The 560373-nt window shown below is 39.8% G+C and overlaps 8 protein-coding genes and 1 long non-coding RNA gene across 28 annotated transcripts; 7 read left to right on the forward strand and 2 right to left on the reverse strand.

The window, feature by feature from the left end:
* The first annotated feature begins 14320 nt into the window (after positions 1-14320).
* PCSK5 (proprotein convertase subtilisin/kexin type 5) lies at positions 14321-267667 on the forward strand. 2 transcript variants are annotated; one of them, XM_030469899.1, is made up of 37 exons: positions 14321-15050; positions 42939-43043; positions 65507-65620; positions 92081-92224; positions 94520-94596; positions 114617-114705; positions 120082-120254; positions 135867-136079; positions 145972-146072; positions 159856-159959; positions 174866-174983; positions 176032-176220; positions 185675-185811; positions 192318-192461; positions 194021-194123; positions 194695-194888; positions 196313-196397; positions 199079-199176; positions 199771-199900; positions 200916-201031; positions 215859-215961; positions 220426-220562; positions 222505-222702; positions 223045-223113; positions 236713-236755; positions 238472-238614; positions 239810-240010; positions 252471-252554; positions 253073-253268; positions 255423-255640; positions 256313-256549; positions 257625-257855; positions 259739-259916; positions 261113-261330; positions 263336-263451; positions 265045-265231; positions 265818-267667. In XM_030469899.1, the coding sequence occupies exons 1-37, from the start codon at positions 14853-14855 to the stop codon at positions 266213-266215; spliced, it is 5589 nt and encodes a 1862-aa protein (XP_030325759.1). In that variant the 5' UTR covers positions 14321-14852; the 3' UTR covers positions 266216-267667. The 2 variants fall into 2 exon arrangements, with proteins under 2 accessions (XP_030325759.1, XP_030325758.1); XM_030469898.1 differs by lacking the exons at positions 215859-215961; positions 220426-220562; positions 222505-222702; ... (12 more) ...; positions 265045-265231; positions 265818-267667 and adding an exon at positions 202905-203877.
* A 4768-nt stretch (positions 267668-272435) lies between these two features.
* LOC115600670 (riboflavin kinase-like) lies at positions 272436-279373 on the reverse strand. 2 transcript variants are annotated; one of them, XM_030469901.1, is made up of 4 exons: positions 279132-279373; positions 277413-277564; positions 276307-276346; positions 272436-274763 (listed from the first exon to the last, which is right to left on the reverse strand). In XM_030469901.1, exons 1-4 carry the CDS (start codon positions 279211-279213, stop codon positions 274636-274638), a joined length of 402 nt encoding a protein of 133 aa, XP_030325761.1. In that variant the 5' UTR covers positions 279214-279373; the 3' UTR covers positions 272436-274635. The 2 variants fall into 2 exon arrangements, with proteins under 2 accessions (XP_030325761.1, XP_030325760.1); XM_030469900.1 differs by having other exon boundaries at positions 276244-276346; positions 279132-279370.
* A 38618-nt stretch (positions 279374-317991) lies between these two features.
* On the forward strand, positions 317992-420850 carry PIP5K1B (phosphatidylinositol-4-phosphate 5-kinase type 1 beta). Of its 2 annotated transcripts, none has more exons than XM_030512242.1 (15): positions 317992-318081; positions 354447-354527; positions 355149-355217; positions 370208-370338; positions 380155-380272; positions 383696-383848; positions 385754-386053; positions 395417-395628; positions 397950-398033; positions 398135-398183; positions 398751-398835; positions 403346-403501; positions 404261-404405; positions 414086-414206; positions 420115-420850. In XM_030512242.1, the coding sequence occupies exons 3-15, from the start codon at positions 355149-355151 to the stop codon at positions 420115-420117; spliced, it is 1626 nt and encodes a 541-aa protein (XP_030368102.1). In that variant the 5' UTR covers positions 317992-318081; positions 354447-354527; the 3' UTR covers positions 420118-420850. The 2 variants fall into 2 exon arrangements, with proteins under 2 accessions (XP_030368102.1, XP_030368103.1); XM_030512243.1 differs by lacking the exon at positions 317992-318081 and adding an exon at positions 350805-353420.
* Positions 420851-423137: 2287 nt separating this feature from the next.
* Positions 423138-426674, reverse strand: LOC115619635. Its single transcript, XR_003995075.1, has 2 exons — positions 426208-426674; positions 423138-423767 (listed from the first exon to the last, which is right to left on the reverse strand). It is a non-coding gene; the product is annotated as an uncharacterized LOC115619635 (long non-coding RNA).
* Positions 426607-444378, forward strand: FXN (frataxin). 6 transcript variants are annotated; one of them, XR_003995074.1, is made up of 6 exons: positions 426963-427117; positions 429930-430012; positions 430767-430848; positions 431386-431506; positions 436246-436343; positions 439705-444378. XR_003995074.1 is itself a non-coding variant. In XM_030512245.1 (5 exons), the coding sequence occupies exons 1-5, from the start codon at positions 426983-426985 to the stop codon at positions 439856-439858; spliced, it is 591 nt and encodes a 196-aa protein (XP_030368105.1). In that variant the 5' UTR covers positions 426607-426982; the 3' UTR covers positions 439859-444378. The 6 variants fall into 6 exon arrangements, 5 of the variants coding, with proteins under 5 accessions (XP_030368105.1, XP_030368106.1, XP_030368104.1 ...); XM_030512245.1 differs by lacking the exon at positions 430767-430848 and having other exon boundaries at positions 426607-427117; XM_030512246.1 differs by lacking the exon at positions 430767-430848 and having other exon boundaries at positions 426767-427144; positions 439529-441379.
* A 1457-nt stretch (positions 444379-445835) lies between these two features.
* Positions 445836-509142, forward strand: TJP2 (tight junction protein 2). 8 transcript variants are annotated; one of them, XM_030512256.1, is made up of 24 exons: positions 445836-445914; positions 458933-459053; positions 485481-485534; positions 487518-487642; positions 489863-489965; positions 490675-491254; positions 492919-493022; positions 493177-493330; positions 494312-494420; positions 494536-494675; positions 495181-495244; positions 497254-497404; positions 498197-498305; positions 498951-499161; positions 500470-500657; positions 501631-501726; positions 501834-501913; positions 502967-503177; positions 503593-503693; positions 504063-504275; positions 504626-504736; positions 505830-506162; positions 506591-506676; positions 508228-509142. In XM_030512256.1, the coding sequence occupies exons 3-24, from the start codon at positions 485490-485492 to the stop codon at positions 508397-508399; spliced, it is 3486 nt and encodes a 1161-aa protein (XP_030368116.1). In that variant the 5' UTR covers positions 445836-445914; positions 458933-459053; positions 485481-485489; the 3' UTR covers positions 508400-509142. The 8 variants fall into 8 exon arrangements, with proteins under 8 accessions (XP_030368116.1, XP_030368112.1, XP_030368114.1 ...); XM_030512252.1 differs by lacking the exon at positions 445836-445914 and adding an exon at positions 445921-446298; XM_030512254.1 differs by lacking the exons at positions 445836-445914; positions 458933-459053 and adding an exon at positions 446280-446298.
* A 4397-nt stretch (positions 509143-513539) lies between these two features.
* LOC115619637 (sperm-associated antigen 4 protein-like) lies at positions 513540-522739 on the forward strand. Of its 3 annotated transcripts, XR_003995076.1 has the most exons (13): positions 513540-513609; positions 515967-516046; positions 516793-516874; positions 517226-517293; positions 518040-518101; positions 518297-518337; positions 518604-518700; positions 519266-519350; positions 519734-519834; positions 520957-521124; positions 521214-521338; positions 521433-521522; positions 522355-522739. XR_003995076.1 is itself a non-coding variant. In XM_030512259.1 (12 exons), exons 2-12 carry the CDS (start codon positions 515995-515997, stop codon positions 522511-522513), a joined length of 1005 nt encoding a protein of 334 aa, XP_030368119.1. In that variant the 5' UTR covers positions 513540-513609; positions 515967-515994; the 3' UTR covers positions 522514-522739. The 3 variants fall into 3 exon arrangements, 2 of the variants coding, with proteins under 2 accessions (XP_030368119.1, XP_030368118.1); XM_030512259.1 differs by lacking the exon at positions 521214-521338; XM_030512258.1 differs by lacking the exon at positions 519734-519834.
* Positions 522740-531539: 8800 nt separating this feature from the next.
* Positions 531540-532592, forward strand: LOC115619639 (interferon alpha-2-like). Its single transcript, XM_030512260.1, has 2 exons — positions 531540-532095; positions 532513-532592. Exon 1 carries the CDS (start codon positions 531540-531542, stop codon positions 532092-532094), a length of 555 nt encoding a protein of 184 aa, XP_030368120.1. The 3' UTR covers position 532095; positions 532513-532592.
* Positions 532593-541457: 8865 nt separating this feature from the next.
* HACD4 (3-hydroxyacyl-CoA dehydratase 4) lies at positions 541458-559230 on the forward strand. 3 transcript variants are annotated; one of them, XM_030511419.1, is made up of 7 exons: positions 541458-541490; positions 545310-545413; positions 546294-546421; positions 552261-552373; positions 554941-555047; positions 555753-555884; positions 556557-559230. In XM_030511419.1, exons 2-7 carry the CDS (start codon positions 545317-545319, stop codon positions 556637-556639), a joined length of 660 nt encoding a protein of 219 aa, XP_030367279.1. In that variant the 5' UTR covers positions 541458-541490; positions 545310-545316; the 3' UTR covers positions 556640-559230. The 3 variants fall into 3 exon arrangements, with proteins under 3 accessions (XP_030367279.1, XP_030367280.1, XP_030367278.1); XM_030511420.1 differs by having other exon boundaries at positions 556439-556587; XM_030511418.1 differs by lacking the exon at positions 556557-559230 and having other exon boundaries at positions 555753-556315.
* Positions 559231-560373: the final 1143 nt, after the last annotated feature.

The following is a 560373-nucleotide window of genomic DNA, read 5'->3' on the forward strand; positions in this document are numbered from 1 at the left end:
AAGGGCACAGCTGGGCAGCTGACCCCAACTGACCAAAGGGATGTCCCATGCCATATAACAGCATGCTCAGCAGTAAAGTCTTGGGGGTAGTTTTTCCAGAGCAGTCATTGCTCAGATGCTGGCTGGGCATCAGTCAGCAGTCTGCTTGTGGGAGGTGGTGTGTGATTGCCTTTGCATCACTTGCTCTTTTTTTTTTTTTTTCCTTCTTTTTATCCTCTTCACTTCTTAAGTGGTCTTTGTCTTGGCACATGAGGTCCTTCACGCATTTTCTCTTCCAATCTTCTCCCCCATCCCAATGAGGTGGGGAGTGAATGAGCAGCTGGTGGGTGCTTAATTACTGGACAGGGTCAACCCACCACAAAGGAGAAAGCATATAATTTTTCAAAGAAAAGAAAAATATTTCTGTGCTAATTCTATTGAAGTGGAAATTAAACAGGAAACACACTGTTCCTTTTTCAAGCTAGAGTATATTCATACTCCATGGCCACACTTCAGCAGGTAACAAATGTTTGTTTCAGGAGCTACTTCTTTATTACTAGCCTCTAAATTTGGATAGCCTGATTAGGTTTCCACTCTGTAAAACTGGGCTTCCTAAATATGAACAGAAGTTTTATCACTGCTTATATCTCAAGAAAAAAATTTAAGAGAGGCCTATAAATCTTTTGCTTCTCTATTGCAAATGCACCATCCAGACACAAAGTTTCACAACACAAGAATGAGACAGCTAAGTATGTTTTATTATCCCATTTTAAACATAAGGAAATCAAGAAAGAGACATGGAGCAATCTGTGCAAGGCCACGGAGAGTTAGTGTTGGAGTCAGGGCAGGCTGGCTTTCCTTTCTCTAAACCCTACCTTCAGGTCTGTGGATGACATTCTGCTTCTGCTAATAGTCTGTGTGGTTTTACTTCCTTGGTTTTTTGGGAATCCTGAGACAGCAGAACATTTGGAGTAGTCCATGTTTGATAGAATACTTGCTACACTTATCTTAAAAATCCCAACGGATGATGAACAACTACTTTCGTCATGCATGACTGATATACAAATTCGTGCAACTCAAAAAGGCCAGAGAAGTGCATACTTTAATTTTGTTTATTTATGCTTGCCAATTTAATCCTTTCTTCACTAATTTAACAATGGCACTGTTTCCCCTCCCCCTTAATTAGTCATTGGCTCTTTAAAGTCAATGGCAATGATCATAAGAGTTTCTTTATGTCTTTCATGTTATAGTAAAGGACTTGGAGATATTTTTTCCCCCTATGTCGCTGTTGAATTTGACAGCAGGACTACTCATTGCAGAACTAGCTGCAATTAGAGCAATTATGCAGATCACGCCTTTCCAGTTTAATAGCTGTTTTCTGTTTTGTTTTCCTCCTTTCTTTTTTTTTCCCCTCTTACTGCAGCTTCTCTAAGCCTAACAAGAGGATAAGGAAAGATAGACACACAAGTGGACCACCTACCGACTAGGTCCCACCATGGAATTGGCAAATTTGTTAAATACCTTTGTGCTGGAGGAAATTCCTGTGGGGTGCGCTTTGCATCTCAGCTTGCCAAAGGTCATCATCACAACAGCACCCGATGCTCTGTTCCTGCTTCGCAGGCAAGAAGGGGATGGCACACACTGCAAACACTGATATACCTCTGTTCCCTGCAAAGTGGTTTAGAGTGGATAACTGGACTGAACTATGACTCAGAGGGGAACCAAATCAAGGAATGGCAAATACAGAGTAGTCTGCATTGTAGAAGTTGCAGAAGGAGAAATATCTTAGTCTCAGGCACTGTTTATCCAGTCCCAGCCTCACGAATACAGAAACAGCTCACTAATCAAGATATACAGCACAGTATGACCTGTTTTCCTTACTGAAAGAGCATATTGACTTCAGTAAGAGCTGTGGGCATATAGAACGTCTTTCAAAAATCTATCCTCAGTCACACTAGATACCTCTATGCATCTGAGATCCTGATGTTCAAAGAACAGTGTGAACTAAGTGAGAAACTGCTGTCCCACAAGGCATAGTTATGAGCACAATTCTAGCCCTCCAGATCCAGAAACATTTAAAAGCCTAAAAATCTGAGTATTGCCCTTAGATACTTAACTGAAAGGAAAATTAAAGAGACTGACAGTCATCTGTAAGGTGATTTATTGCCCTGCCAACAATGCCTTCTAGTCCTCCTTTTTCAAACTTGCTATCAAGAAAACATCTTAAATTGCCTGTGAAGCAAACAGAACTATCATGTTCAGGCTTTAAAATTACACAGATAATTTTACAAACAAATAAGTTCTCTGTGACATCTCCTAAATACACAAACCAAATGGGGTCAGACAATTGACCACCCCTGAAAAAGACCACATAGCTGCATGACAAAGAACTGTTGGCATACCAGTTGCATTTTTTAATTCCAGCCAAAATTTCAAAACAAACCAAGCATATCCTCAAAGTAAACACAATGGCACAGATATTTTATCTTCCATGTGGAACACTCAGCTTCATGTGAGAGCTCAATTAGCAGCAAACATTACACATAAGTTTGCAAAACATTTCAGGTAAAAATTCAATATAAGAAGAGCAAAACTTTGAAAAAAAATGTCTTTCAATTATGTGGACCTTCGCCTGTAGACATACGGAGAAGATAATTATAAGGTTAAAACAGCACTGGGTTTATTATTTTTAGTTGTAGGAGTGCAAAAATATATTTCTTACATGTGTGTGCATGTTATGCAGACTCAGCTCCCCTCTTCGCATAGCTCATAGACAGGGTATAAGTCCACATCCAAATCTGAAAAGAATATTTTAATTATGAAGATCTGACAATAAGCTGCTGCACTTACACTGTCAAAACCTCCAGCACAGTACAGCCCTTTTGTGTTGTCTTGCTGGAAGAAACAGATCCAAGAAGCTTCAAATTTCACTGCTCATTCTCGTTGTGAGACTGTAATAAGAAATGTGTAATATAGGTAATATCTTAATACCTTGGGGACCTGCATCTGTCTTTTGAAAGAATTTGCAACTAGTATGAGATAAAGCAGGGAAAAAAACCACCAGAGGTTTCCAGTAAAATCAACAAAGTTTAAAGATGAGCAGTAAGCCATATTTTTTCTGTCTCCCTACCTTCCAACTCTGTGAGCTATGCAGACAAACTGCATGAATAGGCCCAGATCCCTGGACAAATACATTACACACACTTAGACAGACTTCCTTAACTTGGCCTGCATCTATATATGGGATTGATTTTAAAAGCTTTTAATAAAATTACTCTCATTAATGTCAAATGGCTTTTAATCAGGTTCCTAAACAAGCAGTTTGACACTAATGAGATTCATTTTATTAAGGACTTCCTAAAAGTTTGAGTTCAAATCTTGATTTTACTTGATCTATAGCAAAAGCCCATGTGAAATGCATAAAACAATGATTTCACCTTTAATTAGGCTTTATTAAGGGGTTCAAATGATTTAAACATTTATGCTACTTTGACAGCCAATTAAGGACATCGGTTTACTGTAAAAGTTTGGAAAGGTAGTGTAAGTTTTTAACTTGTCACATCTAAAGCACAAGAAGCTCTTTATCTATTTGTAGCTTCTACCTATGCAGACAAACAAAATGAATAATGTTATCTGGAGCTTCCAACATGTTATAACAACTAGAGAGTCTGCAAAAGCAGGAAAATCTTAGTTATGTTTGCAATATATAGTTTCACACACTGTATGGAAGGAAAGGCTGCTCCTCTAATACACAGTTATGAGATGACCCCAGCTTGCCCTTGCCATTTCCATGGTCTCCTCCTCATGCACACAGAAGGAAAGGGGCAAGGAACAATGTGATAGCACATACCAACTATGTCTTGCATTTAGATGCACTGTTGCACTGAAGTACTACTATATGCTGCACCTAGTGTAAACCCAGTATATTAACTTCTTTCTGTAAGTCACCATTTCCTCAAAGTAGTTTCCCTGGCTGCTCCAGGGGCAGCATAGCAGCCTGGTTTTCCTAACAATGAGTTTACGGTAAAGCCAGAATTCTGCTCAGATAATTTCAGCAGTTTTCCACAGAATGTCCAGCTGTATTTCTGAATGTAGCTGGTTTTCTGATTTTGTCTTAGTTTGTTTTATGTACACTTACAGGTGGCTTTCCAATATATTGTGCAACATGCTATCTTTAAAAAATCTTGAACATCTGGAGATAAACTTTTGAATTAACAGTCACATTTTCATCATTTTAAGAGTCTGTCAGGCTTTGAGCTTCACTTTCTTGCCTTTCCAAGAATAAATCTGGTAATCTCTTCTGCGTTTTATCAGGTCACTCCAACTTTCTGTGACACTTCTTGTGAATGGATTTCATTATCTAAGAAGAAGTTTCGATGAGACATTTAGTTGCTACAGCTGGCTTCCATGTGTTAACTTCTTATTCTCACAGCATCTCCCTGTGACACTAGAGATTAAAAGCTTGCCAGTTGTATTATATTGTTTTGTCTGTTTATGTTGAAAGGTTTTCCGTTTGATCCTCACCTGTGGTATTACTGGTGCTAAACAAAGCGTGCTCTGTTGGAGGAAGAATTCTTGTTCTGATGCATGCAGCAGTGCTCAAGCATCATTTCCTGTAGCTGAAGCAACAGTAACAATATTATTTCAGAAATGGCCGCATCATCTTTGTCATCTTGAGACCATCTCACAGCCAAGTTAACAAAATTTATTTGTGCATCTAGAGAACCCAAATCAGGATTAAATTCACATTTGGACCCACTCCAGAGTCAGCTGGCATTGTACAGTTACTGAAATCAGCATTCTCCCTCAAATATGCTGGAAACACATCACCTTGACTCAGTAAGCCAGATCCTGTTCACTGTTTCACTAATGTAAAGCTGGAGTATTTCTTCTGATGATAACATAGTGAAACACATCTGTGGAGCTGACCAGAAAACTGGCCAGAACTAGAGCTGACCAAGCAACTCAGAACACGATTGACTAAGAGAGGACAGTCCACTGCCCATGGGAGTCTACGGAAATGTTGCTGAATTCCTCTGCCACATTGGAAGTAAGAAGACCAAGGAATTAGTTCCTCTTACTTTTTATGGAATTTCTACCAGAAATTGTCATTTCTTATTCATTACTGTAGTACTGGGAGTGATTATATTTTCCCTGGTTTTGTTTACTTCATGAATGGATAGATGAAGTAAAAAGTAAACTAAGTGACACAGGACACACTGAAATCCACCTGTGTTGGCAAGTTCTTACTGATGATATAAATCGGAGGGCATTGCTTCTCTCTCTGATGGTATAAGTGTGACTCTTCTGGTCAGAAGGAGGTCTTCAGAAAGCCCAGTCTTTTTTATCTCTCAGGGAGAACTAGCATGGATTGAACATTTCAGACTGCTGACTCTCAAGGCCATACAGGCTTTGCCCACGGGGGGTGGGGGGTGGGGGGGTGGGGGGGGTGGAGAAAAAGAAAAGGGAAAAAAAGGATTATTATAAGATTTATTTGTTGATTAGAGCTTCGTAAGTTTTAAATGTCACATTGACATTGTGTGTCTACCTGTGAGCATAATTTTGCTGCATTCATGAGACTCATGAAAGATTCAGGGAATTTAATCATCTGGTATATCAGTGGTGGTGATAATGTTTATACTAGAGATATACTTCTTTAACTGTGAGTATTCAAATTTAGAGCTATGACCCACAGAACTGACAAAACCAAATCTTTTCTTGCATTTCAGCAAATAGTTACATGATAAAGTACCTACCTCTCATTGAGGAGATAATTCAGAATACAAGAAGAAAGCTTTCCAACATGCAAACAATATCACTTTCAGAGTTCTCTGTATAGATGTCCTTTTCTTTTTAGTGATCATTTTGGCAGTGGCTTTTTTTTTTTTTTTTTTTGGGAACTGCTAAATACCACAAATATGCATTTTGTATGTTAAACAGCATCATATTTATTTCCTGAAATTATCTGCATTTTACAGCATAAAGAAAATTGGTGTAAATGCAAAGGGCCACAGAGAAGTGTCGGATTTCTAACAGGTATCTCAGCAAATGTTCTTACTTGGTTTGTTTGTTCTCTAATTGCTCAGTTGCTAAATCAAAATTAAAAAATACAAATATTTGGGTCTGAATTATCCAACTGAGGAATCAACACAGAAGAGACAAAGATGAAGTAAGGCTGACACAGACAGGAAGAAAGAGTGGAGTGCTTATGGGTGCAGAAGAATTTGACATGATTTAGAACCAGTGTTTTATATTTCTTCCAAAACAAGTGAAACTTTCCTGAGAGCAATCTAATTTCCTCATGGACTGTGGGAGTTTAATTTCCTAACAGCAGAGAAAGGTGGCAAAACCTGTCTTTTGCATCACTCACAATATAAATCCAAACCAAAATCACTTTCATTTTAAAAAACAGTTAAGGTTCCTAGAAAATGTACTTTATTGTCAGTATCACATCATTTACAAAGCTGCAGCATTTAACAGCAAGGAAATTAATATTTAAAGAGATTGTAGATCATATATTACCCACATAGTAAAGTGACAAAATGTAATTGATAATGCTTATCAATTATAAAAAAAAAAAAAGTCAATTTAAGCCTTAACCCTGACTAGGAGCTTAACTTTTCTAGCCACATTTTTGTAATTAATTATTTTACTTCATTTTACTTTATTTTACTTTTTTTTTATTTTTTTATTTTTTTTAATTCCTTCTTTCATTCATTCCTTCCCTACCTTTTCTCTCTCCTGTGCCCTTCTCTCTTACTATAGTTATATAGCACAACATAAGAGAATCAAAAGTCCATCTAAAAATGATCTGTAGATAACAAAAAGAACTCAACTCAGATGATAAACTTAAGACTCAGATGATGCTCTGTGGCTATAGATGCATTAAATTCACTTGTTCGTTATCATCATTCTCCAGACAATACATTTAAAATATAGCATTCCCAGAACTTTCTGGGAGAAATGAGTTGTCTGAATTAGTGAGCAGCTAAACACACCCTGATGCCTCTACTTCCCTCATCGGTTACTTCCTCCAGTCCTGGATAACATATCACTGAAGGCTCACCAATGCTGTAACTTCTGATTCAGAATTACCATTAATTACCACTGTAGGACTCTGCACTTTGAACATGGACTACCAGTTAAGGAACAGTAGGCTGTTATCTACCATGAAGATATGATACCTTAGCAAGAATCTCTCAGCCACCTGTACTAGACACACATCATCATGGTTATTATCGTTCATGAAAACTTTCAGCTATGATATCCCTTGCTTTTCATGATTAACAGAGGTGAGCACAAAGAATAACATTCCATGATTAGGACATATAGAATATATTTCTCAGTGAGAATGAAGGGGAGAAATGATGAGATGGACAAAGAGGGAAGAGAAAAATCTTCCCAGCAGCGGAAAGATGAGCAGACAAGGAAAGGCAGATAGACTGCAGAGATGGGAAAAAACAAAAATAAACAAAAAAAAAAAAAGGAAAAAAGTATTTTTTCATTTTAAAAAAAAGATAGGAAGAGAATCTGGGAAATGAAAGAGCTCTCATGAATGGATTACTTTGTCCTTTGTGTCAAATCAAAGAACACCAAAGAGGCTGGGACAGAAACTGTCAGTGCACCTCTGCTCTTCAGCAGGCAGAGCACAGAGGCATCTGCAAGGATGTCCGTTTTCTCTATCCATTGCAACAAAAACACCAGAATTGTCTCCTCAATGAATTGACACTGCAAAATGAATTTCTGAGGTAAGAGATCAGTGTCATGCCCTTGTTAAAAAAAACCACTTTGCACTCACAGTATCTTTCTTTGTAAGTGGGACATTCTTACCAGGTGTCTGTTTCTTCCCTCCATCTCCCTCCTTTCAGACTTAAAATCTGTCAGACATAGCTGAACCTTTTTCCATTTTTGTTTAACACTAATAAGCAATGAATGGGAACTTCCATTTTTGCACTCTTGGCATTGGTTTAACTGCAACAGAGAAGAGCATATGCAGTTCCACCAATGGTCACTCTATCCTTCTGTCTGGTAAACCCTTTGACTTCTTCACTTTCAGAAGCCAGAAAGTTTGTGAATGGTATCTTAGGAGAAAAGGACCTTCCACAGCTGTGACCTTGAACTCCCTGAAGAGAATTATTTTTTATTCAATCACAAACAAATAGAGGTTGCATGTTCTAAAATACCCCTTCCCAACTTCTTCCTTGGAACAAAGAGTGTTCAAAAACTTGCTATCCTTCCTAAATGATAGGTGGTTGTTCTTTCAGCCTCCTTCCCCATTAATAAACTCACCATTTCAAGGTCATATAATCTGTTAAACAAAGGCTGTAGTAAAGCAGCTCCTTTTCATTCCAAGGCCCAACAAATTGTGCTAAACAAGTTCCATGCAAAAAATGGCAGGCGTAATTCACAGGAGTTGTACTGGGAGCAAGGGAGAGCCCCAATTAAATGGATGCTCTAAAAATACTATTTCTACACATTATTCAGTGGAAAAGGCGCGCAAGTTCTCTTACAGTTTGAAGACATGACTTCCACTTTGTCACACAACAAGAAGAGGGCAAAGAAGATTAAGCATAATCAACCTACCCTCATGAAATTAGTTTCTTAGGCATGTGCATGAGCATCATGACAAGGTAAGTCTCATGGAAGCACATGAACAAAGATAAGGGAACAAGAACTGAGAAGACAATCCCACACCTAAAGAAGGTATGGCACATGGCTGTGAAGCAGCTGAATACCAGCTCTCTTAGTGAAGAGTCTGCAGTAGTCCCTGAGAGGATTTTGAGCACAAACAGAGCTAGCCCAACTAGAGCTCATCAAGTGAGGGTGGGCCATGACGGAAGATGCGGAATTACTTTTTTTCTCCAGATAAAGACATTTAGCTACTATTTTTTGATTATATTTATAGTTTGCAAATCAGGTTGGATTCTCACTTGCCACTGCACCACTCATTTTAGCAAGAATATCTCAGCCATTTCTTAACAACAATATATTGCCTAAGAAAAGAACAATGAAATTAACATTGCATTTTGCATTTGGTTTCTATGATGCTGTACTAGGAAGGGAAAATCCTATAGCTACTTCAGTATAGCTGAATCAGTTTTACAGAAAAGGGTAGCTATAATAATTCTGACTCAGGAGATGATCAAGAAACAAGTTAACTCGAATGAACTTGGATGAAAAAACCCAACTTCTTCCACGTGGATGAATTCACTTAGATGAGTCATATCAGACAAAAGATTTTCCCACCATCATACTAAAGGAGTCCAAGATAATTTCCATTGCTAAAATTCATCGCCAAACACTAGAAATCTTTCGATGCCCACTTTCTGTGTGTATTGGAGAATCTATAATTGAAACTTTACAATGAGAAGTTGGAGAGGGAAAATGTCCAGTAGTTCTTCTGTAAAGAACTCGAGATTTAGCGTCACAGGATACTGGGTCAGGTGCTGAAGTCAGCTAAGAAAGATTCCTGCTTCTACCACCCTTCTTTTCTCTCCATGCCTTAGCAATTCATCCTAGCTATGCTCTATGGGTTGCCAGTAAAGTTAGTACAGCTATTTGTACTGTCAACTATATTTCTGAAATAAAAACCAAACAAACAGGGAGAAAAGGAAAAATGAAAGATGTAAGTTACCATTACTTTAATGACACAGTTTACATTTCAGCCCAATCAGAGATGCACAAATGGAAAGATGACAAACAAGCATGCTGGCACAGGTGTCAACACGAGTCTCTTCAGATAGTTTCGCAGTTAACACTAGCATCTTCTCAAATTATGCCTGCCAGTATGGCCAGAACTGTAATGAGATGGGAATCATTCCTTCAAAAAACAATAAACACAATCAAAGAAGGAAAGGTAAGAGAAAGCAGAGGGTGAACAGAATGGAAAAATATGCAGTGCAGCCTTAACTATAAAAACAAATTAAATCCATATGGTAACAGAATGAGGCAGTATCAGTCCAAATATCCGTGATCAGGGAAAGCCCAGACTCATGCTTATTCCAAGGTCCAGACTCAAATTCTATTTCTTTGCTAGCAACAGACAGGAAATAAAGTACCCTGTCCTTTATTTCCTTACGTGAATCACCGAACTTCTGCCATTAAGACTGCTCAGGGAAAATCCAAGGCTTGGACTAGAGCACACCCTGGGCAGAGGACTGCTCTGCCAAATTCCTGTCCCACTTTCTTTCTGTTCCTTTCTCCTGCCCCAGACTCTTTATCCCAGTTGAGTACTTCTACCCATCCTGTTTCTTGTCTTCTCTTACATTCAGGGCAGAAGGCTTTCTTCCTCTGCATTGCCAGAAGGCTCACGAAGACTGCTGTCAATTATTGTGCTCAGTCCCACAGTGACCAACCAGAAGTGGAAACAGCAATTGCTGCAGAAAAGCCATGCTTTGCTGTGGACTGCACACAGTGTCAAGAGGTAGAGACCCTCTGGTCTACATACTAGGAACAGCGAGAGGCATGCCCAGTGAGGGTGAGCAATCACGAGGTATTGGCTGCTGAATGCAAAGTGTGTAATATACAGGTGAAGTCTCTTACTCAGAATTTGACTTTCTGTGAGAGCAGCAATGTACTCAAAACAGCGATCACATCCTGTTTCAAAGTACAAGGAGGCAGGTATCTGGTAAGGAAAAAAGTGCTAACATGCGTAAAACCATGTTTTATTAAAAAGAAAAAACAAATAAACAAACAAAAAACCCCAAACAAAACAAAAAACAGAAAAAACCAACAAAACAAATCCAAAACCCAAACAAAAAAAAACCAACCACCAAACCAAAAACCAAACCAGAAAACAAACACCCAAACGCAACTTTATTCTTTTTAGAACCAGTTGAAGTGAAAAGTAAATAAAATCTTAGGTAAGCCCAAGGCATGGAAAAGTGCAGAAGAAAGAACTGTGTACCAGCAAGTTGGATTGTATGGTGGCTGGTGTCACGTGACCTAGCTGCACTGTTATGGTTGACACTAAGGAAAACTGAATACTCCTTTAGATTCCAAAACTAACCATCTTTCTAAGGCAACCTCTAAATGTCTCTCTGACACAACCTCCACTCTTTGAAGATTCCTCTTCCCTGAAAAGTATTCTTCCATCTACTATGGCCCAGACTTTCCCATTCCAAAAGCTGATGAACATGTATACCTAGTTCCTTCTGAAAACTTTCTCTGTGCTAGAAGGTCTTTAGAGGCCAACATGTCTGCCAGCAGGACTTTTTCCTGGAGGACTTTGAATATATGTGCCCTCTGTGGTTTCCTTCTTAATTATGAGCTTGGGGTGCTTAACACATCTCTGGAGCACTGATCTGTGAAACTCACATAGAGAAGTGATGGAAAGCTGAAATGAAGCACAGCAGAGTAGAGAGAGACTGCCAAAGCTAGTGAGCCAGAGGTATTTTCAGGCTGGGAAAAGACTAGAAAGGAAAGAATAACTTCAGGACTAGGTAGGCAAAATAGTGAGAAGAGAGGTAATTAGATCAAATAGGAGGAGAGTGAGCACAGAGACTGAGGTCAGATCCTGGATCACAGTCATTTGGAAATAACAACAGAAAAGGGATTCAGGGATTAGCCATCAGTACATAAATGACAAGACAGAAACACATGGAAACTTGCATTCCGAGCAGCCATCCAGATACTTTTTTTCCTTCCATAGCAGAGGAAATAGATAAAAGGTACAGGGTTATAACAGCAGTGATGAAACGGACCAATTTAGTGCCCTTGCTCAGGAGAGAAAAAACTTACCACCCAGTGTGGTCTGTATAGACAAGCTATCTGGCTACCAACAGAGTACAGAAGAAAACTCAACTACCAGCTACATGCAGTCCACATACAGCCAGTACGCTGAATAAAACTATACCACTGCTGACACTCTCCTCAGTGGTCACCTGGTGCCCAGCATACTTCCTAGCCGACTCAGAAAGAAACAGTTTAAATTAGAATGTGGCATGGGTTAGGAATTCAGGAGTTCTTGACTTACTTTGTTTGGGTTTTGTTTCTTTTGGTTAGTTTATTCTTTTGTCAGGTTTTTTGTTTTTTTTCTTTTCCAGGGGAAGGGGTGGGAGTGCATCCTCCCCTAAGGATGTGGCTGTGATGAAGCACTCAGCAAAACTTTGTAGTTTGGGGTCCACACTGAAACAGGTTCAAACACTCTACATTACTACCCGTGTGCTCCTACACCAGCTATGACTGCCATCTGCTCCAGTGGCCTCAGCAAAGGGGACTCTACAATCACAGGAAAGATGCCTGTGGGTACTACATCCCTCGTTTTTCAGAGGCTGTTTATAGGTGTAGCATAACTTTCACAACATTTTTGTTAGGCTACGTGATTCAATGTAGCATTAGGAACAGATATGTGGGGACAATGATGTATTTATAAAGTCTACTGGCTTTGGTGCCAGAGTATAAAACACTCCGTCACATAAGCTAAGTTGGAAGTAGGTACATGACAGTATGGCTTTATTTTTTGCTTGTAGTTTGTGCCTTTTTTGCCAGGAAAAAACCCCCCAGCATCTATAGCAGGAAATAAAGCAGTCAAAGCAACAATAAAATTAACTGAAAAAAGCTCAGAAAGTAGATTTTTAATTTATCGTCTTCAGAAAAAAATCCAACAAACCTGAAACTGCTCAAGGTTCAGATACAGGAAAAGAGCTGACCTGTGTAATTATCATTGAACCAATCAATAAGAAGGGCTAATTACTAGATGAGACTTAATGTCATATTCAATGAATGCGTATTTATGAATATTAGCTGCCACACATAACCGTCTGGGCCTAACAATGCTCCTGCTGAATCCCATGAGTGTTGATTGCAGTTTCAGGAGAAGATTGATCTGCTAAGCAGTAAGCTATCATCTGTGAAATCCCGGGAAAGGTGAGCACCACTGAGGTCTTGAATCTACAAACAGGAGTAAACAGCAGGTAGTAATACACTGAGCAAGTGACCATGCAAACTACAGGAAAATAAAACAAAAAACAAAAACCAACACTATCAGGGAAAAGCTAATAATTGGCAATGAAATTTTTGGAGACATAAACAGGGAGGTAGAAAATGGATTTCTCCCTTTTCTCCCCTTTAGAAACAATCAGACGACGTGGGAAGATGTTAGTCTTTAATATAATACTGATGTTTAAGGGGGAAATTAACGAACTTAAGGCAGAAAACAGTTTAAAGTGGAACATGTGGTTTTGGCTGTCTGCATTTTACTACTACTTTATTAGGAAAACAGCGGTTTTAAAGGTAGGAGCACAGGTCTTGAGGGAGGCAAAAAGGAACTCCATGTTACTGTATGACACAGTAAAGAAAGCATTTAACTTCTCATACTTCACATCCCCATGAAAAAGAGAATTATAGCTGCCTGGCTTTGTAGGACACCTTAGGTTCCTCAGAGCAAATAAACCACAGTATTTACATTAGTACATTACAACAGTGCTTCTTGTGTTCAAATTTCCTCACAACCTGTAATGGATCCTCACAGTAGGTATGTTGGACTGAATTTTACAGACGCTTACTCTAACTTTCAAATAAAAGGGAGTCGATCTATAGGTTGTCCAAAGCCATTGTAGGGGCTCCAAGGTTTAGTCTGGTAAGCAACAGCTTGGGCTTCAGTGGAGATGAGTTTTCTCTCAGGCAGGCACATCTGTTTCAGCTGCATGTTTTTAGCACTGTAAGTGCTCTGCTGCTGGAAGCGCTTCCCTGCAAGGTGGCAGGGCGCATGGCCACGTTGCACAGGGACAGTGATGCTGCACCACTGAGGAGGCCGTGCTCCTCGTCTGGACCACCACTCCTCTGTTGAAGCGGCTGTCGCCTGCTTCTCATGATGAACGGCGTCTGAACGTCATTCTGGCGACCACGGATTTCGGAGGCCAGTTCAACGTTAAGTGAAGCCGAGCAACGTCTGTAATGTAATGGCCATCTGACCTCCTGGGGTCACCATGTCAGCCTGTGACCACTGGTGATGCAGCTTTGCGGCTGCTCTCGTCCCGCCGGACACCCGGCCCGCTTCCCCGGGCAGCTGGCGCCCTGCCAAGACCCCTCCTCGGCCCCAGCACCCCGCGGGAGCAAGGCCGGGGGCCGCAGCCGGTACCGGGCACGAGGCCTTGCCGCAGGCCTCGCACCTGGACGCGGCCTGCGCGGCCCCGGCGGCAGGCTCCCAGCGTGGCAGGGCGAGGGGCGGCTCTCGGGGCGACGGCGCCCGGGGCTGGCGGTAGCCGGAGGCCCGGGAGCGCGGGGGGCGGCAAAGCCCGGAGCCAGCACGGCTGCCATTTCTCCTGGCCCTCGGCGCTGCCGGGCGGGAGCGAGGGCGGGCGGAGGAGGCGGAGAAGGAGGAGGGGAAGGGAGGGGAGAGGGAGGTGGCCGAGCCGGAGTGAACTGAGGCGCTCAGCTGCCAACACTCACACATCTCCTGCTGCCGCAGCCGCGGTGTTCGCGGACCCTGGGCGAGAGGGAAGGCGAGGGAAAGCCAGGCGCGGGAGAGGAGACAGAAGATCGCTAGCAAGAAAAGGAAGTCAGAGAGGAGGGAAGCGCAGAGAGAGGGAAAAGGAGCCCTCCTCCCCGCGGAGAGACGACTTCCCATGTAGCTGGGGACAGACGGAGAAGCTGGCGCTCAGAAACTGTGAGAGAAGCTTTCCAAGCAAGTTACTTAATCCCCGAAGAGCGGCGGGAGGAGGGGACAGCAGCAATAACCGGTTATAACCATTATTCCCAACCCCTCATCATTTAACCCCCGAGCGGTTCAATGCACTACTCCAAGCTCTTCCTAGTTTCCTCCTCGGGGTAACTTCGGAGGACGCGCCGCCGGTGCCGCCCGGAGGTGAGGAGAAGAGCCTCGGAAGAAGGAAGGAGAAGTTTTGTGGGGGTTGTGTGCAGAGGAGGAGAAGATGGGCTGGAAGCGCCGCTGCTGCTGGGGAGGCGGAGGCGGCGGGGACCTTCTCTGCCGGCTCACCCTGGTGCTGGGGTTCCTGCTGCCTGCCTGCAGGACGCGCCTGTACACCAACCACTGGGCTGTGCGGATTGCTGGGGGGCTCCCGGAGGCCAACAGGATAGCTAGCAAATACGGATACGTCAATATAGGACAGGTAACCCTCCTTAGAACTACTTCCGAGCGGGCGCCAGCGGCGCCGCCGAAGGGCGGGCGGGCAGTGTCCGCTGCCGCTGGGGCTGGGGGCAAGGGACGAGCAGCTCCGCGGCCGCCGTACGACGCGCTCCCCGCCGCTGCCCCAGCCTCCCGCGGCGGAGGTGATGCGCGGGGGCAGGTACACCGGGGGCGCGCCGGGGGGGTCGGGGCCGCGGCGTCCCCAGCGCGGCCAGGTGCGGAGCGGGGCGCGCGCCGCGGGGTGGGGGCGCGGGGGGCCCCGCCGGGGCTCTGCCCGCCATGGTGCTGCCTCTGCGGCGGCTGAACTTTGCGCTCCGCGCCGGGCACTGTCCTGCCGCCCTTGCAAAGAAAAGAACGCCGGTACAAGAGGAACTCGCCCTGCAGCGAGCGCCCGTCTCCCCGGCGGCCAGGACGTGGCAGCTGCGGCCGCCGGCCCGCCGCGGGGGGCGGCCCGACCCCCCTTCCGGCGGGGCGTGCGGCGGGAAGAGGTGACAAGGGCGGCCCCGCTGCCTCGGGGTGGCCCCGGCGCCTCTGTGCGGCGGCCGGGGGCGCGGAGCTGCCCCGGGGTGGGAGCTGGACCGCCCGCCGCCGCGGCCGGCGCAGCCGTCCCGCAGCCCACTCGCTTTCCGCCGGGTGTGCTGGATTTGGGAGGAGAGAAGTCGGCTTCGGGATACCAGCGCTCCAGGCTGATCTTCCCGGCCCCGCGCCCGGACGGTTGGGCAGCACCTGGGCTCTGCGGAGCCCGCAGATGTTTCGCTTGAAAACACCTGGACTGGCTAGATCCAGAAATTACCCCGTGAGAAAATTCTTGGATCCAGCCAGGTCCGAGAACTGCGAGTGAGGAAACACCTGGTTTTTCCTAGATCCCATCAATCTGAAAAATCCCTTCCCCACTACGGCTATGCACAGTTGCTGCTTAAAATGTCCTAAGATCACTTTTTCTGACAGAGTTTGTGCCAAGTGTCCTAGGATTTCCTGACAGTTATGCTCAAAATATGACTTGCATATGTAGGATCTAACAAGGTGAATGCCTAAAAAATAAACAATTCCTTTGCATGCTTAGCTGTGAACATCCAAGCACAGCCTTTCTAGACAGTAGTTTATACTACATGAATTGAAGGTTTAGAAGTGAGCATTTACAGGTACAGCAGGCTTCATCATATATGAGATTCACAAAAACGCAGCTGCATTTACACAACAGGCCTTTTACATCAACCGCATCAAAGTGAGACCCGATTATTATTTGTGTTGTAAAATGAGTTCCCCATGTACTGCATCATTGACTTAAAAGTTTAAAGTATGCGTCTCTACTGTTCCCAATCATTGCAAGCCTGAATAAGGCAGCTGTGCAGTTTATTAAGATAAATAATTTGCATAAGAAAAGCTGAAAAATTACACTGAAGTAGCACAAAACATGGTATGTAAAGATGCGGTTACTTAGAATAACTGAGTACCAACTTCCCTCTTGGAGCACGTGGGCAGGTAGGCAATGTTATTCCCAGTTGGAGGCACAAAAATTCAGGAGGAAGCTTTCATGTCAAAATTGAGTCCCCACCTTGAACCTACCATTTAAGAATCCAAATACAAAGTCTTTCTTTTTTGTTTTAGACATGCCTTTTGCCCAAGGTGTTTCTCTGTATTGCTATCCGGGCCTTTATAGTGCCGAAATAAACAACAGTTAGTCAGTTGGAGGATGTGCTTCATCCCTTTTGGTCAGATCAGCTGGGTGAGTCTGTTTTTTTATACCTTGCACATCCAGACTTCATGTTGAATTACAGAAAGAATGGAGCAAGGCACTGTTGCTTCTTCCATGTCAGTGGAAGTGCCATGTACACACCTATAAGATATTAATAATAGATACATTGCTGATCAGGTATACAGATGGGAATGAGACAAAATAGAGACTATAAATAATGAAAAACTGGAAAATACATTACTGAGTATACAGATAAAAAGAGAGCATATGTGAAGGGAGCCAGTACTGTTGCTTAGTTATGCAGATATGGAGGGTTCGAGTAGAATACGAATATAAGAATGTTAAATGGTGTGTGTATGAGAAAGAAAACTTCAGTAGTGATATAAACTAGACTGGTGGGCGATTCCTTGTCTTCTGGCTGTAACCAGCCTTTAAGAACAAGAAGCAGGCAATGGGTATATGTGAAGAAATTCCTCAGAGCTTCCTGTATGTGTTTTGGATTGGACTGAGTGCTAGATATCATTGTACTGTGCCAACATAGAGCTCAGCACTCTACTGTTACAGTTACATGCCCTAAGACCTTGTGCAAATGCACAACACTTCTTATGCAGAGTTTCCTTTCATGGATATCTTTTTACAATGGCCAGTGTTAAGTTTCTGATCATTTCTTGCAAAATCATTTCCAACTAGTATTTGTGTGATGGCATGTTTGCTAGTATGTTGGTGGTCCAGTGTCTGTCCTTTTATTCCCAACTAGTGCTTATTCATCTTTTATCAGACTGACATGGTTGCTAGATAGAATTCAGTGTTCATAAAATAATCCATATGGTTGTGGTGTGACCATACTTAGTTTAACATGTAAATATGTATTTCAAAGCCTGTTTTAAATAACTCTGTAACTGTATTTCTTGAAAATACGAAAAAATGTGCATTGTTTTCTGTAAAGCTTACTGATCATTCTTCATAGACTGTATCAGTTGATGAAGATGGATAAAGGGAGTAAGGCATTAACTTTTAGAGAACAGAAGTCAGAACGGTCTGGACTGATGAGTAGATTTGCCTGTAATGGGCTTTTTTGCATAGATTTGGAAAAGCAGGAAGATATTTGACACAGAACAAGAAATGCAAAAGAATAAGAAAATGGGCCAAGAATCTACTGTTTATTACTGAGAGACAATCACAAGCAATTAAAAAAATCTCTATTTGGTATGAGATGTTGAAAGACATCCTTTTAGTTGAATATACTATGAAAGCGCTGAAAGAGATAACCAGTAAGCAGTATGTTCTGTTAGAGGCAAGACTTCACATGCTTAATGTCTATATTTTGTAGCAGCTATGGCCAGGCAATTAAACTTTGGTTTTACAGATAGTATGTCTTCTAGGTAAGTTGAAATATTATAATTAAAGCTGAAAGTGTCAGTAAGAGCTAAGATTACAAATCTCATAAAAATACACATCCCCAAATCACCTGAAGTAGATTAAAAAAACCCCCTAGTGTAATGCATTAAGCATTTTTTTTTTTTTTTTTTAAATTAAATTTGCAAGCTCACCTTTAAAGGAGAAAGTGCAAAAAGCTAAATACAAGTCCCACTACAGCTGGCCCAAAGAATCAACTCAGTTCCTATGACCAAGAAAAATAATGAAATTAAAATATTCAAGATAAGAGCTAGTAAAACTATGTGTAAAACTGAAACTCGGGTAGGTGGAGTTGCAAAGTTGCAAACCAGGGGTATTCTGACAACAGTTACTTGTATGATTGGAGCTGAAGGGAATAATGGAAAACAGGGTTTCTGAAGATCTTACCAGCTACCCTGTTAATTTTTCATGAGTGGAGATGCAAGGTGCCATGGAAGAGAGAGTTTAGGGTAGGTTAGGAGTAAAATAACTAGGAGTAGGCAATATTCGGATTGTGTTTGTGGAAAAATGTCTTTGAAAGGAACATTAATGATCAGTGGCGACACAACTGTAGACCCAGAAAGGCAGTGAATTATAAACACTGGACAACATCCTTTTTCCCTGTTTTTGTTATTTGGTGCATTCCTGGTAACAGGTGAAATTTAGTTTTCCTTCTGTTTGGTGCTTGTGAGATTTGAAGAATATACAGCTGAGTCTTGAAATTCCTTTTAAGTCCATTTTCATTGCCGTGGTGCTGTCAGGAAAGCTACAAAGCCTGTCTGAATGACGGGACGAGTCAATCAGAAACAGATGGCAGAACAAGATCTTCTTAAAGGAGACCTTGAGAACACCTGCTGGTGAGCAATTGAGAACTGCAACTCACAGCTTCTGGTAAACTGTTGCTCTCAAGCTTCTGTGGTCTCCATCTCTTATTACAGAAATCTGAAGCTTCAGCTTCTCTGCTTATTGAAAAGAGGAGTTTTCCATTAATTTTTAGGGGACACGGCACAACAGAGAAAGAGTCCTCTTTTACCCTGTGTTTTTCCAGAGTAAAAGGCTACATGTTCTGGTTCTTGTTTCCTGCAAATTGCTCCAATGTACTGCTCATTATCCTGTATTTCCTTACCATTACCAATGTGAAGTTGACAGTAGACATAGAAGCTTGTTCTTCAAAGATACTTGAGTTCTTGCAGTGATGAATCTGTCAGTAATTTTCTTCATCTATGGTTTGGAAGAGCATGGAACAACAGTTTAGACTTATGATTGTATCAACTGTTACTTACTTTCTGTTGGAAAACTTTTTTTCCCCACAGGATTGAATGAAGGTTATATATCACAAAAACAGAGGCAGTAGATAAAAAACCCAGAGGAAGTAGATCCCCTTGTTGACTGACACAAGTGGGCATCATACCAATTGGAAAGTCAGTGATTTTGCTTGCTGTAGTTAGTGCCATCAGTTCAGAGCTTATGATTTGAGCTGACGCTCAAATTAACAGGCCTTCGTTTAAGGCGTATTAAAGGCCTGTCCCATAACTTTAGGCTTGAGTACTTGGTTACTGATCATGTCATTTCTATGGCATAACCACATCTTTATTAAACACAATGGAGCAAACACAGTGAAACATAGTATAAGCTACAAAACAATTGGCCCAAGGTCTCCTGTTTTTGTTGGGCTTTAGAATGCACAAATGTGTAATAGCAGGTCTTCAATGCATAGAATTGACTTTTTTCTTTCCTCCCACCCTCCCATATATTGCAGCCATTTCTGGCCTACCCTTAAAGTGCAATTAGTAGTTTCTGTAGCAAGCAAATCCTTGTCCATAAAAAACCCCACCCCTATTCCTTTTGCATGGGTCTTTTAAGAAAGTGGTCTGGACTAGCAAGCCGTCTGGGCCTATGGTAAGGTAGTGTAATGCAGAACAGCCAAGGAGTTGTTCTAAGTTACATGCTGCATGGAGCAATTTGGAGTATAACACATCCCCCAGCAGCTCCTGACTGACACATTTTGCCCTTCTATCTTGTAGTGCACTATGCAGACCTTTCTCTTGGAGATAAAATATCTGTCACTGATGTTGGGTAATTTTCTTTCACTGTTGGCAGCTACTGAAGGCTAATTGTGAAGCATTTTGTACAGTTGGCACGAATATTACAACTGTGTTGATAGTGTGGAGATTCCCTACTATACAGTGAAAGAAGGAAGCTCTCTTTTGATATAGCCATGAAGATTAAGGCGTACCGATACCTCATCTTGATTCCCATGAATTTCCTCAGTTCTTGTAAACGCAGCTTCTCACTGGATATGGTGGTTTGGTGCTAAAATATTCTCAGAGAACTAGAGAAAGGAGGACCAGCTTATAGAGGGATGACTTGTGAAGCTTCTGAGAAGCTGGAATCCTACTTGGGGCTCCAATGCTAAAGGCTTTTGTCCTCTTTGAGTTATCAGCTTATGCTTTTTCCCTGCATTTCTTCATTTATATAGGTAAAAGAGGAGGAGCTCCAGTAACTGACTCTGGGCATATGAGTTCATTTTAATTTGAAATGTGTGGCTTCAAAATGAGGAGGGTTTTTTAGGTTTGTGCTCTTCCAGAAAGTGGTGCCTCATCAGTTTCAGGTTGCTGTTATCAGAAGCCAGGAGTTTCTTATTCAGGCAAGGGACTTCCCTTGAAGGTGCAAGAGAGCAGGAGGAGCAAATAGCTGATACCCCAAAGGTGATGGAAGAGATAAAGATATCTTATTTGTGGCTTCAACAGTTGAGAGAAGTGCAGCATGAGTTAGTATAGGAATAAGCTTTAGATCTTTCTATTCTGTTTTCTTTCTTAATACTAGGCAGAGGCTGAGGATCATGGAATCATAGAATAGTTTGGTTTGGAAGGGACCTTCAGAGGTCATCTAGTCTGACCCCCCTGCAATGAGCAGAGATATCTTCAACTAGATCAGGTTGCCCAGAACCACATCCGGCCTGGCCTTGAATATCTTCAGGGGTGGCGCATCAATGCTTTTCTAGCTCACAGCCTTCGTCTCCTGATTGTATTCTTCCAGTAATTTTTCAGATCTCCAGGTTAGTGGCCTACTCCCCACCCTTGGCAAGTGACAGGCTACTCTGTCTGTGCAATTTTCTTCCTGCAAGGAATACACACTGTTTGCCAAAAGACACCTAAATGTGCTAAGCTTGAGGTGTGGCCCAGGAGTTACTGTTAGATATACAGATGTGTTTTTTTAGATAATGTACATGTTGATGTGATTTGACAAAACGTGTTTTGGTTTGGTTTGGTTTTTTTTGTTTTTTTTTTTTTACCTTGTTCTTTTGGGGTTTTTTGTTTATTTGTTTTCAATTGTAGGTTTATAGGTTTAAAGCCAGCAATCACACAAAGAGGTAATAAATACTGCTTCATTTCAAACTTGAGGTCCTAGAGATGGCATGGAGAAGATGTTATGTAACAAGATCAATGGATCAGAAAGAATGGGAAGAATGCCTGTTTTCCGTTTTCCAGATCTATTCTTGATGGGAGGCAAAAGAAAATTTTGCAAACTAAGTTGCTGAAATTGGAAGACTAGAAAAAAGTTTAGTTAAGAGAAAAGGGAGCTTATTTCGAGATAAAGAGCCTAATTTAAGGTTGTTGTCTTTGTCAAAGGAAGAAGTTTGCTACTATGACCTTCACCACCTTACATGGATGCCTCAGAAAAGCTGGGTGGTAGGTCTCTTGTCTGTGAAGTTCAGCTACCCCAGAATAAGAATATAGGTAGCTCATAGATGAGGCATGCCCTTTAAGAGCCTGTGTGGTCACAGAATTGAAACAGAATATGGTTTTAGTAAAATTTAATATCTGGGATAAACTTAATGAAGCCCTGAGGATTAAACATGCAAGTACCAGGACTATGGCATTAAAAGAATCAATGCTAGGGGTAGTCAAAGCAGCATGCACATGCAGACGTAGTGTGGTTACACATAGACCAAGGAAAATTGAATTTTCTCTCGTTCATGGCAGAAAAAAGTACATTTAGGGACTGGTAGAGAATAACCACCAGGTAGATAGATCTTTGGAAAATGTAAGTACCGAAACAACATTCTTGCAAATGGTTACATGCCACAAAAACCAGAAAACCATAGTGTATTAAGGGTATTCCATGACTAATTATTTCATCCTTAGCAGTAGTTCTCTTGTCTGTGTGGTTAAAAAGGAGAGGGAGGAGAGATAGAAAGCAGAGTTTACTACTACTAAATGTGAGCTTTCACTGGGAGTTGGATGGAGAAATGGATGTGCCAAATGGGTTCTGGTCATAGAGGCAATCTAATGGTCTTCGTGTGTTGTTACAAAATGAGAGAAGATGAGAATCTTATTTAACAGCATAGTAGTTAAGCTACAAATTATGTGATGATATTTTATTTAAAGCCATTAGACAAGCATACACTAAATTATGCTTCGAAGAATAACAATTAGTTGCAAGCCCAACTTAAAAATGGCAATGTTTGTGAGAACTGCTCCTCTCAAACAAAATGCATAAAGAAGTTGACAGACCAGGTTAAAATGGAAGAACCAGAAGAAGTCTGAAAACACATTGAGGTAAATCAGTAGTACATGATACCTCTGGTATGACCTGACCTCTGGCTGACAGTGGCTGACCGTTGTAGGAATGAAGGGCAGGGGGGTACGTCTCTACAGATCAATTTGTTCATCGCAGTGCCCGTGAGGAGAATCAGCTATGCCCACATCTTTCCTGGCAGATATTTAACCAGTTTTCAAAAAGCTTCAGTAAGGAAGCTCCATGGTGCCATGGTTGATCCTAGTGGCTCATCATCCTCTTTGCCCTTGTGAAGGCTAAGCTGTATCTGTCTTCCTTCAGTTCAACGCTTGTGTTTCTTGTTTCTCTATGAACATGAAGAGTAGAGGCATCAGAAAGGGTGTCTTCCTGCCACCCCCTTCTAGCTTTTTTTTCATCCAAGCCCAGTCCTTTCCCTTGTTTCACACAGGTCAGGCTTTCACTCATTGGTCTTGCTGTTTTAGTCTGGTTGTTCTGAGTGATCCACATCTTCTTGAGCAAGGCACTGCTGCAGTGTTACAGCTGAGTACAGCATAAGGGTTCCTTCCATTGTCTTCAGGACAGAACTCCTATTTATGTAGCCTGTTACGGTGTTTTGTCTATCCTGTAGCTGTGTGACATTGTTAACTTAGTTCAGCTTGTGATCTGCTGTGGTTCACAGATTGATTCTGCCAAATTCCTAGCCAAATTCTACAGCCTGAATTTGTCCAGTAGATTATTATGATTACTTTGCACATGCTTTTGCTGAATCTTGCCTGTTTTTCCAGACCTTGTTTTACAGTTTCAGTTTTTTCTGAATTCTTTTCCTGCCTCCCAACATGCTTGGAGATCCCCTCTTCTTCTTCATGTGCCTTATGTTTAATAGGTATCTTTCCTATGCCAATATTCAAGTCATTAGTTGAAGTATTGACCGAAAGAGTTTATAGAGGAACTTTGGCAGGTAGTCGTTTGCTGCGCTGCCACGATAAATACATATGTCAATGTTACATAGTTTTGACCTACTGTTCCGTAGTTTAATTTTGTGCCTTACTTCAGGAATTTGAGGAAGACTGTTAATCAAGTAGTGCTTGAATATAGACATAGTTTTCAATTTGCAAAGTATCAGCTCAAAATGAATGCAAAAATTGCAAGGATATTAGGTTGGTCTGGATCATCAGTGATTGCTATTATATACCTGAAGTTGTTCATAAGTGGGTTTTTTTACCCCAGTTTTAAACAAGTCTAAAAATAACCAGGTTTAAAGGTGGTTTTGTTACTTGTTCTCAGTCTGGTAAGGTTGGGGTTTTTTTTTTCACTGACTTCCAATTTACAGATTTATTTTAGTCATGGCCAGTATATATCTGTTCTTGTGCTTAAGTGGCTTGTCTGTTTGTCCAGCGTGTTTGCAGGGGGAGCCTGCCTTCACTTTTGCTTCTGTATCTTCTGGTCTCCTATTAGAAGATAAGCTTACCATTCCTGCGGTCATCTCAGTTGCTATGTTTTGATTGACGTCTGTTTGCCTTGCTTATATACAACCTCTCAGCAGCTTTGTACAATGTAAAAAATAATTCTCTAGGCTCGTCAGGCAGGATATTTCCAATATTGTATTTGCATATTTTGCAGCTGTGTTCTTTAGTTCTGTGATTGACCAGTATATCTTTCTCTTCCTCTGCAATGATGAATTGTAAAATCACGAAGTGGGGAGATATGTATGTCAGCCATGGATGTGAATAAATCATATGGTCCCTAGTGAAGAACTGTGGTGCTCTTTGTCACCCGCCAGACAAAGGGGTAAATACGATCAAACAAAATCCTGCTTGCCAGAGATACATAGCTTAAGACAGTAAGTGATTATGGCAACATGCTGGACCCAATTTGATTGATCTTTGCAGAATGAAAAACTCTTTGGAATGGAACATTGGCAAGTCCAGGAGAGTATTGGAGCTACACCATGAAATCCTGCCAGAATAGCTTATTGTGGAAATTCTTGTGGATGACATGATGGTGTATGATGGAGATGAGATTGTAAAAGGCAGATTAGCCAGGCATGATCATGGATTATATAGTTTTAAACAAATCAGGGAAGAAAAAGATTTTCAGCACGGACTTCTCCGTATAGAAGGAATCTGCTCCCAGGGAAGCAACACGCTTCTAAATGTGGGATAGACATCACAATCACAGAGGGCCACGGTTTTTATCTCTTTTGAGATGTTTCTGTGCCATCAGGGAATAGGCCTCATTTATGTTTGTTTTCTAGGGCCAAACTGGAGTTATAGAGATGCTACAAATCACAAATAAAACCTTTGCTGCATTCTCTTATTAATTCATGTTCAAACTGGAACAAAACCATTGCGTTTTGCGAAGAGTGCTTAGTGGGCAGTGGAGGTGTTACTGAATAGTGCTGTGTGGCTGAAATTCAAGCCTAGAATTGAAGAATGTTCTCCTTTTTTTATGTATTTAGCTTAAATCAGTGGCAGCATATCACCTCCCCTCTGCATAAATCTAGAGAACATTTTTTTCTTTTATTGAGCTTTTCTTTGCAGAGCATATTAACACAGTACCCTTATGTCTTGAAAATTAACACAAAATGCACTCTGTGTCACACTTCTAAAGCCAGTAGTATGACATTTAGGGCATAGAGAATTAGTTTCTGTAACATTTTTGTTCACGTGAATAGCCTTTGTTCAAATCCACCCATAAGGATGCAAAGGCCATTCTGGTTCAGTTAGAAGATGTGTCTAGCCTGCCTGCCTGCCTGTATGGCAGTGGTGTGAAGTTACTGTCTGTGTGAGAGAATGAACAAAACAAGTATCTGATGCTTCTCCCTAGCACTCCCTTCAGCTGTTTTCAGCTCAGGAGACTGCCTGAACTAGATATGGCTTCTGCATACTTAGAAATTCTTGATTGTTTTTTTTGTCCAGACACTTGTCCAGCCTTTTAAGTAAAAGTAAACTTTCAGCATCCAAATATTCTTTGCCAAGGATTTTAAAAGCTTGCCACTTAACTGCATGAAGAACCACCTCTCTTCTGCTTCTTACTTACTAGTTTCTTTTGATGGCTACTGGTTTCTTTCACCATCAAAAAGATAGTGAAGGTTGATTCCTGCTCACTCTTACGCCATACATGATTTTTTAGATTTCTAGTATTTCCCCTAAATTGTACCATATCTAGACTGAAGAGTCTTAAATTAGCTATTCCACATACAGAAGGCGTACTTTATATTTGTCCATTCTTCTTCTCAATTTGGAAACTTTTCCAGCTCTGTTACGTCTTCTTTGAATAGAGGGGGCTCAAACTGCACACAGCACTTAAATTGTGGCAAAACTTTGGATTATTCTTAAAGTGCCGTGTTCTCTGCTTTATTATCAATACTTCTATTGATTATGTCTACCATGTCATTTGCTGCTGGGACTTCTACTGAACTGACTTTCCATGGATTAGTCTGCCATAGCCCCGAGATCATCACTCCTCAGTGGTACTGGGCAGCTCAAAACAGTTCATTTTAGTGTGAGGTTATGTTTGCATGTCAGTTCATCCACGTTTGTCTACATGTGATTTCATTTGACATTTTGTTGTCATCACTGAATTCTGCAGCTTCCTTCTGCAGCTCATGCAGTCAGCAGCAGTCTTTACACCTGTGATTGATAACAATAGCTGACATATCCACTTCATTGCTCACTTCCTTTTCCATGTAAATTTTTTTTATGAAATAATGTAGGTCCCAGAAGAGGTGCTACCATGGACCCCAGCAAAAATCCATGGATGGCAGGGACCTCTGCCCATTGTGAGAAGCTAGTTGCTTTTTAATAAACAAATAACTAATTGATCCTAATCTTTGTTTTCAGTCTTTTAATTGATTACTTGCTTCTGCAGAGACCTTATAGGATCATGGAATCAGCTAGGTTGGAAGGACCTTTAAGATCATCAAGTCCAACCATTATCCCATCACTGCCAAGACCACCACTAAACCATGTCACTGAGGGCCTCATCTACACGGTTTTTGAACACTTCCAGGGACGGTGATTCCACCACTTCCCCAGGCAGCCTGTTCCAATGCTTGATCACCCTCCCTGTGAAGAAAGTTTTCCTAATTTCCAATCTAAACCTCCCCTGGTGCAGTTTGAGTCCGTATCCTCTTGTTCTATCACTTGTTACTTGGGAGAAGAGACCAACCCCCACCTCACTGCAACCTCCTTTCAGGCAGTTGTAGAGAGTGGTAAGGTGCCCCCTGAGCCTGAGCTTCTCCAGACTAAACCACCCCAGTTCCCTCAGCCATTCCTCATAGGACTTATTCTCCAAACCCTTCACCAGCTTTGTTGCCCTTCTCTGGACCCGCTCCGGCACCTCAATGTCTCTCTTGTAGTGAGGGGCCCAGAACTGAACACAGGATTCAAGGTGCAGCCTCACCAGTGCCCAGTACAGGGGGATGATCACTGCCCTGGCCCTGCTGGCCACACTACTTCTGGTACATGACAGGATGCTGTTGGCCTTCTTGGCTGCCTGGGCACAAGCTAGCTCATGTTCAGCTGTCAGTCAGCACCTCCAGGTCCTTTTCCTTCAAGCAGCTTTCCAGCCACTCTTCCCCAGGCTTGTAGCGTTGCATGGGGTTGTTGTGGCCCAAGTACAGGACCTGTCACTTTGCCTCCTTGAACCTCATACCATTGGCCACAGCCCATCGACCCAGCCTGTTCAGATCCCTCTGCAGAGCCTTCCTACCCTCCAGCAGATCAACACTCCCAGACAACTTGGCGCCTTTCGTAGAAGGAGATCAGTTTGGTCAAGCAAGACCTGCTCTTTATGACCCCAGGCTGACTGGGCCTGATCCCTCTGTTGTCCTGCACGTGCTTTATGATGTCAGTAAGGATCATCTGCTCCATGACCTTCCCTGGCACTGAGGTCAGGCTGACAGGCCTGTAGTTCCCAGGATCTTCCTTCCTGCCCTTTTTGTAGAGAGGTGTCACATTGGCCGACCTCCAATCATCTGGGACCTGCCCACTAGACCAGAACTGCTGGTAGATAATGGAGAGTGGCTTAGCAAGCTCCTTTGTCAGCTCCTTCAGTGCTCCTGAGTGGAATCCATGCGGCCCCATAGACTTGTGTACATCTAAGTGGAGCAGGAGGTCACTAACCATTTCTTCCTACGCTGAGAATGACTGGTGTGACTATTAAAGACAGAGGCAAAGGTGGCATTAAGTACCTCAGCCTTTTCTTCCTCCTCAGCCATTAGGTTTCCCTCAGTATCCAGTAAAGGACAGAGGTTCTTCTTCCCCCTCCTTTTATTGCTAATATATTTGTAAAAGTACTTTTTATTTATGGCAGTGGCTAGATTTAGTTCTGTCTGTGCCTTCCCCTTTCTAACTTTCTCGCTTCAGAGAAATTCAGTCATTTCGTGATTTCTTTGCCCATGATGGCCTCCAACCATCACATCACCCACCAGTCCTTCTCTGTTTGCAAACAGCAAATCTAGCCAGGCATCTCCCGTGGTTGGCTCACTAACCAGCTGGCTTAAGAAGTTATTTTCCACATCCTCCAAGAACCTTCTGGATTGTTTCTTCTCTGCTGTGTTGTGCTTCCAGCAGATATCTGGTAGGTTGAAGTACCCCATGAGAACAAGGGCTAGTGATCGTGAAACTTCTCCTGGTTGTTCGAAGAACACTTACTTCATCTCTTACTTCATTCTGGCTCTGTGGTCTATGACAGACTCTTGCTTGGTTGGCTTTCCCCCTGATCTTCACCTACAGACGTTCAGCCTTCTCATTCACAACATTGAGTTCAAGGCAGTCGATGCATTCCTTGACAGACAATGCAATGCCACCACCTCTTTTTCACTGTCTATGCCTTCTGAGGAGCTTGTAGCATCCATTGTAGCACTCCAGTGATGTGAATCATTCCACCATCTTTCTCTGATGGCGATTATGTCATGATTTCCCTGCTGCACAATAGCTTCCATCTCCTCCTGTTTGTTGCCCCTGCTGCGGGCATTGGCATAAATGCATTTAAGTTGCCCTGTGGATCTGGACTCCAACAGCAGCATGCTACCCCATGGCTCATTTCTCGCGAGCCCGGTGTTATCCCCTTCCCCCTTCAAACCTAGTTTAAAGCCCTCTCTGTAAGCCCTGCTAGCTCCTGGGCTAGAATCCTTTTCCCCCTCTATGCCATGTCTTCTTAAATTCTTCAAAGCTTTTGGTGAAGGATATTGTCAAAAGCCTTTTGGAAGTCCAACCAAAGTATATCTATCTATGTGAATTTATATGCTTGACCTTTTCACAGAACGCTAATAAATTTGTAAGGTGGATTTTTCCTTGTTTAACTGTTTCTAAAGAAGTAATATTTTTTACTCAAGTGTACATTAATTATCTTAATTCCTAGTTCCTACTTATTTGCCTAGTAGTGACTTGCAAGTTCACAGTGCTTCAGATCTCTATTTAGAAATTGACTTCACATTTGTCACCCAGCTGTCCTGAAATGTGAAAACTGTTTTTTAAGTGAGAGATTTTATGCCACTGTTCCTATTGCTTTCAATTACTGTAATTTCCTGAGTGCTTTTATTTAACTATTTCATCCATATTCCTTCCACACTCTGCACTTCCACACTTCACATATCCTGTCTCTGGTAGCCCATCTGAGCTGAACTGAAGCAAACAAATCAATCACATGCTAAACTTTGAAAAACGTTTGATGCTTCATGAGTATCCTAGGGTCCAGTGAGTCAAACATGAATGAACAGCAGTGGCAAGGCTTTAAGCTAAGAAGTTCCCCTACCCATCTTGGAAATGAATAGCACTGCTTCCCTGCAGGAATGGACTGCAGAATAAGATCTGTTTTCTCTTGAGTAACCAAGCTCTGTCCTGCACAAGGAGCAGTAGTTTTACCGGTTGGGAGTGGGTACCCCAATTGAATCAAAAAGTCTGATAGACCAGATGTGTCACATCACTACGACAGAACAAGAGCTCCAGCGCTAACTAGCATGATAGTATTAACTGTAATACCGTTTTCAGTTTTCTTCTTGAAATATTCCCTTTTGCTCCATTGTAAGCCAAATTATTCTCTTCCTTGGATCGAAAGCACATTAGTAATATTTTATTTACGCCTGTTTGAGGTATAGTGTCATTTCCAGGGAGGACGTGTATGACCGTATTTGGGATTTCCTTGACAATCTTGACACATGCCCATCTCTGCATTACTGTAATTGTTCCTTTCTGCCTGTTTGATCAAGTGGTACATTTGCTTCAGCTCAGAGAAGTTTAAATATCCATTGTCAGTGAACAGACTCCTCCTGATAATTCTTAGGCTACTGCATGATGATCATGGCCAACTGACATATCACAAAGCTGTTGCCTGGAAAAACTGATGACTGGAATTAAACAGGGTTGCTGAGCCTTGCTTTCTAAAAGAGTTATCCATCCTGTGACCTAAAGGGGCTCTGGGTTGTGTTGGCATCACAGGTCTTATCAATAAATGGTTCTACCATTGCAACAGAAAGCTTTTTTGGAAGCTTTCTTGTAGATAAATACCATTCCCATTGTGTGAAATTTGAATAATTTCCATTTCTTTCCTGGCAACTACAGATATTAATCTGACACACTTAACTGCACAGTGAGAAATTCTAGTGGTGGCTGGAATCTGTGTGGATTTCCTGATGTTTCTGATCTCATAGGACTCATTTGACATGATAACAGATGTTTCAAAATGGAAATCCAAATCCATTTATAAAGAAGAATATGTGGGTTTATCCAATTCACTGCTACCATTTTAACTGACTGGCTTTTCCCTGTTTCAGTATTTTGGTATTATATATATACTACTGATGTATTAAGCAAATATTCAGTAGAAACATTTCTCCTTGCTTAAGAAAAATCTACTTTCAGATGCACAGCTGAGCGTTTGCTCAGCCTGCAGGTTGTAAGATTCTGCTCTCCAAACAAGAAGGCTACCAAGGAATATTCTTTAGAAGTGTGAAATGGACAGTGAAAGCTGTGACCTGTCTTTCATTAGTTTTAGTAAATTTAGATACTTCATCATGAATTGGATATCATTTCTCCTCGACTTTTCTCTGTAGTCTGAAGTAATTTCGAAGCTGATATATGAGCTTAGACATTAGGATGCTAACTTAATGTAGACCTCACTGAGGTCTGGATTAAAAAAGAGATATTTTTTCTTCATTACATGCTTATTGGAGCTCCCATTATATACAGCAGAAGATCCCACTGATGCCAGTGAAAGCTGAATTGAAACTTAATCGCTCTTATGGCACTATGGAATTTGGTACAGCAGGAGAGATATGCATATTACTTACTTTGTATGTCACTTTTTTTTGTTGTTGTGATTGCAAATAGCTGCTTTAAGTGGAATATTATATGATTATGCTAGAATTAACTATCCTTTGGTGTGCTGTAATATATTTTTTTTTTATCCTCACTAAACATTACTTACATTAGTTAAGATAATGTTTTCTTTCTTACTAGGTTTGAATGCTACATAATGCAATCATTTTGGGGATTTTTTTTGGTCATGTCGCTTATTTACTTGCTTTTTCTTTACAGTATCTTTAGATCCTGTCAAAGAGACATTTTTTTTGTATTCATACTGTTAAACTTAGGAAACTGTAAGTTCCTCCTCAGAAACTGTTACTCATACAAATAGCTGTTGCTCAAGTTGTTGTATCAAATCAGTGAGATTACATGTGAGTGGGGAGACTGCTTATATAAATAACGGATACTGGCAAACCTTATTTTTACACAAAAAAAGTACAAACTTTTGTACAGCTCTAGGCATTCATCAAATAAGATAGATGAATGGATCAGCATCATGCCTGGTTCTGGACAAGTTGCATGCTTCGCTTAAGCATATTGTACAGAGTGGAAGATCATTGGACTTTAATACAGTACAAAGTTGAGGACATACGATCTAGGTCCACTGTAAAGAGTGTTGGATTTAGTGCCTGCACACACCACATAGATGAACTTACTGAGTCCGAGATATTCCCATAAGTCACTTCTTTATTACTCTTCAGTAAATTATATTAGTGATAGAGGAGGAAATGGCTTAAATCAAGTCTTAGGAGAAAGTCAGTTAAATGAAAACATTGTATTTACTATGACCAATAAGAGCTGAATTCAGATCTGTAAGACAAAGTGCAGTGTGAAAAGGTTTATTGATGGCAATAAATGTTCACTGGAAACAGTATGACTACTGTAGGTCACTGCATTAGTCATTTTGAATGTTATAAACTTTCTTGCTATTAATGTGCTTAAGAGTTTTATATTGATGTTTAAATAACTGGATAGAGATATAGCAGTATATCTAACTTGGTGCCCAGTTCTTAAATCTGTTACTCATACTCGTAACCCCATTAGATTTGATTGCTCTTGATTTATGTCTTTTAAATTCCATTAGCTTCAGTGGAGTTATTTCTGATTTATGGTTTTGTAAATGAGAAGGGACTTGAACCCTGCTGGGACTGGGTAGATGTTTACTGGTTTCAGGACAGGGACGATGGTTATTAAATATTTCATGATCAAGATTTAAAAGGAAATGGATATGAACATTCTTTTGCTGTGAAACTTCTCTTGCAGTAGTTTATTAAAAAATAAAACCTATTTTTTACCCTTTATAGTGTTTGCATGATTGAAATAGCAGCGTCAGAACTTTGTCAAGCCTCATTCTTTTGCTGTATTATAATTACATAACAGAGAGTACAGATTGTAAAGAAACAGCAATCCTTAGAGTCTGTAGTAGCTAAAAATACATGCAATGTGGCAGTTCTGTTTGTAACTTAAATAAGCATTCAGGATACTGCATGAGTATGTATCCATCCACATTCCCTTATTTTACATTTTTTCAGTGATACAACATGAAATAGGATTGGAACTCAGTAAAATAGTGACAAAACTCATTTCAGGCGATGCAGTGTATCATTTAGGTATTTTAAATTACAGAGTAGTGAGTTAGGAAAGGGGAGGAAAAAGAATATAGAAGGCAGTGGCAATTTAGTTGACCCCTCCAAATGTATTGTTTCCTATTCGATGGCTTTGTTATGGGGGCTGTTTACTGAAACAAACATTATCATATTGCCTAACAGCTTCTTTGCAGATACAAACAACATTTGTTATGGCTTGAACTTGCAATGTGTGGTGACTGTGTTGAAGCCACTTGAAATACTGCAGAGGTTACGGTTGCTCATACAGCTGAAAATAAATACACTTTGTTGCACTCTTTTACTTGCAGAAATAAGGTGGTGACTCATTAGGCTTCACAAAAAGGGGCATGAACTACCAGTTTACATTGCACTGCTTTCTGTATTAAAAAGAAACAATAGAAAAGATTAATGGGAATGAAGGCAGTCATTGATTTCCTTTTGAGAATCTTCATGCAATGTGTAATGTTGCCTTGGAATTGCAAACCCATGGTCACAGTTTGCTGAGCAACCTTGTGTTGCTTAATTTTATAGGGACATGAACTCGCCAATTGCTGCGATGCCCCTTGGACAGTGCTGACAGTGGCACTGGGGTTGCAATTATTAATGCCCATCATTCTATCTGAATTGTAACATTTCACATGACAAATGTGGAAATGGCTTCCCTCACAATTTCCCACCAACTCTTCTAGGCTAATATTTCTGTTGGAAGCCCAAACTTGCATTTCATACAAAAACCTGATGCATGTTCTTGTTCTCAGAGCTGCAACAGAGAAAGGTAGGGACCAGGCTCAGGTTCCACTTCTGTCATAATTCTTGAAAGGAATATGTATTTATGTTGGTCTCATGTGACTTGTGTATAAAGCACAATTCTTTCCACTGCTTGTCCATGTAAGACTTGAACATCTTTTTCACCTTTATTCAGTCAGCTTTTTGTTGGCTTTATTTACCTGATGGGTGTGTTTGGGATTTCTCTTTTTATGATTTGGTTTGAGTGTTCTTGTTTTCCTGAAATTTTAGAAGTAGTGTTGTTTGTAATTAAGTATGATCAAGGTATTTTTAATTTAAAGAAAATCAGCTAACCTCTCCTATCTTTCAGAACTCAGTAAGGCAGAAAGATCTTCATTCCACGGGATTTATATGAACATATAATCCAAAAAAGACGTCACGAGCCTCTTTGGAAGGATTGTTCATCCTGTGTAGTAGGGTAGATTAAATTAATAAATCTTACTGTGGTTTAGCATGTAGGAGAATAAAGCTATGATACAGTTTTGATTTATCGCTAATATCTAAATTCATATTACCTCCTGAGACCTGTTACCTCTTTTATGACTTAATGATTTCCCATTCTTGCAAAGATAGCTGTACTAAAACTTAGTAGTGTTACATGAGAAAGCATTTATTTTTTTAATGAAGCAAAACATCTTATGCTGCAATTTGGTTATGTCTCTCCTCTCCTCTCCTCACTTAGAATAAAACATTCCTCTGTTTAGAGAAGTAGAATTTTGGAATTCTAAAAGTATTTTAGAATAAATCTGACCTATGAATTTAGAATTCTACATTAAAATTTAGATTTTAATTTGAATTAAATTCTAATTATAGTTTAGTATTGAGACCTAAGTATGTTTAGATTATATTCTGGAATGCAGTAGGAAGCTTTGAAAAGAAAACCTATTATAAAAAGAATTTATAAAGATCATCCAAAATTAAATATACCAACTTGTGAAGAATTTCCACTGCAAATTGAAATGTTCTTTTTAATCTGCATTTTTACTTACCTTAGCTACAGTAGTATTTTCTGAGAATTTTAAAGCTGCCTAACAGATACATAAAAGTTCAAGTTCACACTAAAATTTACGAAGTGACTTTGAAAAAGTCTCAGCCTTGATACCAGATTAGAATGAGGTCAAAAATTATAAATGACCTCAGGATATTGTTACTTTTTTATTCTACTAACAAAAGCACATGAAAAGTTAAAAGACTAGAGAGCTTATGTTTATTTTTCCAATGAAAAAGTTAGTGGCTACTTATTTTTAAAGCAAAATACCACAGAATGTAAGCAATAGCAGTGACATTATCTGAAAGAACATAATGCAGAGCTACTTTATTTTGATGGCTCCTTTATTCATTTTTGACATTAACTGTTTGAAAAGCCAAACTGTACTTCCTAGCTTGAGGTAAGTGCCCAGCAAAATTTGTCCATTCAAATAGCTGAAACACAAAGAAAAAAATACAAAAGAAGTCTAGAATGGCATAGGTTGATCCACTAACGTGATTTCTCTCCATTATTAATTCAGTAAGTTCTTTCTTCCCATTTAAACAGAAGGAGAGTGAATGACAAAGGCAAAGTGGTAAAGTGTTAGCATGTTCCTACCATGCAAAGAGATACAAGCTGATTTATTTCTATGGAAATCGTGATGTTTTTGCTGTAATAGCCATGTGGTTTAATTTATCTGCCTATTTTGGGGGTTTGTTTATTTTTCATACGGAGGTGGTTCAGAAGGGAATCCCCTTTTTTCTCTCTGAACTGTCCCCTCCTCCAGACCAAAGATTTAACAAACTGAACAAGAATTCTTGATTACAGCGTAGGGTTTTTTCCACCTTGGAAACTCAAAAGTATTTCAAGAAGGAGGAGTGCATTTAAGACAAAGCCCAACTTGTTCAGAGTGCCACTATTCAGGAATGGCAACACTCTACAAACATATTAGTTCCCTTTAAAACAAACCTGAAGAGAAAGGAGCGTGAGAGAAGCAAAGATACGAACTGGCAAGTTAGTATTCCTACCTTGAACACACATAGAGATGCTTTTACAGCTTGGGCTGTCGAATTTCTGTTAGCTCACTTGGCTTAAAATAGATCTGAGAACTGGGTTAGTTGGGCATTTGAGCATAGCTGGAATTCAGGCTTTCAGAGTAGCTTGGGTTGTGACTGAGGTGATAGTCTCTGTTCATACCCACATCACCTTTTCTGCTGTTGCTTCAAATTATTTTGGCTAGTGAAGTTTGGGCACACTAAAAGTGCACTTTTTTCCCCCCACCCGGTAGATATTCCTGGAATGTACAGATTCAGAGCCTCTGTAAAACAGACACTAAACATCTTTATTTCTATCCTTTAGAATAGTCATAAAATCAGTATTATCTTGCTATTGCAGCTCAAGAAAAGACTATAGTGTTCAGTGGTGCCAGTGGTTTTGTCTTTTTTTTTTTTTTTGTTATCTGCCTGTAGTAACCCAAGAAGCTATTTTAACTCATGCAGGGTAGTGTAGGATATCAGCCCAACAGGGGACTAGCAGACAGTTTAAATACTTGCATAAAGGCCTCTTAAGAGTTGGAATTTTAGGTTTTAGGTATTCTAGGTTGGAATTTTAGGAGTAAGGTTCAGAGGTCTTGTGCTTCTCTCTCTCCTAAATATTTCATAAAGTGATCTTTGTGAGAGCTTCAAAACTTTGTGCAAAACTGAAAGTGATCCAATCTTTCACTTCACTGCAGTGTGCCGTATGTGGGTAAAACCTTGCTCTTATTTCTTGTGAGCGACACATAGTAGGTGAAATTCCACTTTCTGATGACAAAAAAACCCAAAAACCAAACCAAGGCAAAACAAATAATATCACCCCCCCCCAAAAAAAAAAAAAAAAGACAACCACAAAACAATTAAAAAAAGCTTTTGTTTAGAGGGTATATTTGGCAGAGAAAGAGCCCCCATCTTAGTCTGCAGGACAGATGTGAGAGCAGATCTGCAACTGTCCTCATGGTGATTGCTCCTCCAGCCTCAGTGTGATAGAGATCTGTCAGTGCTGACCAAATAGTGAAATTTTGGGCAAGAGAGATGGAGGATTAGAAGATGTGCTCACTATTGCAGTATCTTATGGAGAAACAAAATAAACCACCCCACCCCTCAAAAAACTCTAGTACACAGTTTTGCTGCTTGGAATACAAGTTCAGGTTTCAGGTCTTGGATGGACATACCCTTTCCAGATATGGGTGCTTTAGTTTGAGTAGATCAGTTTACAACCAATAGCCTCTGCAAGGCTTTCTTGCCCCTAAATGCTGAGATCAGAAATCTGTTTTTAAGATGCTTAATACTTCGTAAATCTGGAGGAACACAAGAAGGAAAAGGAGCAGCAGTTTTCTGTAGTAGTATCAATGAACTACTAGTAGTAGTATCGATGAACCTGTCTTCACCTGTGGATAACGAGGGGCCAACAGGGATCAGAATTAAAGACTCTGATCTCACCTCCTTCATGTTCGGTACAGAGCAGTACATAAACATACGCAGTGTTCTAGTCTGTGTCAGCATTTCATTCTGTCAGAATGTTTTGGGGTACTAGGTTGGCTGCACTGACATTTAACGCAGGGAAGAAAGCTCTGATAATACCAATATATTCTGTTTCAAGCTTTTCAGACCAAAACATTTTCATTTTTGCTCTGAAACATCACCTCCAGTGTACTGTGTATAATGTAATGATATTTTTAACATTTTAAAGTTTGAAATACAGTTGAAGTGATTTTGTTACAATGGGATGATGATGATAGTAAACCTGATGAGTTTTCTTCATTTCTCTGTTCTTGGTATTTCCTTCTGTCAAGGACTTCAGCACTTCGGAAATTTGTTGCAATTCTGAAAGTGAAGGATCAGACTTCAGCTACATGTGGAATACTTTGCCGTACCTGTTTATAATGGTTTGTGTTCCAGGTCTGCACAGGGATAGCAGAACTCTGCTTCTTTGGCTCTTTTAGTGCTTTATATACAGTCCAGAACCAGATTTGAACCTGATCTGCCTTCCTTTCACAATCCATTTAGGATCTAAGTCATTAAGGACTGGAGAATCAAGGGACCCTTACAATATATCCACCAATTCATCGACACAACAGTATTTTGTTTTCCATTCTGCCCACTGGGAGAAGTGTACTTTGCAGCCAGATGTCTAGATGACTCTTTACGAGATGAGAAACTGTTAGGAAGGCTTCTCTTGGGGTCCTTCCCTGCTCATATTCAGCCACATTTAAGTTTCAGTTGTAGTTTCAGAGCTTAGTTGGATATGTCAGTTTGATGATCACATATATATATTTTTAATGTATTTTTTAACAGGCAACCTAAGCATTTGTATTTTCTTACAGAGTTTACGAGGAGACAGTGCAGATGTAGATGAATTCATTCAGTAATTATGTCCTAAATTAACTTGATATTGCCTTGGACTATAAAGCTACATGTGGAAGAAATGTTTTCCAAGGACAAGCTTAGAAAGTTTGGCTCTTTTTTCATATTATCTCTGAAATCCACACATTTTGTCAACTTTAAACAGAAACTAAGACTTAATAAATATAAAATTAATGTAAATATGCAGATGCTTTGGTTTTCTGGGGTTCTGCTGTGATATTGTGGGATTGTTACTTCCAGGAGTTATTTCATCCTGGAATAAACATGATACGGTACTATTAAAATGTTTTAATATAGCCATTGAATGTTATCAGTGATGAGGATTACTTCTGAAGAGAGTAAGTCTCCTCTGCCCACACCAGCTATTCTCAACACTTTCGGCTAGGCAGTTCCTCAGGAATGTTTCTCTATTTCTTTTTAAAGAAATCAGGTCCTCCGGGTCAAAAAGGAGATTACAAAGATTTCCCAAGAATAAAACAGTTAAATTGCCATCAGTCTGTAAGGTAGTTAGCTCTGCACTCTGGTGTTTCTGTGTTTGCATTGCTTTTCCTCTGAGAATGCCTCTAAGACTTGGTAGTTATAAGTATAAAAAACAATTTAACAAGAACATCCATAATGATAAGTTTTGTTGTGCTGTATTTCCATGGTTTAACCCTTCTTCAAGTGGTCCAAGGATTTGGAAGGTCCAAGTAAATTCCCATTAAGGGAAAAGAGGGCAATAAAATTTTTAATAATGCTGGTGTTACCTTACTGTGAGGGGCACTGGCAGTTAGTGAATATGAATTAAATTCCATTTAAAAGATTTGGGCTCCTTTTATTTCATTGACAGTTACAAACTAAAGCTGTAGATTTCACCATTTTAATTAATTATTATTATTAATAATAATTATTATCTGAAAACTGATGGTGCCTGACAGACATGGCGTTCAAATTACCACGCTTAATTCTAAGGGCTTAATTCTCTCTCCTCAGCCCAAGATCTCAGAAGGAGTACAGCTGTCAAGCATTACGAAGCCTCAGGCTGTTCCCCCTTTGCCTGGGAGGTGGAGCATGCATATCCCTCCAGTCTATTCTGTGGGTGGCTAATGCTGCTAAACTATAGGACCTCCAGGACTGCAATTATGTCATCTCCTAAATTTGTTGTTTCCGATGCCCTCAGAGGAGTCAGGTGGAGTTTATCTTCAGTAAATAAATAAATAAATAAATAAAAAAAATCCTCAAACTAGTACAAGTCGCTGAGAAATGGGTGATACTGAGATCTGTGTAGCGCAAACCTGGATGTTTATTTTCCCTAAAATATGACCTTTCTATTTATGCAGTTCTGTGTGGTGGTAAAATACAGTTACCTGCTTGAGCTGTGTCTTTTCAGTAGTGTGTGCTTGTGTACACACACACACAGAGCAGTAGGTTTCTAATTCACTCTGAAGACAGCAAGGTCTGTAACCTTTGTAGAATACTCTGGTATAGTGAATATACACTTAACTGGTCTCTCAGGATTTAAGGAGCAAGAGTAGCATGACTTCACATAGTTAGCACATCAACCCTGTTTGAGGCTACTGATAAGTCTGGGAAATGTCCAAGAAGTGACTTATTAAGCCCCTTTGTCTCAAGGAAGCATGCCATCACTTGCACTGGTGCTAACCCTGACACTAGATTTCAGTGTCTTATATAAATAATAATAATTCAAAAAGGCTACAACAGTAGTCTGATGCTAAGGGACATTCAATGTGCTACAGGCTGTTAAACTGAGAATAAACTCTAGTTAATGTAGACAAAAATTATGCAATAGAATAGAATGGGCTATTTCAGTTGGAAGGGACCTGCGACAGTCATCTAGTCCAACTGCCTGACCATACCAGGGCCCACCAAAAGGTAAAGCCTATTACTGAGGGCATTGTCCAAATGCCTCTTAGAAACTGACAGGCTTGAGGCATCAGCCACCTCTGTAGGAAGCCTGTTCCAGTGTTTACCTCCCTCTTAGTAAGGAAAGGTTTCCCAGTGTCCAGTCTAAATCTCCCGAGGTGCAGCACATCCTGTTGCTGTATCACAGTGAGAAGACATGAGCACCCCCCTCTCCACTTCCCCTCCTCAGGAAGCTGTAGGGAGCAATGAGCTCACCCCTCAGCCTCTTTTCCTCCAAACCAGACAAGCGCGGAGCCCTCGGCCGCTCCTCACAGAACATGCCCTCCAGCCCTTCCACCAGCTTTGTTGCCTTCCTCTCGGTGCATTCAGGGACCTTCACATCCTTCTTAAGCTGTAGGCCCAGAGCTGCACACAGGGCTCAAGGTGAGGCTGTACAACGCTGAATACAGCAGGATAATCACCTCCTTTGACCAGCTGGTTCTGCTGTGTTTGATGCACCCCAGGGTGCAGTTTGCTCTCTTGGCTGCCAGGGCACAACACTGACTCACACTGAGCTCAGTGTTAACCAGCACCTCCAAAGCCCTTTCTGCAGGGCTGCCCTCCAGCCCCTCCTCTCCCAGTTTGTACTTTTCTCTGGTGTTACTTTGTCCTGTGTGCAAAATACAGCATTTTGATTTGTTAAATTTCATCCCATTAATCACTGTCCAATGCTCTAGTCTATTCAGATCCCTCTGCAAAGCCTATTGTCCCTCAAGAGGGTCAACAGTACCTCCCAGTTTAGTATCACCAGCAAACCTGCTAATGGTGCATCAAACTCAAGCCTCCAGATCACTGACAAATATATCGAACAGAACTGGGCTTAGAATTGAGCACTGAGGAACACTGCTGGTGACCAGTTGCCAGTCAGATGTAGCCCCATTCACTACAAACTTTTGAGACCTGTCCTTCATCCAGTTCTTCAGCCAGTACACTGTGAACCTGCTCATCCCACAGCTGGGCAATTTGTCCAGGAGGATTCTGTGAGGGACAGCATCAAAGCCTTGCTAAAATCCAAAAAACTACATCCATTGCCTGCCCTTCATCGATTTGGCAAGTGACCTTATCATAGAAGAGTATCAAATTAGTTAAACAGGAGTTTTCCTTTGTGAACCCCTATTGTCTTTGCCTGATGATGGTATTATTCTTTAAATTACTTTCAATAGGACCCATTATGATCTTCATAATTTTTCCAGGAACTGAGGTTAGACCAACGGTCTGTTGTTTGCTGGATCTTCCCTCATGCACTTTTGGTAGGGTGGAATAACACTGGTTAGCTTCCAGTCAGTAGGGACTCCCCAGAAGGCTCAGGGTCCTGCAGCTCTTTGAGGTGTCCGGAGATTTCCCCAAATGCGTTCATGCGTTCATGCGTTCATGCGTTCATAGGCATGCATGTGGAGATGTGAGAACAGGCTCATCCATAGTACAGAGTTGCACCACTTCAGCTGGAGTTGTCTTTCAATGAGAAGGCAGCATGAAAATTATTACAGTAGTACTAATATACTTTAATTAATCTTAGTCAAATCAAACCCTATTTAATTTATAATAAACCAACTCGTTTAACTGAATGTTTTGGTATTTCACTTAAAATAAAGATAAGTAATTCTTCCCGAAATGAAGATATTGATGGATCAATGGGATGCATAGACTGGGATTAATATTTTAGAATACTGTGGGGTTTTAAAAGATTAGAGTTTTTGAGTGTTGCTCTATCCTTTCTGGTGATGTCATTGAGATTATTTGCAAAACCAGGCCTGTTTTCTGAGGTCACTTTGAGTTTCAACTTGAAATAGCAGTAAGCTGAATTATTCCGTTTTTGCTCATCATTAAGGAACTTTTAACTAAATTACTATGTATCTTGAAAGATTTGCAGTTGTCATGGTTTAACCCCAGTTAGCAACTAAACCCCATACAGCCACTTGGTCACTCGCCTTGCAATAGGATGGGGGAGAGAATCAGAAGGGTAAAAATGAGGAAACTCATGAGTTGAGATAAAGACAGTTTAATAGGGAAAGCAAAACTGTGCATGCAAACAAAGCAAACCAAGGAGTTCATTCACCACTTCCCATGGTCAGGCAGGTGTTCAGCTGTCTCCAGGAAAGCAGGGCTGCATCAAGTGTAACAGTTACTTGGGAAGACAAACACCATCACTCCAAATGTCCTCCCCTTTCTCCTTCTCCCAGCTTTATACGCTGAGCATGATGCCATGTGGTGTGGGATATCCCTCTGGTCAGCTGGGGTCAGCTGTCTTGGCTGTGTCTCCTCCCAGCTCCTTCTGCACCCCCAGCATCCTCACTGGTGGGGTGGCGTGAGGAGCAGAAAAGGCCTGTGTAAGCACTGCTCAGCAATAACTAAAACATCCCTGTGTTATCAACACTGTTTGCAGCACAAATGCAAAACATAGTCCACACCAGCTGCTTTGAAGAACGTTAACTCTTATCCCAGCCAAAACTAGCACAGCAGTGCAACATAAAGTCAAATTCAAAATGAGGTGGAGAGAAATTCTCCCTAAAGATAAGGAGGCTGAGTGTTTGTTTAGAGGTATGTGAAACTGAAGTTTCAGATTATGAACATTTAGGTACTAATGACTCAGGAAATGAAAATTTCTTCGTCAAATTGTGAAGGCTGTCTAATTTGAATATTTACATTTCTACTGTTTACTGATGGGATGAACAAGAAGTATTTTTATTGTACTGTTGTGAATTTTGCAATTTTGCATGAACTGATTTTGTACTTTGACCTAGACATTGTCCTATGACGTTACTGTTTCCATTTTTCTTTCTTCTACTTCTTTCTTGCCCACATTTGGCAGAAAGAGAAGTCTGTTCCTGTTGTATAGTCTGATGCTGTGAAAATCCTTTTTATAATTTAATTATATAAATAACCGAATCTAGTGCATTTTACAGTACATTTCCTTAAGCAAACTAGGTGGAATGCTTTTTAATAACCGTATAGCCATTTGATGATTTTTATACTTGCCATTTGAAGACAGTTTGGATGTAGATTGATATAGAATTACTTAAAGTACTGCATATAAATTAAACATTAAAAAGGTAGATACAGCCAGACTAAGCAGCTCAATTATAATCTTTGGTTATGCAGTTACTGCCTCAAGGACACTCCATCCATTTCATATCATATGTCCTTCTTTTGCAAGGTGATCAGTGGGTTCAAGTAACATTTCAGCACACAGGAAATTGCATAATTTATAGACTTTGAGAAATGAAAAACAGAAAACTGGTTTTCGTAAATTAAATCTCCCTCTCTTTTTTTCTTTTCTCCCCTTACAGATTGGAACACTGAAAGATTACTACCACTTCTACCATAGTAAAACAATTAAAAGGTCAGTTCTCTCAAGTAGAGGTACCCACAGCTTCATTTCAATGGAACCAAAGGTAAGAAAATCCACATGTGTTGGAGGCAAAAGCCTTTGCATTTTTTATATGAAATATCATACCAGAGGACATTCACCTGAATGGCATATAGCATTACAAGAACTGACACACTATCTGTTCGCTAGGGTTCTGCTTCTCATTAAAACAAAGCAAAGACAATACCATGCTGTTCAGTTTGTACTATTCTTGGAACATAAGGTCCAGCATTATTCATGGAGGAGTACAAGAATTTTGTTAATGCAGTAATCACTGTGCTGTGCTTCTCTGCAAAACCACGTGTAACACTCATGTCTGCAGATCTCCTTCTGTAAATCAACCAACTTTCAGAATGAAGATGAGCTATGTGGCATGGTACAATGTTCAGAGGAAAGTTTCTCTTGCCTTTTTCTGGTCTTCCTCTGGAATTGATATAAGAGAGATTACAATTAGAATGCTTTTTTCTGTGGTCTTTTTGATACTTCCTACTGATCATCATTTTAAGAACTGTTTGAAAAATGCTGTCATATCTTTGGAGTATATACTATAATAGGTAATGTCAACATAATTGTCGTGGTTTGAGCCCAGCCGGTAACTCAGAACCACACAGCCGCTCGCTCACTTCCCCCCCCGCCTTCTTCCTCCCCCCGCTCCCAGAGGGATGGGGAGGAGAATGGGAAGAATGTAACTCCCACGGGTTGAGATAAGAGCAGTCCCGCAACTAAGGTATAACACAGAACCACTACTGCTACCACCAATGATAATAACGATTAGTGAAATAACAAGGGGAGAGGATACAATTGCTCACCACCCGCCGACCGATACCCAGCCCGACCCGAGCAGTGATCTGGGCCTTCCGGGTAACTCCCCCCGGTTTATATACTGGGCATGACGTGCTGTGGTATGGAATACCCCTTTGGCTAGTTTGGGTCAGGTGTCCTGTCTCTGCTTCCTCCCGGCTTCCCCTCCTCCCTGGCAAAGCATGAGACTGAGAAAGTCCTTGGTTGGAATAAACATTACTTAGCAACAACTAAAAACATCGGTGTTATCAGCGTTGTTCCCAGGCTGAAAGTTAAAAAACACAGCACTGCACCAGCTACTAAGCAGGAGAAAAATGACTGCTATAGCTGAACCCAGGACAATAATTTAATTACTGATTTATAGTTAAGTATAGTATTGTCTTGTATCTGTACCCAAGACACACTTTTGTTTAATTACAGTGGTTAGAAGCTTTATCACTGACTGTAGAATTGGATTGCCTCTAGTTTTCTTTTAGAAAGGATGTTTGGAGAAGATCCCATTAGCTTTTTCATGCTGTTTATGCAACCCAGTTTTGCCAACAAGCCCCCAAGTCCCTGGTGTTTTTCAGTGGTGATAACTGAGTCAAGCTTTTTTTAAGTCCTTGGATGATGGTCGCTCTCTGTGAAGGATTTGACAGGTTTTACTTGAAAAATATTTTATGAGAAGTAAAAGTTATCAGTAAAAGACAGTTCGAATACTGTAGATGCATGGTCTACAAGTTGGGCATCACGTAGGAATACTTTTGCAGTCTGGAAAGCTGTATTTAGGGCTGAAGTTCCTCTTGAGGATAGGACAAGACTAGGGAAGTGCCCACAAAGCATGTTCGCCCCTGTGTTGATAGGGCTGAACTGCTTAACCTTTTAAGAGCACCAGCAGCTCTGCTGAGCAGTATATTTTGGAGATTAGTATGAAAGTGATCAGGGCCCAAATCTCTGTTCCCATGAGTGCGAAGACCCTCCATTCTAACCACAAGCACTGCACTTAGAATAGCTGATACTGCAAAAGGAAGGGGAAGTGTTCAGTCCACATCAGTCTGCATGTTTTTTGGAATGCACAGAGGTAGAGTGATTTACACACAAATATGCCAGTTCACATGCATGTACTTTGGTGTTACACCCAGCTTCCAGACACCCCTTCTGCACCTCTGGCAGCCAGCCCAGACTACTTTGGCCAGAATTGTGAGAGACTCTAGGGCAGAGCACAGCAGAAAATCAGAGCTGTCATTTATTTTCCAGCGCTTCCCATGTTACGCCATTTAGGTCTTGTCCCCAGTCTGTGCTGCTGGTGGTACAGAATTTCTGAATCATTGTTAAATATCATCTAAATATTGAGAAGCTCTGGTGAGGATTGTGCAGTGTACTCAATCCTGTTAATGATTCTATACCCAAAGAGAAACTGACAGTCTCTAGATCTGGCAAAAGTGATTGACTTTGTGGCTACTCTGCTGAACTTGAGCTTGGGATTTCTTGTGTGGCTGCAGACATGTCAATATATGGACAAGTATTTGTAGAATACAGGCCAGTTTGTCCTCAGTGTGCATAACATTTAATGATTATTAAAGCAGACAGGAAATTTAATTATATTATATAAGCTGGACCTTTTTTTTTTAAAAAAAAGGTTTCATTTAAATAAGGCACATTGCATGGCTTTGAGAATTTTAAAGGTCCAGTACTATATCTATTACATTTATGAGTGTGACTGTATCTAATGCCAGTATTTGCAGCAGATTAGACGTGCATTTGTGAACAGAGGAACACTAAGATTTGTTTACTTTCCAAATCGTTTAATGGTAGTTTACTTAACGCTTAAAATCCTCTCTGTGTAACATGCACACACAATTAACTTGCTCTGGGCTTGCTTCAGATGTGCATCACTAATTTGCCTCTTTATGAAATTTTAAATCATGGAATTTTTACTGGGTGGTAATTCATTATGTAAATAATCTGCATATAATGGAAGAATCATTATGAAATCTGGTATTTCTAAACTACTTGTGTGGATAGTGTTTGATTTCACTGTGTGAGTGCACAGGGAAAGCTATATAGGTAATATAAAATCTTGCTGTTGTGGATTTCAGTTAATGAATTGCTTTGAAGATCTTTGATTTTTTTCTTCTGGAAGAGCCTCTTGTCATTGTTATAAACAATATGAATAGATCAAACAGGGAATATAAACTGAAGACATATGGATTACACATTTTGACAATTTTCTCAGTATTAACCAAACATTACTCTGTATTTAGATGAAAAGATAAAGGATATACAGTGTAACACAATTTTGTCCATTATCATCCACATCCTTGCCTACCAGTGCTACATGTTATTCTTTTAGAGAGGAAATGTATTACATAGTTAGAGGAAGATAAGCCAAATGGCATTAATGTCCCTAACATAGATTTTCTTGTAGAAAATTCAAAACATAGCTTTATCCACGACTTCTTTTCTAGGCCTGTACATGCTGTTTCGTTTGTATTGATAGAAAAACAAAGAAGTAAGAGAAGTTTGTGGATTCTAAGCAGAGATTAGTACTGTGCATCAAAGCTAAGAGTTGAATGAAATCTGTTACAGGGGTTTCTGGTCTCTTCAGCTGATGTCCTGCTTGTGGTTGGCCTTTGGCAGGGGTTGATGAAAGCACTGAATCATGAATTGAGAGCCTTTTTTAGATCCATAGAGTTTCCTCAACAAAGTAATTTTAGTGACACTGCAATGCATAAAACAATGGGAGCAGGAGCCAAGAGGGAGAAGATGGACAGAATCAGTCCATAGGTGGAAAATATCATGAAGCTCTAATTCAACTATTAAGTAGGTGCTCTGTTGAAATTAGACTATTACAGTATTTCCAGGGGTGGGAATAAAGAGCTATGGTGCACTTCCGAGTTTGCTGCAGTGTGAAATGAAAGGTTACGAAGTAGAAGAATCTGTGAAAAGTGATTGCAACCTCAGTCTGTAAGTCAGACTTTACATCAGTACAAAGCATAAGGAAAATCGGGTGGAGCTTTTCTAGCACTGAAGAGATTGCAGTTCCAATGAAATATCAGTGTTGAAGCGCCTACACGTGACAATAATACATAGACATTAAATGGACAGTATAAATGAGAAAGCTGTCATTTTATACTGAACTGTTACATGACATGAGGAGTTTGTAGTGAAGGGCTGTGATAATGAAATTTGTGACTCATGGTGAAAAATATCCCACAGAATCAAGTAGCATAAATGGCAAAGCAATAATCCTAGAAGAACAAAGTTCTTAAGGTAATAAAATGGATCTTTAATGTTGATGATATATATTCAAATTGATGTACATACAAACTACAGGTTGTTCCATTTTGTTTATGACGTCCCCAGTGCTTTGCATCACAGTGGAAATCTGAAAAAGACACGTGGCCCACAGCAGTGCTCAAAAATGTAAAATTAATAATTCATGTTCCTCTAAAGTGTCACATTTACTCATAGGGAAAACATTTGCAGCATTAGTGTTTGTTTATCAATTTCAGCTAAGATGACATCTCATCTTTTTAAAATTTTAATTATTTTCAGGTAGGTTTATTTGAGGTTTGAACTCCTGATTCACTTACTTTTAAGAAATTGAGAGATTTCCAGTCTCCCTTCCACTGAAATAAGAAGTAAAGCTACCAGATTTTAGCAAGATACCCTGCTTGGGCAGGAGTTTGCTCAAGTCTTTGTCACATCTGCTCCAGAATCAGAATACCTAAGGAAACATTACTCCAGACATTTATATCTTCCCCGGTCTGACCTAACCACACACGGGGTAGATCTGTATGACCTGGTGTTAAAAAAATGATAGTACCATGGTAGGAGGAGGAAGGGGGTGAATTCTTATCTTTTCTATAACAAGGTGAATGGAACTGGTGGTACCAGCATGTCAAATGCTGTAAGCATATCTTTGATGAGACACCACCAGATGATCTGGGCTTTCTTCTAGGGAAAGTAATGCCAGGATTCTGTCCTTACTAGTACAACGTTTTGGATGTTCATGAGAGGGCAGAGGGGAGCAGAATTGTAGCATCATAAGTACAATTTCATCATGTTGCTATGTAGTAACACCAATTCATATTGCCAAATAATATCATGGGTTGATATGGGAGATAGTTGTCAAAGAAGTAGGGGAAAAGATGCATTTCACCACAAGGTGATGGTCTTGCTTTGGCAAAGAGTATGCCACAACTTTTGGAACGTGCCTTTGGCAAACAATACATTCTATCGCTCTGGATCCAACTGTTCATTGCAAATAGAGACGAGGGTTAAAGTTTTCAGTGCTAAAAATATAATCATCAAGTTCTGTTTTCCAATTATTATGAATTTAAATGTTCCACAATTGCAGTATGAGGTTGAGTAAGGAGAGAATGAAAGTTTGAACAATTTGGATTTAATGTAGGGGGCACAAAATTCAGCAGGAATAAAGAATGTTATTACAATACTAAACCCCTGGGCTTCCAGAGGGCAGCATCATGGACTTTGAACTGAGAGAAATTCAAATGAGAGTGTTTTTTTGGATAAGGTTGTGTTTCATTATGGCAATAGTAATTGTTAAGTTGTTAAACCTCATTAGTGAACAAAATGATTTTGTTAGCCAAATAGAATAACAGAACAGTTAAACACTGGGAGCAGGTGAGTTGCTGATGTCTGCCTGGGTAGCCGTAATCTGTACAAGCACTCAGAGGACAAAGAATCAATACTGCTCTACTTGGTTGCAAAATAATAGGAACTGTCATGCTGTTTTCCATGTTCAGAGTTTGACTGGAGGTTTAAGTTAGTTATTAAATAGTACAGTATTTACCACTGTGGATTATTTCTTTAATTGCCTCAAAAAGCTTTTACATTAGCAATCCTTCCATCTTTACCTTAGTCAACAACAAGAAACAGACTTGCTATTTCCAAGGAGCCTGCTGCTGGGTGAGGTAGAACATGAACTGAATTACAATGTGTGAGAGGGTATAACAATGCCTCCTGTTAGCACCTGCCTCAAGAGTATTAAAAAGTTTCATGTAAACATGAGGAAATAGTCCTGCAGTTTGGATCTGTTTTCAGGGCTTTCTGAGGTATGAAGCTGCTGTTCACTGACAAAGAACTGCATTAGATTCTGCTGTAGTTAGTGGCGTTACAACCGCTTGTCATGTTGTAAAGTTTGCACAAGTTGGTTGGTTGGTTTTGTTTGCTTAATGGTGATTGAAATCTCTACTTACAGGGGTGCCCGATACATTAGTTTTAACTTAAAATACATTCTCCATCAGCAAAAGTCCCTGGAAATTTTGTGTTGCTTCAGCAGGAATGAAGAATAATTTTACCATGCTGAGACTGCATCAGACTTACTTTCATTTGTGACCCAATATGGACTAGACTGCAGTTTGCAGTATACCTAGGCCTAGATGAAAACCACCATGAGAAATCCAGGTGAGCAGAACAATAATGGAGTGGAATTGGGATCATGTTTTGTAGCAGGTTTCTCCCTTGTCTGCACCAACACAATACCTGAGACGCTTGAGAAGCCCAATAGCTCTGAGGAATAGCAACCTAAAATCTGTTCCTTTTTCAGCATATGAAATAGTATGTGATTTGTGGATGATATAAAACCAGCTCAAAGCTGAACCTTGGGTGACTGTAACCTAAAAATGAAAGCTTAATCCACAGCATGTTTAGACAGTATCACATGAATATATATGACCTTCCCCTTGCACTGTACTGGCCAAACCCAGTGCTGCTGTAACAGGAGGTAACAGTTTGTCAGTCGGCAAATTTTGTCATATAATGGTAATTTATCTTCATTTATCTATGATAGGTAGAAGTATTTAATGAAGTTAATTGTAACTCTAATGGAACTGAGGTTTATTTGTGAAGAGTAAAAGCTTTGTAAATGTCTAATTCTATTAGTATATTAATGACATAGCTGACTTTTCTATTAGTACTTAAAGAAACCCTCAAAAAATAAATCACTAAAGCTTCCTACTAGAAGGAATTTACTTTTGATGTTTTCTACTAAAAGCAGAAAAATGGCCAGTAAGAGTTCAGTGTAATATAATTTTAGAGAAGAAAAATGTCCACAGTTGGGGAATAAGGAAAAGTTTCTTGAAATAAATTACTGTGTTTGATTACCTACACTTACATTTCCCTTTCATCATGATTATCCCAGTTGTTAGCACCTGCCTCAAAGGGTTTTTGCCCCCTCAATATCACTAATTGCATGTGCATTACAAAGAAATACTAGATTTCAGAACATTCCAATTTTCTGGTTGCCAAGTCATTTTACAGAACTCCTTGGCAATGCCAATCTCTCTGTTAACTTTTGGGCAAGAATCGGAAATTAGTTGAGAGGTTTTAACTGGCTCACTTCCTAATTAGTATAGCAAATTTTGAGGAATGAAAAAACATTATTCAGCAGGATTGCATTCTCTTGCTATTTTCATATCATTATTTTCTTAAGCTGGTAATGAGGTGGGCAGGGAAGTTGAAAGACCATAGGATGGCAAGGAATTGGGTCAAGATTTTTTCCAGTAGTAAGCTGTGAAAAACTTCATTACCTCACCATTTTTGTCGAGTTATCGCAAGTCACAGAAGCCCAGTGTCAGACTGGCTGTCAAAATTTCTGTTCCAGCACTCAACAGTTTATAGGGATTGTGGTAGAGCTGCTTGTATAGTCTCTCTCATTTATGGTCAATGAGAAGGGTGTTGGCTGACTCTAAAGAAGCAGGCAAGGACTCAGCCAGCTCTCAGAGAAGTAGCTAAAATCTTCTGAGACAAGAATATTCAAAATGAGGCAGATTTCATCGGTCTCTTGATTTTGATGTATTTGGAGAGGGTTTTGTTTTTTGGAGAGGCAAAAGCAAAAGACTATATATATGCAACAGCCTGGGTCTTTGCAATGTTTCTGGATATCCTAATTCCAAAGTTGACTGCACATTAATGAAATAACAAAAGCAAGGAGGAAAAATCCTCTGTCCATCTGTTGCTTCATGAGAGGGCACTTCCGCATCACAACCATGGAGGTAAATGTTGGAGAAATTATTTGGGCAGCGTGCACTCCAGCATGCTATGGGAGTCTTCAGCTGGAAATTGATTTGAGCAAGGACTAGTAGAGGTTGCAGCCAATTTTGCTGGAAGCGTAAAAGGTATATGCAGGATGCTGTGTAGCTAACTTAATTAGGCCTCATTGGGTTCTTCTTGTGTACCTTGAGTTAGATAAATGCTTTCTAAAATATCTCTATTCTGAGATAAGATTTTCTCAGCGTCTCTCTGTCAGAATTTCTAAACACATGGCTGTTGCTTTCTTGGTTAACGGCACATCTGCCTGGTTGGCTCTCCCTATGCAAGCTGGGAGTGCTCATCCTCATTCAAAGTGAGACCATTAATGAGGGACATACAATCTATGTTCAGCCAGATCACATAGGCTTGTGCAGCTTTATTTCGTAAATGCAACTGCTATGCTAAAAAAAAAAAAAAAAGGAAAATCCATTTGCAGCCTAAAAAGGAAAAGGGTGTTACATTCCCCTCACAATTCAGGAACTACTAAAGGACTTTGCTCAGCGTTAATGATGACAAAAGCTCTTTAGGTAAATCTGTGTGTGGGAAATTTAAACCTGTAAGATGGCTATGTCATCATAGCAGTTATAAACATATAAAAGCAGAGGAAACTGCTTGGCAGTCCTTAGTCCATAGATGCTAGTAGGTGTTAATAATATTTGAGCTTCTTTACACTTCCAGTAAAGCAATCCATGCTCCTGTGTATTTTAAAGGCAAAGTGGGTTTATAGGTGAAAAATGGTGGGGTGACTAAATGTTTAAAAAAGGTTAAGGAGAATTAGTCCTTTTATTTCTAATCTGTGTTTTAAGAGCTTGCCAGGGAGGACAGCAGCTCTGATGGCTGCAGTGGTCACAGAGAAGTGTGCTTTTGCTGTCATTAGAGTCACTTTGCATTGCTAGTGGCAGAGTGATAGCTAGTGGGTAGTAAAATTGCTGGATATCAGAATGAGTCAAAAGAGGAGGAACTATAGAGGTCCTAGTTTTGAACCAGGGAAGGATGCACCATTCTGGAAGAAGCTGATCCTGCAGGGCCAAATGCCAGAATATCAGCAAAGAGAGAGAGGAAGATTGAAAGAAAACACGTTTTGGAAAGGAGCATCTCAGAGCAGACAGTCTAGGAATGTGACAGAGCAGCTTCTACACACCATTTCCTGAGGAGATCCAGCTTTATCTGATACTGATCATACTGGGTTTAGTGCAGGATATTAATAGAAAATGGATTAAAGGTCTTTCCACCCCCCTTTGCATTTGAAAAACTTTCTGGCAGCGATGTATGTTCCTGATGTAATGTATCAACTTTTTAATGCGTCTGTCTGACTGCTTCTGACAGGCAAGACAATCATGCTTAATGCTAGCAGTTGTTATCTCACCCAGCTATTCTAAATGGTGAACAGCAAGAAATCATGATACACATAGATAATTTGTCATATCTAGCATTATTAATGTAATCACTAATTAAAGGCAGGGTCAGGAAGGTAAGAAATACATCCCTCCCCAAAACAAAGGGAAAGAATCTCCCCCTGACCAACATTTTGTGAGTAACAAACTCTTTTCTTTTAGAATCATTTGAAAAAGTCAATGTCACTGGAAAACCACTTGTTTTCCTTGGCTGATCTGTTTGCACTCTAGCGGATCCTCACCATCCTGTGGGCTGCAAGTTTTAATTGCTCAGAGAGGTGCCAAGCAGCTATGTCCTGTCCACAGCTGTGCTGCTCAAATGTGTGTGGTCTTTATCATATTTCACTCCTTCATGCTTCTGACACCCTACCTGTGAAACAGGAACAATGACAACAGTTGAATAAAAACTGCAAATGGCAAATGCACAGCAAGTACTATGTATTTTATGTTGAAATGTATTTCTCTTCATGTCACACAGAGCATTGTATGAATACAAGCAACATTTTAGTGAAATAAAATACTCATTCTAAATCCTTTCTGTATAATCCACTTAAAGCAGTCGTATCCATTAGTGTGTTGACTGTTGCTTACATAAGCTGTCTTTAACCTAGATTATTGTTTGACATTGTTTTTTCCCTTTTTTTGAGGGGGAGTAAACTCTGCCACTTTCAGTGATGCTGAAGTTCTAAATAAATACAAAGGACAGAATATCAGTTTATCTTTGCTTTTGTAAAGGACCCAAATAAAAAATTTCTTTTTTAAGTAAGTTTATCAAAATGAGACTCAATCCATGCTTTCATTCATAGCTGTTATAACAAATTTTTGTGATTGTATAATAAGCCCAGAATTTCTGAATTCTAAACAGTTTTTTTTTTTCCAGGGTGTTTCTGAGAAAGTTTCTCCAAAATACAGTTGCCAATAGACACATAGTCTGTCAGACCAAAAGGAAACATTGTGGTCATCCAGTCAAACCATCTTTGACCAGATATCATATGGCTCACCAGAGTTAATTTCTATTTGAAGCAGAGTGTATCTTTTAGAAATCTTCCAATTTTAATTAAAACACTGCCAGCAATGGAGAGTTTCCAGAAAGTTTTAGGATGTTCTATTTTTGCTTTATCTGAGGTTATCTAGCTTCAACCTCTAGCCATTTCACATTGCAAACTCACATTCATTCACACTGTGAGGTTGAGGTTTGATGACCAGCATATGCGTTTGGACACAACTGTGACCTAAACACCCATAAACTTCCCTTTCCTTAGCTAGGAACATCTAGAACTACTTCCTTGTGGGTCTGTTTTTCTCTTCTTTTCATCATTTTTCGGTCTTTGCTGTGTCAACATGCTTCCCTTGCCTTGGAGGCAGGAAGCCAGCAGTGTTATTTGCAGCCCTGCTCAGTGCAGATGTATGTTAAACTTGTCATTCGATGAGCCACATACACTTCGATGAGTCTGAAGAAAGCATTTAGGCAATTTAGTACTGTTACCTTTGTGAGAGTCTGAGATTTCTTACCATCTCTTTTGACTTTCACACTGTCCTGGCAAATAGCGGGAATGCAGTCAGGTGGGTTTTAAGCTATTGTCTCATGATAATATGTGTGTGATTCATCCATTGGAGTCCAGTTTTGCCTTTCAGTCCTTCCTATAAGCAGGTAAAGGAACTGGAAAGATGATTAGAACTATAGTAATAGTACTAACCAGAAGGTTTATGAAAGCTGTTACAGCTTTTTGAAGCTCCTGAAATATCTGCCCTGTCAAAAGCAGGCAACTTCTGTAGCACATCCCAGATTATATCAAACAAAGCTTATGTTTTTATACTTCAGAAGATGATACATGTTTGCACGTTTGAAGATTGTCTTGGTAAGAAGAAAAAAGGTTTTATTAGTATAGAGAGTATTCATAGCCAGTATTCGTATAAAGAATTACATTTATATTGGGTCATTTTAAAGTCCTTTTATCCCTACAGAAGATAACATAAAAATAGCTCATAAAGATTGCTATCAAATGACATAAACATAGATAACAGAAATTTTGGCAAGACTGTAGAGACCACATTGCAACCTCATATAAGTGGTCTGATTGGAGACCAAAAAGCTTTAGTATATGCAACAGAAAAGTCTATCCCATAAATGATAGCCATGGAAATAATGCTTTTTATTTTCTTTTTCTCAATTTATAATATGATGAGTGTTGTGAATCATGAGCTCAGAGAAATGAATCCATAACTAAATGTCTGTTCTTTGCACATTTCTAATGTCAGAACATGTACAGGGACCAATTGGGAGTTGCAAAACTGAGATGTTGCCCTTGTTTCAGCCAGGGCTTTAAAATAAATAAAAGCAGTAACCAGCAGGTTCATTAATCAAGCATCACTCCAGCTTTTATGTAGTCTGACTTGCAGAAATTGGGAGATGCGGCCCCACTTGAAGCACTGTCAGCGATTCGTGAGGTGTGGGAATAGTACTTCAGTTGAAAAAACATTTGCTTTTCTTCAGCCCACTGAATGTAGGAGAAGAAGCTTCAGTCTTTTTTCATTTGCCTTGGGGTTGGATTGCAGTGTTTTCTCAGGCTAGCTCTATGTGTCTCTCACAGGTATCTCTTTGCAGATTATTTTAGATGGTGATGATGATGATGTTTAAAAGCTGCAACAATCAGTATTTTAATAGCAGCAAACTTCACTGACGGCTTGATTTGGTAGTTAGGATGTGCTTTGTGACTGAATTTTTCCATGGCAGATTTATGTAAAAAATTTCTTTGTTGGCAAAGCATCATTAAGCAAAAGTGCAGGAAATACACAAGTAAGGTGGTAATAGGTGGTAGTTTCTTCATTTGTGGAAAGCAACAGTATTATACGATGACAATTTCAAGGGGGTTTTGGTCAGTGAAGACACTACTCAGGAAAAGCATTTGCTTTGGCAAGACTAGTATACCACTATTGGATATTATCCAATCACTTAATTATTGAATACTTTTACTGTCCAATTCCCAGTGGACTGCTGAACTGCTCTGGATATCTGTGGCAATAGAAACTATGGCAAACCCTTAACTGAATCCACATCTTTGGAATTACAGTGTTTTTTTGACGTTTGAATTTGACCCCATGGGAGAGATCTGTCTTCCAAAGAAATCATTTAGTAAATGATTGAAGGCCATCTTAAATTAGCATGTGTAGATGTCTGAAGGACTTAAATGATTTTTGACGAGAGTTGTAGGAGTATCCTAAGGAAAGAATAAGAATCCACCAGAAATTTCTACCATTTTAGTTTGGGTTTTTTTGTTGAGGGTTTGGGTTTTTTTTCTTTCTTTTTAATATCTATCATCATTGCTACAGTAACACAAACATAAACCCCAAGATATTTCAACTGCCAGATGTTAGACTCCAAAGCTAATTAAATGTAGAAAGCTTAAAGATTTATACCGTAGTGGATGCTGGATTTAGCATCAGCCTTTCAGTTTATTAAGATACAGTTTTAGGCCTAAGTTAGATAGAGTTATGGCATATCAGTTTGCATTAGGTGTGATATTAATACTAATCTTCATGGTATTGAAATTCTGGATGTTTATACTGTCTCAAGACTAGATAAACTAACGTTGTTTGTAATAGCGTAAGCAGAGCTTTAGGTGCTGTAGCAAGCATATCAATTAGATCTTTTTTTTAAATTGTTTTGCCTTGTAGCTCTTGAGTTGTTACGAGGTGAGTTGAATGACCTGCGGCTATAAATGATAAAGTGCAGTGTGTAAACTGTAAGAGTTGGTTTTAAGCTGGAGCAGTAAAGATTTTTCCTCACGTTTCCAAGGCTGAGCTATTTCAGAAGCTGAACTAAAGCATCTGAGCTGGTTAGGGTACTTCAGATCTCAGAAACGGAAAAAACCCCAACTGCTTGAGACATGCTTTGCTACGACAGCTCGGGCTGGTGCTGCTGGAAGCCACCAGGCAGGAGCCCAGGCTCCCTGGAACTTGTTCTCAACTCTGCCACAAAGCTGCTGTGTGATGTTCATGCTGTAATTTTGAACTGCTCTGTGGTCTGCTATGGTACAGCACACAAGAGGGGAGGTTGAGCAAAGGCCGTGGCCACGTTCACTCAGCAATTGCTACAGTTGTAGCTATGAATAGAAAATGTGCCGAGACTTCCCGAAGGAAAGAAAATGTGGGTCTTTCTGTCTTTAATTGTTCCCTGGTTTTCCAGTGGAACAAGAGGCATGGCCAGCAGCAAACATGCTGAGCTTCTCCAGAATTTCAGGGTGATGCTTGTCCTTCCCAGCAGTTGCCCTACGACAGTGACCGTGCTTCGCCACTTCCTCAACAGTCTTGCTCCTGAAACAGGAAGAAGACTTTGGTGCCACGCACAGTTTTAGGCTAATACGTGTTGACACTTAGACATCTACAAGTCTATGGGGCCGGATAGGTCCAACCCAGGAGCGCTGAAGAAGCTGTCAGAGGAGCTTGCTAAGCCACTCTCCATTATCTACCAGCAGTCCTGGTCTAGTGGGCAGGTCCCAGACGATTGGAGGTTGGCCAGTGTGACACCTCTCTACAAAAAGGGCAGAAAGGAAGACCCTGGGAACTACAGGCCTGTCAGCCTGAGCTCAGTGCCAGAGAAGGTCATGGAGCAGATGATCCTCACTGACATCATAAAGCACGTGCAGGACAACAGAGGGATCAGGCCCAGTCAGCCTGGGGTCATGAAGAGCAGGTCTTGCTTGACCAAACTGATCTCCTTCTACGAAAGGTGACCCACTCAGTTGATGAGGGAAAGGCTGTGGACATTGTCTATTTGGACTTTAGTAAAGCCTTTGACACTGTCTCCCACAGCATTCTCCTGGAGAAACTGGCTGCTCATGGTTTGGATAGGTGTGTTCTTCGCTGGGTTGGAAACTGGCTGTGTGGCCGAGCCCAAAGAGCAGTCGTAAATGGGTCACATCTAGTTGGTGACTGGTCACTAGTAGTGTCCCTCAGGGCTTGGTGTTAGGACCGGTGTTGTTTCATATCTTCACTGATGATCTGGATGAGGAGATTGAGTGCATCCTCAGTAAATTTGCTGACGGCGCCAAGTTGTCTGGGAGTGTTGATCTGCTGGAGGGTAGGAAGGCTCTGCAGAGGGATCTGAACAGGCTGGGTCGATGGGCTGTGGCCAATGGTATGAGGTTCAAGGAGGCAAAGTGACAGGTCCTGTACTTGGGCCACAACAACCCCATACAACGCTACAGGCCTGGGGAAGAGTGGCTGGAAAGCTGCTTGAAGGAAAAGGACCTGGAGGTGCTGACTGACAGCTGAACATGAGCTAGCTTGTGCCCAGGCAGCCAAGAAGGCCAACAGCATCCTGTCATGTACCAGAAGTAGTGTGGCCAGCAGGGCCAGGGCAGTGATCATCCCCCTGTACTGGGCACTGGTGAGGCTGCACCTTGAATCCTGTGTTCAGTTCTGGGCCCCTCACTACAAGAGAGACATTGAGGTGCTGGAGCGGGTCCAGAGAAGGGCAACAAAGCTGGTGAAGGGTTTGGAGAATAAGTCCTATGAGGAATGGCTGAGGGAACTGGGGTGGTTTAGTCTGGAGAAGCTCAGGCTCAGGGGGCACCTTACCACTCTCTACAACTGCCTGAAAGGAGGTTGCAGTGAGGTGGGGGTTGGTCTCTTCTCCCAAGTAACAAGTGATAGAACAAGAGGATACGGACTCAAGCTGCACCAGGGGAGGTTTAGATTGGAAATTAGGAAAACTTTCTTCACAGGGAGGGTGATCAAGCATTGGAACAGGCTGCCTGGGGAAGTGGTGGAATCACCGTCCCTGGAAGTGTTCAAAAACCGTGTAGATGAGGCCCTCAGTGACATGGTTTAGTGGTGGTCTTGGCAGTGATGGGATAATGGTTGGACTTGATGATCTTAAAGGTCTTTTCCAACCTAGTTGATTCCATGATTCGATGATATTTGTGAAGAGCTCTGAGCTCCAGGGGTGTGAAGGTGCAGCGGAAAGGCAAAGGGTGTTTTCAGATATGTTAAACACCCATGAGATATCTTACTTTCATTAAGATATTAAACAGATACGTTTCAGGATCATTGTACCTCATGGATTTGGAACTTTGGCTATAGCGCTACAATGGATTATTTGGGTATGGTAAAGTAGGTAGAAAACACTTAATTTGTATCAGGACTGAATGGCTTTTCTGTGACTATGAGGTGGAAAAGTGTACTTTGAATTTCAGCTTTGTTCCATGGGTGAGACTGTGGTAGCTTGCCCTGCTGTTGTGCAAGATGTGTTTCTTTGGGCCTAAGCAGTAATTTCAAGCATTCTCTGCTGCCTTCTTACCTCCTCCGCTTTTCTGTCCCCAGCCTTTCCTAATATCTGCTTCTTTTTTTATCTTGCTTTTTTCAGAACATGTGGCAAAATTATGACAACTGCTTTGATTGTGGATTGTCTTTGACCCTTGCTGAAGAAGCACTTTGTCAGTTAGCAAGAATGCATCACTTAGCACTGCTGGATTCATTGGCTTTTTATCCAGCTTTAGACCCTTACAGTTTGTGAAATATCTGCAATAATTTTCCATGCTCTTGACCTATGTCAACAGCTAGTCTACTCGACTGTCTTCATCTATTTTTATGTGCAAACTGGCTGCTGCTAGTCAAAGAATACTAATAGAGTAGGAAAACACCCTGGTTTAATTATAATTTAAAAATCCCACAAAAGTCTTCTTAAGCTGAATAGTCCAACTTTTCGTCATCTCACTTTTGTGTCTCTGCACATGGACAGGAGGAGGTGTGCCAATTGTCTTGAGCCCCCTTCCTGAATTCCTGAGTCTTGTGTCTCAGTTGTTCAGTAACCAGGACATGGCCCTTGGATATTGGTATCCTATGCACTTTAAACCTAAATTTATTGACTTTTTTTTTTTCCCCTCATTACAATGTGAAATGTAGAAAAAGAGTGTTGTCAAAAGATATAGAATAATAGAATCAAAGAATGGTTTGGGTTGGAAGAAACCTTAAAGATCATCTAGTTCCAAACCCGCTGCCAGGGGCAGGGGCACGTTCCTCTGGACAAGGTTGCTAAAAGCTGGTCTGGCTTTGAACACTTCCAGGGATGGAGCATCCACAAGTTCTCTGGGCAACCTGTGCCAGTGCCTCACCACCCTTAAAACCATTACCCCTCATCTTAGCACTACACTCCCGGATAAAGATTCTGTCCTGGTTTCATCTGGGATAGAGTTAATTTTCTTCCGAGTAGTTGGTACAGTGCTGTGTTTTGTATGAGAATAATGTTGATAACACACTGATGTTTTAGTTGTTGCTAGGTAGGTAGTGCTTACTCTAAGTAAAGGACTTTTCAGTCTCTCATGCTCTGCCAATGAGGAGGTGCACAGCAGGCCAGGAGGGAACACAGCCAGGACAACTGACCCAAACTAGCCAAAGGGATATTCCGTACCATAGAACGTCATGCTTAATATATAAACTGGGGAGAGTTGGCTACGAGGGGCCAATCACTGCTCAGGGACAGGCTAGGCATCAGTCAGCGGGTGGTGAGCAGTTGTATTGTGCATCAGTTGTCTGTCTTGGTTTTTATTTCTTTCTCTGCTTTTGTTATTTCCCTTTTCATGACAATTATTGCTATATTCTATATTATTGTTTTTGTTGTTATTATCAATAATAACAATATTTTTAGTTTGAGTATTAAACTGTTCTTATCTCAACCCACCCATTTTGCCTTTTTTCTCATTCATCTCATCATGCCCCTGGGTAGAGCAGAAAGGAGTGAGCAAGAGGGAGCATGGTACTTAGTTGCCAGCTGAGGTTAAACCGTGACAGAATTCCTCCTCATCTCTCCTGTAGGCCCTCTTTAAGTACTGGAAGGCTGCTATGTGGACTCCCTAGAGCCTTTTCTTCCCTAGGCTAAACAACCCTGACTCTCTCAGCCTGTCCCTGTAGGAGAGTTGCTCCAGCCCTCTGATCATCTTCATGGCCCTCTTCTAGACTCGAGCAGCTCCATGTCCCTCTTGTGTTGGGGGTCCCAGAGCTGGATGCAGTACTGCAGGTGGGGTCTCATGAGAGCAGAATAGAGGGGGAGAATCTACCTCCCTCGACCTGCTGGTCACGCTTCCTTTGATGCAACCCAGGATATGGTTGGCTTTCTGGGCTGCAAGTGTACACCGCCGGATCATACTCATTTTTGCATCCACCAGCATCCCGAAGTCCTTCTCTGCCAGGCTGCTCTCAATCCACTCATCTCCCAGCCTGCATCCATGTTTGGGATTGCCCTGACCCGTGTGCAGGACCTTGTACTTGGCCTTGTTGATTTTCATAAGGTTTGCACAGGCCCACCTCTCAAACCTGTCCAGGTCCGTGTGATGGCATCCCTTCCCTCTAGAGTAGGAACTGTAAGAACAGAGTTTTCTCCTATGGCCTGTTCTGGGCCAGGCAGAGTCTCATGTTCTGTCTTTGAGAGTGACAGCCTCACTCCTGTCCTTTTCCAGCCAGGTCTATTCATGTGTGTGTGTGTTGAGAGTCTTTAGCAAGTGAAGAATGAAGTGTACCAGATGCAGTGTGGACCCTTCACACATGGAGGGAGGATGCTCAACCAGAGCAATTTCTCTGTAGACAAACTCCAGGTACGAGTGCTGCAGTGCTGTTTAGTGCCAGCTTTCCACGAGATGAGCATTGCCCTTTTTGCTGATCCATCCTGGCTCCATACAGATTCACTGCATGGCAGTACTTTCCACATTCCCTGAGTTTTTGCTCTCTCTTTCTCTTTAATCTACAGTGTTCCTGTGGCACCTGCTTTCTTGTTATCTGAGCAGGAATTTCTAATTTCCTCTTACAGGCGTAGGACAGATTGAGGTGAACGATGGCAGTACAAGGGATAAAAGCTATGATTATATTTGGGAGTGGCAACTTCAGCAACTCTTCTTCACAGACTGAAGACCCACACCTTCATGTTTAATTCTGCAGCATAAAAATCCTAGATTCTGGTATGAAATGTCTAACCTATTTCAGAGTTAGGGTGGGTTTTTTCCCCATGCTTGGTTTCCTCAAAATGGAGAGGATTATACCTTCAGCTTGTCTGTAATTTCTGCTTTATAGTAATGGCATTTTCATGTGCTGGACTTGACATATTTTTAATCAATTTGAAAATATTTATTCAAGCAGATTCTCTCATGGTATATATTAAGAAGTACTCTTCCACAAGGGTTTCTAGTGTTTGTATGTTAAAAATCACACTGCTTTGATGAATTGGTGGATTATTTTCTTCAGAATGTTATTTTTTTTTTCATTTTTCAAACTCTTTCTTTTTTTGCCCCCCCCCCCCCCCCCCCCCAGTTTATTATACTGGAAGAGGTCTTACTGCAGCATACTGACATGGGGCTCCTTTCCTGAGAATTCTGTTGAATCAATGAGAGTGAAAATGGTAGAAAGTGGTTTTGCTCCACACAGAGATAACATTTCATTATAATTTTTTAGCACTTAAACAGAATAAAAGAGTGGTAGGCTTGAATTAGCTCAGAGCAGCTTTTATGCCATAGCACTGTTCCATGCTGGTCTGTGAAGAAGAGCTGCATCATGCACAGAACAACCCTGTGAGTGCTGAAGTGAGGAGACTGGAAATGGTGATTTTTAAAAAATATTTTGGTCTCCCATCTGGCTTGGCTTTGATTTCTAGACATTCAGGAAATGGAACTTTTGAAGCTGAAGTCAATGGGAAAATGTTCACTGTTCTCCCTCAGTAAGTGTGACTTTATGGAAATGTTAAAATGCACCTCATTGTTTGCATAGAGTCTCTTTTTGGCAAGAAATGGGAATCTGTATAATCAATTACTCCAGAGATTTTCCTTAGAAAGGAAAAGCTTTAGAAAGTGTGGACACTTTTAAAAAGAAAATATTTTTATACAAATGAGCTCTTAAGATACAGAATCAAACAAATCCAAGATACACGAGGCATTTGACAGTGATGTGTGGATGAGTACCCATAAAGTATTCAAAGGAAATATATGACAGAATACTAAAATAACTGCTGAGTCTTGACCTTGTGTTCATTAATATAACTCAGTCATTGTACAATTTAACTTAAACTGGCAAGTTTTTCTGTTCACTTACTAGAGAAAAACTCCAAACCTTATAGTTCAGTGGAATAAGTTGTTCTTTTTATAAAGCAATGGTATTTTCTGTAAATCAGATTTTATGCACTGACTTCTCAGATGACAAAATTGTCTTCGTATGATGTTTTTGATTATATTCTAGATGGCTGTATCAGTACATCTTCAAAATAAAAACATTTAGTAAGCAGATCTTAACATAAGGTGTTTGATAAAAATCTTCCAGACAAGGCTATAATCAGGATGGTGATTACGCATGTTGTGATGATTTAGGTTACTCTGTCGAGCATTCTGCACTGTCTCCCTCTTCCCAATGCACAGTCACTGGTGGCAAATGGTCATTTTGACTTCCTCCTTTCACTCATGTGGATATCTGTAGTGCTCAAAGTGAGTCCTAGTATTTTACACCAGCTTTGTCTGTTTTGGAGAAAAGGAGGCAGAGGGGCGAGCTCATTGCTCTCTGCAGCTTCCTGAGGAGGGGAAGCGGAGAGGAGGGTGCCCATCTCTTCAGCAACAGGATGTGTGGGAATGGCTCAAACCACCATGGAAAGTTCAGACTGGACATTGGGAAACATTTCTTTACTGAGAGGGAGGTCAAACACTGGAACAGGCTTCCTACAGAGGTGGTTGATGCCCCAAGCCTGTCAGTGTTTTAAGAGGTATTTGGACAGTGCCCTCAATAATAGGCTTTAACTTTTTGTGAGCCCTAGTGTGGTCAGGCAGTTGGACTAGGTGATTGTTGTAGGTCCCTTCCAACTGAAATTATTCTGTTCTGTTCTGTTCTGTTCCATCATTAGAGATGGAACATCATTAGAGAGCTATCTGCATTAGAAAGCTATATGCATACTCAGGCAGACATGCTGTTTATCCTCCTCTGTATTTGTATAAAATCAAATGGCTACCTTAATTATAGTAATTTTATGCATACATAAAATTGTCATTGGGTCTTATGGGAAGACAAGAAGTTATGTTTCTTTTTCTGGCTTTGGGTCTGATCATGCAAGCTGTACAGCTCTTCTGCAAAATTACTGTTTCATAAGTTTTCCCTAACTTTGCTAGAAGCTGAAGAAATAGGAATTATGGAGAACATCCAGCATGTAAGAGGGGCAGGCCTTGCAACATGTACATAATCTAAAGTACAGTCACAAATGCATTAGATAAGATAAAAAAAATATAAAAAATTATCCATACCTGACTTAAATCTAACCACCTACTGTACTACAGGCTTATAGATTAACTCAGCTGGGACAAGCTTTTGTACAAATATATGCATGAACATAAATACCCACATATATACAAAATCCTTCTGTGTCAAATTATTGTTCAAATAAACTGTTATTGTGCAGTGACACAGTGTTTACGATTGCTTGGACTAAACTGTCTGATAAGTAGTATTGATACAGTTGTCTGGAATAAAGGAAACAGAGAAAAAGAATTAATTGGATGTTTTTTAAGGCATCAATGTATACATGTATCAGTCTCCACAAGTACTGTGCTGCCTTTATGTTTCAATCTTTTTAGTGGTCAGCAGATATTTGCAGCTGAATAGGCACTAAATAGGTGGAGACAACATGTTTTCACAGTGATTAGTAAACAGTTTTGCAATTTGTCCTGTGAAGAAAATCTCTTTCATTTATCCATATAGATATGGTATTAGGTTGTTCTGCTTAAACTTGTGTTTTGCACAGGCTCCTTGAATATTTTACACTCCTCTGGCTCCCATTTACAAAAGAATGGCGTTTTTCAAAAACTTCTCACAATTATTCTATTATTGGTAGTTCTTATAGGAGCCTTGAGGCACAACAGTCCCTAATGCCAAATTAGATGCCCTGGGTCTCTGATCTTGACCCTGAAGTTAATTCTTGGGAAGGGGAAAAATTCATTTCTTCTTTATAAATAGAACTATGAAGCCTTGCCAACCTCTATAAGGAATGTCGTAAGAATCCTCTCATGCTGCGTTCAGCATGTCTTCCTGTATTTTTATCTTTACCAAGAAGTAGAGGCCAGAGTGGTATGGTAGAGGTAGGCATGGTATAGATCTCAAGCAAAATTTCTGTACGTGAGTTGAAAGTAAACTTCTTTTATGTATTTGTATGTTTGTGTGCATACATAGATATTCATAAACAGCACAAATAAAAGGTGTAGAGTTGGCTGCTAGTAGGAAGTGGCTGTCTTGCTTGGAGAGAGGTGAATTGAATTTTTATAGTTATATCCCATGAAACAATTCAGGAGAAATATGAGCTGTCAGGAAGCTAGATGTGTGTAAATATAACTTGGGTTTCTCTGTGGATAGTTTGTATTATTTACATTTATGGAAACTAGCTCCCATTTAGAATAGCTAATGCAGGAGTAACTGCAATGTCCTGTCTGCTTTAAGGTTGATGTCACTTTTGGTGTCATCCTTTCTGGGTGTGTCATGAATCTTTGAAGAAGTGTCAGACAGACGAGAATATAACTTTCAGAATTATATTTTTTACACTTATATGTCTTTTTCCATTTCAAGCTCTCTTTTTGTTGTTGTTGTTGTTTAAATTTGACCTGTTTGTTGCTCAGTACCCAGCTATTTCTTCCAGGGAAGTACTTGGTATAAAATAAAGTTCCAGGTGTTCCTGGATGAGAGAATCTTGACAGAGTCACTTTGCTAAAAATACATTTTAATTTTGGGTTTTTTTACTCCAGGTGGTGAAGGTGGTTTAGATATTGGTTAAGAAAAATGTTTGAATATTCTTCTGAATGTTTTTGTTTTCAGGAGCAGATGTTAAAAAAAAAAAAAGAAACTGAAACAAAAAAACCACCACTGTGTCAGAAATTTAATTAATTTCTTATAGTAATATACTGTCATATTTTGTAAAAGCAACTGGTTTTACAAATTCAAAAGAAGCACTAGTCTAATAATGAAAAATAATAACATAATTGCTTTCAAAAGATGACGGGGAATGAAGTGCTTCTAAGCAGGGGATTTAAGTAGTTGTTCAGGGATATTTGTAACATTTAAGTAAATTGGATGTATTCCTTAGTGAACAGTATGCCAAGGTGAGCTGTGCATTCCCACTGCCAAAGTGAACTCTTTAACATGAAAGATGCCTTGGACTCTGGTAATGGGAAACTTCCCAAGATTTCACACATTTCATGATAATCTCCGTGGAACCCTAACACTTTCCATATGTTTTCATGGTTGGCAGGTGGAGTGGATACAACAGCAGGTGGTTAAAAGAAGGATAAAGAGGGATTATAAACCTGGTGGTACCCAATCCACTTATTTCAATGATCCCAAGTGGCCAAGCATGTGGTACATGGTAAGTACATACAGCAGGGTCATTGGCTCTGTTTCATGCTAGTGTTTAGTTGTCTGCTGTGTTATTTTGAAAAGGGGCAGAAAAAAGCAAATCTGGGGTTTTTTTTGTGTAACTGAGACTGTTTGTAAACTCTTAACAAGTACTATAAAGCATTTCTTTGAGGAAACAATTATTGATGCATTCATTCATGAATGCTTCCTATTGCAAGATGTCTTGGGAATTAGTTATTAGGGGGGGAGTTGGAACTAGATGACCTTAAGGTCCTTTCCAGCCCTAACTATGATTCTATGATAAACTTTCAGCATTGAGAATGGAAGGAACTTAGGTACAGTCTGTGAGAGCAGTGAAATCACTTGTTTTCAACATATGAAATGTGAATATGTTTTCAATATGTTTTCAAATTCACTATCTCCAACATCAGAAACGAACTGTTCAGTGTTATAATTACATTCTTTTTAGTAATGAACAGTTGCATTGTTGAAGTGTGTTGTTTGTGCTGTTCCCTGTCTGAGTTGCATGTTTTCTGAGCAAAATTTTTTTTTTTTTGATAGTCACAGTTAAAGCCTGGTGTGAAACTTTTGTATTCACAGTGTTTTTAAAAATATCCTTATTTTGCCTAGATGCAAATCATAGAATCATAAAATTGTTTGGATTAGAAGGGACCTTAAAAGGTCATATAGTCCAAACCCCTGCAACAAGCACGGACATCTTCAGCTAGGTCATGTTGCTCAGAGACCTGTCCGACCCCACCTTGAACGTTTCCAGGGATGGGGCATCTAGCACCTCTCAGGGCAACCTTTTCCAGTGTTTCATCACCCTCATGATAAAAAAATTCTTCCTTACATCTAGTCTGAATCTACCCTCTGTTAGTTAAATACCCCTTGTCCTATTGCAGTAGGCCCTGCTAAAAATGTCTGTCCCCACCTTTCTTATAAGCTCCCTTCAAGTACTGGAAAGGCACAGTAGGATCTTCTCAGAGCCCTTTCTTCTCCAGACTGAACAACACCAACTCTCTCAGCCTTTCCTCACAGGAGAGTGTTCCATCCCTCTGGTCATTTCTGTGGTGCTCCTCTGGACCATCTCCAACAGGTCCATGTCTTCCCTCTATTGAGTCTTACCAGAACAGAACGTCTTCCCTTGACCTGCTTGTCACACTCCTTTTCATGCAGCCCAGCATATGGCTGGCTTTCCGGGCTGTGAGCGCACACTGCCGAGTCATGTCCAGTTTTTCATTCACCAGTTAGAAGTTGTATTTAGTTGGAAGTTAACTCTAGCTGACATGTCTCCATTTTGGCTGATAAAAGAGTTGCTCTATTTTGCAACCCTCCTGTTGATGTAGTTCTAAATCCCTACATGTTTTCTCAATACATGTTGCTGCCAGTAAGACATTCAGAAGGTTTTATGACTTCATAGATATTGAATTGCTTCAGATAGGGAGGAGAATATGCCTTTCTGACAACAATATGTAAGATAATTTTCCTATAAGTAGACACTGTCTTTTCAGGTATTTCGTTATTTTCAGAGCATTAGTTTAGTATTTCAAATAAGTGAACAACATTGCCCTACCACAGCTTTAAAAATATTTTTCAAGTTTTTATTACTTTAATTCTGGCTTGTAATTCATTGTTGCATACATTGAAAAACAAAAAATATTGTAGGTAATTTGTAATGGTAAACAGTTGCTGTTAGTAAACTCAGTCAGAAGTCCTTCTTGGATATATCAAATGAACATGTCAGAGAGTCTAATAGCTTTGCTATTCAGTTTTCTGAATTCTTGTATTTTAGTGAGATGCTAATTAATAACTTCCAAATTCCTCTTATTTTTATGAAAGAACTGTAGCACAGACTTCTGATGCAAAAATTGTTCCACGTTACTCTTTCTGAGCTATTGAAGATCTATGCCTCTCAGGCAATAACTCGCCTCACACAGTAGAAGTCTATTTCATTTCTGTTTAATCACAGTATCGGGTTGATGTAGCTAAAGGGTTTTTTTAGCAGTTCACTGTCCATTTTGAAAACAGTTTTTATAAAAAATGTCATTCTTTTCAGTTGTTTCCGAAAGCTGTATTATTTTGGGTCATGGGATCGTGGCAGGTCCATTTCCCAGTTGATTGAAATGTGTGTACTTGACTGTCTCCTCTGATACATATGTTTATTCAGTCTTCCTAGCCTATAAATATGCGTAAGGTGGCAGACAGATTCCAATAAATGGCAGTAGATTGTGATATTGTGTCCTGTCAGTTATCATTTTTTTAAATTTTATCTCATCATTTTCTAATTAAAACTAGAGAATAACTGATTTATCTTTAGATAATCTGCAGTTATCGCAACAGCCTTTCAGCTCTGTGTTAGGCTGAAAAGAGGGAGGCCAAATTTCAAGAGAATAATAGTAGTCAAGAAAAACCCCACTATTTATCATGTAAGGTAGCTTATGTAATTTTTCCTTTGTGCTCCTAGATTTGTATAAAGGTTTTTAGTGCCACCATAGCTTTTTGGGGGAACTAGATTAGTGGGGTGTGATAGGTGTTTATAGCAGTTGCCTCTTAATTTTGTTCAGGAAGGTAGCAGTCTCCTATTTATAAATCAGTTGTGTTGCCTAGCCACACACTGCTTCACAGCTGCCCCACAATTGCCAATCTAATACAGAAAGCACTTTAGGGCACTTCACTGTTTGTGTTGTACAACTTTCAGAATATTGTCATTGATATACCTGTGGAAGCAACTCCTCACTTGCAAACTGTCTGGGAAGAGGCTGTTCGCGACTAATTGCATTTACCTCTGCTGAAGAACTCTGTGTATGAGCAATATCTTCAGTGGTAGTGATTTGGTGACATTTTGTTGAGAGAGAGTAGTAATGTATTAGCAAGTACACTATTTCAGCAGAGGGAATAGCTAAAAATACATGAATGAGTTGACTTCAGGACTGACTTGGATCATAACCAGATATCCTCATATGACTGTATTTGTGGTTGTAACCATAGCTGCTTTTATTAATGTTACTTACCTTTGTAAGGTGAAGGGAATAAAAGGAGTTCGAGGTTAGTTAATGAATCATAGAATCATAGAACAGTTAGGGTTGGAAAGGACCTTAAAATCATGTAGTTCTAACCCTCCTGCCATGGGCAGGGATGCCTCACATTAGATCATGTCATCCGAGACTCTATCCAATCTGGCCTTGAACACTGCCAGGGATTGAGCATTTACCTCTTCTTTGGGCAACCTGTTCCAGTGCCTCACCACCCTCACAGTAGAGAACTTCTTCTTTATATCTAACCTGAACTTCCCCTGTTTAAGTTTAAATTCATTACCTCTTACCCTACTGCTACAGTCCCTGATGAAGAGTCCCTCCCCAGCATCTTTATAGGCCCCCTTCAGATACTGGAAGGCTGCTATGAGGTCTCCACACAGACTTCTCTTCTCCAGGCTGAACAGTCCCGACTTTCTCAGCCTGTCTTCATATGGGAGGTGCTCAAGCCCCTTTATCATCCTCATGGCCCTCCTCTGGACGTGCTACAGCAGCTCCATGTCCTTTTTATGTTGACACCAGAACTGTACACAGTACTCCAACTGGGGTCTCATGAGAGCAGAGTAGAGAGGCAGGATCACCTCCTTCAACCTGCTGGTCACACTCCTTTTGATGCAGCCCAGGATATGGTTGGCTTTCTGGGCTGTGAGTGCACACTGAAGCCGGGTCATGTTCAGTTTCTCATCAACCAACACCCCCAGTCCTTCTCCTTCTCTGAATCTCTTCTCCACCCAACCTGTAGCTGTGCCTGGGGTTGCCCTGACCCAGATGTAGGACCTTACACTTGGCTTCGTTAAACTTCATAAGGTTGGCATTTGCCCACCTCACAAGCATGTCAAGGTCCCTCTGCATGGCATCCCTTCCCTCCAGTGTATTAACCTAACCACACAGCTTGGTGTCATCAGCAAACTTGCACTCAATCCCACTGTCCATGTTGCTGACAAAGGTGTTGAACAGGGTTGGTCCCAACACTGACCCCTGAGGGACACCACTCATTACTGGTCTCCAGCTGGACATTGAGCAGTTGACCACAACTCTCTGTGTGCAGCCAGCCAGCCAATTGTTTATCCACTTGGTGTCTGTCCATCCATCAAATTGATGTCTCTCCAGTTTAGAGACAAGATGTTGTGCAGGACAGTGTCAGATGCTTTGCACAAGTCCAGGTAGATGACGTCAGCTGCTCTGTTGACTGTCCATCAGTTCCGTAGCCCCATCACAGAAGGCCACCAAGTTGGTCTGGCAGGATTTGCCCTTAGTGAAGCCATGTTGGCTGTCACCAACCACCTCATTGTTTTTCATGTGCCTTAGCATGGTTTCCGGGTGAATCTGCTTCATGATCCTGCCAGGTACAGAGGTGAGATTGACTCATCTGTAGGTTCCCGGGTCTTCCATTTTCCCCTTCTAGAAAATGGGGGTTATATTTCCCTTTTTTCAGGTGTCAGGAACTTTACCTGACTGCCATGATTTTTCAAATATGGTGGACAGTGGCTTAGCAACTTCATTCGCCAGCTCCTTCAGGACCCGCAGATGGTTTTCTATAGTTTCCATGTACTTGTGCACATAATTGTTTCAGTCACTGCTACATCAGAAAGAGATTTGTAGGTTGCTGGCTGCAGACGTGTTATCAAGAAAGTAATAAAATATTATAATGTACAGGTTTGCATTTGGATTAATAAGTAACTTTGTTGTGGGTTAAGATTGATACCTTTGGCCGTTGAACTGGCAAAATCTCTAACAGGGCCATAAACATAGTTCAGATTTGTTGACACGAGTCCTTTCATTCAAAGACTTTGTCAAGCAATATCTGATTGATGCTCTTTCTCACCCAGCTTTTTCTTCACAAGTACTATCCCTTGTGATTTTAATTGTCTGGGCTAGAAACAATACATTTTTGCTGATGTGATATCCGTGGCAAGAAATTACACGGGGGACTCAGGCTCTCTTCCTCTTTTGGGCCATAACAAAGTTTGAAAGTATCTCTCAAAAGCTATTCTGTGAAGAAATTAAAAGGACTTTTTTGGATCACTCTAGTTTGTTTTTTTTTTTCCCCATTTACTCTAAACACATTCCTAGAAAGAGCAGAGAGATTAGGAATATAATTATTTATCACCTTATGGTTCTGTGGAAGCTGAAGCAGACAATGTTTCCAGAGCCACTCATCACCTGAACAAGCATACTTGGACTTTTCATTAGCAGGGGATTATCTGTGGAGAAATTACAGCTTCTCATGCTTTCTAATAACAAGGAAAAGGCAATTTCCTTCTCACTTTCCTCCCTCAAAGAAAGGAAAGCTGGAAGAAAACCAACTGCTTTAGCATGACCTCAGAATCCTGAGGCATCTGTGCTTCAGAGTTAAATAGAATATTTTTGTAGATTAAGTGACAACACGAAACTTCACCCATTCTACTTCTATTTGAAACTGACCTGCAGAATTGGGTCCAAATTGCTCAGAATGACCTGATGTCAAAGAAGTAACATCAATGGGAAAGAAGGTCCCTAGTTAACATCTCTTTACAAGTTTTGCGTCAGGGGAGAGCGACGTCCTGTATGCCATCCCCAGAACTCAGCTGCCTTTGTAACATCATGTAATATCTAATAAATTCCTTCTTCTTCATTGATGTTGACAAAATAATCTGTTTGTTAATAACTGGATTAACTATATACAATCAGTTTGCATAACTGGAAGAGGTCAAAGTCAACCCTGAAGCCCTACTGCTATCTGAAAATGTTTTACGTGTAAAAACAACAAACTGTATCTTCGGAATGACTAAGGGGACTTTGTGCCTAACCAGTTTCACTGTACCAGCCATTAGTTTAATGAGTTTCCTCAACTTGCCTGGATGCCATGGAAGAATGTTCATAAAAGCTAGTGGAGGTAAGTACTAAAAAAAAAGGGTGGGGGGGAGAGGGGCAAAGATTTGGTAACTAACTAATAGACTTCAGTCACAGAACTCTCCTTGCTGACCATTTCTTTTTGCTCCCTGCTAGCAAGAGCTTCATAGTGGTCAGCTGAAACTGGAGTCACAAGGGCACACAAGCACAGCTTTCTGCAGCTGTAATCCAGTTCTGTGATGCTGGGCTCCACTGCATATTTTTTAATAATTGCAAGAAATTAATTTAGCCATTGTTTATTTTTTAACTGCTGTTAGAGTACAAAGATGCTGGCTCTGCTTGGAGTCAGTTCAAACAAGCACAAGTCTTTTTCAATAGGATCAAGGATAATCCTCTGCAGTACTGTTATCATTCCTTCTATTGTTAATAATAATTACTAGTGCTGACATGTTTCTGTAATTTGGAGAAGATTCCACTTTCTACCAGGTTCTTCCCACTCTTCATGGCCTGGTTACTGCTGCAGGAATTGAACATGTAACAGGATTTTTGTGTGGGACTGAGAATTTACTGGAGGAGGAGTATGTTTTGAGATGTGAGGCTGGAGGGAGAGGCACTGTTCTTTTACAGCACCTAAGAATAAATGTGATGGTTAAAGTGTATAAGCCAAGTGTTTTCTTATCACTGGATGCCACTTCATCAGAGAAAGAGGAAATGTGTAACTAGAGGTTACTCCCTATAGTGGGAGAAGGTATGGCACTGTCAGTGAGAAACTGGGGAAAGCTGGAACTTCCATTGCAATAACTGTGGTGAGATGGTGTTCATCTGAGAAACTACAGCATAAAATAACTGAGCTACCCACAAAAATAAATAATGTTACTTTTAAAATGGTGGTGTACTCAGACAAGAATCTAGCCAGGGATTCTAAACTGCGTACATGGGGGTCATCCTGAAAATTTTTATAGCATGGAATCTTACCTGAGAGCATACGGAAGTAGCTGACAATATCACAAAAGCTGTAAACCACAGCAAGAAGTGGAAGATGGGAATTTGCCTGTCAGCTTTTCAGACAGAAAATAGGCAAGATAATCATACTTGTAAACTGCTTGGAATGGAGGAAGAAGAAAACCACCTATTACATATGTAAACCAAAGAAAATGCTGTCTTTTAATTGTCACTGCTAAACACATCCCGCACCAACATAAAATATAATTCAAAGCCTCGCTGAAGTAAAACTTTAACTTTTTTTTACACATATCTGAAGTCCACACTGATGTAAGCTCACCTTCTGTCTTATGTAATTTGAAGATCTGTTTTTACTATTGATCTCTACAAATGAAGTACTTCCTCTTTTTAAAATTACTTTCCTTTTTCAAACTCTCTTTCATTTGCTCAACCTTTGTTAACTTCTCTTCACATTTATTCCTCGTTATTCCTCTTTCTAGACATAAACGAGGTGGAAGGCAAAATGCATTTGGAGGAGTGCTAAAAGCAGATTACTTAGTCTTCTGTTTGGAACCCAAAAGAAGGGGTTTTGCAAAGCTGCGTTTTACCATAGTAGATTTCTCTGAGAGGTAACAATATAATGGAAAAGAATTATAAGACACTGTAATTAACATAGTCTTCTTAAAAATCAAAAAAACATATTAGGTAAATATAATGCACTTCAGTTGCTGAAAAAGTAAAATTTTCTTACAAAATTTTTGAAAAGATGCTCTAACAGAAATCTGTAAAGCAAAGAAAAGATTCAATGCCTATCTGTGCTCTTTCTCCAGCTATCATATTATTGACTTAAGTTCCTGATTTCCAAAACTGGACTGCAAGGACAAGCAGATGCACAAATGCAAAGTGTTTTAGGGGATTCAAGGTGGAAGAGGATTATAGCAGTGCCAGCAGGGCACAATAAAACTAGGTGACTAAGCCACAATGAAAGCTAAGGTTTACAAGTTACTTTGTGGGTAAGACTTGATGAACTGCTTGGATGAGAGCCATATAATATTGTTGCACAGTTATAGTGTGATGTTACTGAAGTTTTTAGAAAGCTGTTGAAGATAAGAGACTTGCTGAGAAGCTTAACTCATCAGCCAATATTTATCAGTCACCCTTTTATATTTCAGCATAAGATTTCTGGTATAGATAGATGAAATATAATTTATACTGCAGTTGAGAGCAGTCCATGCAGACTGATGAGATTTTAATTAGTTGTGTTTAGGCTGGCTGCCTCGAGCTCTGAAGCTGAAACCAAAACTCAGGAAAAATCACTTACTTTTCACTTTCAGTAAAGACTGTGAAGTCAGCATTGCTTTCAGCTTCAGCAGAACTTGTTCTGTTTCTTCAGAAAACTCTTCCCGTATGCTACATAGTGCTATGTACATACAGTTATATTTGTGAGCTTCCAGGTGAGCTATACTAGCGTTCACATGGAGGGAAAGATACCCCTGCTCTGACATGGTACAGTTGACTCTGGACAATAGCCAGAATGGGTCTAATAAGCCTTTATCAGCCACGAGTAATTTGAGTCTCCTAAAGTCCTGTAACCATGAAATAAGGTGGAGGTGAAGACTTAAGGAGGCCACCTGCTTACTCTATGCCACAGATGAGATCTGTGGGGAGTTGGCTTAACTTATGCCTCTCCTCCAACTCCAAGTGTGAGTGGAAGAGCAGAGAGAAGGAGTTTACGTCCCTGGCCTGGCCCTTAGTGAGGTCAGCTAAGGTGAGTGGGGCTGTGGAAGGGAACAGCAGGGACAAAGGAAGGAGTGACAGGCGCCTGATGGAGCGGGCTGGAGAGAGGTGGAGGAAGGAAGAGAGTTCACACTGGATCTGAGCGCAAGCCTGAATACAAGGGAGAGAGAAATCTGGACAGAATTTCACCTGCCACATGCTAACACCACAGCAAATGAATGTGTCACCCTTCTTTATGACCTCCTAAAAATTTATTTGCAATCCACTCATGCCAGGCATTGGCAGCTAAGGAAAAAGCTCACTCTCTTTTTGTTGCCCTCACAAGAATTGTCCTCTCTCTTTCCGTCTGTGCAATAGAAGCCAAATCATTGTTCTTTCTGAGGTGACATGCCAAGCTTATAAGTGTTTTGCATATATTGTAACTTGGTTTGTTGTTTCATACACTTTTATATTTGTGGTTTTTATTGCATAAGAAGATTGAGCTTTTGGTGTTTTAGAAAGTTAAGACGATCTGTCACTTTAGTGCAAGTGCTGCTAGAAAGAATCAAACCAGTCGTCAAGACATTACCTTGGTAATGTGTATTGAGGAAACACCTCTTGTTTTCTGTGGACAAGGTAGAGCTAGTAACATAAGGTTAGGTAATACACAATTTGACCTAAATTCATTTCCTGTGGAAAGACAACATACTTTAAGTAATGAAAAACCTGTAGAAGTAGAATTACCCTTATCTACTGAAAAGAGATTACTGGTGCAACTAGTTTAGCAAGATTAGCAAATAGTTTAAAGGCAGAATGACCAGATGGGCTACTTGATCTATTCCTCTGGGACATTCTGTTCTGACTTCCAGATAAGCAGCCCTGGAAGTGCCCAGAAAACACAAAATGGAAGCCAGCACTGTTCAGGGGTTGCGCCAGCATTTTCACTGAAACGAGAAGCAGCAATACTGAAATCATTTCCATACTTGTTTGGGGAGATATTTTCCTGAGTGTCAAACATTTGGTGATAAATCATACAGCAATAGCACACATTCCTCTGCATATTTACTGCAGTGATTTTATCTTCAGAGGGAGAGTGCCTTTCATTTTATCTTTCAAGAATTTGTTTAAGATGGATATTTTTTTTTCTAGGCAACAACTGAGTCACATAAACTGCAGGTACTTTTCTTTATAACGTTGTTTGTGAAATATCTTTTGTGTTTAATATTATGTTTTCTGAACCGCTTTTTTTCTGACTAGTTTCTGCAATTAGTAAGGAAATGGTAGTGCTACAAAATCTTTGCTGAGGGATCAATAAATCATATGGAATATAAATGGATATAAAATTTCTGACAATAACAACTGTAAAGTGTGCCATACTGGGGCATCATTTGGTGTCTTTTGGTTTTTATCTCTCACAGCACTTCAGCACAAAAAACATTAATCTGGTAGTACACTTTTTCTCTTTTCAAAGGAGAAGGAATTTGCCCATCATAACTTTCTAAAAGCAGTTTTTCAAGAGCAACTGCTTAGTTAGCTACCCACTTTTCATATTTTCTTAAATCAAAATAATATCAAATATCAAAACAATTTCTTTTGTTGGGCAATACTGCGTACTCTATTAATGTTACTGGAAACAGGAAGAGGTAATTTAATTGTAAAAAATGCTTTGCTTCAAACACTCATTTTATGTATTTTCTTGCTATTGTTTGCATAATAAAAGTGCACATAGATACTTTAGGAAAAGGATTGCTAAATATTCTATTTATTTAACTAGTATGTTAAAGGTTGGGGTTTGTTTGTTTTTTTTTTTTTCCACGTAAAGAACACTGTACAAACAGCAAGAACCCCAAAATGACCAGAAGTGCATAGCCACAGTACAGAAGAATCAATTCTGAAGCTTGCCTGTCTTGTGGTCTGATGACTGAAGAATGAACTGGTGTGACATGTTCAGTTTGCCCTATTAGAAGCAGACTCATAACCTATGAGACATATAAACTTATGACACAAACTGTACCTGCATGACTGCCCAGTCAGAGAGCAAAAATGGCCTGCTTCCGTAAGGCAATTTCCTATCCATTCTGTACAGAGGAGGGCTGGACCTGTGTAGTGCCCTTTGCTAAGGGGAAATTGGAGAACCAGTGTTTAGCTCTAGGATGTTAGGTCTCGTACCAGTCTTTAAATATCTGCCCCTCTTTACTGAAGACAGATGCCATATGACATAGGATACCATTAGAATGAGGACATCAAAACTCCAGCTTTCCGTATTCATTCATCTGTGCTTTAACATGACTTCCTGTATATCACATGAGCAAATATTGTGACTAAAATTGCAAGCATGCAGAGGATCTTAGTTCTTGCTGACCCTGTTTTGGCCTTAATTCATGCTCCTTTTTCAACCATGTTTAAACAAAAAACCCATCCAAAAATAACAAACAAACAAAACAAAAGACTTCAATAACACACGTTCTGCGCCACTTCATTAGGTGCAAGTCATCCTTGGCATTGCTTGTAGCTACTCCTAATGGCATGAAATCTCAGCTGTGAGTTACATTTGCTGCTAAAGCCCTGTGAAGAGGATTTTCTTCTAGCCAAATAAACAGCAGAGACTAAGAGCACCTCAAAATCTATCAGCGCCATTTTGGAGAGAAATCCAGCAAGTATTTGCACATCTGCATGACTTTTAAATACTGTTTTGGTGAAAATTAACCTTATTTAGGTAATCATATTTAACTTAGTCATTGAATACAGGAGAGCCTGTCAGCGTGAGACCCCAAGTCTCCACAAAGAGAGATAGTAGGGCTTTCGGAAGATACGCCAATTGTAAGGTGTGGAGCAATACAGGCAACATCTGTGCTTGCTCTTTTGCTGTGGAGGTGCAAAAACTTAAACACTGCCTGTTTCAAAAGAAACTAATTTCCAGCAAACATCAGAAATGCATGGTGATCAGAGGTAGGAAGTGTGTGGGAGGGAAGAGCCCTCAGACAGCTGCAGGAGGTGCAACTGTGAATCTTTTGTCTTACCCCTTCTATTGCATTAGAATCCACTAATCCATGAGTAGCATGCCATTTAAGCATATCATTTCCCTGGCTTTATCTATTTTTATATGAATTCCTAACAGCACAAAGCAAGTTATTTTCAGTTTTGAAAACAATTCAAAACTGTATTAAGCACAAGTAGTATAAGCACAGAAGCCTAAGGCAGATATAAATATATGTCAGAGACTAAACATGAAGTGTTTAGTAGGGTTTTCCTCTTCTGTGTCTTTCAGATAAGACAGTTTATTAGTAAACAGTAAACTACTGCCTGAGAGATAGTATTTTTATGAATATCAACTCCTGGTTACAAGATTACATTTGGGAGCCAGAAATCCTGTTTAGAAAAAAAAAAGGACAAGTTAAGCAAAGAAAAAATGTTTCTGAAGTTTCAAAGAGGTTAAATAACTTCTCCTTTGTTCCACTTCCATGCACTCTTCCCCAGCCAGGTTTAATGTTGAATCAGGAGGATACTTTTCTTCCTTTTAAGTCTCCTGGTCTGGCTTCAAGTAGGCTGCAGTGCAAGTTTTCAGATGCCATGTTTGAATGGGCTTTATATGATCCCAGCTGCAGCAACTCTGAAATCCATAAATCCTTGATTAACTAATTCCCCAGCTATGTGAATTGAAATGTGGATAGAGGAATTAATACACCCTGCTTAGGAAGTGTTACAACCCTTACATCTTGGTTACATTACAGAAAACATGATTCTGGAAAAAAAATGCCTTAATTCTTCTAGCCCACTGAATTCATGTCTCAAGACTTCCTCAGAGCCTTCATCTAGTGATGAAGTTTCTCAAGACACCAAACACAATCTGGAAGCTCTGTGTATAGTATCTTTGCCCCTAGCTTCTCAGTCCTGTCGCCATCCCTTTCATCATCTCTTATGACTACCTGAACAGCAGAGACAGAAATAAAAAAAGGGAGACGAAGCAGGATTAAATTTTCTGACAACACTGGGAAGTTAGATTGGTTCAGCTTTCTTGAGGATCTTGACACTCAATTTATATTGTCTACTTTCTTAGTTTTGATTTCATTATTACCTGTATTTACTACTCTCACATGGTTTTCTTTTTTAAAAGAGCTTCCTGCAGTTTTCATTTCATCCCACTTCAGAACTACTGGAGAAGAACTACTACCTAAAAGAATAAAAGTATTGTAAAAGTGAAAGCAATCTCCTATTTTACGTCCATCCTTTGAAAAAGCCCATACATGCCATAACATCAACACATTTTTTGCTTAATGGAGAAGTTGCATGATACTGACCAGTGAGAAAGAACAAAAATCCGAAGGGTTCCTGTCTTCAAGCACATTCACATTGGGCATGCAGTTTGCTTTCACTATGTCTGACTGCTGCTCCTTCTCCAGTACTCAAAAGTTCCAAATATTGACCACACTGTGTGAAGCAGCTTTGATCTTGTTTGGGACTTCGAACATGCTGATAGCCTGACACCATGTTATACATTCTATAAACTATTACCACTAAAACATTATTGAGGGCTAATTCAGTAGATACTCTCAATGAATGAATCTACAAGGGTGGCCAAAACCACTTTGTAAGCTTGGTTTGTTACTTTGCCAAGCCCTAGAAAAGGTCTTACATTGTCTCAACATTTGAAAGACTCACATACAAGATTTATCCCACAATCTAATAGGAAAAGTAAAAACCTAAGGCTGAGCCATGGATCTCTTTTTGCCGCTTAACAGGTAGAAGTTGTATGCATGAGTGTGACTGTGAATGAAACAGAAGTTATGACCCATGTTGCCTCCAGGCAGGCACTGAGAAGCAGAGATCTCCTGATGCAGCTATATTGAATGGGCAAGGACAGGAACAATTTACATGTCTGTATATATGTATAGATATAGATTTTAACTCATCACCATTTTTCTTCTAGGCAGTTGGGAAGAGAGGTGCTACTAGGAATTTGATTCAAATAGGAAAGTTCAAATTAAAAGTAAACCATGAAATGACGGCATGACCAGGTTTTCCCCGATTTCTTGTCTATGTAGCAATCCTGTGATTATAGTCATGCTTCATCAAGTTGTTAATGTGATTTGTATGTTGCTTTTGGGAAGAGGCAAGGAGAAAAATACAGAGCAATGAAATAAAGTATTTATTGTGAATTTAAAAGTTCTAACCTAGATTCTTGTTTCACACATTTGTATTCATGTTAAATCCTGGCAGCCATAAGTCACAGGATAAGAGAAGGTGGCTGAATAGGGGAGGAAAAAAGCTGGTTTGGAGGTTCAGAAGAAAAAAAGATAAATCTTCGTCATTAAAGTGGCTACTTGCAATGGTACTGTTAATGAGATACTGTGCAATGAGGTACACAGTCACATGATCAGGTCTTACACGCCTCCCTGAAATTAGGTATCCACCTGAACGTTTTGCAGATCAAGGACAGATTTGAGCGTATTCTTAAACTTCAGTGTGTACTTAAAAGTTTTGTTGATTTTTTCAGTGTCCTCAAACCAACAATAATTGGCTGCTAACTGACCCAAACTTTTTTTTTAAATAAGCCTGTTATTACAGTGTGATTACTTCTTAGTTGGTTTTGTGGGTTTTTTTATGTCAAGATAAATCAATACAGGAATTGATTAGGGTGTCTGTAATAAGACTCTGAAATGGATCTTCAGTTTAATCAATACAAAAGCCTTATTTATTTTATGCAACACCAAGGTTATAAAAACAAACCCAACTTTCTTCTTGCTTTTCTTAGAAACCTTTTTTCCTTGAAAGATCTTTATCTTTCATTCAAATAGCAGAGCAACCACATAAACTCGTATTATTCTGTTTTAAAACAATCCATACCTATGCACAGAGATGCTTATCAACTAAAATTTCTAGATTTTGTTCCCAAAGAAATAAAAATTTCTTTTTTCAAGAATTTTTGTCACCTACCGTTAAATGTAATGGTCAAAGGGAAATAAAACTCAAGACATCACTACATTTGAATGTTCCATGTCAACTCCCTTTTGACATTATTGCTTTGCCTATTTAATTGAGTTTTATTCATAGTAATCAATGTTTCTGTGCCTATTTAGAGTGGAGTTATTTGGGATATGCTTATATTTGAGGCAGCGCCTAACTGCAGACACCAAAACTCCCTCTCAAAGTATTTGAAAGCAGTTAAATGGCAGAGGAAAGTTTTGTTTTCCCAGATTGTACTTTTTACAGAGACTTCTGTGGAGCTCTTGACACAGAGCTGCTTTAGTTTTATGGAAGCCAGCCTCAGGATCTGAACTCCTTTGGTTGATTTCTTTCACAGATAACAGCAGAGGATTCTATGATCATTTCATCTGACCAACAATCAGTACAATCTGCAATCGCAAGCCCAGAATTTGTAATTAAACTGCAGTAGGTGTTCAGTAAGACATTAGATAAAAGATGGTATTTGTAAAAGAGTCACATCTATAAGAGCATTGTCTTAATGATTAACTATTAAAAATCTTACATCTTGTAATTGCATGTTTATCTTGCTCTATACTTACCTTGTTAGGCCATTCTCTACTAGATTAAGAAATGTCCCCCTTTCAAAAGTATCATGTCTATTGAGTTACTTGCATGCTGCAATCAAGTTATGTCTTCACCCTCTTTTATAGAAAATAAATTCTTTGAGCTTGTTAAGAATCACTGTAAACTGGGTTTCCAGCACTCGGTTCAGAAAACAAGCAGCAGGTTGTTACTGCTCGTTTTTCAAAAGCATCATTTTTGAAACATTAGTACTAGGCACATGCACATATCATTCCAGGAACAGTATCATTACTGTCATTAAAAAATGTGTGTTAACCTACTTTCCTTGCTATCCCTGTGCTTAACTGTCACAGAATAATACCTGCTTCATAGAGCATCTTCTTGAAATTATAGGTGACTGTCTACCTTACTTAAATCCTTTTCACCATTACTGTGTTTCTGGCCACTTTCTCTCATTTTATGCCTTGTACTCTCAGTCCTACATGCATAATGTTATGTATAGTTTTATGTAAAATTATACTACAAACACACCTCTTAAATGGGTTCACCTTCATAAGTAATCCGGATCACTCTGGCTCTATTGGCATCACTACTTCCCACTCCACTAATTTCTGGAACTACAGGGAGGCTTTGTAGGCTCTTAGGATTGGAGACTTAATAATTGCACGTGCTTAGTAATGTTTCCTTAAACAAAATGAGTATAACTGTATCTGTTCAGCCATCATAATGGCTCCAGAGTACAAATCGACATGTCAAATCCTCTGTTAGCTTCCTCATGAATGGCTATGTTATTAAGTGCTTACAGATTCATACTATGTCTCTAATGGATCCAAAGATCTCATTACAGTTTTTAAGCAAATAATCTCACTTTGTAACTGCCTCATGCATGTCCATGGTAGAACATAGCACTCGGGAAAAGGTTTACTGGAGGTACGGTATATTTCCCAGAGAATTCCCCCTTTTTTGCTTGGAAGACCCTTTTCAGCTTTGCATTTTTGCATGCCTTCATGTTATAGTAGTATTTTCAGCTAAACAACAGAGCCAGTAGGAGAAACACAACAAACTGGGAAAGGATCCATTTACAGCTGAGATTTGAAAATTGAGAAAGCTAAGAGTCAGAAGGCCAAGTGACAGGAACGATGGAAGAAATGGATAGAGGTGGTAGGAATGATAAGGAAGAATGCAGACTGCAGAGAAGACAAACAATAGGGAGTATTTTGTAGCTCTAGAACCAGGAAAAGCAGAGGAATTGTTAACAATCACAAAACTAAGAACTCTTACATTTAGTTTATTTCTGATTGTGTATAGGTTTCCCTTTTGAGAATACTCTGATCATGGCTTTCTTTAGTACTTTCTCTTGATGTGTCATCTGCTGATTTCCTGGTTCTTTTTAAAGATACCTGCAAATGCTGAGGCAGTTGACATTAATGAGTTATCATTTCAAAGTTGAGACTGCCTTATGTGCAGACTACATAAGCCTGACAGTCGTGAATGTGATCTTCCTAGTCCCAGTTAGACAAATTACATTTTTGAGTCTTCAATGTGCATAAAAGGTGCTTATACTGAGTTTGTATATTCTGTCTACAGGAATACATTGCTCTAGATTCAGTTCAAAATTATGTTCTCAGATCAGTTCCGCATATTCAGTCATTTTATTTGCAACTGGGGGAAGTTCCTGCATATTACTGCTGAAGTCAACACAATCTAGTTGTCATTAATGATAAATTTGGGGTTTAGTTTAGCAGCAGCTCGCCAAGTCCCTTAAAGTCTTGTTACTAGAAAGCTCCATAGACATTGCTCTCTATAAAGTTCTCCATATAAAACAGTGTTTGCAAATATATTGGACTTCTCCAGAACCTTTCTGCAGTATCTGTATTTTCTGGGATATCTTGAATCCTGACCCTCTGCTGAAATTTTCTATAAGACCATTTGCAGTTTTTACATTTGTTGCCTATTTTGCATAGTCTTCCATGCATAGCTGTGACAGAGGTCTCTGGACTAACCTTCTTCAGCATTGCAGAAGGACTTTAACAGCTGAGAACAACTTTAATCTGCTGAGTCAAATTTCCTGAGGTGGTAACAAGAGTAACTGTGATACTTTGCCTTATGCAAAACTTCTGGTTTTTAATTGAATAACCTTTCCTTTTCCTCCTAGTCTTCCCTAGATTTCTTTGGGCTAGTTCTCTCATTTCTGCCAGATGATCTCATCTGCAAAATATAACTAGCCATTCTGTCTAGTGGTTTGGCTTTATCTTCCCAGGTTTCTCTTATAATACACAGTGGGCCTTGCATTCATCAACCGTAGCACGTTCAAATGGTGAAAAGCCTATTGGTGCCTAGGGCACTTACTTCCCTATAGACAAACTAAAATAGAAGCCATTCATCTTAGTCTGATCCTGTACTGTTAATGAATTTTCACAGCATGCATTTCAGTGTTAGATTAAACATTTCTGTAAGGCTGTCTAGGGAGGGTATGGAGTGATTTTTATACTTCTGTCTCAAAAGAATAGTTTCATGAGCTTAAAGTTTGTCCTCTGGCAAGTTATAATCTCCTCTGACATACCAACCAAGCAAATAATGGGACCAAGGGTACAATAACCTGGAGGCTTTTTATGGTTCTTAGGGAAAAAGCTTCTAGGTATCAAGTAGCATAGATGTTTACTGCTGAAGTAAAGGCACTATGAAACAGTTTCAGCCTCAGGAACTAAACATGCCTACAAGAAAACAGGGAGAAACTCCTTCTCCAATACTAATAATGGAACGTAAGGCTGTAATCATATTCTGACCTACATGTGCCCTGTTTTCCCACCTGCTTTTGTTCCTTGAGGAAAAGTAGGCACGTGTATCTTTCCTTCAACCTCCTGTATAAGTCTTTTGTCTCACATCCCTCCCTTTCATTGTCCCTCTCTCCTTCCTTTTCCCCCCAGGACATCCCACCATTAACACCAGATGTCACCAGGCTGTTGCCTCATGGATCAGAGGGACCAGACCACAACATAAAATAGGGGAAAAAAGGACTGCAGCAGTGCAACAGTCCTTAAAATTTGGGCACAAGCACTCAAAGCAAACAGATCTTCATCTGTTTCCTCATAAGTCATCTCATTCCTACAAGTTCATAACATTCTTGGAAAAAAGAAGTTTCATGGTCCATCCAGAATCAAGTCCCCATGCGCGCCCAGCATTCCTGTAACAGTATATCCTTCTTAAACTTCTCTTTTCTCTTTAAAATGAAAAGAGATGGGAAGGGGAAGGAAGTCAGTTTGTGTAAGCCCGAGGCTCCTCCCACTCTCATCAGTCTCTGTGAGGGTTAATGATTAATTGAAGCCATCTGCTCAGGGCTTTTCTCCTTGTAGTTAGTTTGATACTGTCACATATGTTCACACAAACTCTAAATAAAACCACCTTCCTTTCCCATGCTCCTTAATGACTTGAGATAGAAGTAATGGTGTTTGACTTGAGAACAGCTTAAAATGTAACAGTCTGTCTGTAGTAGTGTAGAAAGAATCCTTAGAAACTTACAAACACTATTTTAAAGCAAGACTTACCATCTCTCTGTTTAATTGTTATCTTAGAAATAATGAAAACATCAAGTCTTAGCTTGAGAGAGAGAGAGGGAGAAACTTGGGTCTTACTGGATAACTGCAGCTCCAGGAACGATGCTTAAAAAAAGGCAACTTGCGACTTTCTGTAAAACTGCCCTAGTTTTCTTTCTTTTTTGGGACTTAGAGGAGGTCAAATAAAAATATGTAGCAAAGGCCACAAGAAATGGTAGAATGGAAAGAATTGTCTCTCTGAGGAATTATTCATCCTTTGTGAACACTGGATCCCCAGGGTTGATGGTGTACAGCTGAGGCCAGGGAGCAGCTGTTCTTTTCACGTATTCTCTCTAATTAATAAAAGAATTGCCATACTTCCCCCCACCCCCCACCCCAAACAGGACTTCAAACAGGTAAAAATGCATTAACTTTTGATCTACTTGCTGGCCTTTTCTTGCTAAGTAGGCTATTTATATAGTAGTGGTAGTATCAGTAGTAAATCATGATACAGTCATTTTGAGAGAATACTGCCACATGTAGAGATATATTTCCATGCATGCTTTTTTTCTTCCCGCATTTCTTAGCAGTAGCCACAGACTGTGGAAATTATTTCTTTTCTCCCGTTTCTGTCCTTTATTGACTCTCCAAGATGTTCTGCATCAGGTTCTTAGATTTCTCGCAAGACTTCCCAGGGAGAAATCTGTCCATACATTGACACATACCTCTCAACATGTGAGCACTGATTCAAGGATATACAAGATGCACCAGGTCTGTAATATGCCATTTGTATGGATGATTTTTGCATTCAGGGTAAAATGCACACATTCTAGATGCCTTTATTCACAATTTCTTTATCTTCTCCTTCTTCTCCCTCTTTTTATAAGTAAGCATCATTGTCGTCTTCTTCATTCTGTATGTGTATGTATTTTTGCTTTTTGGAATGATGTGGTGAACCTTTGTAATTTTTGCGAATGCAGCTTTTCATATTTGTGTCTTAGTGAAGGTGTCAGAACATGCACAATTGACCATAAGGCATTTTTAGCTACATTTCTCTCGTTGCCTTGAAAGAGTCTCTCATGTTGCTGCCACATGGCAAGGAAACAGGACTGGAGGCAGACATCCTAATGGAGCCACAGGTCACGTCCCATGTAGAAAGAAGAGATGATAGTAGGAACAGATTATTTCTGTGCCTCTGCAGGCGCCAGAACTTGCAGCCGGGAGAGAAACTTTGCTGTCTGCAGACCTAGAAGGGGGGAAGTTTGCCACTCCTAAAAAGGCTGCACTGTGGTCAGCTTATGGAACATACATATACAGGGCTTCTCTGAATTAACTCATGTTTAAGCCAGCACACAGGTTACAGAAAAACAACCAGTGTAGGTTTAAAAAAGTGCCAGTGATGGAGAAGCGATGGAATTGTCCTGAATACAAATTTAACGTATTATGAATTATTCTATTTTTGGAAAGAAAAGCAATGTTATCATAGCCAAAGAATAAGATTTATGAGCTTCTTATTTTTCACTGAAAACCTCCATATATGTAGTCTTGTAAATTATTCTTGTCTCACTATAGTCATCAGATACTCTTATGAATACAAGAAACTCTTTTATATTGATTTCCTGTTCTCCTTCGTTGCTTAAACAGACATAAAATAAAGTATTTCTGTGATTGTTCTTACTGGCCTTTAAATGTATTTTTGCTTGTTAACTTAAAAGAATCAGTAAAGCTTAAGAACCAAATTCATCTCTGAAGTAAATAGCAAGTTTTACAAGCAATAAATTGGTATTAAATATTTAATATGGTACACTCTTGAAATATTTCTCTTGATACAGACACAGATAAAAAAGCAGCAATTCAGTAAAACATGACTCCAGAAGTTGGATAGAATTTAATGCAAAAAAAATCTTGTATTTGAGATGAATCAGACTTTAGAGTACCTGCCTGCTCCTGCTAGAGCTTAAAAATATTGTGTGCAGCAATAATCAGAAATTATTTAAAGATGAAACTCGGAAGAAAATAATTTCCTATGCAGTTAACAATTGCTGTACAGTAAATATCGGGTTATGTCTGATGCAAGTACACCTTCTTCTACATATTCTTCTAAAAATCTTTCTTTCACTTTTATTGTGATGAAAGAATAAGAAATGTGACAAATACTTTTAAAAAGAAACATCATTTTAATAGTCTTCTTAGGAAATGTAATTTTCAAAGCATGTTGTCATGATTTCTATTACATTACACGAGCCATCTTAATAAGGACTCTCCCTTGCCAACTTTCCTGATTACCTCCCTGCTTACTTCTTTCATTCTGCTTTAAAATTGGATCACATCAAGAGCATAAAGAAAAGAGATTATTTCTCTTTTTTGCAGGAAAAGAGAGAACAATTGACAAGTTTTAACTTAGAACACTGCGCAAAACTGTACTTCAGAAAGCTGAATGTAGCATCAGGATGTCTTCTTTACTGAAGTTAAAAGCTGATAAACTTTATTACCTGTGCAGTTGCCTGGACCAGCTAAGAGTGCCAAATAGCCCACATTACATTCCTGTCACAGAGCAAGTAGATGGTCTCTTTTTTTCTGATAGCACCACAAAATGCCAGGATCCATTCTTTTAGCCCTGTGTGTCCCCTTCTTCCTGCTTGTGTTGATCAAGGTCAATGCATAAGCCCTTGACTCTCCTTCCTCTACATGTGATGTTACGAAACTTCTGTCCGCTCCATGCTCGCAGATTAGTAGCTGACAAAACCTCTGATCGGAGGAGTGTGACTGCAGCCTGCTTGTTTCTGTTTGTGCCAAAGACTGTATCCTTACTACTATAATAACACCAGGAGGACTTTCGTCTTGTTGTTGTTATTGTTGTTCAACTGCTGCTGCTGCTGTTTCTTCTTCTTCTCCTCCATACAAAGAGTGTATCATCTTTTCTAATCTCTGCCTGGGAACTAGTGTTTCAGAGCTTTCCTGGGATCGAAAGCATATGCACTGTTCTACTAAATGAGATCCAAGGCCTGCCAGCTCACAATTGGTCTTCAAAATTGTGTCATTCTGATTATTATGTTGTGTTTCTCTATATCCCCTTAGATACTGACAAGATCTTGTCAAAGAACTTTTTGTAACTAAAAAACTACAGGAAACCAATGCAAGGTACCTCATGAAGACTTACAGGGGGCACAGTATTCTGTTTCTGAGAGACTGCATGTCACGGGGTTAGAAACTTCTGTTTCTACTCTGGTTTTATAGACTTAACAGGCATTGCAAAAGACAGAACAGAATTTTGTAGTCATTGTTCTTTTGATTTGATTTCAATCTCTGGAATTCCAAAAGATTTTGACCATTGATTTGATTCTTGATTTCTCAGTTTAACTGTTCAATTTTATTACTGATCCCTAACTGGATACACCAAGCCTCCAACCACAAAAATCAGTGCAGCAGACAAGAAACATTAAGATAATGATAATGGTCATAAGTTAGTTTTTAGAGACAATTTCACAAAGTAGCTAAGAGAATCTAGATCCATGTCTAACACTGAAAGCATCATGCAAGCATCAAAACAGAAGACCTTTCTAATGCTATGTCTGCTTGTTAGTTGCAGAAAGGCAGGCTTCCAAATTTTCTGTCCATAGATGTCTAAGTGATTCTTTTGTGTTCTTATGCTCAGAAGTGTTAAGTATGAGAAAAGTTCAATATCTGAAATGTTTCTTACTATAGCCCTCTTGCTTCCTGCGTGTACCTCAAGAGTCTCTCAACCTTGCGGATGGTTTCTATTAAATAGTAATGGTGGTATCATTAACATTTTCCCATTAAACAGTCCAAAGAAAAGCATCATCTTTTGAATGCCTTTTAAAAATCTCAGTAAAATTACTCTATGTAACTGGGCGAGAGGTTGTTTATTCCTTTTGATGGTATCCTCCAGGCAATAGATGAAAACAATGTATTTTGAAATAGTGCTGGCTTACTGCAGTTATCTATTCATGATATCAATAAACGAAATATCTGAATTACTTCATCTGCTTAGAGAGGGGGGAAATTCAGAAGACTAACCCATTTTATACTATTCCCTCTAAAATTCAAAAAACAACAGTCCAAAGATTGACAAATCTAGGAAAAACTTGCAAGCACACAGTTTTAGTATGTTATCATGACAGAGTTTGTTTTTATTCAAAAAATAGAGAATGGGAAACATAGATGGAAAATGAGGTATAAAAATCGGTACTTACCCATTGATATAAAATTCAATCACTAAGGATTACATAATTGTTATTATCATGATAGGTGTTCTACTGCTTTTTATTTGGGTGACACTGTAAATTGAAACAGTGTTTCCAAATTAATTAGGAAGACAGCCCTCTGCTAAGAATCTTACAATGTAATTTGGATAGGTGGTAAAAAAGCAGCATGTGGTTAAAGAAGATTTATAGAATGGAACGCAGCAGTGGCAAATTCCTTACAAGAAATGTTTCTGAAGGAAAGAGGAATTTAAAGGGTGTCCACACAGCCGCTTGGTCACTCTTTCCCTGTGGGGATGGGGGAGAGAATCAGAAGGGTAAAAGTGAGGAAACTCAGGAGTTGACATAAAGACAGTTTAATAGGGAAAGCAAAACTGTGCACGCAAACAAAACAAACCATGCAGTTCATTCACCACTTCCCATGGTCAGGCAGGTGTTCAGCCATCTCCAGGAAAGCAGGGCTGCATCAAGTATAACAGTTACTTGGGAAGACAAACACCATCACTCCAAATGTCCTCCCCTTTCTCCTTCTCCCAGCTTTATACGCTGAGCATGATGCGATATGGTGTGGGATATCCCTCTGGTCAGTTGAGGTCAGCTGTCCTGGCTGTGTCCCCTCCCAACTCCTCCTGTACCCCCAGCATCCTCACTGGAAGTGGCATGAGGAGCAGAAAAGGCCTGTGTAAGCACTGCTCAGCAATAACTAAAACATCCCTGTCTTACCAACACTGCAGCACAAATGCAAAACATAGTCCACAGCAGCTACTTTGAAGAAAGTTAACTCTTATCCCAGCTGAACTCTTATTTCAGCACAGGGAGACAGGAAAGAGTGCAAGTGAATCAAAGTAATAGATGGCACCTTAGATGCTGTTCAGTGTGGAACAGCATATTTGCACCGTGTTATATAGTATTTAAAGAGTTCTGAGATTTGAAGTGTTCCTGACAAAAAACAATTTAGACTGCTTTGATACTGATAAATCTGGAGAAAATCAGACAATAATCTGGAGGAAGGTATAGTTTGTGGTTCAAGTATGGGAATCTGAGATAAGGTGTTGAACCAAAGAAAATTGGAATGTAAGTGATAAAAGACAGTACTGGAAAAGAAGAACAAGGCTAGGAGCAGGGAGAGAAGAGTGTAGATAAAGAATTGTGGGGGGTAAGAAGAGTAAGAAGGAGAGGTGAAAAGAAATAAAGATGCTATTTTTAATAGGACTTGAGAGTATGTTCTATATTGTAACCATAAAAACCAAACCCTTCAACTGCTGTTGAACTACTCCCAGTTGGATGCTTCTTTGCTGCCTTTGCATTTTGTATCCATATGTTATGTATCTGTGTTCCAAAGTTATAAGTAGGCATGGAGTTATGCCTGCTTTACTCCTGGAATTTCTTTTATGCAGAAAGATTTTGTTTAGACTAGCTTTCTGCTCAGTCTTGGAACAGAGCAAGATAATTTGAGTATCAATTTAACGTGGCACGTCTCGTGAAAGAATCATCAGAATGTAAGCGCTAAAGCAAGGAATATCTCTTGTGTTTGTCTACATGCATGTAGCAAAGCAGCTGATGAATTAGCCCCCTTCAGCCACCACCACAAAAGCAGAAGTTCAGGTAAGGTGAGAATGACTGACTGTGCCAAGATCATTAAAGGAAAAAGCAGTGGTCTTCTGGTGGAGGGCCAAAGAGCTTGCAGGGGAATGGGATTAAAAACCCATATGCTTGCTCAGCCTGAGTGGTTTGACTAGCATGGCAGCAGAAAAATGAGCTCATCCCCTAGGAAGACAGGCAGCAAAGCAGCCATAGGGTCATTTGGCATTTCAGAGAAGGGGATAAAAGGGCAGTATAACGGACAAGTAAATGTGACTGGAAGTTAGAGCAAGGAGTCCTGATTGCCCATTGCAGCTTTCCAGGCTGGGAGGCTGATACTTTCACCTTTTTGCCTCCTTGTCTTCACATCAGCAAAATGTGAATGATATTAATAGCTTTTGCAGGTAGCTTCTGATGCTTAATTCAGTAACACTTCTGAAAAGTGCAAAGTCACCTGGAAACATTACACACTTTTTAACTCCCTTGTTTGTACATTAGAAAGCCTCATGCGTACAACCATTACATTCAGCATCCAGATGGCAATTTTAGACTGTAATTAATTTTATAAAGCCGGCAGTGTGAGCATTTCCATCAATAAACAGAACAAAAGCATTAAGCCTGCCCTATACGTACCTTGGAACTGGTCCCTGAAGTCCTTCAAACTCCTTTGTGTGCAGATGGATAGACAAGAGAGAGACAGACAGATATTTGCAGCCAGAAGGGAAAGACCATGAAAGAGACTTTGTATTATGTACATATACGTATAGTGCCTAATAATAAAATCTTGCTTTAGTAATAGCAAATGACCACTCTTAAAGCCTCTGGTTTGTGTTTGACAGTGTAGGGCTGTAAACTGGAGAAAAAGGAGGAAAAATATGATTTAATAGTAATCTGATGTCAGTTTGCACCCAGTATGCCTGACAGTTCTTCAGTGTGCTCACATTCAGGAGGAGAGGGATGGACTAAGTGAAGTCAGTACGTTCCCATGAGTTTCTTCATACTCCTTACAAATTGTGGAGTGCCAAAACATGAGGCTGAAGTGGGGACATGAGACAGTGGGACAAGGAGTGAGGTGGAGCATGCTTGTGTGGCCAGTGTTGCTATGATACAAGTTTCTTCTTTAATTTATTTTTCTCCCTCCCGCCCTTTGCTGTTCCCCTTCCCTGCACACCCTACTTTTTATGTTTTTGCCTGTTGCTCTATCTGACCCTAGAGGAGCTGGAAGAAAGCAGTGCCAATGAGGGGCTCGTTGAACTCACTTCGCAGGGGAGGGCTCTGTGTGTGGGTTAGAGAGTCACTAATGGGGCATACAAATACCCGAGGGTCATGTCTCATTGCAATGGCAAGCCAAATTTCTTCACGTGAGCTGAGTGCATTCATGTCAAGGAAGAGGCTTTCAGTTTTAATACGCCCTAAACTTTCTTTCTCCACCACACTGGACTTGGTTGCTCTGAAACTGTACCCCAAGCTGCTCTCAGTCTAGCTATTAAAATTCATCAGACATCCTAAGCTGCAAGTTTTCAAGGGTGTTGTTTTGGTTACAGGTTCATCTCCTGCTGATACTGCACAAAACCTGCCAAAAGCCTTCTTTTGTAGATAGAAATGAATCTGGATTAGTTTCCAGACATTCTGTCAAGAAGTTCTACAGCACATAAGCTCCAAAAAGCAAGGGGTTTTTTTTATGACCATTTCTGTACAGACAGTTGTCTACTTTTGTCCACATATGGTTTGTTTTTCTGAAAAATTTCAAATAATTCAAAGGTACATTTCAAATGAGGATGCTTAGCAGCCAGAAACAGTTACTTCATTTTACACATGGCTTCTAGTGGTTCAGTATGGCTGGATGCTTCACTTTTTGATTGTTTAGCATGAAGAGTAATCAGAATGAAAAATAAGCAGAACTAGCAATTTTTGTTCAATTTGGCATTTAAATTACTTTCTGTCTAAATAAAGGTGTTGATCTTATATAGTTGCTGTTCAAATCAATATGCTCATGTGCTGATTTAAATAGTAATGTTAATAAAAGTAGGATAGTATCTCAACCCCACAGTGTTCACTAATCTGCAACATCCAACATCTTTATCTCCTCTTCTCTCCCCAGCACTGCAGCGATAACACCCACCATTGCCAATCAGATATGAATATAGTAGGTGCTTGGAAGCGAGGTTACACTGGAAAGAACGTTGTGGTCACCATCCTGGATGACGGCATCGAAAGAAACCACCCAGACTTGATGCAGAATTACGTGAGTGTCCACGGGAGTTCAGATTTTCTGCTTTATTATTACCTCAAATAAATTTATTGCTCCTGGAAAGATGGAAGGAGGGAATGAGGGAGGGAGTAATTGAGGGAGGAAAAATGGAGGGGAAAAAGGGAGAAGGGAAGGAGGAAGAATCTTGTGGGGGTTTCCACAAATGTTAACACCAATGGGAGGAAGGACGAAAACTTTTGGTAACCTGTATTGTTTTGGCTAAGACTGTGTTCCATCTGAACATACTTAATACCTGAATGCCTCTTGTAGCTGAATTTCTGAAGGACAGGAACCAATCATCAGATGCTTTTTCGCTTTTCTGTAATTATTTTACTTAATATCCTTGCACTCTAGGAACTTAGAAATGGAATACACTGCATTTCAATTAATGCATGCAGCTGAAGTCCATTTTTGGCCAGCAAAGCTAGTAAAACAGTAACGTTTCTCAAAGGCTGTAATTTTAGGCATATCCTTCCATGTATTTATTTTTAAAGCTATTTATCATACTGCTAGAAATCGTATTAAAGGAAAAGAACATTACTTGCTATGATTCACTCAGTTAAAAACAAGTGTAGAATATTTTGGGATCTTCCTAGTAAATATCTTTCTTAACTCCAGTGAGTCCCCTCACAATTTGTAATAAAGCGGTCCTTTGTTTTCTGTGTCCTATGTCTCACGTCGCTCAGGAGATTTCTGTTTGCTTGTGGTTCATCACATTTAAATGATTGGTTTAATATACCTTGGAGGGTTATATAACTTGAGGAGAAGCTCCTTCTCTAGTGGGTGACTTCTTGTGTTAGTGTCAGAGTTTGAAGCTGTTTGGAGCATCAGGGATGCACTTTTCTGGAGTGATTAGTCCTGTGCTTTTGGGAGTAAGGCATTACCTGAAAGAACGTGACCTTGAGTACCTTCTAATTTCTCTGGAATAAAGTGTGCAAGGTGAACATTCACTTGAGGTAAGAAAATAAACAAATATGTATGGATTGAGCCAGGCTGTAGAAGATGACCAATTCAAGGCAAGGATTACCTTCACTCCCATTACACAGATCTTATAAAAGAGCCCTGAACACAGTGAGCATATCACCTTGATAGAGCATTGCAGAATGAAGGTGACAAAAATATCTTTAACAACCCATCAAAAGCTACAATAGTGTCCACAGTTTAAAGCCACTTATTCTAAATTAGCCGTACTTACATCCGTATCCTTCCCCATGCTGCATGTGGAACTCAGCTTTGAAATACATGAAGACTGCACAAACACAAGTGACAGGCAATTGCCCTATTTGTCTATGTAAGCTTGATCCTAATGCATGCCACATCTTTCATTTCAATCTCTTAAGTAATTTAAACAAACCAAATATAATTTTACCTTCTCAGTGAATGAGCCAGATTGTATCATATATCACCTCATCCTAGTACTGTCCTTCCACTGAATTTAAAGCAGCTATTTATTCCCTTACCACCTCCTCTCTCCTTTTCCTCACGCCAACAAGGAATTCCCCCAAAGCAATGCACATTAGTTGTTTGATGACAAATGCCTTCTATATGTCAGATTATTGCTGGTGTGGCTGCAAACGGGAATATTTGAGGTGGATGTGGTAACTGGTTTTGAACAAAGAAGAGATTAAAAAGATCTGCTTGCCGTGTCAACACACCACATGCTACCGCATCGATTAATGGGAGCCATGCAAACCAGCAGCTATTTACTCTGTGAACTATTTTCAGCTGTAAGAATTCTGGTAAATGTAAAATATGGAACAAAAATAAGGAGATAACTTGCAAATATTTGAAACAGTTGCACTCCCAGGGAAATGGGATTGCAGTTTATATTGCATGTCAAGTTGTATTTTTACAATAATATTCTTAAGAAAAATATATTATTCCTTGAAAGTATTAGATATTTCAGTCATCATTGTGTAGATAATTTCTTGAATCTTGAAACATTTAGCAAAATCCCAATTTTGAGAATGAACTCTCTTAACTTCCAGAAGTTTCTTAGAAGAATTATAATCTTCTAGTTAAATGAAACACCACTTGTTATCTCCTTTCTGACACTGGAACTATGCTTTTTCAGAACATTTGTTATCCTTCTCTCTTTTCCAAAAATAAAACATGTAAATCCCATAATTATTAAATATATAATCCTTTCCTAAAACATACAATCATTATGAAACCATAGGAATGTTAGTTAACCTAATTACCCTCTTGTAGGAACCTGCTGAAGAATGTATAGGCCATATGAGTCAATGACTAATAAGAAACTGGTTTTCTTTCTCCTGTTGGCTATAGGATTCTCAGGCCAGTTTTGATGTCAATGGAAATGATTTTGACCCTATGCCTCGATATGATGCCAGCAACGAGAACAAGTAAGGCACTGTGACATTCATGACATTTTCAGTATCTACTTCATCAGGTAGAAAGCACCAGTTCTTCTATGAAAGTGTAGGAAACTTGATTCCTTACCAAAACACTGTGATTTGCGTTTAACCTTTGTGAAATATTTATGCCTCTTCCATGCACACTGCATGACACTTACTCATTGAAAGCATTTGGAGCCATCTGAAAACACCTAAAAATCAATTGGAGAGTTCTTGTGAAATGAATTGATTTTTAATCCAATTGGGATGCAGAATATAAGGGGTAACTCTTAGTTTTCTCAGATATCATATCACTGAGGGATTGGGAGGCGGTTATGTGTGACAACTGTCTTAGCTTCTGACCCTCTTGAACTTTATAGACTTAGTGTGTCAAAAAAATATACAAGTTAATGAAGATCTGTTTTCTTTAATAATGTATTTTAAAGTGATGGATTTTATATGTGGAGGTTTAATAGAAAATTTATAAACCCAGAAGTGGCAGTTCTGCTAGGTTGTAATATCTGTCACATGACTAGTTGGATATATCTCCATGAATGCCATATTTCTCCTTCAGAGCTCTGCTTCCTGGTATTTAGCATTCCAGCTTTGTTCTTTGGATGTGCTGTTGTGAGAGCTGGGGAAGACATCAGGAGGGCAATCTCACCTCAGGAAGCATGCCACTTTTCTGCCCCCATGGATATTTGAGGGCATTTTTTTGGTGGTAACATTTTGTTAACTAGAACGGAAAGAAATACCTTTCTGTGGAACTGCATGAGTTAGAGGAAGGAGAATCCTACTAGTTGTCAACATATTGTCTGTGTATTTTGTTTTCTTGTGGTTGATTTTGTTGTTTTGGTTTTTTTTTAATTGTGGAAAGCATTTAGTATTTTTTGCCTGGAGAAGAGAGACTACAAGAGGTGAAACTCCAACCTTTATGCAACTGAAATGCTTTTGGGTTTGTGTTGTTTCTTCCATACAACCCCACAAACTTTTTCCAGAATAATGCAGCAGGAGCTGGGAATCAGCAGCAAAACTTAACATTGGTTTGACTGGAGAATCTGTTCGGTACAACCTTGGATCAGACTGTGATGGAACAATCCTCTCCTGATCAACACCTTTTTCATAATAGCAGAACAGGGCCTCACTACACATAGCTGCTTGTTACATATAGATACACTCATCTTACAGCAGTAAGCTAGTAAAAATAGCTGTAACTATTCTTACAATATAATAACTGTGAAATAACTGTGAAATAACTGTGAAAACTGAGGTGAATTCTGCCAAGTACTTGTTTGGTCAGTCAGCTTGATCCTGCCTGGTAGGCTGACATGAGAAACATGTAAGGATATAGCACTTAGAAGCTGTGTAAATAAATGCACATATATAAGGCATACATTTTAGTTGTGATAACTAAGAAATGCCCATTAACATAGAATCATATTATGTTAGTATTAATTTCAAGAATAATACTAGTTTATTTATTTGTGATTGCAATCTTGGCATATGTTCTCATTAGTTTTTCTTATTTGACACTTTACATGCTGCGAAATAGTTTTGTCTAGAAACAAGTGCATGCAGGAGCTTGTTCTTTCTTTGTTTCTTTCCCTTTTGCCTATTAGGCATATTTTTTTCATTCTGTTTTCATACAGAAGCTCAGTTTGCTGAATCTTATCTGCCTTTTCTTCACCAGAAATCTCCTAAAGCGAGTATACCATGAGAAAATAAAAAGAGAAATTCAGTAAAGTCTTCTGTTTTGAAATACGTAAACATTCTGCACTTGTGGGCTAGTTTAAGTTTAAGCAAAAAGAAAACACTGATGTGGAAGAAATGGTGGATAGAACCAGTTGCTGCATTGCCTCAATTTAGTTAGTTACAAGCTGAAGATTTCAGAGCTAGATGGTCATATGGAAAATGCTAACTACACTGAAGTTGTTAGAAGGTATGCTCAAAAAACATGTTCATTGAAACAGAAGAATGAATAAAAGTCTATTAAGCAAATAACACACCTATCCAAACCATGAGCAGCCAATTTCTCCAGGAGAATGCTGTGGGAGACAGTGTCAAATGCTTTACTGAAGTCCAAATAGACAATGTCCACAGCCTTTCCCTCATCAACCGAGTTGGTCACCTTTCGTAGAAGGAGATCAGTTTGGTCAAGCAGGACCTGCCCTTTATGACCCCAGGCTGACTGGGCCTGATCCCTCTGTTGTCCTGCACATGCTTTATGATCTCACTCAGTATGACCCAGTCTGTGACCTTCCCTGGCACCAAGGTCAGGCTGACCCGCCTGTAGTTCCCAGGGTCTTCCTTCCTGCCCTTTTTGTAGAGAGGTGTCACACTGGCCAACCTCCAATCGTCTGGGACCTGCCCACTAGACCAGGACTGCTGGTAGGTGATGGAGAGTGGCTTAGCAAGCTCTTCTGCTAGCTCCTTCAGTGCTCCTGTGTTGAACCCATCCGGCCCCATAGACTTGTGTACGTCTAAGTGGAGCAGAAGGTCACTAACCATTTCCTCTTGGATTATGGGGACTTCAGTCAGCCCTCCATCTCTGCCATCCAGCTCAGGGGGCTGAGTACCTTAAGGATGGCTGGTCTATTTAAGACTGAGGCAAAGGCGGCATTAAGTATCTCAGCCTTTTACTCATCCTCGGTCAGTAGGTTTCTCCCAGTGTGCAGTCAAGGATGGAGGTTCTCCTTGGCCCTCCTTTTATTGCTAATATATTTGTAAAATATGTTTTATTATCTTTTATGGATTAAGTTCTATCCATGCCTTTGCCTTTCTAACTTTCTCTCTACATAACCTAACAACATCCTTGTACTTTGCATGGGCTGACTGTCCGTTCTTCCACAGGTGATAAATTACCTTTTTCTCCCTGAGTTCAAGCAATATCTCCCTGTTCAGCCAGGCTGCTCTTCCCCACCAGTTTGATTTTCGGTGCATAGGGACTCCCTGCTCCTGCGCCTGGAGGATTTCATTCTCAGAGAGTGTCCAGCCTTCCTGGATCTCTTTGTCCTTCAGTAATGTTCGCCAAGGGACTCTCTCAACCAGCGTCCTAAACAGGCCACATTCAGCCCTCCAAAAGGAAGCCTTCTGGAAGTTTCATGTTTGCTCTTTCCTCCTTTCTCCGGCTTTTGTGCAGCTCTCCCGAGTGAATCACGTGAAAACAGCACTGCCAAAAGCAGAAACAACAGATTTGCAGCCACGTCAGGCAGGTACCTCATTCAGCAGAGCCTAAAGTCAGAGGGGAGCGAGACAGGCACAAGTGGGGAAAACAAAGCATGGCCTGAACCTTTCTGAACTGGCCTTGCCAGTTTCAGTGAACTGAGGTGACTGTATGACAATGCCCCAAGTGCCTACGACTGTTGTCCACAAAACTGAATGTGATGGACAGGCAGTTATCAGCAGTGGCCTCCGAGGAGTTTTGAGAAAAGATGTGACAGTCAGCCTGGCCCTCTGAGAATAGTCCTCAGCTGAGCTGCCAGTTTGCATCACAGCACATCCCTTTCTGCTGTCCACCACCCCCACCACTTCAGGGACACATCCAGGGACACATCCACATTTATCTGGGTGAAGATGCTCTTTTCTTGGAACTGGGGCATGGCAAGGGTACACTTGGAGGTTCCCCAGTTTAGGTGCAATTTCAGGGATTCTTCCTCTTTGGTGCTGCAAGGAGTCACATACCTCCGGCTGTGAATCACGAAATCTTTTTCTTTGGCTGGGTACTTATAAAGTGTGTCTGGAGAAGGGAGGCTGCTTTCTGTTTTGTTGCTAGTTAGAGTTTTATATGGGATATAAAACTGGACTGATTACCTTCTTTCCTAGGGCTGGGGGACTTGAGTTTTCATACGGATGAAAACTCAAATCCCTGATGAATACTCTTGCTGCCCAGCCTTAAGGTTCTGGTGAGATGCGGTGGTGGGGGGGCAGATACTGTGATGTACTGAGCTTTGTCAATGTTATCAGGAAGTATAGGCTTAGTGTAGTCAGCTTTTGGACGCAGAGGATACGTGAAGCATGCTTTCAGCAGAAGATTACTTGGCAGTCTCTCCTCTGCTTAGAGGCTCAGTACTTCCAATTAGCAAGTACACTGAGCCTGGTAAGCAGCACCTAAGCACCTTCAATTTTGGGGGCCGTCACTCTTCCTTCTCTAGTTCCCACTAGACTCAACATGAGTCAAATAGGTACTGAAAAGCACTACTAGTAGCCTATGTATGTTTCTATGTCTCTAAAATATCTTTAGAAATTGGGGTGGGAACTCTGATTATCCAGCATATGTGGTAATTTGGCACTAGATACTCAAGTTGTTCTTGAAAGTTGAGGTAATCACAACCAGGAAACATTCCGAAAGCCATGCTTTGCAAAGACTTTGTAATGTGGAAGATCAGTTTGGTTGATTCCTGATTCCTGCTATAGCAACTGAACATCATTGCATAATAGTGATTTGTGTCTTCCAATAAAGGTGGGATTTACAAACGTGCCATTGTTCCATGAAATGAGCTAGTTTATTCTAACTCATTTTGTAACCCAACCTTAAGGGATGGAATGATAAAGAGTAAAAAGAATTGCTGTAAAAATAAGCAGGTGTCTCTGGGCAGCTATGCAATCAGCTGTGAAACGTCAGAGTACTGGGCCTGTTTGCTAGCTTTTCACTTTTAATTAGTAGTGAAGGCTTTCTGCTGCCGAGGCTTATTGGTGAGGAAAAAAGAATGAGAAAAAATTAACTGGTGGCTTGTGAAGAGACTGTAGGTAACCAGAGTGGCACTTTACACAATTATATTTTTGAAATTTTACATTAAATCTTCTATTAGGTAGGGAGAATAGGAGGGTAGAAAAAAACATTAGACTAATCTTTCAAGGCTTGTAGTCAAAATCAGGGTGGGACGTTAGTTACTTTAACTACTATGGTATGTACAAGTCCTGCCAGAAGTTTACTTTGGTTTCTACAAATTGGCAACAAATCATGAAGCTTGTAAATGGTACAGGCCTATACTAGAGCTTCCTTTTGCTCAGAGGCTAAAGACAGCAGTCAGCTGTGGATGAAGTCATTCCTGCTATGCAAAGCATCTTGTTTTCGTTTACTGCTGTCTGCTGATACTTTATTCTTTTTCTGTTCTTCTGTTAAACTTTTCTGTTTACCATTACCTGTAACTATCTATGTTGAAAAACTAGCATTAGTCACAGGTTCTTAAACAGAATGCAGATGGGATCACTGAAGTAATAGTCTACCCATTGTATAGCCTCATAAATAAAACAGAAGTGTTCATAGCATTAAAACATTTTGGTATTTTGACCAAACGAAAATGAGTTTTTCTGTTTCATGAAAATTTCTCAGGGATGGTATTTCAGAGCTTAGGTCTTACTCTGCAGACAGGCACTTTTATAAAACAGAGGACCTTTTAAAACCCTCCTTTAAATAATTCTAGCTAAGTTAAATGCAGTTCTTACTAAACTTATGTAAGAAAAAGCAAAAGTAAACTGTTGTTTCTGTTTTGGAGATACTGAGTCACTCTTTGGATGCCTTTTCAACATTTTTCAGTGATGCATCCCACTACATAAATAACTCACTTTAATAATCTTCTAAATTATTTTTTAATGAGTCTAACATTTTTGGGAGACAACAATTTTGCTGTTCAAAAATCATAAGAAACACAACTACTTATGTCTAAACTTTGCAATATCTGGACAGCATTGCATCTTTTCTGACAACAGCAAAAAGAGTTATGCAGTTAAAGAGTTTCAGGGCAGCTTGATCCAACATTTTGACATTGTTTTCTGTGACATCCATTCTGATTCATTCTTCCTTTCGTCAGTCATATTAATGTAGATGTAAAATGCAAAAGGCTTAATTTTCTTCCAAGAGTGAAAAGCTGCTAGTTTATACTGTCTGCTTATATTGAAGACCTGTAGTATGTCCTGAATCATTTAATCAGGATAGATACTGGATATTTGACAGGAAGATCAGCTTCTGTTGGCTCATGGATGGTCAATAAAGCAAAATTAAAAAATTTCATTGACTCCTATGACACTATTCAGAGCAGATACCTGAAGAACTGAGCACAGTCAAACACAGGAAACCTGAAGTCTCTCATTGCCAGCATCTCAAAAAGATTCCTACTGCAGCTGTGTGGTAGAAAGAAGTGCTGACAATTAGGGTTATCTGTCTATGTAGTTTATGGGCTTTGATTGCTGGTATGCACCTGTTGCTATTGCTTTGAAATTGGCTGTATTGCGTGTGGCAGACAAAACTGAAGGGAAGATAAGCCATAGTGAAAAGCACTGCTGCACCATCTTGTGCTTTATCTTTTGTGTAAAAAACAATTCTGCTGTCAAATGGCTAGTCACAACAACAAAAAAAGATCTTAGCAATTTTTTAGACTAGTCACTACTTTTTTTGCTTGTGCTTGCTAAAGGCTTTCAAACTGGATTGAACTGCAGATCCCAAGGCTCACACGTGCAGGGAGGACATGAGAAAGCTAATGATTAAGCTGTGGATGGAGGCTATTAAGTTGCAGTAAGGAATCAGCAGACCTGGAAAAGGTCTTTTTCAGAGGGAATCTCCATTGTGTCTGCTCTTCTTCTGTATTCCTACTTTACATCTTGACTTCCTCCAGCCTCTGGAGGCTTAAAACCCAAAGGATTCAGTGATGGTGTCACGTTGCAGAGTGTGGTCTGTCTGATGCCTTTCTTAAGGGGAATGTAAGTTAGAGAATTACCTTAGTATATATTTCAGATCAATAGATCAGATGTTTACACTGAGTGTGATATTGTTAATTCCAGGTATCAGTGACTGAATGTCAGGTGTCTACTTTGTCTCAGTGTCACTGCAAATTTAATGGACTTTGTTTAGGATCATTAGGAAACTGCAGATTATGGATTGTTTTCTATGAACTAGTCTTCACCAGTTCGTTTATGAAGAGTAGGGTCTGAACCAAACTGTCAGAAGTCATTGGTATAGAAAGAGCAATCAAAGATTACAATCCTGATTTACCATGGTTTGGTTCTATTCTGATTTTAAATTCATTGCTTTTATGGCCATATCTTGTACTGCAATTTTTGCAGATGTTAATAATGAAGTAGAGTTCAGTCTGTGTCAACTTACAGTGAGATTGCCACATTTTAGAAGGAGCAGCGTTAGTGATTCATCAGCTAGCTTCTAAGTTAATTACGATCTAGTGACCCAAGCAAGTGCCTAGGGGCGTGAGGCAGCATGGAGGTAATGAGATGTTAGATCTGTGTTGCTTACATTAGCTAAAGGTTCCAGTGTAAAATTGTAAAAATAAGGGAAATAAACATTGCAGCTTGCAGAACTGTACCATGCTGAAGTGGGATAATTTTACAGATACATTTAGAGCATTTCTTATTTCACTTTTTGTTTTGTTTGCCAGGACACTACCATAGTACATTTGATAATGTTTTTCTTTTAGTCTCAAGTAGGTTCTTAACCTATGGGAAGAGATAAGGTCTGCATTAAAACAGAACAGAAAACAAGCAAAGTGTTGATGTTTTTAAATTCTCATGTTTTCCTGCTTCAGAACAAAATATGTGTTCATTTGAAGCTCTCTGAGAGTGGGATCCCAGAATTGCTGGTAGCTAAGGACAATTAGAAATCCTAGAGGATAAAGAATCTTTGTTAAGCTGATTTCACACACGTGCAACAAGCACCCTCATCATTAGTCTCTCTACGGTCGGTCCCTTGTGAGAGCATTTCATATTGACAAAACAATGAAAAATCCGTGGGACTACGCAATCAGTAGCCAGCTTCAATAGTGGAAATACCTCTTCTAATCCGCTCATTATATTACCGCACTGCATTGCATAATCCCCTCTGAAGTCCACGTGATATGACTTACAACTTTTTGAGAGCCAAAGGAAAGACGTTCCTTTGAGTAGTCATTGAAAGTGAGAGAAATAGAGGAATAAACAAAAACAAAGCTCAACCAGAATTCCAATTCCTCAAAGATGAACAAAGATAGTACTTTTTCACTACCTTGGTATTGGTCACTGAGCAGTATTTCCTACCACCTAACTGGTGTTACAGGAGCAGTGCTCTTCCTTTTTAGGATGTCTAAAACTCTCATGGTCTCAAAACATCTAATAACAACACTACAGGAAAGCCTTTTTCCTCTTTCTGGTTATTGAAATAACAGACAATGAGCTCTCAAATAAAATGAAACAACTGCTTTTAGTTCTTTCATGTAAATGATAAAAATGAGTCAGATCTTTCATTCCAATTCAAAATAATCAATAGGAAGGTTACAAGCTTAGATAGTTATGGTATATGTGGAATTCACTGCAAAGAATTCTTTTCTATGAAATCTTTTTTTATGGAGAGTTAGAAATTAAAGGGGTTTTTTTGGATGGTCTTTTGATATTTCTGCTAGCTATGCATCTGTATTTTGAGGTTTTGAACTTAGGAGGAGAGAGTCTACAACTACAGTAGGCTAGTTTTGATTGGTAAAGTGGTAGGCCAGTTTCAAGTTGCATGTAGAGGCAGTTGCATGAGGTAGAAACTATGGCCTATTTACTTGTTCAACATGTAGGATGGTGAGGCTGCTGGGAAGAGGTGTCAGTGGGTGCCAAAGTTGGTGTAATGAGAAGGTATGTGTTACATCTTTCAGCAGAATTTACGTTCCTGCACTACTTCTCTTAATACTTCCTAAACATAAGATGAACAGTTACTATTGTTTTGCTGTGTAATGAGTGTTTTAGAATTAGGCTATCTATGCTGTTTCCAACTAGGAGCAAACCTTGTTCCTGCTGAATCGAAGATATAAGTTTCATTAAAAAACAATTATCAACAAAGATAAGAGTAGGACTTGAACTTGTTTTGACAATTTGCTCATTCATCTTTGAAATGCAGCTTTAAAGAGAAATGAGATGTCCATTTAATGCAGAACAGCATCTAATGAAATTTAAAATTAAGTGCAGTATGTATCTTGCACAGTACAATTGAAATTGCACTCTGAATTCAAAATAGGTAGGAAGTTACGTCTCTGAGCTGGAATATGGTGGGGACCCAGAGTTATAAAATACTAATTTTTTAGAAATATTATCACAGCAGTCATCCACTATGAGAAATGGAGTGTGCAGAATGACTAAAGACCCATGCATGACCTGCTTGCACATCACTGTATTGCTCCTCTTTCTTGTCTTATGACCTAAGGATCCTTGTATCTGTCAGTGTCTTTCTTGCATGAAAGCGTTAATATGTTTTTTCCCTTAAAGGATTCCCCCAGACTGTTTTTGGGAAGTCCAGTGGGCTGCTTTTCCCATCAAGGAGGTCCAGACTTGAAATTCCAGATCTGCATTCTTGTATGCGTAGGATATTTTTCATTTCTGCTTAGATGGGATTTCAGTAGAACTGATGCAAAATATTTTTGAGGGTTTTTTTTTTTTCTGTTTCATTTCTGTTCTCAGTGCACAGAAATTATGAGGTTCTATGTGGGGATTTTTAAGTATAAGGAGATTGCTCAAGCACTTGAGAACTCTTGAGCTGATATATATTGGTGTCAGTCTAGATGAAAAACATGAGTTGGGATAAATAGTGGCTGATAATACACTGTCATACAAAAGCTTGTGAAACAGAAGATGTGGAATGGAAGATGAAATACTGAAGTACAGAATGTATCTGTAACAAAGCAGGCTCATGGCCATGAATTTAAGGCGATAAAGAACACAGGTGTTAGTCACGGTGGTCTAGGAATATGGGCAGGCCCACATGGTGCTATGGTTTAGATTTATGACCAAACCAGTGTTGATAACCCATGTTTTAGCTACTGCTGAACTGTGCTTGCACAGTATCAAGGCCTTCTCTGTTTCACACCCTGCCCCCTCAAGCAAGGAGGCTCATGGTGGACAAGAGGCTGAAAGGGGACACAGCTGGGAGTCTTCAAAAACTTATGACCTAAGCAGGTGAAAGTCCTCCAAAAATTTTAGAATGTAAAGTCTTTTAATTCATAGGGCATACCTCTATTGTGAGCCACCCTAATGTGGAACGAAACATTCCTGCCTCTTACTGGCTTAAACTCAATTTGCTATTTTATGCAGTTGGAGGTTTTAATCCTGGCTTTGTTTACAGGTGTGATATGATGATTTGCTTACAGAGCAAAGCAAAAGGTGTAGAATTTGTACATTTATACTGAAAGTTATCATTATTAAGCTGTGGCTATTCTAGTAAAGATGTTCATTGTTTAACCTCTTGGTATTTCTTCAGTAGGATGAAAATAGTAGTATTTTCTTACATCCAAGGGTGTGACTTTTTAAGACTGCAAACTTTATAGTAAAAAGTGGTAAAATGCAAGTAGGTGGAAAAGCAAATTTGCAGGCTTTAGTTAATGACTTTTTTCCTTTGCTCAAAAATCAGATGAGAGACTGCTTCACCTATATACATCTCGTCCAGAGCTCTTCTTTATGCTTACTGTGTAGGTAAAATGGTGTAGCAATATATAGTGAGCTTTCTCAAGTACAAGCATGTTCATTGCAGATGGTACATTTGGAATTTTCAGCATTAAATTTCGAGCAAGCTTTGCTCATTATATCCAAGCCTGTGTTTTCTAAGGCTAATATCTTAGACAAATATGGGCAGATTTTCCTAGGAATAGCAAATGTGTGGCCTAGCCAAAAATACTGTATTCCAGTTCTTACTCTAAAGCTTTTAAAAAACTGTTCAAAATTTTAATACATCATCAAGTTATATATTCAGAAACACTGATAATGGTTCATTAGTAAAACTTGATAAATAAACCTGCAGCTTAAGTTAAATTAATAGGAAGCATTCATAAAGCGTACCAGGAGTTTCTGATTTGTAGGAAGTAATATTGGGAGTGACACTAACTTCCTCTGCAATCTGAGGCCTTGTTCCCAATTTAGAATTAATTTTAGACTCCAAAACCATTAACAAAACCTTAAACTATGCTCATTATCCATATAGTTGCATGGAAGAATTAGTGTAAGGACTTACTTTCCAAGTCTCATCTTATATATACTTTTGTCAGGTGGAAATATTTTATGTTCATAATTAACAAGGGTAAATTAGGGTATAAAACATTGTTAAAATGGAATAAGAAGCTGGCTGCAAAGATTTTTCTTGTTTCTTTAGATACATGTACATCTTTCCAGTTAAGTCAGTGCCATTTATGAGTAAAATAGTTGTTGAGGAAGCAACACATCTCATGACATCATCTGGAAACATATCTAATGATTTTGTGAGGTTTCCTGTTATCTTAATGTATCTAGTTGAAGATGCCCCTGCTCATTGCATTGGGGTTGGAGTAAGTGACCTTTGAAGGTCCCTTCCAACCCAAACTATTCTATTCTATTTCTTTCCAGTCTCCTTTTATGAATGCTATCAGGTTTGGATTTTTGTTTGATTGCTTTGGGGTGGTTGTATTTTCAATTAGAAATCTGTGTAATGCATTAGTGCATTGACTATGAAAATGACAAGGTGATTTGTGTCACAACTGATTATTTTTTTTTTTTTTCTTTTTGGTGAGTATCTAAGTTTCTTGCATGTGGATGAAAAGAGATGGAAAGGGAAAGAGAAAGAGAAGGTGCCTGTGAGGCAGCTGCTGAGGTTATTTTCTAGTCTTCTGGGATCAGTATGTATCCAGACAGCATTCCTTTGGCATGGGACAGCACCATTTTGCAGGCTTAAACATGAATATAAAGACCTTAGAGGACAGTGCATTGGCTGCAGCATGGGAATGTGAACTGTCAGGGACATTATCTCCGCTGCAGCTTCCAGGTTCAGGATTTGTCAGGTTGGTATAGACAAAGGAATAGTGAAGGCTGTATGTACAATGTTTTGCTGTGTCCAGCATCTGATTGATTGCTCTGTCCTAAGGATTACAGTCACATTGAAATGAAAGCATAACATGCCCAATGTTTAGTGCTTCAAACATGTTTCATTAGTTCCCATATGATATAACTGATATGACCATAGCATTAACAGGCAAGGGAGAAACAGTCCATAGTTGTGGACTATACCGTGTCTATTAAGTGCTTGTGTTCACATACAGGAAGTTCAAAAAAATGCATTTGCTCAGCAGAAAAGTGATTTTAAAGCAAGTAATTTGGTGGTAAACAATGAGCAGAGAAACAGGGGCTGGATATCAGCACTTTTGCCAGAAAGATTCTTTTTCCACGATCTTCCACAATATCCACTATTTTCCACAATATGTATGTTGGATATATTGTGTGCTGATATTAAATTGAACAATGAGACATATCTGCAGGAACTGCGGAGGAGAACAGCTGTTTCTCAACGGATGACCTACGGCACATGCCAGCCATGTCCAGCCTCACGCAGAAAACCACAGAGGGGCAGCCGCACATCCACATCTATTCTTCCCAAAGATACAAGGTGTTTCTGCTTTGTGGAGACAAAGTGAATTTCAGCCAGAGATACCTGAAACACTGAATGACCTGAAACACTGAATGATGTACATTATTTTAGTGCTGTCATCTGCTGGCAATTTTAGCATGTAAGAGAGAAATTGTTTCCCAATCAAGAAAGAGGTGGTAGTGGGAATGTGGTTTATTCTGTTTGGTATTTTTAGTGGTTGCCTTGGTAAGTTCCAAGGATTCCTTTTTTTTGTGCAAGAGTACAGTGTTACTTTACTGTTATTAGAAGTTAAATAAGTAAGGTTTTGGGATGCTGCGGAATCTAAATTCTAGGTCTGTGTTCTTTTCACCGAGACTGTTGCAGACTGGGGAGAGACAGTTTAATTATTGCATTGAACCAGTAATTCCAAGTTTAAAAAATTAGCTAAATTAACAGTTTTTACAAGGTGATGATTTTTCTTGTATAGAAATACATGCCTGATTTTGTCCATCTCCTTGAGTTGTATAATGCAGTAGTTGTTAGCCATGTTTCAAAAAGATTTGTAATTGGGCTTTCATTTGTCCTTTTTTCTGTGTGTCACAAGTGAACTGATAAAACTGTCTAGTCTCACAGATTAAGAAGAGAAAACTATAGGCAGATGTTCAGTTCTTCCCAAGTGTTTATGCTACTCTGTTCTTTGGGCTGCACACAAAAAAGGATCAACCACCCTCATATATGTAAAAATGATTGCTGGAATTGCTTGGAGCACATCCTCCCTGTTCTATGACTTTCCATCCCTTCTACAGCGTCTCAACCAGTTTGAATTAGGTTAAAAAAAAATCTTTTTGCTTATGTAGTGTAGAAGCCTTGAAGTCTAAGCAGCCTCATATTCTTCAGTTTCAAAAGTGAACAAAATAGTCCTTTTGATTAGGTATACCTAGATAGCAGTATACTGTTCTAAGGTAATAATGGCCTTGATGTTGCTGCTCAACAGGTTTAATTCCAGTGCACAGAAACTAAACTGTAGTGTTTTTACTAGTGATTTCCTTTAATGAATGAGAAAAAGAATTGGATTAACTGCCTTAAAGAGGTTTCTGTACAATTAATGTGAAAGGCTGTGTGAAAAGAAAGAGCTCAGCTGAAAAATTTTGCTTTTTGCTGGGTTTTGAACTATTTTATATCTTCCTAGCAATGCCTTTTTCCCTCTAGAAGAAGCTAAATTAAAATTTTACCTTGGGTTAAAACATATCAAGACATTAGTTAATAATTATTTCTATTTTTAATACGTAAATCTATATATTTGGCTAAATATATTATTTGCTCATTTTGTTTGCTGTTTCCTATTCTATGTCATATTTCATAGGCTCCATCAGACCTTCTATTCATTGTTTGTTTTGCCTTTGGTAGAAAATACAGAAAAAAGGCATATTTGTTTTATACATTCAGAATGATTTTCCCACTTACAAAAACAAAACTGTAAAATGGTAATTAGTATTGTAGAAGCACAGTCCTTTGCTGGGCTCATATCAGAACTTCACACTTGTGACAAATTAGCTGCTTACTGCTAACAGCTAACAAATGTAGAGAAAGTGGCAAGGCAGCATCACTGTTATCCCCGCTCTTAAGTTTAAGATGTGCGTGTCTGAGCTGTGAAGTGTTCCATGTGTTTGTTTTAATGCTGTCATCTTTTATTTTATTTGTGAGAAATAGATGAGATATTTTGAAGTTATTCTTTCAGTAACTTGCCATAATCATGCAAAAAGTCATTAGCCGTGGGGACCTTGACTCAAAACAGGTTCCAGTCCTGTGCTGTAACCACATTACAACACTGTGATACTCAGAAACAGGATACTGTCGGTGATGTAACACCCAAGTCTTTGGCATTTTTCCTGATATCTCACATTTCAGGTTTGTGTAACTTGTTTTTCACATTTACTTTGTCATCTCTTTCTCCACTGCTAATATCCAAATATCGCTCCTTTGTGAAATAATGGCTTTATTCTTACTATTTTTTCAGCTGTAGCAGATTAAAGTCTAAAGCTTGAGCTTTTCCTTGCCCATGCTTTTAACTTCTGACAGTTTCTTTATATCTCCTTTTTCAGACGTTCCTAGAACAACATCCCAACCTAGTGCCACTTCGGAAAATATTTCTCATCCTTAAGATTATTAGAGCTATTTGTGTATGAACGAGTCTAACCCATAATTTCTTATGCACTACATAAAACATTGCTCAATAAAATGCATTTCTGATAAAACGCTTCTCTGATGATTGCTATTAAAATACATGTTTTCTCCAGCAGTGGTGTCTCATAGTCACATTTACCTATTTGTGAATATATTCCAGTGTAAGAGAGATTTTTGAAAATATTTGAAAATTTAACCGAAGAGTTTTGCAAAAAATAAATGGCAACTCAAGTATTTCCCTACAGATAACAATGGTTACTTAAATTTCCATTCTTCCTCTCCTCACACAGGTTTGAAAATTATTTTAACCTTTAAAGTTCCTTTAGTCCAATAATTTTCAATATCCACCAACTGAATAGTTTAGTTCATGTTACAGGTTCCATCCCTAGGATTCTACTGTTATTTGTAATAAAGATGAAAGGTTTTTTTTTTTCTTAATATTAATGCATTGTCTTTATGCATAAAGAATGCATAAAGAATATATCTATTATGTAATTAGGCTGAGAAAGAAAGTTGATGGCTATCAAAAGTAGGCTATTCAAGCAGAACATATTAAAATGTATATCATATGTAAACTTTCAGACTCGTTATTCTAACCTTTTTACAATTAGTTAATATCCACTCTTATACTATGTGCAGCATAGAATTTGCAAGGATGTGAAGTTTTCTCCTTTTCTGTAGACACTTCCCTGCATTAAAAAAAAAAAAAGGGAAAAAGAAAAAGACAACAACCCCAAACAAAAAAGCACACTCCCCAAACCCCCACTGTTTTCTTCATTTGTTTACAAACTAATTCCTCTGCTGAGTAGCTCTCAGTAAATTACTGGTATGCCCAGAGATATTTGTGATGGGCTGGCATTGAAATACTCTGAAAGTCTTTTCTCCTTAAGTTGCCATCCTGAAAAGACTTATTGGTGACAGGTTGAAGTGGGCTGGACTGTAGTGTTTGTGTCATGAAAAGCTGGAGGGCTTTAAATCCTCTGGTCCCCCAACCTTTTTGTGTTCTGAAATACTTGATGAACTCCAGAAGAGTAAAACGCAGCAAAGAAATGCACGGTCAGAGTGTTTGTGGAATTCAAAGAATAACTGTTAGAAAGGGAGGCTCTGAAATGCAGAGGCACTTTACATGGCAGGGGCTTTTCAAATTACCAGCAGCTGTCTTCTCTAAGTCTGAATATTTCCTTACCCTAAGTGTTCAGAGGCAAGCTTAATTAACTTTTGTCTTAAATATGTTTCTGGTGCCTTATACCTTTTTCCTCTTCTGAAAGGCAAATTAAGAGTAATTATTGAAAGATACGTCTTGCATTTCAATTATGCCGATGGGATGGGGAGTGATAGTTAATTATATGCACCTTTTTTCTTGCCATCATTGCCTGAAATACTGAGCCATTTCTGTCTCAGAAAAAAGTGTTATTGAAAAAAGTTACTGTGTGCAACAGATGAGTGTGCAGCTCTTGTATTTCTCTTTTACTTAGAGAGCCATCAAAATACTCTACCTTTAGCATCCAGGTGCTCAAGCACTGTTCATGCATGCCACAGAAAAAAGTGTCATACATCTTTTCATAGAAGAGTATTTCTTCAATAATTTGTTTCAAGTTCTCCATATAATAGCAAGGGCATCATAAGGCAAAAATATTATCTTTACTAAGGTTTTCCTGAGTAAGTCTTTGACACCTTGCTGTCATAATGACAGACTGCAAATTTCCTTTTTATAAAAAGAGAATAAAATCGATCTTAATTGCCTACATATTTTCCTTGTTCTTTGTTGTTCTGTCCCTCTCATATACAAAAGCTAAAATAAATACATTTCTGAGAAAGTTGTACTTACTTGAATGGCAAAATAGCTAAAGCAGTTAAAACTAGGCCGATAATGCCTGTGACATCTTATTTCTTTTACCTGATGGCCTCTGGAGCCTGAACGTGTCTCTGAATAGCAATTTTTCTTGTCACTTCTTATGAGACAAACAACAACAAAAAAGCTTTTTTTCTTTCCATTCCTTTTCTTTCTATTAGACTGCAGATAGGAAACCCATGTGTAGATGGGCAGAATGTCTCAGAACCAAGCTTTTTTTCATGTTTCTATTCTGTGATACTTCATCACCCCAACATTAACACAAAGGAGAAGTGCAAAACCTTTTAGCTAAGTGTTCCTTCAAGGTGCCATTTAATAGCCTGCAAACTTACTTCCTGTCAACATGAGCTGGCAAAGGCTATAGTGAAATGAAGCATCGACCCTTAAAGTTCATCAAGATAGGCCTTTGTAGAGTGGCAGTCATGCTGTGTTCTAGGACTGCATCAACTTTTTAAACAAGTTCTATGGGATGCAGGCATCCCACAAAGACAGGTGATAGTTATGTTTTGATATATATATACATTCACAAAAAATGCTACCTTGAAAGCATCTCTTGTTTCACCTCTTGTTGCTGCTTATGCTGCCCTCGTAAACTGTTTGAAGTTTTCAGGATTTCATGCTGAGTAAAAGTTTTCATAGATTTCAAGCTCACTTGGTCAATTTCCAGCATCAGTTTCATCATATTTGTTCATCAAGTTAGTTAACAAATTAAAGTAATGATTAATCTGAAGCTTTTTCTAATTTTAACAGCAGAATTCGAGTCTGTTCCAAACTACAGACCTCAAGCAAAAATCTAGACTAGGGAAAATTAAAAGCAATGTGGAAATAACATGATTTTTATATGCAGACTTCTAGAGATCTTCCTTTTCACAGTGTAGTTGAAATATTACTTAGAGGACCTATAACAGATAACTGATTAAAACAAATTCAGTTGCATATATGATTAATTCACACAGTGGGAAACTGATTGTCAGTGGAATTTTATACGTATGACCTTGAATAAAACAACTTTTATATTTGTCACTTCCATTATAAATGTAGAATGCAGTTAACAATAATCTTGGCAGAGGAGCAAGATCCTAACATAAAAATCTCCTTACAAAATAGAATTATACCATTACTGGACTTTCAATATGATAAAAAGGATTTTCTAGTATGTGAGTACTACTGAAATATTCAGCAAAGTTGATTGAACTTGTGTGCTGTAAACTGTCTGAAGATCTAATTCTCTCTGGAATATGCTTTTTTCTGTGAGAAATTTACATGAAATTTCTTACTGCACTTTAATTCAAAAAATATGTGTCATGCTACTTCCTATACTTCCCTGCTACTATACCAGTCCTTTAAAGGCTTCGCTACTTCTTACTGAAGCTACATCTACCACTGCAGTTACTTTACTTCAGATGGAATTTAATTTCATGTTGCTAGTAATCCCGTGTTAACTGTGGATTGCTGCTGGGAGGTGCAGTCACCTCCAAAGCCTGCCACACATTCCCTCTGTTTCCCCTCTACAAACATTACATGACGCTGGGGGGACCAGGGTGGGTTTGGTGATCTGGTGGAAATACAACCCTTTTGATGGTGCAGTGTGGATGTAGGTAACAAAATAGCAGCTGTCCGTATACTCCTGGGAACCATAGAGAAACTTGAGCTGTTTCTTCCATTCATCTTCATGCAGCCTCCTGACAAAATCATAATGAGAAGAGGGGAAGTTTGTGAATCATATGTCTTGTAAATATTTCTTGAGACAGGCATTTTCCTATAAATATTAATACATTTTTTAAAGACACTACTTCAAATAAACACAGAGCTATCACACTATTTGAAAATCCTTGAAAATTAAGAAGTATATTTTTAAAACTTTTTTGCACCTCTAATTCCTGGATTATCTATTTCAGGCTTTTCAAAGTAATTCTGTAATAGGATAAAATACTGTTTTATCAATTAGAGTTAAATAGGCTTTCTTCAAATGAAGAAACGGCTTAAAAATGAGGCTTCATATGAAAAATAAACTGCAAATTCAGTCTTGAAAAATTCTCTGATCAAGTTTGGCAACCAAATGAGATATACATATAGTTGTGAAACCTTGATCCAGCTTTAAGATTTATCAGTATCCAACTTGTCACTTTGATTTTCTGCATAAATATTACACTTTTCGCACAGATTATATATATCTTATTTATCTGATAAACTGAATGATCTCCTTTGAAATTCTAACAGCTTAGCATTGCTAATTATATTGGTTATTTTTTTGTTTCCTCTCTTTTTTTCCTAGTCCTATGTGTTCTTGTTTTACGTTAATCCATTCAAAACAAGTTATCTTAGTGTTTCTTATCTAAGTGTCTCAAAAGATTAAGGGAAAAAAGTTACACTAATAATAAGGAAATAAGAAGTGACTCTACCCAAAACAAGCTGTACCAAGAGAAAGCAACTGTGATTCTTGTCTGTAATATGGGCGTCAACTTTAATTCAAAAACACGTGTGTTTTCCAGATGTCTATGTAAGCAGTCTGTTAACCACCACCAGCAGAAGAGTGGCTGTGTACACAGCTGACCTCACTTAGCCCCCTGTGAAGTGCTTGCCATGTTGTTATCTATTTTTTGCCTTGACTTTTTAAACTTCTTTCTTTGTGGCTACCCAAGCCTTACATTATCTTTCTATCTCCATCTCATCAACTCCCCATCTCTTTTCCTGTCTCATCTGAAACTTCGTATCTCTTCTTCACAGCACTCACTAGGTCTGCTCCTTCTTGCTTGTGTCACATTTCTGCAACGGAGCTGCTTAACAGCACAAGGATGAGGGCAAAACTTATTGGTAGAAAACACCCTGTGAAACCTGTATTGCAGGCAAAAATCACAACAGCTTTCCTGCTGTAGCCATGGTAGCTATATGGGTGGTTGCTGTCACCCTTGTAGAGAACATGGTTCAGGGCTAGGCAAGGCATCCCACTGTGGCTTTGCACAGTGGGGAAGGGGGTGAACAAACACTGGAGATTTTGTGTTTCCCTTCAGCAGCTTCAGTTTATACCCTTGCGGCCCAACTCTGCTTCCAGTCGCAGGGTGTACCTCTGATGTGGAAGGAGCTTCTTGTTTTTTCTGTCTCTGGAAAGGCAGCAGGCTTTCATGGTTGGCCCAAGGCGTGACCAGAATGTGCCTGTACAGAAGCTTTGAGCATACCTGGCATATAGCCAGTTTTAAGGCTTGCCTCTGAACAGCAGTCATCTTCCCGATGGAAAAGTGTGGTACAGGCTGTGCCTTTTAGAGGTTGTATGGAGATCTACATACTAGCAACATGAGCAGTTGTGAGACAATGCAGGACAAAAATTCTGTCTGGAAGACAGAAAATTCTTCTAATGGAAGATTTGGTTCAAAATCAGAAACCTGGTATCCACGAGTTCTTTGTGTTGCTGTGGATTATGTATCATCATATGTCTTTATTGCAAACCACACATTTCCAGTAGCTAAAAAGCCTACAATGAAGAATTTAATGATTGTGGCAACGTTAAAATGTGTTCACAGGAGTATTGGAGCATGGGTGCAAATTACTGTAAGGAATTAAGTATTGCAAGACACTGTGGGTAGCTGTGCTTTTGCACCTAAGGATGAGCAAAGTCAAAAACCTTTAACCTCAACGGTCTGTGCTTACTTGGAAAAATGTTTGTTTGACTGCAGGCATGGAACCCGTTGTGCTGGAGAAGTGGCAGCCACAGCAAACAACTCACACTGCACAGTAGGAATCGCCTTTAATGCCAAAATTGGAGGTATGTGAGACAATATCCCACCAGAAATAAAAAGTAAGCAGTGAGCCATTTGTGCTAAATGGTACATTCAGACCTTTCTAACAAGAGAAGGAGATATGTATTAGTAACAAACCTAGCTGCGTTAGCAAGTAAATCTCAGTTGCAGAGTGGTCATTAAATATCAGTACTGAAGGAGTTTGTCTGCAGTGACACTTCTCCAATGCTCCCTGGAACACTGCCTTTCAGTACACACAGAAAAATAGAAGGTGAGACCTTTGATGAAAACACAAACCCCAGAATAAGGACATTTGGGTTTTCTCACAAATTCAGAGCTATACATGGTGAACTTTGGCAAACCAGAAGTGTATACATCAGGAATATTGCCTTCCATATTGATCCCAAAACAATGCTGTCGAAACATAACACATTCTTGTGTTTAGCTGTGATTGGAGAGAATCTTCTATTGATCCCTCTGTGTGATAGGATTATTGCCTGAAATACAAGTTTCAATTGCACTTTTTTGTCACTCAAGCCAAGAGGTTCCAAGTGGTTTCTGTGAATTCTTAGTCAATGGCTACTCAATTAAGATCTTTGGGTTAATTTGTGGAGATGACTATCTAGATGTCATCTATGTATCTCCTAGGCTGTAGCCTGCCTGTGCCAGATTTTAAATGCTTCAAGTGAAGTTTTACCCTGAACTTTTGATGAAATCGTGGGATTAGTATATTGGCTTTCAGTAGAAAGACCTATAGCTTAAGCTCATTAATTGTTGATTTTCTGTCCCAAAATAGAGCCCATCTGTGAAAATAGAGACATGTTTACCTATATATACAGCAGATGACAGTTCAGAAATAGGAGCAGGCAGAGTTGAGGCCATGTTTCCACAGTTAATAGTACTGTATCTGTTCTTTACTGGATCAGTAAAAGTTTGGCCCAAATCAAATGTGAGCACAGCTGCATTTCAAAGTAGCCAAAGCACACAACATCATCCTAATGTCAGCTTTGTTTTCCTGCTGGCTTCAAGAGGATAGACAATACCTGATCCAATGTAAGGTTAGAGTGATGCAGAAAAACAATTTCCCTTCAGGTGGAGAGCCTGCCTGCACAAAGTTGCCCTGTCAGAGTGATTTAGAAAATAAGAACTGACCAAGTGAGTTGAGTTTGTGGCAGATAAACAGACTGTCTCATGTGAACATGGCATTTGGTCATGTACCAACAGCTATGAAATCAGATCTAATGTGTTGTCAAATGAGAGTCAGAGGAGTGTTAGTGCAGTAACAGAGATAAAAGATAGCTTCTGGTGAAATTTCATTTATGAGTTAGTCGCACAACCTGTAACAGCTTGGGCTTGTCCTTGAAAAGTTCTTCATTAGTAACAGTGGCTTCTTAAAAGGTTCTTATTTATTAAGCATTAGGAATGTGCAATAATAATGTTTTAGAAACCTTACAGGCATATGAGCTGAATCACAGCCTTTTCTAAATATAGTGTAAAAACTGATTCCGACGGACATAATATGAATGTAGTTAATGTGAACAAAAAAGACTGGATATGTGTGCCTTTATTTATTATTTATTTATTTTGTATGGAGAATATAACAGCCTTCAAGAAATTTCAATGGTCTCAGTGAAATAAAAATTTTATGCACTCCATTTGTCACCATGATTGTGCAGAGCCATCACTAACACTGTTCTTAAAAGAAAAATGAAAAATAGTAACTGTGTAAACCTCACTTAAGGTAATATGCCACCGTTTAAAAGCATCAGCACTTGAAAATAAGACTTCAGGAGGCTCAGCAGGTAATCTGAAGGAAGTCAGAGGCAAGAGAGAATTCCAGAGTATTGGGAAGGGAGGTTAAACTTTCTTTTCCACTAGGTATATACCTTTGAGAATTTTGTTGCTGCTGACCTCTGTTTGGCATGCCTCCCTCAGAAAAGCCATAAGCTACACATGTGAATATGCAGTGGTTGTGTTCCTTCTCCACAGGCCAGATAGAGTATAAAAATGTTGAGTCATATTATGCTGATCTAGTGTTCAGCTTGCTTGTTTCCCAGGGATTTAAAGACCCTCCTGGGGCGTTTTTGGAGGAGAAACTGGAGTAGAGGTAAAAGCAATTACATTGTCCTTACGTAGAGGAGCACCTGCCGAGAGTGATGTTGAATTTGCTCTGCCACAGTAAGAATACGCAATAAGTATTTTTTCTTCAAACTAAAAAGCATCTCTAGACATGTAAGGGGTAGTAAGGAGATAAAGCAAAGCAGAAAATAAATAATTTCCATTGATATTTTGTCAAATACTGACAGCTGAACAAATCCAATTTATAATCTTTGTGATAGGAAGTTGTTAACAAGATAGCCACCAGTAATGCTCACTTTTTTCGAAATGTGTTTGCACTTGTCTCATTTCCACACATTTAAGAACCTCTGACCACAAATAAGTCAGAAATAATATCCTTGGAAAGTCTGAGCCTTCCCTTACAACGATGTAAATGGAGATGTAATCTGCAGATAAGGGAATTTGAGTAAAATTACAATCTAGACCTTCAGTTCTTTTACAGGTTGTGACATGTTTCTTATAAAAAATTATGCACTGTATCTGCAGTTTGTGCTTAGCTGAGCTACTGGAAGCCCTTAGCTGAGCCCTTTCACTGGAAGACAAACTAGTGCACCAAAGGGGTAGCTCTTTTTCTTAACGTGACTCTCTGCAGTAATCACACATAGCAAATTACCACCTTAGAGAGGTTGTGAGACCTTTTATAGGACAGGATTATTAGTGTGGTGTTATTGTTGCAAACTGATTGTGGAAGTTGCAAAGCATCTGCAGGGATTTGGGAGCTTAGTTGCTTGGCTGGCCTCAAGTCCTGACGGGAAAACAGTTACACTGAATTATGGCACAACAGATGTAGATTGTCTTCAGCTGACAAGGAATTAGTTCAGCTGTTTCTTCAAGTCAGATGCTGATTAAAAAAAAAACATTTTAAAAGAAAACTTGCTTTCAGCTCAGTTTTGCATGTTTCCTGTGATTCATTGAAAGTTTGTTCTGACCAAAATGCCACTTATGTTTTGGCAATTACTGCAAATACTGGAAAAAGTTTACAGGGCTTTAAAGTCTTAGGTGGAACAGTCTGCAAATGCAGTCTGTTAATTGCATTCTGGACAGCTTTTTTCACACTACCACCACATGCCTAATGCAGTTTGGAGGTTTTGTGATCAGCAGAATTAACTACTCCAGGCATCTGGGAAACAAATGAAAAGGCAGGCAGGCAAAGGCGGGCAGGCAGGCAGGCGGGCAAGGAAGACAAGAAGGAAGGAAGGAAGGCAAGGCAGGCAAGGCAAGGAAGGCAGGAAAGAGGGAAGGGAAGGAAAGGGAAGGGAATGGAAGAGAGGCAAGGCAAGGAAGGCAGGAAAGAGGGAAGGGAAGGGAAGGGAAGGGAAAGGAAGGGAAGGGAAGGGAAGGGAAGGGAAGGGAAGGGAAAGGAAGGGAAGGGAAGGGAAGGGAAGGGAAGGGAAGGGAAGGGAAGGGAAGGGAAGGGAAGGGAAGGGAAGGGAAGGGAAGGGAAGGGAAGGGAAGGGAAGGGAAGGGAAGGGAAGGGAAGGGAAGGGAAGGGAAGGGAGGCAAGGAAGGCAGGAAAGAGGGAAGGGAAGGGAAGAGGGAAGTAAAGGGAGGGAAGGAATTCTTTTTGTTTTGAATAGCCAGTGAGATGTCTGTTGTTCAAAGTCACCCTGGAAGCATGTCTGTCAGTTGTTGGCCAGAGAGAGCAACACCTGAGTCACAGCCTTTTCCATGTTGCTTTAGATTTGACCACTTCACCATTGGCAAAAAAAACTTGGTGTGAATTACTTCAGGTGCCAATGGCAGAATTTGGAGTTACTGTTCGCCAGGTGCATGTACTATTATTTAGGCTTGCTACACAGCAACAGAGACATATAGGAAAGCTTTATTTTCCTTCTTTCAAAAGCAGTGTACCTTTTATTGTCTTTATTCAGAACTAGATATATTTTAGTGTGCTTGAAAGAAATTGAGAACACAACTTCCACCCATCATTAACTTTCTGAGATTATGCTGAGGAAGAAAAATAAAACTTGAGAATCCCAGAGTTGGTTTAATAACTTTTTTACAAAGTAAAGTTCATAGTGAGATCACTGTTTGTAAAAGTTTATTATCTCACAAAACATGGGCAGCTTTTGTGTGAGTATAGAAATACAATCACTTTTCATTTTTGAGTCAATTAGAGTTAAGAAAAAAGAAGACCCTCTGTCCACAAAGCTCCCCCTCTGCCTTTTGTTAATTGGAAGTTAAGGCCTTGGTAAACATTCAAGTTACTTCAGTCTGAGCTCATGAGCAACATAAAATGTGTCTGTAATTAAAAATATGTAAATTTGGCTTATAAATAGCAGTGGCCTTTAAAATTGAAAAAGCATCAAACTTGTTATTTGTGGAAGTAATCATTCTCTGTACTATCATACAGTTACATGCTAATTATCATTTAATATTTAACACCTCTTTGATAAGATTTTATGTTAGGTATATGTAGTTCCTTTTTCTTGTTTAGGTTAAAACTGGCATTGGTGGTTTTCTCAGTCAGAATTAACTTCAGTCAAAATCTTACAGTTAGTCAAAAGAACAACTTCAAGATTTAATTTGTTTCCAGATTTAAGCCTACCTTACTCAATCTAGTGATCTTAAAACATCATGAGGCCACTCACTTTAGAAGGGCTGGCACACTGACTTGTCCAAACCCACATGAATGGATTCTTTTAACACAAGAATTTCAAGTTATACCTTACAAAAACTTCTGCACGAAGAGGATGTTCAGAATATAGTTTCAGATTGAATAGTGTTACATATAGGGTATACGTTAGTAACTTCGTCTAATTGTCTTGCTACTGTATATGGTAATCAGTCAGTACACAGGAGCTTTTTCCCCAGTTTCTTCTTTGGTATAGAGTAATCCTTTTATTACATCTGTCAACAGACTTAGGGCTATGAATGACTCAAAGTAGGTGCTGCAGTTTCACTGCTGTATAAAAGGAAAAAGAAAATCATATATTATTGAGACACAAGCATTTCAAGGTTCAAGTACTTTTTAAAGTTTTCTTTAGCATGAATCTTTATTGCTGGAGTTCAAAGGCTGTATAGTGGATAAATGACTCGTAGATAATTTTTAAAACTCGAAGAGACACCAAAATATTACTTCCTTTCTGTATTTTTTCATCTAGAGACTTTTTTTATTGGAAAAGCTCATATCCAAAGAGGTTTTGGGTTTTTTTAAAATAGCAGTTTAAATTCCTATGATCATTCAGTTCAACATCCTACCAATTCTCCCTACGGGAATAAAAACAAACCAAAGAAGTATTTTGAGTTGGTTGGTCCTGTTCATTGTATCTTTCATTCCGAAGGTGTACGGATGCTGGATGGAGATGTGACAGACATGGTAGAAGCAAAGTCTCTAAGTCTTAATCCTCAGCACATCCACATCTACAGTGCCAGCTGGGGGCCCGATGACGACGGTAAGACTGTGGACGGACCTGCTTCTCTAGCACGTCAGGCCTTTGAGAACGGCATCAGAATGGTAGGTTGACATCAAAGCATATCTCCTGAATCTGCTTTTGTGTGCAAGTGTAAGGGTACACGTACCTGGTATGTGCAAGTACACAGCAAGGGGAAGAGGAGAGGATTCTGAAGGAAAGAAAAGCTTTCTTGGTATAAAACTAAAAATGCATTTTCCTTTTGTAGTGACCTGGCGGTCAGTCCTTCCTGAAGTATCAGCTCTGTTCATTTTCAACTGAAATACATCATCCTCAGTGTCCTTTAAAACTGCTCTGAGGTAATGATGTAATTCTGCAAGAAGAAATAAGACTGAAAAATGCTACTTTGCACAGCAGTGCCAAGTCATGAAATCTGAATTGCAGTGAAATTTAAAAGCAAAAACCTTGACTGTTTTCCTCTCTTTCTTCCGTTCTATCATTGCTTTGTTTTGCTTGATTTCTTAATGGAAGTTTGATAATTTTAATAGGGAGTTGGGGGCTAAATAGTGTACACCCATGTTTCTTTTAGCATTTATGTCTGGTCTCAGAACTTACAACCTATTTATAACTTACATATACATTTCTCTACAAGTTTGGGCTATCACATTTTCTCTGTGGCATAGCCCAGAGATCTTTATTAATACAACACACAAAACCCCAAATGCCCCTATATGACAAAATCTAAGACCTTTTTAATTTTCTTTAATAAGTTACTGTCAAACAAAAATGACCATGGAAGGAAATGAGTAGTTAGAGGAACTTCTGATGTCAGAGGCTAGTTTTTAGTTCTTCTTTTTACCCTCCTGCCTGTTAAATAGATCAGGGAATTCCTCATCTTCCAGTGATCACACCTTTTTCCACTGTATAGGACTGGCGGAAAGGATTTTAAAGCTTTGCATTTGCAGGTCTGAACATTATTTTGAATGTAGCAAAAGACTTGCTGGTTCAGTGGTGGGTGGCTCTTGGGTCAGAAAAGATGACATTAATTAAAAAAAAAGTGTTTAAAGAGACTGAAACTGTTGGACCAAAGTGGAACTGGAGCGTAGTTCCTGGAACATGGCAGCATTGTTCAGCAAGGGAAAATGCAGGTATTATTGAAGTCAATAGGTGTTTTAACCAGGCATGCCAAGACTGATTTTGGCAACATTCAGCCTGGAAGATCTGTGCTGTGTGTAAAAGACAGTGTCTGACACTGAGAGACTATATTAATGTAAGGTGTATCATAAAAAGCAAAGAGGGACAATGGGTGCAGAGTGGTAATAGGCAGAATTACAAGACCACCTGGTCAGGCTGACAGTCTGTTTGCGCAGTGTAGCCTTTCACATGATTACGGTATCCTTGACTGTAAGTTGTAAATAAATACATCATAAAATTGATACCCAGGCACCATAAACGTTGCCTAGCAGCACAAGCCTAGAAGGTGGGAGTTCACATCTATTCACATCTGTATCACTGGCTTATTTTGGTTCCCTTGATAAAGTCACATGAATTTCTTACTCTCGCCCTGTCCTTCCATCCTGAAAAGTGAATAATAATACATGCTCAAGTACCTAGCAGGTAAGTTATGAAGAGCAATTACTGAACCACTAGACTAACAACAGGGACTGTGTGCTTTCAATGCAACATAATGTTAAAGACATGTCTCTCAAACTCAGTTCTGTGAATGCTTTACTAACCACGCAGTCATGGACCACTGCCTTCCTTCTACTTGGTCATATGATGACCAGTTGGCGTGGAGCTGCAGGTTTATGCTTTTGCTTCTTGTACATTATGTAATATGTGAAACCTTCCATAACAAAATACTCAAGCATGTACTGAACTTTACTGTGTTAGAAATTCCAGGGTCTTAGCAGTTAAACACATTTACAAGGGCACTGATAGATTCTGCCCCAGAGAACTCTGCTGTATTTAGTAATCATTATTATAATGGTTATTGAAGTGCTCTTAGAACAATATAACAAGTGTGTAAAAGGCCAAATGCATCTCCTTTACTGCTTGCCATACATCATCACTCCTCCTTTCAGATGGAATATGAGCACTTTCTATCACCCAGCTAGAGTTGACTACTGTTTGACAGTGACCACAGAGAAGAAAAATAATAAAGTGATGAAGGGGACCCTAACGTAACTGCAGAATGCAGAGGAACTTCAACAAAAGAAGTTTTATATTTAAACTTCTATATGTGTTAGTTTAAATGTAATATTTCATGTAGGTAAGACAATCTTGGAAAGTTCAGCCCAAATTTCTGTACCAGAAGAACTCAGCCATTTCCTCATTGAAATCTCAAACTGGGAATAAATCCAGAATAAACCAAGAATGTGGAATAATTTGCCAAGAGCATAGATCTTGCCTAAAGCATTATTGTTCCCTTGTTATTATTATAGTTGTAATATGAGAGGATACCCTACAGAACCCAGATAAATTTCATTTTACCAGCACATTGTTCTATGGCTTTAGTAAGTACCAGTGTATAGAGGAAGCATAGTATTTAATTTTAAAATTCTGAGGTAGTCTTTTTTCTGATAACAATGCAGAAAAAGTTTGGTTTGGTTTTTTTTGAGAAATAGTAGAAGTCATCTTTGATGCAAGTTGAATTATTATTTTTACAGTTAACTTCTATTTTATCAGCTTTTTGTTCTGCCAGAGTTGCACATGCAGAGTTGAGTAGATCTAGATATTTCCATATATTTGGAAATTTTGTCTGGCTCCGACTAACAAAGCTTTTTCACTTGCACTAAGGAAATAAAAGTTTTCTTTAAAACCTACATAAAATCATATTGATAGGAAATACAAAATGTTGAAGTTTAATCTCTAATTTTTATTCTTCAAAATGTAATATGGACTGAAGGATTGTAGATGCATGTCTCAATTATCACCTTCCTTAATAGACTTAGTTTCCAGACCAAAAATTACTTTAAGATGAACCTGTTCTTGTTCTTTTTAATAAACCATGCCTTTCTGTGTTCAGATAAAGGTACTTTTACTATATTTTCTTGCACTTGCATCATAAGATGTGTCATTTTAAAAGATGAGGCAATTGGGAGAAGAAAAGATGAATTATATCTGTGCCAAAATATACCTAAAATCAGATCATTCTTCAAGGTAACGACTAACTACTCAGCCAAACATAGATTTCCCCAAGCAGTCACCGTAGTTGTGCAAATAATAATAGGCAGACAAAAATGCGTATTACATTGTGTACAGATCTTGACCTTCCTTTTATAGAAATATCTAACTGAACAACAACACTATTACATCTACTATAACATCTGTGATGTAAACTAAAGTAACAATGGTACAGGAAAATTTGGCACCTTGTTGAGATCTACACAAAGGTTCAAGATTTATGTTCTTCGGGTTTTGTGCATATGGATGTTATTTTTTAAAAACAGGACAGCAAAGGAAAAGGTAAAGATTTTTAAAAAGCATCTGAAAAAGAAATTATGCTCAGCTTATTTAATTAGGAGAATCAAAGGTGGTACTTTGATTAGAGTATAATTAAACTGAATTATTACCTTTTTTGTTATATTTATGAAGTAAAAATGAAATGGATGCAAGAGCCACAGTATCTTGTTCAGTTTGCTGAGAGACTGGAATCCATGACAATGGTGCCTGGTTTATCTTTAGCACCTTATCTTTAGTATTATTCCAATTAACAGCTCTTGCAGAGTGTTTTAGAACTATTATTATTTTTAAATCTGCTGAGCTAATATGATTACTCATTCCAAATCGTGCAGAAAATAACAAAGATAAACGACTGTACAGTTTTTCCGTAGAGTCCCACAGAGATAGCACATGCCATGAATTGAAATAGACAAATCTATTTAAAGAAAGGATACTGAGTAATAACTGAGTTTATGAAAAGACAACCTAGCCCACAAGTTAAATATGTTTTAAAAATTCTGACCAGGATCAAGGTAAAGATGAGGAAACTTATTTTTAAACCTGTCTCAAGTACCATGATTTTCTGTCATCTTTAGGGTATTTTGTTTAATTCTATTAAATTTGCATACTTGAATTCAAAGAGAAACCTTGGAGACTTTGCTATCAAATGATTTCTATGCAAAGATAAAAGCTCCCTTTATATCGTGCGTCCATTTCCAAGAAGTATTTCTTGGAAATAATGTAGTCATAAGGGTGGAAAATTCAAGAGGTTTGTATTTTAAATACCAATGTATTAGAAGTTGTAGACCTAATAATCTCAAAAACAATTCCCTTATAATCACACAGAACTTGCCTGAAAAAAGTCAGATGAAGGGCAGTATATCCAAAAGTAACATATTCAAGAGTAGATTAGGTATGCAATGTCACATTTCACCCTTTGTTCAAGAGCAAACAGACTTAGCATTGCAAAACATGGTTGCGGCCAGATCATGTAATAAGACTGTATTGAGTCTGGGACAAAAGGGAGAACACAAAAGCCTTTCCTTGATTCAGAAAGATAAAACCAAAATACCAATAGATTTTAAGATGAATGTCTGTATCTCACAGTTTATAAGCACAATGCTATAAGCACTTGTGCTTGTAAACTTAGGCTCCCTGATTCATGGCTCCATGATACAGCATTCAGTCTAGTTCATTTCTCTTCATACAAATAAGCCTGTTATTCTGGGATCACTCTCAACATCATTTGGAGAGTAATGCATTTCTGACTTGTTCTTTCACTGCTGTTTGTCAAAGACCTAATAGTCAAGTTTCTGGATATATGACCCCTGTTGATATTTTACATTGCAGGTTTTCAAAGAGCTGGTTATCTCACCTCTCCAAACATCTCGCCAACTGCATGTTTTATGTTGTTTGTTTTGCAGTACCCATAAGGTAGTCCTAATCAGTGGCAGGGCAGGTCATCCTCAGTATAGCCTAAGAGGCTGGAGAGGCGGTGAACCTTTTGGCACAGGGGCCTTCATCTTATTGCCATGACACCATTCTGCTTAGCAAGCTGGACGCAAGCCAACATGTTTGATGGACATTAATGATCAGATGCTATGTGGCTGAACCTCTTCCGAGAACTCAGCTTGGTGCCTTCCCTCCCATCATCACTACCCCTTCTCATCTCCCTCGCTTCACCAGCTGCAGGTTGCGTGTTCAAAGTGTTTGGTGGGAGCAGAAGGCACTTTACAGTCACTAAACAAGCCTCCTACCCACATACAAGAGAGAGAAAGGCGAGGGAAGAAAAGGGAAGAGAAGAAAAAGGAAGGGAAGAAATAGGAAGAAAAGAAAAGGGAAAGGAGAAAAGAAAGAAAAATATTTCACATCATCATCATCATCATTATTATCATTATTATTATTGCTACTATATGCTTCTGCTTCAAAAGTGGAAGAGATTGTTCATAATTTGCAAGTGTCCAGGCAAAGGTTTGCTGTCTGTGGTGTACCAGAGATGTTTCTATTAAATTTACTTGTCCTGTCATCGCTTCTCTGCCTTATTCTGTGTAGGATGTGTTGCCTGCACAAAGAGGAGTTAGTCTGTTCTGTTTTGCCAGAGAATTGTACTGCACCACAAAAATCAAAGGCAGAAGTTTCCACAAGAAGACTTGCAGTCACATGTCAAAATAACTTCTAATATGGCTGTCATTTATACAGATCATATGTAGATACTTTTGGCATGCAGAAGACCTCCTGCACATTTATAATTAGTTGGCCAAAAACTATTTGTTGAAGATCAATCAGAAGAAGTAGTGCTGTGCTTGGGGAAGGTCTCAGAAGATGTGACTTCCAGTATGCTGATGTAACCTAATGTTAGGTCCTGAAATTTATCATCTGTTACATGATTTGCATATCTACTGTGTATCCCTATTACATCTATGATGTAATATCTGAACATGTGATTTTATAGTAACTTCAGCATACTGAGTTAAACTGTGGTGGCTCTGTACTAGAGGTGGGTGCTAACTATGTGCCAGAACTGGAAAAGATATATGGCATTTTAACATTGTAATTCTACTTCTGACCTCATGAGACATAGCACCATTGGCTTTAAATAGTATTCGTAGTTTTAACGCCAGAAAAGGCAATTATCATCGAGTCATGGCCTTCATCATAAGCCAGATCAGCAAAATTTCATCCAGTTATCATGACATCAATATCCCTGTTTTCTTGATCCATCTATTATTTTCTGATTTCTGTACATCTTTTGGGAAGAGCCAGTCTTGACTGAAACCTGTTATGTCAATGTCTGTGCAGGTCACTAACTTTCACTATTAAAAACACACAGCTTGTTACTCAACTAAATTTCCAAGTTTCCTTTTCATTGTAAAATGCCTGTTCTGCTATACTTATGGTGCATCTTACAGTGTTAGAAATCTCCACGTGTAAGTAATTACAGATTCTGGCCAAGTGATCTCTGGGATAAGTTAAATTGGAACATAGGGACATAAGACAGGAAATGACCATGTAGGTCATCCAGTACAGTTCTCTACTATCACAGGCGTCAGGTCCTATAAACACATTCAGTGATTTCTATTCTAGAATGAATTAGAAATTTTTTCCCCTCTATTTCTGTTGGGGGGCTGTTTCACAGCCATCACTAATCTCTTGGTTAGAAACTTTTTTATAAGTTACAGCCAAGTTTACTCGTGCACTTTTTCTGACCATTTGCTCCTGGGTCAAAATTGTGCTTCAGCTTAAATACCTTTTCTCCATTCATTTTTGTTTCTGACATATTTACAGAACACAGTCCCTTCTCAGACTTCATTTTGATAAGATAAACAAGCCACACTCATTAGTGGCTCAAAAACTAGGCTGTCGATCTCCTTGCTCATCAGTGGTGCTTCTTCACGTCCTCCAGCCTGAATTCTGTTCTTGAATGCAGGTGATCATAATTACTAGATTCACTAACAAGTTTTTTCTTTTTGTGTCAAAATCTCCTAATAACTTTGTTTCCCTGGCTCATCCTTAAAACACTCATAACTTCCTTAACGCGCCATGTTTCTTCATCACAGTCCACATCATCTCTGGTGCAGCCATTTCCACAGGCAAATTACTGTTACATTAACCTTTGGGGTTTTTTTCTTTCATTACTGATTTCTTGGAGGGTTCAGCATGTGTTTTGCAGGAACCAGACAGATGGTTTCTAGTACATTTCTGTGTATAAAATAAGTTATCAGAGAAAAACTTACCAGATTTACCTAGAATTCTAAAGTGTATGTTGCATTTTACCCTGTTTCCATTAATGCTGGTGCCTCTTACTCTGTCCTTCAAAATCTGTTCTACAGACTTAACACTAATGTTTTATATATTCAGTTTCCTTCTGTTAGTCAGAATTTCCAAACCACAGTTCATTCCTGTAGTTCTTTCTGAAACACTTTGTGTTTCCTGGCATCATTTTTTCAAGTCTTGATACCAGAATCGGGCATGGAAGTTATAGCCTTCTCTGTGCATGCATAGTACTGTTTCCATATTCCCTGCACATGTAAATATTCATCCTGCTTAGTAATCCAAGGAGCTGCATTTCTAGGTCTTATTACCTTGCATTTGGCTGATATTCATATCTCAGGATGCCTTAATGGCTTTGCAGGTGTGGTTTATACTTGATATGATTTAGTTTTCTCCAGACTGAGATTGCCCAGTAAAAATCAGGTTAGGTGACAACCTTGGCACATCATTAAGCTAATAATAATTCTTTGCTCTACTATTTGCACATAGTTAGCAGCTTGCAGTATTCAAAGTAGAATTAGGGATATTGCCTTCCAGTAAATGAAACAGAGTTTAGGCTCGGTGATACCTGGGTGAACTGTAATACTATGCCCTTAATTTTCTTTCAGAAATATAAATACAAAGCTAATGTTAAAATTTCTCTTCTCTGCTTTCTGTGAAAACTGAGCTTTTTCACAGACAGTCAATGTGTAGTACAAAAAAAAAAAAAAAAGAAAAAAAAAGGGCAGAAAAAGAAATAATATACCCGAAATGTTCTTACATTACATGCAATGGAATATACAAATCCTAAAAGGCAGGAAAGCTTGGAATGAGAGTTACAGGAAAATATACCTCAAAATGTCCAGTTTCCTTACAATGTCACAAAGTGTACTGGAAACCAAAACTGTTTAGTTACCTCATCCCATCTCACACATACATGGAAACTGTTGTAACAAGCCAGAACAGCATTACTGCTGTTGGACTTGTCAAAAGTGGCCTCTGGTTTTGGGTGCCCAGCCTGAAACAGGTGATATATTTGAAGATAAAAAAACATATCATTCTTGTTGTGGGGCGAATCTTAATTTGGAAGGCCAATACTGAAAAGCAGCTTTGGCACATGGGCCTCTTTCCATACACTTAAATATATACTTTTCGGAGAGTGCATTTTTGAGAGATGAAGCTAGTTACTTTGAGCAATCACGTATCCATTTTACTCATATACTTGAACAACGGCAGAATCTGTGTATTTCTGTATGTCACATGGGAAAAAATAGATTTCTGAAAAGCAAATTTCTGGAAGTTTGATGACAAGAGTTTTTTGTGCATAGAATTTAACATACATTTAAGGCACAAAACTATGAGGGCAGTGATTTTACACACACTTAATGCGTTGTTTCAGTTTCACCTATCATTAACTAAAGGCTCTTTGTGCAATGGGAATTTTGAAAAACCCTGCGCTTTTTTTGTCACAGGTGTTTATAATATACAGCTTGGTTTATCCCAGTTACAATATCATAAACAGCAACAATAGTAATGATAAAATGAGATAGCCTGAACCAGAACTGCAATTCATACAGCCTTGTAGCTGGCTCTATTTTGTTTAGGAAAAATGAGAAATTAATTCCAGTATTCTACAAGTTCAGATTTCAGGTTTCAGCTAACACTTCTTTTGGTTGCACTTTAAGCAGTAATTATAGCTCTGCGGGGAATATCTTGGAGTTGTTTAAGCTGTTATTCTAGTGAAGAGTAAAATAAAAAATACACCACATGCAAGGATGCATGTTGAATTGTTCCACTGATATATCCCGATAATTATTGTGTTAATGCATGGGTGCTTGCGGTTATTCAGAAAGTTTTTTTTTTATGCACACATTAAAATGTTTTCATGCTTTGATAAAGGTATCGTATCCTCTGAGCTAGTAGAATACATTTTCCTTCTTTTTGTCATGGTTAATTAGTTTGTCTTTCTTTTTCTTATTAAGAAGCTGGTTCAGAAGTAGCTAAAGAATGTAACTTTATTAGTAACAACTTGCCTTTTCAACAATAAAATTGTTGCTTTTGTAAGTAGTGACAGATTTCTGTGTTGAATATGTACTGTGTGTATGCCTGTTCCAGCACTAGGAAGTAATTTCTTCACTTTGTAGTTTTCCTGCGAGTAAAAACATAACTATTAATGTAAACACACAGGATGCAATTTTTAGACTTTCCCTCAAACACGCATCTTCATTTATGTACACCTGTTAGCTTTATTACTAATTTCTTCATACATATCATTGGTGCACATTTTTAATGAATTGATGCATGAATGTGATTTTTTCTAGGAGTATGGATACCTCAATAGAATTAATGGCCTCAGAAATTTCTCCGTTTGTTCAGGAATTTTTGCTTTTAATACCCAAGGAGGCTGTTTTAGTAATAAATAATCTGTTTGGCTGTCTTCTGATAGCACTTCAGAATTGCTGGGTTGGACTCTTAAATTTAATGGTATATGTTCTGGAGGTGCCTACTTTCAAGTGAGAGCGTTGTGCAGTCTGCAGAAGAGTCTTCTAAGGGTTGTGTGCCTGACTATTTTACATTCCCAAATTAGAGGTAAAGCGGACTGGTGAAACTCAGCAGGAGCTGGGAGATGCTGCTTCTCAAAAGCAGAATGCTGCCAGTCAGCAGATTGGCAGCACTGCACCTCGATGCAGGGCAGTGGCATCCACCTCCCAGGAAGCACAGAGATCAGCGAAGCTGGAAGCAAGAGGATGCTGCCTCTCACATGTGCATCTCTTAGCGTGCAGTGGTCCTTGATGCCTGGCCCTGCAGTGGTTGTGCAGTGCTGCACACTCAAAATCATGCCTGCATGGTAGGGTTTTTTTAGGTCTCCAGAGTACTGATCTCTGTTCCACACATTCCGTTATTTCCTCTTTAGAAATTAGCTTTTAAGGTCTTTCTTCAGCTTCCACACCAGGATCAGTTTCCCTTCCTGACAGTACTTTTTGTTCTTGGAAGCATGAAGTAATTTTAGAACGGTATAGGGGAGGAAATTAAATGTTTAGGTTCTAGGTGTGGATAGAGTGTCTCTCCTTCTCTCCCCATTTTATATTTATTTGTTTTCTGCTCATGGGTGTGTGATTTCCAGTATATTGGTGGCAAATTACCTCTCCCTGACTGCAACCCCTGTAACTCTAATTACTCCAGGTCAGTGGTTCTGCCTTTCCTGCTCCTTTACATTTTTTTCTCGCTGCCTTCGTAAATTTGGTCACTTCTATAGAGACAATGGCTTGCCCCATAGGCAAGGAGGGTTAGTGGGGCACTAGATTCCTGGGCATGAAATCATCAGGATTCACAGGTTGAATTAAGGCAGCTTGACTTGTAAACAGTGAATGAATGTCCAGTCTAGACTTCATAAAATAGTGTAAATAAGTCTCGCTCCACTGGCTCAAACTACAACTCATAGATGGAAACTGTTTTTATTAGATGGAAGTGTGCTGGAAGCAACTTGAAAGTATGTGGAGCTGCTGGTTGTCCTTAGATGAATGCGTGAAGACCTCCATCTTATAATGGTTCCTGCATGTACTGCTGAAGCATTCACTCATAAAGATGTGGTTTATATGTATACATACACATATACACAAGTGCACGCACTTGGAGCGGGGGATGTTCTTTTAATAGTGTTAGGAAATTCTGCAGATGTCATTACGAACATGTTCATACTGGCTCTGGTTCTTGGCAGACTAACCCTTCCGTGCTGTTGAACTGGAAAAAAAAAAAGGAGCTTTCATATCACTTAGCCTACTTGCGACTTGCTGACCAAGGAAAAGGAGACAGTGGCAAAAAATAAGTGGGAATGCCCCCGCATTCTTGTGCTGTGCTATTACAGGTGCAATTTCTGCCTTGGGCCTTTTTGTCAACGACCCGAGACCGTTTCATTCAAGGTCAGCTGTCTGTTGAGCACACTGGGTTTACTGAGAAAATGTGCTAGGAAATTGGACTGTGACTAGCTCAATAGCAAGTCTTAGCCATTAGTGAAAGCCTTTCTCTTTTCCATAACGGAACACTTGATTATTTTTGCAATTGATTTATGCAATTTAAGAAAGTAGACAAAACAAAAGGAGAACATTTCATAATGGTCTGAAATGTGCACTGACAAGCACAAGTGCCGTTACAGACACCTTGCAGAGTTTGTAGGAGGGAATCCGTAGCTATCATTGCAAATGGAAGATCAGAAACAGCACTGTACCTAGAGGGAGAGGTAATGCATTTTCAACATCACGGGACAAGCACTGGACATACTTTGTGGCACACCATTCCACCCTGGTCTATGCCTCTGCTATAGTTCACTAACTCTTTTAAATTTTTCTCAAGTTGTACCCATATGTTTTGTAAATACACCTTTGCTTCTGATTAATAAATGACACATGGCTGCTTTGACAGCTCAAGGATTGGCTTTTCATCTTGACACCCTTGGGCATCTGGCAGATGACAGATGATAGATTTAGACAAACAGTAAAAGCTACAGAGTGGCTTGCATGTGTGTTTATCTTAACTTTGTAACACAGTCCAAATGTTATTTAACCGTACGTATTTAAAGGAAACCAATTGGGAATGGCATTCACATACAGTAGGACAGCTGATGCTATTGCTCTAGTTACTTGTTTGGTATAGTTACTTGCAAGTTTATAATTTCCTGAGCATGGCTGGGTCTATCAAATTAAAGCAGGGTGTTTGGAAACGGGGAGAAGGTGGAAACCAAATGGTAGTTTAACAATAGGCAGTAAATGTAAACCAGAACTTACTTACTTGACACATTATTTTAGTCAGGTTGAAATTAGTTTGGAGGTTTGCTTATTCTGTTTATTTTTTTTTTAAGACTGCCATTTGCTTTGCCAAAAAGCTTCTAGGAACAAGATCTTTAGCATGTTTTCTAGACTGAAGGTAATGCAGTTGTTTTCTGTGAAATACTGAGTTGTTAAATGTGCAGCGTTGCAGTGTGTTAAAGGAATGGGAATTCTTTCTTCGTATATTAGAAAATACTCTTTTCCATTAGTACACCTTTCCATCAGTACGCCTGGTACTTATATTTTTATTGCAATAACAGAGATGTTGATACTTCACATATTTTCAAGAGAAATTAGTTTTGAAGAAATATTTGTTATTGTTTACAAAAAACAGCATGGAAGGGTATAGCTGGGTGCAAACGGCTGTTATTTTTAAAGCCCTGTCATTATTATTAAAATCTAAATCGGTGTTTATTATTTTTAAATACTGCATTGCAGATTTTGTAACATCCATGGGCATGTTTTCATCAGGACTACATTTTGTGCCCAAAAATGGATTCACATACCTGTTTCTGCAGCTCATTTTTCATTATTAGTACAGCAGCATAAGTATGCATCTAAAGAAATATAGACACAGTCTATGTGTGGAGAAGCTAATAATTCAAGGGTTACGCCTGCAAAATTTACACAAACTACAGTCCTACTCTGCTGTGAAAAGGTTTTCATTGCATGAGTGGGATAAACAATCTTATACTGCTGTGTGCAGATAAACCCAGCTGATGATGACAGCAGAAAAACGACAGATGGACTGTTATTGATGGGATATTTTCCTGTATGCATATGGTTTTGAGAATTTTTTTTTTTTTTTTTTTTTTACAAAACTGTTTTTTAAAAAGTGAAAATGCACTTTTAGATAAAATATTGATAGATTCCATTTTCCTTCTCTTTGGATCTGTGGTTTGATTATTCTGAATTCTCATTTCTTCTCTCACGGTTTTATTGGTAAGTTACTCCAAATTTCCCATGGGGTATCGACTTGGACAAATGCAGTTATATAATGTGCTTTCGAGAAATGCATGTGAAGAAGAAAAATGTAAAATTCTCCATATAGCAGATACTTGTGAAAATTCATCAAAAAGAGGTTTCAATGGAATATTTTGACATGTTCTGGAGGTTGAAGTGTGTCTGTATGATACGCTTTCTTCTCTGTATTCTGCTTGCCTAAGTACATATTAACATTGTTGGGATTATCTGTGTATGTGTAGGAGAGAGAAGCTGTTTTTTAAAGACAATGTAGGACAGACAGAAATCTGTACATGACTCTGAAACAGATGTCAGAATTGACAGACAAGCCAAAAATGACCATTGAGGAGAAAGACACTGAAAGCAAATAATAGAATACTGCTGGGAAACATGATCAAACTGCAAGAGATAATAGGATGAAGCCAAACCAAAACCAGTAAAAGTAAACAGGAGCACATCAGAAAGTAGTGAATCAGCATATCTTTAGCATGATCCTCCATCCTATTCCCCACAACATACAGAGGGCTCTAATTTCTGTCTCCCTTACCTGCTGGGATAATAAATCAGTGAATATGCACGAAATAATCTTTCCACTTACCCTTCCTTTAATCTGTCTCATCGAATGTTTTCAGAATGGTGGGTAAGAAGTGAAGTTATGCAAATGGGCATGTCTGGATCATAGAACGAAAGAAAATTGGTTCATAGGCCAGCTCCATGAAACTGCAAAACATATCCCACTGGCTTTGGGAAGCTCTGAATCAGACCCTGCTGGCTGAGAAAAGCAGGCAGAACAAGAACCTCGAACAGAAAAGGGGGTTTGATTTGGTGAGAGTTCATAAAGTGGGGAAGGAGACTTGTAACACTTCATAAAGGTGGTCTTTAAAACAACAAGAAATGTTACTATTTTGCATCTTTTTGTTAGTGTAGTAGCTAAGATCAACTAAAGGAAGTAAAAGAAGTTGAAATATTTATACCTGCTGGCTGGTCAGACTGATTTTCTCTGGAGAATGTGGATATCATAATACATTTAACTTGGCACCCTGGGATTTTTTTTTTTTCTCTGCTTGAAATGTTTCTTTAATGAAAAGTTGTATTTTGGAGACGTAACTTTATATAAACACTAGCCAAGAGAATTTGATATTTAACTTATTATGCTGAAGAGAAAATTCTCTCCAGGTAGTATACTTTTATTAAGCTCACAAAATGAAATTCATCAAAGTTTGAAAACTAAAGCCTGGATGGTGAACTGTGGGGGTTTTTTTGTCTTATGTTGATGTATGTTCACTTATGCTCAGCACAAAAAGCCTTAGTGAAACCCCTCTAAGCATGCGGATTAAATGTATCTTTGAATTGCTAATTGTTTAAGTTGACCTGGTAGATGTCCAGCAGCTGTCTTTATGGTTTTTTGTGGTACACAGTTGCAGTCTGTTTAGAAAAAAAAATAACAAACGCACAAACTCCCCCAATGGCCAGGCAATTAATTCATGCACAGAAAGTGGTGTATTATGTGTTATAATGTTAATTTATCATACATATATGATGAGTTGCAAGCAAATGAGGTATAAATAAGACTGTTAGCATAATTATGACTGAGGAGGGTGTCCCATGCTTTGAGAGAATGTCATGTCAGTGACACAATTTAATGTAATTTAAGGAAAGTTTAGTCCTTTGGTGAACCTTTCTATCTGAACAGCGCTTCCTGTAATGTACTTCTACTTCCAGGTAGAGAGTGCTGCTAATTAATGCAGATCATACAGTTGCATGAATCTGAATTTCATTCACTGGCATGACATATGTAAATATAAATAAGGAAAAGTCCAATACCCATATATCAGTAAGTCTTAATTCAGTATATCAGTAATACAGGTAACTGATCATCTTCAGTTTTCATATCAATGCCTATTTCAGAGTACTAGAACCACCAAAAAAGTTTTGATTTGTTTGGACACTGTATAACTTTGGCGCATTAAGAAAAAGTCAAGGTGAGGTTACCTATTTTAAGCCCTCATTTGAAATTACGAATATGCTGAAGTAACTTTCCGAGCTAGTCATATGTTTAAAATATCATGTTGAACTAATGCTTTAGTGCTTCGTTAGACTAGATTTATAAGAATCTATTATTTTTGTCCATTTTTGTTTACATATTGTGTTGTGCATATAGCATTCATAATGGACTAGATGGGTTGGACTAGATGATCTGGGTCCCTTTCCACCTCACATAGTCTCTGATTCTGTGATTACAGTGTCTGTGAAACAATGATGTTCTGGTTCACAGTGTATAATGTTCCCCGAACCATACCTAGTGCCATCAGGCAACCCAAGCAGAAACAGCTGAGAGCACCTTAATAAATGAAAGGTATAATGCATTACAAAGGGATTTAGTTTCAAGTATGATATTTCTTTTCCTTTTCCAAACCAGTATGATATTTTAATGCTTCTGAGTCTTCAACATCTCTTTCTTGGTATGGCTGGATAGCGGAGATGCAGAACAACAAACAGACACTGTTTTAAGGCTGTTTCTAAAGCTGTGTTCATACCACTCATTTTCTGAATTTTTCTGATGTCTGAGTCTGAACTCTTCTAAATCCTGTTTTCATTTCAGATTCTTCATAGTGAGCTAGTTTCTTTTATTGTCTTTCTTTCATCAGATGTCTTTTTTTGAGAAAAGGCCTGTTTGTTAAGCAGATGAAGGGGAATAGAAGAATTTCTCAAATCTTTTGTGCTGTTTCCACACAGGGACGAAGAGGCTTAGGTTCAGTCTTTGTTTGGGCATCTGGAAATGGTGGAAGAAGTCGAGACCACTGCTCCTGTGATGGCTACACCAACAGCATCTATACTATCTCCATAAGCAGCACAGCTGAAAGTGGGAAAAAGCCATGGTATCTGGAAGAATGTGCGTCCACACTAGCTACAACATACAGCAGTGGAGAATCCTACGACAGGAAAATAGTATGGTTTTAATTTTATTTTTTTTTTATTTATATGGATTTGTGTTGGCACAGTGACTTCGGGGGAAGGGAGAGAAAGAGAACTCATTTATACTAATTAATGAACTGCTTTAGGAAAAGATCGTATGTGGGCAAGTTCATTAAGCCCCAGTGTGTTACTCGGTTGGGGTTACCACATTGCTCATTGAAATCAGCATGGGTACCTCTGCATGTTGCAGCCTAATGCAGTGCAGGTACACCAAATTCATAGCAGGTTTTTCCACTCACCTCATTGCTGCCAGTTCTAAGTGAAGCTTTCAAAGATCCTATTGCCACTGCCATCGAAACAGATTTCTTTCATTACAGATATCTTGTAGCCCATCAGTAGGCCTGAGAACATAGCCTCCTCGTGTTTTTAATCCATTTATCAATAGTTTTAATATTTTACACACATGATATTATCAGGTTTCTTATGTACCTCTATATTTTTTCAGATTTATTTTGATCCAGCATCATTTCTTTCTTACACTCAGTGATGGTCCATTATTATTCAGATTGCTGCCTATTCTGGCTAGCTGATATATTGTAACCAAGATTGAGCTCAGAACTTACCTTTCCTGTATTATTCCTCACCTCATTCCAAAACAGCCAGCATCCATCTTCTCACCTTCACTGGAAGCCAACAAATTGTTACAATTCTGTTTGATAATCTATTGGTACCATTAGTATTTGTTAGCTGTATCTGCTTTTTCAAAATAAGTGAATTCAGTATACTTTCGAATATTCAGTATTACTGCTTTTAACCTTTTGAACCCTTTTACTAGCATTAATTGGGTTTGCTAATATTGTCCTCTTCCCTTGCTTATTTATTCTAGTGTATAACTTACAGATCTTATGCTCTTCCTGATCAGAAAATTTAGGGTTTGTTTTTTTTTTCTCCCAGATGTTTCTGTAAGCACACATCTAACATCACTTTCTTTCTGGTCCTTAGCAGATACCTCTTTTGGCATCGGTGAGGAGTTAAAAATTCTTGCAGCTATGTTTTTTTAATACTGTCTGCCTTGTTTTCAGGATTCTGGGATGCTGGCCATCCTTTCTTGGGTTCTTCCCTATTTTCACATGAACTAATTTTTGTTTTAAACTTGTTCTGAGGTACTTCTTCATTGCAGTAATTTTTCTGTTCTTAACTTGCTTCTCTCCACTGAAACCTTATCTCCCTGGCATGTTTGTTGTTCTTCCTGATAAATAATAATAAAGAAAATAAATTACTCTGTCTCCTAGCAGTCCTCACTTCTGTGATTAAATCCCCACTACTGTCCTTTAAAAGACTTTTGCTAGCTTCATGTTTAAGTGAGGCTAATACATTATAAGGTGAGCAGATGTGATTGTGGTTCCCCAGCCTGACCTCTTGCTTAGCCAAGTCTGTGGGCCTCCCTGAGTCCTTCAAATCCAGCAGTTGCTGTCAACTCGACAATAATTTTCATAAATACAATCAACCTTGCTTAGAAAGTTTCCATTGACAGAAAATCCACTTAAATTTAGGGCAAGTGATTTTCATTACCCATTGCCATTAAAAAACTTCCAGTTTGCTATCTGAGCTCCTCTAGCTTCTATTTCTAGGCATTTGGTTGTGTCACAGATTTTATTGCTAGTATGAAAAGCACTCTAGTTGTCTAATGTCTTTCACTCTAGCCATGTAGCCTGAACAGTTAATCCCTTTTGATAAACGAAGGCAAGCTTTTCTATCATCTGTGAAAGGCATGTTTTCTTCCATTTTATGAGCTTGGAGTATGCAAACTGCACACACCGTGTAGTAGCAGTGTCAGTGCCAAATGCACAAGAAAATGTGTATCCTTCAGTGCCAGCTCAGTTACCCCTTTTTTATACATTAAGCCTGACTGAAACTTGTTAGCTTCACGGCCATGTAATGTGTTCATCATTGTGTGATGCCCAACCCACTTTCAGAGCTGCTGCTTCTCTATTTCAGAATTAGTGGCCAAGGGCAGATAGGAATATAGTTATGGTCTCTTTATTGAATCATTTACCACTGGCTCTACTGGTTTAGTACTCAATCCAGACCAGCCCTCATCATCACTTCCTCTCTCTCCAAAGTTTCTCTAAGTACAACATTCAAGGTTCCGGTGTTTTCTCCCAGGTCTTTGATAAAAGCTTTAAGTCATCCTAAGGCCGAGAACCAAATTGTATAAGGCCCGATTAGAGGCTCATTTTTCATATGTGCTATAAGCATATATATATAATTTCTCTGCTTCTAAGTATGTGTCTGATTTCTTATATATGCTTAGCTTTTGAGACCTCGTAATTACCCTATTTTAAATCTATGTATTATGTGTTGTGTAAATTTTTAATCTTTTAAATAATTTTAATTTTTTTAATGTTCAGTATCACATTATATGTCTTGTAGAATCCTGTTTATACTAGTTTCAATCAAAGTGGTGGCCAGAAAAAAAATTTTTCAGCACTTTGGCAAGCTCTCATTTCCAGCAGCTTATGTTATCCACCATTAAATAAAATAGTAGTTAATGAATATATTCATAATTAGTTTAAATCCTGTATCAGTTCCTTTACACTAGATAAAACCTTGGCAAATAGATGAAATTATTAGGACAATGCTGCTTACCGTTTCAAAATATTGACACTGTGTGGGTTTTCTTTCTGTCTTGTGGAACTTCTCCAATGTTCAAAGACTGGCTAAAATCAACAGTACAGTCTAAAATGTTCCCTTTCCAGCTGTTGTAAAAGTCTTTGGTGCTTCCAAACTTTCTGATTTAAACTTGCTATTTAAAATGGCTATAAATAGGAAGATGATTTATCATCTTTCTGTGCTCTGATTTTTTTTTCCAAAAAGGAAGACTGAGTGAAATAACCATTTACTGTGCACTACTATTAACTATTCTATTATTTCTGGACAATTAAAACAATATTGCTTTGGGATTCTTTTGCTTCTAATATACTTCAAAATAAAACATCCTTATACTTTATTCTGTTCTTGTAGGCTTCACTATTTCATCTTTTTCCTTCCTTACCACCTCTGTGCACCTTCTATCTTCTAGTTTTTATTCCTTGCTATCCACTTTGCCTTTTCTTCACATTTATTTATTTATTTATTTATTTATTGCTTCTCACACCTGTGAATACTTTTTTTGTTGACCAGCATATCCTTGCTCATTTTTAAAAAAATCTATTAAAATATCTGTCTGTTTCTCAGTCTTTACTTGTAGTTTTCTACTTAGCTGATTTAGCCTTTGTGGATCCCTCTGTTTTTTTAATAGCTGTAGTTTACTTAATGATTGTCTTCCATTCTTTTCAATTAACATGGACATTCTGCTTTTACAGAGTACAGAGTTACTATTTCAATATATATAGGTATTGGTGTAGGTATTCCTATACTACAGCATTGCAGATTCTCATATGCTACTGGCGTTTGTTCTGAGTTACATGACAAAAACTAAGAATGAGTTAACTTGATTTTGATTGCTTATTTCTTACATGTCACTCCTTTATGACTTACACTAGCATCAAAAACACGTGGAGGTGATCTCACCTTTATTGTTAAAGACTTTCTTATGAAGCATTTTCTTGGTTTACTGGAGTATAGTACCTATCACTTCCAGAACTTATGCACTGTGCTAATACTTAGAGTTTTTTACTTTATTGTAAGATTTTTGAAAGGTATACTTTACAAAGGAGAGATTAATTATTATATATAGAATAAACATATATTATCCCATAATTAGGGAAGTAATAAAGAGATCTTATATAAACATTATTGAAAAAAATTAAAAATATGCCTCTTTAAAAACATCCTTAATGTGGACTTTCCATTGGAGATCTCACACGGGCTACCAGATATAAGTAAAAATAAATTTTAATTGAAATCCATCAATTCTGTAAGCACCGGTTGCTTTTACTAATCAGATCCTACATTCTTTTGGGAGCAATCCAGTAGCATATGCCAATTTTAGATTATTCCTACACAGTGCATCATTTTGCACAGCGAATGGTAAAAACATAAGTGTACTGAGGAGCCATAAGAAGTAACCCAAGTCTGTTGATCCTTTGTTTACCAGAATTTAATTTATCCTTAACTACTTTCGTGCACAAGAACTTTGATGTTGTCTGTGCAATAATATGCACTGATCTCAAATGCTTGAATATCAGACCATAAATATTCCCTCCAAGACTATTTTTCCTGCACTTCGTTATCAGTTGACTTCTGAAACACACACCCTACCTGAGGGTGTTTTACTGCTTGGCCTTTAAAGCGAGGCAAGCATGTTCCCCCTCCAGACACCTTCAGTGACAAAGCAGAACACTGTGCAGTAGATGCCGTCAATAGCTTTCTGTTTGTGTTGTGTTTAAACCAGCTACTCCCATAATGGATAACAGCTACATGCTTCTGTTATGCTGTAGCCCAGTGGGAGATTGTATGAAATTGTGAGGCCAGTTCAAACTGAGTATTAAGCTGTCCTTTCAGTATGCACACATATGGAAGCAGGGACATTGCTGTCACCTTTGTGACTGTCTTGCTTATAGCCTGATTTTGAAAGCAATAATGGTAGTATCGCTATTCTCTTGTCCAACTTGTCTACTAAAATCCAGTCCTCCTGAAGACCAATCAAACCTCATTTAGCCTGGAAAGAAGTCTTGTTTGAACCAAGAACTGAACTAAAGACAACTGAAAATTTGGAGGACAAAGTTTTTCAACTGCTATAAAATGCTACAAGAGCCTAGAATAAAGATATGTATTTATTTTCATTATTGTACCACACATTTTCACTGCATCATATCTCACATTTTTGTTTAGCCTGCTGCTTCTTTTGAGTCAGATTTTCTTCATATCTTTTCACAAAAAGCTTAGAGCTTGCAATAAGTTTAAAGGGAAAAATAATAATAGATGAAAAATAGAAAGATTATTATTAAATTTAAATTCTCCAAATTCTATTATGCATATATATATATGCAATATACAAATTAGCTATGAAGAGCTCAACTTTATTCTGTAACATGAGAAGAATAACAACGTTTGATCAAGGCATATGGTGATTTGGTTTGTTGGAGTGAGACTCCTATATTCAGACTAGGAAGCAAAAATACTACTGCAATAAATCAGGAAGATGTGATCTGACATGAGATTTACAATCAAAATCAAATGAACTCATTCTTACTTTTTGTCATGTACTTTTAAAAGGTTTTCTAGTCTGGAGGTTTTTTTCAGTCTTGTACAATGATAGCATAAGAACATAATTTTCATCTACACAACTCTGTTTTCTATTGAGCTTTTTTATTTACTGACTTTGAACTAAAGTAAATGGAAGCAAATTATGGCCTGAAATAAGTTGAGCTAACAGTTACAGTTAAACACACAATGAGCATCTTGCATGTGTTCCTTCTTGCTCAGGGAAGGTACTTCAAGTGTGCTTGACTTCATGCTTTACCAAATCTTATTGTAGTAGCGTTAGCACATGACTGGAAAGAGAGTTTCCAGCCTTTTGGATGTATTGACATGCCCAAAGTGTACAGACTGCATTTCACAGATGCAGCTAGGTGTATGCCTTTTACATAGACTTTTGGAGAAAAGAGCTAGGTTTACTTTTAGGTGCTTCCAAGAGCAGCTGTGAAGTGCCAGCATAGGTGTAGGTGCAGAAACTCACATTCTGGGAAAAAGGCAAATAATAGGTAAAGACCATAAAAATACACTTTATAGAGGTTATCGCTCAGAACACAGTGAGTGCAGAAGTACTGGCTAATAATACACAGTTGTCAAGGTATTTTTTCCTATTATTCTGTTCTCTGCTATTTTGAATACTATAGGACAATGCTGGAAGATAGCTTCCCCAAATGCAGACCATGCAGCTAGGATGGGTGAAGCACAACCTAATACAGTTATCTATATGGATCTTTCATCTATCAAACATGTTGCACAAATGCATCACATTTCCTTTTAATTCCTTTTTCAAATTATTTCTTAAAGCACTAAGGAATCTACATATGAAAGTCCTTCACAGATATAATTTATGAACCTATTACATGACTTACCTTCTGAAAATAACCTCTCTACTTAATGTTCCACTTATTTCTTTGTTTTCTAAAAAATGCAAATTTATCTGCTGAGTTCCTTCTCTTCTGAGATACATTTCTGCCTTGCCAACTAGTTCTGCTCTAAGCAGAACCTAAAACAAAACTAAAAGAAACCCAGCATCTCCTGCCAGTTCTTAAAACATAAACAAAAAACCTGCTTTGTTCAGAAACTTTCAGGGCATCAAGATACACACAACCTGGCATCTTCAATTTTGAGTAGATACAGATACACAAAGGATATGAGAAGGAACAGTAGATTTTTATTAAACCCATGTCACTTTCAGGGACACAGTTTCATAGAAATCAACATATCTTGAAGAACTGTAGCAGAAGGTAAATAATGGTTCAGTAAGTTCAGAGAGCTCATGTCACAGAATGTGAAATAGCAAGAAATGCAGAGGCTTGGGAAGGAACAGTGAGTGCTAAGGGAAATCCCTTTTTTACCTTAGCCATTAACCTCCCAATCAGTGAAACTATGGAAAGATTGGTTATGCAAGCTTAATAATGACTGTACAGAAATGACACCTCCTTAATTCTTCAGAGCAAGTTACTTCTATAAAACTATCACAATGTATATAGAGTTTTTTCTTTGATAAATGTGTGAATTTTCTGAAGGCTGTTGGACTTCTGCATATGGCAGGTATTACAGTGCATTGCGGTGCTTCATTTCATTTTCCTTCGCCTTTCATCAGGATGTCTGTCCTAGGTTGCTAATTTCATGTTGGTTAAACTAGGCCAGTACCAGAAACATTGTCATTGTCTTCAGTCAAATCTAGTTGATTCAAAAGATTTAGAAGTGGATATAATTCATCTCCCTAGAAATATTGCATGGACTTCTCTTGGGCAGTCTGATTAGCATTTTCGTAGCTCAGCAGTTGTCACAAAGGTATTTGAAGCATACAAATGCATTGTACTCAATAAAAGATGCAAAAATTTCTGCTTCTCCCCACTTTATTAATCAGAATGACAGCTAATATACTCTAATGAGAGCTTCATGGTGCTGTCAAATACCACATCCTTTTATTGTAGTTAATGATGTTGCCCTCATGTGGTGCAGGAGTTTGGGGCACCATTTTCTTCTTTAAGCTTGCTCGCCTGGTGGTGGTCCTGTGCCCTTTTTTTCCTTAGAGTGGACACAACTCTTCTCTGACAGTGAATCCATAGGGCTGAAAAAATGCCTCAGATCTTGGTGGTAACTTACACCTAAACATCTCAGCCTCTGTCAGTAACTTGGCTTTGAAATAGCTCAAATGGGATTTCCACTTAGGAAGCTTTCCCTACACATTTTCTGCAGAAATATTTGCTGAGTGAAGGAGAGAGATAAGGGTCTGTAGTTCAAACTGCTGCCACAACATCTGCTTTGAATGTGAGAGACAATCTTGCAAAATAAAGAGGTGTTATGGTTTGTTGTGCTTAATATCTGTAGCTAAAGGACAATAAAAACACTCTGGAAGCATGTTATTCCAGAGGATGAGAGATACAGATAGCACAATGCAGTGTGCTTTTCACTGTATTGAGAGAGGCTGTCTCTTAAGAAAAAGCTGCTATTGAGGGCACTTCTCCCTGCCTGAGTTCCCCTAGGCTTTGCTAACCTTTGGTCCTCTGAGGAAAGCGCCTGCTGCACCACTTTTTTGCAAGGGACAAGGTACCAGGCTACAAAAGAGACAAGCATGTGTTAGTCCCTTTTCCTGCCCTCTCTTTTTCCTGCCCTCCCTTCTACTTCTTGCCACAGCACTGACCAGTGTTTTTACAAATGGGATACCTGGATCTTCTATCTATTTGGGTGCATGTCATCCTGTAGTCATCGGACAGGTTAATCCCGCCTGCAAAATCACTACTTGCATTTACAATATAGGCAATGTCATGTTAGGACAGTTCCTGCTGCAGTTTTACTGCTTAATATTGTAAGGACATTTATGGGATTTGTGTGCGTAAAGGTTTTTCCAACACTTACTTTTCATTGTTTAAATTAATATAGTCATTAGGAGAGAAGAAATTACATGAACATTTCATTTATGGTGTTCAACTTTCAGCTGATGACAGATAAAAGAAATTATTTAACAAAGTGTGCATTTATGAAGGATGTTAAATAATACGGGGAAAAAAGGTTCTTTCTGGTCTTTGTTATTCAAAAATCTGACTTTTGATAAGTTCACTAATGTAAGGTTATGACATTATAAATGCTTTAATCCCTCTTTCAGTTTCTTAAAACTTCCACTTTGTGTCACTTGCTCACTACTTGCTTTCAATAATAATTTCCTGGTGCTGTTAGCTCCTTCACTATTAGAAGTCTTTTGTGCTAGCTTGTGTATGCTTATATGTCATGAGAACTTTAGGCAGCCTTATACAAATTATGTAATACATATACTACTGAATATGGCAAATGCAAATCTATGAAGCATAACCCTTCTGCATGCAATTGCTTGCATTCTGCCCAGAGAGGATGTGGCTGTTTCTTCAGATCATATTTTGCATATCTTCCAGTTTCAAATCTGGACAGACATTTTTACATGCCAGGTGCTTTTTTGTGATTTTTTGATCCTCTGATGTCTCCGTTGCCCATCTTTCTGCATATCTGTATTGCAAATGAGTGTGATACTACTGAATTAGAGGAAATGGAAACACAATAATTCTGGATGCTGAGGTAGGAAGCTGTGTAAGCAGCTTCCTTGTCCCCCAGGCAGATGTCTTGTAGTGACTGAATCTCAGGGATCAGCTGAAATGCTGAGAATAAGGTTTGGTGTCACATGTCATTCACTCTGCTGCTTTCATGGAGTTTTCCATGCTGTGGACTGCTGTCTGCTAGTAACTTTTCTCAAGTCTGCATGGGTTTTGCTTGAGCTTCTGTTAGGTAGTAGTGACTTCCTGTCTCTACTGCGTTGCTCTTGCTAGCAACTACTTCTTTTAGCAACTACTGGAAGAAGATCATAGATTATAATCTCTTTAGATTGCCCAAAAGAAGCAGAATTTAGAATAAATGCATTTTTTGTGTGTGATATACTGTCTTACAGAAAGAATCTGCCTAAAATTCATTATGATATCCTAACACAAAGTAGAAGACTGTGTCTCTAGTTGGTTCTGCATGTTACAGTTTATACATTCACTTTAGATTACATATAAAAATATACGGCAGCATATATTTCAGCAATATGTAACAATTTAAAGCTGCAAATAACTAATTAGCTGGTGATGTCTAGGTCAAATTTGTGATTACATCAGGACTTTCCAATGAATTGTTGCTTAATTTCATGAGAATTATTGCATAAGGCATGAAGGAAGGATTAAACAAGGTACTTAGCATGAGCCTAACGGTATTCTGCTCTGTCACATAGTTCCAGTGTGACTTCAGGCAACCTAATTAACCTCTCCATACCTCTCCTATAGTCTCTGGGCGTAACCAGTCTGTACATAGGGAGTGTTGTAAGATGGAGTTCATTCTTGTTTGTGAAGCGCTTTGAGATTCTTAGGTGGAAAGTGCTCTATAAATGCAATAGAAGGGCAGAGTTCTTACTGTGCTGTTTTAAAACCCTCTGCATGTTTTTCTAATTTACAAGTCTTTTTGTTTATCATGCCATGAAAAGAATGGAGACTAACTTATGTTTTCCGTGCAAAAAGGGAACTTGTGAACTTCTCCAAGTTCACAACTGACTTCAGGCTCAGAGTGTAATGTCATGTATTCAGACACCTTTTTTTTTCCTTTCCTTGCAATGAAAGAAGGAAATACTCTCCACGTACATGCAGCTCATTCGAGAAAATGAAACCTGTTCTGATTTCTAAAGCTGTGTTCTAAATTTCACACATTCAATCTCTTCCAGATCACCACAGACCTGAGGCAGCGTTGCACAGACAGCCATACTGGAACCTCAGCCTCTGCACCGATGGCTGCAGGCATCATTGCACTGGCACTGGAAGCAAAGTAAGATCCGAGTTATACTCTGGGGGAAAAAAAAGAAAAGCATACAGAAAGAACTTTCACACTCATCCAGCGCCCTTATCCAGGGATCTCAAAGTGCTTTGGAAACTTTGTTGTAGTAATTCACAATACCCTTCCAAGGGCGGGAAAGATCTGTGTGCTTATTTCACATGCAGGAAAGCTGACACCATGGAAATGACAACAGAGTATGCAGTTGTCATTGATTTGAAATGTTGAAATGACTTGAAACCATGTTGAACACAGGTAGTTTCCGCTGAATGATGTACAGCATCCTCACAATGTCTTACAGTACCCTCACAGTGCTGCCCAGATCCGCTATACTCTGCAGGCTACTGCAGGTCGCCTCTTGCATTCATCAGGGTCCTCTTAATGGTGTCCATTCTTCAATGTTGAAGAAAGTTTTGGGGTGGTGTTAGGCTATCATGAACAAAAATGAACATATGATGAAATACAGAAATTCTCAACTTCTGAATGCTGACACAAGTCTGGTTTTTTAGATGGTTAAATTCCTCAGCTGTAAAAACTGGATAGTGTAGCTCCATGGTCACTTTACCTCAGAAAAGTTTCAGTCTTACAAGTGTTCTCTCAACTGCAGGATTTTGTTCTTTGTGCCTAGTATGTATCTTTAATGTGCTTCATGGAGCAGCAGAAATACTGGCAATTTATTGGGTAAATCTGGGTTTCAAAACCTTTTGCATTACTTTGTGCTGTATTAGATAATATTTGCAGGTCTGAGGTGGAATGTTCCAGCACAAATCCTGCTTGAAATCAAATGTTTCTGTGTGGTAGGATACTGATTCTGTTAAACCCTGAAGAAAACCAGTTTCCTCTGGGGGCAGCCAGTTCCTTTGAAGGAAGTAAAAAATTTTCACACAACAGTAATTTCAAATTGTATATCATTTATAACAGCAGAATTATTTTTGCACTCATTCATGTGCCTTTTTTTATTCATGTGCAAGAAACCATAGGCCAGTTTTCAACACATAGTATTTTTTTGCTGTTGAGTTATAGTCATAAGAATAAGAGTTAGTAATTGAAGAGCTGACATAATCTCAAATAGTGCAGTACTTGTATCATTATAATTAGTTTTCTTAATGCAATCACTAGAAACAAAGGTATTTTTAAAAGTTAATATAATGCTATTGTTTTAAATATATCTTTTTTAATTTCAGTTTTAAAATCCTTAAATCATTCTAAACAGCCTACACATGCAGATAAAATTGTGTGCGCATAAATTTAATTCTGCTTAAAGTTTTTCTAGTTATTTCTTAATGAATGGAGGTTGCTTTGTAATTTATTGTTCGTATTTTATATGATATTTTGCATGCATTTTCTAACAGATTATTATTGTAATTGAAAGTTTCGAAGAATAACAGCACAAAATACCTAGAACCAAGCTATTGCTGACTGTGACAACTTAAAACATACAGAAGCTTACACTTTACACAAGCCTTTTTCTCTGTGAACTTTGATGACTATACCAATAAGAAATCCTTGTTAGTGCTATGGACTAGTTTGGGGTTGTTTTTTTTTTTCAAACCAATAGTTGCTATGATAGGACCAAAGACAAGACTGCATTAATGTTTCACATGTGGTGATAGAGACAAAATGTGCCAGAGACTGAAGACCCTAGTCACTTCTTTGTGTTTGTAGTACTTTGTTGCATGGTGCTAATGAGATTTAGGGTGAAAAAATATTGATTTTTATCTCCTTTCAGATTCAGTTCAATTTCAGTATATGGGGGGATCTTTCTTGTTACCAAATGTTGGCTTGTGTTTGAATAGATCCAAATGACTTATATTAATAATATCATAGATCTGGTTTTATTAATTTGTGTACATTCTTTAACTTTTCTATCCTAAGAGTACTTACAACCAACCTTCTGAGCACAGCTGTGAAAGAAAAACGAAAAGAAAAAAAAAGAGGAAATTAGGGAAATAAATATTTCCAGCTTTCCCATGATGTTTTCCCATTAATTAATCCAGTCCTAGGGTTGGAGAAACTGTTGGTCTTGTGAACTTCCAGATTATGAAGTAAGGCCTTAGCATTACAAGGCAATCATGTCATAATATATTATTAATAGAATCATAGACTGGTTTGGGTTGGAAGGGACCTTAGAGATCATCTACTTCCTGCCATGGGCTGGGACACCTTCCACTAGAGCAGATTGCTCAAAGCCCCTTGAGCAATATCAGGGATGGGGCAGCCACAAGTCTCTGGGCAACCTGTGCCAGTGCCTCACCACCCTCATAGTAAAGCATTTTCTCCTAATGTCTAATCTAAATCTACCCTCCTTCGGTGTAAAACCATTCCCCCTTGTGCTGTCACTACATGCCCTTGTAAAAAGTCCCTCTCCAGATTTCTTGTAGGCCCCATTTAATACTTGAAGGCTGCTCTAAGGTCTCCCTGGAGCATTCTCCAGGCTGAACAAGCCCAACTTTCTCCACCTGGTTTCATAGGAGAAGGGCTCCAGCCCTTTGATATATTTGTGGCCTCCTCTGGACTTGCTCAAGCAGGTCCACATCCTTCTTATTTTGTTGCCCTCAGAGCTAGATGCAGTACTGCAGGTGGAGTCTCATGAGAGCAGAGTAGAGGGGCAGGATCACCTCCTTCGACCTTCTGGTCACGCTCCTTTCGATGCAGCCCAGCATACGGTTGATTTCTGGGCTGCGAGCGCAGACTGCCAGCTCATGTTGAGCTTCTCATCAGTCAAAACCCCAAGTCCTTCTCTTCAGGGCTGCTTTTCATCATTCCCTGTCCAGCCTGTATCTGTGCTTGGGATATTCAATTTTAGTGTCTTGGATTTGTTCATATGAAATCTATTCAGATTATTTTAAGCAGTTTCTAAACGGTTTTCCTCATTTATTTATCTGGTTTGAAAATTCAGGTTTTATTTTCACCTGTGATACCTGCCAATTTATATGATCCTAAATAATGGTAGGAATTTATACAAAAAAAAGTTTTGAAGCTATGTTAAGTATTTTCTTCAATACTTCTAAAATATATGGCATGAACAGGGGACATAATAGTGTGGCGTAGCATTAGGGCTTACTAGAACTCGTTTACATTCAGTTTGTCTTTACGCAGGTACTTCCCTAGATTCCATATTAGTGCCTGTGCTAATAGCGCTAGTGTTTATATGAATTTTTTAAAAAAGACTAGTTGGAAAGGGGTTTTGCAAAACTAGTTATGATTTTTGTACAGCAGGCTGCTTAAAAATTGGAGCACTTAGTCCTGAACACTTCTTGAATATGTCTGTAATAATGTATAGCTTTATTCCACTTTGTGCTGGAAAACGCAACAAATTATACTGTGGGAGAGTTCTGAGTTTATAAGGTCTGTTTTCCCCAGTAGCCAAGTTCTGTTCCTGGGAAACATCAGGAGGTGAACAGAGCGCTAGTCTGGCCGAGATATGAGTTAGAACAGCCAAGAAGTTGCTTCAACTCATATACAAAGGTACATTAAACCAATGGAAAATGAGCAAGGTGGATTTCCACTCTGACCTGCCACTTTCTTTCTTTGATAAACCCCATATGGTGGGATTGGCAAGTAGCTGATGGAAGACCTCTTACCTCCACTTAGTGAACCCTCCACTTAGTTGGTTTTCAACTGGGATCTGCTCCTGAAATCCTGGTTTGGGATTGTGGTCTGCTTACTGCCCCAATTTGAAACAATGTGAACACATCCTTTTTTAGTTTCTATCCAGTGTTTGAGTATCAAGTGGCATGTTTTCCTTCAGGAATCAGAGAAGTATAACTGATTTTGAGACTGCTTGTTTGGAATCCCTGAGGACAAAATGCAGAAATGTAGATATGCAACAACTATCACACAAAGGATGTCTCTTAATCTTCATATTCTATAGTTTTCTTATGGTATTCAGGTAGTTACTTGATTTATCTGATGGTTCCCAGTGTATTTAGGATCCTGTTCAGGCTCTGTGAATAAATGCTTGCTTATGTATTGCACTTCTTAGTCATTATGTAATGTTGAATTCTGGTAATTGTAAACCAGCAATTATGTATATAAAGCATAATCCATTTAGTCAGCAGGGGCAGCAGTGTGCTTACTAAAAGTAAACAATTTGCATTGCATAGTACCATCTACTGTTGATATCAGAAATACTCTTTCTCATTGATGAAAGGTCTGAATTTGGAAACTGGATGAATCAGAGACAGAAGAGACAGCATGCCCACATTTGTTCCAGTAGGCATTGTGCTATGTTCCTTTGGAGAAGCCAAATTAAAAAAAAAAAAAGACAAAAAAACCCAACCTTATATTGCTGATGGAAGAATACATTGTACATCCTCAAATGAACTGCCTGCTCCACTGTCTGTAAGCCAGTGCATGTTTTCCAACCCGTGATAACTGCATTTACATGAATAAGAAGTACCACCCGAAATAGAAATATTAATCTGCTATAGTTCTGCTGTGTGGTATACTCAGTGGTACAGCTCTGGAGAGTATGTTTTCTTCTGTGATTCCCTTTACGTGAGCTGTATACTTCATTTGTCTTTGGTAACAAGGTAGTGCTGGGAAGAGATAAAGAAATTCAGTTAATTCTGATACCAGCGATCCATTCAGAAAAGTGAAAATGCACCACATTCTTCTAAAAGGCAGTACAACCAAGAACAATCACTGAGATGCATGGAAAATTGAGTTCACATTGCAAGGGGTCAAGAGTGTCAGAGGAAGATACTTTGGATTTCTGAAAACTGATCAGATACTTGGAATATTTCCCATAGTGATTGGTTGTCTTACAGAAAAAAGTAATGTACTGTCTGGCAAGGGGCAGTTTTGGATACTGAGAACATACTTCTGTGTCGTCAAAGTTATAAGGCGTTTACTGGTTTATAAGTATAGTCAGGGGCTAAAGGTGATGAGACAGTTGAGGCGAACTGTGGAAATGCTGCCAAGTGACCTCTATATGCAGGCTTCCAGTGTAAGAGAAGGAGACGTTGTCATTTAAGTCAATCAGCTTTAGTTAGTTAGGTCTTTGCTTCATTAACTGGCTGCCTGTTATAAAAGGGAATGCTAGAGCATGTGAGTTGGAAATCTTTTTATGAATCTTTGCATTTTTACAGGAGTTTTAAAGTAATGCTCTTAATTATGAAGTATTTGAAAAACTTAAACATAAATAAATGCTTAAGTTAGAACCTGTGTTTCTCTTGAGTTTTAACCACCTGTGCCACTTATGCAATTTCAGTTATTATATTGACATTGACTTAGAAGTATTTTTCTGAGTTCAGGTTGTCCAGTATTTCCCATTTTAAGGTCCTGTTTTCAGTTCCATGTAAATTTGCCAAAGAAAAATTGTTGTCTGAAATTTACCATGTAACTGGCTTTAAAAATGTTTTAAGAAAATTCTGTCCAGACAGTTCTTAAACTGAGTCTGGGTTTAAAAAATACAAAACAAAACAAACATGTTTAATTATGATAATTTTTAACTTTTTCATTGAGTTCTACTGTGTCTGCGCTTTGGAGCAACAGCTAGAACTAGAACAAGTGGATAGCTGTTGTTTCGGTGCCAGGGCAATGCCTTTTACTTTTACAAGCCTTTCAAAAATCTCAGTTGGCATGTGCTCAGTTGAGAGTTAAGAGTTTGGCAGCTCTATCCCCTGTAGTTTTTTGGTTCTCCAAATGTTCCCCAGCCTCAGGTTTTAGAGGCTGCTTAGGGTTGTCTCTGAAGTTGCTCTTAAGGGTGCTGCTGGCTTTTCACTTTGAGAGCAGGGAGCCCATCTGCTTTTCCCAGTCTGTGTTTTTGCAGCAAAAGGAAAATGAGGGAGGTGGAAAAGGAGCAAGTTTACTGGATTGCAGTCTTCCTGCAGTCCTTCTTTTAAGAGTCATTGCACCACAGTGTCATAGCTCAACTATATTAAAAGTGATCAGTATCATCAGACTTGGCAGCTAGGTCAAATCAATAGCCTAGATACCATGATAATCAAAACAGCCTGCACTAACTAACCTAAGATAATATAATGATTCCCCACATGCACAGTTGTAGTTGGTTCTAAAACTGAGAACTGACCTAAGGTTTTTGCTGCTGTTATTTCCATGCTGTTGTCCCTCAGCTGACTCTGCACACTGTCTTTTGGGTGGTCCCATTTCGTTCTTCCTCTGGAGAAGGCATAATAAGGGATGTGATTCAGGTACCTCTCAAGATATTTCTCCTTAGAAAGTCATCATTATCAACATTCATTTGGGCCATTGGTTGTTTTCTTTTTGGCATTTAGGATTTTCTGTCTCTGGGAAAAGCACGCTAGTTTGTAGGGTCTGGAATCTACCACCATTATGTGCACTGTGGATTTGACACAGGCACACCAGAACACCATTGCTGGTGGATCTATGGCTGCATATCCTGAAGTTCTTCTAAAGGAAGGTATCTATCTGCCATGTCACATCACAACTTACCTGTATTCTGTCCTAAAAAACAATATGCAGATAATGCAAAAGATGGTTGTATCAGTTCAAAAGCCTTCAAACTGACTCATGTACAGACTAGGATGCATTGCAGAAACTGTGGAGATGCTGCACAAATATAAACTGAATGACATAAACTAGAGCCAGACATAAACCGGTAGAGATGATGTTGTACAGAAAAATGCTATTTCCTTGAAAAGATGTTCAAAAAGCTATAGCTTTGAATGCAAAATTCACATATTGTAGAATTTGTGAGCTTGAGATATTTCAGATTAATATTTCCCTCAGCAAGTTTGCCGACAACACCAAGCTGTGTGATTTGGTTGATATGCTGGAGGGAAGGGATGCCATCCAGAGGAACCTTGACACGCTTGTGAGGTGGGCCAATGCCAACGTTATGAAGTTTAACCAAGCCACGTGCAAGGTCCTACACCTGGGTCAGGGCAGTTCCAGGCAGAGCTACAGGTTGGGCGGAGAAGAGATTTAGAGCAGCCCTGCGGAGAAGGACTTGGGGGTGTTGGTTGATGAGAAGCTTAACATGAGCCAGCAGCGTACGCTTGCAGCCCAGAAAGCCAACCGTATCCTGGGCTGCATCAAAAGAAGCGTGACCAGCAGGTCAAAGGTGATCCTGCCCCTCTACTCTGCTCTCGTGAGACCTCACTTGGAGTATTGTGTACAGTTCTGGTGTCCTCAACATAAAAAGGACATGGAGCTGTTGGAGAGGAGGGCCACGAGAATGATAAGATGGCTAGAGCACCTCCCGTATGAAGACAGGCTGAGAGAGTTGGGGCTCTTCAGCCCGGAGAAGAGAAGGCTGTGTTGAGACCTCAGAGCAGCCTTCCAGTATCTGAAGGAGGCCTATAAGGATGCTGGGGAGGGATTCTTCCTTAGGGACTGTAGTGGTAGGACAAGGGGTAATGTCTTCAAACTTTAACAGGGGAAGTTTAGATTAGATATAAGGAAGAAGTTCTTTACAGTGAGGGTGGTGAGGCACTGGAACGGGTTGCCCAAGGAAGTTGTGAATGCTCCATCTCTGGCGGTGTTCAAGGCCAGGTTCGACAGAGCCTTGGGCGACATGGTTTAGTGTGAGATGTCCCTGCCTATGGCAGGGGGGTTGGAACTAGATGATCTTAAGGTCCTTTCCAACCCTTACTATTCTATGATTCTATGATAATATGCTTAAAACATGAGTAGTGTGCTGAAGTTACTTAGTGTTTGTTGAAATGAACAGATAAAGCATGCCTTTCCACAGTGAAATTTGGCAAATATCAGGACACTCAGAATGTAATTGGTTTAAATTATGTGTTCTTAATGAGTGTTAGTCAGCAGTTTGTTTTTAAATGTGTATCACTGCTCTTCTTTGTCCAGTACCTAGAGTAAGCTATTAATGGAAAAAGAGGAGGAATATGACAATTAGTGTAAAAGGCTTTTGACAGCAATTTTGATTCTAGAAAGATATTTTCCCAAAATTTCATGAATCGCACATCTCTTTAGACAAAGGGCTATTGTATATGCCATTAACAGTACTAATAACTGACGTTTGACTACAGTATTTTCCGTTGCCATTAATTTTTTTTTTAAGGGATTGTCATCTTTAGCCAGGCTTGGGTTTCTTTCAAAGTGATCTGATTGGGTAAAATTGAATGCAAATCAGAAATTAGCAGGAGAAATGGCAAATTTCTGACAAGCAGTCTGGAACCCAGAAAAGAGGTGTGAGCAAAGAAGGAACTGAGAGTTAATTCGGAAGTAATAAAATGGTTTGTTTGATATACTGGTTGAATGAACGGTGGTTTACCAGATCAGAAAATGAAAAGACTACTAGAGTAGAAACTTAGGTTACATTTACAGGGAAAGAGCTACATGCTAATCAGCAGGCATATAATATTCTTTACTTTTCAAGCAGGAAGTTAACAGGATTATTTACAGAGTATATGACAATTAGAATTTATAAGGGTGTCAGACACGTCAAAAACTTTTTGTATGTCTGTGTGTATGCACGACTGAATTACTAAACACTGGAGTCCATGTTTGTATCTTATTTTTGGGAATGAAATGGTTATGGTGTAGACCATTTAGACACTTAAGCACAGCGTAAGCACAACAATTAGAGGCTGTCTTAATGTCTCATCCTTCTTAAAATTCTGTGCTGCAACAGGCATCTTCACACTGACTCTTCATCTGACCTGGGAAAGAATGTCTCCCATTAACATAGCTAGTAGTGGTTTGTTTATAAATTTATCATAAAGCCCTTAAGGGTGGTGTGAAATTAGTGATTCAAATGATCTGCTGCGCTACAAGATGTCTAGGGCACAGAGGCTCCTTTTTATAGTAACAATTATCTATGTCTGTTTTCTCATAGCAAAGATTTCCAAAGAAGGTTATTTGATACTTCCAAATTGAGTGATGATCTTCCTCTTAGTCCACCATGTAATATTGTGTTTTCCCTTGATTCTTTGGTGAAAAGTTTATTGTATTCTTCCAGCAATCCTCATCTGCTATTTTAGTGAGAAATATTTTTTTCAGATAGGCCACCTTTGTCACATTCAAATTGCTGGTTATGAAGGTACTGTAGCAGTCATTATTCATGTTGCTAACCATATCATCTTACTAAAAAAAAAAACAAACGACCAAATCAAAGTTTCACCCTATTTGTTTATTGCATTGAGTGGTATTTTTGCTGATTTTCAATCTTGCACTGATTAGTTATTCTGAACAGTCATTTTTGGCATGGTATCTTTATGCAAAAGGATAGAGCCTAAATTCTTTACTATTTCCAGGATTAGCCCAGTTGTCACTAGGGAAACTACTTGCGGAATGAAGAAATCATATTTGGCCAAAAATGATGACCTACTATTTCTAAGCAGCCTTCTTAAAGATACAGTTTAATCTCAAATGTATATTGCTGTAATATAATTTATTTATCCTATTTCATTTTTTCACATTTACCTTGTTTCATAAACATTTTGAGAAGCCTGAAGGAAGAGGGCTGTACCTTAGAGTATAACCATTGGTTAAGGACACAACAGTCATTAATTTTTGGCTTCAGTACAAGTACTTTCATATGTAATTGTTCTCACTTCTGCTTATTCTGGTTTGATTTTGAGTGTTGTCTGGTATGTGTAATCCCAAGGCAGCTTCAGATGAGACATTGAAAAAAAATTTTCTGGAAAAAAATTGCCCATTTCTTGAAATCAGTCCGTTATCAAACAGGGTTAGTACTGTTCTTGTTAATGCATTTGTTCATTTCAAGATGCTTAGCCATTAATTCTTTTGAGATTAATCAAGTGGTAAATCAATTAACATCAGTGACATCTTGTCTGGATCTGGGGCCCACATGGCTAGCAAACAACTGTTTACTCACTTAGGATCCAATTTTGACATGTTTTACAAATATTTGACCAATTCTGTGATTTTTCCAGATGCTTTAAAATTGGCTGCTAGACTGTCTTGTTAAAAAAAAAAAAAGAAAATCCCTCTTCTTTGTCCAAATGAACTGCTGTTGACATCATTCCAGTTTCCTTTTTTTGTTGTTTTCTGTTTGGTTTGTTTTGGGGTTTGGTTTTGTTCGCCTTTTTTTTTTTTTTTTTTTTGGGTGGTGGGTTTGAGGTTTTTTCTTTGGTTTTTTTTTGTTAAAGTTTCTGAAAAAATTGTGTAGGCAAACAATTAAGCAATTGTAGATCTATTTTGTTTCAAATGAGGTCTGCTGTAGAGAGATAACTTCAGTGCAGCAATAGCTCAATTTTTACTATAGTGAAGGTCCTACAAAATCAGTTTGAATTTTGTTCTTATGCTGTTAAATCTCTTAGGTATAAATATGCCCAAACTGCCATTTCTTGGGAAGAAAACATAAAAATCTTATGACTTACACAGTAAGGAAGCAGACTGGAAGGCTGCATGAGAGACAGACTGATTTAACCATATAGTCTGTCATGTCCTGGAAATCAGACCTCTAATCAAGTTTTTCTGCCCAGAAATTCTCACATTATTTTCTATTATTAGGTAAGGATGGTAGATACAACAGTGAATGGCTCAGATTTCAAGATCTGCCATGATTTTTGCTTTTAGAAGTAAACCATGATTCTGAGACATAATCTCATTTGCTGACTGAGCAACTAATGTCAATTTATGAGAGATTAGTATTATCAAGTGAAGACTACTATATCTTTATGTCCTTTATCTAGGCATAGTTAGATCCACCACTAAATCTATCATTCCTCTTTAAATAATCAGTTGAACATGGCCTGTCTTGAATCTCTCCTTTAGAAGTTGAAGTAGTATTTTAGTGCCTTATTTTTATCAATAGCATGGACAGCTTGCTTTATAGAATAACAGATTGTTTAGATTCCAGATTATAAAGAATGCAGCTCTCAGGATTCCTGGAGGTCTTCCTGAAGGCTTGAAACATGTTTTTCTAAGACTTTACACAGCTTCCCAGTGAAATTCCTGAGTTGGTATAAAATCATACTGATTTTTTTTTCCTGAAGCATGTTACATGACTGTCCAAGCATATGCTATCTTAAAAACCCTTAATGCTCTTACATTCCATGACTCTATTTTCTTTTCTTCTTTTTGTTCAGTCATTTTTACCAGCTCAGCTGGATAAACAGTTGTTGTCATTCTAGTCCAACTGTCTAGTGTGACAAATTCCACTTTAAGAAACACTTCAAAAAAAAAAATGTATCTATGCTTATATTAATAAATGCTCAGGGATAGAAGGCATCAGCTTTCCCTGAAAATAACAGTGTAATTTAAACACGGGAATACCCTTATATCTGGTAGCAAAAAACACTGAGAAATTGAATGGCCATGAATTGATAGAGCTTGGAAGATATTACAAAAAAATCTGTCTACAATTAAGAAGAGATTCACTTAAAAGTCATCTTCCTTCTTCAGAATTTTCCATCTCCTCCCTGTTCCAACAAGAAGCATAGACAGGACTTTCTGTGTTGACTCTAGAAGAATACATGTCGCTTCCTGTAGTGTCCCAGCTGTAGGTAGAAAGGTGCTAGTTTATATCAGTATACCCATGGTCCATGCACACCCACTGGGAAATGTTCTGCAATGGAAAAGATACACTCACAACTAAAATTGTATTACTGCAAAGGAAATGAGAAAAATATGTCTAGTTCAATGATTTGGCCACTGTCTTTGCTCTGTTCCTTACAATCTTGTTACATAAAAGAAGTCTGACATTTTTAGGCAACTCTACTTCTTTTCAAGCATATGAATGATGAAGCTATTGGAAAGTAGAATGTGTAAAAATCAGTTATGTGTGAGTGAATATCCTATATGTCCCAAGTTTTTCTCTCCTGTATGGAATTGCAGACCATGTTCTGAAATTTGTTTTCATTATCAGTAATTGCCTCAACAAAGGTGGACTTCCACTGGCTCATATCCATGAATATATGTTTACATGCACACAGAGGATAGGCTAGGAGTAAGTTTTTTCTGTAAACAAGTTGACTGCTATAACTTCTGCATCTCTACTGCCTTTTCTTAAGGATGCAGCTTGTAGAAGCTGAAATTTGTCAACTGAAAACCTAAATTGATGAATCCTGAATGAAAAGGAAAATGCTCATTTTTCAATAGATTATCACATGTATTCACTGATTGCTTCCTAATCGCTTGATTTCAGCTCACAGGATAAGCAAGATTCTGATTCTGTATTCAAGTGCCATAAAGCAGTGATTACTCAAGTATTTCCAAAATATATTCTTTTGACAAAACCAAGTTCTGTAAGATGTGAAACAATGTGTGTGGGATGCCAATCCACACAACATTCATTTGCGTACATCAGAGTTGAATGAGATTTTTCTATCTTCCACTGACAGGGCAACTTAGAGAAGAACAAGGTATTTCTGCATGTTTGTTTTACCCTGTGTCTGCTTCCCAAGGAAATTTCTCATTGAAATTTCTAACAACTCGACTACATGTTGTTTTAAGAGTGTAGAGCCACTCCATGTGATGGCAATGTCCCACTCACCCCAGAAAGCGGCCCACTCAAAATCAGCCATGGTTGACATTCCCCACACTCTTCTGTTTCCTTGGTGTAGTTTCTACCTGCAAGTGGAAACAGAGCCCTACTATTATGCCTTAATTGCTGAGAATAAGTCACTTGTCTGCTGGCCCAAGTGATTTTTTTGGTCTAAGAGACACAAGAGCATGTGTTGAGGAACTGAACCAAGGTTTCCCAGGTTTTCAATGACTGTCTAGTCCTGGAGAGTGTAGACAGCCTGTGCTGGGACTGATAAAGTTCATTCTAGTCTATCTTCATAATTACAAGTGAGCGGAGTTGTGCCAGTATGTGTAACAGGGGTAGCTAGTGATACTGAGGAACTCATGCGCTGCAATACTTTTTTCATCTTCCTTATTTAGTGGCTCATTTCCCTTTACTAATCTGCATTTTTAAATGATATATTCTATGTCTTCTTACAGATGATAGAAAAACTGAGAAAATGGAAGGAGAAATTAAAAACAAATTAAAAACACCCCAATGACAGCCATGCACCTTTAGATCATCTTCTAAGAAAAGAAATTCTTCTTGGGGTGGACCTAAGTGAAACAACAAAACTATAATCCCTAAAGATTTGCTCTGGTCCTACAAGATAAATGGGTGTTAGTGTCATAGCGAGGATACAAATTGTATTTTCTTTCACCTTCCAAGTGGCTACATTGTTAGGAAGCCCTTAAAGGAATACACATTTTTACAAGGAAGCACTTCCTCTGTAACTATTCAGATGCAGTGCTGGCTGCTTGGTCTTCTTGAAAAATACCCATAGACCCCCAGTGAATTCCAAGACAAGGGGTAGTAGACAAATGAATAACAATAGAAGCACCTGAAATAGCTTCAATATGAGCTGAAAGTCTGAAGAAATTGCCAGCTGAAAGCCTGAAGGAATTGCCAGCTTGAGCACGCAGTTAGTGAGATTTAGTAGAGCTTTTCAGGAAGCCAACATTTTAATTTTTTTTTTCCTTTGCACTGGTCAAGGTAGATAAAATACAGTCAAAGTAGATAACGTACAGTAGTTGATGGTCATACAGACTGTCTCTGTGTGAAACATAGTCTTTCATCTTCCCTTAAGTTTTATATAATAGAATATTACTATATATCATTATAGTCTGTAGTCTGTAGTTTTTAGTTTAATGCAAACCCCCCAGCTGTATAAATAATTTCATGTAATAATTCTGTAAAATTAGGACACGTTCATTTGAATGGAGCAAAGGAAAGCTGAGAATTGAAATGAGGGTTGTTTTGGTTTGGATACGTTTTAGCTCACATGACCTTGTATCCCCTACATTCTGGTAAAATATGTCTGATCTGTGAATTTGTCTTTCCCCTTTTTCATAGTCCATTTCTGACCTGGAGAGACATACAGCATATTATTGTCAGAACTTCACGTGCGGGACATCTGAATGCTAACGACTGGAAAACGAATGCAGCCGGTTATAAGGGTGAGAGCTTCCTTTCTTCTTTGCCATCAGAAGTGGCATATTTTTTGGTGTTTTGAAGAAGAAATAATCTCAATTAGTGTATTTGTCCCTATGTCGTGCATAGTTTTGAGACCTTACAGGCTCAAATTGAAAGGGCCTATCTTCTCTTTTATAACGAAAAACCTCTTAGAATAACTAAACACAAAAATGGCAGCTACATTGACCAGATCTTCTTAGTCCCTTTCAGTCCTATTTCATACACTGCTGGCAGAAAGCTAAGTAAATTGGTTTTAATTTTTTCTTGTATAGCTAGTATTCTGATAAAATAGAGTTGAAGATACAGCAATTTATGGATTCAGACCATGCTCTTATTCATAATTGTTGACAATTTTGATGAAAAATCACAAAACAGTATTTTCAAATTTCTGGTTTATATGATTTGCCCTACAGTATTTATATTTAAGATTTCTGTCAAATTCAGGATAAAATCAAATCTTGAGCTATCAAGACTTTTAATGGGACAGAAATCATACTATTCAATCAGCTGTCATGTAGGCTTCTAAAATTTTGTACAGTCTTGTAATTTTGTATTAAAGCTACATATTTAAAACTTTTTCTGTTTTGTAATGCAAGCAGAGGTAAACATTTATGCCATTAAATAAGATATATAAGAGATATATTTTCAGGATGGGTTAAAGCTGGACCTTGAATTCATACAATGTGTGCTCAACACAGATTGGCTTCTCATTTCCATTCACTAAATTCTTACTGCTTTCAGTTTGGATTGCATCTAAAAAAAACCGCAAAAACCAGAACGGCTCATTTCTAGTTCTCTGTTCACAAGAATTTCACTCAAGACTGCAATACCTCTTTTAAGAGGAGATTTAAAGTGTTTTGTGCTAGGACCTTCTGAGAGAAGAATGTAATGTACAAGAACCATCTAATTTTTAACCTGGTTTCACTTTAAAACTGAAGCCTAGTTTTAATCTATTTCAGATCAAGGTGCTGCTACCATAGAGCGTCTTTGATATATCATTCTGACCTATGACATTTCTGCTGCAATGGAATAGAAACCAAACCAGAAAAACTCATTTTTGGATCCAAACGAGGCTCTAACTACAAAGGGTAGATTTAGAAATTGGGTATTTGACTCAAACCACCTCATCATGTGAAGGTTCTGACATTCAAGAGCCTGGTTTTGTCCCATTTACCAGTGCATGCCCACACACAGAACACATACATAGTGAGAAATAGATGATACTTCCTTAATTACAATAATATTATAGTATTTGTTATTGTCAAATATTTCCCACAATTTAAAAAGTTTTAGTGGGAGATTGTAACTGTATTATCATTTTGTTGGAGCTATCAGAAGATCAAACAATGCTTTTCAAGTGGCATAAAGTAGAGCTTTTTTTTTTTCCAGAACTTACTTCCAAATTTCTATATTTCTGTGTTTTTCCACTTGTTGCCCAAGAGAGGCAAACAAATGCTCTTTGACATATTTCAAAGCAGCTGTCACTCATTATCAAAGAGAGGTCACACTAACACACCAGCAGTAGCAGCATTGCCAGCAGGACTTGCAGTTTTGCACTGCTGGAGCCTGCTTATTCTGAATCCTTGAAGCTTCATATTTATCTATGTATTGTAGCAGATAAACAGTGAGGAAAAGGTCTGAGAAAAGGTTTCTCCTCCACTTGTGCGAACTCATGAACACAGATAAGCTTAACTGGGGGACTGGGATTCAGGAAATACAACTTGAGCTGGCAGAGCACTGCTGTAGGGTCCATGGTGGAATTGAAAAAGAGGACGACGAACTAAGTGTCTCGACCTCTATGGAGCTCAGGAATCAACCTTAACCCAAATAAAAGCACTAGTTTTAACTAAATAATTTTGGCAACTTAGGCTGAGCAAATGGTTCCAATAAAAATGCAGCTCTCTTTAAACCTCTGTTGGTTTTGGAAGGAGGAGAAGCAAAAGATTTGGATTAAATGACAACATCCAAATCTGAATTCAAAAGGGGGCTTGCACACCGCTTCTGGCAAGACTAAACCAGGTTTTTTTTCTTTACTATTGCACGTGGCAATATTTAGTGTAATATTGCACTATTACCCTTCACTGTTGCCAAGAGTAACAATTAAAGTATGGTTTTTCATACATGAATTTACTCTAATCAGACTGAGTTCCTTAAGGAATTGTATCATAATTTTGTTGGTGGCAAGATCCAGATTTCTTCCACAGCATGTTCTTAACTAGGGAAAGGGTGGAAGATTTTTTTTTAATTACATAAAGCAAAGACAGTCACAAGAAACAATCTGGCTTTCTTTCATGCATACTGGGAAAGAAAGAAAATGAAGAGACAGAGACAGGCTTGCTACTTTAGAAATGAGAACTTGACAGGGTGAAAACAGCAAAAACTTGGAAGAACCTCTCACTCAACAAAGGGTCAGCAAGAGCTGGTAGTTGAAAGTGGGTCACCATGCCTTTTCAGAGGGCTATTTTACTGGGCTACATGGCAACCCTATTCCTCACTGTAGTCCCTGGCAGCATTCTGCCACTGCAGAACACACAGAAGGAGCTCACAAATGTCATTACTGCTTGCAAGATCTCCCTTTTTTTCTGTCTTACATTCATAAAAAGAAAGATTAATTCATGAAAAACCCTTGAGCCAGCTAGTGATTTGCTAAAGCAGTGCCTATTATTTGTTTAATTTTCTGGCAAGTAAACAGCATTCGTTAAATACATGTCAATAGAATTAACTCAGGAATGGGCAAGAGTTTTTTCCTGGTAATTTTTTAATTATTGTTTTGTTGTCACCCAGCATCTATCTTTCCTCAGGAGCTTATTGCCTGGTCATCTCAAAAAGAAAGACTTGAATACTCATTTTGGGATATTCTTTGGTTAGTCAGTTGTACGTATAATTTGTCAGTAGATAAAGAGAGATGCTCAATTTCACCTCAAAATCAGAGGGGCTTTTATAATTAAAGCAGTTAATCAACTGATTATATGGAAAAATACTAGAGAACACCTGCTTTTGTGAAGATATCACAAACTCTGCTGATCTGTTTTTGCGATGGCAGGTTGGTATGCAAAGCTCTTGGTTCTGTCAGTTGTTTGGTCAACAACAGAGCATTCAACTGCATTCATAAAAAGGGAGTGCTGCATAAATGCTGACTTGTCTTTAAGTTGAAAGATACAGAATGAAACACTGCAGTTTTAAGAACAATGATATGAATGATACGAAGAATTCTTTTTCTGTAAGTTTCAAATACTATCAAATACTGTCTCTGGGGAAACAGACCATTCACAGGAAAGGAGTACTCTTAATTTGCAGGATGATTTTTTGAGAACATCTTTCACTCTTCCTGGCTCTAAAGTGTACACAATATGTCAGTACAGTGAAATAAAATGCTACTCAAAGATAAAAGGAAATAAAAATTCTAGCCACTTTTTTCATTTTCAGACCTTTCTAGGCCTAGTGAAAGTATTATTTCTACAGAAACCGAGAGTTGTCTCATTTGCCAAGGAGTAAAACTACCAGATTTATGCCACATTCCTTTAGGTTAGCCAAAGTATCTGCTGCTTGCACTGGAGAGTGAATACTGGGTCGCTTTATGTGACTACCTTTCAATATCGTTGCTTAATTACAGTATTTAATAAAACTGCTGATAATTCTTGTTGTGAGAAGAGCATTACGAGTCTAGCAGTAAAAGAGATGAGCCTGTCTATGCTTCTAGATAGGAGACCTAGATTGACCAGATTTAAATTGCTGTAGGGTGACCAGTAACCACACACAAATTTAGAAACCAGCAAGAAAGTCTTCACAACGTTTACATTTCAGAGAAGACAAATAAACTATTCATGAGCACCCTGCTGCATATTTTCAATAACTTTAAAATTCAAATTAATATAAAATTATATTTTTAAACCACTGTTAGAAGCTTGCGTAAGACTTCTGAAAAATAGCAAGCACTTGTGAATGGTTATGTTAACCCATCAATCAAAGCTGTTAATCTACAAAAAGACCAGTCTTACAGATGCTAGCTGGTATTTTCACACACTGTTGGCAGATAATATCAACTCCTGCCCATCCCTAATGCCCATTCACATGGTGCATGGACCAGATGAAACACAAGCTTTGAATTTGGCTGTTGTAATATCCCAGGTTTCGGTAGCTGGCAATCTGACACCAAACACACACATGAATTTGCATTGTTTTTTGTAGGAATGGGGAAGACCATATCCTATGTAAGCTAGACTAATTATTTTTTTTACTTGAAAGATTAAGCTGGTATTTTTAGGTAAACATTTTAGAATGCTTGTTTCCTTTTCAACTTATTGACAAACATGGGCAAATGCAAGCTCTCTCACATGTGACTTGTTTCTCTTGCTCTCCCAGGGCTCTGTTGGCTCAAGGCAGTGTTTCCTCACCAGGAAAACCCCCAGCCCCGTGTCCTTTGGCCATCTGCTCTTCTCAGCAGGCCCATGGCTTCATTGCCAAGCCATGACACAGAGCTATTTCTGCAGCTCTACACCACCCAGGGAATCCTTTTAAGTCAGATTTTGTGTCCAAATGCATTAGTCCTTGAGAAGGGCTCCAGCTCAGCAGCATCAGTCTCTAAACCACTGGTATAATGACTATATCATCAGAAGAATCTGACATCTGGAGTCCTATTTACCAGATATTAAGCTACACAATTTTAATGTTCGGGAATTATATTTATCAAGAAACAAGCATATTACATACCATTTCCAAATGTGAGCCACATGAACCAGAACCTTACTGAGTAAGGTTTTTCATGTAGGCAGCAATGAATTTGCGATAAGAAGCCCAAGGGCAATTGAAAGAAACATCAGGGCTTTGGGACAATAAGGGGTCAGGAGCACAAGTAGCCTCTATCCTTCTGATTACAGGGATTGATCAGGGAAGAAACACGAAGACCCAGCAGATGGGTAACTGGTTCCAAGAGTAGTATCACCAGCAGAATTTGGGGTTTTTTGATAATGGGTTGGCCTACATGACTCCAGGCCTGCTGCAACAGACAGGGTATATCTGTCTCAAAAGGGGAAAAGGATCTTTGCGCAGGAGTTAGAAGGGCTCATCAGAAGAGCTTTACACAAGATTTGGAGAGGACAAGGGATAAAACTAGGCTCACTGGATATAAGCCTGGGGGAAGGATGCCAGTGCTTTGAGGGATGGTGTGCTAACAAGGTCCTTAGTTCTGCTCCATGATGTGCTGAGTACACTGGAGCACATTTGAAATGTGCCTGTATTAATGTGCACAGCACCCTCGCCACCTCAGTAGAGGTAGGGATGGAGATCCACATGGCAGCAAAGACACAAGGGTTGTTGATGTGTTAGAAACCACGGAAGCACCTGAGAGCAGTCACACAGAAATTAGGGCTTCTTCCCCCTAAAAGGTGGCAGAATCAGTAGCCCAACTGAAGTACATCTACACCGATACACACAGCATGGGCAGCAGACAGGAGGAGTTGGGAGCCATTGTGCAACTGGAATACTATGATGTAGTTGCAATCATGGAAACATGGTGGGATGACTCACACAACTGGAGTGCTGCAATGGATGGCTATAAATGATTCTGTGATTCTAAGTAGGCAGCTGACAGCAAGAGTTCAGAAAAACAAATGTATTTTTGGAAAAGACAATCTGTCCATACATAAATGACCAAGACTTCAACAGACTGGTGGAGGTAAAGTCTGAGAGAGATGCTTGCAGTCACTCACACAGATAGGCACTAGTTTTATATTAGCTGAACTGTTTAGATTAATCTGAACACCTTTCGCTGTGTAGCCCCTGCTTGGAAGTTGTTTGAAGTCAGAGCAGCATTTAGTTTAGCACCAGGAAAGGAGAGAAGCAAACCAGCTACAATTAATAGCTCCTCTAACAGTGAGTGGAAGTGTTTCCCCCAGCACTGACAGAGCATGTATGATTGGAAAAAGTCTGTATCCTCAGGAATCTCAACCACACTTAAATATCATAGGAATCACAGGGTCAATACCATAACCTTTATCATTGCTTTGTGCAGAAAACACTGCTGTAGTTAGAGAAAGTATTGGAGAAATTATTGGAGAAAGTATTGGAGGTGAGATTTGGAAATTAAAATAGTTAACAAAAAGTGAAGTAAAAACATGCATTTCTTTTAGCAGCAAATTAAAAGTGGTTGTTTTTTTATTGTATGGTCACTGCGACCTTTCTAGATGGCTCTTGCTTCCTTGCTCACAGCTATAAATAAAGTTTTCTTAAAATGTAATACTAAAATTACATTAGGGATTTTTCAGTGTTTCACTTGTTAAACCTGAACAAATTGCCAGGTATCTGAACGCTGCTAGCCTTGAGTGAGACCTAAAAGAATCTCTTTGGGATTTGGGGAAGGTAGTTGGAAAATATATTGAATTCTGCAGCCTAGATCATGGTTATTGGATTTTTTTTCCCCCTACACAAATTGAGATCCGCACAATGTTGCTTCCAGTTGTAAGACATGTAAGATCAGAAATATATCTATATAGTTCCAGAGATGGAGATGTACAAAGGAGAAGAGGGAATCTCTCATAGAAGCCAGGGAGGTGTCATTATTTCTCCCAACCTCAAACTCTTTATTATCAAAGCTTCTCATTACTCGTCAGCTCTGCAGCACTCTGTTCTCTGCTGGCTCTGAAAAGCAAGGAATGAAGCTGTGAATGGGGAGTCTAAAACGGAGTCTGAGCAGAAACTTCAGGCCCGTGCTGGGATACATAAAGGAAAGTAGATTGACACACTGTGTTACAGTTGGTTGCTTTCCCGGGGTCATATATTGTGAGTTGAACTTACACGTGTTTTAAACTGTAAATTAAATGGCTCTAAAGCAGGAGTAACAGGAGGCAAAAGGCAAAATGAGCATTTAAATTTCTATTATAATAGCACTCAGAAATGTCACCGAACCATGATCAGCATAGCAGATGAAGAATTTTAAGAGTGTCTCTGCTCAACAACTGACAGACTTGCTGTCCATCTGTCCTAGACATAAAGCTATGCACAATTACTATGCTCTGCAGCTTCTAGTATTCCAAACATTGCCAAGGGGACTGACAGCGCTAACAGGATGTACACCATGGGAGTGATAACCTCTGACATTATATTCTTTTAACAAGCCCAACTCAGACCTTTAGCAAAACTCTGCAAAGGATTGGGGGCAGAGGGGGAAGGGAAGAGATAGAAGTCTTCCACTATGGACTCATAACCTGAGTCTGTCACTTGATTTCAAACGTAGGTTTCCATTTTGCAGTATTAAGAAAGAAGAACCAAGATCTCGACAAATTTTAAACGTGAATGATAAACTGCTACAAATGTCCAAAGCAGAATGCTTTAATTGTAGACAATGAAGACTGCATTTTAAAACTCCTTAGGTGATATGCATTTGCATGACCTCTTACATATTAATTATTGAAGCAGCACACTTTTAAGAATGTTCTGTGCAAATACTTTCCCATAGTCATATGCATCCATGGCAGTGGTGAATATCTTGTGCACAGTGTAATTCTGTCTTTTTGAAAAACAAGCACCTGCCTTTGGGAACACCAAAGCTCTTCATTGCTGTTGCAATGCTATAGTGCATTTCAGTAATTGCAAAAATGACAGTTGTTATCACTTTAACTTTTTAAGAGTTTTTTCACTTTAGTGGAACTAGGATCCAGTTAGGAAGCAGATCACACCATACACTATACAGTATTTTAAGAATTTAGAGCATCCTATCAGGATGTAGAACATCTACGGAAAGATAAGGGCCTACATAGAATAACTCAGATCAGTTAGATGCCTGAAGTTGTTTAAAACTTTTGTATCACTTTTCTTCCTCCAGAAAAATCAGCTACTGGGGGGTCACTTTTAATTCAGGGGATGTGGAAATTCATCCACAAGGTCTATTACCAGCATTTCTAGTCCAGCTGTCTGTGTAGACTTGTCTGTCTTTTAACTTCCTTTTGCTTCAGGTTAGTGATAAGAATCTACTACGTAGCTCTACAAGGATAGTATGAATTCCACTTAGTTAATTAATAATTTCTCTACTTTGGGGAGAAATTGGTATAGTTTTAGTTCTAAAAATCACCATCATCATTATCAATGAATTTTCAAAACACTTTGTTACGACTTACTGCATATTTGTGTATTATTGTTCCTCTGCCGAAATCTGCTGCAGCCTTATGCTCATTCATGAATTAGTTTTAGTGCTCACTCTGGAGCACTGACACTTCTGAACAGACACAGTCACTGTGCAAGACAGAACAACAAGGATGTTCTGCACCATGTGTGATACACCTGACAGCACAGAAATGCTATCTTTGTGTCTCCTGCTAACGATCTGTCAGCATCTCCACTTACAGTGAGGAGGGAAAAAAAGAAAAAATCTAATATGAAAAGACTATCACTAGTTAAAAAAGTACAACTTCTATTACTGTAGATGCTCCTTAGCCAACTTTATTTCGGCAAACTTTTTTCTCCCTTCTAAAAGCACATAATCCTCAGATTTATTCCATTCACGTAAGCTGGCTCATTTCAAGCTGTATAAATGAATGTCTTCAATAAAGGCTTTATGATTTATAGCCAAATGCTACTACAGAGAAGCAGCAGCTTGTCTGTCTTAGCAATCACCAGCCAGCAGTAGTCAGGTTTTCTGTTTCTATCACAACTCTGCTTCAGAGGCAGAAAAGTAAACTAGTCTTCCTGGTCACTCTGCTGAGGTTTTCAGCAAGGCTTATTGGTATTTTCTCTGACTCTGGGGAAAATCACTCATATGCAGGCCACACTAGATACCATGTGCTCAAACGGCTGGTTTACTCATACCTAAACAAGCTCTGAGAATTAAACTTTTAACTGATCCAGGTCTTGCTGTGGGCAGGGGAGAACTTGGCATGGCTGTGCTGGGTACAAATTGGGTCACTGCTGATGGTGGACCATGGAGTGGCTGAATCCCAAGACTAATGACCTCTGCCTCAAGGCTGCTAACACTTGTGAGAGGGGGAAAGTATTTGGGTGATACTTACTGTGACTGCTAGTAGAGTGTGGCTCTGATGCCCCAAAAGCATATTTCGCTCTTAGTCTTTTTGTCAACCAGTGTCTATGCTTAATAATCATATGTGTTTTAAATTCCTGAAGTAGATAAATACTGCCAGAAGTGAATGCAAATCTGATCTTGGATTTAATTCCTTAATGTTTTAAGATGGTTTAGGGCTATTTTTAAAGTGGCTGCAAAATCTCACAGCCGGTGATGCAGTATCAGTTATATACAGAAACTATTCACAAAGGTACATTGGCTACTGGAGGTTTAGCTTCTACTAATGTTCCTGGGTAATCTGTGTTTCATTTAGTAATAAAATACAATTAATAAATTTTATATATTAATAAATATAGAAAATATATAAATAATTGATTAGGATATAAAATATTGTGTGTTTATTAATAAAAATATATTAATAATTAAAACATAGATTGCCCAGGTTGACAGAAAAAAATGTGAAATCTAGAGATCTGATCTTTTTTGTTAAATCTACTATCAGGTAAACCCATGGTTAGTATATTATTGAAGAAATTATTTCCAGTAATACAAAAACCAGCGCTTGACATAAACACAACTGGAAGCTCAATAAAAGCAATTTTTTAAGTGTTCTCTTAGCACCTTTCTGACCACAAAAACGGTCAAAGGCTGGAACATCTCCCCTGTGAAGACAGGCTGAGAGAGCTGGGGTTGTTCAGCCTGGAGAACAGAAGGCTCCAGAGAGACTTTATAGCAGCCTTTTCAGTACTTAAACGGTGCTTATTAGAAAGATGGGACTGAGATTGCTGTTTGCTTTGTCTTTAAGTAGAAAAATTGAGGGATTGGTTCTGTGTAAAATATAAAAAATACAAATAATGTGCTTAATCTAAAAAGCATGAGGGAGTTGGTTTTACAAGCAAGAATGAAGAAGAATTCTTGCACAATTGTGTTATTGGCTTTTATGTGTTTCAGAAATCACATCCAGTTATTACAGATTACTGGTTATAGGTTGACACGAAAGACAAATATGGCTGAAACAAGATGAATTCTTATTCAAGATGGATGCTGTCTTAGTTAGGGCATGACAAAACAGAATTTTAATAGTTTAAGCTGTGTGTCATCATAACATTTCTACTTTTTTTGTCCCTTAATTTTCTTCAGGCAATTGTCTTTCCGGGTTGAAGCATTTTGATATGCTAAGCAAACAACAGAAACTTAAATTAGTACAGAAGTATATTAATAATACATTAATTAATAATTAATATATATTAATATAAATTAGTATAGAGCTTTATATTTGCAAATAAAATGTCAAATGTAAAAGGAATATTGATGTAGGTCAGTTTGAAGTATTTACAGGATGGGAGTAACTCAAGAGTCTCACATCTTCTGGTCTTGCTAAGCACAATTTAAGAAAACCACAGTATAAGGAGCATTTTAAACTCCTGTTTTGTTGGTCTTTGTTCGGATGAGGCTGGATCAAGATCCTAAAGTAGCGTAAATGAACAAGTCGTAATAATTTACATATCGAACAGCTGAATCTAGTTTAGGAAGGCTGCGTATTCCTCATTTGACAAACTGAAGTTACTACCATTTCTGTCCTTCTGATTTAGTATTTGATATTTGTATGCAAAGTATTTATATTTCCAGTGCTGCTTTCACAGTGTAGAAAATTAAAGGCCAAAGATACAGCAGGGAAAAAATACTCCTCAATGTTTTTTGTCAGATGAGTAAAATAGCAAGGGAGGCTTAGCATCTAAGCTACTGATGAGACATCTTGATGACAGGCAATGAAACTAACAGCCTAACAAGTCAAACTGAGGCACTGGAAATGATTGTTTTCAGTGTCTGCGCCCAGTTTTCCTGCATTTTACAGGTTTCTGTGTTACAATTTACGAACACTAGCCGTTCATATTTCTCTTAGTCAAGTGCTGCCCTGATATATGCTGCCTTTAGATTTGGGAGGAGCTTTACATAGTCTTCGTATATAAATGAGAATTTTCAATAGTAGTTTCAGAAAAAACAAAGGGATTATGAAAAAGGTGGGGAAGCCTATGCAGCAGCTGAGCAGGCCTTGACTTCATGGTGCGCTAGTAGAGGAATTGCTCCAGGGATAAATAAATGGACTTTAGCCCTGAGAAATGTTATTTTCTTTCATGATAAGCAGAGTAAAGAGATCAGCTAAAACTCAATATTTACTTTGTGTTGCAGGAGGCAAGTTTTTCTCTGAAACTTCTTCTGTGTCTGCAAAGTTGTGTATGCCTGTGATTGATTTTGCGGAAATAAGAAGGGATTGGTTTGCATTGCTGCATGTGTAGAGAGAGGATTCAAGGGCAGTTCTTCCCGTGGACACCTTGATCACCAGGGGATCACAGTTTTCAACCCTTCCACTCAAGAGCAGCAGTCTGCTCCTTAGTCACCAGCTTACATTGCACCAACCTCACATTCATATTCTGTCTCTGAAAGGCAAATATCGTCTTACAAAACAGCCCTGTATCCCCTCTGACATGCTCAGTGATTCCTTACAACAGCCAAGCCCCGTAGCAATTCACAGCAAAAACAATGTAGAGCAAGTGGGTATGTGCAAGATCCTGGGGCATTTTGCGCTCGCAGTTAGTTTATCTCACTCTGCCATCTTTCAAATACTGCTTTTCTGTCTGGATTAGAAGTGAGCTCAGTACCATTCACATACAAATCACTGGCAGTTCCAGATGTTTCCCAGAAGACATTTATGGCCCCATGTGGGCCATTGAGGTAATTTTTAACCTCTGGGAGAGGCACGCTGGCAGGGAGTTCACAGCAGTACTAGCATATACTCAGATGAAGGGGCGCAATTTGAAGGCAGTAGGAAACAAAATCTGCTTTCTTCTCTAAGACACATGGGATCAACTACTTTTGTTAACTCTGTGATTCTTTCCTAAATTGCTGTTATTTAGTCTTTGAAAATTATGGGCCTCTGCTGGTACCTGCAGCTGCTAACCAACACACTGGATCAAGGGCTTTGAAGTGCAAATGTTGCAGACAGCCAAATGTCAGCTGCCTGGAAGCTTCCCATGTGGAAGGATTTAGGAGCACCCCTGACTGTCAGGAAGTTTTTATTTCAAGATAAAAATGTACTTCTGTTTCAGCTGTGGAAAAAAAAGCCAGCAGGTGCAGAACTTCTCACTCCCAACTCCCACCTTTGCTGTCATGCAAGAGAGTTTAGTCATTGAATCATGGGCAGTTAACACAACCACATAACCTTGGGTGATATTTTTTTCTCCTGGATGAAGAATTAACACAATTCTATCTTCCAAGTAATTCTTATGATAGGAAGATAGAAAGTTCACTCTTTGTATTTTATTTGTATTTTTAATGTGCATGTTGGGACAAAAAAATTCTAGGATGAGCTGGCTCAACAGCCACTTAGTTTCCATCAGAAGGTCGCTGCCTGGTAGAGGCAATATTAGGCGCCCTTCTGCCCTTATTTCTGGATGAGAAAGGGTGAGTTGGGGAGAACTTTGGCTCTTTGAGCTCAGTAGTTGTGTTGAACACACAGCATTTTACAACTGGACATCTGAGCAGTATCCCAGTGAAAGTTGCTACCTTTGAATTAAAAATGCATTTTCCGTGGGTTAGTTCAAAAGATTTTTCCATTCACTAAAATTTAATCCCTCGCTGTTTAAATGTAGTACTATACAGAGTAACTGTGTGCAGTTGCAGGTCATATGAGTTAACACTCGTTCCTCCCACTGTTCTTCAGAGCAGACAAAATAATTATGAATTAAAATTTTAAATATCAAAGCAATACATGCAGTGTAAGAGCAGAAGGATTACTTTCACAGATAAATATGCTCTCATAAGCGGATGCAGTTTTTGCAAGATGACATCTATGACCAAGGAGATTTCCATCACAGGAACCATCTTCACAGTACAAATATTTTCTCCATCTAAGTTGTCCTTGCCTTTTTCTGGCTGCCTCCACCCATGTGTAAAAATAGGACATCTTTTTCCCTGTCAATTTGTTTGTGGAATACGTTAAAGAGAATTCAGAAGGCTGAAGGAGGGCTGAATTTAATTATTTTCATATATTTCAGTTGTGTTTCATTTTTGAAAATGGTACCTGCCTCGTTTGGCAGAAGAGCTGTGTTTAGTTCTCTCCACATGAGCATTTCCATGCTATGTGCACTTCAGTTTGGGGCTGAAGGGGAAGGAGATGGCAAGAAAACCAGTTCATTACACAGTCTTTATGCCTTGCAGTATTTTCCATTGAGGAACCCTCTTCAGTTGGCAGTTTAAGAGAGTATTAGATACTGCCGTATTTGGAAGATGGGATCCTTAAGCACTGATTATATTTATGCTTTGAACTGTTATTTGTTTTACATGGTTGGGGTTTTGGATGTAGTCCTTTGAATTCTGGTTTGGCAATGAAAAGAGGCTGCTTTCACAAAGCCTCTGCAAAGTGCACTTGGAAAGACTTACACTATGCCTTGTCGCATTACTGATTAAAATAGCACTTACATTTTTCTGAGGGTTTTCTGGTAACAAGGCAAACTGATTTATTAATATTTATGACCTAAACTTCTCTCTCTGGAAGCTTTTTTCTTTCGCCTTCTACTGTCAGAACTTTACCAAGAGCACTGACTTGTCACAATAAAACAACACGGCTAGCAGCTCTTCTAATTCATCAAAATCCATTTGTGAGCTTATGTGTTGATTGGAACAGCAATCAAAAAAAACCCGCAGCTCATTCAGTAAGTGAAACTTTTAGCCTTTTTGAACTGCTGGAGCTCTTGTAATAATTACATCAAGTTAAGTACTCTTAAAATTACAAAAAAAGTGAAACAATTGGCACAAGTCTGTTGGAAATACTTCACCTTGTCTAGGTGTTGGGCATTTGAAAGTTCAATTTTTTTGTACTCTAAGAAAGATGATTCCTTAAAGCCTTTTGCTCCTTTGAATTGATGGCATTCGGGTGTTAAATTTGTAGGCATTGAGTTTCTTACAAGGGGACAGTTGGTGGCTCTCCATAGCATGAAAGACAGATAAAAGTGAGGATGAAACATACTGTAATGAGTACTAACAGAGTGCTAACCTCCAGGCATGGATGCTTAGTATCACTGTGTGTGCAATGCACGCAGTAGGTTTTATCAGAGGTTGACAGCAGCGTTAACAGCTCTCTCCAGCACTAACTTCATCTGCAGATCTGTCCTTCATCTACAGATCTACAAAGGAGGTGGAGGAAGGAGCCTTTCTGACATAGCCTCTGCATGAGAATCAGGTTATCTTTAGGGCCCTGATCTTCAAATACCATTGCTTTTCACCCGCCATCATGCAGATAGTTTTAGGGAGATATTGGATATAGCTGGTTGACTGGCCATTGGCAACCATACTGCATACAGGAATAGGAAAGCATACACATGCTGCTTACAGTCAGGAAAGTTAAGAGCATACAGCAGTTACAAAAGTCAGTCTGTTCCTTCTTTAATTATTGTCTTAGGTACCTTCAATATTTACGTACATACATGTGTTAGGTATTTGAGTAACAGAAATAATCCTCCTCAGTTCTTCAGGGCTTTTAATATTTTGTCATATAAGAGGACTGAGCTGAATTAAAGCACACAAGCAAAGGGCAATCAGAGGCAACTGGACTCCCTGGCATTCTGCAGTTCTGGTCCACACTTCTCACGATAAGGCAGTATTACTCATGATGGTCATTTGCCACTTCTGCAGTGTGAATCAGTGAACAGATTCAGTGAACAAATCAGATATAGTCTTTATGGCAAAGAGACTTCTGAACCTTGTGTAAAAGCAAGGAAGAAGTAGAAAAAAAGCAGCTCCTATATGACACTCTGGAATTAGTCTGTGATATAAAACAAGGTTTTATGCTATAATTGCAACCATTTTGCTTGTACCTTGCAGTGAGCCACCTCTATGGATTTGGACTGATGGATGCTGAAGCAATGGTGATAGAAGCAGAAAAGTGGACAACGGTCCCTCCACAGCATGTGTGTGTGGAGAACACAGATCGGCAAATCAAGTAATACGCGCTGCCAAAACTCTTGCTGGCATAAAGTTATGGAAAGAAATTGGGTATAATTTACCCCTCCCTTGCATTGTGTATAATGTGTCATTTGAAAGCTATACTGGGGAGCTCTGTCACCTTCACAGATGTCAGTTCATTTGCCTGTAAACACTGTTCCCTGTGGTGCTTGGAAAAAAGCCCTAATTTCAAGAACGCCCCAGAAGCTGAAGGTATAAAACAAGCCAGGCTGAATAATGATTGATTCTGGTGTAGATGGTGCACCAAAGAATGTTTGGTTGAGTCCACTGCAGACACTTTTGTAAGATGAGTACAGATTTACCAGTACAGGATCTAACAAGCAAATATTCTTTTCATTAAAATATGCATGTTCTTATCTCACTCAAACAGTCTCAGGGGAATCTCTAGCTCAGACACTAAGTCTAAACTTCTTTCTGATGGCTAAAATAGGGTTTCTGTAGAACAAGGCTTAAAAGCAAAATTTTGCATGTGCACTCTGTGAATAAAGAGACAGTATCAGTCGCAAAGCACACTTCCAAACCGTTAAGATTATTGTTTGATAAAGTTTGATCCGTAACTGGTATAGTCTGCAAGGATGTTGCGCCAATTTAAACCAGTTGAGTCAGATGCCGTTTGGTGCAGTTAACATGTAATACTTGCTATTACGTAAGCAAGGACTATGGCTATGCCAGGCATTTCCTGGGGCTTAGCAACCAGCTGTGATCCCATGACAATCTCAATAATTCTCAGCTGGCCACTAATCCACAAATATGTTCTGTCCCAAAGGCCTGTTCCTATTACAGGTTTTTCACTGTACTCTTTCTGCATGTGTACATACTTAACAGAAACCCAGGTAGTTGTGATTAGCTGCAGTATAATAATTATCCTGTAGTGATAGTTTCAGCTAGAATGTAACAGTTATAGGCTACTAGCTTGCCAGAAACAATTATCCAGCACTGGCATTCACTACTAAGCAAAAAAGATGTGGCTGCCTTTACAGAACAAGCAAGAAATGCTGATGTTGTTTTACATGCTTGCATTACAGAACAATACGACCTGACAGCATTGTCCGTTCAATTTACAAAGCCACTGGCTGTTCAGATAATCCTAACCACCATGTGATCTACTTAGAGCATGTCGTTGTACGCATCACTATTACTCACCCTCGACGTGGAGACTTGGCAATTTACCTAACCTCTCCTTCAGGAACTAGGTCACAGCTCTTGGCCAACAGGTATAGTATGACAACACAACTTCACAGTCCAGTCAGTGTGCAAAGCCTGCACCAAGATTGCAGCGTCAGCAAGAACAGTCAAGTTGTTACAGTAGGTTTGCTGGGAGACACAGGCTAATTATTCTTTTTCTGAGAGAAATGGGGAAAGTAAAGTGCAAATGAACTCAAAGATGCACTGAGAAGTTGCACTAGTACTTTGAAATTAATTTGTAAACAGCCTATTACAATTTTTTAAAGTCAGCCGTTTACTTCATCCCACGGATCTGTGATGGATACTTGCTTTTGAATGTCCAGCTACTCTAACAATAACCGCTAAGAAAGACCAGTCCTTTTTCTCATCCTGTCACCTCTGTATTATGTTCTTGAAGTAGTGGTAACACTGCATCAGATTGTCTCTTTTTATCCAGACTGGACTTAAACAAGTATCTCTTTATCCAGCACAGCATTTCCAACATCCTTCCCAGATAAATCTTGCTAAATCAGTGATCAAGAGCACTGCCTCCTACCACAGATGGTTAAAGCACTAAGAAACCCCAGAAACCTTCTCTAACTCCACCCCATTTTCAAATGTGCAAATAAGTTACAATAAGAAATGCTTCTATAATTCTCTAACTGGCTAGAAATCATCTTCCTGATGGGGCCATAGTATGATAGAGAAAATTTCTTTTCTTGGTGACTAGTAGCTTTAGATGACTACCATTCTGATAGATACAGAGCATGGCTCACACACAAAAATCAATGTTAGCTGATAATATATATGTCAGAAACAACAAAAGTTGCCATGTGTCCAACCTATATAGTAAGAACTCTGCTGCCATCATGCTCAAGTCTTCACAAACATTTATATTCTCAGTCCTACTCTTCAGGGCTTTTGGTGAATTGGGAGTGGCTTGGTTTCCAGACTGCCTTGTCATTGACATTCCTCTAGCCAAATTTGCTGATACAGTGACTATCTAGTCCTGGAGACTTGCATGTCTTCCTGTCCTTCAGTGGTAGAAAGACTTATCTTTCCTCTTGAAAGGAAGGACCTGTTCTGGAGCTCAGATGGACTTGATTCTGTTTGAAGTGTGAACCCATATTTTTGTGAGAGATCAGGTTAATTTAAAAGAAAATGTATACTGAAAATACCCTTTAAGCTGTAGACATTAATTTGTCAAATGGAGAGAAAGTTGTTCTGGAATTTTGGGGTCTTCTAGAATATCTCATGTGTTTCATTATGGGTTTTGTCAGAGCCTTGCTAATAGAGCACATGGGCACACACATCTATGTATGACCTTGTTGCACTGAACAAAGAATTTGTCATATGCTAAACAGTGCAGAGGCAGACTTCTACCCTCTAAAGAGTTATGAAACAGCCTTTTGTTTTTCTGTTTGGAGAAATCCTTTTTTAGTTTTCTATTCCATTTTTATGGAGCAGTTCTTCCATGCTTCAAAATGAAAAAAAAAAAAAAAAAGTTAAAAGTCCTCCAACTAGATATCCAAACAAAACAATCTCGTGTAAACCCAGTGGTCTTAACACAGCTAACTTTTGGCTCTAGGCTTTCATGTCTTGCAGCTGACTCACAGCAAGTGGGAGATAAAGACATTCCAGTATTCACAGTTCACCTCTGGTGATGACTGGTATGTGGAATAGGTACAAAGTTTAATTCATTCAGTCTCTTTGTAACCCCTGCACCTTAGAAAGAAATTATTTTCTGTACCTCTGGTAGAAAGAGAGAACACAAATATATGTATTAAAATAAGGTGATGTTAAGCTGTATCTTATCCTAAACTACCAGAAGCTAACCAGAAAAAAAAAAACCCACCACCTTGAAAGGCCTTTTAATGTTTGTTACTTTCCAAAACACAAATTATTAATGACAGAGCGAATACTTATACAGTTGCACCAGAAATTCCCTTCCCATGCAAGCTTCAGAGATATACTGACTTGTCAGTCACATTTGGCTGAAACAAACAACTCTGGGCTACTAACATTAAGAAATAAATGTATTTTGCAAACTCTAGGTCTGAAATACCTATAGTCTTCACAAGACTTTGTTTGGGTAAAGTGATGGTTATGGCACAGTACTTTAAAAAATAGTATTTCAAGGCTGGGTTTATTTGGTCTTGCTAGAAGAAGTCTTGCATGGTCTTGCAATTAGTAGTATACTAAGTGTTGTTGACTGTGTATGTTTTAGCATCATGTTAGAAAATAAAACTCAGAGTAGGAGTGTTGTTATTCACTAGTATGAGAATGCAGTCATGAGGCATTTGAATTTTAAATTATTATTGATGAAGGCATAAGAATAAATGCATTCAAGCACAAGTAGCATGCAGGGATGCATTGGTAGCAAGTATTCTGGGTTTTTTTCTTATAGGCAAAGGTCCCAGAGGCTGTTGTACATCGCTGCTACCTGACTGAGATGCTTTTCTCAGACATACAAGACTTTAATGCACACGTACATGATTAATAGCAGCATTACCAGCTGTATTTACTGAACCCAGGGAAAACCTCATTGCTTTACCACTATTCATCTGGGTTTAATTTGAAACAGTTTGCTGGTAAAATGTCTTAAAGTGCAAAAGGTATATTTTACACATGTGCACTTCTTGACCAATTCTGGAAGAAGAGTCATTGTGTAGTTTCTGGTGCATTGACGAGTAGGTCCCTCAAGGCATTATCTGGCCTTTTTTCTGCATATTTTATCCTTAGTGTTGGCATCCCCTAAAATTACTTCAGTAAGAAAACTTGTTAGTCAGAGGCAATGTGGATTCCTTTGCAGGCATTTGGTGGATTACACTGTCACTGGCTTGAGCCTGATGCGCATTCTTCAAAAACTGCATTACAGGGAACATCTGCTTTGTTGTTTGGAAAGAACTAAACATGATTACATTGGATGTGCTGCAGCAGAGGAAAATACAGGCTTGGAAAGTGCTGTCTGGTGTGAGGATGAGGCTACAGTTAAGTCCAAAGGGGAACAGTATCCCCTTTTTAAAAACAATTGGCCATTGGATTTGGCAGCATGGGTTTCTGAGTGTTTTTGAGACATACCAAAGTCAGTTCTAACAAACAGTCAGTACAGGGCAGGCTATGGAGGAGAAGCTAAATACAAAGAGGATAGAAGAAGCAAACTTAGGGCTCGTTTGTCTCCCACTGAAGTCTTGGCTTCTTTAATTCTTGCCCTTTAAATTTAAAGCAGCTGCTGCCATTCGAACTGCGTAACTGAAATTTTTTAGCCACGTGGTGGCAAGTTTCCAGGCCACTAGCTTCCTATGCTTATATGGCACAGACATTAATAATACCTCTTTTCAGTAACAAAAGGAAGTATTTTCATGACCATCTTTTTCCTATCATGAAACCTTAGATAATCAGTAAATTTTAATAGTACCTTCCTATGCAGAAAACAGAGCAAAACCAGGGTATATTCTCATCTAATCTCACTTGCTAGTTTGCTTCATAAAAAGCTTTGCTGATCTGAAGAGGAAACCTTCTCTTTATAGGAGCACATTTTGATTTCTAGACCAGTCTGTCTTGTGTCTTGATTGCAGTTTACACATTATACTTTACGAAAAATCCCAACATTTTATGTATCCGACTATGATGAAAAGAATAGGGCCAAACTTTACACTGAGTCTCACTGTTATGGTAACAGAAAACGACTCTGGTGCTATTAAGTCCAGGACGAGCAAACAATAATCCTCTGCTTGTACTATGTCTACAGGATGAAGCAATTCTCAGAAAACTATTTCTCCTCATTCTTACTTGCTATGTTTTATTTCATTCCAGTTATCTATTTATTTTTTTGCAGAGGAGGTGTAGGAGAGGGAGAGAGTGAATAGACATCCCACTACCCTTCTACCAACCAGTCCTTGAACTGCAATTGCAACATCAATACCTCTAAAGATCTTGCATATTAGCAGTAGATAGGGCAGGGAGCTCTGGAGATACTACAGACACATTAATTATAAAAAAATAGTAAACGCTTTTTTTTAATCTAAGCATGAAAAAACAATGTTGATTTGCTCAGCTCTGCAGAAAAGACGGGGGTGTTTTTGCACATGCAAAGAAGTAAATGAATGCATGTAAGTGGCACTGTCCTCCCTGTTAGTAAAACTGATCTTGGAATTTGCTCTGACTAAGTGCAGGAAGAATGGAGTACAATATATCTGAGATTTAGAGTAACACATGACTTTGATGACTGAGACTGATAAAGAATTAATCAGGGATTTACAGAGTAGGCATGTATTGGCTTTTAGAATTCAATAAGTCCAATTCAGTTTTAATGGAAAATTAGAACCCATCATTAAAAGTTTGATTTAATTTTCCATAGTTAAAGCAGTATTGAGGACAAGTGGCTAAGGACATATTTAGGACCCAGCTAAATGTCTCAGCTTCTGAGGTTTGTATGGAACCAAATAGAAAAGAGGGGAACTGTTTCAGCCAGGTTGTGGAAGAATGGCTGGGGTTTCTACTTTCTGCAGATAGGTTTGTCCCAGCTACTACAGTGAGAATTAAATATTCTTTTTCCAGCCTTACGAAAACTTTGCCCTCATCAATCTTACTGTAACACTTACTACATTGAGTTTCACTTGGAATAAACTGGATTATGTGATGGACAGACAGTGTCCCCTACTGCCCTAACCCTAATCAGATGTCTCTTTTCAAACCTAGGATAGCATAGGAAAAATCTGTATATACCACACCAGGTTCATTCCTGCTCTTACACAAGGATTTCTGCCTGTTTAGAGTGAGGTTTCTGAAGGTTTACTGCAAATTCAATAGGAAAGCACAATAAGTATCAGCTATACAGCTGGCTGACCAGTGTGGTGTGTGGAACTCAGCAGCCTGACATGTCTATAGGTCATGATGGAGCATTTCATGTGGATATATGTAGTCCCTGGAGTCAAGCTCTCCATATTTAAAGATTGCGGTTGCTGTAATATCCACTAGTTCAGGCTGGCAGGCACTGTACGCTACTGTTCATGCTAGTCTCCAAAAAACTTTGTCATGACAGCTCAGAGATCTCCATTGCTTCACGAAATTAACTGTGATAACCAGATGTAATATGGAAATTAAAAAAAAAAAAAAGTAAAATATGCGTATGCATAGATTTTAAATACATCTTTAGATCCATATCCAGAAGTTTTAAGTGATCTTCCTTGACACATGCAGGTGAGAAAGTTTTTGAAGTGCCTGTGTGCTCTCTGACCACTTTTTTTTCCCCTGAATTCTTCAGTGCAGGTGAGCAGTAGAGTCTGGTTGAAGCTTTGGTTAAGTCAGTTTGACCTGTCTGCAGTTCCTCAGCGGCTATTTCTCACAGGGAGCTGGTGGTTGAACCCTGTGGAGAAGAGCTGCTCTAAGAATAATTGATCTAAGCATTTCACATGTGCAGCTCGGTGAGGCACACTGTACTCTTTTCAAACTGTAAAGCTCACCTGAAATCATGTGGCCAATTAGACTAGTGAGCAAGTTCCGCTTGCCTGCCAGTTTAGTAAGCTGGAGCACATCATAAACAAAGACTGCTACTACAGAGGAGAAAATAGCCTTTTCTTGCCAGCTACTCCACTGCAGCCCCATCTGTCAGCTAGTGCGGGGCTTCCTGGTTCTTGGTGTGGTCAGTTCAATATACAAGCAAAGTTGCCAGACAGGTGCAGCTGCACCTTCGGAGTTAAAAAAAAAAAAAAGAAGTTCTTGATAATAAAAAAGCTCTTTTTATGCATGCACCTTTTATTTTTTGTGATGGGCAATGGTGGTGTTGCCTAATGGATCCCCTACCCCGTGGCCTTTTCACACATGAATTTAAAAATTAAATCAAATTCTGAGCATTTAGGAACTTACTGATTCTTTGCTAAAAAGCTGGCACACTTGTTTGGTTGGGTTTTTAATGCTAGTAGATTTAACTGTGGGAGACTAGCTTTATGTTCCTACTTGTCACATTCCAAGCAAGTGGCTAACTGTCTTCCTCTGGGTCTAAAATTTGATTACAGACTAACATTTCTACTTGAGGTTATATTTTTAAATAGAAACGTGGTGCAATTTCTAGGCTGAAGTAGGGGCAGTGGAAGAGGCTTTTGAATTTATTTTAAGAAAATAATTATTTTACTCTACACTCTGTGATACGTATATTCTTATACAGACCTATATATGGCACATGAGGAGTATGTCATAAAATTTCTCACAGAGGAGAGTCATTATTTTTAAGTGTAATACTATTCATTGTGAGCAGCAGCCCATGATTGGTTTCTCTGGATATAGTGAGGCATGTAGTCACACCCACCGTAACTTGAATGTTAATAAGAGAGATTACCTGAGTAATTGAATAACAGATTTGGCCTTTTACAGTTATGTTAACGAATAAGTTGTAAAGATTCAAATGCTCTGGCTCACTTTGGTCTTTCATGTTACGTGCATGAGTACAGATGCTGCAGATTTATATGATCATGGTCATAAGAATTATCAGATCATTCTAATAATTGTATTTAACTATTTTAATCTATAGTAACCTGTAATACTCAAATAACAATTCATAAGACAATATTCTAATAATTTACTAGTCCACTATAAGCTCTGTGTGTATCCTTGATATGAATTTTGATTCAGTATCAGTCTGAAAATAACAAAATCAATTAACTATATGGACTGGCTCCATGGTCCTTAAAATACCCTATTCCATTTGTATTTCTTTCTGAATAAGGAAGAGTATACCTGAACATTTGATCACTCGATTAATTCATTTTATACCACTGGAAGGGAAATCCATGTACTACCTCACAGATTCTTTGATTCGAGAGTTTAGTGCATAAGCAGAGCAACACAAAAATACTTGGACCATTATGTATACACAAAAACACACACAGGCAGCCTCAGAGCCAATATCTTTTTTTTTTTTTAACTGTTCTTCTGATCTGTGAATAGCTTTTTGACTTCTTTGTATAATCTTGTAGAAACACAGTTCACACATTAAAAGATTCCAGTTTAAACCTTACTTCATAAAATTCAAATCTTTCCCAAATAATACTTTCAAAAAACTAGTCAATTTTCTATGAAAGAATATTACCATATTTTCCCCATTTCAATTGGAGATATGAAAGCTTACAGTTACAGCCATAATGTATTTTTAGGTAAAGGGGAGAGGGGAGGTTAACCTGTGATAAAGGCATACGGGATTTTTTTCTCTTCCTCCCAAATTACTTAAAATAATGATGCAATACTAAAATGGAAATCTGACAGCAATTTAAAATTCAGAAACATGACAAATAAACACCCTTAAACAAAAAATTCTGTGGGAAACATTTGGCTAATTACAGTAAAAATAAACAGCAACTTGTCTTTCTATGTATGTAAATGGAAGCCCAGTGAATACAGAATTTACAATATAATTGCGCAGTACTTACATAATACTATGTAATTTAGTTGCCACAATGGCAAAAAGAGGAGTATTACTGCCTTGACAGATTGACAGGGTGTTTAGAACGTAGTGCATTAGTTATCAGCAAAACACAGTATGACAATTTGACGAACTGTTGGAAATAACCTACATAATGACTTAGACTGAACATACCCACATGCAAACACTGAGTAATAACTGCATAATAGTTTCTACCCTTTCAGTAAATGATGTGTGCCATGTGTTTGTGAGATTTGCTGCATTCACCCGATGATTTAACAGTGAAATGAAACAGGCCAATTCTGCTGGCAGAATAAATATATATACACACACATACAGACTCACACATACAAGGGCACAGAACTGCATCAGAAGAAAATAGCGCACAATTATCAGTGAAAATGAAGCCTAATTCTAAATATATATGTTTTAATTTAATGTTGTCAATACTAATAAAAAAGAGTATTCTTATACATTCATTAAAAATGGGAAAACGTTGCACAAGTGAGTGTGAAAATCAGCTTTGGGCTGAGTCGTATAAAGTGCACCAGGCATGTAGCATGCAGGTCTATACAGGTCCTGTTGCAGTAAGTGTGAATACAGAGTACCTGACCCCATGCCTCTGACTGCCCAAAGTTTTCACAAGAAATATAGCATTTTATTCACATCCTGTGTGGTGATTCTTACCAGAAATTGACATATACATTGCTATAAAGGTATCCTGCTTTCCCAGAGTTTGCTGAACTTTACAATCTTTTGAGAATTAAGCTTGAAATTAGCTTAGAAAATAACAGTTAGGAATCATGTGAGTGCAAAATATCCTAATATTTTTGTAGTCTAATGCCAAGCTTTTCTCTTTTTTATGGAAAAGGGTTTCAAATCTATTGGATTTTCTTCTGTAAAGATCTTGGTTTATGAAAAGTGTTTAAGCATAGCCATTACCAGTGGAATTTTCACACAAAGAGCAAATTAAAATAGTGATAAATATATATACATACTTATATATATGCACCTATAGATAAAAATATATGTAGTGGATATCTATGTATATATATCTATATAGAATTATATAGATATAAATATATATGGGTGTATATATATGTGTGTGTATTTTTTGAAGCTGAGCTGTGTCGTTTTATTGGACGCAAGAGTCTTGATTAGAGTACACCTCCCATCAATAGTTTTGGGGTACCAGGCAACATCCTGTTGCTTCAGTGCTTGTTGTTGTTTCAGTGCTCGTGTGAGCATTGAAAAAAAAGCACGAATTCTCTTTTGTCTTTCTAAAATCTCATTAATAAATTCCAGTTTTAGATAACAAAATCTCTGGCCAGTCCTCCTTCCTCTTCCCGTATGGGATCAGCATTTCATTTCAACCTCAGAACTGGGCCCCTATACTAGAAATTATCGTGATCCAGACCTAAACTCAAACCTCTTCACCCATGATCTAGGTAATTAAATTATGTTAATGTTGATTATTAATGTTGCCATTAATCTTTCGGTTTTACCCAACCTCAATTCTGTCAAGTGTTTGAAGAGAGTTATACCCTGATCATTTGAGGATTGAGACCAATGCCTCAGTTACCTTTTATTTCCTTACAAGAAGTCACATATATTGAATTGGTAATATTATCTCAGTCACTTAATACTTTTTACTGGTTTTAAACTGCTTTTAAGTATTCCAATCCAAAGCCAAAAATAAATGTTACAGCAATTTTCCTACTTACGAGTTGTTTGTATTTGTGTCATGCTGTTCAAGCAAAATATATGCTGTATTGTGTGCACTTTTCCCAAAACACATGAATCCTATTAAGCAGTATTGGCTTTTTTTTTTTTTTTTTGCAATAAATTATTTTTCCATTCTCTTTCACATTAGACAAATGATGACATGTAAAGAATCTTTTCCATCAAAACATGAAACTGTTGAACGTACTTGAAATAAGTGTGGGAAATCCATTATGAGCAACATTGTGTAAAGACACAGTTGAATGAACTGGCTAATTAGTTTATCATTCAAGATATTTCAGACCTGGAGGCTTAGCTCCCCAAATAAAATGGTTCACTCAAAATAATGTCATGATTTATTTTAGGCTATTTGATCATTCCATGGAAGGATTCAAAAACTGGGAGTTTATGACTACTCACTGCTGGAGTGAAAAAGCAGCAGGTGACTGGATTTTGGAAATCTGTGACACTCCATCTCAGTTGAGAAATTTCAAGACTCCAGGTATGGCTCTAACTCTTATTTGGACTTGGTGAGTTCAGAAGAATGCTTGCAGTTTCTTATACTGCCTTGACTGTTTTCCCCCCTTTACTTACAGCTGGAACATCTCACTGGTTTTAGTGTGAAGGCAGAGCTGTGAAGAGCATTATTCTTAATTTAAGTTATCAATGCACTCTTCATTTTTACGTTGCTGTTATTTGCTATTTAAGACGTGGTTCCCTTCTATTCGGAACTTACCTGTGGTTTTCACAGGGAATTTTACCTTGTCGGGGTAAACTGCCCTCTTTCTTGCAGTCACATGTGTTGCCTCGAAGTATAAAAGGAGACTGTGGCCATTTAGAGCTACGTCATACCAGAAATTATTTCTTCATGCAGAGACAGACCCCTGGACCATCTGAAAGTTTATCAAGAGTCAGTGCTTTAAACAAAGCTAGATATTTGCTAGGCATAGTTTTCGTGGAAACAGATACAAAACTGTATGAAACTGCATGTGCCACATTTGAAAGAGCTTATAGTCTCTTTATAGAGGCATCTGTTTTCTTGGATGCTGAATATAGATTTATCAGACAGGTCTTCAACGTAAGTTAGAGCAGCCCAGAGTTACTCTGCTGTATTCATACTGCCTGTGACTTTCATGGCTGATATAGGGCCCATATTTACTTGGCCTATATATCAGCTATAAATCCCTAGCCTATAAATCAGCCCAGGGATTTATTTTCATGTTGGTTTTGTTTCCTTTGTATTTTTTATCCTACCCATAGGAAAAGGGGGCATTTATTGGTATTTACACAATCAGAAAATTCCACTATACGAAAGAAATTCATAGCTTGCTACCACTGGTAGGTTGCAATGTGCTTCTGTGTGTATGGGTAGAGTGCTTGGAACTGGCATTCATCCACTCACAAACTGTGCTCCTAGTAAGAATTTTTGAGGCTACAGGCATTCTTCTGCTTTTAATTCCCACTGCACAGTTCAGTTTCATTCACATATTTCAGTATGGGCACTGAGTTTGAGGGAAGGGCTTTCAAAGAACTCATGGGAGTACATGCTTACTTCTGTTTGCTTGTTATGAAGTATGAGTATATACTTGCTTATGGACTTAATGAAAATTTAAATGTTAAAAACCATTTTGAAATAGATACATTATACACAGACAAAAACACCACTGTTTATGCATGAATACTGAATATCCTCCTTTAAAGGTTTCTTCAGAGCCTCACACCAAAATAGGTGGAAACCCTTCAATCAAAATAATCAAAGGTGAAATATCACTTAAACAAATAATCTAGATTAAACATGGTAGAGAGACCAATACTGTGGGTGTACAGGAAATCATTTATCACTAAATCTAAATTAACAATTATTCTGATTGGACAGTGTATCAGAATGCAATAATATTACATTGGATAGTTGATCACTGCTTTCTGATAGATAAAAAAATGTAAGAATTCCACTATGAAATATATGTAGGATTACAATGATATTAGCAATAGAATTAGATTATAATTCAGTGAAATAAAAGATCCATTTAATTTCAAGCAGCTAAGTAAATTCAGAAAGCAGTGACAGTTTTCTAATTGATTTGCTAAAAGACAATTCTGAATTTTAAGACATAGATGTTAACTTAAAGTACTTGAAGCTAAAGAAATATATCTTTGTGAACTTTGCAATAGAGGATTTTTAAATTTGTTCCTGAATTAGTAGTTAATGGAAGTCATAAAAATGATTCAGCCTCACAAAGTGCTTTTATTGTTTCTACTACATGAAGAAGTACACATAAATATTGACTAAAATGTAAACTTCAGTGCTTTGAGCTTAAGATAAGAAAGGCTAATGTGACAGGGCATATGCACGTAGTTGGCTATTCTAAAAGAATGTTAATTGGTTCAATTCTACTCTGTCCAAGAAAGGCCCATTAATGTTTCTGCCACCAGATATTGAGATGGAGTACTTTATCTTCCTCTTGATTGAAATTTGGTTTGTTAAATTATTTAGATTGGAATAAAGGCTATGTGCAGTTCACCTGTTCAAGGTAACTCTGCCTTTCTGGGAGGCCCGCTGGTTCAGTCACACCTGCAGCTTACAAACTCAGTAGGACTATTTCCATCATGACTTACAGCAAGCCAGGGCACAGGAGGAATTCTAATGTATGAACACAGAGTTGTCCGTACTTAGTATTTCAAGTGGTACACAGACCCAACTCAACTGGGTTTATACATTTTACTTTGAACAAAACTTAAGCCTCTCATTTCAAAATTATGACAAAATAGAACTGCTGATTTTATGCTGCTTAGATAAATTTTTGTCTAAAAAAAATCTAACACACAGGTAAGTTTCACTCAACTGCTGTTGAAGTTGACAGAATTGAATGAGTTTTACTTCTTTATTTCTGCTCTTCATTACCTGAATTATGTTGGGTTTAATGCAGCAGACAGCCAGATAGCCAGTCTCTTCGCCTGTCTCGTATTCTCTTATTGCCTGTCTCAGTTGTCTGCATAACTTGAATTTTTTAGGATGCTAAACCAGCTGTCATAAGCCAAAATTTTTAAAACCTGTCATGTAATATGAGGCCAATAAGTCCCCATTGACGACTGAGATAATCAATGTGATTTTCAAAATTGCTGAGCAGTGAACAACTCTTTATTAAAGTCTGTGGTAACTCTGGGGTGGCCAGTGCCATTTAAAAGTAAACTGTATACTCAAGTGTTTAAGAACAGCATTTTGAAAATCTTGAATATCATCTTCTAGACTCTGGAAGAAAAAAACATCATTGCTGACGCTTCAATTTTCACTTAATTTTATCTGCAGTGATCACTTCTCACCATGGTTTTGCAGTGGTGAAAGGTTCTTAGCTAAGTGATGTTAATTGCACCAGTAAATGCAGAGCAAAGTTCCCAGTACACTAAAAAGCAGTATTCATTAAAAGTATTTGGAAAAGCAGCCATAGACTACGAGCAGAACTGTTCAGGGATTCAGGGACATTTGGTGTTTGTGGTTTTTTTTTAATTTGATAGAAGCAAGGCATTAAACTAGTAATTTAATTTTAATCAGATTACTGAAAAGATAAAAATCAATTATTTTCAATCCCATCTTGCACTTGTTATTCCTGATACAGCCAGGAATGTCTCTGGACATTCTCAAGTACAATTTAGGGTAGCTTTTCGCCTTTGTGTGTACTGGAACCCAGTGGTTCATCCAACAGGAATGAAGGAGAGCCACAGCGCAAAATATTTCAGCGATTACCCTCCCCTATTCCCTAGCTATTACCCTGTTCCCTAGCACACTCCCTGTATTAAAGCCTAAAAGTGAGGTAGCATGGAGCCATTTTGCAAACTTCATCTGGGCTGTTCTCCAGACAACTTTTACAGTCCTTTTATGTCACCAGGACAATGTAAAAGTGGCCAACTACATTTTCAGTTTTACACTTTAAAGCCTGTTCCTGCACACTCCTGTTTTACATATATGGTTGTAAAGGTCTTGCTGACTTATTTATTTTAATACATTATATATACTCTTCTCAGTGCCACAGTGGCTAATCTCAAGGAACAGATTTCTTTTGCTCTGTGAGGAATAAATCCTAAAGACCTAGCTCTAGAAGAAAGGGGGCAAGAAGAGGATGTGGAGAAGGTGGACTCTCCAGCCAAGGGTTGTGGAGGAAGCTGGCATACTAACAGAATTGTGCTGGAGGGTTTACTCTTTGCTTTCTTTTAACTGCAATGAAACAGTGCTTGAGACTTGTTAGGTTTTTGCATGCATTTGGATTTCACAAGATGCATTGTGGTTGTGGTTGTATTTGGATGTGGTGTGGTTGTATTTGGATCCTGGGTGACTGTATACTGTCTAGTAATATATGCCCCAAATTTCTAGAGCCCTGTGATGGAAACTGTCCAGTAACACTTCTGTTCAGAAAGATTTGAAAGTGCCCACCATTTATTAGTGGTGGATAAACTCTGCTGTTTGGGCATGTTGGGGTTAGTCACCGCGCTGAACAGAATGAGGAGTTAACAAAAGGTGCTTAAACACAATTTATGGTGCCTGTCTGGTTTATCACCATAGCCTGCAGTTTATCACAGTGATATCACCATCATGCCTGTTTCTTGTTTCTGTTGAGTGCATGCGTTTGTTTAGCTATTGAAAAGTCTTATAATTAGGGGCTGCAGTTCTCCTGTAATCAAATTGAGAACAAAGAGCCAACATGTCATCGTATCCCTGCACTGGCGAGGTAATGCCACATCTGTTACCTGTAAAGAAATTCAGGGTCCAGTTCATAAAAGCAGTGCATGTGATTTCTGCACTTAATTCTGTAGAGTTTATGGAGGTGGACATGTGCTTGCTGTGAAACACTGATACACTCTTTCTTCTATACATAAAATATCGGACCTCTGTTACATACTAAATATAAGCAGACTAAGGAATTATACTAGCCAAAAAAAATGGTGGAATCAGCCAGAAATGAGGAAAAAAAGATTTTGGTTCAAATGTGCACACTTTGTTTATTCATTATAAAAGTGTGTGTGTATGTATATATACTTACCTATTGAAATATTTTAATTGTGCAAATTAAACCTGCCTTGAGGCAGACTTCATTTATTTGCTGGCAAGTTACATGAATTTTTCTCCTTTATTTGTTGAACCATTCTTAAAAGGCAGCTAATCTTCTGAAAGACCCTGCAATATTCCCCTATTTCGCTGCCTTTTGCACCAATTCTTCCTGCAGTAATGTTTGTACAAGCCCTTCCAGGTATATGAAACCCAGACACAATACACCGTGCCTGAGGAGCATCTTTATCTGTGGTTATTTTCAGTGGGCCCTTGCAAATACTTTTTTTTTCCTAGTATTCAGTATTTTTACCAATGTTCTGGAAAAAGTATAAAATCAAGCCTCAGTTCAGTGATCTTTGGAGCATAATAGTGACAAGGATGAAAAGATCTGAATGACTTAGCAAAACACTTTTTTTTTTGATTGCATACAATATATCATAGTCTGTATGCTGTAGAAGTGGGTTAAAACACAAAAAGGGTAGAGAAGCTGTACTTTGAAAAGGCTGTAGAGATGACTGCATATCTGGTTAAAAACGAGCTCCCTGTGTGACTTATTTCCTAAAGAGAAAAGTGCCCTTAAGGACCCAGCTGAATCACTCTAAAGAACATTGAGAGGCAGCTTGATCCCCACATATCTACACAGGAAGAAAATATGTGATTTGGGTAATTTTAACCTAGTGGTAACTAAAGAGGCTGTGCACTAGAGGTAGGAAAAGACAAATTGAAAATACGGTGCATGCAGGTTTACAGCCAAGGTAATTAGCCACTAGTTTGGCAGTAGATATGGTAGACTCTTTATCAGTTAATTTTTTAAATCAAGATTGAATGTCTTTTTAAAAGCACTAATGCTTTGATGTAGCTGTGAAAAGTTGAAAGCTGCTGTGTGAAACAACTGTCTTGTGTCATAGCCTCTTTCCTATAGTTTTTCTCAACAAGTGAGTGTAGAGCAGAGAAGGTTTGAAGTGAAATGTAGAAATTTCTATCCCAGAAAGATTAAATTGGTTTGGCATGAGACAAAGACATAACAGAGGTTTGCATCTTTAAGCCCTGTATAAACCTCTTAAAAGAGTTGGGCTATTATCTATCAGGTAGTAGTTTTGCTTATTGTTGCTTACTGCTTGAAGGATAAATGTAAAAGCAGAGATAATGTATTGCCTTGGTCATGTCAATGGATGATACCAAATGACATTGGGAAAAATACAAGAAATCACTTGTAAAGGTCAAAGTAATTTGCTTGCACAGGTTGAAAAAATCAAAGCAAACGGTATGAAAGCTCAAATTATTGAGTATCATTAAAAGGAAAAAAAGAGGAAGATTCACCTTCACCAGGTAGTATAGACAGAAAGGTAGGGACAGGAAATTCACACTTTGTAGCGTGACAGCATGAACTGGTGACTTGATACATATTTAACTTTTCATTCTTCCACAAAAAACTTGCCAAAAAGTCAGATAATGCTTCATGTAGGCAAACATTTTTTTATTTCTTCACTCAAGTGCTGTGAGGATAAAATATTAGTGATGAACACAGAAAATGCAGTTATATATCTGCCAAAATAAATAAGGAATTATGCTGGTTTGGGAGGGAACACTCATGTACTTTCACAGAGATTTTAAAAGAAGCTGTTTCCTGTTCATTGGTTGAAAAGCATATACATTTTCCAAATGACTGTATGGTCAAAGAGTTTGTTGTTTATTGTTTGTAATGAGTTCAACCCATGGTGCAAGCTTTTACTAGACCTACAAGAGGCTGGAGCACTATGAAGACACCATGTAAAAATCTGATTGAAGAAAGTGTGCTTTCTCAGTTTATACTGAAGTAGAGATTACACTGAATGTATTAAACTGAAGACACTTACTTGAAAAGTGTTTTCCATACATGCTCACAAAGTCATGTTAACAAGTGATATGGTTTTATAACACACAGAAAATAGAAATGGTTTCTAAAACTAGATTTTAAATACTTCTAGGCAAATTGAAAGAGTGGTCCTTGGTACTGTATGGAACATCAATCCAGCCTTACTCACCAAGAAACGATTTTCCAAAAGTGGAAAGAGTGCGCTCTAGTCCAGTTGAAGACCCTACAGAAGATTATGGAACAGATGACTATTCAGGTGTGTACATTCTGTTACTTTGCTTGTGCCTTTACAGAATGTGTGGTGGGTTGAAGGAGTGTCCTGAGACTCTGCATACATAAAATATTAGCAAAGGATTCTTAATTTAAGGTCAGAACTATTTGTTTCATAATTTAAAGTTAGATATTGTCATTTTATCCTTATGACTTTGTAAGCATAGAGTTACATATTTTTTAAGCTACGTTTAATATGCTATGAAGAATGCACTGCTTTTCATATAAGTATATAAAAATATACATTCAAATACATATATACAATATATTCATATATACAATATATGAATATATTGTATATATGTACAAATACATACATATATACAAATGTATGTATGAAGAACATTATCTTCTACATCTGTATTGTTTCTTACTCATCCCTATAGAAGTTTTTCAACCTTATCATTAGTCTTCAATAGAACTAGATTTTTGGCACTGCAAAGTAAGTCAAGTTGGGAGTTTCCTATATGTAATACAGCATGAGAAGCATCATGTAGATGATTAGGGCTGATGAATCTGAAGTATCGCTCTGGCAAGCAAACAGGACAAAGTTCAATTTAGAAGTTTCTGTTATTACAGTCTCCGGCACAGCATGTCAGACCCACCATTCCTATTTAAATTAAGAACTGCTAAACTCTTTGTTTTGGTAGGTGATGAAACACTACTTTCTCTGCTGCAAAGGTCACTAACTTCTTAAGTTTTTGTATGAAGCAAACTCACTTTCCTTCAAGTTTACCTGATGTTAGGTTAAATTTCAAGGTGGCTGTCAAACTCAAGACATTTCATTCATGAGAGAATAGTGATCCTAAAAGTTACAACTTCACCCATGGGTTTTGTTCATCTACATAAAGGCAGGAGTTGATGGTTTTCCCCTCACATAGCAGAAGGGACCTATTTGAAAACTGTAGACATAGAATCATAGAATATCTTGAGTTGAAAGGGATATGTGGATTGTCAAGTCCTACCTGAGATGGAAGACTCGCTAATCAACAAGTATTAACTTAGGCTTTTGCAGCATGTAGCAGCTCAGAGGAAATCACATCTAGGCCCTGGTGTCTGTTTCAGTTGGGATGTGGGAGCGACTTGGACCAGTTGTTACCCAGCTGGTAACCAGAGTGGTAGCCACTGATCATGTTGTTCATCATTTATGTTGACCTGCTTGTTATAAGCGATTTTGCTAGTAATTCCTCATTATGAATTACAGAAGCCCTTGCACATTTCTGAATAAAATTCAGAATGATTTGTTACTTATTAGGAAACCATCTGTTTGGATCCAGAAATCGTTTCTCTTTGATAGATTCTATGGAGGATGCCACACTGGCTAGAAATTATAAATCCCTGTTAGTAAGTACTCAGACCAGGATTTGCAAGGTCCTTGGGTACTAAAAATCTCTTTTTGGTGCAGCCAGATTTCTGTTTGAAATTCACGTCAAAAAGGGAAACAAAGTGATTGCATTATACATTAAAATAATATGTTTTAAGGGGTGCTAAGTAGTAAATGAGAAGTTTTAGTCCCTTCTCCCCTTGTATCTGGTTTTATTACAGGTCCCTGCAATGCAGAATGCAGTAAAGTAGGGTGTGATGGGCCAGGACCAGATCATTGTACTGACTGTCTGCACTACTACTACAAATCTAAGAACAACACACGGTAAGACCAGGAGAAAAAAATCTTTACTTCATAGATTTCTAAGTGTATAGCTTACATTCCTTTCCTCTTCTATTTGCTGCAGTCACAGATAATTCACTACTTGCCACTGAATTTGACAAATTTTCTTAAGAGTTGAAAAAAAAAGGACAAACCCAGTTAATCAGAAATTAAAGTACAGCTTTCAAACACCCTTCTCTGATTATTTCCCCATGTCTTGATTATTTTTTCATAAGAGTGTGTGTGTATATATATATATATGAAACTGTGATAACAACTACAGCTTCTGTGATTGAGTTTAAACAAAATAGGAAGAAATGTAGATGGTCAAAAATGGTATTGTATGACTGTCTGACAAGGCATTTGCCAGTGAGATAGCATATGCTGTAGGGAAATAAATGGAAGAGAAGAGGCAGCTTGGTGCAATATTTTGGAGGGTTGCATCTTACTAAACATGTGATCATTAGAAAAACAGTAATGCTGAGAAATAATTCTGCTTTGCAGTCATGGTCCAGGAATGTGGTGGCAGGTTATTTCATTAACGACTCTGCCTTCTCTTCCCTGCTGTCTGCAGGATCTGTGTTTCGACCTGCCCACCTGGTCACTACAATGCAGACAAGAAACGCTGTAAAAAATGCTCACCCAATTGTGAAACCTGTGTTGGAGGCCATAGTGACCAGTGCATGACCTGTAAATCTGGCTACTACCTGAATGAAGTAACCAATAGCTGTATTACCAACTGCCCTGATGGGTTTTACCTGGATAAGAGTTAGTATTTCTTGTTTCTTTATTGTGGGCTACAGAATTTGATCTGGGGAGGTTGCTGGAATACTTACGAGCAGGAAAAGTGTATGGCGATGCATCTATCTCTTATTCTATTTCTCATTAAATTGCTGCCACATGTGATCAAGAATCTCCTCAGAAATCTTCCATTATTTTAAAAACCATGCTTAGTGACAGGAGTAACAGTAGCAGAAGGAGGGCAATTCAAGAGCAAGTCAGCTGCAGGACAGAGCAGGTTGTCACTACTCCAGAAAGGAACAGGCAGCACCCACATTCTGAACATGAGGCATTCCCTATTTCTCCAAATTCAAATTACATGGTGTCAGAAGAGAGAGCCGCAGAATCAACCATGGGCAGTGATCTGGAATTCTAATTAAAATAGGCTCCTTAATGTTAAATGTTGTTGCAGTTAATGTTTCTGACAGATCTTCGTACCTGCAGTGATGTGATGACTCAAGAGCGGTAATCCTCTGCCATGTGAGACACCTGCCTTCAGTTTCCTCCTATGATTGTGGACTGCCCATGTATAATTTCCAGCTTTGGCTAGCAAAGATACTTAGACCTATATTCAAACACGTGCTTAGAACTGCAGTGGCTTTAGATACATTGGTAGAACATAAATATGTGCTCAGGAGCTTTGTTCACCTAGGTACCTAACCTTTTGCTTTCTGTATTATGAAGCTATGTGTTCATTTTTGAGAATTAGTAAAAACAGGTACTACTTTAATTCTTCCATTTTTCACTGCATGAAAACTACAGTTAAGGGAATTCTTTACACCCAATTAAGAAGGACAGATGAAAATTTAGGATTAAATGGGAACATCAGATTTTTTTTCTTAGAAAGGTACATGGCACTGCATCTCAAAAGACAGCAGGTCTCAAGAGAGAGAGACATCTTTTAAAACAGGGAGCTCTTGAGATGAAAAGGCAGGTGTTAAGTAATTTATGTGTTGTCTGTGTTAAGATCGGACCTGTTCATGTAGGTGTGTCTTTAAGCTCCAAGTCAGGAAGACAGGACAGATTGCTTGCATGGGAAGTGTAAGAGGTAAATTGCAGGACAGTCTTTGGAACACATGGCAATCATTTCTGCATATCACTGCTATATAAAAAGATGATTTAAGTCCATATTATAAATAGTTAATGTAAATTTTAAATGTTTATGAAGATTTTTAATGACCTCAAAACATCTTTTTGAGGGTACAACTATAACTTCAAATGCTTAGAAATAGATTAAACCATTTGATGTTTGATGGGAAAAGCTAATGATAGGCAGAATTTAGGTATTCTAGTCTAGCTGTTTCCCTTCCTGATGTCAAGCTAGAAAGCAGTAAGTTATGTAATAATATATCCATATAGTTTTATTAAACTGACCAAGGTCTTCTGGGCTGTTGTATTTTTTTCCTTTGTAGATAAGATTGTTTGCCGAAAATGTAGTGAAAACTGTAAGACCTGTGTTGAATACCAAATCTGCACAGAATGCAAACATGGCCTAAGGTAAGGAAATGATGGATGTCGCTAAACACAATACCTGAAGAGGTCTACAAGGTTGTGAATACACAATGAAGAACATCAGACAATTTAACCTTGAAAGGCCCTCATTTCACATGTTTCGTCACCGTTTAGTTTGTAATATAGTATTTTCTTGTACTACTGTGTTCCAGCTTGGCTAACAACAGGTTTTTAGAAGGCCTTTCATTTTAGGTAAAATAAAAACCACACTCATGTGGCAAGCTGGCTTCTTCACTTTTTTGACCTACAGTCAAGCATTATTTTAGCAGTAAAGCTGATAAATCATATTGATCTTTCTGATTCATTCCTCTGATAGTTAGTATTTTCTTATCTGTATTGTATTTCTTCAGACATCCAGTCATTCACTTATCTCAAGTACCTAAAGGCTGAATTCTATTACAGTATAGTGTGCACGTTTTGAACAGCAGTGGATATTTTTTCTTCATAGGAGGACTTAAGCATTCTTGAAACTGATAGGTAAAACCTACAAAGCAGCAGTACACATTTCAACCTCTTTTATGAATGAAGGACCTTTTGATCCAAGCAGCAAAGGTCAAAAATCTTATCAAATTCATGATGGAATGTATGCTGGCTTTATGCCACAAAAAATATGAAGTCAGTATTCAGTATCTGTAGGGGGTTCTTCTTGTAGAATACGAGCGTTCTGCAAATGTTTTAACGTGGGGCTTTTACCTTCCATCAAAGTGGATTTTCATCTCTTAGTAAAAGCTGAATGTTGTTTGCCTCTAGGACATCAATAGCTGAATTCCTTTACATTTTGTATGCATTTATGTTGCGTCTAGATTTTCCAAGTGCCTGCACGAGTTTTGTTATGAATATCTTTTTTTTAAAAAGTGACCTGTTGAAAAGGAAATGTGATCTGATCAGAAAGAAAGCATGGGATCAGATCAGAACATTGGTCTATTCACACTGTCTGTGAAATGCGAGTATCTGCTTCCCTTTTAAAATGTTGATTAATTTGCAGTTCATGCTTAGATTTTGGAGAATTTTAATACAATCAGCATGACCTTCTGTGTATCTGCAAAATCAAATTAGTAAATTAGCAGTCTAGAAGTTCGTACAATGAGCAAATATGTTAGGAGACCAAAGATGACATAGTTTGGGACTTTATAGGACACAGTTGCTATAGAAAAGTTATGCCCACATTTTCTTCATTTCCCAGAAACTGTCTTTCCCTATCCATTAACACAAACAGCAGCTTGTAGCAGCAGTGAAGAAAGTAGACAAGTCTATTCAGTGTGAGAAAAGAAGAAATCAAAATATAAAAAAAAATCAAATGAACCCAAACTTAATGTTTTCTTGGCCGATATTAGCAAACTGAGATTGATTTTTGGTAATGTTTTGAAAAAACACCATCTGTGTGGATGTGCCAGATAAGTGCAGCCTTGCAGTACATGCATTTCATGCTCCCCAGTTGTTTGAAATTTGCTGCATTTTCTTGACAGAATTATCAGTGGTCAGGGCCCTGGGCAGGTCTTGAGAGACCTGGATTCCAGTTCTGGTTCTGCTACTGGCCCACTAAATAAACATGGGCAAATTATTAGTTCTTCCATCTCTAAAAACATGATATTGCTACCTGCCTTGTAAAGCACTTTGAGATGTGTGACTGGGGAAAAATAATAAGAAAGCAGGGGTGGTTAGTTTTGTCAAATTGCTGATTTATTTTTTTTTTTCCCCCTAAATTGGGACCATATACATTTTTGAAAATTTCCAGTGGTGCTGAGCACACATTTGCTGGATCCGATCTGTAAAACGGGGTTTTCATTCACTCAAGGTGGCAATCTCCAGAGCTGAAGAGCATATTTAGAGAAAGAGTTAAACTGGATAAACGCTCAAGTTCCACAGAAGATGGCAAACATGGCAGAAAAGTCCTAGCTTAAGGGGGAAAAAAAAACCAACACAACAAAACAGCCACAAACCCGAACAGCAGAGTGCTGTAGGTACCTTATAGTATGAAAAGCATAAACAGCTACTTAGACAGAAGCATGGAAATGTGGCTCTTTATGCTATTTCTTTTTTCCTGTTACTCACTCTTTTGTGCTCTCTTAAAAGTGCCCGCAGGGAGAACGCCTCCAGCTGTAATCTTGACAAGTCTCCCCAGCCAGGCTGAACTGGCATTCAGTTAGGAGGTTTCAAAGGAAACTGCTATTGCAGAAAGAGGTGGTGATTTCCTTCACTGTGAATCTATTCTTAACCTGTGCTGTAGCATAGTGTCAGGAAATGCTGCAGGTCTTTTCAAGAGAAGCATGAGAACTTGTAAACAAGTCCCTTAGCATTTTTTTTTAATACAGTGGTGCTGACCCGGTGACAAATTCCTTGCAGATAATTGCATTTTACTTGCCTGAATTTTTAGTACTCTTTGGTATTGTTCCTTTCTTTTTTTCCTGTCCCCTACTACTTGGTAGTATTTACAAAAAGTTTGTAAACAGATTCTGCATTTCACCACAGGCAAAACTGCATTTTATTCCCACTTGAAGTGATTGTTGTCTCTAAATTTATAAAATATCACCAATGAAGGAATCTGGTGAATTGTAAGGTATTGGTTATTCTTTTATTAAAAGACAACTACTGGTTTGTGCATGACCTTGTTGTCCTCTGTTGCTGTTATCTGCCCAAACACTGTCCTTTTTTCCTTTTTACACTAGTTTGCATGGCACTAAATGTGCTGTCCGCTGTGAAGAAGGAAAATACCATAATGGTAAAGAATGTGAACCATGTCACCGTTCCTGTGCGACATGTGCAGGTACCCCACTGACATTTATCTGCATCATTTCCTTTCCTCTCTGTTTTTAGCTCTGATTGTATTCTACTGTCTCACAGTTACAGTATAACAGGATTGTTTACATGTATAAACTTAATTCTCTTGATAGTTCTTGAATATATTTTAAATACAGCAGACTCCTTGGGCTAATGTGAAAATCTTAAGTTTTCTAATTGAAAATGTGTATACAAGCTTTTCTTTTTTTCTTATTTTTTAACTTTCCCCTCCCTCCCCTGCCATTAGCAGAGCTTATTCTGATTTCCAGTAATGACCTCCATTTTCTTTCTGGGTTGTGATAATGACTGATATATTTTGTGTGACCTACAACAACAGCCATTGTGTGACCTACAACAACAGAACTACCAACAGCCATTTCTTTCGGAAAAGGATGTACTGAAATTATGTAGTTGTTTATTCAAGCCATATACCTTTATTGCTTGATGCTACTATTTGAAAGAAAGGCATGTAAAAATACAGTCTGTAAAGTTATAAGGTTTTGCCATCGTTAGAGGTGGTGTCTGTTAGGCAATAAGAGGAACTAGCCAGTAATACAGTATATTTTCTCTCTGATTTAAGGTGCTGGAGTAGATGCCTGTATAAACTGCACACAAAGTTATTTTATGGAAGATGGAAGATGTGTGCAGTCCTGTAGTAGTGGTTATTACCTTGATCACTCTACTGAAAGTGGTTACAAAAGCTGCAGGAGGTATGATCGGTGGCTAATATATGTGTCCAATGTTTGGCAGTATATTATCTATTCTTGTGTTGAAGAAGATAATGCTTATGAGAACATAACACCACTACTGACTTAAAAAAATAAAAAATAATTTATTGCATGCTATGCAAATGAAGGAAAAGTGTTTGGTTTGGTTTAGGGTTTGGTCTTTTAGAGTTATATTCATATAGGTCTTCTAAAAGTGTTTTTTGTATACATATATGTGTGCCCTTCACTTTAAAAGAGCCTATAGTGAGAATATACGTAGATATGCATAGACATGTTTTATATTTACAAATCTGGGAGAGGATCTGCATTTCTCAATAATAAACAAAAATAGTCAAAATAGTGGGGTTTTATTACAAGTTAATTATTATTCATAAGGACCATTCCACAAACATAGCACAAGCGTATCACCAGACTACTGTCCAGAACAGTTCAACTGACTCTGTGTACAAATGTGTGGATAAGTCTTGGACAAGGCTGTGCTGTGCAAGGAAGGGATATTTTTTCTATTCCATTCTTTGTTAAACAAATACCATTTGTTGCCCTTTGGAATCACTTATTATTGACACACATTGAGCTCACGGCAGGAAGGGAATCACCATGTGTTACAGTTTTACACACACACACACAAAAATTTATTTGCAATGAAAATGTGATGGAAGCAGAGTGCTGATGAAAGGACTGGGCAGCAGGTCAGTTGTTTCCATCCTGTGGCTTTAGCTCATGTCTTGCTGGCGTTTGTATGCACGATCAGCTTAATGCTTTTGTTGATTACTTTTGTATAGTTCCAAAATACTAGAATAATACAACTATTTAGTGAAAAGCATGAATAGGAAGTGGTTGGAGGAAAGAAGCAGGACTGGGTTGCAGGGGTAGTTAATTATTTTTAATTATTATTAGAGCCATTGATACCTTTAGTAACTGTGAACAAGCCCTTTGCAATACAGAAGAGGGCTCCTACGATGAGGCCACAAGACCAACTCCTGTCACTGTCTTTCAGATGTGATGCCAGCTGTTTGGATTGCAGTGGTCAAGGAGACAGAAACTGTACAAGCTGTCCAAGCGGCTATAACCTAGACACTGGTGTCTGTGTGGTGGGAACAGTCTGCAAGGATGGTGAGTGAAATTATCTGAAAAGATTCATTTTACCACTACCAGCTTCCTCTTTTACATGTATGGGTTGGTTTGGTCTATTTCTTTTATTTTGTTACAGTCTTGATTTGAGGCCTACGTAAGTTCTGAATTTTTTCAGTCTTATGAAAAGGAGAAAGCTACATTTGCATGTATTAACAAGATTAGTCACATCCACTTTACCTGAATCATCCTAAAATAGTTTCCCCCCTGCCAACACCCTACTTTTCCTTCCTTACCTGTTTTTCAAAAGCCATTGCTTTCAAAAGGTTTTTATCTAAAGACCCTGGTGTAATATCAATAGAATCACTATTATCTATTTTGCCACTTTAAACTGTGGAAATGCTGGTAAGTAAAAAGGATTTTAAGTACCTGTAGTGTTGCTTGAATTATGTGAAAGGGTAATGAGAACAAAAGAATTCTGAAATAGGGAGCACTCAATTTGTGGTGGAGATTTGAACTTCAGAGAAAGTTCAAATCTCCACGTTTTGTCTGAAAAGTTCTCTGTGGCAACCAAGACAGCATTCTTATTGCATATGATTGGCATAATTTTTCACTAATATTCATTCCTTTCAAACATCACAATTACGGAGATACTTAGATAACATCTTGCTTCCCTAAAAATGTTACTATGTGAATTGCTTCTAGACACAGCCCAACAAGTACAGTCCAACAGGAAAATCATACCAAAACAAAGTCCAGTGTTAAGCCATATGGAAGATACCTGACATCAGATGTACAAAAAGCTGACAATGACTCTTGGCTCCAGCTCATTTCTGCTGGCTTTAGTAAGAGTTTTACCAAAGACATAAAAAAAGAAAAAAAAGAAAGGCTGCAGGTCTGAGTTTTGTTTCTGTGGACCTTTACAGATCCTGTTGGAATTCAGGCCTTCAAACTTTGAGAAGTATCCTGTCTTTAATAAAGTTATATTACAGGTACTGGTCACGAGGCCTTTTCACATCAGGACACTAGAAGTGTCATTGTAATCTAGAGCAAGTCCAGAGAAGGTGAGATACAGATGGACAAATGAAGACGAAGTGTAATGCTAGGAGTTTTGACCATCTCAATATGTTGTTGCAATTGAATTCTGCAGTGCAAATATTTGATGTACCAGTTTAGTCTTTTAATATGGCTGGATAAATCTGTCCTCATTTGTACACTTCCAGCTTCAGTCAGATACACATGTAGTTGCCCATGACTGGGGACACTGCATCTCACCATGGTCTCCCCCATTCTTCAAGTGCAGCTGCCATGAAAGGGATAGACCAGCGTGTGGGCCTTCAGGCAATTACAATGCGCTGTACTGGATCCCACCATACAGCACATGTTCTCAACAGACTAGGATAGCCGAGGAAAGTTTGGAAGATAGATTGTTTGTTTGTTTTCTGTTAATTTACAAAGCGTAGAGGGCCTCAATTAATTGCCTGACAATTGAGCAAGGGTTACTAGTCTCACTCACACTATAGGAATTGCATTTCTGTTGAGAATGTTTTATTCCTTTTCCTTGGTTTGACTGGTGTATTCTTTTGATTCATAACAATTGAGAACAAATTCCTTTGCTGTAAATACCACTGTTTTCTAATTATTCTCTTTCTAATCTTTTTTTCCTTTTCACAAATGGATACCAATCATTCCCTGTCGGACCACACAATATCTCTTCCTGAAAAAAAATAAAATAAAAAAATACTGTTGACTGAAATTCCTTTTGATGGACCACATTTCCTACTTGCTGCCTGCTCCTGAATGGTCTCTTCAACCAAATCTGCCTGTCTGACCAATTAAACCTTCCTCCATTGTACACGCCATGCTCTCCAAACCTTCAACCTCCCCTTCTTCTCTTGCTGCTGCACTCTGGAAGCCACGGAAGAGTCCTGGGCCGAGGGAGGATTCTGTATGCTGGTGAAAAAGAACAATCTCTGCCAGCGGAAAGTGCTTCAGCAGTTGTGTTGCAGAACATGTACGCACAAGGGGTGAACTGACACCTCCCAGCGTCCTCCTGCTCCTGTAGACTTATAGATTAATCTGTATTATTGAAAAAGGAAAAAAGGAAAAAAAAAAGAAAAAAAAAAGAAAAAGAAAAAAAAAGCCACCTCTCTCTCTCCCCCCCCTCTTTGTCTGGGGAGATGGTGAACTGTTTGTTGGAACTTAAATGGAAAAACTACAACACACCTACCTTTCATAACTGGGTGTCTAGAGCTGAGCATCCAGAATCACAGAGTCAGTATTGTGTGACCAAAGCATTTGATGCCAAAATTAACATTTAACTCATGATTTGATTTCCTGTCAACTTTAGGATTATTCCTGTTTTTTGAAGGTCCTTTTTCTTCCCTTTTTTTCCTGCTTCTTTCCCCTTAAGATGTTTAAAGAGTGTTTTAAGAATACAACACAAGTTTACATGGATTAAAACTAAACTATAGAAAAATGTATGCATTAGTCTTTTTTGTGCTGTGTGTATTGACAGGGGGAACTTGAGTTCCTGAGGGGATCAAAAACATCATTAGCTGCAGGACTAAGTTCTGCCCCTTTTGTAACAGTATTTAAAAAAATGAAAGTGAACATTTCTGCACACGTCTTTCTTACTTCCTCTGCTGTGTGCTGGTTTTTGTATCACATGCAGTATGTATATATGTTTGCCCAAAATGTGGTTTGGTCATATAGATTTCATTTTTAGACAGCTAGCTTATTAACAGATATGCTAGGATTTTTATTTTATTTTTTTAAATTGTCAAAGCTATTTCAAATAAACTTAAAAAAAAAAAAAAAAAAAAAAAAAGTTGTTCCTGTAGTGGACAAATTCGAAAGATACTGCTTTTGGTTTGCATAAGCGAGAGTAACATAAGCTCAGAAGTCAGAAAACATTGCTAACATATAAGTATTCATAAATTATTGTTGTCTTGTAACTTTCACAAAAAAGGGGATATTATCATACAGATATGTGGAGCTATTTCATAGTGCCCATATGTATATGCCAGTGTGACTATATGTGACAGGATGTGTTTACAGGACTGGATTTATAATTGTGCCAAATACATCTCCAGGAATAATTACATATAGGGCAATAAATCAGTGATTCTCTTGGTGTAACAATTGTGTCATGATAAGCCTGAATCTGCTTTTAACTGCTCACAGTAGAAATTTTAGCAAGAATAGCCTTGCTGAGGCCAATGGAGTTACCTCACTGTAAAACCATCCTGGGTGGTGAGAGAATTTGCTCCTGCCTTTCTCTCTTTACCCAGGCACATGGCTGACAGTACAAATTTCTGTTAAATATATCTTCAGCTGAACTTAGCATACTGTTCAAAAGACAGTAATTTAGGAGAAAACAGAAAATTTAATTGCAAAGATACTGTTTTCAGGGGATAATACTTAAAATGTACAAAGTGTCTTTCTCAGATATCTTTCCAGGACACATAAATAGAAAATGGATTGCAGGTCTTTAAGCATGTAAATGTTAGAAAATAAAGGGGATCAAAACTGACTGTGGAAGTTTTACAAACAAATTAATACAGACCTACAGAGGTAATGTGCCACCTTTAGCAGAGAGCAGATTAACTATTACAACTTGGTTTGGTATGACAGGAGGCCAGCCAGCCTCCTTTGGTGCCCGTTACAAAATTCCTGATAAACATTCAAATCTGAACGAATTCAACTTGTGCTAGTTTACCTACTAGTCTGGTACTGCCTCATTTCTCAGTATAACATGTTTAACTAGAACATAATGCTTTCAAAGTTTAAGTTAATATTATATATATTATATATAAATATATATTCATAATTGAGATTTAATTATGTAATGGATTGTAAAGAATTTGTTTGGATACTTACAAATGTCTCTAACACTACTATAGAGAAGAAATTAAAAACTTTGTTTTCTTTAAAAAAACTGACACATTGTTATATCCAAATTCATTTTTACTGAAAAATACTGTACATGTGTAAAATGTTCAGTTGTTATTTGTAAAATAGGGTAGTTCTGTTGTAATTGATATTGGCCAAAATCAATGTTATTCCATATTTTATTTTTTCTATTAAATTAACCTAAATTCCTGTTCTTTTGGTCTGGAAAAACATGTTGATAATCTATATGTAAAATACCTTTGTTGAAGGGCACAGGTAGCTTTATGGCATACATCACTACATGCAAGTCATTGAAACAAATTGGGAGGGTAAGGGTGTTTAATTTTATTGTGGATTTTTTTTTTTTTTAAGTGATGGATTTATGATTGCAGAAATGTCTGGGTTTTGTGGAGGACATCTCTAGTGTAGTAGCAATACAGCTATGTCTGAACTCAAGTGGGTAACAACGTCGGCTTCCTTTGACCTGTAAGAGTTTGTGATGAGTCTAATCTCTTGTATGCTTAGTATTAAAAAGTGAAATGCATAACTACCTATTGGCTCAGGCAGTTTAGGAGGAAGGTTTCATCTTTGCAGTCATATGTGGTTGTTTGCACAATGAGATATTGATGACTGTTCACATGCCAGTACTCACATCCAGTATACCTCAGACCACAACCCCAGGCTGCCACTTGAGAACAGCAGGATATCTGTCCTTGCCAGTAGATCAGAAGGGGTCCATATAGACTCACCTGTGACCCCAGAGTGAGATCCTCCATCAGCATTAGCTGATGCTCTCATTGATTTCCCACTTAGTCCCATGACCTGAGTGGAGACAAAGTGGCAACTTACCCAAGAAGTCATATATTCAGATGACATTTTGAGTAGGTTCTCTGAGACCATATAAAAAATTTTCTGTGGAAAAAGAAAAAAACCAACAAACAAACCACTTTTCATCTTTAAACATCTCATTGTCCCCATTGGTTTCAAAACAAGCAGTTAGGTCATCATTCTCACTTTCCCTGTCAATCCTGGGAGTAAGTGTATGTGGGATGGCATATTCTTACCAGTTGTTTGGTGAGACCACACCTGCAAAAAAGGTTGGCCTAACCCTTACACCAATACTATAGAAAGGCTTCTTTCAATTCCCATCCCACCTTTATCTTCCAAGTATCATAAGAAATTCAATGAATCATGGTGTCTTTTATTGTCAAGATTTCTTCTTCTTTGAATAGGAAACATACAAAGAGTGATAATAAGCTTGTTATAGCTTGTTATAGCTCTGGCCAAAGAATTGTGCTCTAGAGGCTGTATCCATAAATGAGCTGTGAAGTCTCATAGACAAGCACAGAACTGAGTTTTAAACTGATAAACAGCACTTCCTGGTGTCAGCTCAGACTCTTTGATCATTTTTATTTATGACGCCTTAATAGCAGTGGCCAGACGCAAACAGATCTCGTAAGGAGCGCTATAGTTAGTCCTTGTGCAAGAGGATCGCTGCAGCAACAGCACTGCAATTGAAGGAAGCTAGTTTGTTTCCAGCTGCAGAGTTTTCTTACGTGATCGATCATCCCTCTCATTCAATGGTGAGTAGTTCAGTAGTTGACACTGTGTTGTTGGCATGTAAAAGAGCTATCTTTTTAGGAAGATTAGAAGCTGCTAAGTATAAACAAAAGTACTTTTCTCCATCTCTGAAAGGATTGTGGATGGCATCAGTCCAAATCTGTTAACTGATTTCTGCCTTAGTTATATCACAAATCAAACAGCAATGACAAATTGAAGATAATCTTCCAGTAAAGATATGTCACTTCCATGGTAAAGTATTTTCCAGTTCATGTCTGTTTAGGAGAATCCTTACGGAATTCTAGCTTTAAATGAAAACTAGGCACCCAACTAGACCTCTTCTTTCATAAAGGTCTCAAAGATAATGACAGGTTTGATAAAAAATAAAGAATAAAGAAAAAAGAAATCTCATCCATGTGCTAATACTATTTTTAACCAGAAAAATCAATCAATCAATCAGTCAATAAACAAATACATAAATAGCCATGCCCCAGACTTTCAGAACATCCTGCAGAAGCCTGGTGTGTGAGGGCATCATTTTATAATAAAAGTGTTTCCTTTTCTGTGATAGGATTAGAGCTTTACTCGCTTTCTAGATGCAGCTCTCCACCTCAGCCACACACCAGTGTTGTGGGACCAGCAAATCAGATACTGCCAGGATATGTTGGTGGAAACCTTATGCTTCTGACCAGTAGCTTCTGTAGCTCTTGGCTTAGACCCTGCCTGTCCGCACACCAATCTACACTGGCACATGCTGCCTCTTTCTGGGGAGGCTTTGCAAGCTCCCCCTCTGTGAAGAACAGTGTTTTCTAATCAAGATTTCCCTGTGAGACCTTACAGACTACCCCAATCTCTGTTGGGATCGCAGCTTTCCAATGTCCTGTGAAATTCTGAGCAACCCCTGCTACTGAATATATTGTGTAATAGCAGGGCTGCTGCTTGTTCTGCATTGTCAGATAATGACTGTATGAACCTTGAAGATGAGTAAACCTATAGCCAGAGATACTAGAGCTAAGTACAGCAATTTCACCCATCACTAAATACACCTTGTAACTGGTGATGAGCAAGTTAATCCTCTTAATACTCATATCACAACCAGAGAGAGCATTATCTGTATGAGTGGCCACTTTAGGTAACTATCTGCTGCTTTTTAATGAAATTACTTAATGAACTGAATGACTGTAAGAAGGCCTGTTATAAACTCAAGTTTCCTGTAGCGATATTAAAGTGACTGCTTGTATGAGTCAAAGCTTTCAATTTGGAGTGCAACTCACAGAACAATAACTCATCTGTGATCCATTACCATGCCTTACATTTATATTTGATATGCAATTGTCATGTCATTGGTACAGAATGAAACAAGAAAAGTTCTGCCATTAGATGTTTGTGCATAATATTTTAAACAAACATTAAAAAAGTTTTACAGCATACAAAGAAAAATCCTAGTCAAGTTTTCATCAAAAAGAAACTTACACCAGAAACTTGCATGAGCTTGTTCAGAATGTGCAGTTTCAATATATGAAGGAAAAAAGGTTGAAAATATATTTTTGATGAAGATTTTGTTCAGGGGAAAAACTGATTTCTGTTTAGCTTACTTAAACTATCTTGGGAGATTTCAATTTTTTATGAAATTGGTTATCTGATTATTTACTACCACCTGTCATGAGAGTGTATTGGGGCTTAAATCCTCCTCATTAGCAAGGACTAAAGAACTGTGGGTAGCAACACAGTATCCTTGAGAACAAACTGAGGCTCTGAACCTTAGGATTGCAACCAACCAGTTCTAAGTGCAACCAACATCTGCGTTTCCACCACTGGTTCCACACCGAGGAGCAAACAGGATTCAAATCTGTTTAAGTCCTGGGACATTCCTGTGAGGTCTCAGAGCACAGTAACATTGGGTCTCACTAGGGAAACTATTCTGAAATCCTCAGGATAAAGCCAGAGAGATTGCAGTAACATTCACCTGCTATGCAAGGGTTGCAGACACCACCACAGAATTGTATTTTAATAGCCACACTCACTATGAAATGATCCTGGAGGGGCTTGCTTTCTGGATTACAAACCAATGTTTATTGCATAAAAATGGAGCCAGTTCTCACTTCTAGCATGAGAAATGACCACAATTGAGAAATGTGGTCAAGGGAGAGCATATTATGGTGAGAAGGCTGTGAGCATTTAAAAAAAAAGTAATTCCAGTAAGCAACAATGCAGCCCCTCAGTGCCACACCAAAGGCTGGGATTTGTTACATCTCTTTTTTTATGAGCAGCTCGTGAGTTTGCTGCCAAAGATGGACAAGGCACAGCTTAGAAGAATGCCCCTTGTATAATCATTTATTTATCAGTGTTCCTCAGTGTTTGGAGGTTGGACTTGTTGAAAGGCCTTCTGGGAAAACAACATCACTTCTCAAAGCAAAAAAGTCCTGTCCCATCATAAACTCAGTAGACATCTTTGCTTTATGGTATGCAATGAGCTGATTAAGTACCCATTTTTCCCATCAGCCTGGGGGCGGAGAAGCTAGAACATTGACAGGCAGTGAATATTTACTTACCCAAGGAGAATTAATGGTTCCATCATGCAAACTCAGGAATACCAATGAATGTTTACTGGAGCATGACTAATGTGATTTAGTTACAATTCGGATAGTACTGCATATCTTTTCTCTTTTCAATTATCCTTGGCCTGCCCACTGCCCTCCTACTGATGCCTGCAGATGTTTTTTGAGATGTGTGTTGGAAGGAAAGTCTAGCACCTGGTTGCCAGTCCCCATGGATCACAATTGCTCCCAGCCATGGTGCTTGTGACCATGCTAACGTGCAATGCCACTGGATCAAAATTTAATAACTCAAATATTCATCCCAAAATAAAGTAGCCCCTTTTCTAGGGCATACTGAACCGAAGCTGTGTAAATGGTGCTCTTACAGGGTCTCCCTTTAGCAAAGCCTCCCTGCATGCTGAAAGGAGGGTTCAAAGAGCCCACACAGCCAAACAGTGTCACAAAGCCTCTCTCTAGCCATATGTGAATTTATGTATCATTTACCCATTTCTGCACCCTCAGTGTGGAACACATGATCGTTAAAGGGAACATCCCAGACTGTGCTTTACAGGGTAATCGTGGCAAGAGGTTACCTTGACTATTCCTGAAATGCTTATAGTGAAGATGAGCCAGGGGAGATTTTAAGCAAGGAAAAATCACCAATGTAAGTGTATCGAGTTAGCTGAAGAGTTACAGATAGGAAAAAAATTTAATTCACTTTACCTCTCATTTAAAGACTTAATTTTTAATGCTTCTCACTTCCAAGTAGATAAGCTTGTATCTTTTTGGTAGATTTCTTTCAGGCTTTAATATGGATTCATCTCCGCAAATTAAACAGAAATTGCATTTATTAGCAATATGAATCTATGTTGTTATATCTTGCTGGGGCTATAGTTTGCCTGCTGAAATCTTCCTAGTTATCGGCGGATCAGCAGATATGTTTTCACATCCTGATTAAGTTGGGATCTCCAGCACAAACAATCTGTGCAGGGGTCTCCCTGTTTAAGACAGATAACACCACTAAAACACTGCCCTGAGACATCCAGCTCTTCCCATTTCAAGTTTAGGTCTACCCAAATCAAACTACAGACATCCCACGGACAGGGAGACGCTCTGTGTATACAAATTACATGCTCCTAGCTGTAAAGCATAGGAGACACTGTGCTACCTTGGTTACCTCTGGAGTATAACATGTCTTCCTCTAGCATTAAAAGATCCTATCTTTAATGTACTCCAGGTGCAAATAACACCAGCTTTACTCAATGCATACAGTCAGCTTCCACCTTTCTTTTGCATATTTTTCACAGGAAACTACCTGGTACCAAAGCACTACCATCAGCACAACGAGATATTTTCAATGAGATTCAGGTGTCTCCATTCCACCACCCTTTAGGAAATTCCCAGCTACTGAGCTTCACAAGAAATTTGAAGCTTTACAAGATCAGACAAGGAGAATTCTAGTTGGAAAGCTCCAGAAATGGAGAGGCTAAGTAGATTTTTTCCATTGTCAGTCTAAAATTTTGAGTCTGCCATGGTATTTCCTCCTCCTTCAAGAAGTGAGACGGTAAAGAACAAAGTGTTAGCAATACAGATCAGGACTGCTCCATTCCCTTTCCCACTTTCTCATGGAAATGCTGTCAAATTTCAGGCTCCACATGAGCAGTAGAAAACCTTGCCAGGCTCCGACCTTTGTGCTCACACAGGCAAGGAAAAAATCCTGACCCCAGCTGGCTTTTACTTCCAGGCATCCGCATCATTAGTACATACAGAGGTTTAGAGATTATTTTTAAAATGCTAAAAAAAATCGTAATAGTACAAATGGAGGTTTAAAGCTGATTTTTTAAAAGCTAAAAAAAAGTCTTTCTGGCGTCTATTTATGCCCACTCAGTACCCTGGAGACTCTGACTCTTGAATGAGTTTCTAAAACAACCATTGTATAAATACTACGTAGATACAAAGGCAGAAATACACAGAATAAAGAAGGGGAGAAAATCCTTTTTTGTCAGCAAAAAAGCCAGCTTTGGCTAATGTAAATATTTTTCTTCTGCAAGGGAAAGAATAGAGGGCTGTGTAAGATAGTGTAGTTGATAAAGGCAATTGCCTCTCCCCTGCCTGTCACGATCAAAGCTAACCTGAGGCTCTGTATGATCTCAGCTAATCCTGCAACAAAAGGGCCTTTCATCCTAAAATCATTATACCACACTCAAGTCTACACACTACTGTTCAGGGAAGAGATGTTCAGCCCTTTTCAAGGTTCTGCATTGTCTCTTGGCACAGGGGGGAGATTCAGCGACTTGGGAGCCAGCATCCTAATTTCAGCCTTCTGGTTTGTCACTGCCCAAAGCACTTTTGAAAAGAAGACTTCCAAACCTGAATCCCTCTCACCACCTCAAATCTTACACCCCAAAGTTTTGCCCATGAAGGGTATATTCTTTATCCCTTCTGCACATCCAAATGGGAAGGCAGAAATTCGGTCATTGTGTAAAATGATTGAGTGGAGAAGAGTAATTAGCAGGAGACTGAAAGCTGAAGCTAGACAAATAATTGGAAACCAGGCTCAAATTTTGTATTGCTGCCCAAAATTTTGGGAGAAAGAAAATGCTGTAATCTCCATGTGCTAACACTTTCAAAATGAAGACAACATTATTCCAGGGAGCTGTAATCTATCAAACATTAAGGCTTTGGGCTAAACAAAGGAGTAACTTCAAGAGGAATCCTCAGGGTGAATTTTAATGGCTTGTTATATGCAGGTTAGTCTGTATGGACTTAAGCTTTATGGATAAATATTTCTTCAGCAAAACTCAAGGGACTGATCCCACAAGCCAGCCAAAACAAGATGTATCAAGGCCAAACATGGAAAAAGCAGAGAGCTCCCTAAGACTAAATCCTTTTAGTCCTCACTGCTGACTGATGAAAAACAATTCTGATCAATGTTTCTTTATCTGCTCTCTAAAACTTTTGTAACCCACGGATTATACATACAAAAGCCCAAGCACAAAATCCATATCCAGGTTCCCATGAACGTAAATGAGCAAAAGGGAAGAAATAAGGTCATTTTTTCATCAACTATAAAGAACAGCCACTGGGTCAGTGCTATAGAAGATAACCTATGAACATTTTTAAATTTGATAATCTGATTTTTTGATTGAGAAAAATGGGGAAGTAACACATGACTTGCAGTGACTAAGTCTCATGGGAGGGCTGCAAGAGAAATATTCATTTATGACTGCCAGCACACAAAACTGTGTATCTCCAGGCATAACTTAGAAGGATATTCACACCCTCATCTAACTGGTGTCCTGAAATACCATATGCTGTCAATGAATGGCACAGCTTTTGGAAAGCAGGAGAGAAATAGTTAACTAGAAATAGTTAAGCTATACACTTAAGACTGCTTATGCAAAGGCATAGCCTGGCAACTATGACAGTGCTCTAGTCTGGGACTCAGACTAGAGTTCTAGTTTGATATTACACCCTAACTTGTCAATCCTTCTGCAATTCAATTTTTCTTCCTCCTTAATAGGAGATAATAGCCCTTACCTCATTTTAAAATGCATCATATGAACTGATAGGAACTCAGCCCAAGTGTACAGTTCTTGTATACAGCTAAAGACATTTCCGACCAGGGACATTAAAAATTATGCATTAAAATCTTTCCATTATGAAGTATTATGTCTGTTAACACAGCCATATTTCTATAATACCTTCAGTTCCTGTTTGGGTTTGGTTTTTTTTTAAACAAGGTAGCAAGGTAACAAAAATGAGAAATAAATGAAGGTTAAATATTGGAGGATCATGACGACAGCATGTCTGATTGAAGGCATAGCTGAGACACATTGCTGACAGTCTTCCCCCATTACATATGTTGGACAGATAACAAATCTTAATACAGAAGAAAAAAAAAAAAGAAAGTAAGTAAGTTGAGGCTTTGGTAACTAGTATTTTTCTGGCAAGATTTGTAAAGATATATATTGCCCACAACGAATTATGGCAAACAGTTAAACTACCATGTGAAATACTTCAAAAGTCTTCTTTAAAGTTGCATTTCAGTGTGAACTCCATGAATATCCACTAAAAACTATTTTGTTAACATTTAGTGGCAGAGCTACAGTTTTAGATGTGACTTGCAATTCAGATGGTCTGATATGTAAGTATTTTCTGGTGCACGTTCTCATAATAGTATGTTTTAAAGCTTCAGCTTGAAGGATAAAGCAAGCAGAGAACTGGTCTTCCTGGCACTACTTCAGCCCAGCTGAAATGAATTACAGCACTTCCAATGAAAGGCATAACAAAGAAACAAAAAAACCCTTTTAAAACTGAGCACTTCTACCATGCGGGAAGGATTTGATTTGGCATAGCTGAGGTGTATGAATTAGTAGCTCAGGTCTGATGGAGAAGCATAGAGGCAGTGAGGGCGAATAAAGGGAAGGACTGGAGAAACAAAAGGCTTTTCTAACATGTATCACAAAACAACATCAGAGAAGCCATTATTTAATAACGTTGCCCTGACAGATTCCCCAGTGATGTAAAACCAGTAGAATAAAGCACAAAGCCACCAGACCTGTAATAGGAAGACACTCCAGATACTGCATTTTTTCATGGCTGTGTATTGTCCAAATACATGTGTGTATATACATACGTATTAAATTATATTTTAAAATCTCATGGCATTCCATGTTATATCCTTTGAATACATATTGTAAAGGCTCAAGAGGCCTATATTAAGCAAATCTGTAAATGGCCTGATGATCTACCAGACAGCAGGCCACATTCCTTTTTTTTTTTTGGAAAGTGAGAATTATAAATACTCTGTATTGTGATAGTTATTCATCAATACAACATTTTATCTCAGTAATATCTGGATAAATTCAGAATCCTGCTGAGATCTATGTCAAACAGCTACACAATTCATGATGTTTTTATCATCGGTCATTTATAAAGTAATCTATCATACAAGATACAGTGTTGCAGTGCAGAAAAGCTACACCACTTCCATGGAATTACGTCAATTTGCGTAAGTCAATATGCATACGTCAAATTGTGTATGTCAACATGCAATTCAAGGTTTTGCCTATATGGGCATGTGTGGGGTTACATAAATGCATGTAAATACATACATATACTGAATGCTTTTTGAATAATGAGAACAATAAAAATATGTGAGTGTGCATGCTTACACAGATTTGTTTCCCCAATCTCATCAAGAGACTTCATTTGCTCCCAGTTCTGAGCTTCTTCCCAGTTAGCACTGATCCCAGAGCAGCCTCTGAGGAGCACCGTCTTCGTGTTTTATGTGGCTCTGTCACTGGCTTTTGTCTTGCCTTTTACCTTTTCCCTTCCTTTAGGAGACACACAAGCCTTTACAAAATGAAAATTGTATCTTTACCTACATTTTGTGTACCTCAGCTTTCTCCCACTGTTGGCTGGACATTCCAGTTGGCATGCCTTTATTATTATACTGTTCCCATTCCCTTAAGCATGATAAGTACTATCCTAGCTTACATCTCATACCAGAGATTTCAACTATTGTAAAATTTGTTAATACAGATTGATAAGGAGTAGAAAACTCAAGGGACAGAGAATGTAAATTGCAGTGTTTTAGAAAATGTTTCTTTCCTACATCATTTTACACTTACAGCAATAGTTGTTCATACAGTGCCTTTGCTCTTCAATGTGACGAACTCATTGTAACTGAAAGCCAAACACAAGTCATTCCACATTTGTATTTTGACTCTTAAAGTTCACTGCATTTGCCAAATCTATTTTTCCCAGCAGCAATGAAAGTGGAAAGAGTTTTTCCATATTGAAATATCTGTAGAAACTTCAGGGTTTATGTATATTTATTTATATTTATTATATAGGAATATCTGCCCAACCTCATCCATTACTTACGAATGAAGGAACAGACAATTCTCTCAAATACATAGACTCAGTTAGAATAAACTTTCCCTTAACAAATTGACATAAAAAACCCAATCTTGAGCTTTATAAAACTGCATGATAAACCGATTTACTGTCTTCACACAATGCTGCAGATATATTATTCACGCTACTTACCTAATTAATATCTCTGCTCTGAGAGTTACGAAGCATACAGCTTACCTGTTTGTACTAATAATTTAATTAATATTTAGTAAATAATGAAGCAGACTTTGCGTTCCAGTGCCATAGTAGTTAGTACTAGCGCAGTCACAATCTGGAAGTATTTATACCTTTATCTCAGTTTTAAGGTAACAATTCATGCTTTTTTCAAGTCCAAACAGGTACTTGGGCACCAATGAGAGCCTAAGTTTTTTAGGTGGAGTCTCCCAGCAGCAACCTGGGAGGAGGATAAGAGATGCTATAGCTAGAGGTTTAGGAAACACCAACATGCCTCTGACTAATGAAAGCTGTCCTCCTCCTCACATAACATACCCCACACCCATGAAAGCTCACTCTTTATGCTGCAGTTTGCAATCAGCAGCATGTTGCAGCTCCATCAAAGGACATCAGGTAATGAATAGTCCTAGGTAGCACTGGTTTTGATATAGCTCTCCATGGTGAATCTTACAGTCTTCCATTACTTCAACTAATGAAAAAGAAATAGCATAAACCTGAACAACAAGAATGACTCTGTCAGATTCACATGGAAAATAGAAATAAGTAAATAAATAAGGAAGGAAATAAGGACTAGAAACTACTAATTCTGAGTATGCTGATTCCCCAAAAGACCCATTACTTGTTTTCATGATACTACAGGTAACTGTGCTCATTTCAGTAATTCAAACAGATCTAATTCCTTTTACTCATTATATTTTCCAATCTGGATTTTTCCTTTTTTTTTTTTTTTTTTTTACTGTGAGATGTTGATCTGAAATACACGATTTTTTTTCTGCCAGGGGAATATCTTGATGATTCCCAAAAATGTCAGTTATGTGAAGCATCCTGTCAGAAATGCATTGGACCTAAGCCAGACAACTGCATCAGCTGCCCACTCACAAGGTAATTGTCTTCTAGTACAGTGCAAGACAAAGACCTGGCATCATCATCTGGAGAAATGGTGTATGGTCTTTAGCACCAGATTGTAGAGTCAGCTCAAGAAGCAAGCATTGATTAGGGCAAACAAAACCAGAGCAAGTGAGAAAACAAGTGTTATGTGAACAAGACTACATATGCAGCTGACATTTAGCCAGATGATTCCCACACATACAGAAAGATTTCTTTTAATACATGAAATAGTCTTTCTTTCATTGCCATCCTCTCAAAATCGTGATTGCTAGAATCACAACAGTGACATATTTAACAGCTAAAGTCTAGGTCGTCTGTAGTTGTACACAGCTATGGAGTTTGGCACAAGGCATGAATATGGACACTTAGGCTTAGCTCTCTAAGAAAGGTGGTTTAAGTTAGGCTGATTTTTCTAACCTGCCATAAGTGAACAGAAATAGAACTAAGGTTTTCTGCAGGACTCTGCAGAGCAGAGGCATATGTTTAGGTCATCTCACACCTAATCCAGGAATCTGCTGGTTTTAAACTCATGTCCTACCAATCATCTTTATTCTCACACTGACAGCCCTGGTTCTCTTGCACTGGACTGCATTATAGCCAGCTGATATTTACACTGGTATGAAATCAGAATCAGACCCTGTAAGGCATAGAAAAAAAAATCCCCACTCAATCTTGCAATTTACCCTGCAGATATCTATGGTTTGGCTATGTCAATGAAAGACACACCAGGACCAATGGAGTCCAAAACTATTAATCACTAAGGAAACATTATTAAATAAAGGTGTGTTGTGTCAAAAGTGGCATTAGCACAGGAACTCTGGGCAGAATTTTGCAGACTGGATTTATCTGATTCAAGATTGCATTTAAATCAGATTGTTTCTATTTCCTTGCAACCTATTTCGTGAGCTTTACACGGAGATATATGCAAAACAAAGAAGGCAGAGAACACCACCATTAGGCAAAACCACCTAGGTGTTTGCAGCAATGAGGTCTCTACCATTTGGAAGGGTGCTGCTGTCTCTCCCATAACAAATCCTCTAACAGTTTTCAATTTTGGTATCTAAGGTTTCTAAAAGCTTTCTGTGCTCCTTTGCACATTATGAAAGCTATTAGAAAAAGTCATATTAGCATGGCCAGTAGTAAAAGAAATAATAATAAAGAAAAATCTCATCCAGAAGCTAAAGAATAAATCCTTCCAATGGACATGATTCATTATGTACTTGAAATAGACCTATTTAGTTGAAACAGAATCCTAAATCCTGTCGCTCTTGAGAGCTTCAGGTGGTGTCTGTTTTAGGCAGAGTGTCCATTAGATAATACAGACTAAAAATCAGCAGTGCTGCTTTCCTACAGGTGAGCACTTTTCCTCTTTGAAAAGGATGAGAAGACATGCGGGGAGGAATTACTGAAAATAAAGTGAAAATTAAAACACTGAACAATCCCTGTTCTTTGTGAAAATTCAGCAGTAGATGTCACCTTATTTCATTTCAAAATCACTCTCACACCATCTTCTTTGGCAAAATGCAGTTACCTGTTTTTTAAAAAGTACGGAATTGTAGTATTTTGCTAAGGCACATGAAAAATAATGAGGTGGTTGGTGACAGCCAACATGGTTTTACTAAGGGGAAATCCTGCCTGTCCAATTTGGTGGCCTTCTATGATGGGGCTACGGAACTGATGGACAGCGGCAGAGCAGTTCACGTCATCTACCTGGACTTGTGCAAAGCATTTGACACTGTCCACACGACATCCTTGTCTCTAAATTGGAGAGACATCAATTTGATAGATGGACCACTCGGTGGATAAAGAACTGGCTCGATGGCCGCATGCAAACAGCTGTGGTAAACGGCTCAATGTCCAGTTGGAAAACAGTAATGAGTGGTGTCCCTCAGAGATCGGTGTTGGTACCTGTCTTGTTCAACTTCTTTGTCGGCGACATGGACAGTGGGATTGAGTGCGCTCTAAGCAAGTTCGCTGATGACACCAAGCTGTGTGGCTCAGTTGATACGCTGGAGGGAAGGGATGCCATCCAGAGGGACCTTGACACGCTTGTGAGGTGGGCCAATGCCAACCTTATGAAGTTTAACCAAGCCAAGTACAAGGTCCTACACCTGGGTCGGGGCAATCCCAGGTACAGCTACAGGTTGGGCAGACAAGAGAGTCAGAGCAGCCCTGCGGAGAAGGACTTGAGGGTATCGGTTGGTGAGAAGCTTAACATGAGCTGGCAGTGTGTGCTTGCAGCCCAAAAAGCCAACTGTATCCTGGGCTGCATCAAAAGAAGCGTGACAAGCAGGTCAAAGGAGATGATCCCACCCCTCTACTCTGCTCTCGTGAGACCTCACTTGGAGTATTGTGTACAGTTCTGGTGTCCTCAACATAAGAAGGACATGGAGCTGTTGGAGTGAGTCCAGAGGAGGGCCACGAGGATGATAAGAGGGCTGGAGCACCTCCCGTATGAAGACAGGCAGAGAAAGTTGGGGCTGTTCAGCCCGGAGAAGAGACGGCTGTGTGAAGACCTCAGAGCAGCCTTCCAGTATCTGAAGGGGGCCTATAAGGATGCTGGGGAAGGATTCTTCCTTAGGGACTGTAGTGGTAGGACAAGGGGTAATGGCTTCAAACTTAAACAGGGGAAGTTTAGATTAGATATAAGGAAGAAGTTCTTTACAGTGAGGGTGGTGAGGCACTGGAATGGGTTGCCCAAGGAAGTTGTGAATGCTCCATCTCTGGCGGTGTTCAAGGCCAGGTGGACAGAGCCTTGAGCCACATGGTTTAGTGCGAGGTGTCCCTGCCCATGGCAGGGGGGTTGGAACTATACGATTGTAAGGTCCTTTCCAACCCTAACTATTCTATGATTCTATGATTTTGTACAGCCAAACTGATTTTCACAGAATTCCTCATCCATATGTTTACTGTATGTTTATGCTACAAACGTTAGTGACAAGATCTGACCTCCTGGTGTCTTCCATTAGGGGCTATATAACAAAAAACAAGAAAAAATGTTCTTTACACCTGTGTGAGCAGTTTGCAAGGATGGCTACCATTGCAGCCAGGACAGGTAGTAGAACACAATAATACCTGCATGTCATAGAAGTATAGCCTTGCTGCATTCAGTACTTTTGTCACATTGTCCTGTTTCACAGAAACCAACCTGCATAGGACTATCTTACTGTCAGACCCCAGAGCAGAGATCCATCTTTGCTGAGTACTTTGTACACACCTAAAAGCTTCTCCCTGACACCCTCCAGCACCCTGCCTAGAGCCTCACAATTATTTTTAATCAATTCCTAAGTTTTCTTTGTTACGTATACTTCAGGAAGGCTGCTTACATGGTACCGTATTCTTTCATCTTCACACTTCATATAAGGCTAGACTTTTCCAATCATGGTAAATTTTAAATAGTTTCAAAGACTATTTGACAAAATTTATTTTAAACTTTGCAGATATTTTTGTCCTCTTCTTTCAGAATAAATCTGATGATGACCATAGTAATTCAAATTTATGAAGGCACATTGTAGGTATTTTCTAATGCCATTGTCTATCATCTCCAAGGAAGCATACACTATCTTAATCTTATAGAAAGCCTACTGTTCCCTCAGTGTACAGACAAGCTGATAGTCTCAGAATCTGTACTAAGATCGTGAACGGTGCTCAGCTTCTCCAAAAATTGAATCCCAAGCCCTCAGACACCAAACTGGCCAAAATAGTTCAACCTGGAAGATTACAGTCCCTCCTCTCTTATTTTCTTAATATTGAAAACATTGTCAAATTGTCAAGACAACTTGTTTTACATTCTTTTAATAGTCATATCTGTAGTGATGCTTTTCTAATTTTCTCCCAAACAGATTAAAACCCACAGACATTAAGTAGCAGTGAAAAATGGACCAGAAATTTTCATCAGATAAAAGGATTCTGTAGCAAATATTTCATTACCTAATAAAATGAGAACATTTAGCAGCAAAACTCCTAAGTGTTCGCAGATATGCAAGTCTAAAAATACAGATCCTAAAGGCCAAGATTCAGATAGATGTTTGACTTTCTGTACAAAGTCATTTTACTGAAGCCATAGCACCATTCACAGGAAACCTTTAAAGTAAAACTAATAGAAAACTCCAACAGACAGATCATTCCTTCACAAAGAAAGACTAAGTCTCCTTTTCCTTCTAACAGACATAAGTGACGACTGCAGGGATTGTGGTAGAAGGACATCTAGGTACACTATCAAAACGTGATTTTTTCTCAGAAGAATCTAATCTCTGAAGTCTAAGATCCAGGTTCAAAAGATGGTTGACTTTCTACTTAATAAATACTATAAATAAGATCAGGAAAATGAAAGAGTAAAGCTCAAAGACTCTTGTGAACAAAGTGAAGGGAAAATACCTTGAGTTTCTTGTTAGTTTCCATTAAACTTACAGAACAACTAGTTGCTAAATTTTTAATTATGCCTCTCTGCCTCGAAAGAGTCTTTGATGATGGTCGCTGTATTATGCAATGCCCCAGAGGAAAGTTTGAATTCAAAGGACAATGTCATTTGTGCCATCATACCTGCTTGGACTGCAGTGGAAGTGAACCTAACAAATGCACCACTTGCGGAACAGGTAAGAAAGATTTCCTCATGCAGCTTTTTTCCCTTCCTTGGCCTCCAAGTTCCCTTTTCCCTCTTCTCTCACAGTTGTTAGAGCCAATAAAATAAGTAGTGCCTTTGCTACTGATCTCCATCATAATCTTGTTTTAACCCTGGAGGGATTTGGAACTCCATTCATCTTTTTAAAAGTACAAGAAAACACAACTCTGTGTTGTCCTTGCATCTTCATGCATTTGCCTTGGTGTATTTTGAATAGGAGCTGTGTTAACAGAAACAGAAAGAGTAGCACAGATAAAAAAAGGACAGAAAACCTACATAGCCTGCCTCTGGAAAAGAAAGCTCCATACATGCCTCCCTCAGCCTCCACATAGTATGTGCTGTGCTGAAACGCACAAGAAAGCAGGGTGCTTTCCAAAATGTCTGGGGAAGGCTAGGAAACAAGCCGCCACAGACTGCTGTGTCCTTTCAGCTGGAAAAATGGGGCATGCAAAGAGAAGCTTACCACCGACACACATAGTAACTCATACTTTTTGACACATTTTTATAGAGCCTAGGTTGAAAGAGGGGGTAATACAGCTAAATTTCTGGTTGCTAAAAAAAATAACTCTTCTCCTCTTGAACCTCCCTTTTAAAAATTATTTCCTCTTGCCTCTGTAACTTCTGATGGATGAAGAACTTGAAGATATTACATACAAGTACGTGTAGCTAGACTGAACTGCCGTTGGAAATGAGTAGTTAAGATTTAACTTTCAATTCACTTAATAAAGAGGAATTTTTGGTGAGCTTTTTCTGAGAAATCACAATGGATCCACAGCCTTTTTCCTTTCAGCTGCTACTTCCATTTCAGTCCTGGTCATTAATGGCCCAGGCTTTATTTAGTAATAAGAGTCTAGATTACAAGAAAACACTAGTATATGTGGCATTAATTTGATGATGAGATTGACTTTCTCACTTTGGGAAACATGACTCTGTAGATGAAAGTTTCAGATGGTTCTTCAAGTCCAGTGTGAGGGCGAAGTTGGTGTAATTGTTCCCCAGATCTCTCCATATACTGGACAGCAATATAAATTTCTGTATTTCTGTATATCAAGAAATGAAGACACTGATGAGAGTCACACCCTGAGGAAGCTGGAAAAGATCATTGTAAGGATTTGTACATGAAAATTAAAACAAAGTCTAACTACTTCTGCTATGATGCAGCAATTATTCCCTATTATTGCTGCTTCTCTATTATATTATAGCTGTTTCAAAAATAAATTATCGTAAACAAATTCTTGCTCTTCAGGTAAAGCATTCAAACACACTTATCACAATAATGTATGTCATTTATACTATAGGGTAACCCGTTAGAAAACTTCCCATGTTGCAGCACATGGCATGTGGAGTCATAGGTGTTTTCACAGATTTCATTCATTCAGGATTTGAAGTAGAGAACTCTCAATTCTCCATGCACTAGGGAATGCTAATTCTCTGATAGCAAATAGATGCACATTTGCTATTCATATTCAAATCTAAATGATTCCAGAGTCTAGCTGTGACTAGGATGAGCATTACAGATTAATCTTCTATGAAAACAGACTGATCCTTTCCAAAGGTGAAGTGGACAGCTTTGCTTTCTTAATGGCAATTCTACATGGGCATGTGCAATAAAGTATGTCTGCTGCAAGGGAACTCAGTAACGGACAACTCTTAATCCTTACTTTTTTAGATCGATGGACATAAAAAGTAATTATACACTAGCATGACATCTTTATAAGTCATATATCTCCAGGAATGAGGAAGGTTTGAAGTCCTGAATCTTTTATACATTTTAGCTCATCTGGTGTAAATCTGTACAAATCTAGAGTGAACAATGTGAATTCTCACAGCTGCATTATTGGTGCTTCATAAAGCTGATTCTTATGCCCAAATTTCCTCTGTTGCTGACATAATTTTCCTATTTGTTTGCCACATAGATAGAAGAGGGATTGAACGTTTCCTGTATCATGGGGAGTGCAGAGAGAGCTGTCCTCCAGGACACTACCATTCAGAGCATATCTGCATGGCTTGCTTTAGCCACTGCGAGGTATGCCTGAACTCCAGTCACTGCAGAAGATGTTTCGGAGGCTACTACCTTACTCAAAATGTATGTCAGAAGCATAGCTGTAAAGAAGGTAAGCATCCTTCAGTAAGAGTTAACAAATATTCTATTTAATTTGTTTCAGAAATCTGGTTAAGCAGCTTGGTTCCTGTTTTGTAATATACAATCACACCTGATCCTGAGATCCTTAAATTCCAGCTCCAATTATCTTCTAATACCATGTTAATGTAAAATAGGAGTATTTTCTGCAAATTCAGTGGGGTTACACAAGAACAAATGAGAAAAGAAATTGCTGCGAATCTTTCTCCTTTTGGATTTGGATAAAGCTTATTTTCAGGAACTTTGCTAAGTGCTTCCAAGTATTTGGCTTCCATTACCTAGAATTAACTCCAAATTGTTGATTTGTAAAACACAGGTGAGGTGGAAGATCCTAACTCTGAAGATTGCATACCTTGTTCAGATGGATGCCAGAAATGCAAATTGGGTAAATATTCCCTTTATGAGCCTTTATTCTTATACCCAAGGTAGAGGAAAATTATTCCTCCGCCCTCTGTGGTCACGAACCTATGTGTATGCTGCCGAGCCGTTAGTCACTGCTGCATTCTCTCACTAAGTAAACTGTATTTTTTCACAGCATATTCATTTTTTAATACCATTTCTAAATTCTATCAATCTCCAGCATAAATACAATTTTTTTATTATTATCTATTAATCTTTGCTGCACTTTTTTTCCTGCTTGAATGTCACCGTCAGGCAGAGAGAGATTTACTGACTTTCTGAAGCTATTATCAGATGCAGAACTTTATCATAGATATTCATTTTTTTCAGGCCTGGTAATGGATAAGTAGCCCATGCTTTTTCTTTAAGGAAATAGACATACGGACAGATCTTAAATTTCATTCAAGAGCAAGTCATCACAACAGCAATGCTACCCGCCCTATAAGACACACTAAAACATTGATTCATTTTTTCATGTGGAATTAAAAAAAAAGTTCCTTCTCAACATAATATGATGTTGGCAGAAAGTTTGTTGTCTTCAAACAAACTTCATTTAACTTACAGAACTTGATTGAATCTGTATCACAACAGCTCACCTCAACAGAGGATTAAAACTATTCAGAAGACATCACAATTCATCATTTGCACTGTGTTTACATAAAGAAAATCTTATTTCTTGTGGCTATATGGACAGAAGTACAAGTACTTCAAGACTGAGAGGCAACAGGGTAGCCCATCAGAAAGGCAGTCTTCCCTTATGACCTCTTAGACAAATTTCATCTGAAGAAAGCACAGAGTAGCTAATAAACCTAAGCTTTACATTTTTTGCTGCAAATCTAAGAGCAAGTCACTGATCTACAAATAGTTATGTGGAAGTACTACTTGTTAAAAGAAAAGAACAAATTTGGCTTGCAATATTTCCAAAACAATTTTTTAAAGTGCTAAACTTAGAGTCTACCAGGACTATCCACCTCCTCCCTGAATTCAGGCAGAATTTCCAAAGACAGAGGAGCTCATACTGAGCCCCCTCATTTCTCCTACTTGCTCCACTTGGGGAATAGTGTAACAGGCACTAACACCAGTACCCAGAGACTGAATGTTGCAATACAGAGGGGAGTGAATAGCAGGAACTCAAGTCAAAGAAAACTATGAAAGTACCCCATGAGAAAAAATCACTAAAAAATCAAAAAATTTATTCCCACTGGACACAACCATTTTGATATTCTTGCTGCTTTTGTGTCAACAATATTTTTCCCTGGAAAAACAGACATACATGCTCATGCATACCAAACTTCTGAAAGGATTTTCATCCTATACTACTTTCTTCTTTTGACCACTCATCCAATCTAATGTCATTATCATAAAACACCCTATGACTCTCGTGACTAGTCATTCTACATGAATGCAGTCAAGCCTAATGCTTTTCTTTATGACTACACCTGTAGCTTTCAATACGGCTGAATGAAGAGCTGGAGGAATCAATCTTTAACATGACTGCAACTATAGTGTGGTCTTTTTTTGTATGGCATGGTATCTAGAGTCATGCCAACTGTCTGCTTGGTTGTAGAGATTAAAAAGAAGAAAAGCAAAGGGAGAGAATCTATTTCAGTACCAATTTTTATTGCTGCTACTGGATATTACTTTCCTATGGTAATATTTTTGGTGCTTTACACACTTGTGAAAAATTTTGTATCTCTTCTGCAACTGTAAAGTGCCAATCATCACTTTTGAATTAGGGTGAAATGCACTACAAATAGCAACTTCTTTTAAAAACAGTCATTGCAAGCAACTCAAATGCTCATTTTCTGTGTACATGAGCTTAGTAAGGAGCTCCTGCATAGGGAGACTGCAAGACTGTTCATCGGCTGCTGGCATACAGAAAAAGGGGCTGTACTAATTTAACTTTGCCCCCAGAAGATGACTCATCTCCTAAATATTAATCATCCATAATATTCACTGCATATTTACCCTCAGGTTCTTTCAATCAAAGTTCTGATTTAAAATAGGCTTTTCAAAAGCTTCAAAGATCAACAGAATGGATGCAGGTAAAACAAAGACTGAATTAACTTTCACTGCTGGCTAAAGTCAGAAGCATTAAGATGCCAGAGCTTGGTAAGGGGCATAATATAAAGGAAACTCTTTGGTGGTTACTATGGATATATTATTAAGAGTCAAAGAGATTAGTTTAATGCTAGCTCTATTTGGAACAGAAGCACAGCAGTGGGCGAAAAGGAAGATCCCAAGCAGCTTTTGCAAATTACCATGTGTTCTTCAAGTAAAGCATGAGCTATAAACTTCAAACTTAGAATGAATCAGGTAGAGATGTTGTTTGCTTGTATTTATACTCTTAATATTCTATGAGTTTTCAGGCCTATCAATAACTTAATTCATAGATAAGATGAGCAGAGTAATAGGTTTCTCATGTCTTATCAGAAAATTGATATATTTAAGGACTTCTGTAAAAAAAACAGCTGAACTGCCTGTCTCTTAGAAGAAATGGATTGTTTTGAAAGCTGTAAGGAAATTGCACTGCCATAAAAGTAACTTCAAATAGTAAAATTTCAAGGTGGTAAAATACAGAATGTGATACATTTAGTTTCACATCTTTATGGTCTTTCTACAGACTCTTTTTAAAATTAAGCAAATGATTTTGCAGTCTCTCTTTGTCTTATCTTCCTTCCAACATCACTGAGGATGTGGTCATCACTTAATCTGAATAAGAACTGTAGAGCAGGAGGAGGAAAAGCATTTCAAAACTATGAACATTTCTTCTAGAAGTGCAGCAGAAAGCTTTGAGGAATGCTCTATTAGAAAAATGGGGTGGGGTGAGTAAAATGTCATAAGCACAGCATTTGGAATCAAAATTATATAGTTTACATACTGAAAAGTAGATCTGCATACACAAATGTAAATATATTTTGTGCATACTTATGGATCTGCAAAAGACTTCAGACAAAAAATTGCCCGGCATCTGCTCTTTCTGAAGTGCTTAGAGATCATTTGATATAAACTGTAAGAGGCAAAAATAATTAACTCCTTCAGTTTATACTGAATGCAGGGTCACTTACAGAAGCTGTATGAATTTAGAAAGGAATATTACACCACAGTGCCATTACATTGTAAAGTGGGAGCAGCAAAATGCAAGTGATTCTCTTGCTACCTACAAATTACAGAAGTTAATTGATATTTTTTTCTTTTTTGTAGGCAGACGTCTAATTTTAAGGACAGATATGTATGCTAATTAAGATAACTGAACTGCATGTTTTCCCACTAGCCTGAAGGACAAGTAGTTCTTGGCCAAAAACGTTTTTCGCAGGGCAGCAAAGAATAGATTAAACCACCACCTGCAGCCTTGGGCAATGCCGTCCTGCTTTTTGCAGGCAAGAAAATGAGTAAGATTTACTCTCTTTTGGTATGATGCCAGATGCCAGCAGGATAGAGCAAGTACTGGAGGCAGACTGTGTAGGAAATATCTCTTCTTGATGAGTAGTGACCCTGCAGAAAGTTTAAGACATGGGTATCATACTTCTATATTGGTTTGATATTTTACATCCCATGTCAGACATTTTAGACAAAAAAGGAAAACCCAACCAGTAAGTAACACTGCATATTATTGTTCACCAGGCATGAGGATACTGAAGTGGGAGATTGACAGGAAGATTGTTTCTAATATTTTCTGGGATCCTCAGGGAAGGAAGCAAAATCTGTCTTTTTTCCTCCCAGTTTGGACCCAGTTTTGTTTTAGGGTTTCAGTGTGGCAACATGTCTTTACTGTATCTACACTGAATGTCTAAAGGCAAAGATGGGAACTGTCAGAGAAACTTGATCAAGCATAGATAAGTCTTTGTAGTTTAAATACAGATGATGCTTTCTTTTAAATTCGGGTGATACTTATCTTTCTGATTCACTTCATTAATTCGGAGGCTCCTCATATTTTAAGGAAATAAAGAATCTTCAGTGCTCACAGATACCATTCTGCATGCAGACATTGTCACATCCTGGGATATGTAATAGAAAAATGGCCTTAAACAGCATTAATCCCTAAAAGATCTATGGCTTTGTGTACACAGTGTCAAAACAATGGCTATGCACAGCAGCGTTCATATCCCTACCTTCTTTTGCCCACATGCTCTTGAATTTATCTGACTCTATCCGCTGCCATACAAGCCCAAATGGCATGCTCAAGCTCACGGCATCCCATGAGGTCCGAAAGGCAGACTCTCGCCCTGGCATTGAAATCTGAAGTGAGAGCCAAGGCAAGCCAAGACTTAAGGGTGTCTTTAATATGCATGTTTAATCCTTAATTCTCATAAGCTTCAAATATATTCCTACTACTATGCAAGCAAACACAAACACAAAATTGTACAGACAAAGTCTCTAAGAAAGTGTGCTGAATAAATTTCAAGTCCATACTTCCAAGATTATCTTTACAACTTTGGTACCTCAGGTCTGATAATCCAATTTTGGACACTCTGAGACTACTTTCTAGAACAGCCATGAGCTATTGCTCCCTTTGATGCAAATAGGTCCATGGAACTGCAGGTCTTCATCACTCTGACTACCAGGCCATGATTAAATTTTATTGACTTGCCTTCTGGTGGACACTAGAAAACACCATGAAGTCTATAAAATTAAATCCAGTTGCCCCAAAAAAGACAACTTTTGAAAGAGTAAGTTCTGCTGAAGCGACATCATTAGGAGAAGGATTTTCTTCATGCCATTGTAGCTTTTACCTTCCACCTCTCAATGTAAGTTCACTTACTCACAGACTTAAATCACTTCAAAATAACACCATATTTTCTCCAGATTCTTAAAACTGTAATGAGTTTCAGAGTTGAACTTACCTTTTTAGAAAGCCATTGACTATAAGCCAACACTCAGGATGAAAAAAAAACCACCAACCAAAAAAACCAAGAAAACCCCAACCAAAACCTGCAGAATTTGAGTCACTTAAAGTAATTATTCTAAGAGAATTTCAGAGTCAATACAATGCAAGAACATAACAATCCTGACTGTTATTTGATATGTCTAAAATACAACACAGGGACCAATGTGTTTTCTCAGACACTGTCAAATCTCTATCTCTTTCTAATAATACAATTTGCATTACACCTGTGTAGTGAACACACACGGAATATGAGTATTTATGAGGGTGATAAGTGACAAACAGAAGTATATGCAATCTCTACTGACTTGCATGTGTACACTTCTCCAGCAGAAACTGCCACACCATTAACCAACAATGCTAAATATGTCCACCTGGTTCACTGGGGACATCATTGAGGATCATTGGTAAATCCACAGGAATCAACAGGATAAATATTCCTCTCTGAAGGAATTGTGAAAGCCAGGTATTCACCCAACTTGTTTGTCTTCTTACCAGTGTCCTCCCATGAAGCCACATATTCCCGATCCAGTTCTTACTCACCTACTTGCTGATTCACTTCCACTCACCTCACCCAACTTGCGAAAGTGTGACATGTTATGATATGAGTACTTTTCAGGGTTTCCCAGCGATTACTTCATCTCCATGTAGCACAATACCATGTATATCACATTTTGACCCATCCAGGTTTCTGCACAGAGTAGCACATGGCATTTTCAACATTTGCACCAAGACTATTTTCAGAGGTTAACAGAGGTTAACAGTGAGAATAAAGTGCTCCTCGGTGACGGTGCAAAGTGAAGAATGTTCAGAATAGCCATCACACTTTACTCTTGCAAATATACCTTACAAAAAAGACAAACACTGAGAAACCCCAAAAAGCTGTGTCCCTGCCTACAAAATAGGTATTTAGGACCAAGTGTGGCTTTTTGTTTTAGCAAGTCAAAGCCTGAGCAACTCTCAAAAGTTATCCAGAACCTAACTATTTAGTTTGGTCTGGGTTACAAGGTCTATGCACGAACATACAGCTATAAAGGCAGAAAGTGAGACTAAAATAATATGCAAATGCTCCACGAGATCCACTACACAGAGTAAGATGGGGAAATACCACCTATAAAGCAGTGGGAGTGAGAGAAAAGTTATTTGGAGAAGATTTAAGGAATCTATGAGATAGCTAAAAGGGCAGCACTGTGAACAGGCTCAAGCTCACAGGTACAGACTGTGATTCTGGCAGTTGTACTCATGATTAATGAGTGAAAAGTGATCTGGTTCCCATAGCAACCTAAGAAACACAAAGAAAAACTTCATTCCTTCAAACCTGATGAATAGACCTTTGCTTTCAAAATACCAGAGAAAATTATGATAAGCATCCTTTTTTATCTCAGAGTAAATCTTCCTTGAGAGGTTAATTTTGCAGAATGGGGTTTAGATTTGCAGATAACAGGACTCCTTTTCACAGGCTTCTGGAGTAAGAATATGCAATCTGTGCAAAAAGAATGCCCAGCAAGATTTGGAACTTTTTGTCTCTGATTTTCAGTACTCATATTTCAGTATAGGTAGAACATTAGAGAATGTTGTCTTTCTTGGAGTACAGGTAAAACAAAATTTCCTTGCACGCTGAAGACACAAAATGTATCTATTAAATAAAACATTCTGGTTTTGATATTTTTCTTTCTCTGAGAAAGAAAATTACACCCTGTGTAAAATCCAGGCTTTGGGCAAGTCACTGGAAAAGCCTAAGATATGAGATCGAACCATGAGTTCTGCAAACACAGAATACTCCAGATTTTAGTTTAGAGTTCTCTGTAGAAATAAGAGCACAAAATAAAAATACTGGATCAGACCAAAGGCTGGTCTAGCTCAGTAGCCACTGACCAAACAATGAATGTACTCCTAAAATTACAAAGACAAACAAAGCATGGATTGCTACTCCAACAATTTGCAGTTCAGGAGCTTCATGAATCAAAACAGTAAAGAAATGCTAGCTGCTGAATCATTCTACAGGAATTACTGAAGAACAAATATATTAAAACAAATATAATCTAAACCATCTGCAGCCCAGACCCTCTTTTCAGGGAATTTAGCTGCCTGCCTGGGGCCCAGATCAGGGTTGTCACCAGAAAACTGATGAAGTTTGTACAGCCTTCGAATTACTACCTACTCCTGCTCTTTCATATGGGTAGCAGTGATGTTTCAAAAAGACCAAGGTCAATCAAAAGATATTGCAGGACCCTGGGAAAAATGCTAGATGATTCAGGAGCACGGGTAGTGTTTTCCTCAATCCTCCCAGTAATGGAGAAAAGCAGTGTAAGAAACAGGTGAGCCCAGGACATCAAAAACTGGGTCCAAGACTTGTGCCTCCGCCAAAACTTTGTTTTTTTATAATCACCAGCAAATGCTGTATTTTGCACCTAGGACAAAGTAACACCAGAGACAAGTATAAACTGGGAGAGGAGCAGCTGGAGGGCAGCCCTGCAGAAAGGGCTCTGGGGGTGCTGGTTAACACTGAGCTCAGTGTGAGCCAGTGTTGTGCCCTGGCAGCCAAGAGAGCAAACTGCACCCTGAGGTGCATCAAACACAGCAAAACCAGCCAGTCAAAGGAGGTGATTATCCTGCTGTATTCAGCATTGTACAGCCTCACCTTGAGCCCTGTGTGCAGCTCTGGGCCTACAGTTTAAGAAGGATGTGAAGGTCCCTGAATGCACTGAGAGGAAGGTAACAAAGCTGGTGGAAGGGCTGGAGGGCATGTTCTGTGAGGGGCGGCCGAGGGCTCTGGGCTTGTCTGGTTTGAAGGAAAGGAGGCTGAGGGGTGAGCTCATTGCTCCCTACAGCTTCCTGAGGAGAAGTGGAGAGGGGGGTGCTCATCTTTTGTCCCTGTAATCCAGTGATAGGACAGATGGGAATGGTTCAAAGCTGCACAAGGGGAGGGTTAGGCTGGACATTAGGAAGCATTCTGCTCTGCTCTGCTCTGCTCTGCTCTGCTCTGCTCTACTTTGCTCTACTTTGCTCTCTGCTCTGCTCTATTCTGTTCTGTTCTGTTCCACTCTGTTCCGTTCTGTTCTGTTCCGTTCCATTCCATTCTGATCAAGCAATTCTACCTCAATATGTACTTGTTTAAATTCTTTGGGCTTATACCAGCCTAAAGCTCAGAGTCTTGATCTTTCAAATAACGAATTGTATTACAGAACCACTTATTGACTGTGGCAGTTCAAATCTTGGATTCTCCCCATCTTAAAGAATATGTTTCCCATGTGAGTCCTGCCTGCATAAATATGTTTTGTTAATGGAGGACCAATGAAATCCAGCTGTTCAAATTGGTGGTAAAACCTGCATTGATGTCTGTTGTGTAAACTTAGGACCTCCAGCCCACAGTCTGCGTTTTTGCTAGCAGGAGAGCACTCTTTGGGTGATGCTATCTCACTCAGAAGAACTACCTGTGCAGTAAGAAACTATTCAAACGTAAGGGTCCATTTCATCATAATGTGTGTTTAGAAAATGTTCCTCAATACACAGAAAGTTCATGTTTAGTAATATGCAGTTTCATGCTTCTTGAAATCATCACATTGAGAGTTTGGTAGGTGGAAACAATGGCCAGTATAGTAAGAAAAGATTATGTAACATCCAAATGATAGAATAAAATCTAAGACAAATAAACTGAGTGCCATTTCTTAATCTTGCTGCTATTGTCCTGACTTAATTTCTGTTGAAGTACTCTTACCTTTTATTTTACTAGGAGTAAGAGTGAACCACTACTTCTTCTCTGTAGCCCTGTAAGCAATACATTCTCTGGCTGATACCACCTTTTGGAGCTTCATGTGCAGTGTAAAACTCACTACAGCACTGGTCAACTATGTCTAGTGAGAGACGAGAGCTTTCTGACCCACTATTTTTAAGTCAATATTTAAAATTTTCTATTCCTTAAAGTTTCCTGATTTCCTCATTTTCCCTCAGTGAAATCTCCCAAATTTGATGCATTTACCAACATATATACAAGTATTTATGTATTCATCAACATTTCACCTCAGTTGTACAAACCATAGAACTATTTCAGATAATGCATATTATAATGCTAATTTTTGGTTTCATTTAATCTTACCTGCCTTTCATTTCAACTTCTAAACTCAACATGTTAAAATCCTTATTTGAACAGGAAAATATGCCTCATTCCCTTTATTTTGTCAATGAAATTCAATAGCAGCAAGTGAAATTATGCCTCTTTTAGACTAAGGTAATTGAGATTAGAGCTGTGTGACTTTTTTCAGTTAACCAGCTTTACAGCAGGAATAGCACTCAGAATATTTTTTGGCTTTATTAGTCTCATTTTCATCCTAATTAAAGGTAGTTTTAATTTAAAATAAAAGAATACAAAAAATAAATAGAGGTGTTTTTTTCTTTTTTTTTTAAGAGATTAAGTCTATTCGAAGTATTTTTGAGGTTTTATGCCTTAAAATGCATATATTTTTAATTCATTAAATATCTTGGCTGAACCAAAGTTATGGGTTTTGTCCAAAGGAAATACTGATGCTGGTTTTTTCCCTGTATAAATCTTACTGACAAAAGAATCCAGCTTTTTCCTTGGTTAAACTCACAATCTCTTCTTTCTCCCACTTCCTGGTAATATGACTAGTCAAAATAAATTATTAAGTCAGAAATAAGAAGAATGAAGACAAAGCTGATCTACTGGCAAACACACACACACACACACAGGGTGGGGGGCGTGGTGGGGGGACGGACAGACAGACACAAAAACAGACTGAAAAACAACCAAAACAAAAACACAGACAAACAAAAATCTTCTCACACAAACTGGAAGATCCAAAACAGAGTCCTTGGTTCCGCAACAGAAATCTTCATTTTTAAGTCTTACTGAAAGCTGAGGTTTCAGTTGGGCCCATGTCTAGTAAAAAATCTTATTACGTTTGGATTGTACATTTCAGTTATTTTTAGTTGAGATGCCATAAAAACTAAAGAAAAAATGGTCTACAGTAGTTAAAACCTATACTTACTCTAGGTGGTGATATATTACAATTTATAGTACTTTTTTTTAGATTATTATAAATTATTGTTTAGCGGAACGTAAAAGGCAAATAAAATCTAGCTGTAACTATTGAAATTAAACAATTACTGCAGGCTGGCCCTTAAAGAAAAACTGGAATGTAATATAAAATCATTTTCAGTCATTACATTTAATTAAGTTGGAAAAGAAAGGTAAACCATGCAGTGAATATCTTGAACTTCTGAGTGCAAAAAACAGTTGAGTATATACAGCACATTTTAGGCTCACAGCTGAGCCAATAAATAGTTCAAGAAATTTAATTTAAAAAAAAAGTCATGAGCAAAACAGGAAGCTAAAATAAAAGTTACAGTCTAAATACAGATCCTGCAAAATGTACCCTTGCACTTAACTTCAACTCCCAGCTTTACTGTATACAGTAGATGAAGTTAGGCATGCACATGAGCCATTGCAATATCTGGGTCTAATTAGAAGTAATACTTTGAGTAAGTGCTACTCAAAAGTACAGTGGGCTAGCCATGTAAAGTTTCCAGAATTAGGATCTGTCTAAATACCACGAACACTCAAACATAATGAAACAGTGACAAGCATTTCCAAAACGCTCTGGAGCTCATTTTTGGTATGGATGAACTTATGTACTAAATATTTCAATAAGCCTCTAGAGTAAAAAAAAAAAAAAAAAAGAAAAATCATAACACTTACAGTGTTCCTTTACATATTTGAACAAAAATACCCTTCCAGCACAACAATGCTATGCTTGTAACACTAATGCCCATACTTCCCTCCCAGAGTAGGAAAAAACACTAATTCATTTCAAATCAGAGAGTTCCAACAGAATGCATGAATGTTTGGCGTTTGACCAATATTTAACCTTTGCACGTACCTTTTCTGTATTATAACATAGCTGCACTCCAAATGTATTGTACTTGAGAAGGTGGAGGGAAGGCATGGGGGAGGGAACAGGAGTATCAGTTTATTACAGACAAGGAAAGAAACCAAATTACTTTTTCTATGAACTCTAAATGATCTTTACTTATCTAAGAAAAACTGCAATAAACCCAGAAATTCAAAGAGGATTTTTTTGTGTTTGAGGTCTTACGTATTAAAACTGGTTGAATCCTTTTCCCAGTGCTATCAAGTTCATTTTTGTTTCTGTCTTCTAAAGAGTGGCATAAGCTCAACATAGTGGAAATCAATGCAAATGGAAACTCTAAATTATAGATAAAATATTGGCAGTTCTCATGACAAGAAGTCTTTTGGAGCACGACATATCAACGAACCCACCTTGCACCACACTTTGCGTTATTTTATGGGCAAGTGAAGGTCTCAGTGAATATAGCATGTTTGTTGCTGCTAGTCCAAGAATTTATTGTGGCAGATTGAAAGGACCCATTGTAGAAGAACTGCACATATATATACATAAAATTCCCTAGACTTAATTCCTTGCCAAATATCAAACTTACTATTGTAGGAATAGTTCCATATTCAGTTTTCTCTTCTCCTGCTATTAGATGATTGTCCTCTTTGCATTCTTTTCTAAACTATGTTCATTATTCTTTAACAGTTTAAATTCAGAAGCTAAATATAAAAAGTGGTAGATCAACTATTTAGTCAGTATGTCTTTAAGAGAAGGAACAATGGTCTGGTAAGGGCTGATAAATAACATAATATAGTACACGAATTGGCAAATTAGGTCACACTAGCCCAATAGCTGCATATTTTCATTTCAAAAAATTGTCAAGAATTCTCCTGCTGCCTCCAAAATCTTAGGTTCGAAGAAAGACTCAGCACATTCCCAAGTGAAACACAGCAAACCAGCTATTCCTATGAATTTTGTGGCCTTGTAATAAGGTATTTACTATTACCACTTCTGCCTAAAATTTGTGTAAGAGCAGAATGTAAGTGCCATTTGTGATACATTTTTTCCCTTGCCACAATATGTGTTCCTACCCACACTCTAAACAAACTATTTTTACCATTTTTTCCCTAAATACCTTCTCTTAGATCCTAAACCAATTCAAAATGCATGTTCTTTACTTAATGGTCACTTACTTAATTTTCCAAACTCTTTCCACAGGACAACCAGACATTGCAACTTTGTTTGCAATTACTGCTGAGATCTGTCTCAAACTGAGCTATATAGATATTCATCCATACAGGCAAAACTGAGAGGGCAGTTAGGAAAGAAAAATGTCATCTGAACCTCCCAAGGGCAAGAGGGGAAAGAATCCTTTTTTCATAAAAGCCAGAAAGTACATGGAGAGTTAGTTACTAAACCAGCAAGCAACCCCAGAAATTTTAACAATGTCTCTTTGATGCATTCCCTATTCTTTCCAACAACAAAATATAAGGACTGTGTGTGCCAATTTTCAAAAGGTATAAATACACTTATTTATCATCATACCAACCTGACTCCAACAATATTCTATAAATGCTGTAAGGGAAAAAATCCACACAAATTAATTGGGGGAAAAAATATCTCAGGAAATGTCCTTATTCAGAAACAATAATAATAGTGTTCAAAAAATAATTCAAAAAGAAGCCATGGACAAACTAAATGTCTTTCAGCTAGAAGTAAAAGAAGACTTTGTAGAAAATATTTTCATATTTTAAGAGTATTTCCCATCTTAACATAAAATCTAATGCAAGGAACATTAGATAAGGTGATTGCTTTTCTGTTTGTGCTCTAAACAGTAAAGAGAATACTTGCACAGATCTGCAGCATTTCTGGGTAAAACTTTACACCTCATAAATAAATTGCTAGAATTACTTGCAAAACCAAGCGCATGTTGCCTAATAAGTTTGCATGTGTAAAGTGTGATTTATTGTAGACGCAGTTCAAACAGACTCAGTAAAAATTTTGCCTTATGAGTACTATTAATATCAAAAATAATTTATAGCCATTTCGTAGTAGAGCAGTTTATAAATACGTTCACCCAGGTTATTCTGTTTCCTTCCATTCTTCTCCCTTTGGGATATTTGAGTAAAGGAAATGGAAATGGAAAGCTAAAAGAAGATAATGGAAGGTTATAGAAAATATTCTTCGCTTTGTGTGAGCATAAAGCCATATCCATCACTGTAACACTTTTAAGAATTTGTATAACACTTTTTCTGTTCATTTAATAGAATTTTTGAATGCAAAAATTAGTTTTTTGACAAGGAAGTTTACCCAAATGCCTTCTCCCCCAGCCTCCCCCTGCCCATAATATAGAAAGGTGTTTGTGTAGCTGGGAATTTTTAAAGTGATTACTTATATGTTTTTCAAAAGTTTGCTTTCAGAGACGCCATATGCTTTTAACTTACCTCTGCAACAAATAAAGAAATAGGATGAAACTACAGCTAAGGATAACATAGAGTGTCCTTTTAAGACATTGTGCCTAACCTGAGCTTCTGGGAAGGTTTTGCTTATAAGAACAGCACTTCTTAAGCACTCAGCAACTTCTAGGTACCTTATGCTGAGGATTCAAAAGTCACAGGTCACTGTGAAAATACAGGCCAAGACCTGATTGTGGAAGAGTTTATCTGCAAAAAAGTGTAAACAGAGATTCAGAGATAATAATATTCTAGTTATGGCTGTAGTGATTTTAATGTAAGAAATACATAAAAATTGTGTAGCAACAATTCTTTTTAGCATTCTGGTTTTAACTCTGAATATTATTTACATAATTTCACATTTTTAATTTCAGATGACCCAAGAATCTGTATAACATGCATTCAGAACTATTATATGTAAGTATGGCTGTATAGCTCTTCATGCTCATACATTTTTCTAAAGCAAAAATGTGTGCTTCACTACATAGATCTGCTCTGCACGTATTACCCCACTCCTTATAAGTATTGCCTACCTGAGAATAGTAATTTTGGAAAAAGGTTTGTAAAGTGCTGAAAAACTAGCCAATCTCTCACTACCAAGGCTTTTTAAAATGCATGGACTGATGTGAACTTTGCATCTATAAAGAGAGTAATATGGATAAGGAAAGGTCTAAAACAATGCCTCTGGATTTGGAATTCGTATGCTCTTAATATATTGTGTCCAGTTCTGGTATTAGCAGCTCAGTGGGCACACTTAAAAATGTTAAGCAAAGGAAAAATATTAATTGAAAGATTAACTTAAACAGAGGGAAATGAAGAACTTTACTGCTTTTCAAAGGGACATCTAGAAATTTCTGTAAAATTATCATGACAAAAGAAAACATTCATAAAAAGGCTATTCAATCTAGCTGTAAACAATGGCATTGGATTATATATTTTTACATGCAATCATATATATAGTAATTTCTAATTCATCATGTATTCATTTTTGTGCCTACATTTAAAAAAGAAAATCAAAAGAGTTACACTGAAGAACTCTGAGATTAGAAAACATCTTTGCTGGTGACATGGACAGTGGATTTGAGTGAGCTCTCAGCACATTTGTCAATGACACCAAGCTGTGTAGTTCAGTTGGTACACTGCAGGAAAGAGATGCCATCCAGAGGGACCCTGACACACTCGAGGGGTGGGCCAGTGTTCAAGAAGACCAAGTGCAAGGTCCCACACCTGGGTCGGGGCAATCCGAGGCGCAACTACAGATTGGCAGAGAATGGATTGAGAGCAGCCCTGAGAAGAAGGACTTGGGGTTATTGGTTGACAAGCTCAACATGACCCAGCAGCATGCGCTCACAGCCCAGAAACCAACCATATCCTGGGCTGCATCAAAAGAAGTGTGACCAGAAGGTCAAAGGAGGTGATTGTCTCCTTCTAGTCTGCTCTCATGAGACCTCACCTGCAGTACTGCATCCAGCTCTGGGAGCAACAACACAAGAGGGCTGTGGACCTCTTGGAGTGAGACCAGAGGAGGGCCACAAAGATGCTCTGAGCGCTGGAGCACCTCTCTTATGAAGACAGGGTGAGAGAGCTGGGCTTTTTCAGCCTGCAGAAGAGAAGACTCAAAGGAGACCTTAGAGCAGCCTTCCAGTATCTAAACAGGGCCTACAAGAAATCTGGAGAGGGACTTTTACAAAAGCAAGTAGTGCTAAAACAGGGGGGAATGGCTTTAAACTGAAAGGGGGGAGGTTTAGATTAGACGTTAGGAAGAAATTCTTTGCTGTGAGGGTGATGAGGCACTGGCACAGGTTGCCCAGAGAAGCTGTGGCTGCCCCATCCCTGGCAGTGTCCAGCGCCAGGCTGGAAGGGACTTTGAGCAAACTGGTCTAAGGGAAGGTGTCCCTGCCATGGGTTGGAACTAGATTATCTTTATTGTATCAACCATTCTATGATTGTATTTGCCAGTTGAAGAAGTAACATAAGTGCAAATACACTTTGATTGAACCCTTCGTTAGAGGAATAATTTCCCTTCATTAGGATGAGAACAGAGCTTTACCATTACCATACCTAGAAATATATGAAAAGAGGCTTAGTGACCTCAAAGGAAACTTACTAATGATGTTCTACTTTATCTTACAGGTATAAGCAGCATTGCTACAAATACTGCCCAGAAAATACCTACAGAGATGAAAGTTCTCTGCAGTGTAGAGAATGTCCTAGCAAATGTGATAGCTGTGACAAGGACACATGTGATTCGTGTAAGGAAGGCTTTTACCTCTTAGGTAAGCAAAATACCAATTAGAATTTTTCTTTAGAGAAAAAGTCTGGACCCAAATTCTTAAATTCATAAACCTCTTCTGTGACAGACAGTGGAGGCTGAGGGGAGTTAGCCCTTTGCAGAATCAGATCCTTTGCATTAATAGGGTGGTTATGTTAGCCAATGGTGCTGTTTGGTTCGATATATTAGACCATATCTTCCTACCTTTTTTTTTTTCAATTTTGTTTTTAATGCATTTCCACTCTTTTGGTGAAATAGAAAAACTATTGTGTTTGATTCAGACTTTGTGAAAAGAAGGGGTTTTAAGTCACTGAAAGATATGGAAACTTTTCTTTACTATTTGCAAGTTGAGTTTTACTTTGACTTTCAGGTCCACATAAAGTAAGAAGCCTTAAACCCTTAAACTAAAACAAGCTCAGTTAAAACCACTAAATTCCACATCAGATTCACACAAGACTAGGAATATCTTAGCTTTATTACAAAGCCATAAATCTGGAAGGTCTGATTCAGACATAGTGCCAAAAATGCATCACAGGAAATCCTGAGGTTATGGTATTCTTGTGCTTTGCCTGATGAATATGCCCTGTAGCTGAGTACAAGAGCATCACATTCATGGAACACTCTGTGGTCACATCCTGAGGTGATCTGATGGTGTGGGGGGTTTTTTAATCGAAATTGGAGGAAGCTCAAAAAATTATCAGTGTAACAACTTCTAGGGGCTTTGCTGCAGCGTGCCAACTCTTAAATCAATTTACCTGATTTTAGCTTTATATTAGCCAGAAACTAGAGATCTGTTCAATTCCTCAAAGTTTGCATATATCTAACAATCTTAGGGACCTCTGGACAGTGTAATAGTTGGGATGGAACCATAAAATTTTTATCCAGATTTGGACTTTTGGAAGATTTGTATATTCCAGATTTTAAGATGTGGATGAAAAACCATCTAGATACAAATTTAAGTGCAGCTTTGTTTGAAGTTTATGAAGCTTGCATAAGGAACTGAGCTGAATTTAGGTTTCATGCTAAAAGACCTAGAGGTTACATAGCTACAAAAAGTTTCATGATTTCTTACATACTGTTTTTTTCTTACACCATTTCTTGCTGGAGACAGAGAGATGCTGTAGGAGAAATAATACCTCCTTTTCAGGATTGACACGGGGCACTAGAAGCCGTGATGCCAGGCTCTGTTTTTGTTGCAGGTGGCACATGTGTGAGTGAGTGTGGGGATGGCTTCTTTACTGATGACATCTCCAGAGAATGCGAACCTTGCCACAGGAGCTGTGCAATGTGTGTTGGATACAGCTATGAGAACTGTACTGGGTGCAGAAACAGTTTCCAGCTATCTCACGGGCAGTGTCTGAGTCCAAGAAATTCTCCACCCAGTGGGAAGTTCTGGAGTGGTAAGTTGCAACAGATCCCTTAATCTTTTCTATTTTCCTGGAGACTACTAAACTAAAAGTTTCAGAAAGAGGATATCAAGATCTTGCCCCTTGAGTGAAACTGTAGTGTTGTCCAGCTCATTATCGTTTTAAAAATAGACCGACTAAAAACATTGGTTTCACAGAATGAAATTCATTTTCCTGCAAATAGCATATTTTAATACAACTTGGGTGTTCCATATCTAGGAGTTGTCTTATCTAGATGGATAGAAGTTAAAAAAAAATGAAAAAGATAAAAGATAGATAATAGATTAAAGTACTGGGAGTTCCTTATCTAAAGCACTGGAAGCCTTACAAGCTATGTTTTAGACAAGTTTTGGAGCTACTGATTCCCTGCATAGAAATATGTAGAGTTGGAGGAAATGGAAAGTAGTCAAGTATGTGTCTATCTGTGTATGTGGTATGTGTTTAAAAGCAAGCTCTTTTCTCTTCTCTCCCTAATTTAGGCATGCACCACTGTCTAAAGGAACCAAACAGAGGACACAGAACTACATTCTGAAGTTCTTGTCCTACTTTGGCCATTTACACAACCTTCACAAAATATTCAGTTCTTTCTTGGTGCCCTCACCTATAGCACAGGAAAAACAGTTCTCTTAAAAAAAAAAAAAAAAAAAAGGAAAATTTGGAAGGAATACGTTTTTAAAAATTAAAGCTGTTGAAGGGAATTATTTGAAAATAATTTTTTAAATTATTTTCAAATGCATCCCAGTTCTGTCACAAATTTCTTGATAAGAAAGTGTTAAATGAAAAGTGAATAGGAGAAAATTTGTCGTTCCCACTATGTCAGTTACATAAAGTACAACTGAATAGGTTATGTTACCCAATGAGCAGTACTGAATTTACCACCCAGCACACAAATTAAAACTCATTTGCCATGAATGTCCATTCTTTTAAAGTCAAACATGTGCAGCACGAGGAATTTCAATAGTTAGGATTGCAAGTGGCACTTTTTAATTATGTGTATATCATACTCTCCAACAAAGGGTAAAATTTCCCCTAGAGTTTCAATAGCTGTTTTGCTGATCACTGCAAACAAAGAGAAAAGTCAATGTCATATAATCCTTTCACTCTCTTTATAATTGTAAAGCATCAGCTGGAATAACACCTTCGGTTTTGGGCACACTGTTGAAAGAAAGAAGTGGGCTGATTAGTGAGGAAACAGCGAGGATTACCAGAAATCTACAGAGAAAATTATTTACAATAAAAAGTTGTGATAAATGAGGGGTTTAGAACTAAATGAGAAAGCTGAGAAAAACACAATCGCAAAGAAGGGAATAGATTGGGTATCTGTAAGTGCAGTAAGTAGGACTTAAAATGCAGAAAAGGAGGTTTAGATTTGGCATTGGAAAAAAGGGGACTTTCAAATGGAATAATGGAGTAATAGAACCTTTGAGGAGGTTTGGGGATTTCCATCACTAGGGGTCTTTAAGAACACATGAAAAGCATCTGACAAGGATGTTTACTGAATAGAGCAAGAGACTAGATTACTTAAGGTGCCTTCCAGCTTTATTTTTCTACCAAATACAAATTTTCCTCTGATTCCTGAGTCTTTATTTGACTCAAACACATCAAAGAATGACTATCCTTAGATCTATATAACCTGGCATTAAAAATTAAAATAAACTAACAAATATTTTCAGAATAATATTGACCATTTCTATTCATTGCCTACCTATGACAAAATGTTGTATCAAAAGGAGTGACATTTCTTCACTTCGGAAAAAGATCAGAGATCTAAAAAGGAGAAATATTAACAGAAAGTTAGTCTCCTCCATGCATTTCCTTGTGTTTCATCCATATGAGTTAGTATGTCTTCAATTTGAGACTATCTACATCAGTGCCATGGAAGAGCACATCTGTAATTTGGTTGATCTATTGGTTATCTATTTCTCACACTGTCAAATGAGGTGACTTCTTATCTGTTTTTTTCTTTTGAGCAGGCAGCTGTTGCAGTTCTGTGTATAGCATTGCTGAAAACCTTTCACTTCATCTTGCCTACTGTTTCGCTTTTCTTCCAGTAGTTAAAATACATCTTATTTATGGGTATTTCAAACTGTAAGGCACATCTCTCTCAGAGCTGTACTGGCTTGAACATTAATGGCTGCTCCAAAGTTACAGGATTTCTGCTACAGCTAGCGATAGGAGCCCAGGGAACCTGGCTCATGGCTCTTCACCTTTTCTTGGATACGCTTGCTGGAATTCCTGCAGTGTGGCTGCAGATGTGCTATGTAACTGCTGAGAAAGTGATGTTGAACTGTGCAATGGTTTCAGCCTTTTCCCACTAGGGTAGGCTTCCAAATAGTACTAACCTTTAAGTCAAAACGTTAATGAAGTTGTCATTGTCTTTACTGACAGTGAGTAAGTTTATCAACAGATGGTGAGGTTTCTTGCTCAGATACTGTTGGATTATCTGGTTCTCATAACAGTCATTTTCATTTGCTAATTAACAAATCTAAATGGCTGATTTTTTTTGCTAGAGTATCACTCTTTCACTCATTTCTTTTGATGATGCATTAAAGAGGTAGTTATCAGCTAAGTCCAGATTTACAACTGATTTTTTTCTTTTAATTCTCATTCTCTCATAATGAAAAATAAAGGATTCAGGCAGGATCAAATGACATTTAACTCTAGTATTACATCACAGACATAGGCCAGTTCCTAGTTAGAGACTGCAGTACATTTCACACCCTGATACTGTTTGAAATACATGGGTAATTTTAAAAACAAAAAGAAAAAAAGGAAAAAAAAAAAAGAAAGAAAAGGAAAAGAAAGAGTTTTGCTATCTGTTATAATTATTTTCTTCATTGTCAAAAGTTTTCTGAAAACCAATAAAATTTAGGAGAGGCAGCCATTGTATTTTACCGCTTTTTTCAATAATGCAGTACAAGAATAGACAAAATGAAAACCTATCTGTGCTCCTCGAAACTTACTGTCACTGACAATGCTGGCTGGCATACCTGTTCAGAAAACTCTGTGGGCCTCAAAAAATGATCCCTTTCCAGATTTTCTTAAGAGTTTCCATAGGGCCTCCTCTTTCCTATTATTTATTTTAAAGAAGATTATGGGGACAAAGAAAATACTTTTTTTTTCATACATGGGCGCACAGACATGGCCTCTTCCCAAGTTTTTCACTGCTTCCTCTGGACAGATCTCCAAATATTTTATCTCAGTTTACCTATTTTGTTCTTCAGTTTGTTTACAGCTACTTTGATTTTCTCCAGGGTTGTTTCTTCTTACAAAATATAAGGATTTTCCATCTCATCTGTTGTCAAACTTAGTTTTAAGGGTGGCCTATCATGCAGCATGGCCACGGTCCAAGAAGCTTGTCCATTCTGTAGGGGATATTAGAATATTTTCACTTGTTCACTAGCCCAATGTGGGCAAGACTGTGACTGAGATTTGTCTTTTGGCTCTCATCTTCTCTGCCTGCTTAGCAGTATACATTCAACACATTTACATTGGTGCATCTCACGGCAAAGCTGCCTCTGAGCTTCAGTGGCCTGAAGTAAAGAATCTAGTTAAAGAATACAGGTCAGACAATTATTAATCTTCTCACTTTGGGGGATTAAGCTGGGTTTGGGGGCCAATTATGAAATGAACATCACCGCTGTCATGGGAATGAAGGTGATCCCAAGCACAACTACAGGCTGAGTGGAAAGTGAATTCAGAGCAACTCTGAGAAGAAGGTCTGCGGGGTGTTGATTGGCGAGAAGCTCAACATGAGCCGGCAGTGTGTGCTTGCAGCCCAGAAACCAACCATATCCTGGGCTGCATCAAAAGAAGTGTGACCAGAAGGTCAAAGGAGGTGATTGTCTCCTTCTAGTCTGCTCTCATGAGACCTCACCTGCAGTACTGCATCCAGCTCTGGGAGCAACAACACAAGAGGGCTGTGGACCTCTTGGAGTGAGACCAGAGGAGGGCCACAAAGATGCTCTGAGCGCTGGAGCACCTCTCTTATGAAGACAGGGTGAGAGAGCTGGGCTTTTTCAGCCTGCAGAAGAGAAGACTCAAAGGAGACCTTAGAGCAGCCTTCCAGTATCTAAACAGGGCCTACAAGAAATCTGGAGAGGGACTTTTACAAGAGTAAGTAGTGCTAAAACAGGGGGGAATGGCTTTAAACTGAAAGGGGGGAGATTTAGATTAGACATTAGGAAGAAATTCTTTGCTGTGAGGGTGATGAGGCACTGGCACAGGTTGCCCAGAGAAGCTGTGGCTGCCCCATCCCTGGCAGTGTCCAGCACCGGGCTGGAAGGGACTTTGAGCAAGCTGGTCTAGGGGAAGGTGTTCCTGCCCATGGCAGGGTGGGTTGGAACTAGATCATCTTTAAGGTCCCTTCTAACCCAAATCATTCTATGATTCTATGAGATAGCACTAAGCTCATCCTCAGCACATGCCTTGCTCCAGAGAATGCAAGAATACGATGCAATAGGAAGATAACCAAAATTTCCAAGTCCAGTCGTTTATGTCAGCTTTTACCACGTTAGTCTTCTATTTACTCTTTTTCTTTAGAAATGTTACTAACAGAGAGTTGACATATTAGACCTTCGACTATATTTACAAATAATGAAGCCATTTCTTTTCCAGCCACATGGATTCAGTGGGTTCCATTGTGGTTTTAATGACTATGTTGACGTACCATATGGGACAAAATGAGTTTTGGGAAACAAAGAAAGACTGTTGTTTTGTTTGGTTCTGAGGCTTACATAAGTTAAAGGGCAGTACATCAGAGCCTGCCATAGAGAAACCAACATAGAATCTGGCTTTCTTTGCAGTTTGAGAGTACAGTCCATCTAGGTGAAGATTAAAATCTCTGTGAATGCAGAATACACTTCTTTCCATATTTAAGCTTTCAATTCTGTTTGTTATGCAAGGATAAATGACAGAACAGTCTTTTGAATTTTTAGGAGCACACACTCCAACATTGCATACACACTCTAAAACATTCTATAAAAAACAACTTTCAAAAATTATATTTACTTTGGTATACTTTGCTGGGCAAACAGTTTAACTTCTATCAGGAATCATTAATAAGTCATATTCAGGTCTGCAATAATGCAACAGACTCTGTCTGTTACCCATGCTTTTAAAAAGACAAGGCAATCTGAGAAAGGAGAAAAAAAAATAAAATTAAAAAAAAAAAAGCAAGAGGTTGAGCTCTGTGTTTCTAGCATGAAACATCTGTATTTTATCTCATGTACCAGATGATGAAATTACTTTGGAAGCCAGGAGACACACTAGTGTAAGCTTGATTTACCAAGTGAATACACACACCCTTTCAAACGGATTAGACGTTTTGCAAGTTATGGTCAGGTCTTCATTTTGCATGTTCACTGTAAATCCTACACTCTAAAAACTTGTTCATTCCTCAGTTACACAGTTTAGCCTACTATATTCTTCTGAAAAGTACAAAAGGAAAAAAATGGGTATGGAATGAGGTCTGTTTCTGATGCAAACTCAAGATGGAATATGTGCTTCTTCACATGCAGATAATATATGCTGTACTAAATTTTGCAGCTACATAGCAGCCAGTGCTGTTTACTATTACATCCACCCCAATAATAAGAGTAATCTCCCACAAGCAGCCATTGACCAACTGCATCCATCTTGTGTATTTTCCTTTTCCTAAATATAGAGTAAAATAAAACCAGTAAAAATGTACTGAATGAGAGGGGGGGGGAAAAATATCAGGTTTCAAAAGGATTATTTGAAAGAACCTTAATGCAGCTATGCAGGTATATCTATAAAGGTCTCAGAATATGGAAAGGAAAAAAAGAAAGGAGTGGGGTGGGCAGAAGACAGTAGACAAAGCAGCAGCAGGAGAGAACAGGTCAGCAGGAGAGAACAGGTCATAATCTTCCAACTGTGAAAATGTTACGGCATTTAGAGTGCAGAATTAGAGCATCATGGAAAGACTTAGGGAACCTTTATAAGTATCATCCATATGTGAAATTTCAGGTGGCTAGTGGCAAGCAAAAATGATTCATTATCCCATACGTTTTTAAGCATGCCAACTTCAAATTCTCACTGTTTGTTTGTAAAGTAATACTATGGTTGTTACAAGATAACTAGATTGGGAATTAATGGTTATTGGGGATTGTGATTTACTTCTCAGCATTCCTATAGTTTCCTTAAATTTACAGTTCACATAAGTCTTCAAAATGGCATAAGTCTAGTATTTTATTACTTATGTATATTGTTTTTATTATGTTTTACTGCGTCTATGTAATTGTAATTACCTCATGGAGATACGTAACCTGGTTTTGTGGGTTTTATCACGACTATCAGTTTTGCAAGGCCACTGCCACACACAGAATAAAATCTAACAAGCTAAGTAGCATCTCAAGTGGATCACATTCAACTCACATCTCATTACACAGAGTAAAAGCTAGACAGGTCACCTTCTGAAAGGAATGCTTTTGTAATTACAAACAGCCGTGGCACTTCATTTCCTTCTGCATTTCTCACTGCAGCAATTCTGCCATGGTCCTACAATAATATATACTGTAAAAATACTCTCCTTGTAGAAGTCAATGTCTAGAAGCTAAGGGTATTACAAACATACATAGGGAGCTACCTTGATAGCAGCTTAAAAATACATCTTTTTAAGTCCTCCTTTTATTCACAGAAGAACATGAATAAGTAAGATTTAAAATAAAGAAAACAAACCATCTTTTAAGTGTCTGAACACTTACTGCTTGCACTACCTAGCATAACAATCCATTGTTCAGGGAGCGGGTATAGAGAACAAGATGGGCAGCACAAAGAAGATGAGTATATACTAGTAACGATTCTTAGTTGTGGGTTTAAATGAAATTAAGGAAGGATCATAAGGTACTCCAAATGCTATCATATTTAAAGGCATGTTTCTTTAGTTATGGTTATATCTCTTTAGTTATGGTTATATATATATTATAAATATATAATATATATATTATATATAAAACATATATATTTCTATATATGGTTACATATAACCATATATATATGGTTATATATATTTCTTTAGTTATGGTTATATCTGCTTATATGTCCTCAGGTTTTGTAGGGGGTTTCATGTTTGGTTTTTTAAATACATTTCACATTTTCCAGAACAAGTTGTGAGCATGTAAAGAGGTCCACAGTTCTTTCAACATGGACCCATGTTTTTCACCCTGAATATTTTTGAGGACTTACTAAATCTTTCTCTAAAATTAGATTGACAAAATCTGGGACTTCAAAGTAAGATCACTTAAGCAAAAAGAAAGGAAATATGGGGACATTTTGTTAAATGGAATTAAATTTTACTCTTCTTTTCCGTAATTCATTTTGGGATTTACAGTTAAAGTCTTACAGTTCTAGGTTTCAAGAAACTCTCCCATTGTCCTATTCAAGTTGCATAAGCCCAAATGAGAAAAGAAAATAGAAAAAAAAATATATTTTTCAGTCTTCCCTCACCCTTCCAGTTTGATAATCCCTGAATAAATTGAATAGGCAAGAGCCCTACAGTAGCTTCAGAGCTACAGCAAAACTTAGATCAAGAAACAGCACAGTGTGATCCAGTTTCTCAGTTTCTAGACAGGAATAAGAGAGATTTAATTGGGCATATAAGAAAGTTGTTACTCATTCTGACAATTATGCAAGAATCATTGTGACACTGAGTCGTATTCTGGCCTGAAGAGAGTTTAAATAGAAGGCATTTTTATTTAAAAAAAAAAAAAAAAAAAGGAAAAAGCTAAAAAGAAAGACTATAATCATAAGGATGAAAGTAGCTCAATAGGTCTGAGAAGGTCATATACTTTGGCCTTTAAAAAAAGAAAAGCAGAACAGTATAATAATAGAATACAGTGGTTTTTTTGGAGTCAATGTCCCACTTTTCAAATATGAGTGGCTTACAATTCCACATCATAAACTTATGACTTCTACATTTAGAAGTTGCAGTTGCAACCATAAATATTACAGACTGAAATTTTAAAGGAAAGCTTGTTGGATCCTCAAGTACAGATTGGCATCCTTTAGGTAAAAGCAAAATACAACCCAACAGCTTAAACCAGTCAGTTCCAAGCTTTCCATTTATCATTAGTTCAAAGACAAAGGTAATACTTTTTGCATGACCATTTCTCAGCTTTGTAAGGCTATCTTTTGAAAGCTCTGGTTACATTATTGTAAGTAGTGTACACTGGTTTCTGTAAAAAAATCTCTTGCATCACATTTGCCCATTTGGGAACTTTCTGCTATGCAAAAAAATTACATTTTGAAACTTCACATTATTCCAAATGTGTTGGGGTGGGGTTTTTTAGTAAACTAAAGCCTATTTCCAGTCAGTAACAGCTTTATCACAGAAAAAAAGCTTGGTTTAAATGTCCAGAATTTATTTAAATTAAAAAAAAAATCATACTAAGATTTCTTCTGTCAGTATTAAAGTTTGGGCACGTAAGCACTTGCATTTGACTGGAAAGCTAAAACTTGTCTCTCGCGCCAACTACCAGAAGCCCAATCGCTTGTGTACATTCCCCTCTGGTGGTGACTAGCAAATATTACAGAAAATAACAAATGCCAAAGAGGCAAGGATTAAATGGAAATAAAAAGTGCATCGCCAAAAAAAAAGGATCTTTATTTTTAATTATAAGGCTTGAAATGTTTTTGAAACCATGATCTCGTTTAATCATTATTCAGCAGTAGTTAACAACAACTCTGCTTAACCTTAACTTCCTGCTATCAAGGATCAAGGTCCTTTTCCCCTGGCAAGACACATTTCAGTAATATTTCTGGGTTGTTTCTTCACACACATAACTGGTATTAAATTACAGCACTTAAAACTACCCAGTAGGGATTTTTAAAAAAACAAATCATAAGCCAGGTTAAGGTAGCTGGATGCAAAGCTGCTGAAAAGGGAAACGAAAATTTGTATTATTTACTGCATATTTAGAAAAAAGCCAGTGATATTTTCAGTGGGAAAATCAGAACTCTGCCTTCACAAACCGTGAAGAAAGCACCTGATGGAGTAACAGAGGATGCACAACTGCAGGCAGACACCAGGAACAGATGGTATTTCTTTCAGCCAAGGCGCTACAAGCAAAGTGAAAAACCCCAACAACCAAAAACTACATGGCTGTGCAACATATCATTTATTCAAGTGATGTTCTTTTTCACAGACTGCCAAATGACTAGTATCTAAAAGAGAAACGTCTCCACTGCAGGCCAGAGCGGATATTCTCTCAAGAGCAGAAAAAGAGAAAGGATCTGCCTATTTAAGGATAGGAGAATAGAAAATGAATTAATGCCAAACATCCAGCTTTTCCAGAGTATTCCTTATATTCTTACAGATGACACCAAGAAGGACACTCTTTTAAGGATTTGTTCAATAGAGAAGTGTCAGGAAAAAACTTGAAGCTAAGGATTAGTCTCTCAAAAAAAAAAATCTTGGGACCAGTGCTTTCTCTAGTGACTCTTACAAGAGTGAGCAATGGCCACCAGCAAGTTACTTTGAGGATTATCTGGATAAGCAAACTGAAAACGTTTGTGTGATATTTGGTAAGGTACGTACAGAGGCTTGAAAGAATCTCAAACTGCCCTCTACACTTAAGGGCACTTTATCGGACTAGAATCCTCTTGGAACAGCATGTTGTAACCTGACATAAAGAAAATAGGTCTTCTGCAGGGAGAAAAAAGAGATAGATCCTTTCTGTCGGCGAGGGACAGAAAGGATCTAAACTCACAGGACCTGCTACTGCAGAAAGCCTTACAAGATATCCACATCCACACACTTAGAATAGCTAAGAAAAGCAGAACTAAATGCTCATTCTCCTAAAGAAGGGTGAAACTTCCACAAATAAAAAGTGTCCTAAAATTACTTTGTAACTCTAGCTTTTCATTCCCTAAACTACCCAACTGTTTATCTCCATGTATATATATATATATAACTTACACATATATAGTGCAAAGTACAGAGTCTAATCAGGATTTTTCAAAAAATCTCTTTTCACCCTAAGCATTCAGTGCATCTAACCACTGACTCCCCAGGAGCAGGAGCCTTATTGAAAAGAGCCCCAGCACTGAGGCCCCAGTTATACTGATGATACTAGAAGATAGGGCATTTCATTGCTGCTTTAGGTAGCGCTGAATTCACTTCACGCACTGAGGTCTCCTTGTGTCTCTCCAGTCCTTCATAAGTAGCTACCCATGTGCTATCCTCCCACCCCTGCAACTTCAGAAATTACTTATTAGTAAATACCACCCCCTCCGCGTCTGCAGCTCCTGATGCTTATACATCATTTCCACCTTTTCTCCCTCCCACAAGCCAGGGATTCTGTACCTTCCTCACTTGTTTTTGTCTTTCCAAAGAGCCTTTCCAGAAGTTTTCGTTTTTGCAAGATACCTTATTGTATACTTGAACCTTAGGTTCAAGTATGTTCGAACTGTGAAGTCACAAAGGTGACACAGCCTTCCTGTGTGCTCAAACCCAGGGTTTTTATGTCAGCTGTTTCGCAGAGCTTGAGGCTGCACATCTCATAATTCAGTTTCAGGCATTTTCTACCTCCAGAAGGCCTCTTTACCTTTGGAATTGAAAATTGTCTTCAGGTAGTACTTACTGAAATACCATCCTAGTCACACCTGTCTTGGTCCTTGCCTCACCAACACTTCTGGCTACTAAAGCCAAGGCTAAAGCTATTTGCTGTCTCGCAGATCTAATACTTCATCCATTGGCCTCTGACTAGGCAGATCACATTCACATTCAGTGTGCAGCTTTCCTTCGTGAGGTACCTTAGCACGTGCATACTATTGCCTGTGCCCAGACCCTGCAAACAGTCTTGGGCCCCTGTTCAGGGAGGACAGAGGTGCTGTAGCCAGAACGGTGGTGACAATGAAAACTCTCTTACTCTGCTACTATATCTGCTTTATATTGTGCCAGTTACCAACAAGAGTTGCAATACTACAGGCTTCCACTACCCTGTGCAAGCAGCATTCACAAATAGTCCTGGCAAAGAATGACTAATTACATCTTTGCTGAGTGCCCTACTATTAAACATCCAAATTTTGGTCTGTGTTGAACTCTCCTGAATTGTTCTTGTTCTGGCCAGGGACAGCATACTGAAAGACTTTTTACCACACAAAGTTTTTAAGATGTTCTCAGCTACTGGTAGAACCAGACGCGGATGTGACATATTGTTATGAACCATCTCCTAGCCACATTCTTTCACTGAGATAGCTATGGCTCAACTCATTTAACAGTACAGTTATAAATAATATTTATTATTATTCCTCCTTCTTCTGCCCCTGTGCCATGTTATACACATACCCACTTTTCTATTGAGTGCTTCTCTGCTTAATAAAATACCCATCATTTCCCCTTGTGGGAAAGGGCTCTATGTAAGTCTCCTGTTCTTCTGCCTCCTCTTTTTACCCAAACCATTTGATTTCATGACTTTCATTCACAATGTCAACATTTTAAAGTACCTTGCCATAACAGGTAGAACTAAAAAGTGTAGTGATATGCTTATGCATGTGGCTAATGTATACTGTTAGCCAGTCCATCGACTTACAGAAATCCTACATATTTAATTGGCAGGAGGAGCTGGATATGTTAACAGAGGTGAAAAACTCAATCTGCAAACAACTTCTGATTTATTTTTTATTTTCAGCACAATCAAAAGGCTACTGTCTTCTATCCACTGGCCTACAATTACATTTTCATCAGACATGCACCTACCTGTTGTTGAATGGATCAAAATATTAGAGCTGTATTCTGGGACCTATCATATTGCACAAGAGACTTCCTCAATATTACATACAATCCTTGCATCTTCTTGTTATTTTAGAGCTGAGTAACACATTGAATGAAGTCTGTGCAAAGCATAACCAAAGTCTTAGTTTTCCACAGGTATAAAAGCTCCATTTGACACACATCAGACTCTTCCTTTTGGAGGGAAATGGCAGGCAATAGCTTTGGGGAGAACTACTTTATAGATCTTCTTTCCAAACACTCCTTTCTCTCTTTCCTACTCAGAGTTTTCTCCCTTAGTTACAGGATAATGGTGCTTTGCAACCAGCTAATAGAAACTGCCCATGAAAATACCTCAGTACACCAAGTCGTCCAAATTTACATACTTTCTAGTTTGTAATCTATTAGGATTACAGATCTGGATTTGGCTTGGGAGCCCTACATTGAAACTAACACTCTTAAGATGTATTATTGTTCTCATTTGCGATGAACAATCCAGAAGAGTGCCTTAGTGGATCTCAGGATAACGTTTATGTTTTCCTTCATTACAACTCTTGAATACAAACTTCTTCAACTTAGTGAATTCAAAAAATTCACTGAGGTACGTTTTCAAAACAGCTTAGAAATAGCTATAGGAAATGGCCTTCCAAAAGGGAAGGGAAACGAACAAAACCATCCTATAAGACAGTAAAAAAAATTGAATGTCTTTCCTTTTCATCCCAGATGCAAAAAAAATATTGCAGTCCTGTGACCCTTCATGCAGGACCTGTGAGAAATCTGCTGACATATGTACTTCATGTCCAGAAGGTAAGAGACTTCAACTTCTTTGGGTAAGTTTTGCAAAAGGCTAAAATATTCCGTATCCTACACACTTCCAAGGAATATTTTCATCAATGATCACTAGAAAGTTCTTTGACAACTTGAAGCATAGACAGGTAATCAGACAATTACCAGCTGAAGTCAGGCATCAGCTAGGAAATAATTACATGCCCTTAGCAATATAGGCAAAAAAAATAGGTGGATGCTGCTACTTTTCCTTATTTTCAATCAAAAGTTGTAGACACCATGCAGAAATTACTGAACAGTGATTTTTTCAGGAAGATGTACTAGATAATCCTGACTATTCCTTCTAACCTTAAATTTCAGTGACGATTGAGCAAACTACTTTGGGAAATGGCTTAAAGAATGTTTTAGTCATGTTTTTAAGCATCAAAAAGTTACATTTCAAGGAAGTTGAAAGCTTTCTTTATAGCTATCCAAGCCAGGAATCTTTTAAACGTATTTCTAATTGGTGCCTTTTCCCACGTGGATTGCTCTTTTACCAGGAAAATTTCTTACCCATTATACCTGTGTTTCTCTGTGCCCTCAAAAAACTTTTGGCAATGTTGCAAGCGGCAAGTGCGAAATGTGCATGGATGGCTGCGAGGTGTGCTCCGACTACTGGCACTGTCAGAAGTGTCAGGCTGAAGAGGACCAGCCACTCTTCCTCCACAAAGGCAGATGTTTACAAGAGTGCCCTGAGTAAGTAACTCCCCTTTGATGACTGCTCCTTATTTTCTCACTGTGCTCCTTCTTTTTAAAGTTCAGATCCATTATAATCCTTTCAAGGGAGACCTTACTATAACCTCAGCTACCAGAAACTACCTCAAAGTCAAAGTCATTTTCATCTGGCCTGAATAAACAGTATTTTCTCTTGCTTAGAGAAAAAATGAAAAAACAAAAGCAAAAGTAGACAAGAAATTCTATGCCTTCCCATTGACTTCAAAAGGACCATGGTACTTAAGGGTGATTCCTTATGGTGACTGAAAAAAGCCTCTAGTCATTCTGCTAACTTGTCGCTTCTTCAAAGTAGTACAGAGCAAGGGAGTGGAACCAGAAAGAGGATGTATCAGACTCCTGATATGGAAATATGGTGTTTAGTAATGTGTTTCTCTCTTTGTTTATATTCTTTACTTTTTCCTATAATAAATGTAATTCAAAAAGAAAGATTCCCATTTGACTGTGGTGGATATTAGATCAGGTTCTCCTGTTTCTGTGGGTTCTTTTCATCAGCATTTGTCATACCTATATATACATATAAAATTCGTACTGTGCAGCATTAATATCTTGCTTGGTTAACCTTTTTCTGTAAAGAAATGTGCATCTCCTGCTTTTCTTACTATCAGTACAAATTCTCTGGCAGTACTTTCCTGCTAACTTTGTCAAATAAGTCAACAAGGGCCAGTGGAACAGATTTTGATCATTGAATGTCAGAGTAAATGCAGAGTAGTTGCACTAAACCTTAGTCAAGTGTAGAAACAACTTTTAATATCAGAATTTGTGGCATACAAGCAAAGACAATGTTTTGACATTAATGCATTTGTTCTCAATACTCATTCCCCAGTTATCCCACACAAGGTCAGTATTACAAAATTAAACCTCTTCATATATCACTATTCTTTTCAGTTTTCATTATCCCCCTTTTTACAAATTCCAGACTATAAATAATGGCTTCCCAGACATCATTCAGCAAAGCCCACCAGAGTTTAACTTTGGTTTCAGCCTCTGAGGCAAAGATTGTGAGGCATAACTACTCTCCACTGGAGCATAGTATTTTATGAGATTATTTATTTTAGGTTGTTTTTTAGGTTGGGACATGCTGTATGGGATAGAAAGGGTTGACTTGCTGCACTGGTAATTTCTGACAGAGGGTTTTGAAAGACTGATCTAGCCAAGTACTCAAGACTGGAACAAGAGAAGAAGATAGGACTGTGAGAAATAGATGCAGGATCATGACAAAGGTTAAGAGGAAGAAAAAAAGATTATAATAGGTGGCAGGCACAGTTCTTCCTATCTTTTCTCTAACATTGATCTTAATGCACCTCCTCAGCCTTTCTTTAGAAAGATCTTATCTAAGAAGGAAAGGAGAAGCACCCCTTTACAGGGAAGAATGAACTTGTTCCCAGAACATGTGAAGTACATGTTCTGGGACTACTTTCTATGTCAACTTCTTCCTTAGTTTCCACCAATGGCTGTATACATACGGCTAAGTAATCATTTCAAGATGCATATTTGCTTGTCTTTTAGCCTTCTCAAATTTGGTTTTGAGAATGTAGGCAGATTGGATTGCAACCAGCCTCTCCTTTATCCCTCTCCTCCTGAAATATAGGCACAATTTTTTGGTATATTTTCTTTACGACTAATAGTTCCAATTGTGACTGTCTATGGTTGCTTTCAAACCACAGATACCATAGCACAGTAAAATGTGCTTTCTCTTCACAGTCTCTAGCTTGCTGTCATTAAACACAGGTACCCCTTACGCAACCTGGTTTGTTGGGTGGGTTTTTTTAATCTCAGACCTCCTTATTCATCCCAGCCTTCACACTTTACAGGATTTTCTCCTGCTGCCCTCTAAGGCCACTGAGGTTATGCTTCTCTCTCTTTCCCTGATACCACTTTCTAGGGTCAGCTGCGCAAGATTAGAGATTTCATCTTTCTTTTCCCAAACATTATAGATATTTCTATCTTATGTAAAGGGGGAATCAAGAAATGAGCAAGAAAGTTCAACTAGAGAGCGGGTACAAGGACAAAGGAAGGCCAGTCTCCCTTCATAGTACTAACCGTCCACATTTTCTGCACTGGACTGTTTGATAACTAGAGATTGACCAGCACTTTGTCTTTGTTTTCATTCAATAGGGGATATTTTAATGATTCTGACACTTGCAAGGAATGCAGTGGATCCTGTAAGACATGCATGGGAACTGCAACCAAATGCCTGTCCTGTAAAAGTCCCTTGCTTCTGGAGCAGTGGAAATGTAAACCTACCTGTTCAGAGAAGCATTTTGCCTCTGAAGGAATCTGCAAACACTGCCCTGAAATGTGCCTGGAGTGCATTCACAATGAAATATGCAAAGGTATTATAAAGAACTGTTCTCATTTTGGCTAAAATCCATCTGGATCTGTCTAGAGGCAGACTGACAAGCACAGATCTCATGAGCAAAAATAAAAAAGAGCCCTGAATATCCTGGTGAGCCTGAATGCTCCCACCAAAATTTCTATGATAGTCAATATTGAGCAAGCCATTCTGGAAACATAAACATGGATGAAACAAGAGGGAAAAAAAAACATAAGACAAGCTATTAAACCAAGCACTCATATAAAATTAGCAGCTGAATCCGAGCTCTATGCAAAGACAAACATTCAGGTCCATATATGCTAGCCAGATATATATTTTAATAATAAATCAAACAGAACTTCAGTCGTAGACATCCCTGATTTTGCAGGAATACCATAGTATCTCAGTACCTATATTCAGTGGCAGCACAGATTGGTTAATACCAGCAAAGCTGAACTGGTGTATTCCCTTTTTAGTCTCTTGATGTAACACAGAAGATTCTTTGTGACAGTTGGGCCATTATGGGCAGTTTGGAGGGGGAAGAGTCAAAAAAAGAAAGCACTGTCCTCTTACCTCCTATTATGACAGGCACTGCAGGATTTATGGTTTTCTAGGATTTCTTCACTCCCTCACTTACAGAGGTCAGAATTTGCTGCCCATTTGCTTACCTGTTGTTTGCTGTCCCCTGCAGAGTGCATGGATGAGTTCTTCTTGCATGAGGGGAAGTGCGTGCAGGACTGCCCTTCTCACTTCTATGGTGAAGACAAGCACTGCTTTCCCTGCCATGCAGACTGCAAGGACTGTGATGGGCCGGACTCGGATGACTGCACTGAGTGTGCCATCAGCTACTTTGTCCTCTACAGCGGCATGTGTTTTGAAGAGTGCCCTGAAGGGACTTACTACGAAGAAGCCACTGAAGACTGTCAAGGTTGGCAGCTGTTGTTTTCCCCAGAACAGTACTGAGATACAAATGGGTGTGGTTAAAGGCTACCCCAAAAGGGCCTGCACGTGCCGCCTAATGTCGCTATCAGTGTCCTGGAAGCAGAAGAGATGGCTAACGCAGAAAAATAACAAGGCATAACTTTGATCAGCAAAAAATGGAGAAAGCTGAGGAGGAGGCAGCAAAGCTAATTGTTTTTAATATTATGGGTGTCATGGTTTAAGCCCAGCCGGTAACTCAGAACCACGCAGCCGCTTGCTCACTCCCCTCCCTTCTTTCTCTCCCCGCTCCCAGAGGGATGGGGAGGAGAATCGAAAGAATGTAACTCTCATGGGTTGAGATAAGAACAGCCCAGTAAATAAGGTACCGTACAAAACCACTACTGCTACCACCAATAATAATAATGATAAGCGAAATAACAAGGGGAGAGGATACAATTGCTCACCACCCGCCGACTGATAATCAGCCGGACCCGAGCAGCAACCTGGGCCTCCTGGGTGACTCCCCGCAGTTTATATACTGGGCATGACGTGCTGTGGTATGCAATACCCCTTTGGCTAGTTTGGGTCAGGTGTCCTGTCTCTGCTTCCTCCCAGCTTCCCCTCCTCCCTGGCAGAGCATGAGACTGAGAAAGTCCTTGGTCGGAGTAAACATTATTTAACAACAACTAAAAACATCAGTGTTATCAGCGTTGTTCCCATGCTTAAAGTCAAAAATACAGCACTGCACCAGCTACTACGAAGGAGAAAAATGACTGCAACAGCTGAACAGAGGACAAAGGGTAACCACTTTGGTGAAGTGCTGCATATTGCTGGAGACTATGTTGAAAACCACTGTTCAGCAAAAGCAGTGCCAGTGCAAAAGAAAACCTAAGGAACTGCTTGCATAAGATTGAAAACAGTAAAATAGGCTCTTTTTCTAGACTATGCAGAAGCAGAACTATCACTCTGTTTCCCTCAAGCCTCTCATCCTGAGATGATGGCTGCTCCTTGCAGCATTAAGCTGAAATAGTAATCTGAAATGCAACAAGAAATGGTGACATTCCTACCATTTGTCATTTCAGCATGCAACAGGACATGCCAGACTTGTTCTTCTTCCACTGCTTGCCTTACCTGCAGAAATGGCCTGATGCTGAGCCATGATGGGCACTGTGTGTCATCTGGATACTGCTCTCACACTGAGTACTACGTTGAGAAAACTCAGACCTGCAAGCCCTGTCATAAGAAATGCTTCCACTGCTCTGGACCCACTGAACACCAGTGTCTTAGCTGTGCCAATAACCGCTATCTTCTCAGTAAGTGTCTTGTTTCTGCCTCTAGATTTTATTCTGCACTGAATGCATGAGCTAGGCAAGCTTCTGTCACATTTATGAAACATGTAGGGCTGCTTCAGCTGACCTGAATTAGATGATTACTTGTGCAGGGCTGTAGAGATGATTACTTGTGCAGGGCTACCTGGAAATTCTTTGTGAGACTAGGCCTTCCACTCACTGCGGCCCAAGTAACACTTGTAAGTAGCAACAAATTCAAGGCTGAAGAAAACTTGTAAGTTTCATGTACTACTGTTCCTATTGTTTCCTACAATAAAAGATGAGGGGCATATCCTTAGGTTTTTGTCTGGTTTTGGTTTGTTTGTTTGGGTTTTTTTAAAGTACACACAAAGAGCTCATATGTTCATGTTGGCTTGTTTAATCCCTGCAGAAATATAATAAGCAAAGCAATACTTAAGCAGAGCTGTTAAAAAATTGTTCATGAATCACTAGGTCAGTATCTAGTGGATGACTGTGGTGCAAAACTACTTTTCTGACTTTGGAGCAAAAGACTGTATTGTCTCAGAAGCAAATTAGTAAAAAGTAAAAAATCTCAGAATTTAAGCTTTATTTCTTTACATACACTTTATAGAAAATCCTTGGGAGAAAAAAAAAAAAATGCTATTTCCTGCGGGGGGGGGGAGGGAACCAAACAAAAAAACCTTTGAAGAGTTTGAATTAAAACTGAACCTAAGATTTTGAGTCTGATTCTGGTGAAGATTTTACCTACTTATATTTCTAAGGTCTTGCATCAGACCTGTCTTTCTTATTAACACACTAAGCTTCTTTGCACCATTACAATTGGTAAAATTGATGGAAGTATATAAATAAACATCCTGGATGGGAGAAAGAATTGCAAAAAAACAGAAATAAAGGTAAGTGTCCTCCTTTGCCCAGTTGCAACCCAAGAAGCAAAACTATAAAGACAAGCTAGATAATGAGTACAAGCTATTAATGGATAATCATTGCTTTCTTAACTTGATGCACTTGCAGTTAGTTGTATCAGTCCTACCTTCTCATTCAAGATTCGTAGAATCATGGCATCACAGAATAGTTTGGGTTGGAAATGACCTTAAAGATCACCTACTTCCACCCACCCTGCCATGGGCAGGGACACCTTCCACTCGACCAGGTTGCTCAAAGGCCTATCCAACCTGGCCTTGAATAATTCCAGGGATGGGTCCGCCACAGCTTCTCTAGGCAACCTGTTCCAGTGTCCCACCACCTTCACAGGGAAGAATTTTTTCCTAATACCTAATCTAAATCTACCCTCTCCCAGTTTAAAGGCATTACCCCTTCCCCTATGCCTACATGCCCTTCCTCTTCTAATGACCCTCTGAAATCTCAATGAAAACATGGGATGTACTTGGTACATTTGGCAGTATTACAGGCACTTATTACAATCTGCTTTAGCAGCAGCCAAAGATAGGGGTAAAGACAAACAAAGAAATGTCATTAAATCTCAAATTTACCATCATATTTGTGATATGCACAGAATACAATGAGGTTGATGCTTAGAGTGAAACCTAAGGAAAATAGCAATGCAGGTAGAAAATTTCTTAATTACTATTTCTTCTTTCATATATTCTGAAAGAAATCACAGCTGCCATTCATTATTATGTATTATGCATTTATATTTCCCAAAGATAAAAAATTACCTGAAGAGCCTGCTAATGTACATAAAATGCAGAAATGAGGACTAATGAACTGGTAAGACTTAGAAGAAACAAAAAATAATTACTATATGCCAGCATTCTCTTGTTCTGGTACACATTCTAGCAGCATCTCCTGTCAGAAAAATTGTTTGAGATGTGTTATAGCAGCAAGTACTGAATATGATGTGTTATTCTGCATTGTTGTCTGTGCAGATACAACCTGTGTTGAAACATGCCCAGATGGGTATTATGTTGACAGTGATGAGGGACAGTGTTCCCCATGCCACAGCGCCTGCGTCACTTGCACTGGAAAACACAGCTCACAGTGCCTTTCCTGCAAACCGGGCTGGTACAGACAAGGAAAAGGATGTGTAAACCAGTGTCCAGCAGGGTAAGGTCCAAGATCTTTACCTAAGAGATACATCACAGAAAGAGCTTGGAGAAATTAGATCACTCTGCCCTATTTTATTTGAGAGTGAAATAGAACTGAATTCTATTTTCAGGTGAAAAATTCTTATGTTGTCCCAGTACAGAGGTGGTGGAAAACCTTCCCTCACTATAGGACACTGTAAAGTTGATACCCAAACTGGGACTAGTTTTATGTGGTGTGTCCTTTCTTACACTCCAAGGGTGCTCTTCGGTTATGTTTGTATGGGACAGTGTGAAGCAGAGTAAGTATAGGAAGCCACTTGTTAGCTTTAGTACAGGAAGCAGCGTAATTTCCATCAAGCACCCTTGCAGCCTTCACTTAGCCTGAAGTTCAGATGAGATTACTTCTGGTTTGCACTGAGTAAATGTTTATAATGGTATATAATAAAACCAACCATTAAAACACCTTTCAACTGAGGACTCATAATTCTAGTCAGAAACTTCATTAATATGAGTCAACTTAATTTCAAAACCTGAATTCAGTGTGCTCTTGTGAATATGTCTCCAAAATTCAAATCTGGGAAGTGGATCTATGATTTCTGGTTCAAGTCCATTTCATTTCTCAATATAGTATGATCACACTGGCTGTTAAATTGAGTTATCATCCCATTAAATTTGGAAGTCTGTAATGACCACATCTCAAAAAAACCACTGTGCAGCAATTCCTCTTTTTTCCATCAGCACAACTTAACTGAACACTGTTCTTCTGATAATTTGGCTTTGGGTAAGCCTGCTTGTGCACTGAAAGGAGGTATGAAACTTCTGAATTTCCATCTGACAGCAGGTCATTAAGGAGCAGTGAGGAAATCAGTGCTTACTCAACATCTTGAGGGTACCTCTCAGGGCCAAAATAGAGTTGAGGTTTTATGAGCCCTACCTATACTTACTTTGAGTTTGAATTAACCCTAGATTTTAGAAGGCCTTACTTTATAGACCGTAATCTACAAAGTTTTGTTTTATAGCTGAAGTCCAATGGCCAAAGGGAATTAAATAAAATTAATTCTATTTTGACTGAGATTGCAAATGTTTACTGCAATTATATCAATATCACTTTTATACATTGATTCAGTCATAGTAAAAGCTAAGAATGAAGGATGTTTTGGTTTTGCTGTCACTGCTGGGCTTTGTGCAAAGCCATGACTATCTGATCTGTTTCAGGTATTTTGCACAAAACTCCACTGGATCATGTGAGAGATGCCACAAAGGTTGTAAGGAGTGCCTGGGGCCTCAACCCACAGACTGCCTTTTCTGTGACACCTATTTCTACCTGTTGCGCTCCAAGAATGAATGCATTAGCTCTTGTCCTGAGTATTACTATGAAAATAAGGACAACAATGTCTGTGAAAGATGCCACCCTTCCTGCCAAACTTGTGAAGGTAAAAGCTTTGACCAAAATAAGGGTTATCAAAACAGCTGCCAAGGATTATCAAAACACCTAACATCTCTTTAGATTTTTTTACTCTTTGATCCAAGATTTGGAAACACCTCACTAAGACACATGCCACATATAGCGCTACCAACCTGTCCATGATCTAAGTAGCTGCAGTGGGTGCTGCAGACTTCTCCTGGGGCTGTGGGCTCGCCCTGGCCCTGCGTGATTTGCTGCTCTGGCTGCTCCATGCTGTCACCTTACTTTCAGAGTATTGATTGATCGAGATCAAAGCAGGTATATGAATTCCTGCCAAGCTCCCCACAGGGCTGCCTCCAGCCATGGAGCACAAGTGTAAAGGCAGCCACTCACGGGGAGGGCTGGGAGCAAGTCCCAGTGCCAAGTCGGTGAAGGGAAACAGACAGCAGGAATGAATTTTCCATCAGGCAGGCCTCTCACAAAGATGCTCATCAACTTCAAAAAAAATGGCTCTGTTGGATACAGAGCTGGACTTTGTTCCTCACACAAACACTGAATAATGATTGAATTATATCTCACTCTTTGAGTGAGATATATATCTCACTCTTTTGAGCTGTCCTACTATGTGTTACTCTGTGAAAGTCAAGGAACCTAAATCCAACCACACGTCTTTATAGTCTGCAAAGGGAAGAGTGATGTCTGCTGGTTTTAATATAGCTAAGTATTTTTCAAAATTAACTTTGACAGACCATCTGTTTTGTTCTGTGACACACTTCTGTATTCATTTTCTTCTTTTTCCTTTCCTAATTCATCCAATTCTGAAGCAGCATTAAAATCCCCTTGGATCCATTTGATGTCCTTTTCTACCTGAACAGCATTAGATGATATCTAACAGGACCACTCTGTAGCTTAGACCACACCTTACTGTAACATTCAAAATTTGGTTTGGATAGTGGATATACTGGGTAGCACAGACAGCTGAGAGTGAAACCACATTAAAGAACTACTGAAATGTAATTGTATAATAGCATTATAGCAAGTAACAGAAATATTTTAGCTTGAATTTGGGACAAAAAGATACCTATTTTAATTTACAGACGACTTCCATTGATATTTACTTCATTTGGGATAAATAGTACAGGACAGACTTTCTATTGTGATTATGGAGACACTAAGATGAAACACAAACCAGTCCTCCTATACAGCAAATCTGTAGGTGTTCTAAAATGCATCTGTACTGTTGATGTGCGAGCAAAGAGATGTTGTGGTGTCTCGTTTCTCGAGAGCAGGAAGGCAAACCCTGTACTGCTCAGAAAAATCACACAGTAAAATCACTGAGTTATAGAAGGCTGCTAACTTCAGCTGTTTAAGTGCTGCTAACATGAGCTACTTACATTTCCATTTTCTTCCTTTCAGATGGTGGCAGAAAATGCCCAGTTGCAGGGAAGTGTACAGGTGCATTTTAACACATAGGACAACCCCTTCACTTCAGCGTTTCACAGAAATACTGCATGCAGCATCTGTCTTCAAAAAGAGTCTCCAACACACAAACTACATATGATGGTCTGTTTGCACCTAGTGAAGGATTTTGTTCCCTTACAACTAAAGAACTTGTTTTGCTATTAAAATATAAACATATCTTAATTCATTGTGGTTTGGAAACAGTTAACTATCAGGCCTAATAAATATTGATTTTGTGAAGGAGAGCATGTGGCCAAGGTTCTCCACAATTTTACTTCAGTGCATTGACCTAGTTGATTCCCCTGAAAGTGTCACAGCTTCCATGTACAACTGATGCCCAAATCAGCTTCTCATGAATACCAAAACACATAAGAAATACACTTGCACATAAAAGTTCAAGACTAGGCCAAAGGTCTTTCTAATACCAACCTCCTCATGCTGAACTCCTCACTGATGATTCTTGCTGTTGTCAAATACCCTTTTCTTTGGTGGCAATGGTCAGAATAATTTTTAAAGGAAGTTAAATGCCAATTTTTCCTGTTGTAAATTTGTTGTTTCATTTACCTTTCTAGGGAAGGGAGCATTCAGCTGCACATCTTGTGTATGGAGTCACAGTTTATCAGGTGGAATGTGCAACTCAGACTGTTTTGTAGGTGAATACAAAGTCCAGGAGGCACCAGAACAAGAGGTACCTGTTTGTAGGCATTTTCTCCTGTGATTTTTATGCTGAACTTTAACTTCTGAACACAATACAAACAACACAGAATGCTCTTCTCTGAGTTTTTGAGGCTGCTTATCTTTAAATGTTCTTATTTCTTTGTTTTCCTGGCAGAGGAAGCACTGTTTTTCTTTCTGGGGTTGTCTACTATAGAGTAATCCTCTACCATTAAATATAAAGGCATAACATTGTCAGTGACAATACCAAAGCCATGTGAACAAAATCATCTATATTAGTAATACAGCTTTTTTTCTTCTTCCAGTATAACTGAGATTTCCCTGTGGATTTCTGCTGCTTTGTCTGTAAGGAATCACATCGCATTCCAGAGTGACAGCTCTGCTGGCAGAAACCTCTAGTTGAGGGATAGACTGAAGTTAACAGAGCTGTGTATGTAGTAGAGTAGAAACACAATTAGGTTTGGGCCTGTGCCACAAGTCTGGGCACTCTGACTTCCAGATTTCCACACCAACTACCTTCCAAAGATGTTTATTCAAGAATATAGCAGCAAGGCACGCCACCTGGCCTGAGATGCTGCATACCCAGGAGTCTCTGGCCTGGAATATCCCCTTAGCAATACTGCTTCATAACTGAGAGCTTGATAAAACAGCTTACAAGCTGGGGACCACAGAGGTTCACAGTTCTTTGCAAGAGCTTTGACTTCGAGAAACTGGACCTCCTCATGGACCTACTATGACCCTCTCATCTTGCCCAGGTTCTTTGACTCCGGACAAGCAGCCTCACAGATCTGACAGAGAGTTTGATGAAAGGTTATTGGAGTTTCCAGATCCTTACAGTGGATACGGGGACCTGGTCCCATGTCAGAAAAAGAACAAATTTTTTCCCAATAGGCCAGGAGCTGCAAACACTGAAATACCAGACCTCAGAGTATCCTGCAAGGTAGATGTGACTATGGTGATCTCTGGTAGTCTCTGTACACATAAGTTCCCAGGGGCCTATCTGGAATTTGAGAAGCGTATTTGAATCTAGGCTGTTTCTGTAAAACAGAACCAAGATGATCTAATAAAAATCTGGTTTGCTAGAAAATTTCCATCCAGCTGTATTCCTTATTTCTGCTCCTTCCCAAGGAATTTCCTTAGAAAGGAAACTCATTCTCTCAGCTGCCTTTTTTTTTTTTTTCCCTTAGAATAATTCAAGTTGCTTCTCCCATGCCAGTTACTTTTAATGATACTTTTGAGTACATTTCTTGAAGACCACTTTACCACTATTACTGCCAAAGAACTATAGATCTGCTAGCATGGGGCTAGCAAAACCAAAATACTTCCTGGCCAAAGAGCTTGCAGTCTAAATGAATTTTATCTTGCTGTCTACCTAGGTGAGATGTCCTAAGCTCCTACAAAACTTTCCTCCCTCTCTCTACAACCAGATCACTGAGAATCCAGGAAATATGAACTAAATTTTTGTTTTCCTACTCCTCCCTGTATGTTGTCATTGACACTCGTGGTACCAAGATGACCATGCACAGTGAATGACAGGACAGAAATGCCAGGACAGGTCCAAAGCATCCAAAATAAAAGGTGCATTGCTTGTGTTCTGTGTCTGAAGGAGGATGAGCCCAAGTGTGAGAGATGTGACAGCTCGTGCACCGAGTGCAAGGGACCTGGGCCTCTCAACTGCACGGTCTGTCCAGCCAGCATGCAGCTTTACCTGGCAGAAAGCCGCTGCCTGCCCTGCTGCCGTAACTCGGACCTGACAGGCACCCCAGAGTGCTGTGATTGCAACGAAACACAAGGTAAGACCATGCTGAAGAGCAGTAAAGGTGCTAAAGGGCTTTATGATCAACTAGGCTGACGTGAAAATCGAAAGGGAATAGAGCAAAAATGTGCTGCCGAGATGCAGGCACACAGTGTGTTTCTATCAGAATAGGAAGGGCTTTACACAAATAACAGCAATTGCAACTGGTGCATGAGACAGCACCTTCTTTCAGTCACAGCTTTTGTCTTAAATAGCCAGGCATTTCATAAACCAGGTGACTGGGAAGCTCTTGCTTCAACCAAGAACCATCTGAAACAATGTATTTTACACTCATCATGTCAAAATGTATTTGTGTGCCTGTTTTCTGGGTCTTTTTGAATATTTCTAGTCTAACACAGAAGCATAGCTATCACAGCAACATTGTTTATTTCCTTGTACCATCGCAGCTAGAGAACATACTTGTGGTGCTGAAAAATGAGGTATTTAGTCGAATGTGTTAAAAAATGTAAGCAGGCCTAAATGTTGTACTGGGTTTTCTGAAGATAAATATCCACCTTTTCCCCTTCTGCAATACACACGCACACAGGCTTATTTAATCTTTTTTTCTTTTACTGCTGTTGTAGATGACTGTGTATTACGGACCACTCTACCACCTGAGAGCAAAAGCAAAACTGCTTTCTTTGTTACTACCTGTATTTTGCTTCTCCTTGTCATTGGAGCCATTGCATTCATCTGGAGAAAATCACGAGCCAAAACCCAGGCTGTCAATAAAGGCAGGTATGAGAAACTGACAAGTCACTCTGAAACCTTTCCTTCCTACGTGGGCAACTACCATGAGAGCAGCAGTTACCAGGAAGATCAGGTCATTGAGTATAGAGATCGAGATGATGATGATGAAGAAGATGACATTGTATACATGGGCCAGGATGGCACAGTCTATCGCAAATTTAAATATGGACTTTTGGAGGATGATGAGGAAGATGAGCTTGAATATGATGATGAAAGTTATTCATTTAGGTAACTCTTTACTAATTTATTAATTCCCTGCTGCATTGCTTTTCCTATTAAATTACAGCAATTTAGTCGAGTATGTTTAGTTACTACTTAGCATGCTGAGCTCAAGATTTTAGCTAACAATTATTGTGAGAGCAGAATGGTTTCTAGAAACATTTTTTCCTAAAGCTTTATATAAATCCTTGGTAGGCTTTTAAGTAGCACTCCAGATGTAGACTGGTTAAGAGATTATGTTTCTGTGCATTTGGACAAAATGGAGAGTAAATCCTTTCCCAGTATGTATTTGTGTGCACTACAACTAACACAAACCCTCTTTCAAACCATGCACTCACACTTATTGAAACCTTGCCAACCATCTACTAGAAATATGCAGATATAAACGAGTGTATTTATCTAACTGATGAATACCACTGGGATAGGGTGACAGTAGTTTACTACTTTGTGATTAGAGTTACTCAGCAATCCATAATAGAATAGGCAAGTTTGCTGACTTTACCCAGATTTCCTTTGTGGGCATCACCTGGTATATCTGTGTTCCTCAAAGCCTACACATTTCTCTTTATAATCTTATATCATACTTCCCAGTGAAATTGTGCACCTATGACATCTATGATTTCTGGGTTTACTGCAACAGGAAATATAATCTATAAACATGTCCACAAAAAGTCCTAATTTTCTCTTTTTGACTACCTTCTCAGTGATTTAAACACAGAACATTTATTCAAGCAGCTTTTCCAATTCTGTTGTAAATGGCTCAGGATGTTCAGACAGTGGCAACGGGGATAGTTAGCACATACTTGGTAATGTAACTTAAAGGAACACGGCAATGTGATTTTTTATTATTATTATTACAGAAATATAAATTATCATAGTGAAGAAAAGGATGCTCTTTACGACCTTTTGTTGTGAAAGAATAAATTCTTTGCATAAAACTGCCTTGAAAATGCTGCTGTTTGTCAAGTTTCATTCGCTCTCAGAGTTCTTTTGGATTTCCAGTAAGCAGTTAGGTGCATTACCTTTGTCCCTGCCCATTGTCTGAATTCGTGTAGGTCAGACTGGGACAAATTTGCATTTCTCAGTGTGCATCAAAACAAACAAAGAAAATTCTTCTCAAATGCCAATTTTCCAGGGGTTTTTTAATAGGTTCTTTGTTGTGGTTTGGGCACACCATTTCAACCACATTTTGAGTTACCAGCTGCATTTTCTTTTGCTTCTGATTCTTCCTGCTCTGCAGTCTGACACTTTCCTTCTGGCTTTCAGAGCTTGTCACATGCAGCCAAGGATCTTGGATGTCCAAAGCAAAAGGGGACTTCCTTGTAGTGCTAAAACCTGCACAGGCAGAACTGATATACCATTTGTTAGGAGAGAAACAGTATTGGTAAATTCCCTCCACCCAAATATGAAGTGCTTCCTGTGAGGGATTCAAATGACTGCTCAAATGATAAGCCTGTTCTTAAAAGGTGGGAGCATGCATGCAGCAGCATGCATGATTTTATGCTGTATGGGTAGGGCAACAATATGCATGTCTTAAAAAATGGCAGATAATTGCCTTGAAGGTAAAACAGTCTTCTTAGGGGAGCAGTAAATAACTGATTAACTAAGTTAGAAGGATACGATAGAAGGTTATTACTTTTTTTAGAGTAGAGTTTCAAAATAGTGGTCGAGGAGACCCAAACTTTCTGCAGAGCCATAACACATTTATAGCTTTCACAATTAAAACTCCCTGCTAAGAGTCCAGAGGGAAACCAAGAAAAATAAAGTTTAACAGTTAATTGGCACAAGAGGAAATCATTCATGAATCACAATTCTAAAGAAACTTCATGGAAAACAGAATACAAGCAAGGCAGCCAAGTAATAAACCAAGTACAACCAAGTAATAAATGTACAGAGAACACAGCACAAAGGAAATACTGCTTTTCTGGATTATTTTATGGGCTTCTACTGCCTAAATCCTTTACATTGTCCTGAAAAAAAGGGAGAGAAATTCAAATCCACAGTTGTTGAGAAACTCTCCCTCATTACCCTTTCAGTAGGAAAGCTCTTTCCAAAAGATCTCCTAAAAATCTACATTTACAAAGTTTTACCATCCACTTACTTCTCATTTAATTCAGTAACTGGATTTTGAAAGAATGAGTAGGTTATTCATATTCAGTGTTCTTCATCCCCTCTTTCCTCAGAGTTTATGTAAATAAGGAAAAGTTTTCTCTTCCATGACTCTACCCTGAAGTTTTGCTAGCAAGGAAGTGGACAAAAGTAGATTATCAGAGTTAAATTTCAAGTGTAATGAGGCTGAAAACTCCTTCCTCGACAGGCTATTATTCCCTGATCAGACTACATTCTTAAAGTATACCACATTTGCTTCTAGGTCGTGTATAACAATTGCAGGACTTCCGGCTGGGGACTTAGATTGAAATTTAAAAAAAAAAAAAAGATAGGAATGAAAATATGATAAACATCATTATGTAGGTTACCACAGAAGCTTTTCAAATTGATATTTTGAGGCATTTAGTTTTCACATGAAAAATAAAGTGTTTCAAGAAAAATATGTATCTTTGCAATAAAAAAATGTATTCTTAGCGATCAAATTTCCCACTTTAAAAAGCTACCTATAGAAAAATTCTGATTACCCATAACAAGTCACTATTTTACCCAGGTTACTTATGTTCAATTGAGTCCCTGTTGGGATGGGAGCAGGACAGTATGTTTCAGAGCAGACCAGAGCTATCGATTTTTCATCTCCCCTCAATCTCTAAAGTCTACGTGTGGTTTCAAGCCTGAAAAGTAATCAATCAGATGTGCATCCTGATGAGGAACAGAATGATATCCTAAGGGCTCAAAAGCACTTTCAAACAGAAAGACTTTAAAGAACTTTTTCCACTCTTTTTTTTTTCTTAATTAGAACATACGTATGACAATAATAATCTCTCATATCAAACAACAGATGACTAAAGATTATGACTGTAAACAGACATACTCACAATGAACTAGATGCATTTATAGGTATAAGATGTGAAATTCACAGGAGACGTGCACATGTCATTTCTGCTCTTCTTTCAAGGTAGGTACCCTATGTTCCTATTTTACTGTTTGTTTCCTACTGGTAAGAAATATCCAGGAAGTTCCCTAACACATGTTGGCTGATTTCACAATCTCTCTTCTGATTTTATTGTTAACATGAGAAAAGACAGTTTTTCCCTTGTAAAAGATTGTTACAAAGTAGAAAGTAATTATGACTTTTTTCCCCCCATCATCCTTTTTCCAATTTAGGCTTACGCTGGAGGGAGATTTCGTCTCAGACCTTAACAAACAAAACAGATGCACTAATTATCTCTTTGCATGATTTTGTATGTTTACATTATACATTAAATTGAAAAGTAAAAAAAGGACATAAGTGTTCTTTTATTCTTCCTCATTTATATTGTCTATTTAGCATCTAAATAAGCACTCTTTTTTTTCAGGAAGAGTTCAGATGCTCTTCTTCATTTTTTGCCTTGTGTTCCTCCATCCTTGCTCTCTGCACGTCACGTCTAAAATTCTCATCCAATTGTTCTTCTGTATCCTCTCTCTTCCTTGTTACCTAGCATCATCTTCATTTCCCACGTTTCTTTTTTCTGATGCAAAAACTTAATTTTGTCATTAAACATCTCATTATTAGTTTAAAGAAAAAAAAAACAAATAGAAGTGTTATTGTATTCATGCTACATGGTTATGGTATTCATGGAAACCTTCTTTCACTGACAGTCCTACGGAAAAGCTAATCATAACTTCAGAACAAACTGAAAAAATATACTTAGCACTTTGCTACTCCGAGTGACAAAAAAGAAAGCAGTATCAATTTCTCAGTCATTACAGAAGATGAACATTATATTAAGTCAGTACCTTAAATTATATAATTAATTATATATTATCTGGCATGGTCAGCAATGTTTATTAAGTTCTAGTCCCCTTAAAAACCTCAACAGGCCACAGATCTATCCAAATACTCCCCTGGAGCAACAGATAATGCAAGTTCTCTATCACACTAGCAAGTAGGGCCTTCTGTTTATAATTTCTCTCATGTCTTTCTTCGCCCTTTAGGAAAATGCAAGAAGCTTAGGGGAACAAATTATAGCCCTCTGTAGACCATATTAACCACAAAATAAATTTTAGGCAATTTTGTATTTTTTTTAAATCTCATTTCATTTCCAGAATGAAAACTAGTAGAACATCTTAATCCTTGGAAATTATAGTGCTTGAGTATCAAACAGAAACCTAAAGAACATAGGTGCTTGAGGATTTAGCTTTTAAATCCATGCCTCCAGTGTGCATAGTGTGCTGCTAGAACAGCAGCATGATCCATGACAAATCCCAAAGTACACTGAAGAATCCACTGCATCTAACACAAAAGCAATCCTTACGAAATACCCATATGACCACGTTATACTACATGCTTTCCTGATGCAATTTTAGGGATGCCACATTGAGGTCATATAAAGGTCTACATACAAACAGCATGAAAGCATGAGAGGAGCTTTTCCCCAAGAGGCCTGAGACAGATTAATGTGTTTCAAGATCCAGGTTTGACTCATTTTCAGCTATAGCAGATGGACCTTTGCCCTGACCCAGATCAATGTTTAAACAATTGAACCAGAACAGAACAGGATGCAACTCTTCCTATCTGACTTGTAAAAGAACCAAGCAGTTTTACATTTTGAAAGAAAGGGTACAGACAAATCTATTTTCAGGTTATAGAATTATGAAGACATAGCTCCCGTTTGTCCTAGCACACAAAAATCCCCAGTCAGACTGTTTTCAGACACGCTTTAATTTTAGCCAGTTTAAATAACCTCTGAATGCTTTTTTTCTGTCAAAGTTTTGAGGCAATCACCCTTACAAAGCTTTGCATAGGACTGAGACACCTAACTGTGCTAGGCATAGCAAAGGAAAGCACCATAGGAACTAAGTCATTGTCAGAACCCTCTTCAGACACAAAATCTACTGACTAGCAATACTGGCAATAACCCTTAAGCACTAAACAATAGAGTGATTGTGAACTGAATAAATTATTTCCAAGAATTGCCAGAAGTCTAAGGCAGAATAAGAATTAAGAAGGATACCAACTATTAATCTCTACATAGCAATTTAGAAAGGGCTAAGAAGGATACAGAAATTATCAAAATATCAAGGTATCAATCAAAGATGTCAAAATAGTACAAAGTCTTTTGAAGCAAACTTTCAAAGTTCACCTACTGCAGCTTTGTGATTATTATATTTAGTCACCATTATCAGATACACAACTGCAACTAGTCAAAGGAATAGGAACTTTAATTTCTTTTGACTCAGTACAACCTCTCAATGCAAATGTGGCAAATTGAGGTTGCAAAAATCTCAGTAAACCAGACTTCACACTTGTTATCTTTGGCAAATTTCTCTCATCTTCTTGCTTCTCAAGCTTTTTTCCATCTCAAGGTCTTTCTGTTTTTTCCTTCCTTCTCCTTCCACCATTTTCTTTACTATGCTCATTCATCCATGGAGTTTCCAGTATATTAGACTTTACACTAGTGTCCCTGTTTAGCATGAGTGCTACTGACACCACTTTCTTTTCCAGCATTTTAATTCACTGTATTCATTTGGAAAACTATGCTTGAAAGTCTCTATGTCTACTATACGTAACAGTTATTGAAAAATAAATGAAAATATACTCACATCAGTAACAATTTTAACATGGTAACTATCCCACTTTTATAGGTATACATTTAAAAAACTAGGACGTTTTAACTGATTTTCAAGTTTTAGTGAGCTTGATTTCATTTTCAGATATTTTCATTCAGGTATTTCAAAATTTTCAGATTTTGAGAATGTTATGTTGTATACATAGGAAATCTGCTCTAAAGTGAAAAGGATACCAACTCAACACAGGTTCCACTTATCTGTTTCTAGAAAAGGTCCAAATTCAAAATGCAGCTAGCCATGCAAGAAGCCTGTATGAGACTATTGCAGACTATTTGTTTGTACACATTGCACCTTCACATTTTCTGAACGTGAAGGCATGCTGCATTTTAACATCGGCTAAGCACTGGTTCTTTAGGCTATCAGAACATCAGACAGTTTAATGCCACAGCTATCTAAGTAAGACCATTATCACCTATAAGCAGTTGGAAAAAAAATAAAATCTTACACTGTTATTCTCACATTGCCAACAAACTCCATTTCTGAACAGTAATACACCTCAGAAATTGTGAGACAGCCAATTAAAATGCACCATAGGCTTTATTTAAAAAGTATTTGAAGTTGTGGAAATTCTTGTATAGCTTCAACTCCAACAATTTCAGTGACCTTTATGCCTCACTTGGTGTTGACATATTGCCTTACAAATGAAGTACTGCAAACATTTGGAACATAAATAATGTAGCAACAAGTCTGTAAGCAAGAACAACAATCCTCCCCTTCCCCTCAAAAAAACCTGAAAGTTTCAGCATGGTAGTGAAAGAACTCCGAAGCAACTCTTCCAGTATGATATGGAATACACAAGGATGATGTGCATCACACATAATACAATCAATCAGAAAATCTGTGTAGCATCACTACTTTCTCAGTTACACTCTTTTATTAATATAGTGTCACAACATAAATTGAAATAGTTATTTGCACATAATAAAAAAATATAGCCCTTCATAAAGTTTATACTGTGCAGGGAATCATGTATTTAACTTAAAAAAATCAATATATAATATTTGACATTAAATAATGCACAGAGATAAGGTACACTCAGCCAAATAAATGCAAATATATTTTCTTCAGCTTGAAGGCAAACATGCAAAGAGCAGTTTATTACTTTACTGTATACATACTTCACACTTCATGTGAAAGCTGTGAGCAAACGAAATTTCTCTAGTTTTCCTTTTGCTAGTGTTCTCTATCTTCAAGCATAGTGGTTTTAAAACCAAATGATAAAAGGGATTTTGGATAGCAGCATTCATTAGCTGTTACAGAATAGTGTTACTAAGACAACCAGCTTAAGACATTCTGGTTTCCACAACAGGCACATGAAATCTCTGGCAAAAAATCATTTTAAAAGGCATCTATAAGCTTAGCTATAATACCAGAATCAATAAAGATTTATTCTTTAAATATATTCTTGACAATATATTAGATTGGCTAACATGGCTATAACTTCTTCTTCCAGAAAAGTAAAATATAAAGCAAGACTTTGACGTTGTTATATACTCAAGAATGCCTCCTTACACTGCGTAGAAAAAAGTTAAAAACAATTCTTCCATTATCCCTCAATTTTGAAGTACAGAAAAAAACAACTGACTTTCAAGAAAAATTTTATAGATTTTCAACATGCATACAGCAAAAGTCCATTAAGGTTTTAGGGTTTGCATTTGGTTTGGTTTTTGTCCTAACAGCAGGTAATTTTTGTTTTCTTTTATTATTTTCCTACTAGAAATGCCAAAGTGTGCTGAAAATGTCCAGGCAATGGTTAGGGCAAAACTGTCAGTGTCTTTGGAAAGATAAATTTACAAACAACCTTAACAACATAGGTCAAAATGATGCTCATTCTCATAAGTACCTTTAAAGAAATCATTCTTTCCTCCCTCAAGAGGTGTATATCCCCTTCTACGTTTGCCATCAACAGGACTGATGAGCAATTCATCTGAATAATCAAGTCCTGCACAGCTACAAGGACTCCTTGACTTGCTCAAGGCCTTTTCCCAAACACCCCATGAGACTGGCTGCAAGTTAAAACATTATGAACTAGAACCTAGGAGGCTGACAGCATGCACCACAGAGAATTCCCATAATGCTACCCTGACAGAGCTCTCTGAGCCACTGCAGTGAAATGCCGCGAAATGCAGGATCCGAACAGGATGGGACTGCTTTCAAAAGCAGTAAAATTTGTGGGTTAAAGATAAACATAATAAAAATTAACAAGTGAAAGAGAAGAGGCAGAATGAAAAAAAGAAGACAAAACAAGTGATGCAAAGGCAATCACTCACCACCTCCCCTGAACAGGCCTGTGCCCAGCTAGGTCCCAAACAAAAGATAGCCAAACCCCCTTCTCTCCATTTTATTGCTCAGCATGACCATTATATGGCATGCAGTATTTCTGGTTAGTTCAGGTCATTTGTCTGGTTGTGCCCCCTTCCTTGCACAGCCTCAATTCCCCAACAATTCCCCAATTCCTAAGTGGGGAAGCAGAGCAAGAAACAGAGAAGGCCTTGATGCTGTACAAGTACTGTTCAGGAATAGCTCAAACATTAATGTGTTATGTTCATTGTTTTGGTCACAAACCTAAAACACGGCACCATATGAGCTGCTATAAAGAAAATTAACTCCATCCCAACCAAACCCAGTACACACACATACATCATATATCAAATCATACATGATACATGGTAGTGCAAAGAGCTCCAAGAGATGAAAAAAACCACATGGTTTTGCTTAGTGGTTTACTGGTTTGCCTTCTGGCAGACGAAAGAAGTTGTCTTCTTTGAGTTTAAGATGTTCTGGTAAATCTAGCTGTCTTTTTGCCTCTTCAATGTCTTCCTGAATTGCTGAAATGAGTGCCTCTGCAAAAGAGAACAAAAGCAATATTTAAAAGCTGGTCTGAATTCTGAACAAACAATAGCAAGAAAAAAAGGGTGTACTACAGAACACAAGAAAGCAATCACAGGCAGGATATATTTACTATTATTATGAACTTGGAAAGGCACAATCTCTAAAATAACATGCTTTAATGCTTTTGACATGCGTTGCACTTTTCCTTGCTGTAAATACTACTTTTTCTTTGTTGCAAGACATTTTATCAAAAAAGTCAACAGAAATTCATTAACTGTTTCAGTTTTAACACAGATGCATTTTTAAAATAAAAGGGCAGACTAGACCAATGCTTTTACAACAAGCTCATGATTTTCAAGCTACTCTGCAGACACGACAATGTAATTTTTAGACAGAAATAAATAACTACTGACAGTCTGGAAGTTATGGGGCTTTGCTTTTTTTTAATATAACCAATTTACTTATTAGAGATTCATCTTAGGGAAAAAAAAAACCACCAAACATTTTACTGAAAAGTCAAAGGTAAAACAGAATGATAAAACATTTTGAGTTGTAAGGGACCCATAAGGATCACCAAGGCCAACTCCCAGCTCCTCACAGGACTACCTAAAAATAAACCATATGATTAAAAGTATTGTCCAGACACTCCTTGAACTCTGACAGGCTTGGTGCAATGACCACTTCCCTCAGAAGCCTCTTCCAGTGACCAACCACTCTCTCAGTGAAGAACCTTTTCCTAATGTCCAATATGAACTTCCTCTGATGCAGCTTCATTCCATTTCCTCATGTCCTACCACTGGTCACCAAAGAGAGGAGATCAGCACCTCACTCGCCACTGCACCCTCTGGGGCAGCTGTAGACTGCCATGAGGTCCCCTCCGTTTCCTCCTTTTCAAGCTGAACAAGCCAAGCGATCTCAGCTGCTTCTTTTAAGTCTGGCCCTCAAGACCTATCACCACCTTGGTCACCCTCCTCTGGGCACACTCTAACAATTTGCTATCCTTCTTATATTGAGATGCCCAAAAAGGCAGAGAGTACTCAAAGTGGGGCCACACCAGGGCAGCACGGAGTGGGACTATCACCTCTCTTGACCAGCTAGAGACGCTGTGCTTGACACACCCCAGGGTACAGCTGGCCCTTTTGGCTGCCAGGGCACACTTTTGACTCTCATTCAACTTGCCACCAACCCAAACTCCCAAATCTCTTTCTGTGGGGCTGCTCTGCAGCCTCTCATCCCATAATTTGTGTTCATAACCAGAATTACCCCATCCCAGATGCAGGATCTGGCACTTGCTCTTGTTAAACTTTAGGTGGTTGTTGATTGCCCACCTCCCTATAGTCTCTCCAGACAAGACTGCAAGGCGTCTCTACCCTTGAGAACAGCTACCCTACACAAAAGAGCTGATGATGAAGACAGAACAATGACACAGTGTTCCCAAAATGCATGCACATGACAAATTGAATATCAGTTTAAGAGAAATGCAATACTGACCTAAAGAACTGAAGTTTTTTTCTGATCGAATATATCCAAGTATGACTATACTAAGAATTTCACCATAAAAGTCACCTTTGAAAGTGTCAATAATGTGTGTTTCCTAAAAGAGAGAAATACATCAACAATCATCATGATGGATTTTGAGTTTATTTTCCTTGTTGCAAGGACGTTGAACTAATACCTCTAATCCTAATTCTCTCCCACACATATCAGGAAAACTAAGACACTTAGTTTAACATGTATAATGTAAGATTAAAAGGCTAGAGTTTGTAATTAGTAGGGAGAACCGAACTTTGCATGGCATTTAAGAACATTGTGATATTTCAGAGGTAAGATTTTCAAGGCAGCAAATCACAAATCACAAATAATGCCTGGATTTGTTTGATCATTAAGTTGCCAAATCCAAATAACTGTAATGAATTTGACTGATTTAAAGAGAGCTTTTACAAGTAAGTCACAGGAACTGAATGATAAAATTCCAAGAAGAGTTGAAGGCACCTATTGTTGAAGCAGGGATTCACGTCAAATTAAAACTCCTTCCAAGTATTAGCAATTAAAATAAAGTTCTGCAAGACCCAGAAAAAGCACCAGCACATGATAGCAAGAAAAACACAGATGCCACAGTTCAGGATTTTAACTCTGTCTTATCACTATTTTGATCTTGATTCCATATATTAAGACACAGCACCCCATGGATAGATTCAACCATTTAAGAGAAGAATTACTGAAAAATCATTACAAATTAAGGTGTGCCAGAATTTCATACTTTAAATATGGATGATGACAGAGATATTAGTAGGTTCCAGCCCATTCTAGGGGTCTTGACCACTAAACTGGATACATCTATTAAGCTTACATTTATCTGCCTCTCAGCTCAGTAAGCAACAATGACTTTGGAAATAGGAATTTCTATTTCAGAAGTATTTAAGCAGTGGTGTAAGAGGTAAATAAAAATAAACCTTCTTTAGCTACAGCTGCCTGCTCCATGGCTACTGACAGGTTTCAGGGGATGGGTTTTGTTTTTTTTTTTTTGTATCTCCATAATGCAAACATTTGAGATGGATACTTCTAACAGCAAACAGAATTTCTATCTCATTTATGGCTCAAATTCTGCTTATTTTATTCAATGTCTAGCTCATTTATTGTAATCAAAGCAAAATTCTTACCACTGATTTCTTAATATTCTTATAGAAAGGATTCCATCCTATGCTCAAAACCATTTTATGCACATCTCCATTTCCAACACAGGCCCATCCATAGTATATACCAGTAGAGATATCGGATGGAAAGCTTTCGACTACTTGCTCAGAAAAGTTAGCTGCAAAGATTTTAGAAAGTGTAAGTAAAGTGTGTCACAGAATTTTCAAACTCCTAACAGCCAAGATTTGTCTACATGCTATTTACAAGCAGAAAACTGGTAACAGTAGCACAACATGCCACGTGCAAAGCATAAACAGGAAAAACACTCATAAAACGTAGTTTCTGTGCTAATACCTGAGTTACGACATCTCCTATACATACTATTTCGTAGTTAAAATAGTTAATTCTATAGTTAAAATTAATAAACTAAAATATGCAGTCTGAATGCACTTCACTAATAGGACTATCACTGCTTTAGTATGGTCGAAGAACAGAAAAACAAAAACAAGTTTGCATCGTAAAGTAGCATCTTAGAATTACTTACATATTAGTCTTTTTTTTTAGTAAATAAAATATGTAAAAATAAAGCTATTTTAGTCACCTGACAATTTTTTTCATGTTGCCTTTTAGGATATTCATATTTGAGGACGTCTAAGATTTTCTTAGAAAAATTCAAATCTGAAATAAAATAGGTTCCTTTTCGACCGAGAGGAATAAATCTAAGCCATTAGCCAAACAACTGTCCCATTAACTTCACACACGGGTAGAGATCTTCACGTAAGGCGTCACGCCAATTTTAAAGAATTTATAGTCAGTGGATTTCTACCCTAGTTCATAAGCAGGAAAAGCTTCCCCCCCATATTCCTTGATACTAATAAGCCAAATAGAAAAAAAAACTAAGTTTATATTAACAGACGGAGTCACATGTCCCATACCTCAAGATTTGTCACAGGAGGTTTTCTTGGCCTCCTAGGATGTGTGCAAAATGCCCGCTGACTTCAGCCTGTCTTTAGAAAAGGCTGAGATACATCTGAATTACACCTCTATCTGTATTCAGACAAGTCAAACCAAGAACGGCAATGAGAAAATACGCTTCTCTTTAAGAGAGCTGCACTTGCTCTGCCTTTTAACTTCTGCATCATTCGTTTTACATTTCCTTCCTTAAATCCACTTCCAGTGCTTGGTCTCTTCCCTGTCCTACTCTGAGGTCCAAAGAATTTATAAAAACGGACGTTTTTCAAACTGCCACATCACACCATGCACAGTGCGTATGATCACTTTTCAGGACCTTGCAATTCATCATGATGATCATCAGATAAGGTAACTAATAAAGAAGCAAACGGAGATGGTTTAACAGAAGGTCGGACGCGTTCACAAGAGTTGTAGGCAATATGAATGAAAAGCAAAATCACCAACAAAACTAACACGGAGCAAGCCAAGCCCGTTCACATAAAGAGCACGTTATGCCAAAGCGGCACTGGTGCAGGACAGCGGGGTGTCTCCTGAGCTGAGGGACGAGCCGCCGAGCTCCGTACCTCCACCCTAGGGGGTGGAGGGCGGCGCCTAGGGGGGTACAGGCTGACGACAGACCCCCACGCCCGACGCCGGCCTTCCCAGCGAGCCCAAGGCAAGGACCCGGTGCGGGTCGCGGCGAGCATTCCGCCGGTGGAGAGGTGCCACCATCGCCCCGACGGGGGAAGCGGCGCCGCGCCGCTCGTGCCCGGACCCCCGCGCCTGCCGCTCACCGGTGGGGATGCCCAGCTCCTTGGAGCCTCTGCCGAAGCCCTTCACCACCTCCCCGCGGCAGAAGTACGGCAAGTGCCTCATGATGGCCGTCTCTCTTTCCCTCGCACCGCTGAGCCCCTCCGCCGCGCTCTGGGCACTACCAAGAGGAGGAGGAGGAGCAATAGCTGGAGCGTTCCGCCCCTCAATGCACTGAGCCCTCTGGCAGACACACCTGCCTCCCCTCCGAAAGGGACTTCGCTAACAGACGGCGTTGCGCCGGCACCTGGGCTGCGGGGACTGCTCGGGGGAGGGGGCGGCCGCAGGACCGCCTCTCCCGGAGGCTGAGCTCACCGGAGAGGCTAAGCCTGCGCGGTGCGCAGTGGGTCGGACGTCTGGGGGCTCAGCCGAGGGGTGTCTGCTGTGGGAGGCAGACAGCAGTAGCCGAAGGCGGCTATCTGCTGACGGGGCCGGCCCGTGGCTCCTACCCGCAGAGTCCGCCGGACTCCGCTCTCGGTGCGCGGCGGGACCCACCGCGCCCGCAGCCTTCCCGCGGCACAAGGCAGGGCAGCGGCGGCGCTGGCGCGCGGCGCTGGGCGGATGCGGGAACTCGCTCCCGTGTTCCTCGTACCGGGCACCTTGCCCTGTCCACCCGCGCCGAGAAATAGCGTGCGTTCCTCCCCGGTAATCCAATTTCAGAAAAGCTCAAGTAATGCAGAATGCGGCAGACATCTGGGGAAATCTGTGAAGACACAAATTTTTTTTTTTTTTTTTTTTTTTTTTTTTTTTTTTTTTTTTTTTAGTTCTGTGATGACAAACGATAGTTGCTTGCTAAAGAAGAATAATTTGTACTCTGCCGTGATTTGTCACCCTGGCACTGCAAGGATTTCCCTCAGGGAGATACACCTGCACAGCAGCACTTGTCCCGAATTCACTCTGTATTGCCGAGTAAGGCCCCTTCAACACTCCTTTAGTTTCCTGTCTCCAGTCGCTTCTCATTTTGTAGCTGTGCTGCTACGCTGCTTTAATCTGCCCAGCTGATTACACTCTCTTTTTTCTATGAGCCTGATCCAGGTCGGATAAATTGAATTTGCATGTCTGTAAGCCCAGATAGCAGATACACATGCATATTCAGTCTCTGCAACATAGGAGCCAGATTAAGCTAGTCTGTTATGTCAATGGTATAAATGCCAAATAAGCCAGGGGGGTTATTCAGGAGTGCTGTAACACATATTCATGTAATATTTTGAAAGATCATCAAAGTCCTTGAAGTGAATTCCCAATCATTTCCAATTATTCCTATAAGGCACTGTTGCTAGCTTTAGCAGTTTGATAAATTTAACTGTTTATAAAAGTGCTGCTGGAGTTACCTCTAGCTGACTGGGTTTTTTATAAGTGCAGCCTACGTACCTGTTACATACTTGTACCTACTTGCAGGGGAAGCTGATGGTAACCAGTTCATGCTAATGATAGGGAACTGTCCTGTGAAACTGATTACGTCATACCACAAAATGCAGAATGCTACTGATTAACGAATCTGTGGGCACTGGTTATTTTGGCACACAGCCAAAATTATTTTAAAATAGGATTCCACCTCAAATTTGTCCTCTTTCTTTTTTTTCCTTTCATCTTGCTTCCGCATCATTTGTTTAATGCTAGCATTTTAATTAATTGCTTCAGTTTGAGAAACTTTGACTGACTTACAGAATCATTGTTTACATAACTTTAGCTGAACAAAAAAGAATGGTGGTAATATATATAAAAGAAGGAAAAGTGGAAGAAAAAAAGTCCTAAATACATTACTGCTACTGCATGCGTTCTGTTCTGCTGTCTGACAGCATGAAGAGATTATAAAAACTTTTAATTACATTTAGTAATGGAAGTATCTTGGATATTAACCTAGTTACCTAGCTAATGGCAGGCCGTAACAATATGCAGTGTGACCACCTGCCGCTGGAATTTTTAGTTTATTTCGTCTTTAGACAAAAAAAAAAAAAAAAAAAAAAAAAAACAAACCCCAAAAAAATTAATCAGGTACGTTTATATTCATAATATGTTTTTATGTTAATAATGAATTATGCCTTTGATTATAATTTGTATATAAGAAGATTTGTACATAAATGTGTACTTCCATTCTTTTTTAATGAATATTTCTTTGTGGAATAAATTTTTATGTTCTTGTGGCATCCACAAGATGGCACTCGGTCTCTTCTTTAGTATCTGGGGGTCTGGGCACAGGTTTTGGGCACAGGATTTAGAGTTTTCTCTCAGTAACAGGACAGATCTCGATAAACAGGAGGTCAGATACATATTTACTTTAAAACTACATGGTTAGTAATTTTACAGAAGTCTCACTGGCCACTTATATCTCATTCTATCAAATAGTTGTTAATCCCTTTCCTCAGTGTTGATGGGTTGCTGTAATACATGGTCAAAATTACGCATCCTTGATATCGGACATGTTTTTCTTTTGTAATGAATTATATTTAGCTCAGCTTGGAGGGAGAATTTTACAGAAGTAGAATTTAATTACCTGTATTCAAATTTAGTAGACATGTTTCTTCAAAAAGCATAGTTGAATTTTAGTCACAAGCATATTTGCCAAGAAAAGAAGCTTGGTAGCTCATACCTGCAGTTAGAAAACTCAGGCAGTGTATCACACAGCTGGAAAAGAATTTCTGCTTTGTGCTGATGCTATGTTTTTTGCAGCTATTGTTGTTAGTGACAAATCTTTAAGTATTTTTTCTATTGTACATAATAGCCATACAAACCTAAAGAAAAGAGAGCAGGTATCGTATGTCATCTGTGTAGGCTTTCTTTTATCTGGGAATAGCCTGCATTGGCTCTCATGTCTATATCCTTTATAGAAAACTGAAAAGGCCTTGCTAATTTTCAAGCTGCAAGGGAGAAAGGTCTTCTGATGCTATGCAATATCCAATAGCATCAGAAAGAGAAGATGAAAATGGTGGCCCTAGTGACTCACATTGCAGGGACAAGGTAGCAAAGAAAATGGCTGCGATGTTTTTTCTTGCTTGTTCATTATTATTCATGAAGCTCATTCTCTTCCTCTCTTCCCTGGGCTGTACCTTGATATCACAAGGAGGCCTTAAGTGACAGCCATTACAGCCTTGTTCTCACACTAAGCAATGACTGAGCAAAGATTCTGGTGAAAACTTCTTCACTGTTAAAAGGAACCAGATGTTTATAATACTCCTGCCATCACCAATATGTGATGCTGTCTACCAGGCACATGCAGGGCATGTCTGCATTTGTTACAGTATTGCCAGATTTAGCTTAGATATTAGGAAGAAATTCTTACTGTGAGGGTAGTGAGACACTGGCACGGAGTGCCCAGAGAAGTTGTGGATGCCCCATCCCTTGCAGTGTGCAAAGCCAGGTTGGTCATGGTCAGGGATTTGAGCAACCTGGTCTGCTGGAAGGTGTGCCTGTCCATGGCAGGGGTATTTGAACTAGGCAATCTTTAAGGTCCCTTCCAATCCAAACCATTCTGTGATTCTGCCCTTCATGTCCTTGGTCAGATTGAGTTCAGTCAGAGCTTTAGCTCTCCCTGCCTGCTCTGACTATTTCTTTATATTCTTCCTACGCTACCTGTCCTTGTTTCTACCTCCTTTTTATGCTGGAGTTAGTCCAGGAGCTCCTTGTTCATCCACACAGGCCTCCTGGTGTTCCTTCCCGACTTCCTTTTTGCCAGGATGCACCTCTCCTGAGTTGGGAGATGATTCTTGAATACTGACCAGCGTTCTTGGGCCCCTTTTCCCTCTAGGGCTTTATCCCATGGTACTCCACCAAGTAGATCCCACAAGAAGCCAAAGTCCGGTCTCCTGAAGTCCAGGGTAGTGAGCTTGCTGTGCACACTCCTTACTGCCCTAAGGATCTCAAACTCCACCATTTCATGATCATTGCCACCAAGGCTGCCCTCAGGCTTCACATTGCCCACCAGCCCCTCCCTGTTGGTGAGGACAAAGTCCAGCATAGCCCCTTCCTCGTTGGTTCCTGTATATATCCTGGATAAGGAATTTATCATCAATGCATTCCAGGAACCTCCTGGATTGCTTATGTCCTGCTGTGTCGTTCCTCCAACAGGTACCAGGGTGGCTGAAGTCCTCCATGAGCACCAGGGCTTGTGAACGTGAGGCTACACCTATCTGTCTGTAGAGGGCCTCATCCACTTGGTCTTCCTGGTCGGGTGGCCTGTAACAGACCAGGCCTGTGACAGACCTCCCCTGTAATGTTGCCTATCCCCTCTCTCCCTTTAATCCTGACCCGTAAGCTCTGTGTCAGTTCCCCATCCATCCCCAGGCAGAGCTCTGCACACTCCAGACAGCTGGCAACATAGAGGGTGACACCCCTTCCTTGTCTTCCCAGCCTGTCTTTCCTGAAGAGCTGTCTCCTTCCATTCCAACACTTCAGTCGTAGGAGGCATCCCACCACATCTCTGTGATTCCAATGAGGTCACAGCCATTCAGGTGTGTGCACACCTCTAACTCCTCTTGCTTGTTCCGCATGCTAAGTGCATTGGCATAGAGGCATTTCAGTTGGGCCCCTGATGATACTGGGTTATTGGCTGGAGTGGTTGGAAGTCCTCTGTGCTGCTCATCGGGTGCTCCACGGCTGACCTGCGACCCCTCAAGATCAAGAAGACCAACCTGTTTTTCATTTAGGGCAGTACTGGAAAATATCAGTCCATGTATGTTACTCCAAGTTAACAGTACATCACACCTCCTCCAACAACAGTACCTGAAAAATCATGTGTTCAGATCCCATACTTCTGTAGTTTCTTGGGAATAACGTATAGGGTACTTTTATGAAGGTAGTGTGCAGAAAGACTGCCCTACCCAGAGATAAATTTTGTAAAAAATAGACGACCTGCTGAAAAATGTTCTGCTTATCGTAGTAACCCTGTTATTAAAAAAAGAAATCCACAAAGATAAATAACGTACAGCAAAAATGTCACTGAATTAAAATTTAGAAATAATAGACATATTCTCAGTTTCACAGAAAGTTGACAAAATTGTACCATATCACAGAAAAGAGATGTGATGAAATCTGAGCAGATGACAAGGAGAGAAGTAAAGACAAAAATCTAACACTGTGCATGTTAATAATTGAAGGACCTTCAGCTCCGCAGTACTACACCAACATTAATTTGTTTGGATATGCTGGAAGGAAACTGGTGATACTGTTGCAGAAATGTTCAGAATACAATTTAGATTAGGTCAGAACAAAAGCAGTTTATTGCTATTTCTGTAGGAGAGAACACAGAGCAGCAGAGTGACTGCTGATACGAACTCTGCCCAAATGGGTTAGGTACAGAGTTGATATACCAACAGGTTATACAACTCCTTCTTTACCAAAACTGTGCCAGATAAGCAGGATATGGTAGATAACAATAGCAATTTAAATCCTTTAGATAAGGAGGGCTTATACAGTACATCCTTTTACAAATAATCCACTCCTTTTATGAATAATTCACCCCTTTGTAATTAAATCTTGTTGAATGGCAAGACCATTAGTTGCAAATGTGTCTTAACTAGGGAGGCCTGCGGAGGCCTAGGAGACATCAACTATTTTGCTTCCACAATACTGGATTCTTTTTTTCCTCCTTTCTAAAAGTAGCAATATCAGAGATAATAGCATTAAATCATTTTAGCTGCATGCTTTATGCTGTTGGCATGAAGTCTGCAACATCAGCAAAATGCAGATAGGAAGCTAAGAAGCGCAATACCCATTTCTGCAACAACTGATGGTAAGCCACTGATGCTGGGAAAATTGCATGGATTACAACTAAATCAAACATGCTGCTCATGCTATTCAGGACCACATAGGTTTGAGCATTTCTAATGGAAAGGAAATATATGTTGATCTAGCAAAAACATGAACACAAGAAGATATAAAACAGTTTATTGTGAAATTGTTTCTTTCTGCAAGAACAGCTAAACAACAAAACATTTTCAACAAAAGGAGGAAGGAGAATGAGACTGGGATTTAAATGAAAAAAAAAATCATCTGTGAAATAGTAATAGAACATAGAAAATCAAAGGAAAGGCTTGAGCAGAGCATTGCAGAGGCAAAGTCTGCAGTCTTTCAGAAGGACCCTGAATTAGATCACCTCAAAGCACTTGCGAGACCAAGCTCTGAAATTTGTGAAATCCAAGAAAGAAATGAGTTCAGGCACTAGCTCAGGAATCTTAATGAATGCATACATACATATGTACTTTTCATTTGTTGGGGTGGGGGTTTCTTGTTCTTTGTTTGGGGGTGGGGGTGTGATGCAATGTTGCAAATACATAATACTGTCATTTGCTTATTTCTACTGTGGGAAAAGGACTTTCTGGCATAATTGGGACTGCTAGTAAATGAAATTTGGAAAATTTTGAAAGGTTGATGTTAGTATAATTTTTAAGTTTCTCAGGTTAATGCCTCAGGAGGAGCCTGACTGCTTGTCCTCATGCTTTAGTTATTTACCCAGTACATGTTTTGTAGTTAATTTCAGCAACTGAAGGCTACAATCAATTTCTATTTCTATTTTTCTAAAGCCATTTACATTTTTGATTCTGTAACTGGAGTTAACAGTTAACCAGTTCCTCGGAAGAAGCTTGTCCCAGGATGGCCTTGATCTGACATGGTTTGTTTATATTAAGCTAATTTTAAACTCACCTAAAAAAAATTGCTTACCAAAAAAATGACAATTTGCGTAAACTCACAATGGGTAAAATGGAATGCTATTTCTGATGCATATTACAGATAGTAATGTGTATAGGAAAAGCAAAAAGCAAAAAGCGACCTTCCCTTATTAACTCTCACCATAAGTCATGCTTGTCTCTGCGACTGATCATTCTAACACGGTTTACATACTTGTCTGCTTCAAAGTCTGTTTCCCGAAGCCCAGTTTAATTGTTCAGACTCTTTCAACTGGAAAGTAATGGGAGGAGACAACTGCTTCTGACAGAGTGTGGAGTCAGTCCTTCCTTTCTGAGCAGTGAGTTGACCAGCAGCTTCTGCCTGACCCAGTGCCTGGAGGTCGTTGCTGCAGCTGGGGCTCTTCAGTGGCTTCTGGCTGCTTTATTGCCTGAATACAGCTAAATGCATTGGACCCTTTTCCAACTACTGTTTGCATCCAGGCTGAAACACAATAAGACCCCATGAAAAAACAGGGCAAAGAAGTGTTAATTCAGGATGATATAATTTGTTGTTGATCTTTTAAACCCTCCTGACTGAACATAGAATGAAATGGAATTCTAGAAGAGACATAGGCCTGAAGCAGAAAACCAATCCCTGTCACTAGTCTAGCCCCAGTCAAAGAAGCTATTTAAATTGAGAGCAGTGGCTCAAAGTGGCCCAGCTGGATGATGGTGTTTGTTTCTTCTCCCTGCTTTCCCATCACTGCTGGAGCAGGTCCCTCAGTTAGGAACAAGGGCTAGCCAGGGGACCAGAGGCACACAGAATGATTCTCTTGGCAACAGAAAACACTGGCACCATCAACCCTCCAAAATAGTTTCTGTTTCTGAAAAGCAGTTGAGGAACACCTGCTGGGTGCATTCTTTGTGAGGCTCCTTTAAGACTAACAGTGAGGAAGGAGGGTCTTACTAGAGACAACAGGCCACAAAAGAGGTACAGAAAAGAAGCTCCACTGGCAATTCCTGAGTTAGGTTTTGCACACAGGAGAAGGAGGAAGGAAGAACGCAGCCTCCTTCAACTACAGTGTTTTCACTCAGAGGCACAAAAAAAAATTCCATCTGTTACTTACATTCTACATTCACATGCATTAAAAATATCCTCCAAGGTATTTTGTCAATGTTGGGTGAGGAAGTAAGAGCCAGGGAGGATGGAGGAGGAGCAGCAAACTGTGGGAAGCTCAGCAGGATTTGTCAAACACTATAGCTACTCTGTGCATCTTGGGAATTATCTTTCTGTCATCCTTTCATTTAGGACGAACATCCCAATCTGTAAGAATTAGAAGGGAACTTAGAAGAAGACCATACATTGGTTAAGCATGATTAGTGACATCATAGTGACTACTCCTGATCACCTTGTTGTCCTTCCTGTTTTTGAAACTCATTTCCAGGACTAATTGCTCCATCACATTTTTAGGGATTGAGATGAGGCTGACCAGCCTATAAATCCTGCAATGCCAAGATCTTCAGGTGAGGCTCTGGACATTTCTGCTGGGACCACAGGAAACATCCCTGGCCTCTGCCTGAGGAGGAGGCAGCTTCGTTTCAACCACTTGCTCTTGCAGTTACCCATTGACACTGCCAGAGTAGGCAGCTTCCACGTTATGTGCCAAGCAATCTTGCATTAGTCTGCTAACAGGACAGAGCTCTTCTCTGCCTTCACCCCTAAATCTCATCATGCATCCCTGAACAGACTGCTGGAGGAGAGCATGAAGTGAGTTTCCCAGGGGCTTGCCAGAAATCAGGGGCAGAAGAGAAACAGAACAGGAGATAGCAAATTAAAATGCCAAATCTTTCTAAGCCTGAATGATGGAGTTTTGGCTTCACTGCAGCTTTAGCCAGGAGTCCCAGCCAGGTCAAACCCAGTCACTGAAGTGGGCTCCTGCAGGTTCACAAGGAGCTGATTCAATACACATGAAATACCACAATGCAACACATACAGAATGGGTAAAGGGAAGCAAGTAAAAAAAAAAAAAAAAAAAAAAAAGAGTGAAGTGGTATTAACATACATGAAAACAATGTAAATTACAGTATTCTAAATGCTGAGTTAAACCAGGAATCCCATGAGTACATGAGTACAGAAGTACAATCCCATGAGTACATTTTTGAACCTGAAGATATTGCTAAATGTATGTCATAGTCATGCTGGTTTTAAGTAGAGGTAAGAGATTTGTGAGAAACTCTGACCCGGGTATCAGTAGTTATTTATGTGAGGAGCAAATGCAGGTGCTGGTAAATAGTGGTAAATTATATTTCTACTGGAAATTCTTAGTATTGGAAAACACTGAATTCTGGCTAAATTCAATGGGCGTATACCTATCTCTTCAATGCATGGATAAAACTGGCAGACAGTGAAGCTGTCAACAAGCTTGGGCTGTATTAGGCCCTACAGACAAATATTATTTATTTGATTTCAAAGAGTTAAAACTGATAATGTTATTAGGATTTTAGACACTGTGTAAACACTTTCTACTCTTGCATTAAGAATGGATGTAACTGGTAACTAGCACAGTCCTGTTGTATGCAGCAGACTCAAAACTAGCTTCTTACACTCGGCGATTTACAAGAGACGCTTCAGCAAAGTCTCCCTCTCTTCATCTGCTTTCAGAATTTTCAGGTCAGACAGAAACCTGCAAGGCCCGTAGAAGGCACTTTCCAGCAGTGCTAATACTTCTGCTCCAGGACTGCAGCCCCCCTGGCCTGCAAGGTGATCATGGGGTGGCCTTTCCTCATTCCTCTTCAGGTGGGTGTTGCCCTAGAACAGCGGGACTCATCACACAGCCCATGGTAGCAGAAGTGTGTTCAGGGTGCCAAGAAGAGCCCAGGTGGTTTTAATATTCAATCTTGTAACTATTTGAAGACGTTTAAATTCCTCATTCCTTTAAAATTCACATTGCCATGAAAAACTCCAGTTGCACACATTTGGTTACAACAATTGTCCTCCTAAGCATAAAATAAAGTAGTAGGCTATCTTTTCAGTCACACTAGCTACAGCACATGCATGCAGTATATTATGTTGTAGGGGACTTTGAGTGAAACCAGCTGATTTCTCATCTGGAAGATGTAGAGATACATCAGTACTACGTTGTGCATAAGGTAATCCATATTTTTAACATGTCAAAGGCCTTTAGTTTGTTTTGGCATTGCAGCAAAAATACATCTAGCATGGCAAAAAGCTTGTACGTGCTAGTTAGTACGGTTTGTAACAGCTTCTCTTTCGGTGCAGCCTACATGCAATGCCTATGCTCTAGCACTTGGTGGTGTCTTCTGCCAAAATAATACGTCTCTGGCTTGCTACAGCACGGTTAAAATGTGCCAGCAATAGCTCTCAGTACAGTAAAGATATGTTGTTTCTGTTTCTATCAAGTAAGCAGTCCCTGAGGTCAGCTACATCTGGACTCTCGTCTCCACGCTGGATTGTCAGTGATAAATCTTTTTCCTTCAGTGTATGAGCTGAGGACGTCTTTCTCTGTGAACACTGGAGGAAGGCACAGGCCTTCTCAGCATGCTGCTCTTTCCGTCAGGAAGCACAGGCAGCAATATTTTTGCTTGGCATGTAGTAGATTCATCCAAGACTAATGATCTGAGGGACACCTGCTTTGCATGTATCTCCTGTAAAAGTGGTCAGCACATACTTGGCACATTTTCTCCATGGATCTTCTCACCCTAACACAGTTTCCCTGTTCTGCACCTTCCCTTGCTGTGGAACAGGCCGTCTAATGCAGACTGCAGTGATACACATCCAATCTGATACAGCAGCATGCTCACTCATATCTGTATACTTACGTTGTGCCACAAGTCATGACTCACTCTAGGTAAGAAGTACAAGCACTGCAGGAGACTAACTTTGGCACCTTGACTTACATGGCCAGAAGCTTAATGCAGGGGGTTTCTTTGTACAATTTGTACAGTGTCTGCACAATTAACTCATGGGTATGCAGGACAAATATGCACTGAATGAGTAGCAATTACAGCATGGAGTGGCTGCAGTGCAAACAAGACTTGGATTTCTTGTATCCTTTTCTTGTGTCCTTACACTTCGCAAACTCTTGCAAAGTTTGTTGAACCTGTGAAATTTGAAAAGTGCATGTTATTGTAAAGAAAACGGATTTGCTCAGAGAGACAAAAATCTGCCCTGCCTGAGGTAGAGCGTCACAGAGGACAGAGGAAGTAAGGTTTACTGTTAGTATAGTCTCATGTAGCACACAGGCTGGGATATGTATCACATATCCTCACTACCACGTAAAATGTAAGTTTTTCTCTCTCCTTGTGCTCAGAGAGAAAAACGAACAGTAAAAATCACTCTGCACCCTAGTTGTACAAAGGAAGTGGTTCAATCTAGATGTACATGGGGAAAAGAAAGCCTGTAGAACCATTACTCTGGACATTAATGTTTAGTACTTGTGTTCCCCAGGAATTCCTCACAGTGCAGCCTCCAGCTCCAGAACAGGTGGTACAACTGTACTAGCTGAACCTCTGTTCCCATTAAGTGCTGAGTCCTACAATGACTACAGGCAAACAAGCAGTTTTGCGAAGCAATTCCTTCATTACTGAGCTCCAGGATAAAGATTTTCCCCCCACCTCTTGGCCCTTTCTGTTGCTACTTCCCAGAGTTTCACAGTATCTTGAAAGCCAGTTGTCTGAGAGGTCTGAGAGTTGTTCGGTCCTGTCCTCAAAGCCTGTGAAGGCTCCAGCTGCACACTTGTGAAATTACTGTCATTAGCCTCCCAGCACAGCTCAGCTTGGCCTGTAACAGCTCCCAATGCATTTCCAGGGATCTCGCTGGTGACCTTAATGGAGCCATACTTGGTGAGGGGGTTTGTCATGCATGTGATGGATAAAGACCTATGAAACTTGGCTTTAAGGATATAAAACAACTGTGCCATGAAAATACCTTTGGCCTTTAGCAAAATTGTCTGAATTCAATATAACGATTGCCAGACAAAAGACTCTGTGATAATTTTAACTGTAAAATGAAAGGCAGAGACATTACACACCTGTTAGTTTGGAAAGGACAGAACCAAGTGGATCGTCTTACAGTTCTTCTGCATAGTTTTCTTTTTCATTATATATCAGAGGCTTCCCTATGGCTAAGAAAGGGTCAGGAGCAACAGATGATATTTTATAGTTTGAGGTATAGGAATATTTATTGGTAAAAAATATTTAAACCAATCTTCTGAAGTAAGTGTATCCTTTGCATGGGTAGTTTAACTCTTTATGAGACAATACTGAGATACAGACTTTCTTGACCAAAGGAACATGTTTTTGGAGGCAAAAAAAGTCTCAGGCCCTTTTAGGAAGTCAGGAAAATCATGAAAACCCAGCTATGAGAAGAAGTCCAGGGTGGTCACAACAAGGCCTCAAAGGGGCTTGCCTAAAACCAAACTGAAAGCCTGTGTCTGTCAGCTACATGGGTTTGTATAGCAGAAGCTTTCCTGCAGTTTCTCTTGGCTTGCATGCTGGCCAGTTCACTGAGGCTACCGTGCTCCCACAATGCCAAGATGTTGCTTGTGCAGGCCCAGGGCTCAAGGAGTGCAGCACTGTGCTGCTTCTGTTGTGGTTTTCTGGAACCACAAATTCTGCAGATGGGAACCTGGAGGTTCAGTAATTTGTTCATAAGTAAAAAAAGCAACTGCTTGTACAACGGGACAAGTTATAAAATGCTGAGTCAGACACTAGGAAGCTGTGGAGAGGCCAGAGTATCTGTCCTGCATAGGGGTTAAACTATTACCCCAAATTACTGGAGATGTTCATCTACTCCACTTTAAAAAGATTGTGGATTTCTGTGACAAAAACCTTGAGAAAAATGTGGAAGCTGAAGGGAGAGAAGAGTCTGAGTCCTTTCTGTATTATCCTGCCTAAGAGGAAAGATGAATTACTGTGGCACATGCCCAGCTTTGCCAGGGGCCAGAATTGTTCTAACCAAGCTGTCCACAGCGTGCTGCCTGTACCCACCAGCAGTAAGGGGTGGCTGTTGTAACCAAGAAGAAGCAGAGGCAGGACCTAGTCCCACCTGAAAATGTGACACAATAGAAATTGTTTATAAGCATGTGGCATGTCCCTGTTTGTCAGATGTGGGTTGTTAGCAAAAACAATCAAAAGAACAACCACATTCAGTTTAGATCAGCATGATTTATTTAGTGCCTTAGATGTCTGCGAGTGCTGGCGTGAGAAGAAAGGGAGAAAGGGAGAAAGAGAGAGAGAAAGAGAGAGAGAGAGAAAAAGAGAGAGGGAGAAAGGGAGAAAGGGAGAAAGGGAGAGACGAAGAGAGGAAGAGAGGAAGAGAGGAAGAGAGGGAGGGAGGGAGGGAGGGAGGGAGGGAGGGAGGAAGGAAGGAAGGAAGGAAGGAAGGAAGGAAGGAAGGAAGGAAGGAAGGAAGGAAGGAAGGAAGGAAGGAAGGAAGGAAGGAAGGAAGGAAGGAAGGAAGGAAGGAAGGAAGGAAGGAAGGAAGGAAGGAAGGAAGGAAGGAAGGAAGGAAGGAAGGAAGGAAGGAAGGAAGGAAGGAGGGAAGGAAGGAAGGAGGGAGGGAAGGAGGGAAGGAGGGAAGGAGGGAAGGAAGGAAGGAGGGAAGGAAAGAGGGAAGGAAGGAGGGAAGGAAGGAGGGAAGGAAGGAGGGAAAGAAGGAGGGAAGGAAGGAAGGAAGGAAGGAGGGAAGGAAGGAGGGAAGGAAGGAGGGAAGGAAGGAGGGAAAGAAGGAGGGAAGGAAGGAGGGAAGGAGGGAAGGAAGGAGGGAAGGAGGGAAGGAAGGAGGGAAGGAAGGAGGGAAGGAGGGAAGGAAGGAAGGAGGGAAGGAAGGAGGGAAGGAAGGAGGGAAAGAAGGAGGGAAGGAAGGAGGGAAGGAAGGAGGGAAGGAGGGAAGGAGGGAAGGAAGGAAGGAAGGAAGGAAGGAAGGAAGGAAGGAAGGAAGGAAGGAAGGAAGGAAGGAAGGAAGGAAGGAAGGAAGGAAGGAAGGAAGGAAGGAAGGAAGGAAGGAAGGAAGGAAGGAAGGAAGGAAGGAAGGAAGAATATTTTAAAATTAAAAAATGCTTTTATTAAGAAAGGAAGAATCTCATATGACAAAATGAGGGTGATTGCCACATGTAAGCAATTTAACAGACTTGAAAACTGCACAGAAAAGGGCAAAGAATCAATGCTGTTTCCACACTTAGAATCATGCCCTGTTCTGGTGCAGAAATAGACATCCTCTAGCTAACGCAGTCCTTGAACAATAGCTGACACCAACCGGACTACCAACCAGACCCGCCCTGTGCTGGAAAAACTGTAACCTGAGGCTTCATTCTGGGCCAGAAAGTTGCTATTTCTCTAACGAGTGCGGACAGAAGCATGTTTCTAGTGAAATCAGCAAGAGCTCTGCTCTGAGATGGAAAAACTGACTATGCTAACACTTATCTTTGTAGCCAGAAGAAAATACACTCAGCTGAGAAACAGTTCATTCTCTCTCTTGGCATAAGTACTTAGCAGAGAAAGAATGCACTGTGTATATGCAACACAATCAGTCAGTCTTGAGAAATGCTATTGTTCTCACAGGCCCGGGAATGATTAGAGAACTGTGTATTCTTACACCCTTTGTACACAAGTGACATTTCCTGCTTTTGCAATGTAACAGCAGTATGAGGAAGTATTGAGAAAACTGCAAGACATCTCCTCACCTCAAAACTGAGAATTTCTCATTGCTAAGAAGGTCAGAGAACAAAAAGTAGATAAGCATGAAAATTGTGATGACAGAACAAGTTTTTTCCACAGAAAATGTTACCAATTGTTTAGAAACAGAATGTATGGAAATTCAAGATACATGGCTACCCTCCTCCTTCTCACTCTCTGCTCCCCTCCCCGTCCAGCAAACAGCTAGGGCAGCGTCCCAGGACTCAACCAGGAACTCAGAGATGGGTCATGCACACCATCACACTGCTCAGAGATATTTCTTCAGCTTCCTTGTCTCCAGGCTTCTCCTATTCCCCTACTCATCAGCAGTGCGGGAAGTGGGAGAGAAGTTTGTACTGCAGCAATAAAAATACATCAAACATCAGCTAACAGCGGTTATGGTAAACATGGTAACAGATGATCATGGTAAACATGGTAAACAGCAGTTATGGTAAACATTAGCTAACAGCTGATCATGGTAAAAAGCTGGTAACAAGAGAAGTGCTTGAAGCAGAAGACTGGCAAGTGCCTTTTCCAAGGACCGGCTTCTGAGAAGGAAGTTAAAAAGGATGACTTTTTTGATATCATGTGTGTAAGAGAGCAGCTCCCTCTCACAGCGCAGCACTGCACAGCCGGATTGCACACCCTGACCGGGAGCCGCTGCTCCGGCAAACAGCAGAACTGTAGCAGCACCACCTAACGGGCAGTTCGCATTAGCACAGCAAAGATGGAAAATGAGGGTACGCGTGTGCTTTTTATTCTCTCGCGTTATTTTGATGTGCAGCCACGCAGACACAGCTGTTCGGTTTAAAACCGAAATACATGATCTCATTTATGTTAGCCGTGCAGGTTTTAAGAGTGCAAGTTTTTTCTTGTGTTTGCTTGTAAAACTATAACCCTTGCTATTCCAGGGTTTGTTTCCTCTGCCTTTTCTTCAAGTCAAAGGGAGTATTTTCTCCCTTAGAAGGAAGTCTTTACTCAAAACACATATTTTTATAGATTTCCAGCCTAAACAAGGGTACTTCTCTGAAAGCTAATTTTGAAATCAGTACCTTTATCTTTTTGTGGCCTTTAGGTACCTCCGCATACCCTATGTGCTAGAAACAAAGGCCTGGGCTCCAAGGGGATGAGGACCCTGCCTTGCCTCAGCTGGCCCATGGGAGGGCAAGGACCAGCGCCACCTGCACAGCAATTCAACAAAGAGGAAAGAGGGAACACAGGTTTTCTCCTCTTCGTGCAGTAACTCGTATAGTGTTTGAAAACAATGAATCAGATAAGTTACCTGATAATATTACAATGTTCTCTCTCAAAATATGGATTTTAGTATGTTATTGACCTATGGTGGGCATTACTCAGCCCTTATATGTCAAAGTCATTCATAGCTTAATGGGCACAACTACCTGTGTACAGAACACAGCAGCAACACTACCAGTGCTGCTACTTTTCGTTAATATCAGTAATGTGCTCTCACATGGATTTATTATTATTATTTCCAGACACTCTGATCTCTAACAAGATGTAGCAGGAATAGGAGACATCCTAAGATGTTCCTTATAAACTTCATAAGATTTGGAAAGCTCTTTGTTTCAGGCCAGGTAGAAAACACAGAAGTATTTATTCTGTCAAAAAAACAAATTAGACATGTAACTGAAATAAAGTGAGTGATTCAAGTACTTCTGCCAGGCAATGCATTTACTTTGGCTTGTACACTTGGTGATTTGAATGGAATAATTGTCCAGAAAATGCCATACATTCAGTGGATTTTATGCATTTATATGAATAATGTGATCATCCACAGTTGAAAATTAGTTAGCATTAAAAATATAACATATGAATCCTTATGGTTTAGGGGCACACATCAGATTGCTAAATCAGGTGATTTATGCTTTATAATAGGCTATTCCAAAAATGTCAATTCCTTATGTCCCTTGGAGATATCTGAAGCATCTCTTGGTCAGAGTTGAAACACTAATCTGATCTGATACAGTATTTTCTTTATGCCGCCAAACAATTGCATTTTTGGTATTTGTTCAGAAAATCAATCATAATGTAAGGTTTCTCCATAAAATCCCATCCTTTACATATCATCCTGAAAATATGTTTCATCTCAGATAAGACAGCACTTTGCAAGTGCTGAGTATAATAGATAGACTATTATATAATCTATATTATATAGTCTATAATAATAGACTAATACCAGAAATGCCCTTTTTTTAATGTATCCCTTACATTTATCTTAACAAGAATAGACAAGTTGTCCTTTAAATTGTCTGATCTGAAGTTCTTTTTATTTAGGGCTTATAGAATATCCAGGATTTCTTATAATCAGTCTGATTTACAAACATAATACTAGCATTTCTCAATTTCTGTATTTGCTTAACAGTTATCTGTTAGACCAAAATATTTATAAAATATTTTTGTTGCAAGCACAGAATATATTTTCCTCCTGAATTGAAGGAACAAAATCCTTTGGGTAGTTTGTAATAGATCAATTTTGAAAGATGTGAAAGTATGAATGAATGTAAGTAACATTGGGAGCAGGGGGGATGAGATAATTTCTAAAAATATCTTGATGTAAATATATTTCTTACCTCAGCAGGGAATTTATTTTAAAGCAAATAACCACTGGAAGGGAAAGTAATACAAACTCCTAATGCTGATTATGCAAACGTAACACTTCTTTTTTAAACTTTTTCCCCTGTAGAAATTACCTTTTGGAGGCCTGATGGGAAAAAGCCGTCAACTGTGTATCTTGGTAGACATGATTTGGGCATCTGGCACAGCTTTGCTTGAATTGAAGTAAAGAGCTGCTCACCTGCTCTATTTGCTTGTCAGAAGAGGCTCAGACTTGCTGAACTGATCATTTTGGTAGCAGATTATACTCAGCATTGATTCACATACATAATTTTTGCACTCTGTAGTCATAATGCACTCCTGTGTTAGACAAGTGACACTTTTTTTCCCCTTTTCACTAGCTTTGTTTGCTATGTTATTGCTATCTTTTGTTGAGGAGTCATTGGACTGGTGTTTTTTTAAAACAGCTTTTTTGAAAGTTGTCTTTAAGCCTAGGAAATAAGTTTCTGCAAAATCAAGATAAGTACAGTCAGCTGGGGACCGGCTGCCTTTGTGACAGCGGTACCACTTGTGAGTTCTACCAATTAGGTATTGCTCTCCTCATGAATCCCCGATGACTTGATTTGCCTCAACAATGACAATCATCTACTAAGATTGCATTTCAAAACTAAACTTACTCTAGATCATCAGAACATGTTGCAACTTCAATATTTGAAAGCTCATTTTGAAACTGAAATCAACAAGGTGAGGTACTCTGCTCGACCTCATATTCGCCAACAATGAGGGACTTGCTAGCAATGTGAAGGTCAAAGACAGCCTTGGCTGCAGTGACCATGAGATGGTGGAGTTCAGGCTCCTGAGGGCAGTAAGGAGTGTAAAAAGCAAGGACACAACCTTGGACCTCAGGAGAGCAGACTCTGACCTCTTCAAAGATCTGCTTGGAAGAGTCCCATGGGATGAGGCCCTGAGAGAGAGAGGAGCCCAAGAAAGCTGGTTAATATTCAAGGATCACCTCCTCCAAGCTCAAAAATGTTTCATCCCAGGAAATAGAAAAATCAGGCAAAAATGCCAGGAGGCTTGCATGGATGATAAAGGAGCTCCTGGCCAAACTCAAACCACAAAACAAAAGGCATACAGATGATGGAAGCAAGAACATGTAACCTTGGAAGAATACAGAAACATTGTCCAATCATCCAGGAAGGAAGTTAGGAAAGCTAAAGCTCAAATGGAATTTAATCTGTCCAGGATGTCAAAGGCAACAAGAATGGCTTCTGTATAACCACAGGTGACAAAAAGAAGATTAGGAAAATTGTGGGCCCATTACTCAAAGAGACAGGGAACTTGGTTATGCAGGATGTGGAAAAGGCTGAAGTACTGAATGCCTTCTTTGCCTTACGCTTTACTAGCAAGCCTGGCCTTCAGGAATCCCAGGCCCCAGAGACCATGGGGAAAGTCTAGAACAAGGAATATGTACCGTTGGTGGAAGAGGATCAGGTCAGGAAATGCTTAAGCAAACTCATAGAAGTTCATGTGCTCTGATGGGATGCACCCATGAGCACTGAGGGAGCTGGCAGATGTCATTGTGAGGTTATGCCTGATAATGTTTGGTTGATCATGGCAACTGGGAGAAGTGCCTGAAGACTGAAGGCTGAAAGAACTGGGACTGTTCAGCCTCAAAAAGAGAAAGCTGAGGGGAAGTCTCACCAATACGTATAAATACCTGAAAGGCAGGTGCAAAGAAGATGGAGCCAGGCTCTTTTCAGTGGAGCCCAGCAACAGGCCAAGAGGCACTGACAGACCAAAACACAGAAGTGTCCCTCTGAACATCAGGAAACAGGTTTTCACTGTGAGGGTGACTGAGTGGCAGTGGCAGAGGTTGCCCAGGAGGCTATGGAGTCTCCATCCTTGGAGATACTCAAAAGTCATCTGGACATGGTCCTGGGCAGTCGTCTCTAGGTGGCCCTGCTTGGGCCAGGGGGTTGCACCAGATAACTTCCAGAGATCCCTTCTAGTGTCAACCAGCCTGTAATTCTCTGATTCTGTGAAATACAAAGCATAGGTTTGAGTCTCCTCCCAGCCTATTTAAATAATTTTGGTTTGAAGACCAAAATAGGACTCAGCTCTCTCATGAGACTGTGCTTCCCACCCAGCCTGGGAAGGCAGAAAGGACTTTTCTCAGGCTTTGTTGGTACTTTTGCTTCTCAACTAAAACAAGACAGTTCAGTGACGTGGCCGATAATAAAAAAATCGAAAAATAAATGTAGCACATCAATGCAGATCTAATAATGCTAGGCTGCAAATTTACATGATTTGCATCTTAACCAAAGCAGTCCTTTCTTCCCAGTTATGAACTGCATGAGCCATGAAGATGCAGTGCTTTCCCTAAGAAAAGCAATGAAGCAGATGGCATCGTATAGGGTTTTGTGGGTGATATGAGGTCCTCTATGGTTTGCAGTCTACGAAGTAGAATACATTTGTATATTACCAAGGGATTTGTAATTGCAAGCCACACACAGAAATAAAAAAATCAAATATGAAATACTGTGGAGCAAATGAGGTTTAATGACAGAATAAAAACTTTTATATTGATTTCATGGCAATTGTAATTTTTAAGAATGGTTTGAACATTTTACAGCAAAAAGGCTGATTACTTTAGTACATGGATATGTTAAAAACAGTGCCAAACAAGGAGGGGGTTAACTAATAAGCAGTAAATAGTATGACCACCTTTTCATATACAGATTTGTTTAGGTGTACTGATTTTCCTTACTCTATACGTACAGCTTTCACAAGGCAAAATTGTAATTGGAACTTGCAAAATAACATATTTCCCTATTTTTCCTTATTTATCTTATTCAGATTATGATGTCAGCAAGCATAAAATGCTTCCCTAGATAAGATACCACAGTCATTAAGATCATCAAGTTGCTTAGGCAGATATTTTCTGGCTCCATTAATATTCTAGTGTGAAGTGACGTCAATTAAATTCCATTTTTATTTGGTCTGTGTGATAAGCTATGAGATAAGGTCTCAGTATGAAATGTGGAAAAACTTTATATTCATGGCCATGTACAGCGTTTTACTCTTTGGGTAACCAGTCAGCACTGGTTGCTGGTTCTGTAAAACTCAGTAGCAGCATGAATGTGATTTAAACATGTTAGGGGTTGAGAAAATGGCTAAGATCTTCAGTCATAGCTTTTTAAAAATAGTTCACATTTGTGATGAACAACTGTTCTTTTGAGAAAGCCAGTGCAAAGTCCTCCACAAATTAAACAGAAAAAAAAAATAATTCCCCTTCTCCCATGCATTCTCTGTATCCTTACCTACCCAGATATAAACTAGAAGTTAAATATAGAAGCAACATCATGTCAAGCAGGGAATTGTTTCCCAGGGAACAATTACTTCCATAGGTAGTAAGTGTACATACAAAAATAACATATTAGAAAAGTGTGTATTTTAAATTATAAAGTACAGAGTTACTCTCTGTTGCATTTTAATAGATACTAGAGATATGTTGCATTTGCTTCACACTAGTGATATTCTGGGGGGAACACCTAAGAAAAAGAGTAATAGAAATACTTCACACACTTCCCAAACCATACATCATGCTGTTTGCTCAAAGGCCTGAAGCTGTGATGAAGCAGAAGGGCATGCAGGCAGCAGATGGCCTATTTCCTGAAATTGCCACAATGCCAAAGAGAGAAGGGCATAGGCTATTGCTCCTACACCACCCATGCCACAGGCACAGCTGCACTGCAGGCCCCATGGGGGGCAGGCAAGCAACTGCCCCAGCTCATCCTCAGTGTTCAGCAGATACCTCTGGCTATCCAGCCCAGCTAAATGTTGCATTGGCTGGGAACTCCCACGCTCCCCCTTTTCTCTGAGAAATTATTTTCTCGTTATGATTGAGCTGAATGTGGTGTTCTCACAACTCCGTAAGAAGTTTCACTATTTGTCTGCCTAGGAAAATGAAATGGGAAACAACCATTTCTGACACATTGGTCAGAAGCATTGGTGGTTAGAAGCACCCCTGAACCTCAATCAGTGATTGTTAGGGAAGCAGATCCCAGGAATCCCAAAGAGTTTTGGTTTGTTCATTCTAAAGCCAGTGAAATAGTTTGGTTTTCCCATCAATTGTAGAATTTGAGAGCAGTCTAGGAGACTGCCAAATAAACTGACAAGAGTGGGAGCCAGAGCTACTGCTGACATTTAATCATATTCACGTGAGAATTCACCGGAACCTGGTGGCTTGCCATCATACATCTGCTTGTTTATTTTATTAATCTTTTTGCATATTCACATTTGTCAGAAATTAATAAAAATTACCTAGTTCCTACTTTGTACTTTAGCTCTGTTCATAAAAATACTGTATATGCCAATTAAAAAGAAATTGAAAAAAAAGCTTATGCCAATTTAATTTCTTTCCTTGAGATGATCTTGAATACCCATCTGTTCTAGGAAGTACTCCACCTGTGCACAGATGCCTCCCTGGCTTATGCTTTATTTGCTTGTGTGTCTTAAATTTTAAGTTCTTTGGGCAGCAGGTCTGCTAACCACTTGGTATGCTTCTTTCATTGGAGATGGCTGTGTTAATACTAATGGTGCTACTATTACTGTCTTGTTCTGTGTCAAAGAGAAGATAGCCACATGCTGTAAAACTGCCAAATAACCTGCTCCACCATGCTTCCTGTAGTGTGCCTTTCCAGTAATCACATTGCAGCAATTATGGTCCTGTAATGACAGTGAACAGCAGAACAATCGGAACAGTGATGGCAATGACAGTATCTGAGATTATTTCTTTTTTTTTCTGTAGCAGAAAGCAGTAGCAATTAGTTACTGAGCAGTTTCTGCTTAAGTTATCCCCACGGCTTGCTTACATAGAGTAACGATGTATCTGCACTGCTGTGCTCAACACGAGGTAGCTTAGTAATCAGAAAACTGGAAAAAACTTCATAAGAGAGTAAGTCCTGTGCTTCGTGAAGTGAAAGAAAGAACCTTACTGGAGGAGGATAAAGCCTGTGGAATGCAACCTACAACTTTGAAACAAATTCATTAATAATAGGCATTCATCTGTTTCTCCTCAGACCTGAATAATTTTTATAAATTGGAATTATTCACAGCAATGTGAAAGGGGAAAATGTGAAGCCTTTTACTTTGATTGTAGTGTTGGAGTTTTTTGGACATCAGTAGCACTTGTTACCGAAATCTGTATGATTTTCCAGTGATTTGTTTCAGGTTTTGATCATGGCATCATCTAAGGAAACAGTTTATTTCCTTTGACTGCATTTCCTGCGGCATATAGGAAAAGAAAGTCAACCTGACATGGCAAGACAGTCTTAACAGGGAAAATATCCAATGTTTAAATCAAATAATTGGTTGAATGTAACAGTTTAAACAATGGAGCAATACTATATCAAGGTGTAGAGCAAATTCCTGCAGGATATAGCCAAAGCATACATTCCATGTACGGAAGTGGGTAAAAACATAGTTGCCTGTTTACCAGACAGAAGAGAGGTATTACGCCAGTCATCTAATCAGATTTTCCATAAGGCAAGCAATTTAACTTTGTGATAACTACATTAAAACCTTAATCACAGAGTGACACTTCAGTGGAATTGCAAAACGCCTTGCAGCAGCAAGACACCTCTCTGTTAACAGCAACTAAGGAAGCTGTAACAGTCACCTACTGTTTTATAAACCTACTAAGAATAGTACTTGATGATTCCCAACAAACTATTTAACCTTTGGATGATGACTCTCTGCTTTGGACAAAAGGACATTTGCTTATCAAGGGAAAGAGGTGGTTGTGCATCATGTTCTTGGAATGCGTTGTAGTCTGGAAGGGTTGTAACTGCTTTACAGATTGGAGACCAACTGGATTATCTTTTGATAAATCCTGACATGTTTTGTCTATTTCTATCATGTCACTGAGACTCTTGGTGACTGTACAGTTCTTACAGTACAGCAGTACTACTTGAGAAACACACTTTGCTTCAACTATACACATCCCCTTCTGCATTAGTCAAGGCTTGCCTGGGGAAGCAAGTTATGCCCCTTGTGCAGTTTGCAGACATAAACTTTTTCTGCTATGTTTTTCATCATGAAAGCTTCATGTCCAGAAGCAGTAATGGCTTGTGTTCAGCATCATGCTGATCTGCCCCTTTTAAGCCCTGCCGAAATGCTGCCCCAAAGCGCTGGGATTTGGGCTGTTGGGCAGTCCCTTTTCCACCTTCTAGTCTAGGCTACTGCCTGTGTTCCCCAACAGGTAGGTGCTGTTTTAGAAATACTGGGTGCGTGTAGTCACAGCTTCATATGCTCCTCTATCAGCCTTCTTGATCCCAACAAGAACAATCTTCTGAGCATGCACAATGTGTGTGTCCTAGTTTCTCCCACACCTCATTTCTCCTGCACACTTCTCCCCTACCTTTGCTACATAAGACAAAAGTACTGTGGGGATTTTGCATAGGCATCCGAGGGGAACACCTGCTGTTCTGCTTGTGGAACTTCAGTGCACACCATGCAGAATTTCCTGTGCAGTTTATTCCTATAATCTTTTGTACAAATCTCATTCTTACGCACTCAGGAACCCATGGGGGGATCTCACCTTAGGCTAGCAAGCACTACAAAATTAAATGAATTACAGCTTTAAAAGTTTCCATCCTTCCTCCTGCACCACCAGCGTGGCTAAAAAATTCACTCCCAATAACACAATAGGCAGTTTCAGTGAGCTAAAGGGAGGGCTGCCCACAAGACCAGTGCCAAGGCAGTTGTAAGTCTTGCCACCTTTTATAAAGAGAGGAGGTGGGACAGAGAAGGAGGCAGCCAAGCCTGCAGGGACTTTGCAGAGGACCAGGAGGACCAGCAGCACCTGGGAACCTATGGGCAGGGCCATGCTGCTTGCAGCTACCCATCTAATGGTCTCACTGTCCAGGGGACTCTGCGTTAGATAAATTTACACAATCACCACCTCCATAACCCAGCTGTTGTTTCAGGGACTGTGGTAGCTAATTATGCTGTGTTTTGTCTTTGAACTGTATTTTTAAGGAGCATGTTTAGAAATGCAGAAGTTCACACCACAAAGAGCTTAGCTTGATGGCATCATAAGAAGTCTCTCTGTGTTCAGGTAACCAGAGTACATGAGTAGTATTCCAGAAATATTATCCCCAAACAGATTAATACTTTCAAATTAACTAAAGCTATGTCACTCAACAAGTAGAACAGCCTCTGCTGATAAATTGCACCTGATGGCTGGGATAATAGTCTATTGCTCTTCCAGGAGAGATTGCATTATTCTTGTATTGAGAGTAAAAGTGGATTTCTCCTCTACTGATTTCCCAGCTATGTTTACTTGCTATGTTAAGAAAATTATGCTCTCTGCCAAATCTTTGCCAGCAAAGCTGCTACTCTCCTTTGTGACATTCAGTATCCTGCTTATTAATATTTGACAATTGTGAGATTTACTGAAAAATGTGTTAGACAAAATATTTCAGAAACACTATGCTCTGTATCAACTCTTAAAGTTACTCTATGCCAATTACACTTGCTGAGCCTTTGGGAAGTGAATATGGTATTGGATACTTTTGAAATTTTTATCCAAGACTGGGAGAGGGAAAAACTATAAGCACAGAGTTTATAGTGCTTATATTTCAGAAAATAAATTTTCTGAAATATAAGAAACCTGCCTTTATTTTCATAAATATTTTCTGCTTTTCCAAGGCAGGTAAGTTTGTTCTGATAAACTTGATTGCTTTCTTGGTACTCCCATGCACCTGTGAAAAGAAGGGTGTAGAGGCCACCTCATTCAAGCGTGTACTCTTTATTTTCAGCTTGCATGTAGCTTATGACCCCACAGAAAGGAATGGAGAAGAAAATCAGACACAAGTTACAGTCCTGAGTTGTTTCCTTGGATACAAAAATACTGTGAATTGTAAGCTGCATCATTACAATTATGATAATTTTAGCCTCTCTTCACCCTTTTCACGTGCTTCTCCAAATAACAAACCTGAGATTATGTGTTTATCTCAATGTATAGCAGTGAAATACCACTCTGATTAAAAGGGCATTGATTTGAGATAAGTCCATTTTGTTTATACTGGTAAGCAGAGGGAAAAAGACATTTTCTGAGGTTCTGTCCTCAGAAAAATCCGTTTATTTCACAGGGAGTGCTATGAGTACATCAAACAGGAAAATCTGACCTTTTCAGAAGAATCAATCTCAAAATTCTTTGTTTTGCCTAGTATACATGTCATCCCCTGGAGAGTCTGTATGATACTGTCAAATGATAGTGGTTTTACACATCTGAAAACAGTACTTAGGGCTGCACATGCACACCATTATGAGCACCTGACACCTACTAACAACTGATTGTGTATCTCAAAAGAAAAAAAAAAAAAGGCATGAAAGTATGGAGAAACATTTCCCACATCCTTCAAACAGTTTAGCAAAGAAATAGGTTTTTAAACTTGATTTGAACTTTGTCCAGGTTTTGAAGAGAGCAGCTCTTTGCCTGCAAGGTCGAGGTTGGGAATGCTCCCATGCTGTCAAAATGCAGCTGCAATGAAACTCTCTGTACTTCAGATGACATAGCATCAGTGCCAGATTCTGGCTAATTACATAATCATAAAGCTCCTAAATGCAGACAGGTCTCATATTAAGTCAAGGTACAAGTTTATAGGTACAAGATGAGTGGTTTCAAGCCTTTAATCAGATTACTGGCAGCAATCATTCCAGCCTTTCTAGTTCCTTTTTAATTTTCTTAATTTATTTGCATCTGTCTAGCTACTGTATTTGTCGTATGTGAGGCCTAGGCATTCAGAAATAAGAGGTTTTTTCCTTTGTCATGTTGATTTGAACTTAATAATACCTGCCAAGTGGTATGAAACAGTAGGCTGAAACCATCTCAGCTTTGCTGCAGTTGAGGAATCCTGTGGCTTATCCCTGGCATAGCCACTACGCCATGGATAGCAAGGACAAAGATACACTGCTTCTGCTTTGATTTTTGCCTGTCAAGGTACCTATTCTTCTTTTTCTTTCTGCCTCTCAGCCTCTGCTTCCACTTCCATTTTCACCCTCCCTAATACTATTTTTTCCCTAATTTATTTGCCTCCCCTGTCAATTTCCCTTTTGTTCATAAGACAGTTCAGTCTAACAATTACAGCCAGTACTATAAAATGTGGGTTAGTAATGCAACATGACGCAGACAAACAGCTAGCTTCACTCTATTTTAAATAACAACTCACGAAAAACTCTTCAACTTTCACATTTTTTCTAGAAGAAGAAAAAACAGCAATAAAAGATAAAATGTGTACACCTTTTAAAAAATGCCTAAGAGTTGCTTGTCAAAAGATTTGTTGTATGTTTAGTGAGATGTTAAGATGGTTCTAGGGCCAGATTTCCTTGACTTTTTCATGTATGACTAGCAGATAGGTGATGGGAACATATGACAGAGAACTCGGCTTCTTACGGAATAGAAATGTGGCCTGAACAAGCTTCTTGAGGCACTTAGAAGAGTTAGAAGAATTGAGTGGTTGCCTTAAGTTAGAGAGAATGTGGCCTATCCTCTTTCCCAAAAGATTAGTTAGATAATTTGTACAGATGAGGACTTGGCAAAAGTAAGCTTATTGGGGGAAGGAAACTGTTAAGGAGGTTCAACTGAGAGCCTATTTTGGTGGTTGTGACACTGCATGTGGCTACACTGCAGAAGTGCTGATTTGTTCTTTAGAATTTCATTTAAAAGTTCACAGTGAATTTAGCCTGAAGAGAAATCGAAGTTCTGCAAGAACAGCTGATGCAGCTAGTAAGTTCTTGACAGGTTTTCTTCTAGCCATGTGTACTCTGTCACTTCACTTTGATGGAGACAATATGGAGATGATGCTGTTTCTGACCTTTCAAAATATACTCATATGACATTTGATTACTCAGAGTGCTCACATGAAGGCTGCTTCTTCAAAACTTGGCTACTGATATAAAATTGTTTAGAAAGAAAAGTTGCAAATATTATTCTGCTTCTTCATTTGTGCAGCTGAATGATTTAATTAGAAAGAATTGCCCAAAACTAAAGACACTGTTTTCATACCTTCTTACAGCTTTCTTAATGCTAAATCCAGATGTATATATTGCTCCATGGTTGTGTATATGGTCTTTTCTTAACCTAACTGTAATAAGTGTCTCTCCTCAATATACACACATTCCATTCATGTGGAATTCTCTTGACCTCTTTCCTCTTGATTCCAGTGATCAGAAATTGTGGGAATTAATGAGGTCATGGGTTTAGTAATGGATGTAATTTCTTTCTATCTCAGCAGTTCCAAAATAAAAAAATAGGCTTTGATTACTACATAAGTGGATGCTAGTTGTAGTTATTCTGGTACTTATTCTGACTCTTTCTGTAAAGATGCTGTATGGCAATCTTCTAGTCCTTCATTCAGTTTAAATGATCAATTCATAGAATCATGTAATCATAGAATCAGCTAGGTTGGAAAAGACCTTTAAGATCATCAAGTCCAACCTTTAGCCCAGCACTGCCAAGCCTACCACTAAACTATGTCACTAAGGGCCCCACCTACATGGTTTTTAAACACTTCCAGGGACGGTGATTCCACCACTTCCCTGGGAAGCCTGTTCCAATACCTGATCATCCTTTCAATGAAGAAATCTTTCCTAATATCCAATCTAAACCTCCCCTGGTGCAGCTTGAGATTGTTTCCTCTTGTCCTATCACTTGTTCCTTTGGAAAAGAGACCAGCCACCTTGCTCCATCCTCCTTTCAGGTCTTAGTAGAGAGCGGTAAGGTCTCCCCTGAGCCTCCTCTTCTCCAGACTAAACAACCCCAGTTCCCTCAGTCACTCCTCATATGATTTGTGTTCCAGGCCCTCCTCTGGACCTGCTCCAGCAAGACAGTATATCCCATTACTCACTATACTTAAACCCTTCAGGGTGATACCACTAAGGCAGAGGCATATTGTTACACGGTGCTGTGACTCTCTAACACATCATTTTTGTCTGAATAAACAAAAAGTAATACTTCTGACTGTTTGTGCAAAGCCAGCTGGTACCTTCAGTTCCAAACATCAAATATTAATAATTTTGGCCCACTATTTTTCTGAAATTGTATCAAGTGGAAACTTACTGAATGCTTAAATTGCAGTCTTGTAAATTTAGCCTTCAAAGATTTACTTGATGACTAATATCTTTCAACTGGATTGGCAAATGGAAGAAAATGCATTTATAAATTATAGTAATCAGTGTCCTTATTTCCGTATTCAAGACTTTCAGCTGTGACAAATTCTGTAATAAGGATTTATGTTGGATTTTGCATTTGAGCCTCTGTTTTTTCTTAAAGATATAAAAAAGACTTGTGGAAGGTGATCAGCTACTAACCAAAAAAGAATCTAGCTCAAATTGATCATAGCTTATATTTGCTACATTTATATTACAAGTTTGGTGGTTTCATAGAACTCCATTTCCTCTTGCGCTTCTTTCTACCAAAATAATAGAGGATTTTGCTATCAATTTCAACAGGAGCAAGACCAAATCCTTAGTGGCCTGGAGTTGACCAGGAGAATAATAAACTTCTAAATTCTCCAAAATCTTTCTTTAATATTAAAAAGAAAAAAAAAAAAAAAGAAAGAAAGAAAAAGAAAAGGTCTTTCTTTCTGTTTTGCAGTAAATACTGTGGCACATAACATTGCTCCAGTCCCGCTCCGTTCAACATTTGCTGAAAAACTTGGTAGACACTGACTTTGTTGAGCCAGACTCTCCAAGAACTTGTCAGTGTGCCAAATGTGAACTGTCACCAAAAACATTCTACCCACCAAACAAATTGCTGACTCAAAACGTGTCAGGTTGCACTGTGGGTACGATAAAGTAATGTTTTTATTTAACATGGTGATGCAATTCAAACACAGTTAAGAAGAGAGGTTTACTAATGATAATAGTAATTTCAAGGTCAAAGAAACAATCCAAAGCACTTCAGCCACTGCTTACTTCAGCACTCGCTTTTGAAACACAAAATGCTTATAAATAAAAGTTTATGACAGTGCTCTGACTCCAGATTTTTTCAGTTGAGTGTTTACAGTAAGGTTTTATTGACTTCCTGTCAATAAAAGGACTATCATAAAAATATTTAAGGAATATATTTAATCAATCAAATAAATATCTTAAGCATGTTTGGGGGGGGATGCTAAAAGATTAAATATTTACTACATCAATTTATAGTGGGAAGAATTGACGTTACCTCATGATAACAAATATGGTTTATATAACTTTTTTTGACCTTTTCATTTGTCATGGGAATGCATATCATGTTACTGACTGCAGGCATGAAACCGTCATAGCAGCGGGGGCAGTGCTATCTTAAGAGACATAAATGGAAATGATAATTCGGAATAGTCTGAAAATATATTAAAAGAAATTGATCCTCTGAAATACACAATGTAGTAAATTTGTAGACAACAAACAAGACAAAATTCCTGTTGTCTTTTTCAATAAAGAACTGAGAGTGAAATACCTCATCCCATGCCTGGAAAGATCAGTCTTTATTTTAAGTGACTAGTAACTTAATGATAAGTAAATGTGGAATTCAGTCTATGGGAAGACTGACCTAAAAAAGTAAACTAACTTATAACTTCAGAAAAAAAATAAAAAAAAATAAAAAAAAACAACCAAAAGGGGTGGGGGGGTGGGGTGGGGGGGAACCACCCCACAAAAAAAATAATCCAAAACTAAAACAACAACTTCATGCCCTGTTTTTCGTTGCCTGCCAAGCATCTTTGTAGACTTAAAGATTGGATTTAAAATAATCAGTTTTTTTATGGATTTCACATAGTGCACTTGGGTATACAATTTATTGATTAGATCCCCACAGTAGGAAATCATCTATTGTTGAACATGTTAACTGCTTTGTCTAATGTTCTAAATTATTTATAGACTAAGCAACTAAGAATTTCTCTACAGCTCTAGGGACACAATGCAAAATGCTGAAGAACCTAACATAATGTTAAGTACATCCCAATGGATTCATTGTCCCACTTGAATGACTACCAAACCAGACCAAGATGACGATCTGTAAACGAAACCAAACAGAAAAAAATATTGTGGGATCTTTACACATATATATGTATATATTACAGCTATGTAATGTAATATTACAGCTTTAGCAACCCTGTGTATGGAAACCTGCACACTGTTGAAATTCAGGTCATTATGTTTCAAGTAAAAAAGCACTGCAGGTTCTCTTTGCCTCTGGGAAGAATAGGCATGCTGCATCATTGTGACTTGACTTCACAGCTGTGGGCAAGAAGTTCTCTCTTTGCGTGGATTCCAGTTCTGATACAGTGCCTGGCATTAGGAGCAGGAATTTTAAAATACATTTTGTAGGTCTTTACTTAAGTGGAAGCTGGCAAACCCTTTTTAACAGTAAAACTAATAAGCATTTTGGCTTCTGACTATTAATAACACTTTAAGTGAGAAAGTGAAATACTGACCAGAAGTGTTTCTAAGTACAACATTCAAAGAAGAGAGTCACCATGGAAAAGTCCCTGGTTATTTCCCGTTTTGCTGTTAATCACTGATCTACCCAGATAGCCAGCACGGTTTATGAAGTTTAAGTAAAACAAGTAAACTTGCACACCTTTAACCAACTAGAGAAGAGCGTATCTGTTTCATAGAGTAATAGGCAAAAGTTGCAAGAGTCCACAACATCTAGTGTTGAGAGACTGTATTTCCACAAATCAAACAAAACCTGAAATATCTGATGAGTATCTACAGCTTAAAATAGCATGCAAGGAAAAACTGGGGGAAATGTAGGAATCAACTCAAAAATTAATGAACATTAAGGATAGAAAAAATAATGAAAATTTAAATAATTGTAAAAACTGAAATATTGATAAATGTGAAAAAAAATCCCAGTGATGTAGGTTTTTCAAGGTTTTAAGCACATTTTTAAAGTATTTCTACTGAGAATTAATTCTTTGGTGCTCCATATGTTGGAGCAGTAGTGTGGTTCTTGTTTCAAAGACTTGTCTTCCATTGCAACAACTACAAAAGTCAAGCAATTTTGTGTTTCATAAATGCAGTTACAATTCAAGAGAGAAACTTCAGGAGTCTATAGGCACATATGATGAGAAGCTCAACATTATTCCAGTCTCACTGAGCACCTGTACTGATATATCAGCTGGAATTCAAGTATGCTTCTTCCCCTGCTTGTCCACTGCAGGAATCTGACTTCACCCCACTGGAAAAAAGAACATCTTTGGGACTACTCATGTACAGAAGCTCTTGCAAATTCAGGCTTAAGCATTGTAGTAGCAGCTAAATAGCAAAGTTTGTGCAAGATTCTGTAATTAATAATGTTGGCTATTTGATCATAGTGAAAATCATATTCCTCCTGGGCAATTATAAATATATTCTGAAATATTCCTGCAGTCCCATGCATGGGTTAGAGCCTATGTCTCTCTGAGAAGCCCACAGCAAGTTAGCAGGGCTGTATAAACAGATGGGAAATCAACCCTATCGATGAGCATTTGTCCTGGGTTCAGCTGTAACAGTTATTTTTCTCCTTAGTAGCTGGTGTAGTGCTGTGTTTTGGCTTTAGTCTGAGAACAACGCTGATAACACATCAAGGTTTTGGTTGTTGCTCAGTAACGCTTACTGTGATCAAGGACTTTTCAGTCTCTTGGGGGGGAGTGAGTGAGCAGCTGCGTGGTTCTGAGTTAACCAGCTGGGCTTAAACCACGACAGCATTGAAGGTCATCATGTGTTAGTATGAAGCAGAAAACAGCCCTTTCATTTCTATCAGGACTCAGTGACAGCTAGTCACTTTGTTAGGGAAGAATTCTCCATCCCTGGCAGTGTTCAAGGCCAGGTTGGACAGAGCCTTGGGCAGCATGATCTAGTGTGAGGCGCCTCTGCTCATGGCAGAGGAGTTGGAACTAGGTGATCTTAAGTTCCTTTCCAACCCTAACTATTCTATGATTCTAATTTCTGGAGCAAAATAACCTTGCCCTGAGGTATGTGTGGACACCTCAATTCTCATTTGGCTGAACCTATACATGTACTTACAGGAAATACGGAGTAGAAAGGTGAAAACCTTACCAAAAAGACATTAACTATTATAACCAAGCCAGTAGCAAGTAAGATAGCTCTGTTATTTTAGTTCTGTACAGATTAAGAAAGCCAGGCACCGCAACATACATATAGGTGAATGAAACAGGTTTTCTGTTCTTTTCAGATTTTCTTAAAAGTTGTTTGTCTCCTACCGCCCTGGCAGCTCTTTTGTCCTGATGGTATAATTCACATGAAATGAAGACCACTTTTCTTTTAATGCATAAAGAAGAACTCAAATGAAGTTTGGAAAGCAACAGTAACAAGAATATGATCCTATCATATTTTTTCTCTCCCATCACTGCAATAAATGGAGCAGATACTGGTTCCTTAGTAACAGCCATGTGTTTTTAGGTGAAGGACATCCTGCTTTTACAGACACGCCGACCTGTTCCCTGTCCAATTCACCTGGCCTCTTCTCCAAATTCATCTTCAAGAGATGAATTGCAGTCGTAAGTGTAGTAAATACCCACGAAGTGAAACAAGATTGGAACTTTTCTCCATATTTCAATGCCATCAAAAAAACAGCTACTTGTTTTTTCTCTTAAAGTTGTTCCTAAATAACATCTCAATACGAATATACAGTAATAAAACAGAGAAGCTCATCAGAAATGCTAAGTCAGAAATGACACGATTATCTACAGCAAAACTAGTCAGTTAAAGAAAAAAAATTCTTCTAACATAATCCTACACAGCAGTGTTTTCAGAAGCTATCCATATCAGAAGTATGATAAACGCTAGCAATTATGTCATATGTGCAACTTAGGAACATACAGTCAAAACTATCTATAGTTCTTTGATGACCTCTCCATAGGGACACCTCTTCTTCAGCACTGTGTCTCATTACCTTTGACAGTCTTTTGTTCAGACATCAAGATCTGAATGCGGATATCTTCCTGAGGGACAAAACACTTGGAAAACTTTTGAAGCATCCTGATAGATGTGTTGCTTCTCTATTATTAAAGGTTTTCCAGATACATTATCACTCCAAAAGAAATTCTCCTGAATATGTTGAATTTTGAAGGCAGAGGAAAAGAAGGAATTCTGAGTGTCTTAAAAACTTCTGTTTCATGTGCTCCTTTTTTTTGTTTGTTCTGTTATGCTTATTATTTTGTTCTTTTTTTTGTGACTGGAAAAAATTAATATAACTTTTTTTAGTATTTTCCACTAACAGAAAATTCACAGAAGTGCACGCTTACTCATGTCAAACTTAGAAGCAGCAACTTGCCACATACAGAACATTTGCTTGATTGGCCGCAGAGCCTAATGTAGCATCTCATGCAGCATTAGTCACATTCTACCTAATGATTACCATTTAGAGATAGTGCTGAAAGATATTGCTTTTGGAGCCCTAACTGTGTAACTATGTTAGTAATGCTCTTTGAGCTAATTAAGTTGCTAATGCAACTCTATTGTGTCTGGTACCAGAGTTCCCTTCAGCATATATCTGCACAGCACTGCACTGTGCCGTGCAGACAGGCTATAGCAGCTAGCCCCAGTATGTACCAGCAATAGTACGTACCAGCATTTACTTTTCTATATGATGATGTGATACTATAATAGAAAGAGAAATACACTGGAACTATGTTTCTGTGCAGCTATAAAGGAATGTGTCTGGGAAAAACATGTGGGCTTGGTTTCTACCATCCAGCAGAGGAGGTTTCTCAGGGTTTAGAGCTCCTGTTTAACTAGGGAATAAAACCATGTTTTCTTGACCTGTTACTACCTACTCATGACCAACATTTTGAAAATCAGATTTCTGAAACGAGTGCAATAAAACTTGCACATAACTAACTGTCTGCATATGCAAAAGCCAGATGCAACTTTTTTTTTTTTTTTTAAACGCTAAGGTTTACTGATGCATGATGATATTAATACATGAGTAATGCACTTGTGAAAACTCTTAGAAACCAAATTTTCTCCTCTCAAGTGATGTATGTGAGCACAGCTATGCATCCATGTGCATAGCACCTCAAGTACAGGATTTTATTGGTAAAATGGCACCACAACCTATTGAAAATGCACTGCACCTCATGGTTAAATTCCCTGCCATGAATCCTGAGTACTTTCCCTCTAAAGCTGAGATATTCTTTGAAAGGAAAAACACAAAACAGCACTGAAAGACTTAAGAACAAATGATTCTTGAGGGGGCAGAATCCCAAACCTGGGATAAGGCATCTCTCTACATGGAAGATGTTGCACTGGCATTAGATTTCCCTGCAAGACAGTTTTGCTCTTCCAGACAATGAACTAGGAGTTTTACACTCTATTGTCAGAGAAACCTGATGCATGCCTTCAAAACAGAGTGTACTTGATTCACTATCTCAAAGAGAAAGCATAGCTTTTAGGAGAAAGCCACAAAATCCAGTAGAAGTCTGCAGGATGCATACTATGGGCTAGTACCTGCATTTTTATTTGCTTTGTGTAATTATTGTTTTTGTAGAATTTAAAGATGCAAACATTTATACTAGTTTGAGTTCAAATGGAATTTTCATTTTCCAGGTTTCCTCAGATATGAAGCAGAAGTCTTACACTCCAATAACACAGCTTATTGTAAATTAACGAGTGTATCATTAGTGAACATGTAAAATCTTCGTAAATGAAATGTCACTTTAAATCTGATGCTTCTTTAAAAGGGTGAGTTCAAACCATCCTTTTACCTAAAATGACATTACTACATTCATTGCAATGTTATTTTAAAAAAACATGAGAGAAGAAGAGTAGTCAATAAAAACCTTCAGAGAACATTTATTCTTGACATTTAAGTAATTTCTTTCCCTCCTCTGAAGATTTTCCACTAGTTTGCATCTACATCATCTAAGTAGTAAAATCAACAGGAAAAGAAAATACTGGTTTAGAATTTCTCTATGGCTGTTCTTCCTAGGGATTAGATCATTTCGGGCATATGTCCTAAACCAGGGAACAGAATCAACATCATCTAGTTTTTAACAGCTAGGAGAGCTCAACACTGCTCAGTTTTCAAGTGAACATGTGGAAAACTTAATTTCATTAATTAACTGCCAGAACTTTGCATGCATTTTAGGTGACAGTGCTGGCATTTTAACTCACCCAAATGCTTCCACCTCTTTTACTATTAGAAAAGTTTTACCACTTCTTTTCTCTTAAATGCAATTTCCCCTGTGGACTTCACTTAGAGTATATAATCGTCTTCAAAAAAACAGGAAATAATGGCAACACTCAGACTGGAAACCCTATCTACATGTTTTAACCACCATATACACATGCTCTGGAGCCTCACAACTACAGGAACAATCAAAGAAACCCAGCTTATTGCAGAACTGTTCACTAATTAGGACAAATGCAAGGATAGGTGGGTGGCTAAAGGAACACACTCATGGATGAGGAATCCAGAAAGAATGAACTTATTTGTAAATTTGGCTGGATTGAAGCAAGTGATTAAGGGAGGAGGCAGTTTACCATATGTAATTGATTCTAGAAAAGTGCACCTGTTCTGTTCAGAGTAAGTAATATCAATGGTACAAAGACCACAGTTTTGTTCAAAGGAAGGGATAAAGATGACTGATTTGCCAAGATGTAGACAAATGTCTGAATTGCCATGGCTCATGTGAGTATCTGTATGAAGAGCTCTGCAATTTCTAGAGCATAGCTGAGTGACTAGTTCTGCTCAGTTATCTCCATTGCTTGTGGAGCAGCAAAAAATAAAAAGGGAGAAACGAGCAACCAATTCTTAGATACCAAAGACTTTCACTCTTCTGAAAGCAGTCATCACAAATCCAGGTTCACCCTACTGAAGAAGGTCTGCTTTCTTAAAAGCATTCAGGGTCCTTTCAGGAGGCCCTCTCCCCTGCCCTTGGTTTCAGCAAACAAAATTCAGATTCAGGCTGTGTTGACATGCTGACAGGCCATAGCTCACATTTCCATGACAGTAACAACATACGAAGCTTATGATATATGCAATTACTAGACAGAAAGAAGAAACTGCCCTTGAATATTCTGACAAATATGAGACCAATAAATTTTAATTTCCTGTAAAATGCGTTATTAGTAATATTTCCGATATCCCTTCCCTTCCCTTCCTTTTTTTTTAATGTTGAAGAAAGTAAATCTTCGTATGTGCCACTCTCCTTCAAAAATTGGTCCATGGCTACTGGGTATGTAAAAACGAAGGAACATATAAATAAAATTACTAATGGAGGCCTAAAATATTATCTGTGCATGATACTGGACTCTGCATGCCGAATGTTAAATGTCTGTATTGATGGTTTCAGCAAAATTCATCCTGGGCCTGTGTACCACTGGCTCTCCCAGTAGCGTATACTTGTTCTGGCTCAGGTATGGCACACAACTACACTTCTCACCACACAGTCAAGAATGTAAGCTCTTGAGGGAGGAAAAGTAAAAAACTCATCAGCCTTAAGCTAATTCATATAAACTGTCTGAAGGAGTCTGAAACAGCAAAATGAGTTTATACCAGATCACCACTCTGCTGCAGTGCTTTTGATCTGGAATTATGAGTCTTAAAACTGACTTAAGTGTATTGTCAACACACGTCTTCATTTTATAAAACTAAATAATAGTATTCCTCTCATCTCAGATATTTTGTGGAAGAAATACACAGGCTGTGAGATGTTTTAATATTTTGAAGCCATTAACATAAATGTCCTCTACATAAACATCACCTTCAATCCCATTGAAGCATAACTGTACGAATCAGAAAAATGTGTTGGACTGTCACTTACAGCTCCAGATTTCCTGCAGTTACCTTGCTAGCTCATATGATGTAAGCAGCATAAAGTGTTAGCATGGAATTCTGTGTAGGGTGATCAATCAAAATGATAATTGCAGAAAATTAGATTACAAGCAGCAGTTTACCACCACAGCTAGTAGCAACTCTCATCAGGCTGTTTTTCGTGTATCTGTGCAGGTTGTTGCTTTGCAGACCCCAGGGCAATTAGCTACCACCCTGGCAGTGTGAGGAGAGGAAAATGGTCATTGAAATTCGTAATGTGTCACTTACTGACAGTTTTCTTACATCATATAGCACTGTTACTGACCGCATGCATGAATGGGAAAAAACCTTCAGGTATCTGCTTAGTTCAGCACAAAGAAGAAAGAAGGAAGAAACTCTGTCCTACATTAGGATGCTTTTCTGAGGAAAAGGAATCAGAGGTTCTGTCTGCTCTTCTTCTTGGGCCTGGGACTTGGTGTTGACTGTTTGCCACATGTAGCCAGTGTCACTGCTGTCTGCAGTTCTTAAAACTTCCTTTGCAAGAGTTATGTAAGATGTAACAGTCTTGCCAGTTGAGGTGAAATGTAACATAAAGCAGTCCACTTTAAAGATCTGAAAGGAAATTTTGAACAGCCCTGACAGTATTAGATTGTTTTCTGTCATCTTCCAAATACTCATATCACCACAAGCTAGTTAATGCTGCAGATTTTGAATACATTCAGAAAGTATCATCCACTCTAAAGATTGAGAGCTGAGCCAGATGGCACATCTGACTGCAGTGTATATGAGCCACTGTACTACTACTGGTGTGAAAAGCAGAAATTGAAGCACCAGGGGATGAGAGCAGAAGCTAGTTTACCAGAGATTTCTCTTCCAGCTCTGATCTAAGAAAGTCATCACCATTTATGTGATGTGACTATTGCACACTGATTTGAGTAAACATATGATGCACTTGCTCTGCTATCATTTGTTATAAATTCCATGGCAGATAAAAAGCAGAGTGAAGTAAGGACCTTGAATAAAATGGAACAAAATGGAAGTAGCATGTTGAAATGCTATGTGATTTCTTTAACACACGCACGCATTCAGGAGTTCCTTCTACACTTGGAATTCAATGTGCATGAGTCAGCTATCTGATATCAGTAATTACAGCTATAAATGCACAGCTATTACGTACTCATCTTGTGTAGCTTGGGAGTAGTCTATTCTACCATGAACAAAAAGGCCCAGAGTAGACACTAAAGGTTTGTAACCATTCTGAAGCAGGGAGCAGGCACAGCCACCTGTCATGACCTGGCCTTGGGTCATGCAGCAGGGATACGGCCCCAGCACTCTGCTCCCTGAGAAGAGCTGAGGCCCCTGGAGAAGAGATGTTCCCCTGAATGCAGCAGTGTTGCAGATGAGGTTCTCCCAACCCCCATTTTCTTGAGCAGGAAATCTTTGCATGTCCTCCCAGCTTCTTTTCCGCATTCATACATCTACACTGATTATAGCCTTCCTCACTGTCCTTTTCCTCAGTACCTTCCTGAGGCCTGAAAAACTTAAACATGGGAAGTACATGATGTCGAGGGCATCAACAACTTGGACTTTTGGCCTTCTCAGTGTTGATGGGGGTGCCTGGGTGGACGCTGCAGTAACAGTGCTTGTGTGGTCCCACTCAGGGCGTATGCGTCGCTTGGTAGCTAGCACAAAAGTTTTATGTGACAAGTAGTACTTGGAGCTCACATGTGATGAATGAGTGCAACTTGGAGAAGCAAAACATGAAGCATGGAAGTGAGCACACCCCAGACAGTGGCCCTTCGGTCCAGGCTGCCAGAGTCAGCTGCAAACGGCCGGCTGGCCGCAGAGGCAAAGTCCCTCCTGCCAAAAATGGGCCAACAGGTGCTGTTACATTTCAGTGCACCACCATGGCCTCGCACATCAAAGCAGCACACAGCACTTCATGACCCCCCACAGCCGCGTATCCTGCGGACCCGGGACTCTCAGCCATCAGCCGCTCATCCGCCGTGCCCCGGCGTACCCCGAAAAACCTCCTGCATTCGCAAACACAGGGCAAGGCGCGGCCAACGACGAGGGGAGGCAACCAGGACCACGGGCCTCCCCCCGCAAGCGGGGCGGGTTGAACTCGCAGGGCGCCCACCGACCCGCCTCAGTCCCCAGGGTGGGCGGGAGGAGCCGGCTAGCGGGCGGGGCCTGAACCGCGGCCCTCCGCGCCGCGCCGCGTCGCACCGCCACACACCGGCGCTGGAGGTGAGAGAGCTGTGCCGCTGCAGTTCTGGCGGGCCGGGGGCAGCGGGGGCGACAGCCCGGTCCCCTGCTCTGGCCTCGGGGGGATCGAGGGGGCGGTGCAGGCGAGGGAAGGCCTCCGGCGGGCGGGAGGCGCCTCGCTGGAGGCCGTCACAGGCTGGCCGCGGGTTGCGCCGGGTGCGGCGGGTACCTCCGAACGCGCAGTGCCTCCGTGCGCACCGGCCGGGCTTTCCCCGCTGTGGGGTGGGCGGCCTCGCCGCGGGCGTGGGGGGCTTTGTCGCGTTTGGCCGGTTTTCCCCTGATTTCATTTTTAGAGCTGTGGAGCCCCTGGGTGCAGGTCTGTGGGGGACCGGGCGGCGCGGGACTTGGGGGTAGGCGGGGAGCGCTCGGAGCCGGGTGCCTGTCCCCCACTGGGGAGCTTCACCTGCTCCGGAGGAGGCCGAGCCGGCTGCAGCCTGAAAGATTGACGGGAAACGCGTCTCGGTTCTGGGGGGCTTGTGCTTGGTTTGGGGAGATTTTTCTGTGAACTTCCACGGACTTTCAAGCCTCTTAATTGTGGGATTTTCGCTTTTTAAGGTGTGTGTGGGGGGGAGAGAGTGGGAAGGAAAGAGCAACAGCGTGTGAGGGGTAGGTTTCTGCATGCCTTAATGCCTTAGGCGCTGGTTATTCCGGCATTAAACTGTTGTGATTGAGGGAGTTCATTCAGGTGCGCGCAGCCCATCCCTGTGGCGGTCCGGCCGGGCTCCGTGGGGCGACCCATCGCTGGTGCTGCCGCTGCTGACTGTGGGAGGGCAGGTGTGAGCTGAGCCGCTGCTGTTCAAAATGCGCATCTTTCTGAACAGTGTCCACAGCAGCACAATTTAAATAAGAAACTTATCTCTTGGTACCATACAGTGGCTTTCCTAGAGTAGCAGTGTTTCCGATACACTGCTTAGGTGATCAGAGGGGTTTTGATTTGTGGTTTGGTTTGGTTTTTTTTCACTTGGGTTTTTTTCACTCCCCTCCTTTTCTTTTTAATGCTGCTTCTTTAAAACAAAGCTATGGTACGTGCTGTTGCTTTAGGAAAACTTTGTGCGGATGTTACGTTAAGTCTCCCAAAGGAAATGTAAATATACTTGTTTCATGTTGCTTCTAAAAGGATGTTGCTTAAGGTGAAGAAACAGTTGTTTTGTTCCTTCTGCTTTGTTAGAGAGTACGTATTCATGTAAATGTTTTGAGCTAACATTTGGATAATATAAGGTGGAGGAGGGCTCAGATAAAAATTTATACCACGGAAACTCTTCTTAAAATGAACCTAACATAAGGAGCATGGGCAGTCTGGGAATTAGTAAATGTATATTGTAGCAGCCACTGGCTTTTTTATGTCTCCATGTAAATTTATAGGATGTTTATCCCATGGTTTATTATGGTAGAGATACTTTTTAATAAAGTTCATTAAATGGTCACTCAAAGTTCTTTTATCTTCAAAGCAGAGAATACATAGTCTGATGAATACCTAATGTAGCTGTTACTCTGACTCTTCCAGAACGTAAAAAAACATAAATAATTCTTAATTTGACATGTCTCTTTCTCCACCCAGATACTTTCTCCCATCCTTAATGTACTTTTTTGCCTTGTAGCCGTCTCACAATTGATTCATGAAAACCAGAATTGAACACAAATACTAAAATCTGGTTTGCTTCTAAAGGTCAGTTTCTGGTAATTAATATGTTGAGGGGAAAATAAAACATAATTGCAAAAATGTGGCCCTTCACTCTTTCTGTTTTACTGTATTTCATCTATTTCTTGGATTCTTCCCCTCCCCCACTAGGTAAAACAGGGAGTGGAAAGTCGTATTCTAAGTTTAGGAATTGATCCTTAAACCATTAGAAACAGCAGGAGGTTTCTTTAACTGAGTTGGGTTGATTCTAGTTTAGGGCTATTAATAATCTTTAGTTATTTGCTTTTAGGGTTTGTTTTTTTTTTAAGTTATTAAAATTATATTAAATTATTTTAAGTTAGGCCTTTTTTAAGTTGTTTTACTTATTAGGTCTTCTTGATATTGGGAGAATCGAAACACATGTCTAAAAATAAGTGTATGCTTACGTGGTTGGCTGTAATAGCGTGTGTTTGTGGAATGGCCTTGATTTTTTTTTTTTCTTTTTTTTCTCAGTTTTGTTTCTCATCTATCCTGTAGGTAGCTAAGGGATTTCTTTTTTCACTTTTGACATAAGCACAGTAGGCTAGAAACTGTAAAAAACGTACTTTATCTGAGGTTGAAAACATGCTTAGTGATTGTTGCAGCTCCATGTGTACAGTGTCCACTGTGTGTTTATGGTCTGTGTAACTAAGGCACGTTAAGTGTGTTGGTGTTCCTGGCCACTTTAGCTTAGAAGCTGGCAACAGCCTTTTCTTATGACCTGGGAACCTGTTCGTGCGGTACTGCCTGCCCTTTTCCCCCTAGCTCCTTTTTAATTTTAAGGGAAGATAAGAGCTGGCACAGCTCCTGTGCAGTTTTCAGCACCCTGCAGGATACTATGCTGTGCTAACAATTGCTGACAACCTGCCTAAACATTTGTTGTGTACAATGATCACAGAATATATACTTGGTGTTGCAGTTTTGTTACTTTGGCTATTTGATCTCCTCCTATGACAAGGTGACCTGTTTAGTGGATGAGGGAAAGGCTATGGATGTTGTTTACCTGGACTTCAGTAAGGCCTTTGACGCTGTTTCCCACAGCATTCTCCTGGGAAGACTGGCTGCTCGTGGCTTGGACAAGCATGCTTTGCTGGGTGAAAAACTGCCTGAATGGCTGAGCGCAAAGAATGATGGTGAATGGAGTTAAATCCAGTTGGCAGACAGTCACAACTGGTGTTCCCCAGGGCTCAGTACTGGACCCAGTTCTGTTTAATGTCTTTATCAGTGATCTGCAGAAGAGGATCGAGTGCACCCTCAGGAATTTTACAGATGACACCAATTTGGCTGGAGTGTTGATCTGCTGGAGGGTAGAAAGGCTCTGCAGAGGGATCTGGACAGGCTGGATCAATGGGCTGTGGCCAGTGGTGTGAGGTTCAGCAAGGCTTAGTGCTGGATCCTGCACTTGGGTCCAACAGCATCCTGCCTTGTATCAGATACAATGCGGCCAGCAAGACCAGGGAAGCAATCGTTCCCCTGTACTTGGCACTGGTGAGATCACACCTTGAATACTGTATTCAGTTTCGGGCCTGTCACTACAAGAAAGACATTGAGCTGCAGGAGTGCATCCAAAGAAGGGCAGTGAAGCTGGTGAAGGGTCTAGAGTACAAGTCTCATGAGGAGCAGCTGAGGGAAGTGGGGTTTTTTAGTCTGGAGAGAAGGAGGTTCAGGGGAGACCTTATTGTTCTCTACAACTGCTTGAAAGGAGATTGCAGCAAGGTGGAGTGTCTGTCTGTTCTCCCCAGAGACAAGTGATAGAACAAGAGGAAATGGCTTCAAGTTGAGCCAGGGGAGGTTTAGGTTAGATATTAGGAAAAATTTCTTTGCTGAAAGGGTTTTCAAGCATTGGAACTGGCTGCACAGGAAAGTGAGTCACCATCCCCGGAGATACTTGAGGGCATGTAGATGTGGCACTTAAGGACATGGTTTAATGGTGGACTTGGTAGTGCTAGGTTAACAGCTGGACTCAACGATCTCAAAGGTCTTTTCCAACCTAAGCTATTCTGTAATTCTGTGATTCTACTACTGGTAATTATATGGCACTATAGTTGAAATTTCTATATTGTAGAAGCTAAAAACCAAACTTTACTAATCAGGCAAAATAAAATGTGCACTTAGAAGCATATATAGATGAGCAGTTTGTTCTACGTTGTAGTGTTCAAACCCCCATATTGTTTAGGACTGAACAGCAAACTGCACAAGTTAAATGCAATTAAATGCTTTTTTAAATGAAGTTTTACTAACATTGCTAGGCAGGGATTGGAAAGTCATTATCCCTGCCATCCGGTGTTAGGTACAGCTTGGACCATTCTTCATCTTCTAGGTGTAATTTGTGTTTGAATCAATTTTGTACTATATCTGCTTGTTGTGGCCCCACACCACTGATACTCTGAATTTTATTTTCCCTAAATAGATCAAGTGTCTGACTTGTCATTGTAGATTCCTGCTGTGGTTATGAGGTCATGTGCCTTGTCTTATTCTTTACGTTTTTACCGTCCAGAAAGAACTTTGTTTCCTTATATGTGAGGGAGAAACTTCGAGTCCTCAGTGAAGGAGGAAATGCCACTCAGTGAGCTGGAAATGCCATCTTGTGCCTTCCTTCTTCATTCTCCAGCTGTGAACTAGCAAACTGTATCAGCCTGTTGTGAGGTACAATATCTACCATTTTACTGTTTTTTTTTCTCCTTGCTATAAAACTAGCTGTTTTATTTGGGATCAGCAAAGTAGGGAGCAGTTATAGGTGTTGCAAGTGCCTTGTATATTTTCACCATTGTCCAGATGTGCTTATGTTGTGTATTTTGAAGTATGAGATTTTGAATAACTAAAAGTAATAGTAAGCTTAACATTAGTTTCTTCAGTATGTCAAGGCTATGATCTGCATCATAGTCAAGAAGTAAGTTACTTGTAAAATTCTTTGTGGTGCTGTGTATGTGCATAGTCATAGGATGCTTCTGTGGTAAGGGAGGTGCTGAATGATGGCCATTTGATTAACTGTGCTCATTTTTATTGCTAGCTGTTTTAGCTCAAAATTCATGTCTTTTGTGACTGCATGCCACCTGGCAAGCCGCTTGTGTTTGATACGCTTTGGTTTTATGTGATGCTTGTTACTGCAGGGAACTGTAAATAGTGGTATACCTTTTAAAATGTCTCACTGAGGCCAGGGAACACCCATATTGCACACCCTGGAGCTAAGACACAGAGGCTGAAAGATTCATCCAATGCTGTGTAAGAAGTATGTGTCTTCAGGTCATGGCCCAGTGTTAAGGTTATTTTAATCTTCTCTCAGTGGAGACCAATTCACTGTGAATCATAGAGCTCATCCTATGAAAAAAGGTGTGGGGGATCTGTAGTTGGGTTCTGCTTGGCTCATTTTGTCACTGTCCAAACTTACTGAGTGACAGTTTTCTAGCACGCGAATATATCAATTTGAAAGCCTATCTTGATGTCCTTTGACTAGAGATAATAGTTTATGATCAGAATTATATTAAGTGCAATGGACACAAATACAAAGATAGTTCAGTTACACAAATACTTTAAAAATTGAATACCATTAAATAGTAGAAATATTGCTGTAATTTACAAATAGAGTTATTAAATCTTCTTTACAACTCCAGAAACATACTTATGCCATTTGAACTGAAGGAAACTGCTAACACTGAAGTTTATAGCTTGATGAGCAATGTAGTTTAATGGGATGTTGCCTTCATCACCAAAGCCGACTTTAAAATACTACAACTGTTACGGTAGTTTTCCACTATTTTGGCTGTGATTGCCAAGCTGTTGGTGAGGCTTTGTAATAACATCTGATCACTGAACTGATCTGAGTTAAAAATAACTTCACAAGAACAAAAGAAATTGATGTGGTGAGCAGCTGTTTTTCAACTGACTCTTTAACTGGCGCAATTTGCTGGTGCAACCATTTGTGGGGTTGTATGTGGGGATGTGTAAACAGCAGTGGAGAGATGGAAAAGAAGTGGAATTAGTAGAGTGAGACATGTTAGTTTCTTTTGCTCTTGAGAACATATGTGAAATTGTTATTGGTAGTCCTGTAATTTGGTTGAGAGAGGAACTTGTTGCTTGGTTGCAACAGCTTTTGCCCCCACCATGTCCCCAGTCTGCATCATAGTCTAATATCACTTTCTGTGCCCATTTAGGCTTTTTCGCTTGTTGCTGCAAGCTATAGCTTAGAAAAGCCTGTGGTTAGACCTGTGTCTGCAGAGGAGTGAACCGGCTGTATTCTCCTTGTGCTGTTTTGTACCCAGAACTTCCCACCTCTCTCTGTCTGGGGAAGTAATTTGTTTTTTTCTCCTGCTGAGTTTGTTTTCACAGGAAGTTCTTGGCCTGGATATCACCGTGAGTCACCGAAATGTCAGAGGATACATCCATGCAGCCAAATGATAGCTTGATTGTAGCAGGGGTTTGCCTGTCAGTCTCCCGGTCTCAGCATAGCTAGTTGCAGCGGCAGCAACTGGGGGAGCAGGGAGGTACCAAGAGTGGCAAGCTGGTGGGAGCCCAGAACTGTGTTGGAGCTAGTAGCCTGTGCTGGCCTCTGTCCTGTTAGTTTGCTGACTGGAGTGTTTAGAAAGGTGCCAGAATGGCACTTGCATTTATGTGTTTACAGTTACGTAAACTCTTGCGAAGTCTCCTGCCATTAGCCACAAGACCATGACATCCAGTAAGCGTTTTCTCTTGGATTCATTACAAACTGTTGTTTCTTCTCCGAATCTCAGGTTGATTTTTTTTTTTTTTTTTTTTTTTTAGTTCATGAAGAGGATTAGCTGCATGAGATAGCATGTCTTAAACTCTGATTTGTTTATTAGTGATGATTTTTGAGGCAACAGTAGTGTCAAAATCTGTGTGTCAAATGTTTTGGTTTTGGTGGCTTGGTTTGGTTTTTTTGTTAGCTTACCAAAGGTTTAAGCTGGTCTCTGAGTGATTTGGAGGTGTCCTATGTTCAGCTGTATCAGTCATTTTTCTCCTTCTTAGTAGCTGGTGCAGTGCTGTGTTTTCTACTTTAGATTCATTCAGCCCGTGATGTCAGGCTCCATCTCTTGTAACAGTCTTTCCAGGCAGGAGAGATGGTGTTCTGGAGCTTGCTCCTGTTGCATAACCTGGGCAATAGTGTCCATTGTTAAGTCCACCCCTCGATCACGAGCCCATCTACATGTTGCATTTCTGCCTTGATGGCCTGAGGTGTCGTGGTATGACTTTATTCTCCGATGATGGTCATAACAGCACATATTTTCTTTTCAAAACACAGAGTGGTGGAGATGGTCATCTAGCTGAGAATAAAGTCATGTTCCTCAGTGGCCCTACTCTTGGGTACATGAGCATCTACGTGGCGTACCTTCACCACCAGGTTCTATAGAGAGGACTTACAGTCAGACTGTAATTTGGGATGTGCATTCTCCAGAACCCCACACCACCTAAGAAAGATTGTGCTTCTTTCTTATCCCACTAGGGCATCCCACAAGTGTCAGCAGCTATTTATTTCGTGGTTACTTTCTTGTTTTTATCACGTGACCTGGAAGAAGAATGATTTCAAATGGGGCCCTGAGCAACAACAAGGCTTTGAACAACTAAAAACATCGGTGTGTTATCAGCACCGTTCTCAGGCTGAAGTAGAAAACACAGCGCTGCACCAGCTACTAAGGAGAAAATGACTGCTACAGCTGAACACAGGACAGGGGGACAGTTTGTAATCTGTAATCTGTTGCTTTATGAAATTTGGGAAATATGTTTTCTTTGGGTTTGGGGTTTGGTGGTTTGTTTTGGGGTTTTTTTTTGGTCGGGTTTGGGGTTTTTGTTTTGTTGTTTGCTTTTTTTTTCCCCCTTACAAACTCAGTTGTTGGTAAGCCATCCTGAGCACTCAAGGCACAGATAAACAGGGAGCAGCCAAGTTTTTGAGTAGTGTAAAAATCCCTTGCAACCACCACTGCTGCCTTGTCTTCAATTAAAAGATTAATGAAAATATTTCTTTTGGGTCAAGATAGCAGTTTTGGTGGTTTGTACCTTCCCTAAACCAAGCTGTAAAATTGTAGGACTATTAAAAAGGAGTTCGGAAATTCATGAGCTTCCTGTTATGACTACGTATGAAAATCTTCAGAGGATGATTGAACTAAATGGAAAGATTGTTGGATTCCCTGGATATTGCAAAGATGACTTTCTATCCTAAAGGTTCTGCAGATGTTCTTCCGTTTCTACCTATTTAAACTCTTGTTTTAATGTGTCATGAATCAAGGCTTTTTGCCTGAGAGCAATGTGGTGTTTGTATGAGGCCATGCCTAGGTTTACAGTGTGGCAGTTAGCACTATAGGGCTTGTTGGTGCTTCCTCGTCAGTAGGAAGGTGTGCACGTGCAGTGGTATGTGGTAGGCTTGTCTGCCAATCATTTATAATACTAGGACAGTGCCTTTTTTTAACCTCTGGAAAAGAACCAAAACCATCTCAGATAACAACACTGAACTTTATTTTCAGTAGTGCTATCTGAGTTAAGGTTTTTTGGTCACTTTAAAGTTACTTCAGTATCATGTTTGACATTCAGAGCTCCAGTAACTGATATGTCACGTGTCATGGACCTTTGTCTTTAGCGTGTGCTTCTCTTGTTGTAATGTCTTACAAACTTGAGAAGGCTTGTGTAATGATCTGATTCAATATACAAATATTTTTTTAATGCATAATTCTAAAAAAAAATAAAAGGCAATAAACAATCCTGTTCAGCCTTCTTTCTCCAGTATGTCTGCTGGACATAGGAGAGGTTTATCTGAGGATGGAGGGGTGAAAATGTGCCTTCTTGGCTAATGGAGAGGTTTCAATGCAGTGGCAGAGGAGCTGGTACTTTAGTTGTTTATTCCCCACTGAACCTTGTGCACACTTTGAGGAAGAGAAACTTTCACATTCAGAGTAGTAGTGGAAGCTGCTGGGAGGGAAGAGAGATGTCCCATCATGTTCAGTCGCTTTAAGCATGGAAACAAAGGAAGTATTATGAAGAGGTTCTTGGCTAGGAAACAGAAAACCTTTTCATGGGAGTCCACAGCTTCTGGTTTTGTTTTTAATACAAACATGATGATGTAACAAGTCATTTTGTTAAATAATGATACTTGTACATTTCATGTTATTAGGTTTTGTTTACGCTATAAACCTTTTGCCAGCTATTCACAGATCACTATAGTAGGACACTGCAGTATTGCAAATGGAAAGAACATTATAATAGCGATAGGACAAGAAGTAATGGGTTTAAACTTAAACAGGGAAGTTCAGGTTAGATGTAAGGAAGAAGTTCTTTACAGTGAGGGTGGTGAGGCACTGGAACAGGTTGCCCAGAGAAGTAGTAAATGCTCCATCCCTGGCACTGTTCAGGGCCAGGTTGAACAGAGCGTTGGGTGACATGGTCTAGTGTGAGGTGTCCCTGCCCCTGGCAGGGGGATTGAAACTAGATAATCTTAAGGTCCTTTCCAACTCTAACTGTTCTATGATCCTATGATTCTATTATGTGGCAATAAAAATCTAAATTGGAACCTTACTTTGAGGTTTCACCAGTCTTTATGCCAGAAATATTTTGAAAATACTGGGAATGTAAGGGTAAGGGATCATAGTCTTTCATGATCATGGATAAGGATCATAGTCTTTCATGATCACTTTTTCTCTGGTTGTTAGACTCCTGCTGAAATGTGTGGTTGTGTTCCTGGGACTGCTTTAATCTTCAGTCATGTCATATGGTGATTCCTAGTACATGCAGAAAGCAGAGATGACATTGTAGAAGAGGCAGTTTGACATCTGATTTTAAAGGAGAAAAACACACATAGAATATTATTGCTTGATGTGCAAATAGTGGAATCTAAGTACAAGGTATTAAAAGTACCTAAAATTAAAACACGTATACCTGTGTAATTTTAAGATGCCTCTTTAAATTCTGCCATAACTAGATGAAACAATGAATCAGGAAAAAGTTTTAGAGATCCTGATTCAGAGAAGGAAGACTTTCAGAGCTCTTCAATAAAATAATCTATAGTAATTCAGAAGGACCTCTTAAATGGCAATGTGAATAGCAAATTGCTTTTGTTTCATTCGTATAGGAATATTTGCTAAAATGTTCGCTGTGAAATTAACATTTTGTTGTTTGTTTAAGAGCCAGGACTAAAGAATGAACAGCTTATAACTATGAACATTTAGGTTACAATGGTTCATGTACTGCTTCACATCTGAAATATATTCTGAAGGATGTTTTATTCATAGAATCGTTAGCGTTGGAAGGGACCTCTAGAGATCATCTAGTCCAACCCCCCCGCCAAGTCAGGGCCACACGGTTTTAAAAAAGAAACTCCAACAGTTGAAGGAGTGTCCTATTTGTAAGCTGTCAGAACTTTAAGTCTTGGAGTATTGTAAACTGTCATCTTTGCTCAGCCCCAAACTCTTTTGTCTGGCATTATGTAGAACTTGGGCAGCTAACTCTGACCTGTCTGTGAAGACATATTTTAACTGTCTACATTTCTCATGCAAAATAGCTAAGAAACATACCAGTTCCTAGCTAGGCTGGATATTTTGTAAGGCTGTCCCATGACTTTGTTTAGGGTTTACAAGGTTGCTTCTCTTTCTTTAGAGATCGTACCAGTTTTTGTTGTGTGTTGGTGTATACCTAGGTGTGACTTTGGTCATGTGCTTTGCATACACTGACGTTGCTGTCTGAAGTGTTGAAGCAGACAGACAGACTCCACCCAGGACTGTCTGTGTTATTTGACTGGCTGTTTGTAGCAGAGTAGCAAAACCGGAGGTTTTGAGCAGCTAATGAATACTTTGTGTCACCTGCAGCATATACAGCCTGCAATGAAGGCAGTGTTTCCATCATTTCTGTCTCTTTATCTCAGCAGTCTAGGTTATTATTATGATGTGTGCACAAGCCTTCCTGTTGTGCTGTAATTAGCCGAGAGTGAATATGCAAAGCTTAAGGGTAACAGAAGAAACACATTTGGAACTACTCTTAAGAAATACTGATTTTCAGATTGACATTATTTCCTTCTATTAGCAGCTGAACTGATCAATTAACTTCCTCTTTCCAATAGCAATCCAGTAAGTCATTGTACTAATTATTCCTTTGCTAATTATTACTCTCACTTTTTTTCCTTTTCTGTATAGGCTTGGTTGTAAAGGGGGGTCTGTAACATGCGCTTCTGTCTCTCAGTTTTTAAAGATACTGTGCTTAGTATCTTTAAGCACTAGGTAGAGGGAGAGCTGATTGTGTTGTAAGATCAATGTATGTTGCAACACCAAAAAGGAAATTATCTCTGTGTTTCAGCAATGTACATTAATAACATTTTCTTACTATATAAATGGTTAGAAATGTTGTTTAGAAAGGAAAAGAGAGCCAAGGCTTGCTTTGTCTGTGGGGGCTTCAGTTTCCAGATTTAGCTGGATTTCTTTGGGATCTGAACTCTATTGTAGTAAAGCCCAGAGTATGTCTCGCATGATACTGACTTCTAAGTTTATTTTGACAAGTCTTTTCAATGTTTAAACATACCCAGCTTCTTTCTGCTTCATGTCCTTTATGTCACAGAGTTGACAAGAACTTTACAGGGTGGAAAATGAATTTGAGGTTGACATTTCAAGCTGACTGTCAGAGAGCAGCACCCTTTCTACCTTCATTTCTCCAGAGAAAAACTTGCCTAAGGATCCCTACAAGTAGTTGTGTGCTGGAGAACTAATCTTTTTACCTGCTCAAGAAACATCACTGTAGTTTAAGTACATTTGTGATCAGACTGTGCTGTTGCAGCACCAAAGCAGTTATGCATCATGGGAGTATCCTATCTCATATTTTTGGTGCTTGAATTTATTTACCCGTGATGTAAGAATGACAATTTAACAGCTGTCTGACCTTATGTGGAGGTCAATCATTAACTAGTAAGCAGCCATGAACATCTGCACAATTACTAAGTGCAGTTACCTTTAGCACTCACCTTGACTCCTCCTAATTTGTGCATACACATTGCAGAGACTACCTGTCATTCAGAATTGCCCTTTGCGTCTCACGTCTTGAATCGTGGTTCAAGTTTGGTATGAAGTGACAATCTGCAACCACAGAATGTTGAAACCTAATCAAGACACTTTCATGCGGTCCCCTTGTTCGTGTTCCCTTTGTTAGTTTGCTGGAGAGGCTTCTCATCCACAGTCTCTCCCTCTGACACATGTAGAAGCTGAAGTGGTGAGGTCTAAGCCTGGGTATTCTTTGCGCAAGCAAGGGAAGTTCCTGCTAGGGGTAGATGTGTACTCTTATGCAAAGATTGAAAAGGGCTTCTGCCTGGCCACAGCTTTTCTATACTTGCCTGCATTTCTTTTATGTGGGCAAAGACCCCTCTGGCCTTTACTAGCAGTCTTCCTAATGCCAGCTGTGCTGATACCCTAAATCAGCCTTGTGGCACAATGATCTGGGCAGATGTGCCCTAGAATACAGCTGACAGAGGGGAGACATCAATGCAATGTTGATGCAGCTGACTCATAATGAGGAGGAGTGCATGTGGGGTACATATCTCTTCTCCCAAGTAACAAGTGATAGGACAAGGGGAAAAGGTCTTAAGCTGCATGAAAGGAGGCTTGGATTGGATATTAGGAAAAAAATCTTCACCAAAAGGGTGGTCAGGCATTGGGACAGGCTTCCCAGGGAAGTGGTGGAATCACCGTCCCTGGAAGTGTTCAAAAAACATGTAGATGAGTCCCTTAGTGATGCAGTTTAGTGGTGGTCTTGGCAGTCCTGGGATAACGGTTGGGCTTGATGATCTTGGAGGTCTTTTCCAACCTAGTTGATTCTATGATTGTATGTAACATACTACCATAAAGAACTGATGCATGTACATAATGTCTGGCAGGTTTGAGTCTATGTTTAACTTAAAAATGAATTGTGAATGTCACCTGTGTTTGAAGGACTGCCTGATCTCTTTGGTCACGACACAGTATTATACAGTGAAGTGTAGCTTTATATGTTTCATTCTTCTTGCACCATGTTGTGTTTGAGTAAAAAAAAAAATCTGTCTAAAAAAAAAAAAGCTAATAAACATCTTTTTATTAAATTAAGGCATTTAGTGAGAATTGTAGTAATCAAAAAAGCATCTCTACTAATCATTTATTGGAAGCTAAGTTGCTTAAATTAATTATTTTAAACAATAATACTTATTGCCAGGTCATAATCTAACTTGGATTGTACATTTGCCTTTCAAGACAGAGATACTGTAGACTGAGGGTTTGGGGTTTTTTCTTTTCCCCCTCAACCTGAAGCAGGCTACCAAAGCATTTAAGTGGTTTATTTCAGAAGTATACATCACATCAATTAAGATAAAATCTCTTTAAACTTTTTCTATGTACAGCATTACTGCAGCTCTTATTTGAGCTGAATCTTCCCTATTTATGACTGCATTGCTGTGCCAGGTTGACTTGGTGGTCAGAGAAGCCTTGGAAGTCAGTGGGAGACAGTATTGTCAAGCAGTTCATAGCTCATTGTGGAACTAAAGGGGATTTTCCCTTGGTTGTAAGGGGCTCAAATAAGAGCTTAAATCTAAACCATCACTTTATTTTAGTCTGAACTTACCTGGTCTATTCATGTGTTGTTCATACAGATACTACAGATCTTTGAGTTGCATTTATGCAACTAAAAATGTGATCTGAAATTCCCTCAGTCATCTAATATTTTTCCCATGCAAGCCTGGTCTATCATTTTTAATGTCTAACATATGTCTGATTTAATGTGCAACATCAGGATAGCATCATTAGCTATAGCAAATGTGAAAGCACGCAAGTACATTGTCTGTTTGGAATGGTTAATCTGGAGGTTAAAGTGCCACTGGCAATTTCAGCTGACTTCAGTAGAAGCTAGATGTGTAATAACAGACTCTGGTAGGAAGTAATTTGTAAGTTGTTTGCTTGGTTTTGTTGTCTGGGGTTTTTTTTGGTTACAGCATGACATTAGTAGAAGAATTTAGATTTGCTTAGCTACACTTGCAAATGATGATAAAATGCATGATAAGTGTGGCTTATAAAGGTGAGTTAAAAACAAAAGGTACCTTAGAATATTTTAGTTGGCTGCTATTGAGCAATGTCTTGATTTTTACATATACTTTCTAAGCAGAAGGAGTTTAGCTTAAAGCTTTAGGTCTGATTACAAGGACAGTAAGCTTATTTCAGGATTTTAACTTGTTTGTTGAAATGTAAACATTTTTCTTGGTGTTTGCACACTGTAACGTGCTAAAGCATCACAAATTCTATGAAAACTACTAGAAATATGTATGTTTGTATGAAGTAGTTTGAGAAGGTAAGTAAGGAGGCATAGTCAAAAATGAGACTTAATTTTTCCATTTACAGTAATCCCCTGGGGATATTAGCGATGACCCTCTGACTGGAATTGAGTAACTGCTTGGGTTAAAATTTTATTGCAGTAGCAACCACATTAAATACTTTGATTTGCTCATTTAGTGTTGTTTATCTTATGCTTTTATGTAGAACATGTTTGAAACAGTGGGGACTATTACATTTAGAGGCAGCAAAGCTCAGGCTGAAAAGGTTGGGAGAAAACAATTTTTGACTTAGGTGTTTTTGGTGGTACTTCTGCTAATTGAAAGAAGCAGCAGTTGACATAGGGAGATGGAGGGTCAGACTCTTTCTGTGGAACCTCAGAAATATTCAATATAAACACTGATTCTGTGAATTTGTTGCTTCCACTTATCAACTGTAAATGATACTTACAAAGTGCTTTGCAAACTCTGAGAAATATTATATAATATGTATCTACAGACTGAGAACGATAGTATGTTGGTGATATACTGGAGGGTGGGATTTGCAGAAGCACCCCCAAACTTCACAGAATCACAGAGTGGTTAAGACTGAAAGGGACCACCAGGGGTCGTCTAGTCCAACCTCCCTGCTAGAGAGCACCTAGAGCGCATTGCTCGGATTTGTGTCCAGATGGCTTTTGAATATCTCCAGGGAAGGAGACTCCACAACCTCTTTGGGCAGCCTGTTCCAGTGCTCAGTTACGCTCACAGTAAATAATTTCTTCCTCATGTTTGGATGAAACTTCCTATGGTTTAGTTTATATCCATTGCCTCTCGTCCTATTGCCTGGAACCGCTGAGAAGAGTCTGGCCTCATCCTTTTGACACTCTCCCTTCAGGCACACATTGATCAGATCCCCTCTGAGCCTTTTCTTCTATAAGCTGAACAGACCCAGCTCCTTTCCTTGTATGAGAGATGCTCCAGACCCTAAGTCATTCTAGTAGCTCTTTGCTAGACTTGCCTCAGGAGCTCCTTGTCTGTGTTGTACTGGAAAGCTCAGAAGTGGACACAGTACTACAGGTGAGGCCCCACCAAGGCTGAGTAAAGAGGGAAGATCACCTCCCTCAACCTACTGACAGTGCTCTTCCAAATGCAACCCAGGATACCACTCGCAACCCTGGCTATGAGGGCACATTGCTGCTGGCTCATGGACAATGTGTTGTCCACCAGGACCCCACAGATCTCCACAGAGCTGCTTTCTAGCAGGTTGACCCCTAACCTGTAGTGGTGCATGGGGTTATTCTTCCCCAGGCTAAATAAGTTTTTTTCTTATTAAAAACTTGCACTTAGGTTGTCAAGTTCAACTCTGCTCTGAAACAAACTGTCACTTGAAACCTGGGATATGACAAGAAAATTATGTCTTAGACCCTGAGAACTTTTGAGTCACTGCAGTTTCATCTTGCAGAAGTAGGAATGCAAACATTCAGCCCTTTATGTGAGAGACTGCTAAGGACTAAACAAAAAAGTAGCTAGAGCTGTACCTTTTAAGGTCTAACTGAAAAACAAAGAATACAGTATGCTTAGTATAGGAAAGGATAATATCTTATGATGAGGGCCATTATCCACGTTGTGTGTTTCCTGTGGTTTGTCATTGTATCACAGTAGAACAGTGCACTCTGCCTGTTACTTGTCTGTATGCATGGCAAACAAATGCTGGCCATGAACCTGTGTGTGCTGTAGGGTTTCTAAGAAACTCCAGCAGCACACAAAGTTGGTTTTGTCACAGTGAAGCATCTATGTTATTTGATGGATCTTGACAATGTATTTCATGTCGTATATTCCATTAAGTGACTTTTTATTTGTGCCTGTAAATTATTGGAATATATTCTACTCTGCCATACATGTTCTGTGACTTACAGAATTGTATACATGCGAAAATCTGACAGTCTAAGAATCAGACCTGACGTTCACTGAATAATTAGCAAAGCCAACAGTGACATTCGGAAGTTATAAGGTCATTCTTGACCCTTCCATCTATTAATTTACATTATCTTCAAGAGAATGGAGCTCCCTGCAGCAAAAGCAAACATTTCAGTGAACTAAATCCTCATACAGTGAACTATCTATCGTTTCAGATATGTGCAATGGCTATTATACGTAGAGGGAGAAAAATCACAGCATTTGTTTTAGTTTTAACTTTGTTGTGCTGGCAGCAGATAACAAAGGCAAGTGACAACAGCAGCAAAAGCCAGCCTGTAAGGAACAGCATTCTAGGTAGCCTGGGAATGGTTTGTGAGAGATTCTTTTATCTTTGCTATGTTCATCCTGTTCAGCTAGCACCGAAGATGATTAATACAGCCTTCTTTTAAAATCTGTGCACAGAAGGAAAATGTATCCCCAGGTACCTGGACTTCACTGGGAAGAGAAGTTACCATTCCTGCTCAGCCAGAACTGCAATGATTTGGATATGGTCCATGAAACATTGCTGGCACTGCAGCTCCTCTACCTCCTATCGACAAAGAATTTTTTCTTTTTGTGTAGCAATACGGCCTAAGAATACCAGTAATCAACAGCAAGTTCAGCTAAGCAAGACTTAAACAAATGCAACAGTGTAATTTGTCTGTTTACTCGCGATGAAAAAGATACAGAGATTTGAAAGCCTGGACTCACTCAGGTCTAATACTGTGTTGCAGTGCGTTGATACTGTACATGATTTTAAATATGTGTAAAACTAATCCCTTTTTATGAAAAGTCACAGCCTCCCAACATCAGCTAAAGTATTGGCGACGTGACCTGTTACTCACTGATTCATAATTCATATTCTGCAATGATTTTAATAAATATAGTAATATATTTGCTTCAATGTTCTTTGTATTTCATATATTGTAAGAACATATCTTCTCATATGTAGGAATGTATCTTCATGATGTAGTAAAAAGTTAAGTTTTCTAATATTTTAGATACTACTTTTCGGTAAAAATCTATCTTTTTTTTAGTGTAAGAGAGTTACATGGGAATGAATTACTTTTCCGTTGATATGTATGTCAACTGTGTATATTGACATTCTTCAACTTACTTCTGAAGGGCCTTTCTGGACTCAGGTAGGGTTTAGATTTTGTATATTTCCTTTCGGCCCAATATACCTACCTGTGGCTTAAATGTATGCTTTTAGAGAGATGAAAAGCATATGCTCTTTTCCTGTGTTACAAAAATCTGCTCTAAATATCAGTGTTCTCAGATTCAAGTTCATTTCTAGTAAGTTTGTGGATACTTACGGTGTATGTGTTTTCTTGTCCTGAATTACATTATGAAGGGGGAAAAAGGCTGCTAAGGAGATAATTTTAACCCACATTTTCTTTGAAAATGTGGGAATGATCAAGGAGGTTCCGTCCCGCTCCCCCAGTCTTATTTTGACTCTGTAAGAACTTGAACACATCTTGCATAATTTCATTGTTCTGACTGTAGAAATTTCACAGGTTACTTAGGCTGTAGAGGTCTGTACTGCCCTCCACATGAGTGACTGACTGCCACTTGTCCCACTGCTAGAAGGAGATTCAGAAGATGTCTTATAAGGTGCACAGGGATTCCTTGAAGTTGTAACTCAAGAGAGCTTCTTGTAAGCAAGTTAGAATTCTTATGTACTTGTGCAACTTAGACATTGGAATTGAAAAATGCTCTTTCATGTCACACTGTTGAAGTATTAATAGAGCTTTGCTGTGCAGGGATGAAACCGGTAAGCATTGTCTTTTCAGGTGTTCTTAGCTGTCAAGCAAAGTGGGCAAAGCTGTACCCCAGGTGCTTGCAAACACTGATGCTTAAGCTTTGAGCTGCTCAGCCAAAAGAGTTTATGTTAGGGGGAAAAAAGAATTAAGAAAGTGTTTCCCAGGTCTCTTGCCAGCTAAGTGTGAGAAATTTATAATGTGTGAAAATGTGCAGAAATTATAATGTGTGAAAATGTGCAGAATTTTCAGGTAGCTTCCTGCTGCCTTCAGTCAGTGGCCGGAAGAATGTGTAGAAATCAAAACCCATTGGAACTTATTTCTAGCTGATCCTTGTAGTAATGTGGCTTGTATAAAATTTCTGGGCTTTAGAGGTGAGGAACAAGGAGAATGGCAGGAATGTTATGACATACTTTTTGTAAAGGAAATAAGAATGTTTGAGACTCTGTACTCCCATGATTAGACATATCTTCTTGTCTTGTGGGCTCCAGGTTCTTGGCTATCTAACTAAAATACAGACTGTTTTCCCATAAGAGATGGACATGTTTCTTCTCTGAAGATGCAGGTTTTGATGACTTGGTATATGAGAATTTCTCATTAGAGGGAAGTTTCACATGTAAACCGGTCTTATATTTAAACTAACAAAAGCATTCAAATAGTTTTTGTATTCATTGATTCCTTAGAATTAGTTTAGCTGTTGCTATTATATGTGGATACTTCTGCAGCTATGCAGTAAAGGTGAAGGTTTTGTTCCATTTGCGACCTAGGTACTTCCACTTCTTTTTGTAAGCAGAGCCTGATTCTGCAAGCTGCTAGGCATCATAGTAATTTTACTTAGGCCATAGTGGTGCAGGAAGTGAGGAAGATGCATTTCTTCAAAAACAGTATGCTTCTCTTATTTTTGAGCCATCGCTTGTGATACTTTTAACTTGTTCCTAATTATTTTATAAATGTTATCCAGAAAAAAAACTTAGGTGAGTGTATGTGGACTGTTCATCATTCACTTAGTCTTGGCATTATTACATTTTTGCCTCTGTTACAGGCCCATGGAAATAATCATGCATGGTGCCAAGTGATAGGAGAAAACTATATTGGGAAAAGCATGCAGTGACAAAATTGGAGTGTAAGAATGCAGTGGTGAAGCTTGCTCATAAGAATCACACATACTGCAGCATATAGTCTAAATGATGTTGATTTAATAAGCTGCAAAGGCAGTTCTTGGACTCATATCTCAAATTTAACACTGATAAAATGGTGCATTCTGCAGAAAGCCTACTCAGAATGTATTTATGGACTATCTTCATGTTCGAAAAGACTAACAAATTTTATTTGACGCGGAACGTTGGGGGTAGGGGAAGAATCACACTGTATTTTTTCCTTGTTATTAAATAATGTGTTTTCCTGATAAGAATTATGTAAGAATGAGCTGCAAAATGGGAAAAACAAATGAGTTTCAAGTTATCCTGAGAGCATTAGTATAGCTTAGTGGTGGAATTTGGAGATTAAGGTAGAAACTGTCTAGGAGGAGTGTGGGTCAGCTGAAATGACAAGGTAGTCCAGATGTTCAATAGGAAATACCACTCTAAAAAATCACCTCTTAACAATTTCAACGAGTACATGAATGAACAAACTTGATGAATAACCTATTTGTAGCTAGGAATTATATCATTGTGTCCAGGATGATGCACTGTGAGAAAAATTCAGGCTTCTACATTGTGTCTTCTCTTTTGTGGGATGGGAAACAGAGGCCTCAGGGATTGCATGTTGAGTGCAGTGGTTCATGTTCTGGCCTTGCAACAGACAGCGTTTGGCTGAGGTCTGTGCAAAAATACAAGTGCTCCTTCTGTGATTATAAACTGCTAAACTAAGATTCACACATGAATGCTATTTGAAATCACAGCCATGAGATATAAATGCAGGTAAATCACAATAGTTACATGCTGTATTTCTCTCTTGGGGCCTATAGTTAAAATTCTATGACTAGAAGAAAAATACTCTGCATGCAACCTTTACATTCTCTGTTCTTTTAATCTGTGATCTATTTTGCACAGTATAATGACAGAGGAAAAGAAAGCATGAACGAGGCCTAGGTGTCTGTTGTAAAGGCTCCCTGTTATCACAAAACATGTTGCAGAAGTAACTTCACTTGGTTAAGCCTTTTCCAGTTTATTGTGATTGTGCTTCTCATGCCTGTGAGGCTAATTTTGACCTCTGATAATAGAGGTAGGAAAGGAGCTCAAAGTCTTTATTCAGTTTGCAAGAACAGTGTAACACAGAACTCTTGGAAAATAAGTACAGGTTCACATCTTGCTCCTTCAACTGTTTCCCTTAGCTCAGTGGTTCTTGTTGTAATGATCAAATTATCCCACACAGAGAATATGCAAACAAAAACTCTTTTCTGTATGCAAATGTTACTGTCTGCTACAGAACATTGCGCACCTAGACTTCCAATTCTGTCTGTTTTGAATGGTAAAACACCATTTGGAGGCTCACCAGAAATGTGGACAGTAATGCAAGCTTAGTTGCTTCACAAGGTTTTAAAACATGCTTTACCAGCGTCTCCTACTAAAGATCAATATGTTTGAAATAACTGTGCAGGAGGTTATTTTTCCAATATTGACAGCATGTACTGTAAAACATAGAAGTATTGTTTAATATCTTGCTGAATTCTTCAGTATATTTCTTTTGTAGAGGTTTCATCTGGTTAATAAGCTGTAGAACTGAAGTGTTAACTCCTTTTGCTCTGATTTCCTGCTACCAGAATTCTTTGTGTGATTGCATTTCTTTTAGCCAAAATTATGCATATGTGTAATAGTTTAGATTGATCCATCTGCAAGTATTGCTGTACTTGATGTATTCCTCACAGAGTTGCATCAAACTGTGCAGTGGCTAAAAGATTCATATACAGTGGTTCATTTGGGTTTTTTGTTCTTCCTTAAAGAAATGACAGCAGAAAAAGATAGGGAGTGATTGTCTTCAAGCCAGTGATACTTGACTGCCTACTGAAAGAAGATTAGGAGGCTTCGTAGTACAGGTGTGAAGAGTTAAGACCCCAAACTTTTTGAGAGGTCTGTAGGTCCCTGATTGTTCTCTGCTTTGGCTGTCTAAAATTGAGACTGCTTTCCACAACAGCACTGCCTACATGCAGTGTAACTAGAAGTTCTGTTTAAGAATTTGGGATCACAATGTGATACGGTGATCTCCACAGTTAAGGGTAATAAATGTCACATCTCACAGAGGTACACCAGCTGGAGGTTGGTACCAAGCAGTAGAGAAGAATATGAAAAAAGTGTGTCTGTGTATGTATACGTATAATTTTTCACTGAACTTCTGTCTGTAGTTTGTGGTCTGCTTAATGATAGTTCGTGGTAAATATCTGAAAGCAGTGAAGCCAAGACAGGACAATGTTTTCATTTCACAGTAGCTTGATAAAAGAAAATGTGATTTACTGTAACAAGCTGCTCAGGTCAGCTGACCTGTATCAGACTGGCTTCTGCATGAGCCAGTTCTGCTTTGTTTGCATAGACCACTCCAGTGGACCTTTGCTGATAAAAGCTCTACTGTGCTTTGGGTTTTGCTGTCTGGTTTCTTTTCATCTGTTTCCTTGATGTTAACCATGGATTGATGCCATTTTGTTTAGGTAGTAGTTGCCTGACAACAGGCAAACAGGGCAGGACTGACTATCTCAAACGCTTTCTGTGAGATAAATGTGTATATCTGTGCTTCACATTGAACTGTCCTTTATGTGTGTTGGGACACCTGTATTGTCCTGGGGGTAAAAATCAAGTCTCTTTTCTTTGCTCTCTTCCCTACAACAAAATTTTATACTATCAGCTCTTTATTGACTTTTTTATTTATTTTTCCCCTCCCTGAGTGTCCTTTTGACCATTTAAAGTTAATGGCATTGAATGCCTGTTTTTGGTAGACCAAAGCAGAAAACCTTTCCTATCCATATATTACCTATTAATATATATTTCCTTTCTACTTTTACTCCTTTACTGTTCGTCCACTATTGCTTCCCTTTCCTCCCAGTGCCACTGCACACAAACTGTTGCTGAGTCTCCCCCGCTTCTTGTCTGTTTTTTCTTTGTTACCCATCTCAAATTGCTCTCTGTGTTCACTTGCACCCTTCCTGTCTGTTCTGTGTGTGAAAGTCTTCAAAGAGAAAGTTTGTTTTTCATCTAGTTTTAGTTTTCATCCTGCTGTGAGACACAAACACAACAAAGCAAAAGAGCAAAGTGAAGGCTAGCCCAGAGAGACAGAGAATTTCAACAGCCTTGGCTGCTTTCTCGCCAAAGAAGGGTGCACCCCCTTAAGGCGATACATGACATGCAGGTATGAAATACCGTTATAGGTTCCTCTTCTGTCTGCCCACCCTGATACATGTCAGCTCTTGGAAGCTGTATGTGTTATGCACAGTACTTGTGCTACCTTTAACTTGGTGGTATGGAAAGAAATTCTTCCAAAGCTGTGCAGAGACCACTCTGTCTGAGATTAGGACCTGCTGGGCCCATGGATGCAAGAGATTTGTTCAGAGACAGATGTACCAACATGGGCAAATTGTTTGGTAGAGCAAATAATCAAAGTTTAGTTAACTAGAAACCCTCATTATTACTTCCATGATTTGGAGAAACTCCCAAGTGAGATGTCTACCAAAAAGCATTGTAGGACTTCTCCTTTACCCAGGGGAGAGTGGCTCACTGTCAGCTGCTGTGTTAATGCTGTGTATCTTTGTACATCACAGCCTCACTTAGCATGACCCTAGCAACTCCTTCATCCTCTGGAGTGAAAATGCAAGCTTAGACCTGTATCGCCAAACCAGTGCTTTCTGCTGAAAGACATTTGCTTTGAAGGGAGATACACATAGTGTCCACTTTTTCTGGCTTTTATGCCAGTCCAGTATTAGTCACTCCTAGTTAACAGCAGCATTTTTTGATGTGGTACAGCGCATTCAGTCTGGCCTTGTGAGGCATCTTACAGCGTCTAGCCTTCCTCTCTGTCACTCTTGCATGTACCAGAGCACTTCAGTAAAGATTTTTAGCTGATCTCCTAATCTGCTTCTCATGCTAAAGGTCTTCTTTTAGAAGCATTTGGATAATACAGTGCTCTGCAAGAAGCTGTTCACACCACCATGACCATTTTTGTGACCTTCTGCTGCACCTGCTGCTGCAACGAAGGGGCCATCTGTCTGTCCTGTGGCCATCCTTGCTGCTAGAATGATGAGGAGGGGTAGGCACGCAGGGTGGTCCGGCTGGTTCTTAATTGTATCACTATTTTCTAGCCCTTTATTTGGTGATCTTTAGTGCAGGGCTGCAGTTCAGTGCTCTTACCATGGTATTGTATTTCAAGCAAAACTAAAGACCAGTCTCTTTATTTGCTTTAAAGTAAAAGCATAGCTACCTAGTCCAACATAGTATTTTTTTTTCCTAATTATGTAATATTTTCTCTTACCTAGCTAGTTCTCAGTCTGCTGAACAAGACACGCAGCTGAGAAGTTCAGGAGGTAATGAGCACACTGCTAACAGACGAAAATTGAAAGACAGTTTTCTATAAAAACATTTCAACATAAGTGCTGTTCAGCATACTGATTTTTTTAGTCACCTTGGAGTAAAAAAGACCCCAATTGAACAACCAGTAAAATCATAGGCTGAAAAAGGTATTTAATTTATTTAATCAGAGATTCCAGCTGGTTAATGCCAGGTAAGGCATATCAGAAAGCGTATCACATTGTATACTTTAAATCATAAGAACACACTGTTCCTGTGAGAATGTATTGATTTAATTGATTTTTTTTTCACTTTAGTTTATGAAAACTGTATAATATCCATAGACAGTGACTATATTTTATCTTGTTGGAATTTTGTTCTCTTTCTAGTTAATGATTCATAAACCAGTATGCGTTAGGCAAAAAGTGTGATTAATGGTTTGGGCTTTTTTTTTCCTTTCTAAATGCTAAAAGCTGTATTTTTACCTCTTGAAAACCATGGTGTGGGCCATTAACTGACTTACAGAGAATACAGTATGCTTTTTCTAACCTACTAATAATGATTCTTCTAACCTGGTTATAATAATGCATTGAGAAGTGTAGATAGTATTTCAGAGAGCTTCTGTGTGAAGGAAGGAGGTTCTTATTCAGGCTTCTCAAGAATTCAGAGACCTCTTTCATTTGTGGGAAATTTCCCACTCATTCTCCCTGGAAGGGCTGACAGGTTCTGGTCAGTTCTCCTTAAAATTCAGTGGTGTCGGGCTGTGTATGGTTCTGCTGCAAAGTGCTCACTCACTGTTTGCTCTTGCTGCTGCTGGTGGAGAACTGTCTCCTTTTAGTTTTAAGTCCCATTCTCATTGTGTTCACTGTCCTTTTTTTTTTTTTTTTTTTAATTGAAAAACCTAATTCATGTGCAGATGTATCCTTTGCTTGTAGTGATAGTTTAAGATTTTTAATGTACCCATAATATGTCAAGCTAGGTTATTAAAAAACCCGAACAGCTAGCTGTTTAAAGAGAACTTCCTGGGGAGGAAGACTGTGGTGTTTATGTATTATTTATAAACTTGCTTTTTTTTATACGTATTCAAAAATGTTCATGTTGGTGCAATTACTGTGGAGTATAAACCATATCTAAAAAATGAGTGTTTCACATTGGCAAAAATAATCAGCAATGACTTCATTTTACTTTCTTGCTGCCAAAAATATTCAGGGACAGGTTTTTCAATTTAGTTTGGCAAGTGGAAGACTATTGGAAAACAATTCACTTATATTATTGGACTGTAAATAATACTTAAAAAATGTTTATTTGAAAGCATTTGTATCACCATTTAAAAATTCTGTGGCTAGGTTTCCATACTTTAAAGCATGTGTACATATCCCAAGGTACACCTCACATTCCTTAATGTTGGTAGGATACATATGCTGGTGAAGTTTTGTTTCTTAAAGTACACTACAAGTATATTCATAATTTCAGATGAGTGCCAAATTCAGCATACTGTCAGGTGACAAAGGTAGTAGGTTGCTCATTCTGGTCTGCCCATCCAAGTCTCCTGACTTGCAGAACAGAAGCGCACGGTTCCTTGTAAAGGCAGTAGTAACCTTTACATGTGAGCAGCCACATGGTGAGAGAATGGAATAACTTTTTTAAAATACTAGCAGTTCTTTTGGTGCGGTTGGTGGTGCAGTTCTAGTCTAGTGGCTGTAAAATGGCTGTCTCAGTTTTATGACAACTAGACAACAGCAATGACAAATAGCAGCTATTTCTTCATGTGCTGAGCAGTTCTTTCTGTAATTGGTTTCAGAATTTCATTTTATTGTATTACTCTTGGTTTTTGAACTAATCTTGTCCGATGCAGCTTCTGATTTCCACCCCACCCCACCTCCTTGAAGCTTTCTCTGTAGCTTGAAAAGAAGCAATTTAGAAATCTTATTTAAACCAAGAATGCTCCAGGTTTTGTGCTTTATAGGGCATTTCATAAAATGGGACGATGGTCTCCCTTTCTATAGCTTTGCAAGTGGTTTGGAAAAGGTCTCTGAGGAACTTTTGCTCTATAGGAAACTAGGAGCTCTTGATCTAATCAAAGGAATTTTGATGATGTAGAAGTTGTTCTATGCTGAGAATGGTTCAAGAGAGTTTTTAAAAATCATTCTCCAGAATAAAGTGAGCTTTCTGTTAAATTCTCACTGAAATGAAATTGGAGGGGTCCAAGGAAAACTTCTTCTAATTGCAGCTTAACTTTCCTGGAGGAAAATAATGGCCTTTTTAATTAGTCATAATCAATTTTATTATTCAGTACAGTAACTTAAAGTATACGGTAACTTAAAGTGTCTTTCCTCTGAATTTACAAATAACTTTCAGATTTAACTTTGTTAATATCAGTCTGTTATATGCATTCTTGCATGACCTTTTATTTTTCACACAAGCTAGGCACCTGCAAAACAAGTTGCTGTTTAAATATGCTTTTGGAAACCTAACCTTAGATATATGTTACTGTAGATATTTCCCCCAAGCTGGTCTTGAGTTTAGTTCTGGTGCTGTTGGCCAGCCTGTTGGGCACTGCTGCTGACACTTCTCTCCACCAGTCTTGCTTCCTGGTTTTGTCACAAGTGGACTTCAGACTCTGAGGTTATGCGAAAGTATGTGAGTGATTGAAAAAACTGAGACAATCGATTTCTCATTCAGCATGGGCCTGACTTCTGATGTGTTGCATCACTTTCCTCATCTCCTTCCAAGCTTCTTCTTTTTCTCAGGGCAGTCCATGTAAAAGCTGTGCTTGTCATTGTAAGGAGCTCCATTGTGATTAGTATTCTTTGGTAGATTACTTTCTTGTTAGTTTAATTGTCTAGGTGACTTCTCCTGGGGCTGGAGGAGCACTGGTGGCATAATAAGGATGCTAGCGAATGCACGCTTGGAAGGCAGGACCATAGCAGCACCAGCTTGGATCAGCTGAAATTGTTGCAGGTGTACAGCCTGAGTGGTACATGGTGATACTATGGAAACCAGGAGAAAGCATGACAGGGTACCCAGACCTTTCCCTTCCTTCAAGATAGTGCCAACTACATTTAAAACAGCTGTCTAATCTGTCAAAAAATCTCCAGTATTACCTATCACATCCTCCAAGGTAGTCTGTTCCACTCTTTGGCTATCTTTTTGTAGCTGTATGACGGTGCCCTCAAGTGGAGACACAAGTAGGATTTTGAATACTTGAATTTCTCAGATAACCTGGCTGCTGTTACGAAAAGTTTAATTTAGCTACTGTTCATTAAAAGCTCTATGTATAGAATTTGACCTTGTGGGACCCAGGGTAAGAAAGCATAGAGAACTTGAAGATCATGATAATCCACTTCAGCACTGAGCTTAGTGTTTATAAAGCACATCCTTCTGCAAACTTTGTGATGGATTACATGCTAATATACTAATGGACTGAATATTCCCTGTGGTGTTTCACTTTCAAGTTGCCTGTGGAGAACTGGTGAACAAATTATGCCATCTCTTTTAGTGCATGTAGATTATTTTAACCATAGATTGTGTGTTGTCCACTCAACAGTCTTTTTTTGAAATGTGCTAAGCAAACAATTCCTATTATGTTTCTTCATTGTATGCTTCTGTTGTAAAGTTATGTTTCCATAGCAATTTTGAGTTGGTGAAGAAAAATACAGTACAGCTGACCTTTTGCTGAGGTGCAAAAAAGTGGATGAGTAGAGAAAAGATAAAGGTCTCAAAGTAGAGCATTACAACTGTTGCGAAGTTCTTGTTATTTCATAGATGTTTCTTGCTCTGTGCTTTTCTGCCTTTGATCTTGTGTGTTCATTCTATGCTTTTTATACTTTGCCTTATCCATTTGACCTATTTTCCTTCTTTTTTTTTTTTTTTTTTTTTTTTTTTTTTTTTTTTTTGTATGATCCTTTCTGAAGTTTCAGATCACTAAAGTAGCTGGTTTGGCCAAATTCCTCTTCTGTATATAGCAAGGTGGATTGTTTGCACCTCTGTGTTATTCCTTTAGAAAATAAGTAACACTTCCACTGACCTCCTTTTCCCCTTATATGAGATTTCATTCCCCTTGGATTGTATCTACTGATTACATGAATAATGCAGCTTGCCTCACTTTCCCTTCAAAAATCATGACCACCATGTTATTCAGTTTTGCATGTACTGTCAAAGGCAAATGTAGAATTTTCCCTCTAATTGTGCTTTTTGCTTTCTTAATCAACCATTTGTCCCGACATGCTGCAGTATTTTGTTAGACAGCATGCATTATGTAGCAGTGTTATCCTGAAATGCAATGTCTGGTATGTGTTAGTAACATTACAACCATTATTGTATCAAAGTTGCCAAGGTAAAAGAGCAGAGCCCTGATTCTGGACTCCACATGTCCTGTTGCCTGTGCCCTTCACTGTGATACTGCCATAACTTCTATTTTCTCCTAATGCATACAGCTGTATAAGGTGTGCAGATGTTTCCTTCTTGAGCTTGTTAAAAAAAAAACAAACAAACAAACAAACAAACAAAAAAAAAAAACCAGAAAAAAAACCAAAACCAAAAAACTTGACCATTTTTATTAATTTGTAGCTTCAGTTGACTTTACAGAAAGATTGCTCGCCTTCTAAAAGCTACTGTTGTATGCACATGAAATCTCAATTATAAAGACATAAGGAGCAATGGGGAAATCTGGCTATGTACAAATATGCCTTTCTACTTCATATGCTTTCAGTCTGCTACAAAATAATGAGAAATTAATGAGGCCATTTAACTTTGTGAAAGGAGGGCCTGTTACCAGTTTCTGCAAAACACACAATGTGACATCAGTTATGTCAGGGACCAAACGTTTGTTCTTTCTGCTGCTGGTCTGGGATCAGTGATTTGGTACAGTCCCATAGTTCTTAGTACATGAACACCATCTACTACACAATAGAAAGTTTGCTCTGCTTTCACAGTTGGTTTCTGGAAGCACACAAGAGATCTTTCAGTGCTTCTGGGACAAGCAGAAAACACAGCATTTGACAACAGAGGTTAAATAGTTCTAATAGGCAGAAGGGAAGTAAGATAGATTTAAGACTCTCAGAATGAAGCTCTGAATTTGGAAATTCATGGAGTGAAAAAAGCCGCACTTTTTCCTAAAGGGCTTTCAAGTTATCTGTGCCATGCAGAACTTAAAATTACAAAAGTTACAAATCGAAAACGGTGTGTTTTGTTGGAGGAACACAGTATACTATGTTTCCAAGGACTTCTAAACTTTGATTCCTTTAATAAAGTTGCAGTTTTATTTCCATTGTTGTAAGCAAGTTTCCACCTGAAAAATTGGAGATTATTTTCAAAACAAAGAATGTGATTGTAAAAGAAAATAAAATATGTAGCTATAGCTTGTGCTGTTGTGGTTGTTTCTCTGAGTCTGAATATTACAGTTGTAGAGTAGTCTGTTTTTCCTCAGGGAACAGGTTAATGCACCAGGAGTAACATTTTAAATAGGAGAGAGCAGGACTCTTGTAAATTGTCAAATCTCCTGGATAATTAAACTGTATTCTGAGTATTTGTAAATTTTGATGGAGGTAGTACTTGCTGAAGTTCTACCTTTCTATTTGTTTTCCCTTTCTGAAAGCTAAAGGAGGAGGATAGATGATCTGACACTTCTTGCAGTAAATCAAAGCATTACAATATAAACATTTATAGGTTTTACTATAAATAATACTGGTAAATTACTTTTCAGATTCAGGCTGCAAACTAAAAATAGTTGGAACTCCTACTACTATATTTTTAGTTCAAATACTGTGCTGTATTCCTGGAAATAGGGGTCACCGTAGAAATCAAACAGTATCAAGATCTTAGCATTGTAATCAGGTTAGTTACTGAGAGCCTAAAAGATCTGGCAGAGCACTGAAACTAATGTGTGTTATTAAGCTTAAATAAAGGTGGTGTGAACAGCTGAGATTACTCAGACTAGGTGAACAGTCTGCATGGCAGTGTTGTGACGCTTTTTGCTTGCTGCTTTCTCTGTAGCCTTTTTGCTGCCTTGATGTTATTGTGAAGACCATGAGAAGGAAGACTTTTGCCATTTTACTTTAGATATGAATTTAATGACTTTGCGTACTACTTGCGAAGTACATCTCCCTCTTATTTTTGAGGCTAATTTAAAAAAACATAACAAAACACCAAGCACAAACCAAGAACCTAATCATATTTATAGGCTAATTGGGGTTTGAAACTGGACAATGTGAGCAGGGTTGTGTTAGGAATAATAACTTGCGAAGGTAACAGACCTAGCTATTTTTTTCTTCACTTTCCCCCATTCTTCATTAGAATTCATGCAATTTATTTTTTTCTGCCAGATAGGCACAAGAGATTTTATTTTATTTTATTTTATTTTATTTTATTTTATTTTATTTTATTTTATTTTATTTTTTAGCAGTATGAATCTGTGGTATCCATGATGCAGTGGCAAGTTTGCTCTGCTTTCAGAGTTCGTGTATGGAAAGACTTAAGAGGTCCTTCAGTGCTTCTGGGAACAGCAGCAGTCATAACAGTTGACAGTAGAGGTTAAATAGGCTAGCAGGCATTACAGGAAACAGATAGATTAAAAACTCTGAGATTGAAGTTGTGAATTTGGAAAACTCATGGAGGAAAAAAGAGTTGAGATTTGAATCTTTCAGAATTTCTAATTCTTGTCCAGTGAATTGTAATATGTAAACATTTACTTCATTCTCAGGATATATTGGTTTAAAAATACATACTAGCTTTTACTCCTTGGATGTTTCAGGTATGTTTGACCTTAGATGGCTACATGAATTCTGCCACAAAGAAGTGAATCCATTCCATAGAACAGTGTTTCGTATATTATTTTAAATTAAAAAAAAAAAAAAAAAAAAGAGAGAGAAAAAAATAGCTGAACTATATATGTGTATTTTTATAACTGACTGGCCACATACAGTACCTCAATTTTTGAGGGCTATGTAACTGTCCAGATACTCATGTACAAAAAGCAGTAACTGACATTAAAAGACATAAGGTTTTTGGAGAGGCGGTTGAGTTGCGATGACTGTTGAGAAAGCTGTAGAGTATTTCATGTATCGCGTCTTTTCTTACTCTGTGTACTACACCAAATTATGCTTCCTTTCACTTGTTCATGTCTGCTTATTGGCACTCTGCCTAGCAATGCTTGCAGGTTCTTTAAACTCCACTCTGCATTGTCTGACCACCTCAAAATGAAGGCAGTTAAGTCGTGAAAATTACAGTCAGCATTGTTTTAAAGCATAAAGAAAAGTTCTGAAAAGAAGCTAAAATGTAATAAAAATAGTTTAGGTCACAGTTTGCACCTGATACTAACAATTCAGCTGCCTCCTGAGCTTTCTAACTGTCGCTGAAAGTCAGGAGAATAAAAATCCTAAATACCAATGTAGCATAAAGAAGCAGCCATTATTGACTGCAGCGCCAGATGCACAGGGGATACTTCCACCTAGCGTGCATGTCAATTCTTACAAGTTTCTTAAAAGTTTCTGACTTCATGAGAAATGGTTCCCAGTTCAATGAGCTGAATAGGCAAAGAATGTTCTTTACCCTTTGTCATGTTCCTTCTTGACATATGTATGGCTTTGTTTAGTTAAAGTCCAACTTGGCAGTTTGCTTCAGCTAACACTCAGTAAAACAAGTCCTCTCTTGTCATAACCATTCTACGATTCTGAAAATAATGCAACGCAAAAGACCTCTGAGGTTCCCTCTTCAGTTCCTGTTCCCAGGGATACCCAGAAGTACCCTGATTCTTTTAACTTGATTTCTTGTGGAAACATGTATGTATGCAATTTGTATGTGTGTCAGAGGATGTTTTGTGTGTCCTGAGCCCTTTCCTTTGCACATAATGTTATAAATAATCCTACCATCAAATTCACTGGAGAGAGAAGGGGAAAGCTATTGTCAGTTTTGGGACCTGAATTTGTCAAATAAGTTTGACTGTAGTCCAGAGTACCAGCAGGTTTCATGAAAAAATAGACAAGACAAGATGATAATCTGATTGGGAAAACTGATGCTGATGTATGTATCATATTAGGTGTCAGAGAATCTAGACAGGAGGGACACTTTACAAATGCATCATTTGTGAGAGAAGTTTGTTCAGAGACTAAGAAGGTGTGAGCTCGTCTTGATCATCCCAGGCAAGTAGGGGAGTTAGCTTTACTAATGTCTTTTGATCTTGGAGCTACTACTCCCTTGTAGCTCCAAGAATACTATGAATCATTTTGGGGCATTTGGGACAGGGATCACAAGAGGACAAGTACTTAATAATTTTTCATTAATGGATACGTGTTAATGGATTTCTTCCTACTGTGAAGCATTTTTGGGTTTAGAAGTTTTTTCCCTTCCAGCATCACTGTTTAACAACGACTTCCCGTTTCACACTTGTGGATGGGAACCTAGCTTGAGAGTTGATTCCCTCTCATAGCTGAGAGACATAACAAAGTATGCTTTTTGCCAAAGTGTATTCGGTGGAGTATATATGTTTATGTTCATCATGACTGTTGGGAAAAGGCAGGAATGCACAGGTGTGCAGCTGTTCTATGACCTTCACACTTGGCCGCACCGGGGCGCCTGGCCAACGCTCTCAGCATGGACAACAGTGAGATCATGAGAAACTGCATGGCCCCACGAATAAATAATTACTGGCATAAAGCCGGTTGGTTTTCTAAGAGTATAAAAGCAGGACCCTCTTGTAGCCAAATCCAAAGCCTTACCTATGGGTGTACACACCACATAGGAATTTTCCCAATTACCTGAGACTCCCAGCGTCGGCAGCTTCCCAGCTTGAAGTGTGGGCCTGGATGGTGATTCGGTGGTAGTTGGTAATGTAGTTCTTCTTAATTTCTGTTATGTCTATGCAGCAATAATTTGATGCATTCCTAATTTTCATCTGTACTTTACTTATATAGATATATATATATCTAATTTGCTTTATTGTACTTATTCACTATGTATATAGAGATATATACCTGATTCAGGTTAGTGTGCTTATTTGCTTTAGTGTGCATATTCAGTTTAGTGTGCTTGTTTAATTAACTGTGCATTTTATACAGCTCAATGTAGTAATTTTGTGGCATACCCTGCCTATTAGCAGAACAACACTGAAGCTGATATCTGGTAGTGTATGACTGTCCCCCAAGTGGTTTGGTGAAAGCATATTGCCGTAAGATCTCCAAGTCCTTTTAGTGCATTGAGGAACTGACTAGTCAAGCTGCTTTCACAGCTAACACAAGGAAAAGTGTGACCATCAAATCTTACCAGTAAAAGTGACTTATGCAGTAAAAGAAATGGCTGTGATTTTCATAGTTGTATTAAAAGATGCTGCTTTAAAGTCATAACAGGAGTGACAAGGGCTACAAAGGAATTTAAGTTGATAACTCCTTTTAATGAAATGCAGTCTTGTGTTGAAAACTTCCAGTTACATGTCCATTTTTTTATCTTGTGCTCAGTTAATTTCCTTGATGTGAATTTAGTATGAGATTCTGGGGGTTTTATGCCTTTGTGGAAGAAGAGAACTGTTTCAGGGTTAGAAAATGGCTATCTCTAATAAGTAGGTTGTCTGAAATGCAGGGAAGTATAAGAACCAAGTTTCTGGGTTAGTTCCAGAATTCTGTATTCCATCCCAGTGCAATCACTTACCAAAAAAAAAAAAAAAAAAAAAAAAAGTGTTTCCTGAGAATCCAGTGGTGTGTTTCAAACTCTTAAGGATGAAAAATGTGCACATCTGCACCAAGCAGTCTATTTTATTCACATGTTGATGGTCTTAAACAGGCATAATTGCTTCTTGTATTCTTTACTTCTGGTATTCTTCTGTGCCCACTGGAAAATTTTAAGTGCCATTTCGTTTTATTTTTTGTTTGGTTTGACTCCTCATATTTAAAATGATAGATTATGCCAAGTGAAAAGATAGCGATACATTTTCTTTCAAATGAGGTTTCTCTTTCTGAATGTACTCACCACTGTAGAAGTGCCAGCAGTACACCTGGGGAGATGTGTGTCACAAAAGCTAGGAAAACAAAATATGTATTTTAACTGTCATCCAGGACAAGGCAGGAGTTGTAGTGGGAAGCTACATGGCTCGTATTTGGAATGTGATACCTAAATAGTATGTTTTATCAGTGCTTTTGAAAAATGATTTATGTAAGAAAATTAATTAAAGATTCCAAGAAATGCATTCTTCAAAGAAATACTGTCTTTTTGATAACGGAAAGAAGGCAGAACTAATTTTTGGTTCGATATATTAATAATGAGGCCTGTAGGTACCTAGTTACAGTGTTTGTCATTAGTGGGAATTCTAAAATTTGCTTGAAATTGAGCTGAAAGGCCATTCAAGTGTCAGTATCTGTTCCTGTGAGCTGGGCTTAAGCAATGAAGGTTGTATTAAAACAGATAGTTGCATATCTGCCAAATGAATGCCTTATGTTGTCAGTAACAGGTGAATTTCTGCTATATAAGGAAAATGCAGTTTAAAATTCCAGAACAAAAAAGAAGAGCGAGGAAGGAAGCTCGCATTTGCTGTCTGTCACCTCAGTTACCAAAACTCTGCTGTGTGGTGGGCAGGGCGGTGCTGAAGTAGCAGGCTTCTGGCTAGGCAGAGAAATTAAAAAGACACCCTTTAAAAAGCGTACAATTCAGTAATTCCAGTATGAGAAACTAAACTGTAAAATGCAGATTTTTTTGTTTAAAGGTTGCAGCACATATTGACTAGGTGTGATTCTTTGAATTCTGCATTTAGGGCAAGGAGACGGTCTGAGCAGAAAGTTGGAATTGAAGGCTGTAGACTCAGGAGCTGAACATGTCATGCTAATTTTTGCTGTGAATAAGACTCATGGCCAAAATGTTGACTCTTCAGGAGCATTTGGGAAAAATACTCTTTAAATTTCTGTTGGACTTCAATGTATCTCTTTTTTTGTCGTCAGATAGGATGTGTGACATCTAAGAAGCTAAAGAGATCTATAGCCCAGTCTTTCACTGAATACCTAGAGTATTTTAGAGACTAAATGTTCTCCTCCACTACACCCCCCACACCAACCTTACTTTATTTTGAGCCTGCCCTTTGTCAGATACATGGAGAGACCCAATGCTTTTGTAAACAGTAGCTTCCTGCTATTTTAATAAATAAAGAAGTAAACAGTTGTAGCTTAGCTTGGAAGTGGGTCCATGACTAAGTTGTGACCTGTCTTCGCATTGTTAAACCTCAGCAGAACTGGATAAGTAATTCTTGCTATGCATGATACTAAGCATGTGATAAGGCACCCTGTACCATTCCAGTAGCTGCAGAGCAGGGAGAAAATACACAAATACTTGCTTTCAAAAAAAATTAGAAGGATGGAATAGGAGACAGTTGTCACAACAGAGATCTTGAAAGATGTTTAACGCAACCCCAGTTAAGTACAGGTGTTTCTCAGACAATTAGAAACTGAAATAATTCTATTCTAGATGTTTCTAGGACTGAAATAAACCAGCATAGATAGGAAAAAATTACCTTCTACGTGGTGTTTGAGTTTTTGTACTTGGTAGTTCCTGAGCTTGGGATCTAACTGACTGTTTTGCTATCTTTGGCAGTATTACAGGGGTGTATTCTCACATGAATGAAGTGTTCTTGAATAAAGAACAAGGAACAAACAGGCTTTTTTTCCCTGTTTGGCATGAGTGTTTTCTTCAGCTAACTTCTTACTTAAAGAGGGTTCCGATGTTGCATTCATCTTCGGCTTTTGCTGAATATGTATGATCATGTTTTAGAAAGCTTTGGGAGTAGTAGAACATCTTATTCTACCAATAGTCTTGAAGGTGTGTGAAGAATAACAATTGGGGGGGTTTTGGTGGTGTGTTGTTTTGGTTTTTTTTTCTCCCCAGGTGTAAGTTTAAACAGTCATCTTCCCACCAGTGATTAAAATGACATTTATTTTCCTGGAAAAGCTGTTTTAACAAAAGTTCTTGATGTCTGTGTTCATGCACTGACAGAGTTACAAGTATAGATTAATATGAATTACTATTGAATGTGTGAATATAGGTAAACTAGATAAACTACACTTAGTTTTAAAAGTACCAAAGTACCAAAAGTACCAAAACTGAGTTGTTGCCTTTAAGTAGGAGTTTGATATGTAGAATAACGCTAGCGCACATCCAAGTAAAGGAGTTACTGATCAAGATACATTAATTGCATGAAGGCTACAATGAAGACTGTAGCTGGCTGCAGTAGAAATATACTGGTATGTAACATTAGAAGGGGTTTTTCTAAGGAAAAGTGTTCTCAGAAAATCAAAAATGCAGATTTCTATTTGGTGGCGGTAGGGGCTGTTATTTGGGGTTTGGCTTTTTGTCTCAGGTGCAATTAATAGTCTGTTTCTCTGAAGAGGAGGAAAATACTGTTTTGAAGCCTTTTTTGAAAAGGTTTCTTGGTGGCGTTATGTACACCTTTCAGATTAATGGAAAATTAAATTCAGTGAATGAGGCTTAGGAATATTTCTTCCTAATCAATTTTTAGTTATGTACAAGATGCTATTTGTAGTGATAAAAGACAAATAAGATTTTTTCCTTCCAGTGTGGTTGAGAAATTAAATTTAAGAATAGCTTTACTGATGTGGCTTAAAACAGATGGGGAAGATAGGAGGGAGAGCTAATTCCAAATAGGTGTCAAATAATACCTGATTACATGATATTTTCTCATATGTTTAGTCAAACCATGTTAACTGTGAAATAGTTTGACAAATGATGCTGATAGTAACTACCATTATGGAGACCTTCCAAAATGAGTTTATTTGTTATCTATGACTATTCAGAGTGCAGTCCTCCAAACCATCACTCCTATTGCTTATCTTTTTGGCTTTCATGAAATTAAAATGTGGGCTATCCCACGTGAGTGGAGATACAAGGTTTAGTACTTTATTTTTAAAGTTCTTATGGAAGAGAGCATGTAGTTGCACAACACTCCAGAGCATATATGTCTGCTGATCTACAGAAATGTTTTATTGAATGGTTGCTTGTGCCACAGTCGAGAAGTGTCAAGGGCAAAGGGAAATTAGACTGAACTGATTCTATCCTGCGTAATACTTCTAGTTTCTAAGTACGTTAAATGACCCATTAGTAACCAAGTTATGTGAGATGATTCTTGAAAAGCATCACTCGTAGCTGGATTTCTGCTTGGGCTGAAGAATATTAGAAGAAGGAAATCTAAAGCTGTTCTGCAAGATGTAAATTTGTGATGGCATAATCATAATGGATTTTTCTTCTAATAGGTCTGGAAAACATTACCACCACCAGTGAATGGCTTGATCTTCACTCTCAACTCCAGATGACTTGTCCTGCTGTTTGTAAGGGTATGTGTACTTCCATTGTGAAAGTGTTGACAAAATCTAGAATGATTTTAAAATGTCCTTGTAGCTTATTGTTTTATTCACTTATAGTGACTGACTCAAGTGGTCTCTCACTTAGTGCTTTATTCTTGATCTAGCATTGCTTTAGAGCCATGATAAGATGCAATGTCAAATATCTCCTTGCTCCTTTAAGGAGATACAGTGTGTCAATACAGCCAAAGGCCTTGGACCTCTGAGACTTGCCACTGAAAATCTGGCTCACAAGCTTCATAGTTTTGCCCATCATTGTACTTTTCAAGATCATCTCATGCAGTCTGCTGAGGAGCAAGATTTCACTGTAATTCTTTCTGTAGACCTGCATACTGGTGTGGGAAAAAGAAATAGAGGGTTGTGTAGAATCAGTCATATGCTGGACATGTTCCTAGGGTAGCGCTGTCCTTTTAGTCTGCCTGAAAAATCCTTTTGGAAATATCCTAGATACGTCACTGATTTTGGAGACTTGCTGTCCTCTAAAAAGTTTGAATTTAGCAAAAAATCAGTAACAAATTGTATGATGAATTGTATGATGAACAGTTACTTTTCTAAAGCAAATACTTTATTTATAACTTAAGCTTCTGTTGTTAGATGTCATCTGTTACTGAAAATGGGGATGTTACTGCTGGAAAGCCAAATGAGGAGAAAACATATAAAAAGGTAAATAAGACTTATGATCTTTTCATCGTTTCTCTCTTTGTATTGGTAATTAAAACCTGCCATAAGTGAAATATGTTTCAGAACTGACTAAATACAAGAACAATCAAGACATGTTCCATGGAGTTTTTCTAAGAACAATATTCCTTCTGTGAAATCATAAAGCATTTCTATCCACTGCAAGGTTGACTACTTAAAAGCTTGTTCTGTACAGCTTTAAAGTATACAGTCGTGCTAGACTAATGGAAATTCTTTGCTCTTAGCAACAGATACACCTCTGGGCATAAATACTGTTGTCAGAAATTTAGTACAGTAAATTCCCAAATGCTTTGAAGGTTTATGCAATGTGTGTGGACTACAGACCTACCCTACCACCTCCTCAGTGCATTGCCAAACAGTACACTTTTTGTTTGCTTTGCATTTTAAAAAGAAAATACTGTTTAAGAAAAGACATATTTAATATAGGAGCATGCATCAACGATATCAGCATAGGGCTATTTAGATGCTCTAAGAGTAGCTGATACCTGCTTTTCTGTCACTTACTTTCTTGGACCAGCATTATTTAGGTCCACCTAGCACTGTTGATAACTAAGGGGAGCTATAAATGCATATTTTCCTCTACATATTTACACAACCAAATTGTTAGTTGCTGGATTTGATCATTTCATTGACACAAAGAAGTGGTGATTTTTTTTGTTTTTTAACTTAATTTCTGTAATCTAGCACAGAGGTCCACATGCTCCTACAATATGTATCACGGGTTAGGGTTTTTAATTTCTGAGTGTTGCCTACAGCAGTGCTGGTGAGTCAAGGAGAATAATAAGCTACTATTTTCTTTTTCCCACCTCTTTTGTTGGCAGCTACATTTTCAGTATCTGGGTGGCATTCACATTCCAGATAATTTTCTTAGAAATGAAAGGAAGTAATGCTTGAGAAAAAAGACACGGGTTTTTTTTTTTGGGTTGGGTTTTTTTGGGTTTTTTTTTTTTTTTTTTTTTTTTTTTGGTTTTTTTTTTTTTTTTCCTTTGGTAGTTTTTTGTTTTGTTTTGTTTTAATTTCTAGCTGTAGGTTATGTTCAGTCTTTAAAATATTGAAGTCTGAATTGTTCTTGACATTTAGTACAATAAAGGAAGAAAAGTTCAGTGCATGATGTGGACACTTTTGCAGTTTTATATTGCTGAACTAGACAAGACAATTCGTGGAGGTCCCAGCACAGGTGAATTTCCATTCCCCCAGTCATCCTACATGTTCTTCTCTGTTCCTTTTAAACTCTAAATTCATGGTATTCCAAAGAAAGATTTCTCACCATGACACAAACTACTCTTGTGTATTTACTGAAAATACTTCTCTGACAAAACCTAGGATTCGCAACCACATCACACTGGAAGATCACAGTGGCTATCATTTCCAAACTCTGCCTTTTTCCCTGAACCACTAGTTGTCTGTACTTGTATCTTAATGCCAGTTTAATTCCCTTTTTTATATCCTCGGTTGTTCTGTGTTCAGGATCCTGTGTTGCATATGCCTCATAGTTTAGTTTTATCACCACCTATTACCATTATGCTCCTGCTTTTTATGATAATGTTAAATTAAAAAAAAAAAAATCTTGACTCCACAACTTATCCATGCAGGGGTTACTGGTCGTATGTCTTTGCCTGATACTTTCGCTTTTTAACAATGTACCTCTCTTCTTAAGCTAAATTCCATACAAACCTTTAACTTTCTGTTAATTCTCACCTTCAGATATTCCATGTGGTGTTGTTTTATACTTTTTACCAAAGTCCAGAGGAATCAACTGTGTATGTCTAGAAAGTTGGTTACAAGGTGAGCCTGGCAGGACCTGTATTTGACAGAGGCATTTTATGTCATTTCCCATTTAAATCCCTATTTTTAGATAACTTTCTCAAGGAGATATCACTCCATTTTAAGTCTTGTTTACAGTTAAGACCCTCCTGTCCTTGATTACCCACATCACTTTGCTTCACTCTTATATACAGGTATTGCATTTACAGTTCTCCAGTCGTGTGCTGTTGTACTTGGTTTGTTTGGCTAGAAAATACTTGCAGTTCTGTCTTGTGACTTCCTCTGCTACTTCTTCCAGAAATCTGGGCTGAGGAAGAGCTTGTTTCCTCAGCTGATGCTTTTTCAGCTACTTAGGCAGTTCCTTTTCCCATTTACCACTGCCTGTGATTGCAGTGGAAACACCTAGGTGAGAATACGTAGTTCTGAAGTCAGACCATGCTTGCTAACCCCTTCTCTTTTCTCAGGGGCTTCACTTCCCTCTTTAAAAAAAGACCACAAAACCAAAAACAAACCCCAAAACCCCAAAACAACCAACTAACCAAAAAAAAAAAAAAAAAAAAAAAAAATCAACGCCCCCTAAAAACCAAAAAAAAACCCAACCAAAAAACCCCAAACTGAACATTATAAAAGTGAGGAAGTTTGTGCTGTTCAGCTTAGAAAAGCAAAGGATAGTATGTTGGCTTAAACTGAGGCCATTCTGGCTTTTACTCTGCTCTGACCTCTAACGTATAGCACAGTAACTGCTGTTGAGATGGGACTGAGTAAGTTTATAAAGGATTGTGTGGCTTGGGTCCTGTGGAACTGGTATGTGTCTTTGATCTGGAATATTTTTTCCACTGATGTGCTGCCCTGAAAAGATCTGGTAGCCAAAGAAGTTGTGTCAGAGCAATAGTATAGCTGGAAGCAGAAGGGGTAACTAGCACATAGTTCAGAAACACAGACAATAGAAAAGTTTTGTAATGTCAAGTTTTATGTGGGTAATTTAAGGAGTTTCTGTGATAGTTCTTGGAGATAATAATCCTGAAATGTGGTGACAGTTTCAGTCTCAACCCCACCCCAGGTAAAAGGTCACCCTTGCAAAGCAGATTGATTATGAAGGAACAGTTAATGTCATCCTGCTGTCGGCCTCTATTGTGGGACCCTCTGTTTCCACATGAGGACTCAGTAACAGTAACTCTGTCTTGAGCTGTGCGAGGTTTGGTCTTAACTTTAAAGTCTTCCTTGAGTTCTTCATCTTCTCACAGAGCTGTGCCTCTATCCCCTCACAGCCGTTGCAGAGGCGCTTGCTGATTCAGGATTTGCAGTGGCTTTGTGGAAAAAATATATGATACTTGGACAATTGCTAGAGTATCTATAATGCCTAAAATAAAATGAAATCTAGGGATAAGGGGTGCACTGATATTGCCCTGCTGAAAGGTTACATTTTGCTTGGGTGGGGTGGAAGGTGAGAGAGAACAATCATCAATCCGATCTAAAATGTGAAATAGCCTTTTGTTTCAGACATTTTTGCATTTTGCTTAATTATACCATGTCCATCTTTAATAATAGCATGCAAAGATTATATCTGTGCAGCTATAGTCATATATATATATATTTTTTATATATATATATTAAAAAAAAAAATACTTACAAGCAGAAACAGTGCTGCATGGAAAACATCTGCTTTGTTATGTAAAATCCAGTGACTCATAAGAGAAACCCTGCGGAAAATTAGAGAAAATAATTGCAAATACTTGATTTTTTTCTTTTACCCCAATCTGTTTTATGCAAGAGTCTAAAAAGTAACAACAAAAAAAAAGGTGTTTTTTATTTAGTGTAAATGAAACTGCTTACCTTAGCTAATACCATCTGTCACATTGATACAGAGATGAGTGATGGCTTACTAAAACCTGTTTCCATCAGAAAACAAATTGTTTCTAATGGCTGTTTGAAGAAAAACAAATTGTTGATGGGGCTTGTAGAAAACCTTCACATTCTTGTCCTTGTAGTTCACTCCCCCTTACTTCTCAAGACTCTGGAGTGGATAATGTAGGTAATGCTTTTAGTAGGAGCTGGACTGGACTGGCTAATGTGGAAAGGACATACCACTGCAGTTGCATCTAGTGATGTGGGACTCAGTTGCTGCAGCAGATGGAGAATGTGTGGGAACTAACGACTCTTAAATCTGCTTCCTCTAATGTTGTTCCCTCTTCATTCTGTAATTCTGCCTTTTGCACACTGTTCATACTGTCAGAGTGTGCACTGTTGAGGGTGATATTCTCCTCTAGTGCATCTCAACTCTGAGGAGTAGTTAGCTGTGATAAATTAGTTTGTAGCTCAATGCTTAGAAAAAGCATCTGGTGAATTCACTGGTGAATATGGGCAATCCTCAAAATATGCTTGTCGTTTCTCTCTGTGTGTGTGCATCAGTGTATTTTGGCCTGCTGTAACTCTTTAGCACAGTTTGGTTGTGGGAGAGTTCCCCAAGGGATTACTTGCCTGTTCATCCTGGGTGAAAAAAGAATCTTGTCAATAACAGAAAATTTTATTTCTAACCTCTAGTATCTTAGCTATGCAGTAGCAATATGTTCCTGAATTAATTAAATCTTCATTTCTTCAATTTCATGTATTCAAACAGTACTCAAGTTTTGGCCCACTTCCCTGACAGAGGAAAATTTGACTTGCCAGCTGCATGAATATGAACACCTTGGAGCTCTAAGAAAATGTCTTACTTTACTAAAACCTTGTGTAAGGCTTTGCATGACCTTTGCTACAACATCCTTTCAAACTCTGAAATGCATAGCTAGACCAAGATAGTGGCACAGTTTCTAGTATGGATCATGCTTCTTCATTCAGCTTTTTTTTTTTTTTTTTTTTGTTCTACCTTTTAGGTCTTCTGCCAATGCGATCTGACATAAATGCTCTTGGGGTTTTTAACTGTCTAATATTACTTAGTCAAAGACCTTGAGAGATGATGGAACATAATTTTCTGGGTTGTGGTTTTGTTGTGGGGTTTGGGTTTTTTGGTTTTGTTTTGTTTGTTCGTTTTCTTTTCTTTTGAAAATCACAACCTTCCCTTGCATATCCTCTCTTTAAAGCGGTGTCGTTTAAGGTGGGTCTCTTGTCTGTTCAGCTGCAGTCATCTGCTATAAACATTATAATCTCTGAAACTCCTCCCGGGTTTTCTCTGTATCTGTAAATTTCAAGAAGTTGGGAAGTTCACAGTGTGAATATCACCTAAAAAGTTTCAGTCACTCTAATCAAAGAACTTGGTTAATGAAAGAGAAATTTCACAGATATGTGTTCAATGCAGCTTTTAAAGTAGAGGATTCTAATAACTTTGAGATCAAAGAAATCTTAAATTATGCAAACTGTGGCCAGCTGTTTGAGGGTGGAGGTTTTCAGAGGTGTTCTGAGGTGTTTTTTCAGAAAGAGATAAGTGGGGGAAAGGGGAAGGAAGGAGGAGTAGGCACGTGCTCTGATTATTTGTTCCGTGTCATGCTGGAAAATGGGAAGTAGCAAGGGAGCCTGGCAGCAAAATGCAGTCATCAGGCTAGATTCTTTTGGATATCCATCACAGTCTATCCATTTCAGTCTATCAATCACTGAAATCTGCAGTGTGCAATACCCACTTTTTTTTTTCATTTCCTCCCAATTTTTTGCAGACTGTTGCGAGAAGCTGCTGACACACATGCAGCTTTTGCGTTGTAATGTCATCAATCACACAGTAGTCCCTAAATCTGCTTCCTGACAAAACAGATTTCAGTAGCATCCTGATGCTTAATAGTAGAGGGGTGGCAAGAATGTGGAACAGAGACGACTGTCCAATCCTAAGGCTGCCACACATATATACACTTATACTTTGTTTCTTCTTACTACATATCTTGAAGCTTTTCTGCTTAGCATATTACAAGTGCCTTAGGTAACCTATTTGAAACTTTGTGCCATAAGTGTGTCACTTTGGCAGGAGCAAAGGGAGTTTGCCTCAATAAAGGAAACCAGCTACCTATTGTTAGAGCTTGCAGACATGTACAAGCAGCATTGCTGCATCACTTTTCGCACTGGCTTATGCCCTGTGTCTAATGTCTGCATATAGGGAACTTATTCTTGCACACTGAAACTTCGCTACTGGAGTTTTTGCTGCAATAAGACCTGTGTTTTCAGTGACAGACGTTTCAGCACTTTGTGCATCTGCAAAGATACTGAAAAGACTGTGTTTGGTGGCTTTGCTTGGAGCAACGGCTACTACCAAACTTGCAGGTCTCAAATTCTTTTCCTCAGGGAGGTAGAGAGTAGATCCAAAGCACTTGGATTCGTGGCTATCTGAAATTTCAGCATAAATGTTTTGAAATGGAGGAAAAATGAATTGAAAGACATGGAGTCACTGAATACAATTTTGGAAAATGAAGGGAGATCAGATTCAGGTTGGGTCAGAAAATCATTCTGATAGCAGTTGAGCTGGAAGAATCTAATGTGTAGATGTCTTAAAAATTTCCTGGGAGAGCATCCCAACAAAGTTGTTAAAATTATTGGAAGAACTACAAGAAAACAGCCTTCAACAACTTTGAACATTAAATCTATAAAGAGGTTTAAAAAAGATACAATATTAGCAGTGGCACTTGTTTAGTCAGCTAGCATTTATGCTGTTATTCAGCATAGTTTGCCAGAAAAAGATATGGTCTACTGTTTATATTTTAATAGCACGGCTATTGATATGTATAATTTAGAAAGCACAGTCAACACTATATAGAGCAGTATGTAGTGCAGTATTAGTTTGTACTGAGGCATCGCTCTAGGGTGCAAAGTGAAAGAATGACAAAAGAAGATAACATGGACTAGTATAATTTCAGCATTGTGAAAGAAGAGGTACACCCTGGATATTTCAGCTCTTTGCTGCAAACCTTTATTTTTCTGTGGTGTATGGACCATTTGGGTGTATGCGACCATTTCTAATTACATCTGCATTGTACAAGTGTATGCGACCATTTCTAATTACATCTGCATTGTACAAGTAAATACCTGTCTATCTTCCAGGTTATTTTGAAATAGAGATTGCCTTATTATAAGAAAAATATTGCCTGGAGTTTTCCTTTGGAGGTCACAGCTGCTTCTTGCAAAGCAGGCTAGCACTGCTAAGGAAATTTTGTTCTGTAGGAAGAAAGAACAACTTAATAGTAGCCATTCACACCCCTCAGGCCCTCCCCGCCCCAGAACAAGACCCAGAGGTGAGGGTAATGGGCAGAAATCCAGTTTCATGAAGTGTGACCTGTAGCAGCTGTACAAATACTTGATAAAAACAGTGTGAGTAAAGGAGTACCATGGCTGTAGTGACCCATGATTCCAGTTAGAAACAGTAAAACTAGTACAGTCAGTGGGATCTCCTAGTAACTATTTTAATGTCCCTGTTTGTGTTATAATGTATAAGGAGATTGGTAGCTCAAATGTAGCAGCTGCAGAGAGCATGCTGAGATGGGGTAGGCACCTCTAGCAGCTTCAGCAGAAGCAGCTGCGCAGTGTTGTTTCCATGGGACTGTAAGCACAGCAGGCACTCAGAGCCAAAAGAGCTGTACTGCAGAAGCAATGGACTAGACGATAACCACACATACATCTTGAATCTAATTGCAACTTCCTAATGTTCAGAGCAAGCTTATTGCAAGCGTTGCTTGAAGAAGACAAGCTGTTTTTCAACAAGCATTCTCCTCAAGTGATTTGGCTTAAGGATTTACACAGTTTATGGAGGTTTAGTATCTTTTCAGGAGTCTGGGAAAGATAAACTGCGTTTGCACAGGAGTGATAGGGTGCATGGGTTCCTCATACTTACGGCAGCTAGTATAGCTGAAGAACAAATGATTAGTTGTAGTAGAAAATTCATATCTGGCCTAACCCATGTGGCTTAAATCACTTTGACCAAGTGAGATCATGTGGATTTAATTTATTGTTTTTTGGGGTTTTTTGAACCCAAAAGGTTCAAAAAGGCAGCTATTCTACACTAGTCCAGTTCATTAAAACCCAGCAAGCAGCAGAGTGGGCTTCTTCACAGATAATAGAAAGAAGTGAACCAATGGCAGCTACACTGTGGGAAGCGTGGCTGCAGAGCAGTGCTGATCAGAGATGGCTCCTGCTCAGGTGCCTTTTTAGTCCCATCTCTTACACAGAACTTTGATAACTGGGTATCTCTACTATTTCATTAGTCAGATTTTAAACATGTGTGAATGACAGTAGTACAGAGGGTGAAAGAAAGGAAACCTGATCTTGCCTTCCAGGGTGATAAGGAGGTGGAGTTGCTGGGGCAGAGTTGTTTGGTTTTGGGGGTTTTTTTTTCCTCATTGCTTTATAGCACCTACAATAAGACAGATGTCTGCTGAAAGAATCACCATCTTTGCTCCAGAAAGTTCATAGGCCAAACTTCAGCTGCGATAAAATTAAAACTTCAACTGTGATAAAATGAGTTATAAACAGGGAGAACAGATAAACAAGGACAAAGTTTACATCCGCGCAGCCCTAAAGGACATCGCTAGGATGTCCACTTCCAAAGAAGGCAAGAATGTTTCAGTTATGTTTTTCATGAGCTGCTTGTGGGGAATGCATAAAGACCTAGCAAGAGCAAGTTAGAGTTGAAAGAAGAGTGGGAGAATAATTTTGTGAGTGAGAGTAGAGGGGAACTTAAATGCAAGTTAAATCAAATGAAGCCTGTATTCTCAGTTCGTCTCTGGTTATGGTTTGTTAAATGATTTGATTTTAGTCAGTAATAGTCCCATACTAATATGGAGAAAAAACAAGAAAGCTGGTTTAAAGGAATAAACCTGTTTACCATATCTGAAGTCTTTGTGTACCATGTACTCGGTACCAATCCTCGATGTCATATCAGTGGTTGGCGAGGTTTGCCAGCCATTTACAACCTGCACACTCTCCTGGAAATAGTTATTGAGTAATGTATACTTTATGGAACGATTGTACCTATATTTTTGTCATCCCTGGATTATTTTTTTTTTCTTAAAGGAGAGACTTTTTCACTAGCCTTGTCCCTAACTTGCACAGTTGTTAAATAGTTTCAGTTAATTTAATTTTTTTTTTTGTTATCTGAAGGTTAATTGCCTTCACATACGTATGTGTGTCTGATTAACACCGTTTTTGTTTTTTTTTTCAATGAAAATAACAAATGTAAATTTTACTGAACTATCCTGAAAGCAATTATCTGTAGGAAAAGCAACGTTCAAATCCTGCTTAGTACATTTGTGAGATTATGCGCAAACTTAATACCTGACTTGAAAGGATTTAAGTTCTCATTTATTTTGCTACTCTGAAAAAGGATTTCAGCTTGGAGGGATGTACAGCGAGTGGAAGACCCATCTGTAGAGAACAGTAATTCATGAGACAGCATATGTAAGTGCTAGAATTTTTATCAGTGATGCAGATATTCCATATACCTGACTGTCCGTATTCTGTGTTATGTTCTGTTTTCATCCTGTAAGCTGTTATGCTTTATGACTGTGCATACGTTTTTTCATTTCTACAGGCCTTTTACCAATGCCATGTGACAAATACAGAGAAAATATATAGTTACTTTTGACAAAAGGGGGCAAAGGCATTCTTCATCAGAATTAAAAGAACTTAAGCTTTTATATGTAGAGAGAAAACTGTGGAAGCAGTCTTTGTCTCAACAGTTCAGAAATCGTGGAACTCCTTCTCAAGCACTTTATTCCCAGTACCTCTCTTCCAGAAGTGCAGCTCTTTTCCCTTTGCTGAACTGCTTCCATTTAACAGACAACTGGTGTTAGGTGGGAGAGAGGTGTCCCCACCTGCTCTGAAATACTGGCACTCTGGAGCGGTAGTACAGGAAATGAGCAATTTCTCAGTTTGCATGGCTGCAGGAATTATAATTTACTTGATTGTATAGTTTCATGCTTTCCTTCTCAGTACCTATGTAAGGTGCAGTTTAACATGAGTTTGTGTGAAAGTCTTTGTTTTCTCTCTTGAACTAACTTCTGTTGAAAACCTAGAGTGGGGAAAAGCTATACCTGATTCTGGTTATGGATTGAAGAGAAATGCAGGGGTCTCACTATCAAGACAAGAGTGTGCTGGCTGGCCATATGGCACAAAGCACAGAGATAGTATCAATTCAGTGCCCCTAAGATGTGTTCAGGAGATGATGACACATTAATTTTGAGGAGGTAGGCTTTTTGCTAGTTCAGACTTGTCCTCCTGCAGTCAGTAGAAAGATAAACATAAGCCCTATACAATTTGGTTTATTCTGGGAGGGTGTGAATTTTTTTATTCAGCTGGGTGGCTGACATTGGTGCTTACATGAATTGGGAAACTGATCCCACTGAAAACTTCTGTCAGCTCTTTTGTAACAAGTGTGTCTGGCTGGACACAGAGAAACTTGCTAGCACAGCAGGAAGAGTAGCAATGCATAGATTTTGGGGGCTGAAAAGGAAAGAACAGGTCTGTCCTTTTCACAGCACCAGGAGTGAAGATTAGTATAAGTCACTAAGACCTTGGCTGGTCTGAGAGATGAGGATGTGTGCCTGTTCAAGTTTATGCTGTTATGTGTTGCCAAGGACAGATTCTGGCCTGGAACATTAGGATCAACAGTATCAGAGTCAGTAAAAGGCAGTTTAATGTGAAACTGCCAACATTTTTATGGATTTCTGTTTTCATTGTTGGTACAAAAAGCACCAGAGCACCTGTGCAGTAGACAGTAGTACTCTAGTCAGCAAAAGGAGGATGGTGGTAGAACTTTTGCTTTGTTGTGCCCCTTTAGGTAGCAAAGACAGTTGTCACAGTGGGCACCATTTGCTACAAATCCATTTGGTTTCATGGTCTAAAATTCATCAGCTGAAGTTGTTTATCCTGCTGTTTATTCTCATCCTTCAATTTCTTAGAGCTTCAGAAGCTGCTGATAATAGGTAAAAGAGTCACTGTACTGTCACTGTTCACTGTCAGCTATACAGTTACAGCTGGCATAGAGACTGAGGGTCACTTTCTAAACCTCTGCATGAGGCTCATAGGAAGGAAAAATCCAGTCTTCAGAAGACAGAACTTCTGGCACAGAAGGTTGCTGAATTTTATTGCTTGTTCTACAGCAGGAGAGTAATCAAGAAGAAATCGAAGAAATAAGGGGCTTAGGTTTAAAACCAGATTTTGGTGCTTTCATGGGCATTAAAAGAGGTGCCTGAGTAAGGAAAAATGAGTGAGAAAGTTCATTTTTCCATTTGCATTTGTAGATTCCAGTAAATATGTTTTTGTAGTAATAAAAATGATTAATCAAGAACATTTCCTCTAAGGCTTGAAGAACAGCTTTTTCTTTTCCTTGCGTTCCATTCTTAATCCCAAAAAAAAAAAATAAAGAAGTTAAACCAAGACAAGTGTTTGCCTTGAGACAAATTCCAAGGTTTGTTTTGTTTGCATTTTAAGGCTTCTGAAAACAAAAACTTGACATTTGCTAAGGGCATATTGGGTGACCAGCCTTTGTTGGGGTTAACTTGTAGCAGTGGTTCACAAAAACTTGACTTTGGGCCAGCAATTGCCTTCAGCATCCTGTAACTGCTATCAGTTTGTTTCAAAACAGTTGTTAAAGTATCCTGAATGATTTCATAACATTGCTTTTCTGTTAAACCCATTGCTGTCACTGCTTCAGAAATTACAGGTGATTACTAATGGCGCTTTTCAATAGGAGTGGAAATTAACAAGAAGATATCCTTATGGGTAAGGTCTACACCATACTAGTAGACAGTCTGCCCTCAAAGGACTGTAAGTGGTCTTTTGAATTTGCAGAAATCCTACAGGCATTGTTCATGAACTTGAAAGTTGATCCAGAGTTCTCCCCTTGAAATCACATTGGCAGATTACCTGCCTTGGTTTGAGGAGGGAGTGTGTGTGTTTTGGTTTGGTTTGGGGTTTTTTGGCTTGGTTTTGGTGGTGTTGTTGGTTTTTGGTTTTTTTTTTGTGTGTGTGTGTGTGTGTTTGGGTTTTTTTTCTGTTTGTTTTTTTTTGTTTGATTTTTTTGTTTTGTTTTTTGTTTTTGGTTGGTTTTTGTTGGGTTTTTTTTTTTTTTTTTTTTGAATGAATTATTGTCTCTCATTAAAAAAATACAGTACTGTGCTGTCTGCTGGTATTTCAGACATAGTCTCTTGCTGTGGCAGTGAACAAGATGAGCATCCAGCAATGAAGCAGAAACTATTTGTATGAGTATTTGTTTGATTGAAGTTACATAATTACTGCTTTTGTTGGGTATTAATCATTCATGAATAGAGGCCTTTCAAGGAAAGAAAAATGTGAACCTTCTTATGACACAAAACCAAATCTTTTTAGTAGTCAAAGTAGCAGTGTTAAGAATGGTGGTGGTGTTTGTTCCCACCAAATTGCCTGTTCTAACCAATTATGCAAGTGCAAGTTCTGCTTGGTGTGCAGTCTTAATTGTTTAGGAGCTACACATCTCTGTCTTTTATTTTCTAAAACTAAGCACTCACTCTAGCATGTGCTGTTCCAAGAACTATAACAAGAGTAGTTTTGTGTTCTTGAACCCTTTCTTATGTAATTCTCACTCCTGAAATGTTTTTGTTCAAGTGCTGAAGTAGTTCTGACCATGAAACTTCTGATGTTCTTTGCTTCCTCTGATACAGTCTCTTCCTTGTTTCGTGAGTGGGAAGTAAAATCTGAAAAAAAGCACCAAAATGGTATCTTCAGACTGGTGAAAATACACCATGCCAAGGGAAGATACTGATAGCCATCTTTCCCTTCCCAATGGTTTCCTTTATTCACTCCTTCCATTTTTTCTTAAGAATTCCTTTTTTGACTAATTTCTTATTTTGACTCAGTTCTGCCGTATCTTTTAATCCATCAAGCAGGATTGTCTAGTCAGTGTGAGGAAGTTTCAGAGATAGTCTCGATTTATGTACATACATTCATCTGTCAGAGTTTTGTGCTGTACTTTTGAACCCTTCTTTCACCTTCAAGCCTTATTTGTTGAATTTAAGTCACTTCACTCTGTGCATATAGATTTTTATATAGAGATTTTTCTTTCCTCTTCACTTTTATTTCTCTCTGAATTCCCCCCATTTTGTGCACCTCTTGCATTGACTGTTCAGCAGAATTTAAGTAAATTTGTAACCAGAATCTGTGTTTAAACTATCAGCCTGCATTGTGATGCCTTGGCATGCATGTGCAGTCACCTGGAATTTGTGAGTGTTTTTTCCTAGAAGATGACACATGCAGTTTAGAAGTCCTGAAGCAGTTTGAATGTCCAGTTAGACTGGAAATTGTCTTAAGAGAATCACAGTGTATGTAGACTGTTTTGTAAAGACAGGCAGGGTAGAAGAAGAAAAGGAAGAGGAGGACTTGCATTCTGTGTTAAGGAGAACCTTGATTGTACAGAAGTCAACTACGGTGACTGTGGAAGCCCTTCTGAATGCCTCTGGGTCAAAACCATAGGAGTTGTCTCCAAGGGGGATCTTACAGTAGACATCTGCTACTGACTTCCAAACTAGGATGATAAGGCCAACAAAGCAATATTTGTGTCACTAAAGCAAGCTTCAGGTCAACAGAACCTGGTTCTTACAGATAACTTCAACTACCTAGACATTTGTTGGAAGAACAATACAGCAGCTCACATGTCATCTGTTACATTCCTGGAATTCATAGAGGACTGCTTCTTCATACAAATGTTAGATGTGCCAACCAGGAATGAGACATTTGCAGGAGTTTGTGCTCATAAACCAAGAAAACCTGCTTCATAATATCTCAGTTAGTGATAGTCTTGGCTGCAGTGATCACAATATTGTGGAGTTTGGGATCCAGCTGAGCACACTGAAGGTTAGTCCTAAGACAGAGGTTTTAGATTTTAGAAAAGCAAACTTCAGCTTGCTTAAAGCTCAGCTGGAAGTGTTTCTGTGGGAAGCTTACATGGAAGATAAGAAACTAGTCAGTGCTCGAAGTGCTACCGGAACACTCTCCTGGAAGCACAAAACCAGTTCATCCCCTTTAGAGTTAAGGGGAGCAGGTGGAGCAGGTTGGCTTAACTGTGCTCTTCTGAGTCTGCTCAAAACCAAAATGTTCACTTTTCCATCTTCCATACTAACGATGGAAAAGTAAGCAAATAACCATCAAGAATTACAATGGCATTGCCACGATGTGCAGAGATGCACTTAGAAAAGCAAAAGCTTGAATTGAAATTGGCTAGAGAAAGGCCTACAAAAAACGACCTCTAAGAAAGGGTTCATCAGGAATGTAAAAACAAGCAGAAACAGATGAAAATATTGTCCCACTGTTAAATAGGAGAGGTAAATTAGTAACGATCACTGGAAAGGCACATGTTCTCAACACTTCACTTCTGTGTTTACCAGCACTGTTGAGCCTCAGGCCTTGCAAAAATCCAGGTTGATGCAAGGGCATCACCAGCAGAGATAAAGGAATCATTATTCCACGCTTGTCAGGCCACACCTGGAATGCTGTGTTCAGTTTTGGTCTCCACTATACAGAAAAGGTGTCAGCAGGCTGGAGAGTGTCCAGAGAAGGGCCACAAAGATGATCAAAGGGCTGGGAAGCCTGTCATGTGAGGAAAGTCTGAGAGAACTGAGTTTGTTTAGCTTTGAGAAAAAGAAGGTTCAGGGGATACATTATCACCACGTTTCAGTATTTAAAAGGTGGCTACAAATATTGGGGCTCCCTTTTTACAAGGAATCACATGGAAAAGACAAGGGGTCATGGGTACAAGTTATTCCTGGGGATATTCCACCTGGACACAAGGGGAAAATTTTTCACAGTGAGAACAATCAGCCATTGTGAAAGTCTCTCCAGGGAACTGGTGGGTTCCCCAAAGTTGGACACTTTGAAGATTCATCTGGACAGGCTCCTGAGACACTTTGCTAGACTGTGGCTTTGCCAACAAATGTTGCATCAAATGATCCTTGATGTTCCTTCCAACCTGGTATTCTGTGATTCTATGATGTTACAACCCAATGTCTACATTTTTTTGGCAATTCAAAAAGTTTCAGTCTGTACAACCAAAGAATTGATTTTTGAAGCTTCTGCTAAAACATAGTGCTTCCTGTATATTTTTGATCAAAAAACAGTCATCCCTCTGAGGCCTAGGAGGTAAAGATGACACTTCATTATTATTACAAAAATTATTAAGAGTTTAGCATATAATGTTACTGATAAAGAAATCTATTTTTAGCAAACTCATCCTTGAATTCTCACTTTCTGTGCAGACTGCATCCTCAGCTATTAAAGGTGCTATCCAGCTGGGAATAGGATACACAGTGGGAAACCTTACATCAAAACCAGACAGAGATGTTCTTATGCAAGACTTCTATGTAGTGGAAAGTGTCTTTCTACCAAGGTAAGAACAAGCCTATTCATTTTATTTTCAATAGAATTTCATAATGAAACTAACCAGATATTTCAAACAAGGGTTATTTTCCAGTTGTAATGAAATGGAGTTAGAGTAAAATCCATGTATTATAAATTGAACATTATCCTGTTCATGTCATCATTGAAAATAGAGGCAGGTAGAAAACTGGGAAGATCACACTTCAGCTGAAGATTTGAGACTTGTCACTTCTGCAGAAGGAAAGCAATTGTGATGTTTGCAATTAAGGAGCTGTTAATTACAATTGGAAGTGATTTGTGGGTCTGTATGCAAATAAGTTTTATGTCCAGCACTCACATGTTTGTTTAGTTTCTAAAAACTTAGAATAATACTTGCCATTTTGTTGAGGTGTTGTCAAAATTTATGAAAATTCAAGTCCTGCAGTGTTAAGAGTAATATAAGCATTTATACTACATTATAACATTATAGCCAGGACTTCAGCTTGTAATTCAGCTCTCACTAGCTGTCTACAGGTTGTGCACAATTATTGGTTTGCATTTGTCCACCCCAGTTTGTATCACTGATTATACCATCTTGATGGTATAATCAGTACTGCTTATGAGAGAAAACAAGGTCTGTACTCATTTTGGGTGTTCAGAAGCTGAAGTATATTGCTGTGTAACTTTTCAAGTTACATACTCTAGGAACGGATAAAGAAAGTTTAGGAAAAATAAATCTTAAAATCTTAAAACACTGAACTTGCTTTGTTCAGTGTTCTCTGGGTCTTTAAAAGTGCTGAGTTCCAGTAATGCCCAACATTTCTGTAAGGACATGTGATGTATGCAGTATGTCTTGAATTTTTGAAGGCTTTCTATGAATTTTTATAAGTTTTGTTCATGCGCAGTTTATGAATGCTATTTCATAAATTGTTTCTAATAATTTACAATCATTAAAAATTACCAATGTTGCTAAAACAAAGTTAAACTGACAATGTACGAAATAATGGCAGGCTCGTTAAAGTTGATTTCTCCTCACATGAATTTGCTTGATACAACTCCTGTTTTGCTCTGAACCGAGGTATCCTTTAAGGAGAAGAAAATTTATTTCTTACATGAAATAAAGCTTTTACTTTACATTCCTTAGTTCCTAGAAGTAGGGAGTATTCATATAGTTGTTCTGGTGTTAACTATAAGGTTTGTGCAGAGTTCTGTAGTCTTTCTCTTGTATATTGGGTAAAAGAAATTAACTGTATGCATGTGTTTTCATACACCGTAGTCATAAAACTTTGTTTACAAAAAATCCAAATTACAGTTAAGAAATGTGTGTATCATAACAGTTTTTATTGGTTTGAAAAATGGAGTGAGAGGAAGTGAGCCATCATACTTGTGAGAAGTGTGACTGACAATGATGCAGGCTTCCGTAGTTGGTTTGGCTGCAGTATCAGCTTTGTTTATGGAGATTAAATGAAGCATACATGCTAAAATTGTTTAATTACATAGAACCATTTTGGAAAAAAATAATCTATATCTTTTTTAACATCATTTTAAAGCAACAAGTAAAATAAAGTGGTTTGTAGTCTCTAGAATTGCATATGTTTTCGCTGAAACTTACGTGCATGTACACTCAGAGATTAGATTTCCCTGTTTTGTGTTGTTTTTAAGGGAAAGTTGAGAGATCTCCTTTCTGGCTTAAAAAGAAAACAAAGGCAGCAGGAATAGCCTGTTTACTCTAACATAAAATGTATTATGAAAGTTTTAGTAGCATCTTTCTGAACAGTTTCCTATAAATAAATAAATCATATGAGGAAACTTAGACAAATTAAAGTAATGGCCAGAGCATCATAGGGTTTTTTGGTTGCGTGTTTTTTTTTTTTTTTTTTTGCACAGTTCTCTAGTAAGCAGGAGTATATAACATAGTGAGTCATCTTGACTGTAACAAAGAGCTTCTCTAAGAAAGAGCACTTTCTGGTAACATTCTCTGTAAATAAAAATTGGCTATCCACAGCAATCTCTTAAAACAGTGACACTTGATTTCTTATGATACTACACAGAAATGTCAGATTTCAAGTCCTGTGTCTCAATGTAACATGCTCATTCATTTATCTAAAATGGTTTCAGTACAAAGTGATATTAGTTTTCATAAATTGCAATAATTTAGGTTTGCATATGATACAGGCTTCTTTCTTGCTGGTTGAGGGCATTGGAGTGTTGAGTCTTCATGATGGCATGATGTGGATCACTTCTGAGACATGGCTATAGGTAGCTTTATTACCCTAGACATAGAAAGCTAAGATTGCACATTTTTAGCAAATGCTCCCACCTCAGGTGCTCTTTGCTTTTTCCTAGGATGGTACCCATATGTGAAGGAGTATTGTTAAAAGTCATTACTTTGAGGTTTTGTGTTGCCTCCCCCTTTGGATTGGTCTGGGTTGAAAGCAATTAGTTGAAATTAGTTACACCCGCAGGTCCAGTGGGCTTACCTCTACCTGGAAGCACCCCTGCAGAAAGCTGAGGTTAAGTAAGCTTTTTGCCAATGTCCTCAGCTGGAGGAGAACCTGACAGTGCTGCAACGGCGGTGCTGAAAGCAGGTGCTTACCAAGCAAGGAACACATTTTTCCGCTTGCTTTGTGTACTCATAATTCAGCTGTAACTCCAGGCAGGCTATTAGCTGAGCTTGCCCTTCACTGTGGCCAACTTATAACAACAGCTGTGCTGCTCCACCTTCCTCCCATGTTTTCTCATGTGTCCACCTCACTTCACTCAGGTATGGCAGTGAGGTGAGAGAACAGCTGTTTTGCAGAGTGACAGGCACACCTGATGCTTTGACAACAACAGGAGGCTATTATGGTAGCAGTGACAAAATAGACCTAGGCTAGTGGAAATGCAATGAAACAGCAGCCTGTGCTTCAGTGAGCAAAACGATGTTCTCAGTGCCCTTTTACTTTTAGTCAACACCTGTTTATAAATTTTATCAGTTGCAGAAGATAAAAAGGCTCTGAGTCTCTATCAGCCCCTGCAGTAAACCTCAGCACTGCCTGTACCTCAGCTTTGGTAACCATAGCAAAACAGCTCCAGTAGTGTTCAGGATTCATGAAGGAGAGAGAAAAATGCTAGGGAAAAAAGTGGTCATTCAAACCTGAAAGTAACTGCCCAGCTTATAGTGTAAGTCACTGATGTAAGTCAGAAGTAACTCCATAGGCTACAGGATATGCCTGGTCCTGAGTTACTTTGTAACTGGGTTAAATTGGTCGGAGTTTAGCCCAGATTCATTTAAGCGTTTATTTCAGGAAGTGACTTTGTGTGAAGTACAGGTAGCTTTGTGCAGTGGGTGGATTTGAATTGCAGAGGTGCTTGCTTTCATTTGTACATTGTAGTGTTGGAGGGGGTGGAAAAGTGCCCTTGTTGTTTTCTGCTTCCCATTATGGCATCTCATTTGTCCCTTTCTCTTTGGGCTGCCCAGGAGTTGATAACATGCTGCTTTTGGGAACTAAGGTAGGTATTACTAGGGGCTACTATAAACGGTTCATTGAGAACCATCATCCAGACTTGAGTTTAAATGGTACTATGCAAATGTGCCATTTGGACTGAGAAAAAAAGGCAGCCTGCAGTGACCTAGTTGATTCTGGAGATAGTGTCTGAAGTCTCCCCCAGCTCCCTGAATAGGTGAGAACACAGGAGGAGCTACTCCCAAGTAGCTTCTTTTGTGGCTTTTAAACACCGCTGTGGAAATCCAGCAATGGAGTTGCTTACCTGGTGCTGCAGCAGTGGCTGGAGGGTTCAGTGGGAAGGTTGTGCGTCCTGCCTGTGCTCTCTGTGCCCTGTCCTGTGACCCAGCTGTGTGGGGCATATTCCCCCCTTCCTGCGTTATACTCTGTGCCCCTGACTTCCTTGGTTGGAACCAGTTCATTTCTTGGTGGCACATTTTGTCTCCCAACCAGTCATTTTTGCAGTGTGGCCATAGCAATGTTTTGAGAGCTGTTTGGTTCAAGTGTAGAGCTGGCTTCAGGTAAGGTGGCCATCGTTAGAAAGACTTGTTGCTGAGCTAATAAGGCTATCTGTATCAGACAGTGGTAGCTCAAGCTGGTCACTGGGGTATGGGGCCATGAAGCTGCCTGTGAGTTGGCAATGTGGGCAGCTTCCTAAGCTCTTCCAGCAGACGCATACTAAATAGGCTGATTTTCTACAGCGATGCTTGACAAGCCAAACAGAAACTGCTCCATTCTGTCAGCTAACTTTGGCAAGTGAGTCATATGCAGCTTCAGAAATGCAGAGTGTTTGGAGCAGGCTGGTATGTTTCAAAATCCATCTCTTTGTTTTCTTGGATGGAGGCTGCTGCTCAGGACGCCTGTGAGTTTGACCTTTTTGCAGCAAGGTGGTAATCAGTATTATGCACTTCCCTTGCTAATACGCTTTATTTTTAGGGTCTAGACCCTGCATATTTAGACACCTGCTATGGTTTCTAATTTAACTACTAAGTCTGTTAGATGCTGTTGACTTGTATGCATCCTGCAGCTACAGTCATCTGTATAGCAAACAGACTCAATTGCATATTGCTTTCTTGTCATGCTATTATTCAGTGCTTTCTGCTATTTAATGTCAAAAGCTCAGTATTGTATTATGATACCATTTGGATAACAGCTCAAATAAGTAGTCAGAAGAAAAGAACCACCAGTCTGGGTTTTACCGTATGTCTAAAATTAAGTGTACTGTTTTCATGTATGTTTTAGAGGAGTGGTTTAGAAAAATGAGGAAAACTGACACTTGCCCTTGGAAGTATATTTGTACCAAACCTATACAGTAGGTTGCCTAATGGGCTGAGTAGTGTCTTTGTAATTAAAGGAGTATAGAATGCTCTGCAGGCTTGGTGTGAGTAATATTCAAATGTTCACACTAATGCTTAGTTGTTGTGTAACTTATGCCACTACGTATGTTTCTAGTTGGGCAGTTTCACAAGACAGATAAGAAACTGGCCTGAAGCCTTTGAAAAAGTGCCGCTGCTCTTCTTTGGCGCTTCAGTTGCAGAGATGCACAGGACGACCCAAGTTCTGACAGACTTTTTATGGCTTGTCAGTAGAGAGGTGACACAGAGAGGAGGGAGTAACTTCTGTTTGCAAAACAAATAGTATGTGGAATGGGGATATTGTGGCAACAAAAGCAAAAAGACATTTGTTGTAAATTACTGGCCTTAGGTACTTCTTTTCCCAGGGAAGTGGTTGAATAACCATCCCTGGTAGAGTTCAGAAAACATGTAGATGAGGCCCTTAGTGACATGGTTTAGTGGTGGACTTGACAGTCCTGGCGTAAAAGTTGGACTTCATGATCTTAAGAAGTCAGCTAGCTAGGCTGGAAAAGTCCTACGATTCTATGATACTGTCAAATTCTAGGTAAACCTGTGAAAACCTGTATACTTGTGTGATTATGTAGACATACTTAAACTATTTCTACAGTACTCTGATATCCTTTGCTTAAATGGCATCTCCAGTTGGTTGTGAAATAGTAATTATCATTGTAAGAAAATGTCTGTGTATTCAGCTGTTACATAGATATGATTGACTTAGCTTGTTTTGAAGATATTTACTATTCACAGGTATATTTCAAAGCTGCCTTGAGGGCAGCTGCTTAGGATAGCGTATAGTAACCAAAAGTATAGGTGACATGTGGGAAACAAGGGTATTACTACTCGGCTTTATCCCACAGTACGAAAAAAACCAACACACACCTATTTGTGCAGGTAACCATAATATTTATTTCCATCATGTAGGGAATAATTGCCTTCCTGAAATGATATCTAGAAAATGAATACTCCAAAGCACTACCCAATCTGTCAGTACGTATTTATTGGGTACAGTTTGTAAAATTTAAACACATTTTGATTATGAAAGAGCAGCTTTATCCAAGAACAGTGAAACTGAGATTACATACTTTTAGTTTTTAATATTGGGAGCATTTAATTTTAGATGTTTTATTTTGATTTTAAGATTTTAAAAAGAGCTGCTTTTTAAAAAGAGAGCAGGTGTTCCTCCACTTCACTCTTTTTACAGTACATACAAGAAGGGTGTACATGAGCCTGTAATTACAGTGTGACCATTTCTTTTGTTAACAGCTACTTCAGAGCCTATTAACATTGCTATGCAATGACGATTTGCTACCAAGGGATGCAGTTAGCCTTCTCTGTCACTTCAGATAGATGTGCTGTCTTCTGAGTATGTCCTACCAGGGTGAGGCCATAGTAAAAAAAGCTGCCAACAAACATATCTGGGTCTTTTGGTTAGCAAAATTCTTGCAAGCCATGAGGTTGTCCATTACAAATATAGTTAGTTTTAGTTCATTTTTAGTTTGATATTGCATCATCTACGCTTTAGATCAACCATCGACATTTAGTAAAAAATAGGTCAAGATGAACACACTGTCATTTCTAGGTGTGCTTGATTTAAAACAAAAAAAATCTAAAACTGAAGTATTAAACTCACACAGTAAGCTTAATATCTCTTTTTTTGTTCTATCTACCAAGCTTTTGCTTTTGTGTGGTCTTACAGCCAAGGTTTTTAAAATACCTCATAAGTTACAATTGCTTCCTAATCTTTACAAAGCCTATATTGTTTGTTGTAGCTTGTACACAGAGACTTGAATTCCTCAAGATTGCTAGAGTCAAAGCTGGTATTAAAAGCCTTTCTTTTCTCCTTTCCTAAGCTATCTGACAGGAAAAAATACACGATTACCTTCTTTTTTATGATAGAGTACATTTCTATTATATCCAAAGCTTTATTTTGTGGATTAAATTTGTCAGCAAATCACAGGTGTTTTTCTTGTTCAACTTCAAAGACATAATTGTCCCCATGAAACTCCCTAGCCTGATTAAAAATCGTTATATGTGGTGCTTTGTGCATATACTTTATCCAGCGAGAGTGAAACACCCTTGTAAAATGTGCTAAGAAAATGTGGGGGAAAAACCACAACTCTCAAGAGCTAATGAAGTAGAAGGTGAATAATTTCATGTCTAAGTAAGCTAGAGGTGTATTTACATCAAGTATTCTGTACAGTAGAAACTGTCCTTTTCAGGTAAGAATAAGAACATAGTCAGCCACAAGGAATTTGATGTTTTTCGTTACTGTAGGAAATTACTGGAGGTGAGGCTACTTTTTCTGCTAAAAGTAGCAACAAGAAGATCTTACAAACTTTCTTCCAGAGGAGTAACCAATAAATCATAAATTTGTGTCCGGCTTGCTTCTTGCATCACAGAAGAGCTTACTTTTGGGATCCTGTAAACTATTCTATTAGGCAATGAAGCTGAAATGAATTAGTATGTTTAACAGAAGACCTTTAGTAAAAGGGGTTTTAAAGATGATTTTACAAAGAAGAAGGAAACTTGCCTGCGTAGTGAAATTGACTGTTATATTGACTGTAATAAATTAAACTCACGTGCTCTAAATACATAAATTGCCTCTGTGTCAATGCTGTTCCAAAATAATTACTCTGTTTTGCAATTATTCTGGAATAAATCTCCAGCTACTATGCATTGCTGTCCACCTGCAGACCCAGAATTGATCATTTTACTCCATATGCAGTTATGAAAAGGCTTAGACTCATGGTATTATCATAGCAAACCTATCTTCATTTCAGCTTGGTGAAGTTCCAATCATGGTGCGTGTTCTGGTATAGTAAGGACAGGTAATCTATTTATTGCCACACTTTCACAAAAGAAGCTTTTAAGTTATGGCTGCAGGAAGCAGATTTGTAAAGGTATTTATGTACCAAAAGATAGGACTTTTTTATAAAGTTTAGATGATTAATCTTACCTGATGGTGATGTAGTGGTTCAGCAGAGAACACTCTGTTCTGCATCTTAACTGTCTGCTTCTTAAAACAGTTAAATGTATTTACAAGTATGCCTCCAGGTCCCCAGTGTAGCTATATATTACCTATGTGGCATCTTCATATTGCACAAAAATTCAGTGAGATGCATCTAGATATATGAAACAATGTCAGATAAAACTGTCAGTGTTCTGATCAGCTGAAAGACCTTATAAGAAAAAGCATTAGCCAGTCTTAATTGGAAAGAAAAACTACCATCAGTAGAATTGGTATTCTACTGATTTTAATTTTTTGCTATATAATGGAACAACAAAATGCATGTGGATTTGATTTTAATGCCTTGAAGTTGTGATACAGTAGGCTATAAAGTGATCAGATGAGTTCATTAGGACTAGGCAGCCTTCACTAGCTGTCAACTGTATGGTTTAGCACTCCAAGAAGCAGTAGTTTTCTAATGTTTTTGTATTCAGTTCTTGGTTTTCTGCATCTTTTTATTTGTAGTTTCCAGATAGAAATTAGGTTTGTTTTTCCCTCCTTTGCTTTCTATTCAAGAGTCTAGAGTATGCGCCTTCTGAGCCTAGAGCCTGAGAAAGCTTGTTCACCAGCTCACACTGTTTAATTAGTGGCATTTCAGTTCTGTTGGGTTTTGGCAGTATGCATGCAGGGGCAGCTAAGGTAGGTTGGGTAGAATTCTGTCATCAAATTGTTATTGATAAGTTCATATGACAAGCATTAATTGTACAAGATCAAAGCTCTTAAATATTTTCGTGATGCTTAATTTAGCCTTTACAGGAACATTGCTTAGAGTTTATTCCTTTTCATAGCTGTGTGAATTCATAGCTTTTTTTCCTTTTCTTTTTCTTTTTTGTATACTTTGGATATTTTTCTTGCCAATCATAGGGCTACATGCTGCCTTTCTGAATAATTTAGTTAGGGTAAATGACTAAACAAGTACTGAAAGAGCTGATTTCATCCACTGTGTCAAGCCTTGGATTTTGTGCTCATTTGTCAAACCATTCAGAGACTAACCAAATTTTGTCTTAAAGCTGTGCTTGTTTGTATTGAAATAATAGCATAGAACTTTTCTACTTAAAAGCTTTCTTTTGGTTCCGTCATAAATGAAACCACAAGCAAGGGGAGTGAGGGAGGTGGTGGTGTTTTTCATTTATTTGTTTGTTTACTTCTGGCAGGATTTTGATGCTGACCTCTTCCTTCAGCTGTCTTCCAGGCTGGTCACCCTAGTAGTCTTTGTGCCTCTTCTAGTTTGAATCTGTAGCTTGCATGTAACTGCATACCATTCTCCAGAATTCCCCTAAGGGCCTGTACCATGTGTTCCTATTTAACCAACTGAGCATGTAAGCTAGTGCTGGTTTAGATTGAAGTGAGGTAAAACATATGACTTGACAGGAAGACAAATAGAAAACCACTTTAAAGTCAGAGACTAGTGCTGAGAATGCTGGTTCATAAATATGGCAGAACCAATCAATGTTCGCTGGCATCAAAAAATGTGTAGTCCTGCATCCTTGCCATTGCTCTGGCTGCACAGTTCTGCCCTCTGTGCTGTGCTGTCCTTAGTATCCATCTGACTTCCCTGCAGACCACTTCAGGTCACCAAGCTAGTGTGAAGGTGTTTTGCTGCACTGACTTCCAAACTTTTTGCAAGAACTTACATGAGGTAGTGGTGACCCTTCCTGTGTAAGTAAACTATTAGACTGGCTTACCTTGGAGGGCTATCAGAAATTGTAGCATTAGTTTAAACTTGATATTTATGCAAATGGATATGGGTGGTGAAAATAGTCATTCCCTTTAAGGTGGGAAAAAGGAATTTGCTGGCACTATTGTATTATATCTCTGTCAGACATTTCTATTACACTGACTAATGGTGATAGGGAGGTTTATCTGCATTTGTGACTTTTGTCTCAGAAAGCCAATAGTTGAGTTAAAACAACTTTACTGTAAATCTAGCTGCAAGAAGGAAGTTGCTAAAAAATGCTCAGAAATAATTGGGTTTGGTTTATTTCTGTTTTTGTTTTCAGTGAAGGGAGCAATCTCACCCCTGCTCATCATTACCCGGACTTCAGATTTAAGACGTATGCACCTCTTGCCTTCCGCTATTTCAGAGAACTTTTTGGTATCAAGCCTGATGATTACTTGGTAAGAGACTGCAGTTTTCTTTTGAGTTACAAATGATTGTAATATGTACTAGTCTCATAGTGGCAGAAAAGGATGCTTTAATGGTGCCCAAATGGGTAGTAAATTTTATTTGTGAAGTAGTTTATAACTAGAGAATACTTTTAGTGTTTTATGAAAATTTTAATTCTTCATCTTTCCTGTAAAAACCTGCCTTGCTAATTGACTAGTATTAATTGACTTGGGTCATTCAGGTGTTGGTTCTAGAGAAGCTATAATCAATAGTTGTGTGACTTCTACCAATTCAGTTCTAATAAAGTGCTCTTGTATTATTTACATTCTCTTCATTAAATAAGTGTTTGTCTGCAGATCTTCCCATGTAGCCCTGAGAAAAGTGGGTGGCAGGCCAGAAAAGAAGCATTTCAGAGTATCGCCTTCATTCTCTGTCTTTTATAGTTTGAAGACTTACTCCTCTTCAGTATTGAGCTGTTTAAGTGAGAAAGAAGTGATGCATTTGCTGCTATCATGAAAGCAGGCTTTACTTGGTAAAACCACTTTGTGCACTATCAGGAACAAGGATTCACTATTTTACTTCACCAGTAGTTCTGCTTTTGGAAGGGTAGTGTGAAAGTAAAGAGCCGAATTGTTTTCTAGATGTTTGCCTCGTGTCTGGTTTGTCTCATGGCAGTCCACCCAACAAATCAGAGTCCCAGTACAAATTAGCAGTTTTATATGTCAGAGTTTTATGTTAACTCATTCTTTTCCAGTTTAAAGCTACTCTCCCTTGTCCTATCACTACATGTCCTTGTAAGAAGTCCCTCTCCAGATTTCTTGTAGGCCCCCTTTAGGCAGTTGAAGGCTGGTATGAGGTCTCCCCAGAGCCTTCTCTTCTCCAGGCTGAACAAACCCAACTCTCCCAACTTGTCTTCATAGGAGAGTTGCTCCAGCCCTCTGATCATCTTTGTGGCCCTCCTCGGGACTCACTCAAGCAGGTCCAAGCCCGCAGAGCTGAATGCAGTACGGCAGGTGGGGTCTCAAGAGAGCAGAGTAGAGGGTGAGAATCACCTCCTTCGACCTGCCAGTCACAAACTTGCTGAGGGTGCATCAATCCCACTGTCCATGCCACCAACAAAGGTGTTAAACAGCTCTGGTCCTAATACCAAACCCTGAGGAGCACCACACATCACTGGTCCCCATTTGGACATCAAGCCATTGACTGCAAGTCTTTGAGTGCAAACATCCAGCCAATTCCATAAAATACATGCCTTTCCAGTTAGGAGACAAGGATGTTGTGAGGGACAGATGTGTCATTATGTAATAAGTTACTAATGGATTTGGCAAAAAATGAAGTATGTGGGCTGTGTTGCTAGCTGCTAAAAAGGCTATACTTCCTAGAATACAGCTATTGTTACCTGCAACTTATATTCCATCCAAGGAAGCATTTGCAGTAGCATCAATTAAAGATTATAGAAAGGCTGCTTGCTGCTGTTAAGAGATTTGTGACACCCAGTTCAACTACAAAATGTCTGAGGGAAATTCCCAGTAAAGGCAGCTTATTGCAGATTCTTTTTCCTCGGCACAGCGAAAGACTCTAGTGGTATGTTTCCAAGAAAAGGGGGCAACTAGAGAAACTAGTTTCAAGATTAAGTGCACCTTCTTTTCTTGGAAATGCAAAAGCAGATTGCCTTCAACAAACAGATATTTTTCTGAAATACAGTTGGAATTTCAGTGTGTGTTGTGGTAACCGATGCATGCATCTGTTAGGGTTATGCTTGCTCTGCAAGCATGTCAGGATCCATTTCTCTTGTTTCTGATTCAAAATGGGCATCACTTCACAATCAGAGCAGGTTGCAGTCCCTTGAGGTCCAGAGGCAGATGTGATCAAAGGGGGTACTATGATTATAAAACAAAACTAGTTTTAGTTTGGGCCCCTTTTCCCAATTGGTCATGAACAAAAACATCTGTTAAAGAGTTTGTTCACAATAGGATGTGTCAGGGTTCTGACTGAACAGACTCCCTTGTTTCTGCGGAATGTGGATCTATCATGTTGTGAGTGAAATTCCAATTCAGTATCTAAAATACGCTACTATAACAATATGCCAAGTGTTGGTCCAATTGTGGCTGCAGGGGAAAGGAAGTAAAGTAAAAAGAGGAGAAATTACAGCAAGCATGTGTGAGTTGACACTGTTAATTTGCAATGACAAAAGCCCAAAGATTTACAGTTTCACCTTTTCCAAGGAGGTTGAGCAGTAATGTGCTGTAGGAGTCAGACTCGATAACGCGGGTAAATACATTTGAGCAGCTGGCAGAATTAAATTGTCACCTCATGGGGTACTCGTATTTTGCAGAGAAACTTCTTGGCCATAAAGTACTTAATTGTTAGGGACTTGGGGATTTTCTTACTTTTCAGTTTTGATTTGGCTTTCATAAGCGTTCGGTCAAAACTAGCTGGGCTCTTTGTATAGCAGCAGTTGCTGGGTAGACTTTTCTTTTACAGGAATGAATTCAACTGTAAAATGACACACTGTAAGTTAATAACTTGTGCTTATGCTATACTGTTTTATTGAGCTTTAATGTTTAGGATAATTGGTTTCAAATGCTTACAACAATGAGAATTATTCATGAAGCTTTATATATTTTGGCAAGAAAAACACAGGGGTTGCAATACAACTGCTGGTATGTGCAGAACGTCTGTAGTTACAGACCAGTATTGTTCTATCAGTAGACAAGGGCAACTATAGGATTAATAAGAAAGGTCTCTTGTATTAATTGGAACTGAGTGAACTTGGAGAATCAGGGAGAGAAAAAGGAAACATTTTTATAGCTTGCAAAACTCTCTTAAAAATTGTGATCATGGGAAAAGCCTCAGCTAGAGCCAGCGTAAGAAAATGCATTAAAGCAGTGCTTTGAGTCCATAGGAAGCATGCTTCTTCAGTTCAAGTGTTCACGAAAGCACATATTTATTAGATTTTCTTGTATCACTTTTCTTTGCTATCACCAGTCGCTGAAATCAATGGCAAGACTCCAGTTGAATTTAATGAAAGCTGTTTTCAAGAGCCAGAACTGCTTTTTCTTGTAGAGTCACTCAACTCATCTTGGGCAATACCCAATAAACCAGATACTTGTTACTAAAACTATTAATTCCTTTTGCTCTGAGAAGACTGGAAGACATACAGTGTTGCTAAGAATAATTCCCTGGTGCCTATACTACTCACAGTTCACATTCTGTGTAATTTTGTTTCTTTTAAAGACTGAAGCCTTAAAATATTGGCCTGGAATTTTCACTGTAAATTTACACTGCTGTAAATTTAGGGTTGCTGTGGTTGAAGACCAAAGAATAAGCTCCATGATTCTCCTGTGTCTATTTGAACCTGCAGTTCTTTGTTTTAAACTGGTATTTGAATAAAGCATGCACTGGCAGTGAAAAACAATTTTTGTTTCTTTCAGTACTCCCTCTGCAGTGAGCCTTTGATTGAATTATCCAACCCAGGTGCCAGTGGGTCCTTATTTTTTGTAACTAGTGATGACGAGTTCATCATCAAAACAGTTCAACACAAAGAGGCTGAGTTTCTTCAGAAGCTCTTGCCAGGTTATTATATGGTAAGTTATTATATGGTAAGTAGTTTAAGTCTGTATTTTATCTGTGTTATTCTTGTTTCATATCACACTTCTGAAGATTTGGTTTCATTTGATTTTTAATCTTTCATTGGCTTTATCCATGTTTCTTAATATTTTTGTTATTTTCTGCCCTATCGGAAAGAACAGATATAAATCAAGAATATATTTAAGATAATAATAGCTGCTCTTTCAGCATTCAAGATGAAGCTGAATGTCATCTTCTGATTTGATAGCAAACTTTGCTTCTAGTAAGCTAGTAACAGAAAAAGATTTCTAAATTTCTGATTTTACTTCTTTTCTCCATTTTGTGTTAACCCTCTGCATTTCACTCAGAGTGGACAAAGAAACTAGACTGGTCAGTTTCACTTTTGTTTCTGGACTATTTCTAGTTTCCATTTCTCATGTGTTAAAACAATGATATAAAAATTTATTTATCCATCTAATTCATTCAAAACTTAATTTCTAAATGGAGCTTTTTGAGGGCTAATGCTAAGTTGATTGTATTGTTTTATGTGTGTCCATCATCAGAAAGGGAAACCATTGATCCAAAGTAAGCAGAACTTAATTCTTCTTTTCGTTTTAAACAAAAGCCACTCATATATGACTATATGACCTTTGAAGGTCCCTTCCAACCCAAGCTATTCTATGATTCTATACATATGAACAGAGATTCTTCTGGGTGGTATGCAGGAGTGTTAGACCTGTGACTGACTTTCTTCTCTTTCTTTGCTTTCTTAAGTAAACATTTGAAAAGTTACCCTCTCACTGGTACTAAAAATGAGGAATATTATCATTATTACACTAAATAACATGGATTCACTGTTTGTTAAAAAAAAAAAAAAAGAAAAAAAAGCACTGGCAGCATCAAAAAGAGCAATGCTGGCTGGTGCTTTTCTTCTTGTTGTTTCTAATCATGATAATCAGCTTAGCATAAGCTGGAGTTACTGCAAGTGAATATAAGGCCACTTTGCTTTGTTCCTGGGAACATTATTCTCACTGTTACCATATGCAACAGTTTCCGAAGTATAAAACTTTAATCACTGTAATTATTTCCTTTGAAAGTTCCTTCTTCCCATAGTTGTATATTGTGACTTAGTAATCTTGTAAGATATGAAGTAGTTTTTCCCATCTTGCTTTTCATGCCAAAAACTGAGAGTAGTTTCAGAAGAAGGATTTTTGGTCTCACCAATTTTATCCTCTACTAGTTGTTTGGTTTTTGTTTTGGTTTGGTTTGGTTTGGGTTTGGTTTTTTTTTTTTTGTTTGTTTGTTTGTTGGGGGTGTTTTGCCTATTGTGGAATTTTTATTATTTCACCCTTTTCTGATGGTCAATTGTGGTTCTGTTACAACCTTACACACCTGTGGAGACAGCTTGGTCATTTGGCACTAACCCTTAATGTGGGAAGCCTTGTGGAGACAGGGGTTCTGGTTTTTGGAATCCAAGTTAAGGCAATGAGAACTACATTTGACCAAAACTCCTTCCGTCAGGTGGAATGCAAAGGTTGTTCAAGTCAGAATAAATAAATTAAATCCTTGGGAGTGTTGTGTTTTAAACTGTACCAGCTACTAGGAAGAAAATTAACTCTCTCCCAGCTGAAATGAGTACAGAGATGCTTTAGTCTGCTCTTTTTGTCTTCTAGTCTGCTCTTTCGTGGAATGTGAGAAAGAGAAATCTGGCATAAATGCAGTTACTGCTCAGCTCTTGACATATCTAAGTTCCTGGCAAAAAGCAGTATTTATGCTACCTGTCTGCAGTACAGGCCCACAAAGAAAATCAAATGGTCAAAAAAACAGTACTGAATAAGAAAACATGTACAGTTTTTTTGGTGTTTGTTAATGTCCTTTGATATTGAGAATAGGTATATTTAACAATATCTCTTTTGTTTTAGAATCTGAACCAGAATCCAAGGACTCTTCTACCCAAGTTTTATGGGCTGTACTGTGTTCAGTCAGGAGGCATTAATATTAGAATTGTTGTAATGAACAATGTTTTGCCACGAGCCTTGAAAATGCATTTCACGTATGACTTGAAAGGCTCCACATACAAACGGAGAGCATCAAGAAAAGAGAGGGAGAAGTCCAACCCTACATTCAAAGACTTGGATTTCTTGCAAGATATGCATGAAGGGTTGTATTTTGACTCTGAAACACACAGCGCACTAATGAAAACACTACAGCGGGATTGTCGGGTAAGTGAAAATTACTATTTAAACTTCTGTGTTTGCATCTGTTCTATATTTACCTCAGCAAAACAGAGAGTGGGATGTGGCTTTCTATGTTTAACCTCCATTCCTTTTCCATGCAATTTAATTAGGAAAACCTTTTGATGTCAAAGCACTCATGAAACCTGTATTTTAGTTAAGCAGTTGGGATCTGAGATCACAGAATCATAGATGGGAGTTGGAAGGGATTCACAACAGTCGTCAAGTCCAACTCCTGATGCCACACAGGGCAACCTGAAAATTAAACTGTATATCTAATAGTGTTGTGCAAATACTTCTTAAACACCAACAGGCCTGGGGAACTAGTTCTAGTGCTTGACCACCCTCTCACTGGAGAACTTTTTCCTAATATCCAATCTGAACTTCCCTGAGCAGCTTTAAGCCATTCCCTCACATCCTGTCACCAGGCGCCAGAGATCAGCACCACCCTTTCTGCTCCCCTCATGAGGAAGTGGTAAACACCAAGTGAGGTCACCCCTCAGTCACGTTCTCTAAGCTGAACAAATCTAATCTCCTCATCCGCTCCTCACAAGTTAAGTCCTCTAGTGCTTTCACCGGCTTTGTTGCCCTCCTTTGCACAAATGCTAATATTTTTATATTGTTTTTATACTGTGGAGCCCAAAACTGCATACAATACTTGAGGTGAGGCAGCATCAATGCTGACTATAGTGGGACAATCAGTTCTTTCAATCCCTTAGCTATACTCTGCTTAAGACACCCCATGATAGGGTTGGCCATTTTGGACACCAGGACATGTTGCCAACTCACTGAGTTTATCACCCAGCAAAACCTCCAGATCCCTTTCTGCAGGCTCTCTCTCTCTTTGTCTGTACATCCAGGATTACACTGATCCATCTGTGGATCAGATTACTGTAGGAAAGTAGTCTAGTAGAGTTTTTTAAATTCTAGTTCTTGCTTTCCACTAATTTGGAGATTTTAATTATTTTTTTCTGAGGCACAATTAGCCCTGTGGTACTGTTGTTACATATGATAAACTGTATGTAGAGCTGCAAGCTCAGTATTGCTTCAGTAAGTCTGTAAGTTAACAAGAACTAGGAAACTGAATGGGGGCAGGAGGTTGTCTAGTGGCAGTAGTCTTATTTCCCGAGCAAAGTAATTTCTTCCTCAGTGAAAGGTAGTGCTTAATGTCTACATAACATTTTCAAGGCAAGAGAAGGATACCTGCCATTGTCGTTTGAGAGGACCTTGGTGAATGGAATCAGTGCCTATTGTGGACAGAGAAAATTGCTGTAAAATGGATTTTTTTTCTGTAGCAAAGGTAAGAAAATATGAAGTAGGTAAAAGGGCAGTTATCCAGGTCTTGGAGTTTCATAGGATTCACAGAGGTTGTGGAAAGACAAGATTGGGTTTGTCTGAGGGGAATCCTGAGTGTTGCATAATAAACCAACTCATTACATAGAAGAGGCATCCTGAACGTCAGTTTGTTGTTTGCTGCCACCTGTGGTGCAAGATGGAAAGCATTGGTTTTGCACATGAATAGTACTTCTTGTTTAATTATCACAGAAGTCTGCAATGTCTTGTGCTTGGTTCGTAAAGCTGGGTGATCTCATGTTCAGCTGCATGTGCAGTGTGAGGCATTTATCTAACACCACACATTGTTCTTTCTGTAGCCTCTTGCAGTGAGTGTTTCCTGAGCTCCTGCCGTGTGTGATAATGCAAAATGCATGAGTATGTCACATCTGGGGATCTGGATGCCCTTTTGTGCATCCTCCCACTTGTCAAAGGTTACCCAATTAAAGCCAGGGGGGTCTATTATATAGAAAATAATATGTGGAATCTAAAAGAGGGAACAGACTAAAAAGTGAAAACAAGAATCAATCATTTCATTGTTACATATAAAGGGTGCTCTTACTGGTTCTTTGAAACTATAGGTAAATTCTTGCTACATGTTACTTGAGTGCTGAACTAAACATCATGTTTCTCAGTGTGTTAATCTTAGATTAAGAACTCTCAACTTAGTCTGGAGTTCTTAAAGGCCCAGCTAAATCTTTCTGCCTATATGGTATAGGGATGGCTACTTAGCATGAGTGATAACTCACCTAGATTTTTAGGGCTTCAAAACTTGCCATCTCTTTTTCATTTTATTCCGAAGTAAGAAAGTTAGTGTAGGCACTGGAATTAAAAATTCATTAGAGAAAGGAAATTTTTGATCTTGCCAATATTTTGGGACTAAGAAATTGTCTTATGTGTTGCTTAAATTTGGATTATATTTTCATTGTTCATATTTGCAATCAGAATCAGTAAGCAATGTTTTAGGGTTTTTTTCTGCTTCTTCAATATAAACATTCCAGGCTGGTAGCCCCCCTCCTCCATAAGCTCTGACACTAAGCACAGAGGCCTGGCAGAACTTACTGGTGATGACGAAGAAGGCGGCAGGGATCTGCGTCTGTCACTATATCACCCACCCCTTTCAGCAATAGCCCCACATTTTCTTTGGTCAGCCTTTTACCACTAATACAGCAGTAGAAGCTCTTCTGTACGCCCTTGACAATCCCTTGCAAGTCTCAACTCTATTTTGGCTTACTTGACAATAATTGCCATATCCCTACATGCCTAGGCAATGTTTTTCAATTCCTTTTTTGTAGCCTGTGTGTCCTCCCCTATCCTGTATGCTGCCTTTTCACACTCAAGCTGTGGCTTCCTTGCTTAGCTGAGCTGGCCTCCTGATATATCTCCTCAGCCTGACACAGAGCATCTTGTCAGCTAACACAGAGCTCTCTCCCCAGAGAAAAGTAGTAGAAGGTATGACAGTGGTGGACCACTGCTGGAGTATCAGTTCTTGTCTGCCTTCCTGCAGCTCTGATGAGGTACATGATCTGCTTGATTAGAGGATGGAGCTGAGTGGCTTGTGGCAGTCTGTCATGGTCTGGTATCTCCAGTAGCAGCTCCAGATTATGTTTTGGGACAGGTACAGCTTGATAGCGTTCCCCAGTTCCTGCATTCCCCTGCTTGTTATGTTCACATGCTAGGTGATAGGGTCTGAAACCTCTGCACACAGACCATTTCACACTTTTTGCACCTTAGCTAAACCAAGAAGTGTAACATTACATAGTGTTCCTAAAGATGTAATATTCCTGAGTTTATCATACATAAAATATAAACAACTGAAAATTTGAACTAGCTTTCAAATTCTTGACTGTTGCTGAGACTTATTATAGCTATCCTATCCTTGCCAGTAGGCACTATCATAGTTAGTGGGGGTGTGGAGGTGATGAGACAGAGAACACACTACAGGCAAATGGTACTAAAAATAAAGAATTCCACTTGCCTGAATAGCTTTCCTAAAAATCTTTGGTTTGAAGCCTTACTTGTTTCAGAGTTCTTTAATTTGTAAATGCAATGTGCCTATATTTTGTATAATGGTAAATACTGAGAGTATTGGAAGGTAGTTTCAGTAGATGTGATTTATTTTTAGTAATCATGCTCTTTGCTAGTCTGATTATTGTATAAAATTATTAATTATTTAAGAATAGATCTGACTCTCCGAATTTCAAATAGAATTAATCTTATAAATATTAACAGAAACTGTTCTGCTCATGAATGAGACAAAGAATTAAAAGCTTTCTAAGAAGTAAGATCCAAATAATCTTTATTGATTTCTTCTTCACCTCTTTCCTTAAGACATGTCTTGCTGCAGATGAGGAAACCAAAACCTTTCCCGATGGTCAAAGTTTGACTTGGTGTTGTTCCCTCTGTGGCAGAACACTCAATTTTTGTAGTCGACTTTTGCATTAGAAAATTAGGAGAATGATTAGATGCCTTGTAGGAGTATTGTCAGGATTATTTAGCTAATATCTGCACTTTAATGTGGAAGATTAAAGTTTGTGGATGCCGTTTTTTGGTTTGTGGTCAGAAAAGAGTTCAAATCATGGAGGTTTTTTCTTTCTCATTGCTTAAAATTTTTCAAGACAAGAAGAACAAAATGCATTGCTACTAAGACTTTCAAGGAGAACTAGACGCCAAACAACAGAATTCACAGAATATCTATGTTGTGCTGAAGCACTGGTGACAGAGACCTTGTATGATCAATTTATTCACTGGATTTTTCAAAACCCTTAGTACTGTGGGAAGTTGTTGGTTTTCTTGTATTTTTTATTTTTATTTTTTTTTCCTACCTCGAAGGTTCTACACAGATTATTCTTTAGCCCAGATAATTTCAATGGCCCATTCTACAGCATGTCCTTACAAACAGTAGTGTTGGTGCAACTTGAAGGAGTATTGAATTGCAGCATAGGGCAGAAATAATAGATAGCATGTCATGGGAGTAGAGAATGTGCTAATCTTAGATGAAAGCCCTCTTTATCAAAAATGGTAGTTTGAGGAAAGTGGACACGGAGTGATATTGCAGATCTCTTGTATCTTTAGGTATTATCATTCCTGTAGTATCAATTTAAATTCAAATTTCTCTTCATTTCTACTTTGGAAATCAGAAACAGGATTGTAATTTTTAGGACTGTTAGTTAACAATATTTTTTAAGAATTCTGTTGAAATGACAAGTGACTCCATATGTGCTTTGGAGGGGTTGATGATTCATTTTCACAGGATAGATTGTTTCTAAACCAGACCCATTACTAGGCATTTGGCATTTGCACAATAGTTTCAAAGAAATGCTTATTATGCAAATAGTACTCTATTTTGTAGGATTTTTACATATTTCCTTATGTTCGAGAGTAATTATTGATTCAGTGTAGAATCAATCTTCTTTATGTCAGTTTCTATGTCCCTTTTCCAAAATGCTTGTAGAAGAGGAAATGCTTGCATGGTTAACCTTTTAGGGTTTTTTTGTATTTCATAAGCTTGTGTAATTATATTTTTTTGAGTAGCATTTTCCTTGATTCTTTTATGAAAATGACCTGCTGACTTGAGGTTTTTTGCATGGTTTGCAACATGAATGCAGATTTCTCTGACAGACATAGACAGCTTGGGCTGGCTGCATCTGAAGTAAAAATTCCGTGGCTCTGCTCTGTTAGTCACTGGCTGAGATAGCTGAATGTAACCCCATCAAAGATGATTCACAGAATGCTTTAACATCTGATTAGCTCAGATTAAAAAAAATCTGATTCAGTGAGTTATTTTTCCATGTTTTGAAACAACGTATTTTGTGATGCCATTTCACTGCAGTTTTTATGTGGTATGAAAGCAAAATAGTGCTTAAGGCTAGAAGGGGATAAGTGACACTTGCCATCTGAAAGTTGTCAAAGCAGCTAAAGCCAGCCTTGTAGGCAGTACTTGGTGACCAAGTGACAACATTGTGCTGATAGAATCTGTGTACCTAGTGAAATACAGAAATACAAATTAGATGAACAATTTAATGTCAAGTTAATTAATTGAATGTTTACTTGTCATTTTCAAATACAACACTTAATCATGCTGTGTACTAAGAAATAAGAATATTCTTGCTGGAATTTTCCAATGCCATTTTGCTAGCAAGGTGCATTTCAGAGCAGTTACATGAGTAAAGATTGAATTTCTCTCACTTTTACTATACAAGGAGCGTACTTCTGGGAGTTAACATCAATTTCTAGTGATCTCACATGGATGGCATCAAGTGTTCTGCAGGGCTTTCTCAGTTCGCTATGAATATAGCCCTTTAATACTGTGACGTGTTTGTTTTTCATTAGATTAGGGTCTCATTTTGGTACCTTCCTAGCAAAAACTTGCTGCTGCTTCTGAAAAGCAGTTCCATCTAAAATCATCGAAGCTACCTGCAAGCAACCCTTGACCCAGGAAAAGGCTTATGGGTTTTTGTGTTATTGTAGGATGCTGCATGTTAAGAAATAGCTTGATGTGCTGCATCTGTAACTTTTCCTTGGCAAACCAGATTAATTTGTACAACTGTGTGTGCAAAATGTGTTACTTACACATTTAAAAATAATCATGGTTTGAGATGTTAAATATTAATGACAATGATCGTAAGGTCCTATCCAACCCAAACCATTCTATGATTCTATACATATGTGAGGACCTTTCAGATATTTTCAGCTGGAAATTCCACTGTCTGAAATAAAATTTGTCTTAATACAGACTAAAGAGTTTGACATGAAGTACGTTCTTGTTGAATGCTGATGTCTGAGATTCTTCCTTGTTATTCTCATTAATTATTTTGTATCATCAGAATTGTATCAGAATTTTCCTTAGAAACAAATAGGGGAGTAAAACATGCTTAGATCTGGTCAAAAGATGTGTATTTGCATAAGGAGTGGTTGATGTGCTTATCAAATTTCTAAGGGGAGTTAATCAGAACTGTGTATCAAACCAGTAGGCAGATGGAGAGGTAGATACTATTATGACATCCTGAAAACTTTGTAGACTGGGCAATCCTGCATCTGAGTAGGACCATGGATAGGGTGTCCCAGTGACAAGGGCTAAAATTCATAGGCTATGTCCTATTTGTTAGAATTTGTACAGCATTTAATCCATTGGATGTGCAGGTGTTTCATTTTCATAATGAAATGGAATAATAATAAAAAAAAGCTACTTGTTTTTATGATGTTTTTCAGTAATCCTAGAACAAAGTCATAAATTGTCAAAGAATAGTCCATTGTATAGTACAAGTAGTAAGGGTTTAAGTGACAGTGAATTGATGCAGTCAGAAATATTAATTTTACTGCATAAAAGGTCCCTGTTGAAAAAGCAGCAGCACATTGTACGACAGCCTTCCACGAGGTTACATCCAGCCCTTGACATAGGTTATGTAATTAAGGCAGTTAAATCATAATGTGTCTAATGTAATCTAATTCAAAAGGTAGTAAAGAATAGGCTGAATTCATAACAGTAAAATAGGAGTGGCAATGCTTTTTCCAAGCCTGACTAGCTGCTGTAGTCTAGTTTTGCATAAACAGTGTTGCTGACTGTACTACTAAGGTAGGTATTTTTGCAGGTGATGAATTGGTGTGGGGTTCTTTGGGTTTTGGTTTGGGGTTTGTGGTTTTTTTTCCGTCTACATAGAATCTACTTTCAGTATTTGGCGGCCGGCATCCACTGGTTACACACTTCTAATTAACGCATTGTATAGTAATTTCTTTCTGAGAAAGCCTGAGTAAAAGATAGCAATAAGAAAGCAATAAAGAAAATTCTAGAACTTATTTGGCACCTAGTGTGAGTGCCTTTGTACCTATTAGTTGCACTATTTTTGCAATTCATAATTGTAAAACAAGAAGTTATTCTAGTGGATGTTATCCCATTCAATGCTCAATAATATTTCATTTAATGAATTAGGTTTGAATTAGATTACATTTCATTGTGATGGTGTATGGTAATTTAGAATATGCTTTTTTGTCCTGTCAAATCCTGTGTAAGCTCTCTCATCAAAGGATGCTCTGGAGTACTGAGGGCCATAGGCTGGCAGCCTCCTTCTTGTTACATTTGAACTACCCCACCTCTGTGCAGGATTATTCCGAGCAAGATGTTTTCTAAACTCCTTCTTTGTGTCTAGAACTCAGAATGAGGCTGTGGCTTTCTGCACTTAGATTACAGTGTGTTCTGCTTTGTTTCTTCACTTTGAATCCTTAAAACAGTGCTAAAATTAAGATGCCGTGTTCTTCATGGAAGAGAAATGCCAGAGATTTAAAAGAATTCAGCTATATTGTACATTTGGCTTCTACTTAGCATAATGAGTACATAAGAAATATTGATGGAGTGACACAGAGCTTTTCTACCTCTGCCTATATACTTGGGCATTGGAGTTAAAATTATCTCTAGGAACGTGTTAAGTAGTAGATTCCCTTTTCCTCCTCATACAGTTTCACAGATCACTAGACTTTTCCTGGTGATTACCAAAAAAAAATCTCATTTTGGATTTGCAAAATGTCAGAGGTCACAAGCCATCTCAGTGTTTCGTGTAAAAAATATTTACACTTTGATAGTCTTCATCAAAATTACATACTTGGAGTTACTGCTCTTTATTTGTCATCTCTGCAAAATCAGATGTACTATTGCCTCTCGATTCTGTGCCAAAAATTATATGTTTATCTTATGGCATTGTGTGCCAAAACGTATCATGAATTGTTCATTGTTGAGTTGCATGAGGTGAAGGAGAGGTAAGTGGCACATCATAGAATCATAGAATAGTTAGGGTTGGAAAGGACCTTAAGATCATCTAGTTTCAACCCCCCTGCCATGGGCAAGGGCACCTCGCACTAAACCATGTCGCCCAAGGCTCTGTCCAGCCCGGCCTTCAACATCGCGAGGGATGGAGCACTTACAACTTCCTTGGGCAACCCATTCCAGTGCCTCACCACCCTCACAGTAAAGAACTACTTCTTTATATCTAATCTAAACTTCCCCTGTTTAAGTTTGAAGCCATTACCCCTTGTCCTACCACTACAGTCTCTAAGGAAGAGTCCCTCCCCAGCATCCTTATAGGACCCCTTAATATCATCATATCCTTCCTGGTTGCTACCGGTTTTTCTCCTTCCACTTCGTACTGCTGTTATGTGAAATATTGAACACAGTTGCTGTCTGCTCACAGTTTGGTTATATTGCTAGATGTGATAGCAGCCTATTATAATTCGCCTTTGTATGTGACTTGAACTGTATTTCCTTTTAATGTCAGTATGCCAGACTTCATAATGATGTAACTGACTAGAAACTTACGATAGTACATGTGCATGAAAGAAGAAAGGGAACTTGCTACTGACAGAAGCAAAATGGTTGGTAGAGCTAGAAGACAAAGCTCGTTGGTTAAGTCATACTTCAGAAATAAAACTGCCTAATAAAGAAAGATGCGTGATTTTTGTGCCAGAATTCCATCAGCTGTTAATGAGAGGGTGACAGCAAATGCTTTTTTTGACACTTGAAAATTCTCCAAGTATACTTTCTCAGCTATAAATAGGAGGTGGAGGAGAAGTAGAGAGTAGTGTAGGCAAAAATGCTCTGTAAAGTCTGGAACATGTGTTATTGGTGACTTTAAAGATGTCTGTAGTTCATAATTGTATGGTGGAACTATTAATTGATTATTTGCTATAAATAAAAAAAGGTGCTAGCTGGACGTACGTTCTCTGACTACAAAGTAGCATTGGGTTACCTTTCAGCTATTCATCTTTCTTTCCCACTTGTAACAAGAGCAGTGAGCTAATTAGATAACTAGCTATTTGACCTATGTGGAGGTTTTGTTTATATTATATTAATATATGCTAATATATATTAATATATTATGGTTTTGATTATAATTTTGCATATTTTCCTAATAAGAGAAATTTGTGCTTTGAAGGATTATTGTTACTTCAGTTTTCGAAATACTGCTGTGTAATTCGTATTTTATGTAGTCTTCATTTGTTTTAGTACAGCCATTTCTTTTTTGTTGATAGGTTCTAGAAAGTTTTAAGATCATGGATTACAGTCTGCTACTGGGAATCCACATACTGAACAGTAACATGAATGAAAAAGAGGGAGAGAGTTCCCAGAGTGCGTCGGATGCAAAACGTCCAGGAGGGCAGAAAGTTCTCTATTCCACAGCCATGGAGTCTATACAGGGCCCTGGAAAGGCAGGAGACTCTGTCACCAGAGAGACAACAAACACGTAAGTGCCCAAATGTGCACTTAAGGTTACTATTAAAACATGCACATTCTGTTTCTTCAGTCTGTGACACTTGGTATTAAAAGGCAAAACATTCAAGGGTATACTGCATTTCAGAAATTGAAAGATTAAGCCTCCGTCCCTATTCCCTCCACACCCCCCACCTCCAAGAAAGAAAGCTGGACCCTCAAGATTTGCTGCAGAGCAGGGAATTAAAATATTAATGAGTAGATTGTTCATCTTTAAATACACAATGGCAAATTTGGTTACTTCAGAGTGACTTACGTATGAACAAGGGCATTCGTTTATAAAAAAAGGTATTATGAGATGGCTATTACAAGAGTCTCAAGTGTAATCTAATTTTAACTGGAAACAGCCTGATGAGCCATACTATTTATCAGCACTGAAATGGAAATTCCTACAGTGGTTATTTTCATCTCAAAGTATTATATATGATATGTAGAACTCTGTCATCCACCACTGAAGTGCAGTCATACCCATGTACAGTGGATACTTCCTCAGATTAAGAACTGCTGCTTTCCTCTTATTTTTCTACCTAGCAAAAATTGCAGCAGGAATTTAAGTATATAGACAGTAGGTTCTGTATTGTTTCCTCTGGAATACATTCAGTGTTAGTGAGAGTGTTATGTTCACCATTCTCATTCTATATATTCAGTCATTCATTGTAATAAGGATTTCATTTCAAATTAAGGATTTACTCTTCTGGTTCTCAAGTGAGCTGTCTAGGTAAATACTAATAATAATATAGAAAGATGTGTTTAAATCTACAGCAAACAAATAGGAGAATTACGATATTTAGCATTTTTAGAGAGTTTCCAGCTGTTCGGAGCTCTAGAATATAAATTAAAGCTGAATTTCACTCAGTTTTTACAGCATCACTCACTTTCACACAGAAGAATGCTTCTTGTATGGTGGCAGAGGTGTTGCACTGGCAGTTTTGGGAGTGTTGGGTTTTCGTTTTGGTTTGGTTTTTTAACTGAAAGCCAAAGCTGATTATATAAGTCATTGTTCTGGTTTCAGCTGGAATAGTAATTTTTCTCCTTCTTAGTAGCTGGTGCAGTGCTGTGTTTTGGCTTTAGTCTGAGGACAATGCTGATAACACACCGATGTTTTAGTTGTTGCTCAGTAGCACTTACCCTGATCAAGGACTTTTTAGTCTCTCATGCTCTGCCAGTGACGAGAGGCACAAGAAGCCAGGAGGAAACAGAGACAGGACACCTCACCCAAACTAGCCAAAGGGGTATTCCATACAACAGCACGTCATGCCCAGTGTATAAACTTGGGGGAAGTTGGCCAGGATGTGGTGATTGCTGCTATTATTATTATATTTTACTTTATTTTCGTTATTGAACTTTTCTTATCTCAACCCACGGGTTTTACTTTCTTCCAATTCTCCTCCCCACCCTGCCCAGGGAGAGGAGTTGCGTGGTACTTATTGCCGACTGAGCCTAAACCACAACATTGGGCCATACAGGCATGAGGATGAGAATGGATACCCAGCAGCAATAACTGCTGCTTGTGCTGGTTTGAATTTACAGTCATATCTTCCAGGAAAGGCTGACAGAATATAGTTTTGTAAACCACTTAACACTTCTGAATGTCTGACCAGTTAATTGAGCTGGAGTTTATGGTAATGAGGTTTTACAGTAATTTAAACTCCATTTGCATTTACATGGTTTCCTTTGTGATTAGAATAATAAAAAATCTCCCTACCCCTCATCTCTCCTTTTCCCCTCTTCCCCTACCCCCTACCCCCCCCCCCCCCAAAAAAAAAAAAAAAGTTTGAGTAGATGGTAGCTCTGTTTTGTCAGGGGAAGAGACTACTGTGCGTTAATGGCAGAGTGGGGAAATGTACTCTCAACTCTCTGGTAGCTGTTTCAGCTACCAAAGCTGTGTATTATTTGTTTCTTAAACTGTTAAAAAAGATTTGGAGGTATTGCATGTGTTGCATCTTCAATCTCTCTTCTAGTTTTGTAGTGGATCCATCAATGCCAACAGCAGCTGTCAAACCAAAAACTGGATTTCATTTTTTGGTTCCAAAAACAATGGTCCCTTTTTTCTAAGTAGTGAAGTAGGAAGAGTTTACAATGGACATTTACCACTGGATCTGAGATACTTTAGGTTTGCTGTTTAAAATCAGTTGTATGCTAAATGACCTGCATCTGACTGACTTCGCACTGTGGCATCTAGGTTTATGTTGTGCCTATTTCTTCGTGTTTTCACGTGGGTACAGTTCACCTACTAAATGATAATCAGAGATACCTTTAAAGATAATCTAACTATGTTTTTGTTGTTTCTCTCAGAATGGGAGGTATTCCAGCTAAAACCCATAAAGAAGAAAAGTTGCTTTTGTTTATGGGCATTATTGATATTCTCCAGTCTTACCGGTAAGATGAAGTGCAGGTTTTTATTGTATAAGCTATTCTGAAATTACATACCAATGGAGAAATTTTATAAAGCAATTCTGATTTTGCTTTTATGTGCTTAGATTAATGAAGAAGCTGGAACATTCTTGGAAAGCTCTTGTTTATGATGGGGTAAGTAGATTTTTTTTTTTTTTTTTTTTAATTTTTTTTTTTAACTGCTCATGATTTAGCTAATAGAACTTTGACTTACATTGACCAGGAAAGAGCTAGCTCTGGTGTATTTGTAGTCTACCATCACCACATGGTTTGGGCTGTTGCTGAAATCTTTTAAGTCCATTTCCCAATGCATGCTGTGATTTTATTTGTTGATCTTTAAAAAGCAACCAAATGATCATTTTGTCCTTCTAACTTACAAAAGACAAGGGCCACTTAACAGGACATTGATGAATCTGTAACAAAAAATTGTACATAATGTGAAAAAAGCATTTCAGATGCTAGTAAGATTTTGCAGAATATGGCTGTATAATTCATAACTCGTGATTTCATAAATTAAATACCTAAAGAAAAGTTCTTGCACAATTAACCTTTAAAAAGAAAAAAATGTGTTAGGTTTCACTTCTTTTGAGTATGCATGAAATGTATGATATAGTTGTATCTGAGACGTCCAACATCTTTCCTGACGATTTACTTGTCATATACTTATGGAAAATGTGACTGAGACCTTTTTCAATCTTGTAGGATACTGTTTCAGTTCACCGACCAAGTTTTTATGCAGACAGATTTTTAAAGTTTATGAGTACAAGAGTTTTCAAGAAAGTTCAAGGTAAGACTGTTACTCTTTTATGTATTTATATAATCATTACTTTATAATGCTCCTGTCCTGGCAATAAAAGAATCCTTTCTTCAACATCATGTAGCATTTACATTGCCAGAAGGTGAGTTTCTTCAGTGGAGCTAGTGGGATTGTACTCAATAGTAAAATTACAGAGAATTATTTGCTATTTACTTTTTGTCACCACATTACAGGCATCTGAAGGTAAACCAGGTTCCGGTATATTAGCATTGATATAAATTTAATGATCTAATGCTGTGTCCAGTCCTGCATCTGTTATTCATGGGAATACCCCCATTGATTTTAGTATCTTTAATTTGCAGAAGATTGTTACATACAATGTTTGAAAAGCATGTTTGAGAAGATAGGCATTCTTCCCTTTGATATGGATTTCTTAAGTGCTTTATCAAGGAAAAATATCAGAAATTGGATATTAATAAAGTTCTTTCTTTGTCTTTTTCACTATCACCTGTTTCTAGTTTTCCCCTCCTTTTCTCCTTTCTTAATTTTTAATTAATTTTCAAGGGTAAGCTACATATCACTATTAGCTACTTAAAGGGTATGGTGGGTTGCCCTTGGCTGAATGGCAGGTGCTCACCGAAGCCACTCTATCACACCCCCTCCTCAACTGGATGGTGGGAGAAAAGCTCATGGATCTTGATAAGGACAAGGCAATCTCACACCAATTACCATCATAGGCAAAAGAGACTCAACTCAGGAAAATTAATTTAATTTATTACCAATGAAATCAGAGTAGGGAAATGAGAAATGAAACCAAATCTTAAAACACCTTTCCCTTACCTCTCCCTTCGTCCCAGTCTTAACTTTACTCACAACTTCTCTACCTCTGCCCCCCAGGCAGTGCAGGGGGACAGGGAATGGGGATTGTGGCCATTTCCTCACATGTTGTCTCTGCCACTCCTTCCTCCTCGCTCTCCTTCCTGCTCCAACACGGTGTCCCACCTATAGGAGACAGTCCTCCATGAACTTCTTTAGTATAGATCCTTCCCTTTTCTTCATTAACTTCTCCAGCATGTGTCCTTTCCACAGGGTGCAGTCCTTCAGGAATAGACTGCTCCAGTGGGGGTCTACCATGCCATCACAAGTCCTGCAGCAAACCTGCTCCAGCGTTGGCTCCTCTCTCCACGGAGCCACAGGTTCTGCCAGGAGCCTGCTCCAGAATGGGCTGTCCACAGGGTCACAGCTTCCTTCAGGGTGCATCCAATTGCTCTGTCATGGGGTCCTTCGTGGGCTGCAGGTGGATATCTGCTTCACTTTGGACTTCCATGGGCTGCAGAGACACAGCCTGCCTCACCATGGTCTGCACCACAGGCTGCAGGGGAATCTCTGCTCTGGTGCCTTCCTCTTCCCCCTCCTCCTTCACTGATCTTGGTGTCTGCAGGGCTGCTTCTCTCACCTGTTCTCACTCCTCTCTTCCGGCTGCTGTTGTGCAGCAGTTTCCCCTTCTCAGATATGTTACTCCAGAGGTGCTGGTTACTCTGAGCTGGTGGGCTCAGCCTTGGCCAGCAGTGAGTCCATCCTGGAACGGACTGGCATTGGCTCTGTCGGACATGGGGGAGGCTTCTAGCAGCTTCTCACAGAAGTCAACCCTGGAGCTACCCTGCTACCAAAACCTTGCTGCACAAACCCTTTCCCAACAGAGGGGAAGGAAAAAAAGCCAAGAGAAACCCACTCTCACTACAGAGGGATATCTTTACCAAAGGATTAAGTTTAAGTCTTGCAGCAATAATTTAACTATTGATTGTCATTTCTCTCAAATAAAATGAATTTATTTCTATAACTGAAAACTGTAGATCCTCTTAAGACATCGGGGACAGAGGGTGAATTGATCCTACGTAGGTGAGTTTTTCCTGTATGTTGTGATTTAACCCGAGTGAGCAGCTAACGCCTACACAGACAATCACTCACTCCCACCCCAGTTGGATGGTGAAGAGAATCAGGAGGGTAGATGTGAGAAAAGTCTTCGGTTGAGATAAAGACAGTTTAATAGGGAAAGCAAAAGTGGTGTGTGCAAGCAAAGCAAAGTAGGGAATTCATCCACTACCCATCAGCTGACAGGTGTTCAGCCATATCCAAGAAAGCAAGGCTCTATGAGATGTAATAGTTACCCAGGAAGACAAATGTCATAACCATGAATATTTCCTCTTTGCTCCTGTTTATCCCATCTTTTATTGCACAGCATGACACCATATGGCGTGGGGGATACCCCTCTGGTCAGTTGGGGTCTGCTGTCCCAGCTGTGTCCCCTCCCAACTCTTTGTGCACCCCCAGCCTGCTCACTGGCAGCTCAGTGTGAGAAGGCCTTGATGCTGTGTAAGCACTGCTCAGCAATAACTAAAACTTTGGTGTGCTATCAATGCCGTTTTGGTCACAAATCCAAAACACAGCACCATAGAGCTACTGTGAAGAAAATCAGCTTTACCCCAGCCAAAGCCAGTGCTGTGTACTTTCCAAAGAGTCCAAACAGAGCAGTAACAACCATGTATGAAGTTACATAAGAAGTTAGATTTCAGCAAAAATATTTGAGAAATAGCTATCACATTTTGTTTTGTGACTACAAACTGAAAAGAATGAATTAATGTTGCCTTAGTCCAATGGAGTGAGCAGTATAGGTATTTTATCATAATATGGGTACAGCTGTGAAGCAAAACAACAGAATTTGCAAATAGTAAGGAACAGATTTATTTTTGGACTTGCTGCATTTAGCCTGACTTTGAAAATGAACAGGGGAAATTAGCTATCATTCAAGAATTCACATCTTGAAATAAGCTCATATGTTCATATCTACTTTGAATTGTAGTTCATCCAGGTGTGATAAATATATTGTTATTACACAATCAAAAGAAAATAAAAATCAGAAGTTCAGAGACTCATCTTCTTACAGGCTTCTTCCATCAAAAGTTCAGATCAGGTTTTATTTTCACTAGAATTTCTTCCACTGGAAGTCAGTGTCTGATGTAATATGACAATATATGAAGCAAAATTCAGCTGAAATGAGGAAGGCACCTCTTGAGACTCAGGCATCTTTAAACCCTAGAATAAATTTGGTGGGAGCTCTGTTGTCTGAGTCAATACTCAAAGAAACTCCTCTGCACAGATAGAGAGTAAGGAGCAGACAACTTGATAGTTCCATCTGTTGGACAAAATAAATGTCTTATGCGGCCATATATCCTTGCTAAACATTTGAGTCTTTTTTCAATTCTTTCTAATTTTGACTGCTAGATTTATGTCACAAGACACAATCCATTTTGTATTTGAAAGCTACAACGTGCAATTAAGAACGTCGTGCCTAATTTTCTCTCTAATCTTAATTTGTCTGTCTCACTTTTCCAGGCTATTAATCTGTCATAATATCCCACTCTTATTGAACCCTCTGCATACAAGGCTATTAATCTGCTTCTATATAGCTATATTAAAGGTTCAAATGCATTATGATTATTTTGTAAAATAAAGAATTGGGAGTCTTCCTGCCTTCAAGAACATTGGTTCTAAATTTCAATTAGACATTTCAGTTTAAACTCTTAAGCCCTGGCCTGAATCCGTGCTTCTTCCCCTGGTGCACAGAACAAGTCTCCATAAATAACAATAAAAACATAATAAGCAGATTCAGCCTTGGGCAGAGGCTAGATCAGCAGCTATCTACTATGTTATTTTTTAACAACATCCTGGAGCTATGCGTCTGATTCTCTTCTTCAGTCTTCAGTCAATTGGCTTTGATGCTTTTAGTTTGAATTCTGTAGTAGAGCACAATATGTACTACTGCAGTGCATTTGGAGCAACTTTGCAGCCAATGCATGGAGGTCAGCAGCTATCAATTGGAAAACACCAAATGAACTGGCTGACATCTTTAAGAACTACTACAAATGGGGGTCATGGTTCATTAGTAGTGGAAATGGTCAGATCCTAAAGTTTCACCCAAAATGCCATTGTAAGTAGGTACGCATTGGTAAGACTTATAAAGGGGATGCTCATACGTGAGTGTACAAGCCATCAACATTTTGGAAGTGTTTATTGTACCCAAGGAAGATGTTTGACATGTCACTGAAGTAGAAAATCTGCAGTAGCACATATATCATTATAATAGCAGTAGTTCACAGCTTAAGAAAATGATCATAACTTCTCAGAATACTTCAAATGTCTTTTCAGTTTTCTTCTTTTCTTTTTTTCATGTATCATTCTGCCTCTGAGTACATAGGTTGATACTTCGTATGAGATTTGTAACTCGGTGATAGCAAAGCTGGTTAACTCACACGATTCTTCCCCTCCCTCCCACCCGCCGCCATGAGCAGTAAGGAACCCCAGAAAGATAAAAGTACTTCACTCACAGATGACATAACAATGCCTTTGGTTCTTGTTTTAACATAATGTGGAATAATTTGGTTTCTATCTGGATGTGTTCTTTGTGTGTATTCAGAAAGTCTAGCTTTATAGATGGCTTGCTTTTCTATAAGCTGTTAAAGATGTTCATTTGGTAATGCAGCTTTAAAGTCTTCACCTTCAAAGAAACGGTGCAATTCCATCACGGCTCTGAAGGCAACATCACAAGAAATAGTGTGTGCCATTAGCCAGGAGTGGAGGGATGAACAGCATGGCATTCTTGCTGAAGGACAAAGCTATGCCAGCCTTGATGAAGAAGGTAATGTGTTCCAAATCAAGAGCTTAAACAATGTTTTTAAAGGAATTTAGTATAAACTCTAGAAGCCCTATAACTAGAAAACTTCCAATCTGGCTCATCTTTCAAAACTTCACTCAGGTTATTCTCATGGAGACAGTTGTTGGTCATATGGCACAGTGCACCTTCAGGAGCAAGAGGAAGTCAGAATCAAGGTTATAGCATGATGTTAATCTTTTGGATTTTGGGGGATCCTAAAAGAATTTATCCATCCTAAGTAGCAGATTAAGGCCAGAGCCAGTCCTATTCTTTTCACTTGCTTTTAAACAAACATGTCACATGAAGTGTTTTGAAGCTCGGGTCATTGTTCCCAGCGTCTTTTTGAGGAGATACAGTCTTTGAACCTTTCAGAGCTCATCTGCAGCCATGCTTAAAGCTGCCTAACCCCACCTGAGAATTGGGCCCCTTGTAGTGTGAGACCAATCACAGAACTTAGATTTCATCAGATATTCATACTACTTTAATATTTTTAATATTTGACCTTGGGGTTGCTCTCTATTCTGCTGAATGTACTGGCTAAAAGCTGAAGCTCACCTTGTAATGCAAATGATTGTGGGTATGGCCATATGAATATTACAGTCTCATCAATTCAAACGTTTTAAGAAGCTCCAAAAAGCTGTTGAGACAGCTTGAGACTATGAGGTGCCACACACTTGCATAAAGATTCTTGGTTTCAATTTGAAATTAAGTTTTTAATGCTGTTCTTTACTTTTGTGTGTGCAGTACTAGGTTCGCACCACCGGCCAGATCTAGTGCCGAGCACTCAATCTCTGTTTGAAGCGACTTCCCTGGCAACCACAATTTCTTCTTCTTCTTTGAATGTTGATGAGCATTGTCAACGTGATCAACCTATGCTCTTTTCTAGCAGGTATATGTGGTAGAGGATTCACCACTATTTTGCTAAGTCTGACCATGGGTGCAATGGGAGGGGGCTCTGTGAAAGAAAAAGCAGAAGAGGCAAGTGCCTCTGTAGCTCATTCTTGAACCTCTCCAGTGAAGGAAGAGTTCTCTAAGCCCATAGGATTTGTTATGTATTTGTTTGTTATGTGTTATGATTGGTGTCACAAATTAGAAAACATAAGCACAACAAAAAATGTTAATAGTATACTTCGTATTTTTTGTCATGTTCCAGAGCTAAACTGGGCATTAAAAACTTGCTTAGGCCTTAGTCTGTGCCATAAACCAAACTACATTAAGATCAGAGTAGGGAATACTTACTGTAACTTGTCTGTAGCCTAAAACAGCTGCAGAAAGCTGTGATGTGCTAGGAAAAGAGACCTGCTTTCAAGTTGATCTTTATTCTGAATGTATGATCCTGAATGGTCTGCTTTAAGTTCTTTCAAAATGACCGTTTTCTGAAGTGAATTTCTATGAAACGTGGGCATGTAGTGACAGGACAAGGGGGAATGGCTTTAAACTGACAGAGGGCAGATTAGATTTTAGGAAAAAAATTCTTAACTATAAGGTTGGTGAGGCACTGGAACAGGTTGCCCAGGGAACTTGTGGATGCTCCAATCCTGACAGTGTTCAAGGCCAGGCTGGATGGGGCCTTGAGCAACCTCGTCTAGTGGAAGGTGTCACTGCCTATGGCAGGGGGGTTGGAACTAGATGAGCTTTAAGGTCCCTTCCAACACAAACCATTCTATGATTCTATGAAACTTCACTCATCGGGGTGATTAGGGCCTGTCTGATTTTGACCCAGGAAGGATAAACCCAAGAAAATCTCAACAGAAGTTGTGCAGATGCTTATGAACTAGATTGACTATAATTTGACTCGTGTTTGAATATACTTTAGTCATGACTGTCCAACAAGATGCTTATACCAGTAAGTCTCGCTGGGAGATTGTCTGGGTGTATGCCTGTACTTTACCTTGCACACCTGAAGTGTGCTGTGTTGTGTTGTCTTGCCTGCTTGCAGATCTCTTTAACATGTGTTGTACTGCTGGACAGCCATTTCTTTGTGTGTTTTTGTCAAGAGGGTAACCATTGTGAACTCAAGTACCTTGAATTTTGTTTGAAATAATTTGGAATCCTGAACTACACAATGTGTATATAAATTTGATAGACTTACCCATGTGCTGAGTTCTTTACTGTAAACTGCATGTTGTCCAAAATCATCAAGTTGCTTTAAAAGCAATCTTGAGGCAGTAGGATTTTACCTTATATTTAAATTTGACCATCTGCATTTTCGTAAGAAGTAAATTGACTTGTAGAGTTACTTGATCAAAGTAATATTGGCAGCTTCCATTTTCATTAAGTTGAAACGAGTCTCACTTATGTGGCATCTTCCATAGGTCTGATGTTTTGCTATAAAAATTTGGAATGAGGTGTGGTTTAGGGTGTAACAAAGATGAACTTTTAATTACAGAACCATCACAAGTTGTTCCAAAATGCATCTAAATAGGCTTTAGGAAATAAAGTTACTAATGAATACACATTAGTAAAAATACAGCTCCTTCAATTCAACTTCTGTCAGTCTTGTCCAGTTTGTGACAAAGTTAGCTGTAGGACTTCAGTATTCCATGATCTTTCACCAAGTTTTAGCTTCACTGGAAATAAAGTTATAGAGTACTGGGGTTTTTTATTTGCTTTAAGCAACAAATAAAACTACAGAACTACTTTGCATTAGCATCTGTCGGCAAAGGAGAACTGTGGAGTTGTCTGGATAGAGTTCAGATTTACTGCAAATAAAACATTTAAAATACTCTATTATATTTTGCTGTAAAGTTATTAAAAAATAATTCTAAAATAAATAAGGTTTTTAGTGGATCTATACTTTGATTGTATGTTTAGACTTGCTTACTCTTCAGTTGTGATTCAGTCGATGAAATAACCTAAAATTTAGTACATGTTTTCAGTTATGCGATTACCCTGCACATCTTTACCTTACAGAAATCAGAGTGTGACTGTAGTGGCTGCAATTCAGGTTTGCATACTTTAAATTAATCAGTAAAACAAGACACATGCTCTAACACAGCAGACCTTGCACCAGCATTCATAGATGATAGAATCATAGCTTAGGGTTGGAATGACCTTAAAGATCATCCACAACTTCTCTGGGCAACCTGTTCCAGTGTTTCACCACACTCACAATGAAGAATTTTTCCTAATATCTAACCTAAATCTCCACTCTTTCAGCTTAAAGCCATTCCCCCTTGTCCTGTGAATACATGCCCTTGTAAAAAGTCCTTTTCCAGCTGTGTTTTAGGCCCGCTTTTTAAGCACTAGAAGGCTGCTCTAAGGTCTCCCTGGAGCCTTCTCTTTCCCAACCTGAACAAGCCCAATTCTCTCAGCCTGTCTTCATAAGAGAGGTGCTCCAGCCTCCTGATCATCTTCATGGCCCTCTTCTGGACTCACTCAAGCAGGTCCACAACCTTCTTGTATTGGGAGCCCCAGAGCTGAATGCAGAACTGCAGGTGGGGGTCTCATGAGAGCAGAGTAGAGGGGGAGAATCACCCTCCTCAACCTGCTGGTCATGCTCCTTTAATGCAATCTAGGATACAGGTGGCTCTTTACATGTCTTGTGGCAAAAAAAAGGACCTTTAGTAGTCAGGAGTTCTGCCATGTGGGCTGGCCAGCTAACATCCTTGCTTGTCTAGGTGTGTCTCTTCAGCTTTTCTTCTTACCAAGTACTGGTTTATGTCACAATCTCAGTAGGTACAACTCATGAAGATTAGCTTCCATGTCATAGCTAATGGCTTTCATTTAGGATTTGAGAAAGCTGCTGAGCATGCTCGGCATTAAAATAATTTCCCCAAGATTATTCTGGACACTTGCAGTTTTGTACCCACCTCTGCTTCTGCATCAGTACAACATGCTTCTTCCTTCTTCATGACACTAAATAATATATACAGCTGAAGTTTTATTTATGTTTTTATGGTACGTTGGAGGAACTTCAGTCCTCCCATAAGAAAAGCTGGCAGGGAAATAAAAACACCAAAAAAAAAAAAACCAAACCCAAACTATGCTACAACTCTGAATTGAGTTGTGGATATCTTAGATTTTTCTTGCTGGCATTTTGCTTGTGAGTATTACAAATACTGTGATGCAGGACTCATCACTTTGCCATTTGTCTCTGATGAACAGAAAGCCTGGAGCAATCTTTGAAACAAAGCCTGAATGAATGATTTGTTTACAAATGTGAACCTGCTTTCAGTCATTAAATATGTAATTAACTATGACATTCTGCTTCAAGTTATTTAACAGAATTAGTTTGGCATCATCTTCATTGGACTTTTTCCTTCTCTTTCAAAGTCTCCTGGCATAAGGGTAGAGAGTATACAAATTTCTCATAACCAGTCAGAAACCTCTGGCTTAGGGTATTAAAGGGAGATAATCCTGCATGCATAGTAATAATACGGTATCTCTACAGCTCCTTGATTCCTGTATGAGCAGTATGTGCCTATGCCAGTGAGAGGACAGGTGCTGTTATTTGCCTTGTTCAAAAGAGAGCAGTAATACTTTTGGATACTCCAAAGCAGATGCATTATGTTTAACTTTGGGTTTTTTTGAATTACCCTCTGTTTCTACCAACCATGAAGGTAATCATGCTTCAAGGAGGGGGAAATGGCATTTTATATGAGAAAGGAGCTCAGCACCATCTTTCTTTAAAGGTGCTCTGCACTCGTGGTGTGAAGCAAGGAACTGCTACCCATGTGGTTAAGCAAACAGAGGTGTTGCTGAGTCAGGGACAGCTCCTGAGGCTGTATCATGTGAGGAGGGTTGATATATCAGGGATTATTTTTATAGCAGAAGTGATAACAGATTTTTACCCCCTCCGGGTAAAGTTCTCCTAGTAAGTACTCATGAATTAAAGATGACAGATCTGAATGTCCTGAGCAGTATGCCTGTTGTCTCAGCTGACATTGCTTTTACAATTGCAAAGAGCTGAAGGAGGTGAATGCTTTACAGGTGCATCTGGAAATGTTTTAAACTGGAGTTTCAAGATTCAACAGAAGTCTCTCTCCAGCGTATCTTTCAGCAGGTCTCATGGCTTCCAGTCACAAATCCAAACAAAATCCCATGATGCATAAAGGAGTACTTCACCTCCCTATCTTTAGAGTAATGCCAAGATAATGCGGGTTATAGAATGAGGACTGATGAGTTCTTCTGATACATTTGAGCCTAGGAAAATAATCTGTATGAAATCTAATTCTTGTTTCTCTTTATGCATTCTATGTTCTGTAAGATGTTATGGACTTCTGCCTTCTCTTTCCTATTCTTTCTGCTTTCCTTTATATTTTTCAGTTATTTGTTGCCATACCTTTGCACTGCTGTTTTTCAGTGGATACCACTTGCAATATTGGAAAGCTTTGACTTGTGTTTTTTTTCTCTTACACAGACAAAAGTTCCTGAAATGTTCAGATTTTAAACTGAAATGTCCCATGACTTGCATTCTATCAAACAAACTTTTCAAAGACAGCTTATAAAATACAAGTCATATTTTCTGCTCTTTTTGTCAGTGGAAGGGATTTGTAGGTATTAGTTTTCCTGTTGTAAGGAATACTTAATCACACCTTTTGCCAGTGTGGTTTTTTATGCAAAATCTTTTGTGTCAAGCTTAAACGTCTCTGTCTGTCCACCACCACCCTTAGCTTATGAAGCTTAGACAAGTTCGTCTGAATATGATTCAGAGTGGATTAAATTCATGCAAGCTTCATGAAAATAAACAGCTAGGGAGAGGAAAAAGACTTGAGTGCTCTCATGCTAGAAGCAGATACACTGAGACACGGGGGAAGTCCCCATGGGAAAGAAAGAAAATTTTACTATGATTGAAGTAACCTGTAATTGTGGCTTAGAGAAAAACAAGGCTTTCCCAGTTCTTCTGTGATGGAATTACTTTTGCATCCTTTTTTTAATTAAGAACCAAGATAAAATAGACTGCTTTAGCAAGAGGAGGGCAACAGCACAGTTGAGCACATTCCTTGTGGGCGATCATAATATTTTTTTTTTTCTTAGCTTTTCTTTCTTTTTCAGTCTAAAAAGTAAGGATGAGAACTCAGTGCACTGTTGAAATTGTTCAAAACCTCTGTTCCACCAAACTGCTCTTTCTGATACACTATATATGTAGGGATTTCTCTCGTTCTCTCCTGTGCTTTCCCCCTTCCTTTCCTCCAGTTTGTGTTTGCCTTACCAGGAGCCTGCATTAAAACTGGTGATCAATGCAGCTATGATGATGCTGTTGCAGAAATTTGAACATTCAGTTAACATCTGCTGGCAGCATGTGTGTTGCTTCTAAGAGATTAATTATAGTATTTATTTTTTTACTCTTGTGCAGAAGTTCTATGTGCGTGTCAGTTTCAACTCATTTAATCTAGAAAAAGTTGGAAACAATTTGGTTATTGATAAGAGAAAGAAAACCTAATCTTTTTTTTTTGTACTTGAAATTTAAAATTATTGTTCAGTTAAATACACAGATGTGCATGTTAAACTCCAGTGGTAATAGTAGTTATTTAATACGTAAGCAAGCAAATGTTTCCTTGACTGAATTTGCCCTTCTATGTGCAGCTTTTCATATTCCATACTCATCCTTCCAAGTCTAATTTCATTACCTTATTTTTTTCTGGTGAGGAGAATCCAGAGCAACTTCTCAGAACAGACTTCAAGTGTACATCTCTCCACAGGCTGATACACATTGGTGTGTACCTGTCAGTTGATTTGGCTGTTACTACTCAGTATTTCATAATCTAGACTGTGTTCCTAAATTCTGATTGCTTACACCATCTCTTTTCAACTACATACATACATCAGCTACAAAAATGACAGGTCTTATGATTTTAATTGGCGCCTGCAAAGGTGGATAGGTTTGTTGGTCATGGTAAAATTGATGTGCTTACTGTGATCTTTACTGATTCACATGTCATGGTTTGCCATTAGAGAGAATGTATAACACAGATTCACTGCCAGACTCCTTCAATTGAAGCAGCATTTAGAAGATGACATATCTGTTGTTTTCTCAGGTCTGTGGTTTTGATGTTTCTCAACAGTGTTAGTAAAATATTACAAGGGAGTTTTACTATGTTGGACCTACTTTTTTTTTTTTTTTTTTTTGGACAAACATGTAACTTATAAAATGAAATGCTTTAGAAGTGATATAATACTTCAACATTGTAAACACTGGATTAATTAATGCATTTAGTTCAACAGGTCCGTTAATACCTGTTCTCCCTGTTCACATTTATAGGTATGCAGAACAAATTTTCTGCAACAGTTGATACTGAGTTGTACCTTAGAACAATAGTTTTACTGCTCATTTGTCCTAAAAGACATTTTTCTGACTAACTTCTATATTAAGAGATTTGAAAGATCAAAACTTGTGATGCAACGGGCTGATAATTTTTTTCAAAAGCTTATATAAGAGATTTCAAACACATTGAACATTGCAAATGTGCTGCTATTTAGGGGATAAATATTCTGTGGGATATCCTATAGGAGAGCATATTTGACATCCAAAGTTAGACATCAAAGCCTGTGTTTATTACAACTCTTTACATCCAGGGAGACACAGTGGCTTATTCTAATTCATGCCTGTTGTATTTTGGCACTCTCTGAAAAAAGCTGATAATTATATTCCTACAAGAGCTGTCCTGGAAACTGCAGGAGGTGAAGGGGGAAAAAAAACAAAAAAACAACAAAAAAAACAAAAAAAAAAAAAAAAAAAAAAAAAAATAAAAATCCCCCCCAAAAACCAAACAAAAAAACCTCAAAACCCAAAACAACACAAAAAACATCACAACAAATAACTAAAACCAAAACACAGATCAAACTTCTGCTTCGGTCAGTTGTTACTACCTGGCACTGTTTCTGCCATTCTTCAAAGGCTGTGCAATGACTTGGAAAGGAGACTGAAGAGTTCTACTTGTCCCACAAGCTGCCTTCAAGTAACACATCAGGATGAGGCATATTTGTTTTTCCCTGAAGAAAACATTTCCCAAAGTGGACAGTATTCTTTTAAATAGAGAAAAGCCTCCTGTTACTGAATGTAAAGCGTATGCAAGAAAGCTCTGTCTTGCAACAGTTTTCTTACTGTTTTCCTTTTAATAATTCTTCATGCAGAGATGAGCCTTGCAGAGATAAACTTGCAGAGTTTATCTCCAATTATTCAATGTGAATGCCACAGCAGCAAGTAGATTCCTATCTGCAAATAAGTTGTGGATCCTTTGTAAGAAAAAAGATGGATTGATACCTGTTTTGTTTCATTCTCTTCTTTCATGCCTGATGTTGTTCAAGGGACTTCAGCCACTGCTGGTTTTCTGTATATGAGATTACTATACGTTTGTGCTTTCTTCTGTCCGCTTTCTCCCATTTATTTCTGTATGTTAATATACATATTTTATATATTATTTGTTTCTATATTTTAAATTTCTTCCTTAGGAAGTTTACTACTAAATAGCCAAATTGTGACATACATAGGAGTTTCTCTTTGTCTTCTCTTAATATGCTGGATTTGTTTCAACCCTCATTTTCTGCCTGACTGTATAGTGTATTTCTGTAACAGGTGAGGGGAAAAAAGAGGCATACTCCAAAGGGGAGATGATATTGTCTTTATTCTGTGTTATAGCTAAAACCCAGTAGTTTAAGAATCCCAAAACCAAATGCTGAGCTCACATTGCTATTGTTTGCTATCCACAGCAAGCTGTGAAGCAACATAGATTATAATTTAACAAACTAAGAGCAAAAAGAAGTGCAGTGCCTTCTAATGGAACAGAAGAGAAGAGAGAAAAGTAAATAATAATAGAAGGACTAGGTCTTAGTCTTCTAATACATGCAGGATGTAAAACCTAAAATGCCACTAGTGTTAACTGCAGGATCCTCACCTCATCTTGCATACAGATTCCAGAGGTTTTCTGAATGTGAAAGAAGTTAGTTATAACAGCAGTAAAGGTGGCAGTGATGTGGCCCGATGTGTATTTGAAAGGAATAACTATTTCAATTTTTTTTGCTTCTAAACCGAACCTGATGCAGAAATGAAAGCCAGGTATACGCCACAGCCTGCTCGACTTGCTTTACAATTAGGAATGCAGAGCACTGTTTTCCACAAGGAACGGCTAACCACTGGGTTTGCATATTTTCATAGCCGTAGTGGCTGCTCACTGCACATTCGTGTCATGTGGTTTTCATATATGAGCCTTTGCACATTCAGAGGCCTGAACTGTGCAACAGCAGAGATCAAAATTCTGCAAGCAAAAGTGGCTCTCTCCTCCTCTCACCCTTCCCTTTTGCCAAGAGTAGTATCTTTGGTGACAGAGCTTATTTTGTGATAAAACGTAGTCTCCCATATAGCAACAGCCCATATTTTCCCTTCCTGTCTGTCCTCCCCCCTTCAGTAAAATGAAGCATTGGCAAAAACTGATGTGACTGAAAAGTTGCTTGATAGAATATTAGTAACGAACGTGAGAAAAATAATACCAGGTCAGTGGGACCTGGATCACCCTCTGAACAAAAGAAATAGTCTTACAACTGAAAAGATGCCTAATACACTATATATCAAAAAGAACATTGTAATGTGGTGAAGGTAATACTAATACTAACATGACATAAGGGTGACTGATGATTCATTATTTTGTTGAGCATTTGAATTTGTTTTCTGCTTTGCATGCTAGATTTGCCCTTTCTGAAATTATAACCCAGCTGAAACATAAACTACAAAGTATTGCAAAGGGAGGGGGAAATCAGTCATTTGTGGACTGATGGCTGTAACTATGTTTTCGTACCCAGTTATATGGCAGAATTGTTTGCTTTTCACCTTGTGTGTAAATAGGTAAGAACTTAAAATACATCTCTGCAAAAATTCCAGCTGAGTTTTCAAGGCAGCCTGGAGTCTGTTAGTTTCTGGCAGCGAGTGAGGACAAGGGATAATGGGCACCTAAATCCATTAAAACACATTAAAAGTTTCAGCTTTGTGGTTCCAAGTGTGTTTACAAAATAAAGCAAGATTCCTGTGCCCTTTCACATTCTTTCTGGATAGCAGATAACAATCAAATCTATGAATGAAATAATACAGTGCACCTGCTCTGTAAATACTACTTCCTTGCAGAGCTGTACTAATTACAGTACACTCCTGTTCTTCTCCCACTTTCCCTTTTGAACTGTTGTATGCAAGTGATACCATATCTGCATGAGAAAGCCAAATGCTACTCTGCCTAATTACTGATTTTTTTTGCCCTATTTTGTATTAAGAAATGCTGACAGAATTTAGATGATGTGTAATGCAGAATTAACTTATTTTGAAATTAATGAAATTATCCCACATTTACTGTGACATAGTTTCATTCTTTAAATAAATATCAGAGTTCAGGAACAGCATTACTTCCTGATAAAATTTTAGTTAAGGAAAAAGTGGAAACTGTGGTTTGTGTAGGTTAGTCAAATATGAGGTGCCAATTATTTAGCCATTTCAACATATCCATACTTGTCCATTTACATTCTTTCTTTTCAAGTATTCAAAGCTTTTACATTTGAGAGAAACTTAATTTAAAATTTTCAGCTACAACTGGGCTCTCTGTAACTTGTATTTTTGGTTCACTGTAGTCTCCCTTCTCTTTGCAGTAAGAGCTCTTTGCCTTCAAGTTCAACATTCACTTTAGAAGACAGTGCCATCTATTTGACTTCAGAACAGAGCACACTGGAAACAGAAAATGATAATGCTTCAGTTCTGGATGTCTACTTAGTAAGTTGTCAGACTGTTTCTGATGAGATTTTTCCCCTGTAATTCCTTTGACTGTGGCTCAGCAGGTGACTAAAAAAAGCAGGTGCTTCACTTCAAGATGCAAGGGTTCATTGAGGTATTTATTAAATGGGACATATGCCTAAGTACCTTGCCAATGCAAATCGTTAAAGAATCTACGTGCCTATTAATTGTGTTAATAATGAAGTATGCAAAAATGCTTTTCAATTTTTCTCTAGTGGTGTAGGATTTCTTTTCCTATTCTTTGTTTTCCATGGGATGGGGGGGGAGGGGAGGGGGAAGCAAAGGAAAAAAAAAAATAAATATTCTATGTTGAATATTCCAGTATTCCACAATGTAGAAATTATTTTTTTTCAGAGAGTGAAGTTCTGTGTTTATATCCCTGATTTTGAAGCCAGTGAAGTAGAGCTCAGTATGAAGTGCATTAATGGCTACCGTTTCTGCTGTGAAGGGTTGTCCAGTTATGGTAGCTAGAATATGATTAAAAATGTATCTTTTCTGTTTTGCTTCCTAATGATCAGTTTATGTGACGGATGAAAGATAAGCTCAAGTCTATATCTTTGTTTGTCTTCGTATCTCCCACGTTTTATAAATTCCCTCGTTATCTACAGTTCACATTCCACAGGTACTAAGGATGCAGGCACCAAACCTGAGTTCCAGTTGAGTGAAGTTTTGTGCACCTGACCGTTTTAGGCCATTTTGAAAATCTCAGTATAAATATGGGAGGGAGCGATGTTAAGTTTTTTTTTTCATGAAGGTTTGGTTCCTAAAGCACGAATTGAACATTCTGATATTATCCTAGCAATATTTTCCCTCTATTTTCATAAATAAATGCCTATGACTTTTGTGGCAAGAACTGTACTAGAGAGGAAGGGTCAAAAAGGAAAGTCTGTTCATGAGGTTTATAATAAATGTTTTGCGCAGGCATGGTTATATAACGAAAAATATCTTAACTTGCTTATTTTCAGTCACTTCGCTAATCCTTTGATGTCCTTGGCTCCTGCTTCTTGGAGAAATTTTAGTCCTCTAGTAAATTAAGAGCTATGAATTTTTGATCCCATGAATGAATGAAAAAAGAAAAAAAAACCAAACCATTGTAGTAAAATAGCACTGTGTTAACTTACTATAAAAAAAAAGTAGAAAAATGGCATTTTTTGGAACAGTGCTGTGTAGAAATTCAGAAAATCAAGTAAGGTAGGGTGGAGCAGAGATTGTAAAAAGTAGTTTCTACAGGTAATAGCATTGGTTTTGGGGTGTTACATTAAGGGAACACAGTGCAAACTCACACTGTGCAGCTAATGTCAAAATTGAGATTTTACCTGGTAACAGCAATAGTTTTTGTTCCAGGGCACTGGTACAAAGACATCTTGAGTTTGCAATTAAAGGGCTGGTCTGGGCCCAGAGTTCCTCAGTTCTGAACAAAGACCAGGTTCAGCAAACCAACATTTTGTGAACCTGCCACTCTAAGCAGCACTGTTAGGAACATCCTCATATCCAAGTTTACTTTAAAATTCCATTGGTTTATTTTCTCATAAGTCTTTTAACCCAGATAATAACTTAAGAAATCTAGCTTTTATCAATAAAATATGACTAACCATGATCTGCACTGAGCACTAGGAATAAGCCAATCTAAATTATTTCCAAATATTTTAGCACCATACAGTGGGAAACAAAAAATGAATATTCCATAAAAATAATTTTAATTTTTAATTAAAAAATGCAGCAAGATAGAAGCAGATATGTAAAGTAGTTGGAAATTTGCAATGTTTCTCTGCAGAGAATTAAAACATTAAAGGGTTCTTCCTTTATGAATATGTAATACAATGATAGATCAGGTACTTAGAAGAAAAAGATGCAATCTGAGATAAAAAGAAAGTGTCCTGTATGTAAGCCAGCACTAGAGAAGGTAACGTTCTTCTATTTAATATTTAGCACTTTCATGCAGAAATCCACAAAAAGACCCAAAACATACAATCCCCCAAAACAAACAAGCATACAAACCCCACCCACCCCCCAAAAAAAAACTCCCAAAACCAAAACACCATGAAAAAACAGAGTAAATTAGTGTTTCCTTCTTCCTCTGGAAACAAACTTAGTTTATCAGCATCATCAGCTGATACATAAGCAGAAAACCATTAAATATCAGCAAACACTGTTGAACACAAAAGTCTACTGTGTTCTGTGGAACTTGATTAGTAGGAAATATAAACCCAATCCTGCAAAAGTTTCTTAACAGGTATCAGCAAGTCCAGCTGATCCTGAAGACCTTAGTCCACTTTTATTAAGGACTGGTACCTAAAATGGAGGACCTCAGAAATGATAATTTCACTTAGAAAGTAAGGAATAACTTAAAGTCACCTTGTTCCTTCTGTTCTGCAGTGAAGTCCCAAATTCTTTGACTGAGCTTTCTGTCCCTGATAGAGCAACATGTGCAATTATGAACTACCCCAGTGTGTTTGCTTAGCCTATCCCTGAAATTACTTATAAAGGTAACTGACATATTATTCTGTCAAACTACAATACCAGTAAAATCAGAGTAGTAAGGCTTAAGAATTACTTTAATTGGTTCACTGCAAATAGGCTTAATTTCCTCTACACTTACAATGGAACAAGAATATGCATATAAATAGCACAGTAATAAATTTTGGAGTTTGCTGCATTGTGATGCTGCATATCTTAAGTCATCTGGTGGTAAACATAGGATTTAAATAAAATTTTCATTAAAGAACTATTTTGCTTGAAGAATACTTCTGTATATTTAACTATAATGGAAGATTCTGATGTCATACAGAAATTGTTACAGAGAAATAGAGCATTGCCTCCTGTTATTGAACGAAGGGCTCACAAAATTTGTATATAATTCAGAAGTCACTACCACTGAAAATATGGCTGCAAATGATTGATAAAGACTTCAGTAAAATAAAAGAATGGAATAACTGTAGTGATGTGCAAGCCCGGTGTATTTGGAGTCTGGTTTAGTGTAGCTATGATTTGTGTCATATGAATTGCATAGATAATATTATTACATTTAGAATTACTTAATGTTGTGGTTTATGTCCAAATATGAATTTTATTACAGGATTCTGAAGTCCTAAAACATCACTGGAGATTATTTTTGCATTTCAAAGCTGCTGTAGGTGCACAGATAAGCAGATCTATATTGGTCTACAAAATGCTGTTTAGAAGCTGTCAAACTGTCTGGGTGGTCTTATTTTTCAGTGTTCTTCATCTTTTCTTCTGTTCTCACTACTGTAGTTCTTTATTAAAGCCTGTCTCTTTGAGCTTTTCCTAGTTCATATTCAAAATCAGATAAAACTTTGGCTAGGGGATTGTACTTCCACCATAACTACATATTCTAATGCCCAAGGCCTTTAATGTAGCATGAGGAAATCAATCACATCAAAAACATACGCATGGAAAGAGAACTGGAGCACAAAAATGCTCTAATAAAAGTCTCCAGTAAGTTTAAACACTGTAAATCCCTTATATACCCAGTGTGAGACATCTCAGACAGTGATTACAGGAATGCATCCTGTAGTGTCATTTGTCCATTATCTATCATTTTGGGCCAAATTATATCGCCAAACTCAGTTTTTATCATAAAATAATGTTTCTTATATCTGCAATGAAAATAACCCCAAAGTTGTGCAGTGGTTACAGAGTTGCTTAGAGGATCATGTCCTGTGCCTCAAAATAGATGGGCTTTTTCCAGAATAATATGCACAGAACTGGACTGTACCTGACACGAAGTTGAACATCTAAAAATCCCACCTCCTTAAAATGGCATCAGTACCAATGAACAACGTTTCTGTGACTGACTCACACAATTAGCAGCTGCTATAAGTTTCTGTCAGGTCTGTTTTCTCCAACTCTCTTATGCAGATTTTGCTGATATTTTTTCCATCACTGATCCCTCTGAAATGCTCTGGAAGGATCAGAGGAAAAACAGCAAGAATAAACTGGTCATAATTGCATTATGTAATTAGTGGAATAGTATAAAGCCAGCATCAGCAATACTGCTAGTCTCCTTTGAGAGTGAAAAGTAGTGATGAGGCCAGAGGATATGAAGTTGTGCTGAATGACCATTATGTCTGTGAAAAATTGAACTGCAGTCATTCTGATCTGAGCTTTCAGCCAGAAACTAGATGGTGCTAGTGCAAATTTTGACTCATTTATCTTGGCTTCGTAAAACATTATTTTGTTTATTGGTACTAGCATTTTTCAATTTTTTTTTTTTTTTGCCAAACTGATTCTTTATTTTTTTTTAATCCTTCTTAGCCTTATGTCGTATTCTTTTTAGAATATTACTTCAATTTTACTCATCCATCAGTTTCATTTTGCATATTAAATTGTTCTGTATCCTGCAAGTATATACTACTTTGCCCTGTTAGCACATTCAGGTGCTAACAGGTGCAGTAGATAGACTTTCACTGTGAGACCACAGCTACCTAGAGAGAGAGAACGGCCTGTAAGAAATCAGCACTGTGCTCACTAGCATCAGTGATTATGAACGCCCTAACACTGGTGCACAATACAGTAACAGCTTTAAAAATTGCCACAGAACGATACTGAAATATCATTCTTCAAGGTTGAAGGTCTAGTGCTAGAAGTTATAACTACAATATTGATTTAAATCTACTAGTTACCTTTCTCTAGGATAAGTTTTAAAAATGCCTTTGGATGGTTTTTTTGTTGTTGTTCCTACTCAAGATTAGACTGCTGTTGGTTAGTTGAGGTTAGTTAAATGCTTGTATCAAAAGCACAATTTAAAGGTGGCCTTAAAAGTCTGTTTTATAAACGGGAACTTACGCCTTCATTACATTTTTCATAAGGTTTTAGAGTAAGGTCATTACAGATGTCTTTGATTTGATGCTCCATGTTGGATATATGCATTTAGTTTACTGCAATATTTTCTTCAGCTGTCAGTTTACCCTTAGTTTGAGTCATAGTAATAAGGTGTTCAGCAAAGAACAGTTTCTCTTCATCTCTGAATCCATAGAGATGCTAAGAATTACAGAATCATGGAATAATTTGGGTTGGAAGGGACCTTAAAGCTCATCTAGTTCCAAACCCTCTGCCGCAGACAGGGACACCTTTCACCAGACTAGGTTGCTCAAAGCCCCATCCAACCTGGCCTTGAACACTGCCAGAGGTGGGGCATCTACAACTTCTCTGGGCAACTTGTTCCAGTGTCTCACCACCCTCATAGTGAAGAATTTTTTTCTAATATCTAAGCCAAATCTACCCTCTTTCAGTTTAAAGCTATTCTTTCTCATCCTATCACTACATGCCAAGAAGTGATCAACTATGTGTATTGCATAACCACTGCTTCTGTAGGAGATGCTGTAGAAAACTCAAACTCATTAACATTATTACGTGGGGTTTTTGTGAAATAGAATGACCTTGACTAGAACATTAGTTGTGCCTGAAAGGTTTTGATTAGGTATGATTTTCAACTGGGAAAGGGCATCATGCAGAACCTAACAGGACTTTAATACATTATCTACAAAGACTGCTGTTTTCTCCTAACACTTTGAAGTTACATAGGCCCCAGTCAATTCTACAAGGTAATAAAAACTGTTGTGAACTGCTGAGTGCTCTTGGTTTGGACTGTCTTCTCTGACATCCAGTGTATTCAGCACTTTGCAGCAGCAAATAGTTAGTTCCGTTTCATGTAATATAAGTGTACTGCAGAGTCTGTAAAGCCGTAGGAGTTACCTGTTGTACAAGAAGAGACACCCAATGCTTTTGATTAGGGGGCAAGGTAAGAAAAGAATCACTGCCAAACTGTGCTTCAGTCTGTCTAGGGGAAGAATCATGTTACCTGTTCATAATTCTGTAAGAAAACAAACACAACTCTTGACTTTGCTTGTAATTTCTGTATTTCTAGTAACAAAGAGTACACAAAGAGTAAAACTAAGAGACGTGACCAAGGTTAATGAAGAGCACTTTCTGCACTCCTCATTTAAGAAGGAGGAATTTTCTGAGCCTAACAGACGAAGAGTAATAATCAACTGGATTTATTCTAAGAAGTGTCAGGATCTTTGAAAGGATTGATGGACTTGGCAAAAATGACATGAAACATTCCACACTGCTATCATCCACTGTTGCTTGCTGAACTGTGAAGAACTGTGTATTCAGGCTGCTTTCTACTATATTGCCAATCACCTTTTATGGACTTGGAAGTGATATTTTCTTATCAGCTCGCTAGTGGTTTCATTTGCATGCATTCTGTAACTATGCACAAGCAAAATTTATTGTCTGCTTTACCTATAAAAAATAAGCACAGTGATTAATAAAATTAATTTCATTAGTTTTGATCCTTCAGTTCTAATCACCTAGGTCCACATTAATGGAAATTGGAATCTATGTCATACAAGGGTTAGGGTAAACCTCTGCACGTGCTATATGAAAATGAGCCTCTAAAGAAACTTTCACTGCTGGTGAAAAGGAGAAAAAAAAAAAGTTATTTATAACAAGGCCTTATGTTGTGTATATATATTGCCTTTGAAATATTTTTGATTTTAGTTTATTTCTTGTAAAAGAGAAATTATATAATTTATTTAGCAAATACTACTGTAAACTATAGTTTTATTGATGAATAAAATATTTTGTTCTCAAAACTATCGCAGTTGTCAACCTGTTCTTGATCTGTACAGGACTTACTGTTCTGGTATTTCTCTACCTTTGTGAGATGCTCTTGAGAGGCACCTCAAGAGGTATGACAACCACCCTATAAAATGGCATCTCCTTTTGTCTTCATCTACTACCAGCTCTATAATGAAGAGGGGAATCTTAAAATTAGAGCAGAAAAGGCAGCGGAACATACTCAACAGGCATTGCTTCATAAAAGCATTTCAGGTTTTTCAGTATGGGCAGTCATTTTAAGGTAACTTTAGAAACTGTTCTGGTTCCATCTCTATTTCCCTAGCAGCAGAGGTGTATGACCCCACACACCAGTGACCATCAATCAAAGGTTACGTGCTTTGATGTAGTGATGTATTTAAAAACTACACGGGTGTCACTTTGAAAGTTTATGAAAGTTACTGGTAATAACATTTCTTCTAGGATTTAGGGTAGTAAACTTGCAGAATTGGCAAAAACAGAATTTGGCACTTCAATTCCTATAATTATGCTTCGTACCTCAGCAGAATTTTTCATTTAACGTTTTGGTGTGGTTCGAGGGGGTTTTCTGATGTAATCCTATAACCCTGACAAGAGGAGGGTATTAATTCCTCAATTATGTACAGAATAGAGAAAGGGAAGGGGCTGAGTCTTTTAGCTAAGTATGTTGACTCCCTCTCTTAACTTAGAGCTTGTGTCTTGTGATTACCTCTTTTCCAGGCTTGAAAATAAGATTGGTTAATCTCGGAAAGATAATTGTTCTTCAGCATTCCTCTTAGAAATTTTAGAGACCAATCTGCATGCCCTGTAAACAAAACCATTCTGTACATTCATGTGAAGTATCTGGTCCTTCCATGCACAGAGCATAGCATATGTAGAATGTGTCTCTATGCAAAGTAGATATTTCTGATTAGTCTTATTTGGGGAAAACCATGAAAATTCTTAGTTTAAACACCCGATCAACCTTCATAAAGCACAAACGTGTCACTTTTGCCAATTACCTAGTGACTGTAGCGTCTGAATCATTTGACCTTAAGAAGTCCCCAGAACACACAATTTCACTGCAACAGTTCTGCCCGATTCTGAGCCATCCTTTGTGTACAATCCCTTTAACACATTCATTTATAAATTAAAACAGTCATTTAACACTGCAAAAGGAAATCCTGTATAGACTATGGAGCCTCCTGCGAAAATCTTCTCCAAAGCATGTGCACTTACATGGGTTTTTTTATTGTTTTCGTTATTTAGGGTGGGTGGGTGGTTGTTTTTGTGTGTGTATATGTGTGACCAAATGGTTCAACTGTGACGAAAGAGGGATTACAGCTAAGCAATGTTAATGATCAATAACTTCGAACACATTTCTTTCTCTAATGCACAAAATGGTATAAAGCTTCAAATATCAAGGAGTACAGGAGCTTGTAAGGATGTTTATGTTTCATGCTTAAGTATTCTGTTTCTCTGCATCTTGCATTGGTAGCACTCTGATGAAAATTTAAAGACTTTTAAACATACCTGTAAAGCTAAGGAGGCAGTGCATGTCAAGTGAAAATAAAATACATACAGAAGGCATAATCAAATCACTATGGTATTGAAGTCATGTATTGATCTATTTCTCCAGGTCTAAACAGATGGAACTTGCCACAGGGAGCAGAATTTAAAGAATTAGGTCATGGATATGGGCAATCTGTGTGCAGTGGTACCTGAATACTCTGGCCCTGCAAGCTGCCCAGAAGGAAAAAGCACAGGTTGATGTCTGCTTAGAGAAAGGTAGGAAATAACTCCAAATTTGTGTATCTGACCCTGTGAATTAATTATATGGCATTCAGAGGGCAGGTTTTGCCTTTGGTGGTAGTGTGTAACAGTTGTCCTCAGTTTTAAAACACAAAACAAAAATACCCAACAAAACAAAAAACAATTTCATGTCTTTGTACTAGAATTTAACGGTTTGAAAATACTGACACCTATCCCAAGATCGGTTTTCTTGTTGCTTTTGCCTATACTTCAGCCAATTTAATTTCATATAACTCAATGCTGTTTTCCCAAACCCTTAACACTAGAGTGATGAAAGAGTAATCAGTAGTGCGCTCCACCTATTCTTAGTAGAAGCTATTTGCTGACCCATTTGCAGTGGTGCATGCATCTGCATGCAACAAGAAAGGTATCAGCTCTTTCCAAACAGAAGATATTGTCCCAGTCCGGGAGGACCCAAGGCAAGGAGATTCATTGTTATATCCACAGTGAGATTAAGACACAAGAGGCCAAATGCCGCTAATCAAAGAAATTTATTGATTACTTGTCTAAACCAAGTATTTATTTACTGTGGTAGGAAAATAGCGATACGAAAGAGAGAGAAAATGGAAAGGAAATAAATCTAGCAAACATTCGGGATAGAGTTGCAAGAGATAGTCACCATCATGGATCCAGCAGCATCCCATTGGTCCGTAGTCTCTGTGTACTTTGGTGATGAGGGTCCCACCAGCCGTTTCATCGCACAGTCCTTTGTAGAGTCTTACTGCATTCCTGTGCATGCTCTCAGTCCTGCCGTGGAGCTCATGTGATTACTGCATGATCATTTGCCGTGGACTGCGCATGCCTTGGCAGGTTGGGGTGGTCACCCATGCTCAGGCACATCCCCCAAAGTGACATGACCGTTCTTGACCTTGGTCGAAACTGGTTTCGGGTGGCTGTTTGTCCCTTATCTGTTCACAGCAGCTGAGCTTGGTTAAACTGTCAGGAAGTCTCGCAATGAGCTCATCAGGATTGCAAACAAGCTTTGAGACAGTCACCTTAAGGTATGGTCTCCCACAGGTGTGGGGCCTGACCCTGCAGCAATTTTGCATCTGGAACTGCTTCGCAGTTATTTTACGCCAGCCTAAAATGATACTGATACTGAAGTGCTGTGATATGAACAACATTAACCTAAGGGACAAGGATCAAAATGAAAAAAATTAGTATGTTAAAATATTAATTTAACATAGTTTTAATTATATGTTAACATATATTAATATGTTAAAATTGCTAACCCCCAAACTCAGGCCCTTTTGCAGTTGTGTGAATGATCCTCACTGATACTAACATCCTGTAAAGTTCACGAACTTGAACAATGTTGACAATTTTTTAAAAGATTTTGTAAGTGAGATTGGTAATACCAGAGAAAATACCTAATTACAACAATTCATTGATTTGTCATGAACTTAGAAACAAGAGATTAGCATTTCCTGTTTAGAGCTGCATATGGCTTTTGATAATTAGAGAAAAATCACTGTGGAACTACCTGGATAATACCTGAAAATATCTTCTGACACTCTTTTTATAGGAATGGCAAGATATGTAAAAAAGCACCAGCTTTTACTAGATCAAATGCTACATAAAATAACAGGCCTTCCTCCATTCTGCCAGCTGCTTTCCCCTCTCCGAGGTATGAAAAGGAAATTGTTTGCTTTACTAATGTATTCTGTGGTCTGATAAAAGTTATTTTTCCCTATAGGCCTTATCTCAATATGTACGCCGTAATAGCTGCAAACACATAACTAGTTTCTTCCAGAAGTGATAAAGAGTGTGGGCTGCTCACCAAGGAATTAAAAGTATCTTGTATCTGCTCAATGTATAAAAACTTTCCTTGCAAAATGCAGCAACACCACACACTCCTACTAGGTCTGAGGGAAGATACTGATGACAAAGAAACACACAGGACTCTGCTGAAAAGAGACAAGAGGGTGACTAAGCTAAAATAATATGGGTTGGAAGAGGGAACTCTTAACTACAACAGACCTCAAACTCTCAGTTGAAATTTGCACAACCAGCTTGAATTGTCTGGGCTTTTGCTCCTTGTGTAGTAGAAAGTAATTTCACTTTAAAGAAAAAAAAAATAATACAAATCTTGGTGAGAAACTTGACAATTTATTCCCTAAAGCGTTGAATGATGCCATCTGCTTACCTGAGTGAGAGTTTTAGAAATGTAAAAAATGTGTATCACAGTAAACAGTGGTAAGTTTCTTAAAAACTTGTATGCTTTATATATTTACAATTTTACTTGCAACTGTGGTATCTTTCAGTCCAGTCCTGTGGAAGGATCTGAAAGGAAATTTGTCTGTGCTCCCACAGAACATGCTTTTTCTTTAAGAAACTTTTTCATCAGAACTATTTTTTATTTCTCATCTCCCTGGTAAGCCTTCCCCCCCCCCCCCCCCCAGTTTAACTAACAATAAAAGATGCCGAGCTGAGATTCTTGACATCTTCATATATCATTAATAATACAGTATCACCAGCATTTAAATAACTCAGTAAGAACTATATAAATTCCCTTCTCTTTCTTCACTGTTTTTTAAAGCACATCATCAGCAGGTCTATCAAACATATGTCAGCTGTGATAAATAATGTGCTTTATTTTCCTTTTACTGGCTCAGGGTAACATTTTACCTACAGGAGGTAATGGATCAGAATACTTGTAGCACAGCAAATACCATCCTAGAATGGGTCCTCGAGTGGACACTGTATTCTGTAATAATGCGTCTTTCCATTGGTGCAGGTATTCACACAGCCAAAATAGCTCCTGGACAAACCGTTGCCTGTTCTCTCAAGTGATCCGTGTTAGCTGCTCACATCAGTGCAGTAACCTGGAACTTAGTGATTGCTCAAACAGCAGTTAATGCGAACTGGAATCTCAACAGGTTTTTTGTGTGAGTTGCAGCTACTCCAGTTTTGGGGCATGACTCCATTGTCCAATCAGCTTTTGTAAAGTTTGAACCCAAAATACTAGTCCTGGTCCTTGTCCCATTGCTTCTTCTCTGTACTGCTAGTGTGTCCTACCGTTCTTGCCCTAAATTGTCGAGAAAGAGGGAATCCCTCTCTGTTATTGCTTAGATCTGGAAAAATTTTAGATACTGTACTTTGAAAACAGGACAAGAATTGTAGAATAGCACAACTACAGGAAGTAGGTTCTCATCATGCAGCTTAGGAAATGATTGTGATTACAACACACTTTCAATTTAAAGTATTTTGCTTTGTAGCTCAGACTGCTGAAATGGGGCTGCTGTCAGTACCTGTGGTGTGTAGGAACTGCCTGTATGTTACAATCACTAAAACAGCACAAATACCAACACAAATAGCAACTTTCCTCTGCCCTGCCTGGGCCTGCTTCTTTTCCTTTTTTTTAAAGCAGTGAATGGGGGGTGGATACCTATGCTTGTAATTTCTGCCCTTTCCACGCTCCAGCCTCTTGTACATGGCAAGATCACTTTGCCTGAGAAAGCCCTTGCAGAGCTTCACCCAGGAGCAGTTTTTCCCTATCCGAGAAGAGCAGCTGAGGTGACGGGGTGCAGGGGCTGCAGTCATGTTACCGAGTGATCTTCACAACTACCTGTCTGTATGATACCGGTGAGCTTCGAGGTCCCCGAGTTCTCCCATGCACGTGAAAGTCCGAGCAGTAGAGCAGGGCCCAGCACTTCTCTTTTATAGGCACAGCCTCGCTGCACAATGCTTGTGCTGAACGGCGGGGGAGGGACACCCTCCGTCTCCCCTGGACTGACAGGGAAACTGCCATCGCCGGGAAAAGGCACGCGGTGGGGAAAGACCGTACTGGACCCCAACACAGCTCTGTTGTCTCGGCAGCACAGCACTCGCATGAAGTTTAGTGCGGTTATGCTGCGCCGCAGTCCACGGGGGCTGCGAGGGGCACATGTGCTGCTCGTCACCTTCAGCGGCGGGCAGGCAGAGTGAGGCACGACCGCCGCTGTTCCGCGGCCGCAGCCCCTGGCTGCCACGCACGCCTGCGGTCGGGAGGCGTTTCCGGACGCGCTGCCAACGGCGAAGGGTCCGGCCGGCGGCGGAGGGCGGTGACCCTCAGAAAAAACCCGCCAGTCCCCTGACCCGCAAGACTAGGGAAGGACCCGGCCCGCCCGGGCGTACCGCCTCTGCCCGGGAAGGGGGAAGAGATCTGCCCATTGGGCCCGGCCCTCTGCCCCGGCTTCGACAGGCCCGCTGGGCTAGGCCTCGCCGGCGGCCGCCGCGCTCCCTCACACCCAGACCAGACTAGCGGCGCCGGCGGAGGGCGGTAGCGCCGCGACGCCTCCTGTTCGCTGCCGGCGGGGGGCGTTGGCTCCTCCCCGGCCGGTTCCGCGGCGGGCAGCGGCGACATGTGGAGGCTGGGGGCGGCCGGCGCGGTGAATGCCGCGCAGCGTGTGGCGGCGGCGGCGGCGGCGCAGCGGCAGAGCGGAGGCCCTGGGGGCGCCCCGCTGGTGGGGACAGCCGCTGCCGGCCGCGGGCGGACGGTGAGCCTGAGACGGCAGGGTAGCGAGGTGCGGCCTGCGACGCCGGGAGGGAGAAGGCGAGGCGGCAGCGCTGCCACTGCCCGGGGTCGGCCAAGGCAGCATCGGCCCAGGCTGCCGCTGCGAGCGGCCGTGGGGGTCGGGGAGGGAAGGGCGGCTGCGGAGTTTCCGCAGCGGCCGCGGGTCCCCAGCCGGTGCTGCAGGCCCGTGGGGCTAGTCAGGGCCTCCCCCCGCGGTACTCTCCGGGGGCCGGCCGGCAACGGGGCGCGTCCTTCCTCTCTGTCCGGGAGAAGGCGGCCCCGCGCCCCGTGAAGCGGCGCCGAGGCGGGCGGCCAGGCCGAGCGGTGCTTCGGGAGCGGCTGGCCGGGCCGGAGCGCGCCTCGGCCCCCCGCCCGCGGGAGCACCGGAGCGCAGAGGCGTGGGGCCGGCATGCTTCCCAAAGCATGCAAGTACATCAGTTGTGCGCTGTGGGAACGGCAACAGCGAGAGCTGTCAGAGGGAATCGTATCATAGAATCGCAGAATAGTTTGGGTTGGCAGGAATCTTAAAGATCTAACCCCCCTTCCACTAGACCAGGTTGCTCAAAGCCCCGTCCAACCTGGACTTGAACTTTGCCAGGGATGGGGCAGCCACAGCTTCTCTGGGCAACCTGTGCCAGCGCCTCACCACCCTCACGTTAAAGAATTTCCTCCTAATACCTAATTTAAATCTACCCTTTTTCAGTTTAAGGCCATTCCCCCTCGTCCTATCATTACATGCCCTTGTAAAAAGTCCCTCTTCAGGTTTCTTGTAGGCCCCCTACAGGTACTGGAAGGCTGTTACAAGGTCCCCTGAGCCTTCTCTTCTGCAGATTGAACTGCAGCTGAAATCCAGCTCTCTCAGCCTGTCTTCATAGGAGAGGTGCTCCAGCCTCTTCCTGGCCCTTTTCTGGACTGACTCGAGCAGCTCCACGTCCCTCTTATGCTGAGGACACCAGAACTGCACACAGTACTCCAAGTGAGGTCTCACGAGAGCAGAGTAGAGGGGCAGCCTCTGGTCTGAACCTACCTTCAGCCTGCTGGTCACGCTTCTTTTGATGCAGCCCAGGATACGGTTGGCTTTCTGGGCTGTAAGCGCACACTGCCGGCTCATGTTAAGCTTCTCATCAACCAACACCCCCAGGTCCTTCTCTGCAGGGCTGCTCTGAATCTATTCTCCGCCCAACCTGTAGCTGTGCCTGGGATTGCCCCAACCCAGGTGCAGGACGTTGCACTTGGCTTGGTTGAACTTCATGAGGTTGGCATTGGCCCACCTCTCCAGCCTGTCCAGGTCCCTCTGGATGGCATCCCTTCCGTCCAGTGTGTTGACTGCACCACACAGCTTGGTGTCATTAGCAAACCTGCTGAGGTTGCACTCAGTCCCACTGTCCATGTTGCCAACAAACTGAACCCAGTCGTTGCTGTGATTCAGAGCTATTTACATGTTTGTTACTCTTTTCCCATTGCAGAGAATGCATGCTGGCCACCCTTAGCACTGAGTTTGGTACATGAAGGGGTGATACCAACTGTGTGCTACCACTATGTTGGCAGCCTCAAGTCATAAACTGAGCATGAGCACACTAAGGGAGTTACAACCTCTTCAGTCTGACCAGAACCTGGACACATTTACGGTTGTTTAGCTTTTGATCCAAAGTGTGTATTAAGAAAATGATAAAGGGTACAGTCAAAAATATGTAGGCATCGGTGTGTATTTTGTCAATATATATCATTGTGATGGTAAGAGTTTGGTGTTTGCTGTCCTTTATGACCATGTCGTGGCTTTGGACTACCAGACAGTTCATCTGTGAAGCCTGAGGATAGACATCAAACCATATGGAGAGAGCTGGTTTTGTGTTTGGCTCTCCGGTGTGCTTGAAGAGGGTCAGTTGTAGTTCCTTTTTAAATGTCACTTTCTTTTCAGCTCACTCTGCTAGTTTTGAAAACCTTGTGCAAGTACACAAAAAGCAATCAAGAATGCTATCTTCCTGTTCATCAAAAAATATATACCTTTGTAGCCCAGGCTAAGAAGAAAATGACAAACATGCTATCTGTCTATCTTGGTGGATAGCATAAGTGCTTCTGCTAGTGTGTTAGACCAGCTGTATTTTTATCCATGTGGATGTATTGCTTCCCCTCAAAGGGATTGTCCGTTTTGCTCCCTTGGCTTATGTTGCCAGTATGTTGGTAAAGCTTTTCTGTACTTTTTTTAAAAAAACAAAAGCTTTTTGTTTGTTCGTTTTTAAACGGAAGGTAAATTAGGAATGAAACAGCTTTTTTTTTCTTTTTTACAGAAGAGATTTGGAATGTGATGTGTGATATTAGCTCTTTTGTAAGTAAGGAGGATTCAGGGCTTCTGTTTACTTCAGTTGAAAACATTCATGGCTTCTAACAAAGGGACACAAGTTGTTGATAATGAAGCATCTGAGTAGCGGGTATTTGTGAAAATCTTGGCATAAGCTAGTTGTCTGAAGTTGCTCAGTAATTCTGTAGTAGAGCAATAGGAAAGAAAACAGTTCTCTTTCCTAATTCACTATTCTATGAATAGGATCCTTTTTTTCTTTTTTTTTCTCATCAGTTTGTATCAGAAAACAAGGATATTCTAGATTGCCTCAATCATGCAAAGACTAAAGCTACATAATTCTTTCCTTATTAGCTGTGTGATATAGAGTATGAATATTTTACTTGGGGAGGGTGGAAAAGTGTTCAAGGATTTACTTAGTTTATGTGACAAATACGTAATTTATAATTCTTTGTGGTTTAACTTTTAATTCCATGTTACTTACCCTTACTTTCAACAGCAATTCCAATATGCTTCAGAGGCGAAGAGCAAGACTGTTCAGTTCATGAATTTAAGAAGTGCGGGAACTCTGAATGACAGAGGGTAAATTTTATTTTGAGATATTCATATGACAGTGCTGTCTCTGAATGTTTTTAATAGTCTGTAGACATGGTAAGGGTATCAGCTAATGTAATGTTGATGTGATGATGTAAAGGAAAAGAACAGTTTTAGCAAAAAGCGTTTTGGGTGAATTTGGGAAGCCACTTAAGAAATAATTAATGTACCTAAACATAGGTGTCTAGCACCATTTCGCGTATGTCAGAATACGTGAAATTTCTGCTTGTGCTGAGGATGTGACACAGTACCTGTCAAGAGATTTCTCCCCTTTTGATGCAGCTGTTGGAGGCCCAATGAAGGATTCTGCAGGTGTCTAAAATGGTTCTTACCATTAAGTACCTGAACTGCACGCTGAACCAGTACGTGAATCCTGCCTAATCCTAAGGCTTTCCATCCTCCATGCCCCTAGGTTTTTCTGTGGTGTCCCTCACATAAGTGGCATAGAGTACATTTCAGTAACTGACTAGCAAGAAACTTAAAAAAAAACCATTAAAAATATCTGTATTACCAACTGAAAGATACCGAGTCACTATAGTCCATAGTAACTGTTGTATTGCTATACCCATTAGCAAAAACTTAAATGATTTTATTGAATTGTCTGCTGCTAGAGATACCCACCTACATGCTCTATTAAAAGTTGACACTGATACAGGTGGAAAAACTTATGTGATTTAATTACATTTGGCTAATTAAACTAACCTAGACTTTGTTCCCACTAACTTTTTCTACTTATTTAAAGAGGATAACAGAAGCAGTCTCACAAGTGCTGTAAGCCTTACGTAATGGCTACAAAGGTGCTTTAAGACTCTCTGAAGAAGAAGGTAATTGTATGTATTAGTTCATAAGCACACTTTAAATAACGTCTAATTACCAGGCTGTAATTCAAGTTGAGAAGTCAAATGCCATATGTGGACATGGCATGTGGTAATGATGTTTCTAACCTGCTTATAGCTACAGCAAGTTTCTTACAGTCAAGTGACATACGCTTCTGAACAGGAGGTGCTTGTCTCTTCATAAAGTTTGAAACTAAGTAATTCTTGCACAAAGTCCTTTTATGAAAATGCCTGGTTTTGAAATCTAACTCTCTCCTCTTAGTAAACAGAGGTCAGTATATCTGAGGAAAAAAGTACATACTCCTCAGTTAAGAGATCTCTACTACCAAAATTTCAAAATTCCACCTCCATTTGTAAGGTGGATAGTTACCTACATTACCTAAAAAAAAAAAGAAACCACCTACTTTTTTTATATGCTCATTTCATGGTTACTGTTTCCTCCAAGGTCATGGTATGTTTTTATTATAGGGAAAATAATGTGTTCTACAGATTTCTCCTAACTATGGACTTGTATGTCATTTGTAGCTCTTTAGATGAGACCACTTACGAAAAACTGGCTGAAGAGACACTGGACTCCTTAGCAGATTTCTTTGAGGACCTGACAGATAAGCCTTTTACCCCAGAAGATTACGACGTCTCTTTAGGGGTATGTTTTAAGCATTCTATTACCAATGTAATTACAGTAGATTTTTTTTTTTTTTTGAAAGAGAATTTTAAATTGGTCACCTTTGTGCCAACACTTAGAATACAGTGAGTTTTTACAGCTTTATTGTAAAAATATGCCTGTTTGTACTGACTGGAGCAACTGTTCTGGTGAAAAGTAACACATGCTGCTATATGATTTGAGGATTTAAAATGTTTAGTGCGTAGAGAAAGGCATAATGTAGAAAAAAAATGAGCACAAGAGGAGACAGCAACTGGTCTATAAATTTTTCTAAGCATGCATAGGCATTGGACATCAGCAATCTCTTCCCTCCCAGTAAATACTTCCATAGGACAGGCCCACGTGGCATAGTACATGTACATGATATGTAACTGGTACGGCAGTTTCTTTGGTTGCCCTGAGTACCGAGAAGTAAATTTGTCTTGACCAGGTAGAGTACATTTATCCTGGCTTTACGGATGACAACCTGTGGTGGAGAGAAGCAACAAGAGGATGCAATGTTTGGATAGTTGCAAAAATGAGACCAGAGAAAGCTACTGTCATGGGAGACATTGGGCGGCTGATAGCCTGGTAACTGTAGTCTTTAATAGGTTGGCCAGTCAAATCCTTTTAGAGGAGTGATAGATTAAAAATGTGCAGTTGATTTGTATATGGAAGTTGTTAGCTTTATATACAAGCCCTGAAGTGGTTTGTATGTTACAGCCATCTACATGACTTGGAAGAGAGTGCAGTTCCTCCCTACGCTGCCATCTGCAACACAAGTCTTTCACTGCCGCATTTTTTTGAAGTCACATAACTTTTGCTCCCTCTTCATGTGTTACCACTAGGAGGTTGCTTCCTACTAGCCCTGTCAGTTAAGGTTATATGCTCAGGGACCTTGAAGAGATGGTCTGGGTTGCGCTGTGAAAAAAACCGCAACAAAACCAAACCAAACCAACAAACCCAAAAATCCACACAAACAAACACATAAAACCCCAAACAACAAAAACACCACCAAAACAAACGCACAAAAACACCCCGCAGACAGACCCCTGTAGTTTTCAGACTTGTTCCTGCATAACTTTGTAACCAAAATGTTCATTCTTTATATCTTATAGCTAAAATAGAAAATAACAAAATAACACTGTTGTTAGGATTCTGTTGTTGCCCTTAGTAAATACTATTTGTTGCTTTAAGTAGTTAATGTTACAGCTAATTGCTTTTCTGGTGAAGAGCAAAACATTGTTTAACCATTACTATTTGGTATGTTTTAGCATATTAGAATCATAGAATAGTAAGGGTTGGAAAGGACCTTAAGATCATCTAGTTCCAACCCTCCTGCCATGGGCAGGGACACCTTGCCCTAAACCATGTGGTCCAAGGCTCTGTCCAACCTGGCCTTGAACACCGCCAGGGATGGAGCATCCACAACCTCCCTGGGCAACCCATTCCAGTGCTTCACCACCCTCAGTGTAAAGAACTTCTTCCTTATATCCAGTCTAAACTTCCCATTTAAGTTTGAAGCCATTACCCCTTGTCCTACCACTACAGTCCCTAAGGAAGAGTCCCTCCCCAGCATCCTTATAGACCCCCCTCAGATACTGGAAGGCTGCTCTGAGGTCTCCACACATCCTTCTCTTCTCCAGGTTGAACAGCCCCAACTCTCTCAGCCTGCCTTCATACAGGAGGTGCTCCAGCCCCCTTATCAGCCTCGTGGCCCTCCTCTGGACTCGCTCCAACAGCTCCATGTCCTTTTTATGTTGAGGACACCAGAACTGCACACAGTACTCCAAGTGAGGTCTCACAAGAGCAGAGTAGAGGGGCAGGATCACCTCCTTCGACCTGCTGGTCACGCTTCTTTTGATGCAGCCCAGGATACGGTTGGCTTTCTGGGCTGCAAGCGCACACTGAAGCCGGCTCATGTTAAGCTTCTCGTCAACCAACACCCCCAAGTCTTTCTCTGCAGGGCTGCTCTGAATCTCTTCTCTGCCCAACCTGTAGCAGTGCCTGGGATTGCCCCAACCCAGGTGTAGGACCTTGCACTTGGCTTGGTTAAACTTCATAAGGTTGGCATCTGCCCACCTCACAAGCGTGCCAGGGTCCCTCTGGATGGCATCCCTTCCCTCCAGCGTATCAACCGAACCACACAGCTTGGTGTCGTCGGCAAACTTGCTGAGGGCGCACTCAATCCCACTGTCCATGTTGCCGGCAGAGATGTTGAACAGGACCGGTCCCAACACCGATCCCTGAGGGACACCACTCGTTACAGGTTTCCAACTGGACATCGAGCCATTTACCACAACTCTTTGCGTGCGGCCATCGAGCCACTTTTTATCCACCGAGTGGTCCATCTATCAAATTGATGTCTCTCCAATTTAGAGACAAGGATGTCATGCGGGACGGTGTCAAATGCTTTGCACAAGTCCGGGTAGATGATGTCAACTGCTCTGCCCCTGTCCATCAGTTCCGTGGCTCCATCATAGAAGGCCACCAAATTGGTCAGGCAGGATTTCCCCTTAGTGAAGCCATGTTGGCTGTCACCAACCACCTCGTTGTTTTTCATGTGCCTTAGCATGTTTTCCAGGAGAAACTGTTCCAAGATTTTGCCAGGCACAGAGGTGAGGCTGACTGGTCTGTAGTTCCCCGGGTCTTCCACCTTCCCCTTCTTGAAAATGGGGGTTATATTACCCTTCTTCCAGCCATCAGGAACTTCACCTGACTGCCAGGATTTTTCGAATATGATGGACAGTGGTTTAGCAACTTCATTTGCCAGCTCCTTCAGGACCCGTGGATGGATTTCATCAGGTCCCATGGACTTGTGCACGTTCAGGTTCTTAAGATGGTCTCGAACCTGATCCTCTCCTACAGTGGGCCTAAGGTCTTCATTCTCACAGTCCCTGCATTTGCCTTCCAAGACTTTCGTGGTGTGGTCAGAGCATTTGCTGGTGAAGACTGAGGCGAAGAAGTCATTAAAAACCTCAGCCTTCTCCAAATCCACGGTAGCCAGTCCTCCTGATAGCTTCTGGAGAGGGCCCACATTGTCCCTAGTCTGTCTTTTATTTGCTACATATCCTTAGAATCCTTTCCTGTTATTTTTTACATCCCTTGCCAATATTAGCACCTATAAGCCTGATTTAAAGAGCTTAGGACAAAAATTAGCAAAAGATTATGATTTACCACTTTAATATTCTTAAACACTTCATTATGTGAAGGTCATATGTCAGAATTTTACCTCTAGCCGCTGTAGAGTGGAATGTTTGACTCTCTGTGAGGCTCAAAAGGAATTATTCTTACATCCGTCTGAATTTTTACCAGTACTCCTTTGTTGCATAAACTGTATGATTACGTAATAATATGTCGTTGTTTCTGAAAGGTGAAAGAGTGAAAGGTTTAAGAGTCCCAAGTTTCAATTCCAGTCAAAGGCTAATGCTGTAGCACGCCACCAGGTGGCGAACGTGATAAAGGTCTGTTATGCCCATGACTTGTTATGAACTTGATCTCTTTATACAATTTATATAGGATCATAGGTCATGGCTTGGGCTGGAAGGGACCTTTAAAGGTTGTCATGTCCAGGAGAAAAAATACCTTTCTTCAAATATTCTTGTTACCAGGAGCTAACAAACATTCATCCAGTAGTACAAAACACACGCTACAAAATACAGTAAAAGCATTTTGCAATTTAAGTTCTTAAAAGCTACTGCCTGTGCTACAGATTAAGTTTGCAGGCAGTAGGTATTCATAAATGAAAGTTTTTTTCCCCACTGTAAGTGTTTATACATAGCAAATAGCCCTAGCAATGACAGTGGCTCTTCTGACTAAAGCATGAAAAGTATGATTCTTTTAAAGGGAATGCTATAAGGTATGAAGTATTTGAGAAACTGTAGATAAAATATGACTAACCTGTTACCTGAATCATCAAACTGTAATTTTTAATTAGCATAATTTGGATCATCTGTAGGTTACCTTTCGTCTAAGTAGGGTTGTTCTTTTAAAGTTAGAACATAAATATTTTTGTCAGAGTTAACGTATGCTTTTCAAATGCACTTGTGAAAATGTCAGAGAAACATGAATCATGTTGTTAGTAGGAAACGCGAGTAAAAAAGAGAAAATAGATACTTGCTAGTATAATGGTCTAAAGCTGGCATAACTAAAACAAACCAGACCTCATGGAGTTTAGAAGTGGAACATTTTTGAGGTATGATTCAGGATCTAAGCACTTCATCAGAATTATTGGAGAAAGAATTGTGTTTATTCCCTGGGAAACTGTTACAGTTACTTAGGAAAAGTTAGGTAAAATTGCATGGCTCAGGACCCTAGCAATGACACATAAAGCATCTTATATTTTGAACCACACCACTTCTGGGTTGTTCAGGAATAGAAAAAGTTGTTACTAGATGATGTTTTAGTTTTGCTGAATGAACTGGCAGTCCTTCCAAGATGACAAGTCAAAAGCTCAAGAGTATTATTTAAGCAGTGCCATTGTGAATGGTGCAAACACACTAAACCGAACTCTGACCAGAAGGTCTAAAGTCTAAATCAGACACAAAGGTATGCAGGTTGTCCTAGGTATTGCCATAAGTTTATGAACCTAATGATCCTTCTTCCAAGCTGTTATTGTTACAGAAATAGTTGGGAAAGTGATACAGAAATGCAAGTTTCTCTTTTATCTACTGCAGATTATGTCATTCTTGTCAAGTAACAGGAGGCAAATTTTTAACTTCTATATTCTTTTGTTTTTTAAGAGTGGAGTTCTAACAGTTAAATTAGGTGGAGACATGGGAACATACGTAATCAATAAGCAAACACCAAACCGTCAGATTTGGCTGTCCTCACCCACTAGGTAAGTTATGTGTAAGTTAGCTATGTAATGTCTGCAAACTGGGTCGAAATGTACTGCCCCTTTTTTTTATAGCACAGCACGGACTATGTAATATCCTTTTCATAAATAACCCTTTTGCTCAGTATATTCTCAAAACATGATATAATCTAAACGTTTGGTAATAATTTGTTACAGAGGTTTGAGGCACAGTGCAGTATACTGACACATCTAAATTAATCCAGGAAATGTGTAATACAGAATTTTCATGTGCTGTTCTGGTCCAAAACCACTGTCTGCAGGAAGATAGCCTGCTCATAGAAAAAATAAACAGCATGATTTAAAAAAAAAAAACCAAACAAAACAACCCAAAGCTTCTGTTGGAAAGAGTGATGATGATGATGATGTTATGATCTAAGCTTCTCTTTGTATTTAAACAGGGTGGCTCCTTCCCCTTTAAGCTTGTGGGATTTCCTGTTTTATATGTTTATGTGCTCTTGCACTGGTTGTTTTCGTCAAGCATCTGCCCTTTACCAAGCCTTGGCTAGCTGTTCGCTCTGCCTTCTCTAATGCTGTGTTTTGATCCATTCCAGGTCTTCTGGTTGGTTTCAGCGGGGAGGGCAGGCAGCTAAGTGGGAAAATGTTGTAGCTGTCTCCCCAAAAAATTTGTGTTCTCTGCCACTGTCTGGACTGAGGGAGTTGGTCAGTGTTACTGGTGAAGGAACCAGTTAGCTGGAAAGTATGAGCACTCCCAGTAACTATGCAGGCATACCTCTTTAATGTTGTTCAGAAAGAATGCATTGATTGCAAAACTGGGAATGATTTTGCAGTAGTAGAATTCTGTAGCAGGGTTTGTGTCTCGGGGGAGGGGGAGAACCTACCGTGGAGTTCAAGATTTTAAGAGAAACAATTTAATAGACATGAAATTTACCTAAAGAAAATTCTAACTTTGCTTTACTGTACTGGCTGCTACACAGCACACCAGGTTAGTAATTTTTTTATACTAACTCCTATCCCAGAATCCTTTTATTAAATAATTTACTTAGCAGGTACGTGACTTGCTAAAGGACAGGCCTAGCAACTTTAACAAACCTTTTTGTTTAGACACATGCAGGCTGAGTGTCAGAATTTATTCATTCAATATATTTTCAAATAGCATAATTTCTGAACCTTGATTCTGCTTAAGATGACTGTAAGATTTTTGTGTCATTGACACAAAGATTTCATCTATTTCTGAAAACCAAAATTCAGAGAATTCTTACCTGTTCAACACTGATTGAGCTAAGACATTAATGCTCCAGAATATGGAATTTGTGGAAAAACATTAAACTTAATTTTTTTGATTGCTCCAGTAGTGAATAAAAATACACAAGGAAAGAGATGAACTCGAAAATTCTCTCGATGATACTTTTCATAATCTACAAAGAAAAATGATTCACCTACAAATGTTTTGTGCTTCCTCAACTGGTATGATGGTAAACAGTGGTATTTCCTGAAATATGATGCTGCATGTTCACTTATTTCCTAAGTTCTAAAAAGCAACTCCAGCAGACACTATATGATCTGGAGTGACACATTTCCTTTGTGCAATGTACTAGGAACTGTAAGAAGCAAATATGCCTGCTGGTGATCACTTGCATTGAATGTTGTTTGTACAGTAAATAAAGCATCTTGGGTCTTTAAGAACATATTCCAAGGAAGACAAATTCTTAAGATTTGAGAGAGAGACATTTTCTTGAATTCTTTTGACCTTCTGTTTGCTATCCTACATCTATACACTGAAGTGAACTTAAGCTTGTGTTTGCAAAGCTTTACTTAGTCAACAATTTTAAAAGGGGGTTTCAGGCATGGGTGTAACCTGCCAGCAGTGTGACTGCAGTAATTTCACGTAGCTCCTTTGACTGAAAAGACTTTTAAACCTTACACAGTATCTCTTAATAATACCGTAATGCAATATTTTAATTCTTCTCTCTTACTGTTTAAAAATGTATGCAGACTTTTAATGAGAAATATATTTAGTCTATATTTAACTTCGTAGGCATTTTACAGAATTCACAAGATCCTTGCTTCAATTTTTAATTTAAATTAAAAAAAACCCCCACATTTGTACAGCATTTTGAAGATTCAGAGGGCAATGGAGGCATTTCATATGCTAGCCATATCACTGATCCTTACTATGTAACATTTAAAAACAGTTCAAATAACTTATGCTTTTCTTTGTCGTTAATTAAATAGCCTGTCTTAGCCCGCTTTTCATGAATGGCTGCATCCCATTGTGTCATTCCCTAGGTGCAGGACAGTGCCGACATAGGCTGGTGCTGCACAGACAAAGAAGTGAAAAATGCGTAGTAAATAACTAGAGCACATAATCCTGATTCCAAATAGTTACCACTTAACATACAGCAAGTGTGATTTCAGTGGAAGTGACTTTGATTTGTGCTTGCATTTCTGACTCCTCATAGTTTGTTTAGTAGTTGGAAATTTCTTCATTTGAATATTGTGAGTAATTCAGGATATCCAAGGTTCAGATTAGTGTTTATGTTTGTCGAAAACCTGCAGATCGTTCTTGTGTGTATATAAGATAGTCTGTTTTCCAGCAGATCTTATGCATGGATTGTCTCCATTCCACAGCATTTCGTCCTGTGAGTTGAAGGATAAGATAGATCATTTGTCTGTTTATCCTAGACAACCATTTTATTTCTTTCTTTTTTCTTAGTTTCTTAGCTGATGTTAACAGTAGTGAGTGCCTTTCAATCATTCTCCTGTTTCCAGTGTGGAGAATTGGGTAGATAGAGAGGTCTGGAATAGAACCTGGGTGTTCAAGTTTCTTTCTTGATACTTAATATAGGCCTGAAAAGTCAAGCCAACAACTATATGATAACATAGAGGAAAACAGCATTTTAAATATAAACCTCCTACATGCCAATATATTTGCTTTCAGCTGGTAAATTCTTTTGTTGCATCTAAGAATAAAGAGAGAATGGTGATTTGTGTTCTGCTGTGCTTAGAATATCTGCATGTGACTGCTGCAAGAACTAGTCAATACCATTAATTCAGCATTATACAAATATCCCTTGTAATATTTGTGTGCAAGAAAATTATACAGGTGGGGTGATAAGAGGGTAAGGGAAGAAACTGGGGAAATCAGTGCCAAAAGCAAGAAGGGAAGGAGCTTATGTCAGCGACCGATATATCTTGTCTCCTTTCAGATATATTTGTTGGATGGCTCAGCAGTATCTGGCCTCTTCTGCTCCACTGCCCTAGACTGCCCACCAGCCCTTCTCTATGCTGTGTGTTCTTTTTCCTGGGGTACATTATAAATGCAGGCTTCCAGCAGCTCCCCATGAATAATCTGTACTTGCACAGCATGTGCTTTGTTTTCTAGTGGGCCCAAGCGCTATGACTGGACTGGACGGAATTGGGTGTATTCTCATGACAGAGTATCCCTTCATGAACTACTATCAAAAGAACTTTCAACAGCGTTAAAAACTAAGTTGGATTTGTCCTGCTTAATGTATTCTGGGAAAGAAGATACTTGATGATATTCTGCCTCATGGAATTTAAAGACTTTAACCACAAGCCAAGCCCTTCCTTATTTTCTGAAGTACCTGAGCTTAATTCTTTTGTTGTTTTTCTTGACATCACTATGTTGTGCAACAAAAATGAAAATAATACATATTTCTCTAGTGCTCAGTCTTCGGGCTTCTGTGTCACTGCTTCAGTCCCTCTCCATGTAGTACAGGTGGATGAGGTTGCCCTTCATGTCACTGCATTTCTTACTTTCTCAGTGCAGAAGTAAGTCTTGAATTCTTACTGTCTATAGTCTTGTTTGGATGTAAGGACTGACCCACCTGGTGACTTCTGAGCAGCACACAAATACTAAACTTTTGGTGAGACATTCACCCAAAAGAAGAAATGCCTGTGAATTGTATTGACATAAGTTGTGGTACTGTGAATGCATTGCAAGTGAATAACACATCACAGTCATATTGAACATGTCAGAAACAAAATGAGTGTCACAGTAGAAACTTTCCATTTTGTGTAATGCATGTAAAAGAAGAGCTTTTCTCTTGGTACTGCTGAATTTTCTCTATTCTCCAAATTCTAGTTTCTTTAGCATTAGGTTTTATGAAAGATTAGGTTTTTGATGGGGTTTTGGAGTTTCTATTTTTTTAAGCTAAACTTTAAATTACTTAGAGGTCTGTATGGTTGTAAGCATCATATGGAACTGTAAAGGCTGGTATGTCAAGTTTAAGCTGTGCAGCAGTATCTCAGCAAATTCATTCTGTGAATGTGCAAACTGTGGATTTCTCTTTCTGTTCCCTTTTGTTCTTCAGAGAGTAAAAATACATACTTTTTAGTCAGGTAAAATTAAGATTCACAGTAGCAAAAATTTGCACTACTTTTGTTCTGCATTTCTTAAGGTTAAGATGAGATTATACTTTTTCACCATGATACAGCCAGGCTTCCCTCAGTACCATGCTGATCCAGAAACTTTTGCCTTTTTGCTTCTTGTAATCAAATATGGTATTTCGACTGATGATGTGTTTTTCAAGCTGCTAAAAAATAAGGATGAAATAGATTATATACTTACGATCTTAAACCAAAAAGCTTTACAAGAAATTATGAACTGCAAGAAGAACACTTCAATGCTTGCACTGTTGGATTATTACCACTTGTGGGTTTTAATTGCCTGTAAAATGGACACACAAAGTTGTTGACCAATTCTTGAGGAAACAGTTATACCATACTCTTATAAATTGTTTATCTGTATGAAAAGTTATTCAGTGCAAAGTATTTTTCTTCTTGGTTCTTCTGATGCTTGTGGGTAGTTTGGCATGACTCTCTGGCTAGCTAGAATTATTACAGATGTGATTAGTTTTGTCATTGAAAATAGCTATACAGCTATTGTTGCCCAGTATTTGCATTTAAAATATAAGCATTGTTACCTGCTATTTCCCACCATTAAAATAGAGTAACATTTCACTGAAAGCAGCTCTTGGTTAATTGTGCATGCTGTTTGCCTGTTTTTCAATCAGAATAAAAAAATATGGCAATTACCTGAAATTTCAACTCTACTGGATGAGGTAAATACAATGACTACCAACTCATGTGAGTATAAGAACAAAAGGTTTTTTGGTTTGGTTTGGTTTGGTTTGGTTTGGTTTTTTAACAAAGGAAAGCAAAAAATAGAACATCTTTTTACTGCTTTGAACTTAGAACACTGAAAATAATTTACAACATATGGAAAACAATAGTACTTAGCTCAATCTCCTCAGAGTTCAAATAGCTATTTAAACACATTTGCATAAATGTTAATGACTTGATACTTGAATCAGGACTACTTTCTCCTGGTTCTTCCTTTGCCTCATCATGTACAGCTTGTGTAATTATTTTTCTGATTGACTTTTCAAAAAAATATGAAGTAATTTGCATGCAAAATACTAACACTCATCTGAGTCATATTTGGACTTCATTCTCCATTCCTTTACCTCTTGTGCAAATGTTTATACCAAGATAAAGCTGCATGTAGAATTCTTCATTCATTATGTAAAGGTGTGATTTCAGGCCATGATGATAAAGCTGAAGACCGCAGCCATGCATATTGTTTTGAATTCTTTGTGTTTCTTGAAACACTTACTGGAAAGATTCTGTTCAAAATTTGGCCAGTTAGGGTGGATTTTATAAGAGTGCTTCAGCTTTCACATTTGACGTGCCCTGCACTTCATCCATAATGCTACTGCTATTTGTGCAATTTCCTGCTTTTAGGTATCGGAATAACAAATGGATTTAATCTAACTGGTAAAGATAAATAGTGTCAGCAAGTTCAATGAGTTTTATCTCGGTATACATAATGAATCATAGGACATGACTCATTTTTTGCTCTAATACTTGCATCAAACTGCAAGTTAAGGGCAAGGACTCTGTCAGCCATGATGCTCCTGCAGAGAGACTCAGGATGAGCTCTAATCCTAATGTCAGACTTGCCCCAAGACAAGTAGCTGTTCCATACTATTTTCTACTAACATAATTTACTTGAATACTCAGATTGTTTGTGGTTACAGGCCTGACATCACATCAATAGTTTCTTTTTTCACCTCTCCCAGAAGAAATAGCTGTATTAAAATCACTTGATACACTCTATGGACAGTATTGGCAGGAACCAGCCAGTTCGTACTGGGGCTGGCACCATTTTTCCCAGAAGACAGTTACACCATCTTTGGTGAAGGAAAACATACAAAGTGCTTTTGAAAGACAGGATTGGCATTTGTAGCTGTATTGGATGCTCAGACTCAGCAGAGAAAGTGGAGTGTGTTGGGTTTTTCTGGGTATATCAAGAGTTTTCACCAATAGCCAGTCACTCGTTCTGATGATTGTGGTCTTCTGGCCTACAGTCTGAAAGTCGTAGCATGTCTAACCTTGCTAAAATTCTTTGTTTCATGTGTACCAGTGATTTCTTTGGAAGTCTTGGTTGATTCAGGTAGTCAAGTTAAGCTTGCAGCAACCACTCACAGTCTGTATTGCTCACAAAGTACAACATTTGTTTGACAGGAGTTATGTGCCTAAATGCTCATCTGGTGTTTCTTGGTTCATTTTCCTTTCCACTTGCGCTTTCCACTTTCCTTTCCATTCGCTTTCCACTTGTGCTTTCCACTTTCTTAACTCTTAAGAAACCTTACCTCTTCCTTGCAAGACTGTTCCATGTGATAAAATCATCCTGTCTTATTCCTTAAAATTCCCAAAGTCTTTTAGCAACTTCAATAAATAGGATAAAGGCCTGTCCTGAAGACGTGGTAGACAAATAAGGGAAGGGGGATTTGCAGGGAGCTTTGTGTTTGATTGCTTTTAGCTCCTGGTTAATGGTTGAACTCTGATTGTGCTAACAACCTGGAATGTGTGGGAGTCCTGGGAAGGAAGGCGGAGGCTTGCCAAAATACCTGGAAGAACATTCAAAATAGAAAAGGAAGCATGGGAGGGGCAGAAGCAAAGGCTATCAGGAAGAGATTAACTTTGCCCAACGGCTGCTTTTGGCAGGGCAAGGAGAGATGGGGCAAGCAGCATCATGTGTGGCCCCTCAGGAGATGGTATTTTAAATTTACTGTACACCGCTATTTATAATTGTGACCAATCAAACATACTTCAGTCCATTTTGCTATTCATATTACTTTTCTTTAAACTCCTGTTTAAAGATAAGAAAAAGTCATGTTTGAGTTACGTCCCCCTCTGTCCCAAATTGTCGCTTATGTAAACTGTACTGTTGGCAGTCATAGAATAGAGACAAGGTTCATGACCTCTGCCAAAGGAGAGGCTGTTTTGCTGGGGATAGAATACAGAGAGCTAAGGACAATTAAAGTTTTTTAAACAGTTACTAATTACAAACATTTTTTGGAGTTCAGGTTAAGGAAGGAGATGCATTTAGATAAGGAAACAATAAATGTTTAAAACAAGGCATGTAATTGTTGCTGCTGCCTTCTCCAATTTGCTAAATTGTTCTAAAAACCATTTGTGCCATGGTAAGTATGCTATGTGATCAGCATTACAGTGATTAATTTTGTAAGCATTGGTAGTTTCAAGATGTAGGCTCTTCTGCTAGCCATCAATGTTATCTACTGTCCTACTAAAAAAATCAGGAATATATTAAATGTCAATAGTATCACTCCACAGCATTTTAGAAACCATTAACCAGGCACTGTAAGGCCACTGTTGCAAAAGTAACTTCAGAAAAACATTTAGAGAACTAAGAGATAAAGTTTTTAAACACTCAGTAAGGAAACATACACCCAGCACAGTGTCAGCTGAGTGATCTGACACACACCTGGAAGTAAGGCTGAATTTCCACTCCTTATGCCTTGGTTCTGCCTGAATGCAATATTCTATTACGTGCTGATGACTGAGCCTGTCTGTAGCTGGCAGAAAATGACAAGTTACCTCCTCAGTTTTGCTGTTTGGAACTTTTAGGCTGCAGTTGTCACTTGAAGACTACAGTATGCCATGCACAGGCATGTTAATTATTAACTATTGCTACAAGGAGACTTTTTCAATAAAACGTCTGAATGTAGTTTCGTATTTGCTGTCAATAAAATGGGCTCTTTCGGTGCCCTGCCTTCCAAAGTCCGGCGCCTTCGTTAGGAACACTGTTTGCCTTCTTTATCTTAATTTCTGTATCAGGCATACTGCACAAATGTCACCTGCACCTAACGAGGAAGAAAACAACCTGAATTAGAATGCTGTGGGAATCTGGAGTATTTAGTGTCTGTTGAAAAATCATCTGCCCTTTCCCACCAGCAACTAACCACAAACCACGAAACTTGTCAGTAGGTTTTATGTCACAGGGCTGGTAGTAGGGGATTATACTGTTTGATTTCAGAGGGGCTCGTGTGGGATTTAACCACCCAGGGGTGCAGATAAGGAATTCTTGGTGACGTTTAGTGCTTTACAACGCAGAAGAAACACGACTCCAAAGAATCCTGTCAGGGCTGCTTGGCCTTGTCTTTCTCATTTTGGCTGCAGGACATCAGTGATGCCGGAAAGCTGATACCTGTGGAATGCCAGCCTCCAGTGCAGCTCCCTTTTGTCAAGTTAAGGTTTCGGGAACAGTATCGGTATGGCTCGCAGGGCGACGCTGCATGTTCTGGGCTGGAAATGGAGCTCTTCTGCCTTCTGCTAATCTTGGCTGTTTCAGCTGTGAGTGAAGATGTGAACACCCAGCTCCTCGGAGCTGCCAGAGCGCACCGGTCAAGTGGAGGGAACTTGGCTGTGGTTCTTCTGCGATAAAAAGCAGGAAAGAACCCGATTCAGAAGCATACGTGCAGAACCACCACTGTGTGGTGGTTTTTAGAGCTGCCTCAGAGGTCTTCCGGTTAGAGAAGTTTAGCCGGGCAACGATCCCAAGCTCCTAGCAAAACCTGATGTAAACGGAAACAACACAAAAACAACACGCGGGGCTGGGTGCCGGTGCACCCCGCGAGCGGCAGCGGCCGAACAGCTCCGCCCCGGGCCGGCCGCGGGGCGCTTCGGGCACAGCCGGGGGACAGAGCCGCGGCCCCGTCCCGGCAGACGGAACGGGCTGAGAAAGGCTGACATCCGAGGCCGAGGCGGCTCCGCCGCGGTGACTCAGCGGCGCGGAGTACCGGGCTGCGACCGGTATTTCCTGTTCCCCCGCCCGCCGCCGCCTTCTGAGTGAGAAAGAGCGGGGGCGGGGTCGCCAGGAGAGTCACCCCTCAGCCGGGGCCGGGCGCAGGTGAGGCCACGCCCGCGGAGGGGCCCAGGCGCCTGCCCGCCCGCCGCTGCCCTCCCCCCGCCGCCTGCCCCACCTCGGGGCGAGGCCGGCACCTGCGGCCGGACTCCGCCCCGCCCCGGCCGGGCCGCACCGCCCCCGCCCGCAGGAAATCGCCCGACTCGGCGGGAGCGGCCGTACTGGCTCTGGCGCCGGTCCCGCACTAACTCGGACTCGGCGCCGCTGTGGCAGCCCTCGGGGCGGCGGGCAGCGGGCAGTGCTGAGGGCACGGTAGGGCGCGCAGTGCCAGCGCCGGGCCGCCTCCCGGCACCTCCCAGCTGCCGGACGTCGCCGCACCGGGGCGACCTCCTTGAGCAGGCGAGTACCCCCGCGGGCTGTGCCCCGCTCCGCGCCTCCCCGCCGCTCCCGTCCCTCCCTTCGGGCAGGTGCGGCGCTCCGCCGCCTCCCGCCGGGCGCCACCGCTGCCTCCGCTGCAGGGGCCGCGCTGAGGGAAGAGCCGCGCGACTTCTCCCGCTCTCTCCATTGTGTGCTTCGGGCTCGTCTGCCCCCTGCTCGGTTGGTTCCTCGGGCGCACTTTGTCCACGGGAGCCGGGTGGGGGCTGCGCTCCCGACGCGGGCACCCCCCGGACAGGCCTCCCTCCCAACGACAGGAGCGCTCCTGGGGCGGGCGAACAAGCGGGCTCTGGCCGGGGATCGGCTTTTCCTAACGGGATTAAGCGGCTCTCGGTGACTTTTCCCGTGGTGAGTACTTTCGGGGAGAGCGCGATACTGCGTGGAGAGCGGGAGGGATGTCAGCGGCGGATCAGGGGTTGTTTGCCTGGGTTTTGACCCTCGGGAGCGGTGCACACCCGGCGATCGGGGGGCCGGGGCTGCCTTTGTCATACACAGAATGCCTCAAGTCTCTGTTGGCACATCCTGAGTGGATTCCAGCCGTGCCTTGGGCTTTGGCTAACTGGGTCAGGGGAAGTTTCAAGTTAACAGGGAACTGTAAAACAAAGAAACAGGCAGTTCCAGGGGCCAACTGCTCGATCGCTCTATTACAGTGCTTTCTCATCGGCCTTGTTTGCTGTGCTGTAGCCCAGGTACATTAGATTTGCATCGTGGAGTGTTAAGGTTGATCTACCAGTGGCATGTGCTTGCGTTATTAGACAGCTCTGCCCTTAGTTTCCCCGTACTTGAAACCTGTTTCCTCTGCATGTTTTTCCAGTGTGAAAAAGTACATACTGTCTGAACGTACTTGTGTAAGAGTCATACACTCATCTGTCAGATTGGTTATCTGAAAACTTCCGTACCTCCATGTTGCTTTCTAATAATAACTCACTTTAAACAGCTGGAATCTCTGAATAATCTGTTCCCTGGCTTTGATTTATAACCTGGTGTTGAACCCAACAGCTAGGATGGTGTTTGAAGGCTCTCAGCCCCACAGCTGTGCTCCCGCAGAGGCCACTAAAGGTCTGCTTTGTTTTAACCTTTGGCTGTAGTTATAAGATGGGATGCTTGAAACAAATTAAAATGACTCACCTTTTCTTTTGCTCAGTAAAGTTTTGTTTTAAAGGTTTAGGATTGTGATTCAGCTGTGGTTCAGAGAAAAGAAAACAAACATGTGCTATGACCAATAAAATAGCTTCTTTTGTTTCTGAAGCATTCATAATCTTAAGGATCCACCTGTAAACTCTTCCAAGCAGTGACCCTTGTCAGGGTCCATGAGGCCTGCATGGCAAGGATCAGGTACTGGAAAGCATGGGAAATTTGCTTGTGTAAATTGATACTCATTGCTAGATCATCAGGCTGCTTGAAGAGACTTTGAAATGCTTCGCATTTAGTAAGCATGTGTATGCCATTTGGACGTGGTAAGATTTACACTTAGTATAATGTACTGCTTATGAGGGCTTTCATCAGGCTTCTGGGGAAGCCTTCTGCATGTATTTGACTCTTAGGTGAGTTTACTGTTATAATTGCTTCCAGGCTGTTATATGCAAACATCTTGTACACCCTGAACATTGCATTCAAGTAGTGGCAGTGACTCCTCTTCCGTTTGCAAAAGAAAGTCACTCTGTCTTGGAGAAACTGCGTCTACCTTTGATTGCATTCTTCATTGCCCTCTATCACAATGTCAGTAATGGCTGCTGTGCTCAGAGCCACTACACTGGGGTTTTGTGAGACTAAAGATGAGCACTGAGAATTATGCAGTGAGGTTAGGATGATCCCAATACGTTGCATGAACTATAATCTCAACAGAGCTCTTCAGAATGCAGCGTCAAAGTAATTAAGTGTCTGATACTTTTTTTGATTGCTTAATCCCCCTTTTTCTCGTTCAATGCCTTCTAAGGACAACCAGGAAATCTTTCCTAGTAATTAAAATAATGTTTAGGCACTGACATGGTTCACAAAATGGGATGTGTTGCACCTTTATAAAATCTGGATGCTTGAAAGCATCAGAAAGTTCCTGGATTGTAGCAATCCTCAACTGGGGAATGGCCTGATGTTTCAGGATTACTTCAGAGCTGCATTTAACTTGGAGCAAATCTAGATGGCAGATATCATTTGTGTGTGTGTTTCAACAGTTAGCAACAGTTCTGTCTCTAGAACTTCCTTGTAGGGTAAAGGAAATCTCCTGTTTCAAGACTGCTCTCTCTTAATTGCTTAAATAACAGTATTTACATTCTCAAGGGCGGTGTAACTTCTGTCATGCCTTGGCTGCATCAGTTTCATCCTGCTGTAGTAATTCTGGAACCCATCATTCTAGTAACGGGGGAAAGCAAACATGGTGTGACAGGCACAGTTTATGGAGGCTAGACGCTTTCAAGTTTGGTTTATTTTCAAACAGGTGTGAAAATACTCATTGCTGGTAAAAATATATATATTGAATCTGACAGTTGATACTTGGTATCAGCTGCATAATGTCTATGAATTTTAATCCCAAATTGCAGTGAATTTCTGTGATTTTAGAACTAGACTCCTCAAAAGTGAGATAATCTATATGTAAAAAAGAATTTATGGCAATAAGCATATAGGGCATAATTTTTAGGCCTGTCTTCACAATAGATCTTGCCATAGTGAAGAAAGTTTGCGAATGGTGACTTACCTAAAAAGATTGCAGTCCCACAGTGGGTATGACTGGTTTTGTGTGGCCGTGCTGTCATATGCACAGCAGTGCATGTTGTCTGTCACAGTTGAAGGTTTGGTTTCAGTCCCATGACCAAGGAAGTTGTTTGGAAATTCCAAGATAAGTAGTCGGGTTTAATTTCTACGCAGATTTCTCTCCCACATTCTATGACAAAATAGAGCTGCCCAACTGCAGGATGCTTTTCTCAGTTACCTGAACCATCCTCTTCCTCAGAAAGAGCAGTGCTGTACCAGATCCATATTTCTGCTCTGTTGTAAACTGTGCTTATTTCTTGTCCCAGAGCCTTTGGAGCCTTCTGTTGCCCTTTGTTGTCCTTTTATCAGTACCAGGATTATCCTAGTCCCACCACAGAAAGTGATTTTTTTCTTTTTTTTTTTCTTTGTTTTTTTAATTTATTTTCTGAATAGGTAAATTGTGATTTAGAACTTAATGTGATTATATATATATATATATGTATGTGTGTGTGTATTGCCAAACAAAGCCTGTATTTAACTGTAGAGGGCTGAGGTAATTTTTTTATTTTTACTTAAATATTACGTAATTAACACAGGTATTGACTGCAGTACAGGAATTAAACAGCTTCATGCAGAAGTGAAGACTACATCATTTCACAACTTAAACTATTAATGTTTGTGTTGGGTTTTAGTTGCTTTGTTATTGTTGGTTTTTATTTTCTTCTGACTCAAATGATTGTTTTCTGCAAGTGCCTGTTGCTAGGGAATGTTGCAGATTTCTGTTCCAAATGAGAATGCAGACTGTGGCAACTCCTTTCTGTCCAGCGTTATGTGACCCTTGCAGATGTGAATGTATTTAGGATGTTTATAATCCAAGCCTGGTAACAACTGAGTCAGCTGTGGGAGGTATGGTCTGCTATCTTGTATGCCATCTACACTGGTGTGTATTTATCAGCTGCAGGTTTTGTTTTTAGGAAACGTGAGCTACCCAAGTCTTCCTGAATTTAGGTCAGCATTGTCATTGTGCATCTGAGTGTTGGAAACACATGTAACTGTAGTTTCTAATCTAGGAAGAAAATGAAACTCATTAGTGCTGTGTTTTCATGTGTAGCGTGAAAATGATGTACAAAAATATGGTGTGATACAATAGTAGGGCCAGTAAGTGTGCCAGCTAAAAGAATGTAAATCCCCTTTTGTTCTGATTTTCGCCAGTGCCTGCACTGTTTTGGTGCTGTTGTCTTTGCTTCTGGTTTGCACCAGCTTTCTCAAAAAGCAGAACTGCTTTTGAGAAATTTCTTTTTATTTCTCAATACATATTGTGGTATGCAAATTATCTCAGGTGTGGTCTACATACGTGTGAAACGTCAGATTTAGGATGTCTTGTTAGGTGTGGGTATGTTTTCATCAAGCATGAGTTCAGATGCTTTGCACCATTTTGGATTTTTCCTCAGAATGGCTTAGTAATATCTCTTCCCAAAGTTTCCTGTTGTTATTACTGTCATATCAAACTAATTCTTTACCATCAGCCTGCATTGTATTGATAAACTAAGCCTGAACTCAATAATGTTTGGCTTGGCTTCATCTAAACCAAGGTTTCGCATATTTGTTAGAGCTATTTGTTATTTGCTTTGCTGCCTTGTTGGTTTTGGGTTTTTTTGTTATCTTTCCTTCTTTTTCCTTTTCCCTCTCTCTTAAAAGACATTAGAGAAAACGCCTAAATATCTCCTGCACGTCACTGTTAACAGCAAGGCTGTCTGTAGTCTGGCTTGCTCTCTCTATTCTAACATCTGCTTCATCATCTAGCTCTGCTTAATAGCCAGCAGATTTGACTGTTGGTGGCTCTAGCCTCCTTAACACAACTTTGTGTAAGCTGATTCTGAGAATCTCCAGGAACATATGGGCTGTTCAGGCAGTGGACGATCTCTTAAGGAGGGGCCAAAAGCAACTGCAACCTGGGACGCTGTGTGAAAGATGTTTCCGGGTCCTTCTCTTTCCATGAAATTACTCCTGTCCCCATGCCTCTAATCTCATCCTTGATGCTCCTTTGTCTCAAGATTGTTTCAATGGATCAAGCTTGACATATGTATTGATTGATTTTCAATTTTCACTGTTTTTTTAGCTATATGGCCCAAATGAAGCACATGTTCTAGAAGTTAACAATTGTCTGTCATAGTTATTCTTGCAACCTCAGAAAAAACAAGTAGGAAAAAACTTTCTTCCTTTGCTTTCTTCATAAGAAAATCCTTTGGTCTGTAGATGTTACATCTATTTTTGCTGAGAAATGAGAAAGAACAGGATTTTGTCACCTTCCAAAGATGGAAAGTAATTTGTTGCTATGTTGGGCAGTGGTTGTCTCCTCTGTAGGTGGATCCAAAGTGACTGAAGATGTGATCATGCTTCTGTCATCAGTTTACATGAAGTATGTTCTACATCTCATTAAGGGGAGTATGACTGTTTTCATCTGTCAAGGATTAGAGCAAAAGGAAGCTTTTGCTTTGATGTCGTAAATGTTTCTTTAATGCAGAAAAGAATTTCTGTCATTCTTTCCCCGTTCCCAGAAACATGTATTGCTTTCCAAACCATCCACTGTAATTGAATCTATAATTTTTAGAGGGTGACAGAAAATAAGGAGACTTGAGAACTGCTTTTGCAATAGTCACCTGTAGAATTTCAGCTGGTTTGAAATCATTGCCCCAAGACTGAAATGTTGGTGGGGTTTTTCTTGCTGTTTCAGCTATGGAAGCACAGAAAAGAGCAGGGAGCATAGGAACAGAGAAGGAAAAGCTGGCATTTTTCATGGAGTCCTGTTATAGCCAGTGTTGCTTGGTAAGGCCATGACAAGTGCTTCAAGCTTTCTGGCATGTTGCCAAAATGTGCTGTATCTGTTTGATAGAAATGCATGTAACTGGTTTTTCTTTGTTCAGTAAACTGCATAGTAATTAACATGAGAGATTCATGGGGAAAAGATTAACAGAGAATATCAATATAGTGAATAAGCAAAGAATCTTTTTAGCTGAACTGTGAGGCTTCTTACTGTTGTCTTTTGGAATTCAGCTGAAGAACACAAATTCCTGAAATTGACACAAATATTTTCTTACACTCTTAGATTTTACACTCTTAGATCTTACTCTTAGATTATGTTTGTTCACTTCTATTTTTTCAGATAGGAAAATTACACTGTGTTCTTTCCAATAAAACTTGGTGTTCATTCTTCCTTAAAAAATACAAAGCCAGAAGGGGGAGTGGATGATAACTCCCCAACAGGAAACAATGGATGACTACATGTTTTAGACCTTTTGTTTGTTCTGCAAAAGCCATCCTTCTCTAACAAGGGATGTACTAGCAGCTTTGAATTTCTGTTTTCAAATAAAGTTAAAGGAAGAGCCGCCACATAAGAAGGACATGGAGCTGTTGGAGCAGGTCCAGAGGAGGGCCACGAAGATGATCAGTGGGCGGGGGCACCTCTCTTATGAAGGCAGGCTGAGAGAATTGGGCTTGTTCAGCCTGGAGAAGAGAAGGCTCCAGGGAGACCTTAGAGCAGCTTCCAGTGCCTAAAGAGGCCTACAAGAAATCTGGAGAGGGACTTTTTACAAGGGCATGTAGTGACAGGACAAGGGGAATGGCTTTAAACTGACAGAGCGGAGATTTAGATTAGATATTAGGAAAAAAATCTTCAGTATGAGAGTGGTGAGACACTGGAACAGATTGCCCAGAGAAGTTGTGGATGATCTTTAAGGTCCCTTCCAACCCTCAGCTATGACTTTATGAATGCTGGTGCAAGGTCTGCTGTGATAGAGCACGTGTCCTGTTTTACTGTGAATTTAAAGTATACAAACCTGGATTGCAGCCACTACAGTTATAACCTGATTTTTGTAAGATAAAGATGTGCGGGGTAGTCGCATAACTGAAAACATATACTACATTTTAGGTTATTTCATTGATTAGATATTAGGAGGAAATTCTTCACTTTGAGGGTGGTGAGACACTGGCACAGATTGCCCAGAGAAGTTGTGGCTGCCCCATCTCTGGAAGTATTCAAGGCCAGGTTGGATGGGGCCTTGAGCAACCTGGTGTAGTGGAAGGGTGGGTTGGAACTAGGTGATTTTTAAAGGTCTCTTCCAACCCAAACCATTCTATGAAGTTGATAAACTGTGAGTCAGTCTTACTCCATCTAGATAACAGGCGATTTCATGAACAATTTAATCAAAAGCAGTACTTGTGAGTAGTGTGTACTTATTGTGTGAGCTTGGCTTTTTTGTGTACGAAGGCAGATGTGCAGCACCTATTTTAGTGAGAATTTATACGCTTTGCCCAGAGAGATAAAAGACGGATCAGAGCTGTACTGAATGCTTTTTAGACTTTGCATAGGACTCTGGTTTTGAAAAATACTTCGGGAAAATTTTTACAAGAACTGTTGATTAGATCTGTAAGGGGAAAAGTTAGTGTTAGAACAGTGTTAAGGGGGAGGAGAGAGATGGAAAGAAAGAAGTACCAAAATTTCGTAGCAGAAATTATGGCAGTACTGATCTTGATAACAAAACTGAGGAAAGACTGTATTTTATATATATAAAAAAATCTGTGTTTAAGTAAAACTGCATTTTCAGACTGCATATTCCTTACATATCAGCATGCAACTAGGCAGGTGAAAATGAAGTTTTTCCCTCTGACAGTTGTTTGTATTGGTATTCTGTGAATCTAAAAGATACTTGATTTTTATTTTGCCCTTCTAAGATCAGTCCCACAGATTATTATTTGGTAATAACTTGAAATAGTTCAGTGTGTGCATGTGTTAGCATAACCTACAAATGTGAATGAATATTGAACACCAGATACAGGTAACACAGGATTGTAAGGAATACAGGACCTGACAATGGTTATATAAATCTTGCAAGAGCTGAATATTCTACTTTATAAGTAATGAAAACTAGCGGGTTTCATCCTACCTATTTCTGAAGTAGCATAGAATGTTAAGTCACCCCAACAGAAATAGAGATATGCCTAATAATACTAGGGAATAATTAAAATGCACAGTTCACAGAGGGAGTTGAGGCTGAAGTCTTCAGTCTTCCTGTCCCATCAGTTCTTTTTACATTTTTGTCTATAATACTGCATAAGTTTGTAGTATTTATGTAATATATATGAAACATTCATATCTTACTATCTCAGATCTAAGTAGCATTACAACACAATTTCCTTCGTCTTTTTGCAATCAAGTACGTCTCTCTTAATACCGCAATTTGACAGTACTGCAGCATTTCCAAAATGTCACTGTTACTTCAACATATACATCTGTCTCCACCTTTGTAGTTAGTGCCTGAGGTCTTTGGCATGTACAGTTACTTACCTCATGGCTAGAACAATTTTGACGTTGGAAGTGTTTTTGGCGTTATATGAGGCACATTTGAATGACAAGTAGGTATCATAATGGAAGTCTCTGTCTTTCATAATGCTATGCAAGCCACATAAAGAAATTTCTCCATGCCTTTTCTGAACAGATCAGAAAAATCTCTTGTAACACTTTCAATCTACAGAGCTTTGTGGTGCTGAGGAGAAAAAATGAAGCAAAACCTGTTGTTGTCTGTCACAGTGTCTATAATAGTCTCAAGTTTTCTGTGCAGATCTCTCTTATTCCCTAGTCGGATTTTACAGAGAAGTTACCTAGTGCTCCATTAGCAGTTGAAAGATTATAGACAGTGGAGATTTAGCAAAGGATTAGTCAATTGGAGAGTGTGCATTATCCGGCCAGGCTTAGAACCGTGATTGTCTCTTCAATCATTTTCATTAGTGTCTTATTCAAAGATTGAGTTACGTAACAATGACGTTTCTGGGGAATCTGGTAGGAGTTTTTCTTTGGTTTCTCTCTCCTGATAACTCCCCAAGCCTGGGAGAGGAAAAAGCATTATTTTTATGCTTCAAACTCACAGCATGTTTTAAAAAGCACCGGTGAAAAGTGCTTCAGATAAGTGAAGAGGCATGACTTCAGCTGCAGCATCTACATTTGGATGATAATTTAGCGTGGTGGAACTCTTGAGAGAGGCAGGATGCGGTACAAGAAATACATAACTATTTTAGAAGCAGCGATAGGTATTACTCCCCTTAACAAGAGGGAGCTGCTTCCTGAGGGTAGACACGCAAATCTCTGGCAACATCCAGGGTAAGTGTTAAAAAACAATCAGTAAGTAACTATGGGAAGACCTGTGCTCACCTTGAATCATGCAATTTTAAAACTTGTTAGCAGAAGAGAGGAGAGTCATTCATAAAACAGTTAATCTTTTTTGTACTTTCAGAATGGTGTATCTTCTGCGGTTGTGGTTGAAGATTGTGGTTTCATTGGAGATTTATGTGTACTTCTTGTCCTTGACTAGTAGAATAAGTGGGAGAATGTGTTGTTTCCAAATCGGGAGTTTGTTAAAGAACAGAAAGGATAAGGAGGTGTGTACTCATCAGAATGAAAATTAAATGGTTGTTTTGTGTTTATTGCTTACTACTAACCTGATGTGTGTATGTGTGTGTTCCCTCTCACCCTGATTTAAGAAATACATAATTTAGTCCATGGGAAAACTGGCACCTTCTAAAAGTGGAAAACCACTTTTCTCTGTGTGTGCAACTTTTTTTATCTGCCAGGAAGCAGGAGTTCATCATATTTAGGAATACTGTTTCCCTGGAGGAAAGCTTCGATTATATGGGAGAAGTAGATTAAGGCTATTACTGTTCAGAACATGAAACACCAAGCATTCTGGTTTTGTTAAAAACAATCGAGAGAGCTTTCTTGTACGACACAACTTGAGTATTAGGCTTTGGAAAATTCTTTCTGTTCATAATGGTTTCCCTCAAAAGCTTACATGTGTTAAAGGGGATTGTTGCTCTTTCCCGCCTGCTCCTATATGAGTAGCATCAATAGATGAGTGTCTTCACAGCCCTTCTAGTCTCTTTGTTGTACATTAGAATGCTTTTCAGACATTGTAAAGGAGTGCAAAATGTCAGAGGCTTTTGTTCATGAGCAATTAATGTTTCTGCTGGTTTGGCATAGTTTTATGTTAAGTAAGACTTCAAAGAAGTAACATTGACTGGCTATAACTGAACTCAGATTTGTCCTGTAATTTTTCCACAAGAGCACTTCCTCTTAACAGTGGCAGCAACAGTAGAAGCAATTAAAATACAGTGCACTGTATGAGTTGTTTTTTTTTCCAGTTTTATCACCAAAACAACAAAAACTAGTCTAGAAAATATGCTGATGCCAACAGTTTCCAGCCTGTTATGAACACAAGTATTCTTTAAGTTGGTCCTAAGTTTCTGATATTGTGTTAATGAGTAATTGTAGGGCTTTTTGTTAAAAATCTGCCCATTAAAAGGGGTTCTTAGTACAATGTGTTTGGACACAGGACATTGGAGTGTCCTAGACTGTGACTTCCTTTGATTGTTTCATGTAAGTTATCTATATGCCAATCTGTTTGAATTCTGCAGCCACTCTTTACATGTTGATTAAATGGTACATGACTGCTCTTGATACTTTGAGAAGCTGGGTTGGAAAGTAATGGTACATTCTTGCAGAATTCCTCTTTGTTTTCAAGTAGGTTTGTTTGGCCAGAGTCACAGCTTGAAACAAGCTGTATAAAAATGAACCTTGCTAACTGTAGTATTCCTTATTTTTTGTTTTGTAGCTGGGACTGCTTGGCTTCCATCTACTACTGAGTGTTAGTCAGTATCAAAAGCGCAAAAGACACTACCCTGTTAATATTTGGATTTATTTCCAGCATTCTTAATCGGGCATCTCCCTCCTTTCAGGAAGGGAGAGGTTTAGTTAATGTGATTGTTGTGCACACTTGGAATTCCAAACCGGTTAAGATGTACGTGGATTATGTTTGGATTTGCCATTCCAGCCATTTCACAAAAGCAGAAAAGCTGTTGTCATTGGACTGAAATAGGGATCCCTTTTATGTTTTCATTAAAACTTTCAGGGAACTAGAGGTTGGTAACCAGCAATTGTGGTAAACTGCAAGCTGAGGAAAAAAGTGCTGTTCTTTTTTGTAGCTGCAGAATGCTTATTCTAGATGACTGGAATAAGCAAATTAATAACTCACTTTGCTAAACATCAGCTTATTTCTTAACTTCCGGAGGTACCCTGTCACACTAATATAAAAAAAGTGTTTTTTGCAAGTGTGTGTGTGTTGGAAAAAAACAAAACATGAGACAGTTGCCAAAACCTAATACTGAATGTAGGATATAGAGGTCCTCATCTGTCGTTACCTCACTGCACAAACCCAGGTGCATGCTTAACTCAAATGCCTCTTTTATTTCTCGTAGTCATCTCCTAAAATAAAAAATAGCGTGATGCTAGCTTCAGTGCCATCACTTGAAAGTTGTGAAAATTCTGATTAAAAACCCAGATGAAGGTGCTAAAGAAAGCTGAAAAGGCAAATACTTGTTTTGCTAAGGCATTCCTTTCCATTTCCATATAAAATGCATTACAAAGTGTGGGGTTTTCCTACCTCCATTTTTCTTGTAATAGTGATTAGATTTCTGTGACGGATCAATTTTCATAACATTTGGCATCTTCATGCGGGGGCAAAATGATGGCAGAATAGTTTGGATTTGGCTTACTTGTATAACTTTCCTGCAGCCTCCAGAAATAGTGTTCCATGCACAGCCTGAACAATAAAGTTGATGTTTGTTCATAATGCGCAGCATAGCTCTTGCTGCTCTTTGTTGTTCACAGAAACTCATATTAAGCCCCTCTTTGTTCTGTGACTTCTGAAATCATGCCTTGATTTAAACCAGCAGTTTATTACTTTCAGAAAGACGCTTTTATGCTGGAAGCAGCAGCAGACAGGGGAAAAGACCTTCTGGCTTGACAATATGATGTCTGGCAGGTGCTTGCATTTGTTAAGTTTTTAAGAAGTTAATCTGAGACCAAATATGTTTTTTTAAAATATCTTAGAGGTTTGAAGTTTGCTTTTTTTAATCTTGGACCTCATTATGATTTTGCTCAGGAAAAGGTGGGTGCCAAGCACAAGATGCATCAATAAAATGTGGGGTAGACTTGCAGATAGTTGGGGAAGTTCTGCAGAATTCTTTCAGTATCTCTTTCTTATGGCTCTCCTGCTATGTATAAATGGGTTATGGAGTATTAACAAGACTAAAACAAGCTAGCAAACCCTCCCCCCCGCCCCCCCCACCCCCAAAACCCAACCAAACAAAAAACCCCAAAAAACCCAACAAAACAAAGAAAAACAAAAACAAACAAACCAACAAACAACAACAAAAAAACCCCACAACCAACCAACCAAAACACCCAAAACCCAAAGCCAAACATATACATTGGAGAGAAAAAAGCTTAACCCAAACCTGTTACAAGTACAGCTAAGATACTTTTCCAGGAAAGTCTGGCTATATCCTTCTTTGAAGATGGAACACTTTGGAAAGAAGCTCTTTGAGAGGAATTAAGATGATCAAGATGCATGTTTGTTTTCCTTTAAAAACAAAGCCCAATGAGCAAACCCTAACCATTGACTTCTGTTTCTATATTTGTCAAAAGTTCTTCTTTCATCTTAGTTAAACCATCCATTTTCTGTTTACCTACATGGGATAATCAAGGGCTAGGACAAGGGATGGGGGAGAGGAGGAGCCCTCTGGGAGGGATGCTGAATGGAAGCTAACATGCCGCTTGTACAGAAGAGGGATAGCTGAGGCCTGTCAAGCAAGGGAAGGAGTAGAAAATGACATTGGGAATTGTTTCTTTTTTATCATTTGGCAACTGTTAAGTTACCAACTGAAGTAATGGAGAGCACGTATCTGGTTGTATCTTGGGCATAACCTCAGTAAGAACACTGTCCTTACCAGCTTAACTTTGTACAATCCAGTGCAAGCTAAGCCATGACACTAAGACTAAACTAAAACAAAAAGGCCGTGGCTTTTTGGAGAGGACCAGTGCAACAAAAGGTATATGATATGTATATACATGCATATATATATAAAAAATATATATATATGCTTCTTGTCGATACCCTGTTTAGTTTAGAAAAATGAATTGCTGCTTGGTGTGCAGGCTTCCGTGAATGCTTCATGAGGACAGTGATTGAATGGAAGTTTGCAGTATTGCTGCAAGTGTAAATATTGCTGAGTATCTCCTCTCTTTAAGCTCTGTTTCCACTTGATTGCCAGGGAAGCTAAAGCATGACAAACTAACCAGGGAAATGTGTTTTATATCATCTTCATATCTAGGACTTCAGTGTCCTAGGCTTCACAGTGACTCTTTTATGATTATATGTTACTTAAATAGAACCTTATTTTTCAGGGAGCAAACTACTGCACTGCCATCTCCTTGTGAGTGGGACTGGGAGCACAGCTGCACATCAAGCCCAAAGCGTCTCACAGAGAGTAGACAGAGACATTCAAAAATCATCATTCCTCAGAAGGTACTATTCAAGTTGCATTAGTTAGAACTGGCCATTAGTTTAAAACAACAGATTCTCATCATGTGGTAGCCAGAATGTTCATTCTTTTAGCTATGTTTTTAAAAGGTTTTAAGAAACTGTACTTAATGGAGTAATACATTGAAATTGGAACTAGTTCTTTTGGATTTCCAAACCAACTTGGAATGAGCACACACACGTTTGCTGGAAGCTTTGTGATGTCCAGCAGGCCGCCAGAGGAGGAGAGACGCCTGCAGTGAACTCAATATTCTGCTAAAGTTATGCAAATAATAATGCACAGGCCTTTACTAGTCCATTTCTTAGTTAAACACTGGTAAAGAATGGATTTAATCTATGGTGGTGTCCTCAGCAAGTATAAATATTTAGCATGGATTTGGGGATAAATAAATTACTTCAAGCACAGAGGGTAACATTAATGGGAATTGCTTAGTGACTCAGTACAGTCCTGGGAAACAGAATAGCCACACACAGGGAGAGTTGTTTTGCTGCATATTTTCTTATAGTACATCATTAAGGTAAATATAATCCTCTTGGCATCTTAACCTTGCTGTAGAAACCTTCTCAAGTGCTTCCAGAGAGAATATTAAATGCGTCCTTAGTTTTATGTGTTGGTGAAACATGGTTGGCTTGTTTTTGTTAGTCATTAACAGATGACAATTTTAAGAGAGCAAAAGGTTTTTATGGTGGTGTGTCACAGAACTGTAATTGACTTCTATTATTAAGAGATTAATAGCTATTGCTGCTTTAGTAATTTACTCTGAAATGTGGAAATTGCTTGTCCTGTCTTTCTAATTTGTGATACACTTAATCAAATCTACTCATTTGTTAATGTTCTGGGAGTGAGGGGAGAGGATGCTAGTTAATGCAAATCTAAAGACATGATAAAGGGGGGGGGGGGGAAGTCATTATATAAAATAACAAACAAGCCCTGTTCACTTAGGGCACTGTGTGTGGGAAAATATGATACAAGGATATCAGTGAAGCATAGCTGGGCAGCAGCGTCCTAGCTGAGGTTTCCAGCAGGCTCCAGCATTCTCCTCAAAACAAGAAACTTTCAAGGATAAGGATAAGGTATACCAGGGAACGTGGATACTTGCAAGACCAACTCTTAGTGAAAAACTCCAGAACCAAGTATCTACTAGAAAAGCTGCATCTGAACACCTTGCCTGTGGGCCCCCAGGAACTGTGGAACTGTCGAGTGAATGGCTATGTCTGTCTGCTTTTTCCTGATGATTGTTATCACTATTCTCCCTTGGACTCTGACCTGCTCATTTCAGTCCTCCCTGAAAAACAGCACTCAAAAGTGAGCATAGTACCTCTATCTGGGACCTTGCTATTACTGAATAGGGCTGCAGAACTGCTTTGTTTCTTAGTGAGCTCGTCAGCAGGAGGTTTGCCAGTGTAAATAGGATGGAGAAAGGCAGAGCTTTGAAGCATAGCTTTAGTGTTCTGAAGGAGTAAGTTGGCTGAAGAACTGCTGTCAGGAGCATTGTTTTTTAAATTAACCTCTGTATCAGAAAAAAATCAACAGGAAAGTTTTGTGTATGTTATGTCTTGTGCATTCTGCATATTCTTTTGCTGGTTGTTAATAAGTATAACAATCTCCATGAGAATGGGATCTCTGTTTTCTTTGCTGTGTTATCTTAATTTGAGCCATAACAGTTGATTACTTGGTAAAGTTTTTGATGTGGTAGGGCTTGACTTAAAGTGAGGGAAGGCAGAAAAATTGCTAAAAGCAGAGGATTGTTTCACATCCTTGAAAAGAGTAATCAAGAAGGATGGAGAAGAGAGGAAGGAAATTAGATGTAAGCAAAATGAATGTTCAAACAGAACGTGCTCAGTGCAGTGCCTTCTGTTTAAAATGAGCAAGTTGGGGGTGGGGAAGAGATTTCCTTTCAAGTGTTGATATGCAGTTTTGTATGGTGTTTGAGGAGAAAAACAGTACACACTTGTGTGGTTTGAATCTGTTTAAACTATTTCATTATTTTGTTCTTTAGAATAGCAGTACTAGGTTTTTTTAGCTTCTTAAATTAATGGAAGTCAAAGTGCTTATGCTAAAGAAAGTTGCTTCAGTTTTCATAGCCTGTGCTCAGGTAGAGTCACTCTTAAGTGCCTGTTTCACTCTAGCAACAGGTCATGCTATTTCATTTGCTTGCCTTATCAGTTTAGTTTTCAAGACACTGCAGTGTAATTTAAAACATTGTACAGGTGAAAATGTGTTTAGAATAAATAGACTGTGTTTCTTATTCATCCCACTGTAGTTTTTATTGACTATTACCAAACACCTCTGCATGTTCTTACACTACTTTTTATCTATCCTGTGAAATGTGCTATACACTTGTATTTTCTAATTCACATTTTCTTGGCAAAGTAGCAACAAACAAAACAAGCAGTCTTCTGCTGTTCTTAGCAGAATAAACTTGTGATGTACGAGACCTAGTAGAACTGATTACTAATAATGCAAAATATTGAGAAAAATATACTATATTACTGCATTTCATACTGTTACTATCTCTAGTGCTGTTTCTAGTTGTTCAGCATGTTCAGTGTTTGTCTGCATGTTTTAAATTTTGTTGAAGTGTCTAGGTAAATCCTTATGTCTAGGTTTCACAAAAAAGAAAAAAAAAAAAACCCAAACTTACAATGAGAACATCAAAATAGATGGCCAGGGGAGCCAGAGAGGATCTTGTACTGTTGATTACCCCAGAAGAAGTTATATGAAGTGGGGGATACTGTTTATGTTGGTTTCTTTGTTTCTTCCAGGGACATCTGTGCTCTCTAAAATAACAGCCTTAGAATTGCTGCTTTGAAACCTGGGAAGTGTGTATAGCTGTGCACCCTTACACTAGGCCAGAGATGGCCACCATACCAGACCTTGCAAGATGTACCTTGGAAGTGGCTGCTTAAAGCTGGCACCTCAGTGTTGCAGTAACCCAGGAATGATTGGCTAATTCAGGTGAAAGGGGACCTCTGGAGGGTTCTAGCCCAAACTCTTGCCTAAAATGGGGTCAGCTGTTAGACCAGAACAGGTTGCTTGAGGCTTCAGCCAGCCAGGGTTTGCAAACCTTCAAAGACAGAGTCAGTACAACCTCTCTGCATTGGGTCCATGGCTTGGCTACCTTCACGGGGAAAATTTTTTCTCCTTACATACCTCTGAACCTCTCTTGTTTGAACTTTGGCCCATCATTTCCTACCCTCCCACCACGCACCACTGTTAAGAACCTGGTTGCATCTCCTGAGTCTCCTCCTGCCAGCACCATCTTGGTAGCACTCCAAGGCATTCACTTCTACACATGGTAACAAGTGCAGGGATAGTATTCATGGCTTCAATTCTCCAGTCCCTCCAAGACAGAGATTACTGTGCCATATGCGAGCTTAACCCCAGTATAGAGCTGCGGTTTTGAACCATATGTAGCTCCTGAGCAGTTCTAGAGTCAGAGGTCAGCTACCTACACATCCTCTAATCCTGAAGGTTGAATCTGTTAGGGCCCCGTTTACTACCTAGAGAAGCAAATGTAATTGGATTTATGAATCATTTAAGTAGGACTGGGCTGACTGACTTGTGTGATTCTGTAGGCTGATGAAAAACAGCAGTCTAAGGAGATTGCCTGGAAGGGAAGGGGGAAAGGTTGTTTGGCAACATGGTATTTTTAGAAACTTCTACAGTGCCTTTCATTAGAGGATCACGAACACTTGCGTAAAAACAAAAGCAAAACTGACGTCTCTGTACAGACAGTTCCACAACTGGACAAGCAGCCTACATTCCCAATATCTCTTGCTGAAATCAGTTCTCAGTTCTTTAAGGAGGTTGCTTGTTTGAGGTACTGTCTAGCAGCACTACTAAGTGTTGAACTTTAACATTTAAAAATAAAACAAAACAAGCCAACAAAAAAAAACCCCACCCTGTTTGTTTGAGTGGCCAGTTGAAAGGCTTGATGGTGGGGAGAAGGCAGAGAGAACCTGAATCACAGAGAATCCTGAATTGTTGGAGAGAACCAACGATCTTAGTTGCTGCAGACAAGTTGCTGAATAGCCTTACTTGGCTGGCAGGAGTAACTGTGAGAGGCAGCTGCTTGTTTTAGATTTGCATCCTGTAGTGTAGTGTTAAATGGGTGTTCCCTCTGCTGATGCTGGAAGCAGCACAACTGCTTCACTCACAGTAGTATTAGATGATTTCGGGGATATGTCCTAGGTTTTGCATGACTCAAGCTACAGCAAGTTCTAATCAGTATCAGATCTCTCTAAATCAGTATTACAGACTGTGGACTGAATCTGATTGTAGGCAAACAATGTCTGCATCGATTACTTAAACTGAAAATCTCAGTGGGAAGTGTGGTCACTAGAAATGATTTGCATGTTTCTCAGAGTTAATACCAATTAATCTTTCCATGGAAGTGAATTTTAAAATCTCTACACACCTACATAACATTTCATGAAATCCCCTGCACATGATACGGCACATGTTCAGTTACTGCACATGCAGAGTAGCTGGTCCTAAACACCGCAGAGGACAGAGTTGCACATTTATAACCCAATTCATGTGATTCTGACATGGCGTTGGTACCCAGCCTTTACTTTTCATGATGCAGTATCCCTTCCAGGACTGACAACAGCTGTACCTGCATCTCCTGTTTCAGAGGGAGACACTGAGTGAAAAGTGCATGCAGCTGTGCCTCCATACACCATGAAATGTGCAGAGACCGGCATAGACAGAACAGACCATTTTGCTGAGTCTCCTGCTCCTCTTCTGCTTGTGCTGCTGTCCCAGGTCATTTCTGGCTGGTTTGTAGGTATTCTGTGTAAGTCACTCATGATCCACAATGCAGAGTCTTGTGGTGTTTAAGAGAAGCTGAGTCAGGAGAAGTTATAGCTAATTATACATTTAGAGATGTGCTGCTTTGAGCTGCAGTTTAGGGATTTGGTTTTGCTTTCCTTGGCAAACCAAGAAAAAAACTTGGGAAAAGAATGGGGATGCTTCTGCGGAATAGCTGTTAGGTGAATTAAGTACTTTGAGTACCCCTTCTCCCTTTTGCTGCCACAGGAGGAAGGAACTTGTAATGCCAGAGGAGTTCCTACAGCTCTTGTCACTGGTTACACTGCTATTTTGTATACTTCCATTTTTTGTTTAGGTGGCATTATCCTTCCCTCACAAGGTCTACTTGCGTATCTACCTTGGGAGGATAGTTCAGTCAAAGTGCAGAAAGTACTCAGGAAGGCCTGAAAGTCTGTTCTTTGTGGCTGAATTGCAGGATAAGTAACTTGTAAATTGTTATTATGTGAATAGTCACATCAGTCCATGCCATCAGTATGGCCATCTGGGCATTTGGCCAAGCTCTAGTGTGAGCATGAGCACTAGAGGTCACTTACTGCTCACGTTTGCAGGCTGGTATCGGATGATGTAGCTGCCCATTGTGGCAGAGTAGCTGTTTGGTTTGAGAAAAGAAATAAGAAAGTAGGAAAACATGTTCTCCGTACTCTTACAAGTGAGAAATTTTATGGACAAATGTGGGAAATGTTTTGGTAAGACACACGTATTGTTTTCTGTCTGTTATTGCAAGAAACTGAGTGAAGGCAAACTGATAGGCTCTTACCAGGTGATGATTCCTGGTAAGGGATTGAAAACCAGCCTCCTTTGCCTGCATAAGTGTGATCAGTTCCTGCATATGTGTTGCACTTACCTCAGGTTAGCTAAGTGTGTTAATCCTGGTTGCTGGGGAACTTAGTTCAGAGAAGTACAGCCTTATAACCACTACTAGTGATAACACTGTGTGGCTTTGATAAGCTCACAGAACATGCCAAAAGGAGGCTTTAGGCCAAGGCACAGCTTTTATCTGGAACAAGAAGTAATCGTCCTTGGTTTTGGCCTGGATAGGCAGAATAGGCAGACCCCTGCATTGCTTTGACTGGCACTCCTGCCCTCTCCAACAGGCTGTGTCTAGTGGGATAATTGAGTGCTAGCTCTTCGGCTTCTGCCAGAGCCTGTCTGAAGGGAGATGGCTGTAGGAGGATGGTGCTCTACCTTATGCTGCTACAAACTTGGCATTTGTGTTATGAGATTGCAGTTACAGGAATCTAGTAGCTTCTCTTTTCCCTGTCCCACCTTACATCTGACAACAGCTCTCTTTGGAGGAAGTGTATTACCATCCGGCTAAATACAAAACTTCATCTTGCTTCTAAAAACTACGTAGTCATCTGCAGCAAAATCCTATCAAAGTATCCTATCAAAGTTAAAACATCTATTTTCATCACATCTTCTCATTTCAAGGAGGTAAGTATTAGATAGTGGTTTTCTCTGGTGATGCTGTGGCATAGTGTCCTGTGCTGATGTTGCCAACCAGTGCTAGCTTTTTGTCAAGTTGCCTCCAGAGTGCAGAGATGTGCAGTAGTGCTCAGCAGTGCAGAGAGTAGTGGCTGTTTTGCCTTGCTCTGCTGTTCCTGTGAAGAAATCCTTGATGCCAGATGCTGTCACAGAACCCCATGTGTGGGAAATTTGGCACCTTGTGCTTCATTTTTCCAAGTGGTCTTGACTTCGGTTGTATACTGGACTGCTAATGTTGCAAGAAAAGCTGGATGGTACCACTCACTTGTAAAACTGAGACGACGGACCAGCTGCAAGAAGAGCAAACTTCATGCGTGAGCGTTTTTGTGCCTTTTTCCCTCCAAATTTGAGGATGGGCCATACAAAGTAATATGCTGTTTGTGTTCTTTTTTTTAAAGTGTTGGCTTAAGAAAGCTCTTCCCTTGCAGTTTGTCCTCATTCTTAATTTCTTTCTTCCAAGAGGTGATTCAAGTATTGACTCATCCACCCAAAATAATACAACTCCACGAAGACAGTAGCACTCGGAAAGAAGTCTTTATTTCTGAATACAAGCATGGTTGAGCTTCTGCCAGTCTTCTCCTCTTTAGTGTTTTTTGTGACCAGTCATTTCTGCAAACTCTTGACAACACTGTTACCCCAAGAACGTGCCTTTTAAAAGTACGTAATCGCCTGAAAAACAATCAATTCGGCCTCTGAATTAACGGCAGCAGTGTGGACTTTGAGACTGGTGTGGAAGGGCTGTCAGATGGTGGGAAGGAAACCTGACCAAAGCTATGGACTTGGGGAGGCCGTCGGGTCTTTCTAAAAACACACAAGCAGAGCAGGTAGAAATTACTGGTGCGTTTCTGTGTGGCAAAACCGGGCTGTGGACGCTGCCCGAAAGCCTCGCTTTGTCAGAAATGCTGCCTGGCCTTGGGCTGAGAGGGCCCATCTCTCCCGTTTACCCCGAGACAGGCGTCAGCTACTAGCCGCTGCCAAGGGCAAGAACACAAGAAATATTTTTGTAAACGGAGAATAACAATTCTTTTCTTCCCGGGGAGAATGAAAATGTTTCTTCGCCTCCCCGGGGTGGCCGCGGGTTTGATTGGCTGGTGGCGGAGGGCGGTCGGGCCCCGGCAGTACAAAGTCGCTCTGTGGCGGGCTCCTTAGTGCCCGCTTTGTCCCTGGCGGGCTCCGGCCGCCCCTGCCGGCCAGCGGCCTGACCGGTTCCCTCCGGCCCTTCCCGGGCAGCGGGGGCGAGGCGGGGGAGAAGCGTGCCGGCGGCTGGCGGGTCTGGCCGGCGGCTGGCGGGTCTGGCCGCCGGGGCCAGGGGCGGCAGCGCTCGGGCCAGCGATGTTACTATGGGAGCGATGCAGGGCTCCGCCGGGAGCGAACCACGGGAGCCCGCAGGGGGGGCGGAGCAGGTCGGTAGCCTCCCCGTCGCCCACCGCGCTCCTCCTCCTGCCGGGCTCTCCCGCAGACACCCCCCTCCCGGCCGTGGTAGCGTCTCCCCAGCCGGGACCCCGCAGCCGCGGGGGGCAGAGGCTGTGGCGGGGAGGAGGGAGGCAGGGCGCGCGTGACACAGGTGCTGTGGCCTGGGGCCGGGCTGGGGGCACCCGGGGCGTGCGGGCCTCGGGGGCACTCCCTTCAGCCCCGCTGCGGACGCTGCTGGAGCCGCAGGACAGTGGAAATCCCGGGGTTTTCCAGTTAAATCGGCGGCGGGCGCTTGCCTCTTTAACGCGGGCCCGTGCCTCACCCCTTGAACACCGGCACACAAAACGTATTTTATAGCTTAAATACGGCTTGTGGTCGGGATGCAGCTCAGTGTTTTAGCCGAAAACACCCCTGTTTCTGTGGAGAAACACCCCAGGTTTGGAAAAGAAAATCCTCTTCTCCCTGTCCCTATCATTTCTTATTTTTGGGGGGTTGTTTGTTTTTTTTAAGACTGTTCAGTTTTTATGGGAAAATGTGCTGTCCTTCTGTTGCTTAACTGCAGCAATCCATGTAGCTATGAAGGAGCTACACTTAGGAGTAGGCAGCAGCATGTGTCAGGACTGGAGAGGCGGTGCGGTGAGCATGCCAGCGTGCAGGAAACTGGGTTTATCTGTAGTCATCTCCGCAACCACACTAGAACATGGATGGAAGCTATAAACAGAATTTACTTGTTGCGTCACAGTTTGTTTTGTGGCCTGTAGAATAATTAGTACTGTAAATATCTATCCTTTAAGTATGGAGGCTGTGTTAGCTGGTATCCCTCTTATGGGTGTTTATTGGCCGTTAGTGCACTACCAGTTGATACTTTCTTTCATATGATTATTTCCAGAGTGTGTGGTTTGAGGTTAGTTTTTTTCGGTTTTGTGGTTTGGTTGGTGATTGGGTTTTTGTTGTTTTGTTGGGGGTTGTTTTGTTCGTGTGGTTTGTTTTGGGGTTTTTTGGGGGGAGGGAGTTATTTTTGTTTGGGGTTTCTTTTTGCTTGTTTGGTGGTTCTTGTTTTTTAATAAATCACAAAGGCTGTGCAGGTGACCTGAGTAACTATCCCACACTTACTCTACCCTCCAGTTATCTTCCTCCTCGCCTGTACTTGTCTGTTTCATCTCTTCTGGATCCATCTTGTTAGCTCTTTGACATAGATCCCATTGTGTCTGACACTTATGTCAATGCAGTATATTTAGTAACTAGGTGTAATCATTTGCTGATGGTTCTGGTGAAAGAGACTTAAATATCCGTGACAATATGTTGGTAACTAGTCTTGCAGGCGTCTCTTGAGGATGAGGTTTAAGTGTGTTTACCTGAGAGAGATGGAAAGCCTGACTTTACATGTGTGAGCTATAGTAGTTATGTAGAGCTTGTATTTACAGGTGTACACTTTATAGGTAAAATTTAAATGGCTGTTGCTTAAATACTTGTGAGTATGGAATGGTTCCTGAGGTAAGACATCTTGTAGTGTATTTCAGCAAACAGTGTATTGGTAGACTTGCTCTCAGTCTCCTTGCATGTGTTTCACATACCTGTATGTTTTGGACCTGCTTTTATCAATATCAGCCTTTTGAAGTAATGACAACACTTGTTGGCTTGATTCAAAAAACTTGGGTTGTCAAGTCTCTACGGAGTGCATGAGGTTTTTTCAGACTATTTTAAAGTCTGCCTTTCATGTAAAGAAACAGGAATTAAATGCTGCTTTTTGTTTCACATCTGCGAGTTCATGCGGTGTGGAAGTAGGTTGTGTTGGCTATGAATTGAATGGCAACTTGTCTGATCAGCAAAAAGAGATTTTTGGCTGATCTTTCCTCCTACGTGTTGTTTTGAGACTTGAGAAAGCTCATGTTTCTTACGCATCCTGTACTTAAGTACAATTTAAGTAGGGAGAAATTGTCAGTGTGGCTCCTGCAGTGGTTTTATTCCTTATATTACAGTTACTAATAAGCCACAATTCTGTTTCTTTTATAAAGGCACAGTTTGTTCAACAGTTTGTTTGTTTGGGTGGTGGTGGGGTGGGACAACAAAACAAAAAGCAAACAAATGACCAAAAAAATCACAAACAGAAAAATAATCTGGAGAAATACTACAGCTGTGATTTTTAGTTTCCTCTTTATTTTTCTTAATAAAGTTAATGCAAACAATATAAAATATATTACTACACTAGGAATTCTGTTTTTCACAGCTTTTGATTATTAGAACTGTAAGACAAATGAGGATTCAGCTGACATTGGAAACATTTTTAGAGTTCTTTGTGTAACAGAAAGTGGCAAGTTGCAGTATTTTCTTAGGAAGCTGACATCATTGGTGCTGCAGCAGTCTTTTTTTGAATGACCTGAACTGTATATGGTTTATGAGCCAAACAGAATAGTGTAATTCATGACTGTGTTAAAATTGCAAATGAACTTAATCACTTTGTATTTAAAAAACATATTTGGAATGCATTCTTACCATCAAAATGAAGAACTTGCCAAGAATTTTGTGATCTGTGCTGATAACAGACCTGCACGGCAAGTACCAGCCTTAAGGCAGAATTATGTTCCTGAATGCATCTTAACTGGAATGTACAGTGGAAACTTAATACGTACATGCAATTACTCTTGATGCTATGTAAGAAGAAAACATCCTCTAACTTAGTAAACAGCAGGAGAGATGCCTTCATGAACCCTCCAGGCATCTTTATCCTATCTAGTAACTTAATGCAATAAAGATGAAAACGCTCCTTCAAGGCCTGCAGTGGTAGCAGTTAACAAGTGCGCAGAAGATTGTCAGCAGCTTTCTGGGTGTTAGTGCCTTGTGTTGAGCCCCATGAAATAATGAGAGCAACATCTTTATATATTTATATGTTTGAGTCTCTAAGATCTGATTAACAGTACTGCATTAGTGTTTTACAAGAGCAGTTTGGATAAATGATTCTTGTTAGAACACCATGATATCAAAAAAGAAAAAAAAATTTAAAAAAATAGCTGTGCACTATCAGCTTCTTTAAAAAGCTGCAAAAAATGGTACACCTATCCATTATTTATTTATTACTTAATAATGTATGTACTCAGCCTGCCATGTCTTTCACTTGCACATGCATGCCTATTCTGTGATGGGAAAGCATTTCAGATACTCACCCTTTATGATTCTTAGACAGTATGAGCTTTTTGGAGAGAATGCAGAATGTCCAGCTAGACTGTCATTCCAGGCTCCACAAACAAATCTGTGAGAGGCAAATTGTTGGCCTTTGCCTGAACTGAGCAGCTTGCTGCCAGGGCTAGTGCTTGGCACTAATTGCTCTTCTTTTTATGCTCTAGCAATGCAGAAATCTGCCGGATAATGTGGGTTTCTTCTAGTGGCCGGGGCTGAGGATTCTTCTGTTCAGTCAGTGTTTCAGAAGCTTTTTGAAGATTTGCAGAGCAGAATGAAAAACAAATTAGGTTTTTTATTACTCTGTTTTCCCGAGTAATTTTTATTCTAGAAATAAAAAGTGGTCAATAGCTTTGATTATTCTGTTCATAAAGTTGATATATTTTTAAAGCAATTGGAGTGAAAATAGCTCAGCTGATTGGTAGCATGTGTGTGTCTGCTTCTTAGATGATGCCATCAGAACTCCTGTGTGTGTGTCGAACTGTACTTTGCATTGTTTTGTCTGCAAACTAATAATTACAGTTTGGCTGTAAATTTTTATTTTCTAGCATTTAGTCTCCTGAAAGTCTTGCAGTTTAGTGTTGAAGCAGCTACATTGTTTCTGACCCAGTACTTCAGCAGGAACTCCCTTTCAGTGCTTTACCTTGGTATGATGTGTTACAGTAGGTCACATTGCGAACAAAAAGGCTCAGACTTTTAAAGATGTGGTGTTGATTGTAGATGGATGCCTGCTGGCATTTCCAATAGCTCCTATGCACTCAATGCCCCTCTGGCAGTTACGCTTCACTGGCTATTTGTGTGCAGTGCCCCATGCACCCAAAAGATTTAAGGGATATATAGGTTAAGATGGGAGAAGAAGGTGGGGAGATCTTGGTCATGTACCTTAGACACACTTGTCAAGCTATTGGTAAAACATGAGAAGCCCTGTGCCAGAGTACTGTTAGTTCCTTTGGTGTATGTGAAACACTTATAATCTAGTCTGATATATGGGGATGCCTTGAGTATGTTTTGTTGTTTTCTGTATAGCTTTTCTTTTTTTCTTTTTTTTCCAGGTTGTTATGATGCCTTTTTAATTTTAGCATTACTGTGGTGTTAAACTATAGAATTTCATTCATTAAACTTAATCTGTTAACTTCTCTGCCTAATAATTTGACTTAATTTTCCATTCTTTCCCAATTTTTTTTTCCTGTTTTACCTTGTGGAAGCTAGTAGATACGTTCCTAATGTCTTCTGCAGCAATAAGGATGGACTAAAGCTCTTGGATCACAATGATTTGAAAAGGGATTAAATTTCTCTTACCTTTTTGTAAGGCTTGTTTGTTTGTAGGCAGGTGTATAACTTCTTTTTCTTTCAGATGGGAAAAAAACAGAGCACTTTGTTGTCATGGTTTGCTTCTGCTTTATGCATCAGAAGGCCCTTAAAGTGCATAGTGCTCTTTTATGTGGCTCAGACCACAACGAGAAAACTTTCTGATGCGGATCTCAGTTGAGAATAAACTCTCAGTTGCTACCAAAGTGAGCTTTGCTCTGGGTGGTAACTTAATAGAAGTGTTTCTAAACCTTAATGATGCTGACATGTTGAGTTTCCTTTTAGCCACATATGCAAATGGATTCTCTTGTTTTTCTTTCCCAGTTCTTTCCAAAGCCTCATATGGTTTATGAAAGTGACTCATAGTCACAAAAGGAGGAATAAAACTTGATCTGTCAGTTGCTGATCTGGTTCTGGTCAGTTTATTCTTTGTGTTCTTCAGTTTGCAGTTCAGTGGAAATGGCACTATTTCATAGGGATGCGTCAGTTTGGTTTCATTTAATGATTGGAGCAAAGCCCGAAGTTTCCTTACATTGGCGTTATGTGCATGTGAAGTGTTGGCTCGGTAGAAAGATTGCATCAGCGGTTTCAGTTTCAAGTTGTTCTGCTGGCGTGCTTTCAAGTGAAGCAAGAATGGTTGCAGATAGACTTGGATTAGTGCTTTGGGAAGGAATCAACAAAGTGGAAGTTACTATCTCAATATTAAAGAAAAGGGGCAGCTGATTTCACCTCCCTGCGCTTTGTGTTGATTTGTTGGTTATTGTTTGCTGTCATTAAGACTATTGGGAGGAATAATTTCTATGTAACTTGGGGGGTGTTTGAAAGGGTCTCCCTAACAACATGTTCAGATTTAGCAAAGTCATGCACTAGTACATAACTGCATGGGATACTTAAGCTTCACATCCAAATCTGCAAAAGGATGGAGGATTGAATTTTCCTTGAATTTTACCACTCTCGTCTGCCATTGTGTTGTTTTCTTAACTCATAGAGGTTTTTAAGTGTCATCAGGTACATGGTAAGTTTCAGTGTAACACAGCTTTACAGAGGTTTCTGGTGATGCTGTCCCAGAAAAATTCAGAGCTGTGGGGAGCGTTTATGCTTTGTTTTATTGTTTGAAGAAGCAGTTATACTCCTTTGGAGGCCCTGAGGAAGAAACTGCTGTGAGCAAAGGGATTCTGAATGTGTTTTACTGAAGGAGGTGCAGCTGGCTTAATCCAATATCTCATAGTAATTGAGATGTTGGGAGGGGCTTGGTGATGTTTTGTTTGTTTGTTTGCTGTTTCTTTTTATTCCAAATGTGCTGGGAGGAGTATCAGTATGAAGACTTACAGAGCTAAACCCTTCATACACAATTCCCAGATTCTTATTTGCATCCATGCATCCCACTCTATGGATGACAGGAAAATTGAACCTTCTTTTGCAACAGGTTTTGCTTTCATTTTTAACATGTCTTGCATATGCCTAAAGTTTAGGGGTGAACTTCAGCTATGCTTTCTGGCAGAACTGAGTGGGCTGTTGAGACATCTTGAGAAGGAGAGGTGGGTTGCTTTTAGAGCCTGAAGGCAGGAGTATGGTAGTAGAAAAGGAATGCAGAGAGCTATGACTGCTGTGACTAGAAAAAAGCTAAGAGTTGGCTAATAAATCGAGCTGGTTGTTGTGGCATGTATCTGAATGATGCTGAGCTTAAAGCTCAAAAGAGCTTAATTTTATGGAGATGTAATATCTTTTGAATTTTCAATTTTTAACTTTTAACAGAAATTTAAATTAGCTTCTTACTGTTATGGAGGTTTATATGCATTTGGAGCTTTTATTTATCTACCTGATTTTGTATCAGTGACCTTCTGTTTGACATTTATGTTTTGTGAGGTTAGTGATATGGCATTGATAGTTGTATGAAATGCATAGTATTGTATGAATTTTATGGGGGTTTAGTCTTAGATGTGGTCAAATGTACTATTAAAATTTATGCATTAACCATATTCAGGCTTATTTCCATTAGCCAGGAAAAGAAAGCTAATGTAACAATTCTACTGCTACCGGAATGCTCAAACAAAATTGAAATGCTTCCAGGAATACAGCATACTATTCTTCTATTAATAGAATTAGAACAAAGGATACTGGAAACCTTAACAGGGAATGAAGATCTGGTTTGAGACTAAGCTCAGAAACTAACAATTGTACCACTGTTTGAATTGTCTTCCATTATGACTAGATGATTAAATATAAATGCTGACCTGATTGGATTTTATCCCAGCAATTAATTGGCCTTTTAAAAAACAGTTACAGGAAACAGTAGAGAGGTACCCAGCTTGGTTTTTTTCAGATTCAGGAGCTGTAGGTGTTGAATAAAAATGCTTCTGCAATTGGAGAGTCTGTAAGAACCATGGCACAGCAGAAATGCAGTTTCCCACAGTAGTTGTTTGATACTAGCATTGGTCACACTTGCTGCTTGGTTTGCTATTTGAATATGGGTGCAGGAAGCTGGGGCATTCAAGAGCAGTAGCAGTAGAAGGTATATCACTGAAGTTGGATAAAATTGTAATTGGAGCTTAGCACCATGTAATGCATATGGTGCTTTGATTTTTTTTCTCTCCATTTTTTATTTTAAGATGCTACAAGAGTAAAAGCTATGCTTTGGCTGCAGAGAATAACTGATTCTGAAATGAGACTTAAGGAATGGTGGCTGCAGTTACATTTTTCACAGTTAATTCTTTTATTAGTTTGTTTAGCATCATGAAATTAATTATGCATACCTGGTAAATTTAATTTACCTTCCCATCAAATCCTGATACTGCAAGTATATAAGAACAATTTTATTTTATTTTTTTATTATGCCAAGCAAAAAAGTGGTCCTCTTGAACCTAGCTTGTGCTCAAGTGCTTTTATTGTCAGACTTCATTTACATGAGCGTTATGGCAGGGGGGTTGGAACTAGGTGATCTTAAGGTCCCTTCCAACCCAAACCATTCTATGATTCTGTCTTAAGGAGCAGAAGGTACAGAACAGTGTGGCTTGGAAGAAATGTGGTAGGTTTTACAGTTAAAGCAGATGGTGATGGTTAAGTCAGAGAGAGCCTTTAAAGCTGGTGTTGATTAGGTGAACTGAAAGTTTAGTGTTCTTTCGGTAGCATTACCTTCTAGTGTGTTCAAAAAAACTGACTAGCACCTTAGTCTAACAAGGTGGCCTTCTATGATGGAGCCACGGAGCTGATGGACAGGGGCAGAGCAGTTGACATCATCTACCTGGACTTGTGCAAAGCATTCGACACTGTCCCGCATGACATCCTTGTCTCTAAATTGGAGAGACATCAATTTGATAGATGGACCACTCGGTGGATAAAGAACTGGCTCGATGGCCGCACGCAAAGAGTTGTGGTAAATGGCTCGATGTCCAGTTGGAAACCTGTAACGAGTGGTGTCCCTCAGGGATCGGTGTTGGGACCGGTCCTGTTCAACATCTTTGCCGGCAACATGGACAGTGGGATTGAGTGCGCCCTCAGCAAGTTTGCCGACGACACCAAGCTGTGTGGTTCGGTTGATACGCTGGAGGGAAGGGATGCCATCCAGAGGGACCTTGACACGCTTGTGAGGTGGGCAGATGCCAACCTTATGAAGTTTAACCAAGCCAAGTGCAAGGTCCTACACCTGGGTTGGGGCAATCCCAGGCACAGCTACAGGTTGGGCAGAGAAGAGATTCAGAGCAGCTCTGCAGAGAAAGACTTGGGGGTGTTGGTTGACGAGAAGCTTAACATGAGCCGGCTTCAGTGTGCGCTTGCAGCCCAGAAAGCCAACCGTATCCTGGGCTGCATCAAAAGAAGCGTGACCAGCAGGTCGAAGGAGGTGATCCTGCCCCTCTACTCTGCTCTTGTGAGACCTCACTTGGAGTATTGCGTACAGTTCTGGTGTCCTCAACATAAAAAGGACATGGAGCTGTTGGAGCGAGTCCAGAGGAGGGCCACGAGGATGATAAGGGGGCTGGAGCACCTCCCGTATGAAGACAGGCTGAGAGAGTTGGGGCTGTTCAACCTGGAGAAGAGAAGGATGTGTGGAGACCTCAGAGCAGCCTTCCAGTATCTGAGGGGGGTCTATAAGGATGCTGGGGAGGGACTCTTCCTTAGGGACTGTAGTGGTAGGACAAGGGGTAATGGCTTCAAACTTAAACAGGGGAAGTTTAGATTAGATATAAGGAAGAAGTTCTTTACACTGAGGGTGGTGAAGCACTGGAATGGGCTGCCCAGGGAGGTCATGGATGCTCCATTCCCGGCGGTGTTCAAGGCCAGGTTGGACAGAGCCTTGGACCACATGGTTTAGGGCAAGGTGTCCCTGCCCATGGCAGGGAGGTTGGAACTGGATGATCTTAAGATCCTTTCCAACCCTTACTATTCTATGATTCTATGAACTGTCATGTTCAAAATCTCGTTTAGGATTTTTCAGCTACCCATTTCAGTGATGCTTTGGTATGATTGATGAATAATATGCATGGTTTATTTTTGGAGTACCAGATGTTTCTCTTTTTCAGAACATAAAACTGCTTGGGGAATATGTTTATCTCCTTTGTATAAACAGTGCAATAAATTATTGAATTTAAGTGCCTTAAAATAATAAAGGCACTTTAACTTAATAAAGCTGGAATTAAAAAAAAAAAATCTGTTTGACTTATGGTGGGATATATGTTTGAGATTAAAGAAACAAAACAAAAAAACCCACACACCTAACTCTGTGCTTTAATATAACATTTCCTATAGTTTGTAGCGTGAAAGGAAAGTTTTGAAATAGGATTTTGGCCTAACATCTTGTCAGGCCTTTCTCAGATTTTTTTAATTTACACAAATTGTATTTATGAAAATCACTCAAATGTCAGTCTGCTTGAGAAATGAATAAGTTACGATACTGTATAATATTGACGCTAGTTCTTCCGAGCGGTAATACCATGCTGTGTGCCAAAGCAAAAGCCTGAAGCTGTCATTCTAAAGCTGTAAAGAAACGCTGTACTTAACATCTTACGAGGTGGGGAAGCGATGTGTGACTCAGCTGCAGCATCACTGCACCACCTAGTGTCTCGCTGGGCTAGCTGTGAGTTGTACACCTCGAATCTTTGCTCTGAGTTTTTGTGGCTTGCACGGATTATCTGCATTGTACAAAAATAACTTGTCAAAAACCTTGGGGGATTTCTTCTGGAATATGAGGTTCCTCCTTCTTTTTCTAGTCTGCTCTAGACATCTATGTGCCCTGCAAATCCAGTAGGAGATGGAAATGCAGCTCCTGGTGCTTCTATGCCTTTGCTCCCTTCATGCCACATATCAAAAAGAAGCAGGCTTTTCTTCTGTTCATCTGTTCTACAGAGAAGATATATTTAGTGTATGTGTGTCTATATGTATATAAAATATGCTTGTATTGTTATCTCTTAATATATGTATATATCAGATTATATCCTGGCATTACATTAATACCTGCAAAGCCTTCATAAATGTTTCTTCTGGAACATGGGCAAACAGACAAGATACACAACCTGCTAATGGTGATCAGGATATGCTAGGGTAAAGTATATGCGCGAGGGTAGTAATCTGTTGTTTTATCCAAGATAGATTAAAAGGCAGGAGAAAATATGTTTTTCTCATAAAGTACCTTTAAAGCCACTCAGGAACTTCAATTTTCCTGTCTTTTCCATTTAAAGTTTTCTCTGTGTTGCTTTTATTTCCCCTGTCCTGTCTGGATGGGTGAACCCTAAGAGTTGTGGTGAATGGAGTTAAATCCAGCTGGCAGACAGTCACAGGTGGTTTTCTCCAGGGCTCAGTACAGGGCCCAGTTTTGTTTAGTATCTTTGTCAGTGATCTGGACAAGAGGATCGAGTGCACCCTCAGGAATTTTACAGATGACACCAAGTTGGCTGGGAGTGTCGATCTGCTGGAGGGTAGGGAGGCTCTGCAGAGGGATCTGGACAGGCTGGGTCAATGGGCTGTGGCCAATGGTATGAGGTTCAGCAAGGCTCAGGGCCAGGTCTTGCATTTAGGTCCAACAGCATCCTGGCCTGTGTCATAAATAGTGTGGGCAGCATGACCAGGGAAATTATCATCCCCCTGTACTCGGCACTGGTGAGGCTGCGCCTCGAATCCTGTGTTCAGTTCTGTGCCCCTCACTGCAAGAGAGACATTGAGGTGCTGGAGCGGGTCCAGAAAAGAGCATCAAAGCTGGTGAAGGGTCTGGAGCACAATTCCTTTGAGAAGCCGCTGAGGGAACTGGGGTTGTTTAGCCTGAGGAAGAGGAGTCTGAGGACACCTTACTGTTCTCTCCAATTACCTTCTCCCAGGTAACAAGTGATAGGTCAGAGGAAATGATCTCAAGCTGTGCCAGGAGAGGCTTAGGTTAGATATGGGGAAAAACTTCTTTGCCAAAAGGGTTGATAAGCATTGGAACAGGCTGCCCACGGAGGTGGTGGAATCAGTATCCCTGGAGGTATTTAAAAGACGCTTTAAAGATGCGTAGGTGTAGCAGTAGAGCAATCCAGTAGGAAAAGATGAGCAACTTTTTGATGCTTTAGGAAGCTGTTTTGGCTTACTTCAAAGAACCAAACAGCAGGATTCGTGGAGTCAGGGAGCCGCATGTGAATGAGCAGGAGGAGTGTGGAAATCATTGTCAAAAGGAAGTTGTTTAGTTAGCATATTGGTAAACCATACCCAGCCTATGAGGTAGATGTGTGTTTGGGAAGAGAAACCTACATCACCAAAGATGAAAAGGGGTATTGGTCTTCTCTAAACCGTCCAAAGGTGTGTTTCTAGAGGCAAGGAAACCTTAATGAGCCTAAGAAAGCCTCTAGAAAGTATACAAACAAACAAAAGCAAAAAAACACCCCACCTTCGATTTTAATTAGCTATTTCTAAGATAAATTGTGGCTTGAACTCAAAATGTTTTAAGAATATCCTGATTCTCCCTTTTTTTCCTCTCAAAGTGCTTGTCCTGAGTTCTGAAAGTCTTCAATATAATTGGTAAATGTTTGGCTTTAAATATATGGGAAGCACAGTTTTCCCAGGCAGTATCTTCCTGGCATGGACAGGTAAAAATTTCCCTGAAAATACAGTTGATTTCTTTTTTTTCCTCAAATGAGACTAGTATATGCATTATTCAGATATTTATACATGCAGCCTCCCCAGTTTTATTTAGGTATTTCTTTAATACAGAGTTGAAACGAATAAAACTATTCAGAAATTAGGTGCTTTACTCAGTAATCAAGCAGAAGGATGCCTTCTGCCACATTCTTTACTGGTTCTTTTTGGTGTCCAGGTTACTTGTTATTCCTTTTATTTTTTTGGAATTGCAGAATAATTAAATATTTGCAAAACTCAAGCCCCACGCTTCTATTTTGATGTGTTGCAAATTTCTGCAGAAATTCTTCCAACTGTGGATGCTGTTTCATGGCTGAACCTTTCAAAGAATACTAGTTCAGGGACTGCTGTTATGGGCTTATTGTGTGATATCCTTCATTACATTTAAGCATAATTTGTCATTGGCATGCTGTGGGCTGGATTAAGTGATGTATTTTGAATTTAAAAGCACACAACTTGTCAGAGCTCCAGATCAGCAGAGATGTTCTGTGTGTACGCAGCATTTTTCCATCTCCTTTTCTTCTTTTTCTCAACAATTCTTGTGCACTAGAAAATCTGGGCATTATGCAGTGAATGTTAGTAACAGGGTTACAGTGCAAATGAGACCTAGATGTGTGTGTTGATTAATATTCTCAATGGTCTCGTGAACAGTGCTGTTGCCCTTCGTCTCATCAGTTCTGCACAGGACTGGATTCTAGTTCAGTTTGCAGTCTGGAAGGCATTTGGAGTCATAGTGCAATGAGAGGTAGAAATAAATACAAGTTCTGACATCGCTGGAATTTTTCCCCATCTGTTAGCTGGCTCAGACTCCCACAATGGGAGAATGTTGACCCCTGTTTTCCTATGGCAGAGGCTGTTTTGTTGTGAGACTTCTGGTTGACAAATATGGAGGAAATCACGAAATTGTTAGTGTTGGAAGAGACCTCTGGAGATCATCTCGTCCAGCTCCCAGCCCGTGTGTTTGCTTCTTTGCACAACACATTTCAGTGCATAGGCTATTTGACTTGAAGTCAAGAAGCCTGAATTATGCTCTTGGCTCTGCTGACGGTTTTGGCACTGGGTATTTTTCAGGAAAGCGTTTTGCTAACTGGAATAAAAATTCACAGTGAAATAGTGCTGAGCACAGTGTCAAGTGATGACTGTGGGCGTTGTTGTCATGCCAGATTCAAACTGTTCCCAAAAGAAGTAAAACAAAAAAACCCTGAATTATTGCCTAGTAAACAGTTCTTATTTGATGGTTTTAAAAGTTTTTGTGCAATTCAAGAAGTAAAGATTGGTCTTTGAATGCCTGGAATAGGCATGTTGTACTTGTGTAGCATTTGCTCATACTGTTGTAGGTAGAATTTACAAATTATACAAAGTGATTAGTGTAACTTTTAAGTGAAATATGATTAAGAGAAGTTTCTGATGATGTAGTTTCTTTTGCATTAAAACCAGTTCTGTTTGTGTTTCTGTGTAATGACATTCAACTTACCACATCTATGGGGAACAAATGATTAGAAACATTATGCTGAGTTTGTATTTTCTTTAAATAGGTCTTTTTAGACAACCCTTATCTTTAGATTACTGCTTCTAAATGCATTTTGGAAAAAAAAAAAAAAAAAAAGTTTCTCACACGAGCTATAGTTTCCTGGGTCTTCCATTTTCCCCTTCTTGAAAATGGGGGTTATATTTCCTCCCAGATCCTAGGCAAAGATCTGCTGTACCATACACAAATACTTCATGAAAGCACATCTGCAGAGAGGAAGAGATCAAAACAGACAATGCTAGGTGTAAGACTTCTAACTAGCTTTTCTGCTGGGGAGACCATGCTGAGGTAAGGAAGCTGGCTCCTCACCTGAGTGGAGGGGTTGGAACTGAGTGATCTTTAAAATCCCTTCTAACCCAAACCATTCTATGATATGGGCTCTGGAAGTGGGAAGCTGCAGTCAGAGGCTGGTGTCGGTGTGCTTTTCCTGGACCCCCTTGGTGCAGGCTGGACGGTGTTCACCCTTGGCAGGTTAGCACTGAAGGTGCAAGCCTCTGTTCATCCTAGTTCTGCTGGCTAGTGCAGAGATGAGGTCACAGTCAAAACACAGGATGTTGAATTCAAACCTCATTCTAAATGGCAAAACCTAAAACAAAAACACACCACACCACCACCACCCCAAACTTCCACATTTTTCACTGCTCTCTGAATTCTTACTCTTCAACAGTTAAATTTGTTCCACTACTGAAAAAGGCAATCTATGAATGGGGGTTTTGGTTAGTATTGTGTAGTGACCTTGGCATGTGTTCCTATCTGTTCATAGCCTGTGAAACTTACATAAAGTCCAGGGGAAAAGTTTGCTTAAGGCTTATTAAATTTCACAGCATTCATGCAGCATAGCTGGAACTCATAGCTTGACCTGTTTTCCAATAAAGTCATCTGTTTGGCAGTGTGATTAGCTTATCATTCTTACACATAACTTAGTAAGTGTGAGGGCAGAGGGAGTGTCTCTTATTTGCAGCTATTATAATTTTTATTCTCTTTCCCTTTTTGATTGCTGGAGCCAAGTCCACAGTTCCGCGAGTGTTTGTATGTAATTTTACATGTGCAGTTGAAGGGGTTACTCATATGTATATGGTTATTTCTGCATAAGGACTTCCTGGATTCAGCAGTTAAATTGCTAAGATTTGCTATTTGATAGAGGCTGCTAAACCGCAGTGTTACTCAAGATAATGGAGTCAAATGATAATTTTTACTATAAAATATTATAGCCAGCATATGAATTTTCAAGTAATCTGCACTGTGCTTTTTAAGCCTTTTTTTCTTCAAAGTTTCAAGTAGGTTCCTGGCGGGGTGAACCCATATGTGCTTGGAAGAAGACTAACTTGCTACATATCAATCTGTTTCTGACACTGATTTTTTTTAACAGAAGATTACAGTATTGCTTTTTCCTGGGGTGTTTTAAAGTGAGAGTTAAACTCCCAGTAGATTTCCCTACTGTGGTTTTGATGTGTTTCTGTGTGAAACTGAGGGCAGGATTTGGTTGAGTATGTAGGCCACTATTGTATTAGAATTACATAACCGGGTTGAGTGGTGGAAACAGATGAAGAGACGGGGATGTACGGCGTCCCCTCACAGATTATATCCTGCAACAATGAAGACAGCTCAAGCTCTGCAGAGAATGTGGTCACATGCAGTCAAAAAGTTGGGGATTTTGAAAGGGCACGTGAGTTGCTTTTTGTTGCATCTTGCTCCAAGTCTTCTCCCTCTCCCCCTCATAAACCTCTCCCTTCTCCAACTCACTTTTATAGCCAGATAACTGTTGTGGCAGGTCTTCCGGGTTTGTTGTTCTTTCAGTGTGAATGAAGTTGTCTTTGGTGATCCATGGTAGAAAGTAATTGCATAAATCTCTGATGACTGTCAGTGAGAGTTGCAACAGCTGCCTGTTCATAGCACACAGATGATTTTAGCACTTTGACTAGTTTCCTGCCAAAGATTCTGTTAAGCAGTCTATTTTGGGTATGTAGAAAGCACCTGTCATTTTGGTATATGAGCATTAGGCAGATTTAAGTAAATCCTGACAACAGTGTTCTAATTAGAAATAGACTGACTTTACTCACTAATGAATTTTGACTAGCTAATTACAGTAATTTGCATTTACTGCAGGTAGCCTGATATCTGTGTGAAACCTGGGTAGACTTGCAAAACAGTTACTAGTAGCAACTGGAGGGGGGTTTCTTAACCGTTTTGCCTGCCTTTCTCCAGTATTTTGGTGTGCAATCTCGCAGTGAAATTGTGATCCTATAAGGGGATGCACAGGCTGCTCAGGACCCCTTTGTGTTTCCTTACAGGTGAAGTATGAAGAAATTGCAAGGTGGTGGAGGCTTTTTGTGACCCATCACTTGATGCATTCAGAGGACAGTCATATTGCTAGATGTGGAATACAGAAATTTTGTGATTGTGGTGAAGACTTAAATCTTAGTTATGATTGAGTCCTCAGCTGATGATTTGTAACATTTGTAGTCTCTTCCTCCCTCTCAATCGTCTCTTCTCCATTAATCTGTCAGTATGGGTTAGCATTGTGGCAATGGCAAGCAGAAGTACGTTTTAAAATGTTAAACAAATCATTGCTTAGATATTGGAGGGAGCGCAGATGCGTTTTCTGCCTTATGGGCTTCCAAGGTGACCATTTAGTTCTCTGAACTATGTTATAGCACCTGCATAGCTTTATCAGTATGGCAGAACTAGTGCTGTTGTCTTGGTAATTCTGTTGCACAAAATCAGCTTTGCAAGTACATTGTGTGCTTCACTAATATAGCATACAGCAAATGGGAGAGTTTCCTAAGGAGCAGTTGCTGAAAATGTGTTAGTTTAACAATCCCTTATGAATTTAAAAGTGAATTAATTAATTAACTTTTGTTTAATGTTCTGTAACAGTTTCAAGCTAAAAATAAACCTCCAAAATTTACACCTAAAGTATCTGAGGTAGTCACTAAGAGGTACTTTTTCTAAGCATAGATGAGATGAAACTACAGGCTCAACATCTTGCAAAATCTTAATTGTAGTGTCTGTAGAGAGTAGTTTCTCTTACTGCTTATTTTTGCTACCATATACCAAGAGACTTATTTGTCTGAGCAAAATAAGCGTGTTAGTTTACAACGCTTTGATTTACTACTTGATGCATCTCAAATTTTGCAGAAGGTATTACTTGTGCCACTTCTCATGGGAGGCCTAGTTTTATGGAAGGAAAATTTCTGTGAACTTACCAGTTTCATACACATAAAACTGACATTTTTACTGTGCTTTTGTCAGTCCTTTTAATGCAGTATTGTACTGAGCAAGTAGTCATTTCTCAGGCCTTCCTTCAGTAGGTAGTATGTTGAAAGACCTGATATTAGAGTTCCTGGAAGAGTAAGGCAACTATGCTGCTTTGTCCCCACAGGAAGTAAGCTCTGGTTGATTGCATCTTGCCTGCCTTGCTATTTTGCCTGCACAGGGCTGGACTCGGTATTCTAGGCTGGGAGGTAGCGTTGGTAAGAACTGCATACAGTACAAACTGAATTTAAGTGATGTTCTTGTTACATGTGTAGGTTTTTGAGGCTTTTATACAGTGAGAAGGGTGGAAAAGATTTGCCATCTCTCCTGCTTCTGCAGAATTTGAACCCACCTGCTTGTCCTTCAGATTTTACCCATGATTTGATACAGTCTTTCATTTCTAAAACTCTCTTCAGTGAAGTCAACTAGAATTTAAAAAGTCACTGAGGCCCTTCTTTAGCACAGACTGGTTTTCTGCAGAGCTTAAATATATCATATAGAAGAGCAGGACAGTGATAGTGGAGCCAAGGGTCAGTAGTAAGTCAACTGTTCCACATTTTCATGCAAGCCTAGACTCTTCTATTTATGACAGGATAACAATGGCTCAGATAAAGCGCTTAGTTAAGGAGAAAATTTTTACTTATGGAAGGTTCTTTCTGTAGAGGAATATATTTAGTGAGACAGTTCAGTGTCAGCAAGTTGAAGGGTTAGACATGTCAGCTGGTTAAATGGGAATATCAGATAAAATAACTTCACCATGTGCTTCAGCAGAGTAATTCACTGATCTGAGACATACTAATATAATAATAATACTGCTACTAACAGTTATAAATGCCATTTATTCTTGTCTGATCTAGACAAGTAGAAATTTAGAAATACTTCTGTTATTTCTAATATAATCCATCTTCTGCTCCAGCTATTTTTAATGAATTTTAGCAAGATTCAGAAGGTTCTGGAAACTGGTGAGCATTGTGCGTTTTCTGAGAGAACAGTGGAAATCTAACAGTTCAGTGTTGTAAAATTCCTTGTAAGAATGCTGAATATCTTGCATATTCCCTCAGGAATTCTGACCAGGACTTGTGTTTTAAGTTTGTTTTTCAATACAGTGAATGTGCAATGGAAAATGTAAACCTCGTTCCTCTTTGAGGTGCTCAGAATCCACTGGAAGAATACACCATAGTGTTCTTTGCATTCCAGTGACAATGTCCATAGGTTGCTAAACTGTTGTGTACTGCCAGAAGACTTTTTCTCTGGAAATTGGGGGGGTGCTTTAAAGCACAGGCATCCCCTTCTTCTGTCACTTCTCTGTCTATTGTTTTGGAATTTAGTTGCCAGTAATTCCTTTAACGCGTTTAAAAAGACCATTAAGTCAAAACTAAGCTTCTGTCTGAACTTCAGTTTTCTAAGTAAATTCTTAGCAAATTCCTGAGAAAGACCACCACTTTTGGCAGTAAAATCAGATAAATCTATGGCTTGAATGTGTGCATGTATGTACTCATGCAGTGCCTGGATTTTTTTTCTGCAATGGATGCTTTGGATTTTGAAATGTTTGCATTGCATCAAATATTGTGGCTCATTTTTCTTATCATTTTAAAGGCACTGAAGGGTTTGGCTGTGTATTGTATGATGCATCACAGTATGATTCTGTATTATATTTTAAGCTGTGATGTTGGAAAGATTTCAGGTTATATCAGATAAACTGATGGGTTCAGGGTCAGTTTTAACTGGAAATGTGGAAAAGAGTGTTTCTGAGAAGTGTCACAGAACTGGATATACCAGTGCTATACAGTGAGACACTGTGCTTTCCTGTAGAATTTAATTTTTCCAGTGAAACCTAAATACTCGGTTATGTAATTCATAGTGGATGAACATTTTGTTAAATCCACATGAACAAGAAGCAAAAGATCTTGAAGGCTAGTTCATTCTGAAAGCCTCACTTCCAACTGCTAAACTTACTGCATGCATGGAGTGGAGAGCTTCTTCCTTAAGTATTTTGTGTGTTATTTGAAGTGTGGCCGTATAATGCTGTTGTGATCTGAATTAAATGCTTTTGCTAAATGAGACTTTTACAGAAAATTGGAATGAGCTGTTAAATAGGCGAAATGTGAAGGGATTCTACCACCCTGGACCTATTGATATTTTTAAAAGAAAATTCATAATTAATTGAAATACGTACATTTCATACTAACTCTACGAAATTAATTGTTAGAGTATGTATATTATTTTTATACCTATGTTTTAATAGGATATTTCACATTTTAATTGAGATAGTTGTATGCTTTGTGTTTTACTAATTGGTTTCTGTGTGTAACAGGCCCCAGGCATGGAAGAGCTGATATGGGAACAGTACACTGTGACCTTACAAAAGGTGAGTGAGTGCCTGTTATATTTTTAGTTTACAAATATTCAAGCTCTGGTTTAGCCCAAATATATTTTATGATAGATGTTAATAGCATATCTAAGTCTGGAATAGGATTAATTCATTGTCCAAATCAGATATGTTTTTCATTTTAAAGCTTAATTGCCAGTTAGTTACTCATACAATTGTGTGACTCTTTAATGTTAAGAGTAAATTGAATTAACAAATTAAGTGCTAATATATTTGCACTTTGTTCGGTCTTTGTCATGACAGCGTAGCATACCACATGCCAGCCACATAGCAGATGGTTCTATCAAGCGGTTGTGGTTAATGTCCAAGCTTATAGTAATCACTGAACATGATTGCACTGATTCTATTTTTTGTATACTTTAATATCTACCAATGTAGAATCTAGCGGAAAACTACCGTCATCAAAATTCTAAAGTGTGTGGACTATAGATGTCACTTTTAGCAATTCTTCTGAGAAAAGAGAAACCATATCATTATATAGAGTCCTTCTAAGTTAAAGTAGACCACTTGTTTACAATGGCTAGGCTGCCACACCGTGGTACAGGATGTGCGCTTTGATGGTGGTGGTCTTCTGATGGTCTGGGTTCAGTGAGTAGCCTCTACTGTGCTCCTCACATCTTTTCACATGTTCTGCAATGAACTCGACTTGGATTACCTAGGGTAAAATAGTGATCTTTCCTGTTTTATGTGCTGAATTGTTGAGAAAGAATTGGTTTTTAGGTTACAGAGGTAGACAGGAGAAACATTGTAGAACCAGACCTTAGTTCCTGTAATGTCCAACTTTTCAGATCTTGAATATTGTGTAAATGAGCATTACTTCTTTGCCTCAGAGACAGGCTTAAACTACTGAAGTGGCAAAGACTTGGTGCCTCAGCCACTACCATTGAATTTTACCGTTATTTTGAATCTGTATTGTTTTGGCTCAAAGCATCAAGCTGCTTCTTGTAAAACAAAGGTGCAGTAAGTGCTGTTTAAAATTCCTCAAAGGAAAAACCAGTTAATATTGACATTAGTGAAATGTGAGCTGGCTTCTGATGAACTGCACACTAAGTGTGAGTTAGGAGAAAAGCACCACTTTATTTTGGTGTATTACTTTGCCACTATGTTAAAACATTTTGTTAAATGCAGCATAATTTGTATGTTACAGTGATAGGAGGTGTATGTTAAATAGCGGATAAAAATAAACCTGTGCGTTTAACAGAATGTATGGTTTTACGCACACCTTCTTGTCTGCAGTTCAGTTATATTAACAGTTGTCAGGTATAGTGTTACAGACTTGCTTCCTCAGACCTGACTGTTTTTCCCTGATTTTCTGAATGATTTTATGAATGCCATCTTAGGGCTTCTATGGGTTTGGTATTTCTATGACTACAGGTTTGGCATAAATTACATATTTAAAATAGTTGATTGTAAGACAGGATAATTATAGAGAATTTACAAGTTGACTGTTTGCTTTATGTAATCAGCCATGATCTTGTTTAGTCTAGTCAAAGAGTAATTATTACAAACTAGATAGCAGTATTGTTAAAGATGAGATCCTGGAAAAGCTGTTACGGTTTCCCAAGCATCATAAACAAAATAGATTTATCTGACAATAAATTTGATATGAATAACTAGTGGGATGGTGGAGGAAAATGCAGGCTAAGTTAGTGATTCCTTTGCTTAATTACTGACTATCACAAGGCTGTAGACTGAAGTTTTGGAACATGGGAACTTGTCTTGGAACATGGAACATGTTTTGGAACATGGAATTATTGTCTTGTTACATGGATCTGTAAACCCATTCCTTTTTTAAATTTAGAGGTGCTGTGTATTTCTGCAACTCTCTGCACACAACTAGCATATTTTAAATAATGTTGAGGTAGGGTGCCATTACAGGAACATTCATGTTACTCTTATTTCTCCTTATCAAAATACATATGGATGGAATTGATTTTTGTTGTGTTTGGTTTTGTTGTAAAGGATTCAAAACGAGGATTTGGGATTGCAGTTTCTGGTGGCAGAGATAACCCTCATTTTGAAAATGGTGAAACATCAATAGTCATTTCGGATGTTCTCCCAGGTGGTCCAGCAGATGGATTACTTCAGTAAGCAATTTCTTATTTGTTTGTCTGGCATATTTTGAGGGGCATGGCTGTAGAATATGTAAAACCTGTAGAATATGTGAAATCCTGGTGATATAATATGTTCAAGTTTTGATGCCCTCCTTAAAACCTAGATGTCTGGTTTAGACAGATATATAGAATAAAAAGAAACAACAAAACAAACAAACTCTACTTGGAGGTGATGTTATTTGCTATTTTGTGAGAAAATAAATCAGCGGTCTTGGATTGCATTTCTTTTAAAGAAACGGTAGCAATACCTCGTATCTTGAAATATTCTCCCTGTTCTTCCTCCAGGAAGCACATTTAGTGATGAATCATTAGTTTTCAAGAGAATGGCTTAAGTCAGCTCAAAGAAGGGTCTCCACTCCTAAGGTATCAGGAGTGGTAGTGGGGGAAGGAAGAGAAACAAAGTGTTTGCTAAATAGTTACTTTATATTTGAAACAAAAAGAAAAAAAACCACACCCATGGAAATAAAATGTGTATGTAATCCTCCCAGTAACTTCATCCTTGGTGAGGCAGCATCTATCATGGACAAGTAATTTTAAGTCAGTAGGCTAAGGTAAACAGTTTCTATCCCCCTGCTGACCAGTTTTTCATCTTTTGACCTGGAATAGCTGATAAGGACTAGATAAAAGTATAATAATATAAATAAAAGGATTATTGTGAAACAGGTAACAAAACATTCTCAACATAAATGTACAAAATCTTTGGTTTATAGCAGTGACCCCTACATAACACCACTATTATCCATCTTGTTCCGTAATTGCCTGGATTTGGGAATAAAGTAATGTCTGCAAATTTTGTAAAATACTAGGTAGATTGATGGTAAGGCAATACCAAGCAATTTGGGCACATTCAGACAAAATATGTTCTGGAGAAAACTGAATGCAAAGCCATTCCTCCAGCAAACCAAGGAATATAGACCTAACCTTCAGAGTGGAGAGGGAATTAAAATTCTGAAATCCTTTCTAAGGTTGAGTGAGCATAAATAGATGGGAGCTCTTGAGGCAGTGTTTCAATATTCGATATCATCTTTGAATGTATGGACCGTGAAGAGAACTATTTTAGCTCTCACATAAAGCACAGATGAAACTGATAATGGAATAAAGCATGCTGTTCTGACATACTCATTCAGTAAAAGGAGTTGGAAAGGTACGAAAAGATGCACAAAAATAATTCAGAAATTGGAGAAGGTGCCTTACAAAGAGAGGCTTAAAGAATGTAATCTTATTTAAAAAGAAGATTGTGATGTGACTTGATTACAGTGAAAAGAAAATAATGGGTATTAAAGATTTATTTAGCATAAAACAGTACAGTAACCACTAGTTGGTTAAGCTAATGGTCTGACTGTAAGGTTAGTAACTGAGCAGTCACCAGAATAAACTAACACAAGGAGTGGTAGATTTTTTTTTTTTTTTTTTTTTTTTTTTTAATCTTCTGCAGTTCTTGTGCTGAAATGCCTTTCTGGAAGAAAATGGTGTTTCAATTAATCATGTGTTATGGGGCTGTCTCCGGGGGGTGGCTGAGTTAAGTCTTAATGGTCTATTTGACATGCAGGAGGTCTGAATCGCCCAGTTAGTAATCTCTTTTGGCCTATGTTTTAGGGCATGGAGGACTTTTTGTGGGTTATAGTTTCATTGTTCCTACCCTGTCCTCCCTTCTCCCTGCCAGTCACCTTTCTTCAGAGTAGATGGGACCTGAATACCAGTCTTTCAGAAAAGTGTACTGGAGTGGTACTTGTCAAGATTTGTCTGAACACTGCTATGGCTGCAGCAATTTGAAGCTCTCTTGAAATTCTTATGTTGATGTGAAAAAAACCCCAAACCCCTAGCACTAGATGTGAAAGACAAGGAGTTTTGAAAGAGCAAAAAAAAAGTTTTAATGGTCATCACAATTATTCTTTTAAAAGAAAATCTTCTTTGACATTATGGCAAGGTACTTAAGCTGGGCATAGTACATGTACAAAGATGTACACTGCTTCCCAAAGTCTAACGTCTAAACATACCGAAAGCTTCTTCTAGTATTCAGGTATTGTAGTGCTTGTATAACAAACACAGTTTTAAAACAAAACTCCCTGTTAAAGTGAACAGAATCTAAAGGTTCCCCTGGGGAAAAAAAAAAAAAAAATTGTTCCAGCTTTCATGAAGACTCCTCTTAAATACGTTCCCCCCTCCTTGTTTTTTGCCTCCTTCCTGTTCCAGAGAAAATGACCGGGTGGTCATAGTTAATGGGACCCCAATGGAAAACGTTCCACATTCTTTTGCAGTCCAACAGCTTAGGAAAAGTGGAAAAGTCGCCACCATTGTAAGTAAATTACAAATATATTCAATTTACATTGGTATATACCTGTGTAAGATTTTGGGTTTCTTCTATGAAGTGTACTGTAAATGCATAAAGCAAAGCAAGCCTTTGCCCAATATAATGCAGACAGTAAATAAAGCAAAGACATAGTTTCTACAAGTGAAAAAAGTGGAAATTAAACAACAGAGTCACAAAGTTTTTCTATTGAAAAACTGGGAATAAAATGTATATCCTCAATCTTCAATTTTAGTGAGTAATGAGTGGTAGTTGGAAAAAACAAAAGTTACATGAGGCAAATAATGTCCTGCATAACAGACCTTGTCCAAGAATTTGCTATCCAGTTTGGCTTTCATTGGTTGAGAGGCATCTACAACTCTCTCTTACAGGGGCTTGTCGCATTTTTTACAAGTCATCTAGAAAAAGATAATAAGTATTTGTTACTGACACTCTTGCAGAGGTAAAAGTATGTGGTTGCGGATCTGATTTTTTTTTTTTCTTTTTTTTAATTCTTCTGCTATTCTTTATCCCCAGTTAGTAAGTATTTCTTATGCACATCTAAATAATCTAATTTCCTGGTTGTTCTACAAGTAGAACATTGTTCTCCCCTCCTGTCTATCCCCATTTGAAGTGTGAAGAATATTCATCTGTTGAATTTCACATTCTGACCATTAGAGGGTTTTTTTGATTGATTGTTCTGTATTGCACTGAACAGGTCGTGAAAAGACCCAGGAAAGTGCAGGCTGCTGCGTTGAAGAGATGCCCCTCCATTGATTACGAGGACAGAGCTTTAGATATAATGGATGACCATGCAGAATTTGATGGCAAAAGTGCTCGAAGTGGCTACAGTGACAGAAGTTGGCACAGTGGTAACGGAGGGCGCAGCCAAAGCTGGGGAAACAGCCTGGATCAGAGCTATCGAGATGAGCAAGACAGAGGGCGTAACCGAAGCAGAGACCGTGATAGGGAATGCAGCTACAGCCGTGATCGAAGTCGTGGTAGAAGCATTGACAGGAGCTTGGATCAAGACTATAGAAGAGATCGGAGCAGGGGAAGGAGCATTGACAGGGATGGTGGCTATGAACGGGACTACAGAGGAGACTACAGCCCACCCAGTTATAGTCATGGATCTCAACCTGATCCTAAATATGGGAGGGAAGTGAGGAGTCGAAGTCGGGACAGGCTTCGTTCCCGAAGTCCTTCGCCTGAAATACACCGTCAGCATGAGTACCTAGGACCACAGGATCAGAACGGACCGATCAGCGTTCTCTTAACTAAAGGCAGACAAAATGAAGGTAGGTATAGTAGGGGAAGGGAGGAACTGTCTTGTAATACAGCATGTTATTTTTGTGGGGGAGGGAAAGGAGCTGAATATTCTCTGCTTTTATTGAGTTTTCAAACTTATTGCTGAAGTTGTTCTTTTATTTTCTGTGGCTGGTTTGAGGTGCTTTTTCCCTCAGCACCTTGAACTTTACCTTTGAACAAAGAACTGTTCACCCACATCATTTCAGTCCTTTCAAGCCACTGTGTCCTTTGGTTTTCCATTAGCTCTGCCCTATTCTTCTGGTTCTGGTGGGAAACATGGATCTGATCACGATTCAGATTACAGTTGGCACATGTATAAAAGGGTCAGCTACAATGGGTGAAGAGTAGACTCTGCTTTCAATAGTGCACTTCTTCAGTATAATGAAATTAGTTCCAAGGATTGTGGAATTGTTTGGTTCTCATACTTCAGGATGCAGTTGAAGAATACTGAAATAGCAACAGCTGAAATAGCCTTTCCTTGCTGAGTATTGGAGTGCGTAAATGAAAGCCAAAAGCCTAATCTTTCATGTGATGTGAAATACATCTTGTGCTATAAAGTGTATCTGAGATTAGGTTGTACATTCTTTTCTGTTTGTTTTGGAGGTTTTCTTGGTTGTGTGGGGTTTTTTTGGTTTTTTTGTTGTTGTTGTTTTATTTTTTTGGGAATGGGGAAAGTTGGTTACTGGTTTTGGTTTTGTTGGGGTATTTTTTGGCAGGAGGGAGCGTCTTGGTTTGTGGAAGTTTTGTGGGCATTTTTCTTATCTTTCAAATCCATTGAGATTTGTAAGAATTTTTTGCTCATGTAATCTTTGCACACACGAGCTAACCTCTTTTTTCATGGACTCTGGCAAGGATCCCTCTCCCTCTGTCCTCTTCTTTCCCTGCGTATAATGTTTCTACTTGCAAAGATAACGCAGATAAGTATACAAATAAGGAGAAACTTAAGGTGTTTTTGTTAAGTTTTATATGAGGATAGTAATGCCATAATAATTTCTGCCATTCATGTGGATACTCTGAAGAATCACGCAAATGTGATCCCCCCCCCCTCCCTCCAAGCAGATAAGTGTTTCTTTCCTTTTCTGTTGTTCTAGGATGTGTATGCTGTAAGAGTGTTGCCTTTATTTTTAAATAGTAAATAGAGTGATCTGAGTAACTTGGATCAAATTGAAAAAGAGGGATGGAATGCCCTTTTCTTGAAACAACTGAGACACTGGGTTACAGATAGGACAGGTCAGCATGCAATAGCTTGTTTTTAAAAAAAAAAAAAAAAAACCCAAAAACAAAAACAAAAAAACCCCCCTCTTTTATTAGCACTTTTTGACCCTTTTCCCTCTCTACACTATGCAAAATATGATACAGAGAGAGAATCTAGTCCAGCATGTTAATAAGCCCCTCCAGAACAAATGCATCGTAATGCTGTTAAAGGTACAGACTAATCATCCATCTATGATTGGTTTTGGACTGCTATTTGTTCTTACCATGATGACAGCACTGAAATAGAAGAGTTAGCCTAGGCTTAAGTGGGTTTACTAGGTCTGTATTTTTTTTTGTTTTCTCATGGTGTAATGGGGTGTGCTGCACATACACTGTAATCTTAAAAAAATGCATCCTTACTCATCTTCTAAAATACAGTGGATTATTTCCCTGATTCCAGAATACGGTCTCCGGCTTGGAAGTCAGATCTTCATAAAAGAAATGACCCGTACTGGCTTAGCAACCAAAGATGGCAACCTTCATGAAGGGGATATCATTCTCAAGGTCTGTTCTGGTTTATACTGCTAGCTGTTTAGCAGGCACTTGTAGTGATTACTCTGGAGTGAGTCATTTTATAGTTAAGTTCACTACTAAACTTGAGCACAATATGGACTTGTTTGTTTACTTGTTTGTGGTGTTGTTGCCTTTTTATGTCCAGATCAATGGTACAGTGACAGAGAACATGTCTTTAGCTGATGCCCGAAAACTAATTGAGAAGTCACGGGGGAAGCTCCAGCTGGTTGTCCTTAGGGACAGAAAGCAGACACTGCTCAACATTCCTTCACTGAACGACAGTGACTCAGAAATGGATGGTGAGGTTTGATGTGGATAAAAAGTTCTGAACTCTATGCAGAGTAGAACTAAGTTCTTAAAAAATTAACCAAACACAAAGAAACCTAAGTAATGGTCAATTAATCATTAAGTTTACTTCCTTTAGGTGAAAGAAAAATTTTGTAGTAATCATATGATTATGTTTTGGGCAGGGGCATACAGAAGCAGCATTGTTGGCCTAGCAAAATCAGTCTTCCTTCTCTGAATAACAAGCCAGCTGGTTTAATAAAAGAGTTCAGTTTTAAAAACAAATGGATTGACTGGTCTCTTCTTCTGGAGGCATTAGCATTCATGACAGCATTCAACAGGCGGGAAAAATTTCCAAAACAAGAGGAAATTAAGTCCTTCTGGACAACTGGTTTCTATTTCCAGTATCTATTCTGTACAAATGATCTCTCATGGTGTATGAGCAATATTTCTCAATATAATCTTGCTTTTGAAAGGGCTTAGGATTTTGGGGAGAGCAGGATGTTATTTATTGCAGGATATTTGCATCTCTGATTTCAGAATACTGGGTGCAACTTTTGTAAGTTTTACTGTGAAGACTGAGATATGGTTCAGGTCTAAGGACTACTCTGTTTCTTTTGTCACTGAAAAGCAATGATGTAATAACTGTTAATGTGAACATGGTCTTCTGCTTGGGAGCCTATATGAGACCCCAAGTAAAAGGCTGCTAACACTAGTTAATGAGTCTATGGTATACTCAAGGTACTTGTGTGATCTGCATTTCCTAAAGGTTGTGTGAAACCTTCCTGAAATATTTTCAGGGTGATGGGGGGGTGGAAGCACTAAAAGGCATATAGCACCTTTTGAATGCTAGTCAAATCCAACTTGTAATGAGAGTAGGTTTAAAGGTTCAGTTTATCTTATATGTGAAAGCTTTGTAAATAATGTGGGATCAGATGTGTGTGCAGATAATTTAACCAAATCCTGCATTTCTTCATTTGCTGTTCTCTTCACAGACATTTCTGAGGTAGAGTCAAACAGATCATTCTCCCCTCAAGATGACAGATTACATCATTCTGATCTAGATTCACATTCATCCAATGAAAAGCTGAAAGAGAAAACAAAGTAAGAAGTTACTTCTACTATTTTTGTAGTTCATTTTTCTAATGCTTGTCAAAGAAGTTCTTAAAATACATGGCATTCTCATAAAATTTCACTACACTTTTTTTCATTCTTTTAGTGCAAAAGATGATCCATCCAGTAGGATGTCCAGGGTGGGAGCAATGCCTACACCATTCAGATCGACTACTGACATTGCTACTCCTCCTGTTTCAGCTGTAGACACAAACAAAGAACTGAAGTACCAAGATGACCCAGCAGGTCAGAATCTGAAGCTTTTGTTTGCTTTTTTCCCCCTGGCCAGAGAATGTCTACTCCCCCAGTCATGTTGGCATATCTAGTATACTCTTCCAGTCAACCCTATCCTGACATACAGAGAAGAGGTCTGTGTTTGCTTAGTGGTGCAGGGAGAGAAGAAACACCTGAGATTGTTTGAAGGCAGTTGTTTATTAGAATTACCACCTCAAAAAGCAAGTACTTTACTAGAGCATCTACTAGCCTATTGCCCTAAGCAACCAAATGAAGCTATACCTGAAGTGTTATCTGGCTTGCTTGAAAGAGTTGCGTATCCCTCCCTTTAACTTTGTTCTTTTTCAAGAATTAAAAAAGAAGGGAAGTAAATCAGTTCTAGTCAAAGAGGTGGTTGAAGATGAAGTGTCTGTTAATCTTTGGCCCGGAGGGGTTTGATTGCTATCAGCTAAAAATTGCTGCCACTTACAACTTTTTTTCATAGCTCAGTAACTTCTGTTGGCTTTTTTACATCCAGCTTCTCAACCAAAAGTTACAAGAATGATTCTTAAACCCAGCCCTGAAGATGAAGCAATATATGGGTAAGGCAGCACTTGCTGTGTTCTTCTGCACTCACTGTTTCTCCAGTGATATCTACCTCGTTGTTGGTTGCATGGGTTTGGTTTTGAAGTTCTGGCTTTTTGCCTAATTGGAGTGATACTCCCTTTATAGCTTAATGTCAAGAAGAGATGACATGGTTTCTGACCAACCAAATTTGAGTTAAACTTAGGTTTAGAAGTATCTGCCTGGAAGTATAGACTTGAGTTCCACCCAGAACATATAGAACTGTGTTTCTGGGCTTGCATGGGAACATACACACTGGTATATTTTTATTCTATTCTTTTTGGCAGTACTTGGAGCACAGTATTTGGACTACTGTGTCCATTTTGGGGATCCCCAAGACAAGAAAGACATTGACACACTGGAGTGTATGACATAGGAGAAAAGACTGAGAAAACTGGGTTTGTTAAGCCTGGAGAAGACGACTGCAGGGACATCTTACTGCTGTCTGCAATGACCTAATAGGTAGTGAGTGTAGAGAAAACAGAGCCATACTCTTCTAAGTGGGGTACAGTAGTAGGACAAAGAGCGAGGGACACAAGCTGAAATATGGGAAATTTTGACTTGATATCAAGAAGAAAGCTTTTATTATGAGGTGGTTAACCACTGGAACATCTTTCCCTTGTAGTTTGTGTTATATCCACCGCCAGAAATACTTAAAAACATAACTGGCCAAGGCCCTGATCAACCTGCTTTGAGCAGAGGGCCATTCTAACCTGTGCAGTTCCATGGAAATATATTTTACACCTCTTCCATTATTTTATATGTACACAAAAGACAAACCTCCCTTTCCCCACAATACTAAGATACAAAGTGAATGTCCTCTATTTAATTCGTAAACTAGCTTCTTGCAAAACATGGCCTTGTGTGTTATATGTATATTTCTGTACAAGCTGGAAACTTCCGTGCAGAAATTCTTTTCTTCAAATGCAAGCCTGTGCAGTCCATGTTGCAGTTCTAGTCTCTGCTTAGAAGTGAACAAAATGCTGCTTCCAAAATTTACTTTTGTGCGGTTTTTTTCTGATAGAACCTGGTACTGGTGATTCTTTAGTAATTAAGGTACTTAAAGTTTCAAGCTGTATTAATAGTAAATCAATTTCCATGTTTTCCTTTGAGAGTTTCTGAATAAAGAAGGGAGAGGAGCGCTGAGATTGTAAGGAGAAGCCTAAAGATAAGGTTTTGAAGATACTCTGTAGCTTGGAATATTTTCTTAAATGGATTCTCTTCTCAGATCTTTTCTGGGTTGGACCCTGCGTATGTTGTCATTGATGTGCAAATTAATCAAGTGATTATTTTGGTGAAGGGGAATTTATAATACAGGCTTAGGGTATTACTGAGAAAGGCTGACAGATAAGTACTGTCCTCTGTGTTGGAAGGTCACTCAGAGATACAGCTTTTCCGACAGCAAAAAAGCTGAACCTAGTTCAGTAGCCTCTCCCACTGCAATACGAAAGGACTGATTGTTAACACATCAATAGAGTATACTTGGAAACACTTCTCATTATGAGAAAACTTGAAGACTTCTGTCTAATAGACATGTTAAACTGCAAATAGGTATACATTTAATTCATATGACAGTTCTTAAGCATATAGCGGAAAGAACAATAAGTATGATTACTTACAACTCGAGTTCTTTTCACAGAAAAACCCAGCTACTTCTCTGAGAGAGGATCTAGTACAGAGGGAACTATTCTGGGACTTCAAGAACAGGGAGTGGTTCTCCTGCTCTGTCAAGTCTGTGTATACCACTTAGACCCTCTTCCTAGTTCAGTTTTCATTCTGAAAAATGCAAATTCTCTGCTTCCTTCCTTCACTGTTTACCTGGGTAGATATAGCCTATATAGTGAAAGAAAGGGACCAAGAATATTATTAATATAATTTTGTTGAACAGGTTGAAATTATTTTTCTCTTGACAACCTGTTATTGTCATATGCCTAACTGGCATATGTCATCTGGCCTTACTTCCTTTTTCTGTCTGTAAATCTTGTAGCCCTAACACAAAAATGGTGAGATTCAAGAAAGGAGACAGCGTTGGTCTACGACTGGCTGGCGGAAATGATGTAGGGATATTTATTGCTGGAATTCAAGAAGGCACCTCAGCTGATCAGGAGGGACTGCAGGAAGGAGATCAAATTCTTAAGGTATGAGTATGTGTCCCTGGAATGCAAATCACCTTTGTGTTTTTTGTTTTATTCTTAGTGGAAATATGGAAGAAATTATGATCTTAGGAAGTTGTTGCTTTAGAAGTGTGTATGTGTGGTGGAGGAATCTTAGAGAGATGAGTTTTTGAGGGAGATTGCATATCAAGCTTTAGTTTGTTTAAAAGATTCTGTGAAAGGGGTAAGTAGGAGAAATACTCATGAAGAAAAATATCCAAGATGGGAGAATAAATTTTCTGTACAATGCTTCTTCCTAGTGTTGGATGGGAGAAAAAATGAGGCCAGGATATTTTTCTTCTTTCTTCTTTCTCCAGTTTACTTCGGTAACAGTGATTTATTTTCCCAGTTTCTGAATTACGTCATCTATGTCATTTTGTCCTCTTACATTCTTCTTTTTTGCTGAAAATTCAAATAGGAAACTAATGTAATTTTATTCTCTGCCTCTTTTCTCTTGCGATAGCCTTGGTTTTTCAAGGTCTTTTGGAGCCTGTTAAAGTAGAAGAAACAATCTAGCCATACACATCCCAGACCTTGGTACTACGGAAAGATTACTGTTAATTGCTGTAATAAAATATTTCTTACGGTAATGGACATCAGTATTGCCTTACCAAAAAAAAAAAAAAAGTATAATGGAAGGGAATATTTAAGATTTTTTTGTTTGTTTGGTTGGTTGGGTTTTTTTGTTCTTTACATGAAACAAAAATCTATGGTTATTCCTTTTATTGTTGATCTTTCAGGTGTTGGTTTTTAATTTGTTGGGGTTTTTGTGCTTAGGTAAACACTCAAGACTTCAGAGGTATTGTTCGGGAAGATGCTGTTTTGTATCTCTTAGAAATTCCCAAAGGTGAAACAGTGACAATTTTGGCTCAAAGTAAATATGAAGGTAAGTGCTTTGAAAAAAATATGTGTATATCCATGAAGCTGTTTTGTCAGTGAACTACAAATAATCTCTGTTGTGCTTATTCCTGATAGCATTTTAGTTACCCTCCTTTTCAGTAGTTTAGAAGATAGCTGTATTCCGTACCATGAGGGTCATACAGGTGTGCATGCGTGATGTGTTTTTCAGGGCACTTCTCCATCTCTCATTATTAGCAGATAGCATCTCTGCTTAATCCTGAAGTGTGGCAATTTACTGCTTGTTCCTTCTGCTTTTGTGTCTGTAGCAGCTGGCCTAAGATCTTAGGATGTTAGCATTCCTTTTCTGGCAATCATAAAGAATTCAGTCAGACAGCAGCAAATGGACAGGTTTATGGATGAACAGTTAAGGAGCAAGCAAAGCCTCTTACTTTCCTGTTGGAGACACGGCCTGCTGTAATATTGAAGCTGCCTTTTGCTTTGGGAAGGTGCAAATACCTTTAAGGGCTGTACGTGTTTAAGTATAGAATTGAAAGGCAATGAATGTGAAGGCTGGTTTTTTGCGGTTTTTTTGAGTGTGTGGGGAGAATTTCAAAACTGTTCTCTAGAATGACAGCTTTATACAGCTTTTTTCACACTTGAAAGAGTAAATATATGGGAATTCCTGTTTTAGTCTACAGAGACATCATGGCCTGTGGCAGAGGAGATTCATTCTTCATCAGGAGCCACTTTGAGTGTGAAAAAGAGTCACCACAGAGCTTAGCATTCACCAGAGGCGAGATCTTTAGAGTAGTTGATACACTGTACGATGGCAAACTGGGAAACTGGCTGGCTGTGAGAATTGGAAACGAACTGGAAAAGGGCATCATTCCAAATAAGAGCAGGTAAGGTGGCATCCTGTCTTCCTACCCATTGTTAGAAGTAAGATTATTTTTTTTTCCAAATGTTTTTTCTTCCTGGCATACATTTCTTCTGTTTTTGTCTCCTTGCAAGAATGAATAAATTGTGTCTTTACTTTCACAACAATTGGGCCTGTAAAACTGTAGATTATAGAACCCCATAGCATTATGTGAAGCAAGGACGAGAGAGGATGGTGTTACCTACGTATAGTAGATCAGGTATTTGCAATGCAGAGCTAGAGCTCCTGTCTGAGCAATCAACCAAGCATGGACCAGCTGCTTCAGTTCCTTTTCTAGAAAATGGGTAGAGGATCCTTTTTTTGCCTTTCCCCCACTTTCTTCCCCACACACTACACCCTGCCCTCCTTCCCTCCCCCGCTACCCCCGTTTTCCAAACAAATCAAATAAAATGAAACAAAAAAACCCCTATACCTTAGGAAGCTCATGACTGTATGCAGGAATACTCTGATTAATCTTCTTTAAAAGGAGCTTCAGTGCTTGAATTTCTTTTGTATATCGTTATGAAAAATGTTTCAAAAATTTATTCCAAGGTTAATATTTCTTGGTAGCTGTAGTCCTTATTTTTGTGTGAAATACTGAGTGAACCACAGCAGTATTGTTTGCTTAAATAGCTTTCCTAGTCAAAATTCATGTGAGGAAAAAGTAAGCGTTCAAATGTGCACAGTGCATAAAAACTAAAACAGTGCATGAAAATTCATCAACAAAAATATCACAGTATATTTAGACTATAGTTTTTCCATTCTTGAGCATGGTTGTAATTTTAAGATGGAGGGAGAAAACACTCACAATTGCATTGTACACAAATTCCTGAAATATGCTGCTTATGCGACTCCCCCGCCTCTTTCCCGGTTAGTACATTCTGTCCTCTCTGTTAATTGACCTGACAAAACTAACCTTTGTTTCTGTGCTGTAGTGACTTGACTTATAAGGCCTAATGGAGAATAGAACAGTGACAGTAATTCCTTAGGCCTTCAGTTCTGACTTGCACTCTCACCACCTCTTTGCAGTTGCATTCTTTTATTTATGCTTCTGAGTTACCAGTTTAAGAGGACTTATTCCTGCCCAGCAATCTTGTAGCTGTGGCGAGTCAGAACATTGTTCTGACACTTTGCTTCAAGGCAAAAGAACCTGGACTTCTCCATTCTTTCCTCCACTCATGACTGTCTGGAAGATTACCTGTTGCAAATTCAAACTATGTTGTTCTTCAGTGAAAGCACCCTTACCCTCTATGAGTAGTTCTGTACAAATGAACACTGTGCTTTCTCTTGTCAGAGCTGAGCAGATGGCCAGTGTTCAAAATGCTCAAAAAGATGGCTCAAGCGATAGGGCAGACTTCTGGAGAACACGTGGTCAGCGATCTGGAGGGAAGAAGAATCTGAGGAAGAGTCGTGAAGATCTGACAGCTGTTGTATCTGTGAGCACAAAATTCCCAGCTTACGAGCGAGTTCAGTTGCGTGAGGGTAAGTGACACTGCTGTGAGCCACCTGCCCATTTATTGCTGGCTGGTTTAGCGTACAGATGTTTGATTAGCTGAGTGAGTGATTTTGAACAATTTGGGTTCAGTGTTAAATTTGAGTAACTCAAGGTTTAAAATTAATAAAAGGAAAAAATGAGCAGGGTTTTCTTGTTTCCTCAGCTTCTCCTTGGCAAGCTCTGAAAGTACAATCTGTATGACCACAACGATTCACAATCTTTAGCTTGCTTATAAATATCAAGGTAGTAAACATTACCTTGAAACCAAATAAAGCCCAAGTATTCTTAACAGATTGTCCAAGTGTAATTAAGGTTAATGTGGTCCATTATCTGTAACTCTAAACTAGATCTACTGCTAGCGATGTTGAGCAAGTCAAGATAATTTTCGGGACATTCACACAGGGTAGTGTTGTGAAACAAAATAAATAATTTAAAATATCTTTAAGGGGCCCCCAGATGTCAAGATGAAGACTGAGCAATAGAATGGCAATCACCCATTAACTTATGAGGGCTGTGTCTGTGCTTGTTTTGACAAAAGCATAACAGAATTTTTCATTTCCTTGCTTCTTCAAGCTGCCCTACAGCTGATTCAGCATTTGTATCTTTATTCAAACAAAGCCTGCTGGTCACAGTTCATGCTATTTTGCTGGATGGAAACATTACTGAAGATCTGCATGTTTTCAGAATGCAGAATCCTCTCAATACATCTTCATTAGGCAGAATAAGGAAGCTATTAAGTTAAAACAATCTCTTTTGCTTTCTCAGCTGATAAAAACAGCTTTCTGTATGAGTTATGCTGTTGCACAAACTTTCAAGACAATTTTTTACATACATTATTTTAATATCTTCCACTTATTTATGACCTTGTATAGTAATTGAGAGTCTCATCTGTGCCACTTTGCTTTCTGTATAAAACCAGTCTTATCTGACTTGGCTTTTCTGCAAATACTTTTCTTTCAGCTGGTTTTAAGAGACCTGTGGTAGTATTTGGCCCTATTGCAGATGTTGCTATGGAGAAGTTGTCAAATGATTTGCCTCACCTGTACCAGACAGCAAGTAAGTTGTCCTCCTAGCTTTCTTCCCATCCTTAACTGAGAGAATGGATAACTTCATAATCACAGATGCCTGGCCACTCTAGATAACTTAAAATGTTCTCTTTGCAGAGACAGAGCCCAGAGATGCAGGTTCAGAGAAGACAACTGGGGTGGTGCGCTTGAACACTGTGATGCAAATCATTGAACAGGTAGAGTATTTTTCTGTGAAAATTGCTTACGATCAAAGGCATGTTGTTTGATTTGTTTGCTCTTAAAGCTTGGAGAGTCCTCACATCTTCACTTCATCTGTTTTGGAATTGTTCAGCAACAATTTTTATAGTTTTGTTAGCTATCCTCCAAATGGGAGGGTGACCCCGCTATTAGAAATTAATTCTCCTATCTTAGTCCATTCTAAATTCAAACAGAGGGGCATCTGTGTTCTACTGTATACTTACTGAATTTGCCATGGAGGCTTTACTGTCATGCAGTGTTCTACTTGCTCTACCGTGATCAGAAACTTAATGTTTTAGATTGCTTCAGAGTTACTGAACTGAACTACTGTTGGACTGAACAGGAAGTTACTATGATAACTAACTGGCACCTACTGAGACTGCATTGGCTCTTTCTGTAATACTGTTTACAGATCAGGTAAATAGGTAGTAATCCAGAAGCCTAAAAAACTTGTGCAAAAATAATGTACTCCACAGCTTGCTCTGAGCCCAATAAAATCAGTGCCAGTGGGGTTAGAATGTCACATAGAAGTCTGTTCAGATTTCAGGTCCCACTGAAACACATACGTGAAATCCCATTCATCTTCACCATAGAAATAGCTGAGAAGGAATATATCAAATGGAAAAAAAAAAAAGGTATTTGCTTCACCTAGTAAGTGTAGATAAAAGCTTACAGTTAGCACCCGGAATTATTGTGGTAGTGGAATGTGTGGTAGGGGCAGGTAGAAAGAAAAGCCAGGTAACTTTCACTGTCTATTAAAAAAAAAATAAAAGTGGAATAAGTGCACTTAACATGAGAGTTAGTTAATGTAAGAATGTGGACATTCAGGCAAAAGCTGTTCAGAAAAATGAAGCTGAAAGAAAAAGGCTGCTTGCTGTGGCTTCTGAATGTGATATAACTGTGGGGAAAAATCCCACCAAGTTGTGGTCTTATTTGGACAAAAATATCTTGTTTTTCCTAAGATACCATGTTCCAACTACCTCCTCTTGTTCCCCACAAGCAGCACACTGACAGGCTTTTCTTGTTAACAGGATAAACATGCTCTGTTGGATGTAACTCCTAAAGCAGTGGACCTGCTAAATTATACCCAGTGGTTTCCAATTGTGATCTTCTTTAACCCAGATAGTAAGCAGGGTGTGAAAACCATGAGACAAAGGCTGTGTCCCACATCTAATAAGAGCTCAAGAAAACTTTATGAGCAAGCAAACAAATTGAAGAAAACTTGTTCCCACCTCTTTACAGGTAAGGAAGAATGTGTGTCTAACTTGCTTACCAAGAGAGTAGTGGATGTGACCATGTAAGTCTTGAGACATCCACTTACTACTCTGTATATTACCTCATGTAGGCTGGAACTAAAAGATGTGAAGGTGTGGTCATAAGCAGTCCCTTGCTTGACTTTTTCCTAAATACCTTATTCTGCCAGATTATAATACAAAAGAAACTGTGAATCAGCGTACTGTTATCAAATGATGTGACTTAAATAAGCTTGGGGAATGGACAAACAATAGAAATACCATGCTTTTGTCAATGATCTAAATTAAATGGCTATTTAAAATTCTCACACAACTAGAACAAAAAGTGTTACACAGCAAAGACTGGATAAAGGATCACACTGCATTTGCTGTGTTTATATACTTTTTCCTTCCAATTTTTACAGCCACCATCAATCTGAATTCAGCCAATGACAGCTGGTATGGTAGTCTGAAAGATACAATTCAGCAACAACAAGGAGAAGCAGTATGGGTATCAGAAGGAAAGGTAAGCAGTCAATCCATACTGTACTAAGCTGTACATATGTCTCAAGACAGTATTTGCCAGTAAAAATTCTTCAAAATTTTGTTTGCCAATGCTGGATAGGTTGGACATATAGTTGGCTGATGTCTTTCTTGGTAACAAAAAATTACTTGTTCTTTCTGTTAACCTTTGGAGCTTTTACTACTAGTGCTGTGGTTAGGGGACAATGGTTAGGAAGGATAAACTTTTACAGAACTTTCCTTTAGGATTCTGTGTTACAGTTTCTTTCAGTTTTGCAAAGTCGTTATTAAGGAGTTGTTTGGCATGATGGTAAGACCTAACTAGAGTCTCATTCTTACATATTTAATCTCCTTAATTCTTACTATTTTGTAGATGGACAGCATGGAAGATGATGGAGATGATCGTATGTCTTACCTTACTGCAATGGGTGCTGACTATTTGAGTTGTGACAGTCGCCTGATCAGTGACCTGGAAGATACAGATGGAGAAGGAGGTGCATACACTGACAATGAACTGGATGAGCCTTTGGATGAACCAAGGATTTCATCTGTAAGCCGGTCCTCTGAACCTGTACATCATGAGGAGGTGAGATGATTGCATTTTCAACAGGAATGTATTTTGGACTTTCTGAAAGCCCTGTAAGTATGGCTTAAAAATGAGGTTTTTAAACTGCAGCTTTATCTTACCTCTGCTGCTGTTTAGAGCTGCATTGTGTAGAGCAAAATGGCAATAGCTCTGCTTTTCTGCCTAACTATCAGTTTCCTGATGATGTCTCATCACCGGGAATTTTGCAATTATACCTGCAGTGATTTTAGTCAGGTTGCTGACAGTCATTTGACTCCTGGTTACTGTTCCCAAAATAGTAAACTTGAGCAAGAGGTAAAAATGAATTAGTGAGTACTGCAGTGGTTTTTATCTCTTTTTTTCTTTCACAGAGTTTAAAAAAAATTAATCCAGAACAAAGGGCTCAGTTGAGAAAAGCTGGTAGCAGGGAGATCCTTAGAGAACCAAGTCCACCTCCAGCATTCAAGCCAGAACCACCTAAGGTAAACTTGTAGAAACAAATCTGAATACAAAGTTGTTCTTCCCAGAGATCTCTGCAGGTGGGACATCAGGAAGAGCAACTGTAATGATTAGAGACTAGAAAACATTTTAAGTGTGGAGAGAAGGAATGAGTGAAGGTGTTGCAGGATATGATGTCTTCTGCTCTGCAGGACTTTGTTTTTCTCGTGTCTTAGTAACAGCCCGTAGATGATGATGTCATAGTATATAATCTAAAATGCAAAAATGAAGTGATTATTTTCAGGTTTTCTTGGTGGGTTCAGAAAAGCATGTTTCTTTTAAGTAAGAAAACTTAAAGGATAACAGTTCTTTTCAAATATATGTGATCTCTATATGCAATAAGAAAGTCTGTTAACAAATTGAAAGGCACCTTTTTAACTCAGCAAGACCACATGTAGGCTAATTATCAGGAAAAGCATACCTGATGGCCATTATTGTGAAGCACAGGATCAGAATCTACCACCTCTTAAATCATCTCCACCACTAGAAACTCATGGTAACCGTTTATTCCAGCCTTGCTCAGGAATGGTGCGGGGTGGGGTGAATTGACACCAAATTCTATTTTAGCAATTCCTGATTTGCCCTGAACCCAAACTCCTTTCTTCATGAGGGTGGGTGCCCTTGCATAGTGCATGTATTCAGAATATATTGAAGTATGCCTTGACAACAGAGATTGGGCAGAGTAGGATATGTGTAAGGAGAAAAAAAGATGGAAAACAGGTTTGGGTCCTGTGCACTTCTAAACTCCTCATAGTGATATTCTGCATTAGGTAGTACTGACAGATCATTTGGGAGGTCAGTTTTCTCTGTGCTGTCCCCTACCGCATGTTATAGTTCTGTTAATCCTTAACAAATGGGACAAACATCTAAACGTGCTAGTCTTCTGTAGGTTGACGTGTAGTGTATGAGCGTACACCCAAAATGTTGCAGCAGTTCAAATAACTTACAAGTGTTGCTTTGGATGAAGATTGACACTGTGAAATACATAGACGAATAATTAATTTCAGATCAAAGCCTTCATTTGAAATGAGAATTACGAAGTTGCTGATGTAAACTTTGCTTATTTTATACTTACAGGGAAAGTTACACAACAAAGAGGATTTATATGACTTCCCCAAGACCTATGACTCCAGATCAAGTAATGTTGCTGTCAGCAGTGAGACTTCAACTGTATCAGCTAAAGCAGCACCACCACCTGTTTCTGTGAAGCCTGCCTTTGGGCGTCCCGTCCTGAGAAACTCCCAGCCAGCAGTCCCACCTGCAGACGAGGAGGCAAAACTGGAAGAGGAAGGAAGCGAACAAGAAAATACTCCAAAATCTGTATTGAGGAAAGTAAAAATATTTGAGGAGATGGATCATAAGGCGAGGAAGCAAAGAATGCAAGAGCTACAAGAGGCCCAGAATGCCAGGGTATGAAGAGATGCGTTCTCCCACTGCTGTGCTTTCCACCATATAGAACAGCCTGTATCCTGAAAATGCAAATCATGCCCTTGCAATGTGTTGCTTCTGGAGGGCAAAGTTTGGGAAACCACACATTCAGACATACCATTGTGTGGATTGGGTGTAAAAAGAGGACATATTTTAAGGCTTCCTATTGTAACTATAGAAAGCTGACTTCTAATAATCCTGTTGCTTTTGACAATTCATTGTTTTCACATGCATTTTGAATTACTACTCCAGCAAAAGATCATATAATTGTAGGAATATGAATAACATCAGTTATCAATTTATGCTTTAATTGTTTGAGATCTAGCTGTGACCTGCTAGGTCTACCATCTAGGATCCTTAATAGTTAGACTTAAAAAGAACATTTCTTTTTCTCCTACTTTCTTTTCAAGCTTGAGATAGCTGAGAAGCACCCAGATATTTATGCTGTCCCTATCAAAACGCAGAAGTCGGAACAGAACTGGCCTCAGCCTATGAGGTAAGGTGTACCCAGTTTAAAGCATTTTGTCTGGATTGTTTACCAGCAGGAGGAAAACTGATCTTGCTAGGTTTGTTTTGGTTTTTTTATTCATACAAATAGTCCTGCTTGGTATATTGCTTTGTTGTCATGCCTCAGAGATGTAAAGGTGGGTCAAAATTTCAGTGAATGCTTCTTGTTTTTCAGAATATTTTTTTATTTCGGTTCATTCACGCTATTTGAGTCATCTATTGTTTTCTGAACTATTTGCAGAGCCATTTTTTTTTTCCAGATCAGTATTACTCAGCTTTTCTGCATTCATATCCTCTGATGTCCATTTTTTCTGTGCTAGATACTTGATGACTGTTAGTCTATCCTAACAAAAATTGCTGTTTTAATTACTTAATAACACTTAAATGTTTATTCAGTTACAGATGTATTGTGTGGGTAAGAAAAGTGAGAATGAAACTTGTCTGAGGTCACCCATTAAGTCTTTATGATAGTAGTAGTCTTTCATTAAAATTTAGTGACCTCTGGACTGCTTGACCATTGTGTCATCTTACCCTACACACTGCGTGTTTCTGACTTGAGCAGTCACTTTGCGAGAGCTAACACACTATATGATGTCTTCTGCTCTGCAGGACTTTGTTTTTCTCGTCTCTTAGTAACAACCCGTAGATGATGATGTCATAGTATATAATCTAAAATGCAAAAATGAAGTGATTATTTTCAGGTTTTCTTGGTGGGTTCAGAAAAGCATACTTTTTTTTTTTAATAGCTTCAAAGCTTTTTAGAAGTAGTGTAAAGTAATCTTTAACCACATACACAGAATGTTTGCTTACATACAGAAATCGGTGCTGTTGCCTTTCTATGGGAATGTTAATGATTGATTAAAGAGAGTATTTAGGTAGTGGGATAATGTGGAAGGAGGTTTTGTACACTGTCTAGGTTTTGTACACTGGGGATTGCAAAAATCATGGCTTTTGAAACTGAGAAAATGCCTTTCCCTGGCAGATTTTATTTGTATATATTTGCTTAGTGTTACATTAAATGGGTAGCACCACAGTGTACAAAAACAAATGTGTGGGTTATTTCTGCCCACTTTTAAGGATAAGAGCCCTAACTCTCCTATTGAGAGTCTTGAGTGAGGAGAGAAGGCTGCCAGTTTAAGAAATGTCATATAAGAAGGCTTCGAGACAGGATACTGGGGATGCAAAAGAAGAAACAGGCATAGAAAGACTCTGATGCAAAAATAATTGAGGAAAATGTCAGTTGAAGTAGCAGCAATGGCTGAAAACCTCCATTCTCAGGGAATAAAGTTCTGTAAAGCTCTTTGTGGCTGTGTGTGTGCGGTGATGTTTAGTAATATTACATTTGGCATTCTTCCAGATTGGTTGAGTAGATCAAATCTGAACATCAGGTTCTTGATGGAAATAAGATGTCTCTTCAAAGGGCTTTCATGAGCCTTTCTGGTTGTTGTGCATGGCCATAAAGCCAGTACTAAGCGTATTTATTTTTCAGACTAGAAGTGAACATTCTCTCTCCCTCTCTCTCCCTGTCTTGCTGTGTTAGCTCTAGACCTCCAGAACCCCAGAAACCTCCTATTAGACCTTATCTGGAGAACCGTGGCAGTTACGGCAGTGATGCAGAGGAGGAGGAGGAGGAGTACCGTCGGCAGCTATCAGACCACTCTAAGAAGGGCTATTATGGACAGCCATCCAGATACCGAGACACAGAATTGTAGACTTGCTAGTATGTGTATGTATAATGCTCTTTTGAGGTTTCTTCCTTCACAGCCAAAGTGGAGCAGTAGTTAGTCTTGAAAAACTCTATTTTTATTGGGGGTGGTGTTGGAGGGTACGCTACTCAACTTAGACATAGCTATACACTGGAACTGGAAGAGTTCATTTTTGGGGATATTCATTATTTTGTTAACATAGAAGAGAAGAAATATCTATTGCCTGAATGCTGTTGCCTGTTTTATAAGGACCAAATCCTGAAAGTTTGTGTTAATTTTTAGTGTTTTCATACTTTAACATAAACCCCCTTTTTCCCCTTTTATTAATGCTGCCTTTTTGGACTGTTCTGTTGTGTTATGAAAGTATGATCTCAGAGATACACTTCTTCATGCAATAGAACTAAATTTAAAAGTTTTAAGAACAGTAAGTGCCTTTAACAAGAAGCATCTTAAACTGTTTTGACATCTGATACTTGGTGCAAAGCCATAACACACTAAAAGGGGATTGACTGTTTTACCTATCTTTTTTACCAGTTTCACGGTAACAGTTTCCTTTGCATGTTATTTTTCTAAGTTCGTAGATGCATATGCAATATTTCATAAATACTGACTGTACATCATAAAGGTGCAATTGACTGGGTTGTTGGAAAAGACCAGGCTGTACTTGAACAGAGATAATGATGTAGAAATTCAATCACGTATTAAAATTTACACAGACTGCAAATAATAAAGGATATATTCTAGACAAATACTGTGTATCTTATTTTTCTTTTGAACAGTATTAGTCTTCTAGTCTCTGACTCTCATGAGTACACTTAAAGCAGTATACTGTTAAGTTCAGAGTCTCATCTCCTGCTGTTCAAGTAGTGGGAAGTGTCACTGTTGATGTTGCTTCCCAATGTTCAGAACATGCTTTTAAAATTTGTTGTGATTTAAAAGAAAACTGATGCATTACCAAAGACTTCCTGCAAGAGACTTACCTTTTAGAGTATTAACTTCTGCCTCCCCATTCCTGTTCTTTATCCTTAATTCTCCTACATGGAATAAAAATTCTTGAAAGAGTCAGAGAGAAATCTATTTTTGCTAATGCAATAGAAAAGGTGGTTTTCTAATGCTCTTTTAAAACAAAAGAAGGTAGCATTTTGTTGAAGCAAAGGAACAGATGCATCTCAGACGAGAAATCATTTAGGTTGGAAAAGACCCTTAAGATCATAGAGTTCAGCTGTAAACCTGATGCTGCCAAGCCCACAACTAAGTTACATCCCTAAGTGCCACATCTACATGTTTTTTAAATATCTCCAGGGATGGTCACGGAGCCATTTCCCTGGGCAGCCTGTTCTGATGCTTGACAACCCTCCTCATAAAGGAATTTTTCCTAATATCCAATCTGAACCTCCCCTGGTGCAGCTTGAGGCCATTTCCTCTCATCCTACTATCACCTGTTACTTGGGAGAAGAGACCAACACCCACCACACTACAATCTCCTTCCAGGTATTTTTAGAGAACAATGAGGTCTCCCCTCAGCGTCCTTTTCTCAAGACTAAATAACCCACTCCTTAGAGGACTTGTTCTGTAGACCCTTCACCAGCTTCCTTCTCCTTCTCTGGATGTGATCCAGCAACTCGGAGTGTTTCTTGTTATGAAGGGCCCAAAATTTTTGCAGCCTCACCAGTGCTGAGTACAGGGTGACGATCACTTCCCTGGCCCTGCTGGCTAGGCTAGTGCTGATACAGGCCAGGATGCTGTTGGGCCCAAGTGCAGGACCTGCACTTTGCCTTGTTGAACCTCACACCACTGGCCACAGCCCATTGACCCAGCCTGTCCAGATCCCTCTGCAGAGCCTTCCTACCCTCCAGCAGATCAACACTCCAGCCAAATTGGTGTCATCTGTAAAATTCCTGAGGGTGCACTCAATTCCCTCATCCAAATCATTGATAAAGATATTACAGTATAAACTTGGATATATATAAAAATGATACGTGAGTATATATTATTTATAAATATATCAATGTAAAAATTGATAAAGATATTACTCTCAAGCCTTTTCTATGTTCAGCTGCAGAGAATTTGTTAGTATTAAAACTACTTCTGTTCCAGTTTTGTTTTGAGATGTAGGTTCATCTGTACATTGGTATGACTACTCTTCTCTTTAAAATTATTAAGGACAGGCTATATTAGAATGTAGTTTACAGTTTGGTTGTGTAATAAGAAAGCTAAAATGGAAATATAGACTAGTTTGGGTTGGAAGGGACCTTCAGAGTTCATCTACTCCAACCACCCTGCAATGAGCAGAGATATCTTCAACTAGATCGGGCTGCCCAGAACCACATCCAGCCTGGCTTGGAATGTCTCCAGGGATGGCGCATCTATCACCTCTCTGGTCAACCTGTGCCAGTATTTTACCACCCTCAATGTAAAAGACTTTTTCCTTAATTCACCTCCTTCGCGGCTGCTGCCTTGCGAGGCCTTGCTTGTGTGCTCCACAAGCCCACGTCATAGTAAAGGGTCATGACTGCCATTTCTCCAGTGTAATTTTCCCCACCACAACCCAAGATCCTTGATTTATTCATTTCATGGACCGTTCTTATTTGGCAGGTGATTATTCTGTGAGATTTTTTTCTCCTTGGTATTCAGTATGTGGATGCCCTACCCTCTACCCCAGCCAACTGTGGCTTTATTCGGCTCAAACAAATTTTTAGGGATACATGTTGACTCCCTCACTTCAGGGAAGTGGCTGAGTGACCATCCCTGGAGGTATTTATAAAGTGTGTAGATGTGGCACTTAGGGATGTAGCAGTGGGCTTACAGTCAGGGACTCTCCCCTTGGGTTGGGATGCCATCCAAAGTTGAGATCCTTCGCTTTATGCGGTGAGTAATTGCGTGGTTTGGATCATTGGCCATAAACTTTAAGAATCAGCACTGTGGGGACGAACCCATGTGACATTCCGAATCTGTAGCTCTGCAAGAAGTCCCGATGGCCGCCCCCCGCCGGTAGAGCCCTGCCCCGCCGCCTGCTCGCAGCGTTCCCAGACGCTCCGAGAACGCTCGTTCGGTCCCTTGGGAAGCAATTCGGGCAGCGACCGGCGCGCGCGGGGAGATCCGCACCGCCCCCCGGGCACGCTTGACGCGGGCGGAGACGTGACACAACAAAGTCATCGCCAAGCTGGGCCAGCCCCGAGGGCGGCGCGAGCGGGCCCGAGCGGCCGGTGCTCAGCCCCGCTGCGGCCGCGCCGCGATCCGCAGCCCTCCGTGGGCCGCCGGGCGGGGCTTCGGGCAGGAACGTGCTTCGGCCGGAACCGCTCCACCGGCGGCGCCCGAGCGGGGCTGCGCGGACAGAGCGCTGCGGCCGCGGCCAGCAGCCGGCGGCAGTGCGGGGGGGAACGGCAGACACGCAAACCGACACGCTGGGCCCGGGGCGAGAGAACCCGAGCGGGGTGAGGACGAGAAGCCGCGGTGAGGGGCTCGGGCCGGCGGTGAGCTCCTGCCCCGGCCGCTGGCATGGAGCCCTGTGCTCATGTCCCCGGGCACGGAGCGAGCAAGCCTGGAGGTGTAATGGATGCGGGGCCCAGATGGTGTTTTAAATGAGCAACAGGCGGAGGAGGAAGGACTTAGACCGTCACAAGGAGAGCTGTGGGCATCGCGGGTGACTGGTGGAGCAGAAAAACTGCCCTTGCCTCGAGCTCAGCCCTGGCTGCTGGGGACAGGATGGTGACCGCTGCAGCAGTGCTCACCCTCACAAGGAAAATCCATTGCGATGTGATGTACCGCAGGCCAGCGATGGATCTACCCCGTGGCAGGGTGCAGGCGTTTGGGTGCAGGGAGGCAGAAGCCACCTGTGAGGCTTTTGCAGGCTGCCCCCAATTGCCGCAGTCTGGAGCAACCTGGTGTGTTGGTGGAGACAATAAAGAACAAGAGTGGGGCAAGTGGCTGGAGCCTTTTGGAACCTACCGAATAAAAATGGGCTGAACGTTCCACCCTCCACATGCCCCAGTCCTTGACAAGAAGTTAAATTCTCTGGGGCTTGGGGGTAGCAGGAGCTGTTGCAGTACCTGACGATAACCTGTCAGACATTGAGGAAGGACAATCCCCGGGTACCACAACAGAATTGCAGCAGTTGTTGGGCAAATTAGGTTATTAGAGAAAACATATATGCCCGACTTTTGGGTACTTGCTCGCCCACTGTACAACTTGCTTCAGAAAAATAAGGGATGGGACTGGAATCCACAATTCCTGGATGACCTTGATACCCTGAAAATTAAGCCTATTAAGAGACTGGGCCCAATGCACCTGCAGGACCTGTTTAAGAGTGCAGTGGGGATTTGTCACCACCACTTCATACTGTGAAGCCTATGCCTGCTACTTCTGAAAAAGTCATACATGGCCTTGCCAGCCACACGCGTGCTGCACGCGGCCCTATAACACAAGTGTTGGGTGGCGAGAGCCAGCAGGAGCACCGTGGGGATGCCCAGCCGGCAGTTGCAGGGTGGCCGCGTCTCTGGGCCTGAGCTCTGCTGGGCACGCAGGGGGAGGAGCCTCAAGGTGCTGCCGCAGCCCGTGCACAGCAGTGCTCCCCGGCCGCTCTGCAGCACAGAGGCCACCGCAAGGGGAAGGGGTGGTGGGGCAGGGACCGAGCCTCAGCCAGGCAGGCGGTGGCAAGGAGGACAGCCAGCACCTTACCCCAGCAGCAGCAGCAGCAGCAGCACTTTCCCCAGGCTCCCTTTTGGCGCTGACCCGGCAAGCATTAGGTCTGCACAGCGGCCCAGCCTGCTCGCTCAGGCCAGGGCTTTGCTCTGCAGAGGCACAGCGGTGGGAGAAGGGAAGGAGGGAGAAGCTGTCCGCCAGGCCAGGGCGGGAGTGCACCTCCCAGAGCAAGGGCCAGCCTGGCAGAGGAAGATGCGTGGGGCCTCCTGCCGCTCCCTGCGCTCCACGAGTGACGCGTCTCTTTGCCATGTTTGCTTTGCAGAATGAGCTTCCCAGAGCCTTTCAGTTTATGAGACTTGGCATACGCAGCAATTGGGGCAAGTCGGGCAACACCTGCATTTATCGAGTGCAGGTTCATGGGAAGGTAACGGGAACGAACGCCGTCGGCCAGGCACGAGGAGACCTCCTGCTCCAGAAATAAAAAAGAGAAAAGCCTCCGAGCCGAGGAACGTGGCTGTTTGTTAGCGTGGAGCAGAGCGATGTCGTTCCGCAGGCCCGCTCAAAGGCAGCATCAGGTCGAGACATAGCGCGAAACCTGGGCAGGCCTATTAGGAACTTAAAAACATTTCTTGTAAAGGCTCAGGCGAGATGCAGCAGTGAAACAGCAATTTATCAAACGTTTTTGCAAAAACGGGTGTCCTAACCGCCATCTTGTGGTCTTGTTCTGGAAGTTACATTCGTTTAATGGCCGACTGCAAAACCAGTATCTTAATACTTTTTACAGGCCCGAGAGGTGTGTGGACACCTGGGTGGGGGCAGAGCCCCACACACTGCCCACAAGGAATTCCTTGCACAACCAGGGAGAAACTCCACTGGGCGGTTCAGAGGTGCAGCAAGCTGCTCGGGTGCCTTGTGCCTGGTGTGATGGGCAGATTTGTCCGTTGCTGAGGCTGCTGGATCCTCCAGTCTGGTCTGTGCACGCTGATGGGGCAGCCCCACGCAGGAGCCTCCCTCGAGGAGCAGCCAGAGCCCCGGGGAGATCCTGGTTCAGCTCTCCTGGTTCTGCCCCCCGCCATGCCTCCCCATGCCTGTGGGGCCTTCCCCCGCACAGTCGTCTGGCCTGCCTGGGACATGGCACCCCTGAAGCTCTGGCCCAGCTGTGGGGGCCTTGTGGAAGGGCTCTGGAGGAGTCAGGGGTCCCCAGGGTCAGGGAGGGCTGAGGCAGGGGGGTCCCAGGAATGGGAGCTGGGAAACCTCAGGGAGCTTCTGGGAACCTGTGGGGTCAGGAGAAGGAAATAGCAGGGCAGCCATGAGGCCTGGTGGCCACACAGAGGCATCTGGCAGGCACAAGAGGTGTGGTGGTGTGCTGGTGGAATCACCCAAGGGACAGCATGCAGGGATTGTAGTGATAGGACAAGGAGTAATTGGTTCGAACTGAAACAGGGGCAGTTCAGGTTGGATATAAGGAAGAAGTTCTTTACTGTGAGGGTGGTGAGGCACTGGAACGGGTTGCCCAAAGAAGTGGTAAATGCTCCATCCCTGGCAGTGTTCAAGGCCAGGTTGGACAGAGCCTTGGGCGACGTGGTCTAGTGTGAGGCGTCCCTGCCCAGGGCAGGGGGGTTGGAACTAGATGATAGTAAGGTCCTTTCCAACCCTAACTATTCTATGATTCTACGCCTTGGCACAGGAGGCACAGCCCCTCCGGCCTGTGGACCCAGGCGTAAGTTGTGGGGCAGCAGCACCCGGCACAGGCCCAACAAGGCTCAGGAGCTCGCATGCTCTGGCTCCCGCAGCAGCTGCCAGGGGAGCCAGTTCTGCCTCTCGGGTCGGGCCCGGGATGGCTGCGGATGGGCTGCACCAGGACAACTGCAGCATCTCTCCCATTCTACCTCGTGCCCCATTTGTGATGTCACAGTCATGGCCTCATTCCTCATATCTCGGGCCTGGTGTGAGGTCAGCTACATGGCACTCGGTTCCACGGCTGCCTGGCTGGGAGCAGCTTGCGCTGTCCTGTGGCACTGTGCGGCTGTGGCGGGAGCACTTCTGCCAGGGATTGGCTTCAGCTTTTGCCTGTGCGGCTGTGCCTTGGACAGGCAATTCTCTTAGGGCTGAGGAGCTTGCTTTCTCCCCAGCATGTGGCAGGGAAAGGGTCCCTCAAAATCACAAGGGGCACCAAGATCCCCACTCACGAGGAGAGCTGCCGACAGCATGGAGACTGGGTGTGTTAATGGGGGATTTGTTCCTCCTGGGGGCCTTAGCTCAGAGCGAGCACTGGCAGAGCCTACTGCGGGGCTGGTGGGGGACACGGTGGGGAAGCTGACAAGGGCTCTATGCAGAGCAGCAGCCGTGGGGCTTGGGGAAGTTGCTGAAAGGCCCCCTGAGGCCCCAGGTCCAACTCCTGCGGTGCTGCTGCCAGTGCCAGCTCGGGGTCCTGGCCAGGGGACTCGGGGATATCCCTGCTGGTCTTCTGCACAAGCTGTCTCAGAGTGCCTGCTGCAGGCACTGTGCAACTCTGCCTGGGCAGCCTCTAGCAGAGCCGTGGGACAGCTCAGTCTTCTCCTCTCCCCCTGGGTCTCTGCTGCGGAGAGCAGCCCAGGGGACTTTTGGGTGCTGCAGGGATCTTGGGAAGATGTGAATGGCTTTGGAGGAGCCTGTGCCCTCTCCCTCATCGGAGCAGGACCCCTGGGATGCCCCTCCAAGGCCAGGCTGGTACAGCAGGGCCTGGTGGGCAGAGGATGACAGAGGGGACATGGCTGTGCCGCCTTGCTGCTGCACCACCTGGCCCCCACCATGGCGGGCCCGTCTCCTGGGAGCCTTCCCCAGGCGTGTCTCCTGGCCAGGGCTTCTGCACCAGCGGCTCCCACCTGCCTCAGACTGCATGGCATGGAGACAGAGCGCAAGAAAGACAGGGCTCTGTCTTTCTGCCCCACAGGTTCACCTATTCTCGGGCGCTCCAGGGCATGACCCAGCAGTGGCCTGCATGCTGCAGGGACAGCTCACGACAAAAAGAGAGTAAGTTCAACTGTGCTATCCCCTGCAAAGCGCTCTGGACTCCTCCAGAGGTGGAGGAGCCGATGCTGGCATGACTGCAGCAGACGGGGGACTGCGGGCTGGCCGGCTCTGGGCATGCATCTGCCTGACAAGTTTTTGCCAGGAGCTTGAATCCAAAGGGGAGAGTGAACGCTTGCAGGCTATTAGCCCCTGACCACAGACAGGGTGGACAGCTTTCTCAGGAAAGATGCCAGAGGTCCTCTCGTACCCTCCCGCCTCCCCCTGGTGTTAACTGAACCGGTGAGGATGAGGAGAAGAGGCTGCCTGTCACTCCGTGTTTGGGGCTGCACCCGACAGCCTTGCGGAGCCGGCATCATCCTGCTCCAGGGACGGCCTGGGACCAGCTCAGCTACGCAACTGCGGCAGCGCAGACTCCTGTTTCCATATCCGTGTGGGATCCTCCGGCGGCCATGGGGTACACCCCTATGGTGGGAGCCCAGAGGCTGAAGCCGGGTGCCGCCCTCCTTCCCTGGGCGCGCTGTCCGTGTTGTGCCTGCGAGGGGTGCTGCCTGGCCCTCGCTCCTCTGCTCCCAGCATGCACACAGCTGCCCCCTCCCCAGAGCAAAACTCTGGCCCTGCCCTGGCCACTGTGCTGGGGAGGGAGCACCCTGGCCCGGGACCAGTGCCCACCTCCTGCAGCGTCTGACACGCGTCCCAGCGGGTGTCCTCAAGCAGGCTCCTCAAGCTTTTCTCTGGTTACTTGCCAGGCGTGGTCTTGATCGTTTCTGGCCGTCTGGCGCTGGCTCTGCTGTTCCTCCAGCGATGGCTCACCACCTGCACCTCCACTGTGTGAGTACAGCATGCGTGCGCTGTGGACTTGGAGGGAGTGCAGCGGGTTGGGGAAGGCTGGCAGTACTGCGGAGCAGGAGAGCGTGGCTCCTGCTGGCAGCTGCCAGGGCTGGGTCAGCTGCTTGGAAAGCAATGAAAGCAAAACCCCTTGGCAGCCCCACTTGCTGCACGTGTCGGTGGCCGAAACCTCGGCCACCAGGGAGGTGACCTGGGCACAACAGAGTGCTCAGCATCAGGGCCAAGTCTGTGCAGGACAAGGCTGTGCTATGGCCTTGCAAGTGAAAATGCCCCTGTAGAGGGCTCTGTGCCGGTCCCTGAGCACTGGTAACACCAGGATTCCCTCAATTTCAGGAAAGAGATCACCCAGATGAAGAGCGGCTGCTTGATGATCCTGTGCCTCATCTTCTCGGCTGCTGTTGGTGAGCATTGACCACCTGCTGCTTGTGGTAGCACAGACACGCTGGGTGCAAGTTTCAGATGAGGGAGAGGTGCAGGAAGACGCGTGGGGGCCTCCAGCCTCCCGCTTCTGCAGCTCAGGGACCTCCCTACATGCAGATCCCAGCCAGCCCAAAGGCGACTGCAGATGCACACAGCGTTAGAAGGCCAGGCCAGTAGGACCCTTTTGAACAGAGGTCCCTCCTTTTGTGCAGCTTTCCTTTGTGGACAGGCTGTGCACAAGCTGCCCCAGAATGACTTGCCTAGTCTGCAAGCCCATGCATGGAGGCAGTACGTACTTCCAGCGTTAGCTGCATGATTAGGACGTGCGCGTGAGAGAGGCAGATGGGCAGAGCTGGCTGGAGAGAACAGCCTGCAAAGCTGTGAATGGGGGCTGGAGAAGGTCTTTCTCTCTGACGGAAATAAGAGCCTGGTTGCTCCTGCAGCCCTACGCTTGGAGGTGTGCTGGAGGAACCAGAGATAGTGACAGCTAGGGCCAGAGCTGGGCATCACTTGGGAAGCAGAGGCCAGCTGAGGTGAGGCTCCTTGGCAGTGCAGGGGGAGGGACAGAGAGGTGGCTGTCTCGCAGCCCATGGAGCCCCATGTTGGTGCTCACCAGAGCCAGGAGCGAACCTCTCAGCGAACCTCTTGCTAACCTGGTGTGGGAGGAGACAGAAAGACTTTGGGGATCACTAGAAACAATAGTAAATTCTCTCTCGGTGAACTGCAGCTGGTGCCTACTTTGGGACCTTTCTGCCCATACGGATGCTGCGGGCACAGGAGGCATCACAGGTCAGTGACTGTTGTGGGGCAGGAAGGTGCCGCAGAGCAACGCTGCAGGCGGTGGCTGGGTGAATCACCGAATCCTCCGCCTGCAGGCCATGAGCCAGAGAAACAGGAGCAGCTTCTGCTACACCCTCCTGGAGCTGCCGGCTCAGGAGGGCCCCGGCAGCTCTGGGCCTCAAGCAGAGAGCCTTTCCCTTTCAGGTCCTGCTGGACAAGCCCGTGAATGAGCTGATGTCTGTGTGGTAAGAGCCCTCTCCTGGCCCAAAGCTCATCTGGTGTGGGAGTGGGAGCTGGGCCTGTGCTATTTGCACTCCCGTGCAAGTGCAGCACCCAGGGCTCGTGCCTTTCCCTCTCTTCGCCTTTTGCTCAAGCTGGAGGTGAAGGAAAGCACTCACAAAGCAGGGAAAGAAAAGGGGGCTCGAGCACCTGTGTCTCTACTTGTCTCCGAGCTCGGAGGTGCAAGAGGGGCTGAGCAGCTCTCTGACAAGATCCGTTCCGGTGTCTGCAGGAACTCTCTCAGTGTGCTGGGGGAACAAGCGGAGGGGGTGCAACAGCTGAGGAAGGAAGTGAAGAGCCTGGTTGCAGAGATGAGACATGTGAAGAAGGTGATCGGGCGCTTGGGAAAGAGGGCTGGGATGAGCAGGACCCCGCACAGGGTGCTTCCTGGGGCTGCTGGTGCGGTTTTCCTCCTCACTCCACCCCCCATCCCTCACCGGGGGTTGCTGGTTGAGCTTCTCTGCTGTAATGCCCCTTCCCCTGGCCAAGTTTAACGGGGCATGTCTGGCAGCGGAGGACTGCCAAAATCCTTCTCCCAGTGCACTGGAGCCTCTAATACTGTCCTGGCCCCAGCAAGTGGTGTGACATGCAAGTGCCCTCTCAGGAGTATCTGGCCGTGGCAAGTCTGAGCCTGTCTGCAGGCTGAGCTGGACAGTATGGAGGTGGAGACAAGGCTGTGGGGCCCAGGCCCACACCCACACCTTGCCTGTGGACACGAACACTCTTGCTGAGCCTTCACTCTTCTCATGAGGCGGCTTTGAGCCTGGCAGCTGTTTGGACAAGAATTGTCTTGCGCTTTCTGACACAGGCTCCTTCCTTCACTCTGTGCCAGGACTCCGTGCTCACACTGAACATCCTGCTGAGGTGGTTGTCTGGCATGTTTCACTTCCCCAGGAACTTCAGGACATGAGAATGGCAATGTCTGCAATGCCTTTGGAAGAGAACGTCCAGATGTCTGCCTGGACTCTGAAAAGCGAAGGTACGGATGCTGGCAGGCAGGTCTTGTTGCACTGCGCTCCTGTTTAGCACTCCCAAATGAGGCCACGCTGCAGGCTCCACCGACCTTTCCTGGGGACTGAAAAGCAAGTGGTTGCGGCGTCCTTTGCGCTCCACACGGTGGGGCCTCAGCTTGGGCCTCCTGCCCTTCCCATGGGGACTTGCAGCCTCCCAGCACCCGCAGACCTCCGCTCTCTGCACTGTGGGAGAGACGCTGTCGCTGGTCATGGGCATCCCCTTCTTGCCTGCATCACCTCTGAGGGCATGGGGCTGGGGGACTGGCAGGCAGCCTTAGAACTACCCTAGAGCCACCAGACCCTTGGAGCCTGGGGCCTCTCACAGTCAGCTGCCCTCTTCTGCCTTCAGGGGCCATCATCGACCTGCAGAGATCACCCAGGAGCTATGCATGGCCCTGCAGTGTGTTCTGGTTCCTTTGTGATTTGAACCATCCGGATACTTTCGTGCAGGTACGGCAGCAGAAAGCTTCAGTGCGGCTTCTGTGCCCCCTGGTAAGGTGGAGGGCAAGCCCTAGGGTGCTGTGTAGCCTGAAGAAAAGGAGGCTGAGGAGAGACCTTACTATTCTCTGCAACTACCTTAAAAGAGGTTGTAGGGAGGTGGCTGTTTTTCTGCCACATGAAATTCGGTTCAGGGCAGGGGTGGTCATGGTCTTTTGGGGCGGATGCAGATGGGCTGCACCAGCACGAGTGCAGGGTCTCTCCCCATCTGCTGCCTCCTCGTGGCCCCATCTGAGATACGAAACACACTGAGGTGCTGGAGCACATCCAAAGGAGATGAACAAAGCTGTGAAGGGTCTAGAGAACAAGTCCTCTGAGGAGTGGTGGAGGGAAGTGAGGTTTTTTAGCCTTGAGAAAAGGAGGCTTAGAGGAAACCTTATTATTCTCTACAACTACCTGAAAGGAGATTGTAGCGAGGTAGGGTGTCCATCTCTTCTCCCAAGTAACAAGTGATAGTAGGATGAGAGGAAGTGGCCTCAAGTTGCACCAGCGGAGGTTCAGATTGGCTATTAGGAAAAATTTCTTCACCGGGAGGGTTGTCAAGCATCGGAACTGGCTGCCCAGGGAAGCGGCTGAGAGACCATCCCCGGAGGTATTTAAAAAACATGTAGATGTGGCACTTAGGGACGTAACTTAGTTGTGGGCTTGGCAGCATCAGGTTTACAGCTGGACTCTATGATCTTAAGGGTCTTTTCCAACCTAAATGATTCTAGGACGCTCCCATTTTCCTTAGCAACCCCAGCTGCCTCCCCCAGCTCTGAAACATGTTTTTTTAGATAGGGTATGGCAGGGGTCAGGGGAGATGCAGAGCTCTGGGCAAAGAGAGAGCTTTCTCCAGAGGTTTGGCTCAGGTGTGGGGTTATCAGACATTTCAAGGTGGATGTTCTCCTCTCCTGGGGAATTCAGCAAGTTCTCTTTTCCCATGCCGGAAGACGTCTGGGCACTTCTGTCCGTTTCCCAACACACCACTCATTTGAGCACAAGCGCTGTGCCGCCAGTGCTACTGGCTGCGGTGGTAGCAGCATGGGCCATGTCGCACCCTCCCCAACCACTGCTGTTGCCCTCTGCTTTCAGCTGGATATCTCCCCGGGATATTGCTGGCTTCTCCAAGCATCTCAGAGCCAGGTGGTCATTCGGTTGCCCGCACAAGTCCAGCCAACAGCGATCACTGTGCAGCACCCCTTGAAGAGGTCCTCTGGGCTTGGGGACATCAGCAGCGCCCTGCGAGATTTCACCGTCTCTGTAAGTCTCTGCCGGGCACTGGGGGCTGGGCCCCAGCCACGGGAAAAAGCTGTAATGGGGGCTTGCTGCTCTCTGTGGTCTCTCCCAAGCACTGCTGTGCCTCGAGGGGACGTTTCAGAGGATGTGCAGGGTGGCGTCATCCCGTTTTAAGGCTTGCGTTTTAGCTCGAGAGCTCATCTCCACCACATCTTGGGCCAGCCTACACTGGAGCCATGTGAGAAGGGCTGGGTCGTGGGCACGGACGCAGCACGCATGTTTTCTCATGGCTGAGTTGAGCCTGACCTCTGCCCTGTGCTTTATCTCCCAAGGGAATGGATGAAGAAGGAAAAGAGGAAACTCTGCTCGGGACTTTCACCTATGACATAGCAAAAGAGCCGACCCAGACCTTCCCTCTGCAGGTATGGGAAGTGTGTGTGGGCAAGAGGCCAGGGCCGAAACGCACATTTGCCAGCAAGTGCGTGGCGGGAGGAGTGTGGACGGTCCCTCCTGGGGCAGAGGTCCCACCCCGGCTGAGGGAGGTGTGGGTAGGTTGAAGGACTGGGCTAAGCAGCCCTCAGCAAGGGCAGCAAAAATAGAGCAAGACCCATATTGGCCCCATGGGCGTGCAGGTGCCCAGAGCTCCCCACCTGTGCCTGCTGCTTCTTGTGGCCTTGCCAGCCACACGCGTGCTGCACGCGGCCCTATAACACAAGTGTTGGGTGGCGAGAGCCAGCAGGAGCACCGTGGGGATGCCCAGCCGGCAGTTGCAGGGTGGCCGCGTCTCTGGGCCTGAGCTCTGCTGGGCACGCAGGGGGAGGAGCCTCAAGGTGCTGCCGCAGCCCGTGCACAGCAGTGCTCCCCGGCCGCTCTGCAGCACAGAGGCCACCGCAAGGGGAAGGGGTGGTGGGGCAGGGACCGAGCCTCAGCCAGGCAGGCGGTGGCAAGGAGGACAGCCAGCACCTTACCCCAGCAGCAGCAGCAGCAGCAGCACTTTCCCCAGGCTCCCTTTTGGCGCTGACCCGGCAAGCATTAGGTCTGCACAGCGGCCCAGCCTGCTCGCTCAGGCCAGGGCTTTGCTCTGCAGAGGCACAGCGGTGGGAGAAGGGAAGGAGGGAGAAGCTGTCCGCCAGGCCAGGGCGGGAGTGCACCTCCCAGAGCAAGGGCCAGCCTGGCAGAGGAAGATGCGTGGGGCCTCCTGCCGCTCCCTGCGCTCCACGAGTGACGCGTCTCTTTGCCATGTTTGCTTTGCAGAATGAGCTTCCCAGAGCCTTTCAGTTTATGAGACTTGGCATACGCAGCAATTGGGGCAAGTCGGGCAACACCTGCATTTATCGAGTGCAGGTTCATGGGAAGGTAACGGGAACGAACGCCGTCGGCCAGGCACGAGGAGACCTCCTGCTCCAGAAATAAAAAAGAGAAAAGCCTCCGAGCCGAGGAACGTGGCTGTTTGTTAGCGTGGAGCAGAGCGATGTCGTTCCGCAGGCCCGCTCAAAGGCAGCATCAGGTCGAGACATAGCGCGAAACCTGGGCAGGCCTATTAGGAACTTAAAAACATTTCTTGTAAAGGCTCAGGCGAGATGCAGCAGTGAAACAGCAATTTATCAAACGTTTTTGCAAAAACGGGTGTCCTAACCGCCATCTTGTGGTCTTGTTCTGGAAGTTACATTCGTTTAATGGCCGACTGCAAAACCAGTATCTTAATACTTTTTACAGGCCCGAGAGGTGTGTGGACACCTGGGTGGGGGCAGAGCCCCACACACTGCCCACAAGGAATTCCTTGCACAACCAGGGAGAAACTCCACTGGGCGGTTCAGAGGTGCAGCAAGCTGCTCGGGTGCCTTGTGCCTGGTGTGATGGGCAGATTTGTCCGTTGCTGAGGCTGCTGGATCCTCCAGTCTGGTCTGTGCACGCTGATGGGGCAGCCCCACGCAGGAGCCTCCCTCGAGGAGCAGCCAGAGCCCCGGGGAGATCCTGGTTCAGCTCTCCTGGTTCTGCCCCCCGCCATGCCTCCCCATGCCTGTGGGGCCTTCCCCCGCACAGTCGTCTGGCCTGCCTGGGACATGGCACCCCTGAAGCTCTGGCCCAGCTGTGGGGGCCTTGTGGAAGGGCTCTGGAGGAGTCAGGGGTCCCCAGGGTCAGGGAGGGCTGAGGCAGGGGGGTCCCAGGAATGGGAGCTGGGAAACCTCAGGGAGCTTCTGGGAACCTGTGGGGTCAGGAGAAGGAAATAGCAGGGCAGCCATGAGGCCTGGTGGCCACACAGAGGCATCTGGCAGGCACAAGAGGTGTGGTGGTGTGCTGGTGGAATCACCCAAGGGACAGCATGCAGGGATTGTAGTGATAGGACAAGGAGTAATTGGTTCGAACTGAAACAGGGGCAGTTCAGGTTGGATATAAGGAAGAAGTTCTTTACTGTGAGGGTGGTGAGGCACTGGAACGGGTTGCCCAAAGAAGTGGTAAATGCTCCATCCCTGGCAGTGTTCAAGGCCAGGTTGGACAGAGCCTTGGGCGACGTGGTCTAGTGTGAGGCGTCCCTGCCCAGGGCAGGGGGGTTGGAACTAGATGATAGTAAGGTCCTTTCCAACCCTAACTATTCTATGATTCTACGCCTTGGCACAGGAGGCACAGCCCCTCCGGCCTGTGGACCCAGGCGTAAGTTGTGGGGCAGCAGCACCCGGCACAGGCCCAACAAGGCTCAGGAGCTCGCATGCTCTGGCTCCCGCAGCAGCTGCCAGGGGAGCCAGTTCTGCCTCTCGGGTCGGGCCCGGGATGGCTGCGGATGGGCTGCACCAGGACAACTGCAGCATCTCTCCCATTCTACCTCGTGCCCCATTTGTGATGTCACAGTCATGGCCTCATTCCTCATATCTCGGGCCTGGTGTGAGGTCAGCTACATGGCACTCGGTTCCACGGCTGCCTGGCTGGGAGCAGCTTGCGCTGTCCTGTGGCACTGTGCGGCTGTGGCGGGAGCACTTCTGCCAGGGATTGGCTTCAGCTTTTGCCTGTGCGGCTGTGCCTTGGACAGGCAATTCTCTTAGGGCTGAGGAGCTTGCTTTCTCCCCAGCATGTGGCAGGGAAAGGGTCCCTCAAAATCACAAGGGGCACCAAGATCCCCACTCACGAGGAGAGCTGCCGACAGCATGGAGACTGGGTGTGTTAATGGGGGATTTGTTCCTCCTGGGGGCCTTAGCTCAGAGCGAGCACTGGCAGAGCCTACTGCGGGGCTGGTGGGGGACACGGTGGGGAAGCTGACAAGGGCTCTATGCAGAGCAGCAGCCGTGGGGCTTGGGGAAGTTGCTGAAAGGCCCCCTGAGGCCCCAGGTCCAACTCCTGCGGTGCTGCTGCCAGTGCCAGCTCGGGGTCCTGGCCAGGGGACTCGGGGATATCCCTGCTGGTCTTCTGCACAAGCTGTCTCAGAGTGCCTCAAGAAGTGTGTGGAGACCCAGATAGGATCACAGTGCAATGTATTTCCCACAAGGAATTCCTTGCACAACCTGGGAGGAATTCCAGTGAACCGTGCAGATCACAGCAAGCTGGGAAACCTCAGGGAGGTTCTGGGAAACTGGGGGGTCAGAAGGAGATAGCAGAGCAGCCATGATGCCTCATGGCCACACAGAGGCACCTGGCTGCCATGAGAGATGTGTTGTGCTGGGGGAATCACCCAAGGGACAGCATGCGTCAGCAGAGGCGGCACAGCCCCCTGAGCCTGTGGACCCAGCTGTAAGAGGTGGAGCAGCAGCAGCCAGCACAGGCCCAACAAAGCTCAGAGTGTCCTGGCCAGAAGAGAACAGGCTGGAAATGGCTCTGCTGCCTTGCTGCTGCTTCATTTCGGGTCATAGAGCGGCCATCTCCTGGCCAAGGCATCTGTGCCAGCAGCTCCTGCCTGCTTTGGATCACATGACATGGAGACAGAGCGCAACAGGTCTTTCTGCCCCCTAGGTTCACCCTCAGGCAGCCCAGGGCACAAGCCAGCAATGTCACTGCTGTTTTTTGAACATAGGGTCCTATGCTCAAAAGGGCCCTACTGGCCTGGCCTTCTAACGCTGTGTGCATCTGCAGTCGCCTTTGGGCTGGCTGGGATCTGCATGTAGGGAGGTCCCTGAGCTGCAGAAGCGGGAGGCTGGAGGCCCCCACGCGTCTTCCTGCACCTCTCCCTCATCTGAAACTTGCACCCAGCGTGTCTGTGCTACCACAAGCAGCAGGTGGTCAATGCTCACCAACAGCAGCCAAGAAGATGAGGCACAGGATCATCAAGCATCTGGGAGATCTCCTTCCTGAAATGGAGGGAATCCTGGTGTTACCAGTGCTCAGGGACCAGGACAGAGCCCTGTACAGGGGCATTTCACTTGTAAGCTGAGAAGCACCAAATCTGGAGGTCAGCTGCTGACAGAGAGCTAACAGAACAGCCCCTTTCCAAAGGAGCATGCTTTCTGTCTGCAGCCTTCAACACTGGAGGCAGAACTTGCCAAAAGCAAGCACTCCAAGATCACTGTCAGACAGAGTTAAATACACGCAGTGAAGTAAGCAGAGCCAGCAAGCAAAAAGCAGCTCTCTTACATCCTCTGCTTGCACTGGCCCTCCCTTTCACTGTGGCAGCAGACCTGGTTGTACTTGAAATGAAACACCTCTTGTTCTGGGGATTTCCACTGTGTTGGGTGGAGCAGCAGGCATTCACTGCTCCTCTCCTGCCACCCCATGCTCCAGCACAGCAGAGTCAACAGGGACAGCCTGAAGTTTCTTGCCTACCTGGGCAAGACCTCCTTGGTTATGTCAGGTGCTGAGGCCCAGCTAGAGAAGGGCTCAGGGCAGTGGAGCATCTAGGGGAGAGTGGGACATGAGTCCCTCAAAGAGAGCTCACCTGTCTCCTGAGCAAGTTTAAAATCTTTTTAAAAATCCCCCTTTAAAAATCTTGTGAGGCTCCAGCTCATTCCCTTTCCTGTCCTAGCTGTTTCTGCTCAGCAGCCTGTCTCTGCACTGGCCTCTTCTTAGTCCTCCAGCCCAGGCGTACACCTCCAGGAGGTGCTGCATTGGATCTTCAGGGGACACAATCCAGTGTTGGTCACCCTTGTGATGCCAGAGAAGGGAGAAATCCAACTCTGGCCTTCGAAAGCATGATACCAACCCCTCTCTGTCCTGACCTGCCAAAATGGTCTGAGTCAGCTTGTGCTGCTTGTCTCTGTAACTGTAAAACTAAAATTGCTTCACATACTTGCCCATTTCCTGATGTATTTGCCTAATATTTTATGTTAATTTTTCAGGGTTATATTTAAATGCATTTAATCTTTCCCATTTTTGTTTTATATGCTCAAGTATTTTTCATGACCTTTGTCATGGTATTCTCCATGAGAATACCAGGGTATTCTCTCTTTAAACTGATGTGCAGAGAAAGGACTTTACAACCACTCAGCCAATAAGGTTGTCAAGTAGGTATGTTTATTCACCGCTGGGCGGCACGTGGGTTGTCCCACCAAAGTCGTGCCCCTCGGCAGCCCTTTGTCTTCTAAATATATAGCATTGCGTTTACATATTCATGAGATGGCCTATACATATTCGTAACCTATCCCCGCTTCGTATGCTAATTAAAAACTCTTCCCACCGCGCTTGCGCAGTGCCTCCTGGTGGTGGTCGTAGGGGGTCGTGGGGATGAAAGCTAACAGCTCTCTTCGTCACCGCAGGTAACCTTTTGGTCCCGCAGGCTCAGTTGCTCCTTGGATCGTGTCCAAACCACAAAACTGTCTTCCACCTGTTCTCTTCTTTTGCGTGGGCTCAGTCTCTCCTCTGGATTGGATGATCCCATCCCAAAAGTTACAAATGCAACTAACTTTGCATAAGTGTGAAGTCCCGCGCTTTGTTAACCCTTAGGTTGCACTAACAATACGATTAAGGTATAGCATACTAATTACATTAATAATGCAAATTAAGACTAATTACCCAACCAGCAACAGGTTTGGTTGTTTTTTTTTTTAAACCTTAGGATTCCCCTGTCTCAAAATGGTTTAGATTTCATAAAGATTACTATTCAAATGCAGACTTATCTTTGAAAATGTCTGGCTTTTTGAGAAAAACAAAAGGTTTGAAAAGCAATTTTAGCTTGGGCACCTGTGTTTTTTCTCATAAAATGAGTGTGAGAGATCCTCCATATTAAGAAGGCGGTTGCCACTCAGAATAGTCTGGTAATTCTTCAGGAATTCACTCATTAAAAAAATGAATGGCATGTGTATTCAAGTGTATAAAGTCTGATCACTTTTTCAGAGTAAATGTTCAATGTTATAAATCGTGATATTTCCAGCAAAGCATCCAAAGAACCTGTCTATGCCCAGTGTTTTTTATAGTTCACATCACCAGATGCAAAAGCCTTGGTCAGGGCAAAAAGGCAGCCCCAGTATGTGCTTATTTCCAAGCTGTCAGTACAAGGAAGTAAATACACTCCCAGATAATCTAGTTCCCTACCAAAAGGACTGCAGGTCCTGCTTCTTCTTTTTAAGCAGAAGAAAAGCTCTTGACAATATTTTTAATGTTTTTATGATTAAGATAAAAAACGTTTAGTAACATAAATGGAAATAATAAGGTTTTTTACTTCTGTGGTTCTACTGCTTTTGTAGGTTATGATAATAACCCTTTGCTGCTGCCTCATTGAGGACTGCTCTGTTAAATTTCTTTTCTGGTAAACTGAATTTGTGGCACTTCCGGGTTTTTTAGTTATTAGTTTATACAGTTATTTGTAAAATTGTACTTCTTGAAACAATACTTTGCAAGAACAAGCATGTACTGCACAAATGTTTTCAGTGAATTACTCAGCATAAGATAAAACAGTTATTTGGGTTGAGACAGGTCAACAGGACACCAAGAAATTGTCTGTTGAGATGGGAAGGTCACATGGCTTAAGTTAGATCCTTCTCAATGCAGACTGTAATAGTGATGGTGAATGAAATTGTAGCATATGAGCTAAATTAACTGTGCTTTAATCATTTAAAACTCAATAAGGTATTTGTCTTCATGGCAGATTTTGTACAAATTTCTTGCTTTATCCATTCATGTGGAATGGTTCCAGCAAGGATATTAAACCTATCCCATTTTTGATCAGCGCAATGAGCACTTTTGGCTGCCCCTGCCTTTGTCCATTACAGCACAAGGCTTGCACCTGTTCAGCCACATGGTCTTAGAATAAAAGGAAAGAATCCAGTCTTGCCTGTGTTTGAAGGTTTTGCTTAAAAAAAATAATGACAAAGAATCTAGATGTGTAAGGAAGAGGACTGGCAAGTTATAGTTGTGATGGAAAACATAATGGAGAAAACCTGTTTTCTCTTAACATGGGAGTGTCTAGCTGGGAAGGAAACTATTTTGTGCAGTGACAAGCTGAACATATTTGGACTCCTTTGTGGCATAGTGTGTTTTGGATGAATTAACAGAGAAAAATTGATAGCTAGAGTAGACGAAATATTGAGAGGAGCTGGTTATTTTGATTTAAGAAAGCTCATGTAGGGTTATATGAAGTGATTTAACATGGGGTAGTTATCAGGGGCCAAAACCACTCTATTTTGCTGGAATGTTCCCTCGCGCTGCTCTGTTTGCCAGCATATATGCAGGCTGAACTTAAACTTAACACTTGCCTTGGTGCCCAAGGTAAAAGAACTGATGTCATAAGGGATAGCAAATACTCATTTAGTTGCTCTATTGCATTAGAAAATAAAGTGGAAAACTGCCATTAGGGAAGCAATATGTGGTATTTTGTAGGTGTTAGAAGGACATAAAATTAAGCATATCTTTAGCTTTAGTGTTAGCACTCCTGCAATGAATATATGTATATAGGTAGAGGAGTTTTTAAGAGCAGATTTTCTTGCATGGAATTAAATCATAGAATCATGGAATGGTTTGGGCTGGAAGGTCCCTAAAGCTTATCTAGTTCCAACCCCCCTGCCATGGGCAGGCATACCTTCCACTAGACCAGGTTGCTCACATCCCCATCCAACCTCGACTTGAACACTTCGAGGGATGGGGCAGCCACAACTTCTCTGGGCAACCTGTTCCAGTGCCTCAGCTCCCTCACAGTAAAGAATTTTCCCCCAATATCTGTCTAAATCTCCTCTATGCCAGTTTAAAACCATTGCCCTTTGTCCTGTCACTACCCGACTCTCTCAGCCTGTCTTCATATGAGAGGATTGAAGATCAAATAATCTTCCTAGAATAATGATGTTAGGTCTACTTGGAAATATAGCTGAGCTTTGTAGACCTATTTCCTCTTCATTCTAGGTTAGAGTGGTCTGTGCTTCAACTACATGCAGAGAAATAAACAGCAATATCTGTGCTGCAGCTTCATATTACTCAGATAGCTCTTCCACTCATTACTTTTAATGAACAGCTTGTTTCTGAATTAAGCAATAAAGATAAATGGTTAGGGGAGACTGCATCTTGAATCATGCAGTGTTACTACTATGCTTTACTCAGAGCAATAATCAAGAAATTGGCTGAGCGGAGAAGAACAATTTGTTGTTATTAAAAAAAAACCCAAAACCTGAAAACCTGACTAAGTTGAGTGTCAATCTGTTAACACAGACAAGAGAATAAAACACCTGTACCAGCTCTACTGTTGTAAGAAATCTGGAAAAGACAGTCTTCTATTTTTCCCTCTCTCTAATGTTTGTGACACCCCGAATGGCATCTGCAGCTCTTCATCAAGATGAAAACATGTAAAACACTACTTTTTCTTTAATGGCAAGAGGAAAGAAAAAACTTGTGTGTTTGGCAGATACAATGAATATGAAGAAGTTTACCAGTTAAAGTCAGTGGAAGGATTAAGCTCATATAATGGTTACACTTTGGAAAAAAATACTTGTGTATGATTTATGGAAATAGGTGTAGCAGCATTTAATATTTTTCTTGAACTATAACCATTTTTATTGATTTCATGATGATTGTAATATGTTATGTGTATTTTTTCAGAAATTATACATCTCAATAGCAGTTCAGGCCAGTTTTTCCAAAGTAATAAACATTGCTACTAAGTGAAAAGATTTCATCCCATGTGATGCATTTTATATGATTGTTCTTACTTTTTTTATTTAATAATGTCATAGGTGATAGGGTTTCTTTTTTTTTCTCACACTGGCGGTACCTCTAATCCAAGGTTGCTTAAGCAACGTCAAGGCATCCAAGGAGTTTGCTCATGTGAATAATTGAGCTCCGCTTAATTTATGATTTTTTAAAGCCTCTCAAATACCTACATGTTGAACAAAAACGAACCCCTAAAATAGTATCATAAGTCTGTCTGTTCATCGGATTGGCAGTCAGACTGGGAATGAAGCCAACTACATAGCAATGGCTGCAACAACAAAACAAAACTACAGAGCCAGGTCTCAGCCTAAAAAGTAGTTTATCTGACCTCTTCATCAAGACATAATCGCCTACAGAGAATTGCCTTTGCAATGGCAGATGTTTGCAACGAGGCTGGGGAGGCAGCAAAATGATAGCTTAACACTAGCTTTCACCAAAATAAAATCAAAAACAGGAGCCAGACACAGTCCCAGTGCTAACCTTCTCTGTTATATGGCTAGGGAAACAAAGTGGCAGTATTTTAGAGTGTTTTTTGTTTTCTCTATTAATTTCTCTTCCCATTTATTATCAGAATTTAGACCTCTGCTCTACTGACATTGATACTAATTATTGCTCAGTTACTCATAAGGGGGGGGAGAGTATTTCATCCAAGTATTTAAACTGTTCCCATGTGGGTATTTGTGTTTACTTGGCACTTGCAGTCCCTAAGTGAGATCAAGGCCTTGTTAAATTAGCAGTGTATATGCATTAAAATAGACATAGGTATATTGATGCATATATGCATTTTTAAGTGTGTGTGTACACACACAGATATTTTAATGATATAACATCTCTCGTTAAGTCTGAATAGTCAAGAGAAAGGTGAGGAGAAAGAAAATTTTTTCCCTGAATTAAAATAGGTGGAGAAAAATTAACTGACTTTTGGAAGTATAAATCATGCTGAGGAGACAGGATGGCAGTATTATTCAGCAGGTCTCTGACCCATCACTGAGAGTGTTACTTTATTTGAACATGTTCTTCCACTGCTAAAATACTAAGAAAAAAATATATTTTTGTAACTTTTTCTTCTAAATTCTCATTATACTTCCTGTGGAATTTTTGAGGGAGAGGGATATATAATATTTTAATATCCAGCTGAAATAAAAAGAAAGTAGGGGAAAAAAAAAGACGGTGAAGTCATAAAGCAGAAAATGAAAGTGGTGTCAAAAGCATACACAAGGGGGAAAACCTAAAAAACCAAAAAATGATGAAAGAAAACTTCTCATACAGAATAATTAAATTTCAAGATTTTGAAGAAACTGGTGCCTAAGAATGACCTTTATAGCATCCCACCCTGTCTCTCAGAATTTATACACAGGAAAGGAGGAACCTAAGAGCTTTTCTTTATCATGAATGCTTTTGGCTTAATACAAATTGGCATCATACTGTTGTGCACCACCACTACCTCCTGTCCTCAGTGTAATCACCTTCCTTTACAGCGAAGAAAAGTGGTCAAGAACAGCCTGCAACTTTTGGACAAAATGGGTGAAAAGTTTCCTCGACAATGTCTGAGAGAGAAAATGTCCTTCAGATTTCCTAACCAGGTTCTAAAGCCCAGACAGAGAGAGACTGTAAAAGTGGCCATTGAAGAGATCTTCCAACATATCTTCTATATTTTTAGCAAAAATCTGACTCTGGCTGCTTGGGATGAGACAGCTTTAGGACAGTTCCAAAATGGACTTTATCAGCAAATTGAGCAATTGGAGGTATGTGTAATCAAGAAGCAGACCCGGTATTTTTGGAGTAAAGAAGCCAACAGGCTGAAACTGAAAAAGTACTTCAAAGAAATAGACTGTTTTCTTAAAGACAAACAATACAGCCTGTGCTCCTGGGAAATCAGCCGTGCAGAAATGAGAAGATGTCTTCAGTTGGTTGATAAAGTCATAAGGAAGCTCAACAACTAAGGTACAAAGATTTTGACCTCACATAACTTAGCTTTAAAAATATTTATGTTCTATGATCTATCTTGTGGCGGTTCTTCTTGTTAGTTTTGATTGTATTTAAATAATTATGTTGCTGAAATTTGATTTTGCAAATGTAATGCATGTAAGTAAATGCTCTGCTTCCAATTCACTTTAACTTATTTCACAAGCTTCTTTGAAATAACTTTTCTACATTAAAGTATCCTAAAGCCACATTGGTTTAAGCATCAGGTGAGGAACCACTTTAAAACTTTTCCTGATCTCCAGCCATTAAGAAGAGTATCATTCAAAGTGGTGATAGTAAAAAGGTACATCTAAACAAAAAATTGACCGGTAGGAACAGCAGCAATGGTACGCCAGATCTCGGGTACCATATCTATGACACAAGTCTCTTTTTCAGATGTACATACTCTACCCTCTACCATTCATGGATGCAAGCTAAAGAAGTGATGAGAGACACAGGTATTGGGTCTGAAGCTGAAATACCAGAAATAAAGGCAGCTAAGAACTTCACCATGGTCCAGAACAACAGAAAACACCAAAGAAGCAGAGCAAAGAATAAGAGCCATTTTTCCACCTGGTGACACCCTGCCACAAATGTTAAAATAAAATGTGCATTTCTTGGGCTTTGTAACAAACAGCACTTGAAATGGCCCCACTGCACGACTTTTTCAGTATTATTTCTGCTGCTTGTTTGGTTATTTTTGCACCACTTCAAGCCTGTAAAGGCACATTCAGCCTACTTATCTTTCTGGTTCTGCTATCCTAGGTGGCAGTGCAGTAAACTGTTACTGAAATGGCCTCATTTTTATTATTATGGAAATAGCATAAAATATTTTCAGCTGCTCTCTCATGAAGAATCCCAGTTTTTATTGCCTCACTTGCCTGCAGTGGGAATACGTTAATTCGTGGCCCACTAATTGTTCTTAGCTTTCTTTTAGTTCATAACTATCCTTAAAAATCTCATTGCCAAATAAAAATGTTTTGACATATTTCAGTCAACAGGGTACTTTTCAGTGCAGGAAAAAACCCAGAATGGTCACTAGAGGGCAAACTGAAATTATAGACAAGTGTAAGAATTGTAGGTGAATGTATATATATTGTGGCAAGACAGTGTTTCAGCTCTTTGTAAGCATGCTCTTATCAATAAACTGCTGTTGGGTTCACAGAAAGGACTTGAAAGAAAAATGAACTATTACCGACAGAAGGAAATCTCAAGAGATGATGGACAGGAGCTCATAAACCAGCATTTGATTTCAATTGCTTTTTGGGCAATTGTGACCTAATAGAAATTATTTGTACTGAGACAGAGGACCCATTTAAAGATGGGGATCCTGGAACAGACATAGTTGCTCAACAAATAGAAAGGAAAAAGAAAACAGCAAGCCAATATATCTTTGTTTTATTCTCATTTTTTCAAGAAAAGTTAAGAGTCCTTAAGGTAAAGGAAGAAAACTGAAGATTAAGACGACCCTCTCTCTTCTTGCCATTGTAACATTTTGGCACGATCTGTATTTCATGACTGTTGTGTTACCAGGCTGGCTATATGTTATACTCCTGGCTAACTGAAACCCTCTGGTATTTTTTTCCACTTATTTTTTTCCCAGAAGTTAAACAAATGTAGCAAAATACAGGGTTTACATACATAATTTTCAAATGTAAATGAGTAAAATAGCAAATGTGAAATCTCAAATCCTGGTTGAAAATTTAACAGAGATGAAACAAAATCCTTCCAAGATGGGACTGCTTGTAGGTCAAAAAGTTTCATAAATTTTCTCTTAAGATTGATGCAGCAGTGCTGTGCAGCACAGGTCCCAGTCACAGTTGTGGCTGTTCTCATGGCTAGTCTCACTGCCCTTGTTTACATGTGCTGTACTGCACTTCTGGGGAAACTGCACTGAAATTGATAGTGTTTCATCTATACACAGTGTTTTTCTGGAATGGAGTTATGGGATTGGAGTCAAATGTCTTGTATCCCACATGAAACTTCAGCATAGCGACAGCAGAACTGAAGAATGCTTATTGCAGACTTCAGTCTGGAAAAAATTATTTACAAGTCACAGTCGACTGCAGCTTTCCAAAGCAATTCTTCTGTGGGTTTGCCCTGTTCTGTCAGCTCTGGCTTTGCTTCATTTTTAAATTGGGGAAAAATAAATCCCAAAACCAACCAACCAGCAAAAAACAAAACAAACCCAAACCCAGAATGGCGAAAAAACCCAAAGCAAAACAGGACAAAAGCCTTTGGAAATAAGTCTCCACATTATCATCCACGATTAGCCCGTGTTGCTAGTAAGGACAGCTGTGAACGCCTTCAGAGCACCCATGAGGAAGTTGCACCAGTGCCTGTGGTGAAGCAGGCAGACCAGGCTGAGGGTGTGGGCTGGGAGGGGATCAGGAACTGCTCATGGGGAGGCAGTGCCCATGGACTGCTGCATGTGGCCAGTCCTCACTTCAAACCCAGCCTGCCACTTGTCAGGGATAGTCCTAAACTCTCTTCCCCCTCCCAGTTATGGAATAATGCTGGGCCCTTCCAGGAAGCAACCAGAGGGGAGACCAAGGAATGAGGGTGACAAACATACAGTTTTCACTGGCAGAATGAATTTACTTTGCTTTAGAAATATAATGCAAAGCACAAAAAGGTGAACAAAACAAGTAAGATTGCATTTGATACTTTCTGGTAAGGTCACTGTGCTTTTTAATATCCAAAAATCTTCCTACTAACCCTCTTATAGGCAAGGATGAGTCATTTATATCAGTGTTTCCAACGTTTCTACTGACATCAACAAATCCTGGTAAGGAGCAAGAACTTTTCAGTGCTGAGGGTTCCTAGGGGAGCAAACTCTGACAGGGAAAGTGAGGACAACCTTTCTTCTCAGCTGGCAGACATGCAAGTGCTACAGCGCATTCTGCAAACTGGAGGGCTTCTGCCACTCCTGCATTCCTCCCACTGCAGCAGTGCACTGCCATTTGCTTCCAAATGCTATTTAAGCTCTTAATTGGTTGTGTCCTGGACGAGCTGATTTTCTCTCTGTACAACATTAAATTTGACATCCCCAGTTCACAGACAACTCTCTGCTTTAATTTCAGGGGGGGGTGAGTGAGGGTGAAACAATCATAAGTGATGAGGATGAGCACAGAGAAATTAATGTCCTGCCTTAGTTCTCTCCGTGAGAGCTTTCAAGGTGGATTAATTTTCCAAGATCAACCTTCTCGAGCTCAACTGCTTGCAAGTAGGATCCTAAACCTAAACCTAGACCTACCAACCACGTTACCTTCAGCAATGAAGAATTCAATCTCCTAAGCAAATAATACAATCTGCTTTTGGAAGTGTGGAAGTAAACACAGCTAACACTCCTCTCTAGAAAATAACTGTTAAAACATGGTAATGCATTTGCAAATTCAAAATCCATATTAAGGAGATTAAATACTGAGATTTCAAATAGTGCATCTGCCCCCTGCACACCAGTTACCACCATGTCTACTCACTGTAACTCTTTACTGCTGACTGTATTCTTCAAGTTTCTTATCTTGTTAGGCCAGAACCAACTAAACTTCCTCTGGACTTAGCTGGGCTACTGTGTGTTACAGTTCATTTTCCCAGAAAGGAAGTATCCTGACAGACATATTTATATAAAACAGGGAGCTTTTCTTTGGGGAGTGTGTGTGGGGGGGGAAAGCGCCTGTTTGACTTCAAATATTTTAGAAATGTTGCTCTCTCGTTAAGCAATTAATAAACTTTCTCTTCAAGTCTCTCTGGGTTCAAGGTGGACTCAGTTCTGGTCTCCAGATCTGGCTATGTCAGAGCTTTTCTCATGATTCTAATTTTGTAATAGTTAAAAATAAGCTTCTGCTGCTTCTGGCAGAACTCACCCTGTTGTGCTTGGGACAAGCATTAAATCCTTTCACAGCTACTCGTGTGTGTTTAAAAAGGATTTATGTTGAATGTGGTTAGTGGTCACTAGAAATATTTAAAGATACTAAGCACTTCATTTTCCCTCTTTCTTCTTTTTTTTTTTTTTTTCCCCCTTAGAAAAATAGGGCACATTTCCCTCTCCTTCCCAGTTCCTCATAACAGGGTAGCAGTCACTATTTGTGCAAACCATTATGCTCATAGAAAATATCAGAAGCTTTTATCACAACTTTCACTATGAGTGACTCAGTAATGGTTAACACTTAAAAAAAGGGAACTCTCCCAACTATCAAGCAGTAACTCCTCATTCTTATTGTAGTGGATGGCATCTTGGGTGGCAAGGTTTAGTGTGTGGTGTCCCTGCCCATGGCAGAGGGATTGGAAGTAGATGATCTTAAGGTCCTTTCCAACCCTAACTATTCTATGATTCTATATTTGACGGGCCCATGGGTCTCATCCAGCAATGAAACTGAGTGCACTGAACTGGGAGGCACAGAGAATGTAGAAGCATGTCTTATTTCAGAACTGCATATGTCTTCGATATTCAGTTAATCCTTTCATTGCATCCCTAGCAAAACCATTGAATTTCCCACTCTTCTGAAACAGGCTGCTTGGGAATGAGAAGGAAGGACAGGAACCTATACTAAAGGGTAGAGGATATTAAAAAAACCCCAACAAAACAACAAGTAAAATGAGTGATGCTTTTTACAATTCCCCCTATAGGAACATTAAATTGTAAAAAATTGTTACCCTAAAAATTGGATTATATTGTCCTTGAACATGCAGATTAGATTCTTTAAGAATAGTAGAACCAGGTTAGAATAATCAGCCTAAAAAGAAGTCATCCTTTGCATCATAAAAATAAATTGCTTCCATGTAGAAACAGTTTTATGAAAACCAGGATTAAGGTATATTACAGAAACATTTTTATCCTATGCTGAGAGCATAGTCAGTAGTTTTCTTTTTATTTACCTCTGCCTCGGGATTGGGGTAATATCATGGAATGGTTTTGGTTGGGGAAGGGACCTTAAAGATCATCTAGTTCCAACCCCCTGCCACAGGCAGGGACACCTTCCACTAGACCAGGTTGTTCAAAGCCCCATCCAACCTGGCCTTGAACACTGCCAGGGATGGGGCAGTCACAGCTTCTCTGGGCAACCTGTGCCAGTGCCTCACGAACCTCACAGTAAAGAATTTTTCTTAATGTCTAATCTAAATCTCCCCTCTGTCAGTTTAAACCCATTTCCCCTCATCCTGTCACCACATGCCCTTGTAAAATGTCCCTTTCCAGATTTCTTGCAGGCGCCCTTTAGGCACTGGAAGCTGCTCTAAGGTCTCCCCTAAGCCGCCTCTCGTCCAGGCTGAACAAACCCAACTCTCTCAGGCTGTCTTCATAGGAGAGGTGCTCTATTTCTCTGTATTCTTCCCAAGCTACCCATCCTTGCTTCCCCACTCTGTAGGCTGCCTTTTTATGCTGGAGTTTGTTTGGGAGCTCTTTGTTCATCTGCGCAGGCCCCCTGGTGTTCCTGCCCAACTCCTCTTTGTAGTCTGGGAGGTCAATGCTTGAAAATAATGAACCCCAAAATCAACATATTCCTACAGAGCTATAGGGCTGGTTGTGAGTACAGAGGTCAATCTAGAGGCCAGATGATGTGCTCTCTTAAAGACTCACAGGAAGTGACAAGTAAGGAGAGTAAGTTTGTCACATCTCCAAGTGACATGGGAGGTCTGGACAGAAACTGCCAGGAAGTTCTTGTCTGGCTTCCCTCATCCTTCCTCTTGTCCTGCTCCAGCTGCCACTAGCCTGCTTTTTCTGAAATACCCCTGCCTGCCTTGGAACTGAACTGTCCTGAAAGACAGTAAATGCAAAAGATCAATCATAGATTGATTATATTGTCTTTTGGCCAAAACTGAACAGACTAGGATTTTTTTTTTCCCCTCTAAAAGCATTTCCAATATTCATCCATTCTTCACCTGATGAAATTGTAAAGCTGAAATTCCTGCCAGCTCTGTATCTGTTTGGTGGGCCTTTGTGGCACAATGCTCATTCACCCTGTACCCCTGTCGTCATCCTAAAGCAGCCAAGAACTCTGTCTGGGGTGACTTACTCTGTTAGAGGATGCCAGCAAGTCAGCTCCAGTGAGGCAGGACCTGTTTGCAAGCCAGGGTCTCTGCTGAGTTTACAGAATCACCAGGGCGTGCTGATGCTGGCATGGCCGCTGCTTCCTCTTTTGCCCAGTTTGAGAGTACAGAGAAAAACATCGACGCTTTTCCATGTTACTTGTTTGCAGTGTGGAGGTGACTTTGCTTCCTCTGCTGCCTCCACACAGCCTTCCTTTTCTCACTGGCAGTGTTGGTCACACAACATAAACACCAACCAGCACTGTGCAAATACTCTGCCTGCTAGTGAGAAATAAGAGTGTCTTGTACTGCACCACATCAGCCGTATGGCCCCTGACAGCCCAGGATTTACTCCTTTAACTGAAGTCATGCTGGAGTGTGTGCTTCCAACTAAGAACATGTTCAAGAGCTGTGATTTACCAGTGCTTAAACTAGTGTAATCCACTGGCCAAAACATAGACTTGAATTCAGGTAGCCAAAAAATCTAATCATGGAGGAAAGGAGGCATAAAGTTAACAGCAACATTGAAAATGAATTTTAAGACACATGGTTTCTTTTCTTAAAACACATCTGCATATTGCTTGTATAGCAAAGGTTTGGAAACAAAAGCATAAAAGCAGCAGATGTTTCATTCCGGTGATGTTTCTTATTTGAAGAGAAAGAGTTTCTTTCCATTTTGCATGAAACATTTCAGGGCTGATGTTAACTTTTTGCATAAAGCATCCCCTTGTAATGGTTCCTCACACAAGCACCATGCCCAGACAACATGTTTTTTCCCATCTCATGACACAAGGAAATCAAACATGGTTACAAGCTGTTTAGATTTTGAGAATTAACACATGCTGAACAGTCATGAAGCCTGGGGCTTTTTTAAAGGAGATGCTAGCAGTTACAGACAAGTAATTATTTGATGCTGGTGAAGTAGTTTCTAGATTGAAGTTTGTCACCAAAAGAAGTTGCTGGAGTGAAAAAAAAAAAAGGTTTATTTTTCAAAAATAAAAGGTAGATTTTTTCCTCCAGGACTTACTCTAGTCTTCCCATATCCAGCTAACGTGTATTCCGCTGTTGTCATTAAATATTTGCTTTCATCTGAATGTCTTTGCAGTTTACAAGACTGTCAAATGTTTTAAGCATACAGCCTTTCTCCAAATCCTGTGTGCCTGGAAGTGTTCCTGCTTCTATCTAGTCTAATAAAAAAAGCTGTTACCTCTTGTGACTGATTTTCCTTTCTTGTACCCTCAGGCTGTCATGCTACAAAAACACCACTGCAAATCACAGAGCTAAAGGGACCTTACATGTGTTTTCAACAGCAAGTTGTACACAAAAAACCCCTTGTATTTCAGAGAAGGATTTTGTTTGTGAAAAAACAGGTCTGATTGGCCAGTTCCACTACAGCCCACTGCCTAAGTTGAATTCTTCATCTCCCAAAGAAGAATTTCAATATCCATGTAATAGTGGATTTATGAGCCCTGTACTTTGGCTCCACTGCTGTAGTGCATTGCCACTCAAATGGGTGTATTTATAATAGCTTTATAGTTCAGGTCAGAAGTACACCTTTGAAACAAATTTTCCAGTCATTGATCCTTGCAGTGTCGTGTTCCTGATCACTAGGCAGGCTTGGAGTGCACCAGCATCATTCCTTTCAAAGGACAACATCACTGCTTTCACATGCCATCGCAATGTATTTTTTTTTTTCAGCAAGCAATGGGCATCCAGTCCACAGGGCCAAGCTGCTGGCAAAGAAAACCCTTCAAAATGCTCCCATAGTGGGCACCGCCTCCCAAGCACAAGTTGCTCTGCTCTGAAGTCGTGCCTGGGGCAGGGTGACACTGGCTGGTGGAGGGTCCCCACTGCCCAGTGGGCTGCACGCACCCAAGGCAGCCCCAGCTGCCCCCCGCCTCCTGCCGGGCTGTGCCATGGGGCGGCCAGCACCATGGATCAGAATTGGTACCCAGCTCACCAGCTCTTGCAGGTGCCCCTGTCATCCGTGGGAGCTCTAACTTGGCAGCTGCCCGCAAGAGGGATTTTGCACCTCACAGAGCTAGGTGAGCTTTTGTTGCTTTTATGTATTTGCCTGATGTTTGTAAAGAGCTGTTCTTCCTGTTGCTGGATCTTGTTACAATTGTGAGCTCAACTCCTGCCAATATTAGTCACACCAGTTGTCCTCCCAGAAGCACGCAGTGTGGAAGCTGTTTTGCAAGAGCTATGGGCTGAGCCTTTCAATAGCTATTTGTTTAATTGTTTAACCTTTTATTTAACGCTGATTTATTATTTCCTCCTGAGAAGGAAGTAGTCTTTAGCCTAGAAAATTATGATGTTTCTAGAGCAGTAAAAGTGAGATGCTGCACCAGCAGGAAAGCCAGGCATAAATGCATGGCCTTTATGCAAAGGTCCCCTCCCTGGGAGGTATAACCAGGAAAACCACGGTGTGCCATGGTGTGTTTGCGAGGAAACCATCCACCTGTGAGGGAGGCATTTCTCACCTCTCCAGGACACCACTGGGAGTGGAGATGGTCTCGCCAGAGCTCAACACCACTCGCAGTAGGAATGAGACCCAGTAAGGCACTTTTTGCCCCCCCCCCCCGCCCTTTTTGTATTTACATAAGAACCTATGCTCATTATGTCCTTCTTCAATCATAACATCAGATTTCAAATGGATGGGATGTACTTTCAACATGAGTGACAGTGGAAAAACTAAGTGGGAGAGGAGAGTTTGTAAACATGTTATGATATTCTTCTTCATCTGATTTATGCTGAGATACCTCAGACGTTTAAGGGCAGATGTAAACTACGATACATTTCTGCTGTCAGTAGTGCCCATATTTCAGAGAGCCATGAATAAACAGACATTTCTAGATAAGAAGTGGAAAATTCTTTCCTCTGTCTGAAGTACTCCTTCAATGCTATGCTCCCAGCTTTCCTTACCAGTTGATGATGTTGTTAGCATTGTTGTAGTGCTGAAGATTTAAACGGAAGAGAAAGAAAGAAATTAATTTTGCATTTCTTCTCTTAAGTAATCCTTCAAAACACCGCTTGGGGTTCAGAGACAAAGTTAGTGGGATTTACAGACCAGCTTACTGGTGCAATAGCAAGAAACCAATTTAGGTTAGGGTATCTTAGGCTAAGCTAGGCTGGGTGAGGAGCAGGACAAATGGGGTGGAGATATTTGGGGTTAGAAACTCCTTTCTCGGGAAGTGCAGTGTTTTTTCTGATTAGTGCTGCATACGGTGACGTTGTGGGGTGGGGGAAGAGGAAAGAGGAGGGGTGATCTAACAAACAGCTGCTGCAGCTGTAGCGAGGAAAAAGGAGAAAGATCAGGAGCAGCAGCAGTGCGACCCCCGCAGCAGGTAATGCCTCTGGAGCGCAGGCGACCCACCCGGCTCAAATGCAAAAAGGAAGGGGACAGAGAAGTGGGGCGGGATGTGCCTGTGAGAGAAATGTACATATTTTGTGCTGCTTCTCAGGAGCGTTCTGCTTCCTGAGTTCTAGTGCTTGCAGATTGTCATAGGGATGGGAAGGGATTGAAGTTCAGACCAGTGTGACTGAAAAGGAAACCATGTCAGCAGACGGGCTTTTCTAGCAGACCTTTCCTGCAGGAGGAAAACCAGAAAGGAGCACTGCTCTCTGGTTTCAGTGTGAGGGTTGCTTCCTCCTGTGTGGCCAGCCACTGTGGGCGCATGGGGAGGCAGCAACAGCTCTGAAGGCAGGGAAGTGCTCAGTTCATGCAGGCCTGGCTGGGACCCGCTGTGAGAGGGACCCGAGTGTGCCCTTTGCCCTGGCACCTTGCAGGAGACAGCTAGCCAGGGCAAGGGCTGCCCCGAGCTGGGTGCCACTGCTGTGCTACCTGTCACATTAGCTTGTGGTCCTGACACTCTTCAGACACTGCAGTCACCTACCTCTGTGCTTACCTCAGGTGATAGCAACCATCTGAAGACCTTCATGCTAAAAGTAATAAAATATAACAATTATATTTATGTGATTTTTCTGCCTGTGGAAATATGTCAGGCTCTGCAAGCTAAAACTGATGTTTGGGGCTGTGCTGTTGTGTGTGCTAGTTGTGAGAGGTCTTATTTTTCAGTGCAGAGAGAACACAGATAAAGGTTTCCAATAAGCAGGGTTGATCCTAAATATAATAAATGCATCCCTAGAATTTCAATGTATTTGGTGTAAAATCAGCCACAGTAAGTAACGTGGAACTGACAACTAAACCAACAGTCAGCAGGTCCAGCCTTACGGGTCTTTCTACTGAACGACCTATGTCTGTTTCTTTCTCCTGTCATCAGTGCAAGTAGCGTACTGAAATGCACTCCCTCAGTGCCTTGCAACTTGAAAGTGTAATAGCACATCACACTACAAGAAATAAATGCAGCAGCAAGTCCATTTACAAACCAGGCACCAGGGAGGCTAACTGAGGTTTGAAAGGTCAAACAGCAAGTCTGTGGCAGGGTCAGGAACTGAGCTACCTGGTGGATTGCTAGCCAGTTTTGTCTGCAAGGGTGTTGCAGAAGCAGGCTTTGTGAGGTAAAGTTGAAATGATGCTTGCTGTAAACTGAGGGGAGCAGGAAATCTAACTAAAGCCCATCTCTACTGACAGTGACCTTCAAATAGAAGCAGATGGCTGAATTTTGTGTTGTGAGACAAAATTGTTAGGACAGTGAAATATGTTATCCTGACACTGCTTCTGGTTCTCTAGGTAAAGGGATCAGCCTTTGGATGAGAAGGATGTTAGAGAACAATTTACATTTCAGTTTCCTTTAATTACACCTATATTACCTTTTATTCTCTGCTGCTTTCTTTGCTTCTGTGAAAAGCTGCTGCTTGGTCTTAGGTACCTTTTGTGCAGGGGTTAACGTAGTAGGATGTAAGCTCATTTTGAGATCAGAGCAGTTCTGATCTCAGATCCTCTCATTTGAGGTCAGAGCACCACCAAGTGAGGGAGCTGTGCTGCTGGCAGCTCTAGGGGATCAGTCCTCCAAGTGACACCGGCACGCTGCCCACCAGCACATCTCTATACTTCACTGGGAGTGAAGCATAAATGCCAACAGAGTGCGTACATTTCAGTAGTCGCCCGCACATTTTAAAGAAGATGAGTTCTAACATGCAACAGCTGCCATATTGCCAAATCATTAGGGTGAAGCTGCTTTTACAAATGTCCTCTTGCTTACTCCCTGTTTAGCTGAGATAAAGCAGCTTAAGAATTCTAAAGACAACAATTTTCTGGCTCACCAATGGAGAAAGAGTTAAGAAAATAAGCCCAGACCACTGAAAGACAAATTCTAAGGGTGAGAGACCAATGTGGCAAACTGAATTTCAGAAGAAGAGAGAAACTATATGCTCAGCCTGTATCCTGTGCAAAGCCCACATGGCAATATCAGTCCAAAGAGAATGGTGAAGGTCCTGACTGGAAAGCCTCAAGATTTTTATAACTGTTCCTGTAACTTTCATACCCATTACAGTAATTCCTGTCCATCCAGCAATGAGGCTGTATCTATCTTAAATCAGAATAATGTATGTTCTAATTTTTTTGCCTTTTTGTAATGTACAGTGTCCCATTTTTTTTCTTACTACAAGAGAGAACAAAGTGTCATTCAGTAATAAAGCAGATGGGATCTGAGGTCAATATTTATAGAGCTCACTGGAATTTAGTCCAATTCGGTTGTATCATACTTTTCCCAAAAGGAGCGTTTATGGAATACATTCATTTGTCTGGGTCCTCATATGTCTTATTTTCATAATATCAAAGGGTACTGCTGTCTGTTGGGAGGTAAATTATGCCAACAAATCTTTCTGTGCTTATAGAAGTATTTATATGAATAGTAGCCATCCTGCAAAACAGTAAGAGAGGAAGAAAGGCATTTTCTATGACCTCCCTAGGATAAACTTAGATTAAAAATTTAGAAGATCAGTTTATTTATATCAGTTTACAGAGATGCGTATTGTTACTTATGGTCGTGGTCCAATACTGGGAATGAAGGGTATGCATTTATCATATTTAGATGCTTCTAAACACTGTGTTTGTTAATGTACAGATACAAATGAGATAAAATTTGACCGTAGAAATTTGATGGCATATATCACATGAATACACTGGATCAAGGGGCAATTTAAAGAGATCTTGTTACTTATTGGGGCAGGAAATTAATTGCTCAAACAGTGGAGATAAATTCTAGGACAAAATTCAGGAATTGACTTCCCAAAAAGGTAGACAGACCTTTTCATAGCTAGAGGACAGGCAAGCCTCTCCCTCTGGAATGAATCAGAAGACAGTACCTTTATGAAAAACAGAAATTAAGCATCTCTGGAGCCTATGAAGTTTTGCCAAAGGTCAGATAACCTATGAAAATTAGGTTAGAAGGGCTACAAAGGTTAGTCTGCTCAAACAGGAGAAGATTCACTTTATTAAATGCAACTTGAAACAGAGGCTGTGCAGAAAGACAAAGACCCTAACTGCATGTTTATCTGGAAAACCTGTAGAGCAACTTGGTTAAAAAGGGGAAAGACAGATATCTTTCATAATGCATCAAATAAAAGCAGACTGAAATGTGGCTTTCTTTTCCATTTCTTCACCTACATTTTCATAAATACAACTGCTGTCTGCTGGAGACACTGCAAATTATTTGCATTGTACTTTAAGCTGTCTTGAGTGCATGCTAGAGGCATGTCTTCTGGGAAGAACAGGATAAATCTCACCCAGATGGAGAAATCTGGGGGCTCGTGTCTGTGGGAGTCCAAGGCCCTCAGCAGGGCTGCTGTGGGTGCAACTCCAAGCTGTTCCTAGAGTCTGGTCACACTGTCAAGAGAGAGCCAAGCCAAGGGCTCAGGCTTGAATCCAGCACCCAATGGAGTGTCTTTGTTCACTTACTTTTTTCTCTGGAGGCACAGATTTCACTATGTGGCCACAGATCACCCTGATCACTGGTGGAAACTCAAGAAAATTTTTCTGGGTATATCCTAGGTATAACAACAAAGGGAGCCTTTGATCCACTTGGGAGAGTACTGTTTTGTGGCCACTTACAGATACAGTCAGTTTTCACTGATCTGTTTATATTTCATTTGTTTTTCTTTGATTTACTAACATGTCCAAAGAGGGTGCAATTTCTACAGATCAGAAAATTTAAATGCTGCAGTAAGTCATACAGTTTGCTGTATCATTTTCACCTCCACAGCTTTACCATGAACACCTACCTCTTCATGTATGACTTGATGCAATTCTGTGGACATTCCTGGATATTTACAAATATGATCATCAGGTTCATGTCATTTGGAAAAGGTAGGATTCCTTCTTTGTTTTCCTTAACATTTCAAAAGGCAGTGACACACAGAGAGATCAAGTTAGGATTCTGGGTAGGTGTATGTCCAATACTGGGCCTGTAATTTCAGTTAGAAAAACATTGTTTCTTCCCTTAAAAGGATGAACAAATTTCTTGTACCTACATTCTGCCTGTACCACATCAGAAATTAAGTTCTTGTTTTCCTAATGAGCTTTAATATTCAGCAGCATTCAGCAGTAACTTTTGACTTAGACATAGATTTAAATGTGAGTAGGTTCAGTCATTAGGGTGAATACTAATCTTACTGAAGCCACTAGGAGGGAATATCTTTGTAGATATTGCACATCACTATCTCTAAAAACATTACACGTAATTCTCTTCCTGTTGCATGGGGTTAAGGCACAAAACCAGAAACCTAGAGACTAGAAATTTAAGATGATTTATAATCATGGACGGTAGGCACATAAAATACGTGCTTTGTGGTCTACTTCTTTTTGGAAATGCCATGTGTACAGATAAAGGCAGGAACTCAGCATCTCCGTGTGTTTAACCATTCCTCATACATTTCCTCAATGCTTTCTCATGTTTAGAAATGTCCTAAAGCGATATCCCTAAACCAACACATCCTGCACAGTGTTTGCCAATGCATCAGGTGTAGGGAATACTCTTCTCAGCTTCCTGCCTTTGTGTCAGAGCCACACACAGAGAGTGGGCTGCCTCTTCCCCTCCACAAAGTTTTGCGTCTGCTACCCAAATGTTTGGAACTGTGTGAGCTTTATTTCTTGTCATCTCCAGTGGTGATAGTGCAAGAACAGACTCAGTAGTTGGTTCAGACTTTTGCTATATAACCACCCTCTAATTTTCCTCTTCACTTTGTAGATTCACTGGCAGACACCTTTTACTCCATAGGATTTGTGATGCGTCTTTGCCAGTTGTTATCTGTATTGGAGATCTTACACATCCTCATTGGCATTGATAAAAGCCATCTCTTCCCCAGGCTTTTGCAGGTATGTCAGTTTCTCGAGACCCTCCTTCCACAACCTACACACTTCAGACATGGTTGCCCCCAGGGACATGCCCTGTACTACCCTGAGTGGTCCACCTGCACCCTCCCTTAGGGAGCCTGGTCTGCTAATGGTTTCCTAACTGCAGGAAATGAGCCCTCAGAAGTGGGGTGGGAAAGAGCTGCTTTCAAATGAAACTGAGTAGTGAGTGTTCCATGCCCAGTCCACAACAGCAGGAACCTGAGGAGAGGCCACCTGCAGAAAAGTGGCAGACCCCATTTCTAGGACACCATAGGTGGCTGAGGATATTACCTCCCCAGCCAACTTGTTTACAGTCAGAAGACAACATTTCAGAGCCGAAGTTTCAGTAGGTAATTCTTTTCCATGCCATCTCCTCTCTGACAAGTGAGTATTTATTCTGTAGAGAAGCACAAGGTTTCGTGGGGTAGCAAAGGGATGGGACTTGAGAAAACTACCAGCACAGCAAGCTTCCTGAAACAGGGTTTGCTGGCAGTCATGGAGTGTGGAAGGAAAGTGATTGGTAAAGATAGAGTAATTAAGGGACTGAAGAAGAACTAATGCTAGGAGGGGAAAGAGGAGAATTGTCATATTCTTGCTGTAAGGGTCTCTGCCCTCTGAAACCCAGACATGGGCAAATTATGGCAACATCCAGAGGTTCTGATGCTGTTAAGGGGTTTAAGGGCATACGTTCAGCTGTAGGCAGAAAACCAGCCAAAAGATCACATGCAATAGGAGAAAACAAGATGATTCTCGGACATTTTCCTTACCACATTTTGGTTTTTGTTGGGACTTTATCTCAGGTTTTGGTATTCTTTTTTAATGCACTGGAAAAAGTAAAAATGTTGACTTGAGTTTACCTTCAAACCTTTCCATCCTTAGTATTTGAATAACGGTGAAACTGGTATTGCTCTCAGCAGTCAGAAGGTAGAAGAGTAAGAGTAGTTAGTTATGTTTTTAGTTTTCTGGATAGCCCATTTTTGTCAAATGACATATTGCATGGGTGAATATGTTCCTCTTTTTAAATCTCCATTAGAAATTGGCTAATACAGATCTCTCTTCTTTATGCTGCTCACTAAGTATGGTAGAAAATTCGTCAAAATGCAATCAACTGTTTTTCCTAATGTGCCTTGTAACAAGTCTCACATCATCTCTTACAGAGAAAAGCAGCCTGCTAACACCAATAGGTAGTTGCTAAAGCAAGGCTTGTCCTGGCAGAGTTTGCACATTCCCCAGCTCTTGTGTAGTCCATTCCTTTCCTACCCAGCCCAACAGGAGCAGAGATCAGGGAAGCCTGCACGAAACCTGCTGTGTTGCCACAAAAGATGCTAGTTACGAAATGGATACTCTGAGCAAGAAAACTGTGACCTTTCTTGGCCAGTGCATTTACTACAGTGCTCTTCAGGGCAGCATGAAGAACATGGGTCAGGAAGCGATATGGCACAGTGACTCACAAGAAAGAGAGCTTTGGATCCTTACGTGGTTCTTTTCCCAGGTGTTCCTCACCGCGGACACAACTCTCTTGTGTTGATGGTAGCAGCAGTCTTACGCTGTCCAAGCTAGGTGTACAAGCTCTTTGGTGTAGACTCTGTTTTCACTTGGGTTGCCCTGCTTTTGCTGTGGGAGTACAGGTTAAGCAGCTGTGCACCAACAGTACTCCCATGTGCCTTTTTACACTTTCCTCCCTGCCTCTTAGGAAAAAGAGAGATATATTTTCCACAATGAACAGGGGACGGACAATCAGAGATGCTTACGTTACTGCAGCCTACGGGCTACTGCATGTAGTCAGGGCACTGGTAAAGCTGCAAGAATTTGATAGTGGCTACCCTCTTCTGTGTTCCCACCACCTGTTCTGACTTTAAGCTTAAGACATATCCCTAGATGCATCCTTCAGGCCATGCACACACATGCATATACACAATGAAGTTCATCTAGGGTGAGAGAACTGGTGGCTCTGGCAGTGTTGGGGAGGAATACGGAGGGAGATAAGGCCATCTTGAATAAAATAAGCTGTGAAAGCACCCCTGTGGTGGCTGGTTGTTTTGTAGAATTGCAGCAGAGATAAGATTTAAGTTGTTTGAATGAAGGATTTCTGCCTAATAACCTATTTATCGTGGTTGCCTTTACAAGGAGCACTTTGAGATACACGTTACAAATAGCAGAAGAGTAAACTAAGAGGTGTCCTTTGGAAAAACCCATTCAGTATGGCCTCATTGAGAGACAAAGCCTCAGGCCACCAGGCATCTGAGGAGGGTTAGGCAGGCCAAGGAAAAGTCACACCAAGAAAGAAAGATGAGTCCTGTGTGATGGTGCTCTGGAGGAAGGCAAGACAAGGGAGGGTCACAGAGCTGGTGCAAAGGGATGTCTCTCCGGGCATTTCCAGCTTGAATGAGAGGAGGACAGGAGAATGTGTCACATGTCAGCATTTTTCTTATTTTTTTTTAAACATTCACTATATCAAAAAGTTATGTAGGGGTTTCAGGTACCAGGTTCCATACTGCACAGTCATGGTTATTAAAAAACCAAAGTGAATGTGCTGCCTGCTTCCACCCTAACCTCAGCTAGTCTCATTTGCTCTGTTTCACTTACTTGCTTCAAATGCCCTGGCTGCCTTGCAAAAGTTTATGTCACTCTAGAGAACTGGCTGTATCCTGTGAGAAATCAGTGCTGGGAGAGGAAGGAAATTCCAGTTTGACTTTAACACAAAGAACAAGAAGGAATGAAAAATGAAACCACTGTATTTACACTTTGTGAGGTGTCAGCACATACTTCCTTTTTATGAATATGAAAACACAGGACTTCTGGTTTTGTGGGGTTTGGGTTTTTTCTTTTTCTTTTTTTTTTTTTTTTTTAAGCAGGAGAGTATCAACAGGGAGAATGCCATATTTCATTCATGCAAGGACAGATGATCCATAGAAGAAATGAGCTGTGGCTTGATAGCAGCACTTGCTTTATATATATATATGTATGTGTGCGTACACACATGTGTATGTATGTATGTGTTTATACACGTATACATATGCATACATATATATACATGTGTGTGTATTGATATGTGTACATGATTCCATGTGTATATGTATACAGATATATGTGTATATGCGCACAATATCAACAGACATTTACTGGAATCTTGTCTTCTTCAAGTAGCACCCTGGCTTGTCACATACTGGAAAGGTCCCCAGCCTCTGTCTAACTCCTGCATCTGCCTTGGATTTGTATGGGTTACCTAAAGATATGAGTGCTATGAGCACAACATCTTGAAGGGGAATAAAGGCAAGCAGGCAGGCAACAAAAGAGGTAGGATGCTACTGTCTGTCCTCCTGAGGACAGACACAATTGCCCTGAGGAGCCAGTCTGTGTCCTGCCCCGCAGATGTGCTCCAGGGCGAGACCATAGGCAGTTTTCAGTTTTGGTCTCTGATGGCTGCTTTATGCATCCCATTGTTTTCTGGCTGAGATTGCAGCGTAACATAAACAGAAGACCTACAGGGGACATGTTTGCATCAGGTACGGTTCCCTACTCTTGCAGGTGCTTAACCTACTTTACACAATCAGTAATCAGACTTCCATCACCTGCAACTAGTGAGGCTGAGTGCTCCACTTCCCAGACATGAATCCTTTGATGGAGGAAATCTGCTGAACCCCAGCTAGGTGATACTCCCTGCCACTTGTGTATCTGCTTATGCCCTGGGGAGAGAAAGAAATCCACAGCCCCTTCCACTCCATGAGGCTGAGTTGTGGGTCTCCATAGCCGCTCATTCTTTTGAAATGTGGGATGGTAGCTACTGATCTAGTGCTTATCCTTTTATTTCACTGAAATGGGATCAGCTCTTGATCACTTGGCCTATGCTGCTTTCTAGCACTTTCCCACCCAGCCATCTCTTGAAGAGCCAGTGGCCATTTGGAAAATCCGCCTGCCAGGTCTCACATCTGAAGACACTTTTTCATTATCATGGTGAAGCTTTGGCTTCTAAGTGAGACAACTCCCTGAAATATCTCTTATTAATTATATTGCAGAACTCTCTCTCCACATCCCAGTCTGATTTTAGGGTTGGTAACAAAATGCCCACGACCACCAATGCTGCACTTCTTTAACACCCTTCACCAAAATGATTTTAATTCAGGTTCTCTTTTATGTATTCTCTCCACACAATCCCATTCAATGCTCATACTGCTTTTCCCTTTGTTTTGATTTCCCTCTTGTGATGATTGTCCCACCATACTTCTTGTAAGTCGGTTGTATCTGGTTTCAGATCCTGCATCAACACTTCAGTTCTCCCCAGTTTCTTGCCAAGTTCCTCAGCATCAGCATACAAACACAGGACTTTGTACCTCTCACTCTCCATTTCCTGGCCTGTCTACACAGAAGCCTGTCAACATATGACCTTCTTAGAAATCAGTTCCTCAGTTAGGGACCAATGGGATCAGCAGCACAAGATAACAGTCAGGACAGGGTGAGAGGCAGCAAAACCATTTTTATCTGTTGTGGCCTCTCAGTGCCTTTCAAGATGAGGAACCAGATCCCTGGGGACGGACATGCTCTCTTTCTGTATGGAAAATTGCTCTCACGTAATTTTGCTGAATAGGGAAGTGATGATTGCTTTATCTAACAGATGTGGTCTGAAAAAAGAGTAATAAAAGAACTCTCTAGCCACAATGTTCCATGCAGGAACTGATAAACATTATGTAGCAAAACTGTTTAAGGTAGGACTAAGGGGAAGGGGGAAACCAGTGAAGGAGAATGGCTGCACTGAAAAAAACCACCTTGGTAATCTGTTTTCATTTCACAACCTTTCATTGACTTGACAGCTTAACCCATAAAATCATGAAACCTAAGGTACCTTATGGAAGAGATAGTGAACAAAACCCTAAACAAACCAAAATAATGAAGCTATACTGATTCATACCAACTGAATAGATGCATGTTTTCTTCTCCAGCACTTTCAAATAGAGTGTAAATTAGAGTGAACTGGTACTGTTCTGGGAGAGTTTCACAAGCAACTGTTGGCAGTACTGAACGCTACAGATGTATTTATTTTACAGGGCAGGGCATGGCAAACTTGTCCAGGAAACATAAACTTGTTTTTAATTTCTTGAGGTCTAATACTGCCAAAGTATTTTTGTTTTTAAGATGAAGACACTGTGTTTAATCCACTTTTATATCTTTTCATTTGTAAAGGCATAGCTTGTGGGTCGGGTAAAGTTCAACCGCTAGAAAAATATTATGACTAATATTATGGCAATAATTCACATGAATTATAAACTTAAACCCACTTCTCCTAGCCAGGAACAGGAAGGAAAAAAAAAAAAATAAGGAATTCCTTCTCCTTTCTGCAAATCTTACATGAGAGAGATACATTGGGTTGCAGATCTCGAAGCTGTGGTAAGCAGAGATGGGACTGTGAGATTAGCACTGTCTGGCATGCTATGCACCCAAGGGCCCTCTGTATCCCACACCCTCCCATGCAGCCTATAAGGAAGCTTACTCCCACACAGGCGTAATTTTCCTTGCTTGTAGGCTGCAGTCCTTGCTCCCACAACCTTAGCCAGCTCATCCACAAGTTTCCTGGGCTACAAACCCAAGTCATCCCTGTTGGCAAGCAAATCTCCACCCTTACTATAGCAAACCTATGATGCTGCAGCCAACAGTTTCCAGTTGCCTGAGCTGCAGGCCAACAAGGTCTTGAACAACAGCAGGCCAAGAAGCAAAATGTTCCGTGGAGCATCTGTTCAAACAAAAATGGATTCAATCTGTGCCCTCCTATTCAACGAGAGCTACAGAAGGTGCTACCTGAATTCACAATTCTTTTTTTTCTTTTCAGATCACTGAGAGAATAATTGTTTTATTTGTTGTGATCAACAGTCAGGAAGAAGTTCAAGGGAAATATGTCGTGTGTGTTTTGTTTTTCCTTTGGAATGTATTAGATGTGGTCAGGTAAGGAATAAATGGCAAAGCCATGAGGGAAAAATAGGTCATTCTTGTGAGCAGAACCCCACCTCCACTGTGCTGCAGCCTCAGTTCATTATTTCAAAACTGGTAGAAAAGCATATTATGTATTTTAAATAAAGGCTATTTACTGATTTTTACAAAAATCCACATAGTTGAGAGACAGAGTGACTTACAGAAGAAAGTCTTACTTACAGACTTACATTGCACTAACGTGTAGCTCAAAAGCTTTGACCTTTTTAATGAAAATTTAGAAGGAAATCACAACTGCCTCCCAGGGAACAGCAATTTCCAAAATAGTCTACAATCCTAACACTTAAATTTATTATGTATTTACCTTTTTAACACCTCACTTTGATCCAAGATTAACAGCACAGGCAGCAGTGGCAGAACTTCCTACCAAGACAGAGACTATTCTGGGTTATTTGCACTGTGCTTTACAAAAAGCCACAAGCTCCTGCTGCAGAGACTGAGTATTTTGGTGTAGTAGGGCACACATCACACTGCAGGGACACAAACATGAGGCAAGATGAACAGGAATGCAATTCAGGACTTTTATCTCAAAAATTTTGTATGGTGGAAGGTTACCAGTACTTCCCTGTGGTAAAAGCATAATGGTGAAAATTCCACATTACTGACTCTTGCATCAGTATCTGAAGTCAGTAACATTTCTCAAATGTAACTTAAGCTCTATTGCCCTCATTTTGTAAACTTACAGCAGGGAAGTCATATGCAATTAAGAAGCATTTTAACAAGACATAGTCCTCAGGGCGATCTCTGTAAATTTGTTTTTTCTTTATCTTCTTTCTTTCTGCTCAAATAGTAGTTTCTGCTGTTTTAAATACATTGCTTTGGGGACTGACTGGGGAATATGGATTCAGGCAGCTTAGGAAATGTATGATATAAAAGAGATCTGAAAAAAGGAAAATGTCAGGATTAGTAAGAAAGGCTTTAAGTCAACTTCAAAGTGTATGTACTACATGTGTTAACAAACCACTACTTGTATTAATTATTTGGATTATTGCTCCATCCCATTTCTTTTTTGAGTTTGTAAAGCTAAAAGAGTAGAACTTAATCTCAGCTGAAAGCTCTTTTGTGCAGCTGGAGAGAGGCCAAAAGTGTAAACAAGATTGGCTGTAAAGTCCTGTCAGAATAGTCCTATCAATGCATCACTGTTTTCTATCTTTGCTGAAGCACACAGTATGGAATCATAGCAATAACACTGGCCATTTAATAAGCAAGATACTGCAGCCTGCAGCAGCAAATGCCCAATCCAAATACATAGTACAACTCACATGAATTTAGAATTCTTACCTGATTTATTTTACAGCATCTGTGCCATGTCCTAGCATCAAAAAGAGGCGGTCATGTCTAAAAGCACACAGGAATCCATCCTAATCCTCAGCCAACTAGTTTTGAAGTATTGCAAGTTCCTCCACATAATTCTTCAGTGATGTAAATACCCTGTGCATTATGGCTAATGATGATATACTAAGAGCAAATTCTGCAAGGTTTTCTATATCTGATCTTTCCTGCTTACACCATGAACAGCCAAAGAATGTGTATCGAGAGGAAGTAGCTGTATCCTTTTTGCACTGGGTTGAGATTATGCCTCAAAAACAATAATAAAAAATGGAGGCACTCCTGAGGTTGCAGAGGGCAAACTTGAGAGAAGATGGTACATTTATAGCCCTTCAAACTCATCTCAGTCCAGGTATGATCCAAAATTATACAAATGAATTAATAAGAAGGGAATACAGAAAGTTTGTTTAATGCTGGTTCCATCTGCCAGAAACAGTCCTGGCTAACAGTGGCTTAAAAATTTTTATTTCCATCTCTCTAGCAAAACCACAGGCCAAAAGCCTTTCAGCTGAACAAAAATGTGATCAGACCTCCGTTTCTCCAGTGTTTGGAAAGCTGCTGTACCAGTTTTAGATCAAACTAGCTAGCACTAGCTCACCTCGGAGAGTGAAGCCTTAGGCATTCTGGTCTCCTAGTGAGCAACAGTAACAGCACAGTAAAACACTGCAATACATTGGAGTGCAGTTGCTTTCTTTTGCACCTACTAACCCTTCTGAGGTCCAAGAGAGGGGCAGCCATACCGCAGAACATTAAGTACCTGCGATTACCTTTACTGTTTAGCCTTTTCCAGCAGTGCTTTAGGTAGTTCAGCAGTCATAAATCAGCATATTCTCAGCTCCCAAGCAAAAGTTGTATTCTGCATGCCCCTCTCAGTTGTAATATTCCTATCTGAAATCCATTTTCTGATGGACCAATATAAAATCACACTGGTTTCCAATAGAACCTTCCAGCTGGCAGGCTGTATTTCTGTCTACCTGCTAGCACCGTAAACAAACCCTTCTGAAACAATGAACCATCTACTTCCAGCCATTGGTCAGAACCTGAACAGAACTGTTGGCAGAATTGCTCTGAAATACTTTCGGATCAGCAGCTCCAAGCTCTTGTGCAATTCCCCTGGACTGTTCAATGTTATATCTTTATTTTAAAGACACAGTCATTTCCTCTGAACTCATCTGCTGTTCCTCTTGCATCAGATACACTTACAACATGTTAGCAAGGATGGGAATATACTACCAACCACTGACATGGCTCAACTTCTCACTGTGCATCCCGCTCTATCCCCTTTCAGTTCTGGCTAAAGGTAAGGAGATCAGAAAGGTACCAACAATTTGCTTCCTTAATTTTCTTCAATAAAGTATGATCAGTTCAATTGTTGTTTGTGTGTAAGATACTTTTTTTTTTTTTTGTATTGCCAAAGTAGTCATAAATGTTTATGTACTCTCAACCTGTATGTCACCTATCTTCCTCTTTCCTGTACTTCTTTCTTTAATAGGGGTACTCTGGGTTTATGTGTCTTTGTTCTGTTTTGCTTTATTTTTTAACAGAATGGGAGAACATTAATTTTTCTGGATAAGCAGGAAGATACCCCCAGAAAAGACGCGTGGATTCCCCTATTTCAGACTGACCATGTTAGACAGCAAGTCCCAAAGCTGCCTTTTCCCCCACTGAGGTTGACCTTACTGGTGCAGGCCATACTTAGCAGTTTATCATGCTTACAACAGGAAATGTGCCCACTGAGATCATATTGAAAGCTGTGCAACCACAGGAGTGACAGAACTTGTTATTGAATAGGAAATACTTGATAATTTTAGTATTAACAGCAATTAGACCGTCAGACCCACAAAACTGAGCTTAAGGAGAAAACATGCATATGCATACAAATGGCATGGTAACTTTGGCATATAATAATAGCTATTTATGCCTTAAAGGTAACTGACTTTTACATGAAGCTTTTTGATGATCTTCCATCTCCTTTTGACTAAATATTTACCATGTTGTTTTACAGCATTTGCAATTTGTGTATCCCTGCCTTATTTTGAATCCTTTGGCACATACTCCATCAAGCTACCATTTCCATTTGCCTTCTCAATCTACTTCCCCTATATTCTGAAAGTGTATCTGCTAGTGCTCTTTATAGGTAAGTATCTCATCTTCCAGAAAGCTGTGTTTCAACACAACTGGGATGCCTGTGGCAACACAAAAAATCAAATCAGCATAGATTCTTTCACAAACACTATCTCTCTGCCACATCTCCTGCAGACTACTGCAGGGAAGTTCATCATCAGATGTTTTGATTTCTGATGTCTTTCAAATACAAATAATTGAATTTGCAAGAAACATCGTGTGAGAGAGGCATGAAAATACAAAACAAAAATATAAAAATTGCCTTTTTTAAAATCAATTCCCATTTGATCATACCTTCATTCTGTGCAGCCCCTCCTCACTCATTCCTCTTAGCTGGTATGAGAAGTTATATCTACATGAACACTTCTACAGTTTGATTATCGAAAGGGGTGGAAAAGAACCCCCCCAAAACCTGTATGTAAATAAACCCCTTCTGCTTCTCAACAAGCTGCTTTTGAAAATTTTTAACTGAATTTGGCTGCATTACACCCAAGTCTTCATTCTGTCATTGGCTTTAAGACCAGTTTGAAGGATCTCATCTTTGTGATGCAGTGTTCTGTTCCTAAGTTCATTTAAGGAACTACGCAAGTTGCCAGATGAAGGCTTATACTGTTCCTTCTGCATGAATTGAAGACACGTTGGACTCTACTCCCTTGTTCTTACACCATTTTGTGTTTTGATTCAGGTATGTGCTTTATCATCCAGAACCTCTTCTCCGAAAGGAAGGCACACCTAGGGACAGGCAATATCAAAAAGAAAAGAAACTAAGTTGATATTTTGTTTGGAAATAAGAAGTATATTCCCAGTGAGCTGCTGCGTATCACAGGTTAAAAAGAAATTAGGCAAAGATTTTCAATGCAAAACTCCTGTTCACACGTTCATCAACTTGTTATTGAACAAGCACAGAATTTTCAGAAAAGGCAGCTCTCTTTAATGCACCTCAAAAATGGAACAGCTCAAAATAACAAGTTAATTTTGAAAGTTTTGATTTCAAATGCAGGAAATGCTTTTGAAGGAATATATAAAATGAATAGATTTTTCCTAACATATATTAGAGAACTCTGAAAAAATTGAAGTGTCTCCGCTCACAGTCACGCTAACAACCCTGATTTTGGTGTTAATTCTTGCCTCATTAGCAACAGATATTCTGTAATGACAATACCATTTAATCTGTAAGATTATTTTATATTAGGCCAACATTTATGTGCCTTATAAATATATATCTAAATGCTAAATTAGCTAAAACTGGAATCTCTCAAGGAGCAGAAGCTGGAAACTTTGCAACCTATGCAATTCACATGCTGAATAGCCCCAGGCATTCGCAAAGGATCCTCACATTCTGTCTCAACCTTCACTTCTCCAAACAAGATTTCAGAAAATCTAGCTAAACCACAAAGGCAAGCAATCAGGTACTCATGTACCATATATTCTAGGGGATATTTAAGGCTCAGAACTAAAAACTTATAACCGTATGTCTGGCAGACATTAAGAATCTCTTTTCCCACAATGATTTTCTTCCATGCTGAACAGCAGTCAGATACACAAAAGAAGTGTGATGTTAGGCCATATACATGTTATTTCAATGGAAGTGAATGACTATCAGAAGCCAAATGCAAAATTCTAGCCATTTTACTCAAGTGCATTGCTCCTCATACTTCTGCAGGACTACCTGTGACAATGCAACTAGAACACAGTCTCTTCAAAGGCTGGGGAATGAAGAATATGGACAGCAACGAAGTGGACTGTACAGGCAAAAATGGACAAATAACTGCTTTGAGGCTGACAGGGGCTTTTCTGATGTTTCATCTATATTGGTTATCACCTACATTTGAATTCAAGCAGGTGAGGGAGAAAAGTGAGGGTTTTCTTTTTTTTGAGCATGACTGAAAACTGGGGGAGGAGAAAAGACTATAGTTGGAAGGAAGAAAAGAATTAAGGGGAAATGAACACTATCACAATATGAAGAGGATTTGTCTGTATAACTTTCTAAACCATACAGCCTAAGAGGGTATATTAGGAAGGAGTGAAGCTGAACTAATTCATTATGAAAGGTCACCTATAATTTTTATTTATTTATTTAATATATGTGGCAGACAATGCCTTCAGACTGTTGTGGAATATTTGCAAACCAAAAGCAACATGGTCATGCATGCAACAGTAGAGAGTAAACCCTGGATTTTTATTTTTTTTCCTTGAAAGCATTGCAAACAGAGGTAGGAATTTGGAACTCATTAGAGAAACAGAAGTTCTTCCACTTTGGACTTCTGTGTGACCCAAACTGATTTAAGTGTGGGCTATGTGAAGAAACATACAGAGCAGCTACGCTTCAAATCATTACATAACATGTTAAGGTCAAACATGGACATTTTTCCCCTTGGAAATTCAATCATCTAATGTGTTTATCATCGAACTGCCTGGAGTTAACATACCTTGTTAGAGGAAACATGGCATTTGACATTTTACTGGGTCTATGTGGCAAGGCTTTGGCAGTGGGGAAGCTGCAGTGATAGCCTCGGTGAGAAGCCAGGGGCTTCAGCCATGCTAGACATAGCTAGTTCCAACTAGCTCCAAAACAGAGCAACTACGGGACACTGCAACGTGAAACTGCAAAGCTGATGGCACCTCTGTGAAAACATACTTAATAAAAGGTAAATATACACTATGTGCAGCTGTGAGACAGAAGAGTAAGAAAATCGTGAGAGAAACGGCTCTGCAGACTCAAGGTCAGTGGGGAAAGAGAGAAGGAATCTACTCCAGGCACTGCAGTAGATTCCTCTGCAGCGCATGGAGAAGATCAAGATGGAGCAGATTGTCCCTCTTCAGCCCACAGAGGACCATGCCAGAGAGGATATCCACACTGCAACCTGTGGAAAACCCCGTGCTGCAGCAGGTGGATGTGCCCTGAAGGAAGTTGCAGCCCATGGAGAGGCCATATAGGAGCAAGTTCCTGGCAGGAACTGTGGCTCACTAGGGACTGGCACTGGAGCAGCCTTTTCCAGATGGACTATACCCTATGGAAAGGACCCATGGGTTCAGAGGTGCAACCTGTGAGAAGAAACTATGTTGGGGCAGTTCATGAAGGACAGTATCCCAGGGGAGGGACTCCATGCTGGAGCAGGGGAGCAACATGAAGAGGAATGAGCAGCAGAGATGGTGGTTTATGAACTGACTGTAATCCATATCCCCTAACCACCATTGCACTGCTTGGGGAGAGAGGAGGTAGAAGAGTCAGGAATGAGGAGTGAAGTTGAGCCTAGGAAGAAGAGAGGAGTGGAGGGAAGGTGTTTTCAGTTTCGTTTTCATTTCTTACCATCCTACTCTATTTTGAATTGGCAATAAATTACTCTTTCCCAAGTAGAGTCCAGTTTTGTGAGAGTAAGTAAGTGGTAAATGATCTCCCTGTTTTTATCATGACCCATGAGCTACCTCTCCCTACCTTCTCCCTGTCCTGTCGAGGAGGCAGAGAGAAGACTTGAATGGGCATCTGGCAGCCATCCAAGGTCAAAGGTACTACAGATACTCATATTAAGCCATATTCATGGGTTTATGTTAAAAAAAAAAAAAATCAGTATGCGATGCTCTCCCTGTGCATTGATTCTCACAGCTGGCTAAAATGCTGGAAGGAGAAGGATTCTTTAAAATTCACTATGGGGAGGACCCCCAAACTTAAACTGCAGGAAAACGGCATGAAGTTAATGACAGAAGACTCTCCTGCTCCCTTATGGTGCAGAGGTAACTTGTGGCAGACAACTGGGAGATCTAGGGAATCAGCCTTCCATGTGTGACCACAGCAGACTACTAACTACAGGTCCTACGCCTTACCTTAGTTTCTGGTAAAGCTCAAGACTGGACAGGAAAAAGTGTGCTTAAGAAGTTGCCTGAGTCTTTCCACTTTTGGGAAGTTAAATCTTTATTCAAAATTTCTATCAGTCTTGAGATCCCAGATCATCTCCATTTAGATCTTCTGATACTGGAATCGAAAAAAGTGTTGTTCTTACATATCTACATAAACATAGGCAAAAGTATGTACTCTATAGGCGAGGATGAAGAAATATCACTAGGAAAGTGATATGTAAGTGGTTAGACAATCTCTTTAGGAGCAGAAGAGTATGTGACTACATATGTCTGACATTGAAAACCCCACTAGTTTTAGTAGAGCTTATGCACTGTGAGACTGAATTCATAAATATGCATATGAAACACATACAGTGTGGAAAAAAATTATGCCCAAGTGCTAAGGATAGAAAAAAAATCCTTTCTGTTTGCCCAGCTATGCTGGAATCACAAGAATGTGTCCTACCAGTATCTTCACCACCAGCTTCCTTTGCTGCCTTCCCACTCATCTACAATGCAGTAGCAACTAACTTGCCCGCTTCAGTCCTTGAACTGTCTCCAGTGCAACATAGTATTTTGAAAGATCACCTAGAAATAAGTCATATTTGTTTGTCCAGCACTAGCACACAACAGGAGGAATACTTTCTCCATCCAAAGCTATGTGTACA

The sequence above is a fragment of the Strigops habroptila genome, chromosome Z, assembly GCF_004027225.2.
Source record: "Strigops habroptila isolate Jane chromosome Z, bStrHab1.2.pri, whole genome shotgun sequence".
NCBI classification, from domain to species: Eukaryota; Metazoa; Chordata; class Aves; order Psittaciformes; family Psittacidae; genus Strigops; species Strigops habroptila.

Bases quoted from the DNA above. Each gene is read 5' to 3' on its own strand.
- TJP2 (XM_030512250.1), top strand. From the start codon at position 481,455: ATGAAGAGACGGGGATGTACGGCGTCCCCTCACAGATTATATCCTGCA. The intron at 487,643-489,862 runs GTAAGCAATTTC...TTCCTGTTCCAG, and splicing joins CCAGCAGATGGATTACTTCA to AGAAAATGACCGGGTGGTCA. The intron at 503,694-504,062 runs GTAAGCAGTCAA...ACTATTTTGTAG, and splicing joins TATGGGTATCAGAAGGAAAG to ATGGACAGCATGGAAGATGA.
- LOC115619639 (XM_030512260.1), top strand. From the start codon at position 531,540: ATGAATGCTTTTGGCTTAATACAAATTGGCATCATACTGTTGTGCACC.
- LOC115600670 (XM_030469900.1), bottom strand. From the start codon at position 279,213: ATGAGGCACTTGCCGTACTTCTGCCGCGGGGAGGTGGTGAAGGGCTTC. The intron at 277,565-279,131 runs GTGAGCGGCAGG...AAATCTTTGCAG, and splicing joins GGAGCTGGGCATCCCCACCG to CTAACTTTTCTGAGCAAGTA. The intron at 274,764-276,243 runs GTCAGTATTGCA...TCTCTTTTGCAG, and splicing joins AAAAAACTTCAGTTCTTTAG to AGGCACTCATTTCAGCAATT.
- PIP5K1B (XM_030512242.1), top strand. From the start codon at position 355,149: ATGTCATCTGTTACTGAAAATGGGGATGTTACTGCTGGAAAGCCAAAT. The intron at 403,502-404,260 runs GTAATGTGTTCC...TTGTGTGTGCAG, and splicing joins TGCCAGCCTTGATGAAGAAG to TACTAGGTTCGCACCACCGG. The intron at 404,406-414,085 runs GTATATGTGGTA...TTCTCTTTGCAG, and splicing joins CCTATGCTCTTTTCTAGCAG to TAAGAGCTCTTTGCCTTCAA.
- PCSK5 (XM_030469899.1), top strand. From the start codon at position 14,853: ATGGGCTGGAAGCGCCGCTGCTGCTGGGGAGGCGGAGGCGGCGGGGAC. The intron at 43,044-65,506 runs GTAAGAAAATCC...CATGGTTGGCAG, and splicing joins TCATTTCAATGGAACCAAAG to GTGGAGTGGATACAACAGCA. The intron at 174,984-176,031 runs GTAATACGCGCT...CTTGCATTACAG, and splicing joins AACACAGATCGGCAAATCAA to AACAATACGACCTGACAGCA.
- LOC115619637 (XM_030512258.1), top strand. From the start codon at position 515,995: ATGACCCAGCAGTGGCCTGCATGCTGCAGGGACAGCTCACGACAAAAA. The intron at 517,294-518,039 runs GTGAGCATTGAC...GGTGAACTGCAG, and splicing joins CATCTTCTCGGCTGCTGTTG to CTGGTGCCTACTTTGGGACC. The intron at 521,339-521,432 runs GTGAGAAGGGCT...TTATCTCCCAAG, and splicing joins CCAGCCTACACTGGAGCCAT to GGAATGGATGAAGAAGGAAA.
- HACD4 (XM_030511418.1), top strand. From the start codon at position 545,317: ATGAACACCTACCTCTTCATGTATGACTTGATGCAATTCTGTGGACAT. The intron at 545,414-546,293 runs GTAGGATTCCTT...TTCACTTTGTAG, and splicing joins GTTCATGTCATTTGGAAAAG to ATTCACTGGCAGACACCTTT. The intron at 552,374-554,940 runs GTAAGGAATAAA...CTCTTGCATCAG, and splicing joins AATGTATTAGATGTGGTCAG to ATACACTTACAACATGTTAG.
- FXN (XM_030512244.1), top strand. From the start codon at position 426,983: ATGTGGAGGCTGGGGGCGGCCGGCGCGGTGAATGCCGCGCAGCGTGTG. The intron at 430,013-431,385 runs GTAAATTTTATT...TGTCATTTGTAG, and splicing joins GGAACTCTGAATGACAGAGG to CTCTTTAGATGAGACCACTT. The intron at 436,344-439,704 runs GTAAGTTATGTG...TTTGTTTTCTAG, and splicing joins TGGCTGTCCTCACCCACTAG to TGGGCCCAAGCGCTATGACT.